The sequence below is a fragment of the Battus philenor genome, unplaced genomic scaffold (genome assembly GCF_028537555.1).
Source record: "Battus philenor isolate CCGP_79_NKW_IND1 unplaced genomic scaffold, ilBatPhil1.0.hap1 SCAF_8, whole genome shotgun sequence".
In the NCBI taxonomy this organism is placed as follows: Eukaryota; Metazoa; Arthropoda; class Insecta; order Lepidoptera; family Papilionidae; genus Battus; species Battus philenor.
The window spans coordinates 14,121,350-14,678,615 of record NW_027181748.1 but is presented as its reverse complement, the minus strand read 5'-3'; the positions used below and the strand labels follow the sequence as shown (position 1 = coordinate 14,678,615).

The following is a 557,266-nucleotide window of genomic DNA, read 5'->3' as shown; positions in this document are numbered from 1 at the left end:
GTTAATTATAAATATGACATGAAAAACATTCTGGGCAAGTTTTACTTCTATACGAAACAGTTAAAAAATTTGCATTTGAATGAACGCTTTGTCAATTAATTTCATATCTCTAAGCTTATAGAGAAATAAAGAGAGAGAGTGTGATTTTGATAAGTCAGTACATAAATATAGATAGATAATACTTTGAGACAGGATTTAATCTTATTTAATTTTTTTTATATTAGTAATTCGTTTCATCACTTGTAAATACGAAATTTATTTTATGAACAAAAATCAACATTGTTATACAACTTATGCATATTTTGATTTATATTTACTTTTTATACTGCATTAAATTGAAAAAATTGTTTATATTACTTTTTTAATATCAATTAGGATCATTTACACTGACTACTAGTGTTTATCGCGATATAATGGAACAGTTACGCTTAAATCTGTGCAAAAAGTTAAAAAGGGATCTGAGGAAAAATGTCAAAAGAGCAATTTTTGGTCACTTTAACAATATACCTATGTATGTAACTATTACTTAATTAAATTTCAATGTACACCAATGTATACATAAAAGATCTCGCAAAATCATTTACAAAATATTTATAATGATAGGTAACCCATCGAGATATTTATTTATGTACAAATAAATTCCATCATTTCAGCTTCAGGATGTCCATGCTGATCATAGAATTCCCCTACCAATTTCATATACCTTTTTCGTTTCTAGCTCCATCGCATATAATTTCACTTTGAATTTATTTTTAGTTATTTCGTTGCTTAGAACATAATAATTGTTTATATTAATTATATAGACATTAGGTACCTTCATAGACGAAAGTGTCCCACTTACATAAAAAAAAATTAATTAATTCTTGGCATTGAATTGGATTTTATAACGGTCAGATGTTAAATAAGACGACAGTAATTACGAACCAATTATCGCTTAATGAAACATAGATTACATCTTTGGTACACTGCGGTAATCAATGATCTATGTTTGAATTAATCAGGCTTGTAATGCTTAGTACTCATCTATTTGTAAGTGTAGTATTAGTAGTATGTTTTAAATTAATTCTGCGAGCTAAGTTTCAAAAGAGAACTTAAGAACAGTAATAATTAGCAGAGAAAGATTAGAATAGATAATTAGAAAGGAATCATTAGAAGATGCTGAATGCAGGACGCTTTTAACAAAAATTATTGTAAAGTGGGAAACTCATGTCCAGCATTGGACATCATAAGACAAAAAATGATGTATTCATAAAATGTAAGTTGAACAAATTAATATTTCGTTAGTTATTTTTTATTTTTTAGTTTTACGTATGTGCGTGCTAAAATCGAGTAACTAAAACATTCTAGAACTTTACATTAGAAAAAATCAAATTTGATAGAATTATCACTACCAATACTACAGGCCAGTCTCTGATCACCTAATTTATTGAGTGTTTATCATAAAAGAAATAACATATAACTTTAATTTTTTTGTGCAAAATTTAAGTAATTACGTAATTACGCGAGGATAATCTATTTTCTGTTTCAAATTGGAAAAAAGGAATGTTTGAACTAATAAGTATAAAAGTTTTATTTTTCTCTGTAAAGAACTTTCCTTCATTTAAAAATTTCACATCTTCGCTTGGCAACATGATTGGTGTTACATTTTATTCTTAAAAATTTTAAATATCGAAGTATTTTGTAGTTATAAAAACACTGGCCACCCATATTCAATAAATACAAAAAGAATGTTTTCATATAATACTTGTATATATATTTCCTTTGTTTCTTATAATATTATCACGAAGGCTGGAAATGTCAATATAGCTGCCAATTACAAAATGTTTAGAAAAGGTTCAAGAAGAACGATTGCAGAATGACAGTCGCGATAATATTTACAGACAGATAAATTAACTATATAACTATGAACTTCGTCTTATCTTTAAAATTCACGTAGTATACCATATTCAAGTTAAAACAAAACATTTCTCCATCATATATGATCACTGAATGTAGGTAACGATTTGTAAACAAAGAATGATTTGACAACTCTTACAAAACATTGTTTGTTAGAATTTAAAAAACAAATGTCAACTAATTTGGTTCAGTAGCGCAAAGGAGGCGAAACGAAAGCGATAAGAAAACGAAAGCGTCACGATAAGATCGCGAAATGGGTCGTGACGACTTATGTATACAAAGGAAATGGTAAACCTTAAATTTAAAATCTTATTGACAAAGTAAAATTAACACCAACTTTTGACCTATTACAAATTTAAATACCTATCGATTTATTTATTTATTAGAAAAGAATTTATAGCTCATTACCTGTCAACCAATGTATGGTACACCCTATTCAAAAATCAATGGTTCCTGAAATAATAAATAATGAAATAATAAAATAAGAAAAATTCTTTTCGAAATTCATATCACTATATATAACAATTAATAATTGTTTACTATCTAGTTATAAAAACAGTAGACTTATTAAAGAATGCGCAAACTAGACAAGAAGCTATATCTATTTCCTAGAATTTACTTTGATGGACATCCGAAGGTCATATCAGTCTTGGGTTAGGCTCCGGAGGAGTAGCTGCACACCAGAGCACCAGCTCAGACTCACAGAGTCCCCAAATCGACTCTTAAATAAGTTAAACAATAGAATAGGAAATATGTATTCTTAGCTTCTTCTTAAAAAAGACCATTATTTAGCCACTTCCACACATTCAGTGGTAGTCGTGCAATAAAATGCACCGCCCGCCAGCCTGCTAATAAATGCGTATGCGGCAAACAATGTGAACCACACAACCGCCACCGCCAAATTACTCAACACGTGTTTCACCCCTCCACGAGGCATCTTCTAGAGTTATGTTACACCGATTAGTGCCAAACACAGAGTCAATATGTATTCTTGTTTTAACTTTTTTTAAAAAAAGAAGTCTCTGATTTACGAAACTTGACTATCTGCATGCTGACAGAAATAATTATCCTGTCTCGCTCCAATAGAAAAAATAATTGTCATTAGAGATAAGTTTAAAACGTTTAAATCTTTTATCTGACAATGAGCTATATCATCACACCTTTAAAACTTTTAAGTATATAACCAAACATCCTGTATTCAAAAGCGACTTCTTATGCAATTGACACTAACGTATTAAAAATTACAGTTTTTATAGAAAGTGAGAAACCGTCATGGTGTTTTATGGCGCTTCCTCCAAAAATATCTATGGAAGGGTATACCATAATCGCCACGATTGAAAGATGGGTTGGCGATCGCACACAGGACACGCTGCTGCCTTCACTCTGGAAACTTGTCTTATTATTTATTTATTTATTTACTTTATAGGAGATAGACAGTAACAAAAGGCAGTAAGAAAGTACAAACTTAGAAGCTTAGAAATATAAAATTAATTACAGTTGTTACTTTATAACTATCTCACTGAGAACACATAATGATTTATGGTCAAACAATGGAAAAACAAATAAAAATAAAAAAAAAATACTAGACAGGGATCAAAGACTACGGTTTATACATCTATATTATGTTTGTTTATATATTTATATTATATTTATATTATGGTTTAAATTTCCTTGTATGTACTCAGCAATTTGGAACGAAATTGTTGTATGTTATTAATGCACAAAGTGTGAATAATATTAGTCTGTATTCCGGGAATCGAACTCGCGACCTACAATCGCAAGTCTCATTCCTCCAACGCCGGGCATTGTAAATAATGATCATCATATTAATTATGCCTTGGGTATATAATCTAGTACATACATTTCTAGTAATTTAAATAATAAAATAGTTATTTTTATTACGCCGTAGATAAAAGTTTTAACACCAAATACAGTGTGGGAAAATTGAATTATTTACCATACAAGGAGGTCGGGTTAAGTAATACTGCGTAGTTCAAATTCTTCACGTATACCCCATGAGTGATTAAGATTGTAAAAACAAATGCAAGGCCGTGACGTTGGCATTGTGATATACATTTGTCTTTGTCGAAAAAAAAATAATGACTGTTTAAAACGAGAATAAGATGAATTGACAAATTCGCTATGGAATCTCATCAAACCTCCATTAGACGTGAGTTTTTTTTGAACATAAAATTAAGAACATTTGTCACACAGTTTATTTCCGAGAGGCATAATAACATCAAAATATCTCTTTACGATCTTTTGAAAAAAAAAAGTAAAGGGTAAAGCTTAAAAATAAAAGAGATAAACCATGTGATGAAAAAGTAAAATGGATGACCGCCACATATAATTGTATAACTGTATAATTTGGTACTTTAATATCATCGATTGATAGTATTGGAATATAATTTATCTCATCCCAAAACATTTAGAAGGATATTTTGTGTTAAGTCTTGATTGGTCGATGTCATACTACATTAGATCTTCGCGACTTTTTTGCCGAAAACTCGACTCATATCGTTCCTCATGATTTGGCTCTCCGACTTCTGGCTATTCAAAAAACTCAAAATACCAATGCGAGGATGTTGTTTTGATACGATTGAAAAAATAAAAACCGAATCGAGGAATTTCTTGAAGGCTGTACCAGAAAAACATGTCTGCTAGAGTGCGTTTTATCGGAGGGCGATAATTTTTATTTTGAATAAAATTGATTTGGTAGAATAAATAAATAATTTATATTTTATTAATAAATTCACCTTGCTTTTTGATCACAGTATTATTTATTGTTAAAGAAAATTATCAAAGATATCGCAGGTGAGTACTTTATCTTTCATCATTATCGTCACCAATTTAAATGTAGAAGGTCCACGGCTAGACTAATGCCTATACAAAGATTTCTAACAGAAGCTGTTAGAAGCAGTCTGCATTCGACTACCTCTAACTTTTTTGTTCACCTTATAGCTGCTTGTTCTACGATAATCTTACCTTACGTCTCTACTTTAAGATCCTATCGGCCATCTGTTCTGCATACCATGACCTGCCCACCATTACTTACACTAGCAATTCCGCTAGGGTATCGTTATTACTTACATTCATCTACGTATCTATTCATAAATGATTCAATCTTTCAAAGAAATCCGGAGGCTTGCCTTCACCATAGCTCTTTCAGCTATTATAATACTAAGTTTCAATATTCTAAGTCATCATTGGTTACACATTGCCTCTAGACCTTCAATTTGAAGCACTTAGAGATATTGGATGAGAGATGTTTCATACTTCTATTACTTAGTAAAAACAAACTTGACCCCTATGTCACATGACAGCAAAAAAAATCATGGTACCGGTCCCTAGAATAATATCTGTGTTCTACTCCCGTGTTTGCTGTAAGAGACGACTAAAGAAAAAATAAGAAAAGGACCAATATTTAGCCACTTCCGCACATGCAGTGGTTAGTGTTAGTGCATGCACCGATTAGTGCCAAACACAGAGTGAGCTCACTCTGTGTTTGGCACTAATCGGTGTAACATAACTCCTGAAGATGCCCCCTGGGGGTGTGAAACACGTGTCGAGTGATTTAACGGTGGCAGTTGTATAATTCGCATTGTTTGCCGCATACGCATTTATCAGCGCAGGCGGACGGTGCACTTTGTTGCACGACTACCACTGCATGTGCGGAAGTGGCTAAATATTGTTCATTTTCCTACTTAGAATGGACTTCCGCAAAATAACGCCTGATTTCATTAAATGTTAAAGAAAAGATATTCACTGACGTTTGACAGCAGTATCTCCCGAATAAATGCGCCTGGCAACCCGTAACCGAGCGTAAAGAGAACATACCCCATATGTTAGTAAAGATTTTATCTTTAAAAATGAATCGACAAAATGTAAAAAAAAACTATCCGTATTTTATAATACTAATCAATAAGATAAACAATAAAGAATTGTATATCCTTGGAAATACAATCTTAAAAGCGTTGACGTAAAATATTTGTTTATGTATCAAAAATATATGGAAATCGGTAAAAAATCACCTTGAGCGACAAGACTGCCCATTGTACTTTTTAAAGTTATTGTTTATATAAATATGTATATAAACATAACTGTGTATATATTTACGTATAAATATATATATATATATATATATATATATATATATATATATATATATATATATATATTTATATTTATATATATATATATATATTTATAAATATATATTATTTTGAGGTACAATTGTTCACCCCTTCATCATAGCAGCATCATATCACCACGATGATTTTGAACTATTCTCATCCAACGACTTCCCTTTAAAAGATATATGCAAATATACTTTCAAAGTTTTCTTTTTTCTTTTCTTTGTTCACCTAATATCAATCACCCTGTTTAGGTCGTACTACACTAGACAATATATGATGTTTAAGTAGATGTAATCAAAAATAGTGGCATTATCTTTTATCTTAAATAACAAAGCAAAGTCAGAGAGTAGTTTTTTTAAATACTATTATATCTATTCAGTGCGCGCAATTGTTTACGGCGTGGCGGGTAATGGTTGGAACCAAGGTTGTCAAGCGATTTGCGTATCATATTGCAAGGCGATTACTCTACCTTTAGTACAGCAATAAAATTTCGTGTTACATTACTGTTCGTATGTAAGTAACTCCAAGACCATGAAGTACAGCCCGACATGGAGATGCGGCATCACGAAAATAATCGTTATGTATCAAAACAAATGAATAAATTGTCTAGTTTGGTACGAGCGAGATAGAGTAACATATCTATATATATACTAGCTGATCCCGCAAACGTTGTTTTGCAAAAAAAAATTGATATTTTAATTTACAAATAAAAAATAAGGGTTGATCGTAGAGAGGTGAAAATTTATGGTTGTATGTATTCTTGTATGCTGTATCATAAAAAATAAAAACAAAAAATTTCGTTAAAAAAAAAAAAAAATTTAAGTGTGAACAACCTTTATCACTTAGGGGTATAGAAAATAGATAGTAGCCGATTCTCAGACCTACTGAATACGCATATTAAATTTGGTAAAAATCAGTCAAGCCGTTTCAGAGGAGTTCAAGTTCGAACACCGTGACACGAGAATTTTATATATTAGATATATATCTTTTAAAGGGATGTCGCTGGGTGCAAGCAGTTCAAGGTCGGTTATCGTGCTTATCTTTGTGAGGGAGGAGGCTATGCTTTACTATGGGCGTCGATCAGCTGTTATGGCGGTGGTGAAGGGGTGAACCATCATACCTTTATTTATTTAATTACACTTTGTTGTTCGGAAATAATGACAATAACAACAACATACATCTAAATGTCGAGGTGGACGCGGCCTTGATCCAGCTCTTTATGGGGCACGAGGGGTTCTCTGAGTACCTTCATCGGTTCAAGCTAAAATAGGACCCCTCGTGCTTCTGTGAACCGGGCATGGAGCAGACCGTGGTCCGTCTTGTAGCGCACTGTCCCGCGTTCGTTTCAGGCCGGTGTTCCTTGATTATTGCCAAAAAATAGCTAAACATGTAATAAATGTAAACAAAACAAATTCAGGTAGTAGCTAAAAACAATAAATAATTATAAAGTAAATAAAACAAAAACTAAGTAATCTGTGATAAAATATAAAATAACCAAATAATAAAATGTAAAATAAAAGATAAGATGAAGTAAAAAAAATGTGATAACTAAAAGCTGTGATAGTAAGGAATGAGGCGAATGAATGAACGATATTATGTAAGTAAAAAAAAGATAGAAATCGTAGAATGTAAGTAGAAGAAAGATAGATCATGTGAAGTGTAACATAAAAGCATGGAAATAAAAAAAAGAAAGTAGAATCATTAGAAGATAACGTCCCTGTCTCATAAATAAGAAAGGGGAACAAGAGGCCCCCAATAGCGGGGGAAATTAAAGAAAAACATACATCTAAAAGGAAATGCAACAAATCACCAAACAAACAACAAAGCAACAAAGGATAGCATATATACTGATACATTTGAATAAGACCAATATATAAAAAATGTGCCAGAATACTCTGAATGAATGAATGATTTGTTATAGAATCTTAATTTGATTACAATTCTAGTGTTTTTTCTCATGACTATACATAATTCAAAGTGGAACATAATGGTACTAAGCAAATGCACATTTACACATATATATATATATATATATATATATGTGTGTGTAAATGTGCATTTGAATATATATTAATATAAATTGTATATTATATATATAATTGTATATTATATATATATATATATATATATATATATATATATATATATATATATATATATATATATATATATATATATATAATATACAATTTTATTATGTCATTTACCGGTTAATACAAAAATAAAATTTGAAAAATGCGTAAAAGAACAAGCGAGATAAATCTCTGTGAAGCAATTACACATATCTAATTAGAAGTTTTAAAATAAGATTTAATTATATTTGCCCATTGTTTGCAAATCTGTTGATGTTTTAACATCTTGCAGTAACGAGCTGATCTTTATTTTTATAATTAGCTTTCCAAGGAAATAGAGATAAAGTCTCTCTAACGTAGGTAAGTTCTATATACAATTATAACTAAAACTAAACTTAAAAATAACATAGTAACTAAGAAAAAGACCATTATTTAGCCACTTCCAGTAGTCGTTCAACAAAGTGCACCGCCCGCCAGCCCGCCTGGCTAAATATTGGTCTTTTTCTTACTAAGGATGGACTTCCGCAAGGTAATGCCTGATTCCATTAAATAAACATAGTAACTTATATCTACTTAGCAGTGGCGTATATAAATCTGAAATCTACCAAAAATCGAATCAAGCAGCCTCTTACAAATAAATTACGTAGTTATATCATCGTTCAGCCCATAGACACCCATTGCAAGGCATAGGTCATCCTTAAAGATATCTATGGAAGAATATACCATAACCGCTACGCTTGGCATGCTAGAACAGGTGCCCGGACAATTATTCTAAATGTTAACTAAGAAAGGGACTAATATATAGCAACTTTCGTTATGCAGCAGTAGTCGTGCAATAAAGTGCACCGCCCGCCAGCCCGCTGATAAATGCACGTGCGGCAAACAATGCGAAACACAACTACCACCGTTAATTCACTCAACACGTGTTTCACCCCTGCACGGGGCATCCTCAGTAGTAATGTTACACCGACCAGTGCCAAACACAGAGATGTATGCACAACATTGCACGACTACTGCTGCATAGCGGAAGTAGCTATATATTAGTCTCTTTCTTACTTAGGATGGACTTCCGCAAAGTAACGTCTGAATCAATCAGATATTCTAAATTTCATTTCGAATGGTGTAAAAGTCAAGAGTTTGTTCGAAGAGGTTGTTCTTCGATCAGCATCCTCGCAGCTTATCCTTAGCTTTAAGCTAAAGGTTGCATAGATTAGTTTAATCTGATTTTAGTTCCCGATTGGTATCTTCCTTATATATAAGTAATAATATGATCCTTTTTAAATAATTTCATGAATTTAATATCTTTGGTTAAATGCATTGTTACTAAGTCTTGCAGTTTACAAAATATGATATAATAATAGTGATCACTCTATTATGCGTTTTATTTATAGGTCTGAAACAGGTAAATAACTTTAGACGGTACAGTCGGTTGAAACAGCTAGTAAATAATTATAAATTAACCTTTTTTCGCCTTGATTGTCCTCTTTATTGTAAACCTTATCTAGGCCGGGGTTAAATTAGCTATTGTGTTATACTGTTACCATGTACATATCCTGCCATTGATCAGTGTCTAGACTAAACGTAAGGTCCTCGTGTATTTGTTAGCTGTACGATATAAAAGAGTTTGTGCTGTGAAAATTTATCAACGTGTCGCATTCTAATATAAAAGATTAATGTTACATAAATAATATATACATATATTATAAACACTGATCGATGCCGTCGAACGACAGTATAAATTTTGAAACGCGTGAATTGTCAAACGCGCGAAGTTCAAAGCGTACTGTCAAATGCGCGAACTTCATGTCTCAGCTATAATTTATTTTTTTATTCGTATAAACCTAGTATAAATAATTAACCTTTTCAATATCTATTAGGATCAATATTGACAATTCACGCTCTTAATAAATTATATGAAGGTGACATCGGCAGAGCTGTCATCTATTTAGGACATATATGATCATATCATTACATTGAAGAAAGTTTCTTCGTATTTTAATAGAGATGTAGAGGATGTTATAATAAAAGAACTGTTCGTTAAAAATACAAAATTAATGAAACAAAATATCTTACATTGTTTATTGTATTTATACATTTTATAAATATTAAAGTACATCAAGCGGCGAGTTTGCTAAGTTTCTGTTTGAAATCGGAACCCTCGATTTCTTTACGCTGTTGATCAGTGCAGTATTCTGAAAAAAAAGTTTATCAGGTTGTTAATATGTTGATATGTAACTGACTGTACAGTGCAAAAACATACGTAGATGACGTAAAACTTATTTGAACTTTGTTCTGAAATTTATGACATATGTATATGGAGAATTAGTTGTGAATAAGTGATGGAATATATGTATATATTTATATCACAAATATCAAAGTACGATGACGTCAGGCGCCATTTGTAAAAATTAAGGCACATTCACATTATGATATTACTTTTGCAACTCCTGTTGTAGACAACTGGAGAAGGTATATTTTAGCAATAAAAATGTTGGTGTTTGTGTATCTATGTTTATGGTCATTTGATACTGGTAGCTCTTAAATCTGGTCGTCTAAAATATCCCTTGAAGCTGTACTCACGAACTGTACTGGGCTCCCATCCGATGAACTCCCCTGTTCTCTCGTTCTCCGCCTTCAGCCAATCGTGAAGTGGCTGGAAATACTCCAGAAGTCCGCTGGCGTCCATGTTACGCTGGCCTGTGAGTTGCTCCATCGCATCAGGCCATGGTTTTGAAGATCCCATTTGCAGCATTTTACTTTAAAAATTACATAGTAACATATAATACTTATTCCATATTATGTTCCCCAAGCATACAAACATCAATGTCATATGGTTTCAACATTATAGTGCTTCGTGAAAAACAGGAACTGAAATAATGAATTTATTGCAAACAACTCAACCAAATTCAACAATCGTCTGCCCCCATGTCATGTGACTTAATATCACTAGTATGTTTTTTTAATACTGTCACGTACTGTGAGTTCTGACTCGAAATGGTTCACAAGGAGTTTTTTTTTCATAAATCAGATGGTCACCTTGCCTTAACACAAAGTATACTTTCGCTTAGTCCAAACTACGCTTCCAAATCGCATAAGAAATTACTGTCCAAATAACTTACCAAATCGTCACTTTATATCACTGATCGTAGATCTTAATCTTATAACTCGAAAAACAACACTGAACTGTCGACATGGGGAGTACACCTTATTATATTAGGAATTAGGTTCTAGTAAGTTCGAGATAGTACTCGGTTACAATTTTCGAGAACCGTACACAAAAATTTATAAATAACTTCAAGGTCACGCGTGTTTACGGCAATTTTTGATCCTAGGGTTCCGTATTTATTGTCTAGATGGTTCTGTAACGCGTGCTTTGTAACAATACTATTACAAAGAGCATAAATAACCAATATAATCAATTGCATTCTTGAAGCTGTGATTGGGAAGAAGGAGCATAGGTTTTAGATGACTCGAGAAACCACATGAGGGTCACTCGATATGGATTTATCATTTCCATTCAAGAGAGTCGTTATGGAATCGGATTACCAGATGCTGTTATATATACAATGTTTGAATACAAATCAACGTTGAAACTTGAATCTCTGACCAATGGGTGTTGCCGGTGATGACTTATGGATTCGAGATGTGTTCACTTACAACAGGTCTAATAAGTCCGTAAAAATGTCCTTCTCTGATGCTTATTATACGGTAAAAAAGAAGCAGTGAGAAGTAAGCTATATGCTTTATACTTCTTCGTAACAAACCAGCTTACCCTAAAGCGTTACCGGCGGCCGTGCTTCTATATATGTCGCAGTTTGAGAGCAGCTTGCTAGGATCACCTGGTTTATATTCGTCCGCCAACAGGCAGAGAGAACGGTGGAATTGGAACTGAATGATGAAAGATATGTAATATCTGAAAAAGATAAAGAACGTTAGATTATGAACATTTTAATTTAATACTATATTGAGTCAGAGGAATAGATAAGGAGTTTACATTTTGTTAACAAATTTAACTTACTTTTGGATCACGGTATTATAATATTGTAGGTCGACGTGGGACTTTATTTTTTAAGGGTCAGATGTGGGTGTCGTTGGAGATGTAAAATAAATACATTAAAAAAACTATTAAGTGAAACGGTTTTTAAACGGATAAATTTAAAAAAACTTTTAAGTGAAACGGTTTTATTTGATACCCATATTGTGGTGGTTGTGGAAAAATATGTACCTAGTCCGCCATATTGGAACGGCGTCCATCTTGAATTTTAAATTTTGACATAATCATCGTGTTTTACTAGTGTAGCCCTTTCATTTGCTACCCATATTGAGAGGGTTAAGGAAAAATATGTAATCCGCCATTTTGTATCAGCGGCCATCTTAGATTTATAATGTTATTGATTTTATTATATTGTATTGTCATTTAAATTAAATGTGTGTACTAAATTTCAGATCAATCTGACAACAGGAAGGTGCTTAAATTTCAATTTCTAATTTTGACCCAAATAAATTCGGTACGGGTCGAACTAAATAAAACCGTTTTAATAAGCTAGCTCTGTACCTGCATTCAATTGTCAGTCGGACAGCCGCGCGTACCGCGTGCATTGCCAAAGTGTAAATGCACTATGACTCTGTGGCTTTGACACTATGACTTTAGTTAATAAAACTACACGGAAAACTATTTAAGTGATTCGGTTTATAAAACCATTTTAAAAATATACAAAAGATACATAATTGAGTTAAACTTAAAGCAATGTCTGCGGTATCAGCCGTACCTTTCCGGTTCTCTACGCCACTAACGACATCATCTGTCTCTTAACAAAAAGCCTCTCATCTGTTAACTTTTAAAATACCTCGCGTCCTACAGAATAAGAAATTGTTAGGATGCATGTATAGTACTTTTTTATAATTCTGACATACCTCATGTATTCAACATCGGCAGCGACGTGATATTTAGCTGCTGGATCAAAGTCCTCCTCACTCCTGGGTGCTGGAGGCTCGATACCTTGCAGCGCTTCTCTCAGTTGCCAAAAGTGACAGTTGTAGTCGCTAGGCTGGGTCGTACCACGAAACACACCGTAGCGATAAAGGTCCAGGAGATAAGCGAACGGAAGGAAAACTATTTTCTCTAAACCCTGAAAAATTGAGAATGTTGCAGATAAAACAAATAATGATCTAAAACTGTGTATTAATTATTTTTAGTCTATGTTAAAAGTTTAATTAATTCTTATAAATTTTTAGGTCTGAGAAATCCAAAACGAACGTTATAATAACTACACACACCCGTACATGTTTGTCACAATTTTCTTTATAAAGGTAAAGATAAAATTTATTTATTTAAAATCAGAACTCTTATTGATCATCATTATTTTTTTGTTAATTTATATTCTTTTTGACTCGTCTCTACTTCGCAATGTAGTTGTGGAGAAGTAACAGGAAGAATCACCACAACGACACTTCTCTTAATAAAGTCTAACTATACAGATTTATACATATAAGCTTTATTAGATATAGCCTAAATAAAATCCGATGACATCACTGCCAAGAATTCTCGTCATTTAAATATCTGTTTATTTAATAGTAGAGCTTTTCCGTTAATGTACTGTAAAAAGATATCTTTTTAATTTTGTAAATAGTAGTCATGTTTGTGGAATTTTATTAAAAAATCTGACTCTTTTTTGCAATCGAAATTTTGGTACGGCCAATTTTTTTTTTTACGGTCCTTGTAAATACTCCATAGGCGTCCCCTATATTGTTATATATAATTATTGTTGCAAACGTACAAAATATTATCATAAATATATTGTGAGGCCACTAGAGGATCAAGGAGATTTGCAGCCCTAAGCCGTATACAGCTCTTCTCTTTTATTTATTGTTGTTTTAATGTTCGTAGTATAAGCTAGGAAATATAGACGCCCTTGGATACTTATTAAAAAATAATAATTATTAAAAATGATCTTAATAACGCAAATGGTGGTAATATCATTGTAATTATTTTTATATTTATTATATCTAATACTATTAAGATAAAAAAGGCTCATACACACGTAATTTATACAAGAATTGAAAATGTTTCAAAGCAAACTTTTGTTTACTCTCTTCTTGACCCATCAATCTCACAACTATTTGATTAGGAAACTCAACTGTGTGCAATACACATCATAAGTGTGTTAAAAGTAGACGGAAGGTAAAGCTTTTAAAAATGGAATTGATTATCATATTGACGCAATTAAAAATATGTCCACAAAATATGACACATGTCTTACAATTTTGAAGAGTTGATTGATGTTTGACTCGATGTCGTCAGGACCGTCTTCTAAAAGTCCAACCACTCTCAAATGCTTGGGCGTAGACACTGACAACGACATGACGTCACCGACAGCTTCATGGAAACCTGAAAATATTTTGAATTTTTTTAAACCAAGAAAATTAATATTGCATTCTTTTTTTGAATCTACAATTATTTTTAAAACAACTGACTGTCACCAGCCAACTCTGCGATCTAAATGAACGCCCTTAAAACCTCTGTACGATATAGAATTTCATAAATCCGTTCTTAGCTAATCTATACTTAGCGAAAGGAATATTAAAATTAAATTCTAAATCTAAGTTTGGTTCTAGGAGTCTTTTGATGAATACATATCTTTAAACATTTACTATATTTAAAGATAGGTACTGTATAATCTTATTTTATGTGTATCTGTATGATCGTAATTTTATTTCACTGAATTTGTTTCTCAAGTAGATTTAATTCATGTCCCAGTACACGAGATGGCGCTAGTAGCTGACAGCTGGTTTTAATTACATGTCTGTATACAGGCATTGACAAATATATTGATAGATTTATTAACAATTGCTACAGGTATAAAATAACTTTATATTTTTAATTTAGAATTAGATCTTAATAAAAGAGAACGCAAACAACAACTTTGAAATTTAATTAAATTTAGAATTGAAATATATGTCAGCACAGATACAATATTAACCAATGATCTCTTGACTATTAAATGAAAAGCAAAATTCATGTCTACCTGGATTCGCCCCTGCTCTATAAATGACAGGTTGATCCTTGTACTGCAGGTAGTATTGTATGTGGCCCATCTCGTGGTGCGTGGTTTTGAAGAAAGCGTTTGTTATGGTTGTGCATTGTTTAATTCTGCGAAAAAAACATGAAATTACCAACAACTAAAGCATATTTAGAAATACGGTGCACAGTATATGAAAACTCTTTTCAAAACGTCATTTTTATAACCTTAAACAATGATATATAGAATGATTGATTATAGGTATATAGAAAAAAGCGTTTTTAAAATTCGAATTACTACACGTTTTTAACTAAAGACCTTAACTATTTTGTCAATCTACCTAATGAAAGCCTTCCTAGGCCGCGTCTACCAGCTTGTGGTCGCTCGAGAACCTTTTGGCCTTAACGGCCTTAGTTTGTAGTAGTATTTGACGTTTGTGGGTTAACGTTGCATGCAGGCTTTGAACTAGTCCTATTGGAAATCTACTGGAGTGATCTATGTCTAGAAGTGGACATTCTGTAGCTGGAATGATTGAAATAATAATGGTGATGATGATAATCTGTTTTGACCAGACTTTTTATTATAAGTAGTCATAGGTCTGCCACAGTCCAAGAAAAATAATTAAAAAAATAATATAACGTATTTTAGAGTGATCACACACAGGGTGATTGAATATAGACGTAATAGTTTTTTTCTTCCAATTAAGCTATACATTTACCTCTTCACACTTTTACAACTATATAAAGTCAACCTGTATATGGTACTCTCTAAGTGTCCTTCCTGAGTACAGATGTAATGATTAAATATATAAGTAACATTGTTCACCTGAAGTCTTCGCCGTCGAAGAAATCCCAAGCGGAAGCATGGCACACCATGTCCCGTCCGTCGTTGGGTTTTTCAATGATCGACCTCTCCCAGAACAAATCCGGCATCCCGCTCAAGTTCAATGAGGTGAAGAACTCTTCCGCCTTCTTGAACATCTTTAACGCTGTGTAATTCTGAAATTGACATACATGAAGAGCATAAGACCGAGAGACCTTTTTGGAGACTTCTCCTGTCTACATACACAGGGACCTATTTTTGCAAAATGTTTTTTATTCACATTTTATTATTTGCTTTCTCATTTTTTTCCTTCGCAGTGACATTTATTTATTTATTTATTTTCCACAACATAATACATATCGGGTAAGCCTCCCATAGGTGGATCCACGATAAAGATATGGTCGCAAAAAGTTGCAGGAATTCAGAATTGTAGTACTTTTTGAGAGAGGAATAGATCATTGCAATGGGCGTCGATTGGCTCACAGAAACATAACATGGAATATTAAAATAAGTGAATTAATACCATAATAACTACCTTCTGAAGGCACTTTTATTCGTTCAAGTCTTTATTTAACTTTCATAATTTATGACTTACTTTTAGAACGGATACTGCCTACACAATACTCTATTAATTTACTTTATTGGAGATAAACAGTAATAAAAGGCAGTAAGAAAGTACAAACTTAGAAGCTTAGAAATATAAAATTAGTTACAATTGTTACCTTATAACTATCTCACTGAGAACATAGATTTATAGTCAAACAATGAAAAAACAAATAAAAACATTACTAAACAGGGATCAAAGACTATGGTTTATATATTTATGTTATGTTTGTTTATATATTTATGTTATGGTTTAAATTGCATTGTATGTACTCAATAATTTCGAACGAAATTGTTTTTAAAAGATACGAGAGAGCACGTGAATATATCAATATCACTAACGTATGAATTGTATATATATATATATATATATATAAATAAATATAATCTAAAATGATATATCATACTATGGTACAATCTAGACACTAAGTGTCTCATTAGAATATTTGTTCAACCCATACTTGTTGCCTAGTGGTAGAGGATTGCGACTTGCAATCATAGGTCGCGGTGTCGATTCACGAAATACAATCTTACATATTTCACACTTATTGCGTTAATTATATAGGATTGCCATTGCTCGCAAATAAGTTTCCAGAGGACAGCAATCTGTGTCTTCTGCGTACCATAATACAACATTGCGATCACCAATCCGCGTACCAATCGTAGTGCTTATGGTATATCTACCAAAGATACCTTTGGAGACGCCTATGCCTTGCAGTGGGCGTCTGTAAGCTGAAACGAAGCCTACGAAATAAAAAAACCGTTACTCTGTATAACTTCATGAATAGTTGATTTCTTCAAATACTATAATTAAAAGTACCTGACGAGGTTGTCGATTAGAATTGTAAAATGACTATATCTTGTTTTTATTACACTTTAAATGAATTAGAAAAAAAATATTCGAAATTCAAAAATTTGAAACCGATTTTTGCTTTTATATTTAGCCGACGAGAAACTATGAAAGAGCAAAAAGCAAATGTAATTCGTGCATTACCTGACTTATTAGAGCAGCCGTCACGTCGACGTCCGGTTTATTTGGATACGGGCGGGTGAATTTTTCAACTCCACCCCATGTTTGAGCCCAAATATTGCCTGCAAATATATGTTGAACCATAAATAAGCTCCTTGCAAGAGCCTTCTAGAGTTTATCCTTCTTGTTTTCAGCTGAGTGACGCCCACTGTAATGACAGTACTCTGTAGGTAGGTATAGTATTTAATAAATAGATATATATCTAAATTCTTATAACACTTTTTCATACTTCATCATCATAACGCTATTTATTATCCGTGTACCATGCATGTCCAAGAAAAGAGCTATACATCCAGCTATTAAAGGTTTTACACTTCTAAATAATCACCTGTGTGTTATCATCCTACTAGAATATTTTTCCTGAATTTTCTCCTATTTCAGTCTTTATATTTAATCCATAACTTATTTACGAACCTTCCTTGCATCGCCTTTTATCCTTCACCATAATTCTTACATTATTACGTTATTAATTTATTTTATATACTTATTACTGTTTTGCAGTAGTGTAAGAGTATGCTAGAACTGTATTTTCCAATCTTTTTATGCCATGACCCACTAGCCTTTCTAAAATTCTTATATCCCCTTTATAACATACATAATTTTTATACTAAAGCGAAAGGTATAAACTTGTATTGAGTTCGCTTTCGAATTGCCCCCCTTAAGAATCGATTCGGCCCCCTTTTGGGCGTGAGCCTGATGCTGGGAATCACTATGCATGTATATATTAAATTATCATATTATCTCTAGTATCTAAACTAGGTTTAGTCTGTGTTAGTGCTGCTTAACCTTAAATTACATTAGATTTAAAATCTGTAAATGTGATAAAGATAACGTTCGATTTTGAAATGATTCATTGATGATCATTATGTATTCTTTACCTTACAGATACTTCTACCTTACAGATAACCATAGTGTGAAAAAGGATTCATACTATGGTTATCTGTAAAAGATTGCCCTGTGTTATAAGACCGCCCATTGTACTCTTTTGTTTATTATTATGAAATTATTTGAATTTATCCTAGGGTGTAGAATAAAGAATATAAAATAAAAATAAATAAATGAATAAAGTCAAAACTGGTACGTACCTAAAAGATGTGCTGGTATTGGGCCTTTGGTGGATACGACATCGTCGCCATACTTCAAGCGTAAATGCCGGCGCACGTAAGCGTGTATTTGCTGGTACAGCGGTCGAACCTGCTGCCACAGAGCCAGGAACTGGTCTTCACTGTCCGAAGCCTCGTATTCGCCAAGCCACCACTCAGCTACCGTCTCGTAGCCTGACAATATATTATACATGAAGAGAAATATGTAAGATCCTTTTGTCTTCTGTGATACTTTTTTTGGCTCCTTTCTTCTCTTACTTTTCTCTTTTATTGTTTGTCTTCGCCTTCTCTACAGTCTTCTTTTACATTGATATTTTAAAATAAATGGAGTATACTTAATTTCTATATGCATCTTAAGTTCATGCACTACTATTTATATATTTTAGTCTCTAACGCTACGTATACCATATTATATATATATATATATATATATATATATATATATATATCAGGGACATGTAGATATATACATATATATTTGTATATATGTATGTATCTACATGTCGATTCACAAGAAGTTAAATTAAATAAAATATTAACGATTTCCAATAAGAACCAAAACTAACCGTTCAATTTAGCTGCTTCGTTATTCATAGCGACGTATTCTGTGAAGTTGCCTCTGGAAGGCGCGCCTGCCGCTTTGTGCCACTCCACCCACGTATACTTTAGTTCCTCAGGGTCTTCACTGTTTGCGAATATATTTGTGACATCTGAAACGATGTCATAAGAAACTGATTTAGTTACTCAACTCAATTATACGAACGATCCATACATTGGTTTATACACTAAGAGATAATGTTAAGGACTTTTTTTTTACCAGCACTGCCGCCCAAGCGGTCAAGCTGGTAAATATCGAGGATTCCCTAGGAAGTTATGGCTCGGAACACTTTATACTACTATTCTACGAAATCGGTAGGCAGTGAAACTCTTAGATCACTTCGGTGGGTGCTTAATAAAGTGCCTGGGCTCGAAGGCCTCCGCGACGGTACCTCGACTTAGACTGTGACTCCTCGATAATACCTCTGCTTTCCCTTAAAAAAAGGATATTATTTCTCTTATAATTTTACATTATCATATAAATGATGATAGACCAATAAATCAAACGACATAAGTGGAACTGGATAGGCCACATGCTCCGAAGGAACCCTGATCATATACCAAAGCAAGACCTAGAGTGGAATCCTCAAGGAAAGCGTAGACATGGCCGCTCAAAGCAAACCTGGCGGTGGATGATCATTGCAGACGTGAAGGCAGTTGGAATGACGTGGAGCGAAGTAAAGCGCGAGGCTCAAGACCGCTCGGGATGGCGACGTACTGTGGACCCCCTCTGCCTCATCTTGGGGACATAGGAATAGATGATGATAATATCTTACCGGGTTCAACATGCAAGTCACACTTCGTCCTATCCTTGTAGTCGCAGATGGTGGCCTTCGCATACGTGGCCTGCATGTTGTTGACGGCTTGAATGAGCCTCTGGTTCAGATCTACAGGCAGCGCAGATGTCCCTAGCTGGGAATACTTCTTAAACATCCTCTTAAGGTCTTCGTCTTCAAATTCGTGCCACAGGTACGTCATTGTCTCTTTCCAATACTCTTTCTCTTCCTCCGCTACTTCTAGAAAGACTTGCATCTGAAATCGTACAATTTTTTTTTCAAATTACATTTCGATTTTTACTTCGAAATCTTCCTCCTCGTCTAATAACGTTATTGGCCTCTGTTTGTGCTAGCCTACTAATCAATATATCTTTTTGTTTATCATAATAAACATAATGTTTATTTTGATTAATAATATTACTCAAAAAAAATGAGGCACTGGCTTCAAGAATAATATTTATTATATTACAGAAGTCGGTGTTATTTAGTTCCAAAAGTATAAAAAATTAAATTATGTTATTGTAATAATTAAACTTTTTTTGCGTTACGTACGTAATTTCTTCATGTCATATTTTTATTTTTGCGCTTTTCTATCGTTTCTCCTATGATCTTTCATTCCTTTATTTTCTTTTTTTTACAATACTGCTTTCTTTCCCTTTCATATCCATTTTTCCTTTTATTCGATACCATTCATTCTTCTCCTCATACCTTAACTATTACAATTTCTTTGTTTTATTCTATATCACATTTTTGATCTATTCCAGGTATACATAATAATTATACATTGTAACATTTAACATTCTTACAAAGATCGTCACTATGACCCGTCTTGCGCCTTAATCATAGAAAATAATAAAGTAATGCGACTAACGAAAGGTAATGCCACGACGCTTTTTTGTGTTGATCGATGTAAAATGTTGTACAGATGGGTATTGTAATTTATTTATTTTATATTTTATTTAGATAGATATTCTATTTTACTAGTTTGTATGGAAAAAGCAATGTATCATCTTTAATATTCTCCCCGCATATGTATTATTTATTCTCTATATAATATAATTATTCATGTCTTAATTAATGCATAATAAAGTTTCACTGCATTGTTCATGATTATCACGAATTTGCTTATGAATAACTTTGGCTAATATTTTAATTAATATAAATTATGAAAGCCGCAACGCAACTAGTCCTATTGGAAATCTATCGGGAGGCCTATATCCAGAAATGGACGTAATAGTTAAAATGGTGATGATGATATGAAAAAATTAGTACCTGAACTTGTTCATTGTGATCGGTGATATTGCTCTCGTAGTTCCAACTGGCTATGGTCCTCCTGTTCTTGGCCTTGGACATGAGGTCGTCTAAAGTTCTCATGTATTCCCGGCCGGATGCCTCTTCAGCTGTCCGTTCCGCCGCCCGACCCTGGGCAGCCACGATGAACACGGACGCTATGGCCCCCACCAGGGCCAGCTCTCCAAGTATCTTCAACATCATCTGCAAACCATTCTATTTATTAGAACGAAATCAACTCTGTATTCTTGTAATATGGTTATTTTTCTTCTTTATTTTAAAGGGAAATCGGTTTAGTTATAAAAAAGGATGATTATATAAATTTCGCAGCAAAAAGCTTCAATGCTATTACATAGATTACCTATCACTCTGTACAAAATAATCACTCTGAAATATGTGTTAATCTAAATTTTTAAAACCGCTTTTCCTACTGTATTATTTCGTTATTTATTATTTCCGAAACCATTGATTTTTATAAAAAAACAATATTAAATGTATTATAAATGATATGCTCATTTTAAGATTTCATTTATTTATTTTTTAACAATTGTAATTTTGACTTTATGTTTTGGCAAATGCGTGGTAATAAGTTTTAAAATAATATACACGTTTCATAATTGTAAAATTATTTTAAAGCTAGCGGTTAATATACGAAAATAATAAATAAAAATGTTTCCAGATATTCAAAACATTTATGATTCTTATTTTATTGTTTCCGTTCTTCTTAATATTAATTAAACACAAATTTCCGAATAAAACTACCTTTGTTCTTTGATTTATTACCACACCAACTAACTAGCACTTCAAACTGGGACACAAAGATTATTATGGATAAAGTAGTTTGCCAGAAAATGTGATGATATCCACAAAACGAAAATTAAGTTTCCAGAGGTTAAAATAAACTCATTTAACTGATAATGATTGACAGTTATTAGTAACTGCACTCTATTAGATTAAATAATATAAATGAGTTATTTAAAAAAACGATGATAAAATACCGCAACAGTTTGCATTAACTACAATAAATAACTAAATAGTTTACAAAGGTGAGGTGTGATAAATAGAAAATGATTTACACAAAAAGATCATGTCAAGGCGTTTATCTGGTTCAATAGATACATTGTTATACATTGAGATCAATAATTCTTTTTTGCCTAAGTCGATGTTGCAATAACAGACTCTTTCATCTTTCAGACATCTTTGGGATTATTGTCTATAATAAAACCTGGGAATTGCCAGAAAATTCACCTACTGGTAAATAAGCAACCAACCAGAAAACTGAACGTTGTTTCTAGCGGAGATAAAAGAATTATAAGTGGTTTTAGCTCTACTGAAATATAATATTTTTCGTAACAAAGTCTGCATTGAAACAATTAACCAACCTAAACATGTAAAATACCTGATGTAACCTACTTAACAAAAATGCATGTTTTTGTTGAAATGTTTTATTTTATACTATCTTAACAAGCATGTTATTAATTACATGAGAGATTTTAAGTAAGTAACTTTAATCGTCGAGGCGAAATAAATGCAGTTTTGCACTGTTACAAAAACAGGCACGTGAAGACAAGACAAGACAATCTTCACCGTCATCATTATCATTTCAACAGTAAGAAAATCCACTACCGATCCTCCATAAATTTCCAATAATACTAGTTTGAAGCTGCCAGCGCCTTTTCGTCTTCCCTTTTTGTAACTGGACGTCTTACTCTTTATTTACTGATCCCAGGCCTTCACTCCAGAACTTTAACGTCCCTGTGGCAATTTCTCCGCTATGTAACCTTTCAATCGCTTTCATACTAATCGTAGTAAATATAAATAAAGAAAAAAGACATTTTATGTCAAATTTAAGACATGATATGGAGTATACAGAAACAGGTATCAAATATTAAGCAATTTTATCAGATTGACTGACGGAAAAGATATATAATATTAACAAGTGTTCTGAAACTTTGATACTTCAGATACGTACAGTAGATAGCGAGACTTAAATATAGATAAAAGATACTATTTCACCTTTAGTTAGGATCATAAATGATAAGCAGTCAAAAGGTACAGAAGAAGTAAAAGTAAGGAAAAATAAACGCAATTGTACAAATATTATTTAATTACTGACTGATCAGTTTATTATTTTAATACATTCGTATAAAACTATAAAAACAAATCAGGAATGGGGAGGCCAATAAATAAATAAAATTGTCCAACATAACCAAGTGAATTGGCAGATAAAAGCGGTAATGAACAGAACACATAGCGCGCAGAATAGGTGGCTTTTAAAGACGCTTTTATCGCAGCGTAGGTCGTAAAACCTCAGACTACCTTGTTGGGATCATCGGAAGACATTGGATGCAGTTCACTTCCAAATGATTAAATTAGAAAAGCATAGCGAAGGCCTAACTTTAATATGTCGGTATATGAAAGTAGACCATATACGTATATCATAACAATTCAGAATACATTATGAAGTGAGAGGTAAAATGTACTTGTTGAAGAAATAGCTTCTGTAGAATGTTTTATAGCAAGATACTTCCAAAACAAAACAATTTTGAACAATATATTCGATTAAAGGTATAACGTTTTCAGATATCACCGGCTGTTCAAGCGACTACTCTGTGTTGTGAGTGCGTCCTAATCCGATTAGTATTCAAATGAAAAAGAAAGAAGAAATATAAATGTTCAGTTTATATCAGAGCTTAACTATCTAATAAAATATTTAGTGGTAATTGTGAGGCACGCTGCTTCCAGCTGGTTCTATTAGAAATGTATGGGGAGGCCTAAGTCTGGTAGTAGAATTCCTTCATCTGAAATTATGACGACGATCATGATTAACGCTAACATTTCAAGTTAATTATAGTCTGCCAAAAATACGTCAAAAATGTTGTGAAATATTAATCTCCGCTAGACAGGCTGATTGAACAACGAATTTTGAAAATAAAAAACGCGGTATTAGACAAAGAAAAAAATTCTTTGCAACACTATTGCCAATCAAAACCTTTGAACTACAATCTAACTAGACTTTTATACACCAGATGACAAAGTAATAAATCGATCTACTCACGAATAAAACTTTCTTAGTGGTCTCCGAACAGTAACCACAAGGCATTGCCTTAACTTGAAATGTAACACTTTAAGTAACGAATATCGTAGAACTGAGAACATTCTCAGCTGCAGAAGCTTGCTTATTTACATGTAAATGAATTAGTGTGTTGGTCTGTCTGTCATGCTTGTGGTGAATTTTGGATCTTTTGTCTCTTGAAGTGTTGTCGCCGAAACCAATGTTCGGATGGACGGCGTTATGCGGAAAGGAATCAGGATAAAAAGCAAATAGTTTAAATGGGTAAAGTTAATTAACTTTTTAACCGTCGAAAGGTGCTGTATTAATTTTTAATAATAATGACATTAGTGTAGAAAATTCAAATCGAGATCATGAAGAAACAAAAACGAAAAAAAATTTCTTACAAAATATAAACAAACTTAAACTTTTCAAATAAAAAAAAAAACAGAGTAGTTAATCAACAGCATAGCTATAATATTAATAATATTTACCTTTACAAAAAAAAAACTATGTACAACCTGTATGTCAACTTTATAATCTTAATACGTATTGACCGTTTTGTTATAAAGGCTTGACGCGACGCTCGACTCGGAAGGATATATTTATTATTACAATTACTGAGCCATTTAAGTATACGCATTTAAACAATAAAATTACAACAATTTCCAATGACACTTTAATAGACATTGGATCTGGATACCTCTTTGACTCGCCTGTGGTCGACGTTGCCGTCCCAAGTCGATATATCAACACAATACACAGCTCTACACGAGTAGAGCGCTTAGCTACCAACGAACGTTTTCATACAACTGGTACCCGCCCTACCACCTTTTTTTTATTTTTAACTTCACGAACCCTTCCCCATGAACTCAGCTCCGATGAAGCTGTAAAAGCCTTCAGGCTAACAGCATTAATATCAACAGGGAATAAGTAAGACAAAAAATCTAACGGAGTTTTTGTATCGAAAAATAAAAAATGTATTATAATTATACATGATACTTTGATCAGATGTAAGGTGAAATAGTCGTTTGAAACTCCCGGACATTAGGAGGGCAGTTTTTTTTTTCTAGATTAGTAGGACTGTCATATTTGCCAAGCATTTGTTTGTAAAACTTGTAATATCATTTGGCTCAACCTAAACCAGTTTTAAGGATTACTTTGTCTCAAACGCATCAAGTCAAGAAAAAAAAACGGCATCAAAAACTCGATTTGGATTTGGCTCCGTACGACTTTTGGATATTCAGAAAACTCAAATTTCCAATGCGTGAACGCCGTTTTATTGCGATTGAGGAAATGAAAACCAAATCGAAGGTCTTTAAGGCTCTACCGGAAAAAATATATTCCGACTGACTACTTTTAAAGGAATGAATTTATTTGGAACATTAAAAAAACAAATTCACCTTACCTTTTGATAACAATATTAATTCAAAAACATCACTTGAGATTGTATAATTAATACCTTACAAAGTTGTATTCTTTATTTCTGACTATAATCTTATATGTACTTTTCCATTTTTATTATAATATGTAATATTCTTTCTGCATTTCCAAACATATTGTCATATATATCACCTAGATAGTAGAATTAGATACAGTCACAATATTTTTTACGGAACTTTTTTCTAAGTCAATACTGCCTACTAAAACCTCCTTGATTTTCGTCCTCTTCGCTGAACACAGGACACGGCATCTCTGATAGCAGCTGTACTCTCCTTTACTCCTTTAAAGCTATGCACGATATCCTAACACTGCTATCATTGAACCGTCGCATGCGAAATACCGACTCGGCGGCAAATTTTTGAAAATTAAAATCTCTAATAATTCCGTATTGTTTAAAGTACATTATACACAGAATGATTTTAAAAAGATGTAAAAACTTTATAAGGGTAAATGTATTGCTCAATTGTCGACAAACTTTGAAGCTTTCACATCAATTTGTAATCACACTGTGTAAAATGAACACACTGAATTTTTTTTATTTATACGATAGGCCAATGACTTCTTGCAATAACGGCAATGAAAAATAATGTCTTTATCATACTGTGTTATTGATACATTTGTAATTGGTAGCAAATGAACTGTACATTCACTTGTTTAAATTTTTTACAGATATTTCCAATCCACCTGCATACTTTCCAATAAACAAATACCCTACCGATTTCCTCAATTACCAATCCTTCTTATTATAGTACTGTTAGTTTATTTAAACATTAATGCATTCTGCATAACGTTATCACCGTCACTAAAATCTCAAAGGACACATACGTACTTTGCTGTTTATGTTCCTTTGTAATTTCAAAACATTGACACTGATTTAAGTTTGTAATTGCATGCTAGCACTAACTATTCATGTCTTGATATATAATTATGACTATTATAATACTAGAGGTTGTTAGAAAACAAGATTTTCTATGTAATATAGTCGAATAGGAGTATAAATATCTATTGAAATTAGTGGATTGATATATCACACAAAAATACTAAAGTAAACTACTATAAAAGATTTATATGTGAAATATAGTTTGTATCTATCTCAATCTATCCACAAAGTAAACAGACATGATAAGGTTGTCAGAAGACCTTAGTGTAGGCAACTTTTTTATATAATTTTTTTTTTAATTTACTACTAGTCCGCTTTTGACTACCAACTCATCTGTACTAATGCGACGGTGTGGTCGAAGAAGTAGCAGACAGATTCAGTAAGTACCTATTCACAGTGACCCTGAAGAAAATTTCAGAAAGACCTGGGTTATATTTTTCAGGATATAGGTAGGCCAGTAGAATGTTCCAAACCTTCCAATCGGTTCTATTGAAAATCTTTGTTGTAAAAAACACAGCTTGAAAATTATTTTCGTTAACAATCATCACGAAAAAACTTTATTCTTACATTATATAGAAACACAATTAAATTCTTCTCTTCTTATTTCTTTGGCATGATTCTTTTAACGTACGTAACGAGGGCTGTAGATAAGTCGGTTAAAAATAATTTAAATAAACTGATTAAACTTTACTAACTACCACTTATCGTCTTACATCAGATAAGAAACAATTTTGGTGGTTTAAGTCTTTTAATTTTATAATGGTGACAAAAACTGTAAGACGTTTCGTTAGTAGTAAGTCGTGCTTAAAGCTGTGCTTCGTACCGTAGTTGCAAGCTCAAAGTCGCTCAACCAATGCAGATAGCAATGCTCGAGCTTTCTCTAGCAAATTGAAGCTAAATGAGGAGATCAGTAAACGAATAAAATTAACATTAGAACTGCGAATTAGCAAGTCGAAGTGGCTGGGATTAGGCCTGAAAGTTCTGAGTAGGAGGAAGTATAGCTTCAGTTTCGTAGAGAACGGCAAGCTAAACTTAGAATGTCGATTTATAAGGTGGTCAAGCAATCTTGCTTAGGTCGACGCACGTCGTTACCAAACAGTCCTATTAGAAATATATGCTCCCGCATATGTCCAACAGTGGACGTTTTATGGTAAAAATGATGAGAAAATAATCAATATATCTGTTTGATGTTTTGTTGTAGGTTTTTCTTTTGTTAAGTTACATATATCCCCTGCATTCTGGATAAATTACAGAGTTATATGGGATTTCCTTCTACTAAAACAGCCTTCTAATCATCCTCGGTGAAGAGGAATTTTATAAGCAAAGTGTCTATACTCTTCAGTATTATACCGACGATCATTCGAAAGAGTGGCTACCCCCTTTGAGGGGCATGCTCGCAATCGAGCAAGGGACATTTCACCTCAACACGAGACACTTCATGTTGCTGTCCTTCTGGGGTTTGCTTTTCTTTTAACTAGAGCCACCATTGTAAATAATATAAAGAAACCAAGTACATCAGTATTAATATATACAACTGAATAATAAACAATTTAAAACACCAAGTTGACTTATATATATATACCTTACGCTTAGCAACGCCCTTAGCAACTTATACTAAACCCTTAATTATAAATGTATTATTAAATTGAACTTTTGGAAGCACACCTTATTATAAATATATATATGATTTCAATAATTAAATATGTATTACGTCTATATATATTAACGTAAATGTTATATGATTAACACAAAGGAGTATTTTGGAATATAAATCGAAGTCGCGATCTATAATCATAAGTGAGCCCTTAACCATTTTCCAATAATTACTCTAAGATCAGCATATAATCAAGTCTTTCCATATTTGTCTTAAACTAGATAAATATTATTACAACTCACCAGTTCGATCCGCCACCGCCGGCGCCGGGTAGACAACTGATCGAGATCTGATAAACTTTGATATTTATCAGTGTTGACTTTATTTTGTCCAGTTCATACTGCCTATTTTCTTATTCGTAATCAATATTTTGGTTCTTTTTTTATGACTCATTTATTCAATGTTGTTGTTTGACGTTCATTTTATTCTTGTTTTGTGTATCTCTTTGTACTGTTTAAAAATTTTAAAAACAGACGGTCACATATCACAAATAACTTTATTATTTTGTATTTAATTAATATAAATTGAAATATTTCGTCATGACATAATCGAAAACAAGAGCACAGACTACATACACAAAACGTTTTTTATACATTTTATAGCAAGGTGTACTAATTTAAAAAAATTAAATACTGTAATAAAATTTAAAATTATTTATCGCATATCACATTATTATATTCGCTTCACGAGGTATCAAGATAATTATAATTGAGATTTCTCTAGGAGATAGAAATACTAACAGATTGAAGTGGCGGTGACCTGACCATATACCACACAGAACTGATCACCTTAGGGTACTGGATCGAAGATCTCTGATTGATAAACATAACATAGAAGTAAAAACCGGGGACTGGTAAACGCAGCATAAGGCTAACAACGCTAACAAACAACCTTGCAATGATCGTTGAAAGACGCTAGATTCAGGTCGATTTCAACCGATCGTATTTTTAATGAAAGGAACTGCTTTTAGTGGCAGGGACCTTGACCGTTCATGAGCTTTTTAATAAACATCTATTTACGTTAGGCGTTACGGACAGTCCTTTGTGCAGAGCGTGCCTGGAGGAGGACGAGACTGCTGCTCATGTACTACTTCGATGTACGGGAGTAGCACCCTACATGGCTACCCATCTGGGATCGCCGAGGTGCCTGTCAGAGATCGCCGGACACATCAAGGGTCTTCTGGGAATGCTCAAGGAGTTGGGTAGTTTTAATTAAGACCAACCATGACGCAAAACGAGCACAATGCCCCTTAGTTTCGGAAACCAGCCCGCTGAGACATGACAAGACAAGACAAATCAAAGGGAAAAGAATATGCTGTTATCGGAAAGTACTATGTGTTATCGGTAAGTAGTAGTAGTAGAGAATTTGGACAAACGACGATTGTTTGACCAAATTCTATGACAGGCTTGTTAAGTTCTTCCAAAGACGTTGGACACTGGTCGCTTTCTATCAGTCTTAGTGTAAATCTATGAAGGGGCATGAAACCAGCATTGGAAGTCTTGCAACTGGAATGATGAAAAAATCATAATGATATATCAGTGCGATGGTTTGCTTTTATTTTCTGATCGGTAATTTTATGTATCAGCATGAGATACCCTGCATTCAGGGGAGATTATTAAGTATAGTACAATAATTGCACAATCATACTTACGAACAGTATCTACAGCAGAATCAAAACATAGATAAAAAAGCATTTATATTTAATACCAATCTACTTCTAGAAAGATGTGCATAAGTTACAAAGGCATGCTTATTAGTAGTCTGTAACAGAATCGAGATGTGGATGATATGGATTCTGATACTGATCTGTACCAGAATCAATATGTGGATGACATTGATTCTGTTACAGATCAGTATCAGAATCAAAGCAAATGAAAAGACTATCTAACAAAAATGTAACTATATCAGATGATATACAAATAAAAGCTTTAATTAAAAACAAAAGGAAAATCCTGGCATATAAATTTAAATGTTCTGTTTGCTCTATGTTTTATTTAAGTGACATTGGCCCAGGGGACGCACGTTTTATAAACAATTTTCCTCGTACAGTCGCTTGCACTCAAATGTTCCTACATTTAATACTTTTAGAGTCATATTACACTCATATCATGTTTATAGGTGTTTAAAGTATTCAAATGTATTGATGTACGCGACTGTACTTTATGTTAAATACAGAATCCTGTATGGATTCATGTTTGTTTTGATTATAAATAGAACAAAGAAACCTTGATAAGGATTAATATTGAATAAATTTATTAAATAATGAGTATGTATGACTGCGTTTTAATTTCTTTAATACATGACCTAATAATAAACATTTCTATGATGGATATTAAATATTTTACACACATTTTGAGACGATAGTTCAAGTTAGGCAAGTTAGTTCAATTAAACAATAGATGATTGATATAAAAAGCCACAATTGACTGGCAGTGAAAAATTGTTACTAAATATTTCTATTTGGATGTCAAAAATTCCTTTCGGGTCATATTCGAAAATTTTGTAAATAATTTTTTTGATTTACGACACTATGTTTCTTGTTCTTTAATAAAACAAAATGAATAAACATATGTATACATATAAAAAAAATATACGTTTCACTTTTCAAACACCTCTATTTTCGAAATAAGTTTATTTATTGTATTCCAATAAAATATATACGCGTTTAGCGGGTGGTTTGGTTAGGTTCAAATCCTTGTTCGAATTCTAGAACGCGCAAGAATAATTTAAAATAAGTTTTGTGTTTTGTGAACTACGAGTATCAAGAGCAGGGGTGACCAACCTTTTTAATCAACGGGCCAACTTAAATATAAAATTTTCTTAGCGGGCTGCTCATTATGTATCATTTATTAATAATACAAAGCATTTACTGTGCACAATTAAAAAAAGATTCAATGCAAAATAACAACAAACAAGAGAAACAAATTACTTGAAATTTTTAATCAGAAATTTGGCACAGTTTTTTCGATACAAGCTGATTAATAATAGTCGGAATTGATTAGATACGTCTTTAACGGTTCTTTAAGTCTTAAACGGGTGTTATTTTTGATTAGTATCCTGGTGGAAAATAATTTTTTGCATTCGTAATTCTATCAAAGATCAACATTTTTCGTCAAAAACGGAAAATTCTCAAGGCTCACATAAGTTTTATATACAACATTTCGATGTTTGCTAAGGAAAATACATTTTCAAATCGGTGTTATTCTGCATATCAATCACTTCCAATTCAAAATTTTCTGTAACTAATTAATTATATAATAATAAATTGCTGGGGAAAGTATGGACTTTTCCATTTTCCATTTTCATCGGAAAGAAATTCAATTAAAAAAATCCTGGAGGTCCGCGTTAACATGTTTTATGGGCCGCGTGTTGCTCACCCCTGATTAGGAGCATTGGTGATCTTCATTACACAAATACCGATACTTTTCATCCCTTTGATTCCTTTGAATTGTTAATACAAGCTTCCTGGAAGATTTTTAGTTTTACCCTCATATCTTTACTTTCATTGAATCATTTATGTACGATCATTTACAGTGTCCACGTGTGTAAGTCATGAAAAAATTCCAGAGCAGATTGTCAGCAGCAGTTTGGCACCATTGCAGACCATTTTCATAGACACTAGAAACAGAAAATAGAGATTCACGTATAGTTCCAAACGTCCTGATATGAGAAAAACCCCCAACATACTTAAAAGGGTTTTATTTTCAGTATTCACTAAAAATATTCTTTTTACACTTGTATAACAATTCATTCCTAAACTTTATTGCCACCTAAAAATTCTTCGCAATGCAATACTATTTTTTTACATGTTTAATGAACTTCTTAAATTTATTGCAAGATATCTCAGACACAATACACGGAGTGTATTGCTACTGTTTCACACAAAAAAAGTTGTTTATTTTACAAAACTTGCAGCCATCAACCTTCTTCATCGGTTATAAGACGCATTACGAATACAGATACATAAAAAAACGACAAAATTTGCTCCCTATTTCAGATTTAGTTTTTCACGCTGTTACGTCGACGCCGATAGATGGCGTTAGCAGTCGATTGCCTCGTGCTCTAGTTTGTTACGAGTATTCGTTCGATTAAATCAGAATTATTTAAGTAATAGGAATTCAACAAGATGCAACATGTTAATATTTTTATAAAATAACCATAGTAGACAAAAAATTAAGAGAATCAGAGTTGCAGTCGAAAGTTTGTAGGCATGAGGTCACACATGATATTTGGTTCAATTCACGTATACTTTAAATTTAAAACAATAAAAATTATTTTGTATGGTTAAGTAAAACATCGCAAAGACTCCTTACAACTGCACTAAAGTAAAGATAAGAACAGCTAATATCAAATAAAGAAAATTCAAAAAAAAAAATACTCGTGAACATGCCCCAGAAATTCTTTTTTGTATAAAAATATACATTTATATATTTTACACGTAAAATGACATAGATGGAAGATTAATTAGTTTATTACAGATAAATAAGGGCTATCATTTATCTCTTTCAAATTTCCCACTACAAGAACGCTAGCTTCATAAAAGTTTTTGATCTGTAATACATAGTATAAGAACAGAGTAGTAGAAAAACATGGCTAAAATAGTTTAATGTAATTACTAAAATTATGCAAGAGGTGTCATCAAATATAAAATCATTCTTAAAACAATACTACTAATGCTAATTCTTCAACATCACAAGTGGGATATGATACATACGTTTACGCTCCGTACGGCTTGCCAATAGGGTGGCCCTCAAGAAAACCATCATTTTCTTGTGTTCGAATTTAAAAACGAACGCACATTGGAATCAAAACGCCATGAAACAGGAACGAACATACAACCATTGAGGCCTGCGACATCCGCTACAGACAGAGACAGAGAGACGTATACCAAAAGCAGACTTCACTTTTTATTATTAGCGTAGCAAAAAAACCGTCTCGACTTTGAATGTTAAAATTTCCAATATAATAAGACCTAATAAAGCGGCGTGTGATTTGCAATCAGTAGCCTCATTGTAACTCTAACGCTAGTTGAGATAGTTACTGTACCTTCCGGGAGTAATACAGGAAGGTCATAGAAGAGTGTGAGGGGTGGTCGTGAGTACAGGCCCCTTTGGCCCGTAATAGATAATTCGATGTAGAGAAAAACACTTGCCGGATAGTTAAACTTATAATATAATATCGCAAAACAAGAAATTTCAATCTGAGTTATAAGTATTTCCTTTGTTGAACAGCGGTTGAAGCGACACGTCCGCTCGGTAGCGCGGCGCGTCAGAGAAAGGGCGAGATGTGTCGAGTGTAAGAAGGGGCATGCAAAAACAGATGCGTTCATAGATAATAAATTTGGGTGCATTCTAATGAACGCCACAAGTGTATGAAAAGGAGCAAACATGTGGGAAAAATAAATCTATACAAAACTGTGATATAGTACTAATGATATAAAAAAAAATTAAAATAAATGAAAATGTAATTCCCTTAAAATTCGGTGAGGTAAAGCGACAAAAGTGAGCTCATGTTTTAACGGAGCAAAAGAGAAAAGTTATGAATAACAATGATTTATTGACATTAATATGGAAGAAAGATATGATGAAGAAGAACAATGATTTATTGACATTAATATGGAAAAAAGATATGATGAAGAAGAACAATGATTTATTAACATTAATATGGAAAAAAGATATGATGAAGAAGAACAATGATTTATTAACATTAATATGGAAAAAAGATATGATGAAGAAGAACAATGATTTATTGACATTAATATGGAAAAAAGATATGATGAAGAAGAACAATGATTTATTAACATTAATACGGAAGAAAGGTATTATGAAGAAGAACAATGATTTATTGAAATTAATATGGAAGAAAGATACGATATGAATAATATAAATCAGTGAATAAAATGTGTACCTAAGATAGGGGAATTACCAAACGCCCCCGCGAACGGAAACAATTAAAAATATAACACTTTATCGAGTTCTTTTCGTATCCCTCAGGATAATAGCTATCTTAAATAAATAACGCTTACTTCATCAAGTAAAAAACGTAGTTAATTTGGTAAACATATATGTTGAAGCTCCTGATTATTAGATAATTGTCGATAGAAATGCAAATGAAAATTTGTGCCCAAATTTTGAAAAACAGGGGCGAAATGATGTAGGTTCACATAAATTTAAGGTGTCAAATACATAGCCACGTGTGAGCTGAGGCGGACGGCCTGTCGCGCCATTCGTTCCCGCACTCCCATCGCGTCTACTCGTATAACTGTAATCAGCGTAAGAAAAAGACCACTATTTAGCCGCTTCCGCACATGCAGTCGTAGTAGTGCAACAAAATGCACCGCTCGCCAGCCCGCTGCTAAAAGCGCATGCGGCAAACAATGCGAATTACACAACTATCACCGTTAAATCACTCAACACGTGTTTCACCCCTCCACGGGGCATCTTCAGGAGTTATGTTACACCGATTAGTGCCAAACAGAGTGAAGCGAAGTGATATCAGCGTATTAATTAAAGATAATTAAAACTGATGCCAAAAACTTTCATTCCATCTCCCATAGCCCTATAGACTGAGTGAATACACTGAACTCTCGTACCTTACAGTAAAAACATCTTCTATGTAACTAAAATGCGATCGCTCAGCGTAAATTTTAAACTAACTATTAAAATATCTATGAATTTACATGAAGCCTTTGCCAGCAAGAAGCATAACGTCAATCACATCAAATGCAATGTGATGATTTGTTGTTTGGAAAGGCAGTTTCTGATTAACAGCCGAAATGTTGAGGTCTCTTTTGTCACGCTGCTATGCAAATGTAAAATTCTTCAAAATTATATTGCATTGGAAGTTGGTTTTAATCAACAATATCACGTGATTATTTATATGCAGAAACACTAATAATGCAAAAATCTCTATATAGAATTAATTTTACAGGATAAAAAAGTTAATAAACAATATATAATGAAACAAGTAATGTATCTTAAAAAGGTTTAATATCTCGTTCGCCTACATAAATTAGACTAAGTAAGTACGCGTCACGTCACGTTTCCCGCGCATCGGCGTCCAGCGCCGCGCGCTGCTCGCTCGTGCAGTACTCTGGAAAGAAAACACGAAAGAACTGGTAAGAAAGAATCATTAAAATAAAGAATACATGATCCATTTTCAGATTTGGTGTGCAAATGAAATTTAGCCTTACATTTACAAGCACCTTTGAAAAGTCAAAACATTGATACAATGTACATCCCAATTCCAAGCATATATTATTTGGCTTGAAGTGATGGAGCGACCAAGGCGCTTAATCTGGACTGCATGGACTAAGATGAACAAATATATTGACACGAGTCTTTATTATTAACGTTATCGAATTGGCAGGCCATCAAGCTTTTTGGTAAGTACGCCAACCGCTAAAGTAATGACCTTGGCTTAGGGTTGTCACTCAAATTACATTCAGTATACCCTTTCGCAGTTTCGAAGATGCCTGAGAGAGTCGTACCTCTATTCGTTCGGTTGCTATTACCATTTATATAATATATTTCATCATTATCATTCCAGATATAGGATCTTTACCTGCCTGTTCACTGCCATTTCAACTTGCCATTCCTCTAGGCTAAGTCAATTACTTTCACTTGTCTGTGGACCTCCTCATTTCAGATTCGATTTTAATTCCCTTATTTTTAAAATACTATTTTTGACCACAATTCATTCAAAACTATAGATTTGTATTATTACTTACTGTTAATTTGTAGAATACAAAAATGTACAAATATTTTAATTAAAAAAATGCAGCAGTTTCCAAAAAAAAAAATATTGTTTGCCGGGGATAAACGACTACGAACCATAATCTTAAAAACCAGACACTGTTTTTTTTATTATTATTAGCTCGTTTGCCTTTATTTACGTTCCTGTTTTCATTTTTTCCCCTATATTCTTCACTGAGTTTCCGGTGAAGAGTGTTTATAACCATTCAATCATTACAATGAGCAATTCATTAAAATTCACAACACAACGTTTCCGCGACATTCCGTTATACCGGAAGTAATAAACCATCGTAACAACATCAGGAAGTTGGCAATTTTCCAACTGTTCCAACAATAGCATTAATTCAACTATATTATATGTAACTACATTTACATTGTAGTTACATATGCAATAGATAAACTATAACACTTTTTACAAATAAAGCTAATTAATTGCAGTTGCAATATTCGATACCAGCCTATATTCGCAGACTGATACGCATTCTCATTTGAGGAGTGACAATATAATTTACACAAACAGTGCAGTGTGTAAGGATTTGTAAGTCTTCTGGAAAGGTAAACTAACACAGGTCGTCATCAGGTTGGAAGACACTGAATGCAGGCCGCTTTCAACCAAGCCTATTGTTAAATCTACGAAGCCTTTGTTCAGCAGTTTAACAACATTCTCATATTAGAAAAAAAATCAATAAAATTACTATTTATTTAAATTTTATTAAACAGCGAAACTCTTTATACCAAAAGAAAAGAAAATGTTATAAAAGAACAAATATAATTATATAAAAAAGAAACAATTTATATATACAGTTACAAGAGGCGGTCTTATAGCTCGAGGCGATCTCTACCAGACAAACTTTAGATCAGAGTTCCCCAAACTTTTTTGTGTCGTAGACCCCTTGCCATGTTTTTCCGTGTTGGGTAGACCCCCTACTTACCTGAATTAATTTGTTTGTCCCACATTCGTATTTATAGAGTGACGAATCGAACAAGTCAGTGCAAGGTAGCGAAGCTCGAAGACTGCGACTATCAGGTTTTTGCAAGTTCAAAATGTATTGCGACCACAAAGCGAATACCAACATCCTACAACTTACACAATTTTATAAACATATATAATTTTTTTTTTTTACTTCATAGGTACTTTTATAAATAATGTAAATGTTTTGATATTATAAGATAGTATGATGTAAGTAAATAGGTACTATCAGTTTATGTGTTGAGATCCAATATCGTGGACCCCATTTTCATTTCATTGACCCCCAAATTTTTTTTCGCTGACGTAGACCCCTTGCAGGTTGTCATAGACCCCTAGGGATCGATAAAGACCACTTTGAGAATCACTGCTTTAGATAGAGACTACTGTCTCCTATATATATAATTATATATATAGGAGACAGTAGTTTAGGGTGTACATAATAATTACTATAATGTGAATATAAACTTACGTATTTTACTAGGTTCCCAGCCGATGTATTCACCGGTCCTTTGGTTCTCCGCCTGCAGCCATTCGTGGAGAGGCCTGAAGTACTCCAACAGACCGTCTGCCCTCATAGCTCTCTGACCAGTCAGAACCTCCATCGCATCAGGCCATGGCTTTGAAGATCCCATCTTCAACATATTTCTATCAAAACAAATGATAATATATTACATAATTATTAATACATGGTGATTGGTTGCAAGTGTAAAAGAATTAAAGGTTTTATTTACATCTCAATATTCAGGGAAAACAGAAAATAAGATAGAGGATCACTGGAAAGTATGAGCCTTAAAAGATCGGTCCGGCGCTGCCCGCATCAAGGGTCTTCTCGTAACCCTAACTGTGTTGTCTGTCCACTTAGTGGAAGGCCTACTCACGCCGCTTCTACCGGCTTATATATAGCCATGAGAACCTTTCGGTTCCAACGGCCATCGGTTGCACGAGCGACGTGTCCTGCCCATGGCAGCCTCGCGCCACTCAGACCAGCCACGAGCCTCGCTTGTTGAAAGTTCTTTTGATGATCTCTCCAGCTTAGCTAGCAAGCATAGCATGGAGAGACCATTGCTCTCAAGTTGACTTTAACCCTTAATTTGGCAAAGTATAAAATGCTATAAAACCTGAATTTTGTCATCAGAAATGTTATTTATACACATAAAACGACTGTAGAAAAATTAAAAAAAAATCTGAAAAGCTTAGTTTTCCTGAAAACTCATGTATGCCACAACATACACCGCCAACTACTCAAGAATACAAACCGCAAATGTGTTGTATGCAGGGGCATACATTGCCAATTACTGTAGGTACTGACAACGTATGTTAAAAAAACAACTATTATATTTATTATTTATTTTTATAAAAAATACTTAGAAATTACGTAGGCACATGGTAATCTAGTTGACAATTACGGGAATTTTTGCCAGTTACGAAACAAAGGCGGACTTGGCACTTCATACATTGTACGATGGTAAGTTTTGAACACAATTGGCATCTTCCTTGTGTGGTCATTGTCATAAAATGACCAACGATGTCAAATCGTGACGTTTCAACTGGACTGGCTTGTGGTACTTTTTTTTGGTGCCTTTGTTACTACTCTCAGAACGCTGGTATTTTTTTAAACCTTCGTACAATTCGAATCTAAAGTCCTTCAAAGCAATTGACTTTGTCTTGGAATCTCTTCTGTGAAGGAGCCATGCGTTATTGATACAGATGTCAAGAAGTTGGGCAAATATGCGATATACCATCTCCTTGTCTTGAAAGGTGTTCTATATAAGGAGATAAGCTTATCGGCCAAGTCAACCCCTCCCATATGCTTGTTGTACTCCTTTACAATTTCGCTGGTGGGGTCTTCATCATCTAGAAGATTGTCTTTCTAAAGAGCTATCAATTGAGGGTGCAGAGAAGCAGGACATGAAAAGCGATGCGTGCACACGTATTTCGTCGATATTGAATATCAGAATGTTCACTATCATCAGAGGGTGCATTTTGAGCAGGGACAAGCGCTAAAATTCTACCACCACGAGTTTCATGCTTTTGCTGCAGACAACGAAAAAAAAATGCTAATATGCAAACTAAGCAAAGCTAAACCCTAAAATTGGCAATGTATGCCCTGACATACATCATGTTAATATCCAAAATAACACCAATGTAAGAAGTTAGAACTGCAAACTTATTAGACAAATTATATAATTATGATATCAAGCATAGGATTCAGTTGTGAAACTTTTCCCAAACTGGTTAATAATCAATAAAATTATATAAATACATTGGAGAGAAAAGCTGACGGCCGCCTGTGCGCCATTTTCGTCAACTAATGTCAAAACTAGTGATACCAAATGCTTGTTTTATATTTTCTACTAAAAGTTGTTTAAGTTGCAAGGTGATAAAAATATAATTTTACGTTATTTATGTATTTTCTAATACAAAATATTTTTTTAAAGTTGATGTATGTTGGGGCATACATTACCAAATTAAGGGTTAAACCTTCTTATAGGGCCCGTCGTAAGTGACCACGTTTTGGATCCGTATGTCGTCACCGGGAACATATTACTCAAACACATTCGTCTTCAAACATTGCAGTATTTTGGACGAGAAAACGTTTCGGATATTTGTGAAGATGATCACAAAAAAACTCGTGCAATTTGTTGCCTTGGATGCGTTTGTATTTATGGCATTCTTCTCTTGACGTATAGAGCACTTGAGTCTCTGTCATTCGTTGGATAACTTAAAACCAAACAATTACAGTACTGGTTCTCTTACTGTGTCTCAGAACTTTGGAAAGTTTCTGAGATCTCATGCAGAACTTTCGACAAGTCATTTATACCTCGTAAACCGCTTTTTTTAAAGTCAACTTGAGGCGACAGAGGGATGACCTCATAACACGCAGACCTGATAGCTGCAGAGGCCTTAAGGTTCTAGAGTAGTCAACCACAATGTAGACAAGCTACCTTTTTAAGCTCCTTGGAAAATGTTGGATGCAGGCCGCTTTCAAGCGTGGCTCTTCAAAATATGTTGGTGAAAATGTCAAGTAATAGGCATGCTGTGGCTGAAATAATGATGATAATCAAAGGCACTCACGCAAGCGCACTCCCTGCCGCAACGCTCTGGTAGATATCACAGTCGACCAGCTTCTTGGTGAGATCTTCCGGCACGTACTCGCCGGCCAACTGGCAGAGCGCTCGATGAAATTGAAACTGGACGATGAAGGAAACGTAGTACCTGAAATAGCGAATACGTTGTTTTTATAAGCCTTAAGAATATACTACCTTTGGGACCACATATTCAGTAATAACGTACAATTTTAAAGGTTCCAATTTCAAAATTGCGGCTGCAGAATTGTACCCACGGGCTATACACTTTTATAAGACATATTATGATTATACCACCATGAACCTTTCGCAACATCTTTCAATACGTTTTCCTGCACTAAAGTTATTTTAGTGTCTGCTTCAAAATCTGGCCACATGTTTGTCCTCACAGTTCAGTATTTGAAAGACTTCGGTCTGTCTATGAGATAGAACTAGGAGAAAATATCACCTGCCTAGTGAGCGTCAAAGAACATCGCCCCGTGCAGGGTCAGGTGAGACCTCAAATAAAACCTCAGATAAAATTTGTTATTAATACAGTTGTTTACAAAAAAGAGCAAAATTGAAACCAGATATGGACGCAAGTAGTAAACCAGTAACTAAGTCTGTGATAGCTATGTAATGTGATAGTAAAACCATTTCTGTCATATCTTAAGAATACAGGAAAAGGATGTATGAGTAAGTCAGAACGAAAGGCAAAGAAAAATAAAAGATATTATGAAGAACAGAAGACGATGAACAAAGGAAAATATGAAGCACAAAGGAAGAAAATATGATAAAAAACAAAACTGAAAAAACTTTTTAGTCTTGTAAACAAAGTACCTATCCAACGTCTAGGAGTAAACGAGGGATCCCCAGAAAAGGAAGTCATAAATAAAATTCACACTGTTAAGAGACAATTCTCTTCTGGGAAATCCGACACGCCAGTTAGGCGGACAGATATACGTCAAATTTTCATAGTTTTAACTAAATTTTTACACAAGCTCTTCTGGCATTTGCTAAGACGTACGCGAGATAACTATAAACGATCGAAATTTAATAATAATATGGGTGAATAATCATTAATTAACTTTTAGTATTCTTGGAGTCCTCAACGATAGTCTCTTAATATATCTTTGAGTATGGTATGTTCGTACATAAAAAGTATAAGTACATGTGTTTTTTTAATTAACTTAAATCTGGACATGTTACATACTTGACCAGTTACTATTATTATATGCGACAATCGCTTTCTGAAGGCAACCTCAGTTTAGTCTTCCTATTGGAATAGGTCTCACCTTGCATACTCGACATCGGCAGATACGTGATACTTGGCCGCAGCATCAAAGTCTTCTTCTGTCCTGTTAACAGGTGGCTCGACGCCTTGCAACATCTCCCTGAGCCTCCAGTAGTGACAATTGTAGTCCTCCGGCTGGGTCTCACCGCGGAACACGCCGTAACGGAACAAATCCAGTGTATAAGCAAACGGTAGGAACACTATTTTGTCTATGCCCTGGAAAGTAAACAATTTTTACATAAATATTATAATTTTTTTATGTATAATAGTAGTTGTAGAAAAATGGCATAATCACAACCCAACAGATTAGCAAGTTGCAGTGGCAGTTAACAGGCCACGAAATGGTCAAATAACCATGTTAATATCATCGGAACACGTTAGATGTAGACAGTTCAAACACTCCTATTGAAAATCTATTGAGCCCTATGTCCAGTAGTGGAAGTCACTCTTAACCAAGAAAATCTTTGACGTCATAATTATATACACTGTTATATTTAGCAATAGAAATTAGCTCTGTGTTGACACTTTTAAAAATTCAAATCATCATCAACTGATGATGTTCACTGCAAAGCACAGGCTTCCTCCAAAGACCCCTTTATGGCCCCCATATTTGGGTACATCTCGTTCCTCTATAATTTTCCGTGTCAGGGGTTTTGATTTCACTAATTTTTTTAACAGTTTTCTTTATTTTTCATAGTATCTTTTTCCTTCCTTCACTTTTTATTTCATTCTTATTGCTTTTGCTTAAAAATTTTCCTTGTATCGCTTTCCATCCTTCGCTTCTTTTTTTATAATATTACATTTTGAATATCCTTCTTCACATTTTCTTTTACAATTCTCATTACATTTTATTCTTTAAAAGCATTTATTTAAAATTCAAATTTTAGAATATGTCTTCTTTCTATATCACAGTTATATTCATATATCTATTTATTTCATAAGCCGTACTCTTATTTTTATTTATTTATTTAATACCTCCTTTATTATATCCTCCTCCTCCTCCTTAATTATTGCATATTGATGAGTTCAAGAAAATTGACGATTACAAGATAGTCCACCTAGCGGGGGACTATCTTGTTATCTCTTAACTTAACATAATTAAAAAAATCTTGTAAATATAATATAGTTGCTTTGAGTATATTTGAACGATTTACTTCATCATTTACAAGCAAAACATACAAGAGTTGATGCAATAAATAGATTCAGATATGTTTATTTAAAACTTCAATGATATGCTAAATGTAAATTTTAACCTAGTTCACACCAAGTATTATAAATAACAGAAATAATGTAACAGATTTGCAAATTAAATTAGATGCAAATTCTCATTTAGAGTCATTTAAGACCTGCCTGTAAGATATCTATGAGGCGAAAGATATTCTTTGATAATTTTATGATCAGTGAACTAAATAAATAGAGATATATCATTACCATCATAATCATGTAAGACGTATTGTAACTGCAAACGATCGCTGGACTTTCATAGATTTGCAATTGTACCGGTTGGAAGCGGTTAGAGCTATTTATTTATGAATTTAAACACCTCTTATACAAATTGCTTCACAATTTTGTTACCATTTAATCGTTTCATTTCTTCTACTTTCTCTGCAATGCACAGGCCTATCTTTCCAAAGATCGTCACGATAGCTGGTCCTGCGCTGCTCGTATCCAGCGATTACTACTAAGCTACTTCATTAGTCCACCTACTGGAGGGCTTACCCACGTCGCGTCTACTGGCTTGTGACCGCCACTAGAGAACCTTTCGGCTCCAACGGCCATTGGTTGCACAAGTAACATGCCCACTGCTACTTCAAACAATGCAATTGTTCGAGCTACGTCGGTGATCTTGGTTCTAATGCAGATCTTCTCATTTCTGATTTGATCTCGCAGCAAACTTCAAGCATAGCTCTCTCCATTAGTGGTTAAACTGGAGCTTTCTTATGAGGCCTGTTTTATGTGACCAAGTCTCGGATACGAATGTGATCATCGGCAACACGTTTTAGTCAAAGACCTTCGTCTTCATTGCGGCATTTTTGAGAAGAAGCGGTTTCTCTTCCAAAACACCGCAGTGTGTGCAACAAAGGCGAGCTTCCTAAACGCTGCCAATCTAAGTTAGATTCGGATGGACTATTGATCTCTGACTCGAAGTTATATATGTATGTATGTATATGTTTATTTATATATATATAGATATACCAGCTTTATTGTGTTTCTACTACTTAGATATTCATAAATTTTGAGTGCCTAAAGAGGTTAAATATTTCACATTTTTTTAACTAAGCAGAGCGTCATTCTAGTGACTAAGTTCAGTGGTCCCTTGGAAACTCAACTTGTGCCTTTACATCATTTCTACCACCAGTTTTTGAGGATACTTAACACTTAGATCACTCAGACGGATGTTCCATGGAGATACTCAGAGTAAATCCTCAGGGAGATAACCTCAACTTGAAGTATCTTTACGTGTTTTAGCCCCGAATGCTTTAATCACAGCTCGTTCGATGCTATTACCGACTTTGATATAAAGAGAATAAGTACCATTTTGTATAGTTGATTGATCTCAGTTTGTTCATCCTCCGCGTCGCCGTTGACGAGTCCGACGCGACGAAGGTGCTTCGGCGACGACACGGACAGTGCTATCGTATCACCTACTGCTTCATGAAAACCTGGATACGGTGAACAATATTCCAAGTTATTGCAAAGACCAATGAAATCATAGAACGAAGGGATACAAAACAGAATGTCACACATAACATAACGAGGTGATCGAACAAAATAAATGTGATGATACAAAAGGTTAAATATGGAATATAAAGATTGATAATGGAGAAATTAAAGGTGAAAAGATCCCATAGAGTAACGGAACAACACGTCGCTAATTTTCTTTAAAACTTTAAGCAATAAAATGATTAGGTAAACTCAACAGAATAGGCTGAATAAATAAAGACACGGTAAGGATTATAATAATTTAAACACCAGATTTCAATTTTCAAAATCAGTCAAGTTAGTCGAAATGTCCGGAAGTGTTAAAGAAATTCAGCCCTTAACAAAATCCACGGAAATCACCTGGGTTGGCACCGGAACGGAATATATTCGGCAGATGCTTATACTGCAAGTAATATTGTATGTGGCCCATCTCGTGATGGACTACCCTCAGATGCTCTTTATTCACCACAGTACACATTTTGATCCTGGGTTAAAGAAAAAAATAACGATAAATTACCTGGATTAGCTCCGTCACGGAAAACGACCGGTTGATTCCTGTACTGCAGAAAGTACTGTATATGACCCATTTCATGATGCGTTGTTTGGAAATACTCATAATCTACGGTGGTGCACTGTTTGATCCTTCAAATTAAGCCAGACATGTAAGTAAAACAATTTTGATTTGTACATTTTCAAGATAATTAACCCACCACCGCATTAACATGTGATCAACTAAAATCGCCCACATACTTCAAGCATCTTCCAACGATTGCAACGCTTTTTCATTTATTCGTATAACCTAGATTAAATGTGACCAATTAAGATTTCATTGATTATTATTAGTTTGAAAATAGAATGTTTTCTTTTTTTTTAATTTTTGTATTTCTTACCTAAAATCTTCACCGTCATAAAAGTCCCAAGCCGAAGCGTGACACACTATCTCCCTATCAGTCGGTTTCTCTATGATTGAATTCTTCCAGAACTTCTCCGGCATTGCCGTCAAGTTTAACGATCTGAAGAACTCATCGGACATCTGGAACATCTTGAGTGCGGTGTAGTTTTGATCTCGCATTGCCTGAGTGATGTCCACCTCTTTCTTGTCCGGATATGGGCGTGTGAAGGACTCTATGTTGTTCCATGTTTGCGCCCACATATTTCCTGAAAGTATTTCATCACAATTACACATTAATATCATTAATAACATTGAGTAAGCTGTCTAAAATATACAACTGAGTTTGGTGTCGCACTTCTCAAGAAAGAGCGCATTTAGAATCCTTTAGTTGTATCATACCATTATAAGAGAGCTCAATTTGATTCTATTTTCTATCAAACCAGGCTTTTCTGGCATTGTTATAATTGTAATCACTTATGTACGTTATAGGTAATTACCCTAAGTAAATAATATGATTTAATAATTAAGAAAAACACAGAGTGACTAAGAGTTGACTAAGAGTGGCAATAATCGGTGTAACGTAACTCCTGAAGATGCCCCGTGGAGGGGTGAAACACATGTTGAGTGAATTAACGGTGGCAGTTGTGTAATTCGCATTGTTTACCGCATTCGTATTTATCAGCGACCTGGCAGGCGGTGCACTTTGTTGCATGACTACCACTGCACGGAAGTGGCTAAATATTGGTCCTTTTCTTACTTAGGATTGACTTCCGCAAGGTAACGCCTGATTTCATTAAAGATTTAATAATTATCTTAGATCGTCATTTCAGCCCATATACGCCTACTGCTAGGCACAGGCCTTCCCCAGAGATATTTTTGGGGAAACATACCATATTAACCATGCTAGTCTGGTTGAGTTGGCGATCGCAGAGTAGTATGATACGCAGAGGACGCTGCTGCAGATTTTCAGGAAACTTGTTTGTGAGCAGTGGCAATGCTATATAATTAATGCACAATACATATATGTTTTACCTGAAGCCATAGCAAAGCCTTCTCCCAAAGATATCTACGAGGGATATACCATAATCGCCATGTTTGGCAAGCGGGTTAGCGATGGCAGTATAGGCACGCAAAGGATGCTACTGCTTATCCCCTGAAAACTTGTTCGTGAGCAGTGGGAATACTATATAAATAAAGCACTAAGTGTGAATTCTATAATATTTTATCTCTGGAATTGAACGCGCGACCTACAATCTCAAATCTCAGTCCTCTACCGCTGAGCTACCAATGCTACCGATTATCTTAAATGAATAGTATGGCGCAAAATAAATTAATACTCTGATTTTTAACATTTACAAAGTTATATATATATATATATATATATATATATATATATATATATATATATATATATATATATATATATATATATATATATAAATATATTTATATATATATATATATATATATATATAAATATATTTATTTATATATATATATATATATACATAGATTTAGCTGTGTTTCACTTTGTTTTGATGCACAGTATGGAACTCCAGCTAAAGTTGTACTTACCCAGGAGATGAGCAGGAATGGGTCCTCTCGCTGAGACGATCTGATCTCCGTACTTGTCACGCAGCCGTTTCCTGACGTAGGCGTGTAGCTGCTGATAAAGTGGCTTCACGTCCTCCCAGAGTTTCGCCAACTGCTGCTCGAAGTCCGCCACCTCGTACTCCGATTGCCACCATTCGGCTACATTCTTAAAATCTAGAAATTTATATAAACTGTATGTAGCGTAATGTCCATCCAGAAACAAAAGTGACATCGAACAGCGGACAGATTTGGATGGATGAATAGAGCATCTACTATGTACAACGTTAGATATATAAATATATATATATATATATATATATATATATATACATATATCTGACCATTGAAACAAATTTTCCTTAATTTCTCTAACATTAATATTTACCAATCTAGATTAAAATTATGTTTTAAAATGGAAAATCATACGTGTTTAGATATAAAAATTATTTATTCCATTTAAAAATGCATGTAAAATCAATTCACATTTAAGTAATCTGAACGTATTTTCTCAATTCCAAAAATAAGTTAGACCATCCGGAACCGCTCTACCGCACGTTTAGTACTTTGGTCTACCTATAGTCCGGCACAGCAATTAATACATTAATATACTAATACTCCACATATAAAGCATTTAAAATAATTGAATAAATGTTAGAAAGTAAAGAATATACTGTGCGTACTGTTTTACTTAAAAAATATATGTATGCATTGAACACAATTCGTATTGCAATACAAATCGTAAATACATTCAGTTTAATAAATCTCGCAATGAATTTCACAAATCTAAAATATAAAAATTAAATAAAGTTACATTTATTCGACATAAAAGAGCAACATATACCTGTAAGTATAAATTAAGTAAAAAAAAATTACCATTAAGTTGAGCCGCTTCGTTGTCAAGTTGAACGTACTGCGTGAAGTTGGCGCGCGCTCTGGCGCCGGCCGCCTTGTGCCATTCCACCCACAAATGCTTCAACTCCTCGGGGTCTTGGCTCTTAGCGAACAACTCCGTGATATCTGAAAAATATTATCATCACCTTAACAACCACTATACGTCCAAAGCTGGACATAGGCATCCAGCATGACGAATTTACAAATTCGTCTGTTCACTTTATAGGTCGACATCCTCCGTCAAAATATTAAATTCTGTTTTAATTCATACATGTTACAGAGTAGATTAATTCAGTGTTCTAAAGCAGCGTGATAGTTACATTTGATTAAACAACATCTATTCCTCACGATCTGTGATGGAATGCTGAGAAAAAACGACGTGTGCTTATAACGAACAAGGTCCAACTATTTGACCCTCGTGTTAGAATATGGATATCAACAATAAAATACATATAAGTTACCACTGTACGATCATATTTAATATATATCATCGTCGTTTCAGTCGTTGCGTGTGGACCTTCCACTCCTGTCCTCCGACGTCCTCCGACGTCCTCCGACGAACTTAATAAGATCTAAGTATATACTTTCATAATCTGGCGTAGTAACAATATGCATGTATCACATATCTTTGTGTACATACTTTTGGCTTCCTCGCTTTTCAATCAGTAATGGAATTTCTGGAAGGGAATTTTCCAAGAGAGCATCAAAGTTAAGTTAATTAAATGAAGTTTTAGCTGAACGCCTTCCGCGTGCTTTATCTTCAAACTACATTTGTAATTACGAATAAGACAACAGTGTAGATCCAAACCCAAAAAATAATCATGAGGTTTTCCTTCACCTGAATCGCAACCCAAATCGCTTGCTATAATTATAGCAGTACTTATCCCACAGCTACTAATTTGAATCTAACAATTGCTATGTTTAAAAATATATTTAGTTTCACAATTATTTCAAACCTGGTTCCAAAGCCAAATCGCATTTCGTTGGATTCTTGTATGAACAGATCTTCGATGTCGCATAGTTTGACTCCATGCCCGACACTGACAGCATGAGCCGCTTGTACTTGTCGTCGGGCAAAGCGGACACGCCAAGCTGACTGTACTTTTTAAACATTCTTCTCAACGTGAAGTCCTGGAAGTCTTGCCATTTGTACATCTTCGTCTCCTCCCATCCTTGTTTCTCCTGCTTCGAGAGCTCCAACTGTACTTGTATCTGAAGTGAAAAGAGTCTTAATATGCAGTTGAACTAATAATAAAGAAACTAACTGAAAATGAAAAACCACAAAGTTTCACTTAAAAATTTGTGGCTTTCAAAGGCAAAACCTAAATCAAGTGATGTCGTTTCTGCAAAGATATGTTTGAACGATGGATAAGATCAATCATGACGTGTTCGAGACAGAACCATTCGACAAATAACGACCGATTCAAAATCATAAATTGTAAGTTCCGGTATAGACGCTGTAATTACGTATCGTTTGAACGATATAATCAATGGGTTGCGAAACAAAATATATATAGAACGATGATTTATATCTCTCCAAATAAAATCATCCTTGCTTATTACGAAAATATTTCAGAAGATATTCTTAACTTAATAGTAGGTACCTTCCAGAAACGATATATTTAATTACCATCATAATGTCAGACCATAATTTTTTTCTCTGCGGTGCTCCTTTAGAATTTTTATTTCTAGACACCGGACCTGTATTTTATTATTAATAGATATTAAATTCAAATCAAATTAACTAAAAAGATTTAAAAAAAAAACTAAAAATGTGTTATTATAAAAACTCAAATAAAATTCTCTTTAACGCAGTACCATTCTGAACTGACTCTCTTTCGTTTACAACTCTCTCTACTCTCTCTTCGCATGCCCAAATTATAGTGAGAGCACTCATATGATCCGTCCATTGCAAACCAGGATGAGACGCAGAAGCGTGGACGATGAGAGAGAACGTAAATATGTCGATATAATGGGAATTTAAACATATACTCTGTGATATCCGCAACATTCAATATTTAGACAAAATACAGTGTTAATCATAATTTCAGCAGTAAGACATCCATAGCTGGACACAAGACTCTTTCAGGTATTTCCAATAGGTTTATAGTGGCCTATAAACAGTGTCTTTCAACGATTTTAAAGTCGTCTGTCCAACGACATTATGTCTTATTTGTTTGTATGTACCCCAAATTCAAACATCAGGTGTACGCCCCGATCAATTGGTCGTTCATGACCCAAGACAGATTTTTAGAAACAAAAGTACCTTTAATTTTCACTTACCCTGGCTTCTTCGTTGTGCTTGGTAATGTTAGATGTGTACGCCCACTCCGCGATACTGGCCTTGTTTTTCCTGAGGCCTGACAGGCGGTCATACTCCATGATGTATTCCCGACCCTCGTGCTCAAGAGCCTCGAGGTCCGGGTCGCGGCCCTGCGTGGCGACCACGAACACCGCCACGATTGCTGCCACCAGCAAGGCGCCTCCGCCGATTTTCAACATCGTCTGTAGATAAATTTATCATATACTAATCATCAATATTATCATATCAACCACATTCACTTCTGGACATAGATTTCCCCAAATATTTCCAATAAAACTGATAGGAAGCGACCTTTTTAACAAATTCGACTGTCCACCTCATGGATGGACATCCTATGCTGTGTTAGCCCTGCTAAGGCCCTAGCATCCGACGGGCTAAGTCAGTTACTTTCGTTCGTCTTCCATTATCCTCACTTCCACTTATTTATATCCCCAAATAATAATGTTTAAAAATTGAAAATCCGATAAAAGCAATTAAACAACCACGGGTTAAGCGAAGGTCATTCACGGGAGCCCTTTATAGGAATGTGTCTTCCTTGACCTTATGACTGGTCTCTCCATGGAGCGTCATCAAGACTTAAAAATTTAACGGCTTCACAAATGGATAAAAGATATCGATGATGGTCTGAATCATCAATCTCCTGAGCAAGTCTTCGAGCACGCATGCCTTAAGATAGAAGTAAAGGAACTTATGATTTAAATAACAATGTTATTTATTTGCACTTAACATTTAAAATTGTACTGATATTTTGAATGAACAGTTATTTGCGTTGAATAAATATGTCGTCACAATATATAGTGACGTCATAGTTTTTAAACACAAGCACAGCATTATTAACGCTTGCCTACAGAACTTGGGTCTTAGTTTTCGGTTCTGAATTTTGAATTTTGGGTATTGTAAGCGTATCTACACAAATGTGACTTTGAAAATTTTCAGTGTCTGTGTGATCAGGTTGCGGAGGTAGATATTGCTTTTCTGTTGACAGTTTTTTTACCAGTTCGGAAGAATATATAAATATGTCCGAACGAATTAATAATATAAGATGAAAAATGTAACACCGAGAGATATCTCTCACTGTTGTAAGTCGCTTGATTATTTTATTTTGTCGCAATCGACTCTAGGAAATATAAGGCTTTTATCAGACGAGTAGGCGCACGCAAAGATCAACCTAGTCTTAAAATAATAAATACAAGTAACTCAAACAGTGATCATCATACAAAAATACACAAATATAGTTGAATCGATAATAGCCACGGATCGAGTTGATATTCAACCTTCTCTGATACTAGAATTGGAATGTTGAACACGTCACGTTTTAGCATACCGATTCTATGTCAAGTGACAGCTAAAGCCGAGGTCTCCTCTCTGCCTTTATGCCCTTTACTACCTACAAGAGCCTCCGCCTAAATGACGTAAGAGGCTGGCAGCCTCCCAATCAGGTAAAATAAATAATGTAATGACCCTAGCCAAGACACGGAACCTTCGAGCTTAGTTACAAAGAGATTTAAAAGCCTACAACGCTTTGTGTCACACCCGATGAAGCTGTGAAAGTAATGTCATTTATGACGACATATTTTACAGAAAAACCGATTGATTTTTACTGCCCCGGCATTGTAAATTTGTATACTTGATGGCAAAAGGTTGTTGATAACGAAGGTTAATATATTGTTGATTAGAAATAAAATCTTGTTAAAAATGTAGTCGCGTGAATTTAACTTAAGAAAGCGACATTACTTTCCGGTCCCCCTAATACATAATCATTAACAACAAGTCATAAACAAAAAAACTTTTCAGTAACTACATAACACCAACGTCAGCTGCGCAGTGAAAATAGAAAATAACTTACAATTTATTCGATAATTTAATTTATTTTTCTTATTATAATTAATGTTTTAAAAATATTTAACTAAAACATTTTAATTGTTTACATTTGTAAATAATTAGTAAAATCTTTGAAGTAACTGCCAAAATATTGTCAATTTAGACGTGTGATACAAAATGTGTATTTTTTTAAATAAGTTATGCTAGTAACAAGTCAAAAACGTTTTGAGATCATGAAAATTTTATTACATTTTCTTTTGTTAATTAAAGCATAAAGAGCGTAAAAAAAATCAAATATAATTTAAAAAATACTGTACACAAAAAGTATAATCATGTACAGGATGATAGGATATAAGTGCAAAAACTTAAAAAAAACCTTTAAGATGAACCCCTTTAAGTTTTTTACACATTTAACCAATTGTCTTATATGTGGCACATTTTTCATGTCAACGAGACGTAATGGTGTCTCAAAAGAAAGTTTATATTTTAAAGTGCTTTTCATGTATGTATAATCACAGTGGATTTCGCGAAGTTGTCGGAGTATTAATGTCAGACGCAATTCTATAAAAAAATACCGCCTTGTACAAATCATCAAAAACTGAAACATTTACAAGATCAAACTGACACTGATTCAATTCTGCAAAATTTATATATTGCATTAATAAACCCTTAAACGTTCATACATGGCTGTTTTCGTATGAACCTAATTTATATTTTTGTCCAAAATCTTTTTTCATATATATCAGAGGAGCCGGAAAGTAATGGCGCTTTCTTAAGTTAAATTCACACGTATATATCTTTAACAAGTTTTTATTTCTTATCAACAATATATTCACCTTCGTTATCAACAAGCTTTTATCATCTAGTATACAAATTTTAAATGTCGGAGCGGTAAAAATCAATCATTTTTTTCTGTAAATATGTCGACAGAAACGACTTTACTTTCCGGTCTCTCTAATATTTATGTCGATTGTTTAATAATTTTATGTACTTATACTTCAATATAACTTATTTTGTTAAAGAAAGAAAGAAATTCTAAAGAATATTCCTCAACGATTTCACGGATAACGTTTCTAAATATTCAGTAATGCTAGTGTGTAACGAATACGAAACATAATCCTCAGAAACCCTTTACTACTCTTGCGTAACGGCATGAATATTGCAGAATCTTCACAACAATACAGTCGACAAATCCACATTTCATAACAGAGAGACTTCACTGCACGCACCAGCATATTCATCATAAATTGTATATAGGTTTTAAATTCCCATAAATCAGGCTACCAATCGATAAATCATTTAAGATTTTCGAATATTTTGTATTTACGTGGCGAGCTAAAGAAATATAAACTTAGTTATGAGACACCTATTATTGTGGAATATAAAACCAGAGCCGTGTACGTTGTTGTCAGCATAAACTTATAATATAGATAAGTAAGCTTAATATAGAGTAGGCTTTTGTATAAACACGGACATCTAAGATGTTAACGATCCATGCGCGCGCGTCGATGCGCATCGAGTTGAAACGACTTTGACGAAACCCATCTGGTACTATGTCGGTTCTCTATAGCAGGGGTCCTCAACATTTTTAATGTAAAGAGTTAAATACTAAATTAAAAATTCATGGCGGTCGTCAATTATTTTTTTACCTAACAAATATGTAAATATATCATATTTATAAAACATTTTATAATAAATAAATTTAATTACAAAGCAAAATTATTATTAATTTTAAATAAATACAGAAGAATTTTTGTAAGTATAGTAAAGATGATGGCAATAGCAATGACATATTTTAAATATCAAATAATTTTAATGTGACATTTGGGTTGCCATATCATGTACAATTTTTTCATTTGGTCATATATGACGTTTTAAATTTCTCATCTAAATTATTAACAGTTTAAGGGCAAGCTAAGATTTATTGGAAGGCGCAGTGGCGCCGCGGGTGCCGTGTTGACGACGTCTGATCTGTATAAACAATACTTCCATTATTCTGCGAATCTATTGAGTTCTCTGAAAGGGAAAAACTCGGATGTTGCGGAAATGTCGGATTTTTATCTAATAAACATATTACATAGTTAAAAGTTAGTTTTAAAGCATAGCTTTAGTATAGATATTTATTTATATAAATGGCATTTATACGCTCTTGAGCATGCCTACACTGATTATAATTGTAATATAAGCAAACGTTTTGTTAAACGTGTACATAAAAGTAGAGTAAATAAAATGTACAGTCAGTGAGCTGTGAAGCTTTGGTTTAATGATCACTGCTTTGGTAGAACTCTCCTGGTTTTATAGAATTCTCCATTTCCCTTTTCGATTTTACAGGCTTTAAACACATAGAATACGGACACTAACAAATTAGCTAAATTTAAAAATACCGTTAAAAAATTTAAAAACTGTTACAATAATAATATTCAATTAAAAATTATTAATTGTATAAATATGGTAGGGGAGAACGAATAAAAAAACGAAATAACACTTATTAGATCTTTCAAGAAGTTGGAATGTTAGTTGAATATAAAAAAAAACTCAAAACTGTCTTTTAATGTCAGTGCTTTTTCAAAACCAAAATGCAAATGATGTTAGAGTTACTTACATGACGCTTTTTAAAAACAATGCGAGAACTGTTTCTATGTATATATTTATTCTTAAACGGATTCTGTCTGGCGAAGCTTAAAAAGATAGCTTTGTCATAAATTAACAAAACGAAAAACGCACGCAACGTGTTCCGGGTCAAAGCCTTAACTTGCATAATTTAAAAAGTAACTTAATACACTAGGCGTAACTTATAACGGGCTCGTTGAAAAACATTTTACACTACCATGGATAATAAAAACCTGATCTTATACAACCAACGGAATACACTTACATGTACTAAAATGCCATCGACACCGAAAGAGCAATGTGCTAATAAAAAAAAATGTACACGAAAGCAGACATGTACCGGTTTGCTCCTAGCTTCGTAAGGACAATAACCTACAATAAGATGTTGTATTTAAAAGAAATGACACAACAATTATATCGGAATTTAATTAAAAAAAAAAAAAAAAACTAAAATTTCTCGCTGTCAATTCGTACTGTCAAATTCATATCTATAAAACTGATAACTTTTATTTATATTTTTTCCTGTTTAAAAAGCCTGCTATATATAGTATAAAAGTCAATGGTTTCAGAAATAGTAAGTAACGTAATGTTGATATAGTAAGAAAAACATTTTTTAAAAAGGCTAATATTTTTTTTTAAATTACGTCATATTAAAAATAATTATTGTTAACTATCTACACTTGCAGATTGTGCTTCCAGAAGCTATTTACCTGTCGCATTCCATTACAGTTTTAGATTGATTATATTTTTGCAAATCTATAAAAAAAACTTTCAATGGATATTATATGAATATTTGATTAGATTTTCACACGAAAATTTGTGTATAATTTAGATTTTTAAGCCTACAATTCTACTATTGTTCAAAATTTTGTTCTTTACGAAAGTGTACCAATTTTGTTACATTGTAATTATCTTGTTGTATTTCTTTTATCATAATTATAGCATCGTAATTGTCTTAAAAATAATTAAATAAAGTTATGAATTAAAAATACATATTACACATATGTAAAGTTATAATGTAATTCTCTTATGAAGCTTGTAATAAATAAATAGATATTAGTCAACGTGATGCGGTGTAACGTAATATTACAAATATAATGAACGTTGTAGACTCATTGGAATTTATATTATCTAGAGTGTCGATGTCCTGACGGCCGTTTGCGATCGAAGCGGGTTTTCGTATCGTCTATAAAAGTTTTTTATACTAAACTGTACCATCGCAATGATAGTTTTTATATCGTATGGCATTCCTATATGTTAAATACCTTCTATAATAGCTTTGGCATTTAACAATTTATCGCTATTAATAAACAAAAATTATGCACGTGTTAATGTAATGATACTGACTTAATAACTGATATAAAGTTAATATATGTATGTTTGTATGAACACGTCGACTACCCTTAACTTCTATTTCCATACCAGATCGATCTGTTTTTTTTTACGTCTACGATATTGAGTATTAAAGTTGCCAGGACTTTAATTAAGACTCAAGATCTTACTGAAAAGTTTTTATTTAAATTTTATCAAAATTTCGTCACGTTTCAGCCTATAGATGCTCACTACAAGGCATAGGCCTTCTCCGAAGATATCTACAAAGCAATATACCATAATCGCCACGTTTAGCAGGCGAGTTGGCGATCGCAGTGTGATATTATGGTACGCAGGGACCCTGCTTCCCATTCTCTGGACTTGTTTGTGAGCAGTGGCAATCCTAAGATAATCCTAATGTACTAAGTATGATTAATATGATTGTATTCCGGAAATCGAATCCGCGATCTACAATCCAAAGTATCAGTTCTCACCGCTTGGCTAAAAGCAGCTCAAAAATTACACAACAAATTTATATACTAAAATTAAAAAACGTCAGGAAAATTTTTATCTACAATTCACATTAAAACAGGTTTAATATTCAAAATCAGAGTCATTAAGAACGACATTCTACGCATCATAAACCAAGTTGTATATTAGAATGTTAGTGAGTAATGCAACAAGAATTTCAACAGGCAAAGCTTGGTCGAAACTCAACTTGTCACCACACTTGCTAAATATAAGAGTCCTGTAACCAATTGATTCTATGAAATCATTAGAAATTTTCAACTTCTGTCATTGAGTATGTAATTTTATATTTAAATTGAATACACTAGACATATTTTTGTAACTTAAAATGACTAGCAGAGTATTCACATTCTATCACTTTCATATCATCATCATCTTCACCATTTCAACTATATTTCCTCTGCTGGACGTAGACCTATTCCATAGATTTCCAGCACGACATGTAGAAAGCCGCATGCACCCAGCTTCCACCTTGGCTATATTAATGTAGATTTTGCATTCCAAAATCACATCTTTGCTAATCTATATGATATAGCTTCACCTTGTTTCTCAAGTAATTAATATAATTATTGTAAAATTTTGTATTATTTTTGTCAAACATTAAATATTAAAGTGAAAACAAGTTGAGGATGCGTTTACATGTAGACAAAATGTTTGTACGCAATTTTATCCTGATTACTTGATTAGTTCTATTCGCTCGTGATATTTACGACCATGCGATCTCCGGGACGGGCTGATGTAGCCACACAGTTTATACGGTTTGGAATTAAAACCTTTTTGATAACTTTAAATTCAAAAAAATATATAACAAAGGTGTACATGTACAAGTACTCGTAAAATATGTAAAAATAGAAAGCAATCGAAACACGATTTTCGGCTGCCGCTCGACAAACAATATATATATAAATATATATAAATATATATATATATATATATATATATATATATATACATTATATATATGTATATATACATATATATACATATATATATATATATAAATATGTATAACTTAACTATAATACTCATGCTACGCTAAAGCTTCAATTTTCATTCAACCTACGATTAAAATTTTCATTATAGGAATCAAATAACCAAAAATTAATAACCTAGAATATAAATTAGTAATAATAATTTAAAATTATTGTTTAGATAAGAAATTCTGAAACTAATAGACAATCAAATAATGCGGAATTTTTGTATATATTTACAATTGTAAACCTATTAAAAACGGTACCTTTCACCTGCCTACTAATGTGTAAATTACAAGTATTCCCCCACCTTTATCGCGGGGATTTCCCTCTATAACTACATAAGTACTGTGAAATTTACAGTGATTTATATCGTTCATAATAAATTCCGCATACCACTGTACATTGCACCAATAGTATCCTTATAATATTAAATATATACGATTTAGCCTGCTGTTGACGATATAATTAAATGTGAATCTTTTGCGCGTTATACAGGGTCGTATTAACGCGTTATACGAGAATGCTACAACGTGTTTTATTTGTGTCTATGTGCAAGTCTACCACTTCTTCGTTCTTCTGGTATCCATATCAAGGTTGTGTGTAAGAAAGTTCCTTGAGTTATAAAACCGCCCAATGTACTTTTTTAGTTTTAATAAATCTGTGTATTTTTTTTGTGACGCCCACTGCTGGGCATAGGTCTCCCCCAAAGACATCTGTGGGGGATACGAATCATAATCGCCACACTTGGCAGGTGTTAATATTCGCAGTGTGGTATTATGGTACGCAGAATATACAGCTGCTCCTCCTCAGGCAATAAATACTAAAGGGTATATTATGATCGTATTAAATCTGCGAGTTTTACCGAAGAGTCTAGTACACACAGATAAAAAACATGTTATATATTCTAATCTGACATTGATAAAGTACAGTCAGCTTGAATTTAACAAAACACTAATACACGAGAAGCGATAAAAACGACGACAGATATAACTGACGACCTATTATCTCAAATATTTTAACGTGAGGCGTTCGAAAAGTCGTAAAACACAATTGAATAGGCAACGAATAAACAAAACAACATACAATAGGGTGACCATAATAAAAATAAATTGTTTCGGGACCTTCCTGAGACAATATAAAATGATTATCTTCTGTTATGGTCACAGTAATGTATTACATTAACTAAATAGGTTTTCCTAGTCGAGATTCTTGATATTTATTATTATGAAATATAATATAATATAATATAATATAATATAACCGCAAATTAATTTTAGGTTTGCTGAGAATAACGCTATGTTATGTACAATTATTTATATATATGTTTGGAATCATGTAGAGATATTTTATGAGTATATAAATAGATTTTGGAACGATTGTCACAAAAATAATTCAGATTTTGATGAAATTATCAAAAGCAATCGTCTTAATTTTTGTGTTTTTTTTAATCAAATTCTTTTTATTAATGATTTGCGTTCTTCTATTTTTTTATCTGTATTCACTAGAATTAGCTTTTAAGAGATTGTTTTTTTTGTATATAGCCTAATTACGTTATAGACTCTAGTAAGAATAAACAGTCATAGGCTTTTCATTAAAACAATAAATAAATAAATAACAATATTAATAGAAAAATAATATTCGATTGAGTATGCACTTACAGATTTTTCATAATATATTCGCTGCGTGTTTTTTTGTACATTATCTTTATAACTGTATAAGTTTTCTAATCCAGGTGTAATCAACCTTTCTAATCAACGGACCAATTTAAATTTTTTTGGCGGGCCGAACATGTGAAACTTTATTTTTTTTTTATTTAAAAAGAAAATATACCAATTTCAATGCAAAATATAAAATAAACAAGACAAAAACAGAAAAATGAATACTATAAAATTTTAAATAGAAATTTGGCATCGTTTTTTTTTCTACAAGTGTATATAAAATATATATGCAGCTTTCTAATCCGTTTCAATCAGTTTTGATCAGTGGTTATTATTTATTAATTGTTTCGGTTTACCGTGTACCACCATTTCATTATTATTAATTTTATAACCATATATTGATGCGAGAAAGTCCATAAAATAAATTCAATCTTCGAAATGTTCGAAGGACCGCATAAACATGTTTAACGGGCCACATGTTGCTCAACCCTGTTCTAAATCATCTTATGTATTTAACGTTGAGTTCTTCTATCAAAATTAATGCAGTATTTTTAGAGTAATATTATTAATGATATAGTGATATATTAATTATACATGCGTAGACGTGTGTTACACGACATGCGTTGACGTTGTGTGACGTTAAATCGTATCTCCCGGATATCTAATATATAAAATTTCCATGTCACAATGTTAGTTACCGTACTCCTCCGAAACGGCTTGATCGATTTTTACCAAACTTTATATGCGTATTCAGTAGGTCTGAGAATCGGCTACTATCTATTTTCCATACCCCTAAGTGATAAGGGTTGTTCACCTTTAAAAATTTTTTTTTTATTTTGGACGAAATTTTTTGTTTTTATTTTTTTATAATGTGGCATTAAAAATACATACAACCCTAAATTTTCACTCCTCTACAATCAACCCTTTAAATTTTTTTGCAAAACAAAGTTTACAGGATCAGCTAGTAATCTTATATAAATCACATTTGTGCATTTATTATATAGAATTGCCACAGCTCATAAACAAGTTTTCAGGGGATGGGCAGCAGCGTTCTTTGCGTATCATAATTCGACTCTTGGGGTCACCAACCCGCCTACATAGCACGGTGATTATGGTTACTAAAAATATCTATGGGAGACATTCCCCCATAGATAACTTGGAAAGAAGCCTATCCCTTGCAGTGGGTGTCTATAGGCTGAACCTAGGTCGACAATGCGTAGACAAATGACATGAAAATAGCATAGATGGCGGCAAAGACAAGTGATAGATAAGACCTTATTAAATATTTAATGGAATCAGGCGTTTCCTCGCGGAAGTCCATCCTAAGTAAGAAAAGGACCAATATTTAGCCACTTCCGCACATGCAGTGGTAGTCGTGCAATGAAACGCACCGCCCGCCAGCCCGGTGATAAATGCGTATGCGGCAAACAATGCGAATCACACAACCGCCACCACCAAATAACTCAACACGTGTTTCACCCCTCCACGGGGCATCTTCAGGAGTTATGTTACACCGATTAGTGCCAAACACAGAGACTGTCATTTCATTGCACGACTACCACTGCATGTGCGGAAGTGGCTTAATATTGGTCCTTTTCTTAAATAAGACCTTATTAAAGTCTTCGGAAGAAGCTGGATGTATATCGCTTCCAAGTCTTCCGGTCCTATTGCAAATCTATAAGGGAAATCTATGTCCAGCAGTGGGCCAAAATGGCGATGGTAATTATCATTACCTCATACATGAATTATAGATTTAATAAAATAATTGGTACATTTTTTAAATCAATAAAACAATACTATTTAATATCATAAATCAAGTGTTTGTTGTACACCAGGTACTATGTCTAATGATCTTTTATTACGCTTGCCATACCCTTTAATACTGATAAGAGAGAAATTTCATTTGTGAATTATACGATACGAATGATAATGATTTGTACATTTTTATGCAAGCATTTTATTAGGCTGTATTTAATGGCTTTTCTTTCTTTAAAATGGTAAATAGTCTGCATATTCTTGTCAACCGATATACACCCATTGTAAAACATATATCTCTCCCAAAGATCGCTACAATGTGTCTTGCCAACATCCAAAGACATACCGCAACATCCCGCGACATAAACATCGTCGGTCTGCATATATAAATTAATTATTTAAATAAGCAATTATAATTTTTGAAATTTAACTAGTTTCTCGAATTTTCTAGATTGTTCCAACCAGAATTCTCTAATGTTACGTCTTTATCAAGTTATAACATGTTTAAGGGAACAGGGATTGATCTACACATATATAAATATGTACACACATATATACATTTATATAAATAACTTTACGGGTGTTGTGCCCAATGCGATTATATTTACAATAGCGTATAAGGAATTTAGAATTGTTTATATATTTACGCGTCTTATAAACTCCGGCTTTATATGTTATATGTTTCGGGGAACTATTTTGATTATTTTTGTAAGTCTCATTACCGGAATGAAGTAAGTACTCTTAGTCCGCTTCGTAGAGACCTTTAATAATAAAAAATATATTAATAATTATAAATTATTATTCAACACGGCCAGGAAAAGCTGTGACAACTTGAAAATATCTTTTTGATCATTGGAAAATTTGCCAATGAGGAGTCCGTAGTCCCAAGTGTTGATCCGATCAAGTTCATCCCACGCTTGATACCATAGCAGTCGAAGTAATATAAACAGCCGAAGACCGGCACAGATGGTGTAACATAGTACGCAATAAACTTACCAAAAATGGTAACAATCCGCAGTAGTATATATGACACAAGGAGAAGAATATTACTAATAAAAATTAATCAGAAAATTTTAAAAATAACATTCTTGTCAATAAACGCTAATCCCGACATAACACGTGCAGACTTGAGAATAATCAAACAGACAAGAATACATCCGTATCGAGTTTATTATGTCAAGATGGCGGAAAATAGATGGAATTGAACGCGACATATTTCTAAAACATCTAGATAAAACACGTGTACGTATATACGACGAATGATTCGATTAAAGCAAACGGAACTGAGTTTTAACGGAACTTTTGTTACTTTTCACAAATAACTGTTAATTAAATTATAAGAATTATTGCGAAATATGTTTATTTTGCATTAAAATATTTTCAGAAATGTATGTCAGACATTGCGTGTTTTTTTCATATTGGCAGTGCTAATTGCATTCAGCAAAAAACAATATTATTATTTAGAGAACCATTAACAAAAAGACTACAAACTCTTTTATTATAATATCAGCAATCTTGGCTTGTTATTAAATTTATTGTTTGAATTTCATAATAAACAATCATTACACTAATTAGTTTTCTAATTCGCATTTAAATAGTTAATGATAATGCAATTATAATTTCTTTTTCGTTTGTTTTTGATTATCATCAAATTTTTAACTTATGTCTCTGAAAAAATGTGTTGATTTTACAATATTTGTATTTTTCTTGTAATGCTAATATAATCTTCTTTTGATTATATATTAATGTAACTATTTGGTTTTGACTGTCGTCAAATTTTTGACTAATGTGTATGAAAAAAAAGGGTTGATTTTACAATATTTATATTTTTCTTACAATGCTAATACAACCTACATTTAATCATATGTTGACGTGTCTTTTGATTTTTGATTGACCTCAAATTTTTGACTAGGTTGTGTGAAAAAACAAAAGTGATGATTTTACAATGTTTATAATTTGCATGCTATATGAGTTTTAAACAATATTTTTTAAAAAATGCCAAAAGTCGACTCGAATATATATATATATTCAAAGCAACAAATTTAAAAATAGACATTGCTAATTTATATGCTATCTGTATGATAATGATATAATGCTATTTCTAATTTAGAAATAATTTTTTTGGCCTATATGAAACAAAGTTTTGTCTAAAGAGACAAACATTTTAGGACTTAAACTTTGTGTATCTCAATGACGGAAACTGGAAAACCCTTAAACTGCGTTAGATATGTAATATTAATCAATCACCCAGGACACACTTGGTGGGTTAAGCCTTGTACAGAGATTTCTAACCCCACAGTAAGAACATTAAAAAATAACAACCACGCTATAAACCTCTTTGTCGAAAATATTAAGCATCATTATTAAAAAAAAACATCAAACTTGTCCATTCAACTACATTTTAAATGAACCTTAAGATAAATTCTTCCGTTCGTTAAATAACTTAAGTGGTGATACAGTTAAAAATCTTCAGACAATACTTCCAATGACACAAATCAAGCAATGCGAGTTAATATGATCATTTGTTGCTTTTTACTTGTATTCAATTTACTGAAAACGAATTCGCTTAATTGCTTTGTATCCGTAAAGTTAACAAAAAAATGCAGTTAAAATTAAAGACTTTAATGACGAAATAACTTAAAAAAACTAATAGATACACTTTTTATGTTAGCAGACAAAAGATGAACTAAAGAATAGAACGTGAATTCCAATAATGAACTTAGTTGACGAAAATGGAAAAATAAATACGACATTGTTATATGATACAATTTTACGAAGAAATATAATGCATATTTAAAAAAACACTCCCGTCACAGAAGAACAGTAAGTTCATAAGAGTATAAAAAAATTATGATAAATCGCCAATACTATAAAGTTTTATTAATTTAGTAATATTCTTAAAGTTAAAAAAAATAATCAACCCAAAATATAAATAAAATATTTTTTAATTAATTAATTTAAAAAAATCACTGCTAAACAAACAACATATTCACAAAATTAATTTATATATTTGTGTTTAAAATACGTAACAAAAGACATAATATAAAAAAAATCATAGTTAGTATTGACAAAATATGTCAACGGTGTGATTAGAGGTCGAAAGATTTATTAAAACAACAATTATCAGCAATTAAAAAAATACCAAGTAATTACACATAATTAGATACTTTGTAATTCATCTGTAGAATATGAAATAGCTATTGTTGATGACATTAATAGAACTGTATTTATGATATATTATAACAATGATATATATATTGTGAAACAAATTACGTATAAACATTGCTAAAGTATTAATTCATATAAATAATTATCACATAAAAAACGATGAAAGCTGTAAATAAAGCACATTTAAAGGAATGTATTAAAAAAAACTTCGAAAGTTGTGTAAATTCGTCGCGTGAAAATAACTTTCCGAGAATTGTTATTTTAACAGTTACGTATGCCTTAACACTAACATCAATATACTAAATAAATAAAGAATAGGGTTCCGGAACACAATTATACCAATTATCATATAATTCGCATCATCGGCGTGTTTAATAATTGATAAGAAAAAATATTTATTAACTTCGAGTTATGTAAAAAAAAAATACATACGGATTCGACGTAAAATAAGTCGGAAGGAATATATGAACTTCGCGATAGAATTCGGTATACACACAACAATGGTACGATGTGAAATTGGTACGGCCCGGCGCCGTCTCGGCCGACCGATGACTGGACTGAGCGACGCTTGCGCAGGCCACTACACACACACGCACACATACAGCGTCCACACAACTCTACCCGTAGATTCGTGAAAGATGCAATTGGAGACAAATTATTTAAAGTTTTTGCAACTTTAACAACTGTTCTCAGAATCCGACGATTAAAACGTTGCAAGAATTTTTTACATCATTACGTTTTTATTTGCTTACTAAATTATTTCATTACTACGTATCATCTAATACACCATAATTTTAAATACGCAACTATCATATCAGTCAATAATAAACCACCGCAAATACAATATTAAATGAGCTAATCTTTCAGACAGTACGTTTGGTTACAAATGTAAAAACTGGTCAATTCATTGCTCATTTGCTACCAACTAATGTATGGTAACCTATCCAAAGTTCAATGGTTTCAGAAATAACTAACAACGTATTGATAATGCATAAACAACGGTTTCAAAATATATGTTAATAAATATTAAATTTTATTATTGTTTACTATCTGTATATGCTGACTGTACTGCTTGAAGTTACAGGCCTGTCATATTAAAATAATAAAAATTAACATAGCATATTTCAGAGTGATAACATTTTTCGTAATGATTAAAATAAATACATTTAAAAAACTTTTAAGTTAAACGGTTTTTTGATACCCATATTGTGGTGGTTGTGGCAAAATATGTACCTAGTCCGCCATATTGAAACGGCGTCCATCTTGAATTTTAAATTTTGACATAATCATCGTGTTTTACTAGTGTATCCCTTTCATTTGATACCCATATTGAAGGGTTAAGGAAAAATATGTAATCCGCCATTTTTTTATCGACGGCCATCTTATATTTATAATGTTATTGTTTTTATTATATTGTATTGTCATCAAAATTAAATGTGTGTACCAAATTTCAGATCAATCTGACAACGGGAAGGTGTTTTAATTTCAATTTCTAATTTTGACCCAAATAAATAAACAAACAAATTCCGTACGGGTCGAACTAAATAAAACCGTTTAAAAAGGTGTAAAATGTTTAAAGCATTTTGCTCACAAATAGGCTATGTTATAAAGGTTTTATATCAATAACTAATCATGCATATAATGTAAAATATTAAACATTAAACCTAGATCACATTCACTTGTACGCCTGTGTGTTGTTTGTGATTCAAACTAAGACGACGATTCATTAAAGCTGTTAATTGCATCAAATACACTTTTCCTCATAATTATACGGAGCGATTAGAAGTAACAATTATAAATTGTTAGCTGTCTACGCCATATCGTAAATTCTTACATCTGCGTCCCGCTTCCATGTGTGCGCGCATGACAACTTACGGGCTCGACTGTCATTGCGTATGGGCAATGTACAGTCGCGCTCGTAATTGATGACATGCTTGCTGTGATTTAGTGATTAAGAACGTTATTAATTTGTTATTTCATTGTTGTATCTCTTCACATTGTTTTCTTTTGTAAATCTAAAGCGTTTATTGAGCCACTGCGACAGGCCACTGTTAACAACAATTGAATATAAATTTGAGACGTTTTTGAATTTAAATGTTAATTTATATTCTCGTTAAAGCCCATAGATGGTCACTGCAAGGCCTAGGCCTCTCCCAAAGATATCTATGAGGCCAAGCTTAAAAGGGTTGGCGATCGCAGTGTGGTATTGTGGTAAACAGAGGACGCTGCTGCCCTACCTCTGAACACTTATTTGTGTGCACCGGGAAATCGAACCGACGACCCACGATCGCTGGGCTACCCCTGCTTTATATTGTGAAAAGCGAAGTATTATTTAGTTTTGGTTAAAAGAAAAGTCATTTTAACTTTTTTTCTTTTGGTTACATCTCTTACTATTTTACATTTCATTTATTTATGTTTCTCTATTAAACTTGGACAAGTCAACACTTAGCAAAAAAGTCTCTCAGAGCAGCTAATCATACATATTTTTATAAACATTGTACTATTAGTTATTACTTTTTTTATTTAGCACAATGCAAGTCTTTGTTAATATTTTGATATCAACATTGTAGTGATTTATCATACACGATATATATTTTTTTTGTTTAATTTTTATTATAATTTATCTATTTTTTCTTATCAAAAAACCATTGTCTTACCTTAAAAAGGAAATTTAATAAAATTAGTTTTGCTGTTATCGAGATTTAAGCTTAACAACACATTTGGCAATAAATTTAAATTAATATTGATAAACATAGTACATATATGTATATATATATATATATTTATATATATATATATATAAATGCTTGTGTATATATATATATATATATATATATATATATATATATATATACATATATAAATATACAGATTGTACTAAGGTGTACGTATATTGGATCCAAGCAGTACATGAAAAAAAACAAGAAAAAATAAAATGTGTTTATCTATCACCCGGAATGCCTCCACAAAATTGGTTTAAATCTAGTGTCTTACGGCGAACTTTGCAAGGTTGTTTATTTACCCTTCAGGCGGACATCCCACACTGTGATCTCTGGTCTATGGTCTCCTCTCCAGAACTTAAAGAACCCAATGGGCATAAATACCTGAGAATATATAATATAAATTTAATCTTAAACAATATTGCACGTGACTGTACTTCAGAGCACGTTCGTCGGCCTCTTGACTCATCAGGTATCTACAGGTAGACAACGGTACACGGTTTGTTTAAATTAAAATCATTAACATCGCTGAATCTGTTCATCGCCGCAAACGGGGGCCCGTCGCCTGCATACGTAACACTTACTTTTTGTATCTGTTATCTAATTTTAAATGAGATAATATGTAAAACTTTAGTTAACACGCTCTAATTTAAATTGATTTTTTATTTTAATTTACACCAATGTTCTTTCATTGGCCGGAATTTTTTATGGATTACTTTTTCAAAATTGACAATTTCGATTGTTTTTATTTAAGTCATGGTTAAGAGAAGAAGGTATTCTTTCGCGTCCTTTGGATACGTAATAATTACAACTTAAATCATATTTACGTCGCAATTTATACATCATATGATAATATGAACATTTTAAATATGTCTGTCAATCTATAAATTTATAAATTAAAATTTAAAACCTACTTCCTACCCCCTACCTGTATAATCCTAGTCGAGGTTTCTAAAAGGAGGCTTTAGCGCCCAGTTACTCCATGGAACATTCGTCCAAGCGCATCACAAACTGATAATCTAATTACGGAGTAATCTTAGCTATTACTGTAAATGCCAACAACTAGTAACCATCCTTATCACTAAACAAATATCGTATTGTAATAAGCTGCTATATATTTAACTACCTTTCTGCAGTATTGCCTTTTTTATGGCTCCCGCTACTGGGGGCCTCTAGCAAAATTTTATCTTTATTCTTCACTCTCTTTCATACTTCTCAATTTCTTTTATTCTTACCTTTTTCCTTCACGATATCTTTCATTTTGTTCTTTCACTCCTTCTTGCTTTCATCGCCTTCCTTCCATCATCTTATTACTCTTAGGTGGCTAGGTACATTTTTTTTATATCATAGTCTTCTTTGGGTTGTGCTTTCTCAATACATTACTCCACTTTTCTTATTCTATTTTTAGTGTATTTTTCCTATTATTAATTGACTAGTTATTTTGGCAGTATTGCCTTTGTGGGTTTAATTTAATAAAATATAGACATTTTAACATTTATATGTAATAAAACAAGACTCAATAGTAACACAAAGGTCTATCGAGAACTGAAGGAAGTAAATTAAGTGTAAAAATAAAAATGAAATAAAAACCAGAAATAAATGTACACGAATTAAATAAAAGTGAGTCAATACCAGTGATGAAAATTTACCTGTGATTAAAAATGTGATCAAAGAGCGAAGATGAGGGAAGGAATGCGATGAAAGGCAGATAATATGTAAGCAGTGGAAACATAGATATTGTAAAAGACTAAAGGAAAGCACGAAATAATTTATTGAAGAACAAGGAGTAATAAAAATTTTAACTGTAATAATTATTTACCCGAATATGTATCGTCTTAACCCCCCCCCCCCCATTTTCAGGGGCAGAAAGGTCCCAAAAACGAGGACCATATTAAAAGAAAACATCCTTCCAAGAGGAATTTCGTGAAATTAGTTCTTAGCTGCCGTCCATACGTCGAAAGGAATGAATAAAATATGATGATGACAATGAAAATGTTATGGCGTTGTTATTTAAATAATTGCAGTGTAATAAATTAAAAATCTATTTTTATGAATAATCTTTAATATAAGGCGACTAATTTTTTAACCCACTGCGACAGGCCACTGGTAAGAATTCTTTCAGGCTAGCTTGTGAATAGCTAGTGAGTGCTCATTTGTCAGCAAAAAGTCTCACAGGATTTAATTACTCACTCTGAAGTATATTAGATTAATTTATTTTTATATTTTTTTATAGCCCGCGCTATTGGCTTCACATTCCCTTATCTTATTTATGGGACAGGGACGTTTTTATCTTTTAATCATTCACTTTCTTTTCTTCTTTGTTTCCATGCTCTTCTAACACATTTCACATGATCTATCTTTCTTCTACTTACATTCTACAATTTCTGTCTTTCTTTTACTTACTTTCTACCGTTCATTCATCGCGTCATTTCCTTCGCCTCGTTCCTTACTACTCACAGCTTTTGGTTATCACATTATTTTTACTTTATCTTATCTTATATTTTACATTTTATAATTTGGTTATTTTACATTTTATCACAGATTACATAGTTTTTGTTTTATTTACTTTATAATTATTTTTTATAGTTTTTAGCTACTACTTGAATTAGTTTTGTTTACATTTATTACATGTTTTGCTAATTTTTTTTTTGCAATAATCGAGAAACACTGGCCTGTCGAGTTTTTCTTCTATTTATTTTATTATTAAAATCATTATAATATATAAAGTGGTTATTCTAAAATAATTTATGTTTTCTTATTATTATTAGAATACGATAGTTGTCCGCAGTCAGAAATCTGTCAACTTGTTAAACTGATTTTAATTTATAATTTATATTTTTTTTATTTAATATTCCATGATGGCGCTGTATGCGATATGCGCTCGAAGGACTCAAATTATAACAACAATTTAAGATCTGGAACAACCAGTATAAATGACTTTTTTATCCTCCCAAGTCTGAATATCCCGTTATTTTAATGGATCTTTAGTAAGCTCGAACAAGATGGTATCGCTAAGTAAAAACATCGCACAGACAAAACTTAGGAACTGGAATGTTATACGATCGACAAATTATGGTGCGAATTTTGCATTATGAAATAAATATTCAATTATTGATACGATTATACATTTGGATTGTAAATGTTGATATATTGTGTACGTCAGAAATAATACCAGAAGAGCCTAATTTAACACATGTAAGACTGCATAGAAATCTATAAGACATACGCGTGGGACCGCACGTTTTGGTGCAAACTTGTTCGTTTTAAAATTATCATAACTTTGTTATTTATGAAGCAATTTTTGTGAAACTTTCACAAATTGTACAATAACATATATTATATGTATTACTCTTTTACTCTTTTTTAATTCTGACAGCGGAACTCTCTTGATTATTATGCAGTAAATAAATTTAAAATTCGATAAGTTCTATATTTAACAATAAATTTAATAATTTGTTATGTACACATAGCGTTAATTAAAATATATATTGATAGCATAGGACAGCAAAACTTTATAGTTCAAAAATTAAAAAAAAATCGGTTAATTAAAAGTTGCACTGTTGCTATGCGAACGAAGTGTACCAACGTAATGCCGGAGTGTTCCCACGCGGTGAGCTACAAGTGGCTGTTCGCAAGTGTCCGCACTTGTTGCGAATCGTGCTGACTCGTGAAGTAACACTTTAACTAAGTAATACTTATCATCGATTCACTTTGAATATTATATTAATATTCAAATGTTTATTTAAACATATAAATAAATTTGCATATATAAATATATATATTTATACTACTGTGTTCAAAAAGTAAAGTGAAATTGTCATTTGAAACTCCCAGACATTAGGCAGGCAGGCAATATTTTTTTCTGAAAGACTATCTATAAGAATTGTAATTTCATTTGGCTGTAATTTTGAACATTTTTTTTGTGTTTCAAACGCGTCGTCTCGATTGGTGCAAAAGCCGCTTAATTATATGGGAAAAAAGTCAAAAACTCGTATTAAATTTGACTTTCTTTGGCTTCTGGCTATTAAACAAACTCAAAAAGCCAATGCATGGACGCCGTTTTAACACGATTAAGGAGATATACACCGAATCGAAGGTCTTGTGGGCAATATCGGAAAAACACTATTCCGACTGTTAAGAAGACTAAAAAATCGTCGGCAAAAGTGTTTTTTATCTGACGGGATTAATTTGGCGGTGATGAAATTGATTTGAAAGAATAAATAAAGAATTTACACTTTTTGATCACAGCATTATGATAGCATCACGTATTTTTACTGCCCATTAGTTTGAGCCGTTAAGGTATGTCCATATGTTGCTAAAAGCTGACTCTGTGGCCATTGACCCCGTATTTTCGTTACGTCATATTGATTATATTCAAATTGAATAGGTTGATGAAAAAGTTCCATTGCATTTATACGAAAATCGAGAGAGCTTTTACAAAATTTACATTTAACTACAGTATGTTCTATTTTGTTCGATGTCTGCTATCTTTGGGTAATGATATCTGCTATATTAAAAATTTCTATGATTGGGGGTTGATTTAATTATTTATAGTTTCTTATTGTATTGTATTTGGTATTATAGTTACTTATGCGCCAAAAAAAATTCTCTTCTAAATCTCCGGACTGTTAAATGCACTTTGACGTTAGTTACCATCGAGATGAATTTCTAAAAAAGCTATATATTTCTCTATAGTCTCTAGATATCTATTACATTATGTTAATCAAAATAAAACTATTTATTTCCATGAATATTGATTACTTGCCCAAGTTATCTTTTGAGTTTGGCACCCCTGATGTAATCTATAACAGGATATAATTACTTTCGAATAGCTTAACGACTATTGTATCTTAGATCACGGCGCGACATGACGACGCTACGGGAATTTACCTAGCCCTTATCTCTCACTAGTATTGACGTTTATTTATCGACCATGAACCCAAGTCACCTACGATTCAACAGAAAACCGTAAAGAATCATATATATAAACATATTTAATCGGAATTCATAAAAGAAAACTAGAAATATTGTAAATATAATATATAATACACGCTATAGAAAAAAGGTGATAAAATTTATTATCGACTGGTTTATTTATTACCGGAATAAACAATCTATAGAACGCTTATATTACCTTTAACAAAATTGAGAATTTGTAAAAGCGTCATCTATCGGTGTCGTGCTAAACTACTATTAAAATATAATAAGTCCAGGGAAAATTATTAAATCTAATCAAATTGAGGTGTTTCATTTTGTGCCGTATATTTTTGGGTTAATTATTTAAAACATAGAAATACTTTTTGGCCGATTGAGAATTGAGTACATAAACATTAAATATGATGTGTTGAAATTGTATTCAGCGCCATCTATGCTTAGTAACAATGTAGTAAAAAGATAAATTAGTGTTTTTGTTTACCAGTCGAGGGAGCTACTTGTTTTAATGGTACAGTGATTATCTTTACAATGATGGAAAATCTTTTGATTTTCAACAAAGACATCTCAGTGAGAGTTAATAACAGAATAAACACGGCCATGTTGCATCTATACAAATTTATTTATATAAACGTTGTTACATTTATGCGTTATCGCATCAAGGCAAATGATATTTACATTCGTAACTCATTTGAACGAGATAACTGACTGGATGGAGTGAATTATTGGACAATTTTATTGTTAATATTTCTGTCAGTACCTTGAAATGTACCGATGGGTTACAAAAACCTCATGATAAATGGACAAAGTTTTTCTAAGCAGTGATTTGCTTTTTTTTAACATTAATAGAACTTTTATTGTTGAAATATTTGAATAATTAAAAACACATAGTAAAATATACCTAACATTACCCATATAAATATTTTAGATAAAAACGGTGTTAAAAACCTACCAACCCGGTTATTTATAAAATGTCCGCCGTTTCATATTAGAGGGAATGTCTGCTGTACATATGGCGACTGGAAAAAAGAGTTTTGAAACGTAGTCTTCGGAATCTCTAAAGGGAGCGTTTGAAACATCGTTGATACCATCTATCGTATTTTATTAATATTTATCAATGAAAACTTTTCGTCATTTTTTGTAGCACTGAAAAAAAAATTCAGTAAAATCTTTTGATTGATTAACCTTGCATGAGTCTATTGCGTTGAATCAAAAGAGGCCTAATACGGCCTTCTTGCAATGCAATTACGTTCACCATCACCCACCAAACTCCTCATAACCGAATTTGAAATAATCAAACCAATGCTGTAAAAGTTCAAGGAATGAACTGATGTTTCCTCTTACAGGCCTAAATCTCACGTAAATATATCTCGATGTTACAACGTCTCGCTCCTGTTTCAAACGCACGAAAACTCTTTGTCGTATTAGCCGATGGAAATTCACTAAACGCATAGGCATTCTCCACAGATTCCCCACAATGAACACACGCTTTCTGGATACAGCGAATTCTCCGGACAGTTGCTATTTCGTTCGTTACCTAGTGGGGTATCTACCCGCTCCGCGTCCACCTGCTCTTGATCGGCACGCATTCTTATATTTTCAGTATGAATTTACTACCATTTATTTGCATAGATCTTAGTAATTATTCACCATATTTGAGTAAGACATTTATTTTTCAGGCAATTGTAGGTTTATTAGTACAAAATGTTTTAATAATCTTGAAAAAGTCCAGTCTAGAAGCAGTTTCCGTTAGATCCACAGAGATCCTATATTGTTTCTCATACGTGGCCATCAATTTTTGCAATTGTGCAAAAGAGAGCTATCCGACTAATTTACTGTTTAGGGCGTCTAATTTCCTTTAGAAAACGTTTTCAAGATATCAATATTCTAACAATATATTTAGGGGAGGATAGGGGAGGTCCATAGTGTATTTACTATATTTGTAATAAGCGAAAACAGATTTATTATGTAAGAAACGAGCACAATCTGTTTTATTTTCTTCACTTTTTTATATTTTATTATTATCCTAATTGAATTAATAATAAACCACAGATTGGTTATCGATCATCTCCGTTTGAAGACCAGGCTCTCCACCATTTGCTACAAGTAGATTCTTAGCTACTTCGGCTACATAGCTCCGAGTTAACCAGATCTAGATAAGCTGGTTGTGTGAAAGGGAGAAGGAAAGATAGCAAAGGGCGATCACTAATCCGATGGGCGAAATCTGTGCAAGTGATGACGGGCCTCACAATAACGGAAGCACTTAGAAAAGCAAGTCAAAGAGACTCGTCGAATCCTTAACCAAGGCTTTCCAAGCAGGGTGCATCAATAAAAATAAACTACCATGAAGTATAAATAAATAAATAAAAAAAAAAACGAGACAATAGTGTATTTACAAGTAGTGTATTTACCGTAAAAAACTGACTGCACCGCTGTTTCGACTGCAAAAAATTACTAATTCATTTTTAATAGACAGAAAAGGAAATAGATTTTTTAATACAATTCTTTTAATAATAATATTAAACTACCTTTTTCAAAACGAATATAAAAAGTAAAATGACCGAAAAGACTTATTATTCATTAAACCAATATTTAAATGACAAAAATTCGTGGCAATGATTTCGTTGCTCGATTATTTTGATTTCATTTAAGCTAGTTAGGTTTCTTCCTGCTTGTTCTCTACAACCAAAATACTTTGCGAAGCAGAGTAGAGTTAAAAATATAATAGATTAATAAAAAAGTTGACGATCAAAAAGAGTTCTGGCAAAAATACTATTGTTAAATAAAATTATTTTATTTTTATTCGTTTAATGTTTACTAATAATTATTTAGTAATGATAGATATACATGTATACCGTAATAATAATAGATTAAAACAAAAAAATAATAAACCATTTTTCTCTATCAAGTGGTATCTCAGCATCATGAACGAAAAAAAAAATACTTTTGAACTTGAAACAAATCAGCGGAGCACATGCCATGTAATCATTTGTAGGATAATTACTGATTTAAATGAATGCACAACAACACGCCATAATCCGTGATGCAGCGACCTTCACCGATATGTATTCTACGCACAATAACTTATTGCTCGCACTTGCTCTTTCAACAAATGCATTCTATTTTTAAAATAAATTTATTCCTTTAGTTTTATTTTTAAATACCTTATTGGTTAAAAGTACACATTTTTTATTTAATAGCGGAACAAAGCTTCACTTTATATCTTAGAAAGGTAAGAAAGAAAACTAAAAGACAATTTGGAAGATTCTTATATTTTATTTTTAGAATTTTATCTTATTTTAGTTGATATATGAATGTCGTAAGAAACTGATTACAGGCGGCTTTCAACGGATTTTATTTGAAATACTCGTGGGAAGCCTATGTCCAACAGTGGACGTCATGCAGCTGATACAATAATAATAATATCTCGCTCATTAAAATCTGATATTCTGTGACAAAGATCACAGTCGATGTGGAAGCGTGTTCGTTCGTGTCCATAAAAGGATCACGTCATAGGAAATATAAAACGTACTGCACCATATCTGACGGACGAAAGTCGCGCAATAAGCTACCGGAATAATAAAACGCAAGTAAACAAGGCCGGTGTAATAAGCCGGTGTCGGTTTAAATCTACGTGTTCAAATTTGATAAATAAATACTGACAACTTGTTTCGTCAATTTTTTATTGAGTAATATATCTATCTATATATGTTAGTTATTTTATGTTATATATGTTGTCATCATCGTGGTCATCATTCTAGCTGCAACATATGGACATAAGGCTTTCGCGTAGATTTTCATAAGGACCGGTAGAAAGCAGCCTGTATCCAGCTTCTTTCGGCGACCCCAACAAGGTATTTTTAATTATTTTATAGCCCTGTATTTGGGGCCTCTCTTATGTTCCCCAGTATTGAGTATATAAGAATAATTTAAGCTTAATAATTTAGACGTTTTTTTCTCATTTCTTATTCTTATTTTTTCTCTCATTCCTATTCATTCTTTTAACTTTCATGTATCTCTTCTTTTCCTTCACCATTTTGTTTTCTAAGTATATTTGATAAATTACAACTTATTTTTATTTTACATCTTAACAAGATCGTCTGTAAGAAAAGAACCAATATATTAGCTACTTCCGTCAATGCAGTAGTAGTCGTGCTATAAAGTGCACCGCCCGCCCGAGATATTGTAGACAGATGAGCGGTCTAGACTGGACTTCAGAACTCTACCACCTCCAAAAGCATTAAAGTAACGGCACATGTATAGGAGAAACAGAAAAAAGTATTGGGTAAATAACATAAATATTCACCCAAAGTCCTTGTCGCTGACATAATGAATTGAAAAGATGCCATAAAAATAAAATAAAAGATGTATTCGTATTTAAATAAACGAAATGAGAGAAGCGGTTCAAGTTTTAATAAAATCATAAGAAAGTTAACGAAAACCTATCTTTACTTTTGAACTTTGCCGCAATTAACTTACGAATTCTTCTTCGTTTTGCGGGCGTTTGTTTATACCGCCAGGGGTTCTCAACTCAACTTTATGATTTTTTGTGAATATGAAAAACAAAAGTTTTTTTAAGTACATCTGTATTCGTGATGCTCTTTGAAAATTTTTAATTTAATTTCCTTTTTCAATTTTTTCATTCAGATGCAAATAATGAAAGTAAAATTCAAAGGAATATCAATAAAAAGGTTTTATTTACTTTCTAATGTTGTTTCAAAAACTGATTGTTCATATTTATTACTGTAGAAAGAATAGTAATAATACATTTTTATATCTATAGAATAAATTAATAGAATTTATTTCTCTATATCTCTATCTCTATATAAGATTTGTATTGTATTACAAAAAAAAAAACTTATATATATTATTATATTATACATTAGTTATATATACGTACATACATATATACATATTTATATATATATATTGACGAAAAATCTTTTTGCCGAAAGTTAGAATATTATATGGCTAGCCCAAACCACTATAAAGTATGTTTTGTATCACAAATGAAAAAAAAAACTCGACTAATATCGTTTGGTAACCACCCCATTCACCTGCTTTACCTCCGTGCGAAATGGCTATTTAGGAAACTCAAAAATCCAATGCGTGGTCGCCGTTTAGACACGATTCAGGACATAAAAATCTAATTGAAGAAGGTTTTGAAAGTTATACTATAAAAAGGTAGCTAAAAGTGCGTTTTATCGGTTGGGGATTACTTTAAAAGAAGAATAGATAATGTTTATATATATATTTTTAAAAAGTTGACTTTACTTTTTGATCACAGTATTAACAGGTAGGAAGGCTTTAATGGTTTAAATGTCTGCTCGTTTGTCAGTTAATATACGGTACACCTAGAAATCAATGAATTCAGAAATAATGAATAATGTTATGTTAAAATAATAGGAAAAACTTTTTAAGATGTTTTGATTACTTACATATTAAAATTAATTAGTCTTTACTATCTGTCACTGAACACTTTTTAGTTTCAGAAGTTATTGGCGAATCGCATTCGAATAAAAAAAAATAATGTAACACATTTCAAAGATGGAAGAGATAACTTTATATCGGGTAATTGGAAATCAGTGTATAAATTTTAAAGCTTTTTTACACCTATTTTCAATTATCCTGTATGTGTAATTGGAATGTAATTAGTTAATGCTTTAAAGCAGTGATTCCCAAAGTGGTCTATATCGACCCCTAGGGGTCTATGACAACCTGCAAAGGGTATACGTCAGCGAAAAAAAATTTGGGGGTCCATGAAATAAAAATGGGGGTCTACGATAGTGGACTTCAACACATACACTGATAGTACCTATTTACTTACATCATACTATCTTATGATATAAAAACATTTACATTATTATATATAATGTTATTTATATTTTACATAACAGATACAACATTTTATTTTGAGTAGTTTTAATTTAAATTCAATAATTAAATGTATAAATTAACATGTGTTTTTACTTTAAGTTTTTAACACTAAACTTCACTACAGTTAGAAATTTACAGGAAATCAATATCAGGTAAGTAGAGGGTCTACCTAACACGGAAAAACATGGCAAGGCGTCTACGACACAAAAAAGTTTGGGAAACACTGCTTTAAAGAATTTTTAAACAAGAGAGAACAACCAGGCAGCATGGTAAGTTCTAAAATGTTTAGGTTACTTTTTTTTAATTTCAGAATCATGCATTTTTATTAATCCTGACTTGAGATGTCTGTGGACAATGTAAAAATGTTGCACACATCTGAAAATAAATACTGCGCAATATAAACAGATGTGTAGTGGCTTATCAACATACGAATCATAATATGTATGTTAATATAGAATGTGACGGCTGTCGGCACACCGCAATATGAAGTGTCTTCGATGACATTTTAATAACTGTCAACTTGACGCAGAAACCCTGACGCGACCCAATTTGTCATTTGCATTTCTCGCACAATTAGCGCACGAACATTCAGCGAAATTATAGCAATTATTTATCTGTGACACTTGTATGATTTGATTATAATTAATCTATTTAATTATATATTTATTGTATAATCAAATAAAACCACTATTTTTAATGACGATTTATTGATCGTAGATATGTGATATGTATGTTAAGATTTTTTTTTAGTTCGCCTCTCGTACCCCTAATTTGTTGGGATCAGGGTCTTTGTTTACAAATAAGTTTTTCAAATTTTTATCTTTATTCTTCACTCACTTTCATTCTTCTCAATTTCTTTTGTTCTTACCTTTTTTCCTTCACAATATCTTTCATTTTGTTCTTTCATTCCTTTTTGCTTTTACGTTAAAATGTTAGCCAATTTGGCTATGTGCAGCTTAGTCGAAATTGACCTCATGGAGACAGAGGTCCATGGACTAATAATTTAACTCTGGCAAATAGTATCCCAGTAACAACTATTTGCATTAAGAGGGACTATACCAGTGCAAGTATATAGTGTTGTAACTAAAGTGTAGTGTATGTTTGCGAAGCGAGGAATACTCGGTGGTCGCCAGCGTCGAGAACCGACACTCCAAGCGCTGAACTCGCATTCTAAGTAACTTTACTTAGATAAATTGCTGCAAAACCTATAATTTATTTAATATTCTTTATTGTACACGTTAAGATACATTTAATAAGTTTTCAAATAATATACAAAAAAGTACAATGGGCGGTCTTATCACACAAGGCAATCTCTTACAGACAACCCTAGTATGAAAAGGTAAAAGTACTAATAATAGGTAGTTTACGTGTACAAAAAATACATATTTACAAACAAACGTACATACTTAAACAAACATACATATGTATATAACATATATACTTATAATTAACAAGGTTTAATACATAATATAAATATAATACAATAATAGAAAAAAAACACCTAACTGACTTCGATCCCTATTGGTTCGATCGCACTTGCCTCAGAAAGAAACAGAAGAAGAAAAATAAATGAAATAACATATAGATAATTATAGGTTTAGTAAATGGTTCTTAACCAGCACCAATTTAGTACTATTATACGTATGTTAATAGTGATTTGCCTTGTAGAGTACTATCCAGAAATTCAAAATATTCGTAAACGAGCGAAGTGACCGATATAGCCATTGTTAAGTTTAAGTATGTCTTAAAGTTAAGGCGGTGTAATGGAGGCCACAGGCCGGCGAGCGAAACGCAGGACACACAAAGCACAATAGACGACTTTGATAACGTTATTATGAGACGCTGAATGCTGGCATCTTTCAACCGGAATTCCACATAAAGTATAAAGCATAGCACGGAGGAAAGTGACAAGAAGTAACAAGTTCCTTATGAAGTCACCAGACTAAAAGCCCTGCTTAGGAGGCGACTACCATTGGTTTTGGTGAGTAGAAATCTTAAATAACCCTATCTTCCCCCTAAAAGCATGACAAGTCCTGGAAGATTAAAATTTGAAACAAAGAAAATAGTTACCAATAAATTCTGGCAGTATAAACTCTATCGACGCAGCTTGTTCATATTACACATCAATTTAAATTTATTTGTTTTTGTGTGTTTATTATAAGTGTATACACCAATACCTCACTTTGCGTCGTTTCGTGTTGCGTTTTTCGAAGTTGCGTCGCTGCTTAATTAGTGCTAATTTTCACTGTGCGTCGTTAGATTTTCGAGGTTGCGTTGCTTTGGGTTCGAGAGTTTAATTTTTTTTTAAATTTCTTTTTTTTTCCGAAAGATGGCAACACTTTTGTTTCTAATTCCGCCGTCCCTTAAAACTCGGGGATTCCCTTTCTAACTAAAAATCAACGCAATTTGAATACAGTTTTATTTTCACTTTGTTTTGCTAATTTTGGAGTTCAGTTTCAATTACGTAGTGTGTTGTAATGAAATGTGTTGTTCTTGTTTTTAAAGAGAATAATAAATTAATTTTAAATATTAACATGTTGTTTCTGGTTACAAAAAAGGTATTTATTTTTCCAATTTATTTATTGGCAAAGTTATATTATTTTTGTTTTTTAAATGTTTACTCCGTTCAATTTTCTTTTTAAAAGTTGTAATTTTGTAACCCTGGAACCAATCTTCGATGTTTACATGATTTGCTTTAGAAAATCTTAATTCACTTTGCAGCGTTTCAATTTTCATCGTATTTTTTTAGAACGTAACCACGACGCAAAGTGAGGTATTGGTGTATTTCAAACACTGGATTTCGGTCACTCTGAGTGAAAATTCCCTCTAAAGCGTCTTCCGTGAAATGAAATGGGAACGAACCATGAGGATTTTTCCGAAAATACCTTATGGAATGTTGAATAATTATTCAAATTTTCCTATAAGGTTTACAATCAGTAATGAGAAATACGACAAGGAGGAGTATATCTATGTACTTTCAAATACTGTATTCAATTACGTGCAGCAACCTATTGAATACAATTGTTTTTGCATTAAAGATGCGACATGGTAAAGAAATTCCTCTGCAATAGAATTTATTTTCGAAACAAATCTGTAAAAATAAGAAGTTAAAAAAATACTCAGAATAATCTTCACAACTTGCCACCGTGTTTTATTAGAAAAGCAATATCTCGTTCCTATTTACACATGATATCAACCCTCTTTTCAAGTTATTCATATAAGCCTCCTAAATCAATATATATATCTACGATGGCATCATATACGGCAATGCAAGGTTACAAAATTTGAAAGCTGTATCTGGAAATTAACTTTCTCGTTTCTTTTTTGTTTCATTAAACTAGATAGGTTGACAACAAAGGGTGCTAGTGATCGGGGACGTCATATATATGCAACGTTTTGTATATATTTTATTTTTCATTTAACCGTGGGAAACGTAGCAATATTATAACTAACAGTTATTTTATTTATTGGTTATTAATATAACAATTATAGAAAAGCTTACAGAGAGATAATAAATTTTTAAAGGTGTGAGATTCAGACAAATTTTACTTCAGTTCAAAATAGTACGACTTCGTAATCATGGTCACTATGCTAATTAGTATGTATGGCATATGTTTTAGATTTTGCAACCTTTACCTACATTGGTTTTCTTAAAGTTTTCCTTGATCATTTGTCAGCAGTTTTAATGTTAAAAACACACAAATATCCAATAATAGCAACCGGGACTCTGAATGCAGTTGCAGTAAAAATCGACGTATTTTCCAAGAATTCAGTGTCTGCATGAAGAGTCCTTCATATTATATAGAAGAGTTGAGTTTCTTCCATTACTGTTAGGGTTAACTTTCCTAAATATTCGCTTTGATTCCAAGGTCGATATGGGAAGACAGATAAAGGGAGTATGCATTGCCTCCCTGATGGGCGACGACAATCCGCGCCCTAAATTTCCTGAGTATTATAAAAAAGAGGTGCAGATCACGATAATTAGAAATAAAACTCAACCCTAGATTCTCAAGATCTGTTAAATCGCAGGAAACAAACAAAGCTGTGGATAAAATATAAAAAGGAAAAATAATTATTAAAAAGGATTTTTAATTCTATACGTAAAACTAGAAATGTATTATATAAAAATATGATATGTGATGTAAAATAGTGATCAGTAGATGAGGGAAATAAGCCGATGTATATAAGACGATTTGCAAATGAGGAAAGATAGAACATGTGAACGACAAAAGGAACCTATAGAACATATTGTGAAGTAAGGAGTGTATGTAAATAAAAATTAAAAAATCTGAAAAATTAAAAACTCATTTGCCCGAAATGTAAGGTCCCTACCTCATACATGACAGGGGCAACAGGAGGTCCCCTAAAACGGGGACCATTAAAAAAAAAAACCTTTTGTAAATAGTAGTAATATGAGACAGACTTTCTATATGTGATATTGATGACTTTTATTAACAGCATATTTTGAGTTTCGTTTTAAAAATTGTTTACAAGTCCCTTATGCCTGTTTAATTCCAATGCTATAGGTTTTCTTACGATGAGTGGCGTATATATTGTCATGCATTTTGCAACACGTTTATCGAGCCAAGTCGAAATGCTCTAGTGCTACTGTCTAGATACAGGGCTGCCATTCTTAATGCCCCTATCTACATCGATATCTGTTCCATAAACAAAAAGACTTCCATATCTATTACATTTAAAAATATCACGCGTCCTACAGTATCTGTTTTGTCATTTAAGTCAGCTGACGCCAACTGTAACCCATAGGCCTCCACCAAAGCGAAGGGGAATCCCCCAGAAATAAAATCGTTTATTTCCTTCGATATAAATACGGGCGTAACTTGTATATATATACACACTTCTACTTCGCACTTAGTGTTGTTACTACCTTAAAACCTATCGGGCTTAGGATATACACCATAATCGACGATCGCAATTTTATATTACGGTATGCAGAGGTCGCTACTGTTCATCCTCTGGGAATTCATATGTGAGCTGTGACATTCCGATATAATTAATGCACAAAGTTCCTTGTTGTCAATCTTCTACTGCTATGCTACATTTTTTCTACTTCGAACTTTGATAAATATTTATACAATAAATTTACTATTCTCTTCTTCCTTTTAATGGGTTTATTACGACTGTGGATATCCTATTGAAAAGTTAATTTTGTTTTGGCTTTTATAAGGTTTACTATTACAATTTTATATTGATTTTCAATAGACTAAATTGTGTTTTATTTTTTTAAGGCCGTTTATAAGTCTCTAATTTATTATGAATTATTTATTTTATTGCCTTTTGAAGTGAAAAAATATAATGAATATTGTAAAGATTTTTGACTAAAGGTGTATGTGTATATTTGGGACAAGCTTTCGTAATCAAATGCCTGTTCTGCTCTGCCACCTCTGCGCACACGTTCGTCCGAGAGGTGTATAAACAATGAAACATTTCGCTCGACCTTCGTTTGTTTACCAACTACGGTGATATCAACGTAAGTTGTTTGTGCTGATTTGTGATTACACCGCAACATGTTTTCTCCTGTAATTGCTTTGCACGGTCCACCGAGTCGCTGTGTCGGGTGAGATACAGTATTGCCAACATTACGTGACAAAACAATGCGTTCGTTTATGTAGCAACAGACATTCGAAATTCAAATTTCGCGCGTATTCATAAAAAAAAAACTTAATGGTTGTTTTATAGTGAAGGTTATACATTTATTTAACATACGGAAAAACTGTAATAACAGAGGAATAAATAATTCAAAAGCACTCCAATACACTAATTATTTAGACAAATAGTGTTAAAGTATTTTGGTTCTTATGGCTTTGGTTATATTATTACACTCCCGAAAGTTCCTAATGTACGTAAAAGTAAGACTAAGTTAAATTAATGTACTGAGATCTTGAACTTCAGCAGGAAGGATATCGATGCAAGATATTGTGACAACGATTATAAACTTAGGAAATAGATAGCATATTAAAAATATAATGTCCAAGACCAGAAAAAAAACGATTCAGGTTGGACAAGGAAAATACTCCAGTTTTTCTACAGTACACTTTCAATAGAAACTAAGCTATATAGCTCAGTAGATTAGGAGGTTGACCTGGCAGTAAAGCAGGCCACATAGCGCAGAAAACAGATGACCATAATGGTCTTAAAGTTCTAGACTGGTGATCAAAGACCGGCGCAGCGTGGAGCGTCTTCGGATGAAGATATACCTGCCATTTCCAGGTCTTATTGGAAATAAATGTGGGAAGCATATGTCCAGCTGTGGACGTGATACTGATATCATATAATTATAAATATACCATATTTATTCACTAGGATAAATTATTAATTACAGCGAAGTTTTTATAAATGTTGGTTGCACTAAATTCCTCGATATTCGAAATGTTCACTCGGCATATGAAAATGCAAGGTTATAAATGGTATAGTTAAAAGGCTTCACTGGTTAAAGTGAGTACGTGCTTTGGCAAAGTATGAGTTAACTAATTAAACTCTTACCGCTCGGTTTATTTAACCGCCGGTTAATAAACAGGAAATGAGTAAAAAAAACTGTAATAAGCCAGCGAAAGAAAAAAATAAAACAAATGTTTATTTGAATAAATTAAATGACGAAAGAAGAGGAATTTAAATAATGAATGAATAAAGATATTTTAAATTATTACTATGTTGGTATTTGCATCATTTCTTTCGAGTAAATCTGAACTGTAGAAATATACGACGACATGTTTTTTACATATCATAATCATTTTACTCATAGATTGTATCATATGTATGTTTATATTTAGGCAGTGGTAGCCCACTGGGCCAATACTTGCGATCATACGTCGCGGGTTCAATTCAATACAGTTTATAGTCCGCACTTAGTAATGAACAAATTGTGTATGTAATTGTAAAGGATTGCTACAGCTGAAAACTAGTTTTCAGAGGATCGGCAGCTGCGTCCTTTGCGTACCATAATACCACACTGTAACAGCCAAGCTGTCTGCCAAGAGAGGTGATTATTATATATCCCCTATAGATATCTTTGGTGTAAATAATATTTAATTGAAATATGTCAGTAGATATAATTGATAACTAAGAAAGGGACTAATATATAGCTACGAGTCGAGACTCGGTGCTTGGCACTGGTCGGTGTAACAACTCCTGAGGATGTCCCGTGGAGGGGTGAAACAGTGTAGACTGAATTAACGGCGGTAGTTGTTTCGCATTGTTTGCCGCACGCGCATTTATCAGTGAGCTGGCGGGCGGTGCACTTCATTGCACGACTACTGCTGCATAGCGGAAGTAGCTATATATTAGTTAGTCCCGTTCTTACTTAGGATGGACTTCCGCAAGGTAAAGCCTGAATCTATTAGAGATATAATTAATGTTTGTCGCAATAGTGCGAAGTACATTGCAATGATCAAAATCATTCATTGAACCAAATAATGACTTTTAACCATGACCGATGTACTTTTTTTATCTCAACTACACAATAAAAAGTTGCAAGTTTACAAGCACACACACATTCGCAAAGATGAGTTGAGGTATATATAATAACCATTATTTACAATTGCACCTACATGCAGGCATTTTACCGCATTTAAAGATAAAACCGAACGATTTCGTCACGGTTTTTACCCATGAATACGTATACTAATCTGTCTTGTAGCAGTAATTATTTAAAGATAAAAATAAATATGAAACTCATTTATTCAACATGCTGTTCGTCAACTTTTTTTAATCAATGTTAATTTTTACTCCTTTTACAAGGTGTTATAGTTGTGTAGAAGAAGCAGGATGATATTCCACAACAACACATTTTTATAGAAATTAATAACACAGATTTTTACATATATACTTTATTAGATATAGGATAAATGTAATCAAAATAATCAAGCGACATTACTGCCATGGATTTATTTATATAGACTTTGTTGTACACCGTAGATAAAAACTAAAAAAAGGAAACAATTTATACAAGAGGCGAAATTAATGCTCGAGGCGATCTCTACCAGACAACCTTTGGATGGAGATGAGAGACATGAAGTAGAGGGCAGTTAAGCGTGTACATAGATACAAATATATACATTATTACACACACATACATATATATAAAATACTTTTTACATACATTTAAGCACATATACATAAGGATTCATGTCATTTAAAAACACGTTTGTTGTATAATAAGTCTTATCCGTCGATTTAACTTTTAATATGTGTTTCGAATTTTGTAAATGGTATTCGAATAATATTTTGCGGATTCCGTGTATTACAAATGAATTAGTGAATTTTTGCATTCGAAACTGCATTATTAATTTTCTGTTGGTATTGATGCTGTTAGAAAGGCTTTTACAGCTTTACCGGAGCTGTGTTAACGGAGCGAAAAGGTTCGTGAACTTAAAAACTTAAAAAATAAACAAAGCTGGACTAGCGCGTACTGGTTGTATGAAGTTGTTCGCATGTAGTAAAGCGCTCTACCCGAGTAAAACTGAGTAATGTTGGTGTTTTGTATATGCGGCTTGGAACAGCAGCGTGGACCACAGGCGATCCAAGGAGGGATCCGGATCCAACCTCCGTTTGCCCATTCTGTTTGCGGTCAGAGAGCGGGCGGCCGCTCCCTAAAAACGGGTGTTGTAGTGTGGTGTATAGCATTTGTTTCTGTTGTGTAACCCAGTGTCCTGTGCGGAGTGTTGCAGGTGCAGTGGTTGCTAGTCTTTGATACAGCAGTTTTTTTAGGATGCCTTGTAAATACACTACGGATGTCCCCTAATTTTTTATCTAATATATAAAATTCTCGTGTCACGGTGTTCGAACTTGAACTCCTCTGACGGCTTGACGGCGGCTCCGGCTTGACCGAGTTTTACCAAATTTTATATGCGTATTTAGTAGGTCTGAGAATCGGCTACTATCTATTTTTCATACCCCTAAGTGAGAAGGGTTGTTCACCCTTAAAAATTTTTTTTTATTTTTTTGACGAAATTTTTTTTTTATTTTTTTATGATACAACATACAAAAATACACACAACTCTAAATTTTCACCCCTCTACGATCAACCCTTATTTTTAAATTGAAAATTAAAAATATTTTTTTTTGCTAAACAACGTTTGCGGGATCAGCTAGTAATTTATATTTACAATCAGGTGACTTCAAAAAATTAACATAAATATTGTAAAATCAACTGTTGACAACCCTAATTCACATTAGTGTGAGTACGCTGTACATGTGTGGGTGATCGAATTGTAAATACAGCGGTATTAACGTCTTCATTATCTGAGTGCGTCGCACCCAATTGAGCAGATGGGCTCATTTAGCAACAATAGCCGCTAGATTCAATCTAGCGAGGGGTGTGTACGCCAAAACGATGTTTATTATCTACGTGTACAGAGCACAATTGCTTGATTCGATTAATTCGCTGCTGATGGATAATTGTGATTGTTCGCTTTTTAAATAACTCAATGTCCGATATATAATTGGTCGGTCGGTTGCAGTATTAGTTTTACGATGTAAATTATATTTAAGTTCTATTGAAATAAATTGCCATAACAATCTTTTAAAAATTAACTCATCGAACTTTTTTAATTTTCCTCGCATGGCAATTTTTAAAAGTGCCACCTGGAGTCAAGCTAGTCGTAGCTAATCCTCGAAGGCATTTATAGTATACTCAAATGTTATCACAGACCGTCAAACATACAAAGGTAAACAGACGACCTTGTTAAAGTCTTCAGTTCATGCTGTCAGCTTTCAAGAGGTTTTTTTTTTAGAAAACTGTAATTAACATAGGATAAATTCTCTCTGGAATCCGCAGAATCGGCACCTGTGCAGCAGTGTAAACCAGGTAAAAAAATGATTGGGGACATATATCCAGCTGTTTATCGGCTAAAATGATGATGTTGAAGTGTGTCATCTAAGATATGTGAGCTGATGATTAGTTAAGGTATAAAAACGTCAAGTTGTCTGTTCTCGAATATCTCATGTGCGTCTTGTCAATCGTATCTTTCGCTACCAATTCTAATAAAGCTCAGTATGGTAACCTAAACGCAGTAATAAAGCTTGACCCTTAAAAGCTAAGCCCTCGCTTTGTTTTAACTAGGTCAGCGAGGTCACCGATATCTGAGGTCGTAAATCACAACAGGCATAGTTCTGCAGGGATAGATTAATTATTTTTAAACCGTAACATAGAATTGTTACGTGAAATTTAAATGAAAAATAATGTTTCTGTACTATATGAACTTTATAAAATTTTTAACCAGAAATTTATGACCAATCGAACGTTACGAAATAATGTTGAGTTCACAGTTTTAGCGGTCAATTTTAATATAATATTTTTATTTTAGTTTTACCTTACTTTGTATAAAAAGTGTATGTGCTTAAATAATACATCAAAATCATATTACTTACAAATTAAATAAATTTATTTATTAATTATATTTTATTATAAATATCCTTCAACCTGAGCAATGGTATCCTGGCGGTTGAGATCTAAGAATTGCGATCATTGCGGGTTCGATTCCAGGACACGATTTTTTATAATTCACACTTGGTGCATTAATTATCTAAAACTGCCTACAAACAAGGTTTCAGAGGATGTGTACCATATTAACCACACTTCGATCGACAAATCACCTGCCAAGCGTGGTGGTTATGTTAAATTCCGCCATAGATATTATTGTGGGAGGCGTATGCCCTGCAGTGGGCGTTTATTAGTTGAAACGATGACACCCTAATCTAGTGATTCCCAAAGTGGTCTACATCGGGTCTATGACAACCTGCAAGGGGTCTACGTCAGGGAAAAAAATTTGGGGGTCCATGAAATGAAAATGCGGGTCCACGATAGTGGATCTCAACACATACACTGATAGTACCTATTTACTTACATCATACTATCTTATAATATCAAAACATTTACATTATTTATAAAAGTACCTATGTAGTAAAAATTTATTATATATGTTTATAAAATTGTGTAAAAAAAAGTAGTTACAAAATTGACGCCAAATGTTGATAATTTATTATTAAAGCATCAGGTTTATCCTTCTCACTAAAAATATTGACTTATTGCTTATATTATTTTATTTATAGTTTATTTTATTTTTATTTAATGTTACGTATATTTTACGTAACAGATACCAAATTTTATTTTGAGTAGTTTTAATTTAAATTCAGTTAATAAATGTATAAATTAACATGTGTTTTTACTTAAAGTTTTTAACACGAAACTTCACAACAGTTAGAAATTTACAGGAAATCAATATCAGGTTAGGTGGGGGGTCTGCCCAACACGGAAAAACATGGCAAGGGGTTTATTACATAAAAATGTTTGGGGAACTCTGCCCTAATCTTATATAAATCTGATATGAGAATAGCACAAAACAAACATGGTTTATACCATTGCATGTAATATACAAAACTGTTAAATCAAAGTGGTCTACATTTTAAAAATATAAGGGTATTATAGTACACTCGCCTATTAAGATGTTTAACAATCGCGTGGTGATAGTGATAAAAGCCTTTTCATGTTTTCATTTATTTATTATTGTGGTGGTTACGATAAAGTGGTTGACCTGTTTTTTTGCAACGAATTGGGTTAATAGATTCTCCAAGGAATTATAACATTAGGCAAAGATTAACTTGTAATTATAATTATATTTACTGAATATTTATTTTCTAAGTTTTGACTGTACTAAGCAAAACTTATTATATTACTTTAAGATGGAGATAAGCACTTGGATTCCGAAAATAAGGTCAAAGATTTGATACCGATAATTGACAATCATCGTGTACAATGCAGATATAGCCAGAGCTTACTAACAATAACAAAATGTAGTACATCTCCATTAATTAGATCGACATTAAGAAAATATTCGTTAAGATCTATTTCATCTATTAGGTGTTAAGATATAATTAACAAAGTAATTAATTTATAAAGAATTTTCTTCTATAAACAGCACAAGTATTCGGCGTTCTGAAATGCGAACATAAAGTCATTTCCGGAAAAGGCTTTTAAAGTTTAATTTTTTTATATAAATCACCTGAAAACCTCTGCCTTCAAATCGCAAAGATTTTTAATTTTGATTACATTTATTATCAATTCTACTTTTCATATTTTTCATTACCGCTAATGCCTTATTTAATTTTTTAGAATTGTACCAAATTATTACCAGCTTATTATTTACCTAGATTGATTATTGCTAAATTTTAATCTCTTTTTCTTTAAAATAGTACTGGTAGTCATTTAAAAATTGGTCAAGTAGAGAGCAGGTACACCAATACCTCGCCTTGCGTCGTTATGTTTTACGTTTATTTCGAAATTGCGTCGCTGCTTAATTAGTATTAATTTTCATTGTGTGTCGCTAGAATTACGAGGTTGCGTTGTTTTGGGTTCGAGTCTTTAATTTTTTTTTTAAATTTTCTTTTTTTTTTCGATAAGATGGCAAAACGTTTGTTTCTCATTGCGCCATGCCATCAAAACTAGGGGATTCCCTTTCTAACTAAAAATCAACGCAATTTGAATACAGTTTTATTTTCACTTTGTTTTGCTAATTTTAGAGTTCAGTTTCAATTACGTAGTGTGTTGTAATGTAATGTTTCGTGCTTTTTTAAAAAGAGAATAATAAATTTATAGACATTTTTACGTGTTGTTTCTGGTTACAATAAAGGTAAATATTTTTCCAATTTATTTATTGGCAGAGTCATATTATTTTTGTTTTTTAAATGCTTACGTTGTTAAATTTTCTTTTTAAAAAGTAGTATTTTCGTAACCCTGGAACCTAACTTCGATCTTTAAATGGTTTGCTATAGAAAATCTTAATTCACTTTGCGGCGTTTCAGTTTGCGTCGTGTTTTTTGGAACGTAACCACGACGCAAAGTGAGGTATTGGTGTAGTCTTGTTGATTAATATGAACGCTGTCTAGTCCAATCGCGGTATAGGGGGTAGCAAGCGCAAAATACAATGTATTGTATTATATTATAAGTACGTGGGAAATGATTCTAATTCAGTATTTTTATAATTAAAGCTTAGTAACCAAAGTTTAACTCGTTATTTTTCTAATTTTGTTTAGGACAATGTCATACTATGCAAACTTTGTCATAGTTTACAGATACTAGCGCCGTGGTGAATAAAGAGACAAATTGTTAAAGATGTTCGAACATCTAATACTGCAATTTCAAATTATCTTCAAATTACATTTACTTCACTAAACTTTGTATTTAATTGAGTTAATTGCTTTTTGTGAGAGATTAGAGTCACTTTCAAGATGTAAATTGTCAAATTTGAACAACAAACTATTACACAGGATATTTGGTTCTCTTCGTTACCTTTTTTAATGTAATTTCTAATTTATATTGACTTCTATATATTAAAATGATATATTCTACAGTGCAATAAATAAAAGTTGTTGTACTTAAAGTACTATTGCAGTTAGAAGTAGAGCAACGTACGTAAAAAGTAAATATACGTTGGAATAAGCCCCGGAACTAAGCAGACAGGTAAATTCAGAGAGGTGACCTCCTTCCTTCGTACCCTGGAGCGCTAAACAAACTCCGCTTCACGTACCCTAAATAAATAATCCCCTCACATACAGGCATTGTAGTTAATTGCAAGTTATAAAGACGGAAACAACTCAGGTATTCATTTGAATTTTATTAAGAAAATTCTCATTTGTTTAAGTAAATATATTTCTACCCCATAATAAGATAAAAGCACTTAGGCAAAGATTTTACATTAATTTTTTTTTCACTAAATTATACTCATTCCAGGATTTATAAAAGTGGAAGTAGAAGATGAATGATAAGCCTTAAAAAACATTTATGACACAAAATTCCTCCTATCGAAGATAGAAGAATTTCTGATATTTCTTCCGCCGATTTACCCACAGTTAATGTTTTTCAAAGTGTCAGTAATGTATGTAGTGTCAGTAAGCCCTCTAGGATGTATTTGAGTCGGAATGTTAAACGCCTAATGGATACCTAGTGGAACGAAAGCTTTAAGAACTCAATAGTCTATCAATCCGTAATAATAACAGTAGAATGTAGCGAACCTAGCCAAGAATCTCCAGAGAGCCAACCTTTGCGACCAACAAAAGATATTAGCCGAATTCTGTTGATTGGTCGCAAAGAGCGCCATCTATGTCCCAGTCCATCACACTAGCAACAACTGCAAAAGCAACTTGGGCAGCAGTGTTAGGTCTTTTTACTAAAAAGAAATCAGATTTTATAATGCATTTCCGTAAAACACTATTTAATAACCAAAAAATAATTTCGGAACACATATCAACAATAAAATATCTAAATGACAAGAATTATTGGAAATGACGTCGCTTGATTATTTTGATTTATGCTACAACTGACAAAAATGTATATATATATATATATAAATCAATATTGTTAAGTTTTCGTTTTAAAGATGTTGAATTATTTAGTTTCATCCTGTTTCTAAAATGCAATAGACTTAGAAAACAGATGCCCCTAGGTGCCAAATATTTGATGTCAATCAAAAGTAAAAAAGGCATTTTATCATGTAATCAAATACATTAACATATATATAAATATTTATATTTAGTATGCATAAAAGCGAATGTAATAAAAAAATTTTGATAAGAAATAGTCGTTTATTAAAACATGAAATCACTCTGAAATAAGATAATTATTTTATCTATTGATTACGACAAGCCAACTTTTGACAGTACAAAGTTTTCCGGAGCAGATTATATAATAAATACATTTAAAAAACTTTTAAGTTAAACGGTTTTTTGATACCCATATTGTGGTGGTTGTGGAAAAATATGTACCTAGTCCGCCATATTGGAACGGCGTCCATCTTGAATTTTAAATTTTGACATAATCACCGGTTTTTTACTTGTGTAGCCCTTTCATTTGATACCCATATTGAGGGGGTTAAGGAAAAATATGTAATCCGCCATTTTGTATTGGCGGACATCTAAGATTTATAATGTTATTAATTTTATTATATTGTATTGTCATCTAAATTAAATGTGTGTACCAAATTTCAGATCAATCTGACAACGGAAAGGTGCTTAAATTTCAATTTCTAATTTTGACCCAAATTAAACAAATAAATTTCGTACGGGTCGAACTAAATAAAACCGTTTAAAAAGGCTACCTTTACGAAAAATTTACATAAGAACTCTATAATTATTAGGTTTTATCGTATATTATGAAATGACTTATTTATTGTAAAAAAATCTTAATAACTGTACACATAATTTCATTTTTGTGTTAATCTCCCAATAAGCTATCACCGGCTCGAAATGCTGATCTGGTCAGAAGAGAATGGGAAACTGGAAATACATCAGAATCCCTTTTTAAATGAATCGTAATAATGTTTAATGTATAGTAAATTATATTTAAGATTCACCTTGAATGTTTCTAAATTTTGTTACGTTATCGACTTTTTACTAAAGTCATAAATACATTATGATTGCACATTGCCTTTTTGTTATGAAAATAAAGCTTATATTAACTGTTGAACGGTTGCATTGTGTCTAATGCTTTGTGCGGACGTGTGCGGTTTGGTAGGAGACGGTAGGTATTTGAGCTGTCGAAATAATTGTAGCAATTAGACTGTTCAAAGCCACGTCGAATTTTTTTCATGTACGACGAAATACATTGGCGGTTTTGTTGTGTCGCTTTGGTATTGTTAATGTTGTTTGATGTAACGTATCACTGCATTTTATGAAGTTTTTAAAATAAGACAAGGTGGAAGAAAGGACAGATGCAACTTGCACCATGCGGTTGTAGGGTCTATATCGCTTTTAAACACGAGAATCATGTGCGATTACCGTTCTCGGGGCTGACGGCCCGCGTAATATATTTAAGACAGCTTTATTTCTTCATTAGCGTTCACCATTTTATTGTTATTAAGATATTTTCCATGTACTTATGTATTTATAATTAACATTTAATTTTTCCGAAATTTTATTTGCCCATATTTTTGCTTGTTACAGTTTTTTCTGTCACTTAATCTATTTTAAAGACGCCCTTACATTGTCCAGTTTTTAAGATTACGTTTTATGCGACCACTCCCCCATCCCTACTTCACATTGCCATCTTTAGATTGTACGCCTGTATTTGTGCTGTCGTTGCCGTATTCGCCACATCGATGAATCTTGCGATTGCATCTTGAGTCTCGTCCGTGTAATACACGCAAGAGTCCGTGTGACGTGATATTACTACTACCGCATGGTGGACACTGTCATATAGCCGGATTTTTTACTGAATTTTTCAGATTGTATATATCAAAAAATAATTTAAACATACCCGGCTGACATGAACAGTTCGTCAGATTCTTATAAATATATAAACAAACAAGACAGAGCCAATGCGATAGTTTTAACCCGTTAATTACTCAACGAATTCTTTCCTTTACCGTTTGCGCTTACGCTAAAAAGAGATTAATTAGAAGTAATTACCCATGTTCAAAGTTCATTGTAACCGAATAAATGATAAAGTTCCGGCGTTCAAAAGGTCGCAATACTATTTAGTGTAACATGACAGCGGCCGCTAAGGAGTACTCAGTGATCAGCAATGAGAAGATAGTAGAAGAACCAAGGTCACGAAGGAAGTCGCGGAATCCCTTGGACAGATCTTCTACCGGCTGACTTGATGATCGTAATACGAAAATTATATCATTCTACTTGTACCAGCTCCGTAATAATTATACGAAAAAGTATAAAATTTTTAAGCATTTTACGAACTTCAAACGTATCTTCTAAAATGTTTGTATAAACTATTTGGATACATTTATGGATTCTAAAATCATATCGAATCTTTTAAATTAAAAAAAAAAACCCTTAGCTTCCACGTGTTAGAGCTTCATTGTTATGAGCCTGGATGACAGGTTGATGATAATGACAACATATTAACGCAGGGGTGAGCAACCTTTTTGGTCGGAAGGCCGCAGTTTCAAAAACAGAGGGCCATGAAAAAAAAAGTATATATTCAAGGTTCAAATCATGTTCTAAACGTAATTTATGTTCGTAATCAACCGATTTACAACTAATTAAAATTTTCATAATTAGTTTATTTTTGCTCTTTACGAGCCTAAGATCCTTCAGAAATTAAAAGAAAGATATTTGTATTTCCCGTACCTACCCTCACTTTCTACAAATTTACTACTTATTCCTAGTTATATCGCTATAGATCATAATACTTGTTCAACCGAGTTATATGTTCTATAGGTATATCTGTTTCTCAGGATAATTATTATCTTAAAAGCCGTGATTCTAACATTTTTTTTTTAAAAATACAAAAATAAATTATAATTAACTTGCCTCGAGGGCCGCATGCGGCCCGCGGGCCGCGAGTTGCTCATCCCTGTATTACCGCATGGTGGAAGTAGTTGACACGTTATACACATAATCATGTCAGCCGATTGCCGCCCTGGCATCAGCCTTCCTGAAAGATCATTTCAGCCACATACGGCGGCTTTTATGTCGTTTTTCCACTTGCTGGAAGCCTGATTTCGCTGCGTCTATCGTCTAATCTTTCAGCTTCTATGGACGTCAGCTGCATGAGCGATATGACTGCCAATTCAGACGAGTTATTCTTTGAGCTTAGACGGTGATTTAGGTTCTACATAGGTGGTGTTAGGTCTTCAGATTATTATATATTTATTCATTCATGTGAGCTGCTAGACGTCCACTACAAGGTACAGGCTTCTCCCTAAAATTGGCGCAATTACCCGTCTTACGCTGCCCGCACCCCTAACAACTGGAAAGCCTACTCACGCCACGAATACCGGGTCATTATCATTATACATAATAATAATAATAAAGCTTTAAAATTTAAAAAAATGCACTAAGTTTCTAAGGACCCTCTCAGGGTAAATGCCACCTCCAAAGCTTTCCATTTGTCTCTATCTTTGGCAACTTGGAATCACCCATGACCTCCCGTAGCCATGATCTCGTCAGCCCATCTGGCATTAGGTCTGCCTCTCGCTCTGGTACCTCGTGGTCCCGTCCATTTTATAGCCCTTTATGTCCACTTGTTATCAGCGAACCTCGCCACGTGATGTATAATAATATTGTATTATTATACATCTAATCTAATATATAAAATTATCGTGTCACGGTGTTCGAACTTGAACTCTTCCGAAACGGCTTGACCGATTTTTACCAAATTTTCTATGCGTATTCAGTAGGTCTGAGAATCAGCTACTATCTATTTTCCATACCCCTAAGTGATAAAGGTTGTTCACCTTAAAAATTTAATTTTTAATTTTTTGAAGAAATTTTTTGTTGTTATTTTTTTATAATACAGCATACAAAAATATATACAACCCTAAATTTTCACCCCTCTACGATCAACCCTTATTTTTTTATTTGTTAATAAAAAACTTTTTTTCGCAAAATAACGTATAAAACTTTACGTATTAGGTACATATATGATGTGAAAACTACGTTCTGGTTAATTACAATTGATCGACAATAAATAGGATTAGTTTTTACCGCGGCGATATTTAGTTTACATCACATTGTCCACTCAGGCACGGCCCATTGTGTTCGCGCCTTTTTAATCGTGTAACAAATTATTAACACATGATATTGTTAAGCACCACCGCTGGGTAACAACTGGAAGATTTAAATTGTAAATGAGAAACCGTTACTTGTTTTAAAAATAGCTATATAGCTATTTTTATATAATACTTACCGTTTGAAATGTTTAAGCGAAAAATAGCATATTTTACAGCGATCGCTTATTTAATTATTGTATTAATAAATACAGTTTACTTACAAATAATATGTTTACTGCCCCAAATATACCTTGGTGGGGTATTGAGACGATAATCGCCACGTTGGTAGATGGGTTGGCGATCGTAGTGAGGTATTATGGTACGTAGAGGACGCTGCTACCCGGCAGCATATCCAATTTGAAATATTACGTTATTTTGTTCTTTTTATTTTGTAATGTACGTAATATTAAATACTAGTAGTGCCCCGTGACTTCAATCGAGTGGAATTTAACAAAATAATATTTTTATGAAGTTTACTACTCTGTTTGTTTTTTTTTAATTGAGTTAGATATGAATTATATAATATAACTAAATTATTAAGTCATCCACAACTAGGAATGTCAACATTTGTTCGCTGTTTTCGTTTCAAATTCAAATCAAAATGAACTGTCACGGCAATATATGAAATTTATATGAATGACAGCGTCGACATCTGTCGAAAATTAGTCATACTAACTTAGAAACCTTCGCAGGCTCATGCACAACAAATTTTCTGTAGATCATCACATGATCAAATGCACATTTTACAATTCTATAGAGGACACACAGACAAATATTCATTTTTATATACATAGATATGTTTATACGTATAAAAGTGAAATAAAAAAGTAAGAACTTATAGATAATAAATATAGATAGATAGACACTAAAATGTTCGGTAATAAACTTAGTTATTTAAGTAGGCAATGATATTATTTTATTTTGATTCAAAATTATAAAAGTTATAAGCGATCCAGGAAAGATTTTATAAATAGAGAGGTTATTTTGACACGGGAGTAAATGTGAGCTTCAGATATCTGTTTGTCTTCTTCTTTTTAGCCGATGGACGCCCATTGCAAGGCATAGATCTTTCTCGAAGATCGCAACGACGACCGGTCCTGTGCTGCCCGTATCCAACGACTTTCTGCGTCTTTAACTATATCATCAGTCCTCCTAGTGGGGGGCGTACCCACGCCGCGTCTACTGGCTTGTCATCGCCAGTCGAAAACCTTTCAGCCCCAACTGCCACCGGTTGCACTAGTAATGTACTCCGCCCATCGCCACTTCAGACGACAAATTCTTGGAGCTACATCAATGATCTTGGTTCTTCTGTCCAGTAAGTACTATTGGTACACATTTCTAAAACTAGTTTTATTCCTACTTATAATTTGCATGTAATTTTAAAGAGACAGACTAAGTGAGCTTATGACTTTTGAATGTCGAATTTTGAATTTAATTGGATAAGTAAGAAAAGGACCAATATTTAACCACTTCCGCACATGCTGTGATAGTCGTGCAACAAAGTGCACCGCCCGCCAGCCCGCTGATAAATGCGTATGCGACTAACAATGCGAATTACACAACTGCCACCGTCAAATCACTCAACACGTGTTTCACCCCTCCACGGGGCATCTTCAGGAGTTATGTTACACCGATTAGTGTCAAACACAGAGTGCCGGCTTGATTCCATTAAATATTTAGTTGGATATTTTTAATAATAAATGATGGACACTCGAATTACATCGAAAATTCTCAACTAATTACTTAAAACTCTTGACTATGTCTGTCAGTGTAATTATTTTTAATTACTAGCTATACCCGTGACTTCGTCCGCGTGGAATTTAACAAAAAATGTTTATTTTTCTAAGAATTTTCCTGAAAAACTGGCCAAAGTTACTCCTTATTACATCAGCTTGTCAGTAGAAAGCCTAGTCAAAATCGGTCCAGCCATTTCAGAGATTAGCCGCAACAAACTGAGAGACATTTTTATTTATCTTCCGCATGGAAAATGGGCATCGAAATAAGTACATACAAATTGAAATAGGCGCTCTTGGCTTGTGTATCAACTAGCTGTGCCCGCGACTTCGTCCGCGTGGAATTTAAGAAAAAACATTTTTTTTCGTCTAAAAAATTTTCTGAAATTAAATTAGCCTATGTTACTCTTTATTACATTAGCTACCAGCCAGTATAAGTCCCGTCAAAATCGGTCCAGTCGTTTCAGAGATACACAAAAATTAAAAAAAATGTAATTTTGATATATGTTATGTACCGTAAATGTATTCATGCGCATGTAGTAAAAAGTAGTTATTTTAATATTACAAACCGATATTCCAATTTAATTAACTTATATGTGTATATATATATATATATATATATATATATATATATATGTTTATGTATATATATATATTCATATATATATATATATATATATATATATATATATATATACATAAATATATATATATATATATAAACTGTCATTAATTTTGGGATATGATACATTATTTAACACCAAATAGTCTAAATAATCACCACTTTAAAATTTTTACACATATAACCAATGTCCCTTACCAATGTGATAGCACTTGAGACAGAATGCTAAATGGGTACTATCGATGAGTGATAGTCCAAGTCCAAGTCCTCTGAAAGGTACCCTTGGGTGTCATCACTCTATGGAGTGATCACCGAAGCAATCTAAGACCTGCGGGCCGAGCCAAGGCTTCCTAGAGAGCCTTCGAGCTATGTTATCTTAAAAAAGCAAGAACCCGCAGAATCTAAAAATGCCATTTGGAGGCAGAGCAAGTCAGATGAAAAAACTCATTATTAAACGGTTTTATTTAGTTCGACCCGTACGAAATTTATTTGTTTGTGTCAAAATTATAAATTGAAATTTAAGCACCTTCCCGCTGTCAGAAAGATCTGAAATTTGGTACACATTTAATTTAGATGACAATACAATATAATAAAATCAATAACATTATAAATCCAAGATGGCCGCCGATATAAAACGGCGTATTACATATTTTTCCTTAACCCCCTCAATATGGGTATCAAATGAAAGGGTTACACTAGTAAAACACGATGATTATGTTAAAATTCAAAAATTCAAGATGGACGCCGTTCCAAAATGGCGGACTAGGTACATATTTTTCCACAACCACCACAATATGGGTATCAAAAGACCGTTTAACTTAAAAGTTTTTTAAATGTATTTATATTTCTCTCAATATGGAAGTGTAAAATTAGCATATAATATAGCAGTGTTATAACGAAACAGTTAACAGATAGCCTGTTGTAATAATATAATCTGCACCGGAGCCAGATGTGATTCTAGAATGAAAGTGTCCATTGTACACCACTTTATTTAACGACCTCTACGCAACCGACCGTAGTAATGGATTGCTTAGAAACGATAACCTACCTATTTCCCTCGGGTGAGACTTGCTTAAGTAATTTCTTATACCGTTGAAGCAATATATTTTCTGTAAAGGCATTTTTTATTACATTAGAAGGACCGGAAAGTAATGTCGCTTTCTTGAGTTAAATTTACATGACTACATTTTTACCTACTTTACCTTCGTTCATCAACAACCTTTTGCAGTCTAGTATACTAATTTTCAATGCCGGAGCGGTAACAAATCAATTGGTTTTTTTGTAAAATATGTCAACAGAAACGACATTTCTTTCCCAGTTTCCCTAATACTTTGTGGTATATTGTATGATTGGTTTTTTTTTTTATTAATTCTAATTTGTATCGCTGGTGTTTTTTTTTTTACAGTATTTATCTTTCGCTTTAACTAAACGCAGACAGTTGGGAGAGGGTTGCCGCTATTTGATACGGATCTTTCTTCTCCCAGCTGCGAGGCACGACAGCGTTTTATATTATTATTATTATTATTTTTTTTACAATTTTTTTTTTCACACAATTTTCACTTACGGGTAAATACAGCTAAAATTTATACATATTAACAATACAATTTGGAATACACAATTATATAATTGTTGTATAATTTGTGATTCGTAATTATTGCGGTGTGATATGCAGAATGCGCTGGATCTTCGATCCATGTTTAGTAATGTTTTTATTTGTTTTGTCATTGTTTGACTATAAATCATTAAATGTTCTTAGTGAGATAGTTATAAAGTAACAATTATAACTAATTGTATATTTCTAAACTTCTAAATTTGTACTTTCTTACTGCCTTTTGTTGATGTTTATTTCCAATAAAGTATATAAATAAAATTTACAAGAGTGAATGTATAACTCACACTTGCCATTAAAACACTTTAAGATTTTAAAAATATTTCTAATCACTCGATTTAAAGTGATCACTTTAAATATCTACGGTTAATTAGTTATAACAATATAAAGTCTGCACGCACAGATGAGCAAATAATATTTGATATAACTATGTAATTCGAATTTTAAAAACGCTTTTTAGGTGTTACTTTATTAATTATGTCTGAAACCATTGATGTTTGAAAGTATTATTCATTAATTAAAGGAAAATGTGCCATATGGTCACCATTTGAAAGTTTTTACATTTGTAACCAATCACCCTGTATATATGTAGTATATCATTAAACACATGTGCTCACAATAGCCGTGGAAAAAAGGATTTTTGTATTAATATGTAGATTTGTAATCAATATAATTTAATTATTTAATTAAATATAAAATTAATAAATGTATGTCATTTTGATTGATATCTTGATATCTCTATAAGGTTTTCATTTATTAGATTCACATATTTCGAGAAAGGAAAAAGACGGAACAATTTTTAAATACAAATATCTTTTTTATGTTTAGAACTATTTTTCGGTCCCTTAAGAGATACACTCAGTTGTTAAAAATACCACCTAGAGTTTTTACTGCAAGTTTTTACATTAATAAAAAACAACATTATGTGTTCTCTAATTTTATATATATAAAAACATGTACAATGTTTACATAATAATCTTTGATATTACTCATACCTATTCAGGTTTTTATCAAATGAAAAACTTAATCTAACCTCATAGTAAATTAATATACATGTCACTGTTAAAATAAAAATGAAATTTAAAATCTATTATATAAATCGTTACTTTTATATAAACTTCGTTCTCCCAATAAATAACTTTCGATAAAGCTCCGAGTGTGTTTGGGAAAGTGTGAACATAACTTTAATTGTTTATGCAGCTCGTATTACCATTAAGAAGTGGAGAAAGCTCCATCTTACAATAATGCAATGCGTGTAACAAATGCACAAACTATATTTTTTAATAAATAATAGTGCCTAAATAAGATGTATAAACATACATATGTATGTGATATATATATATATATATATATATATATATATATATATATATATGTGTGTGTGTGTGTATATCACATACATATGACGCCCGCCAGCACGCTTATAAATGCGCATGCGGCAAACAATGCAAATTACACAACTACCGCCGTTAAATCATTCGACACGTGTTTCACCCCTCCACGGAGCATCCTCAGGAGCAATATTACACCGATTAGTGCCAAACACCGAGTGAGCTCCTTTGGCACTTTATTGCACGACTACTGCTATATAGCGGAAGTAGCTATGTATTAGTCCTTTTCTTACTTAGTATTGACTTCCGCAAAGTAACGACTGAATCTATTAGATATATACACTGTATTATGTCTTATTAGAATTTACAATTGCCGTGAATATATAGTAATATTAAGGGTAAAACTAAATTGGTTTGCGCCATATCATTAAGGCGTTAAAATAAATCTGAACCCCGGGGTTGTCGCTCGAATAACAAATATTTAAGCAAGCGTTAAGTTGAATTTAGACCTAAAACAAAGCCTTAGTACATAAACTTAGTAATTACTTCTATGTAGTTGTGACTATGTTAAATATTTGTACTCTGTTAATTTGAAAAGGTGGTCCAGATCGCAATAAGTAAGAATAATACTCAACCATAGGTACTAAGTGTTGGAAAGACTCATAGGTATAAACAAAACTGTCACAAAAGTCGTATAAAAAATAATGCCGGCAAAAAAATGAAAATTTTAAAAAGAGAATGGTTTTTAACTCACAAAAAACTGTGATAAGAAATGTGAAATTGTGATCAGGAAATGCACAAGTGTGAATAAAATGTATGTAAGTAGATTTATAAGCGAGGAAAGATGAACACGTGAGGGACCAAAGGAAAGCTTGAAAGATATTATGAAGGAAGGAGTATGTATAAATAAAAAACTTAAAAAACTGTTTTAGCCGAAATTTTACGTACTTTACATGATCGCCTAACAAAAATACATAATAATAAATACATTTAAAAAACTTTTAAGTTAAACGGTTTTTTGATACCCATATTGTGGTGGTTGTGGAAAAATATGTACCTAGTCCGCCATATTACAACGGCGTCCATCTTGAATTTAAAATTTTGACATAATCATCGTGTTTTACTAGTGTAGCCCTTTCATTTGATACCCATATTGAGGGGGTTAAGGAAAAATATGTAATCCGCCATTTTGTGTCGGCGGCCATCTTACATTTTTAATGTTATTGATTTTATTATATTGTATTGTCATCTAAATTAAATGTGTGTACCAAATTTCAGATCAATCTGACAACGGGAAGCACCTTCCCGTTGTCAGATTGATCTGAAATTTAATTGAAATTTTTATTTCTAATTTTGTACATAATATGTACTAAATAAAACCGTTTAATAATTATAAAATATACTCTATGGTTTATGTGAAATATACTTAAATTCTTACTTATGTTAACTTATGTTTTTGATAATTAATAGGTAATACTAACTTAAGCAGTTTAGTCATGTTTTGCAAGAATTGTGTTTTATTATTGAGTAAAATTTGGATACGTAATGAGAGAGTCAGTAGAGTTCCATTTGATAGAAACTCAAAACGAAGAAAAAGATGGCTCGAACACACCTAAACGAATGTTTTTATTTAAAAGTTAGTACTAACAACATCGGTAGTATTATTATAGAGCAGCGGTAGCTCAGTGGTAAAGATTTGAGACTTGCGATCGTATATCTCGGGTTCAATTCCCGAGACACAATCTTATGTAAATCACCGATTAGTGCCAAACACAGAGTGGTGTCACTCTGTGTTTGGCACACGAATAATGTTAGGACTTTGTGTTTGGCACTAATTGGTGTAACATAACTCCTGAAGATGCCCCGTGGAGGGGTGAAACACGTGTTGAGTAACTTTGCGGTGGCGATTGTGTGATTCGCATTGTTTGCCGCATACGCATTTATCAGCGGGCTGGCGGGCGGTGCACTTTGTTGCACGACTACCACTGCATGTGCGGAAGTGGCTAAATATAGGTCCTTTTCTTACTTAGGATGGACTTCCGCAAGGTAACGCCTGAATCCATTAAATATTTATGTAATTCATACTTTAGGTATTATTATGTAGAATTGCCACTGCTTACAAAGAAGTTTTCAGGGAATGCACAGCAACATCCTCTGCGTACCATAATACCACGCTGTGGTCGTAAACAAGCTAGCTAAGAGTGAGGATAATGGTATATCACCTATAGATATCTTCAGGATGTCTATAACTTGAAGTGAATATCTTTGGCTAAAAAAAATTGAAAAAAAAAATATTTTTATAACCAACTTGTTTCCGATATACATTGTGTTAAAGATCTATTTTTACAATCTATGATTCGATTACCTACGGCTCGAATTAAATACAGTTTGTGACGTCATTTCATCAATAGTTTCCGCTGGAATGCGCGAGCGCATACACGAGTAGCTGATGCAAATGTTACGGGAATTTGATTACAATATTGAAAGAATATTTCTCTCACAATTGTTTCGTGGTATGTACCTTGTTAATTATCTATGTTAAAATACGCGAAAGATTACGTAATCGAAGTAGAATTTTAATTATTGCATATTTTGTATTGGATCTTTAGTTTCTAGAGTGGAGAAGATGAGCCGCCAATAGGTCCGCCAATAAGGTGAATAGACAGACGACCTTTTCAAGGCCTAAATGGTAATAAACAGGGAAGGCTTTTATCTAGCAGAGGACATTTTATGGTTGAAATGATCTTAATATGTACGATGTCTTGTACTATTAGTAAATCTTATGTTGGCGAAGAACCAAGGGAGGAAAACAACAGGAAGTGGTGACGTATTGACAAACTGAACATTGCAGTTCCCAAGGAAGAAACCTAGATCTGAATATCTTCTTGGGATATATTTTACCACAAAAAACAATTTTTGAAAATTACCTATCTATTCTTTCCTATGGTCAATATGATCCTAATAAAACCTAGAACTTTCACAACTTGTACAATCTAATATATAAAACAGAAACATGTTCTGAAAATATTCGCCCATATCAATACTATAGATACATTATTATTTATATAACAATATGTCATGAAAAAAAAGAAGTTCTTTATTTAATAGGAAATAGAATTAAAGAGTTAATCTAATATTACAAAAAACTGATTTTATTTAGGTTTCGAAATACACCCCCGTCTGGGAAGATTCTACGACAAATTCATCAACTAAAAGTCTAGGTAAAATATACAGTCTCTATGGAGTGACTAAGCCTCTGAGCCCTCAGCAATAGAGTTATCCGTCTTATATGATTCCCAGAAGGCCATAAGCCAACATCCAGTACTAATAGACAGATAGTAAATAATAAATAATATTAATATGCGGCAATACAAATTTAAATAAAGAGATTTTTATTACTATATTATAATAATTTTTATTATTTCTAAAACCATTGATTTTTAAGTCACAGCAAACACGTTACTGTACCCATCGATATATATTGCACATCGAACTTTGGAAAGAGACAATCGGCTAATTTCGGCTTCGTAGAGCGTTATCTCTGTCACACTAAATACGATTGACAAAACGTCACATAGGTAGTGTGGTCCAAAGGTCGATATGTAAAATTTATCGTCGGGTACTGTATGCACTGTGATCATAAAGTAAGGTAATAAAATTTCATTTATAGGTAAATTTTCATTTATAAATCCCGAACGTTAGGAAGGTAGGTAAGTTTTTTTTCTTAGGTTGGTAGTACTGTCTATAATATTTGCCAAGCGTCTCTGAGTCCGAGTCTCCTAGTGAAAATTGTTCAATTTTGTTTTGGAGAAAAACGTCTAAATCGTATCGTTCTGCGACCACCGTATTCGCTTTGACTCCGTTTAACTTTTGGCTATTCAGAAAACTCAAAAGCCCAATACTGGGACGGCATTTTGGCTCGATTTGGGAAATAGAAATCGAATGGAAAGTATTGAAGGTAATACCGGAAAAAGACCATTCTAACTGTTTAGAGGACTGGAGAAACGTTGGCAAAAGTGCGTTCGTTGGCAAAAGTTGATTTGGAAGAATAAATAAAGCATTGACTTCTTTATAGCAAAATTTATCTTGCTTTTAGATCACAATGTTACATTCACGGATTTGAAGATGTTACACATAATAAAACAATCATCCTGTATACCTTAAATATTCTAACCACGCTACCTTCGCACAACAGCAAAATTATTCCATCCGAGATTGATTTGTATTCGAGATTTGTGAGTGAATTAAGGCTCTATCGTCGGCGGGAAAATTGGGTTATAAATATTATATCTTGTTTCACCCAAATTGCCACAGATAGAAACACATCTATCTTCGTCAATAATAATTTTATTACATGTCATTTCAGTAAATAACTTATACATGTTTTTTTTACAAGTCGCTAGCGCCAGGTACAACAAAGAAGACATTGAGTTAATATAAAACAACATTTCTCACCCAAATTAAAGAAACAATATTCAAATGGGCGGACTTAATGAGAGTAAATTTTGGGGTAGACACAAAGAAATAATAAAGTTGCTACACAGAGGTCTTTGTTGGATACAGGTCGCTTCCAACTGGTCCTTTACGAGTGAGGCCCACGCCCAGAAGTGGACGTGTTGCAGAAACAATAATGATGATATCATTTACTTTATCACAATACATACCGCTGGTTACCATAAAAATTCAGTAACATCCATATTTTAGAAAGAAATACTAAATAATTTGATCATAGCCTTAGATAGTGAAAATATGAAATTAATAAATGCGAAACCATTCTATACTGAAAAAGAACAAATTTAGATTGAGTGCTGATAACAATTTTGTATTTTAAAATTTGTGTCCAATTAATACAGTATCACTTATAACAAAGTATTGTCATCTGTTAATATAAAAATAAATATCTACGTCCAGTAATATACATTAAAAAAAATTTTAGTCAATTTAAATCCAAATACATAATCTAGTCAACCAAGTGAATAGATTTCTTAATATTTTGTGTTGTATTCAAAACGCTGGAAAATCTATTGTATTTTCCCGCGTTATTGTCTTGGATACAGATTAAATACGGTCTCGTTTTGACATTAACTGCAGTTGGAAGTCGAGCTTTTGGCCATTACCCTATTTATAACACATATATCTAATTTACATTGTTTATAATGAAAAGAGACTTAATTACATTTATCTAACAACGCAATTGAAATTAGAAATCTTTTTAATGCGTAAATATTAACATTGTTAGCAGTAATTTTCAACCTTTTATGTGCCATACTAATAGTATTTCTAAAATTGTTACGCCTCCCCATGTATGTAAACTTGTAACGAGTCCACTTTTGAATTGCCTCCCCCCCCCCCCCTGTGGGCCGTGAAACCCACGTTCGGAAACACTCCTGCAGAATAAAATTACATGGGATTTTTTTTTATTACAAATTGTAATCTTGTTTAAAATTGAACACATTTCGGCTCATTAATATCGAGTTATAAAATTAGCAAATGGCTTATTAAAAACTAGGCAAGAAATTATCTATTCCCTGGACTTTTCTTTGCTTAATAAGCTGTCTGCAAAACTATGTGAACATCCGATGTCCCCTCCAAGAAACTCAAGAACATGAGTGACATCAGATGGTCATGGCATCAATTCTGGGCAAGGCTGCGAGGGAATCGCTGCTGACTAGAGCATCAGCTCAGACTCAAAAAATCCCCAAGTCAACTCTTCGATACGTTAAACAATAGAACAAGACATACATATTCTTGTATAACTTTTTAAATAACAAGTCTCGGACTGAAAAATGACTGCCTCGTAATTATTTTATTTAAAATATTAATAAACTTCATGTTATGTAAAACCTGTACTTTATTATTTTAACTTCGTCCGCAAAGCCGACTTATACAGTTGTTCCGTATTAATAAAAATATGTTTTAAAAGCATTCGATCCATGCTAAATAATAAAAAATCATAATTTATATCAATTATGATTTTTTATTGGTTTTAATTTACACTATTACCTTATTGTTTATAACAGGTTATATAGGGTTGAGAGGGCAGATCGTGGAAGGCGCTTAATCTTAACTTTGTTTACGTAATTCAGTTAGATCACACGCAATGTTACTGGATTTAAAGGCCGCCGAAGTCTTAGATCGCTTAGACCGGTGTTCCATGCAGTGACCTAGCACAAGGGTTCCCAAAAGAGAACCCTGGCTTACCCAATATGCGTCTAGCTGCATGTAAAGGGCTCCGAATCAACACCGAGTGCCGGTTGGGAAAAAAGATTGAGTAGGCGACCATCGCCTCCATTGATAGAAGAAGGAAGAGAATCCTTCCTCAAGTTCTGCAGGTTGGTGGCAAAAACTGTGATAAATCAAAATAAATAAGTGAAATAGGCAAGAAAAAATGAGAACCAGAATTAATTATATTAGTAAAATTGAAAATGTAAGAAACAACAATACTGTAATCGTGAAAAATTAAAGAACTGTAATATATGTGTAAAAATAAAATTAAATTAAAATCTTTGATATTATAAATAGTAATTAAACATAACTGCATTGATTGAGAATGAATGAAAGGTTTAAAGAGCGGAAGAGAAAAATAGAATGAAATATGAAATGAAAGAGACAGATAGATAGATATTGTGAGCATGGAAGAAGATGAAAGAAAGTGAAAAATTTAATATAGAAAATAAAATCCCTGTTCTCACATAAATAAGGGTGGAATGAGAGGTCTCCAAAAACTGGAGCCATAAAAAAAATGCATCAAGCATTCCGACGGAGCGCCAGAGAAGTCTAACCTCGATAAAGTGGCGTAAAGTTCAGCTGTCTATTTAAGATGATCAGAGGTTGTTCCACAGTTATAGTCGTATCTATGTCATATTTCGTCAATTGGAACATACGTTTTAAAACAGCAAACCCCATTTAAACAAGACACTCCTATGGATATTTTCTTATAGTTTATTGAAGGTGTTCCTACAAAAATAATTTTCAACCTTCACTGATTAGATGCCTTTTACAAAACTATATTTACCCACTACCGAAAGTAATGAAACATTGTTTATAAATGTAACAAATCTCGTATGTGATGTTACACAGTATTTTGTATTTATTAAATTGAGACTATCATCGTCACAGACCGCTTCATCGCCTAACAGATTATCTCGTCATTTTCTGTTATTAAAAATGACATGAAACATGTTGTAACTATAAAAATTCTTCATTGAAACTCCTTGTTCTTATTTCAAACAAATTTCAATAACTATATTATAACGTATTTAAAACAATGACATATCGAATTGTCGGTACGTAGTAAAAACGCATAGAGAATATAGAATCATATTCGTGTATAGTTTTATTATCAGTATGATCACTAGCTATTAAGAACATTAAACACCACTTTTTATAAACGATTTAAAGAAAATATACGTGAAAAAAGTAATTCTGTTTTTAAAACTTCTCGAAATATATATATATATATATATATATGTGTGTGTGTGTGTATTTACGACGTAAATTTTCATGGTATTATGTTTGTTAATTTTCTATTTCGTGTCTGTTTAATATTTTATTTATTTATAATAATATAATTGATAATAATTCACGTTGTATCGTTTACTGTGAGAAAAGTGATACAAGTCCCCAATTTGATTGTAATTAGAATCAAATTGAACTCGTATGTAATGTAAAAATATGTCTTAATAGAGTAATTACGTCAAATAATTTTTAAGATGTATTATCAGTCTAAATATTACGCTATAATAGGATTGCTTTACAAGTATTTGTTTGATAAACTTTTCTAAATTTGTGTAGTAATAATTTAAAGGCTTTATTACACAGGGTTTTACTTCGAAAGCGTACAAAGTTGCAAATGTTTTAAAGATTCCCGTGGGATGGGCCAAATTTGTCGTGAAATTTTCGAAGCGCGCAAACAAATGAAATCGAAAACACGAGTATCAATTACTTTACCTTGACTTTAGACATGACGGCCGCCTCGCCAATTACATCGAAGACGAACCGACCCACAACATGCGGAGAACGAACACCAAGCGACGAACTCCTGTCTCCGACTGCACGACCACTCTTCGCGAGGGCACGGTCGCGACTGACGGCCGAACTGAATTTATTATTACGTTCACACGACGAATAATACTTCGAAATATTAGATAGTAATGAATAAATTAAATGAAAGGGAATAGATTGCGGCGCCGGTAGAACGCGCGGGGGAAAGCTAGCAAACAAAACACGCATTATGTTGTCGTGCGCTACAGGTATCGAGATTTAGCATTCTGGAACTTAGGGTTGTCACTACACATTTACAGCATAACATCTTTGCAGTCAAAACAAAATCTAGAATACTAATAATGCGTTTTATTGCACATCCATGTCCCATCTTGTAAATATGAAGCAGATAAAGTACAATAACAATACAAAAGTACAATTGCCAGTCTTATTACATTCCGTAATTCCATACAATCTATTAATGAATTGAAAAATTTTTGGAATCTAATATAGAGGTGTTACATAATAAAAATGACAAATAATACATGATGATTGTTAATGTATAAGTTTTAAACACTTGAATGTTAAACGCATTTGTCATCAAAAAAATTATAAAGCATTTAAGTCTCTTTCCAATCAACCTGTATATATAAACATATATAAATGTTTTATTAATTAATATATATAAATAGACAATATTACGTAACACAACTTGATGAAGGTTACCAACCAGAACCACTGGCGGACGGATTTGTAATGAAATGTTAAAGGTCATTGTTTTATGACTTTGTTTTTATTTATACAAATATCGAAAGTGATTTTAAAATATTTTAATTTTTTTCCTAATCAAAATTTTAGGGATAGATTAGTCACCTAGTTAGTAAGTCCCCCATCAAGTAAACCGACGGCACAGTGAAAGTCGCAGGAAGTCGCTGGAAGTGGCGGGAAGTCGCTGGAAGCGGGCAGCGCAGGACCGGTCTTGGTGATCTTTTGATGAGGTTTATGTCTTAGAGTTGGCGTCTATCAGCTGAAAAGATATTTTAATAAATGCTTCACAAATTTGGAATCTGTTTGTCTGTGTTTGTAGGCAACTATATTGTATTTATATGTATCTCCATTTAATGTTTCAAAATAAACATCTAATTTTAAAAAAAAGTTCATAAAACAAAAACTTGTAAAATAAATACTATAAGAATGTAAATAATTTTTGAAATAATAATATCGTTTGCGAATTGATTTCTCTACTACTGTATTACAGATGTAAAAATTACCTGAGTGTAATTTTTTTTGATGATTGCATCAAAAAATATATTACAAAACCTAATGATTTTCTAGTTAGCTCTTCGAAGTAGTGGGCGCGTTAGAAGTGACTTACACTTAATTTTAAACTTACGATTATAGATAAACATAATGATCTTATATACCTTATATAAAAAACCTACTTGACTTTGACATTGATTTTGACCATAAAAAAATTGAGTTTGAATTTGTTATGACGAACATCGTAATCGGCTAAAACAATTTTAAAATAAATATAAAATCGTATTTTTTCGTACAGTATTTTGTAATTATAAACTTCTGTCTATCACCGTTACAGACCGTACCACCGCCTAGCAATTTACCTCGTCATCTTCTCTTATTGTAAATGAGACGAAACATGCTGTAACTCTGAAAATTCTTCATTGAAACTCCTTGTTCTTATTTCAAACGTATTAAAATAACTGACATTTATATAGATTATAAAATTTGCAATGATATTTTAAAAATAATTACAACAAACTGTAGATACACTGTAAAAAGCATAATAAAATAAAAATAAATATGTAATTATGTTTCTATGTATTAAAAACAGTAGACACTGGCCATTAAGAAAATAAAACACCACTTTTTTAGACGATTTAAAGACAACATGCGTAAGCAACCCAATTCTCTATTTAAAACTTTTTACGGTATAAATATACATGTGTATAAATATACATATTCTCATCTATATAAATCTATATGAATATGTATTTACGTCGTAAATTTTCACGATATTGTGTTTGTTAATTTTCCGTTTTTTCTGTTCAATATTTCATTTATGTATATAATAATATAAGAGATATTTGTAGAATTAATTCAGTGATAATAAAATAAACCTTTGTTATTTATTGTGGGTTTTTCCCAGACGAGCAAATTAGTATCTCTCGTAGCTATAAATTAAAGGATACCATATAGAAAAGTTAAACCTGATTTTTCTTTTCAATTTTGGCTTTTCTGGTTTTCTTTGTATAACATACATTGGAGTCTGTGTAAAAGATTACTTTGATTTTTTACAGTAAACATCAACTGCCAACCCTAACAATACGAAATAACATTGCATTTAACCAATATCCGCTTAGTTCAAGAACATCGGTGAATGATGTTTGCTTTGTTTATATAAAATCTCATTACTAGAACTTACTAGAACCTTATCCGTAGTATATTTAGGTGTATATCACATGTCAACAGTTCAGTGTTGTTTTTCTAGTTAGAAGATTAAGATCTACGATTACTGATATAAAAGTGACTATATGGTAAGTTATTTGGACAGTGATTTTTTGAACGATTTGGAAGCGTAGTTCAGACTAAACGAAAGTATACTTTGTGTTAAAGTAGGGTGACCATTTGATTTGTGAGTAAAGGACACCTTGTGAACCAGTGGTGTTTTATTTCGACTCAGAACCCACAGTACGTAACACTACTTTATTATATTAGTTGGTTAGTATATTTTGTACATCTATTCACAAAGCAAAGCTATATAAGCTTTCATATCACTCGAGTACGTCTTCTAAATAGAAGTACTAATTTCGTTCACTGTACGTTTATTAAATTGCGGTTCTAACAATGTGCTTTGGAGAATCCAATCGGCTACGAGCGCTGGTCCCGTAAGGCATTAATAATTCATCACTAAGCGCTGTGAGTAACTGTCCATGTCGATACGATCGTTGTAAACAGAAGCTTGAAATCATTGAGAAATATCTGACCTCAATTTTTTTAATTCACATCCTTTAGGTGCACTTCATTGCACGACTACTGCTACATAGCGGAAGTAGCTATATATTAGTCCTTTTCTTACTTAGGATGGACTTCCACAAAGTAACGACTGAATCTATTAGATAGCCCTAGCTTTAACTCTGAGACGGATGAATCGTCTCTAGCCATTGCAACACGAGGGTTTTCGAACACATCATAGTGTGAGAGGTATAGCGCGGTCCCCCATAAAGCGCAGAGAGCGATCACCGGGGGATTTTGTGGGTAGGAAAACCACATAAACCTGTCCTCCCCGGAGGCAGGGTATCTTGAATATCTAGAGGATTTTCCGCCTAAATCCAAAAAAATTGCCCTGTTATAATATAGCTAAATAAATACATTAAACACTAGGTGACCTGATAGATGTCTTGTTTTAGCTTCAAATAATTAATATCAACCTTAAAAATAAATGTTACATCAGGCCCTCGTCGGGGACGATGCATCACATGTTCATCACACTAGTATTCAAGTCACCGGCGCCTACGTGCGCTCACCTGCGCCAAGGTGGTCATGGTCGGTCTGCGTCGCTCCTGGCCGTCGAGTAGTCCTTGCTTCACCAACACCACACCTTAGTCACAACACTATACACCTACACGGCTATAGTCCCTCTTCCAAAAAAATAAAAATTTAAATAGACAATATGAAAATAGGTGATATAATGTAACTAAAATGTGATAAAAATGTAAATGAAAGAAAAAAGATAAAATGTAACAAGTAATGAGGGAGGAATGAAAGGACACAGTGCAAAAGTGAAAGAAAGCAGAATTGTGGCATAAAAGAATAGAATGAAAGATTATGTGAAGAATGAAAGTAGAGAATGAAAATAAAGAATTATGTGAAAAAAATTAAATTGCCAATAAGTACCCTGTCCCACCTAAGATAGGAGTACGAGAGTTAAAAAAAAATAGTCCCTCTTCGTGCGAACGTCTTCGTTGTAACTGGAGTACGATAGGCCAGTGTATATATTTTAGCTTGCGAGCCTCCTGTTTCCGAATTCAATTTCGATGAATCAGTACAAAGCCTAAATAGGCAAGCAACGTAATGCCTATCACAACAATTACAAAATTAAAGAATAAAACGCATTTATTTTTTATTTCTTTTTAACACACAACATTGTTTATTCTATTTTTTGGTTTTTTGGTTCAATGTTGAAATTTTTTTTTTACGACTTCATAACGCTACCGTCAAATGGCGGAGAATTTTCATATACAAGCTAATAATTTTTTCAGTTTACTTTTTATTTACATTTTTAATTATTTTATTTTTTAATTTTCCTAGACTGTCCGGCTTTTGTACCCTATTTTATTAATTTAAACCCGTCTCTTGATAAATAATAACTTCAATACATCATTTATCTTGCTTATCTGCTTTCAACTCTATCGTGAAAAGCCTAACAATGGGAATCAGTCTTAGTGGAGCAGATGAGAAATCCCAAACTACTATATTACCATAAAAAAATAATAAGTAAAGAGTTTATCAATAAACAATCATAGGTTTTGGTCATACGATTAAATGTAAATTAGTTTTAAAATTTGTACAGTCATAATTATTTTCTACTAGCTAAACAGATGTCTTAGCTATAAATAAAAAACACAAAATTAAATGTATTAAAATTTATTATATTTAATGTGTTCCCGTTTTTTGGATGTGTGATCAAAAAACTCAAAATTACGCCTTGTACACGGAGAAAAGACGAATAGAGTCCAAATTCTATCTGTATAGATGCGTTAGTTTATTAATCTGTCTACTGAATTCGAAGCCTTCAGCGACACATCTAAAACTTCGTCTTTACTATTGATTTAAAATTAAAATATATATACCAATCTTAATAACATACTTCTATATATTATCTCGCATCTCGCATACAAATGGAACTTAGATGTAAAATAAAACTAATTAAAGTATAACACATTGCTCTATCTAGTGCTCCTATTAACATAACACGTATACAAATTATTAAAATAAATATATAAATAACGGACAAAACAAATTTACCTTTTTAAAAAAAATCTTTCATTATTGTCACTGTCAGGTTATGGAAAGAATTATTAGAAGCAATAAAGTGCACAAAATTGCTGATAGCATTTAAAAAGATGGTAAAAGAGCACTTCCTTGGCCTGTAAAATAGGATATTGTATAGCATTTGTTATTTATTCGTATTTCTGTAATACATTTTCTGTGTTTATGTATGCATGTATAACCATATATGCATTTGTATGTATATTAAAAATTATTTCTTATTAATATATATACCCTAAACTGCTCTCTTCTTCATGTTTCTCATCCAAAGGTTGTCTGGTAGAGATAGCTTCGAGCGACAAGACCGTTCTGTACCTCTATATAAATTGTTTAATTTTTAGTTTTTATCCATATTATTTTGTTACATTTCCTTTTTGGTTATTATTTATATTTACGTTAGATATTATTCAATTTTAAATATGATAATTTTTGGTTGCAAATTTTTATGACATTAACATCCACAAAGCGTTTTAAGATACTATGAAGCGGTCACTTATAGTCTAAGGTTACTTTTGCCAGAACGCCCACAGACAACGAAGATATATCTTGAAGAAATACGAGTGCATATAGGTTGGCAGTAAAAGACCACGTGGACGATCACCTACATGCTGGTTTCATCAAGTCTCTCTACTACTGTTCCGAGTAAAAAAGCACGGGATGGTAAGGAAACAGTTTCTCCGAACTTAAGTTATAAATAAACGAAAACATACATCAGATTGAAATCTAAAAATACTTAAAACTCAACGGAATCAAATTTAAATAAAAATCGAACTTTGAATGGCAGAAACACTTTCACATTTCTGACTTCCTTATATCACATTCAAAAGCGATTTTTTAAAACTCAATTACGTGAAATTTATTGTTACTTAATATATGATGTATTATAATATATATTTAACATAAATTTGCAAAGCTTCTTAGGATAGATTTATACTGCCATCTAGTCTTTCTGCTTGTAACTAATATAGAACGTTTGTGTTATTAGTGCATAGTTAGTTCGCTAGATGGCAAAAGAGTGCGCACACTTGTTTGACATTTCGTATTCGTCCACGAAATGCCAGTTCGGTAAATGGCCGCTGCCGGGGTGGTCTGTTTGAATCGGTTCCGTTGAAATATAATCCATTGATTGTTTACTTCGGTTTTAATTATTTCTGTTAATATAAATGTTATAGGAATAACTTTGTTGAAGTACATTTGTGTTTGTAAAAGTTGTGTGAGTTAATTTCGCGCGGTTTTTGAGTTGTTTAGCAAGGCGATGAGCTCTCCGCTCACGCGGCGTTGAAGAGGGAATGCGTGTTGTGTAGTGTTGTTGTTTGTGTCGTGTTGTGGTTATCCCCGGCCCGATGTTCGGCTACAGGGGCACTGTGTGCAACCGGCAACACACTCAGGCGTGCCTCAACACCTCCCTGTCGATACGACAGGAGATACAGCGCTTCGAGAGCGTGCATCCGTCGATATACGCTCTGTACGACCTCGTTGAGCTCGTGCCGGACCCGTTACTTGCCCAGCAGATTCGCGATCACGTCGTCGCTATCGAAGGTGAGTTGTTTCGTGCTCCACTGGAGTTAGTCGGCGCGAAGCCGTTTCTAAGGCGACCGCATACCGCCCCCCGACGGGCCACGCGGTGTTACGTACCAGATTTATTTGTTTACAATATTCATACACATATAATATATAGTTTATCTCAATCAGTTATGTTTTATTTATTACTGCATACTTTAAAATGAATATAATCGTTACCTATATTCTAAATTTTTAAATTACTTTTCGATTAATTCACAATTTAAATAGTTTTATGTAAGGTAATAACTTGTAATTAATAAAAAATGTTATATATAAAAAAACGGCATATATTTCATTGGAAAATTTTGAGCGCAATAATTATTGATTATATGTTGAATACATAGTTTTTTTATTTCAAGATCTTTAGAAAGTATTTGACAGAAGTGTATATAAAATATGTCATTGAAACTAGTGAATAGGTAATAATAGTTGATATAAAAAATGCAAAAATTAGAAATTGCCATCGAAGTTCCAGGAAGTTTATAGGTTGCTTTATGTACGACATTACGAAATAAATTCTATCGACACCGCACGATCTTGACATTAAGTTTTTGCGGCGGCAAAATATTGTTTCTTTTTAATCGACGAAGCGGCAACGGTATGGCGCGTACAGCCAAGTGCCTCCTGTAATAAAAACGGTATATCTCATCGTTGTACTTGCGTATTGTGCAACTCCTTTGTTTAAGCCGGGGTGAGTTCTAGTTTTAATTAAAACTGCGTAGTTCCTTCCATATTATACTGTGATAATGTTTCGTTCATCGTTATTACAAAAGCGAGAATTTTTTACCGCTTTTGATGTTATTTAAACATTGGTTTAACACGTAATTTTTTATTGAGATATTTAAGTGTCATAATAAACTGTGAACAATTGATTTTATAACAAAAATAGTAAATATTTTAACTGTAACATAGCAAAGTTAGAGGCAAAGAACGATATGAATTTATAAATATTAAACAACGATAGGCAATATTGTATATTGTTCTAGCGAGCAATAACTTTTATAGTCTAGGAATATGACTTTCGACTACCTTTTAGCCCATGAGATGGCTAACCCTAAAATTTTTTCATGTACTTTCTATTTCCAACCTAATATTATTTGAAATATATATATAGGCGAGTAAATAATAAAAAAATATATATAGGCGAGTTTAGGCTGTCTTTAACAGTGTTTATCTTAGCCTTTCCAAACTGACTACTCTGCTTTGCAGTATTATAGTTGTAGAGAAGAAACTGGAAGACAATCCGCGACAGCACATATTTTAATAAACTTTAACATGCTTATGCACATACACTTTGTCATATATAGCCCGAATGAAAACAAAATAATCGAACCACATCATTGTCAACACAATTGTAGTCCTATAATATATTTCGGAATTTTTTTTTAAGTCTGATTCTGTTTATTACAAATTAATTAGACATTTTTTGTGGTGGAAACTTTGGTAGGGCCAGTAAAAGCGTTAAACTCTAGTCGCCTCCATTTCTGACTTGCCCCTGGTTTAATTCTTATTTCAGCTTATGCCTTTCAATTTATTGAACTTAGTTAATTTAAAGAATAATAAAATAAAATTAAGATTCGGACGTTCACCTGTAATTTGATGACCATATTGTCATTGTAAAGTGATGGAATTATATTTAAAGTCCAATGTTAAGCGCACGTGCTACATATAAAATTCCGTTAATAAAATAGCTTCATTAGCTTTTTTATTATGTTATATTTTCTAGCATAAATATATGTATAAAAACTCCTTGAAAATTTTACCAAAAACTGTTTTAATTACTCATTAAAAGAAGAACAGCTTTTGCCTATACCCGTCCAAGAAGATTGTACTAAATTATTTACATAATCGCAAACACGCAGTAAATCGCTATGAAACAATCGCTTATATAAAGTGACAAAATTAAATAGCAGCTTGCGGTCGTAAATGACTCTGCATATGTTGTTAATTGGTGTAAACTGCGTAGGAAATGGTAGAGCTGTAAAGGCGATTTGTTTCTTCTCTATCTTTAATAGGCGAAGCATAAATATGTGTACGACCCTCCGCTAGGTAAACCAATGACACAGGTCGCGGGAAATCGATGGATACAGAAAGAGTTTGACCGATCATTGTGGAAGACCTATACCTTGCAGTGAGGGTATTATAGCTGAAAAGAAGATGGCGAAGCATTTGACCTCTGTATTGACTGATGTTAAGCAATGATGAGGTCTGCGATAGTTCATGCTTACATAGAAGAGACTTATTCACTCGTCTTAAAGACTACTAAATTATAATTGGCTGGAAACAATGACCACAGTATGTTGTTCCACACCATCACCACGCTGTTGGCACTATAAAAGTACTAGCGAATTATTATTTTGCCTCTTTTATAGGATTCGGAATCAGCTATGGTCTAATCTCACCATTAAAGCATTCTGGAATGATTGGGGTGAAGCATAGGCGATCGAAAAGGAAACTCGATGTGGACTAATACATTCGCGTGTAGCATTTAAAAATAAAGGGTTACGGAGATGGCTGAACTTCCGTTCCATTGGTTGTTATGGTTTAACTAATGTTTACTTCTTGGATTCATGGTCAAAAAAACTGCGTTCCTACAAGAACAAGTCGATTCAACGGCAGGACTTGAAAAAAAAAACTTACAAATAATTTCGTCATTATCTCGAAAGAATTTAATTTAAATTTTGACGATTTATCACATCACTAGTGAAGTAATATAAGCCCTTGCCCAACACTACACGAGTTTGAATGCATTTGAAATAAGAAAGTCGTATGTGTCATTAATGTAATCACGATGCGCCTGATTGATGGCCCGTGTGAACTCGCGTGCGCCACGACAATATGCGACAATGAGTTTTCCCGCCGAACGCTGTGCTATCACCATAGAATGCGTTCTAAATTCAAAATCACAATTTTTTTTTATTTTCAATTCGCTAATGATATTTGGCTGTGCCTCATTGGCGAATATTAAGCTCAACGAATCCGCTGGCTTGGCCACTTGGAGCGAATGGGATAGGAGCGTGAAGGTAGCATACCTGGAAAAACCGAGGGGTCGAAGACCAGTGGGTAGACCCAGGTATCGCTGGGTCGATCGCGTTGAGGCAGACTTTCGCGAATTGAATGTCAACCAATGGCAGACGATGGCGCAAGATAGAGGAAAGTGGAAGTCTCTCGCTTCGGAGGCCAAGACCCACTTTGGGTCACTGAGCTAGCGGAGTAAGTGAGTAAGTAAGTTTTATTATCAAAAATTAAAGGTTGACAGACGACCTCGGTCTTTGGAAAACGCTGTATGCAGGTGTTCCACCAGTATTATTAGAAATCTAAAAGGAGAACCTATATCCAGTAGTAAAAGCCTTATTGCAGAAATGATGATAAACTATATATTTAATCTTTTACAATTTGCTTGTATGATTTTCATCTATTTTAATTAACAAAATAGCGGATACGCTTAATTAAAACTCTAGCAAACACGAAAATCAAATAAAAATAATATTTTCGCAGACGTTAAAACTATGTAGTTATCAATTTGCACGGTGATCGAAAAAAGAGTTTTTAATTAAAACGATTATACATGTACAAAAATACTTTTGTACATGTATAGATGATGGTTAGTTGTAGGGAAAGTAGTACACCGGTCTGGTCAGGTCGAGTTAGTAACAGGACTCAAACTGCTGTTCCAAGGAAAGCAGAGGATAGGAAGACGTGGAAACAGATCGTCTTAGATTACGTCTTAGATTACACACATGGCAGGGGAGTATAAGAGGTTCCCAAAAACGTGGACCATAAAAAATAAATCATAAATATTGTTCGGTTGTTAATCCTGTTTTTGCAAACTCAAGTGCCTGTGTGTGCTTTTAATCAAGTGCAAACTGAAATTTTTAAATGTTCCAGTAAGATGAAAAAACATAGTGAGACCTGTTCTCTGTAAAAGAAAGTTAAAGAATTAAAAATTATGATAAAAAGATTCTTTTTAATGGATCAAAATAATTTATTAGAGTACCGGAAAGTAATGTCGTTTCTGTCGACATATTTTACAGAAAAACCGATTGATTTGTTACCGCTCCGGCATTGATTTTGTATACTAGATGGCAAAAGGTTGTTGATAACGAAGGTGCATAAATTATTAATTAGAAATAATGTTTTCTTAAATGTAGTTGTGTGAATTTAACTTACGAAAGCGACATTACATCAAAAACACTATTACAATTAAATAATATGTATATTTATTCCTCAAAATACATAGGAGTTAAAAGTAGGTGTAAAATATTATAGTCTTCCAATTTTAAGTATCAAAAAAGGAGTGCATTTAGATATGTTATTTAAAAAAAGAATTTTTTAGGCTATTATGTTTTGATGGTTACTTTATATTTATTGATTTACACCTTATATAGCAGGTAAATTGTTTTAAAGTTTGATATAGTGGAATTTGGGGTTAACATTAATTTTTGATGAATTCAATTTATAACATCCTCAGCTCGGATCCCGGCGGGAATGTCGGCCGGTTAATTGCGAGAATAAGTAATTACCCATCGGATGTCGTGCAGTATTAAATTCAGTCTGACACGGTTGAATTGCCCGCGCAGTGCTTTGAGATAAAAGTCTCTTTTGTTTCCTGTTCATGTTACGTTTTAAATGCTTTTGTTAAACAATGAATATTTCTGCATAACTCAGTCTTTGCCCGTGTCGAACTAATATCTTCTATACATTTTAGTTATACGTAATGCTATGTGAATGTCTGTAAATGAAATAAATAAATGGAATCAGAAGTTCAAGAAAGATCAAGAAGCTTTCCCATATTTGAGATACAAATATGATCCATATTATTATTACAATTATTATCAGAAACTATAATTATAATAAAAAATAGGTCTAGTTATATATATACATAAAATAAATATAAATAAAGGTGAGTGTGTATATATGACTGATAATTTTATTTCTATACTTTTATTAAGGAAAGGCAAAAGCTTTTTTATAGAGAGAGAGAGAGAGAGAGAGAGAGAAGGAGAGAAGGAAAAATTGTGAGATTTGACAGGTTGTTTGGTTATACGCGTAAAAAAGATTTTAAAAGATAAATGTATACCCTATTTACTGTCAATTGACGTTTGATTTATTATATTTAAAAAATCTAAAGTTTTAAAAATAATAAATACTGTATTAATATAAAAATCTTTTTCAAAATTAGGATTACTAGACAATAAAGTTAATGATTGCTTATTATCAGTATCTGAAGAATTTGTTCTGCCAGAAGCAAATAGCCTGTCTTCTTCTATTCTTTTTTAACGCTCTCTTGTCCGCATTTGATTACCAACTCGCCTAATATAAAGCGATCATGTGGTCGAAGGTAAAGCAGTTCAGTAGGTACCTATTCTTGAAGTGAGTATATTCCTGTCCTGTTCTGTCTATTTCCTGAAAAGACCTGGGTTATTATTCTTGGGATATAAGGGAGCCCGCATCGTTCTATATCTGGCTGTGAGAAACCATGTCGCATTCTAATAGAAAAAGATATATATTCTAGTGTGATCACTGGATTCAGCGTGATTAAGAATATGTCTAAAAGCTTTAAAAGAATCTATTTAATTGTATATAACATTTCACATTAATTTCTAAAGTAACACTTAAATCTCAACCTAACCTAACACTTAAATCTGTACCTAACCCAACACTTAAATCTAAACCTTATTTAACACAAAAATCTGAACCTAACTTAACACTTAAATCTAAACTTTGAGATGGAATCTGTTGCTTACGAATCTACCTTCTCGTGTAATTTAATGTAATAACAAAATAAAATATTTAGTGCGCCTTTATACATATAAATTTTCATATTTGATACATTTGGTTAAAAGTACTCAAACCTATGAAGCAATATACACAAATGTGCCAACCAATCATATTATCCGGCATCAAATTATCTCATTGAAAATGAAGTGGTTGTGTCATCGTTTTTTTCCAATAAAATACATTCGCAATTTATTTCCGCGAAGGTATAAAGGAGAGGTGGAAATTAATTGAGAAGACACTTGGCGCGAAAAACGAACAACCCGCGAGAGACGAAATTAAATTCGTAGCTTCTTTACGGTAATCGAAAATGGCAATCGTCTGTTAATAATGAAAAATGGTTCAGGAAAGAAAATAGGCTTAAACGAATGGATCGGTTTACGTTTTTTATATTATTTTTGCGTATTTATTATTATTAATTATTTAAACACTTATACCAGTTAACTGTAAATGCTGTGCAGAGATAAATTAATAAACGTATGTGAAATAAATATATATCATAAAAGAGAAAGAAGACTACGAAATGAGAAAGAAAATAAAAACGAAGATATTAATGGTAATGACTAAATATACTAATAATAAGTACTAATTATAATCTATACAAATAAATAAAATTAGTGTCTGTTTGTAATATTAAAATAACGTTTTTGCTTTTATGCATTTGTATATGATACATGTACCAAGATTAAATTTTTGTCCGTCTGTCTGTTTGTTCCTGCTAATCTCTTAAATGGCTGGACCTATTTTGAGGGCACTTATACTGGCAGGTAGCTGATGTAATAAGGAGTAAATTACTTTATTTTTACTTTTTTTTTGTTACTTTTATTTTTCTTGAAGGAAAAAAATATTAATTTCCATGCGGATAAAGTCGCGGGCACAGCTAGTATACAGTGAAATTTTAAAAATATTTTTCGACACAACAAAACAGAATTATGAAAATATTTTACAAACACTATTCTACTGCATTCATATCCCGATACTTATAACGAGTTGTTTAAATTTCGAATAAAGAATAACTGAAAATTTCAATATATATAATTTTTTTTTACAAATTCCACGAAACGTCGCGGGCACAGCTAGTCATATATTGTAATGCATGTATTTTAATATCTACATATTGCAGTACAGCACTGATTTTCTGTTAAATAGCCATTTATTTGATTATTTATTTTTAAATGTCCAGTTGTTACTACTCGCAATCTTAATTACGTGTATTTATAACATATTATAACAAAAAAATAAAACGTGCAAAAATCCAATTTTTGCCTCTGAATGATAAGTTCAAGTTAATACTATAAATATTATTATATCTGAAGTTGTAATAAATAAAATTTATAATTGTATTAAACCTCAATTTTAAGTTACATTGCGTGTTAAGTTTACTTTGTTTATTATCTATCACGTGTATTCGAGCAAATAAGCAGCAATGTATATCATTATAACTGAGTCCGTATTGAAGAGCGATGTAGCATGAAATTGCTTGGTTAAAGTAGCGTCTTATGTTTCAAGGGAACAGTGTACATCAAATATCTTTGGATACCTTATTAGTGTTAACAAGATTTTAGTGCCATACAGATGATTTGCTTTTTACTTTTTAGCGATAAAATAAAAATACCTTCTACACCAGTTTTTCTCAACCTTTTTTTTGTATCATCGCTTCCTCCTCTCACCGTAAAACTCCTATGCAGCCTTATGTTACATACATAATTTTTATATTAAAACGAGAGGTTTAAAACGTTTGGAGTTCTGCAAAAAGGTAATAAAATACAATAAGTTAGTCAATAAAAATAAATTATTTAGTAATTAAAATTACCTTTATTTTTATACAGTAAGAAAAAGTGTTTACAAAATGATTGTATTACATATTAAATTTAATTATTGTTTTCTATCTGTCCCTAAAGATGCGTAACCCAAATTTCAAATCTCTCAGACTTGTTACTAGTTTTGATACGCAGAGAGAACAGAGAAGGTGACTATCGCCTCACTGGTAAGTAAAGTGGAGTAACGCCAGACCTCTTTTGAGTTCTGCAAAAAGGTAATTATCTATTACCTTTTTGAAGTTAGAGGAAAGAATGTAAGATATTGAAAAGGACGAAAGAAAAGTGTGAAAAGTAATAAAAATTATTTGAAAAATTACGATGTAAAAAAGACCCTATCTTCTCTGATACAGGTTGAACGAGAGGCCCCAAAAGTGGGTTGAACTCCGTTTAGCCACAAAAATGAATACCGAATTAGTAGGTATCTAGTAAAAGAAGGCTATCGTCAGTAAATTTATGAATTCACTTTACCGTTTAGCCACAAAAATGAACACCGATTTAGTAGGTATCTAGAAAAAGAAGCCTATCGTCAGTAGATTTATGAATTCACTTTACCGTTTAGCTACAAAAATGAACACCGACTTAGAAGGTATCTAGTAAAAGAAGGCTATCGTCAGTAAATGTATGAATTCACCTTACCGTTTAGCCACATAAATGAACACCGATTTAGTAAGTATCTAGTAAAAGAAGGCTATCGTCAGTAAATATATGAATTCACCTTACCGTTTAGCCACATAAATGAACACCGATTTAGTAAGTATCTAGTAAAAGAAGGCTATCGTCAGTAAATGTATGAATTCACCTTAACGTTTAGCCGCATAAATGAACACCGACTTAGAAGGTATCTAGTAAAAGAAGGCTATCGTTAGTAAATGTATGAATTCACCTTACCGTTTAGCCACATAAATGAACACCGATTTAGTAAGTATCTAGTAAAAGAAGGCTATCGTCAGTAAATGTATGAATTCACCTTACCGTTTAGCCACATAAATGAACACCGATTTAGTAGGTATCTAGTAAAAGAAGGCTATCGTCAGTAAATGTATGAATTCACCTTACCGTTTAGCCACATAAATGAACACCGATTTAATAAGTATCTAGTAAAAGAAGGCTATCGTCAGTAAATGTATGAATTCACCTTACCGTTTAGCCACATAAATGAATACCGAATTAGTAGGTATCTAGTAAAAGAAGGCTATCGTCAGTAAATTTATGAATTCACTTTACCGTTTAGCCACAAAAATGAACACCGATTTAGTAGGTATCTAGTAAAGGAAGGCTATCGTCAGTAGATTTATGAATTCACTTTACCGTTTAGCCACAAAAATGAACACCGTTTTAGTAGGTATCTAGTAAAAGAAGGCTATCGTCAGTAAATTTATGAATGCACTCTACCGTTTAGCCACAAAAATAACCACACCTGTAAAGTTATACAAGGGCTATCTACTATTTAGTCACAAAATTAAGCACCTAAAATATCTATATCTTAGCACCAATGAAGTAGGAATCTTTTATAGGAGACTTGCCACACATTTATCTTTCCGGTGTACTATAATAAATCATATCTCATTTTGTCTGTTAATTTATTATGCCGTCAAAAGGAACGTTTCCTTTGACCATTGCGTTAAAATGTAGCGAGTAATGGAAACAGTGCCTCGAGGTATTAATTAGTGTTCCATTGTTATGCTCTGCGCGACTTACTGACATGGGCTTGCTTGTGCTATAAGCTATGATATCCTAGTTAGGGTTTTTTTAATGTCCCCTGCTAATGGGGGCTTTTCGTACCCCTAACTAGTTTGGAACAGGTACTTCAACTTTACTTTTAATTATTTTATTAGACTCTGTGTTTGGCACTAATCAGTGTATCATAGCTCCAGAAGATGCCCCGTGGAGGGGTGAAACACGTGTTGAGTAATTTGACGGTGGCGGTTGTGTGATTCGCATTGTTAGCCGCATACACATTTATCAGCGGGCTGGCGGGCGGTGCAGTTTGTTGCACGACTACCACTGCATGTGCGGAAGTGGTTAAATATTGGTCCTTTTATTACTTAGGATGGACTTCCGCAAGGTAACGCCTGATTCCATTAAATTATTATATATATCAGAAAAACTCCAATTCACAGCACTGTAAATACTTTTATTCCAATTTTAATACTCTTATGGGCCAACTAGAATAGTTTCCACTTGACAACTTATCACTTCGATGGTTACTCGAAAATCAAAACGCTGTTTCAACCCCACAACTTTCAATCCTTTTAACGGAAGTTGTTTCAAAAGAGTGACGGGGTCAAGTAGTGTTGCTATTTAAGAAAAATAAAACTACATTTTATAAAATTATTACAAATATATTAATTTATTTTTTAACTTTTCCTTTGTCCATGCGTTTTAAGATTTTTGACATTCTTTGCCTTATTCCCACATTTCATCTGTATTACCCTTTCATTCCATTTTCACTATTTCAAAGCCTTTCATCCATCACCTCAATCCTCAGGTTTTACAATATTTATTTTTATTTAATTTTACAGAATTTAATTTATGTACATGTTACTATTATTTACAATTATTTTAAAGTATAATGGAGTATATACGTAGCTTCTATATTATCGAGGATAGTAAAGTGGCGCCATTTTGCCGTGGAATAGAAGTCTATAAACATCGTGTTCCAGTTTAAAAGGCGTCATAGATAGAGATATAATAGTATTTAGGTTATAACGACATTTAAGTTGATAGGTTGCGACTAGGAATTTATTTTTGTTTTTGCATACAAAGATGCACAAGTATGTATGAAAAAATATTACTAGAAAGAATAGGCGTCATTGTAAATAAAAATATTATTTAATGAGCATTTGTCAGAGAATTTAAAATGACCTATCCAAAAAGTATTACGAAAAAAGGTTTTATTTACATGGAACGCTGGCATGTTACATTTAATTATAATAATAATACAGAATGTGTGACCATCACAATTCATATATTAGTGATATTGATATATTCTCGTGCTCTCTCGTATCTTTTAAAAGACAATTACGTTCGAAATTATTGAGTACATACAATACAATTTAAACCATAATATAAATATATAAACCATAATCTTTGATCCCTGTTTAGTAACATTTTAACTTCTTTTGTCATTGTTTGACTATAAATCATTAAAATGTTCTTAGTGAGATAGTTATAATGTAACAATTGTAACTAGTTTTATATTTCTAAGCTTCTAAGTTTGTACTTTCTTACTGCCTTTTGTTACTGTTTATCTCCAATAAAGTAAATAAATAAATTTGAGAATAAAAAAATGAATATTTAATTTTAATATTTCTTCTATGTTTAATTTTCCGTTATAGCTTTTTCACCAGCTTTCAAGAAGTTTATTGATTGAGTCACCGTGCAAAAAGGAGTCGTGTCGGTAATATTTTATAATTGAGTAGTTGTAGAGGAAAAATGCGATCGGAAGTCGTGGGTTTGATTAACGTAATACAATCTTATATAATTCACACTTCGTGCATTAATTATATAGGATTACCACTGATCATAAATAAGTTTCCAGAGGATGAACAGCAGCGTCCTCTGCGTACCATAATACTACACTGCGATCGCCAACCCAACAGCAAAGCGTGGTGATTATGTTATATACCATCATAGATATCTTTGTGGGAGGCACATGTTTTCACTAATTTGCGTCTAACTCAAAACTTGCAGATTGGAAAATGTTATTTAAGAATTGATTAATGCCTTAACCCTTTCCACTCCAAGGTCGAGTGTCACTCGACACTGATTTTGTTCCACAAGCTCCACTGATACTCGACATGGTGTAATACTTCTTTTTGCGGAAAATTTTAAAACAGGAAAGATTTTTGTTACAAAAATGTTTGAATCACGAATGAATGAAACATATTCTAGAATCGCAAGATACTATAATTCAATTAAATTTTATCGATGCTACATAACAGCCTTGGAGTGGAAAGGGTTAAACTCGGTATAGACTCTTTTGGAAAAGTCTTTGAAAAGATTAAATAATATAAATATTACTTGGCAAAAATTTGTTTTTTTTTTTTCAAACCTTTCATTGTTCTGTCTATTAAAGATATTGATGGTGATGATTAGAAAAAACTCGACTCAGTTTAATGTGAACTATTTTTAGATCGGTGTGTATATAGCTTAATTTTATTTTAACTTGAGATATAAATGTTCTATAAATAAGTAATAAGAAAGTCGTGACTGTAAAGGCCAGATTCTACTTCTGCATGTCCTAGACCCTCGTACCGTTTTAATATGAAACCAACTCGTGTTATCGCATATAACACAGTAGAGCTACACGGAATTGTGTAACACGATAGCGAGAGTAACACAGTCATTTGATGCGATTGAAGTTGGTCTGCTAGGCGATTAAGGCTTTACTAATTTCACGTAAACAGGAGGTCTGTGAGTTAAAATTTACTCTGGGCTATTGTGTTTCAGTTACCTTGATGAAGTTCACACGAAGAGGTATTATACCCGTGCAGATGTACAGTGCAGTGATTGAAGTGATATGTAAGTTTGCGAGACTACTCGGTGGTAGGAAGTGACACAAGCGGACCCTGACCTTGAAGACTTAAAAAAGCACCTTCACAACATAGGAGTTTATATTTATTACAAATTCATACATGTCTATATATGTTATATGTAATCGTATAAATACAAGCGTTACATCAGTAATAAAATGCGTTTGTGTGTACATGAGATAAGATACGATTCGATATTTGATTAGGTGTCGTTTACATTTATGACTCGAATCAACAATGCATTTCTCAGTAACTTTGATAGTGTGTAAACATCTTTAGCGTTTACATGAATACGGTTTGTGTTAGTTGTCGCTACGGTGGAAGTGCTAGAATTTTCACTCTTCTTTTTTTCAGCTGATAGACGCCCACTTCAAGGCATAAACCTTCCCTTAAGATCGTCACGATGACCATGTCTTGCGCTTGCGCACAATCTTAACTATGTCGTCGGTCTACCTAGTGGGGTGCCGCCTACCCATGTCTTTTGGCTCCAACTTTCATTCTACTATCGTCTAGTATTATTTCAATCATTTTTATTAACGATCTCTAGCGTGATGACCTCATTTAGGCGACCTGAACTTCTTCACTAGTACCATAATAAGGAATTTCAGTAAACCACTACGTACCCATTGCTATTGATAGTGCAGAGTTCCCATAGCGTTTATCAAGTGTTTACTTGGTTTCAGTGATGGTTTTTTTAACCAAAAATAATACTTAAAGCACGAAACTCACTGTTTATTTTAGATAAAATACACGAGGTCGACTCCTTTTAACTGCTGTTAAACAAAAACTTGATGAAGCATATTGTTCTAAATTTGACAGTAGAGTATTAATAGAGTATGGTTGAAAGCATTGTTTCATTTAAAGTTACTGCGAGGGTAATTTAAAAAGTCACGAAGTTCTCAAACAGCTCTCGTATTTTTCTAGTGTTATTTTTGCGGGTTAGAATTCAAAATTCGAACGCCGGTTTGAATTTGAAAAACATCAGTTATTAGTCGATGCCGTCGTTTTTGGTTCAAAATTTTAAATAATCTGTGCTCATGTGATAAATTCATTTCAATTCAAATTATCTTTATTAAAGTAGGCATTTACATGCGCTTTTGAATGGTCTATTATTTTAACATTAGTTGTAAGCGTATCGGAACGATGATCTGTTTAAAAGGACCGCCCAGAAACAATTGTTTTTTTTTTTTTAAATGAAATTGAACAATATTTTTTTCAAGTGTACATTATAATATCAATCATGTAAATGAGTCAACAAACAGAGTTCCACACATTTAGATAAGCTAAAAACTGTTCAACGCATTAGATTTATTTAATAATATACATTTAATTTTAGATTTAAAACGAAGAGACGGAATTTCTAAGATAGGCGGAAATTTATATGCGTTTATTCATAGTACCTGTGAAGTATTTATTCATTTTTGAAGACTAAATTGAGGCGCTACGAGTTTATTTTTATTTCTTAGATTTATCATGCGTATGTCACTATTTTTCATATATTTTAGTTTAATACGCATAAATAAAATGTAATAAAAAATTTATTGCGAAGAAACTGTTAAAATACTTTTCTATAAAAACATCTAGCAGGGAATCTCTAAGTGATTACTAGCTTTTACAACTGTTTTCTGTAAAATAAATATAGAATTAATATCGGTGGCAGTGCACTGTAATAAAATACATTATAACTCTAAAGAACGAATTTAAGACACTTTTAAAATAAATGATATTGTCGACAATAAATACCCAAAAATAGTAAAGAACTATTATCTATAGAATAAATAAAAAAGAAGTGTCTGTGTGTAATATTGAAATAACTGCACTTCACTACACGCATATGATTATAATTTACAGTATATATATAAAATATATATTTTTTACTTGTTGTCTATCCGTCTGTTTGTTCCGGTAAATCTCTGAAATGGACGGACCGATTTCTGCAGGACCTACACTGGCATGTAGCTGATGTAATAAGGAATAACTTAAGCTACTTACTTAAAAATTCTTGTACGAATTTTTTTTTAGTAAGATATATTAATATGTTTAAGTTTAAATAATAATATATTAAAAGAGCGCCTATTTGATATTGTAAGTACTTATTTTATGTCAATTAAATATATATGCGTAAAAAATAAATAATAAGATACATATAATATGTATATCACATGTATAACAACACAGTTTTCATTAGTCTCGACATAGAAGAAGGAACAAACACATGTACGGGTGATAACTCCTATTAAAACACCTATATACAAATGTTGGCACTTGTGTGCAGTATCGATTTCCTGACTGTTTTTGAAGGGCCGTCGCTGGAAATCTCTCCCCTTTTAATTAAATTTGACTTGCAAAAATTTGCAAATTCAAAAGCGTAGGGTTGAAGTGCCCGTTTTTGTGCATAGTGTTTGTACAGTCTCTGTGATCGTGAATCAAAAATCTTTTTCATTTTAATTACTTAGTATCTCTTTTTATCCTTTAATATCGTGATTTTACTAGATCCAATATCATGATACGATTATAACAGGTGGCGCAAAAGTAATGTCATAGTGTGAACGTGTCCTAATTTTTACAAATGGCGCCAAATGTCATTGTCACTTTGACATTTATGATGTAGACATATGTAGAATTAGTTGTCAACAGGTGATGAAGCGATATACACTTCAAGAACGTAGAATTATTGTTACTGCTTATATTACAAATATATTCAGTCTGCGGTTTTTACGCAACGCGTTATAAGCAGTGATAGACATATTATTATGTATGTATCATAAGTAGTAGTATGATATATATAACCTTAAATAAATATATCTACGTACCGTATTAAATACAGAGAAGTATATCTCAAAATGCATATAAACACCAACACATCGCCCAGTAATCGGAGTGTCGCCATTCGGCCGACCATTTTGTTGATATCACAAAACAAACAAGCGTGGGAGTGGAACTCGTTCGAGTGGCTTAGATTACGGATTGTTGATATATTTTCATATAACGCAAATGAATCTTCGACACTACAAGGAGATATGTATGTTTAAGGTTTTAGAACAGAGTTCCCCAAACTTTTTTGTGTCGTAGACCCCTTGCCATGTTTTTCCGTGTTGAGTAGACCCCCTACTTACCTGATATTGATTTCCTGTAAATTTCTAACTTTAGTGAAGTTTAGTGTTAAAAACTTAAAATAAAAACACATGTTAATTTATATATTTATGCTGCGCTCTCAGGTTTTTACAAGTTCAAAATGTATTGCGACCACAAAGCGAATACCAACATCCTACTACTTATATGATTTTATAAACATATATAATAATTTTTTTACTTCATCGATACTTTTATAAATAATGTAAATGTTTTGATATTATAAGATAGTATGATGTAAGTAAATAGGTATTATCAGTGTATGCGTTGAGGTCCACTATCGTGGACCCCCATTTTAATTTCATGGACCCCCAAATTTTTTTTCGCTGACGTAGACCCCTTGCAGGTTGTCATAGACCCCTAGGGGTCGATATAGACCACTTTGGAAATCTCTGTTTTAGTAGCTGTAGTGGCCTGCGTCTAAAGTTTTATGGTTACCGTAACAAGATTCAACCTGTATGTGGACGTGTTTTACTTGTTTTTTTTTTTTTTTTTTAATAAATGACTACTTTTTTAAAGACCTCTTGTTCCCCCTGGCATGTGTTATACAGGGACATTATAATACGGTTACAGTTTTTTTTTTTTTTTTTTATTTAACTCTCTCGTTTCATACTTTACCATCTTCCTTCCATATCAACACATCACCTTCCTTGCCTCATCATAGTTTCTAGACCACGGTTTGTTAAATTATCACAGTTTTAACTCAATTTTTCGATTTTATTTAGAATACAGTTATAGTAATTTTATTATCTTCTCTTGTTTACTAAACGTATATTGCATTATTCATGACTACCTTTAGGTGGTTTCTTGACACCATGCTTCCTAAACCGTGGTGTCCACTCTAGAAACTTAACCCTTTCCACTCCAAGGCAGTTATGTAGCATCGATAAAACTTAATTGAATTATAGTATCTTGCGATTCTAGAATATGTTTCATTCATTCTTGATTCAAACATTTTAGTAACAAAAATCTTTTATGTTTTAAATTTTTCCGCAAAAAGAAGTTATACACCATGTCGAGTATCATTAGACAGTGGAGCTTGTGGAACAAAATCAGTGTCGTGTGACACTCGACATTGGAGTGGAAAGGGTTAAGTCCCTAGCTTCCATCTGTTCTGCTCGCTATGGGCCTGTTCTACTTGCCAATCTGTTGGTTACTTTGGTTCGTAAAGAGATCACATTCCTAATTCAATCTCGTATAGAAACACCGAGGCATAATTTGTTGAGCTACTCGGAGCTTGCCAATTAGGTTCGATGTGAATGACCGTGTCCTTACATCATCAATTGTAACAAGCTGGTACGTGATACTATTATAGTTTGGCAGGATGTGGGAGGTTGACAAATGCGAAGCGAAAGTTCTGAAATATATCGTGTGCGTCTTGTCAATTGCCTACCCCAAGTGTAAACGTAACTATGTCTATCAATTCGGACACTTCCTTCAGTTTTATCAAGCTTTAAAATAAAGTAACATCATATAGACGAACGATGTGTAAAGGTCTAATCTATTCGGAGTAATTATTTATAGGTGCAAAAACTTGAAGGTTTTGAAAATATAACTCAGTTGTTGTCTATTAATGTATGTTAAACTACCAGTAATGACTCAGTAAATGCATGCTCCCATTCTCTCCGAACATCGAGATACATGGCGACGCCTAGAGAGCAGCCAGGGCACCAGGACCAACCGGAACCACGATCACTCAGAAAAGAATAGACGAATGAGGGGAAGAATGTATGGTACATCCTATCCAAAACCATTGATATTAGAAATAATAAATCACGTAATGATAATATAAAAAAGCGTTTCAAAATTTATATTACAACATATTAAAATTAATTATTATTTACTTTCTGTCGCTTTAGACTTTTTACTGCCAGAAGTAAATGATTGGTGTGTCGCATTCCAAAATTAAATTTAATTAATGTTACAAATTTCAGAGTGATCACTTTATATAGCGTGTTTGAAAATAGATGTAAAATCTTTCATTAACCTCTTTAAAACTTTTACATATACCTAATATACAATATGTATATACAATAGTACACAATATATCTATCTTTTACCACAGGTGTAGTGAAGATGCATCTGAATTAGCTTAAAAAAGTACGAAGGTCAAAGCCTTGTGTAATTATGATATGGAAATAGGTTGTTCGTAAGTTTAAAACATCTGGCGTGTTATCGGTCAGTGTTGAGGTCACCGAACCCAATACAGCCTACGTCGCGACGTTAAGCGCGCTTTCTTACAGAGTGAATAAATTAACTTTTTTTTATTTCATTATAATTTAATAACTGTGTCAGTGGTACGTTTAGTTTTTTTAATCGTTTTAACATACCTTGTTTAGAATAATTCATTACTAATGTTCATAAATATGATCTATATGATACTAACATGATTTTGATTTCTTCTCTAAAAGTAGTTTGTTTTGGCTTTTAAAAATATTTCCAACATCATACAGGATGTATCATAATAGAAAGTAGTACAGTACATAATAATTTTAATTCTCAGTTACTTCCATTTCACTATCTGTGCTCTCAAAGAGGTCAGGTTTTATAACAATGTCTCATTTTAACAATAGTGATAATTGTGTTCATTATGTACAGTTGTAATTTTTCTAAATAATTAAATAAGTAAACATAATGTGAACATGTTTTTTTTTACTTTATTTTACCCCAACCTGAAGCCACCACTTATAGAAAAATTGGTGTATTTTTGTATTATACAAAAAATAAAAATAATCAACAAAAGGAGCAAATGATACTTGTTGTAACAGCTCCTTATAGATACCGGACTGTTTGTATTTCGTGCGACAGAGATAGCGCTCTACGAAGCCGCAATTAGCCGATTCTCTCTTTCCATAGGTCGATGTGCAATATTTGTCGCCGGGTATTGTATATGTTTTCCCATAAATCAACATCAAGCTAAATGTCAATGTAATATCAAATACTGGACATTGTTAGGGCATCGTAAAAAACAAACAAAACGTTAATGATTTTAAAAAATATGCAATAAGTAAATTATTCTTCAATTTTGTTTAAGACTTAAGATACAAAAAAGTTGAACTTACCTGAGCGACTTAGCATAGTAAATACAAAAAATACAGAAATATTAAATGCAAATGTACGGATAAACAACGGTACAAAGGTACGGAAGCTAATGTCTGTGAAATGTATATTCATAAAAAATCATGACAGTTGATATTGACTTGTATGTTATACGTGGCGAAGGTTATATGGATCCACGAGGAAATCGCAGAGAACGATTTCCAAGGCGGGTTGTGTTTTCTAGACTTTTCAGCCTATAGATGCCCACTGCAATGTATAGTACCTTTACCTAAGATATCTATGGCTACATGAGATGACAGAATAAGATCACGCGGAATTAAAAAATATTAAAAATATACATTTGTGGTGATAACACTGGAAAGGTCACCACGGGGTGAATTAAATACATCTACTTTCTATTAAAAGCAATAATATTAACAAAATACGCTATATATATTTTTTTATTTATTTTCTTGAGTTCGCCTCTATCTGCCTGTAAATGAGAAAGAAAAGAAAAATCAAAATATGGAGGAGAACGATCAAGACTTTATCTATTTCTTAAATCACGATAAAATCGAAATTAAGTTGTGAAATCCTTAAGTTCGGTTGACATTGATATATGGGACAATCTGTGTATTTAAACCAAAAAAATTAGACACACTGAAAACTCTCTCGTCTTACATACTACCAACAGTCATAAGTTATTTTAGCAAAATCGTCCGCAGGCAGATAACTTCAAATACTACTGGAGGCAAAGATAGAGATGATTAAGACCACGTGGATGATCACTAACCTGCAGGAATAATCAACTCAAATCACAACGAGACTCCCTATATCTATTGTCCTGTGGAAAATAGAAAGTAAGATGGCATAGAATCGAGTGCAGAGAATAGACTTAATTTTATTTTCCGAAGCTGTGTATTTATACCAAACCTTACAGCTAAGTTAACCAATCCTAGAAGTAATTTTATTTATGCAACCAATCATAATCCCTATTTTACAACCAATCACATCGTTTGTCTGAGAGAGACGGAACATGTGTGCGAGTAAGAAAGGTATATTTATAACGGTATATATAAATATGAAAGTTTCTAGTGTTTGTAGCGCGCAATTATCAAAGCAGCCCGTTTTTGTCGCTACAAACCTACGTCCGTAGCTGTCAATCATTTGCCGTCATTTTGATCTAAAGAATGCGTATTTATCTATTTAATGGAATCAGGCGTTACCTCGCGGAAGTCCATCCTAAGTAAGAAAGGGACCAATATTTAGCCACTTCCGCACATGCAGTGGTAGTTGTGCAATGAAATGCACCGCCCGCCAGCCCGCTGATAAATGCGTATGCGGCAAACAATGTGAATCACACAACCGCCACCGCCAAATCACTCAACACGTGTTTCACCCCTCCACGGGGCATCTTCACGGCGTATCTATCATCACCATGATTTTATTAGTCATTAGTCCATTACTGGAGATTGGGCTCCTCCGTAGATTTCCAATAGAATTGCTTGAATGCCGTCTGCATTCAGCGTCTTCCGACGAGGTTTAATAAGGTCGTCTATGTAATTTGCTAACATCTTATGTGCGCCATGTTGCCTGCACACTGTCACTACAACTTGGTTACTTTAATTATTTTGTTCAACTACCATTATTGGCCAATAATCAGACTATTTATAAGAAAATTGAATTATTACCACCAAAGGTAAGTCCACCATTGAACAACTATTTTTTTTCTATGCAAGCCTGTAGCATCATAGACCTCGTCATCGCCTTTAGTCGATAAAAAAAGGTTCTGCAGGTTACAAAAAAGATAATTTATATTAAAGCTATCATTGTTTTTTTTATTACATTTCGTTAGGCTAAATGACTTGGATACAAAGTCCGTCGAGGCAGCCAGCAAATGGTTTATGAAGAAACAAAAAACTTAGTAAGTTATATGAAGATTTGCTTAATAGTATCAAACGCATTCGTCTCAGTTAAGTCGTGTGGGAAAAACATTTGTCCTTGACCCACGCTTGAGCGACTCTTGATATTTTGTCTGTAAGGTCAAGTTCATATCGCGTTATTCGATCGTGTAAGACAGTGATTCCCAAAGTGGTCTATATCGACCCTTAGGGGTCTATGACAACCTGCAAGGGGTCTACGTCAGCAAAAAAAAATTGGGGTTCCATGAAATGAAAATAGGGGTCCACGATAGTGGATCTCAACACATACACTGATAGTACCTATTTACTTTCATCATACTATCTTATAATATCAAAACATTTACATTATAAAAATGAAGTAAAATAATTATTGCTTATATTATTTTATTTATAGTTTATTTAATGTTATGTATATTTTACATAACAGGTACAAAATTTTATTTTGAGTAGTTTTAATTTAAATTCAATTAATAAATGTATAAATTAACATGTGTTTTTACTTTAAGTTTTTAACACTGAACTTCACCACAGTTAGAAATTTACAGGAAATCAATATCAGGTAAGTAGGGGGTCTACCCAACACGGAAAAATATGGCAAGGGGTCTACGACACAAAAAAGTTTGGGGAACTCTGGTGAAAAGACGAATCTCATTTAGGAAACTAAATGTGATCCTTTATTGTTTCTTTGGTTTGCAACTTGAATGTGGTCTGTGTATGCGGGTGGACAAATTCTTTTAGATGGCCCTTTAAGAAGAAAGATAATTTTACGTATGTTTTATACATTTACAATGAATAATAAAACGCCATGAAAAGATTTATAGAATATTCAAATTAAGCTTCCCTGGAGTGAATTTTTTCAACTTGTAAGAGTGGAGAAGACAATTATATTGCATCTTACTATAAGGAGTAGTTCATTTGTATCCAATTTCTATCAATTAGGTAGTTCTTTATTTTTTTTTCTTCTCTTAGAAATGCCGTATTCCACTATACGGGCATCAGATTACTTCATGATGTTTCCAGAACATCGATCCCGCAATCTAAGATCTCAGGCTGTAGATGTTTATAAATAAAATGATAATACTTATTTAGGTCATGCAAAAATAAATTATTAATTAAACATAAAGATTTTTATTATATTAAAAGCTATCTATTTTATTTATAATAATAATAAGAAAGTTAATTATTACGCTTTTATAATTAGGATGATTGTACAGTCGCGTGCGCTTTTAAGACGATTATAAAATGATTTATGTCAGTGACTGTACACGATGGTACATGTATGAACGTAAGCGATACGTCCCGCACCGTAAGCAGGCTGCGGCGAACTCGTTAGCTGCTTAATGAATGCAAGGTTGACTTAGACACGTGCGTGTGTGTGTCTATTATACGTGTGTGTTGGAATGTTTATTTAAAATGCACACAATGATGACGTTGATTGCGTATGTACACTCGTGATTAGCAAGTGTTGATTAGACTTAATTATTGTCTTAACACTACTCTCTCGTTTCGTTTGCAATAAGCTACTTCATACATAAGTTGTAGGTTTTTATAAAGAATACTTTTAAAGGTACGAATAATTTAGTGTTATAATAATGTCAAATACTTTCTATATTGTTACGTTCTGTATCTGTAAATATCATGACATTCTATCTGAAAATTATCAAAATGTTAAAAGCAAAAATAGTTATTACTAAAATTTTTTTTAAATGTATTTTTATTTGTTTTCGATGTTTGAAATTTTGATTTTTAATAATCCAGTTATTTAGATTGAGTTATTTTAAGAAAAGAAATAATACATATTAAATATATAGAAAAGAATATTACATATTGTTGTGTAGTTGGCATTGTCTGTCGCATGCGCATTTACGAGCGGGCTGGCGGGCGGTGCACTTTCATGCACGACAACCACTGCATGTGCGGAGGTGGCTAGATATTGGTCCTTTCTTATTTAAGAAATAATACGACAACATAAAGAGATGCAAACTTAATTTAAAATGTATGATGCATATATTTAAATAAATATATCAAATTTATATACCAGAATTTTGAATATCTAAATTTGAAACACGAATGTTACCTAGACATTTTCAATATCGAAATTTTGCTCTCTTTCTCTCTCTCTCTCTATACATGTATAATATATATATATATATATATATATATATATATATATATATATATATATAAAGGGAAATCAAAAGTAGTTACTGTCAGTGATTGTATATGAGTTTATATGAATAAATAATAAAGAGTGTGGAAACTATGTCATCAGTCCATCTAGTGGGCGTGGGTCCACCGACCCACATAGAACACTTTAGAACAACAATTCTTTGTGCTACGTCGATGACCTTATGAAAATATTGCTAAACATATATACTGGGTTATTTGTTACAGATATTATAGCTTCGGGTGAATATATAGTTGTCAATTAATGTATGGTACATTCTATCTAAAAACCAACAATATTAAATATAATAAATATCGTAATGATAAAATATCCATGAATAATATTCTTGTACATCTAAGAAGTGACTAGGCGAAGAATTTAATGTTACCAAAATTGCAAATGAGAACGCGTTTTTACTGCAAATTTTGTACATTATCTTTATTTATGTCAGTAAACCTTCAAAACGGTATTCTCTGGAGCGTGCCGGCGTTTACTACAACGAGGTCAACCGTCCACACGACCTCCCCGTGCCGGTCCGCGGGCCGGAATAATTTCACCATTGTCGACCTGCGAATATTGTCAGCGGACACCGGTCGCAGAGTGTTTCGAGCACAGATAAAATATTATTTTTTTTTATGTCGCTACTCGACTGTGCCTTAATCTTTGTTATAACGTTCTTTTTTTAAAACGATCACAAAAGTATTAGATATAGTACCGTTATAAGTTTTAAGGTTGTCAACAGGCTGGTTACTGGTGTAAAAATTTTAAAGGTGTTAATGTTTATTTGTCAAAATTTATAAAGTGATCATTTTGAAATAAGTTTAAATTATTTAATTTTTCTATAGAAATGCGATCCGACATACAAGGACAGATAGTAAACTATAGTTAATTTGAATGTTGCACTCGGTGTTTGGAACTGGTCGGTGTAACATTACTCCTGAGGATGCCCCGTGGAGGGGTGAAACTCGTGTTGAGTGAATTAACGTTGGTAGTTGTGTTTCGCATTGTTTGCCGCATGCGCATTTATCAGCGGACTGGCTGGCGGTGCACTTCTTTGCACGACTACTGCTACATAGCAGAAGTAGCTATATATTAGTCCTATTCTTACTTAGGATGGACCTCCGCAAGGTAACGCCTGAATCTATTAGAATTTTAATATGCCAAATGTGAATCTTTCTAGCTACATTGTTATTACATTACAATAAGATGTGTCGTAAATTAATGGACAGCAAATCAGCAATATATTCAACCCTTCAAATCTTTTAAAACTGTAACAAAATGACCCTCTTGTTATTTGAGTCCATAGACGCCATCTGCAAGGTATAGGCCTCCCCCAAAAATATCTATCGGGTGAGTATTATGGTACGCATATGACATTGCTGTCCATCCTCTTGAAACTTGTTTGTAAGTATAAAATTAGGGAATTATATGACAATGTATCTGAGGAATCGAATTCGCGACCTATTATCATAAATCTCAGACCTCTACCGCTGGACTATTGACCTGTATATCATGACAAAACAATAAAATATCGAAATCGCAATTGTCATTACGATAAATGAAGTTATATTATTTTAGCTATGTGCATCTGGTCTTGTTTTTTGTTTTATTAATTGTTACATCAATACTTGATGTATCTATTTTAGAAACGCATAAAGATAAAGAAGTTTTGACATTTTGGCGACGGTTTTGGGAGCGCATAAGTCGAGTAAACAGGTGGTCGTGCTCTGGTATTTTTACGAACTAAATTGCTGATAAATTTTAGCTTCGACAAATCCGAACTCCAGTGTAATGTGGCGGTAGAAATAGTGTATTCTGCGCAAACAGACTGTGATATTTATAAAATATTTTTAATTTATTTATTCGACTTTGGAACTTTTAACAGGACTAATGATCTAAACTTTTTATTTAATCTATTTCATTTTAGGCTCTGCTTAGCATGGTTTTATAATTGTGTACTCGTATGTAAAAAAGTTTAACAGTACTGATTTATGTATATGTACATATAACCTAAATAAAAAATAATCGAGTTACATCACTGCAAAGGATTCTCGTCATTAAATATTCGTTTATTGAATTATATGCCTTTTTTGTCAATCTATTGTTAATATGGGTTATGACTTTAATAATGTTTTGTGGAGTTTTACTAATAGATCTTATTACTTTATTTTTTAAACGGTTTTATTTAGTTCGACCCGTACGGAATTTGTTTATTTGGGTCAAAATTAGAAATTGAAATTTAAGCACCTTCCCGTTGTCAGATTGATCTGAAATTGGGTACACACATTTAATTTAGATGACAATACAATATAATAAAATCAATAACATTATAACTCTAAGATGGCCGCCGATACAAAATGGCGGATTACATATTTTTCCTTAACCACTTTGGGTATCAAATGAAAGGGCTACACTAGTAAAACACGATGATTATGTCAAAATTTAAAATTCAAAATGGACGCCGTTCCAATATGGCGGACTAGGTACATATTTTTCCACAACCACCACAATATGGGCATCAAAAAACCGTTTAACTTAAAAGTTTTTTAAATGTATTTATGAAATGTGTAAGTTACATTTATTTTTGAACGTGTGTGAATAGTTATTTATAAAATGTCAATACGTCTTCTTGTCCAAATGTCAATATATAGTTAACTCTTGCATATCAATATGTCTTCTTACGGAACGTCTATCGCAAGTTTATATTTGAGCGTGACTACAGCCTTTTGTAGTGTGTCGAATCATTATTTAACTTAATGAACAGCAACATTTGCTTGTTAAAGGAGAATGAAGATTAACGAGCGGCTCCAAAGTTCGCTGGCTCATTGCTCTTAGCGAATAGTTGCAGTGACGTCAGCCCGGCCCATGTGATGGATTTGGTTAAAATCGAATAATATACTATCATCGAACCACAGATAAGAAATATCGTTAGATTTACAGTGTCATTGGTTGTATGTGTATATGTATGTAAGCTTTGAAGAGCTGAATTTATAATTCATTTACTCTCAATTAATATACGGTACATACTTTTGAAAAATCAATGATTTTGTAAATAACTAGCTGATTCCGCAAACGTTGTTTTGCAAAAAAAAAAATGTTTTTAATTTACAAATAAAAAATTAGGGTTAATCGTAGAGGGGTGAAAATTTAGGGTTGTATTTTTTTTTGTATGTTGTATTATAAAAAAATGAAAACACAATTTCGTCAAAAAATTAAAAAAAAACTTAAAGGTGATCAACCCTTATCACTTAGGGGTACAGAATAGTAGCCGATTCTCTGACCTACTGAATACGCATATAAAATTTGGTATAAATCGGTCAAACCGTTTCGTAGGAATACGGTAACTAACATTGTGACATGGAAATTTTATATATTAGATAAACAACGTAATGTAAAAATGAATTTTATCAGTTTTAATACATGAGAAGTCTCAATGTCATCTACATAGCAATCGATCAGAAATTACGAGATCCGTAGAAGAATCAAGATCAACGACGTAGCTCGAAGAATTTCTCGCTTGAAGTGGCAGTAGAAGGGGCAGATCGCTCGTGCATCCGATGGCCGATCTAAGGTTCTCGAGTGACGACCACGAGCCGGAAGACGTGGCAGGGGTAAGCCCCCTCCCACATTATGGTCGTCATCATCCTCAGGTCATCGTGGCGATTTAGAAGAGGGCCACGCCTTACAGTGAGCGTTCATCAGCTGAAAAGAAGTAGAAGAATATATATTAAAACTAGCTGATCCCGCAAACGTTGTTTTGCAAAAAAAATAAAGTTTTTAGTTAACAAATTAAAGATAAAGATTGATCGTAGAGAGGTGAAAATTTAGGGTTGTATGTATTTTTGTATGCTGTATCATAATAAAATAAAAACCAAAAAATTTGTATTAAAAATAAAATAAAAAATTTAGGAGTGGACCACCCTCATCACTTAGGGGTATGGAAAATAGATAGTAGCCGATTCTTAGACCTACTGAATACGGATATAAAATTTGGTAAAAATCGGTCAAGCCGTTTCAGAGGAGTTCAAGTTCGAACACCATGACACGAGAATTTTATATATTAGATAATAGCTTACTGTCCCTAAAAACTACAGCCAGATGTTACTGCCCTGTGGCATTATAAAAGAAAAACTAAATTGATGTGACATACAGTAAGTGTGATTAATTTATACAGATTGATTAGATATAGATGTCAATTCTTATTGTCGATAAGTAAGCCATAAATTCACCTTTTTTAAAGCTTATAGACTTATAGCCTTTACCACGGCTAAAAAATCTAGTATAGAAAGTAAAATTACTGAATTTGTAATATAAGTAATTTAAAATTTCATAATAATATTTTTTAATGTGATATCACATATTGTGTTTTAATTGTTCTAAGTATTGCTTTAAAGACGATTGAAAAAAATACATAATATAAATATATGATTAAAATTAATTAATATATAAATTTAATATTATTTACCAATAAAAAGACCTGTAAAAAATTCCTATCATAGTGTGAAGATTAGTTTAGGTGATAATAGAGGTTTTTTTCCTGGTTTCGTTCAGCCCTAATCCCTGGATAGGATCTTTATTTTTCAAAGTAATAATTTTTTCATGGATTTCTATTATTTGGTCATCTTTCACCATACATAACATTCCTCTTACTCTTCATTTTTCTACCATCAGAATTTATTCTTCCTTACATCACCTTTCTTTCTCCTTCACAATTTTTGAAGTATCAGTTACAATTTTTCTTAATTAAGTATATTGTAAGTGTCCACAAAAAATACCTAAGTTTATTGTGGGCATTTCCCAGATAAGAGATCGTTTAAACCTTCGTACCTTTGAGTTGAATGCCTTATTGGGCAGTTCAATCTGATTGTAGTTGTGTCAAAATAGGATCTTCTGGCATTTTTCTCACGACACACGCAAGTGGTCACTTTAAATGGTGATATGTGGATAACAATAAATAAACTTACACGCTGGTATGATTTTCTGATCATTGATTAGCTGTGATAGTATTTGAGCAGTGGTTGCCGAATGTAGAGAAATGGGAATTGCGATCGTAGGTTTGATTCCCGAGATACAGTTTTGTATAATTCACACCTTATGCATTAGTTATAAAGGTTGGTCAGCAGTGACCTCTGGGTACAATAATACCACTCTGCGTTATGGTATTTCCTCCCTAGATATCTTTGAGAAAGGCCTGTGCATTGCAGTAGACGTCTATGACCTAAAACGACGATTATATATATATATATATTTTTCGATTACAAATCGCCAGATAGCATAACACTCCTTGGTTACATTAACTGACGTCACATTACCTTAAATATTCAACAATTGCAATTCAAAGAACGATTTACGTTCTGCGAATGTCCAAACATACTTCCGTCCGTCGTCGTACACGCGACCATTTAGTACGTACTGTGACGTATTCGTATTTTTACACGAACGACTCAACTACTCGTATAAGAGGTCATTGACACCGCCTTGTTGTCGATCAATCTGACCGTACTTATTTCAAACTTAGATGATTCGATAATAGATGCTTCATATATTTGTGTAGATAGTATATGTAGGAATTCTATAGAAAACAAGCTGATCCCGCAAACGTTGTTTTGCAAAAAAAATTAAAGTTTTTAATTAACAAATGTAAGATAAGAGTTGATCGTAGAGGGGTGAAAATTTAGGTTTGTTTGTATTTTTGTGTGCTGTATCACAACAAAATAAAAACCAAAAAAATTGTCTAAAAAATTAAAAATAAAATTTAGGGTTGGATCACCCTTATCACTTAGGGGTATGGAAAATAGATAGTAACCGATTCTCAGACATACCGAATACGCATGTAAAATTTGGTAAAAATCGGTCAAGCCGTTTCGGAGGAGTTCAAGTTCGAACACCGTGACATGAGAATTTTATATATTAGATGTAAATTTAATTTTTAATAAAATCAGTTATATTTTACTTTTTTAATTAATTTACTTGTTTCTCGTATCTTTGTTATTTTATCTCTGCACTGCGTAACAATTTACTGGTAGAGAATGCCTTCGGCATTAAGTTCGCCTGTATACATAAAATGTATAAATACTTTTTTAAATTTTAAAAATGTATCGCAAGAATAATAGTGTTTTAAGTTTTACGGTATAATAAAATTGCAATGATTTACTAAAAATCTTATTATTTTATAAATAAGTCATAGCGTAACACTACGGTATAATATGTCCAAAGATTGTTCAAATTTCAAAGTGAATGTCGTGAACTGTTGCTTTATCTTGAGCTCCCGGAGAATAGAGATATTTGTTCTTCTTCCTTTAGCGCTTTGAAATCTTAGATATCCCGTGTTTATTCTGCTTTCAGTTCAACAGTATATTATTCTATCTTCTGCATAGGAATCACTATGTCTAGTGGGAGATTGTAGTAACTTGTGTATCTAGGATTATGTTGTACAGTTCATGAATCCAAGTGGCGACAGTACCATTACATAATCTGTGATAAACGAGTAACATGAAATTATATAACTATAATGTCCGGGACATTAGGAAGGCAGGTTAATTTATTTCATAGGTTGGTAGGACTGTTTATAACATTTGCCAAATGTCTGTGTGTTAAAATGATTAATTATCCCGAGCTACGGTTGTTTTAGTCAAATGTTTAAATTTTATCCAACACGTCAAGTCTCGATTAGAGTAAAAAACCATTTCTTTTTTTTGAAAAATGCGTCCAAAACTCGACTTATATTGTTCCACAACCACCGAATTCACTTGATTTGGCTCCGTGCGACTGCTGGCTATTCACCAAGCTCAAAAAACCGGCGCGGGGACGCCGTTTTGACAAAATTGAGAAGATTAAAACTGAATCGAAGGTCTTGAAGGCTTTGCCGGAAAAAGACTATTCTGATTGTTTCGAGGAATAGAACAAGCGTTGGCAAAAGCGTTTTATCGGACGGGATTTACTTTGAAGGAGATGAAATTGATTTAGGAGAATAAATATACAGGAGAAGAGTTTACAATTTACTCAAGTGCACCTTACTTTTTGATCACAGTATTACAATTTATTTCCTGTGCGCTCGAGATATTTGATGATTTTTAGTGCTAAGTGTAGGTTGTGTGTATTTTTTTTCGCCTATCCATTTTTCTTGCATTGCTACAGTGAAAAGTGTACCTAATATACACTTGAAATTAGACGACTAACCATCTTTACGACTTACTATATATATATATATATATGTATATATATATTATTCAGTTGTAAACTTATTCAACGACATTTAGGAATATTTTCGCTTGTTTAGCATGGACTTGTCATATTTTAACTACAGCGGATGCTGAGCTGGCGTCCATATTTGGCATCGAGTCATTCCCGCAAACTATTCTTACGTTTGTAAGTCTGTTATTTTATTTTTTATAATGTACTCGTGCCAAGTAATTTCAGTGCCATTGTCTCTGGTAATATCATCGTGTGATTAAACGATATCTCTCTCTCTTCTTCTTCTAGGTTGTTTATTTTCATTGTTGAAGGTCGTTCTCTACCTGGAAAGCAATTTGAAATCGAAGATTCGACAAGTTACCTCCACGCTCTCTATAACATGTTTTTCTGAGTTCTTCCGTTATTGTAAGACCCGTTAGTACAGTCTGCCATTAGGATCGTGATCGGCGTCTTGATCTCTTTCCCTATACGTTTCCTATTTATTGATCTGAACGCCTCCGAGGTATGTGGCCAAAGTAGTCTAGTATACGAATGTAGCAGATGGTGGAGAATCTAGTCTTGAACTAGAGATATCTTAGTCATATATTAATTTTATTCTTCCAATAATTATTTATTAATGTATTTCGATTAATAATAAGTACATATATGATATAGTACAAATTGATTTTTTTGTAAATAGATTGAAAAAAGCAGGTCAGTATTGTCATAATATCATGTATATACATATTTAGCGCACGAAGACAAGTTTGTCATTTAAAACACCCGAAACGTGTTATACGAAATTCGAATCTTATTTTAACTCCATTTTATTGCAAGCAGACAACAAAACGCACGGATTCACGACATCCATACACGGTTTAAATTACTTTAATCTTCACTAAGTGTTTTATTAATACTTTTATAGAACAGCTAAAGAGTGGAACAATCGACCGGCGTCATTGTTTCCAACTTATTATAACTTAGAAGTCTTCGAGAGAAGAGCGTTTAGTTTTCTTTTTGGGAAGCATATTGCGTACACCTCGTCATCGCTTAACAAGACGAGACTGGTCAAATGCTTAGCCTATAAAAATTAAAAACACTGACAGCAGACGGACACAACATTTGACCGAAATGATATAATATTGGTGTACGTTTTCTAACAATAGCGCAATAAACATTTACGATGGTAAGTCTGTCGCCGTAAAGCAAAGGGTGCCCAAACGTAGCCAATAGAAGCTATAAAAATAATACTATGGACTATTAACAAAGACCTCTGTGTGATCTCTTAAATCAAATAAATCATACTTTTAGATTAAACAAGTAGGATTTAAGTTTAGTTCATATGAATTTATTGTTTATTGACATTAATTAACTTATTTAGAACGTGCTCGTTTAGTTGCGGCATGAAAGCCTAAAATTATCTTTCTAATATAATCTTTAATCGATACGACAGGCTATGGAACATGCTTCATTACTTAATGATAAACGGAGGCGTTTTAAGGTTGTTTTAAATACCTTCTCATAATGTTGTCATGTCATGTCCTGCCCATCCTAATATCATTTGAAGGCTCGATGTATAAAGTTGTTGAGTTGTAAACAGGTAACGAGAAAGAGATTCAATAGCGTTTCATTCAAATCATACGTTCAATATCCGCAAGTGCTTTAAGACGTCACCAAAGTCTTAGTAGCTTTATTATAGAAGATCATTACAATTATATACAATCTTTGGTTTTAAATTAAGTTTATATTAGTTTGTAACGCGCCATCTACTACGAGACGAAGTAAAATACTAAAATGTGATCAGGACATGTAGACGAGGTAAGAACGGCCACGTATAGAAAAAGAATTTCAAATGAAGAGGGATAGAACATGCGAAGGACAAAATGAATAATAGATATTATGAAGGAAGGAAGGAGTAAGTAAAGGAAAATTTAAAAAATGTCTGAAATATGGGGGAACGGGAGGGTCTCAAAAACGGGAGCTATATAAAAAAATATCCCATGGCTGCTCAATAAGCGTCCCGATTCCACAGTGGATCCTGTGGTGGCAAATCCCAACTTATTGAATTGCTTATCTCGAACGTTCGTCGTCGTCGAAGTTACTACCATTTTGTAAAGCTTGAGCGCTGGTGGAAGTTGCGGAAGATATTCCAGCAAACAATCCAATTAATACAATTACAGATAAAAACTGTGCCGTATTTTCTGGAAGTTTGAGAACATTTTCACAGCGATGACAGCACGGTCTTGTCTTGCTTCGATTTGTAATCATTTTGTTCCGAGTTATGGAAGTTACTGCTGGAATAGCGAGTTCGTGCATTGGTTTTTGGAACACATTAGTAACCGAAATTGAGACCGGCAACCACCAGTTTATGATTATAATCACAAATAAATGCTTGTACAGGTAAATCTATAAGTAAAAATTCTCACAAAAATAACCACAAATTATGTATCGCGATAAAAAAAAATTGCAACATTTCCTCGCGATTTAGCGAAAGAAAATCATTCTAGTGCTCTCGCTTTTTACGCAAATGAAAAAAAAAACATTACCCGTTATTTCGCAATCGATTGTTTTATTCGTTCGACAAGCGGAAAGCCTGGTTTTTGTTAGCGTTACATTGACTCATTTGTTGCCAATTAGCGGTGAAATTCACGGTCTACTCGGGGAAATAATCTCCAATGTACCGCTATTTTTTTTATTCGTCGTTTCTGCCTATAGACGCCCACTGCAAGGTCCAGGTCTCCCCCATCGCCTATCCCACGTCTTTAATATAGAGCATAATTGATACGCTTAGCAAGCGTATTGACGATCGCAGTGTGGTGTACGCAGAGGACACTGCTGAGGATGGGCATCCTGTGGGAACTTGTTTGTGAGCAGTGGTATTCCTACATAATTAATGCCTAACAGAACAAACTTATATAATCTACACTCGATTATATAAGTTTGTATTTCGGGAATCGAACACGTGACCTACGATTGTAAGAATCGAAAAAGAAAACCGTTGGGCTACAACCTCTTATTCAAATTTGGAACGCACTTTTGAGTCGTCGATAGTTTTAATGTTATACATAGTAAACTACCACCGGCACGGAATACGGATCTGCTAAAAAGAGCCGACCTGAAACTAAACAGTTGCACTTTTTAATTGAAATTTAATTATTTTTGATTTAAACATTACAATATCAAACACGTGAATGAGGTAAGAAACCATTTTTGTTTTGTAATAAAATGTTACGTGTTGAATCGATGTTGATTTTACTTTCATTGTCAATGCATGATTTCACTTATATCACTCGTCTTTCTCGATGAGTTATTATTGTAATTTATGGGTTTTATTAACAGTTGTCAGCCTAATTGTATATAGAACTGTTAAGGAATTTTAGAAAGGAACTTTTGAAGCAATGTATTTTATTTTTAATCTATTTTATTTTTACTGTGTTCTGCTTCGCACGGTGTTATAGTTGTGGAGAAGAAGCAGGAAGAAACTCCGCAACAAAACAACTTTTTAATAATTTAAAAACACATATACAATTTATCACCTAAATGAAATCAAAATAATCAAGCGATATCATTGACAAGGATTCATTGTCACATAAATATTTGTTTATCGTAAGTCTTTTCCGTCAATTTACCATTAATTATTGAAAGTTTCAATTATATAATATCCCGGGGATCGAACCCTTGTCTCAGTTCTCTAGTGCTAGGCTACAACTACTCAAAACCGTTTTACACAATACATTTCGTTCGAATTGTTTCATCAATATATTTCAGTTATTAATTATTTCGCCATAATATCATGTCTTATGTACATTTACTCGTGGTATAATTGTGTCGGTATATGCTTTAGACGTCTTCAAACATAATGCATGATTTTTATACACTTGATTGCACTAAAAACGGGCAGTATGTGTAGACGTTGGTTCGTATAACATATACAGTTTGTGTAATTAGCGAGACGGGTAAGGTTATTTTGTTTAATAACATTAGTAACCGTAGATGAAGTCGACTTGCTTTAAGAGCTCCATATGAATATTCGTTATGAATACAGACTTAATAGGCATATTTGTATTTCAAAATTTTTGAGCTACTTACATATTAACGCCACCGCGGCGATAATTCTATTAACAAGCCGATAAAACGAGAACGTAGGTAGGTTTGGCTGTTTTTGTTTTTTGATTTTATAAAAAGTGGTTAATTTTATATTTAATTATCAGTAATTTTGGTTACAGTGATGTATCACGGTGGAATCTTTTTAGGTAAATTTTTGCCGCGGTGGCGTCAATACGCAAGTACCATCTTAGAAACATATCATCTTTGTGATGATTTTAATTTAATTTATTATTCTTTATTATACATGCTAGGATACCTTTAAATAGTTTCATAATAATAAACAAAAAGTACAATGGGCGGTCTTATCACACATGGCAATCTCTTACAGACAACCTTAGTATTTAAACAGTAGAATTATAAATAATTGTTTGTTAAAGTGTACAAAACATACATGCATATGTATATAGCGTATATACATATAATAAATAATGTATAATACGTATTATAAATATAATACAATAATAAATATCAAATTGATTTAAATCGCACTTGTCTCATAAAGAATAACAGAGGAAGAAAAGAAATGTATTAATAGATAAATAATCATAGGTCTAGTAAATAGTTCTTAACCATTTTCTTGAATATCATTATACGATGTGTAAACTATTTGACTTTGACCATAAGTAGTGTAAGTTGCTTTTAACTAGTCTAATAATTGATCAATATTAATAATTGAACGAAAGATTTTTTTTAAATAAAATGTCTAATGTGATAATAGTCCTCGAGAATAAATGCAAATTAACAGGTTTTAAAATGAAAAATTGAAGTGGCAGTGGGCAGGTAATATGGCACACAGAATAAAGGACTTGTAGGTTCCGGAGAGGAGATCACGGACTAGGTAATGCTGATTAGCTTGTCCACCTTCAAAGTGAACAGATAACCTTGTATAAGCTTTTGAAAGACATTGGATGCGGTTCAACCAGTTCCATTAGACATCTTTGGAAGACGTTCATATCCAGTAAATGTCCCATAACTATAATAAAGACGATAATTATAATAAATATATTCCAGTAAATAAAATACTTCTTTGGTTTTCAATTGAGTTTCAAAGTAAAGTAAATTTCCTCCAAGAATTGCTACGCCGTGTATTAAAACGCATCCAAATGGAATATCTCTTTGAAATTTTCAATGCATCCTATTGTTGCAATAAAACGCAATCCGCTCACGAACCGCAATACAAGTAAAGGAAATCTAAAATCAATTGTGTTCAATTCTTCCTGCGTCCTCTTTTCTATTTGTATCCGGGCACCGAATTATATCCGCATAAAGGAACAATATGCACTAGGAAATACTGATAGGAACTGTACTGTACGTGTAAAATGTGACGTGACTTTCTTATAAAACTAACGCTTGTGTAATGCAATGAAAAAAAAAAACAAAAGTAAAAAGTTAGTACTACTTTTTCAACTTAAGACCACTAGAAGTGATGTACGGTACACCCTATCCTAAGTGAAATGATTTCGAAGATATATAATATTAACCCTTAGTAGCCTGATTTACGAAAATGATTTTTTTTAAAATATGACTGTGGTTGCATGAGGGTCTAGATGAAGGGAAAAATAGATTTTTTTTAAATTTCGTTGGAAAGAATATTACGCAACAGTAAAATACGTACAGCCAACCTATAAAAAAACTAATAGTAATGTGAACATTCAGGTTTAAAAGATTGGTATCAAAATTGAAACTCTAGGTTATTAAGGGTTAATTTAATATAATGTAGGAGCATGTCATCACCAGCGACGCTTGGAAAAGGGGAATCCCACAAAAATATAATTCTTTTTACACATCGTTTAAAAGAGAGCGCTCTTCAATATTTCTCGACTTGTGATTGGCTGATGATTTTTATTGGTTGACCATTGTTTTCGTATTTTTAAATATTGTTACGTACTGTGGGCTCTCACTCGAAATGAAACACCACTGGTTCAAAAGAAGTCCTTTATTCACAAATCTCACAAAATGGTCACCCTACTTTAACACAAAATATACTTTCCCTTAGTCCAAACTACGCTTCCAAATTTGCTCAAGAAATCACTGTTGAAATAACATGCCAAATATTCACTTTGTATCGCAGATCTTAATCTTATATCTCGTAAAACAACACTGAACCGTCGTCTTAGTGAGTAGTCTTATTTATACTACGGATAAGGTTCTAGTAAGTTCGAGATTGTACTCGATTAGAATCTCCGAGAACCGAACACAAAAAATTATAATTAACTACAAGGTCACGCGTGTTTTTCATCCTAGAGTTCAGTGTTTATTATTTAGAGGGTTCTGTAATTCGTGCTTTATAACAATAGAATTTATGACAACATGAACACTTCTACTTCGGACTTCGTGTTTTTATTGCATTCAAAACCTATCGGCCATAGAAAGAATCCCATAATAGTAAAAAAATGAGTTTTCAAATTCAGATTACTTATTTTCACAGTTTATTAATGTTTTTCTTGCGTAGATTTAGTTGTGATATGAAGAAAGTTTTCATTTGATACTTCTACCTAATACTGTAGCATTTTCTAGATTTAATGTGGTTAAAAACAAATATCATCATAATTTCAGCGGTAGGACGTATCTTCCTGAAGAATTCATGCATGGATTTCCAAAAAGATCGCCTATAACAGAGTTTCCCAAACTTTTTTGTGTCGTAGACCCCTTACCATGTTTTTCCGGATTGGGTAGACCCCCTATTTACCTGATATTGATTTCCTGTAAATTTCTAACTGTAGTGAAGTTTAGTGTTAAAAACTTAAAGTAAAAACACATGTTAATTTCTACATTTATTAATTGAAATTAAATTATAACTACTCAAAATAAAATTTTGTATCTGTTATGTAAAATATACGTAACATTAAATAAACTATAAATAAAATAACATAAGCTATAAGTCAATATTTTTAGTGAGAAGGATGAACCTGATGCTTTAATGCTGTTTTGATATTATAAGATAGTATGATGTAAGTAAATATGTACTATCAGTGTTTGTGTTGAGATCCACTATCGTTGACCCCTATTTTCATTTCATGGACCCCCAAATTTTTTTTCGCTGATGTACACCCCTTGCAGGTTGTCATAGACCTTAAGGAGTCGATATAGACTACTTTGGGAATCACTGGTCTATAAGAAACTTATATCTATCGTCGATGACCTCAAGGTTGTTGTGCTATGTAGTGCTTGCTGGTGCGTGGTCCATTCCAGAAACTCAAGGTCCCAGCTGCCATCTTTTCTTGTCGAACGCACTCCCCCCGTACCAATTTCCTGGGTAAATTCATTTACTTGTGTTCGTTTACGTTCTCCACATTCCTGAAAAATATAACTGTTAATTACAATAGTCTATTATTATATCTAAAAATGAACTTACAATGGCATTGGCGTCATCGCCATCTGATTGCTTACAGCGAGAGTATATGCTTATATTGCAGACGGTGTATATATATATACGTAGATATATGTGTATTAAACCAGTCGGTTATTATAATGTCAACTAATTGACGCATAATGCAAGATATTAGCTTCCTCCAAATATCGCCATAATGATCTGTCTTGCGGTGCCTGCATCTAGTGACCCAGGTCCACCTTGGCTATGTGGGTGATCTACCTTATATCGTGGCTATTTGGGCTCTAACCGTCTGTTACAAGAAATGACTCGCCCACTGCCAGTTCAGACGGGTATTTTTCCGAGCTACCTAAGTGACCTTTGTTCATAGCCCTCTCCATTGTTTTCTTGGCGACGGTTTTGTATATTTTATAAACATACGTTCGCTCTCTGCAGCGCAAAGGTCGATTGGCAGAGAGTACTTCTTGGCATTATATGCGTCTTAGTTATAAATGTCAACTACTGTAACGTTGCAAGTTAACGTCACATAAATCTTAGTTAAAATTTTAACCAAAAAAATATTATCACGAGAAACGTCTCATAAATTGCAATACAGCAAAAAATTGTTCAACCCTTAGCGGGTAACGGTACGTCTCAAGTGGCGTGGGGTCGTGGGAGCGCGCTATTGGTTCAGGGATCTTTGTTTTTATAACAAAAATTCCTATGCGCCCGCGCACCAGCGACAGCAGTTCACATTTGCCAGGAGAAGGATCCAGGCCTCGGTCGCGTTCACTAGCTAGGTGTCGTCTCACGCACCGACGCACACTCTTTGTGTCGGTTGCGTTCACCAGCTATGTGTCTTCATACGCGCCGGGGCCAATTAGAATTTACGTTATAAATTCACGCCTTGGTCCTATTCATTCTCCGGGCATCATTTAGTTCACGCCACAACCTTTACATCGTCTCGCACCCCAAGGGGTGCGAGTTTTAGATTGCAAGGTTTACATTGCGAGTTTTAGACTGCAAGTTTTACACTGCAAGTTTTACACTGCAAGTTTTACACCGTTGAAATTATATCACCGTGCACCGGAACCATCACATCCTGCACTGCAACCTATCGGCGCTCCCTGCTCTCGACTTGCTGCCGCCTGACCAGTCCTGGGAGATCGTGCAGCTGCCTACCACCACCATCAGGGGAGTACCGAACAGCGATGTAAAATTAGACCAGGCCTTTTTTTATTGCCAGCAACTATTTCCCCTTTAAAACGGCACACTGGCGCCCTTAACGTGGTATTAAAAGGTCTGATTTTGCATTGTAGTGTAGTTATGTGATTGTTTTTTTATTTAATTAATTTTGTAAAACGTTATTTTTGCCTTTTCTACTGCCAGCAACTGAAGTGTACATCCTTCACTTAAAAAAGTTTTTGTTTAGTTTAACATACATTTTGTTCTTATGTTGTAACTTTTTTTGCTTCTTCTATTTTTTCATAGGACCGTACACATTAGTTGCAGTTATACACATTATTTTCACGTTTTTTTTTTGTGTGTGTTATTTCTTTTTATATCTGATACTAGCAACCATAACGTTCGTTAATGAATTTGTAACAGAACGGAGTAGATTGAGTAGAATACTTGTTCAACACCTTCCTTATTGTGGTGCATTTATTTTTTTTTTCTTTCTCTCTTTACCAATTTATAAAAATAGATTAAACATGGCGCTATTGTTAACAACTTACGTAAACAAATCGCTACACCGGGTCCTCTTTTTCCTTCTGAGGATGTTTTGTACTAATAGAGTCAATCAAATTTCGGAAGATTCCGATAGCGTAGAAGACGTGTTTGTTAAGACATACGTTATTCTTGATTCTTTATATAAAATGTATAATTAAAAATAATTCTCTCTTAGTGTATGTATTAGAAAACATGGCCGGTAAAAATGTTGGAACATAGCACATAAAGGATTTAAAAATAATAGGTTTGAATAAATAATAAACATAATGCCACACAACATAAACTGAAGCATTACCATTAACCGCGTAATATTTCGTTTGGGTTATTAGAATGAATCTATAACCTTCATAATTGTTTGGTCGCGTTAGTAATCCTTATAATGATTACTATTGCTAGTTTGTTTGCGAGAAGTATGAAAGAATGAGTTTAAAAGGATAAAAATGAAATTGTTATCAATAAGTTCGGATTTTATTTCCTTTAAATGAAATAAAATCCCTCGGTGACGCGCGGGGTAATGTAACGTTGCAAGTTAACGTCACATAAATCTTAGTTAAAATTTTAACCAAAAAAATATTATCACGAGAAACGTCTCATAAATTGCAATACAGCAAAAAATTGTTCAACCCTTAGCGGGTAACGGTACGTCTCAAGTGGCGTGGGGTCGTGGGAGCGCGCTATTGGTTCAGGGATCTTTGTTTTTATAACAAAAATTCCTATGCGCCCGCGCACCAGCGACAGCAGTTCACATTTGCCAGGAGAAGGATCCAGGCCTCGGTCGCGTTCACTAGCTAGGTGTCGTCTCACGCACCGACGCACACTCTTTGTGTCGGTTGCGTTCACCAGCTATGTGTCTTCATACGCGCCGGGGCCAATTAGAATTTACGTTATAAATTCACGCCTTGGTCCTATTCATTCTCCGGGCATCATTTAGTTCACGCCACAACCTTTACATCGTCTCGCACCCCAAGGGGTGCGAGTTTTAGATTGCAAGGTTTACATTGCGAGTTTTAGACTGCAAGTTTTACACTGCAAGTTTTACACTGCAAGTTTTACACCGTTGAAATTATATCACCGTGCACCGGAACCATCACATCCTGCACTGCAACCTATCGGCGCTCCCTGCTCTCGACTTGCTGCCGCCTGACCAGTCCTGGGAGATCGTGCAGCTGCCTACCACCACCATCAGGGGAGTACCGAACTGCGGTGCAAAATTAGACCAGGCCTTCTGCCCACTACCCTTAGATAATTAAACACATACATATTTTTCTTTGTGTGCTTTTTTTTTGTCGCCATCTACTACTACCCTTTATTAATTCAAAATATATATTTCTTTTCTAAAACGGCACACTACTTATAAAATTAATAATTTAATAATAAACTCGACTTGACGTTAAGATTAAGTGTGTATTGAAGTAACAATATATAATAAAATTTAACTCCTGTTATATTGTATTATTAGAGTTACAAATATAGTCCTAACACTGTCTGCGGTTGACATTTTAAACTGTAGTCACGCACGTATGTCATTAACAAGTTTAAACGTATCTGGTTCATTATACATGGTGATTATATATAGCTGTATATATATACATATATATATATATATATATATATATATATATATACATATATATATATACATATATATATATATATATAGCTCGTTTGCTGTTAAATAATAAATATATCTCATAAAAAATCAAAGGTTTCTTAAAAAATATAGCAAGAAAAAGCGTTTTTAAAAATTCGGATTACTATCTAATAAAGTTATAGCTTACTGTCTATCCCTGCAGACTTTGTACAGTGTGACTATAATATAGGTGACATATTTTATAAAGATCACTTTATACGGCGTGATTAGATATAAGAATAAATTATTTTAATCTTTTTACTGATATATGAGCTATGTATTAATCCCTTTAAAGCTTGTACAACGGTAACCAATCACTCTGTAGAATAAAATTTTTAAACCTTTTATGTGCCATGCGTGGGGCATGCCTTTTTAAAATTCTTGCGCCTCCATAGGTAATACATGTATTTTTTTATTAAACCTAAAGGGTTACTCGTGTCTAGTCCACTTTCCAATTGCCCCTCTGTGGGACGTGGACCGCGTTGGTAAACACTGGTATAAAATAAAAATGAGATGAGATTTTTTTGATTAACAATATATCTTTCGTAATGTCTACAATCAGATGTTAAAACATTTCATCATTTGTTTTAAATATTCATAAACTTTGTGTTATTTTAAATCTGCCCATCTAAGCAAATCATCTAGTAACAAAATATTATATATTTTAATGACGTCCGGAGAGCCGAGCACGTGTCTCTATTTGATATCGGTATATCGTCTAAATATTTTCTATGTGTTTTGTTTTGTATTTAAATAACGTAAGTTTGTTACTGTAAATAGATGTGTTGACTTCGTTCATCTAAACCATTACGTCATCAGCTCGTGACTCATAGCAGCCGATTGACCAACCTTCCCGTGGGATGCGAGAATGATGAAGCATTTCGCGTAAGACCGAATATATTTAGCACTTAGTCACAGCTTCGCTCAGGAACACACAAGTGTAGACGAGTTAATTGATATAATTACAGATGTAAAATTTTATATATAACACTATATTATCCTGTGACAATTGCATTTAAATAATTTAAAAAAATCAATTAATCTCCCTATAACAACGTTTATTAGTTTATCGTTATAGGAAAACGCGTTGTACGAACATTATTGCATAACGTGTTATGTACATATGATTCCCTTTTAACTTTTTAAACTGAAAGAGGTTTAAATCACAGACGTAAGCGTATCGATTGACTACCATCTGTACAAATCGTTATAAATTTTGCATAAATATATGGTGGGTATCCTCGCGTTGTAGGAAGCAACATGAAAACACGTGATAGTACTGTGTTATAGGAGGGATTACGGCCACAGGCGCGCAATACAATTTATTGACCTCTTCCAAAGATATTTATGGGTGAATATATAATCGCCACGCTTAACAGGTTGGCGATCGCAGTGTAGTTATTTTACGCAGAGGACGCTGTTGCCCAGAAAACTTGTTTATGAGCAATGGCAATCCTGTATAATTAATGCACAAAGAGAGAATTATTTAAGACTGTATTTCGGGAATCGAATCTGCCGCTTACGATCGCAATCTCAGTCTTCTACCACTGGGTTACCTCTATATATCTATATCGTCTACCACTAGTCAATATCTAGAAATCATATATTATTATGATGTTTATTTATGTTTAATCATATATCCTATTATTATCATTGATAAAGCATGACGTAGGCATTAAATTTGTCATACTAAAAATAAATAATCGTTTTTAACAGTTAAAAGTTTGAATAGAGAAGACTAAAGTCTCGTCTGATAAAAGCTCTTGAAAGCTCATTCCCATACCGGTTGCGATAGGCTGCATCACTTTCTTTTTTTTTATCATACATATTTAAACTTAAAAGAACGCCGCCGATTAACGAAGTGGGTTACGAAACTTTTACAGTTGTTTATTACGGATGGAAGATCTTCTAGTTCAGCCGCGGAGTCTATATCAGTATTCCAAATATTACTATGTTCATAAATAAAGAAGATAAAAAAATAGAATTTATTTATTCAACATTGGAGTTTTTAACAGAACTCTTATTGTCAATGGATCATTGTTATTTTTAATCTATTTTGTTTTAGATTTTGCTCCGTAATGTGTTGTGGCGAAAAAGTAGGAAGAAACTCCACAACTACACATCTTTTAATTGTCAAACAATACAGATTTATACGCACACGTATTATAAGATACAGCCCAAATGAAATCAAAATAATCAAGCGATATCACTACCTTACTTATTAAATAACAAGGCTTTTCCGTCAATATACTTTTAATATGCGTTTTGAATTTTGTGATTAGTATTCCAATAATGTTTTGGGGAATTTTATTAAAAGTTCTGATTCCGTTTATTAGAAATAAGTTAGATATTTTTTGCAGTCTAAGTTTTGGCATAGCCAGTTTTTCACGGTGTCTTATAAATACACTATGGACTTTCCCTATTTATTTAATTTATTTATTATTCTTCTTGGTCGTTTATCTTCATTTCTGAACGGCTTCTGGATATGCTTTGGCAATGATTTTACTAGTTGCCACCACGTGTCTCTTTGATATGCTTCTTTAAGTAAGACTCCATCCATTGGGTTGATGATCGCCCTCTTGGTCTCTTACCTTCAAACGTCTCTTTTCATACAAACAACTTATCTAGATCTGGTCGCCTCGGAGATATGCGGTGGTGGTGAAGAGCGTGGTCTTTATACGAAGTTAATAGAAAACATATCTGCGGTTTATTATTTATTAACTGATATGACCATTTAAGATGAGAACGTTGTCGTGAGAAAAATGCAAGATGAACCCAAATTGACAGAAACCTAAAACAGGTTGTCTCATATTGTTAAAATTTACTATCCTGTCGTGCTCCAATAGAAAGAATAAATTAATGTATTATAACATAAAGGTATGTTACATAGCGATAAAGAGATACAGTGGCTCTGTTTCTGGTAGGAGTGGCTTCTTTTTGGTAGGAGTTACAATATTCAAGTACATATTTTTTTTTTTTTAGATTTTAATTTTTTTACATTTCTTGCTTTACAATTTCGTACACGCTTTCCATTTTACCTCATTCAAATCCTCTTTAGTAAGCTGCCTCTCTTCTCTCATCTATATTTGTGATTTATTTTCAAGATCACAAGTCCGTTTCTAGAGAAGTAGTATCTATCGTTGGAAATAATCATTTATGCTCTACGACAGAATGCTTCCAGTGGCTAATATCGATTAAAAACATAGAAACTCAGTTAAAAAAAACCGCCAACTTTAAAACCGCAATACGGTTGAATCACTTTGTCATGTTGCCAATTGCGGCAACGGCGATAGAAGTCAGTGATAGAACTATTAATATTCATCCGGTATTGGCAACTTTGCAAAAATAAACCGCCCACTTCCGGCCCGCGCTGTAAATAACTTTCAAACTGTTTTAGCGGTTATCCTTTGACATTCCGTCTGAATTTCTTAAGGCATGAAGGTGATGTCTTCGTTGTGAAAACATTTTTCATAATATGACAGTACCAAAGGCTTGCCTTTATCATAATCATCGTTTCACAGGATGTCCACTGCTGGGCATAGGCCATAGATTTACAATAGGACCAGCTGGAAGCGGGCTGTTACTCCGACCGGGATCTGTTCGACAAACGATATGTAACTGGCATAGCTCGACAGATTGGCAAGTTTTTTTTTACAATTCTCCCGTTTTTGAGACGTTCTCTTCAATGTTAACAATATTTTGTTTTATTATCTATATCAAAGTTTATTTTATAATTATCACAATTTATAATCACTTTCTTCTTTCATTATTTCTCCTATAATAGGTACTGTGATTTCTTTCCTTTCTACAGAAGCCTAGGAAGAAGGTCTGGGGACTTTCCTTATTGGTCACTAGTTAGGCGATAGATCTCTCCTGTAGATTAGCAAGTAAAAGTGACACAAGGCGGGTTTAAAAATATCGCTGGAGCCTAAGAATTCTAGAGTGTAGTTCTTGAATCAGCGAGTGCAGCGCAGGATGTCTAACCACAAGTTGAACATATGACATTAGAGAGAGAGAAAGAGAGAGAGAGAGAAGAGGCCTATATCAATCATTGAAGGTTCTACGGCCAAAATCGTTGTGATAATGAACTCTTGTCTATTTATTCCCTAATTAAACAGACACATTCATGGTCACACTATTTTCATTTTGACTGTAAAAAGTTTTCAGTGCCATTTAATGCATTAAAATTCTAAATAAAGCCTCGTACATTGAATTCAGTATGTTTAAGTGAACAATATTCATAAGACGCAGGTAACTGTCGCAAGTGGCGTGAGAGGACACGTTTTATTCATACATAAACCTTAAAACGATTTGCTAAACAAAATTAGTTTTTATTTCGTTTATGCATTAGGATTCTATTTGTGTACAGTGAGTTACGTTCAAAAAAATTAAATGGCATATGTTGTTTAAATTCGTTAAGGTATATTAGCGTTTATTGCGTAAGTAATACGGTAGGTAAACAGAAAGATAAACGTGAAAACACGATTCAAAAAGTTTAATTGAATATGAAAGAAGAATCGATTAGTATTGAAAATTAGTGTTACGAATTCAGGGTTAAACTAGCTTAGTTATCTGTATAACAGTTATAATTTAGCTGGAATTAAAGAATATATTTATAATCTATAAATTTCACGTTTATATATTTGTGTGTGTAAACTAGGGTGTCCATAAAATGACGCCTAACGATTGATATAGCTTTAATTGGACGACCTATGTGGCACTGTAATGGGCAATAAATGTAACGGAGCATATTAGATCGCATCTTAATGACTTAAGTGGACATTACGGTGATTTATTATCAAATGGTTATTCCTTATTTGATTGCCGATAGAATACGGATCTGTCCTGTTTAACTCTAATAAATACTAGTCATGTATATTTCCCTGCATATTATGCGCAGACGATGGTAGGCTGCTCTTCAAAGTTCAGAAAGACAACAAACACATTTTTTGTGATTCGTAATTATTTATTTTGTGGAATAATTATTACACGCAAAGAAATTGATTTAAAGATAACAAAACGTCGGTAAATCAGTACTACGTCTATGAAGCTTCCTGACTAGCGCCATCTAGTAAGTTTTTAGACAAAATATGATAAAACAGTTCTATAAATCTATTACATTACCCTTCCAAAGATATCTGTGGGAGGATGTACCATAATCGTTACGCTTGGCAGGTGGGTTGACAATCGCGTGGTGGTATTATGGTACGGAGAGGACGCTGCTGCCCATCTTCTGCAAACTTGTTTGTAGAGCAGTGATTCTCAAAGTGGTCTATATCGGCCCCTAGGGGTATCTATGACAACCGGCAAGGGGTCTACGTCAGCGAAAAAAAAATTGGGGGTCCATGAAATGTAAATGGGGGTCCACGATAGTGGATCTCAACACATACACTGATAGTACCTATTTACTTACATCATACTATCTTATAATATCAAAACATTTACATTATTTATAAAAGTACCTATGAAGTAAAAAAAAATTGTTTATTTAATGTTACGTATATTTTACATAACAGATACAAAATTTTATTTTGAGTTGTTTTAATCTAAATTCAGTTAATAATTGTATAAATTAACATTTGTGTTTATTTTAAGTTTTTAACATTAAACTTCACTATAGTTAGAAATTTACAGGAAATCAATGTCAGGTAAGTAAGTAAGGGTAAACCCCCTACCCAATATGGAAAAACATGGCTACGACACAAAAAAGTTTGGGGAACTCTGTTGTAGACGGTAGCACTCGTGTATAATTAATGTACAAAGTGTGAATTATATAAAGCTGTATCACGAGAATCGAACTCACGACATACGTACGCAAGTCTCAGTCCTCTACAGCTGGGTTAATACTGCAAAGTATATATATCATAGAAAGTAGTTAAAATAGAAGGGCTTTAAAGTTCAACTAAGTTCATGTATTTATAGTCCGTCGTGCGGGCTAATTCGTAAGTAGTGCGTGAGAATCAATTCGAAGGGTGTGAGCTCAGACGATAAAGCCTTAAACAACCTTAGACAAAGGGTAAACCCTTAAACAACTTTTGTAATACCTTATTACGAGATATTGTTAATTTGTTTCGAATTACAGTAAGCTTTCGCCTACACATCCTAAAAAGGACTTCATATTGATATTTACCTATTTTGTACACTAAAAGATTACGAAGGTTCTATGCACTGGAACAACTTATTGTACTTCCAGCAGGCCTAATATGAGATTTTTTTTGTTTTAATTTTAATATATAGCAATACTAACTTTAATTTTTTGGTTACCAGCGCCAGGATAAGCTGGCGTCTATCTTTTTTTTTAATGGCCGCCGCTATTGGGGGCCTCTCGTACCCCTAACTTTTTGGGATCAGGGCCTTTATTGTATTATTTATTATTTTATCTTTCTTTATTATTTTTATTGTTCATTTTTTTTCAGTCTTTTCTTTATTTATCACTCTCTTTCACGCGTCACAATATCTTTCATTCTTTACTTTTGTCCTTCACAATATCTTTCAGTTTGCTCTTTTATACCTTCTTTCTTTCCTCGCCTTTCTTCCATCATCTTCTTACTCTAAGGTGGCTAGGTACATTTTATTTTCTTTTATTCTTACATTTAATTTATCTTTATTTACACATTTATTCTACTTCTTAATTCTTGATTACACATTTCTTTTTCTATTTCTTATTATTAGTTAACAATTTATTTTGTGCAAAGTTTATTAAGTACCTTATTCTATACAGTTTTATTTCTTTCAACCGTATCACTCGCCACCCCACGAACGAAAGATAGGAATGATGGCGTCTACCTTGTAATGTGTGCTTATGTTTATCACAGCCAAATAAATTACTAAGAATTTTAAAATTACTAACAGTAGGGTGGGAACAGCTGGGAGAGAGTAAAAGGTTGGTATCCTCTGCAAGTTTCATTTTTAAAAGTTATTTTTTTTAAATAAGATTTTATGTTACATTGAGGGTATGTTACACGGAGAGCGCTATGCTCGGAGTTTCGCTGCGAGATCGAAGAAATGAGATGAACCGCAGAAGAACCAAGAAGTTCGGAGAATTTCTCGTCTGAAATGGCAGTGGGCTTGGCACATCGCTGGTGCAACCAGCTGTTAGTGCCGAAAGGTTCTCGAGTGACAACCACGAACCAGTAGAGGGGGCGTGGGTAAGCACCCCACTAGGTGGGACGACAACATAATTAAGGTCGAAAGAAGTATTTGAATGCGGGCAGCGCAGGCGCGTCATTGTGACGATCTTCGAGGAAGTGGGGGTCCATAGACTGAAAAGAGTTGTTATATTAAAATTATTTTTTTTTACTATTTCACTTTCCTGACTTCGTACTGCTAGAAGCTATTAGCCTGTAATATTTCAGTAGAGCTTTGGGAGTGATCACTTAATACGGAGTGATTGTAAAAACTGTTAATCTTTTTGTAAACAAATGAATTAAATGTTAACCTCAAGCTTTTACATCTAAAACCAATCAACCTGTATAAACCAGTTACAACTAGAGACGATGGTAATGAAATGTTATGTATAATTGTTTGTATAGGTAAACGTAATGTATCAGAGTTAACTGTGTAATTACTTAGCCGAATTGGTCGATGGTAGGTTGTGCGGGCAATTAGTATACTGAACATGGTGGAACCTCCATCGGCCGCAATCCCTCTAATTGGCGGTAATGTGCGCTGCTAATGGCCCATACCGTGCTATTGAGTGCCCACTACAAACACGTACCGATCACGATATATTGCGGTCGTGTAAAATGCTCAATTCTCGATTTATAGCAGATCTTAGATTACAAGATATATCGTAGTTGATATTGAATGGGTGTTTATTTTATCGACATACCCACACGTACACATTCAGAGGTACGACAAAGAACTGTCATGAAAATTTCAGTCGATAGAAGCCTATTTCATGGTATAGCCTCCCCCAACGATAGCTGCCATGACAGGTACTTCGCTGCCGTCATTCAGCGACTTCCCGCCACCTTAACTATTATTTAAAAGAATAGGGCGTTACCTTGCGGAAGTCCATCGTAAGTAAGAAAAGGACCAATATTTAGCCACTTCCGCACATACCGTGGTAGTCATGCAACAAAGTGCACCGGCCGTCAGTCCGCTGATATTAGTCAGAGTCACTTTTTGTTTCGCACAAATCGGTGTAACATAACTCCTGAAGATGCCTCGTGGAGGGGTGAAACACATGTTGAGTGATTTGGCGGTGGCGGTTGTGTGATTCGCATTGTTTGCCGCATACGCATTTATCAGCGGGCCGGCGGGCGATGCACTTTGTTGCATGACTACCACTGCATGTGCGGAAGTGGCTAAATATTGGTCCTTTTCTTACCTTAACTATTTACCTAGTTGAAGGCCTGAGAACATAAGATCGCATCCCCGGAATCGAACACGCGACCTGCAATCGTAAGTCTCTCTGAACAACCACTGCACAATTATTAACACTTTTACACGCATTGTGTAATAACTGACTTAATCCTTATAGGCATTTTCTACCAGTTAATTTATAGGTAAGCAGGCAGTGATAAATATTGCTAATAAATCGTCTATCAAGATATCTTTGGAACTATAAGAATTTTTATGGCATCCCTTTTTGGGGCCTCCCGTTCAACCCCTATCATAGTGAACAGGGTCTACATTTACATTGTAATTTTTCACACAATTTTAGTTAAATTCCGAGGATAGTACGAAGTAGTAGTAAGATGACTATATCTTTCATTATTCTCAATGTCTTTCATTCTTTACTCTTATTTCTTTCACCGTATATTTCGTTACTTCCTGTACTATCCTTTTATTCGTCGCCTGAATTTCTTCACCTTTTGTCCCGAATTCTACAGTTTCACTTATAGTATTTTCATCATTCGTTTAACATTTTACTTATCTTATTTCTAACAATTTACACCGCCACACTTAATTTACATATTAGAAGTGTAAATTGTACGCATGTATTATTTATCACTCTTTCATTTTCTCTATTACCTTCTTGCAGAACTCCAAAAAGTCTGACGACATTCCTCTTCACTTACTTAGAGGATGATCTCGTCCTCTATTCACTCTGATAACCAAAACTGGTATTCTGAACCATTAGGCATAGAGACTTGAAATTTGTTAAAAATATTAATTTTGTAGATGTTTTAAAAGTAAAGGCAATTGTAGTGTATGTTACGCCTTTGCAGAGACAGATAGCAAACAATTACTAATTTTAATATCTAGTACAATGAATTTGTTAATTCTTTTTCTTAAGTTAATTCTTTCTGGAACTGTTGATTTATAGATAAGTTATTCTAATACATTAATTGACAGCACACGATCTATACATAGCTATACATTCACCATCTTTAAATCATTTACATCTGTAAATCATTCTGTATAATAAACAAATAAAAATTCGCAAATAGAGTAACTATTCCATGCGTAATTTTAAAAAGACTTGCCGACACACCGTTTTGGTAAAACAACGCATGTCGCAATCAATATTCATCAGTTAGGTTAAGTATCGAAGATTTGACGCAGTCGCATACATTTGCGGCCATGTTAGACTGCAGTACCATATAAGTGTGACAATGGCATTATATTTCCTGTCGTCCATTGATGCAAGTTGCATTGTTCCTCGCATGCGATCCCTCAATATGCTGGCGCCATTGTTCATATTGGTTCCGGTGTTGAATGCGTTTTTTCAGTTAATTATATTTAAGTATTTTTTAAAATCATACGTTTGCATATGCTTACGATATGGATTAGAAAGAAAGAGTATTAGATTTTACCACAAGAGGAGGTGTAATTTAGAAGCTTTCAGCGTAATCCAGGGATTTTTAAATGGTTCTGGGTGAAACTTTCATTTTACCAAATGTACTGATACCTGAAACGCCATTAAAACATTCCATGCCATGTGGGGCGTATACGACCCCCGCTGCACATTTCGTTCAGGCCATTTGCAGTTCTCATTAAAAAACAAAGGATTCTTAAACAAATGAATTGTAGGCTCTAATATAGATAACGTCACATCACATATGCGCGTAACTAATGCATATGAAAATTTATAACTTTTTCTCGCTAATTATAGCTTTGCAGTATTGAAGAAGTGTAAAGCATATGTCTTAAACGACTTTTTTTAATTTTTAAAGTGTGGGTCGTACATGCTCCATGCGGCTTGAATGGAAAATCTTCAAAAAATGCCGTGGCACGGAACGTTTTAATACAGAGTCAAAACGTATATGAATAACTCGTAATAGATTTCAGCTTGGAATAACTAATTATTATGATACATAAGTAAAACAAATGTTTGTGTGTGTGTATAATAAAATAATGAATTACATTACTTCTTATGTATGTCACGGGAATACATCTTTGCTTCAATAAAGCTAACTTCTATTGCGTGTTATTAACCTTGAACTGATTGCGAGAATAAACGCAGTGATTAGTGTCACAAGGCGAGCTGGCTGGACAGCTATCCTTGTTTTAATAATAGCAATCCATAAGAAGACCGGACGTGATATCTATAAATGGTCTAAGTAACTTTTTTTCTAAGGACACCCTAAAAGAGATATTTTCTTAAAGAGATCTAAGGGAAATATTAAAGTCAAGGAGTGTTAGTAAATAGATAAGAATGCGTTTACATACATCTATAATCTGCCCCTTTGGACGATTTTTTGGTTTTTATGTTATTAGTGTTTCTAACATTACGACTTAACAGATTTTAGGATTGATTTCGTTTTTACCAATTATCTTATTTTTACGATGGACTTGTTTCTTTCTATACCATGGTGTTGCAAAACCATCAAATACTTCTGAAAAGTATAAATAAACAGCGATGTAACCAGCTAATAATAATGCTAATTTTATGTAGCTATTAACCAAATTAATTTTCACTTTTAACTTAGAAGTAATTATAATTTTATGTAAGTGCTATTTCTTCTGTTTTTATCCGTATTTAATCTGTAACTCGATTAGTTTATTTGACAACTATGGCACATATGTCGAATAAACCTTCTTTAACAGATAAAAAAATCATCTTGTAAACGCATTCTTCGATTTGTTAACAATTGGTGACACCCACTTTAATCATCTGTCTCTTTCACTACCCTATAAAAGTGTGACTGAAACAGCGCTATAGCCAATGCTTTATTTTGCTATACGGGATCGCACTCGAGTGGTGAGGCTCCAACGTGTCTAAGTGTCGTCGAACAGTTTGTTCCACACATTGCCACTTAAGATCAAGACTCGTCAATACTCTCGTCTAGTATAGACAAATGTATACGTAGATATACGTATACGCATTCACTGTGATGTTTTAGAAAAAGGATTAAAACCTATAAAATTATTAATTTTTGCAAGTAACAAAACAGTAGTAATGAAGAGTTTAAGGAGTGTAGACATATTAGATGATTAAGGGCTTTTAGGACAAATTCTGGAATTTCTGGAATTTTCCACGAGTATTGTAAATATATAGTCAATCAAAAGAAAATCAAAAAAATCATTACACGTTCTCTCTTCACGAGTTTTTTAGCATAAAATCTTCTTGGTTTATACCAGTGTTTCCCAACATGAGGCCCTCACCCCAAGCGGGGTCAATTCAAAAGTGAATTCGACACGAGTTTAACCCTTTCGTTTTAATATAAAAATATATGTTATTTCTAGTTTTCAATACCGACACACATATAACATACATATAACCGACATAGAACTTTCGACATTCGGATGTTTTAATTATTTCAAGTTAAAATTTACTTTAATTAGTTTATTATATACATTCAGAGTCATTTATACAGTCCATTACAAAAGCGTACAGTGGTAGTGGAGAGAGACATGTAATATCAACCTAATTAGAGTTATTGATACAAAACAATTTTAAGTGATGTGTATATATATGCCATCCACTTCACCTGCGACACATCGCACGCTGTCGGGTCCATTTCCAAGGTAGCATCCCGCCCTCCAAACGGCGAACTGTGTAGGCGATTCGGGACAGGATCAGATTGTAGAGTGAGTGGACCACGCTGCCAAGCCACACACACACACACACACTACACTTTATACATACATGTGTAGAACTGCTACCTTCGTAAAACTGGAATACGTCTGTTCAATATTTTTTTTTAGAATTTACTGACTCTTTTGTTCGGGGAACTCATTTCAAATGAAGTTATAAAAGCCTTCCGGGCTAAGCGAAAACATCTTTTGAAACAATACATGATAAGCATCAATTTGAATTTTTTTTAATCTGTATATGATTTACGTAACGTCATCATTGTAGCGTTGGGACATTTACTGCTGAACGTGGGCTTCTCCATAGATTTACAATAAGACCAGTTGGAAACTGCCTGCTTCATTCAGCGTCAGTCATTTTTTATATCTTTCTCTTGCGATTTAATAAATTTTTCACAATTTTGTTTTTGGTATTTCCACACTCCTCTTTTATCCTTCTTAAGATCTTTCATTCATTCTTCTGTTACCCTTCTAATTCTTTTTCATTCCTTTCTATAGCTTGTTACCTATCATATATTGCCTCTCTTCTTTCGCTTTCCCACCAGAATACTGTTACAATTCTAATTTTTAACTTTTGATCTTTATTTTCAATTTCTATATTTCTTTAAGTTTAATTTTTTACAATTATTTTATTAGATACCGTTCTATACTAGCGTAACGTCGATCTCCACAGCGTCCACAAACTTAACGGTCCAAGAATTCTTTAAGGCTTACTCAGAGTCAGCCTCCTTCCACTCAAACCTCTCCATAGAGAGCGCATCAAGCTATACTCCATGCACCTTAGCCAAGATCGAAAGGCGTCCCAAAGACATCCTCGTCACTCCCATTACAGGGTTCCCACAAAACACTCCTCACACCGCACACGATGCAGTCACTCATAACGCTGCGCTAATCACATAAGATCAACAGCCTTACAACGCAAAAGATCCTCTCTTGGACTGGAATGGTCCACGTTGCTGCCCCAAGCCGCATATACACAACACCACATAGCTCTACTCGGGTAGAGCGGTTTACTATGTGCGAACAACTTTGTATGGAATCAACTGGAATGCGTCTGTCCAGCTTCTGTTTTATTTTTAAGTTCACAGACCCTTTCGCTCCGTGAACTTAGTTCCGATGAAGCTATAAAAGCCCACGGGCTAACAACATCAACTTCTACAGAAGCAATACTACATTTTTATATCAAAATTTTCTTTTCAGTTTTTATAGTTTGTTCACGATGTTTATCTCTCTTGTATTGACTTAGTTCTAAATCATTTTTTTACTGTTCCGATTCATCTGTGCAACTTATGGTTCTCCACTCTCTATTGCCCACTATCAATATGTTTTTTATATATTTACTAGCTGATCCCGCAATCGTTGTTTTGCAAAAAAAAATATGTTTTAATTTACAAATAAAAAATAAGGGTTGATCGTAGATGGGTAAAAATTTAGGGTTGTATGTATTTTTGTATGCTGTATCATAAAAAAATAAAAACAAAAAATTTCGTCAAGAAATTAAAAAAAAATTTAAGGGTGAACAACCGTTATCACTTGGGGGTATGTAAAATAGATAGTAGCCGATTCTCAGACCTACTCAATAAGTATATAAATTTTGGTAAAAATCGGTCAAGCCGTTTCAGAGGAGTTCAAGTTCGAACACCGTGACACGAGAATTTTATATATTAGATTATTTTATTTAACAGATAGAGAGTGGCAATGTATATAAAGCCTTATAACGAAAGAACGGTTCGAAGGTTTTTAGCTGGTTGAAACATTCCACATCTTAATTACTCGTGTACGCCTCGCCTAGTTATTGCTTAAGCCATTAGCATCAGCGTTTAAAGCAGGTATAGGACAGCTATCCGGTAACTGAGCTCTAGTAGGTATCTGTTAAATATTAATTCAAATTATTGACTCAGTTTCATAAGCGGTTTTAGATAGTCCTTATACATTTTAATGTGAAATTATAACTTGGTATATAGACTATTTGTCAACTAGTAAACGTTTGGTTGAGCAATGGTAGTATAGCAGTAGAGGACAGTCTTTCAAACGTAGGTTTCGGGTTTGATTTCCGATATACAAATTTATAGAGTTCACACTTTGTGCCACTGTTCACAAACAAGTTTCAAGACATGTCAGCAGCGTCATCTGCGTACCATACTATCACACTGCGATCGCCAACTCGCCTGCCAAGCATGGCGATTATGTTATAGCCTCCCATATATATCTTGAGGAACCATATGTCTTGCAGTAAGCGTATATGGGCTGAAAACACAAGAAAAAACATTAGGAAACAAAAGATGAATGAAATCGGTAAAGTCGGTTTCTAGTTATCGCATAGCCTAGAAATAAATTCTCCTCATATATGTATATATATATAAATATATCGGTACGTCTCGTCTATTAGGTAAACAACGACAAAAACATTTGATTTTCATTTTTATACAATCAAATTAAAATTCAGAATATTATTCAAGTAGGCATTATTGCGCTTTTGAATCAAGAATTATTTTAATGATAAACACAATAGTTGCTCTTTAATCTTAAAACAACTACAAAGCTATTATTTGCTGTTTACAAAAGTAGACATCGTGATATCTAAAGCAGTAAGGTTATGTATATATAATAACCTTCAATGTTCAATAGAAAATTTAGTATCATATTTATAATTTTGTTAAAAATTTGAGAATGAAATAAAAAAAAACTTAGGATATCAAAACATCAAAAATTCATATACGAAGAAAAAACATAAGTTACTATTTTATTTTTATATTTTAGTTTTTACGTTAATGCAGTTTGTACATACTTTGTGATGTTAGTATGATATGCAGGTATTTTGGCGATAAATCGTTTCTCCAATTACAAGAGAATCTACTGGAACTCATGAAGAGTTCCACGTATTTATCGTACCAGAATAATAAAGTACCGGAATGTATGTTATTTTTCGGTACGACAGCAAAAAGAATTGTTAATATAACACCCACAGGGTGTTGATGTGTAAAGTATAAATCATTAAAATTGATGTGAAAAAATTAAGGCTATATCATTGAAACCGCAAGTCTAAAAATGAAAACAACTCAATTCTCGAAGAAAAAATTAATGATTTATTTGATAATGTAAACAAGTGAAGGTCACAATTGTACTGCTTAGCAGTAATTACGCGTAGGTGTACATGAATAAAGTAAGACGTCACGACCTTGTTTTGTTTTATTCGTTTGACCTTTTTACATTTTTTTAAAGACATCTGTAATCCTCTGCCTCCAGTTGGCATAGACCTTTTTATATGAGTTTCATTTATCATCGTATCTACTTTTTATATTTTTCTTCATCTAATTATTACTTCCTTATTATTATTATTTTTTAGATTGTATATATTGTAATACTGTAATCAAAAATAAAGGTTGTTTGTTTATAAAATGTCATTTTTTTCCTTCCGATAAAACGTTGCCAACGCTTTTTCTAATAGTGTAGCCTTCAAAACCTTTGATTCGGTTTTTGTCTCAATCGTGTAAAAATGCCGTCCCAGCATTTGCCTTTTGAGTTTGCTGAATAGCTAGAAGTGACACGAAGCTTCGCACACAAATCATGTATATACAATGGTTGCAGAACGATATAAGTCGAGTTTTTGGCAAAAAAAATTCACAAGGAATCAGTGCAGTATTTCGACCAATCATGACTTGACGCTTTTAAGGCACAAAACATCATTTAAAAAGGGTGGAACAGAATCAAATGATATTCCTACTTTTGATAAGCACACGCTTGGTGAATGTTATAGCTTACCAACCTAGGAAAAAATTACCTGCCATAAATGCGCTTAAAATGCGTTTTAAATAACAATCTCACCTTGCTTTTTAAGCATAGAATATGTTTGTATTACGAACTTTGAGACATTGTAATGTGAAATTGTGGGTGTCTTAATTTGAAGTAATATCATTTATGATTTTTGTGTTTAGTAACTGGTTATAGATGTAAAAAGTGGTAAATGTATAGGCAATTTATCAGCAAAAAGCCTAGTGTTAAAACACCTATTTCTAATCTACCTATATGATCACTCTGAAATAAGCTACGTTTATATATATATGTATTGGAATCCGACAGTCAAATAACCTATGACAGTACAATCTGCAAGGACAGATAGTAAATAATTATTCATTTAAAAACGTATTTTCTTATTGTATTATCATTACGTTATTTTTTATTTCTGTAACCAATTTTTGGATAGTGTGTACTATACAATAATTAACAGTTAATGAGTTGTATTTTCATTATTTTATTTATTGGTTATAAATTTAAAAGCTTTACTTTTAAATTTATAACCAATCACACTTATCTAGTACGCGAAGCAAGTACAACAATACATCACTTTGCGTCGTCGTTACGTTCCAAAAAAACACGACGCAAATTGAAACGCCGCAAAGTGAATTAAGATTTTCAAACAATTGATTTTTTTAATTTGATGAGCAAACCATGTAAAGATCGAAGATAGGTTCCAGGGTTACGAAAATACACCTTTTAAAAAAGAAAATTGAATAAAGTAAACATTTAAAAAACAAAAATAGTAAAACTCTGCCAATAAATAAAATTGCAAAAATATACACCTTTTTTGTTACCAGAAACAACACGTTAAAATTAATATAAATTTATTATTCTCTTTTAAAAAAAGCACAACACACTACGTAATTGAAACTGAACTCCAAAGTGAAAATAAAACTGTAATAAAATTGCGTTGATTTTTAGTTAGAAAGGGAATCCCCGACTTTTGATGGCATGGCGCAATTATAAACAAGTGTTGCCATCTTATAGAAAAAAAAAAGAAAATTTTAGACTCGAACACAAAACAACGCAACCTCGAAAATCTAACGACGCACAGTGAAAACAAGTACTAATTAAGCAGCGACGCAACTTCGAAAAAAACGCAAAACGAAACGATGCAAAGCGAGGTATTGGTGTAATGACATTCACGGTTACATACTGCATAAGGCCATCAAAGATATCCCTTCCCCTGTCAGTCCGCTCGTGTCCTCCCCTTCCCTTGCCGTTATAGTCTATTTGTTCTGTCCCTGGGTTAACGCGGATATCAGTTTTACGGCGCCACAATAACATTTTGTTTATGTTTATCATTTCGACGACGTATACGGTCAAAGTACGTGATTTCGTATGTATTTTCCTACTGGAGGGCGCGAAATACGTTACGTATTATGTTTTGAAACTTGTTTATTCAAAAACTTTCAGAAGTGAGTAGTATAAAAATTGCCATAGAAAATATATTATTTACTCGAAATATTCTCTACTCGAATAGACTATTAGTAGCGTTTTTGAATCGTCAAATAAAATGTCGGCATTGTTAGCCGTATCGGAATGATTAATTTTTTTTTAATAACATACACTCCCTCTCATTCTTACCTACCATGGTAAAGCAGGAACTATTTACGTAATTAATAATTTTTCACTGAACATTATTATCTTCATGCCTCTCTCTCTCATTCTTTGTAATATCTTTCTTTACTTTTCTCACCTTTCCTTTCGTACACGGCCTTACTTCCATTGTTTTATACTATTTTTAAATTTACTATCAAATACATATTAAGTAAGAAAAAGACCAATATTTAGCCACTTCCGCACATGCAGTGGTAGTCGTGCAACAAATTGCACAGCCCGCCAGCCCGCTGATAAATGCGTATGCGGCAAACAAAATCACTCAACACGTGTTTCACCCCTCCACAGGGCAAATCCTGAAGATTTCTCCTTCTTCTATTTCTTTCTTATTTAAAAAATCTACCACTTTGTGTGTTACTTACTTGTGCCGGTGTGTGTATGTAAGACTTTATCGAGAATCGAACCCGCTTCAATGCTCTACCACTTGGTTACCACTGCTCAAAGCTAAAGCTCATGTTTAAAGCATAACAGCCATGAAATTAATGATTAAATACGCTTACTCATTCGAAGCAGCCGTCTTTCTAGAAGTGTTTTAGCAAAGTTTCACCTGAGCGTAAGACTAAGTTGCATTTTGAATTATTCGCGTAGCAACTCCTTCGAGCTGCATGAATAAGTAACGCAAACAGTGCAATAACTTGGCCACCATGAATCCATTACGGGGATTAGCATTGGAAATCCGTTTGCGCTGAAGTCTCTGAGTAAACTCTAAGCTATTCACACTCCTCTGAGATTCGACCTCTTCGATTGCATGTTCTATTCACACAGAAATAGTTCATACAACATATATATATATATATATATATATATATCGCCCATTGTTGATATACATACCTATTTCTGTCTATTTACTTTCGTAAATGACTACATTTTAGTACATATGCCAATAAGTTGTGCTATCTATACTATGTATGCTATGTATTGCTAAAAAGTGACTAGCGGAGTAATGAAACCTGAAAAAACAATATTAAAAGGCTATCTAAATATTAAATGAATAAGTCACGAAATATATATGTTAAATTACTTATAGAAAAGATTTTATTCTTTCGTTAGGGTGATATTATAGAAAGAATAAATAAACTTGCGAAAAGTGTTGAAGAATTATATACCAGGGGAACTGGTAAGTAATGTCGTTTCTGTCGACATATTCTATAGAAAAACCGATTTATTTTCACCGCTCCGGTATTGAAAATTTGTATACTAGATGGCAAGTTTGTTGATAACAAACGTGAATGTATTGTTGATTAGAAATAAAAACTTGTTTAAAATGTAACTTAAGAAAGCGACATTACTTTCCGGTCCCCCTAATACTTGAAAGGTAAATTATTATAAAATTGTAGTACAATTATCTTTACGTCTGTAGATAATCTAATATATAAAATTCTCGTGTCACGGTATTCTAACTTGAACTTCTCTGAAACGGCTTGACCGATTTTTACCAAATTTTATATGCGTATTCAGTAGATCTGAGAATCGGCTACTATCTATTTTTCATACCCCTAAGTGATAAGGGTAGTCCACCCCAATAATTTTTTTTTTTTAGACAATTCTTTTGGTTTTTATTTTATTATGATACAGCATACAAAAATACATACAACTTTAAATTTTCACCCCTCTTCGATCAACCCTTATTTATTTTGTTAATTAAAACCCTATTTTTTTTTGCAAAACAACGTTTGCGGGAACAGCTAGTTTATGTATAAATTTTGCTTAAAGCTGCATTCCAGGCGGTCGCCGATGCCCCCGGACAATTGTCTGTCCGTGACTGTACAATCGTCACTGCAGTTAAGTGGCCACTTTCCCACTTGCAGCACAATGAGACTCGTTCGTTTGGTTCTGCATTGTGTATATTTGTTCCGAGACTATGCGCGCTTCGACTGTAAAATCTGCGCATGCAGCACTGCACACACATATATGTACGTTACACATATACGTTCGTCTCAACAACGAAACTGGCTTAAATAAGTCTAACTTATTTTCGTTAAATATTTATTTTAAAACAAATAAAGCCTTTAAAAGCCGTTATGACCATATTATAGGGGTAAAAACTTTAAAAAGGTGAATAAAAATTGTGATTCGGTGATCAGAGGTGGGTAGCTCTGGTGGGTAGCTCTGTAGCGAGGCGGAATCCTGGGCGACCCCACCGCAGTGGAAGCAGTTCGCCGTCGTTTCGCGTCCAATCGTACACAGGTAATCACCGAAGCAACCGTGCCCGGTGATCACCTGCGTAAGCCTGTAGGTGAGCCTTCCGTCTCGTCGCTGCATCCAGGCCTCGAAGATGGGCAGGATCGCCCCAACGACGCTTCTGCGCGCATATCGCTCTTCCGAGAGCTTAGCTGTTCGTAACACCTATAGTAACCAAATGTTTGTATAAAAGACCACCACCAGTTAAGATCTCAGCCATTAGATAGTCGGGTATGCGACACCTGGAGCATTGGAGAGCCGGCAACTATGGTAGGCATTGCCTCTTTTGCTTGTCTTCCAATGCTCTCTGTGTTGACTGCTAGTACGCTATGATACTAGAGATCTGGCTTTACTGATTGGTAGTGGGATGAGGGTCGTAAAAGACCATGCTGGACCCTCTCCAAGCCAGCTTATCCTCAGCAGCCTCTGGTGCCGCTATGAGCTTTTATCTACTGTATTGTTACAAGGTTGTTGCTACTTACCTCCATTAGATGTTTGTGACATTCGTGTATAAGGTGGACTCTGGAATTTGTTAAATTCATTTTTTTTTCTATAAGAATGCTACAGGCAAATAACTTCTTGCTTTACCGAGTTTGCGGAGACAGATATAGAAAAAATACACATATGGAAACATTTTTGCTGCCTTATATTAAAAAAAATATGTTAATTGTATCTTGTAAAAAGTAGCTCTGTGTAAACGTATTTTTACAATTATAAAAATTACAATCATGTATCCATTTTATTTATTTAAAAGTAAAGCATTAAGCGTGAATCAAGGGAAACAAAACGAAGTAGCGCATTCTAACTGTTCAGGTATTTTCGAGGTTCAGACTTTTAGACTATGGCATTACTTAAGCTAACTTAATTACTGTAAAAGTAATTTCATTATCGTTATTTCAACCGTAACACGTCTACTGATGAACATAGGTCTCCAAAAAGACCGTCTTTTTTTGTCTCTGTTTTTTTAAACCTCCCGTTCACACCATGTGGGATAGGAACTTGTTTTAAAAGGATTTAATAAATATTTTTATATTTAATTCTTAATGTATTTTCTATTTTTTTCTTCACAATTTATTTTGTTCATCATCTTACTATCTTCTCAGCGTCTATCACACTTTATTCTTTGCATTTCTTTTAGACATCATATTATATCTCTCGCTAATATTCGCACATTATCGCAGACCTAGTTACTATATTGACTTACGTTTAATATCCTATTGTCCTTTGTCCTAAACCGATACTATATATTTATTTAATGGGACCCCAGGATACGGTCTGCATTCAGCGTTTTCCGGCTACCTTAGTAAGGTATATGTCAGCATTAAAAATGGACGTCTTGCGTTCCGAGTGCCGGTCTTTCAACGGCCACATCTTAATAATAGTTTTACTAACGGCGATTTATTTTATTTATTTATTTGCACTTTATTGTACACCAAAACTCTAAATATAAAACACAAAAAAAAACTCACTGGTGACTAAGATCAGAGTACTAGACTCGTTGTTTAGCACTAATCGGCATAACAACACTCCTGAGGATGCCTCGTGGTAGTGTAAAACACGTGTTGATTGATTCAACGGTGGTAGTTGTGTAATTCGCATTATTTGCCGCATGCGCATTTATCAGCGGGCGGTGCACTTTATTGCACGACTACTGCTACATAGCGGAAGTAGCTATATATTAGTCCTTTTCTTACTTAAGATCACATTGGACTGATTTACCTGCCAACGTTTGCCAATACGTAGTTGCCAATCTGGAATAAATCTCGAAAAGAAAGACTTTCTATAACATAAGAGAATTATTAACAAAAAAATTACATGAATGGTTCTCTATCGAAACCGCCTGCCGTTGACAAAGCCATTGTACAAGAATCTCTCTCCGTCCAACCCTAGCTTAAGAAAAAAGATTAAAGACTTAATGTTTATTGTGTTCAAAAGAGTTCCGACGGACCGTAGGAGGGAGAGCAATTAATCATCAAACACCGTGACAATGGAGCGAGTAGAGCTATTATTTGCAACCTTTTGTAGTTATCTATAAAAATTCAATATGGCGACATAAAGAATAATATGAGTCATACGTAACAGCGTCTTATCTCAGAAGACCATACAGGAAGTACCGTAAATTTAATATATATATATATATATATATATATATATATATATATATATATATATATATATTATATATATATATATATTACAGTCTTCAGGTTTGTAGTTTCAGAATTTATTGACCTATCGTATGTAGTAGATAAAATGTTGAATAAATAAATAATTTTGTCTCGTATCGTAAAATAGATGCACGTGAACTGTCAAACAGGTGAGGTTCAAAACGTTTTCTTTTTTCTATAACCTTCGTGCAATTTTGTATACAGTATTAGGGAATATTGTGGAGTAATAGCTCAGCGGTAGAAGACTAAGATTTGCGATTGTTGATCACCGGTTCGATTCAATACAATCTTATATAATTCACTCTTTGTATTTTAACTCACCACTACTCACAGACAAGTTTCCAGAGGATGGGCAGCTGCGTCCTCTGCGTACCATAATACCACACTGCGGTCGCCAACCTGCCTGCCAAGCGTGGCGATTATGTTATAGCCTCCCATAGATATCTTGGGGAACCATATGTCTTCCAGTAAGCGTATATGGACTAAAAACACAAGATAAAATATTAGGAAACAAAAGTTGAATGAAAATTATGGCGTAACCAAGAAATAAATTCTCTTAACTGTTACATGAACTTGAAAAATTAAAATTTAAAGTACATTATCTATTATAATTTAATATTGTCTATAATATACTTGTTAAAGATCCAATAAAGTGTAATGGAATTTTAAATGATAATAAAACCGGAGATAAAATGTTTGCAGGTTCACAAAGAGTATTATAAAAATAATATAATCATTCTTACTTATTGTCTTCAAAAATTAAATAAATTATTTATGGTACAAGGTATACGTATGTACCATAAATTTTTACAAACGTTTTCAGATCTGCCAGATAAAAAATTTCAAATCAAAATTAGAAACTTATTATTGAATAAAGTTCATTGTTCTGTCCAAAAATACTATACTGGTTAATGCGTGGAATTCTGTCCAAGAATATTATACTAATGTTAATGCGTGGAATTAAAAGTTGTTGATGCTCAATCAGGAAGCTAATTGTTGTCAAGCACTTTTTATGAAACTATTAGGGGAACCGGAAAGTAATGTCGCTTTATCAAAGCCTCACGAATACATTTTTAACAAGTTTTTATTTCTAATCATAAACATATTCACCTTCGTTATCCTACCTTTTGCCATCTAGTATACAAAATTTTTAATGCCGAAGCAGTAACAAATCATTAGGTTTTTCTGTAAAATATGTCGATAGAAACGACATTACTTTCTAATCCCCCTAATATATTTATAAAGAGCAACTGTTGAGTTTATTGTCGACAATGAATATTTAGTTTTGATTTGAATTAAACAAAACAGTTTGATCTGGATTATTTTCAGATCGGAACGCATTCAGAACCCACAGAGCTTTGACTTGAAGGACGTTTATTTAATTATAGTTTTTTATTAATAAATTGTACACATAGATAACTTTATATACTAAGCAGATAGTAATATACTGCTGTAAAAAGTGTTAACAGAGAAAACTAAAAACTTCTATTGAAGAGTGTGAACAATATCTCAGTACAAAACTTTATAAAAGTGAAAGATCGTTTTGGAAATCATTTCGTCTGCATTCCACAGCGCGACTGGCTTGAGGCAATTGATACAGAAACGTTACGTTCGTAATAAAACTTGTTCGTCGGACGACTGAACAATGTGCTCTTGAACAGACGTCATCATACACTGGAATGTTCAATTCAGTTTTCAAATCAATTGAAGTTGATAAAAAAGACAATTCGAATCCGTGGAACTGTTGTTTGTTCGTTTTCTGTGATCATAAGTTAGATTGTTGAGCAGTTGTAGCTCAGCGGTAGAAGTCTGATACTTGCGATCGAAGGTAGCGGGTTCGATTTCTGAGATACAATCTTATATAATTCAAAATTTTGCATTAAGTATGCCACTGCTTACAAATACATCTCTAGAGGATGGAAGGCAGCGTTCAATGCGTGTGATATTACCTTTATTATATAGATATCTTTGGGAGAGGCCTAGACCTCGCAGAAGGCTTCTATGTGCTGAAACGATAGAAACAGATTGTAATAGCGAAGTACACATTGATTTATATCATTACTATTGACCGTTTCCTGTCAATGTCTATTTATTATAATTGTCACAAAGCATGTACTATCCCGAAATCGTACTGAGATATAAGATCGCAAGTCTTAATCACTGAGCTACATCTGCACGTTATTTACGGGGTGATTGCTTACAGGTGTAAAAGCTTTAATAGTGTAAATATATAGCTCATTTGCTGTCAATTAATGTATGGTACACCCTGTATAAATGACCTAATATTAATATAAAAAATAATTGAAGTTAATCATTGTTTCCGATCTGTACGTGCATACTTTGTTCTATCAGAAAGTTTTGGTCAATCGCATACGAGTAGTTTCCAATTGGTCACTTTATAAAGGATGAATAGAAAAAGGTGTAAAAACTTCAAAGCTTTTTGCTCACGTATAGGTTATAACATAATGCATGAGTCATTGTATTATTTCTAAAATCAGTGATGTTTGAATAGTGTGCACAATGTTAATTGAAGACAAATGAGATAAACATTCACCCCTTTAAGGCTATTACACCTATAATGAAACATGCTGTATAAAGTTGGACAGGTTAAAAAGTTTGATTTGTTTCAATCCTACTACTTTTATCTTGTTACCAACAATCTTTCAAGTCCAGTTTTTTGTATAGTAAAAGGTACAGTCGTGTAAAAAATAGATTATTTAATTTTGAAGAGATATAAAACTACAGTAAAAATAATATTTTTTTTAAATTCAAATAGGATATTGTTTACAAGTATGTTTTACCACTGAAGCGGCTTTTTATCACTAAACAGCATGCGTGTATGAGTAGGCGTGTAAAGGCACAAATATATGTTGAAGTGTGCTAATATTGAAATAAAAGAGTTGTTCAGGTAGGTTCTAACCTGCTTGTTAAAAGCCTTATCACATTCGAAATAAAAATAACATGCGGCGTTTTTTAAAAAAGGAACATGACCAGTAAGTAATACGCTAGTCGAAAATGAAATAAAATAACAAATGTACGTATCAATTGTTTTAAAATTCGAACACTAGTAATTCGCCCGTGTCATTGGACTAATTACATGTCACGAAACCGCGACGTAAATATACCTAAATGGATTATTTATTAATACACACGCGTACAATGTGATCGAAGTAAGGGCTAAAGTGATAGAAATTCTTAAAACATGTTCCTGATGATCAAGTAGATTTCATCATCATAGCTAAGACGAAAAGTGAAATACAACACCGAATCGCAGCTGGCTGGCTAAAGTGTCGGGAAGTAACTGGCGTTACCTGTGATCGAGGGATGCTAGTTAAGCTTAAAGGTCTGATATATAGGAGCATGAATAGACCTGTTCTGATCTATGGGAGTGAGACATGGGCTATGACAAAAAGCCATATCCGTTCAGTCCAAGTCGCCGAAGATGTGCGGAGTAACGAGGCTCGATAAAATACGCAACGAGTACGTTTGCGGTAGCCTCGGGGTACGTCACATCGCCGATAAGCTACAAGAGAGTGGACTTAGATGGTACAGAGACGTAAAGAGGAGATCTCCTTAATACATCGGGAGTGCTATGGATCTAAACATTTCTAGGTCCAGAAGAAGAAGACCGAAAACAAGATGGGCAGATACCATAGCGAAAGACATATCTGCCTGCAAAGTTTCCGCGAAGTGTTCAATCGCACGAGGTGGAGAATGAAGATAAGGAAAGCAGACCCCATGATCAGATGGAAATAATAATGCTTAGGAGAGAGAGAGAGCTTGGAGGAAAAGAAGTGGGATACACCTTACAAACACGATTAATCTGCTTAGAGCACTATTAATAATAAGAAGAAAAAATGTATGAAAATTTTGAATGTTTATTCTTGTAAATCTACCTTATTAAGATTCACGATTAGATGTATGAGTATAGGATATGTATGATGAGTTGAATAATGTAATAAAAATAATTAAGCATCTGTTGATTGTCTATTCATTCTCCAATTGAATAGGCACAATTACGGTCATACATGCCTTCGGAAAACAAAATCATGTCTTGACTATATTTTTTATTTCCTTTTATTATCTGTGTTAATGTCCAATAAATAATAAATAAATATATATGTTACATTATTAAAGTAACGAAGGAAATTACAGAAAAAAATGTTGATTAAAAAATTCTTAACATTTTTTGTTTAGATTATATTTTTGGAAGAAACATGTCTGGGTCGAAATAATATCCTAAAACAGAAATACTTTGTACACGTAATATGTTTAACTATGAACTTAATGCTGAAGGCTTTCTCTGCCAATTAACTGCTAGGCGTAAAGATAAATTGATAAAGGTAGGCGAAATAAGTAATAATATAAAATAAAAAGTAAAATCAAATTGAGAGAGAAAATAATCACATAAAACCACCTTATATAATTAATAATATAATTCGTTGGAACACCCGTAGTAATAACATACTATTAACATGTAAATAATTTGCCTGATGAGTCTTTTGTGAATTTTGAAAATTGTTTTGGAGGTAAAAAAAGATGTATGATATTGGTCGTACAATCGGTCTATGTTATTCACATACGTATGAATGAATGATGCAGACCTATTTCATACGCTGCAATAAGCTGCTTCTTAGTTCATATGGTGCGAACGATTAAACATGCTATGCTCGCGGTTGACTCAAGCATCCGGTATTTAGGTTAAATACAACATTATCTAATTGAAGACGGGCCAGTTCGGTTTTAGTCGAACAAAGGCGTGACCTCACCAAACAATACGCGATCGTAATTTTTTCAGTCGCACGTATTCATAGAGATCACTAGACCGTTAAGCTGTATTTATAGTTCGACCCTAACACGTTTTTTTTTTCATTTTAAATTGTCTCACTAGAGTTTTCGGTTGTCTCGAGGTAGTACAGATTTGTTTGCAAATATAATAACGTTGCACAAGACAGACAGATCATATATATTAATACAATAAATAAAAATAAACTAGGTCATTAATTTACAACAAATGCTTCATAGGTGTATACGCATATATATATATATATATATATATATATATATATATATATATATATATATATATATATATATATATATATATATATATATATATATATATATATATATATATATATTTGGGAAAACCAGGAAAAAGTCTATGACAGTACAGTTACGTAATTAACTATAATACATTATTATATAAAGGTTTTATCTACGTATTTACACTATTTTTGAGAATATTGAAAAATAATAGAAATTAATTACATAAGACTCAAAAAATCGCAGGGTGTAGGCAGCGGCAATACTGGTCGTAGTGACGATGTTTAGGGGAGGCTTTAAAGCGGGCTTCTATCGGCTGATATGGTGATGATGATGATAAATTACGTATATTACCAGTTTATAAACGAAACCTCTAATTAAAAATAAATAAATGATGTTACAAGCGAGCTTAATAACAAGAACTCTGTTTTCAGCAGATAAGGCTGTATTGCCGCCTCCTGAATAAAATAACAATCGCCATTTATCATTTTTAACGGGTTTTTAAACATTTCCAATTCACAAGTTCCAATACACCTTCGACAATTTTTTATATTATTATAATTTCTGGATTAAAATGGCGGAGATAAGCAAAGTTATCTTTTTTTTCTCAATAAACAAGGTAAAGTATAAACTAAAATAAAAATATTAAACGATATAAGTAAAAACTGTACTAATATTCGGCATGCTAAGAATAGATACAATTATGTTATTATAAATATTTTCACTGCTTTATGTAGCCAAAATTTTTGAGATATAATTAACATTATTTTTTAAACCACCTGAAAAGTTGCATTATCTTACTTATCATTTAATTCGGTGAAGGCGGCGATATGTTATAAAGCTAGTATAACAATAATCTAATTAAGAAATAATTACCACATTGTGTAATTACGAAAATAAGCTGTTAATTATCGGCCCCAATTACGATTTAACGCCAAAGGATTAATTGTGTGTTCATGTTAGTGATTCTGTACAAAGCTAATCCTGTATATACGCAAAACATATAGTTATTAACAAAATTGACCAGTCATTTGGCCAAATGTTATTTGATTAAAGAATAGATTTATACATATACTAGCTGATCCCGCAAACGTTGTTTAGAAAAAAAATATTTTTAATTTTCAATTTTAAAAATAAGGGTTGATCGTAGAGGGGTGAAAATTTAGGGTTGTATGTATTTTTGTATGTTGTATCATAAAAAAATAAAAACCGAAAATTTCGTCAAAAAAAATAAAAAAAATGTTTAAGGGTGAACAACCCTTATCACTTAGGGGTATGAAAAATAGATAGTAGCCGATTCTCAGACCTACTAAATACGCATATAAAATTTGGTAAAAATCGGTCAAGCCGTTTCAGAGGAGTTCAAGTTCGAACACCGTGACACGAGAATTTTATATAACATATTAGATATCTCGTAGTGGATATCTGTCCGATTTTTTTTTTATATTTACCAATCTGTATAGTTTCTTCTCCAAAGATATCTCGCATCGACTCCAAGTCTTCGTTAACAACTGTCTCCGACGTATTCTCGGTATATACTGGTCTGAGAATGTCTCCAACGTAGATCTCTGGAAACGCTGCGGTGAGATGCAGATCGACCAGCAGATCAAACGCCACAAGTGGAACTAGATAGGCCACGCGCTCCGAAGGGACCCTGATCGCATACCGAGACAAGCTCTAAAATGGAATCCTCAAGGAAAGCAAAGACGTGGCCGCCCAAAGCAAACCTGGCGGACGATCACTGCAGAAGTGAAGACAGTTGAAATGACGTGGAGCGAAGTATAGCACGAAGCTCAAGACCGCTCAGGATGGCGACGTAATGTGGACGCTCTCTGCCGTATCTTGGGTACATAGGAATAAATTATGATAGTTTCTTTTCCTCTTTCCTATATAAAGCTGAGTATTTTTACTTCAACTCTTCAATTATTTATTTATTTAAACACTTCTCGTTTGTATGTACTCGTATAACGGTGAACTTAATGCCGAAGGCTTCTTCTACCAGTTAACCGTTTGGGCGGTGCAGTGATAAATTAATAAAGGTTGGTGATGTTAGTAAAAATAATTAAAGGAAAGGAAAAGAAAAATCAGAAAAAAAATTAAAACGAATATCAAAAAAACACCCATTACAAACATACTATTAACTACTACGAACTTAATGTTATATATATATATATATATATTTAACATTATAGTTATATTTGTTATAGTTCTGTATATATATATATATATATATATATATACAGACAAAAATACACACACTCACATCTTTAGTGCTAAAGCATGAAGGAAGGTCTCGATAAAAGATCTTAATCCATGAACAGTACACGACTGTACTACATAAGTTCGAAAAATTAGTACTATTCACAAATAACCCAATAACTATAAGATAAACGTTATGTTCAATGTTTATATTTCCATAACTGAATGCTTGTTGAACGTGACTGTACACGCTCATTGCTTCGGTCTCCTTCGATGTGCAAAATTGCCTGTTCCGTTGGGATTCTTACTGCTCTTAACGACTTCGAAACTCCACTTATGGTTTTGTTTTAATATTTTTATGTAAACGCATATTTATTAATATACTGTTATAAGTAAATACGGTATTTTTGAAAGTTTTAAAATTTATAACCTTGTGTGGCGTTTTGTTTGCGAATTTTATGAGATATTTGGAAAGTAAAAAAAATGTCATTCACTTTTTATCTAAACCAATGTTTCCCAACGTGATTCCCACGTCCTATAGGAGGGCAATTTGATAATTAAATAGAGCAATTCGAAATTTGACTCGACAGAAGTTAAAACCTTTCGATTTAATATAAAAATATATATGTTACATAGGGGCCTGTCAAAATTTAAAAAGGCTATGGCGCATGGCACATAAAAGAATGAATAATACTGATCTAAACCTTTTTAAAAATTCCATTATTGGGATCAACTCTTGTAGAGTTTAGGTTATATATAAAGTTTATTGCGGATTTGTACAAGGTATTCCAAATTTAAATACTTATCACCGTCTACCAGAGACGGCGTGAGTAGACACCCCCACTAGGAGCAATGACATAGTTGAGGATGCGGAAGGTTTCTGCAGGCAGTGCAAAACCGGTCATCTTGGCGATATTTGGGGGAGATCTTTGTCTTACTTAGTAGTCATCTATCGGCCGAAAAGAAAAAGATATGCGGTTGCCTCTAGATGTTTCTAGATATTTTCAACGTCTGTCGTCAATAAATATGTAAAATAATTCACATAGAGTGTGTAGAGTAATTTAATTATCATTTTGCTAAGCTAGACTGGCATAACAAAACTAATATGCAAAAACTACTAAGCTACTCTTGAAATAAAAATATAAAAATTTTCTAAATGCTCCAGTCATCCGCCAACAGATGATGTGAAATATTTCAAAGAGAAAAATTATTAAATGGCGTTACCTTGCGGAAGTCCATCCTAAGTAAGAAAAGGACCAATATTTAGCCACTTCCGCACACGCAGTGGTAGTCGTGCAACAAAGTGCACCGCCCGCCAGCCCGCTGATAATTGCGAGTCAGAGTCATCTCTGTGTTGGGCACTAGTCGGTGTAACATAACTCCTGAGGATGCCCCGTGGAGGGGTGAAACACGTGTTGAGTAATTTGGCGGTGGCGGTTGTGTGATTCGCATTGTTTGCCGCATACGCATTTATCAGCGGGCTAGCGGGCGGTGCACTTTGTTGCACGACTACCACTGCATGTGCGGAAGTGGCTAAATATTGGTCCTTTTCTTACTTAAGTAAAATTATTCTTTAAATAAAAAATATAATTTACGCTTTCATATCGAAATCTCGTATCATAACATACGTAATGTATACATAACATTACGTTTTGCACTGTTTTTTATAGTTACAGCAATTGCTCAGTTAAACACGTAACCTTCCAGTGAACACGTCAGCGTTGCGGTTGTTTTGCATCATTTAAACTATTTGATGAAACAAGACTTGAATAGTACAATAGATTTTTGCATTTTAGAATGAAGCAATAATAAACACAAGGTCATTGTTAATAGATGTATAAGCAGAAAAGAAGTGAATTTAAGCACATTTTCTTTCAGCTAATGTATTATTGTATTGTATTAATATATGTTATAGCTATTGTTTATACGTTCCTAAAGTTTCTAATTTTGTACGAACTGCGGTAAGACCTGAGACTTGTAATCTCAGGTCGCGAGCTCAATTCCCGGTATACAATCTAAATATCCACATTTACAAATTTTCTCATTGCTATGTATCCTATGTATTTCGGACAAAGATTAACGAAGTATGTTATTTATGTCAATGATATTACTACAATTAAATCTTGTAAGGCCCTTTCACACTCTGGCTAAATGCTCGCGATCGTCCGCCTTGTTTCCGCATCCTAATAAACAAAGTTACAGAGCGTCATTAGCGGGCTGACGAGGGTTGTTTACGGCGGGGGAGGGCACCGGGAGGGGTGAGGAGGTCCCACACCGCCCTCTAATGTACACAAATGTGTTACTCGCTTAATGATACCACATAGAACAAACTTATATGGTGTGAAGAGTTCTTAATTCATTTCGTTGTCGTTTTCGTCCATTTGCCACAATACGTTCACTGCTAGATATAGGTTTTCCCCATAGATTTGCCTGCGTTGATTTTTAGACGACCTTAACAAGGTCATTATCATTGAAATTTAAATTAGTTTATATAACAGCGATATCGTGAGCACATTCTGCATATATCAGTCCCACTAAAGAGCCCAGACCCTTCGTTCCTAACCGTGATCATAGGTGCTGCAAGCACTGGAAGTAAAACTATTGGAACGTAAATATATAAATAACAAGGCCCTGCGCGCGTTGCTACGTTCCCAACTAAAATAAATTAAAAGGGACGACATTACATATTCAATTAATTTTGTGTCATTTATTCATTTAAAAAATGTGACATTGCAGCGTTACGTTTTAATTCGACATCCATACCTACAACTCGAAACGTTTCATTTGTTCTGTGTTTTCTTTTCAATTCAAATCAGCTTGAATTGTCAGCTACACCAATACCTCGCTTTGCGTCGTTTCGTTTTGCGTTTTTTTTCGAAGTGCGTCGCTACTTAATTAGTACTAATTTTCACTGTGCGTCGTTAGATTTTCGAGGTTGCGTTGTTTTGGGTTCGAGTCAATTCGAGGTTTTTAAAGATGGCAACACTTTTGTTTCTAATTGCGCCATGCCATCAAAACTCGAGGGTTCCCATACAACGCAATTTGAATACAGTTTTATTTTTAGATTACAGTTTTGCTTTGCTAATTTTAGAGTTCAGTTTCAATTACTTAGTGTTGTAATGTAGTGTGTTGTACTTTTTTTTAAAAGAGAATAATAAATTTATATATATATTTTTGTGTTGTTTCTGATTAAAAAAAAGGAAATATTATTCCAATTTATTTATTTGTAGAGTTATATTATTTTTGTTTTTAAATGTTTGTTCACTATTATTTTTAAAAAGTAGTATTTTCGTGACCCTGGAACCTATCTTCGATCTTTACATGGTTTGCAATAGAAAATCTTAATTCACTTTGCGGCGTTTCAATTTGCGCCGTGTTTTTTGGAACGTAACTACGACGCAAAGTGAGGTATTGGTGTATGTGAAATTTATTGAAAAGACAGTAGCGCCATCTGTCGACTGATCATATAGAAACATTCGTTAGTTCATGCATAACAGCTTCGCTAAAGATCATCACGTGATCAAACGCATAGTTTACGATTGTATAAAGGACATACAAACATTTATTTCTATATATGTAGATTGCGCTACCGGCATCAGGCATTTTCCTCGTGATCTTAACTCTTGCGTCGTTTGACTATTCGGGGGTCCGCCCACGTCCCATGACGACATGGTGATTCTTTTTCTTCAGGCTTACCCCAAAGACCGGTGATGACGATGGCCGGTCCTGTGCTGCCCGCATATAGTGACTTGCCGCGACTTAAACAATGTCGTTGGTCCTAATATTATAGTAGAGGACTTATTCACGCCACGTCTTCCGGCTCTTGGTCGCCACTTGAAAACCATTTAACCCTTGTGGTTAATAAAGTAATAGAAAGAAATCATTAAAACATTGTAAATAATAGACTGCAAAACTGCAGTTATTGAAGATTAATGAGAGGAACGGAATAGAAGGGAAAGAAAGATTGAATTGAAGAATGAGAGAAAGCAGAAAAAAAAGACAATGTGAAGCATGTAAGATGAGGAAGAAAATAAAAAATGAGGTGAAAAAATTTTTGAGGAAATAAAATACCCTGATAAAATAAAGAGAATGGAACGAGAGATCCCCAAAAGCGGGGGCCAAAAAAAACCTTTTAACCCAACAGCTATCGTTTGCACTAGCGATGTAACAACTACTACCAATTCAGACGATTCTTCTAGCTATGTCAGTGATATTGGTTCTTCTGCAGATATCCTTTTTCATTTAATATAAAAATACATCAACCGTTAATTAATAGAGTTTTCCTAAAGACATTACGATAGAAATACGATTTCTGAACCAGTAATAGGGTAACTCGGCTCCGATGGAATCGAGTCGCGTCGCTTCGCGAGTCGATTGCCGACGCGGGACGAGCGAAGCGATTCCCTGAACGAATAAATGTCGTTAATAATTCAATACATCAGAACCACGCGGCGCTAAACCGATACATATTTATTGGAAATGTTTACTGATAACTTTCAAATGTATTATTAATGCCATTGTAATCTTATATAAAGTTCCTAACTATGAAAATAATTTATTTCCTATAAATTTCGCAGAATAATGTAGTACCCCTGTCTTCTATTTATAAACGTATCATAATTTATTCCTGTGTCCCCAAGATGGGGCAGAGGGCGTCCACAGTACGTCGCCATCCCGAGCGGTCTTGAGCCTCGCGCTTTACTTCGCTCCACGTCATTCCAACTGCCTTCACTTCTGCAGTGATCGTCCGCCGTCAGGTTTGCTTTGGGCGGCCACGTCTTCGCTTTCCTTGAGCATTCCATTCTAGAAATAAGTGCAAAAGTTTTGAAAGGGTGTATGTATTGTTTATTATCTGATCAATTGTTTTAAAAATAATAAATAACGTAAGTAAAACCGTTTTCAAAATTCGGATTTCTATATATTAAGGTTAAAAATAAAAACTTTTGAATTACACTTTTATGTTTTTGTTGCGGTAACACAACGACTCCGTTTCTTAACGTCAAACTTTTAATGAACATTGTGTTCTATTTTAAATTTAAATAAAAATAGATTCTAAAAACTTTTTATTACTTAATTTGGCGATTTTATTAAACACTATATGTAAAGCGTAGTCTTATAAAAAACAATCTCCAATAAAATTTATTTCGGCAAAGTACTTCGGAGTAAGCAATATTTTTAAAATTTAACTATTAATTAGTTAACAATTGGGAACAGTCGTAACATAGTTTATTTAAGAAAATTAAAAATATAAAAAAAATTAAAAATCTTTACCTGTGACCACTCGAATTAGAAAACCGTGTTCACGTTAACCATTTAAAGCAAGTCATTAAAAACACATGACGTTTCTTCCGAATTTACTATTATTTAAGATGTCAAGAAGCCTTACTAAGGTATATCACAATGTTCAATTTTTTTCTAAAAGCAAAAAGACTATACTTGTATTTTACAACCTTTATAGTGCCATTCTTCGCCTTAGCCTTTCTGAAATTCTTACATCCCCTATATAACATACATAATATTCATATAAAAGCGCAAGGGTTAAACTAATGTCGAGTCCACTTTCGAATTGCCCACCCGTGAGCCGCGGACTCCACCGGACAACGGTAACTGTAGGATCACATATTCAAGCCTTTATACTTGCATATTATATTTAACCCAAATGACATTTATAACCATTCAAAACTTGTTTAATTTCATTAACTCAATTATAATAAAATGAGTTCATAATACACTTTTAAATATTCCTCAATAATCGAGTAAAGGAGACGAACATTATCTTTCAAAAGATATCCGGCTTAACCACAGGCGCTTTGTGGTAAGAGAAAGTTCGAGAGACACGTTTTGACAGTATGTTTACGTAAACTGGAATTTTCACGTTGATATAATGTCAAAACGTATTCCTATCTTAACGAGCTGATATCGATTTTATACATTGCATATCTAACACAATTTATAATCTAATGCTAATAGTTATATAATGTGTAATGAAAAGACTATACCACCAAATTGACGCTATATATGTGATAATCTAAAGAGCTCTGTGTTTGGCACTAATCGGTGTAACATAACTCCTGAAGATGACCCGTGGAGAGGTGAAACACGTGTTGAGTGATTTGACGGTGGTAGTTGTGTGTTTCGCATTGTTTGCCGCACGCGCATTTATCAGCGGGCTGGCGGGCGGTGCACTTCATTGGACGACTACTGCTGAATAGCGGAAGTATATATTAGTCCCTTTCTTAGTTAGTATGGACTTCCGCAAGGTAACGCCTGAATCTATTAAATAAACGATAACCGTCTGTATCATTTCAGCCGCATAAGGTGAGCTGCAGGGCAAAAGCCTACCCCGTTGATCCAATTTTAGTTGTGCACTTTGTTGCACGAGTGCCACTGCATGTGCGGAAGTGGCTAAATATTGTTCCTTTTCTTATTTATATAGTTCTTGGTAGCTATTTACACATTTTAAGCTTAAATATACAAACTAAAGAGGCATATATACAACATAAACAGCAGTGCATTTTAATGCGGTACATTAACAGGTAATAATTCAAAAGGAATATTAAATAATTTGAAAATTAAAAAATCTATGATGTTCACTATACCATTCTTTATATTCAATATAAACTAAATATAAGGTATATGTCATTTAATACCCGAGAAGTTGTTTGATGCTAACAGCGCAAGACCTATCATCATTGCTATATTTGTGGGAGGCATATGTCTACAATGGACACATTAGAAACCTGATAAATTGCTAGTTTAATATTAAAGTAAGAAATATAACGTGGTCAAATCGTGCAGTGTTCGATTATTGCAACCCGTCACGATATTATCAAGGTCTCACAACAATGACAGGTAGAATAGATTGTCACAATACAAAATTCGTGACTTCTATTAATTTGGATGCTTATCGAAATTATCTACCAAATATAATGTCAATAGAGACGTGATTAGCAAGCGATCGTTTTAATAAAGCTCCGCAAATATTGACCCAGTTTCGTTATTTTATGCGTTTCCGATATTAGTTTTTAGTACTTCATAATATTGATTACTCCAATGTTTAATAGCTTCAAATGAATATTGTATGGTATAATTTTATTTACAGTAACAATATTTTAAAATAAGTATTATACATGTTACAATCACACTTATCTTTTGTTGCTGAAAGGTTTTCAAGGGAAGTCGAGATCTACAACATAGTTAATATAGCCTTACGGTTGCAGAGATATCGTAATAGAATATTTATATGCTTTGCTTATCTCTGCTTGCTTATGTCTAAGTTGACTGGTAAAGAATGCCTATAAAGTATTTAGTCTAGCATTGCATGTGTGTAAAAGTGTCAATAATTGTGCAGTGGTTCGAGATGGATACGGTGTTGGGCCAGCTCTTCACGGGTCACGGGGGGTTCTCTGAGTACCTTCACAGTTTCAAGCTCAAGGAGGACCCCTCGTGTTTTTGTGAACCGGGCGTGGGCCAGACCGTGGTCCTCCTTGTGGCCCACTGTCCGGCGTTCGTCGCGAACGAGGGGTCCCCAATAGCGGGGACCAAAAAAAAAAATTGTGCAGTGGTCGCTCAGCAGTAGACGGAGTCGCAGCATGTAGATCATAGGTCGCGAGTTCGATTCCCGAGATGGAATCTCATGATTACTAAGTGAATAGCTAAGGTAGCAGAAAGATGGATACAGGCAGCGCAAGAGCAGTCATCGTATCGATCTTTGGTAGGCTTGTAGTGTGCGTCGATCGGCTGAAAAGAGAATATGTTTTTGTCACTAAATATTATACAGAGTAATTTTTTTTTCGGTGTAAAAACTTTAAAAGTGGATATATAGCTAATTTGCTATCAACAAATGTATAACACCCTAAAATTAATACGATTTTAGTATTCGACATAGGCCATTTCCAAATGTTATATTTATGTTATTGCTTTAGATATATTATTATATTATAATTGGAGTTGTAAATTAATAAATCTAATGCAATTAAAATTTATTTTTCAGGTACTTATATCAATCCATAATCATCTTACGTACCGAGTGAGTATTCTGACATATCCTGGAGAGGAGAAATATATTTAATTCTTTTGTAGATTGACCTTCAAGATCTATAAAAGATAGCAGAGTAACAGGTACTGTACCTGGATATAGTATCCCTCTGACAGAATCAATATAGCGCTTTGTCAACTTCACTTTAGTAACGAGTGAAAAGGACAGACGGTTATAATGAATTTCAATCATTTAAAAAGTGCGTAAAGTCGTTTTAATTTTTTTTTCTTAATATTTTCAGAAAATTATCACCTGTCTTGAATTTTCACTTGTCGTATTTTAATGACTTTTGGTGCCTTTTCAACTCCTTTAAGTATGGAACTTTATTTACATGGTTATTAATTATTTCAGTTTGAATTTTTTATTTCATTCACTTATTTATTTCATTTGCTTCACATTTTATTTCACACTTTTCATCTTTCTTCCTCCAACAATTCTATCATTCCTTATCATTTTACACATACCTTTCAAAAGTCAAAGTTATTAGTGAGAGTTTAAAGGATTGATTGATTTTGGTTCAACGAATTTTATAACACGCTTTAATTTATTTATTTACATTTTTTCGTACACAATAGACAATAAACAGAGAAAATTATTTTTTCATAAGACAAATAAATTAGTGCAAAACTGTCCAAGTTGTAGGATAAATAGGACCAATTGGGAGAAGAGCAAAATAACGCGACCGTATCATGCAATCGACAAATATGGACTGTCATTTTGCTATCGTGTGAACGCATTTTTATCTCGTTTTCTGGCAACAACTCGGTGCGACGAATACAGTATGGCTCTTAACCTGGGAGTTTCAAGTTTGAACCTTTTATGATTTTTCAATAAGGGATAAGATTGTAATTGAATATATTGTGCCTGTGATAAATTTAATATTAGTAAAATTTTACATCAATGTCTAATTTAATAATGCATGTTGTGTTTACTGTATTTTAGGAATTACGCTAGTTTTTTTTAGAGTTGTGAATCAAAAGAAAATAAAAAATATTCAATTTATTTATAGCATAAAATTTCGATTAATTTTTTTTTCTACATGTAATGGCTCGCGTCTTCTTGTATCAATGAAACACAGTTTTACTATTGTTATTAACTAAAGTGCAAAAGGAACACCGAGCAAGTCCGCACGCTGACAGAATCGGTGCGCAAGTGTCATAGTCGGGTTGCGCATACACTAAGTTACATACAGGCAAAGGACATGTTTTTGTAGATTTATATGTAGAAAAACACAGGAACTTGTTTGAATAACTAAAATATAAACCGTGCCCTTACGACTCGTCCCCATTGTTTGTCTTTGGGATAAAAATAATATATGTTCCAATATATAAATATTTCATCGCTAAAAAGATTCATAAATAAATATCCAAGAATAAAAATGTTGTACCAAAATTTCCAAATCACCACTAAAACAACATATGAATACAACGAACATACGAAAATCAAATACGTATTCTCATATTCCATTTTTGAAATGTTCGAACGTAAATAAAAGATACACCGAGATGTTATAACTAGATGACGAATGTCGATCATCTGTTGTACATTTTAAATCGAACCTTATTCGTTTAGACCTAAAGTTAATTTTAGATAAATTTTATTTCAACATAAGTCTATATTTGGATTAAGCGGTGTAACCGGCGACGTCGCCTCTAGCGGAACTAATGCGTGTTTCGGTTCTCTTACAAGCCGCCCATATTGTTCGACTTTACACAGGTAAATAATTCGAACATGCGAAAATAACTTACAGATATATCGATTTGTAAATTTACTGTTGAAGTTTATACGTAATGAAAACTTGGCGGTATACCGGCTCCTGAAATAAGATTTGTTTAATATGATATTTTATATTTGAATTACAGGAGGAATGCTAATGTTCAATCTACTTCGGTCTTTAAATTAATAATCAAAGTGATCTCTCTTTATGTCGTATTATTGTAGAGCATATAGTATTATGGAGATGGCTATGCTATACTCTGAGGTACGAGATCGTATCACCGACGTAGGGAGAAGAATTGCATGTCCGAAATAGCAGTAGGCGAGGCGCGACATATCGCTGGTACATTCAACGGCTGTTGAGGCCAAAAAGGTTAGGTTAGGGAACCCAGCAGACGCAAAAAATTTGAACATTAAAGAATCTTCTAACATGTTGACATTATCATTGTGCATATTAAATTTAAACGCAAAACGAGGTATATGGAATTTAACAAAACAAAGTTCTCAAATATTACTTTGTTTGTGGATATTAATTAGATTAATAAAGTCATAAACATTTATATTTATATATATATATATATATATATATATATATATATATGTGTACGTATGTATGTAAAAACTTTCATTAGGTAAATGCTCATTTCCTGCCAACTAATTTACACTCTATCCAAAAATAAATAGATAATACGTAAGTAAGAAATAGCATCTTTAAAATTTAGATTCCTAAACATATTTTATTATCTGTAGTGAATCAGAATTTATGGCCTATCGCATTCCTGTATAAATATTTCATACTTCAGAGCGATCATTCTCTACAAGTTGATTGTAAATAACTAAAATGTTTGCATGACAGATGAGCTATACATTTACCACTCTAAAGGAATTATACGTATAACTAATCACCCTATATTAGGAGGACCGGAAAGTAATGTCGCTTCTGTCGACATATTTTACAGAAAAACTGATTGATTTGTTACCGCTCCAGTATTGAAAATTTGTATACTAGATGGCAAAAGGTTGTTGATAAGGAAAATGAATATATTGTTGATTAAAAATAAAAACTTTTTAACCCCTTGGCCTTTAAGATATCTGCCAATTGCGCGAGCTATAGTAAACAAGAGAGTCAGTCGCGCCGTGCCATTCATCTGTTCAGCCGCGTACATGAAAGTGCGCCAAATGTTTCATGACATATGTTTTTCAGAGCAATGAAAATAATTGTGAAATAATACACAATGTTTAAGTACAAATAGTAATTTTTAAACGTCTAGGGTGCAATCAAAATCAATTGATCAGTTGACAAAAATAATACGCGGCATCTTATGCACCGATTCCTCACCACGAGTCTGACTCGTTGCTTTTGTTTATGGCACAAATTGTTTACCACAAGTTACACTCGTGGTTTTCGTTTATGGCACAAATTTTTCACCATTAGACTCATGGTAATAGACCAAAGGGTTAAAAATGTAGTCGTGTGAATTTACCTTAAGAAAGCGACATTACTTTCCGGTCCTTTTAATATTATTTCACTTAAATAGTCATGTTTTATAGGTTTAGTCACTGGTTTAAAGTTCGAATACAATGCAAGTGAAGGATTGTATGTTATTCGAAACAAAGGAAGACTAAGTGATCAAGAGATGAGATACAATGTAATTGTAAAGCCGTAATAAATTGATGTGAAAGTAAATTTAGCTGACTTTCTCTCTCTTTATGAGCCACGTGGAGCTCGTGTTAAGTTATTTATATATTAAGAAAGCAAGTTATGGAAAACATGAGTACATTCAACACGTATTTCTGTGTAAGGCGATGCTCAGAACATATGATAATAAAAGCAATAAGAACGAAAAAACATCTGAAGGAAGAAGATGGAACGCCAGATATAATGACGGAAGAAAGAACAAAAATAAATAAAACTGTACTGAAATAAAACTAAGTGAAATCAGAGTGTCCCAAAAATGGTAGGAGAACGAGATACCAAAAAACTGGAGCCATTATATAATGATTTCCACACTATGATTGTAACATTGTAAATACAGTAAATTTCCATTTGATATTTAAAGCTACATTAGCAAGCAGAGGCATTTAACGAACCAGAGACGGCTATGCTCGGAATTTCTCTACGAAGTCAAATCAGGAGATCCATAGACAAATGGAAGTATCAAGGAGCAGGCAGAGAAGGGAGGATTCCTCGATGTAGCGAATAAGGTAATCACCGCACAAATACTAGCGTACAACCTGAGGATGGTAATATGGAGTAGGGACGAGGAAGTGGTCACACAAAGTAAGTGGCCTAGGCGTCGTTAAAATAGATTAAGGAAATAAGTAAACACTGTAACATGCAAAATATTGAGCAAAAAATATTGTTTTTTAGAAATTGTAACGTAAATATTAAAACAAAGACAAGGACGCTAACATATGTGGAATATAGATCCTAATAATAAAGATGTAGGAGCCGCATAGCACGCAGAATAGATAGCCGTTGAGGCTATAAGGTTTTGACGTGGACACCACGAAGAGGCAATTACCATCCTATCACCTTGTTAAAGTTAGTGAAATGAACTATTTATATGCCGTTTCTATATATATTTAGTTTATAAAACACTTCATAGTATATAAGAATTTTGTTACTCATTCCATAGCAAAAAGCTATCAAAACTTGCACGCACGTGAGGTTCGTTTTTATAGGTCGTTAGATTCATGGTACGAGAGATTTCTGTTCACGCAGACCATACGCATGCGATGACTGTTTTTCATCATTATCACATGCAACTTCAGCACGTCTTATCATCATCATTTCAGCCATAGGATGCCCACTGTTGGACATAAAAGTCTAATAACTCCCGTAAAGTAAATCCTCATGCCACAATAGCTATTTAAATCGAATTGTTGGTTGTTTAACCGCGTGCGGTTATTCCCGCATGCTGTTAAACTCAAATAATGTAATAATATATATTAAAATGAGGCTTTATAACGTTCCTATACATCTATAAGCCTTTCATGAAAAAATCGTAACGCTAGCCTTTAATTGAGGCGTTCATTTGTTTATATTTAAAGCTTTCGTATGTGTATAAATCACCGTCAAAGTTATGTGGGCGGTGAGAGGACGTAGGATGCGATTAACAAAACTCACACGAGATATTTACGAACAGACAGCTTGACGTTTGTCTACAACATGGTTGCACAGACTTGTTAAGACTAGAGGCCACTCGAGCAAATCATGAACCGATGGCGGGCCGGCCGCCAGAAGTATAGGTAATTAAAGACAATAAAGAATTGATTATAATTTATTAAAATTAAAACAGAATTTATTAATTTGAAGCGTGGCACTGCATAGTGCTTACAATCTTTTTATTATATTTGGCTCAAATTTACTTATAGCAACACGTAAAACAGCTTCCAAACTTTCATTTGCAAGGCGGTTTCGATTTTTTGTTTTATTATTATTTAGTATTCAAAAAATTTGTTCACATATATAGGTAGAATCAAATAAGCTGGCACATTTCAGAGCGTTTATGCGCAACTTTTCGTACATATTTTTATCAATGCAGCGGTAAAAGTTCGGCAAGTCTTCTTAGTTGAATTTGTTGCATAAATCTTGGTCGTTTTGAATGTCGATAATTTCTAACTGCATTGACTCCGGCGCATTTTCAACTGAAATCGTGAAAAGATTGCTGTGGATGTCCAACAGAGGTTTCACTTTTTTAAACTCCGAAAATCTGTCTTGAAAAGATTGAATCAAAGTATCTAGCTTTTCTATATAACTGAAATTAATCACAGTTTTGTTACAATTCGATACCATTTTCGCCATTTTCTTATAATTCAGAAAATGATTGTAATTTCCAGAATTCAGTTGTGATCTGAAAAGTGTCAGCTTGCATTAAAAGGATGATACATGAGCGTAGAGTTGCGATGTCATTTCATCGATGACATTCAAATGATTTGTAATGTCAACTAAAAAAGCCAAATCACACGATCACTCAGGATTTTTAAATTCCGGGACATCCCTTTGCTTTCCGACAGAAATATTCCAATTCTTATATTAAACTATTCTTCTATTAAATTTAGAAATCGTATCGACTTTTTTTTTTGTTTTATTCTGGAATAGAATTCAATATTTTTCGAATGTACGAGAGTATTATTTTTGCTGTCGGCGGGCCACCGGTATTCGACCGACGGGCCGCGGTCTGTGCATCCATGGTTTACAAAATGACTAACACTTACTTTAGGCTTTATAAAAATATACGAAATAGATTTAGATAAATTAATTTATAAGTACGTAAAAAGAAAATTCTCTTCGCTCGGCTGGATCGTAGTTTAAATGAAATAAGTAAACAGTGATACGGGTGCTTGAATTTATTAACTTTTGCAAATATTGTATCATTCCTTTTAAGTATAATTAAAGCTTTTATTTTTATAAAAAACTTACTTTGAACTTTATCTGTTTAAGTTAGGAATTAAACAGGGCTATGCTGTATATACATAACCCTTTGATACCAGATGCTTTTAATTAGAACTGTAGGGTGCCACGAAGCCTCAATGAACCATATATATTAGGACTTCACTAATAGAACGAATCAGGGATGAGGACTACCCTAAGTGAACGACATTTTTCTGTACTTCATTGCACGACTACTGCTGCATAGCGGAAGTAGCTATATATTAGTCCCTTTCTTAGTTAGGATTGACTTCCGCACGCCTGAATATATAAGAAATTTTTTTTATTTATGTCGCCCTGTTTTTGGGCCTCTCGTTAAAACTATAACATGTGTAGACAGTGCCCTTATTTCAATTGTAAATCCATAGTCAACTTTCGTACTTTAAAGGAATTTCATTCTTTCCTCTAATTTCCTTCGCAAAATCTTTCATTCTATTCATCGCCTCACTTTCTTCGCCTTCCTTCTAGAGTTCTACAATTTTATTTTATTTTTTTTAAACTTTAATAGACGAATAATAGTTGCCGATATAATCCAGCGGATTAGCAAGTTGAAGTTGAAGTGAAAGTTCTGGAGGGAAGATCATGGACCTGGAAGCTCAACGAAGGACGTAAATATGGTACACGGATGACATTGTTAAGGTTGATTTAAGACGTCTGGTTTCAGGTCATATCCAACTGAAATTGGAAATCAACGAGGTAGGCTTTTGTCCTGCAGCTTACCTTATGCACCTGAAATGATACAGACGGTAATCGTTTATTCAATAGATTCAGGCGTTACCTTGCGGAAGTCCATCCAAACTAAAAAAGGGACTAATATATAGCTCAGAGGTCCCCAAACTTTTTTGTGTCGTAGACCCCTTGCCATGTTTTTCCGTGTTGGGTAGACCCCTACTTACCTGATATTGATTTCCTGGAAATTTCTATCTGTAGTGAATTGCATTTATTAATTGAATTTAAATTAAAACTACTCAAAATAAAATTTTGTATCTGTTATGTAAAATAGTATGATGTAAGTAAATAGGTACTATCAGTGTATGTGTTGAGATCCACTATCGTGGACCCCCATTTTCATTTCATGGACCCCCAATTTTTTTTCGCTGACGTAGACCCCTTGCAGGTTGCCATAGACCCCTAGGGGTCCATACAGACCACTTTGAGAATCACTGATATAGCTACTTCCGCTATGCAGCAGTAGTCGTGCAATAAAGTGCACCGCCCGCCAGTCCGCTGATAAATGCGCGTGCGGCAAACAATGCGAAACACAACTACCACCGTTAATCTACTCTACACGTGTTTCACCTCTCCAGGGGGCATCCCCAGGGGTAATATTACATCGACCAGGGCCAGAAATAGCTATATATTAGTTCATTTCTTAGGTAATGGTTTGAACAATGGTTTGGAGTTTTTCTTTTAAAATTACCTTATTCCAAGGTAGAAACCCTATATTATTTAAACTGAATGGCCTATAAATCAATAATAATAACCTTCGTGGTAATTCCAATTTTACTAAACGGTCGTTAGATCCGAGAAAACCACGTAACCACAGATTATTATTAGATCAATACGAATTCGTATTATTCGAAAGGTTACCTGGTCTGACATTCGAAATTCGTTGCCATATCGAAAATGTCGAGCTGCGGTAATGCTGCCAGTAGTAAACTATGGTGTAAAGTTTACACTATGATATTTACGAATAAAGGTTTAATTTGAATTTGGAACAACTTATAGGGATAGCCGTATCAACTAATAGTACGTCAAATATAAATCCCTAGTGCTGTCTCGCTTGCACAACTACACATCCTGAAAAAAAAATTAACAACACAGATTTAATACACACTTTATCAAATATAGCCTTAATGAAAGCAAAATAATCAAGCGACATCTTGGGAAAGGATTCTTGTCACTTAAATATTCGTTTATTTAATAATAAGCCTTTTTCGATAATTTATTTTAATTACGCGTTTTAAATTTTTAAAATGGTAGTCCAATAATATTTTGCAATTTTTTAAAAAAAAATCTAATTCCGTTTGTAGCAAATGAATTAGATATTTTTTGCAGTCGAAACTTTGTTACAGATAGTTTTTCACGGTGCCTTATAAATACATAATTGACTTACCTAATTTTTTTGTTTTAATTATTGTATACCTACAAAATATTATCATAAATATATTGTGACGTCACTGTAAGAATCGCTTTCATAACGTGATTCTTGGTCTTAAGTCGTAAACAGCTCGGACGGTTCTGTTTTGTAAATACTCTTTCAACTCAAATCATCAATCCATAGGACATAATGCCGGGGAAATAACTAAAATAAACGAAAATAAATATAAATTTGTGTGAAGAGATGTAATATAACCAGATCAGTGATATTTGAGAAACGAGACGAAGGAAGTGAGGCGATGAATGAACGGAAATAAGTATGAAAAAGATTGACAGAAAATTATAGAATGAAAGAAGAGGAAAGATAGATTATATGAAGAATGAAAGAAACGAAAAAAAAGAAAAAAAAGAAAAAAAAGTTTGGAGTACGAGAAGTCCCCAAAAACAGGGGCAATAAAGAAAAAAAAACTAAAATAGATAGAGATTGAAAAGAGTTTCAGCAATGGTTTTTTTAAATGCGAGTAAACGTAAATTCTTTGCAGGATATAAATATTTAGTAGAAAAAGCTAAATAAATTGCAAACGGTACATAAAATATGAAGTTAAATGTAATAACAGTAAATACGTTATCCGAGGTCGGTTAACGCGCCGTGACGTTTCGCGTTCGAGAACATTCGACCTAACTCGCACGCTTTTAAATTTTCGCTTTATTGGGGGATAAAGTTTAAGTGTTAAAGTTACTCTTAATGTTGATGGAGGGATGTGGTCGTTGTTGTTGACGCCTCGTACTGATCCTTGGGGGCGGTCGAAACATACACTCACTTAGAGAAAAGTTTCGGTAAGTTATACAGGTTGATTGGTTATAACATAAGCTTTAAAGATGTAAATACATAGCTTGAAAGCATAAAACTTTATAAATTTTACACCTATTTCCAGTCGTCCTGTGTAAAGTGTCACTCTGGAATATGTATTTTTTTTAAAACGATTACCTTAAAACACAGAGGCACATCGCAGGCCGAAAAATTATCTAGTAGCGATCATGCGCTGGTAGATGAGTCTTGGGGGGTGGGGGTCCACTAGGTGTACTGACAACATAGTTAATGTCATGATAAGTTGCTAGATTCGGGCAGCACAGGGCCTGTCATCGTGGCGATCTTTGCATTGAATGTTCATTGGCTGAAAGAATAATTCGAAATTTAAAAATACATTCTCTTATTATCATTATGCTGTTTAAAATTTCTTAAAAAATTGTGTGTACTATACATTAATTGTGAGCAAATGTGCAATACATTTACTCCATGAAGGAAGGTGGTTCAGATCATTGCCAGGAACTAAAGCAAGAATTAAAATAAAGCGTCGGATAAACATGAATTGTTAACAAAGAAATATGTAAATATATCCTGCGAAATAAGAATAAATTTAATTATAATGTAGACAAGGAAAAAAAGGCGGCGTATGAAAGACAATCAGAACGTGAAGAATGAAAGATTTTGTGAAAGACGCGAGGAAAAGAAAGAAAAAATTTATGAGAGAAGAAAGGAGAAAAAGAAATAAAAATTAAAAATCTACTAAATATTTACACCCGCATTGTAACGTCCCTGCCAAACTAAGAATGGAGAAAGATAATTAAAATGATTAAAAAAATAAAACTTACATTTACAATTATTCCTTAGAGTGCGAGTGACCAAAACCTAGTACAATTAAAACACACATATCGCTATTCTAAAATTATATATTATAAGCAAATAATAGTAAGCGAACTAAAATTCATTATAATTTAGAGAAATGTTGAACACCCCGCCTCCCCGGTCGAACATTAGCCGGTCGCGCCGCTACACGGGCCTTTTCGCCCCGGGGAGTCGTATCCCGGTCCAGCGACCTCATGAATACATAGTGTCATTATATGCCCGTGTCGTGTCACGGGAGCAGAATAAATCAGAGGCTTTCAACCTTTTTTAAAACTATCAATGTAAGTTTTGAAATTTTGATGTTTTTTTTTGTTTGGTGCCACTACAATTATAGTGATAGTACTAATATTTACGCGAATATTACTAATAAAATAAAATAAATTTCCAATGAATTATTTAATAACATTTTAAAAAAAATACTTACTCCTCAAAGACAGTAATATACCGTAAGATCATTCCGCGAAAACAGGTCCAACAACAATAAATAAATAGTTGAAGATACTTCGTAAAAACTATTTTATGAGCAGTGGTAGTGATAATGTTAGGCCCTGTGGAAACCATTATACATAAGACTATTTATAAAACTCATATTTAGTTAATAAAAAATAAATAAACAATTTCATGATATTTTTAAATATTTCTCTTTTATTATTGGCTTTTGCTTTATATTATTGTATTGTGTTGTAAATTAATGAATAGGTGTGGTTAGTTAATTTTGTCTATTTGGTTTCAACAACAAAATGACACTATGTTACACATTTTTGTGTCTCTATCGCTTCAACAATTCGTAAAACAGCAACACTGTTTTTTCTCAGCGAAGATGTTTGTTTTCGAATATTCCGTCGCGTCGTGTTGCTATAAATATTTTCAAATTCCCGAATTTCTTTTACGTTCTTTGCCAAAGTCGCTCTACTTTATCTGTTATGACCGGAATTTCCGAACGTCCGTGAACGCCCACAGACATTTTTTTTTAAATCTTTTTGCTGAAAATAATTTCGCTCGCTTATCTTTGTGATTAAAAATACGTGTTTTTTACTTCAAGTAATACCTATACTTTAATGTATTAAATTTGTTTTCCACTTTGAATTATTGATCACTTTTCAGCTAAACCCAATCACTTTTAATTTCGCCACTGGTGTCATCAACGAAGGCATTAAGTTAATGTTAAATAAATTAGATTAAGTAACCCTACATTGTGTAGAACTTATATCAAGAGACGAATGTCATAAAACGTCCCAACTAGTTACACTACCCGGCGATAAATATTGCACAGCGACCTTTGGAAAGAGACAATCGACTAATTACAACGCACGAAATACGACTGACTAAATGTCACATAGGTAGTGTGGGACAGAGATAGTGCTCTACGAAGCCGAAATTAGCCGATTGTCTCTTTCCAAAGATCGATGTTCAATATTTATAGCCGGGTAATGTACCACAATTTGAAACCATGCAAAGCAGGTTTGTTTTTTGAGACATTATTGTACAATGCTATGCGAAATTCTGTTTACTACTTGTCTCTTCTTTTACATATTTTATTATGCCATAATTACAATTTTGATAAAAAATCACTGACCTAACTCTTTAGTTAGTCATGCATTTAAACCAGGACCCATTAATGCTACTTTTACCTACAAAAGCAAACCCCAATTTAAAGATATAATGTAGCTAAGTGAAAATTGTATAAGGCGTCAATTTTTTTCCCAAGTAAAATTTTTAATGGTATACATGGGACATCGTGGAAAAGACTCTTTGGCTCTGAAACCTGTGCGATACAATAAAGGACCTCTTTATTAGTAATAGAAACAAGGAAGGATATAATAATGAGCGTGGTAGACCGGCGGTAGAGTAAACCTTTCGGTCGTAGGTCGCGTGTTCGATTCCCGGTATATAATCTTATATACTGGTAATAATTCACGCTGCATTAATTATAGGATTGCCCCAGCTCACAAACAAGTTTCCAGAGGGTGGGCAGCAGCGCCTTCTGCATACCACAATGAGTTTGCCAACCCGCCTTGCAAGTTTTACGATAATAGTATATATTTTCACCTCTTACCCATAGATATCTTTGAAGGATGTCCATGCCTTGCAGTGGGCGTCTATGGGCTGAAATGACCACAGGCACAGAATAGATTACACCCAGAAGTATAGATTTTAAGATGGTAGGACTTAAAGTGAAAAAAATTACTGAAAAATATTTTCGTAAAGGAAATTCTAAGATATTTTTTTACTTGTAAATGAAAATTTATTTTATAAGAAATGCCATATATCTCCTTAATTCCGACAACTCTCACGTCGAATATACTTAGTAAACAAATGGAATATTTCTGTGTAAACACCTACTTATGTTACGGAATACGCTTCGAGGTGAAACGTGTAAGGGCCCACGCGAAGTTTCTTTCGTATTCATAATGCGTAGATGTGTACACAGTTATCGTAAAGGTTTAAATTTATTTGCGTACATTTACAACAACGTTCTCTTCAATAAACAATCCTATATTTTCAATTTTTAACTTCTGTTACTCAATGTATAAATACACCTATCCCCCGATTTACACGGTACTTGATTTACACGTTTTCGCTTTTACACGGTTTTCCAAAAGAGTTTTTTGTTTTGGTTTTAATAACCGATTTAATTACCATCTCTCATAATGTAAATATTTCTGCTTCAAACATCGAATCGGCACAAATAACTTCGAGCGACGAAAGTGAATTCGAACCTTCGATTCCGAAAAAAAGAATGAGAATAATTTCTTTTTTGTTCTTCTGTTTAATGTATTGTAATTAAATAAATAAAAAAACAGTTTTTCCGTAATATATTAAATATTTTAACTTGTCAATGCATTTTTTTATTTCTGTGTACACCTAAAATTATTGAAAAAAATCACAACTGTTAAATAGCAAAATCATGCATTTTCTGCGAGTTTTTCGATTTACACGGTTTTGACTTGAAAATTTTTACTTTCGATTTACACGTTTTTCTCAGGAACGTATCTACCGTGTTAATCGGGGGATAGGTGTAATATGTAATTTTAAAATTATTGAACATTTTCTACGGATGACGCCGATAGATGGCGTTAATATTAGATTGCCTCGCGCTATCGTTTGACGTCGCATAGAAGCGCACGGAATCGCACCACTTGGTTATGTCGCAATTATTCTCGCGGCTCTTAAAGTGGATTTTAAATAAATTCCCAACTTTATTCTAAAGCATACCTCACATCGGGCCTCCGTCGAGCGAAATGCACCGCATACCCATCACACTAATAACACATTCTCAAGTCAGGGTCGGTACGCGTCGCTTTGGATCGCTGAGTAGTCCTCACTTCTCAATACTTCCACTACACTACAGTTACAACACTATACACTTACACGGGTATAGGATATGCCCTCTCTATACTGAAGTCATCGTTATAACTGTGATACGATTTGCCAGAGAAAAATTTTTAGCTCACGTACCTCTGCCAAAATGACTAGCAACGTAACATCATACATACTACTACTGTCGTTATTAGCCCTATGTTCGAGTGTATTGTAAAAGCCAGAAAGATTTACAGTGCCCAACACAACTCGTATATAGTTATAATTAATTATCTATTAAGAATCTACGAAGACATACAGACATTAATATTTCAATTGAATACATATACCGGTCTATTATATTAGGGGGACCTTTGTTATCCTTTGCCCATCTAGTATACAAAATTTTAATGTCGGAGGAGTAAAAATCAATCGGATTTTCTGTAAAATATGTCGACGGAAACGACATTACTTTCTGGTCCTATTAAGATCTCTTTAATGAAGGTCGAAATCGAATAAAAAGGCAGATAAGTTCGATTAATAATATCCTCACCATTTATTTCTAATAATATTAGATAAAAAAAATAAAAAACATCTATTTCAAATAATATTCTCAATTCAAAATTAAATAAATTGTTTTGGCACTGCGATGTGCTTTTATTTAATATTCTGAAATTATCTACTTAAATTTTCTACATAATTTTTTTATCTACATAATTTCTTTGTTATTCTAATTTGTACAGTTAGGATGTTTTGTTTGCGTGTTTTTTTCGGGTTTACTGATGCAGACATTGACTGAGATTTTTCTTGCAGTTATGAGTACCGACAATCTTTCCACTTTTAAAACAACTCTTCGCTTCTCAGTGACGAACTACTTGTCATTCTCACCACGTAAAGGCAGAAACCAATTCGAAGGAGACAATTTACGCTTGTCTTAAATCATTGATATTCTTTTGAAGCAATGCTTTCCAAACTTTTCCTGTACTCTTTAATTAAACTTTTCATTTACGTGTACTTCTTTGATAACTACATACCTAGTCCTAAAAATATGTCTCTTTGTTCAAAAAATATGATTATTTCACAGTATCTGTGGGATTAGTTTTTGATCAATTTTATAATTACCGATACGCAAATGTTCGCATCTTTTTGACGCTGTATGCGACTCTTTGCACCGTGCCAGTTCCTTGTTCGTAAAGCTAATTTTTTCCGATTTTATTTTTGTTATCACCACTATATGCTCCTCAAGATTACGCTTTTTTGGATGTATAAACGAAATTCTAAACCTCAGAAAACCACGTACACGAATTTTTAAAGATTTGAATACCACATGGTGTCCTGCAGACAGTTCCTTTTATAGATCTTAATTTTTAAATAAATTAATGACTATATATCATATATATTTAAATAGGTGTGAAAGCTTTGAAGGGATAAATAGCCTCTTGAATTAGTAGCAAATGAAACATATACCGCTTTAATAGGATATATAATTAATTTGCTGTCAATGTATAGTACACTTTATTAATAAATCAATAGGTCCAGAAATAATAAATATCATAATGATAATATTGTAAGAAAATGCGTTTCCAAAATTGTATTATTGCATATTAAAATTATTTATTATTTACTTTATTTATTAATTTACTTTTACTTTACAGACTTTGTATTGACGGAAGCTTTTGGCCAGTCGCATTTCAAAAGAAAAAAAAATATATTTCAGAGTGATCACTTTTTCAGGGTGATTGGAAATAGGTTTAGATTCTTTTATACCTATGGCCATGTATATTAACTCTTTGATATTTTCTCCGTTACCAATGTAATTTTTACGTATTGGTATTTTAAACAATGCCTGTCTGGTAACACTATAAAAATAAGATGTATTAGCAAAACCGGTAATGGAATTCCGATCAATAAATGTTTCGTTGTATCAAATACTTACGAGAATATTATAATAAAATTTGAAGGTTTAATATTTCTCGATACTCTCTCTGACGGCGTCATTCATTTCCTCTAACGTTCGCGGGACCATAAATTGTGACGTTTATTACTGTTGTATTTGATGGAACGAAATCTCTTGGCTTTTATCCCAATTGCGTCTTTTAAAGTAGCTATTAATTTAAAACTGTTTTTGATTCTAAATATATATATATATAAAAATGAATGTTTATCTATATATTTATATTTAATTATTTTTAGTTGCCCTCAATCCTCTGAAGCATAATGGTGGAGACCTTTTATATAAAAGAAAATATATATTTTTAGGATCTTACACACAAAATAAAATTTCAACTTTTTTTTTTTTTTACTGATCACTTGTATGTCCTCTATAAAGTAGTAAACTATGATCATGTCATGATCTTAAAAAAAGTTGTTGTGCATGAGCTTACGAAGGTTTATTAGTTATATTTGTTTCAATGAAACGACCTAAAATATATTAAATATTTGTGTAATGTCTTTCATTCAAATTTATTTTATTTGGCGGCAGCGTACAGCTAGTATTCATGTATAAAGTTGCGTACCATTAATTTAAATATATGAAATTTGTTTTCCATTTGTCAATTTCAATTTGTTAGATACTTTGAATTCTTATATTTTATATTACTTTAAAATATATATAGATATGTGTATATATATAAGTATTTTGTGTATATATGTGTGTATTGTAAACGTTGTCTGGTATAGATCGCCTTTAAGGATAATACTCCCTCTTCGTACCGCTACATAAATTTTTTCTTTCTTATTAATTATTACCTATAGCGAAAAGAAGTGTAAATAATTATGTACGAATGTCACTGTTCCAGAGAATGGGCAGCAGTGTCCGTGTAAATAAGGATCCTCTGCGTAATATAATACCACACTGTCATCACCAATCCGTACCAATCGTTGCGAATATCATATATCCTCCCATATATGTATAGGACAAGCCTATATCTTGCTGTGGGCGTGTGTGGAATGAAATTACGACGAGATATGAATATATATATGGGCACATATATAGAAACAGCGCAAAAAATACACGTTTTATAGTTACTTCTGACTTAAAAGCTTCGACACAAGTACAGTCTGTGAAGATTGCACCTTCCACTAAATAAGTTTTTTTACACAGACAGTCGTGAAACCGGAGAGAACACCACGGATCGGCAAGGGCGGCACGTGCACCCGCGGGGTAAATAGACGAACTTGTTACGATCGTCTTATTGAAAATCTATAGGGAATACCTATGTCCAACGGTAGACGTCTTACATACATAAATATTTTACTGTCACGTAAATTACTGCCTACCGTGTGAAAATAGGCAGTTACTTCCACAATTGGAACATTTTTAAACGGTTTTATTTAGTTCGACCCGTACGGAATTTATTTGGATCAAAATTAGAAATTGAAATTCAAGCACCTTCCCGCTGTCAGATTGATCAGAAATTTGGTACACACATTTAATTTAGATGACAATACAATATAATAAAATCAATAACATTATAAATTAAAGATGGCCGCCGATACAAAATGGCGGATTACGTATTTTTCCTTAACCCCCTCAATATGGGTATCAAATGAAAGGGCTACACTAGTAAAACACGATGATTATGTCAAAATTTAAAATATATATGGCGGACTAGGTACATATTTTTCCACAACCACCACAATATGGGTATCAAAAAACCGTTTAACTTAAAAGTTTTTTTAAATGTATTTATTATGTCTAAAAAGTCAATGTAAATCTATTCTAAAAATTTGCTTCAAACATTTTGATATTGCTGACTCTATCTTTGTGACCCATGAGTGAATACAACGTTACTGGAACGCGGAATGAGGCTCGAACAATCCGCATTAGGTACGCTCGACTCGATGTCCCATAGCAACAAACAAATCTAGTCCTAAAACGACACATCTCTAAAGCGAGTTTTACGTGAATTGAACTTTATGTCATCATTTTAACGTCGATTATTGTAAAACGTTATCCGTTGTAAGTTAACATACTTTCACCTAATAAACGCTGCATTTTTATTCAGCGATGAAATTTTTATTTGGTAGTCGAGTGATTGTTTTTTTACATTTGAAATAACTTCTGTAAAGTTCATATAAAGATTCCATATTTAATGATAGTGGAAATAATCAAGTTTTATATCAATCGTACAATATTTTTATTAAAGATAAACATGCAATTAACTATGATATTAATGTCATCATGATTTCAGTCAAAGAATGCCCACTGATGGAGATAGTGCCTGTAAGCTTCGTATAGGATTTGATTCAAACAGCCAGTACCCAACGTCTTAGGACAATCTTAACGACCATTTGTCCATATGTATGTTCTACGTTGGATTGAGTGTTTCACTACTGAAACCTTCAGAACCATCACAAAACCTGTGACATTTCCACTTGTCAATTCGTCGTGCTGTCAGTTCTTCGTCTTTTCGATCGATGGACCCCCCCTGCAAGGCATAGGCTTTTCCTTAAGCTCACCACGATGACCGATCTTACGCTATGACTACCCGAGATCTACGTTATTTCTTCGGTTCCCCTTGTGGGGGGCGTGCCCACGCCGCGTCTAACAGCTCCTAATTATTAATCAAAAAAATTTAGATTCTCTGTGCTGTGTCGTATTGAAAGTTTTTTGTATTCACCGAACACTTCTATGGCTATTCCTCCAACAGTTATTATTAAAAAAATACTTCTACTATCAAAGTCGTTAGTAGGCAGTTAAATTACCTTTATTAATGAAACGCTTTTCCCAGTACTTGAAACACTTGTAACTAATTAAAAATGATCTCGTTTTTAATCTGTCATTTCACTGCTGGAAAATTGCGAATTGAATTATATTTTTAATAAGTTGTTTTAGTATTTTTATAAAAAGTCAAAGATTCATTGCTCAAAGTGAGCAGTAGCGTTGGGTGGTTAGATTAACGTTTTTAAACCCATTTTGTACCATGCACCACCTAAGCCTTACTAAAATTATTGCGTCTTATGTAACATACATTATTTTTAAATTTTAAATGAAAAGATTAAACTTTAACAAACAAATTGTCCACCCATGAGACGTAGTTCGGTTGTTGAAAAACACTGGGCTAGATAGTGACTTCTGATTTTAGGTGTTAGTTGAGCTATGGTGGTAAAAAAAGGACCAATATTGAGCCACTTCCGCACATGCAGTGGTAGTCGTGCAACAAAGTACACCGCCCGCTGATAAATGCGTATGCGGCAAACAATGCGAATCACACAACCGCCACCGCCAAATTACTCAACACGTGTTTCACCCCTCCACGGGGCATCTTCAGGAGTTACGTAACACCGATTAGTGCCAAACACAGAGTCAGAGTTATGGTGGGTTTATGTAAAAATGCCATCATAACTATATACGTATACAATTTTACATAATTCACACTTATTGCATTAATTATATAGGATTTTCACTGTTCACAAAAGAGTTTCCAGAAGTTGGCAGCAGCGTCCTGTGTGTGTGTCTACCAAAATAGTGCACTGCGATCGCCAATCTGCCTGCCAAGCGTGGCGATTATGGTATGTCCACACAAAGGTATCTTTGGGGAAGGCGTGTGTGTACCTTGCAGTGGGTGTCTGAGGGTTAAAACCATGAAGACGAAATAAAAAAATTTCAACTTAGTTGTATATTGTCCAGTTGAATATATATGGGACTCTTCAGTCATAATTCTTATCATGTTCAGTATAGCGCGGATTTTATTAAACTGAATATGCACTATCTGGAGTATGAGATCAGTTTACGTTGTATGCTAATTGAAGTAATAGCAGTTCTCACGTCCTAACGCGGAGCCATTAAGGCCGATTTTACTTTTCTTTGAATATACGCGGCAATGGATCAGTGTCTCACGATATAGTTGTTTTGTCGAAAGCTAGTTGAAGCGCATTGTTTTCTTATAAATATACGTTACAGTTAATTATAAAAAGAGCGATGGAGGCTTTTCATAGTGATGGTATTAATTGTATCTGTTACGAATACACAGTTTATGTAGATTGCATCTATAAAATAAGTACAATATATAGGATGAAGTAAACAATGTGTCGTCATCGAAATCATATCAGTCGATATATATTTATATATATATGTATAATAGTCAAGGCATAACTTACGCCTCTCTCAAAAATCATGCTGAGACCGTAATTATGTCGTCCATCGAATAAGTGGGCGCCCGCCCACGCCGTCTGCAGGCTCGTGGTCGCCTCTTTAGAGCCTTACGGTGCCAACGGCTAACGGTTGCACGAGCGATGGACACTTCCACTGCCACTTCCGACAATTATGTATAGTTATGTGTATACCCCAATTATTATTAAATATATATGTATATATTTATATATGTACTCGTATGTATAAATATTTATATATAATTACAACTAAAATCAATATTGAGATCAACTTAATATACCTAGCTTTGAGAATTCCAAATAAGCTTTTAATACAGTAGTTTTCTAATGGATTCAGGCGTTACTTTGCGGAAGTCCATCCTAAGTAAGAAAAGGACTAATATATAGCTACTTCCGCTATGCAGCAGTAGTCGTGCAATAAAGTGCACCGCCCGCCAGCCCGCTGATATATGCGCATGAGGGAAACAATGCGAATTACACAATTACCACCGTTAAATAACTCAACACGTGTTTCACCCCTCCACGGGGCATCCTCAGGAGTATTGTTACACCAATTACTGCCATACACCCGTTTGCACGACTACTGCTACATAGCGGAAGTAGCTATATATTAGTCCTTTTCTTACTTAATACAGTAGTTACTCGCAAGTCGTTCTCAAAATTTATTATAAATTATAGAATTTTGAGTACCAGAAATTTTTTAAAACTATTTATATTTCATCATCATTACAGCCATAGCATGTCCACTGCTGAACTTCCCCTTAGCATTTATGATCATCTGTTCACTTGGAAGTTGGTCGTAAAAATTTAACTATTTAATTTTGGTACCTCCGACAATGAAAAGTAAGCCTTAGTTCCGCTTGGAGGATACGGCATTTAATCTACATTTATCAAAAGGCTTCCACTCTGAAAAATCATGAAAATTTGGCAAGACTGAAAGCTGCCGATGTATTTCATGGTGGAATGGTACATATTTAGTCCACAAACAAAATGATATATAATATGTTTTAAGCATTGATGGTAAAACTTAGATAATATCAAATTGAAGGTTATTAATGTTTAAACCTACTTCTCCTTGCATCGTAATCCTCATTCCTGTGGGTTGTGACTCCATCAAGTATAACTTTGCTTCCTTAGAGAGTCTTCTTAGGAAATTTTTAAGTGACCGGTTTCCATGTTCTTTCATTCTTAGACTTCTGTGGCCATTTATCTTCTATGGGTTTCTATAGCAATTGCTTTAAATAACGACGAAAGTGTCGTGTTACTTCACTATCGTTCGATGATAGGCGTTGACTGATCACGGTCAGGTTTACTCCTGTACCATCAGCCATCCTTTTACATAAGATTATTACGATAAACGAATAAAATTTAAGTATGTAAAAACGTAACTTAAGTATGTTGTGTTGAACAAAATATTTATTTAACAGCGCGAAATTTAATTAAAAAGTACCTATTAAAATCTAAAATATTTTTACGTATGTTCGTATAAAATCTACAGTAAGTGAACATCGAATCATGGGCAGTTCGCTACGAGTTCTGACTAAATGTATTTATCGTATCGCATCGCAAGTTCGGAACGAAGTCTTATTGGATTGCATAAAATTGGTTCCGCCGACGCGGTCCCAGATTGCCATAGAATCGAAACTTATTTGTACATGTAACCCCATCTATCGATGAACGATCGTAACATTAAATCGCTTATTTTTATGACGGCGGGAATAATTAAAATGTTAACTATATTTTGTACAAAATCGCTTACAACATGCCAAATAACTCTTATAGTGACAAGGAGCGCCGTCGCGCTGCTGTCCCTAGTTATTTTTATATATATATATATATATATATATATATATATATATATATATATATATATATATATTTATATATATATAAGAAAGGCGAAAGACTCCTCGATCAGAACGTTAAAATCAAATCGGGCATGAGAAGATCCACAAAGGAACGATAGTAACGAAATAGCCTGGCGAATTGATAAGTAAAAGAAGTAATGCAGGTCAGAACGGATGGCCGCTAGGACCTTGTATTTCTAGAGTGAAGACCAGGGACCGGCAAGCAGTGTTGATGGAAGCATCAAAGTTAACTAAAAGACTAAATGTAGATCGCCTTCTACCAGTCCTATTAGAAATATTTTGAAGCGATTTATGTCCAGCTGTGGACATCGTTTAGTTGTATTTAAAGTGAAAGGCTATCAATTTCGTTGTTTTATAAAGTGTTGTAAAAGTTACTCCACGGACGTTCACTTATAAGATGGGCAAATGACCTGCCAAGGACTCTAGCTTAGGGCAATGTTACGTCTGAAATAATGACGATGAAGCATTAAATATGAAATGACTTCAATTCGTCAAATGTCCACAACAAAAAAGATGCCCGCCAATAATTCCGTGAAGACGTACATCAATTTGTCAGCAAGGTATATAAAGTCAATTCTATACTTCATGTTGCTCATAAAAAAAACCCATAAAAAGTCGGTATTTCTCGTACATAAAACTCGACTTTATACATAAAACGAAGTGCGCTAACAATATAAAATCATCATCGAAACGTTTCAGTTCTTACGAAAAAAAAAATATTCAGTATAGTAAAATATAAAAACTTTTTCGAACAATAACTGCATTGTGCGCCGCGAATCCTCGTGCACGGCGAGACGGATTTTTAACGTATTTCTCGTCTATAAACATGGAATAGGACTCTCGTACTGTCACCGACAACTGCGTACAACTGTATTTATTTATTATACTATCTGTGCCCGCGACTTTGTCCGCGTGGAATTTAACAAAATATTTTAAATTCGTTTACATTTTTTTTCGTTTAAGAATTTAATCTCAAATAAATGTAGCCTAAGTTACTCCTTATTACATTAGTTACCTGCCAGTATAAGTTCCGTCAAAATCGGTCCAGCCATTTCAGAGATTAACAGGAACAAACAGACAGACAAAAATTTTAAAATGTAATTTTGTTATATGTATCGTATACAATCCATATGTATGTTTTAAAAGGCGATTATTTGAATATTGAAAAGAGACATTCCAATTTTATATATTTATATAGATTATGAATTTTATATGATCTTTAAATTTTTAAAGTCTGTGGATTGGTCCAGTGTGCTGTGGTAGATCAGCGGTAGAGGACATAGAGTTGCGATTGTAGATCATAGGTTCGATTCCCGGGATACAGAATACACAGCAGCGTCCTCTACGGACTATAATACCACACTGCGATCGCCAACCCGCCTGCCAAGTATGGCGATTATGGTATATCCTTCATTGATATCTTTGGGAGAGGCCTGTACCTTGCAGCTATATTTGTATTATATTCACAAAAACCTAATGTTTAATATGCATCTTTTCGCAAACATACGCCGAGTTACTTTAAATATCTGCATACATTGATGCCTGAAATCAAGGTAATAGCTCTTCAATATATTTTGAGTCTCTATCCCACATAGGCATTGGTGTCCGTACCTTTATATGTTACTTTTAGTATGATTATTTGCCATTTTTGTTATGTTAGTGTTTAATTACCCAAGTTCCTTCATAAACTAGTCTTTTATTTTCGGCCGATAGCGATCACTGTTAGGCATAGGCCTTTTCCAAAGATCGCCACGATGAACGCTCCTTTTTTTTGTTTCGGTGGGGGAAATCTTTCGGTGTTCAAGATGCCCTGCCTCTGGGGGGAGGACCGGGGTATGTGGGATCTCTACCTACCCCCCGGTGGTAGCCCTCTGCGCTATACGGGGGACCACGGTATCTCCCGGTCAGGGATCTCCACGCGGTCTTCCCTCGCGCCGTACTGTTTTTTCGATAGCCCGTCCCAGGCTATGCGTGTGAACGCTACCCCCGAAACCCTCGTAGTGCTACCTCGATGGTTCGAGACCACGTCGCTAACGGTCCTGTCCTAACCTGACCTGTCCACATAATAGGGGGGTCGACCCACGCCGCGTCTACCGGCTCGTGGTACTACTCTCCCTAATTAAAATCTAAATTTATTTTTAAACAAAACTAAATATGATAATTTTGTGATAATTGAGGAACGAGGTGAAGGAAGTGAGGCGATTAATAAACGGAAATTAGTATGGAAAAGAAAAAAAGAAAAGGAGAGATAGATCTTAAGAAAAATAACAGAAGAGCATAAATATAAAAAAGGATTTGAAAAAAAATAATAAAAGTGGAGTAAAAACTCTGTCCCAATATAATATAGGGGTACGAGAGATCCCCAATAACGGGGTCATAAAATAACTAAAGTAAATAAAAAAAAAAATTTTAAGTTTTAATTTATTTTTAACAACTAGTGCTGTAAAAATAAAAGTTCTACACAATCAAAATCAAATAAACTGTCATGGACACTCGCTTTCGATTTTTAAACTCAATTTTTTTTCACGCTCAAATAAATAAAAACCTTCGTCGTATTGCTCAAAGAAATAATTTACTAGATAATGATTCGGTTAGATAATCGATTACAGATTTCGAATCGATACATTTAATCAATTAAATACTCGCGCCGCAAATTAGTATCAACATTTCGTGTAATGAAATAAATAAAATGCAATGACATTTTTAATTAATTCCTCCGTGTTGTTCCGAGTTAATGCCGTCCGCATTTTATACTTATTGCGCAATTCTTTATAAAATTTCCGAGCGAGCAAACTTCGAGGAACGGTAGTGCAATAACAACACTAATTAAAACTCCCTGGCCTTCTCGCTGCATGTACCCACGACTAGCAAATGCCTGTATTTTTAAGGTGTATATTACGAAAAACAATATCAATGAGCTTTTATGCAATAAGCAACTTATATGATCATCATTTCAACTGTAAGACGTTTGTATATGCTTTGCTATATCAGATGGAAGCGGCCTGTATCGAGTGTTTTCTGGCGACTTTAGCAAGGTTATTTTCCCACGTTATGGTTAGACGTCCTACGAGAGAAAGAACATCTGATATCCTCATCTGCAGTCGGAGACCTGGACGACAGGTGGCTTCCACGCCTTTCTCCGACCCCTTTAACGTGGTCTTGGCGACGCAAATAAGGAGTTGAGGCACTAGGCCACCGCCGTTGAAACTGCGGTAGTTTGCGAAAGCGTTCCCGTAGTTACAACAAAAGGCGGTTCAAGAACACCGTGGGGTAGCCGGTAGGAGTCCAGAATAACCCTTTGTTGTCCCCGCAGCGGAGGGGTATCCCATGCAAGTTTTCCCCACGAAAAAAACGGATGCCGTACGCATACCGTATCCAATTCAGAACCTTTAGACACTCTTCATAAAATAAACAAATCACCATTGAAGAAACTCGTGTATCATCATACATCATACACGTCTATTGTTGCACATAAAAAAATAAAAATAGCCTTTATTTCTATTACTAATAGAAATCGTCTCTTTGGCGTGAGCCTGTCCTAAATCTATCCGTCACGTGCATCACGCATCTGCAAGGATCTCCGTCAAGCTTAAGACTTCCTTTCAGCTTTTACTTGGTCGTCCGGTTTTTCTTTTCGTGTCTCTTTGTACCCATTATGTTAGTTGTTTTGCCTATCTGATGGTTTTCAATCTACAGACATGTCCTATCCAATGCCACTTGAGTGGTATCGCTCTTTTCCTCGTGTATTATATTGTTGACATTGTCAACTAGTTTAATCCCGAGACTACTGCATATAGGCCTTAATAAATCTCCAAGAAAACCAATTTGAAGCACCTCCAACACCTTCCGATGACTTTAACATTACAAACATTACTTATGTGTGATACATAATTTACGTAAAATTATTTCAAGTTCACTCACCTGACTGCGTTGTTTTTAAATTTGTAATTGTATCGATAAGAAAAATCTAGAAATTCATTTATACTTTCATTAATATCTCATGGAAGAAGCTAATGTTAGTTGCAAGAACTTAACAAGTTTAACATACATCAACATATATTAGTATATATAATTATTATTATCATACTTAATATTACTTGAGTATAGTAAAAAATATGAAAGTGTAAGAAAATACTGATTGTTTATCAGCAAAAACGGCAACGTGTTACCGTAAATTATTATAGTTAATTCACTGTAGTCTATTGAGTTGTGTTTTGCACTAAGTAGACCGGAAACAAAGTAATAACATCATACAATAGTAATTGCACATAAGAACACGTAATAAAAACATCTTCAGCTTTCTCTGTAACTGTACAACAGTCTATATTCCTAAACATCTTTAGATGTACAGACGCAACAAAATTGCATAGTAAATAAAAAGTTTGTTTTGATCAGCCGATGATATAATCGTAATGGCTGAGACCATGGAAGACCTGGGTTATTACAATACTTGATGATCTCAGTAAAGCCTCCGGACAAATAGGCTTTATAATAAACAAGGATAAGACGAAAATGATGTCTAATATCCATGTCGTAACTACACAAGTAGCTGTTGTAGGTGCTACGCTCGAAGTTGTAGACGAATATGTATACCTGGGTCAAACCGAGCAGCCTGATAAGTTGTACTTCGAGAAAGATATCACTCGCCGAATCCAACTCGTATGAACAGAGTTCTAGACGTTCCGAAACCACTTCTCACTAAAAAATACTGCAATGTTTGAAGACGAAGTCTTTGGTTAATGTGTGTTGTCGATGATGACATACAGATCCGAGACACGGTCACTTAAGATGGGGCTCAAAGGCTTTAGGTTACCCAGATATCAATGGAGATGGCTATGTTCGGAGTTTCGCTGCAAGATCGAATCAGAAATGAGAAGATCCGCAGAAGAATCCGCAGATCACGGACATAGCTAGAAGAATTGCTCTTCTGAAGTGGCATTCAGCATGGCACATCGCTCGACCACGGCACGGCCTATTCACGCATCTACTGGAAATAGGCCCGTGAATAGGCCCGCCACTTTTGGGACTTCCGTAGCTTTAAATTAAAGGAAACACTTTCAAATTTAGATCTCTTTTGGAGTCTAAAGTCATAAGCCAGATGGTTCCACTTACGCGCGATCACTTTTACCTTCAGCCCTTTTTTATTTGATGTGATCTGATCTTTCCACTGAGCAGTGGTAGCACAGCGGGAAGGACTATGACTGACAATCGTTGGTCCCGGGTTCGCCAACTCGCTTGCCAGGCGTGGCGATTATGGCATGTCCCCCATAGATATCTTTGTGGGAAGCCTTTGCCCTATTGTGGGCGTCTATGGGTTGAAACGACAATCTTTCTGCAATGTTGTATATAGTAAATTTTTAATGTTGGTCACCTGAAAAGGAATACATAACAGAACCATTATTTATGCGGTAACTACTTTTAATTATGAGTACTGCTGGTGTACATATATAAATAAATGAATAAATGATGGATAGGAATCAATTTGATTCTAATTGCACACACATTACACACACAGTCATTATAAATAAATAAAAAATAGCGTAACATGTTTTACTGAGGGTATCGATAGATTTACGAGTTCGATTATCAAAATATTTAGAATGGCCACAGATAATCTATAGTGAAAGAAAACATTCTGTTAACATTTCCTCAAGGCGGAAATCAGTTCAAAGAGGAAGTAAGCCCTGCCTTATTTAAGGTTTCGGGAATGGAAGATGGTGTAGGAAAATCGAGAAAAAGCTTTAATTAACGATAATTGGATTTTATTATATATTTTGTTTATATATATAGTATATGTAGATAATTAAATATATCCATGTTATGTAATATTTATAGATAATTATAGTAAGAAGTATCTATTAATAATTAATATATATTTTTTGTCTTTTATGATATTATTAGTACTACTATCTATTCCTTACTATGGTTGTCTGTTAGAGATTGCCTTGTGTGATAAGACCGCCCTTTGTACTTTTTTGTACATTATTGTGAAACTATTTAAATGTATCCTAAAGTGTACAATAAAGAATATTAAATAAATAAAAATTAAAAGTTATCTTGTTTCACCTACCTTCATTAATTTATCTCTGCACTGTCCTAAATGTTAAATGGAGATAAAGAACACCTTAGGCCGGGTCGCTGTTGCACATAAACTGTATAAGTGTTAAATAAATAAATAAGAAGCAGGGAATACGTGAAGCGGTACACTCGAAAACAGCGGCTGTGAATGAGAGCAGAGAACGGGAAACGAGGAGTTTTCAGTATTTCGAAACATGATAAAAATATCAATTAAAAAAATGGATCTTTATTATAAATACTCGTATAACGATGAAAATCGTTAAATGTTATATTTTAATGTCACTTGAAACGTACAACCTTTGGACTTTAACCCACGTTAGCAATCCAATCCAATTTATATTTCAGCGTGGGTTTATTGGCTTTGCAAATTACATTTTTGTACTAGACGAGTTTGCTTAAATTTAAATTCTATTAACCAAACTGCAGTGTCAAGTTTTTAGTATCACTGTGAAATACGTTACAATAATTTTTTTGTATTGTAATGCGACAGAATAATAACTTATAGCAGTAAAAAACGTCTACTGGCACAGATAGTAAAAAATAATTATTTTTAATATGTAATAATATAAATTTTAAAAATACTTCTTACTATAGTATCATCACGTTATTTAATATTTCTGAAACTATTGATATTTGTATAGGATTGTAATTGCCTACAAGATGATAAATATTTAACAAACAAAATGGCAATTATAAACTTTGAAAAAAAATTGTCTTATGTTTGGTATAAAATGCTAAGGGACCTTTTATTCGATCTATTTAAGACAAATAGAAATATCCATCCATCCAATGTAATTTAAAGAATAAAAATAAACTTACTGTACTGTAAATTATCTCTTTGTAAATTCAAGAAATTAACTAAACATAGGCACTATCAAAAGGCATATTATTCTATTTCAATTATGCTCACGATAAAGATGTTAGAAAATTAATTGGTCTAATTTTAAGGAAAAAAAATTGTTAATACAATCATCAAAAAAAGTACAATCCCTACTCAATTTCTTGTTAGTTCTTTTCAATAGTTTGTGCATTACAAACTAACGTAAACTTAATTTTAAACCAACAATTTTAAACGATTATAATGATCTCATATAATAAAGGTATTTTGACTTAACTTATAAAGTAGGTTGAAGAAGTCGCTTAGGATTAACTACATATGATTTGAAATAAAGGCACAAAAGCTATTTTAAAACTGCATACCAAAGCTGTAAACTTTCCAGATGAAGGCAATCATATCACACATCAGTTTTAATAACACAAAACCGCTTCAGAATCCTGTATTAATAAACACCCATCTTTGAAAGCGTCGGCAGAACTTTGAAACTATTTCGAATGCTAAAAGCTCGCTGCTTTTGCCCTGGACTGTCATTATATGTTACATTCAGTATCCTGATTTTAATATCGGGACGCTGAAAGCTACGGCTGTGCTAGCTAATATCGTAGGAATTCCTTTCATTCGCTCCATATCTCGCTGAAACGTCGGGCTCTCTCTCAACATTTTTGTATGAATGAGACTTTTCAGGCTTTCAACTTTACATAGTTATTATGACGTCGGATTCGTACAACGCTATGTTGAAAATTTAAATTTGATTTACGGTTTTATATGTACGTGCTAAATGTATGTCCTGGAGAATGATTCCTCTTTTTCTTCTCAAATAATTTCATTTTTTTACCTATCATTGTCGGCCAAGTGGGATTCCGAGTGCCAGGAGTCAGGACTCTGAGGGTGCCTAGCTTAAAACCTTATTTATGTTAGGCGCAAATAGAGGGCTCCACGGAGAGACTTTTGTTGTGCTACTACTTACTACTAAAAACAAATTATTATTTATTCGAATAGGCACTTTAGACTCGTCAATCAACATAAAACGTCGGCATTGTTAGCCCTACCGGAAGCTACCACCAACTCGGAAGGCAGTTCTGCGAAGAGCTGACGTAAAACTCAACAGTTCCTCAACAAATATAGTATTACAAAGAGTCCGCGATAATAATTAGCTTTTTGGGTCAGCATCGACAACATTTAATTCCACGCATTAACATCAGTATATTAGATAGAATAATGTACTTTTTTTCAATAATAGTTTTTATATAGGTTTTCAAACTCCGACGGCATATCTGAAATTGATGGAGGAATTTCATTGGAAAAACGTATGCCTTTTGCCATAAATGTACATTTTCACTGAATGGGCGAGTCGCCAAGCAAATCGCTGAAGCGGACGGTCCTTGGAGTGACTAAGTTCAAGGGCTAAATTAACTTCATCATCAATATATATATATATATATGTATATATATATGTATATATATATGTATATATATGTATATATATATATGTGTATATATATATATATATGTATGTATATATATGTATATATATGACAAGAGTACTCCCGGTATAAAAATTTGCCTCTCTCTTTTCCTCTTGGTTACTCTTACTAATTCAACCATCAGCTCTTTATCTGTTCGTTTGCTTGAATTACAAAAGAACCAATATTTAGCCAGTTCCGCACATGCAGTCGTAGTCGTGCAACAAAGTGCACCGCCCGCCAGACCGCTGATAAATGCGCTTGCGAAAAACAATGCGAATTACACAACTACCACCGTTAAATCACTCAACACGTGTTGCATCCCTCCACGGGGTATCTTCAGGAGTTATGTTACCGATTAGTGACAAACACACGTTTGCTTGAAGTTTTGCAGCATTACTTGGAAATTCCAGTTACTGAAATATCTTATCTGACCACCGTTTCGGATTTTAGCCTCACGTTCTGCTTTCTCCATCTTATCAAGTATTTTTACGGCTCCGTTTTTGGGGCCTCTCATTGTTTCTAATATTTGCATCAGGTAAATATTTTTATTAGACATTCTCTTTTCTTTCTTTTTTTAATTTCTTAAATACCTTCCTTTTTTCCTATACAAACATCACCTTCTTTGCCTCACCTCTCATATATCACAACTAAATATCACAGTTTTGTTGTTACTATATTACAATTTATATGCACACTTTTTTTTTCTAATCAAGACATGTTAGTAGAAATAAAAGTTTCGGATTTGGAAGTTTCACTTTTTAATGTTCAGTTTTATATATCACATTCAACCGGTCTCGTGGGAAACAACAACAATAGCAACTTTAGAAAAAGACATTAACTTTTAATTGTGAAAGTAAGTTAATTTTCACACGGTTGGCAGAATTTATATGTGATATGCAATAATATTTGTATTGAGGACGATCTAAATTATACAAGGAATTTTCAAGTGTTTTTGCAAACGTACGAACAAATGCATTCGTGATCCAAGTAATTTATTACAAAATCCCTTTAACATAGACAACTTTGTTAAGGTGGTTAAAAGACGCCGGATGGGAGCCGCTTCCAAGCCTCCTTATTTGGGACCCTATGTGCAAAGTCTATGTCAAGTAGTGGACGTCATAAGGTTGAAATAATGATAATTTTGATTTTATAACGACTTCTGAGATTTATGTAAATATTGCTAATGATAATAAAACAGATTTTTAACGAATTTCATCGCAATTTATTTTAATGTTCCCAACGTGACAAATGCGTTGCTGCATGTATAATCACAGAAAAGATTGAAGTATTAAACCTATTGACATCATAGTTGTTCTGAGGCACTAGAAAAGTCGTTATTGATCGATATTGTGATGATGAAGTGATGATGATAATGACAGTGATGAATTGATTAATCAACCTTGCGCCTTGACTTCACATGCAAGATAAATTAGCCTGATGTTTGAGAAATTAGTTATTCCAGAGACACGCGGATTAACAACACCAAGAACCCGCGCTGAATAATTCCAGTGTGAATTAACACAAGATTGCTTCTATCCGACGATAGGTGGCGCTAATTAAACGTTACTAACGCTAACCTCTCTTGTCTACAGGCGAGTAGCGTTTTGAATATTGTTAAATCCACTGCAACTGTGAATTATTTGTTTTACATGTTCAATTTAACTTTGTCAACTAGCCAATATATCTTTCAACATGTAATTAAAACTGTATGTATATAAATAAAATGTAAATAACGAAAATATAAGTGTAGATAATTCAATGTATAAACAATAATTGATGATAAGCAATCTAGATAAAAAAATTAAACAGGAATAAATGTACAAGCGTTGGAGAATCCAACAGATAATAAAAAATAAGCGAGTTGTAAATACGGATATAAAGGGTAAAATAAAAGGTAAATAAAAAAAACAATTTACCCTATATAAAAGGTCTCTGTCATTTGGTGGCAGGGTAGACTTAACAGTGAGTTAATAAAAAAAACTATAATAGATAAAATTACTATCACCTATTTAAAGAATATGTGCATTTAAGATTAATCCTTTCATATATTTTTTTTGATTAAATTTTCCTCTGTGCTACACAGGAGATACTGGACTATCGCATTCCAATAGAAAATATAAATCAAAAAAATAAAGCATGTGTAAAACATTTTTAACGTTTTTTTTCTTTAGTAATTTGTTATATTCAATTATTGTGGGTGGGTCCGGTGATAATAGTGAAATATTTGATTGAGTGGAAACAAATGGTGGATATTTTTAAACTTTTTAGAGTCCGATTGACGAATTTATCTTATCGATTTCGAAAATACAATCGATATGAATAGAAACAAAATGGCGTTTAACTGTCACATTTTATATTTTCTTAAATCACTTCATGTGTTTTTATTACTGACAATTATCATAACCGATACAGCCTAATAAATTTAAAGAGTAAGTTTTTGAATTTGGAACCACAAACCACCAAATGCAGCGAAGGGCATGCACTCGCAAGGCGACAAAAAAACCAATCGATCCTTATGGAAATATGTGGCAAAAGCCTACGCCTAGCAATCGATATATTACGGTTAAAATTATTTTTTCAATTTACACATTTATAAACAAAAAATATGTACATACAAAATCGCCAAACTAAACTCAATTTCTTGACGTAAATAGACGCTCTTATAAAGTTATCATTAAACTAGGATACTTTGATATTACTTAGGCTATGAAGTTACATTATAAATAAGTTTTTATTTATTTATTGAGGTTTACTCACAACTATATTAAAAGTAAAACGTGTCTTCTTAGTTTTTACTTCAGAAGTATTTTATGATTATGTTCATTGTTATTCGTTTACATTTCAAATCATTTCACATATTCCTGTAGCATTCACGCCTCTTATTACTGGCCATTACAGCCACAATACATATATGAGAAATCATTCTTGGGCGTTCAAATTCAAATTCAAACGAGGATTAGCGGTCAGAGGTGAGTTGCAGCACGAGCTAAAAGTGACCAATGAAGGTGTATTTACAAATATACAAAGAGTATTTACAATTTACACGATCCTAACACAATGACAGCGACCATAACACTAGTGGCGGTCGAATTTAAATCAAAATTTGAATTTGAATGCGAATGCGCAAGGATTTTAACGTAAAGGTATAGTGGTAATGGTAAGTAATACGAAGCGTGAAGGCTGTATTTCTATTACAAATTATCGTGGCTTTAGTTAGGAGTTCGTGTATTCCTTAGTTTTATGTGCAACATCAATCAGTCTGCATTTATTTCAATGCTACTGTTTATAGTACCCCTATAAAGTATCAATATAGGTCTGTCCTGAATGAGTTCTCGTATCGATCAAACCACTCCACGTATTATGTCAACAGTGCAGCGATTAAACCTCGCGCAAAGTATCCCTTTGGTATCGATAATTGTTTTGTCAGGTAATGTTTTAGTGAAATTAAACTACTAGAGAATAAATAAGTTTATAATTAAACATTTTGTTAGCAGAGAGAATAGAGGAGAACATCGCCTTTCTGGTGAGTAAAGAGGACTAACGCCAGACCTTTTTGATGTTATGTGAAAAGTTAATAAAGGAAAAAGAAGAAAAATAATGAAAATAAAGACACGATTGGCAAAATAGTTGATAAAAGAAATGTAAATTAAATGTGATATAGATAGTAGAAAAATAAACAAGAATCAAAAATAAATTTATTTATTGAACAAATTATAAATGTAATCATCGTAAAATTGTAGAACTTAGGAGGAAAGATAAGTATGGAAATCACAACAAAAAATATTATATCATTAAAGACCCCATACACCCTCCCACTATAGCGATTAATCGAGAGGCCACAAAAACGGTGCAAAAAAAAACAGATATTTTAGTCTCTATCTATTTACTTGTGTATAAGTACTTATATTTTATTACACTTTCACTCAAATATAAACTTTCTGAGATCACTATATATACAACCAACAAGAGGATCTTCTGCCATGGGTAACAGATGCTCATTAAAATGGTTCTGAAGGTAGAACAGCGCAGTCGCAGTGATTTGTTTAACAAACAGTAGAATATGCCGATTCGTCAAGCTTAAAGGTAATTGCTATAAAAAGATATAAATTTATCCATTTAAACCTTTTACACCAATTCGAATCACTCTGTGTATTATAGTTTACTTTATAAGGGTCTATAAAAAAGAAAATCTTGTTTACATTGTATCTTCAATCGGGTTATATAAAAATTATGTATTTATTACGATGCAATAATAAAACACGTTTATTATGAATACGTTCAAGTGTTCGTATAAATTTCAAACGTTATAAAATCAGAACATGTCCGTACTAGGGCGGAAATAATAATGGGAAATACGTAAAAAAAAAACATGAAAAAATTATTTCAATATTCGCGTAACACTCGTTCTTTGTACGCGGGCGGATATAAATCCTACAAATGGAATATGTAATGCGGCTCTGGATCGTTGCACGAACGGACGTTTTGTTTCTACCAGACGTAGGTAAATTTAATCACAACATACGTCATATTGGACCAGTGTTCATATATAATGAAAGGAATTTGGTACATATTTTTTTTTTATAGTTTCATATGATTTGTGTAGAAAAACACTGCTTAAACACTTCGGTATGAGAGACGACTACAGTCGACAGCCACAGGTGAAAGCCCACAGCTGGCATTTACCCACCGCGACACTAAACGCGTCTTACTCTGTAACAGACTTGTGACGAGTGTGTTTTAGATTACAAGCCGATACAGATACGTATTACCTTTACCTAATGTTATTATAATAAACTGCAATTGCAGAGATATGTTAAAATATCTTGTATGACGAGTAAATTCGACCTTCGGCCGTGCGCGTTCATATTACGGCCGTCGACTATATTCGACGCTGGGTTATGTGTATGATTTTGTGATCGACAACCGTATCGAAGTGGTTAAAAGGTGATGAGTTCAATGGTACATTCTTGTGTGCTAGGTAAGAGAAAATACTTTCATAATATAGGATTATGTTTTTAATATGACTAGTAGAAGTAAGCCACTGTTGTTTAATGAATTGTTAAACTAAAAAATAAATATTTTATTCACCGCTTTAAAACATTTACAACTATAAATAATCATCCTGTATATATAATTATTCATATCTACAATATATAATTATTTTCGATGTATTCACCTAAGAAGAATGATATTTTCCACCTATATAAACCACCTTATTGGGAGTAAAACGAGTCATTAGTGACATCCGAGTGAAGAAGTGAAATGGAGGTAGTTTGAATAAGCGCATTGTGCGCTGGATGGCCCCACTGTTTGTAATTAAATTTGACCTGATTTCAACAAACGTATGTCAAGTGAATTGCCCAGGTTTTAACATCCTCAGCGGCTGTGTCATCGATCGATGAAAAAACAGTAAAATTTTTACAGCGTTAGAACTGAAACCTTTTGAACGTGAAAAATTTGATTTGTAACGAACGTAAAAATATGTATTTTTTCTTTTTATCTTGGTCTTTTCTTACGTAAAAATTTTTATTCGCCATTAAAGATGTTTTAAATACAATATTTGTGTAGTACATTGATTTCTGTGTAGGTGTGAAATTGTTTCAGACTTGTGTTTGGATCCCATCTGCAAATAGGAATTAAGTATGAAAATTTTATTAAAAAATATATATCCATTGGTTATATATTTTTATATACAAATAAAAAATTGGATTGTCTGTTTGTAATATTAAAATTATTGCTTTTTACTACATTCACATGAATTTGTATATTAATATATATATAGTCTCTGTCTGTTTTTTCCGGATCCCTAAAATGGCTGTATCGATTTTGACATAACTTATACTGGAAGGTAGCTGATGTAATAAAAAGTAACTCAGGCTACTTTATTAAACTTAAAAACCTAAAAGAACTGAACAAAATTTTTGTCAAATTTCACGTGAATGAAGTATCGAGCACAGGTGGTTACCAAAACAGAAAATGAACTTCTTGTGTATATAATTAACTGTGTTTGTGTGTATTAGCGACTAAGAGATACAAGGACAAATATTATGAATTATATATTCATGAAAATGTACATATAGTTACTATATAAATATTTCCGTTTGTTTATAATTTAAATATTGAACCCTCTTTTAACGAGACTGCTAAATCATAGATTGCACTGTACTATATTTTATAAATAAAAAATCTAATAAATAAAAAATTCTCGTGTCACGGTGTTCGAACTTGAACTCCTCTGAAACGGCTTGACTGATTTTTACCAAATTTAATATGCGTATTCAGTAGGTCTGAGAATCGGCTACTATCTATTTTCTGTACCCCTAAGTGATAAAGGTTGTTCACACTTAAATTTTTTTTTTTAACGAAAATTATGTTTTTATTTTTTTATGATACAGCATACAAGAATACATACAACCATAAATTTTCACCCCTCTACGATCAACCCTTATTTTTATTTGTAAATTAAAATATCAATATTTTTTGCAAAACAACGTTTGCGGGATCAGCTAGTATATCTATAGATTTTTATAAGATAAAAAAATACTTATTTTATATTTAAAAATAAACTGCAATGGTCAAAAACTTCTACGAAATTCGCCCCATTTTCAGGTTTAAATTCTATGATTTGTACCGGGTCATTGTATATTACATGAACGCCACAATGACCGTCCGTTGAAAGCCGAAGCGGGGCACAAGGCGCTGCGAGGTAGCCCGCCTCCATTGTATCCTACGGACCCCTAGCGACGTTCATTGTCCGCAGCCAGGATGCATTTTCCTCATTTTCACGCTAAATTCGCGCACAAAGGCGGATTGTTTTAGTATAACACAGGTTTAAAATACGAAAATAATTTATCGATTTATTAGCATTGGTAGGAGCTCGCGGCTAGTAACAAGCTGCGAATTTCATTCACAAACATTACCTCGTATAATTACGTATCTAACAATGACATTCCTGATTACTAACAGTAAAGATGTCACAAGAAAACATGATGTCACAAATCATTTCCATGGACCTCGAGTACAGACATCCTCGGCTGTATAGTGTCCACCATGCGGAGGTAGCAATATCACTTCACACGAACTTATTTATGTGTTACACGGACGAGACTCAAGACGCGATCGCAAGATTCATCGATGTGGTGAATACGGCATCCACTATACAGATACTGTCGTACAACCTGAGGATGTCAATATGGAGTAGGGATGAGGAAATGGTCGCACGAACAGTTATGTTAAAAACTGGATATTTTTAGGGCGTCGTGAAAAACAAAAAGACCAATGATTTAAAATTAGATATACATAGATTTGAGTAAGGTAATAGTTTTAGTAACATGCAGAAACGCAAGCAAAAAAAAAATCGAAATTTTGATTATCTGTGGAACAAAGTAAATAATGTCTAAAAGATGAGTGCAGTAGAGTTTGTTATAAAGAGATCTATAAACGAGTTGAAGTTGCAGTAGACTAGCCAAATAACGCGCTGAACAAATAGCCATTGGGGCCGGCTACCGCAGCGTCCATCCACAAACTTGATGCTTGATACTTGACGTATGATGCTTGATGCTTGATGCCGACTGCTTTCAATCAGTATTATTATGAATCTCTACGGCCTATTTCTAATACAGACGTGTGTCAAGCTGTGGACGCCTTTAACTTGAAATGATGACTATGAGCGTTTGCAATCTTTCTCTCTTTTTTTAGATAAGGTATCTCTTTTGCAATAGTAGTAAAATTAAAAGGCTAGAAAGAGATAATAGATCTATACGCTATTTGATGGTAAATGTAGAGACTATTCTATATTATATTAAAACTTTGTGTTCCGTATATAACTTTCATAAACGTATATCATATAAGTATTACATATATGCTATTTAAATATATAAATACAAGTTTGGCTCTGTGTTTGGCACTAATCGGTGTAACATAACTCATGAAGATGCCCCGTGGAGGGGTGAAACATGTGTTGAGTAATTTGACGGTGGCAGTTGTGTAATTCGTATTGTTTGCCGCATGCGCATTTGTCAGCGGGCTGGCGGGCGGTGCACTTTGTTGCACGACTACCACTGCATGTGCGGAAGTGGCTAAATATTGGTCCTTTTCTTACTTAGGATGGACTTCCGCAAGGTAACGCCTGATTCCATTAAATAAATACAAGTCTGTTATAAATATACGTGCACGTCAGTTTAATTGTCTTTAAACGAAATCATACAAAAAACAAAACTTATTCCATTTACCTTCCTCTGTTTTAATAAGGTACGAGTTTGTTCCGCGTTTGGTTTTGTATGATATCTGTTATTACGTTACGTTCTCTTCGCAATTCTCTTTACGTTTTACAAACAAATTTCTTTTTTATACGGACTCGTTAATTGAAGTTGTGTTTAAAAATAATATTTCTTTAAAAAGTAAATAAGACGTATTGCTTTTACGTCTTCGTATGTTTTTAGTGATTGACTTCAACTTGTATCTTTTTAAGGCTGTGTAGTTACCACTGAACCTCGTATATATTTAAATAAACATGACAACCTAACACCGGGTGAAGCTCTACAACTAAAAATTATGTTACAAACTAGTAGTCTGTTACATTGTTTTATCTTAGCATGATTGTAACTTTAAGTTAACAGACCCCTATATAAGCGCAATGTATTTTATTAAACAGTTTTATTTAGTTGTAGTAGTAGTAGGAGTAGTTGTAGTACGGAATTTATTTGGATCAAAATTAGAAATTGAAATTTAAGCACCTTCCCGTTGTCAGATTGATCTGAAATTTGGTACACACATTTAATTTACATGACAATACAATATAATAAAATCAATAACATTATAAATCTAAGATGGCCGCCGATACAAAATGGCGGATTACGTATTTTTCCTTAACCCCCTCAATATGGGTGTCAAATGAAAGGGCTACACTAGTAAAACACGATGATTATGTCAAAATTTAAAATTCAAGATGGACGCCGTTCCAATATGGCGGACTAGGTACATATTTTTCCACAACCACCACAATATGGGTATCAAAAAACCGTTTAACTTAAAAGTTTTTTAAATGTATTTATTATGTCCACTAAAACGTCTGGTCGTTTTTACGTACAATACCATAACCGTAATAGCAACGTGTTAGACACGTAAATAAGCGTTATGTTCTCTATTATACACACTAATAAGAGTCTGTCCACTGCAACGAAATACCATGATCGTGATATTAACATCCCAGGCACGTAAACAAACGCTTCTCGCTCAACAATGTTCACTATGAGTCTTTTAACACTAGAATATACCATATAATGACTGTATTAGGAACGTATCAAGCACGTAAATAAGTACTACTGACATTACTATACCTACTTAAATATTTAATGCAATCAGGCGTTACCATGCGGAAGTCCATCCTAAGTAAAAAAAGGACCAATATTTAGCCACTTCCGCACATGCAGTAGTAGTCGTGCAACAAATTACTATACTTACTTAAATCGTTAAATCTCTGCAACGTGTCAAACCATGACCGTAACAGGAACGTATCAGGCAAAGATATATTTGTTTTAGTGAAATGTATACACTAAACCGTTTCGTCAACGTCATCATTAGTATTTGAGCTGTAAGACGTCAAATTCCCTAAAGATATCTCATAAAGCTGGTTGGAAGTGGTCTGCATCTATAATATTTTGACGATCTTGATAAAACGCAATATATTCTCTAAGACATATCATTTCTGTTAAAAAGTTAGCTGGACTATTCTAATGTTTAGTTCTGAGTTAGAAATAAATACATTTAAAAAACTTTTAAGTTAAACGGTTTTTGGATACCCATATTGTGGTGGTTGTGGAAAAATATGTACCTAGTCCGCCATATTGGAACGGCGTCCATCTTGAATTTTAAATTTTGACATAATCATCGTGTTTTACTAGTGTAGCCCTTTCATTTGTTACCCACATTGAGGGGGTTAAGGAAAAATTTTGTATCGGCGGCCATCTTAGATTCATAATGTTATTGATTTTATTATATTGTATAGTCATCTAAATTAAACGTGTGTACCAAATTTAAGATCAATCTGACAACGGAAAGGTGCTTAAATTTCAATTTCTAATTTTGACCCAAATAAATAAACAAATTCCGTACGGGTCGAACTAAATAAAACCGTTTAAGAAGACATTTTTATTGACTTTTTTATTATCTTGTATTATATAATTGTTATAAATATTTTGTCTATATTAACACTAGTAAAATACATTAAAATGCAACTATACAAAGTTTTCATACAAAATTTCTGTTTGTACATTCTCTAAAAACAAAGTTCGAACTCGAAAGCAGTAAATCATGAGAGTAAATCTATTCTCCGGGTGTCGCGCGCAACTGGCGTGTCACAGCGGCCCCAGAAACAAGTGGATTGTTCGCAGAGAACATTCTAGTAGTTTGTTCAAAGATTGCTAACGATTTGCGCAGCGTACGCCGCTTTGTGGTATAATTAACTGATATTTCACGTTTAAAGCGCAGGAGTTAATTAGTGCTAAGTTTGTATTTAAAGGGGTTTAGTACAATGAAATTATAACAAGGGATACACAACATAGATACTGTAGTTAGGTTAGGTTAGGTTGCTCCCCTACCATTAACGAGGCCTTCGGAGTCGCGGAGTTTAGGGTGGGGGACCTAAACTCCCACTAGCTTCGGCGACTCTGAGGCGGACGATGGTTCGACGTGGTCTCGAACCATCGTAGTAGCACCACGTGGGTTTCGGGGGTAGCGTATCCACGCATACCCTGGGACGGGCTATCGAAAAATAGCACGGCGCGAGGGAAGACCGCGTTGCGATCCCTGACCGGGAGATACCGCGGTCCCCCGTTTAGCGCAGAGGGCGACCACCGAGGGGGGGGGGGGGTTAGTGGGTAGGAATCCCTCATATCCCTGTCCTCCCCCCAAAGGCAGGGCATCTCGAATACCGGAAGATTTCCCCCACCGAAACAAATAAAAAAAGGTTAGGTTAGGTTAGAAAATAATATGTAGCGGCCTAACCCGAGGCTTCCGAGGAAACCATTTAGATATGCTACCTAAAGGCAGTCTACACTAATCGCCCTCTATTCTCTACCCCCCTCAATTTCGAGGAATCTATAAAAATGCTAGTAAGGATACGGTAACTAGGGCTTACAATACCGGGATTCCGGAATCACTGACGATTTTTATCCGTTATTAAAAACCGGTATTTATATAAAAATATCTACCATTTGCTGTTATACGTTATACGTACAAAACGCGAGTTATTAATATTATTTCATAAATAGTCCCAATTTAATTATATAATGCCATACGAGCCAATTATATGTAAAATTTAACATACAATTTAATATGTACTTTTTTTTCTTGGACGTGTTTTTGTATCTATCTACTCCTACTCTCTTTACGTATATATAAAATAAATAATATCTACTCGCTTCAGAACAATATTTATTGTTAATAAGTCAATATAACAACTGTGGTAATTAAAAATGTAACAAGTATTTTTTTATTAATAATACCCGTATCCCGATATTTCATATATTAAATTCCAGTATTCAGATTTTAATTCGGTATTGTAAGCCCTTACAGTAAACTTTAGTTAAAAAAGCTAGTTTTCTTGTTTATTTTCTCGCTTCTACCGTCAAGTGGCAGAGACTTTGTAGTACTTTTTAGAGTTATTAATTTATTCTTAGGTCTTCACTAATTCCTTTAAATTATTATCTTAACCTATTCTAGTATATTATAATTTCTTATGAATACGGATATATGTTAATCTATCTTTATCTTTAAAATCTGTCTGCTTGGGGTGGATGGTGAAGTCCAGTCATTCTTCAATGTTGCGTTTATTGTTCATGTCTTATGACCTGCATTAGAATATTAAAACCCTGGATCGGCAAATCATTGTTACACGAAAAACGCTTACTAAGGTAGGGTATATATAAAAAAAAAAGTGAGCTCTCCGAGCTATTTACAGCTTTGGACCGCGAATTCCCTTGAGAATGCAGTTCAAAGAGATCAATACCCTTACAGTGGACTCACAATATATATGGTAATGTATTACATTTACAATAATCATAATAAATTCCAAAAAGTTTCTACTACAAACATCTCTTATTCGTTTGCAATAAACGGAATCAATTTTTTTAATAAAATTATCAAGACATTATTTGATTACCATTTACAAAATTCAAAACGCATATTAAAAGTAAATTGACGGGAAAACCTTATTATTGTATAAACGTGTATTTAAATGACAAGAATCCTTGGCAATGATGTCGTCTGATTATTTTTATTTACATTAGGCTAGATCTGATAAGTGTATATATATAAATCTATATTGTTAAAACATATTAATATATGTGTCGTTGTGGAGTTCCTGCTACTTATCCGCAATAATAACACCGTGTGGAGTAGTCAAAAATAAAATAGTTTAAAAAAGTGAATAGATAAGTTGAATCAATAAGAGTTAAGTTAAAAGTTCCAATGTTGAATAAATGAATTTTATCTTTATCCGGCACGTATTTGCCTAGGCATTTACAAATAGGCGCTTCGAATCTCTTCAATGCACGTAGAACCATTAATCTAGAAGGTTTTCTTAGAATATCAATAGTGGTTTCGCAGTGGTTTTAAAGGTAACGGGTTCTAGGGAGAGCAATTAAGATATCGACCCTCACTCTGTGTATGTGATGTAATAAGGAAAGGGATAGATGGTGGTTGACTCTAAAAAGACCCACGCTATAGCTTCCATTATCGCAACTGCTTTACCAAGAGTGTATGACTAAGGAGAACCTTTTAACTCAAGTGCGTTATTTATTTTTATTTAATATTATTTATTGTACACGCTAGGATACATTTAAATAGTTTGATAAAAATAAACAAAAAATTACAAGTACAATGGTTGGTCTTATCACATGAAGCAATCTCTTACAGACAACCATAGTATGGAAACAGAGGAAGTATAAATAGAGGGCAGTTAACGTGTACAAAACAGACATATGTACATAAACATACACACATATGTTTATAGCATATATACTTATAATCAATAAAAGCATCAAACTGACTCAAATCGGATTGCCTCATAAACAATAAAGAAACACAGAAAAAAAAAGGAATAAATTAGAGGATGAATAATCATAGGTCTAGTAAATATTTCCTAACCATTTTCTTAAAGATGGGTAGTGACTTAGCACATGTTATATTCAGCGGTAAATCATTCCACAATCGAACGGCCTGTGTGGTAAAAGATTTGGTCATAAGCGAAGAAGAATGCGTTGGCATTTTTATTTCAGATTCTCTGATGATCTCAAAGGTCTTTCATGTGTAGCATGAAGAAATTATAACCTTGATTTGAGATTAAAGAGAGTGAGCGGATTTAAAATAATATTATATTTCGACCTTTGGAAAGAGACAATCGGCTAAATTCGGCATGAAATACGACTAACAAAACGTCACATAGGTAGTATGGAACAGAGATAACGCTCTACGAAACCGAAATTAGCCGACTGTCTCTTTCCAAAAGTCGATGCAATATTTATCGCCGGGTACTTTTTTAAATATTTTATTTGAATGAAATCGTTTTTTAAACGGTTTTATTTAGTTCGACCCGTACGGAATTTATTTGGAACAAAATTAGAAATTGAAATTTAAACACCTTCTCGTTGTCAGATTGATCTGAAATTTGGTACATACATTTAATTTAGATGACAATACAATATAACAAAATAAATAACATTATAAATCGAAGATGACCGCCGATACAAAATGGAGGATTACGTATTTTTCCTTAACCCCTTCAATATGGGTATCAAATGAAAGGGCTACACTAGTAAAACACGATGATCATGTCAAAATTTAAAATTCAAGATGGACGCCGTTCCAATATGGCGGACTAGGTACATATTTTTCCACAACCACCACAATATGGGTATCAAAAAACCGATTAACTTAAAAGTTTTTTTAAATGTATTTATTTATTTTTAATTTTAGTGTAATGTTTTATTCTTTTTAGGATATAACAACCCCACTGTGACATTCATAAAGGTTCGTCTTTATTTATTATAGACATTTATTTAAAATCTTTCGTCGTTTTCGTTTCGTCACTTCTGACTTAGGTTCCTACAAAAAAAATTGCTCATGCCAGCATCCTATGGATCAAATTCAATTACCTCGAAAGTAATTCTGTCTTAGTTTAATTTTTGTTACATTCCATCAGCACATGACACCATACACTCACACGGAAACTACAATTAGGAGAGTTCTATTTTGGTATCAAATAGTAACACTTTACAAATATATAAATAAATATATAGAATCAAATCGTTAAAATTCAATTGTTTCACTGAACTGTGAACGTAATTAACAGATATCGGACATCGCAGACGAGCGTATTGATTGATAGACATGGCGTTTGCAAAACATCGGCGTTGTATCCCTCTGAGCTTTCAATCGATCTGATTGCCCCGGCTAGTGAATCGTGTTAAATAATAAATCCACAGATGTCGTAGCAATTACGTAGACAGTGCGCTACGACGAAAGCTCACTTCGTCGTCGTAGTGCTACGCTCCAATTAAATTGTAACTGTATCAGGAATTAGTTTACACGCCTGTTGAAGGCCACTGACAAGTCCATGGTTTCCATTCCTGTACCTCGTAGGAAGTCAACCCGTAAGGCTGACAGACAACCACGTTAAGGTCGTCGGAAGACATTTGACATGACTTGGATTAGTCCTATGTCCAGCTGTGGAAGTATTTCAGGTGAAATGATGAATGTTTTTTCCGTACAGCAAAAAAAATGTAAGAATACGAAAGAAGTAAATATATCATTATTTATGCATATCCACTTTGAATGATTCATATACATACACGTCAAAACAACTGTGAACCTGACGTATACGGCTGACGAAACATCTGATGATGACACTTTGTATATCACAGATTCATACATATGCTCAAGTAAGAAATTTTAAATTTGGTATTAAATTCAACTTTAAAATCGAATACGATAAAAATAGAGAAGTAAAAGTTCGATGCGTACACGCCGAGATGAAATCGCTCACGCATGAGAATGTGAATGTTTAAAGAACCTTATTAGTTAGTGACTAAACCATCCATATGGATACAAGTCGTGGAAGTTTATCAAAGATATCTCGCGTCGGCTCCAAGTCTTCGTCAACAACTGTCTAATACGTATTTTCGGTATATACTAGCCTAAGTAAGTCTCCAACGTAGATCTCTGGAAACGCTGCGGTGAGATGCCGATCGACCAGCGGATCACGCCGCAAGTGGAACTGGAAGTAAAGCGTGAAGCTCGAGGCCGCTCGGGATGGCGACGTACTGTGGACGCACTCTGCCCCATCTTGGGGACATTAATGAATGAAACCATCCTTGCATTGTGGAGTTTCCTTGAAGACATACAAAGCGTTTCGACACAAAATTCTTGAACCCCACGGCCCGAGTATGGAACGATCTACCGGATTCCTGATTTCCCAAGAATTGTTATCTATGTCTCTTCGAGAGAGGTGATGTTATTTATTTCAACGATATATATTTTTGGAACGCTTAACAGTGTAAGGCTCTCAGTGAAGATCAGCGAAGTAATTGACATTCTCTTAAAAGTAAGTACAATAAAGGCGACAGTACGTGAAGGTTTAGTAGACGAGAAATTGCTAATTACTCGCTAGCGTGATGTCAATGCAAGTAGAGCTAAGATTTTTTTTATTCCAATAACAAAAGAAGTACATTAGAATCATTTCGTAGAGACGAAAATTGCATCCGTGTCTAGAGTACTCAAATTGAATTAATTAAGCTCAGGTGTGATCGAAAGAACTTTCCAGAATCGCAACGCTGACACTACCACTCGCGCACATCCAATTTCCCCGCTCCGAAACACCGGCTTGCACTTAGCCCCGACGTATTGTCGATTAGGAATTCTTTTCTACGATATTCTCTTTCGTAACGTTTCAGAAAACGTAACACCGGACTGTTAGATTAAAATTAGAACTTTTATTAGTGAATAATTTGAGAAGCATTAAATAAATTAAATAATTATTACACATGTTAGCAAAGCGCTAAGAACAATCAACGGTCGAGCGCGGTGCGTTGAGACGTGAATTATGTTTAAAAAATAGTCAATACGAATATACGATCCTTACGTGCGGTACACGCTTCTGTATATTGTAATTATTTTTAATTTGTGACCACATTTTGTGATGTATAAAAATTAAAAAAAAAATTCCCGGAGTTACTTTTTAATTCCTACTGCGAGACCTGGGTAGTCTCCAACACTCAAACCTGTTATGTATTTTTTTAGTACCACGTGTTGGTGGGCGCTGGATAAGCCCCACTTGGTGGAACCATGACATAGTTAAAGTCACAGGAAGTCTCCGGATGCGCAGCTCCGAGCTGTCACTAAAACGATCGACGCTCGCCGCCTGCGCACACGGCGCTTTTTGAAATCACTTTTTCTTAGTATATTAAAACTTTGTTTATTATTTCTGAAACCCATAATGTTTGGTTTTACTATTAATAATTGACTGGAAATAAGCTATACTTTTAAAAGCTATTACAAGCTTTGTCTATTTATATGCGCTTTTTTAATCTCATACAAATTTGCCAGTCATAAATATTCGTACATTTTTCCGATGTCCTCAGGAGAAGTCCCTTCGTTCGGCTTCAAGGATAATTTGCTACTAATAAGATAACATTTGTACAGGGTGATTGATTATAAGTAGATAATTGTAAGCTCATTTACCGTCAATCAACTTATAGTACTCCCTATCCAAAAATCACGGTTTTACATAATGATAATGTATTAAGAAAAAAATATTTAATTATTATTCACTATCTATTCCTGGAGACTATACTGCCATAAAAAATTGGCCTGTCGAATTATAATAGAATAAGCTAATGAAACATAGTTTACGGTGAACAATAAAACAAGGTGTTTATTATTAGGTGATAAATGCTATACATTCACAGTTTTAAAGCAATTGTGTATTTAACTAATAATATAGTTACAAATAAAGACCGGATATAGTGCAGTTAAGCGCACGTTAGCGAAGGCTTTGCCGGCGCATAATCTACTCTCCATTAGCAGCGCGAGTGTCCCCGCCTGCTCGTACTGTCTTCATTTACATTTCACTTACACGCAAATCCATTGCTTTGCTCTTTTAATTGAGTTACTCTGTTTAGTTCGCTGTGTAATTCTGTTATTTTTGTCTTTACCCGCTCTTTGTATTTCGAATTCCGAGCGTTAGGTTGTCCAAAATTTCATTCTTTATTTAAAATGTTAACTTTTTTATATTAAAGCGCCTTCATTAATTAAAAATACATATTATAGATGTTCTATATTTCAATTTTGATTAAATATCATATACAAATATACAATAGGGTTGTCAAAAATTTATTCTACAAAATATACCGTTACGAAAATATTAAACGTTGCGTTGTTGAAAATTATAGATAATTTTACTTAAATAAACAATAATATATTAATATTGTAATATTTACATGTTAATTTATTACAAAATACAATTCGGAACATTTTTAAAATCGATTTTTTAATAATAAGTATCGAGTAATCGTACTATTAAAAAGTTTTTTATTTTAATTTTTCTCACAGAAAGACTAGTATATAAAACAATTGTATATTCATATACTTTATGATATACAATATTATTTATACTATAACGCTTTATTTAAAATTGATTTACGTCAAAATTTACGTGCTAATGTTTGAGTTAGTTTTCTCGATATTTTCTACGGAAAAAGACTATTCGGAATCGGACCACAATTTCTGGCCGCGTCGAGTCACTATATTCTTCCTTATCATTTCCCGCTGCTAATTTCTTAACATGGTCCTCGCCCAATAGAACCTTGAGGCTCCAGCGGCGATCAGTGACTTTCCTGCTGTCTATCAATTCTACTTCATTATCTGTTGTACTACATCGATTATTTTCCTTTATCTATGGATCTCTACATTTGTGATTTATCTCGTTATGTAGTCAGTTATGTAGCTCTCACAAATACGTTTCTGAGATATTTATTTTAAAGCTAAAACTCCCCTATTAAGTCACTAGTCATATTTACTTAAATACACGAACGCACGATCTTAAATATCGTATCTTCCACTTCGTCTACCCACTTTAAACCTCACGATTAATTTACCAGGTAAAACGCCAACTCCATTACTAGCGTACATATAAATGCGGCTTTGAATAATCCCGTGACGTCGCGACGCCGTTCCAAATGGCCTGCACTCTGACATTAGTAAAATGACAGACCTTTAAGCTTCGGCATAATGCGTTCGGATGAGCCTTTTATGTATTAACCTACTTACGTTCCGTCGGACCGACTTGCAAACGACTTTAAATATGAGAATACACGGATACATTTTCTAACTAGGGTTGGCACATTTCTTAACACTGCTTTTAGAGATGTTTTATATGATTATTTAGTCATCTAAGACTCATTGCCAAGCCCTGAATAATTCAACGAGACACGAAGGAAGATATGTTACAGATATCTTTACGAGATTGAATCTTTAATGGGGATATCTATAAACAAACGAAAATAACTGATACAGCACGACATAATAGCAAGTTGAAGCAGCAGTTGATATGCAAAATAGTGCATCGAAATGATGGCCGCAAGTACTGAACATTCTGAAGTGTAGACCAGAGATGAGAGGATCTAGTTTACGGTCGTCAAAAGTTGCTAAATGCAGGGAATTAGGTCTTTTTCTATCATTAGTGCCCGAATTGAACCTGATCCAAAACCAAGATTGTACTAATTTATGAATTCATCGTCGTTGTTTCAGTCCATTAACACAAGGCATTGGTCTTCTCCAAAGATATCTATCTTTAATGGGGATATCTTCAAACAAACGAAAATAATCGACAGTACCCTGAATAGCAAGTTGAAGCAGCGGTTAATAACGCATCGAAATGATGGCCGCAAGTACTGAACATTCTGAAGTGTAGACCAGAGATGAGAGGATCTAGCTTACGGTCGTCAAAAGTTGCTAAATGCAGGGAATTAGGTCTTTTTCTATCATTAGTGGCCGAATTGAACCTGATCCAAAACCAAGATTATACTAATTTTTTAGTTCATCGTCGTTGTTTCAGTCCATTAACACAAGGCATTGGTCTTCTCCAAAGATATCTATGGAGGGATATATATACACTTGGTAGGCTGGTACGCGATTGTAGTGTGATATTGTAGTTCATAGAGAACGCTATATAATTAATGCACTAAGTACGAATTATATAAGATGTCTCAGTCCTTCAGAGAGCAACTGCCGGAGTATCTCTACATATTTTAGTAAGACATGTTAATTTTTTAAAGGTAATTAACATTTTTAAATCTACCAACATTGTTAAACTATTTGTAATATTATAAATTTAAAACTTATTCGCGCGAATACGCGACGAAATGAAACGCGGCCAGTTTTAATTACTCAAGAAATTGCATTGCATCAACGCGGGAGCGGAAGCAAAAATAACTAACCAACACTAGACCGTCTTCCAACTACGAGAACTTCGAAATATTTGTATAAGTTATATAAACTTTGTAATTGGAAAGAGAATTGTAGTTAAGAAACATCTTGCACTGTGTTATTGATTCTTTGCATGCTGTGGCGAAGTGACCTGATAATTGTTCACATCATATTTATACAACTAAATAGTAATCATTGATTTGAGATATCCTTCTTGAATGATATTTTATTTTATCTATCCTTCAATCATCATCACCGTCATTTCAGCTATAAGCAGCACATCCACTTCTAAACCTATACCTCCGATATAGATTTCCAATTAGACCTGAACAACGTTGCCTATCCACCTTGTTCTCCGATATATTAACATTTTATTGACAATTAAAACTATTAAAAACATCTAAAAGGCAATGTAACAAAAAAAGTATTGTTAATAATCAAAAATTAAACAATTTATACAGAGGTACAAGAGGTGGTTTTATCGTTCGAGGTGGTCTCTACCAGGCAAACTTTTGGATTGAGATGACAGACAGGAAGAAAAGGAAAACTTAGGACAGTATTTTAAACCTTTTATACCTACGTTAGCCTTTTAAAAATTTTTACGCTCATCTATGTAACAAATATATTTCTTAAATTAAAGCGAAAGAGTTAAACTCGTGTCGAGTTGAAATAGTCCCCGTCAGTCAAATTGCCCCCGTGGCGTGGGCCCCACGGTTGGGAAACAATAGTTTAGGATGAACATCATAAAAAAATAACTTTAAAATATAGTACATATTTCAAAGTATAACACACTTGCACATATGTATCACATATATACACACAAACATAAATACATTGCTAAACACATATTCATATAAACGTTTTAAATAAAACAAATACGAATAAATAACAAATGCTACACTATATCCTATTTTAAGGGGCAAGGAAGTGCTCTTTTACCATCCTTTTAAATGCAGACAGCGATTTAGGGCATCTTATTGGTTCTGGTAATTCATTTCATAACCTGACAGCGACAATAGTAAAAGATTTCTTCATAAATGTTGTAAAATGAACAGGTATAGACAATTTCAAGTTTTTCAATGGTCTAAGTTTACAAAAAAAATGGTCTGATAGTGTTTTGGATTGCTCTCAGTGTAAGAAACGTTAGAAGTGTTAATTTGAATGATGCCATTGGGGAAGCTTAACCTGGTTTTCTTTTATTATTTATTCGTTTATTTAATTTTTATGTTTATTTATATTTATTAATTTTTTCTCTCCCCAAATACTATTAAATAAGATTGCGAGCATCATTAAACAAAAATTTAAAAAGTTGAGTAATTGAGGTCCTTCACCGAAAATTAGATCAGTATGGGTTAAGATATATTGCACGTGTACCGTATGTAGTCGAGTAGGGGTTCCCATTTTTGTTACTTTTACTTTATCACAAATAGCTTGCTATTATTTTAATAATTTTGGTAATTTGTTGCATTATTTACTTGTAATAATTGTTATCCAATAATAAACTTATTATTTATTTCTTAATACATTTTTTATTTTTCTCCTGAATTACTGAAGCGATCACTGTAGATGTACTCATATAATATGAATAAAGAAGGTCCTAGTTAATACTCTTTATTTTACATATCAGAAAGTATATGTATAGTTGCAAATTAGGAAAGAAATATATATAATAGGCGGTCATATCAAACAGTAGAAGTATAAATAAAGGATAATTAACATGTACATATATACAAAATAAACGAACATTTATATATGTATGTATATTTATAATAAATACGGTATAATTCTTTATTATAAATACAATAATAAATAAATACATTAAAATGTCTCGGATCGATTTGTTTAAGAAATAATAAAGTAACAGAAATAGAATAAAAATGAACTAAAGGAGTCGTAATCATAGGTCTAGGAAATAGTTCTTAACGATTTTCTTAAAAATAGATAGTGAGTTGGCACGTCTTATATTCTGCGGTAAATCCACAACCGAACGGCCTGTGTGGTAAAAGATTTGGCCATAAACGAAGAAGAATGCGTTGGCATTTTTAATTACAGATTCTCTTATGACCTCAAAGACCTCTATGTGTACCATAAATAAATTGAAACCTTGATAATACATCATATAATCAGTGGTAAATGAAATTAAAATAAATAGGATTTTAACAAAAAGAAATTTGAAATATGTAACAAACAGAACATTTTATTATTTTCGAATTACACGCTCGCGTCTGTCTCACGAAGCAATCTCCGGCGTCCGCCTCGCTGCCGCTCCGTAATGTGATTGCCTGTTCAAGTATTTGTTCAGTGCGAGTGTTCGCTACCAACAATAGCTCTGGACACGTTTGCAGACTCAGAAGAGTGGTTTGTTTAAAAAGGTTCGTAAACACAGATGTACTACTACCACTTTTAATCGGTCTACGTGCTATTTAAAAGTAATTCGTTTTCATAATATCAGCTGATAGACGCCCAATGCTAGCCTTAAGGCACCTATAGATCGTTGCGCCTCCCGTATCCGACAACTTCCCTTGACGTTAGTTATGCAGTCCAGAGTACCCCAAACTTTTTGTGTCGTAGACCCCTTGCCATGTTTTTCCGTGTTGGGTAGACCCCCCTACTTACCTGATATTGATTTCCTGTAAATTTCTAACTGTAGTGAACTTTAGTGTTCAAAACTTAAAGTAAAAACACGTGTTAATTTATACATTTATTAATTGAATATTAATTAAAACTACTCAAAATAAAATTTTGTATCTGTTATGTAAAATATACGTAACATTAAATAAACTATAAATAACATAACATAAACAATAAATCAATATTTTTAGTGAGAAGGATGAACCTGATGCTTTAATAATAAATTATCAACATTCGGCGTCAATTTTGTAAGAGTTAATCTTAAATCTCCTCGGCTAATGATGTCCAGTCTATGGACCCCAATTTTCATTTCATGGACCCCCAAATTTTTTTCGCTGACGTAGACCCTTTTCAGGTTGTCATAGACCCTTAGGGGTCGATATAGACCACTTTGGGAATCACTGATGTAGTCGGTCCACCTAGTCCACGCCCATCAGCTCACTCTCATGATCTCCTCCCGCTGCCACTTCCGACAAGCAATTCGAGCTACATCGGTGACAGGTTAGGTTCCTCTGCATCATCTTAGTTGTACATCATCACCGGCAACACACACCGGCAATAACCCTCCGTGTTTAAACATTGCGGAATTTGGACGAGAACAATCCAGACAATCAAAGTTTTTCTTTCACCGATTAGATTAAAAATCGGCTTTCTACCTTTCCTTCTTCGGTTATCCGCGATTTCTACGGAAGAAACACTCCTGTGAAGAGTGGTACGAATTCGGCCAGACCAACGCCTAGAACTAAGTCTCTTTGGTTTCTTACTTTTACATTGCCGGTGACAATAGATTTTTGAGTCCGAAGAACTCGTTACTTCGTGAAATTTATATCTATTTTTAAAATTTATTTAAATTAATGTGATATCTAATCTGTAGACATTAAAATAGTTCACAACATAGTAATATCTGTAGCATGACATGTTGCATAATATCATCCAATTGCACCTTAATTTATTTGAAGGGCGCAATCAGACCGATTGGGGCACAGAGGGATACAACGCCGACGTTTTGCAAACGTCATGTCTATCCGTCAATCAATATCCTCGTCTGCGATGCCCGATGTCTGTTAATTAAGTTGACAGTTCATCGTTCAGTAAAACAATTGACTTTTCACGAGTTAATGAAATTCACACACATCATACTGTGTGTGTGACCATTAATATATACACATGATCAGTTCTTACATTTAATGGAATCTGTCGTTACCTCGCGGAAGTCCATTCTAAGTAAGAAAAGGACCATATTCAGCCACTTCCGCACACGCAGTGGTAGTCGTGCAACAAAGTGCACCTCCCGCCAGGCCCGCTGATAAATGAAGAGTGGCACTATGTGTTTGGCTCTAATCGGTGTACATAACTCCTGAAGATGCCCCGTGGAGGGGTGAAACACGTGTTGAGTGATTTGGCGGTGGCGGTTGTGTGATTCGCAATGTTTGCCGCATACACATTTGGTTTGTGGTCTTTTTTGAGAACCTAAAGGCCCTCCAAGAATATCTGTTTTGAGCGCCTGTATAAATTTTTGCTGTATTTACTCATAAGAGAAAATTGTGTAAGAAAAATTCTGAATAATTATGAAAAGTGCCTCGTAGCTGGGAGAAGAAAGATCCGTATCAAATAGCAGCAACTTTTTCCCAACTGTCTGTGTTTAGTAGAACCGAAAAAAAATTATTGTAAAAAAAACACTAGCGATACAAATTAGAATAAAAAATATTGCCCGTCCATAAGAGTTTTAAATTACCAATCTGCATGGCTATACCGGTTAGTTTTGTTTATCGATCTCCTTATTTCTAATTCGATATAGCCTTCTTCGCAGCCTTTTAAGCGACTGTAATCTAATAATGCTCAAAGTGAAGGCCACGTGTCTGATTAGTAAAATAGTTTAAATTAATTAAGACTTACGGTTTAAGTAAAGTGTGCCGTACATCCGCCAATAATCCACGTAGTGTGACAACGCTTCCGAGTCCACCGCGACGGACTTTAAGCCGATCAGCACTTTGCAGTTTCGCGCAAATGGAATTAAATCGACGCAAACAATTGGGTAGCTGAGTGGACGTTCGTTCGAAAATTCGAAATTTACTAGTTTTCGATACATTAAGTCGAACAACGACGAAGCTTCTGCGAAGCTATTTTCCCGAATTCGCTTAGTCCGTTGCGCTTTTTATTGCAACGAATTGTTGTTACGTCGAGCGAATTCTTCCGTCGATTCTTTAACTGCGTACCAAAAGTAATGGAAATAGGTAGTTATTTTATACCGGATACCATTGAAACTGACTATAAAATGCAGTGGTATTTGAAATTATTTTTTTTTTTATTTATTAAGGTATCAAACAGTCATATTAATTATACTACGATTTCGGGAGAAATGATGTCTGTGGTCACTGGATCCAGGTAGTGTAAGACTTGTCTTCGTGGCGTTGCATGGGGTCGGTCTATGCTTTGCAACCCATAGACGCCCACTGCAAGGCCTCCAAAGATATCTATGGAGGATATGTCCTTATCGCCACGCTTGGCAGGTGGGTTTGCGATCGTAGTGTTATATTATGGTACACGGAGAACGCTTTTGCCTCTGGAATAATATTGGTGAGCAATCCTGTATAGTTAATGCACAATGTGTGAATTTTATAAGATTATATCCCGGGAATCAAACTCGCGACCTACAACCGCATAGTAGATGTTCATAATATTGGTCAAGTCTTTCTTTGATTTCAGTGATAGATTTTCAATCTAGCCACGAAGTCATTCATCCAATTTTTGTTAAAAATCACGAGGTTGTCTGCTTTTAATGGTAGTCAAACAAAAAAAAAAATATTGGAAAATTTAATAAAAAGTAAAGTTGAATCAGGAACATAGCATTTAAATTCGTCCTGTTAATAAATAAATATGGTAATACTATGGAATATGAAAAACCTTTTTTGCATATAAAATATTTAATACCAGTTTTTTAAGATAAATGAAAAGGTATTAAAATAAACCAGGAAACTATATCGTTTAAATATTTTTGAAGCTTTCAATATCGTTACAATATGCAAGATCGCTCTGAAATTTATAACATTAGTTTATCTATTATATTATAATGAGACAGGCCAATAAACAGGCATTTGAAAGTCTGCAGAGACAGACAGTAAACAATTATTAATATTAATATGTAGTAACACGAATTTTGAAAGTGTTTTACTTACTGTATGATCATTATGCTATTTATTTTTTCTTAAACTATTGGTTTTGGGATTGAGATATACATTATGTTTTTAAAGATTTTACACCTATAGCCAATACCCATTTTGATTAGAAAAATAGACGAGCAAATATAATACATAGGCGTTGATAATTCTAAACAGGATTCCTCGAGTAAGGAAAGGGTTAAAACATAACATCATCATAAAAGCCATCTCGACCGAACCACACCGCACGCAAAACCTTTTTAAATGATTTAACATCATTGATTTCACGAAGGTAACACCTTTACACGCGACTCGGCGCTCGGGCTTAATTTTGCGAAACCTTCGATAACCTTCATGCGGGAAATTGAGGAAAATTCGCGTGCGTCGTTGTACAATGAGGAGAAAAACTGATTACGTTAAACCTGTTCAGGGTTACCGCAAAAGAAACTTGAATATTTTATTATGTTTTTCAGTATTTGAATAATTCGTTAAAAGTACAGTCGAAACGTCAAATGTTAAGGAACTAGTCACGCGATCGTACGTAATTACCGCGTGTAAAAAGATTTGTAACACTTGATTGTTTTGCGTGACTACCCTCTCGAATGAAACTACGCGTTATTCTTTAATATCATCAAGACGTATTGATGCAAAATACACTGTTAGCAATACGAAACGTTTAAAATATCTTTAATCCTTTCGTTACCAGCGCCCGAGTTAGACGGCGTCCACTAGACAAGCCGTGTGTACCAGCGCCGGATTTAGATGGCATCATTTGCCGTTCCTCATCCATTGCATTGTTATTAAATTGATTCACATTACACAACTACCACCGTTAAATCACTCAACACGTGTTTCACCCCTCCACGGGGCTAACTGTGTTTGGCACTAATCGGTGTAACATAACTCCTGAAGATGCCCGATGAAATGGCTAAATATTGGTCCTTTTTTTACTTAGGATGGACTTCCGCAAAGTAACGCCTGATTCCATTAAATATTTAAGATCAGCATACGTAGCTGAACCGGCGCGTTTGTACATTAAAGTAACCAAATTTTTAAATGAATTTAGGATAGTTTATTTGCAATTATATAAGAAATTTTCTCCCTAGACTTTTAAATACACTTATTCGTTTTTAGAACCGATACTTTCATCTTTCGAACACTACCAAAGCAATATGATTAGTGATAATATACCTTTTTATTATGTACTTTTATATTTTACGCATTAATACTATTGTTCTAGGTTTGAATTTAGGGATTTCCCTGAACGAACTTCATTTACCTGGAGCGCACGGAAATGGTACCTTTACTGGTTATACACGATGTCTCCTCAACCCTTATTCCAAGAGTACTTCGACCAAGACCTCTTATGTTCATTCGCTTCAGCCCCTGTGTTTTCTAAGATTTTCCCCTGAACATCAATAGGAAAATACGGTATCATACCTTAGTCACATTTATACTCATTGAACGTTATCTTTGCCCTTCGAACAAAGCGAGTTCCATATCTTTTTATCTTACGTTAGACAGGTCAATTCTCCCTTCGAGTAGTTAAAACAGACCCTCCTGAATACCCGGAGGTACCCTCGGGGATGTTTATGTGGCCCCGTCCGCCGACGCGGGGGTTGAACCCAAATAAGGAAAGATGTCCTTTCATTTGCAACCGACGAAGGGTTCTTAACCCTCGGTCTAACTCCACAAAATCCTTAGAAAAGGGATGTGGCAAAATTAAATTAGAATATTTACATTATATTTAAATTTTTTTTTTACAAATGTGTATCCGCAACGATAGTTTATTGTTTAATGGATTCAGGCGTTACATTGCGGAAGTCCATCCTAAATAAGAAAGGACCAATATCTAGCCACCTCCGCACATGCAGTGGTTGACGTGCATGAAAGTGCTCGGTGACTCGGTGTTTAGCACTAATCTGTGTAACAACTCCTGAAGATGCCCCGTGGAGGGGTGAAACACGTGTTGAGTGAATTTACGGTGGCGGTTGTGTAGTTTGCATTGTCTGTCGCATGCGCATTTACGAGCGGGCTGGCGGGCGGTGCACTTTCATGCACGACAACCACTGCATGTGCGGAGGTGGCTAGATAGTTTATTGGTATAGGACATCGTTTTTTCCCCTATCTTTACTCGAAATTTCTCTACGAGAAAGAATAAGATGCGAAGATCCTTATGTAAACCAAATTAACCAACATAGCCTAGATAATTAGCAAGTTGAAGTGACAGTGGGTTAGCGCGCAGAACTTAAGTCCAATGAAGCCTTAAGGTTCTATAGTGGAGATATCGGCAAGCACAGCGTAGAACGTTCAGCAACGTTGAAAGACACTGGGTGTAGAACTACTTCTAACCAGTGGTATTAAAAATCCATGAAGGACTTTGTCAAAAGACGTCTTTTCGGCATAAATTATGAAGATAAAATGTGTTCGATTTTTCTTTATTATTTTTGAAATTCCGGAATCCCGGTGGCTTGTAAAATAAACTTATTCGACTTTATTTTTTGAAAACCTATTCTGCTATTTACATCACTAAAACACGTTACTAGGGATAGAAATTGCTAGAACATTTTATTAACGCAATAAACGAAAATTTGTACACGGTCTGCCCCTTTGTGTTAACATGCAGAAATGCGTCCCTTGATCTTCATTGGATAACTAACTTAAGGGGCCTGTCAAACGCAGTGTTGCAGTTTGAATTATACTGGAGTACATCTGTTTCTAAACGTAGGGGTGTACGATTTGTAAAGGTGACTTTCATTTTCGTCTACGTATATCGATGGATTTTGATGATTTATATATTTCAATTTTCTTTGTAATTCATGTCTTACTTTTTTTAATACGTGTAGAGTCAATTATTGTAGTCGTTATTTTAAATATAAAATTAAATGTATACTATTAATAAATCTTTTTTAGTCGATCGAAATGTGAGGAATTTGTTTACGCATTTACATAATTGATGTCTAATATACACATAAAAATTGTTAAATTTAATTTCATTGATTAACGTAGGGTTTTAGGCAGGCTCTTCACACTGTAAAATCGATTTAAGACGAGCTTACTGATTATAATGTTAAAATAATAGGTGATTCAAAAGCGCATGTAAATGCGTACTTAAATAAAGATAATTTAAATTTAATTGCTCTTCATAGAACGTTGCAAGTGAAGTAATTTTGTATGACAGAAGTATTATTAGTTGAATTAGAATTATTAATCAAAGCCGAAGAGCCTTCAGATATTTTAAAAACCTTTGTAGAATTGCAAGTAAAGCCACATTACTTTGTACCTTTTTATAGTATAAAATTCCGTAGGTTGCAGAATCTTTCCGCCACATATGTTAGAATTGTGTCTCGAAATTCAATTGTACGTAGTCACGGAAATTCCCACCTTATCTGAAGCGTACCGAGAAAATGTAAAAGCGTGATTTTTATAAAATTTTCCCGGAAAAGTCCCGATGTGTAGACGCTGCCCAGGTGCATTAACACTTCAAGAAGGAAATAGCTAAGTTATTTTCAATTCTCTATCAAAGTTTGTACGTTTGGCATTTATATATATATATATATATATATATATATATATGTATATGTATAAATATACATATAGTAAAACAACTCTATGAAATATAATTTCATCATCATCACATTTTAGCCGTAAGACTTCCACCGATACTTCCAATGAAACTGGTTGAAATCTGCCAGCACCTAGCATCTTCAGACCACGTTAAAAGGATCGTCAGTCCACTTTGTCCACCTCCTTTGCTGGCGATCTCTCTGTAAGGCGCCAGCGGCCATCTGTTCTGCACGCTAGGTGGCCTGCTTCTTGATATTTCAACTTGCTAATTCTGTTTAAGCTTCCTCCGTCCGCGTATGACAATTCACATCCGATTATAAAAACCGTTGTTGCCCGCTGACGTGAATTCACGCCTAAGTTACATGTCTTTGATTTTTCTCTTTTTAGTAAGATAATAAAGCTATATATTTCTTTACAGGAATATGATTGCAAGTACCTATCCTAACAGTAAAAATCTTGTAGAATCTTTTTTTATCGTTTATAAGCATGATGAAATAATTTCTCATTTTTAATATTAGAGTGGTGTATGTGTAATCACATTAACACTGAAACACTGTCATGTAAAAAACTACATTTTGGTTCCCTTACTCCGGTATGTATGAAGTGTCAATGTTACGTAACTTTTTCTTTCTAAGTTATTTGTTTTTTAAATTCCTTGCTTAATGCATCTGTGTGCTATCGTTAGCGTTGAATCTTAACACAAGGGGCAACTAATAAAATATTAGAATCGGTTGCAGCGCTATGGTACCTACTAAAAGGACATCTTACCTCTAGCTATTACGCTCGTTCAAAGTAGTTCGAATGGTAGAACAAGCATGGGACCCCAACTGCACAGTACAGTTTGCGGATTCAACACTGCAAGAGGTAAATCCTTGATAATAGTGAATACACCACTTGCACACAGTCTAGATCAGTGATTCCCAAAGTGGTCTAAATCGACCCCTAGGGGTCTATGACAACCTGCAAGGGGTCTACGTCAGCGGAAAAAAAAATTGGGGGTCCATGAAATGAAAATGGAGGTCCACGATAGTGGGTCTCAACACATACACTGATAGTACCTTTTTACTTACATCATACTATCTTATAATATCAAAACATTTACATTTTTTATAAAAGTACCTATGAAGTAAAAAAATTGTTTATTTAATGTTACGTATATTTTACATAACAGATACAAAATTTTATTTTGTGTAGTTTTAATTTAAATTCAATTGATAAATGTATAAATTAACATGTGTTTTTACTTTAAGTTTTTAACACTAAACTTCACTACTGTTAGAAATTTACAGGAAATCAATATCAGGTAAGTAGAGGGTCTACTCAACACGGACAAAAATGGCAAGGGGTCTACGACACAAAAAAGTTTGGGGAACTCTGGTCTAGATAATATTCACACGGTAAATATATAAGTTAACTTACTTAAGGTATTTTCGATGAAATGCCGTCGTTTTGCAACCGACATCGATTTTCAAGTTTCACTAGCTCGCTCCACCGTGGGCGGTATCTACCTGATTTTGATCCGTGATACACGAAAGTCAAAAATAACCTTCAGCTATTGATTATAATTTCCATTTGAGTAGGAACAATAACGCTGCTTGATTTATTAATAGAAAATTGGCACCGATTACAAGAAAATAATGAAATGGTTACGGAACAATTTCGACAGTGTACTGTTAAAACAGTTTTACTGATACTTATATTTTCTTGTTTCAGGTCAGTTCGACGTATGGAAAAATTGACAAAAATAAGGTTTTATTACAGTTATGGTAAACGTGAGTAATTTAAAGCCTAATTTAAATATTTAACGACTGACATCTGCAATAGCTATCTAATAAGGCAAGAAAGACGATGTATGAAACAAGATACAACATGTGATGATCAAAAGGATGGTATAAAAGATATTTCAGAGGAAATAAGGAGTGTTAAAAAAGAGACTCAAAAACGCGGGCCACAAAAAACTATCTGACATTAAATAATTCTTAAAGAAAATTTATCAAATTGATATCACAAACGCGTTCGGTTTTAAATACGTGTAGCTAAACTAAAACTATGTAAAAAAACTATAATTTCAAATATTAAAAATATACACGTAATCACATGAGCCAGATTCCCGAGATACGATTTAAATTATATACAACTCACACTATGGGCATAAGTTTCCAGCGAATATGCAGCAGTGTTCTCTGCGTAACATAAAACACTGCGATCTTCAACCCATCTGCCAAGCGTGCTAATTATAGTTTATCCATCATAGATATCTTTGGAGGCAGCCGATACCTTACAGTGCGCTTATTTACACTATAACGTTTATTGAATATATAAATGTGTTCCATGTTTGAAAATACAGGTATTAAAGCTGGGAACACGCAAAGTTAATATTGATTCAACTGTGAGAAGGCTGCAAGTCAAAACTAAAGCAAATTCAGATGCTCTGCCTTCAACTTATACCTTTCAATTTCTCTATGCGCATACGAAGACGAAACTATTTTGAAACATATTGATTACCTAATTCATGAGTGAATTTATATTTAAAATACAATCAGTTGTCGACTTACGACGGGGTTCGGTTCCACAACTTCGAACGTAAGTCGAAATTATCGAATTTCAAACAAAAAAATAATATGATAGACATATACGTATATATTATATAAGCAAATATAATGGCTTTTATTTTTAATGTCTTATACATTACATCATCAAACGTTCCATTGACGCCTCATTACAGGTGACATATTACAATTGAGAATTTGTATTTGCACAGTATGTCTATGATATACTTTATAGGGTTACATTATTTTGGATTCTAAATTCTACTTACTTATCAAGTTAGAGTTATTGAAGGTTAAAAGTAAAAATATAATACATCAGTATTCATTAGTTTCAGCCGTAAAACGTCTACTACTAACCATAGGCCTCTTCTATAGATTTCCAATTAGACCAATTAAAGTAGCATATTCCATGTTCTTCTTTTTCCTTTTAGAGTGAAGGCCGGGACGTCCAGACCTTCGCGCACCAACGTACATGTATATTTATCGCGCGCACGCCTGAAGTAGACTTCAATGTGTCTGGGAAGATAGGGGAACCATCGAAAGTGACTGGGGATTGTGGAAACATTATGTGTATAGTTTTCTGAATAACATATATAAAAGTCAGATTTTATACTATGACGAAAGTAGATTTATAAATAATTAGACTGTGAAGGTGTCTGGAAAGGGGTTATTACCGTCCTAAGTGTCCAATCCACAATTTAACTCACCTTTACTACCTGTTACCTGCCAAAGCCACTGCGACCCAGGTTGTATAAGCTGGGCTTGCTTATACCTGTACATGGGACATGTATAGAAGAATTTTCAGCTTTTATAATATAACGGGCTCTTAGACTATTTCAGCCTCTTTCTAGAATCGCCTAGATACTCGGTTTTACGCTGCTTGCTTCCAGCAACCGTAACTGTGTTGTTGGTTTACCTACTGGAGGTCTCCCACCACCTTGTCTAACGGCACATGGTCGCCATTCTAAAACCTTTAAACTCCAACGGCCGTTTTTTTTCTTTTAGTCCGTGGACCGCTGCTTCCACGGGCTCAATTTCGATGAAGCTGTACAAAGCCTAGTCCGACTAGCAGCACAACATCAATTACAACAGATAGACAAATAGACGGCCGTTTTTTGCACTAGTGATATACTCTGTCAACTGTACCAATGTTTTAAAAAAAATGGAACTTTTTCGATTATGATAACAAGTTGAATGAATCAATGAACGAGTAAATGACATTGTAATAACAAAAGCCATTAGCCCGCATTACATACGTCACAGTCTTAAACACCGGCTCCCATTATAATAAACCTCTGCGGCGGGCGTTTTCATAATGCTAAGTGCGACTCATTAATTATTGCGACTCCGCATCTGACGGCTTATTTAAAGCCGAATGTACACTGTTACGTTTAGCTAATGGACATTACTATTGCACGTGTAAAATCACTTTTACGTATTCTGGCTTAGACAATGCTTTAATATTGAATAGTTGCAAAGTAAGTCGTACAGGATGATTAGGGAAAAGCTTTAAATATATGAATGTTCAGATCGTTTTCCTGCAAACAGCTTTTGTTTTCGTCCTTAGCTTCTTGCTCCAGTGGTTCCGCAACCATAACTATGTCGTGGGTCCGCCTAATGTGAAGCCAAACCACGCCACGTCTACCTGTTCGTGATCGTCACTCGAGAACCTTACGATCCCAATAACCATCGGCTGCACAAGCGATGTGCCGCCCACTGCCATTTCAGACGACCATTTATCTAAACCACGTCGGTGATCTTAGTGATTTACTGTCTACCCACAAATTGCACAATCTGTCTGTCAAAGTCGTTGAAAAACTCTGATTGAATCCACTTATACGTATCAGTGTATGTTCAACGGTCGAAATAAATACTATGTTATTTTTTAATTTTCTTACATTAGTTATTTTTTAGATAGAAAAGCGTAATTATTATAGATTACTTGACAATTATAATTATTTCATCATCATTCATGAATGTACCACTTCGAGAAATATGTCGAGATGTAAAATATCATCCCGTATATTGCAGACGAGTTTTTCAAAGCAAAAAATTAGTTTATTTTAAACACAAACACACAGTTTGTTAGCACTTCACTTCGCTTTTGTCTATGCATTCGAGATAAAATAACACAACGATATTACTATGAAAATTTATGATCCTTTCTGCCTCGACTTGCAGCGCAACGGACTTAGTGAACGTTTCATTTGTACACGTCACTAAATGCACATGTACCACGTTTTGCGGCTACAATTTGCTACCCATCATAGAGTGGAGCCTGCTTTTATTTTTAAACGGTTTTATTTAGTTCGACCCGTACCGAATTTGTTTACTTGGGTCAAAATTCGAAATTGAAATTTAAGCACCTTCCCGTTGTCAGATTGATCTGAAATTTGGTACACACATTTAATTTAGATGACAATACAATATAATAAAATCAATAACATTATAAATCTAAGATGGCCGCCGATACAAAATGGCGGATTACGTATTTTTCCTTAACCCCCTCAATATGGGTATCAAATGAAAGGGCTACACTAGTAAAACACGATGATTATGTCAAAATTTAAAATTCAAGATGGACGCCGTTACAATATGGCAGACTAGGTACATATTTTTCCACAATCACCACAATATGAGTATCAAATAAAACCGTTTAACTTAAAAGTTTTTTAAATGTATTTATTTTTTATAATGTAACGATACTTAGATCTACAGGTTGATTGACGTAACTTAACGTAAGTTAATAAGTGTAAAAGCTTTAAAAATCTTTTAATATTTAGTACACGTAATAATAAAATAATAAGAAAAAAATGTCGTTTTTAAATTCGAATAACCGCATTTTGATATTATATATTGTTTATTATCGTTCATACAGACTGCCAGAAATTGTAAACCTGTAGCATTTTAACAGAAAAATGTATTAATGTAAAATATTTCAGAGAGATCGCTTTATACAGGTCGTTTGGAAATTGATGTAAGATCTTATAAGTTATTGCTATGAGCTATACATTAATCCATTTCATAATTGTTACACCTATAACTAATCACCCTGTATAGTGATATATTTTTTTAACACCATCAACGATTTTTTAGATCTGTATTGAAGATCTGGAATATACGGGATGAAGGTTCTTTTTATGTAACGCTAAGTCAATGTAGATACATTCCTCGCGTAACAGTCGTTATATTTTAGGTTTTGATTTTAACGACGCCCACAGCTGGACTTAGGTCTACCCCACAGATTTCCAAGAGGATCGGTTGAAAGCAGCTGGTATTCAGCCTCTTAAAGCGTTAACACGTTTAACCAACTTGTGTAAATAAGCACTTCGTTATTAAGAGAGATAAAAGTAATAAGTAAGTTGGTTACTTAATAAAAAAATTAATAGTTATTATTTATTTAGGAAAAAATCCAAAAATGTGGGTAATCTCCCAAAGATAAAAATTGTTTTAAAAAAAACTATATTAATAATTGATATATAAAATAAATAAAAAACGTAATTGTTATTAAAGAAATATTTTATAATTTTTTCTAATTATCAAAGCTGCTAATATTCATGCTAAATTATTTATTGAAGTAAAAAATATAAGTTAACGTAAGGATGTCTTCTTATCTTACACATACTTATGCTATAAACCTGTGCAAAGCCTCCTGCAAAACCTGCCTACAAGTATGCAGTAAATTCTATAATAATTTTTGTCGTGGAACTAAGCCTACAATACCCTGAAGTCGGTGCATAAGTATAACAAAGGCCTTAGTCGTGTCAGAGTCGATCGGTCGTCGACCTCACACCGAAAAGTTCTATTTTTTTTAATAAAGGCTTCGCGCTGAACATTACAAAACTCGGCGGCGCTGCATATCTCGTGGGATATTAAATTTTTCACGGTTCCATTGTCGAAGCGTGGAGCGCTTTACCTTTTGCACCATAAAAGGTAATACTCCCATAATATTTCTAAGTTATAAACGTAAAATGTACTAGTCTGTGCTACAAAAAAAAAATGTCAAATTTTATTTTTATTTATGAATTTTACTCTTTACTGTACATCAAAACTCTATATAAAAATGAAAAGGAAATGTAACAAACAAACATAGATAATAAGTTTAAAAAAGAAAAAAAAAGTGTAGGTAATATTTCCACGTGCTAATGGTACTAGTTTGTGGTACAAAGAAATCAAAATTTATTGTTATTTATTTATTTTACACTTTATTGTACACCATAACTCTATATAAAAATGAAAAGAAAATATAACATAGATAATAAATAAAGAAAAGAAAAAAATTATATACAGGTACAGGAGGCGGTTATATCGCTCGAGGCGATCTCTACCAGACAACCTTTGGATGGAGATGAGAGGGCATTTAAGGGTGTACACACATTACTGTACACACATGCAAACATACTTCTATATATATATATATATATACGATGCACGAAGCGAGCACTCTACATGCTTGATAAAAGAACAGTTATTTAAACATGTTGATCTAAAGTTTATTTACATAAATAATGTATAACAGATCAAAAATTGACAAACAAAGCGTTCGTATTTATACATCACAGGCCGGCGCTGTGTTCACTGGCTGCAGCATCGCTCCGACGCCCGTAGGCATTATGTTGTTACCCGTCCGTCGTACGTGTTGCTTCCTGTAGTGATGGGACGTTTGACGAGATATCGATATCGAACGCGTTATCGATAAACCACTGAACGTTAAATTAGTTTCACTTTTTCAATCGATTCGCTTTAAAATAGAGTTGGGCATGTTTCATATCGATATGTAAATAATTAGTTCATGTTGTTTCAGCCCATAGACGCATTTTGACTATGAGCTTATTCTTAGTTATTTCGCTAATTCGACGTACTTGTTCACTTTAGTTATGTCGTCTTTATGTGAGGTAGTATTTCTGAAATGCTTCTTTCGCAAGGATTTTGAACTGCTCTTCGTAGCTCTTTCGCTGTCTTGTATTGTGGCCAGGAATCACATTGTGCTAAATCCGGAGTGTAAGGCTGAGATAGACGGTCAAACATTTGTTTGCTAAAAGCTGGTGAATCATTGTCAGACATTTGAAAATCATCTATTCAAATGATTTTCACAGCCCGTACGAGATATTTAGTTCCTTGGAAAGCTCATGAAACGTCTATTGCCTCTCTGATGGAACCATATTTGCTACTTGTTGCACGTTGTCGTCGATTTTTGCGGTCACACCACTTCTAAACAACCTCCAAAGTCACCACATTATCACAATACACTAATTTTAATATTTCATAAGATTCTTTGGTACTTGGAACTTAAAGCTAAATTTATCTTAACGCGTGGTTCTAAATCTATGATGTGTGATAAATACAGCGAACACCTCACTCTATTAGCTGTGTAAGCAGATATACAAGTCGCAACTTTTTAAAATTTGCTACAGACTCTCTCAATGAATCAAACCATCAAATCGTACGTATTTATTCAAATTGACATAGATACAATAGTTCCTGGTATAAAAATTAGTTCATTGTAATTTTTGATCAAACCTCATATTTGCACCGCCACATTCTTAAGGATTCGGCATTGTTTCTCATACGCATCCATCATAAATATCGAAGCGCGAGATGCTTGAAGTATAATGCATTGGTTGAAGTTTATGATTTTGCTTCTTATAACAAAATGGATAGATCTTTGATTTATACGCGCACAGTCGCTCAAGGAACCACGAAGAAGTTTAAGATCGAGATTTCTTTACGATATCGAATAAAGAGAGTGAAAGTGAGAATAGAGAGCAAATTGCCTAGCTGAAAGTTTATATAGATAGGTCTCACATAGCGTATGACAGATGGTAGTTGGAGTACACCAATACCTCACTTTGCGTCGTGGTTACGTTTCAAAACAAAACGACGCAAATTGAAGCGCTGCAAAGTGAATTAAGGTTTTCTATAGCAAACCATGGTCGAAGATAGGTTCCAGGATCACGAAAATATTACTTTTTTAAAAGTAAATTGAACAAAGTAAACATTTAAAAAACAAAAATAAATAATTCTGCCAATAAATAAATTGGAATAATATTTATCTTTTTTGTAACTAGAAACAACACGTAAAAATTTATGTAAATTTATTATTCTCTTTTAAAAAAAGCACAAAACACTACGTAATTGAATCTGAACTCCAAAGTGAAAATAAAACTGTATTAAAATTGCGTTGATTTTTAGTTAGAAAGGGAATCCCGAGTTTTAATGGCATGGCGTTATGAGAAACAAGTGTTACCAAAACAAAATTAAAGACTCGAACCCAAAACAACGCAACCTCGAAAATCTAACGACGCACAGCGAAAATTAGTACTAATTAAGCAGCGACGCAACTTCGAAAAAAAAAGAAAATCGAAACGATGCAAAGCGAGGTATCGGTGTATATATGTTCTGGAGTGAAGACCGCTGACCAGCAAGGTAAAGGACGTTAAGAAGATAATAGGTCCTATTGTAAATACATAATAGGCCTATGTTGCTATTGATGGCTTATAGTAGACCTGATCGCACAAAAAATTCGATTTACGTAAAACAAAAATCACTTTGATACTTTCACTTAAGAATAAATCTAACGTAAAGGTATTCGATGCGCACATGTTCCCGCCGGGGCAAAGGGACGCGGAGATAAAACGACGCCGTCACTCAGAAGTGCACGCGTTGCTTACAATAAATCTCTAACGGAACAAAAATCTTTTCCTAATTCTTACCTCCTTCTGTTCCGGATGATTTACGGTAGCTACAAACCATCCGTATCGTATGTATGTTCGTGAATTCAATTTTAAATATGTTATGGTGTCAGAGAATTATTTCTGTGAATTTTGACAATATTGTTTTTTTTTTATTTCAACCTACAAGACTTGGTACGTATTTTTAACATAACAATACCCCAATTACAAAGTGAGGCTTGTTTGATTATTACTTTTTAAACAAATTGTTACTGGATGTGTGGTTAGCCATATAACAATGAAAAAATTAAAAAAAATCATGAAAGTACAATATTTTGTGTAAATAATTTAGTTTAATATTCAGTATTGTACACGCAAGAAAATATATACATATTTTCATAATATTAACCAAAAAGTACAATGGGCAGTCTTATCACACAAGGCAATTTTTTCCAGACAACCATAGTATTTAAATAGTAGAAGTAAAAACTACGGGTAGTTAAAGTGTATTAAACATGCACGTATATATATATATATATATATATATATATATATATATATATATATACATGTTACAGTATAATACAATAATAATAAATAAAAACATCAAACTGACTTGGATCGCACTTGCTTCAGAAGAAATAAAGAAATAGAGAAAGAAAAAAAATGAATTAAAGGATAAATAATCATAGGTGTAGTAAATATTTCTTAAACATTTTCTTAAAAACAGGTAGTGACCTAGCACGTTTTATATTCAGCGGTAAATCATTCTGCAATCGAAATAATAACGGGATCTGTGGACATTTATATTATATGATCAAAGGTAACTAATCAGGTACGAAAATATTACCAAAAATAACCTCAATTTTGGTGATGGGAATTTTCATCATGATATATTCATCATATATATTGAGTATGTTATATATCATTAGCTTACATGTCAATGTATCAACACGTCGTGTACCAATTACGCTTGAATAATAAACGAAAAAATAACAAATAGCACAAAAAAACTTTAGTTAAAAATTTCACCCGAAAACACCCGCGCTTGGAGCTCTATCGATTGTAGTGCTGGCAACGTCTAGACTACGTTCGCTCATAAATTCTAATGAACTTTTGCTTTTATAGAAACAGCATAACTAATAATTTGAATTAATGCAATTTACATACATTTATTATCTTCGACGTATTTTAGGTATATACTGGCCTGAGGAAGTCTCCAACGTAGATCTCTAGAAACGCTGGGGTGAGATGCCAATCGACCGGCAGATCAAACGCCGCAAGTGAAACTGGATAGGCCACACGCTCCGAAGGGACCCTGATCACATACCGAGACAAGCTCTAGAATAGAATCCTCAAGGAAAGCGAAGACGTGGCCGCCCAAAGCAAACCTGGCGGCGGACAATCACTGCAGAAGTGGAGGCAGTTGGAATGACGTGGAGCGAAGTAAAGCGCGAGACTCAAGACCGCTCGGGATGGCGACGTACTGTGGACGCCCTCTGCCCCATCTTGGGAACATAGGAATAAATGATAATGATGACATACATTTACAGTAATTTTTATGTTTGTAATGTGACTTATAATTGAAAGTCACGACTTCAATTCACGATATCATTATCAATGCAAACGCAACACGCCCATTGCTGGGCATATTTGGGAATCTTCGAGTCAAGAGTGAATAGGTTTTTTCTTGGCATATAGGATCGTAAACCTTGTCATCACTGAGGCGACACAGTTCAAACGCTTAGTCGTAGTGCCTCCCCAGTAAATTTCCGGCAGAAGCGACCTGGGTCCAGGGTCTTCTGACGTCCTTAACATGGTCGTCTATCTACCTTGCGGGTTTAGGCCTTATGCTTGCTAATTTGTGATCATATCTTCGAATCCTTAATCGGCTATTTGGTAATCTGTTGTCTGACCTCTGCCCGCTTTAACTTACAAATCCGCTCAGCTATGTTATTTTTTAATGGCCACCGTTATTAGCGGCCTTTCGTTCCCCTATATTATTTTTCGGACATGGATATGTTACTATTACAATGAATTAAAATAAAAACTTTGTTATTTTCACCCTCGCTTTCTCTCTCGCCCTTCACTCTCTTTCTTTCTTCTTTCATTCGTATATATTTACTTTCATTCTCACAGCATTTATTTATAATACATCCACGCATCGCCTCCCATCCTTCGCTATATTTCCTTAAATTTTAATTATTTACATATCCAGCTGACTCTCTTTATATTTTTTTTCAAATTTTCTATTTTGTGTTATTTAATATAATAATATTATAATTATCTCATTTTCTGTATAATAACAAAACCTCAAGAAAGAGTGGCAGCTTTTCTTTTCTTTCTAAATCGACTATGTTTCTTTCGTTTGTCAGAGATCTCATTTTTTATTTAATGTCGTAAATAAATTTTGTACAAAGCTCTCTCTTTAACTCAGCTATCGACTACGATCTTTCCAATACTACGAGAGAAAACAAAAGAAGAAATTAGTTTTGTTTTCAATCATTATATTATATAATATATACCTGTGTGTAACATAAAATACATAGAAATCTACGATATCATACGTCTTTATATTAAGGTTGTACTCAAACGAAAACTAAATTGTCTCTATTGAAACTGAAACGTTGATATCGAAGTCTAACATTACAAAGCATTCCGTCTAAGAGTATCATGTAAAGTGAATACTGGTCGTATGGAAAATGTAACAGGTACATAGGTGAGAATTGACCGCTGTCCGGGTCTCGCGTTCAGCGCACGTCATCGCCAGCGTCCGACCCCTGACCCCCAACCCACGGGGCTGACCCCCTGCAATCAACCCCCGGCCGGCCGCCGGTACCGGTTTGTAATTACTTTTATAATAGGATTTGCACGCTCCATATGTCGTTTCATAATGCACACTAGTGTATTTGCGGTTTTTGCTCCAGTCTAACACGCTTTAAAAGTCACATACCTCTTGAAATTTTTGCTTTTGATTTTTATAATACACCCTCTATTCGCATTTAACTTCGTATTTTACAGTTTGCTTGCAGAACATACACCAAGCTATAAATAGTATAAATATGCAGACTAGTGTATGCCTGGTGTAAGCTGTGAATAGTATATATATGTTATGATTACCATAAAAAGATACGGACCTTAGTTTACAACGGTTTAACAAGTTATACAGGATGATTGGTTATAGTTTTCAAAGCTTCATAGAGGTGAATGTATAGCTCATCTGCTTTCAATTTATATATCAGTCACCCTATTAATAAATAAATGGTTTTGATTCAAATAATAAATTTTGTAATTATATTATAATAAAGAAGCTTTTATAAAATTCGTATAATTTAATATTTAAATTAGTCTTTGTTTATTATACCTGTTAAATATGTACTGCCTGAAGTTTAAGGCGTGTCACGTTCTAACTGAAAAAATAAATTGATAACATATGTTATTTCTAAGTGAACACATAACATAGCATTATTGAAATTAGGTGTAAAAGCTTACAGCTTTTTGGTTTTATAATTCTCTATAATTTCTCCTGTTTTTAAGTGTCAGTACTATAAATACGTAATCATGAATTCACTGGCAATAAGCCAATGATGTCCTTTATCCATTGAACAGCTCTCGATGCCAATTCAGCTGTAGACGTAAGACGAGAGCGTAATGGAACTCCGGGCTTACAATATGCACAATTACCCACTCCGCAAACTCTCGTAACTCAATAGCTATTGCCGTATTGTACGTAGAAACGCTCGTGAGGTGGAAAATTCTGATGCTTTAATCATTTCTAACACATTTATTATCTTTTCTAATAACGGGTCAATATTAATTGATTATACTTTGCTTTATTATAAGTAAGTCATATGACATTTACTAATGTATGATATACCATATCCAAAAATAATGACTTCAGAAATTATAAATGGCTTAATGCAATAATAAAGGTCATTTTCAAAAATCGAAATACTAAACGTTAAAATGAATTATAGTTTATTATCTGTACATTCGTAATATCAGAAAATATAGGTAGCAATTAAATTTAAAAGAATAATAAATGTAACATATTTCAGAGTGACCATTATGTTATACAGGATGTTTGAATTTTTGTTCAAATGAGCAATACATTCACCTGTAAAAAATTTTACAGCTATAATTAATCATCCTGTAGACTATAAATAGTATACATATATATTTCGTATCTCAATTTTGTTTTTGTTTTATTTTTATCAAATAAAAACTTTTCTCTCGATCTTTTTGATTTATTTATTTCAACTTAATAAAGAAGTATGCTTTTCTTTCCTCGGGATATACACCAGTAAGACCTAGACGAGAGCAGTGGGTAGTCTAGTATTAGAGGACTGAGATTTGCGATTGTAGGTTTCGCGTTCGACTCCTGGGTTACCATCTTAAATAATTTACACTTGCACAAGATTGCCACTGCCCAGGAACAAATTTCGACGTCTACACAAACATAGTAAATAAATTTAATTATATATACCTTATCTACTCAAGATTGTCCTTAAGTGATAAAAAAATGTAGTATGTTTGAAAATTTATTCATAACAGTTATTCATAAAAATGTATAAAATACTATCTTAATTTTTTTACGTTTACAATTAATACACATATATAATAAATTAATCTATATACTACTAATGTAAATTAAAATACAAATGATTTAAGTTTTAACTTTAACTCCGTGCACGTGAACGAAACGTGCACAAAATTAAAACTTACCGTAATAAGATAAACCAATTCCAGTCTTAACATCTCTCTTTATATACGAGTACAATATATTTCAAAATTGAAGTTTTTTTTTTTTTCAATTTTGTTTTAATCATATTTAGACGAAGTTACACCGAGGAGGTCGGCAAACTTTCTTCAAAGAGGTCGCTACGAAAATTAACAAAATATAAAACTACGTTTGGCCGACTAAATAAATAATTAACATTAATCAGGTTTTGGTGTCTCCTTTTAAGTTTAAATAAATTATTTTAAATTGTTTATGAAGATTTAGGAAATTTTTTTTATTATTTAATATTCTTTATTGTACACGATAAGATACATTTAATAAGTTTTACAATAATATACAGATTAGGGCGGTCTTAACACACAAGGCAATCTCTTACAGACAACCATAGTAACAAAAAGATAAAAGTACTTATAAAGGGTAGTTCACGTGTACAAAAAAATACATATTTACAAACAAATGAACATAAATATACATAAAAATATATAGACATGCATACTTAAACATACATACATACGTATATAACATATATACTTATAATAAAAAAGGGTTAATACATATTATAAATATAATACAATAATAAATAAAAACATCTAACTATAGTTATAGTTTTAAAAAGATAATAGAAGTCTGTATGTTGTAAGTATGTTTCCAGTTCACAAGAATAGGTAAAATGTCATCGTTATGTGACATTATAAATAGTTTCTTCGTACGTATATATTATATAACCATTTCATTACATCTTTTACACATAAATAAACTTATAAACAAAAGCAACCTAAAAAATGTAAAATAAACGTCGTATGATAAATAGTAGTTTAATTTAAACAATATATAATAATTGGTAATTGATTACAGGTATGAAAGTTTTAAAAGGGTGAATGTATAACACATTTGTCGGCAAAAAGCTTTGAAGCCTTCACACCTATTTCCAACCGTAGAATACAATGTGATCACTATGATATCACAAACACATACACAGTTACCATTCCGTTTGGAACAACTGAGAAATGTTTATTTGTGTGTACCTATTTATTATAAGAATACTTTTTTGTTTCTTATTGTGCAATAAATACATAATTATTTTTACAATTTAAATAAGACAGGACATTATTATCCTTCCTTCCCTTTAGTATTATAAAATCTGCAGAGACATATCAATAATAAATAATTTTAATATGCATTAATCAAATTTTAGAAAACCATTTTTATTACTATATTTATCATTAATGACGTCGTTGATTTTTACATAGTATGTACCATACTTAAATAGCAGCATATTAATTGTAATAACTAATTAATCATTCTGTATATTTTTGTTACAATTTTATCATTTTGTATTACGGTTAAGAAACGTCTAGACTAGACGGTGGACGGCTGTGACGATCACATGCATTCGCGCCGTATCGATCCGTAGGTAATCACGTAGTACGTTGCCTACGTGGACAGGCTCTACGTGCGACCGTTTACGTTCTCTGTTATGATACCGCCGTCACGTGAGCTTGCAACTTCCGTCGTGTACCTTATTGCATAAGTTTCTACGGGAGGCTGGGGGAGACCAAAACTTTACTCTTTTTAATTATTTTACTTCCCCGTTCGTATCATATACCCGGCTTTTACGTATCTATAATGTATTTACATGGTTTTTAAATAATGATATTTATATATGACATGATGTAATTTTTAAGTAAATTATGTATTTTTTGGTGATGGCTTCTTTTTACGCAATATAACTTTTTATAACGGCCGACTACTGTTTCTGATTAAAACTAAAATAAGGTCGAAAACACATTATAAGAATATTTTGTTGTTTTTTACATAAGCATGAACACGTTATAAAATCACTTGATTTTTAAAAATGATTATTTTGTGGGATAAATATATGTTTTTATGTTCATCTAATAACCTAGGGTTACTTAGTACAATAGTAGTTAAGAAACTCATAACCAAACTTTGTTGTCACTTAAAAATCATTCTCACAAATAAGTCTGATTCGTCAAAGATATCTATAGAAGATATACCACAATAGACACGCTTGGCAAGCGGTGTGGCGATTGTAGTATCGTATTATGGTACACAGAGGAAGCTGCTGCACCTCTTCCGTTAACATATTTATGAACAATAGCAATCCTGTATAAATAGTGGACTAATTATGAAATTATATAAGATTATATATCTCCAGAGTCGAACTCACGACATACGATCGCAAGTGTAAGTTCCCTACCGCTGGACAACCACTGCTCGAAATAAAATAATGATTTTGGAATATTTATTTTACCTGAATATTCAGTGCACTGAAACAGGTCAAAAATTTTTTATAGTTAGGTTAGGTTAGCTGCGGTTGGCTACCACAGCTCTCTACTTCTCTTTAGCTTATAGCGTGATGTACTCGAAGAAAAATTGTTCTCTTTTACTAAGGTAAGCTGTGCCGGAACATGATGAACCTGGCTTCTTGATATCCCGTGATTCTTTTTAATTTTAATTATTTCTTAGCTTCATGTTGAATGTTCATGTCACGCATTTAATGATAAGCTGCCAGCCGATTTAGACTTTGAGCAGCTTCATCTAAATTGATCTCACAGAAACAGTAGTTCAACTCAGATCCTGACCAACTTCGCCAGGAGCCAAATTTGGGATCAGGTCGCGGCCACTAAACTGAAAGTAAGGATCAGTTCAATGGGATTGCAAAAGGAAACCTCCCACAACTCCCCTCCATGACGTAGCGCTTTATTTGCTCCCATTGCCAATTTACCAAAAAAATGTATCCAAGCTAAATATTTTTCATAAAAAATTATGTTTACATTTTCTCCTTTTTATATTAATTCTTTTGAAGTTTCCGCAAAAGTTCGTCTCTGAAACGCTTCGTTCAGCTCCTAATTGGACATTTTTTTTCTCCCTAATCGCTCTTAATTAACCGTAATGGGCTTTTGAATGAACCCGAGGGGTTTATCAGTACAGAATATTACATGTAATACAAAGAGAAAATTAATTAAACCCGTGTAAAATTTGCTACGCGATAGGTAAATTCGATTTTCAACTTATTTACAGTCCATTGTACAGTAAATAAGCTGAAACAGAAATTTTATAGGTAATAAACAAATACTTGTGTTTTCTAACACTGACATATACAACAGTGAGGTATCACTTTATACTATATATATATTTATATATATATATATATATGTGTATATATATATATATATATATATATATACATATTGCAGTGGTAGCTCAGCTGAAAGAACTGTAACTTACGATCATAGGTCGCGAGATCTATTGCCGGGACACAGTTTTATGTGCAATTCAAAATTTGTGCATTAAATACATAGGGCAGCAGCGTCTTCAACATACCATAATACCACACTGCTTATATCCCTCCATAGATATCTTACTGGATGACCAATGCCTTGCAGTGGGCGTATATGGACTGAAACGAAGATAACGACAATACTACATTATTAATATACAAGATAAAAGTCAAAACATTTTTGTTTTAGTGGTGTTTATTCAATATGAAATACCCTTTCGGTGTGCAGCCTTCGAGCCTCATTGGCAATCAATGGGATTATAGAACATTGCTATGCTCGAGATTTCTTTCCGAGAAGTTGGAGTGGGAGGTAGTAGGCTAAAGCGCGCAAAACATGACCGCTAGAGCCTTAAGTTTTTAGAGCGGAGACCACAGACCGTAACGCGGCGCAGAACGGTCAGATATAGGATGGGATTAAGACGCTTTATACAGGATGCTTCCAACCGATCTTATTGACATTTAGTAATAAAAATAGTAATATTAATGTCATACTAAGGTAAAATTTACTTTTATAATTTGGAAAGCTTGGCGAACAATGGTAAATTATGCCTAGAAGGAATATGTATAATAAGAGAAAATGTAAAGTATAAGAGACGAAAGAATAATAGAACATATGAAAGTAAAAAGAAGAGTAAAGATATATAAATAGTCCCTCTCCTCAACTTGATAGGGGGTACGAGAGGCTCCAATAACAAAGCTAAATAATATATACCGGCCCTTGGGAAATCTATGGAAGAAACCTACTTCCTGCTGTGAATGAAGGATGACTATAGGATGAAAGCAGTAAACAACACTTTGTAAATATCACTTCATTGAAGGCATGCCGGACAATTATAACAGATCGCGCGGTAAAGAAATCAAAAAAGAGAAATACATACGTTCATCTCCGTAACTGCTAGAACTGCCGTTCGTCTGCGCACACGCCTCTGCGCTCTGCACCCGACTTTGCTTCAAGGCAACTCCTCTAGATGGCGCACAGTAACACGGTTGCCACAGTGGACATCCCACCAACTAATTGTTGTTGATAATGTGAGACCTAAGAAAAGGTAGAAACTAGACCAGCCTAACCCAATATTCTTTTGGAGCCAGTTGACAAAATTGGTGGAATATTTACACAAAAAACCACAGTTTCGCAGTTTCGTTCCACAGGCAGAGTAGCAGATTCTTACTGTTTTCAATATATGCACACAGTTGTCTAATATCGCGTGACCATATAACACGTGGACAGGTTTACCAAATTGCTATAAATGCTAAGTGAAAAATAAATTTCACTTCGTAATATGAAGTAAAGTAAATGAAGTATGGGCCAATGCAATTCTTCCGATACTATACAAAGCTGAAGGGGAAGAAGAGGTTCTATTGGAAATCTGTAGTGATGGCTGATGAATGAAAGATGACAAAAATAGATGGTAAAAAAAATTAGCTTTAAGCCGAGTAGTTATTTATTTAATAATACCATAACTTGACCACAATAATTAATAAACTATAATTAAACAGTAATATTGACTTTTACCACAATTAATTCCAGTGTACAGTTATTTTAATAAATTCCGCTTCCACTGTGAAAATGCAGTTCGCAACATATGTTAGACCGCAAACACATAGACTCTCCAAATAATATACGCGAATTCATTTCATATTATTACAAGTTCCGACTGACGTATATAATGTCATGTTTTGTCCGCATAAACCATAATATACCAGTAAAATTTACTTCAGCTTATTAAATAATATATTTACAACAAATATATACTTTGGATTGTTTGTTCAGTTTTTAATCACATTTTTCCCAGACGTTACAAAAGACTATTGTGTATAAAGCACGAGCCAATGTATGTTCACTTCTGAACTTCTCATGACTTAAACTCGTAATTATTTATTATATAATCTAATATTAAAAATTATGTTCACCCGTAATTAAGTCAAAACTTAAACTCACTTATAGAAATTCACCCATACGCATCCTTCAATCACTTTTGTGTGTACATTGTAAAAACTGTATCGGTAGAGAGAACAACATATGTATATATATATATATATATATATATATATATATAAGGTTGTCAAATATCTCCCTTCCGCCTTTTTGTCTTTTGAATTTCGCGGCTATGTACAAAGCGCTACAGAGCTCGTATCTAGCAATACTATACATAATTTGAAAGGTCTTGACATAACCTACAAAACGACGCTTTGCATGATTAGTTTGGATATTGCGTTCAACAGTTATAGACGTGTAAACATGAAGTTCACTAACGCCGAAATTCGCGCTATTTTAAAGTTTTCCTTCGTTAAAGGCAAATCCGCTAGAGAAACGTTCCGTGAGATTAATGGTGTTTTGGGGGATGGTACTCTATCACTTCGAACCGCGGAGGAATGGTTTCGACGATTCAGAGCCGGCGAAAACGACACCATGGATAAGCCAGCCGGCGGAAGACCTGTGACGACAAATACCGATCAAATCATGGACTACATCGAGTTAGACCGGCATGTGGCATCTCGTGACATCGCCCAGGAGATGGGAGTTAGTCACCAAACCATTTTAAACCATCTGCAGAAGGCTGGATACAAAAAAAAGCTTGATGTTTGGGTGCCGTATGATTTGACGCAAAAAAACCTTCTGGACCGAATCAACGCCTGCGATATGCTGCTGAAACGGAACGAACTCGACCCATTCTTGAAGCGGATGGTGACTGGCGACGAAAAATGGATCACATACGACAATATCAAGCGAAAACGGTCGTGGTCGAAGGCCGGTGAATCGTCCCAAACAGTGGCCAAGCCGGGATTGACGGCCAGGAAGGTTTTGCTGTGTGTTTGGTGGGATTGGAAGGGAATCATCCACTATGAGCTGCTCCCATATGGCCAGACGCTTAATTCTACCATCTACTGCGAACAACTGGACCGCTTGAAGCAGGCGATCGACCAGAAGCGTCCAGAATTGGCCAACAGGAAGGGTGTAGTGTTCCACCAGGACAACGCCAGACCACACACTTCGTTGATGACTCGTCAGAAGCTACGGGAGCTCGGATGGGAGGTTTTATCACATCCACCATATAGCCCGGACATAGCGCCAAGTGATTACCACCTGTTCCTGTCCATGGCGAACGCCCTTGGTGGTGTAAAGTTGAACTCAAAAGAGGTTTGTGAAAAGTGGCTGTCCGAGTTCTTCGCAAATAAGGAGGGGGGCTTCTACGAGGGAGGTATTATTAAGTTGCCGTCTAGATGGAAACAGATTATCGAACAAAACGGCGCATATTTGAACTAAATCCGATCACTGTAACACTTTTTATAAAGCATTGAATAAAGAGCAAAAAAGCGGAAGGGAGATATTTGACAACCTGTTATATAATATTAATGTATTTTTTCAAATTTTTGTCTACTTACTGGTAAGCGCAACGTATGACGTCAACGCACATAGTGAACATAAGTCTTTTTTAAGGTTGTTGAAAACGGTGGATGTAAGCCGCTTGTAGCCGGTTTTTCAGGAAATCTATAACCCTATGCCCAGTAGTGAACATCTTATTACTAAAAATTTCATCATGGTGATGACATGTGGACATAATAATGATGATTTTACGTGACGAAAATAATGATAGAAGAATTGAATTTGATAAAATCTAGAATCAAATTGAATTTCGTCATAATGGTATCTAATCTAACTTATAATAAAAATACGATCTCATATGCATTTCGTAGGTCAATGCCTACGGAGCCTCTACGCGATGCTACACAGCGCTACGTAATGGACGGACAGAATTAATGTTGCTGTCCGTTCATAATTTTATTAAGCACCACTTTCATGACGCTTTAACTTAGAGTACTGTGGATAACAGGTAGTAATTATGAGCTTAGAGAGCACTATGCTTTTTGTGATAGAGCGTAACTTATTTATGCGAGCTCAGTGTGAAAATATAAATGAATGAACTGAACATAGCTTATGTTGTCCTGGTGTTTAAATGGAGATTTGATTTTTTTTTTCACACACATTTTTTATCCTCCTTCTCGCATCGTTATCCTTATTATTGGGAATCCTTATAACACAGAAAAGGATTAATCTTTATCATGCTTCATCCTTCATCTGTCACGAATTAAACATATGAGGAAGATTATTTTAAATCAATAAAGGTTAGAATCATAATTTTACTAGGTTTCCTAATTATAATAAGAATTATGTGTTTATTATTTTACATAATCAGGCGTGTTAGGTAGGGGTAAGAAAACTTGCGATCATAAATTACGAGCGTGATTTCGAGGATACAATCCTATATAAATTACACTATGTACCTTAATTATATACGATTGCTACTGTCCACAAATACGTTCTATCACAAGAGATACATTAAGATATGCTGTCAAATTCAAAAATTCTCTTCCAAATATGGGGAAAGCTATATTGAAAAGTTTCAATGTATCTCTTTGGCAAACTTACACTTATTTAAAATTCTTTAGAAACTCATAGTATGAGCTGCTGTAGCCTAGCAGTGAGGTTTAAGACTTGCCATCGTAGGTAGCAAGTTCTATTCCCGGAATACAGTATTATATCATTCACATTTTGTGCATTAATTATATAGGATTGCCACTGGTCAAAAACAAGTTTCTAGATAATGTGCAGCAGTGTACTCTGTGTGCTATAATACCATACTACAATAGCCAACCTGACTGCCAAGAGTAGTGATTATGGTATTTCCCCCCATTGATATCTTTAGGAAGGTCCGTGGCTTGCAGTATCACACGAGTAAAGTCAATCAAGAGTGACAACAGTATCTTTACTATTGTCACTCTTGGTTGATTTACACGATTAAAATCTAAATCGATTTTAATTTAATCTAAAGTTCTTCTTACATACCAAAACCATGCATTTCTTATGCCGTCTGTATTAATACAATTTTAACACTAGAATAGAAACATTAAATATAACTATATTCTAGGAATACAGGATTATATGAGATTTCCCTCCGGGCCGTGCAAACGTAAAGAGGGGAGGAAACAGTCCCCTTTATGCATTACTTCGGCACCCTCCGTGAGTAGCATTAAATGCGTAATCGAGTCGAACATACGAAATAAGGGTAGGTGCACACGGGACGTTTTTAGCGCGATGCTGGGAGGTATATTAAATCGATTGTTATTGATTAAAAACGCAGCGGTTTTTAGGACGATTCGATGTTTGTAAACGCCCTAAGATTTTACGACCGCACTAAGAACGTTACGAAATTTTTATTTCGCATAACGTTTATCCGCTCTTTTGATACCGTAATCAGTTGACGCGAAATTACCTTCGATTCAAATAAAATATAATCCCGATCCTCTAAATTTTATTCGAGGCATTAAAATTTACGACATTTTTATAGTTTCACATGAACTGTTTTATGTTTGTTCTTTAAAAAAAATTTATTGTCGATTTACGTGCAAGTAAATGCTACAGTTTATCTTTTATTTCGTTTTTTTTTTAAACAGATATTTAAAAAATACTCATACGGAGGTTTTGTTTGATATATAAAGACGTGTTATGGTTTCAATTTACAAATTGCGTTCAAGTGGGAACGCACCGTGTTACTGGCCACTACGACCACAATACTTTTTAGAGTTAAATTATTCTCGGGCTTTCGAATTTAAATTTCGAACGACGTTTTGAATTCGGAAGTGAAATAGTCGCTGCCATTGTCAGTCAAAGCGATCATTTATGTATAAATTTTGTATACAGGCTGATTAGTTATAGGCGTGAAATCTTTGTAGGACTAAATATATGCCTCATTTGTCACTAAAGGCTTTATAGGTTTTACAGCTATTTCGTATAAACCTGTATAAAGTCATCCCTCTGAATTATGTTACATTATTTTTTTTTTTTTGAGATGTAAAAGGCCGATAACTTCTGGTAGTTAAATGTCTATAGGAAGGGACAGTAAATTATAATTTATTTTAATATGTAGTTATAAAAATGTTAAATGTTTTTTCTTATCATATTATCATTAATTGACATCAAATGAGTGACTATATATTAACCCCTAGAAAGCTTTACAACGATAACTTTTCACTCTGTATATATAGTAGTTTTTTTGTTTTGCCCCGCTATTGAGGACCTCTTGTTCCGCCACCTATTTATTTGGGTACAGGGATTTATTGGGGCAATAATTTTTTAATTTATTTTTTTCAAAAATAATTGTATCTTCTTCCATTCTTTATAATTTATACTTTACATTGTTTTCGTTTTTATTTATTTCATTTTTCCATCAACCTTTATGCTATCCTCAGACAATAGAGCTGTCGTCTATTTTATTATTCGCTACATATTTCACATTATTTTTACTACATATATAGTTTTACAGCTTAAGGTTCTATTATTTAAATTTTTTAACATTTTTTTTTATTTCTAATTTTGATAATAATTTTTTTATCATTATAAACCATAATTCGAGAATATTATATATAAATAAGCTATAAGCTTTTCAAAAGCTCTATGTAAAATGACTAAAGTTACAGGCTACCGTCTGGACTTATATTTGTAGAAAGCGAGTCGTTTTAAAATTCCTGACGAACATAAATAGTATGCAAAAATGTATGAGTGACGTAGAGTGCTTACAAAACACACCGGCGAAGCCACGACTGAATTATGCCAGGCCACGTATAAGACTTTTTTTATATAACAGAATATTGTAGTCGCACTATAATTAATATTCAACATATTCAACATACCTATAATAATAATATAAGTTTACTTCGTATAGTGGTAGTCATAGAAATAACTTTTAAATAATATAAAAGCTTTTTTATCTATTCATGTACTTTTACAATAATCATATCTGTTATTATTTTATGTACTTTTTGCATGTATCACAATTTTAGAGCTGTAAATAATTTTTAAACTTACCTTAAAACACTAAAAGTACATTCTTTTGTTAAACTATGTCGTTTCAGCCCATATACAGGTATAGAAAGATATACCATAATCATGAAAGGTATTATGATATGTAGTAGACGCTGCTGACTATCCTTTGGAAACTTGTTTATTAGCAGTGGCATCTTATATAATTATTGCGTAAAGTGTGAATTGTATAAGACTGGATCCTGGATCAAACCCGCGACATAGGTTCGCAAGTCGCAGTCCTTTACGCTAGGCTACCCTTGCTGAAACAATAAGTACTTAAAAAATTTAAAATAAGTATGAAATTGTCATATGGATACATAGAAACCTTTCAACCTAGTTCTTTCGATTTTTGATGGATGGTGGTTGATTTATATATATATATATATATATATATATATATATATATATATATATATATATATATATATATTTACGTTACATAATAACAATAATAAATATCTTTTGGTATCTCTTGTTAAAGTCCGTGAGTCAACGATGGTGTCTATCATCATCATAATTTCGACAGAAGCATTCGCTATTGATTTTCAATAGCACCGGTTGGAAGTTGCCCACATCTAGAGCCTTCTTCTTTAACAAGATCATCTGCCCACCTTCGTACGGACGTTCTACGTCACGCTTGCAAGTCCGTAGTTTCCACTACAGAACCTTAAGGCACCAGCGGCTATTTATTCTACGTGCATGTAGCTTAACCGCTGCCAATTCAACTTGTTAATCCGCTGGGGTTTGGTTACTTTAGTTCTTCTACTGTTCTCCTCATATATGACTTTAATACTCTACCAACAACTGGTAAAAGATGAAGTCAATTAGAAAAGAATGCATTAGTGTGAGTGTAATGTGTGCGTGTGTTTGTACGTACGTTATTTCGGGGTAAACATTATTCAGGCGTGCCCGCCTATCCCGGTGTAAGCCGTTGTAATGAATGGGAGGCTATTTACCACCACGATAATGTGGCGTCGGCAGTAAAACTTCAAAGCCTAGCGATTACTTGGTCGATCTGCCCAGGCGACATTTTTGACTGTTATTTTTATTACACAAAATTATTAAAGAACCCAATAGTAGCTTATGCAATGGTTACTAACATGTATGGATTGTATCTGATAGCATGCGATTCGGAGCTACTAGGAAAAAATATTAGTGAGGACAGTATCGTCTTAATAATAAATGACGATAAAGATAGGCTTGCGTTTCTCAAATACTACAGTGCCATAGTTGAGGAACTCAAAAAAAAACAGTAGCTAAAAATAAAACAGGTTGGTTAAGCATGATAAAACAGGAAGAAATTATAAAAGGATTATTAATCAAAATATGAAGAAACTTTTATAAAATAAGAAAATAAACAGCTTATTAAATATGTAGCCCTGTTTAAAACTAGATAAGGGTGTACGAATAAAAAAAAACATGTATGAATACCTCAGGCGTGTGGTTACAAAACGTCAGTGTCACATGTCATCATTTCAAACGTAGAACGCCGCGGTTGGACCTCTCGCCCATTCATCTCCAATAAAACCGTGATTAGTCTTTTTTTTTTCTGTGGCCTCCGTTTTTGAGAGCCTTCGTTATCCTGGTTTTTGTGCGGCAAGAACGTTACTATATCACGTTAAATACTTTTTTCATCATTAAAATTTTTATTTATCTTTCTCCTTATATGCTTCACAATTTATTTGTTTCAACACATTTTGATCTTCTAATAAGTCGTTGCGTTGGAAAGAATATGTGTTTTTTAACGGCACCTTTTATCAAGGACCTCGTTCACCCCTCTCTTGAGAGGGACAGTGACTTTATTTTCCATTTAACATTTCTTTCAGCTATTTCTGACGTTCAATTTTCCTGTACCATGAATATCCATTTATTTATACTTTTTTAATTATTTTTTTTTCCATCTCACTCTCATTACAATGTCTACAGCACCGAGTTCCAATTTTTCGTAGTTTTTTTAGTTCTAATTTGTTTTTGGTATACTGTAACATTATTATGTTCATTTTTCTTTATCTTCTTGGTTATCTCAGTTCAAAATCAGAAATGCGAGGCGTCGTTGGTTGTTACTCATTAGGGAAGCGGTGTTGCCGATCTGTCTCTCTGCTTCGATTTCCTGACATCTACTTATTAATTCCGAAAGAATAATTTGATGGTTTCTTGTCGTGGGCAAATTGTAGATAGGTTGACCAAATTTAAGCGCTTAACATTCCTAGACTTTATGATATACATTCAAACAAAAACACGTTTGAATTGTTTGTGCGGTCTTTTTACGAATTTTTATAAATAAATTATGAAGTTTCCTTAAAAAAATAGTAGATATGTTCTTATTTATGTAGGATGTGTGATAGTGATGTAATGAAAGCGATTTTGATTCATTTTACAAAATGTTTGCGTATTGTCAGACTACGAAGGATAAGGTTGTATGTTTTATCAAGTCAAATTATTTCGCAAGGTTTTCAGTTATTATCTGTTAATATTAATGAGACTATGCGGACCCTGTTCACCGAATAAATATATTTTTTGTTTTAACATAAATACCTTTTTTAGGTAGTCGAAAAGCTTACCAAAATTTTTCTATGCGTTCCCTGTACATAGTACAAAAAATTCGGTGTATATATACATAGGTCATCTGTCCGGTCTTTATTTAGAAACGACTGAAGTGAGTGTCGCTTTACAACATAAAGGGGCATGTACATCACACACAGTTAAAAGTATAAAGATAAGTATACATTACCGAGCAGTGCTTAGGATGGTAGAACAAAGAACAAAGGAGCTGAAGGGGCGAGCCTCGGGTTTGTTTTGTCGGGACGTGGCGGGAAGCGCTCATTTGCGAAACGATCGCAGACAACTGTTGTCTCAGACGTTGTTTAGCCAACGAGAATTAACTTTTACCGCATTTTGATAAGGGACTGACAATTAAAAACCCTGTGTTTTAATCGGAACCTTGTTATATAGATCACTTTATTTGTCTAATTTTGTCCTTAAAACTTGTATATATTTAAATATGTTTTGTACATATATTTATAATTGTTATGTTAAGACATTCTGCTTTCTTATTAACACAGGGTGATTGGTTATAAGTGTTAAAGGGGTGAATTTAAAACTGATTTGTCGGTAAAATATCTTTAACCTTTTCCACTCCAATGTCGAGTGTCACTCGACACTGATTTTGTTCCACAAGCTCCACTAACGCGTGATACTCGACATGGTGTAATACTTCTTTTTGCGGAAAATTTTAAAACAGGAAAGATTTTTGTTACTAAAATATTTGACTCGCGAATGAATGACACATATTCTAGAATCGCAAGATACTATAATTCAACTAAATTTTATCGATGCTACATAACAGCCTTGGAGTAGAAAGGGTTAAGACTTTTATATGTACTTCCAATCATTTTGTAAAAATTGATAACTCTAAAATATTTCAGATTAATTTATTCTCCGATGTATTTATATCTTTACTATGGACAAGTGTAATTGAGCAGGGGTAGTCCAACGGTAAAGAGGAAGACTTGCGATTGCACATCGCGGGTTCGATTCGGATACAATCTTATGTGATTTACACCTTGTGCAATAATTGTGTAAGATTACAACTGCTCGCTTTTTCAGCAAGTTCCTATGCGTGTACCACACCGGTATGGTATATCCCCCATAAATATCTTTAGGGGCGGCCTATTTTTAGCAACGAGCGCCTTTGGGCTGGAACGGCTACACAAATATTGAAAAACCATCTTAAGGAGGAAAGTGTATACATATGGGTAGGCACCCTAGTAGAGTAAGTAGTATATGTAAATATAGTTCAGTTCGCTGAAAGTAGCTGAAAGCGGGCGGCGTAAGATCGGTGACCGTGACGATCTTTCGAAGAGGCTTATGTCTTGCAATGACAGTGTATCGGCTGATATGATGTCATCACCATGTGGAAAAAAATGAGAAAAAACATTTTTATTTCAGTCTCTAGGCAATGAAAATGCAACTTGCTTTTCAAAAAGGAACCTTATGTTACTTGCTTTACGTATGAGAGGCAGGGTCCCCCAGAATTCTATTACCACAAACCACAGCTTACTTTGACATCGTTAACATGTGGTTACGCACACATTAGAATTTGTATTACACACACATAGACATAATGATTCTTTTAATCTGCTACTTTTAGACTGGCACACTTTCATGCCCTCCAAAGCAATTGCGTCGTGAATTTTACTACGAATAAAAACATACTTTAAGCTTACGTAATAAATTCTAAAATAGCATAAATAGTTAAATACCAACGAACGTGCTCAATGCTATGTGATCTCGTGTCTTTAATCATGGGAGTTTCTTTCAAGGGCGAAAGGTATTTGCGAAGTCTTTCTCCGTTCTCTTTGATCTCGTCTGTCTTGAAATATTATAATTTTTATTAATAAATCATTTACAATATTTAAATTGTAGTGTACCGTATTTTTGAAAACATATGTGACTTTATAACACGAAATAGATTTTTTTAAACATTGTTCGCGTTTTAACCCTTTATGTCCGCAGACGTGAATTCACGCCAGAGAGACTTGTCATTGAATTTTCTTTTTTAAATAATTTAATAGAACATTATTTCCTGCTGGAATAATCTTTGCAAGTACTTATTCTTACAGTAAAATTCTTCTATAATCTATTTTTATTACTATTTGAATTTTTATCTATTATAAGTTTATGCTCTCCGATGGAAAGTACCGCACGCAATGACGCAATGGCCACTGACAACAGGCGATAACAGCCTTTTTTTTGCCGAGGTCCGTCAAGGATTAATAAGTGATACGGGTCATTATCCTACCTACAGTTAGCTAGTATAGCTCATTTGTCAGCAAAAAATTTCGTTACTTTTACAAAGTAAGCAGTCTGAAAATTTTTCTATAATTTATTTTTTCTATTACAATTTGACCGGCCAGTAGCTTTTGGTAGTACAAAGTAGGGACATATAGTAATAATTATTACTTTAATATGTATTTGAAACAATTATTAAATCAATGTTTAGTAATTTTTAATAAATAATGTTATATATAACTATATCAAAACTAGGTTTTCCAAAACTAATTACCCAAAAAAGAAAAGCCCGCAGGCAAGGGTTGAAGAAATTCAAGATACTCTATTTCGTAAGTTAAATTCAAGGCGTATATAGCGTGTAATTTCGTTACAATATACGAAATCTCTCAAATGTAAACCACCTGTGTCCCCGTGCTTGTAATATATGCATTAGTTAACAATACATTTATTGGTTCGTAATACATTCATTGGTTTGTAATACATTCATTGGTTCGTTGAACATATGTATGATAGACTTGTATTATTATTACCTTAAAAGAAATATAGCAATAATGGCAACGTATATAACAGAAGATAGTTTATAGAGATTTCCCTTTTTCATTTCTACTCTTTCGTTCTCCTTTACTATCTCACACTCTCGTGGCATATTTTTACATTTTATTTACGCATTTACATTTAAACGTTGAATAATTTTCATTGACGTCAGATAACTAAACTTAACATAAATACATAGGTACATTATAAGGACTTTATTAAATTTTTCGTTTTATATATGTATTGCTATACCATATAAAAGTTTATATAAACAGTTTTCCCTTGCGAAACCCTTCAACGAAATTACAATTCAATTTGTAGGAAGTGTTGATAGGTTCACACCATTCAATAAGGACTTGACCACGAAACGATCCCTTCGCTGTATACTTATGTTAATCTAAGCGCCTTTCATGTATGTTGTGCGCTGATGAAATTATATTGAATTTCGAGATATATCTACCAGTATATGTTACTTCGATTTGGTCATATCATAGCAATTCTACATAAAGTTTTGTTTATATTAAACAGGGTCATTGGTTAAAGGTCTAAAATGGTGTTTTACAACGTTTCTTGTGTTATGCCTCATCGATCCCTTTCTAAAATTCTTAAGTTCACCTGTGTAATTTTTATATTAAAAGGAAAAATTTAATCTCGTGTTGAGTCCATTTGCGAAATATATATATATATATATATATATAATGTGCAAGTTTAGAAAAATAATCCATATAAAGACAAATGTAACTAGTAAAACTGTAAATATTTATGTGATTTGTAGAGTTTATGTTAAATGAAATGTATGTATTCCTGTAGACAAAGTATTAAGGAGGGTTTGTCCGACTAGCTTCAGGTTGTATCTCGCGGAATCGGCTTAGAATCCTTTGATCATAACGATGTAATGCGATTATATGGAGCCACACTACACGCACCTTGTTTTCGTATACGGCTCTAATTTGATTTTACTTATATATGTCTCAACTATTTATTATTAATCTAAATTAAATTCTTGATTTTTTATTTAGTTACAAATGTTTCTACCTCAATACTTATTTTACTTTATGTATTTATAGACATTATGTCGTTTGCTAGGCATTGGCCTCTGCGATAGATTACCAAAAGAGAACTGTAGGTAACGGTCTGTACCAGCGTCTGTCTGTCTTGTGGGTGTACGTCCAACGCTGGGCTTAGGCCGTGATTTCCACTTCAGAACCATAAGCGCCATCGGCCATTTGTTCTGCATGTTGTGGCATGCCCGCTGCGATTTCAATTTGCCAGTTAGCTGGACTATCTCAGTAATTCATTTCCAATTATATCTTGTAATAATTACTAAGTTGTAATAATGTAATTGTATTTAATGGAAGTCCATCTTAAGTAAGAAAAGGACCAATATTTAGCCACTTCCGCACATGCAGTGGTATGTTACACCGATTAGCCTATTACTAATCGGTGTAATATAACTCCTGAAGATGCCCCGTGGAGGGGTGAAACACGTGTTGAGTGGTTTTGTATTGGCGGTTGTGTGATTCGCATTGTTTGCCGCATACGCATTTATCAGCGGGCTGACGGGCGGTGCATTTCATTGCACGACTACCACTGCATATGCGGAAGTGGCTAAATACTGGTCCTTTTCTTAATCTAATTGTACACGTGGCGTGGCTAGGCTCCCCACTAAGTGGACCAATGTTACAGTTAAGTTCTAACCAACTATTATAATGTAGTGTAGAAATTTCGTATAAAATAAATAAATACGTATGTTGTTAAACTAAGCTACCAAGAAATCTCATTATTTCGCGGATTTCCCGATAGAGTGCAAACATATTGAATTCTACGTACTGTACATTCGCGCTTCCGAAAGCATCTTAAGCCTCTTACGTGACACATTTCGAATTTGGCACAAATTTCGCTTTTTACCGCCTTCTCATGGTACGTTGGTTGCTCTTTGTTAATCTTCAAACGAATGTAGGTCGTGACACGGGCACATAAGTGCTGAAATTGTATAGCATCACTTGGTGTGGGAATAACGAAAATGAAATTTTTATTTCTGATTTTAATTTTGTTTTGTCAAACAATGTCAGTATGTTTTCATTTCACCGCCGTCACGCAATAAGCTCGGTATGGAAAACATCGCGGCGAAAATTTCATGCCTACGAACTTTGTTAATATATTTAATTGTATAAGAAGCCGATATGATAAGCCGAAATCCTATTTACAATAATACTAACCCTTAATTTATTGTTAAATCTATGTAAGATTTTCTTTTAAATTTCCTTTTAGATAATTACTACATCGTATTTGCCTTTCGGTTTTAATCTCACCGGAAGACAATCGAAAAGGAACATCGTAACACAAATGATACGTTTAATTTTGAGAGAATTTTTTTCTAGTTAAAACGTATTATAATTCTTTTAAATTGGGTTTTTATATATTGTTTAATACACAAATAGAAGCTTTGTCTATGCGGATGATGATTTCATACAAATAGAAAAAACCATCATCGAGAACACAGTTCGTCGTTTGCCAAATTGCCCGATGGAGTCATTAATCCGTTAGTACGGAACCCGGCGGGCGCACTTGCCGTTAATTGCTCTTAAGGCGATTATGCCTCGATAACGACCGTTCGAGATTCTAACGAAAATGTTGATGTACGGTTTAAAAATATTTTAGAACTTAAGATATTTTACAGTATATAACGTAAGACATATATTTACTATAACCAAATATATATATATATATATATATATATATATATATATAATTCCTTGTAAATTTGAAACAAATAATGATCAACGTAATGTAAGGAATAAAAATAAACATTCTATGACCTCTATTTGTGTTATGTTTCGTGCCCCCCTCTTTTTTTTTCTGGACCTCTTGTTCTCCTATCTTAATCTATGAGTGTGAAATGGCTTACGAAATATTTTTTCCAGTATCTTGTTCATCATAATTATTCATCGTGATCTCACTTTCCTTATTCTTCCTTCCTTCTCAATATCTCATATTCTTTAACTTTTATTTACATTCTGTTTATAATTCGCCTTCTATCCGTCGCCACATTTCTCACAATATTACATTTTTACTTTTATTTTCTTTATTTCTATATTTATTATTACAGCTATCTATCATTATTATTATCAATTACCAGGACTTTCTTAATATAATTGACTTTCTTTATGGTTTCCTTGCAGTACTGTAAGAATCTGTAACGACATCCTGCATTACCTATCAGAGAGGCGACGCTTACGCCCTCTACTTTCTATTATAGCTTGATCTCTGTATCTGTTCGGATAGTGATGAATAAGTGACAGCAGCTATTTCCGTTCACCACGGTCTGGTCCACCGCTGGGTCATAGATGCACATGGGACTCACCTTGAGTTTAAACCGATGCAGGTACTCAGGGAATTCCCCGTGAACATCCAAGACCATGTCCAAGTCCACTAATGTACTCACTATTAAAATCCTTAATACTCTTTCTCCTGTCTCAGATATGTTTAAATCAATATATCGTCGTCAACGTTTCAGCCCATAGACTCCCATTAGAAGGCATGGGTTTCCCCCAGAAATGTCTATGGGAGGAAATACCATAATTGACATTGACATGCGGGTTGACGATCATACCATAATATCAGTTATTCAAATGTATGTCGTCAATAACTGCGGTACTATTCAAGATTGCCTTTTTAAATATATTTCGTGCGTATATTTATATTAATATCATTATCATTCATTACTATACTTTATATATTGGTGATTTTGGACCTATTTAACACTGGCCAGTTTAAGAAAAATATTTTAAAAAATTAGTTTTTGAAAATAGAATTCTTTATTGATCTCTACACGTACGTTACATCAGTCTGTCATTTATTTTTACAAATAAAAATTTAAAATATCTTTAGTATATTCGTAAGAAAATAATTAGAATTTCAGCTGTGGTAGGTCAGCGATAGAGGACTGAGAATTGTGATCTTAGGTCGTGTGTTCAATTCTCGAAAAATAATCTTTATAATTACATATAATTTCCACAGCTCACAGACAAGTTTTCAGAAGATGGGCAGCAGCATCCTCTGCGTAACATAACATCACACTGCGATCGCAAATCCGCTTGCTAAGCGTGGCGATTATGATATTCCCTTAAATGGGCATCTATGGACTGAAAACAAATGAAGGAGTTATAATTGCTTACTACATATTTAGTGATAATGTTATTTTATTAATTAATAACATTACGATAAATAAATTGTTGCACTAAAAGTCAATTGACTATCTAGGCATTTTTGTACTAAAAGTCAATTGACTCTCTGTACGTGTCGGAACGCCGTTATATATTATTGCTAAATTTTCGCATTGATGTTCGATTGATTAATGAACTTTAAAAAAAGTTATATTCGCTCTTTCCTTTAATGTTAAAAGTCTTCGTCGAGACAAAGCTCAAATGTTAAGTTACTTGAATTAATAAATACCTTCACATGCCAAAGTACCAGAGTTACTGAAGACGTTTCGTTAAATTTGGAACTTTCCGCTTGTGAAATTCATCAAGGGAATTTCGGCACGCCTCTTGAACGATTTTGTACTCAAAAACTCTGAGAATTTGCTTTGTACTCTCCTTATGTTGATAAAAACGATCGCGTCAAAGAAATTCCATAAGAATGATTTAGTTATATCAAGTTGACAAGAGACAGCATTCTTGGTGGCTAAATGTGTGTAGGCGTTATCATGGTGACGAACCACAATCTCCTTTTTGATTAATTTTTAAAATGTTACCTTATTTTATGTCATCACAACCAGCCAGACACAAACACTGCATCCAAAGTGACATTTTTTTAGGAAAAGGACCAATATTTAGCAGCGGGGCATCTTCAGGAGTTATGTTACACCGAAACGTTACGTTACACGTGGAGGGGTGAAACACGTGTTGAGTGATTTGGTGGTGGCGGTTGTGTGATTCGCATTGTTTGCCGCATACGCATTTATCAGCGGGCTGGCGGGTGGTGCATTTCATTGCACGACTACCACTGCTTGTGCGGAAGTGGCTAAATATTGGTCCTTTTCTTACTTAGGATGGACTTCCGCGAAGTAACGCCTGATTCCATTAAATATTTGACATTTTTTTATCAATATTCTGTTGCCACAAGCATAGACGTATTTCAGATAAATGTATCATATGTGAAAATCTAATCTAAAATTACTCAAAACTTGATGCAACAATTTAAACACAAAATACGCTAATAAACAATCGGCGAAGTAAGATAGTTGATACACTGCAGAACAAAGTTGAAGAGGCTTAACAAGTAAGTTAAACAGATTGGGAGCGACTCTACCGTAATCAGAAACTTGCACGGGCCAAAGTGGGATCACGTCCAACTATTGGTGGCTTACCTAGATTTCGAACGCTCTTGTTACTTCCATTAACAAGATATACAGGATGAATGTTTATAAGTGTAAAAATTTTAGAGAGGTCAATTTATAACTCATTTATCACCAAGTACCTGTAAAGCTTTTACACCTATTTTCAGTCATCCTGTATACAGTGATCAGTGTAGTACAAAGTTGCCGGAACATAAAGTAAAAAATAATGAATTTAATATATAGTAATCCGAATTTCGAAAACCCTTTTTACTATGTTATCATTACCTTATTTGTTATTTTCATAACCATTGATTTTTGGATTGGGTGAACCATATATTTATTGATACACTTTAATCTTTTACGGCTATAAAATCACACTGCACAGAAATCATCGCCTAGACCGTCTTGCATACATTCATTTAAATCTAATTATTGAAAATTAGATTTAAATGATTGTAGAGTAGATTAAACTAGTAGTAGACTTAAGGACAGTAGCTGTGGTCACCCAGAGAACACTGGAGATAGCTCTGCTCGAACTTTCGCTGCGCGATCGTATCAGATAAGAGGAGATCCGCAGAAGAACCAAGACCTCCAAAGTGGCAGTGGGTGGAGCACATCGCTCGGGAAGACGATGGCCACTGGGGCCGAAGTGTTCCCGAGTGGCAAACACGAGCCGGTAGACGAGGCGTGGATAGGCCACTCATCAGGTGAACCGCTGGATGCTGTTAAAGTATAAGATTCTCTCGACTCAGGCAAACTTGGCAAAGGCGAGAGGGGCTATCTAAAATGGCAAAACGCGAGAGAGTGAGATCGAGTGGTGATCCCTGATCGGGAGATACCGCTTGCCCCCACATGGAACAGAGGGCGATCACCGGGGGGGATTTTGTGAGATTCCTATCTACTAACGAACCCGTGTCTTCTGTCTGCATATGACGTCACTGGCATGAATTAAGTGAAACTTATACTTTCGTGAGGAGATTCGGGGTTAAACTAAAATAACTGTCGTAACTGGAATCAGAGATGAGGAAATGGTCACACGAAAACTTGCGACGAAAATTGTTTTTTGAAATATTAAACGTAAATGTAAAAACAAATGCACGAATCTTAATATCTGTAACATAGATCTTAATAGTAAATAAAACTGAAATAGCTCAACGGATTTGGTAAGATGAAGTGGTGGTAGGCAGCCTTAAGGTTGCTGGAGTGGAGTCGGAATGATAAATGCAGACCGCTTACAACCTATCTTAAAGACTACGTGGGACGCATGTCCAGCTGTGGACATCTACGACTAAAATTATTCTTATGACGATTTACGTATGTGTGCATAGATATGGTAATATGTAAGAAAGTCTTGGATCTCAAGTTAAAAGACTCGTAATGAGATCTGAACTCAAAACGAATTTTATACCAACTTATAAATAAGTTGTACATTCTTTGCAGTAAGTAATTTTACACGCCATTTAACTTTAAGCTGCTTATCGCATTACTTGTCGCCCCCGGACGCAACTTAGTTGTAGCGTTATTAACTTATGCACCGGTACTCGTTGAATAAATTTGTTTAAAATAAACTCAAGTTATCTTTTCTAAAACATTTTTCTACTGAAATGTACGTACATTTATTATTTGTGTGTGTGTGTAAATATATATATAAAATATATTAGGACCTTGAATAAGTTCTCGCAGTTTTTTTTTTCAAAAAAAACTTATTTAAAATACAATGCTTACAATGACATTACTCAAAGTATTGTCCATCATTAGCGACCACTTTCTCCCATCTCTCTGGTAGCAATTGAATCCCCCGTCGGAAAAATGACTCATCTTTCGAGGCAATCCATGAATCAAGCCATTTTTCGGCTTCTTCAAAATAATGGGAGCGCTGCTCGCTTAAACCGTGCGGTGTCGACCGAAACAAGTGGTAATCGGAGGGGGCTATGTCTGGTGAATATGGCGGGTGGGGTAGAACTTCCCATTGAAGTGTTTCCAGGTAAGTTTTGACTGGTTTTGCCACATTTGGCCGAGCATTATCATGTAATAAAATCACTTTGTCGTGTCTCTGCTCGTATAGTGGCCGCTTTTCTTTCAGAGCGCGACTCAAACGCATCAACTGAAGTCGATAGCGAGCTCCCGTGATAGTTTCATTAGGTTTAAGCAGCTCATAATAAATTACGCCCCGCTGATCCCACCAAATGCAGAAAAGAAGCTTAGAACCATGGATATTTGGTTTAGGCGACGATGTTGATGCGTGACCCTGCATACCCCACGATTTTTTTCGCTTTGGATTGTCGTAGTGAATTCACTTTTATCCCCAGTGACGATACGGTGCAGAAAACCTTTTCTCTTTTGTCGTTGAAGCAACAATTCACACATGAGGAAACGTCGCTCTACGTCTCTCGGCTTCAACTCATACGGCACCCAATGTCCTTGCTTTTGGAACATTCCTAACGCTTTTAAACGTTTTGAAACTGTTGACGCATCTACTTGTAACGTTTTCCCAAGCTCTACTAACGTCTGACATGGATCTTCTTGAAGCGATGCCTCCAATTCTTTGTCTTCAAATTTTGTCGGTGCTCCAGAACGCTCTTTGTCTTCAAGGTCAAAGTCATTACTTTTGAAGCGCCTAAACCAATCTGCACATTGTATTCGACAAAGCATTGTCACCATATGTCTCAACGAGAATTCTGTGTGCTTCTGCTGCAGATTTTTTCTAAATAAAGCAGTGGAATAAAATTCCCCGCAAAAACACTTTATTTGGCACAAAAGTACACATTTTCACAAAAGGCAAATAAATATGTAATTGACACTGTGGTAAACTTTATTATACTATAATTTGAGGTTACATATAGTACTACTTTGGTGATTTGTTACCGTACGAAATTCCAGGCACAGAGTGCCGAGAGAACTTATTCAAGTTCCTAATATATATATTCGCTGCGAGATGGAATCAGAAATGAAGAGATCCGCAAATGGTTGTGGGAGTCGTACATATACTGATGTGGTGTAAGATTTTGTGGGCGAGCGTAGCCGACGGGCGAACTTAGTGTGCCGAATTAGTGCAGCGAGCACATGCACGCACCAGTGACGCGGGCGCAGACCTTTTGTTACTTTTGTTTCTTTTATTTCTTTTGCGCCTTTGTTCTATTGCCCGCTTTCACTCGGTCGCAGAGCACAGTGCGCCCCAGAGTCCTACGACGAATGCACGTCCTTTTTGCGCGCCCTCAAGCGCTAATAAAAATTTGTTCGTGTGTTAAATAAATTGATAAAGTGTTACAAACGTCTTTTAATAAGACACAAAACACTTTATGGTGATCAAAAATCACCGACGTAGCTCAAAGAATTGCACGTCTAAAGTGGCAGTAGGTGAAGCACATCGCCCATATAACGCATTGTTTGCTGCATGCATGCGGGCGATGCACTTCGTTGCACGACTACGACTGCTGCATAGCGGAAGTAGAAGCTACTTGAAGTTACAACAATCCCAAACACGTTTTAATCCGATAAAAGCCTATTACAAACTCATATTAAGTATATAAATGACTGTGTAAATGTATTGTGTTTAAAAATTCCATGTTATGTTATACAATTGCATTTAAACTTATGCTCAGGTAATTTCACTGACGTGACTTATGTCCGCCGTTCCGATTGCAGCCGCTACTAAAGCTACGGGTTGAAGTGAACATGAAAATCTCATCTCAAACTGGAGATTTATCGTTGGAAGCCCGACGCTGCTCGCTGCGGGTGTATCGGAGCACCTGTATTCCATTGTGTGAAGTCTTAAAATAGTTTTATAATTATAATACCCTAAAATATATAGTAAAAACATGTATTTTTTAGCATAATACAGGCATCTAAAAACGGCTAAAAAAATAAACATATTAAGGCTTATACACATAATTGCGCACATGTTCGCAAAAACAATTATAGAAATTTTACTTGAAAGTAACACTAAAACTGTAGTTCTTAAATTTGCAAACTTGAGAGCGCCTTTGCTAGTAAAATTCGTAGATGTATAAGTAGTAAGTAATAATATGTATAAGAAATACATACTATACCAAGACATAAGTGTAAAGTGTAATTATATGCACGCAAGCCTTCACGTAAGGTATGTGGGCGGCAGGCCGTTGAGACTGCTGTTTCCAAATATCTCGTGTGCGTCTTGTCAATCGTCATCTTCATATATCTCAGAAACAAATTAAAAAAAGTGGTTTTCATTAGCATTATTATAACTAATCCTGTTTAATTAAGTGAGTAGTATAGTGTTAAACACAAGGGTAACCCTTGCTTGCATCCTTACAAAGTAATTAAAATATATCGTAATTGAATTTACTTTTACAGTAAAAGACATTTTTAATTTTTTTTTCTTGGCTGGACTAAATATATGTAGCGTTCAAGTAGAAACTTTTTGTGTTTATGGCCACTATGACCACAATACTTCTTTTAAAATAATTCTCGCGCATTCGAATTCGAAATTCGAACGAGGATTTGAATTTAGACGCTGCCAGTAATGTTGCCTACGTCATCGCATTTGCGCTGATTTTGAGAAGCATACGCGTTGCACGAGTGGCAATAAGACGTTTTATACATCACTTACCATATTTTAATTCCGAAAATAATAAATAGTAAAATAAATAATAAATAGTAGTAATAAATTTTAAAAAAATATGTATATATGTGTGTGTGTGTATGTAAATTAAATGTGATAAAAATATATTCTACTTTTGTTAATGACAACCATCTATATATATATATATAGATATAATTATATCTGCCCTCTCCTTCTTATCTATCATCTCCATCCAAAGGTTGTCTGGTAGAGATCGCCTTTAGCGATAAGACTGCTACTTATACCTCTACATGATAGTTTCTTTCTTTATAGTTATAATCTGTGGTGTACAATAAAATGTAAATAAATAAATAGGATAATAAGGGCATAAAATTACGTGTTTTATGGACTTTACATTTTAATTGTGTATGTGGTAACAGATGTATATGACTTGAGACATTCTATTAAATATCAATGTGAAAGTTTATAGACATGGCTTTTAACTAAGATATGAAATATTTTGAAAAAACATTTCAAAGGAAAAATCGAGATGTTACATAAATAATCGATTAAATGTTTCATTATTCACTCGGACTCAAATCCGAGTAAGAAAAAACAATCGATTTGTAATGAGGAAGAAGCGGTGCTATCGCCAGGTAATCCCGGCGACGTGACGCGAACTCTAAGTTTCAACACGGAATCGATTACATGAAGGTGAGAGGGGAATTTCCAATTTATTTGTGTTGTAGATAAAAAATTACCCTTGAGATAACTGGCCGGAAATTTTATACAAATATTTCGTATATTTTTATACAAGGATGTTACTAACTTGACTTATTCCTGTGTGCATTCATATTTATGAGTAAAAAAAATACTTGCTTGTACAGACATCTGCAATATACAATATTTTTAGTTAATTACATAAACTGTAATGAAGACGAAATTAACATAATTTTTGAATTGTGAAATTAACATAATTTTTGAATGTATTTATGAATATATGATGAATTTTATTTAAATAAAATTCATCATATATTCATAAATACAGGATGTTATATGTGTAAAATATTTAAAGGGTTAAAGTATAGCTCATTTGCTGTTAGCATATGTATGGTACAACTTATCGACAAGTCAATTGTTTCAGAAGTAATAACTTAATGATGATATAGTAAGAAAAGGCGTTTTTCAAAATTCGGATTATAACATTAAAAATATAGAATAATAATTGAAAAACCATTTTACGCGAATTTATAACGTTCCAGTCCAAAAAAAAACATTAAAATCAAATAATATTTACTTTCTGTAGCTGCGAAATGGAAAATGAAACTGCAATTGAAAAAGTTAATCGATATAACATATTTCAAGCTTATCACTTGGTACAGGATGTTCAGAAACAAGTGTGGAAACCTTAAAGTATTTTTTTTTAAATTATTATTTATTATTCTCCACTTTTAAGCTTTAACACCTAGCACTAATTACCTTGGATATATCGTCGGAGAAAATAGTCGATGCAATATTTTTTAAAGAGTGATTTGAGCTTAGTCGAAATCTCATCCGATAGACACCCATTGCGAAGCATAGCATAGCATATACCTTAAAGATCGCCACCTGCGATTTCTCGCAACCTTAACTATGTCGATGGTTCCCCTAATGGGAGGCATAATGGGTAATATTACTATATGTATATGTATATATATCTCCGGGTCGCCCTTATACACCGCTTGTCAATTCCCAGCAGTGTTGCCATATATGGTAAGTACCTAAATATAATGATTTACATACTGATCGTAAAGTTTATTTGACTCGAAATGCATACCTACCCGTGCATCACAGCACGCTATTTACAGTTAACTGAAGGTAGGCAATACTAACGTACAAAGGGAATTAAACTCGTGAGGCATTACCCTTAATACCCTTTTAGACGTCGCTAGCTTCCCCCGGCACGGTGAGGGCCGCTTACCCGGCTTTAAATCTCACTATTATATTATAACTATATACACGAAGATTGGATGATTCATTTAATGTAAACACGGATTCTTTTTTAAAATGATAACACCATTATTCATTCATTCAATTCAAAATATCTTTACTTAAATAGGTTTTTCCAATCGCAGAGTCCCACTCTGTGTTTGGCACTAATCGTTGTAAACTCCTGAAGATGCCCCGTGGAGGAGTGAAACACGTGTTGAGTGATTTAGCGGTGATAGTTGTGTAATTCGCATTGTTTGCCGCATGCGCATTTATCAGCGGGCTAGGGGGCGGTGCAATTTGTTGCACGACTACCACTGCATGTGCAGAATTGGCTAAATGTTGGTCCTTTTCTTAAGATGGACTTCCGCAAAATAACGCCTGATTCCATTAAATACCTAACAGTTCTTCTTCTTTTTAGCCGATGGACGCTCACCGCAACACCGCCTCCTCCAAAGATGACCACTATTATCGGTCACAAACACTTTTATAATAATATATATAGCTAAAAACTCCTGTTATTATTTACACATATCATTGTCCAATGTGCATCGTTCGATGGCTATCATAACTTATTTATCTGGTCTCACTTGCAGGTATGTATGCGTATATTTAAAGTATTTAAAATGTCTTTGAATATACGCATACATTTAAACACAAACACACAAACGTGTGTGTGAATATATATATAGCTTTATTACATGTGATCATTAGCCATTTATAATCCTCAGCTGAAAATTAAATTTATATTACTTCGTATCGCGCCACACTCTTGGAAAAATTAGCCTTAAATCGGACGATTTTAGATGAAAGAGACTATATATCTACTTATATATTTCTTTGATTAGAAAACTTTAAAAAAAAACCAGATGCTATAATTAGACATCGCGATATTGATTTCCTTTTAATATTCCAAATTTAAATTTCGAAACAGTTTTAAGACTAAATAGGCATGCAGATAGAAGCAATTTAGAATTAATGCTACAAAGAATAATTAAACAATAAAGGTATGAATATTCGTTAGTTTGAATTCACAAAATATACACGAGAGGTAGGAACCGCGCACGTTGTACACAACGAACCCGGTGTAGTCTCCGTACTGAAGTACCTAACAACGCCACTACATTAATCATGCATCGAGTGTAGCCAAGCCACGGAACGGATCGAGAAGTTTCAACTACAGCGCAATGAAAAATGCTTCAGATTTTTAAATACCAGAAACCTGTGGCCCGAAATATCGAGATGGTATTTCACGAGGACATACTGTAATACAAACATTATTTATACTAGTGATTACAGCTGTTTACTCTTTACTTTACTGAACATTTTTGTAAATGAATGAAGTCATTTATTTACGACTTTACCAAAAAGTTACGACGCTTGTCGGCCATAAAACTATACGTCGAGTATAGTCGACGGCCGTGAAATGAACGCGCACGACCGAGCGTCGACTTTACTCGTCAACAAAGAAATTTTATACTGTCTCTGCAATTACAGTTTATTATAATAACATTACTAAGAAAGGGACTAATGTATAGCTACTTCCGCTATGCAGCAGTACACCGACCAGTATCAAACACCGATTTGTCGTGTTTGGCACTGGTAAACTGTAACATCTCCTGAAAATGCCCCGTGGAGGGGTGAAACACGTGTAGAGTAAATTAACGGTGGTAGTTATGTTTCGCATTGTTTGCCGCACGCGCTTTTATCAGCGGGCTGGCGGACCGTGCACTTCATTGCACGACTACTGCATAGCGGAAGTAGCTATATATTAGTCCCTTTCTTACTTAGGATGGACTTCCGCAAAAAAAGCCTGAACACATTAGATACTATAACATTTAAACTGTAAAATCTATTAAAGTCTTTGAGCGTTTGATAGTTAAGGCGCAGGAAATGTAGTCGTTGCTTTAAAGTCTTTTAACTTAATATTTATCTATCACAAAAATTATTAAAAAATTGTTAATAAAAAATAAGTTACACTTAATCAATAAATAACTTCCGCAAGGTAATGCCTGAATCTATTAGATAATAACATTAGGTGAAAGTAACGCGTATCTGTATCAGCTTGTAATGTAAAACACTGTCCTGCAAGTGTATGACGCGCTCAGTGTCGCGGCAGGTAAGTACCAACTGTGGCTGTCGACTATAGTCGACACTCGTACCGAAGTGGTTAATGTTAGTTGTTAGAAAATTATTTTTTTCGATTTCCAAAATATCATATTCCTTATATAATACTCCTTCTTTTGTATGACCAACAAACTTTTCTTTTGCCACCAAGTATTAACATGTATAATAATAAATTGCAAAATGGGTTACAAAATGCATAACTGTAGAACGTCTAAACCAATTCCAACCAGGTATTTTTTTATATCTTCGTTAAGGTAAAAGGTTTAAAATTGACGAGACGAAGAAATAGTAAATAAAACGTTTTTATTTTACTTCAAAAACAGGCGAGCAGAACGTTAGAGAGCCGATAGCTTATGGTGAGCATTGCCTCTTTTGCTTTTCGGCGGCCTTTAGTCTTTAATTTATTTATTCACTTTGATTCAGCCAAGTACTCGGGTCACTTAGACGCTCGACTTGGGACTTGACATCTTCAACTGTTGACTTGCCATGCATTTAGCAGTATGATTCGGAGATACTCGTTCGAGCGAAATCACGACTCGGCTACCATCGGATTATTACACACCCACACACGCAAACAATATTGCATATGTAGTTAAAACTTTAATAACATGTTTTATTATTTTTTTATAACGCAAATGTAATATTTCAGTTTTTCTTCTGTCATTTAAGTTATGGAGTTGCGAGCATTAAGCCTATAAAGATAACCATAAACCCCACGAGCGCCCTCGTGGTGACACCACGGGGAGAAAATTCATTACATTAAACATTCCAGCGCCTCCGATTTATCACACCAATTTGGTAATATAGCCGGTAAAAGCTTTTTGGAGTTTTCGCTTGATGTTTGCAAATTTATAATACAATAACGAATGCCGTTTCACTTTAGGGAAAAACGTAAACCATTTATTTCGTTGCTTGCATAATTTAAAAGGTTTAATCCCCGTATTGCGGGAGTATTGTAAAATATAAACTTTTATTGTTCTTTTTGTTTATTGTAAAGAAACTGGCCGGTTGTTCAAGGCCATTTAAATTAGGAATAAAGTGCCTTTTGGGCGTTTCCCTAAGGATATCATAGAATATTTGTCTACCCACTTCTCCCAAAAAAAGAAAGAAAAGTAAATTAAACTGTAATCAATTCTAAAAGTAAACTAAAAATAAACTGCGATATAGATAATAAAGAAACAACATAATATTCATATTATACAAAGGAAAATAAATGTATAAAGCAAAGGCGGTGGAAGTGACAAAAGGAAAGGTAAGAAAATGAATGTAAGATATAAATAAGGATGAGAGTTTTACTCTACTACGTGTAAATCTTTTAAATGAAAAAATTTTTTTTTATATGTACATTACAATATTAATCATGTAAATAGTTCAACTAACCAAATTCTCGAAAAAGACTCTCCATTGTTTCGAAGACTGCAAAATGCACTAGCAAAAGTGCGTTTGCTCGGAGATTCTATGAAGGTGATAAAATCGATTTGGAAGAATTTACAAACAACGTCGTTTTACTTTTTTTATTATTATAAAAGTGAACAGCGTGTAAAAGACATGGAGTAAGATAAAACACGAAACTAGACAGTTCCAACTAAAATCACAGTGTAGATACATTTTGTCCCACTAATGGTAATGTGGTATCATAACGCCTAAGTAGTATCTATATCATCATCATTAATATTTCAGCCATAGAACGTTTAATATTCGACAATATAGATTTCGAACAGGACCTGTCTGTCTGCCTTGTGGACGTGGACAATCTGCGCTGCGATTTTCGTTCCGTGATCTCCATTCCAGAAGCCACCTCATCTGGCCACTAGTAACTGACTGCATTAATATGGTCATATTTAATAAAAAAAAATTACCGTACTATATTCAGTACTGTGAAAAATCCGCACAGAACCTGCTTCGATCTTATTTAATCTGCATTTTTCAATATTGAAATTCCTTCGCGACGTGAGCACATTAGACTTGCAGTCCGCAGTGAGATGCTCGTACATCACGATTGCTTCGCAAAACTCGACAACGCTTGATCTATAGTCCAGTTTAAAGCTAGCTTGTTATACTTACCTATTTACTATTCTCTATCCTGCTTTAAAGTAATATAGGCTTTAAACGATGCATAGTGGGGAATATCACGTGCTAGAAGTAACTAAAATCTAAAAACCTTTATTCAGGTAGACATTCACGTGTGCTTTTGAATCGTCAATTTTTTTTACATTATAAGTAGCTAGCTAACATCGGTTCGGAATGCTTATCTTCTAAGAGCCGGCTGGAAACTCAAAAGTTGATCTTTTAAATCAAATTTTATATATTAGGGGGACCGAAAAGTTAATGTCGTTTCTGTCTATATATTTTACAGAAAAACCGATTGATTTTTACCGCTTCGGCATTTAAAATTCGTATACTAGATGGCAAAAGGTTGTTGATATCGAAGGTGAATATATTGTTGACTAGAAATAAAAACTTGTTAAAAATGTAGTCGTGTGAATTTCACTTCACAAAGCGACATTACTTTTCGATTGCCCTAATAGATATAAATTACATTATAATGTCAACCATATAAACGAGTCAACGAACCAAGTTACAAGCATTTCGATTCAATAAAAACTCTTGAAAGGTATTATGATATCTATTTAATAAAATACATTTTATTTTAGATTTGAAACTAAGAAACGGAAGGTCTTATATATCTCGTGGAACTTTATTATATATACGTACACCCATACATAATTATTTTATCACTTAATGAATTACTGATAATTTTATTATAAAGTGATCACTTTATTTACTTTATTTAATGTCTTAATAATTAAGAAGAATTAGTTATGAAAATATCTTTTCTATTTCGTATAATTCTTCTTTAGAATCAATCTTTAGGAGCGATGTGTTTTTTTAAGTATGATATTTAGCGCCTGTAGAACATGTCGAGTCCAACTACCATCAGTTCCATAAGCTATATGGTCCGACCATTGCCACTACATACAAACCATTCTTTCGCCCCTGCTCCTTAAAAGTATATTAATTAAGAAAAAATAATTAAAAGATTTTATTTTTGTTTCAGGTATCAATCAGAACATTATAAATAGCGAAGGAGTTCGTGTAACGTACTATTTTTTTTGCATTTTATCTGTATTTATTTTTTAATCTTTCTGCCACAACGAATATAATGCTATATGTTATGAATCGTTTATGTGAAATATATAGATATTCGAATGCAACATTTTAGTGTACTTTTGTGTTATGTATAATTATTCTTCTCCAGGCAATCTTCCGATAGTGTTTGACTTCCGACTGTACACATTAATCACTGGTATGAATAGACCAATCACAACAGAACGTTACGTTGCAATCTAAGAAGCCCCATTTCATCGAACATGTCTTCGGAGCTGGCACAGTATAAACAAAAGTTTCGAGATTAAATCTTATGCATTTATTTAATGTTCATTTATATATATATATATATATATATATATATATATATATATATATATATATATATATATATATACTAGCTGATCCCGCAAACGATATTTTGCAAAAAAAATTAAAGTTTTTAATTACCAAATGTAAGATAAGGGTTGATCATAGAGGGGTGAAAATTTAGGTTTGTATGTATTTTTGTATGCTGTATCATAATAAAATAAAAACCAAAAAAATTGTCTAAAAAATAAAATTTAGGGTTGGTAGCCGATTCTCAGACATACTGAATACGCATGTAAAATTTGGTAAAAATCGGTCAAGCCGTTTCGGAGGAGTTCAAGTTCGAACACCGTGACACGAGAATTTTATATATTAGATATATATATACACTCAGAATTATTGTTTACAGTTGTACAACTTATCGTTTCTAAGTTTCAAATGTAAAATTAAATATATATTATTAATAAAATCTTGCACTGCCCGCATCTAGGGACTTCCCAAGACTAACTATATGATCGATAAACAAAATAAGGACCCTACACGTGACCCGCTAGAAAATATTAATAATTAATCCTATTGTAATAACAAGATACAGGGTGTTCGGATTTGTCCACTATTGTAAATCCAGTTACCATTGAATAAACATTTTTATTTCCATGATTTTATTAAAAAAAAGAATATTAATCTATCAAGGATTACAGTGCTGATCGAAAGGTAATTTCAAAGATTTCCAGTTTCCTCGTTCGATGTAATTTCCATCGTCCCAGCCTCCACCCGTCTCAAACTCCCAGGTGTTCCCATCGCCTTCTATTCACGTTTTTTAATTACTTTGTTACAAGACTAGGGAAAGGTGTGGAGTAGAACCTATTTTTTTTTAAGTTTTGTTTTTCCAATAGAATGTTGTCTAGACAAATAGATTTTCTTTTTAATTACATTCACTATTAGTGTACCACAGCTACATATATGCTGCAGAATACTTATTTATTTACTATAAAGTTTATTTTTTCTAAATTCACTTGTATATTTTTTCAATAGTCTTACATTGAATCTAATATTTTTTATATATTTAAATAGAATTTGATAAGCACTATAGAAAAGTAGAAGCTTTGATACAACGTAAATTTAAATATGTATTTATATATACACTACGGCTAGGTTCCGATCGTTGATTCTATTTAGAAGAAACTCGGTATATATTTTTTTAACGCCAGCCGTACAATTATTCCTGTTATAAATTGTCTATTTTTCACGTGTAGATTGGCATGACACTAATTCCGGGCATGCTTATCTCCTATAAGATATTTAAAACAAAAATCATTGTATTTTATTTCACAGATAGACCAAATAATGTTGCCTAGAATGTAAGGTAATTATAAAATTCGCTATTACGTATTATAAAAGGAAATTAATTTATTTCAATTTTGGTTATTATTGCCGAAAAGGACGATAGAAGAAGAATGAAAAATTTGAAACTGTTCATCACCATAATCATTTCTGCCGTAGAATATTCTACTGCTTGACATGGCATTTTTAATCAATAGAGGCGAAAGTGGCCTGCATCCATGAACATGCAAAGAACAGAGGAGGAGAACATCGCCTTACTGATAAGTCTGAACTTTTTAGAGTTCCACAAGAAAGTAGTAGGAATAACATGCAAAAGCAATAAAGAAATAAAAAAATGACAAGAATAATGATCATAATAAACAAGTGTAAAGAAATAGCTGTAATATTAGAATTTTAAATTAAATGCAATATAGATAATAAGATAATAAACAATAATTAAGAATAAATAAAGTAGTAAAGGAGTGACAAAAATAATAAAATTGTAGAAAATAGTAGGTAAATAACTCTTAATTTGACCTATGATTATTTATCTGTTAATTTATTTCATTTCCTTCCTCTGTTTCTATATTCTTTCTGAGGCAAGTGCGATCTAAATCAGTTTGATGTTTCTATTTATTATCGTATTATATTTATATTGTATATTATAACTTATTTATTATAAGTAATTATGATATATATACATATGTATATATGTTTGTTTATGTATATTTGTATATTCTTCTACCTTTTCCATATTATGGTTGTCTGTAAGAGATTGCCTTGTCGGATATGACCGCTCATTGTGTCATTTTGTTTATTATTATGAAACTATTTAAATATACGTGTACAATAAAGTGAAAATATATGTACATGTGAAATAATAAAAGTGTGAAAAGGAACGAGAAAAATTGTGTAAGAAGAGAGTTTGAACAAGAGGCTCCGAAAATGATGCCATTAAACAATCTTGTAGTCGATCCAAAGGAAACTATTGTTTGCAAAAAAAGTTATAGAAGTAAACGTGCTTTGAAGAATGAGATAGGATCAGTTTTGAACCTTCTATTCCACAAAGTATCACACAATCTTACTTTTCTTAACAGTGTACTGATCTTATCGGTCATTGACCCACCGCTTTTAAATATAGAACTGGAAACCGATGGATACCGTTATCTACCCTCGTTCATTCATCGATCCTCTCGCTCACACCGATGTATTTTTAGCTATTGTACTATTTACGACACCATACACCGCTTGTACAATTATTAATAATTTCACACGAATTTCTTTTGATTCACAACAATATTAAAAAATCTATATATTGTTTATAATGCATCAAAATACCTAATTCAAATGAATTGCTTACCTGAAAATATTTGATTGTGTAAAATGCTTAGTCATTTCAGTCCATAGACGCCCACTGCCTAGTATAGGCCTCCCCAAAAGATAGTTTTTGGGAATAATTGCAATAATTGCCACGCTTGGCAAGCGGGTTGGCAATCGCAGTATAGTATTATAGTATGCAGAGGATGGTTCTGCATATCCTGTGCTTCTGTTTTGTAAAAGAATATCTAATATATTCACAGCAATGTAATAAGGAATAAGTTTATACTTCATACTACTATAACTTTAAATCTAAAAAAATTAAAATTGTGTCATTACACTGATGTTTCCCAACGACGGATCGGCGCCATTTTGACTGTTAAGGTAGCAATTCGAAAGTGGACTCAACACGAATTTAATCCTTTCGCTTCAATATAAAAGTAATATGTTACGTAGGGTAGGTGTAAAAATTTTAGAAAGTCGAAAATGGAGCATGGCGCATAAAACATTTAATAAATATTGCATTATACAGATGGATAAATGACTTGACTGTACTAATATATGATACGCCTTCATAACTCTATGTCTAATATAACAAAAACTTTTTTAAATTACCTTCATATTCATATTATAATAAATTATTGTACAATATCACTGCAGACTTTGTACTGCTACAAGTTATTGGCCTGAAAAAACACAAATATAGCGATCTCTTTGTACAAGGTTGATTGGAAATAGGTGTAAACGCTGTAAATATTTTTGCTGGCATTAAGCTATACACTTACTCATTTACAAATTAGACACTTATAATCCGATCACCCTATATATGTACGTATTTTTTTCTTAATTGAAATTAAAAAAGACGATAAAAAAGGCTTTCTTTTACAATTTGGTATTAAATTTAAAGTTCATGTAGAGTACTTAAACTTGTAAGCATTATCTAATGGATTAGAATAGGTTATGCTAAAATGCATAAATATTTAATGGAATCAGGCGTTACTTCGCGGAAGTCCATCCTAAGTAAGAAAAGGACCAATATTTAGCCACTTCCGCACATGCAGTGGTAGTCGTGCAATGAAATGCACCGCCCGCCAGATAAATACGTATGCGGCAAACAATGCGAATCACACAACCGCCACCACCAAATCACTCAAAAATACTTAGAATGCATAAATAAATTTTGCGAACAATTTAAAATTGGAACCACTACGGCTGACGTCACGGCTATCAGAGCGATGGGCTCGGAGGTCCCGCGCCAATCTGCCGAGTGATCGAGGAGCGATGCGATGCGTTCGGTTCGACATTATCTCTGACAGCACGCCGGGGATCGTGCCCAAATGCTATAGCACTTCACTTGTAAATAACGAGACAGGTATATCTCCATGCTAAATGACTTCTAAATTCTATGTACCACTGTGAAGGTATGTTTTTAGTTTCGGAAGACAACGTTCCACGTACATAGAATTGTTATGTATTAATAATGATAAAAATAAAATGTAAGAACAAAATAAAAAAAATAAAATAAATGTACCTAGCCACCTTAGAGTAAGAAGATGATGGAAGAAAGGCGAGGAAAGAAAGAAGGTATAAAAGAGCAAAACAAAAGATATTGTGAAGACGAAAGTAAAGAATGGAAGATATTGTGACGCGTGAAAAAGAGTGATTAATAAAGAAAATACTGAAAAAATTATTGAATAATAAAGTCCCTGATCCCATAAGTTAGGGGTACGAGAGGCCCCCAATAGCGTGGGCCATTAAAAGAAAAAACGTTCCACGTACAAAATATTCTGTTACATTTTAACGGATATTTTTTGTCTCAAACGCGTCAAGTCTTGTTTGGTCAATATCATACTTCATCGATTCTTGACAAAAACTCGATTGATATTGTTCCGCAACCACCGTATTCGCTTTATTTGGCTAGGTGCAACTTCTGGATATTCAACAAACTCAAAAAGCCAATGAAGAGTGTCTTAAAGGCGATACCGGAAAAAAACATCCTACTGCTTCGAGGACTTGAAAAAGAATTGAAAAAAGCGCTTCTTATCGGATGGGAATTACTTAAGAAGATTAAATAAATAATTTACATTTTATAAACAAATTCACGTTACTTTTTGACCGCAGTCTTATGTTCGTTCACCTACATCTGATAATCGTTTTGTGACAGATTGAAGATGAAAATATAACAAATTGAAAACAGTTTTTATTAAACGGTTTTATTTAGTTCGACCCGTAGGGATTTGTTTATTTGGGTCAAAATTAGAAATTGAAATTTAAGCACCTTCCCGTTGTCAGATTGAACTGAAATTTGTTACACACATTTAATTTAGATGACAATACAATATAATAAAATCAATAACGTTATAAATTTAAAATGGCCGCCGATACAAAATGGCGGATTACATGTTTTTCCTTAACTCTCTCAATATGGGTATCAAACGAAAGGGCTACACTAGTAAAACACGATGATTATCTCAAAATTTAAAATTCAAGATGAACGCCGTTCCAATATGGCGGACTAGGTACATATTTTTCCACAACCACCGCAATATGGGTATCAAATAAAACCGTTTCAAACCGTTTCACTTAAAAGTTTTTTAAATGTATTTGTTTAAGACAATAATGATAACGTTTGATAAACTCTTAAAACTCGCCTCGATATTCGACACCGAAATTAACTTAACATTAAAAGTTATTTGAGAATCACAAAGGGGTAAGGGTCCAGTAATTGCAGAGTGGCTGGAGGCGGGTAGTCGGATTTCTTAACGATTTGCAGTTAAAAGTTTTCATCCGCTCCGCTTTGGATTCCAATTCGTGACCCGGTCCGCTATCGTCATCCTTCCTTATTGATCTGCATTTCAAATTTTAAATAAAGTATGTTGAAGAATTCGACAATGGCTCTTCTACATTTGATCCGATTTATACAGAATATTTGCTTATAATAAAGTGGTAAATATATTGTTCATTAGCTGTCCATTAATTTATGATACATAGATACACTGACCGTTAGGTTCGAAAGTTGTTAGGTGTCGACCATGAGCCAATTGACGTGGTGTGGGTACCCCCCTCCCACACCCTCACTAGGTAGAACAGCGACATAGGTCCAGTCCGTAAGACAAGGTCACCGTAGCGATCATTGGGATAGGCTATGACTTGCAGTGGTCGTCCATCGGCTGAAAAGAAGAAAAAAAATCGTGTTCCTTTTTATAGAGGTTATAGGTTTCATTGTATAAAACTATACATTATATAGCAGGAGCTGCAAAAGTGGAAGAGGAATGAGATGTGCAATCGTAGTTCGCGAGTTCGGTTCCCGGGATACAATCATAAATAATTCAGTTTGTGCATTAGTTATATAGGATTGCCAATGATCAAAAATAAGTGTCATAAGATGAGCGATTGCGTCCTCTGTGAACCAAAATACTACACTGCGATCGCCAACCCGTCTGCCAAGTGTGGCGATTATGGTATATGCCTTGCTATGCTATGAGCTGAAAAGACGCTGAAATTCTGTAAGCCCTGATCCGTAACACAGATTTTTGCCCCAGAGCATACCGGTTTATTAAGGATGTTTTATGACGACTCCTATGAGATATTTTTGTAAATAAAATTGAAATACTGCTTGCATAGAGTTTTGCGCCACGACCATACAAGTGAAAGTAAAAAAGTAAAGTATAGTCTAAAATAGTGTTTTCTGCCGTGTGGCCCACGCCCCACATGAAAGTGGACTCGACACGAGTTTAACTCTTTCGTATTCATATAAAAACGACTTGACAAAAAAAGGTTGGAAAATACTGGTCTACAATCACTAGACTATTAGTATAAAAAGTATATTCTTAAACATACTTTTTGTTGCTTCTTTAATATTCATAGCGAAATTAAAAATACTGAATTATATTGCTTAAATAAATTATCATAAAACAGACTCTGTTTTAACGACCTGATGAATGAGCCCATTTCGCAAATGGCTTGAAAATGGTTGCTCATTATTTTTTATAGCGGAACGACGAGTCGATGATAGAATATTCTAACTGAACGTCAATTATTTATTTATATAGAGCCACCATCGACAGTTAAAAAACACATTTAAATCGAATTATTGACGGTAGTTGAAGAAAAACATCATAGATATCCGGGATAAACTACTAAAAATCTTACAACATATTTTATAGATAACGAATCGAATCCTTTCATTGAGATACCCGGATATAAACTGACTATATATGACTAATATGTTATAAATAATATTTTTGTAACACGCTTTTATATTTGGTAATGTAAAATGTTCCAAAAAATATTTAATGTAATCAGGCGTTACCTCGCGGAAGTCCATCCTAAGTAAGAAAAGGACCAATATTGTGTGCGCGTGGACTGTGTTTGGTACTAATCGGTGTAACATAACTCCTGAAGATGCCCCTTGGAGGGGTGAAACACGTGTTGAGTAATTTGGCGGTGGCGGTTGTGTGATTCGCATTGTTTGCCGCATACGCATTTATCAGCAGGCTGGCGGGCGGTGCTCTTTATTGCACGACTACCACTGCATGTGCGGAAGTGGCTAAATATTGATCCTTTTCTTACTTAGTTCCAAAAAATGGCAGGTTCAAAGTTCACCATCCACCTGGCTCAGGGGCTAAAGAGTGAAGTAGTCATCGTTGTCCGTCGAACAACAGATACCCCCAGGGTGTAGTAGTGTCCCTAATGCGGTGGCAGCAATATCACGTCACACGAACTCGTGCGTGTATTGCGCGGAAGTGACTCAATATGCGATCGCAGGGTTCATGGATGTGGCGAATACAGCAACCACCGCACTGATACTAGTGTACAGCTTGAGGATGACAATATGGGGTAGGGATGAGGAAGTGGCACCATGAACCGTAATTTTAAAAACAGGACATTGTTAGGGCGTCGCGAAAAACAAACAACACAAATGATTTTAAAAAAAATAATCATAAAATAAATTAATAATGGTATTAAAAGGAAATATTCAACGTATTTGTAAAAGCACGGATGCTAAAGTATATTCTAATAAAAAATATTCCCAAAATATACTATTTTCAAGCGAAAAAATAACAAGGATTTTAAAAAAAAATTCGCGCTCATAATATTTTTCCACGGTTTATTTTTTATGTACTCACAATACGAAACGTATATTTTCCATATTCTCACGTGGTTCCAGAAATCCACGCGGTCTGATAAATAATGTGAAACTTCACAGCAGACGCATAAAATGTATGGCCTTCTGCAGACAGATATAGCCTGGTGAGGAAATAGAAAACTATGTGTACTATTTGTACTTTTGGTTTAAACGAACAATAATTAAAACGAAGTTGACAGACAGCCGGACGAAGAATTGCACATCTGCTGTGGCAGTGGGCGAGGTACATCGTGCAACCGATGGCCGTTGAGTCTGAAAGGTTCACAGTTGGTGACCACAAGCCGGTAGACGCGGCATAGTTGCCCCCCCACTAGATGAACAGACGACATAGTGAAGTACTGATGGCGATGGTGGTCTCGAACCATCGTGATAGTACCACGAGGGTTTCGGGGGTAGCGTATCCAAGCATACCCCGGGACGGGCTATCGAAAAATAGCAAGGCGCGAGGGAAGACCGCGTGGCGATCCCTGACCGGGAGATACCGCGGTCCCCCGTTTAGCGCAGAGGGCGACCACCGGGGGGGGGGGTTTTAGTGGGTAGGAATCCCACATACCCCTGTCCTCCCCCCAGAGGCAGGGCATCTTGAATACCAGAAGATTTTTGAAGGCCTGAGCTTTTCAGTGGACATCTATCGGCTGATATAATGATGATGATGGAAGTAATGTTAGTTAAAAAGGAGAATCACAATTTAAGGTTTTAAACTCTGATTTCAATCGAACTTAAACATTTATAGATAGTTATAAATCGTTTTATCGGCATATCTAGTAGATACCTTTGGGGGAGCCTAGGGCCTATCTTGTAGTGAGCTATGTTGTGTATGTGTTGAAACAACTCGTCATTATAATTCTATTAGTATATTTTATTCAAGCATATTTTTTTAATAATTTAGGAGAAATTTCTCAGTGTTGCAATGTTTTTAAATTACCTAACTTTACGTATTTCATATTTAATATCCTTTAACTTTCAAATTACACACAATCGCAAAGACAAACATTATTAAAATTGTAATATACTACACTGTTTTATTCAAGATATATTTATTTACTACCATATAAAATTGTATCTAAATAGCTTTCGATTTAGTAAAAGAATTTATGTTGTAAAAGTAAAATGCCTTCCCCTAATACATTAAGAGATTTGTTTGTTTGTCAGTACATTTAACGAATCGAAAGATAAATACAAAGGAAAGTGGGACATGAAAGTAAAAGAACTCGAACAGATCTTTCAAACGGATTATACACTGACTGGAGCGCACGAAATATAAATAATACTTATTATTGTGCTTCTTCTTGAACGTTTTCCACTTTCACTTTGGAAGTTGCAGCACGGAAAAGTTCCCTTGCCCGAAGGTTCATCACATAAAATACAGGATGTACAGCAGACTGTTAAACGGCAGTTAAATAAAGTATTATTAGGAAAAAAATAATATATATATAATTTAAATTTACCTACGGTATGATCACGTGTTTCAGGAGATTGATTAGTTTTAATTTGAGTAGGTCTTTTATAATTAGCAAGAAAAGGACCAATATTTAGTCACTTCCGCACATGCAGTGGTAGTCGTGCAACAAAGTGGCCCGCCCGCCAGCCCGCTGATAAATGCGCATGCGACAAACAATGCGAATAACAATGCGAATCACACAACCGCTACCGCCAAATCACTAAACACGTGTTTCACACCTCCACGGGGCATCTCCAGGAGTTATGTTACACCGATTAGTGCCAAACACAGAGTCAAACTCTGCTGGCTGGCGGGCGGTGCATTTTATTGCATGACTACCACTGCATGTGCGGAAGTGGCTAAATATTGGTCCTTTTCTTGCTTAGGATGGACTTCCGCGAGGTAACGCCTGATTGCATTAAATCTTTTATAATTGTTTAAATAGTTTCCTAGATGGCGCTAATGTGCGCTTTTGATACATTACTGTTGAGAGTAACACAGAATTATGGGTTATAACTGCTTATTGCTATACACCTGTTAACCTACTGGTTTATGTTGAAAAGAAAGTTCTAGATTTATTAGCGGAAGAAACGTCATAACTGTCTGACGAATTATATGTATATCATATATATAAGTGTATTATGTATATATTCCTCCTATTTACAGTACCCGGCGATAAATATTGTAAATCGACCTTTGGAAAGAGACAATCGGCTAATTACAACCCACGAAATACGACTTACAAAACGTCACATAGGTAGTGTGTGACAAAGATGGTGTTCTACGAAGCTAAAATTAGCCAATTGTCCCTTTCCAAAAGTCGATGTACAATATTTATCGCCGGGTACTGTAAGGACATGTTCGTATAAATAATTAACTTTTATGATACATGTGGTCAACTGCCCACAAATACACCAACTTAGTTTGACTGGTAAGTAATGCGTAAAGCCATTAAGTAGATATTATATATATAAATAATGTTTGTATCTATATTTGTGTGTGTGTGATTGCGATGTGTAATACGCTTCGTATAAAATTAAATACACCTTACACTTATTTTTGTTTCGTTTAAGTCCGAATCGTAACGAATTCTCTGCCTTATTCAATTTGATTAATAAAACAGATGTTTATCCCTTACCAATAAAGTTCCACACGATCGGAATGGCTCCACCGCAACGCGTACAGAGTTTCAAATAACCACGTTCATACTTTTTTCCTTATCGTTTGTTTTGTGGGGCTTTTAAAGGATTTTAACTTTTTTATATTCTCGCTTTAATGGGATTAGGAAGACGGGTTCTCCTTTGTTAACCGCAGATGTATTTAGCATAACTTGCGAATCTTAATTAACTTTCCTCTTGGTTTATTCTTAAACCTTTATAGGATACTAGCTGATCCCGCAAACGTTGTTTTGCAAAAAAAAATATTTTTAATTTTCAATTTAAAAATAAGGGCTGATCGTAGAGGGGTGAAAATTTAGGGTTGTATGTATTTTTGTATGTTGTATCATAAAAAAATAAAAACAAAAAATTTCGTCAAAAAAATAAAAAAAAAAATTTAAGGGTGAACAACCCTTATCCTAAGTGATATGACACGAGAATTTTATATATTAGATTTAATTTGTTGTAAAGCCTTACAAGATATTTTTTTTCACAGGGGGATATGATAGTATAAGACTCGAGGAAACTTCTATAGAGCTTTCAGCATAAATACGATCATTTTATTTGTAAATAAAATATTTGTGTGACCGTTTCGTACCGCATATGTACTTGTTTTGATTTTACTATCGTATTCTTTTTTAAAATTATCGATTAAGGAATTACCAGTGCGTTTTTTATAGGTAAAATATCGTAAGTCATCTTTTAAAATATACGACATGGTTCTAGATGCCATCTTCATTTCCCGAGATAAAATATTTTGCTTTCGTACAGGATTTCTTTTAAATTCTTTCCTTCACTGCTTTAATCGTCTTTTTGTTACGAACAGTGTATTTGCACTAATAATATCACAAAATGTTTTACAATATATTGGCTCGAAAATATGAAGACACTTAACAATCATATGAAAATAGTTGATTCCAACTTCAAAAGTAAAATTTTTTTTATTTTTAATTGTAACAGTATTTATGGCCAGACTAAGTATCTATTTAAAATAAATAAAAATTACAAATTTAATTACCAATTAAATAGTCTGGAATCGAAACTATTATTCCATAGTGTTATCTTCTATAAAGTCATTTTACATTGTAGTTACTCATAGTATATACACGTTCTTTGAATTTTTTTTATAATAGTTTTCATAAGAAGTATAAGGTGGCGCAAAAGTAATGTCATGGTGTGAACGTGACTTAATTTTCACAAATAATGACAAATGTCATTGAGTTTTGAAATTTATGATGTAATAAATACATTTAAAAAACTTTTAAGTTAAACGGTTTTTTGATACCCATATTGAGGGGGTTAAGAAAAAATACGTAATCCGCCATTTTGTATCGACGGCCATCTTAGATTTATAATGTTATTGATTTTATTATATTGTATTGTCATCTAAATTAAATGTGTATACCAAATTTCAGATCAATCTGACAACGGGAAGGTACTTAAATTTCAATTTCTAATTTTGATCCAAATAAATTCCGTACGGGTCGAACTAAATAAAACCGTTTAAAAATAAAAAGAATTAGTTGTCAATAAGCGATGCGGTATATCTATATATGCATATTGTAAAAATGAAGTCACGTGCGCATTACGACATTACTTTAACCCAACCTGTTACTATTTATATTATGCTGCTTAGAAATATATACGTGTGGACACGGAGGTCACCTGCATAATAGATTTGCCCACGTTATTTTTCCATTACGATTTTTCCATTTTACTACTAAAAGAATATCTCATAGATTTACACGACGAGCCTCTTGGCAGAGTATGGTAATTTTAACTTATCTACTCGGAAAATTTCAGCTTCTTTAAATTCAAGAATATATCCTTTGGTTTCATATCTACCCGCTCTTTTATCTTTTAAATAAGCACTTTTAGAATTAACTATCATATCCTTTCAGACAGGCTATTTTTACATTTGAATAGTGAGTTTTAAATTGGCACGAAAGCGTGAAAGTCCTATTTAAAGCCTTCATAATAAAATTCTTGAGCCGGAGCGAAAATAATTCTAGTAATCTCTCGTTTCTGAAGAGTTTTTTCTTTTACAAGACGCCCCAAATTTATACTGTCTCAAGTTTTTGACCTGTTTCGGTGCAACAAATATTCCGGAATAATATTCTAAAGTAATCATTTCATTTTGACCAGTTTCGAATCATGGGTTCGATTCTCGGAAAACAATCTTTATTCACAGTTTGTGCATTAATTATATGGGATTGCTACTGATCACAAATAAGTTTCAAGATTATGGTCACCAGTGCCCCTTGCGTACCATAATACCAGAGTGCGATCGCCAACCCGGCTTCCAAGCCTGGATTATGGTAAATCCCCAATAAATATATTTGGGGTAAGCCTATGCCCTCCAGTAGATGTCTATGGGCTGAAACGTCTTATGATATTATTTATTGTCTTAATTGTAAAAAAGGATTGCTTACAAATATAGACTTTTGCATTTAGTACAATACAATACAGTACTGCTTATATTTTGATTGTAACGCACCATATTTTGTCTGACTACATCCATATGTTTCTTACTTCTAATTGACATCAAATGTATTACAGAAAGGAACTATTTATAGACAAAAACAGCCTAATCACGTGCCAATTATGCATGGAGTGCTCCATATACTAGCGAAAATAACACAAAAACAACATCAATTTTGTTTTTATATATATATATATATATACATATATATATATATATATAACAAACATATATATATGTATATAAATAATATTTTATTTTTTAGTTGTACTCACCTCTTTATGCCACGGATTGTGGTTACGCCCGACAAGCGTGTATTCTTTTGATGTGGACATTCCTCACATGCGTTAGAGTTGAACAATGATTTCACCATCACGTTCATCATCATGACAGGCAAGACGGCTACCAGGCCTATCCTCTCCTTAAAATCGCCTCGAAGACTGCTGGCCGTATCCAGCGGTGTCTGGTGATTTTAATTATGTCGTCGATCTACCTAATGGGGGCTTACCTACACCACGTAGGAGTTCTAGTGTCTCCAGTTAAATCCAGTTTGACCAAGCTGAACCAAATTGGCGTCATATTCAATACAAACAACACTGGCTAAACCGAATTTAAGCCGCTTCTACCGGCTCGTTGTCGCCACTTGATTATGAATACATTAGGGTTTCGCCCATAGATGCGCTAAATCGCTGTTTGCTTTTAAAAAGATGGTAAAAGAGCACTGCTTGACCTCTAAAACAGGATATTGTGTAGCATTTGTTATTTATTCGTATTTTTGTAATACCTTTTTCATCTAAAATATTTATATATTTATAGAGTAATACCCCGCTTTACGCGACCCCGTTATACGCGGTTTCACTATAACGCGAATTGCAAATTTCGCGCTCAAATGCTTTGAATTACGCGAAAGAGTGCATATAATATAATGTATCCATCAACTTCTCTATGGTGTCTTGACCATCTGTCAAACAATTAAAAACAGTGTTGGGTGTTATGAACGTATTTTACAAGAACGTAAACAAAACGTTACCCAAAAGACAATAGATGTATTTTTCCGTAAAAAATAAGAGTATGTGTTGCATAAAGTGTTCCTAGAATTTAAGTGATTGATTAAAATGATTTGTATTTTTGTAATTTTTGACTATGTTTAATCATAAACCTCGTTATACGCGAATTTCAGTTAACGCGATTTTTTTGGAACGTATCCCTCGCGTAAAGCGGGGTATTACTGTATATAGTTATATAGAGTATGTTTGTATATACATATGCGTGTATAGTAATGTATGTATTATGTATTTGTATGTATGTACACGCTAAACTACCATCTCTTTCATGTCTCTCATCTCCATCCAAAGTTTGTCTGGTAGAGATCGCCTCGAGCGATAAGACGGCCTCTTGTGTCTCTATAAAGTATTTTTTTAGTTATAATTTATGTTATTTAGTCTCATTTCCTTTCTCATATATAGTTTCGGTGTACAAAAATGTGTTAATAAATTAATTAAAGTAACATTTTTCTAATAAACCTAAGTGTCTTACAAGCAGAAGAAAAATACCGTTTCATTTATTAATAGTAATTATTACATAACTATAATATTATTATAACTTTGATACCAAATGTAGGTAAACACGGATATGTCTCGTAATATCCGGGGAGCGTCCCGGAACAATCATAAAACTGACGTAACGCCTCAATCCGGGACCACCTGCGCGCCCGGTCGTGTTTCTTGCCTAATTGTTCGTTCGCATTAAGAAAATTACGGCAACATTAATGGAACAAGTTTAGAAGAACAATTGTTGCTTGGTGGTTATGAACTACGGTTGTGGTAGCTTTGGTTCGATTCCCTGGTACACTGATAATTATTTAATGGAATCAGACGTTACCTTGCGGAAGTCCATCCTAAGTAAGAAAAGGACCAATATTTAGCCACTTCCGCACATGCAGTGGTAGTCGTGCAACAAATGCACCGCCCGCCAGCCCGCTGATAAATGCGTATGCGGCAAATAATGCGAATCACACAACCGCCACCGCCAAATTAGTCAACACGTGATTCACCCCTCCACGAGACATCTTCAGGAGTTACGTTACACCGATTAGTGCCAAACATTTCAACAAAAATCGAAGGAGATTTTTTGTGTTTTTTTTCTTGCCGATTGTTGCATGTAGAAACCTGGTGGAAAAGCTCCTGAGAAGGGATCTGGGCTTGAACTGTGACTCAAGAGACGTTTGCGTTCTGAATCAAAGGTGCCTAAGAAGGCTTTGACTTGATCAGTTGCTGTTGTCAGGCTACAATATGTCATTTAATTTAATATTCTTTATTGTACACGCTCAGATACATTTAAATAGTTTCATAATAATAAACAAAAATGTACAAATGGTAGTCTTATCACACAAGGCAATCTCTTACAGACAACTATAGTAAGGAAACAGTAGTAATATAAATAATGGGTAGTAATCATGTACAAAATATTCATACATTTACTAACATACATAGACATACATATATACATATGTATATAGCATATATACTTATATAATAATAAATGACTAAAAAAATAAATGAAAACAACTGACTTGTATCTCACTTGCTTTAGAAAAAATTAAGATGGGATGAAAAAAATGAATTAACGGGATAAATAATCATAGGTCTAGTAAATATTTATAACAATTTGTTTTTAAAAAAGGGTGACTTAGCACGTGTTATATTCAGCGGTAAATCATTTTACGATCGAACGGCCTGTGTAGTAGATTTGGCCGTAAACCAAAAAGAATGCGCCGGCATTTTTATTATCAGATTCTCTGATGATGTTTGGTCTTTTCTGCATTTCTCGGACTATTTTATGTAATTCACATTTCCACTGATCATAAACAAGTTTCCAGAACATGGGTAACAGCATACTCTGCCTACTATAATAGCACACTTCGATCGCCTACCCAGCCTCCATCGCCTGCCAAGCGTGGCGATTATGGGACATCACTCCCATAGACGGCTGCGGAAGGCTTATGCCCTGCAGTAGGCGTCTATGGACTGAAACAACGACGAAATGTCTAGAATTTAGATTCCACTGCGTTATCTTATTTCAAGGTGTATAAGTGTGTAGTAGTGCGTTTACATAAAAACGCAACAAATGTAACCCTATGTATCAAAATTCTTGAACTAATGGTAAAATTATAAGGTTTTGATCGGTTATACATATATCTCGACTAATGATCTATATATATATGTGGTTACCGCCCCACAGGAGGCATTTCGCAAATAGACTCAACACGAGATTAAATTTTTCCTTTTAATATATATATATATTATATATATATATATATATATATATATATATATATATATATATATATATATATATTACTTTAAAGGGATAAATAGTTCATTTGCCGTCGTTTAATATACACCCTGTCTAGAAATGATAAGATAGCAACAAAAAATATTTTTTTCAAAATTGGACATCTACATATTAAAATTATTTATTGTTTACTATCTGTACTTGTAATTTTTTTACAGCCACAAGTTATTACGTTTGGCATTCCTATGAAAAAACTATTTTAGATTTTAACACTTTTTAAATAATTATCTTATACGGTGACACAAAAGTTTTTGTTTTTCAAACTGAAATTTACTTTGCGTTATGATAATTTACTTCGTTTCATTTAAATAATTTCATACAGACGTCGTCGTGGGGGAAGCGTAGTGTTGCCCGTATTGAATGTATTATGAACAGCGGCGCTCAGGTGTTCCCCGGCCAAAACATTCCGCGCATTCTATTACGGCGGGATTCCCCGGGCCGCGGCGAGGAAATTACAAAACAACAGACTCCTGCCTCCCCTGACACCCAGCCACCCTCCAAATTTGTTTGTTCGGTGGAATAATTTTATAAGATTCTCCTCGGAAATAAGTTTAAAGTGTTCTATATGTGATATTATATATTTGTGCTTTATCATTCTTATGTTACAGTTTTAATGATTTTGAAACTCAATTGATATTTTATGTAATAAATATTTATCTTGTACAGGATCACATTATTTTACACACTATTTTTTTTTTTTGGTTCACAACTTAGAATATACACTTATTTTACTCCGAAAGTCAAATACATACATATATATATATATATATATGTATAAAACAAAGTCGTGTTTTTTCAGCCCACCTTTTTTAAGCTAACTCTCTGTCGCCAAATCTGTAGGATTTGGCGCTAAATCTCTGATATTTTATATATATTTATTAATCTTTATTTTATTTTCTTACTTCCTTGTTATAGTTATATATATTTTTATTCATATTTGCTACCTTATTTAATATATTTATTCCTATCCTATATTTATCAAAAATAATTAACTAATTTTGTTATCTGTATGTGCAATGTGTGCATGGCTTCTATATTTATATTTCTCTCGTACTAGTGGTAGATATATATATATATATATATATATAGGTTCTGTTCCGACAATACTGTAACTGCCCCACTGGGCTAACAGTGAATTAAAAAAAATTCGCAGAATGGCAGATAAAATTTTAAAGGTTTTTAGAACCTCCAGTTTAACTTGAGAGAGGAGAGGTATTCAGGGGAATCTAATAATCGATGAATCATTATATATAATATTATACATGACTTATCGTCCACATAGAAACATATAACTTTAAACATAAATAATGCTATGCTAAAAAAGGACCTCCTCGATATTTTGTTAAAAGAACAATTGAAAAATCGACTTTAAATGTCTGTATTTTTATGACGTACGTAAAAATGTTTTTCATTTAAAGCTTCGGGTATCCCATAAGTTATTTATTCGGCAAATTCTAGCAAGCGCGAGCTTCGTCTCAATTATGCATCGAGTGACGTAAGGCGGGCGGACTGAGATACGTAGGGGTAAAGGTCGTATGAAATCGTAATGAAGGCAATAGAAATATTATTTTAGATAACCTCCTCACTTATGCATGGAACCGTGAGATACCTAACCCTTTTCAAAACTATAAACGTGACAAAGACGATGAACTTTGCATTAATATTGGAACAAAAAAAATTGGAAAAAGCTTAAAAAATCTAACATAAAACCTTTGCTACTATAATATAACTATTGAGATATAATATTGCATAATGAAAATACTGCTTAATTATCTATGCTCATCGGATCGGATAGGTATACACCAATACCTCGCTTTGCGTCGTTTCGTTTTGCGTTTTTTTGAAGATGCGTCGCTGCTTAATTAGTACTAATTTTCACTGTGCGTCGGTAGATTTTCGAGGTTGCGTTGTTTTGGGCTCGAGTCTTTAATTTTTTTTAATCGTTTATTTTTCTAAAAGATGGCAACACTTTTGTTTCTAATTGCGCCATGCCATCATCAACTGAAAATCAACGCAATATGAATAGTTTTATTTTCCCTTGTTGTGCTAATTTTAGAGTTCAGTTTCAATTACTTAATGTGTTGTAATGTAGTGTGTCGTGCTTTTTTTTTCGGTCTTTGTCTATAGGCTGAAATAACTATGAATTAACTCACGAAAAATATAGCATACATTATAAAAATATATAAAACCTTATTCAAAATACATAAAGAAAATCCATATATGAATGTACTATAAATTAATTGTTCATAGTTTTTCTATTAATTACGTTTTATGTTGTTTCATTTAAAAAAAAAAGAGCGATTTAAACTATATGTATAATGGTTATTACGCACGTATTATAATATTTCAAAATGAAAATAATTTATATCTATATTTAGTCGAATGTACGGACGACACGCATTTTATATTGAAAAATATATTTACTCATTCAACTGAAAGAGTCGATATTCAAGGTAAAGAAACAGAGCAATGGTAGTTTTCATACCGACTTTCTTGTTAATTGTTTTGTTAGTTAATTGTTTCTACAGGAAAATTTTTAAAGTGAAGATGCACTTGCATCTATATATAGTAATAAAAAGCGTCTACAAAGTTCTGTACTACATATTGTTTAATACCTGTCCGTTCAGACTTTATATTGATAGAAATTTTTGGCCAGTCGTATTCCAGTAAATATATATATATATATATATATATATATATATATATATATATATATATATATATATATATATATATATATATATATATATATATATATATATATATATATATATATATATATATATATGTTAATGATGATTACAGATAAATTCTTATATACTAAAGCTATTTTGACTTTGAATATAATCAATTTATACTAGGTGATTAAAAATAGATTTAAAAGTTTTGAAACTTTTTATTTAAAAGTGTATTGTATATTTACCCCTTTAATGGTTTTAAACCTACAACAGATAACTCTATACAATTTGTTTATTCAATATAAGCGGTAAAAAAACATTACAAAATGGCATATGCAATGAAAATAAGAATTGAAATATGCATGGAATGAATTATTAACAAACTATGTAGGAATGAAAATTAAACAATTTTTAATAAGAAATAACTGTTTACAATCAAATATAATAATGTCGGCCAAGCTCCGTGAGAGTGCGAATAATTTTTCAAAATTTAAAAATTTCGTTGCAATTAAATACGTATTTAAATGATATGTAAAAGTAATAATTCTTTTTATAGAAATTATATCGATTGACTTGCCACTAGTAGGTTGACCGATTATATAAAAGTCATGTGAAGTCCCTGAGTGTGGGCGGCCCAAGAGCGGTCATCGTGGCGATGTTTGGAGAAGGCTTTTATGTTGCAGTGGGCGTCTATCGTAAGATATTCATATCCATTTGAAACATAAATAAATGTACAAAAATGTATATTGAATTAAGTACGTTCGCTTGTTTGTGCGCGTTTATGTTGTCAGTGACACATACGGAACGTTGATATTTTTTACAACATAATGTATTTTCAAACAGCGGCAAGAGTATTCATATCCGTACACGTTTGAAATTCCTTCCACCCGTACTGAGCGTTTTGCTAATACTTTTATTGTGCGAACAGGAGTGGAATGCAACAACCTACCGGCGTCATTGTTTCCAACCAAGGATTTAAGTTAGGAGTCTTGAAGACAACTGTGTATAGTTTTCATCTAGGCAAGCATGTAGCATCATAGACCTCGTCATTGCTTAACATCAGACGAGATAAAAGTCAAATGCTTTATCAATAAATGAAAAAAAAAATATGACTCGCAAGCCACAGGTTGGCTCGCCTAGGCTATATAAAGTAAATGAAAATGAAAAATTTCTCTTTTTCTATTGTCGAAACCTGAAATTTAATTTAAATTAAATATTGTAAAACTCATACGTTGCTTCACGAGAAAAACGTGAGTTAAATTAAACAACTAAGAATATTTTGAAAAAATCCCACGTGATTAAACTGCTTTGAATTCTGTAGTATTATATGTATAAGACATACATTCTATCTCCAAAATTACATTTCAAACGTCTAATATTTTCAACTTAAAAAATATTATAACCTCAGATAAAGAATTTAACATCAAATAATGCTTTTCCGCCATCTGTTAACGATGTTGTATAACTTTTTGTTAACTTTGTACAGCGCCATCTTACAACAATATGCATAAAATTATAGAATTTAATACAGCGCCACCTGTGGGCTGTTTACTAAAACAATGAAGATATTTTGTGTGGTTCATATTATCATAACTAGGTGGCGCTAATATAGCGTGAAATTTTGGCACTATGACAATGTATTCTTTGTATCAAAATATGCTCTTTCCTTTTTTTTATTTAAAAATATTATGAACTCACATTCCGTAAAAACTTTTATTTGCGTTTATTTATAGAAGAACCAAAAATTATTCCTATAGAATTCAAATTTAAAGTTTTCCAATTAATGAATAAAAAATATATTTTTAATACAAAATTAAATAAAAATTGACTCCGCCGAGACAGTGTTAACACTGCCGTGACCAGGATTCGAACCTGGGTTACTACGGCCACAACGTAGGGTCCTAACCACTAGACGATCACGGCTATCGGAGTACTGATGTGAGCGGTAAAATATTTGACTACATTAAATGTTCATCGATTTTTTACTACATATAATAAATATTACGTAACTTTTATAATATAAATACTTACGATAATTAACAATAAGAAACTATGTTTTATTAAAACATTTATTTGTAAAAATTTTATACAAATATTAATTCGGCTCATTTAAATTTTCTCTTTAGAACCAAAACACAAATAAAAAATCAATTAAATTTGCATCTCAGTCCCCAAGTAAGATCTGTAACCACTGGACTGTGTTAACAAGACGTTGTTTCAATGAAAAATCATCCAATACATTCATCTCCACGGCAGTATATTCCACGAGGAAGCCTCTTCAAAAACCAGATCGACAAACAAAGCGAGCAGGGACACTCTTATTTAAAAGAGGGTCACCTCAATTTTAATGTCTACGGGACATTCCTAAATTATATTGTTGAAATTATTGAACTGTCTATACTAGCAGTACTCTTGTTTCGCTTGGCCCTGTCTTTTGAGAATATATAAATTAATATATTTTTTTTATTTCTTTAATGGTTTTCCCGTGTAAATATAAATACAGATATGTATATATAATTACATTTGTATATATGTGTGTGTATAGTAATGTATATATTTGTATGTACGTACATCCCTCTCCTTCATGTCTCTCATCTCTATCTAAAGGTTCTCTGGTAGAGATCACCTCTAGCGATAAAACTGCCTCTTATACAAAACGCTATAAGAAAAAGTGTTGTTCTTTTCAAGAACTGTACACAGGAAGACTGTGGTATGAAAATATGCATTTTTTTTTTATTAAACGCCTGCTCACCCCACTTTGCAAGTGGAATATAGTAAAATCGGTTGTGACCTTTACTTGCATAATAGACAGACGCAATTACAATTTCAAAAGCGTGCACCACCACCGAACACGGCCACCGAATACGGTCTGGAAAAAGAGAAGCTGATGCTGAAGAGCTTATGATTCCAGAAAGAGAGGGAGAGAGTAAGTATATACGTGAAAATAAATAAGAATGGAATGTCTGTTTGTATATTAAAATATCCCCTTTTTCCTACCTCAATGTGTACAGGGTTCTTATACCAAAATTACATTTTTTTTTAATTTTGTCTGTCTGTCTGTTCCGGCTAACCTTAAATGGCTCAATCGACGTTTAATGAACTTATACCATGAGGTAGCTAATGCAATGAGTAACTTAGGCTAATTTTATTTTAAAAAAAATCCTAAACGAATGAAAAACTAAATAATATTTTTTTTAAATTCCATGCGGACGATGTCACGGGTGCAGCTAGTATATACACATAAATTTTAATTAATTTTGCAAATTTTTTTTCTAATTCTGTTATGTAAAATTAAATCAGATCTCTCTTTAGTGTAATTTAACAAAAAAATGCAGTTAAACTTAAAGAATTTTGTTTGCTTAGTTTGTTATATTAAGTAAAAATAAATTAAATCAGTCCTAAACATTTTAAAGCATGGTCACCGTGTCAAAGAATAAGAATGGCCAATAAAGAGCTCGCACTGGTCGCTCGCACTGCGCACGCCGCTCTAAGCGTTCGACGGTTTGTTGCAAACTAGCCGCGCTATTAGCGCTACTGTAACACTGTCGAACACGGTAACTGGTTTTCGTACCGAGTAATATAATTATTTATCTACATTATTTGTATGACCGGATGGTGAAGCCAATGACACGAAAACATGTGATCACTCTATTAACACACATTTATAAAGGTATATAAAAACATATAATGCTATGAAATGATCCACTATACTAATTGACAAATTTATACGGATTTAAAAATTTATAAAGGAATTTATAAGTCATTTGCTGTTAATTAATATATGGTACATATCTAGAATAGATAGCCCAGGGGTAGAGGATTGAGACTTGGGATCGAAGGTCGCGGTGTCAAATCCCCGGACATTACCTTACATAATTTGCACTGTTTGTAATAATTATCTGGGATGGTTAATCCTAACAAATAAGTTTCCAGAGGATAGGCAGCTGGGTCCTTTGCGTACCACTGTACCACACTGGGATCGCCACGCTTGCCAAGAGTAGCTATTATGCTTTATTCCTCTATATTTTTTTTGGGGCAGGCCTATGCCTGGCTGTGAACGTTTGTAGGCTTAATCGACATCCTATCTGAAATTCATTGGTTACAAAAATAAAAAAGTAGTGATAATTTAGTAAGAAAAAGCATTTCGGATTACTACATAATAAAATGAATTATTGTTTATATTATTACGATGGCGCAAGATAGAGGAAAGTGGAAGTTTCTCGCTTCGGAGGCCAAGACCCACTTTGAGTCACTGAGCCAGCGGAGTAAGTAAGTATTGTTTACGATCTATCTCTGCAGATTTTCATTACCAGATGATATTGGCCTGTTGCATTTTAGTCACAGATTGGTCATTGTATAATGTGACAGGATATAGGATATATAGAAGAATAAGTTTATTCTTCTATATGTCCTTGCTTTTAGCTACGATAGTAGATTGCGGGTTTGATTCTCGGTATACAATCTTATATAATTCACTCTTTTTGCATTAATAATCTATGATTGTCAATGCTTACAAACAAGTTTCCAGAGGATGAACAGCAGTGTCTTCTACGTACCACAACACATTGCGATCACCAACCCGCCTGTCAAGAATGGCGATTATGATATATCTCCCACTACATGTCTTTAGGCGAAGCCCATGTCTTGTATTAGCTGAAACGACGAAGGCATTCACTCATTTAAATTCTTTTATGAATAAATATATAGAATCAGCCTGCATATGTCTTTATTTAATAATATTTGATTTATTAAAATACAATATACATGTAAAGATATTTTGCAATAATTATTGTATCGAGTTAATACCGCCATTAGGGTAGCATTCGTAGCCAAATGTCTGGAGATCTAATCACATATCTTAATATATATGTTGTTTCTATATTGGAAGCTTAAATGTAAAAGATTTCATATTCAAAAATATTTGCTTTAGTTTACAAATTTATATCTGTTCTTTTGAAATCATTCGAATTTAAATAATCCAATTGTATTACTTTAATCATAATTACTGTAGTATTAGTTTCATTTGTAATTTTATATAATATTTTAAATAAATTAAATATATTTTTAGTGATCTCTTTATTATCAGGGATAATAGAAAAAGTTTTAATTATTATTTTTATTGTAATTCTTTTATTAAGTAAGTACTTCAGTGATATAACTGTTAATATAAATAATCAAGACATCTACTGCTAAACATGGACTTCCTCCATTGATTTCCAATAACATCTTGCAAATCGGGCTGTATCTCGCCGTATTTCTTCAATGATAAAAAGGTTGACTATTGACTTTTTTATAAAAAAAAAAATAATTTTTAATATAAGTTACCTCGTTTTACTTGTGAGCAGACGTATCCAATAAATCTTGAGGAGGCATTCAAATCGTTTTGTGCCACAACACCCGTTTTTAGTGAGCGGCGTGGGCGAACCGTGGTTGGATCCGGATTCCTCTTCAGCTCGCTTGTGGTCCACGCTGCTGTACTAACCCGCAAGCACACTCCGCAAACACACCCCGTCAAAGCTCTACCGCGAAGATTTTTAACAACGTGCGAGCGTCCCCGTGCAATTGGTAGACGTCCTACCAGCTTTAGCTTCTAGTTTTAAATCTAGTTCACGGACCCTTCCGCTCCGTAAACTCAGTACCGATGAAGCTGTAAAAGCCTTAGGGCTAACAGCATTAAAATCTTCGGAAACAATTCATATTACAAATCGTCTTGTTTGTGTCAAGCATTAAATCCAATTTCGAAGTTTAGTGGGATATCCCACGCATCAAGTGCCTTGTAGCATAAATACTACAGGCACATATACTATAAATATGACACGTAAATTTGATAAAAGTAATGTTTTTTATAATTATTTTCAATGAATGTACAGAACATTCTATCTAAAAATGAATGGCTTCAAATATAATAAATAATGTAATGATAATACAGTTAGAAACATCGTTTTCGAAATTTGTATAACTACATATGAAAGTTAATAATTGTTTACTATGTGTACTTAAAGTAATTACTGCCAAAAATAATAATATATTTCATGGTGAGAATTTTACAAAGAAGAATTTTATATAGAAGAAAATTCCCTTAAATATTCGCAAAGGAGCTATAAATAAATTTTTAAAACATTATATACAGGAATATCTTAAATTTACAACGTTAAAAAATATTTCTTCTCAAATAAAATTTGAATTTACTTACAGACATGCGTATAGAAAAGTTTACTTTAATATTTATGTGGTTTACGTATATGTATCTTAGATACAGTCGAATAGATCCACTTCATATCTACCCTCCTGATTTATCCAATTTGCCTTATTTTATTATATTTTTCAAATTTTAACTTTATTACAAAGTGTTATAGTTCAATTCGCTTTGACATGATATGTAATGATATTTTAAAGTAGTACAAAATTTTCAAATTCGTATTTTTTTTGCCTACTTAAGTTATAGAAACTGTCCGAAACGTGATTTAAAATTTATTACAATATTTACTCACCATAAAATTGCGGGGAGGTGAACAAAGAAATTCATGAATAGATGTAATGCTTTATATATTTGGTACAATGGAATTTGTTCTTATATTATTACAAAACTAACCGACAGCCTAGCTTATAGGCTTTTGAAGTAAGGTCACATATCGCACACAACAGAGGTCCGCTGGAGACTCAGATCGCGGACCCACAAAGTGGATATAAGACATAGTTAAGGTCACCTATGGAAAAGGCCTTCGAGCAGTGTTATCATTACGATAAAATACTGAGACTTGTTATTGTAGTATTTAATGGAATCAGGCGTTACCTTGCGGAAGTCCATCCTAAGTAAGAAAAGGACCAATATTTAGCCACTTCCGCACATGCAGTGTTTATTATTTAAGTGTTATTTAGCAATTGTTTCATTTTGAAAATGCTTTTTCTCACTATGTTATCATTAAGTTATTTATTATTTCTGAATATTCAATGGAATCAGGCGTTACGTTGCGAAAGTCCATCCTTAGTAAGAAAAGGACCAATATTTAGCCACCTCCGCACATGAAACGGTAGTCGTGCAACAAAGTGCACCGCCCGCCAGCCCGCTGATAAATGCGTATGCGGCAAGCAATGCGAATTACACAACTGCCACCGTCAAATCACTCAACACGTTTCACCCCTCCACGGGGCATCCTCAGGAGTTATGTTACACCGATTAGTGCCAAACACAGAATCTGTGACCACTGCATGTGCGGAAGTGGCTTAATATTGGACTTTTTCTTATTGTTATTGTATGTCGCGGGTTCGAACCACTGCTCAAAAACAAGTTTCAGTGTTCAGCAGCTTCCTCTGCGTACCATAATAGCACAACACGATCGCCAACCCGCGTACCAAGCGTGGCGATTATGGTATATCCCCCATAGATATCTTTCGGAAGGCCTAAGCCTTTCAGTGGTTCTCCTGCGGCGTCCTGTGGTTCCCAGGATAGCTCTCGGGTCATATTTAAACTTGGTTTAAAGTAGCGCCGGCGATTGCTATTAACGTAAAAGGAATTAGCCGGTCGATATGTAATCTACAAACAATTTTTAAAAATTTAAATTTACTCACAAAACGTTCTATACGGTAACAATTTATTATATCAATATTTTTATTTATTTACTCTATTATTTATCTATTTATTCACTCTTTATTGTACAGTAATAACACAAAAATAAATAGGCAAGAAAAGAAGTAGAAGTAAAAATAAAGTACAGTGATTTCCTTTCTTCTTCTCTTCTTTGGTTATTAAGAGAAACAGAAAGGACGGTAACCAAGTGATAGAATGAAGTGAAAATGGGCCTGGAATTTTACAAAAAAATTATTTAATTTATTTAGTTTTCGTTTAAAAAAATTTCAAAAATAAACGAGCTCCTTACATCAGCTATCTGCAAGTATAAGTCCCGTCAAAACAGGTCCAGATGTTTCAGAGATTAGCCGAAATAAACAGGCAGACAGACAAAACTTTTAAAAAATGTTATTTAGTTATATATACCGTATATATTCACATGCATGTAGTAAACGATGTTATTTTAATATCACTAACGAACACCTCAATTATATTTATTTGTAAAGATTACTTATAATACATTAAGATAAAAAATATCATTAAAAAGAAAGTTAGTTTTTTTCTTTTTAGCACCATGTTTGATTTTTTATCTTGAAGAAATTCGATACAGTCGTGTGATCCCTTTGACACAGGTTTACTAGTTTCAATTCGCATTCATTGGCTGCAAATTTCGCCTCGGGCATGTGAGTGACGTCTGTCTGTTTGTGTCGAATTCTCTCATTGTGCGCAACTGATAAGGGGTAGGACCCCTTGGTAATCGTAACTTGTATAACAACAATGACGTCTAAGGCAGAAACGTTTATTTCACAATTTAATACCTGTGAAATTTGATTTGGAACGATTAATATATTTCGTGGTTTAGATGAGAATAGTTAAGATTATTCTTAACTATTCTTTTTTTAAAATCTTGTCTATTTAATATGGCGGAATATTTTGTTCCAAATTCAAACTATCTTTACTAAAGTAGGCATTTACATGCTTTTTTGCTACCTTAGCTACTAGAGGCTCGGAATGCAAGTCTGTTGAGAAGAGCCTTCCAAAACTCAACAGTAGCTGAGAACGACCATATAAATGAGTCAACAAACCAAGTCCAATAAGTCAAACATGCGACGATAAATCATAAGACGCCGTAACACGTCAACACTTATCGATCATTTTTTTTTAATTAGATGTCAATCTTGCAGTGACCAGTTGAAGGCCTTAATAACCTTTACGCGAATAACCTGTTGTTTAGATATTGTTAATTTATAATTAACCTAGCGTGTATCACTACTACCGCTTTTTTTAATTTCCTGCCCCTTATCACAGGTAAAACAGAGACTATTTAATTTTTTTGTTGAATATTCTTCTGTTTCATGCTTCACAATTTAAACTTTTATTTACGAACCTTCTTTACATCACCTTCATTCTTTACTACAATTATTACCATTACATTTTATTTTTTTATTGTATTACATGTTACTGTCTTGCAATAGTATAAATATATGTATCTCCCAGAAGCAATGCTGCAGCTTTTTATTCTTCTTTTTACCACGGCTACAAAATTTTCGTAAAATAGTCGGCCTACTTCTACACTCAGTCATGTAGAAGCGACGAAAAAGAAGAGTAGAGATATTTATCACTTAATTATAAACTTTTTCTGATAATTTTTGAATTTAGAATAAAAATATATTTATAATTTTGGCAAATATAAACCTTTATTCACATAAAACACTCAAATTTCTCACAAGGAAGCAATCAATTAAAATAATTTAACTCGTACAATGTACGTATCAGTAGTACTGAAAGATATCTCGTGTCCAAAAAAATTTCAAGGACGAAGCTTCTGGTGCACTCGACTCATAAACCCGTCCAAGCTCGCGCGCCGGCTACTTCTAATATTCTTATTACACAAGAACCAGTTCCGCAACACGGAAGCTCGCTTGCACGACAATTATTCCAGTTTTCTTGTAAAATTCTTTACCGTACTCGCCGGACATCTGTCAAGTCGGCTCGCCTTTGTAGTGCCGTGTCCACGAGTTTCTTTTGTCCGACTTGGAAACGTTTTTCGTTATTTTATTTACGCCCGTTGCAATCGTGAAATCTTAGATGTTCAATTGTTCTTTGTGCTAGCATTGGATATGAAATCTCTTTTAAGTGAAACGTAAGTTATATTTCCAACAATGTATTAATTTAAGCAAGTTTATTGATATGTTTAATAGATAGTTTATAGATTTGAACAGCGATGCCTATTAAAGAGACTGGCATTTTATATACATACTGATTGACAGCATTGAAAGGGTTAGTTAGGTTAGTTAGTTAAAAGGGTTAGTTCATTACATTGACTATCCAAAGCTTTTAGAAATTATAAATAACCGCATAATAATATAGTAATAAAAAGCGTTTTAAAAATTTGGATTATTACATATAAAAATTAATTATTTTCTATATGCTTCGGTCTATCGCATTCCAATAGAAAAAAAAAACTACTGGATCATATTTCACAATGATCACTATATACAAGAAGATTGGAAATAGATATAAAAGCTTTAAATATTTATACAAATGAACACCTTCACCCTTTTTAAAACTGTTACAATTATAATAGACCAACCTGTATATTCCTAAATATCCGGAAAATATCTACTTTGTATGAATTTTTGTTTGTTGTACTATTAAACAGTCGTAAATTATATTATTTGTGATTGTTTATATGTTTATTTATGTCAAATATGAGCAGTGGTAGGTAGAGGACTTGCGATCATAGGTCACGCGTTTGATTCCCGGGATACAATCTTATATAATTAACATTTCGTGAATAAATGATATATGATTACCGTTTACAAAGAAGTTTCGAGAGGATAGGCAGCAGCCAGTGCGTACCATAATACCACAGCTATCGCCAACCTACCTGTCAAGCGTAGCGATTATGGTATATCGCCCAGATATAGCCTTGCAGTGGGCCTCTATAGACAGAAAAGAAGATCTTAACACTTACTGTATCTACTTCATGCTGTCAAAAATTACCAGTCGCATTCAAATAGGAAACTAAATTTTTATTTCAGAGTGATCACTTTATTTATTTATTGAGTGTGAAATTATATTTTATAATCAATTTTTTAATAACTTTTGTGATAGATAAATATTAAGTTGTCAAATGCACAAAGACCATCCATTAATAGATTTTACAGTTTAAATGTTATAGTATCTAATGGGTTCAGGCGTTATTTTGCCCATCCTCCAAGGCTAAGTACGGGAATAGTGCGGGAAAGTAGCTATATATTGGTCCTTTTTTTATTTAAATGTTTATAGGTTTCATAATTTTTAAGAACGTTATACAACGTATTTTGTGTCTTATTAAAAAGATATATGAAATTTAAGTATTTTTCAAATTATAGCGTTTTCAATGTAATTAGAGATTCATTTATTTCATAGTCTAATCTACTCTGTATAAAATCATATTCTATATGTATCTTCTTCTTCTTCTTGGACTAAAACACTAATTAAACCTATTGTTATGTGTATATATGAGTATGGATATGTGCAAGTGTATTACTGAACTGCCATCCCCTTCACGTTTCTCATCTCCATCCGATGATTGTCTGGTAGAGATCGTCTTGAGGGAAACGTCCGCCTCATGTACGTATATAAAATATATAAATCCTATTTTATTTGGTTAATATCTTGATTATTTTGTTTTTGATGTATTTTTAAAGTTATTGAATGTACATTAAGATATAAATAAATAAATAGATTAAACATGTCAGCAAACTGGTTTTTATTGTGACTAGAAAATTTAGTTTATATGATCTGTTTCTATATCGACGAAGCCGAGGTACGACCGTCTCTGGCGCACTTGTGTCGGGATACTAAGCCGTGCTCAAGCCAAGGTTCTGGTCATGGCGGCCTTCGAGTCTGGACACTCTATGGAGCGTCTACCGATGTGATCAAAAAGCCTTTCTTTTCAGACGACGGATGCCCACTGCAAGGCATATGTCTACCCAAGGATCGCCATGGTTTTGCACTGCTAGCATGCAGCGATTTACCGCGACCTTAGCTATATCGGACACCTACGCCTCGTCTACCGGCTTGTAGTCTCCACTAAGAAAGGACCCTGCCACCTCAAACCTGCAGAATCTGCGAATGCCATTTGGGCAGCAGTGACAGTCCTGTTAAAAAATCCATACAGGATAAATAGAGAAAACGTATTGCGTCCGCTGTTATTCAATTTGCATGATTTACGAACATCTAAAAGTTCGAATGTGTCGATACGGGTCATAAATTCGTCTAACGCATTTGACACGGCAATGTGCTTGTAGAAATTTGATTTGTGGTTCCGTATGCTTTTATGGAAAATCTTTGAAGCGTATTGAAGGTTCTCTATGATTTATTTGCTTTCTTTTATTGTTACTTCACTAGTGAGGACATTTTCTTTCCGCGAATAGTTGTTCAAATATTTTCTCGAATTTTTTCAGTTGTACTATTGTTTTTTTTTCTATTTACATTTTCTATATTGTTGCATTTTTTGTTATTTAACTTCTGGAAATTATTAAAAATTGTTGTAGTTTCTCCTTCGAAAAGCATCGATTAAGAAGTATGTTTATTAATTTGTTTGAATAAGTATACAAATAAATGTATATATCTATTATTTTTTATATATACTTTGATTCGAGACGTGGTCACCCAGAGAGCAATAGAGAAGGCTATGCTCGGAGTTCCGCAGAAGAACAAAGAGCAGCGACGTAGAAGGAAGAATTGCTCGTCTGGGCGGGGCACATCGCTCCTGAAGCTGATGGCCGTTGAGACCGAATGGTTCTCCAGTTACGACCACGTGCCGATCATTGTGTCCTTGTCCGCAAGATCAAAAATTGTGGCGATCTTTGGAAAAGGCCTATGCATTGCAGTGGGCATGAATGGACTAAAAAGACGACGTATTTGTAAAACCTAGTTCGAGGAGTCAATATAATTACTTTTATTCATTTCACTCAAAATTATATCTCATATTTGATTTCGTTAAAAAATGTAATAATTGTAGTTTTATCTGTAATATCTTGCAGATGCTTGGCTGGTAATTAGGTGTTTTAAATTTTTGTTAACACAGCATAAACTTCTTAGCCGACATCATAATTCCCTTGCTCCTTTCAATTATTCTTACATATGCTTAAGATGTTTGAAAGATAACAATAACTTTAAACAACAAAAGCTTTTTGTTGTTGTAACGTCACGTCAAACGTCAGGATTCTGTTCGCATTGTGAGATACGTTCTAATCTTCTCCCCTATTCACACGGACTTTCGTATCTGTGTATTCGACATCCGTCAAAACACTTCGTTCCCAATTACCGAGGCTCGGAGGTTGAATCTTTAATGTATTCAGACGTCTGCTCAATATTTCAAGGGCGGGTCTCGCCTTGTTAGATGTATTTTTGAATATGAATGGAATCACAAATGGGATTAGATTTTAAATACATTTTAATTGGACCCCTGCGTTTAATTTTGCACACGGGTTGGTATTTAGTTCCCGACCAATGATAATTTTATGTTAAGTGGGGTTGTCGGTGTTGATCTTGACAATTAAGAATTACGAATTAGTTTCGCCATTAACATCATTGCACTCAGTGCAAATTTCCAATAGAAGTGGTTAAAAGGGCCCTATATTCAGTGTAATTTTCAAAATTTAAAACAAATCGAAGAGGTCGCGCACTAAGTAGAATTTAGACTCTATTTTGACGTTCACGATAAAAAAATATTTATGAAAACAAATGCTATAGGTTATATTATTTGCTTTCACGATAGACATTAAAAGATAAAAACATAAATGTCATTTATTCATCACTGGAACTTTTAACAGATCTCTTATCGATCATCAATTTTTTATCTACTTTATTTTTGTCCCTATTCTACTTCGCAAGGTGTTGTGTAAGAGAAACAGGAGGAAATTCCACAACAACACATCTTTTTATAAAGTTTAACACAGATTTATACATATATAATTTATCAGATTTAACCTAACTTAAATCAAAATAATCAAGCATAACGCTTACTATGGAACCTTGTAATTTAAATAAACGTTTATAGAAATAATAAGGCCTTTTACGTTAATTTACTTTTAATTTGCATTTTGAATTTTGTAAATGGTAGTACAATAATGTTTTAAATATGCAACACCAAAGATTTTTAATTTCTTTTAGTTTTTCAGTGTACCGTTTCATCATCATAACATCAAAATCTAGACGGTAGACATTAGTCTACCGTCCAGATTTCCTATGGGACTCCGCGTCTTTCGACGATCTTGACAAGGTCGTCTGTCTACTATGTGGGTTCTATCTTCGTTGCGCTTGCCGTCTCTACTCCAGATCCTAAATGCCATGCCATCATTTATGCGTGCTATATGCATTTCCCAGTGCTATTACGACTTGCCAATTCGCTGGACCTACGAGATGGCTAAGACCGTCTGGAGGCGCTAGAATAAGCCGCTTCCAAATAATCTTCTGAAAATATTTAGGCAGATGTCCAGCTGTGCATGTGTCAACATCATACAATTGAAGTAATGATATCAAAAATAATGTTTAATGTATATCATAGAAATAAACTGGTTTCAAAAACAAAATATTGTTTAATCGAATTGGCTGTTGAAAGTGCCTGACTTTCGAATCAACATAAAATGTCAGCATTGTTGTCTCTGCAGAAAGCTTTCACTGGCATTTCTGCTGAGAAGAAGAGGCGAGAAACTCAACAGTTGCTCTTGACAAATATAGTTTTATAAAGAGTGCTCAACCATAATTAGCTTCCTGGGAGAGCATGAACTACATTTAATTCCATGCATTAACATCAGTATAGTATAATGTACTATTTTCACAAGTTGAAATATATCACATTGAAGATTGTACAGTCTATAGCAAAGTTATTCTACATTGATACATAGTTAACAAGTCAGTCAGTCGAAGTACTTTTGAAACTTTTTAGTGAACTCTCTTTTACTATTTATTATAAAAAAGGGCCATAATATATAAGTGAATAAGGAGTATTTTAACGGTTAGTTCGTCTTTTTATTTCTGAAAACATATTACGATGTAGAACTATTTACTCGCTGTGTCAACTCCAATATCATTAATCTTACTTCCGCGAGTCACGCGTGCGTTAGCGCGTGTACGGTGTCCAGAAAATTTTAAAAATAGAGACGGAGTTATTTTTTTTTTTTATTTTTTTTAATGTCTATTTTTCGTTAATTATGTGATAATGTGATTTCAGTTTTTGACTTGACAATGTACTATATGCAGATTTTAAAATAAATTTGCTATACCAGGGTTGAGCAACACAACGTTCCGAAAATTGAATTAATCTTATCGACTATCTCCCATTCATATATTATATAGTAAATTAAAACAAAATGATAATATTAGGGGGACTGGAAAGTAATGTCGTTTAAGTCGACATATTTTACTTAAAAACCGATTGATTTTTACCGTTTCGGCAATGAAATCGAAGGTGAATATATTGATTATTAGAAATAAAAACATTTTAAAAATGTAGTCGTGAATTTAACTTAAGAAAGCGTAATTACTTCCCGATCCACGTAATACATAACTAAACCGAAAAAATAAGTTTGTGACAAGTTACTCATACAGCGATTTGTTCAAACATGCAATACGAACGCGATGCTTTTGCGGAAATTTTTATATTGAATTTTTTATTCTAATATTTATTACAGTTTTAAAGGTTAATAGTAAATGTTACTTTATGTGCGGCCCGTCAAACAATTTTAATAATTAAATAGTCCTCGTAATGAAAAAGGTTGCTCACCGCTGTGTTAAACAAATGTAGTTAGATTAATTGCAGCGTCCCATTCTTTCCTTTAATCAGTTTCATCATCAACATCATCAGAGCTACTCCTATCTCATTTACGGTCTTTCTCCCTCTTATATTCTTACCATATAAAATCACTTAACTCTAGCTCTTAATGTTGTTTTATATGTACCTTAATTTTAATGTCATATTTAGTATGATGTTATAGCTTATTTGTCCAATAGTACTGATTGAATGCTGGGTGCATCCAGCATCTTCCGACGGCATTAGTGACCAGCTCAATTTACATGCTTAATAAGAACTCAACCAGAATAATCATATGAGTATATTTTAAGAGATAATTATAGAGACAATAAAAGCAGGAATCAAAATCACCAATCATCGGAAATCATAAACTGGAAAACTAAAATACTTTAATCATATTACATAACATATTGCATATTGATACCCTTCATGACAGATATTGTAATTGTAAATATTTTATTAATGATAAGGACAGCAGACTTAAATGTTGTACTTGTTTTAATATTTAGTACGCAAATCTTCACTATTTTAGTAGACAAACTCAACGATATGTTTTTGTTTGTACATTATGGTTCAATCGCTATGATGTAATATTGGGTTATTACATATTTCTGTTCAGACAATAAAGTTGAAATTATTATTGTTATTGTAACAAAAACTTTTTTCTCCTTTTTCAGAATTCAATATATAAGTGTTAAATCTGCAAGTGACTTTTAAATTTTTTATCATTTTCAAACACTCAATTCTACCACCAGTTTACTTTTTTTAATACTTTTTCCCCCATCTAGGTTTCGGGATAGGGACATATATTCTCCTACTTTCACCTTGCCTTTCTCATCCTTTACAACTTCTCTCTGTATTCTCTATTTCATCTTTCATATTTTCTATCATTCAGCGTACATTCAACATACAGCATTCACCCACATTACATTTACAAATCGCTTCCCATCCCTCTACCAAAAAATTAAATGTATACAAAAAATTTTAGGAAAAATATTTATTATAATATAACATGGTCACCCTACATAAGAGCTTGAACACGACGTCAAAATCGCGTTGAACATACCAAAAGGACGTCATGATCGCTGCATTAGTTCTAACGTCAAAGCTTTCAATATATATCATTTATTATCCTTACTTCACGTGTAGTATCTTTATAGTTAAGTATAATTTTTAATAGATCATTTAAGCATGTCATTACGTGTACATTATAAAGGAAACATCATGCTGTGTTTCTTTTGTTAACAGAATACAAATACACTGTCTTCACAAGTCTACATGAATAGGAATATCATTAAAAGGACGGTGATAGCCAGAGGTGATGAACGCAAAGACATTGTAGTTATTGTTTTTGAAAATCATGACGGGCAGTGTGATTAATATTATTAATATACCGACGAGGCAGCGAAGGAGTTTACGCCTACAAGTGGACGTTCTCGTCAAGATCCTCGGCAGACATTGAATGCGTGCTGCTTCCATACGGTAATACTGGAAATCCATGAGGGAGACCTATGTCATTCATGAACTATGCATCAGCCGTTGACGTCCTATGACCGAAATGATGATAAAAATTCCATCATCACTTTTTGATTGGTTTTTTAAATTCTAGAAATATACATTTCTTAACCATATTTTTTAAATATATTAATTTAATATATGGATCGGAAATAAATGTCGCATTCTTAAGTTAAATTCACAATTACATTTTTAACAAGTTTATATTTATAATCAACAATATATAACTATCGTTATTAACAAGCTTTTGACATCTAGTATACAAAATCAATGCCGAAGCGGTAAAAATCATTCGGTTTTTAAGTGAAATATGTCGACAGAAGCGACATTACTCTCCGAACCCCCTGATATTTACACTTTTTGCAATTGTAGATTTAATAACAAATATTCTCTACCAGCTAATAGATTGGTTTGTCAAAAATCATAAAAATATACAAACGACATTTTTAAAGGGAATAAAATATTCTTTTTCGAATATTACAGGCCATGATAAGATGATAAGAAATGTTTCATTTAACATGTACGAGAAGTATATTTCTAAAGAAAAAAAAAAGTTGTCATGCGAGGGTTTTATTAAAGTCGAAAGCCTTGTTTGATTGTAGCGACCGTCATATCTAATTACGTACCGCAATCCGCCGCGGGGTGTTATCGCCTCGCCCTTGACATAGCGAGACAGCCGTATAGCGCATACGCCACGATCTGCTGCGTCTTTTTAATATTTTTTTTAAATAAATCTGTTTTTCACCAAAAATATTTTATTTACATCGTGTAACCTCTTTTCAATTAATATTTACTAGGTCAAAATTTAACCATTATTATTTTCAATCTATTTGTACACCGAACAGATGGTCATTGGTGCTTTAAAATTCACACATACCATTTTATGTTCAATTATCATATCATTAACATATTAGGTGTAAAGCCCGTTCCAGGCTTTTTTTTTGTTTAATGACTCCCGTTTCTGGTGGCCTCTCGTCTCCTTTGCCTTGTGTGCGTCAGGGCCGTTATAAGTTCAGGTAAAATGAAATTGAAATTTTATTCTACATTCTCTTTCGTCCTAGACTTAATCTTTTATTCATTCCTTTTACGATTTACATGATCTGCATTTTTTTTGCTTGCAGATCTTCTTTCTTGCATCTCTTTCCTTCCTTCATCTAAATTCCTTCATCTCAATTTTTAACATTCATTATCTCAGATTATTAGACTTTATTATTGGAAAGACGCTTCCAATAGTCTTATAATTCCTTTTAATTAATCTTCCAACATTTTTCGGTGACTTTAACAAAGTCGTCTGTTCACCAAGAATTTTCGACTTCCTACAGCGCGTTTGTCGGTTTGTGGTATCTGCTGCAGAATCTTAAGGAACCAGTGGCCATCAATTCTGTTTTTAAAATATGTTTTAAACAACACCGCTTAAACTTATCAATCTGCTGGGCTATGTGGGTTCTTTCATTCGTCTACGTAATTCCTTATTCCTGAAAATGTAGAAAATATAGAGAAATATATATACGCTTCTCTATAGAGTGTTGAGCGATTGTGATCTTACTGCTTCTTATACGAACACATGATAATATATTTTTTTTAACAAATCGATGCACCTAACATAGCTGTACGCATAATGGTGTCCAAATAGAGTTGCGTGCGACAGGCGACGGGTCGGGATTGCGGGGGCGCGGTCCCACCGTCAACGATAACTCTGGCTTTATTAGACCCCCTAATTGGAGGGCGTAGGGGTACGGACGATCAACTGATTTTTTTCTATATATAAATGTAGCAGCTTTCACGCTTTGTTTGACAGTATGAGATAAACTCTAAAGAATGGTATCAATGATAGTCTCTTGCGTCTTCAGATTTTTATGTAATTTTAAAATGTATATATATATCGGTGGATTGAAACAGTAAGACCGGTCATTGAGACGATATTTTGGGGGAGGCCTACGACTTACAATGGGCTTCTATCGGCTGACAGAAGGATGAATTACCTCCTTTTTTTAACCTGTACCTTATTCGTCGTTTTGCTTAGAGAACCGTGACTTGGTGACTCTGGTAGTTCAATGGAAGCCATTATAGAGTAGCCCAATCTGATTCTTCTACCTCTTCTTCTTCATTTCAGTCGATGGACGCCCACTGCGAGGTACAGACTCCTCCTAAAGATCGCCGCGAAGACCGGTTCTGATCAGCCCGCATCCAACAAGTTATCATGACTTTAATTATGCTGTCAGTCCACATAGTCCATCTTATTTTAGTTTTTATCAAATCTGACTCTTCTGGCGTTACTTCTGCGAAGTATAAAGGTGGACACTGTAAATTCCATGTGATAATAATATCAATAAATGATTAGTAGGATGAAATTTTTACACATGACGTTTTGTCATAAATCTTCTTGCCTTCGAATCTACACCCAAATTGTCTAGTACGCAATAGACACGGCGATCAAAGGCGCCTAATTCCTTAATTACATGTAATAGTGGCCATTGTACTAACTTTTTACGTTTTAGTCCATAGATAATGTTCCGCTTTTTTATCAAAATCTTTATTCCACAACCATTAGCGTATGTTCCTTTGTTTGTACAATTACGCTTGAGATTTCGGATTTTCGTCGATAACGTTTATGCATTTAATATTCGGATTCTTTTTGCTATCGTTTTTGTATGTAACAGTGCTTTCGTCGTTTGATATACAGAAAGCTTCTACCGATGTTTTCATTATCTTATAAAGCACTATTAAAACTAGGTTCTAGAGTTCTCCAGTCCTACACAGAGAAAGAAGGCATCCTGTTCACCAAAAAAATAGAGAAATAAAGATATATATATAAAGAAAAATTCGCAGAAAATTACTTACTAATTAAATGAATGTAATTTGAACGCGTTTAATTAATATAAAAGTTTCGTACCGTATTAGTTTTTAGAGTCAATACTCTTTGAAGGCATAAAAAGGGTATTATAAATATCCCGGTCGCCTCTGAACACCCTTCAACCCCTCCGGAGTAGACCATGCATGAAACATGTGCTAAAGAAATCAATGACTAAAGTTAATTAATGCATTTATTATTTATATAAGGAATTTATTATTTTAACCTGAATTACTATAATACTTTTTGTTATGATAACTATTCCGTATTATTTACACATTAAAACAAAAAAAAAACAGACGAAAAATGTACTATCTAATTTATATTAAAACATGTATATGTATATATCTCTACTACTACTAGACTACTCCGTGAGTATAATTTTTTTTTCAAGAAAAATAAAAAGTATATTATAACAAATAAATGATACAGAAATACTATCTGATCCCGCAAACATTGTTTTGCAAAAAAAATTAAAGTTTTTAATTAACAAATAAAAAATAAGGGTTGATCGCATAGGGGTGAATATTTAGGGTTCTATGTATTTTTGTATGCTGTATTATAAGAAATAAAAACAAAAATATTTGTCTTAAAAATAAAAATAAATTAGGGGTGGACCACCCTTAACATATAGGGGGATGAAAAATAAACGTTGTCTGATTCTCCACCCTGGCCGATATGCACGCTAAGATTCACTTAAATCGGTCGAGCTGTTTCGGAGGAGTTCAATCACGCACACCGTGACACGAGAATTTTATATATTAGATTGGTCTGAAGTTTTTGTCTAACAAATGAAAGGTTTACAATTCCATATTTAATCAAATATGTAGCAACCTGAGGTTAGGTTCTGAGGCCTCGTGGTTTGCTATCAAAAAAGAGGTCCAAGCTTAAGACATCTGTGCGCTGCCATCTCAAACCTTGGAAATCTTTTAACCCTTAAGTTGGCAGATTTTTTTAAATATTACACTAATATTCATACCACTTGACTTTTAAGACCCAAGAATGCCAACAGAAATAACTGAACAAGCGTTCGAAAATTAAGAAATTACCTAAACATTCACATACAAATGATTACTTTGCCTTCAAAATTAATGCCACTATCTTTTTTTTAATTCTGATGTATCTCTACAGATATATTATCAAGAAAAGGGTTAACGTCAAAAAAACGACATAGGCTATGTGTCATAAAAATAAGGTATATATTCGTCGTTTTATCCCATAAACGCCCACTGCAAGGCTCTTCCAAAGGTATCTATGGGCGATATACATGACAGGCGGGTTGGAGATAACAGTGCGGTACTATAGTACGCGGAGAACACTGCTGCCTATACTCCAGAAGCTTTTTTATGAACTGTTGCAATCCTATATGATTAATGCACAAAGTGTGAATTATATAAGATGGTATATGCCGGGAATCGAACCTTGGACTTACGATCGCAAGCCCTTATCCTCTACCACTAAGCTACCACATTCATTTTTAATTCAATCACATAGTTATATTATAAAACGTCTGTTTGTTTTTCCTAATCTAAAACTAGGTATGATTAATGCGATATCAATTGAAACAGGATAAGCAATCCATCAAATCAATAATAGAAAAAGTCTCAGCTGCGTAGAATGAGCTTATTTAGTTGCACCCCACTGAGAGGAAATCGCCCTCCCTGTAGAAACTAACGATCACTCCCTAACCACGCACGTGCTGAGTGCGAGCCATGACATTACGGAATGCTACTCAATTTCACATTATAACATCGAAATTGGATATTGGTTTATATAATCTAACGGCGCCAAGTGTAAAAACTTGAAAGGGGTGAATATATGGCTCATTTGTCGGCAAAAAAAATTTAAGAACTTTTTTGCCGGTCTCGCGCCGACGCAAGACGTGTGGTGTATGGCGAGGGGCTGGTAACGCGCCGGCGCGAGAAGCCTCCCGTCGAACTGTTATGAACTAGTACGGCGCTGGCATCGCGCGAAGTAACACGCTGACGTGTCAGCAATGCGTATTTTGAATACTTTTTATATGCAAATGTTACTAATTAAGTACAATTAGGCAACAAAAAAGAAAGTAGGCTCCATAATAACGGTTTAAAAGTTGTTTTTAAGTACCATATACGGTAAATTAAATTAAAAAAAAACAAGAAATCATAAATATCACGCACCGGCGTGAAGGAAACTGCGAAAGGAATTCTCTCTATCAGTGCCAGGTCCGGCGTTTTTGGCACGCGGCAGATCCTTTCTCGTACTTCTATTAGAGGCGCAATAAAAAAAATATAAAAGATAACTAAAAACCGATAGTTTGCTAACCAAGTTAGAATATCGAGCGCAGTACACGATAATGTGTACTTCACGCGAAACCGCTCTCTCAGCGTACACGCCGTGTCACGCGCCGGCGCGAGACCGTTAACTGACTTGTTAACAATATACATAAAATTGACGTCAATAAGCTGTGGACATAATGAGAATTACGGTAGTAACCATATTAATTTGGTATATCGCTAGTGTTTGGTAACAAATCGAACGTATATAGAATGTTCACGCGACGTACGCTCCTTGTTGGATCTGATATTATTGGTGCTAAATAGGCGCGGCACATCGCTCGTGCAAGCAATGGCCGTTGGAGCCGAAAGGTTCTCGAGTGACGTCCACGAGCCGGTAGACGCGGGAGTCGCTGGACCCTGGCAGCGCAGGACTGGCCTCCCATGCATTGCTCGACTGGAGTCCCATACACCTTGTAACAGACATTCATTAGCTGAAAAAAATATATAAGCAGCGGACGCCAAGTCATTTGAGAGAGCCGAATGATATATCAACCATTCGTAAATACAAGTATAATACCTGGCGATTAATATTGCACATCGACCTTTAAAAGGAGACAATCGGCTAATTTCGGTTTCTTAGAGCGTTATCTCTGTGGCACTAAATACAATGACTGTCAAAACATCACATAGGTAGTGTGGGAAGTAGATAATGTAAGAAAAGGACCAATATATAGCTACTTCCGCCATGCAGCAGTAGTCATGCAATGAAGTGCACCACCCGCCAGCCCGCTGAAAAATGCGCATGCGGCAAGCAATGCGAAACACAACTACCACCGCTAAATCACTCAACACGTGTTTCACCCCTCCACGGGGCATACTCAGGAGTAATGTTACACCGATTAGTGCCAGGTCCAATATAGCGCCCGCCTAAGCGATTTAAAACCCCGACGGCTTCCCAAACGGGTAACATCATGTAACGTAACAGCCTAACGCGACTTACCCCCTTCTTTTCAGCTGACGGACGCCCATAGCAAGGCATCCTCGGTAGAATGCCCTGTGGAGGGGTGAAACACGTGTAGAATAAATTAACGGTGGTAGTTGTGTATCGCATTATTTGCCGCATGCGCATTTATCAGCGGGCTGGCGGGCGGTGCGCTTTATTGCACGACTACTGCTGCATGGCGGAAGTAGCTATACTTATAGATATATTAGTCCTTTTCACCTAGGACGGACTTCTGCAAAATAACGCTTGAATCCATTTGATAAGTAGATAATGCTCTACGAAGCCGAAATTAGCTAATTGTCTCTTTCCAAAGTTCGATGTGCAATATTTATTGCCGGGTTCTGTAGAATTTTATCGCATTTTATCGCCCTGTGTCTACTACGGCGTAAATAGGTCGCCTACATAACCAAGTACCCTAATATCTTCAATGAAAATCTTCACAAAATAACGAACTACATTTTTCTGCTTCATCTTAATATGTCATCTACTCTTTAATTTGTCGATCGTTGAGGCAGTTTCTTATCTATAATCTAAACTTTCGTTGTATACTTTCATATATAATAAATTGTATATGTAACTTTTCATGGTAATATAAAGAAAAACTATTAACATGTTAATTGAATAGACTATATATAGTAGCAGTTTAAAGGCTATATGTCCGTAGAATAAACGTCCGCCGACGTTTTAAGGTTCTAACATGAAGACGAGGAACCGACAAGCCCAGCCTATATCCAGCAGTAAACTGACTTCCGGTTGAAATGATGATGATGAAAAAATCAGGGAGGAATCAAAAGCCTCCCTGATTAGAGAAGAAGATACAAAAGAAGAGTTCCTCCTACTACTATGTAGAAAAATAAAAAGCATAGTGATAGATAAAAATAAAAAATTATAAAATTGTTAACAAATAAGATTAATTAAGATAACGCAATTAAAAAACGTGAAATAGAATAATAATATAATAAAACAAAATATAAAAAGTAATGAGGAATGAATGAAAGGCGATACAGAGCGAAAGAGAAAGACAGAAGAATTGTGGTAAGAATGAAACGAACGAAAGATAATATTATGTACGAAAGAAGGGAAAGAAAATAAAAATGTTCGTGAAAAAAAAATATGTAAGCTAGTCCTTGTCTCAAACCAGATAGGGGGGGAGGGGGTACGAGAGGCTCCCAATAGCGGGGGCCATAAAAAAAAGAAATAATGATGATGATATAAATTTATTTATTATAATATGTACTCTATCGTTTTCATACGTGTGTTTTTTAAATCCGTCGATTAGTTTTAATTTATATAAATAAAATGAACACATACACATTTTTTTGTACAATACCGATGTATTCAGACGAGCCCAATTTCATAATAACTAGATTGAAATTAATCTCACGTGTACAGCATTCCTTGACAAGATTTCCAAACGCGCCCCGCTTTGAGAAGGATACGCAACAAACTTAAACGTTTAAAAAACGCTTAAAGTTTTTCAACTCACACTAGAATGTATAATAGAGATAACAGTGTAAAGGATTTTTAAGTAAAACCAGAGCTTGAGAACGATTTGCTCTAATTACTGAATTAAAAATATTGTAAAAGAAACCAACAAAAAAATATCTGAATTTGTTGTGGGCTTTAAGTAGCTTTATGGCAAACGGTGCCTCAGGGAGAGTTCATTCTTCTATCAAATTAGGCTTTTATATTCAAATAATAACTAATAAAACCAGCTTAATCAAACAATATATGATGTTTATCACTCCACAAGTCCTAATGACTACTCTTTTCCACTTTCACGAGAAGAACCTTTGTCTCAACAGCTAACATAACTTCCGTGAATCTTCTAAATTTATATACTAATGATCGCTCTAAATTTTCTATATAAATATTAACATAAATAAATATAATATATTAATATTAAATGTATGATTTTTTGCAGGTACATACAACGTACTCTATAACATGGGTAAATAGTTTCGGTTAGCAGAGAAAATAGAGGATAATATCGCTTCACTGGTGAGTAAACAGGAATGTCACCACATCTTTTTGTAGTCCTTCTAAAATGTAGTAGGAATAACAATAGAAAACAAAAAAAGAACAAGGGTAATGGACATAGTAAACAAGTGTGATAAAATAGTTGATAATAGAAATGTAAAATGTAAGTATGTAAATAATAAACCTAAAAATGAAGAACTTAGGAAAGAAGGCGAAGGAATTTTTGCGATGTATGGAAATAAAGTATGAAAAGGGATGAAAGTTTGTGAAGAAAATTAGAGGAAAGAATGAAAGACATTGAGGAGGACTAAAGAAGTTTATGAAAATTAATTAAAATTATGCTAAAAATAATAATGTAAATAAAGACATTGATAAAACGGCGACATAAAAAATAAAATAAAAAACATCGGTAACTGTCGCACTATTAAGTAACAATAATAGAGAAAGTGAAATGTTTCATTTTCAATGTACCCACGCTACTGTTCAACGTGTTTACTTTTGTGTAAACTTACATAAGGTATTTCTTGTCACAGACCGTTTAGGTAATACAAAGGATGTAATAGAAACTAGAAAACTATTTTGTAGTTGTAACAGAATATTACGTTACATTTATAAACGAAGTTTTAGTTACAACGTATCTTATTCAGGGTTAAAGAATTTTATCTGTAAACAATGAAATACAATTACAGTTTTTGTAAAATTCTGTGAGATACTATAAACAATTGCATGAATAGCTTCGATTTTGTTTACGTTTAAAACATATTTAAATGATTAGCAGGCGCAAAATTAGAATACATATTCGTATCGCAAAGAGATATGTAAAGAATTTATAAAAACAGGAAATGTTTTTACGAATTCCGCTAATCATTGTATATTTTTATTCCTCGAATACTTCGTGAGAAATATCAGCTTAATAATCGATTTTACAGATTCCGCACATCTATAAATAATCTAAATAATCATCGAAAGAGAGCACCGAGTCGTAACTAATATGAGTCGGCCCTTGTTGATCTGCTTCGGTTTTGGATCGTAAAGAAATCGAGCCCTACGTTTGTGTCATTGTGACGATATATTTATTAGCCTCTGATCTTCACACTCTTTGTGCGACGCGCAACAGGGTTGCCTAATCGATCGCTCATGATCTATGAACATGTGGGGTCCTAAACCATTCCCTTGTTCCCTATCTAATTTTACTCTTCACTTTAACACTAGCATGTAATTCAATATACACCAATACCACACTTTGCGTCGTGATTACGTTCCAAAAAAACACGACGCAAATTGAAACGCCGCAAAGTGCATTAAGATTTTCTGTAGCAAACCATGTAAAGATCGAAGATAGGTTCTAGGGTCATGAAAATACTTCTTTTTAGAAAGAAAATTTAACAAAGGTAACATTTAAAAAACAAAAATAATATAACTCTGACAATAAATAAATTGGAATAATATTTACCTTTTTTGTAACCAGAAACAACACGTTAAAATTTATATAAATATACTATTCTCTTTTAAAAAAAGCACAACACACTACATAATTGAAACTGAACTCTTAAAATTAGCAAAACAAAGTGAAAATAAAACTGTATTCAAATTGCGTTGGTTTTAGTTAGAAAGGGAATCCCCGAGTTTTGATGGCATGGCGCAATTAGAAACTAGTGTTGTCATCTTGAAAAAAAAAATTTCCATAAAATAAATTAAAGACTCGAACTCAGAGGCCATTAAAAAAAAGGTAGAGTACATAATCAAAAACTTAAATATGACTTTAAAACTACAAAGAATAGAGTTATAGCAATGGAGTTATACTAGAGAGAAGTGTTGCTGGAGTTTCTTCCTCTACTTGTTCTTCCAGCGCTTTTGCAAAATGACTGTAATGTTCGACAGACAACTGACCAAGTTAAGGTTCTACTCTTTCGGGCGCACTTGAGTCGAAATTCTAAACGCGTATTGAAAGATAATTCAAGCCGAGGTCCCTTCTTGGAGGCTCTTGCGCTAAGTCACTTTATTGAGCGCTCGCCTAAGCGAACTTAGAGCGCCGGGTAATATTGCATGTGATGTAACAGTTTATACCAAGCGTCTACTGCGCTTTGCTTAATCAAGTTATAAGAATCTTTAGGAGGTAACACTGTTGTTTAAGACCGAAAATAAGGAGTTATATGAATTATTTAACATCATCACATTTAATATCTGCAATAATTTTCTCTTACATCAAAAAACAATTTTCGTTTTTACGCTTTTATAAATCGGATATTTATGTTCAGAATACTGCATGCAGCATTTTAGCTGTCAACAACAAGAATATTTAAAAATAGAAAGTCTTATTCCGAACGTCGCATCCATTCCCAAAATAACTACAGTTATTTCCATCGTGCATCTTTCGAAGTGGGTCACAGACTTAGATTCAAGGCAGTCGTAACAAGAGAATTCCTCTGCCAGGTGCCTTATGACATGTGTAACTCGGCGCCATCTCTAATGAATGAGCTATTTTTAACAATAGTAGGGGACTGGAGTACAAATTTTGCAATATCAAAGTTGAATTACTGCATGTTTATATAGATACTAGACAAATTTTGAAAATATATACCACATTCTTTTACTACAAAGGCTTACAAAAATTTCAAATTCAACTAATCTAACATTCAAAACAAAATCCATACGTAAAGTAAGTTTACGTACAGGTTGTAAATAGATCATAAAAGCTTTAAAAGGTTGAATAAATACCTTATTTCTTGGTAAACGAACCATAAATTCAGCTGTTTTTAATCAATCTGTATAAAATGGTCACTCTGAAATGTGTTACATAAATTTATATTTATTATTGTACAGATATAGATAGTAAATAAAAATTTAATTGTAATATGTGGTAATTCGAATTTTAAAACGCTTTTAAATACAATAACATCATTACGTTGTTAATTATTTTTAAAGCCATTCTTTTTTGGATAGGATGTACCATATATTGATTGAAAGCAAATGATCTAGCTTTACAATCACCCCTTAGCTTTTGCACCTATAACCAAGCACTTTGTATAACACTGATCTACAACAAAACCTCACGTAAATATAAGAAAAAAAAATTATATATATATATATATATATATATATATATATATATATATATATATATATATAAATTTATATATATATATTTCAGCCAATCACTAATTTTTCTCTACAGATGATAATTTTTCTGCATTTATCTTTTATCACTCACAAGCTATAAGTAGATTTGTTCCTTTGTCTCTTATCTGGCTTAAGGCGCTCCGTAGCAGGAGATACCACATCCTTCACTGTCTGTCACCAAGTTCATATATGTCAAGGCCTTTACTTGTTTTTTTTTCAGAAGTAATAGTATATAGTATTTTTCATATATTATTTTAATAAAAATATTATTGTAGTTTAGAACGCTTAGATCATTTTTATTTGCGTCGTATTTTCTGTATTGCACGGATGCATTCGATATATGCACAATAGTTGCTTAATATATATAGGCGTACAAATCAAGGTTGGTATTACGTAATGGTGATGTCATACTAAACCTATATGAGTAACTAGTAAATAATTTTCATCTTAAAACGTATCATTTACATAGATATATTTGATTATATGTTAGGTTTAAACTATTCCATAATAGTACACAATTTTTTTTACTATTAATGTTTATAATAGTGACAATTGACAAGATTAGATTTTTATAGCAACATATAAAAATCAAATCTTGTCAATTGTCACTATTATAAACATAACTAGTAAAAGAAATAGTGTACAATATTCAGTGGTAACTGGTTAATATTTTTTTGGCAAACAAACACTAAAAAAGTACTTTATCTTCTCAACTAAAGGATTCTTTCTTATAATATTCTATTAACGGAGTCGTAAAATATTTATTGCTCCCATTCGTGATATAGCGCCGCCATAAAAGCGAGCGTCGCTTTGTTGGAAATAATCTGACCATATTTTTATTCGAGTTTGATTAATGTTAAACCGCTGGGTCCATCGCTTACGATGTGTGTCTATAGCAGTTTTATAGCTGTTGTAAATATGCTATTCCATTATCCTACCGAACTGTGTAACACATTTTAATTTAGTTATCAGCTATATTAAGCAGCTATTTAGCTATTTTTATTAAGCTTCGTTAACAGCTATAATTATTATATTAATTAAAGTATTAAAAACTAATCTGCTTAATTTAATTTTAAGTAAAATCGCTTACGATTGTAAATGATTAAAAGGATATTTTGTGATTATAGAATTCTGTAATTAAATAACATTTAATAGATTCAGGCGTTGCTTTGCGGAAGTCCATTCTAACTAAGAAAGGGACTAATATATAGCTACTTCCGCTATGCAGCAGTAGTCGTGCAATAAAGTGCACCGCCCGGCAGCCCGCTGATAAATGCGCGTGCAGTAAACAATGCGAAACACAACTACCACCGTTAATTTACTTATACGTGTTTCACCCCTCCACGGGGTATTCTCCTGAGGATGCCTTGCTATGGGCGTCCGTCCGCTGAAAAGAAGGGGGTAAGTCGTGAAAGGCTGTTACGTTACATGATGTTACCCGTTTGGGAAGCCGCTTAGGCGGGCGGTATACTGGACCTGGAGCATCAACTTCCGAGTGGAAACCTGACGCATGCATAATTATGACATTAAAATTAAGATCCATACAAAACAACGATAATATAACAATAAGAAATAACGAAAGAAAACAAAACTGTGAATGAAGTAGTACAAGGTCTCTGTCCTATTGTTTTTTCTTTTAAATGGCCGCCGATATTGGGGACCTCTCGTACAACCCCTGTCTTGGGTTCACAGGAACAGTTTTGCTTAGTCATTTATTCGCATTCTTTTTTTTTGTCACTCTTCTTACGTCCTTCTTAATCTCTTACTCATTCTTCTGCTATCCATTACATTATTTTCTATTCGTATTTATTTCTTTACTTTTTATCTTTTATACCTTGTTTCTTATTCTTCACCGTTCCTCCTGGATTGTTAGTTTACATTTTCTTTTCATTTATTTATTTACTTTATATAACAATTTATTACCTTATTTGCAGGCCTATCGTTTTAGTTTAGAGGTGTATGGCGACTATTTTATGTAAAAAAATAGTACAAATTTTAGTAATTGACATGGGCTAGCGGATTAGAAAGTTGAAATGGCAGTAGGTCCCCAACATAGAACAGATGACCACTAGAGCCTTATTTCTACACACTACACACGTTTCTTACAGGTTCTATTGGAAAACTATAAGGAAATGGGAAGGGGTTATGTCCAGCTGTGAGCTACGGCTGAAATGTTAGAAAAAAAAACGATTCTGCTTTCAAACACTGTGGTGTTTCATAAGGATATTCTTTAGATCTATACTGTTAATTATTATTTTTTTTCAATTATACATCATTTCGTATATTATGAAGGTGTGTAATAAATCAGTTGCAGCGCGTTGGTGGACACTGGTGTAGGCAACAGGTACGGCAATCGGTGGTTTGTTTTTGATTTATCGAAGTTGCGTAGGAGAAAGTTATTTCGTATTGGTCCCCTTCGAATTACAGCCGCGGACGCGCGTGCTCCTGTGCGACCTATTAATTTACTTATTTATTATGGTTACATAAAGTATTTCTGGTTTTAATGACGTCATGGCTTGAAAATTTACTGAGGTCCAAGAAATTAAAGCTTCAGGATAAAAAAATTATGGCGCTTTTTTAGTTAGCTGCGGATTATCAGTATTTATCTGTTATCTTTTTGGACTATATCGTGTTGGAAGAGAAAGAATGTCCAGTAGAGGGTTTCGATTCACAAAAAAATCTATGTCAGATGCATGGCTACACGAAGATACAATTTCCATAGAGAGGTGTGAACTTTTTCTCTGAAGACATTTGAGCTGAATTATTATTCGAGTTGGAAGAGAATCGGTTTGTGTCGCCAGTGTGTGTGGCACCACGTCCCACACGGACACAAAGGTAGCGCGTTTTAAAACTGATTCCACAGAACGAAAGGGTCCGTGAACTATACTAAAAAACTTATATTTATTTCCGGGATAACATTTAATAAATTGGACGAACAAATAGTGACGTCATCATTACATTTGCCATAGAGTATGCCTCATGCGCTGCATCGCTGGATTTTATAAGAGAGTCGTGCAAACTCTTATCACGGCATCGCAATAGCGGACACGATATTACGAGGCACATTTTACTCAATGCCCAATGAACAGAGACCTCCCTCACCTCCTCCGGCCTCCTCAGCATGGACCTCTGAAGAACAATCGAAGCCATCTTCACGGGTCAAGTTATACTACACGTGTTTCTCAGTCCGTTTCCTTGTATATTTATATGCCGTCGAATCGTTTCTATCGTATAAGGTTGTTTATAATACATAGTATTGTTTATACTTGTAAATGTATGCTAAAAAATCTAACATTATAAATTTTGCAATAGAGAACAGACTTCATTTCGGAAATTTAAAAAAATAGAAATATAGCTAAGGAACGGAGTCAATTATATTCTAAATTCAAACATAACAATTAAAACTATGTATAAAAAATACAGAATATCGCAAGATTCTTTCTCTATTGTTCATTGTACTAGAGAGAACAAAATTTTTACTATTAATAGAAAGTGATATGTATAACGTGTAAAAGCCGTAAAGAGGTGAATGTATAGCTCATTTGCTGTCAATTTTTGTCTGGTACACCCTGTCTGGTACAGAGTCAACACTCTCTGTGTTTCTCAGACACTGTTGCACGACTACCGCTGCATGTGCGGAGGTGGCTAAATATTGGTCCTTTTCTTAATTACGATGGACTTCCGCAAGGTAACGCCTGATTCCATTAAATATTCAGAAATAATAAATAACTTAATGATAACATAGTAAGAAAAAGCATTTTCAAATTCAAACCTTTGCTAAATATCTTTTGTTTTAATACATTTTAACATCTCGTCATCTTTTTCTGCCCTTTCATTAGTCCTAACCAGTACGAGGGTATCAATTATTTCCTCCCTTTACTGGGTGCAGTATTAAGAAAATAAGTTAGACATAAGTGTTTTTATAAAATGTAAATAAAAGTAGAAAATCAGAAATAATAATATATCCTAGATTAAAAGACACATTATTTAATAGACTTTAGAAATAGAAGCTAAAAAAAAACTACTACTACTACTAGGAATAAAGGCTATTTTTATTTTATTTATTGATAAAGTATTATATTTTTTATCTTTAACTTAACTTTTAGAAGCCAATAAAAACTAAGTGTGTCGTAAAACAGATGTTACAAATTCCATTAAACTTCAAAGTGTGAGCAAATTTATTACGTATAAATAATGAATGTTGCCAGTGTATTCGAAATTCTAGCATGGCTTGCGACGTTAATAATAACTAATGTGTCTAAGGCATCTGACCTCGAATGGCCCCGGCCGGCGGACGAAATTGTCAAATATGAATGTAAAATGTCCGTGGAGATTAACATAATACCTAAAATAACATAAACCTTCATATGCATGATGAATGCTGATACATTTTTAATGCGTTATATACTCTAAGAATCTATCAACGGTCCAAGAAATCTTTAAGGCTTGCTAAAAGGTTTACTTGAATAAGCCTTCTCCTGACTAAATCTCCTCAAAGAGAGCGTATCACTTTCCCCGCGCCTCCGTTAAAACACGGCGTCCCAAAGATGTCCTCGTAACTCCCATTATAAGGTTCCTACAAAACACACAACTCTGAAAGCGCTACTTCCACAACATCAACAGAAACTGCACTCGCGACATCGAATACGACACCACTTTCTTTACAGTAGAACAAAACGTTACACACCACACCGTACAATCCGTATTTGTGGCGGCCTCCCACCCCCTAAATCTCGAACAACGTGGGTGATTCGTGGAAAGATCCGGAATCTTCCTCGTACTGCCGAGAGGTTAACGCTGCCGTTACAAGCCCCACAATACTCTACACACATCTACACGGGTAGAGCTGCTACCTGGATTTTCGATATTTAAAGTTTTTTATGGAAATTTCTGCACTACATGGAACATATAAAAAAGCAAAGAACAGCACTTTTAGAACAGCTCCTGAGAAAGGTTAAAAAGCAAAACATCGGGCCAGCGGAACTCGACTGTAAGTGAAGACAAAGCTGCCACCACGCAAGAAAATATAACCGTCTCTCTAGACCCTATAAAAAAATTGTATCTTCGTGTAGCCATGCATCTGACATAGAATTTTTTTAATATATTCGCGGATTCCGGGTCAGCGAACTTTGAGTACGAAGAAGCTGCACAAAAGGTTAACAGCATCCAGCAACTTGAAGCCAAAAAACACGTTTCTATTCTTGACTTCGCGTTATCATTACCTCCCCGACCTACCGACCCTAGGTATATTCCCACAACGTATATTCAGTGGAAGTGGAAAGATGAAACGGCAATTTCGTTATAAACCAACTAGTGATCTAAAGCGGACAGACTGCTTAGTATAGTTTGCAAACTGAAACGATATCAAATACATGCTCGGCTTTACCGGGAACTGCGTCGCTTGCTGACTGTACAAAACTATTGTCATACAGTCACGACCTGGTTATCTAAGGTGGTTTTAAACTTATGTCTCCACAACGAGCATACGACCTCAATTTAAATAAATACATTTAAAAAATTTTCAAGTTAAACGGTTTTTTGATACCCATATTGTGGTGGTTGTGAAAAATATGTACTTAATCCGCCATATTGGAAAGGCGTCCATCTTGAATTTTAAATTTTGACATAATCATCGTGTTTTACTAGTGTAGCCCTTTCATTTGATGTCCATATTGACGGGATTAAAGAAAAATATGTAATCCGCCATTTTGTATCGGCGGCCATCTTAGATTTATAATGTTATTGATTTTATTATATTGTATTGTCATCTAAATTAAATGTGTGAACCAAATTTCAGATCAATCTGACAACGGGAAGGTGTTTAAATTTCAATTTCTAATTTTGACCCTAACAAACAAATTCCGTACGGGTCGAACTAAATAAAACCGTATAAAAATGAGAAAACTAATTTAACATATAAAAAATACCAAAAAATATATGTTTTTTGCAACCTATGTTGGTAACCTTTTAACTACTTTTGTGGTGGTACATTTACCTTTGAGATAGAAGACATTAAAAAGGCTAGTATTTTTTTGTGTAAGTATATAAAGAGTGTCCGGTAGCGGAATTCTAATTTTAAATGCAAGTAATGAAAAAACTACTTTAATTAAAAATGTATTTCAATAAAAATTAAAAAGAACAATTGCGCGTATTTGTATTTGAAAATTATATCGTCTAAATGCTGAATGCTGTATTACGACGGGTATATCTTGGAATCTGGTCTCTGTATTTCGTGGGGTAGAACTTTAAACGCTGTGATGGTCACTGGATTCGCTGACTTTAACTCTTCAGATACCCCCTAAAAAGACCAAGGGTAAGATCCGGTGACCTGAATGGGAATTTAAAGTCAAGTCACACTCGACATTGCTCAACGTGACTTGCATATTTAAAGTAAATATACTTAAGACGCTGTTTAGTTTTTTTGGTAAAAAATTGTCCCACACTCGCAGCATGCAATCTATACTTAACATAACACTCGACTTTTATCTCAATGACAAGGTTGGTTAATTAATCTTTTATTGTATTAAATATTATATAGAACATGAACATGCCTTTTAATTGTAGTATGCTGATATTGAAGTGATAAATGGACAATTTATAACATGAAGAATTGTAAAATTTGCGTTAAGGGAGCAATCTAAGATAGGATATATCCTACATCGGATCGCCGTCGCTGTTCGCCGAGACGGAGGCGACGGGCCGCTTTTGGAACGAATCGGATCAAAATTACTTTAATAATTAAAACTACCATTCACCTTTATTATCTTATTTAAAAAATGTAGCGTAGTTGAGTACAATAATACTATAATATGCGCGCGATTGCCAGTCAGCTCCGGAGATATATGAGCGGCAGTATGAGGGAGGTGTACAAACGTCAAGTCGTCTGTCCTAAAATGTCTCATGTGCGTCTTGTAATTGCGACTTCATCCGTCTGTCTTATATTTTCCCTTCTCTTGTTATTGATTTTAGTTTTAGTTATTGATCTATACGGGGTCGAACACAATAAAAATTCAGAAGTTGCAATATTTCGGTCACGTAATAGGAAATTAAAAATAGATTCTCCTGCAGTTAACGCATGCTAAAATACATAAAATCGTATCGAAGTGGCGCCTCAATGCTAAAAACAAATTCAGAATTTCAAAATGACCACTAAACTGATATTGAAGGTTCTTGTTCTCCTGTGGGTAATCCACATGAAAAAAAATATAACACATAAAGAAATAAGTTCTTAATATTAAAGATTTAACAGCGGTGAAAGTGTTTAAACATTGTGGAAATCTTGGTTTAGATGTCCTTATCACTTACTCGCGGATGTTTCGTAATAAATGTAGCCTACCGGTGTTAAACATTATGATCTCTATGCAGAGAAAGCTCAAAACGTTTACGAGAAATTTGTAATCAGACGTTACGTAAACTTGCGGTTTTTAATAAAGCTGGTATTCTTATGAGTGCGTCTCATTAAATCTGCAATAATATTGTGTTTGTACGCAAAAACATTCTAAATTTTAAAATCGATGTTTTTCTTACAGCTTGCGATGTAAATGTCAATATTGAATTCGAAATCATTTTAAAGTGTAGTGTCATTTGCAATTAAAAAAAAAACTTGTCACGCTAAAGCAATTGCCGCCTTGTAACATTTGAACGGTTAATAATACCATAATTAACTAATTGTGTATCTGTTAGACCTTGCGATATGCTTAAAGCAGGCGTCGAATACCTTTTTAGCAGAATTAGTCAAAAATTACAATTTTCAAAAAATAAATTGCACTTGTGTAAATAAAGGTTTCTGTTAAAAATAAACTAATCTGTTTATTCATAAGAAAAATATCTACTTGTTTATATACAATATGTTTTTTCATAACAACTTTGATGATACATATATGGTGCGACTTGCACTGCCTGCATCTAGCGACTTCCGGCAAACGTAAATACACTCTGTGTTTGGCACTAATCAGTGTAACATAATTCCTGAAGATGCCCCGTAGAGGGGTGAAACACGTGTTGAGTGATTTGGCGGTGGCGGTTGTGTGATTCGCATTGTTTGCCGCATACGCATTTATCAGCGGGCTGGCGGGCGGTGCATTTTATTGCACGACTACCACTGCATGTGCGGAAGTGGCTAAATATTGGTCCTTTTCTTACTAAGGATGGACATCCGCGAGGTAACGCCTGATTCCATTAAATATAAAAGAACTTAAATATGTCACCGGTCCACTTAGCAGGAGGTATACTCACGCCGCGTCTACTGGTGGTCGCCACTAAACAACCTTTCCGTCTCATCGGCCATTGGTAGCACGAGAGATGTATCTCGCCCATTGCCACTTTAAACGTGTAAATCCGAGCAATTTTATATATATCAGAGTTCCCCAAACTTTTTTGTGTCGTAGACCCCTTGCCATGTTTTTCCGTTTTGGGTAGACCCCCTACTTACCTGATATTGATTTCCTATAAATTTCTAACTGTAGTGAAGTTTAGTGTTAAAAACTTAAAGTAAAAATACATGTTAATTTATACATTTGTTAATTGCATTTAAATTAAAACTACCTAAAATAAAATTTAGTATCTGTTATGTAAAATACACGTAACATTAAATAAAGATAAATTAAACTATAATATAAAATAACATAAGCAATAATTTTTTTACTTCATATGTACTTTTATAAATAATGTAAATGTTTTGATATTATAAGATAGTATGTTGTAAGTAAATAGGTACTATCAGTGTTGAGATCCACTATCGTGGACCTGATTTTCATTTCATGGACCCCCAAATTATTTTTCGTTGACGTAGACCCCTTGCATGTTGTCATAGACCCCTAGGAGTCGATATAGACCACTTTGGGAATCACCGATATATATCAAAGGGACTGTACATTATGTCTTGCGCTTTGCCCTACTGCCCACTGGCCCGCTGCCACTTTAGACGAATAATTCTTAAATATACATCGGTGACCTTCGTTGTTCATTTCTGATTCAAGCTCGTAGAGAAACCGAGAAAACACTAAGACAGACAGATAAACACGACTCTAAATTTTCATTTGTTACTTGGCTTCTTGTTTTACTTTCAATTACACTCATACAAGAAAATGCATAATTTATAATTATTATATTTTATATATTGTGAATATTTGTGTATGAATCTAAATAGCTGTTTCACGGCAGGTTGCCGAAGCCTGGCTCAGAGCAAGTAAGCCCTGATAAGACAAAACATCACGAACAGAGGCAAGGCGAGTCGCTCCGATGTATATGCGATATTAGTTCGTCGCCGACCGCGTTACCGTACGGACGTGTCGTGCGTTACGCGCGCGTTCAACTTTCGTACCATATCGAGTATTGGAAATTAGTGCTCCATACGAGGCGATAGGATAGCGACCTCTCGTGAATAGTGATGCGTCGGTAACAATAAAGGATCGCATGCGGTGAAATTCTAAACGAAATGTGCACAGTGTCGCTAATTTTTAATAGATTCGCGTGACCTTGTGTTAACATTGTTTCTACAGGTGTTGTTACGTTATCGTGAATCCAAAACTCTATTAACGTTTAAAACTCAATGTTGGAACTGTTTGAATAATAATGTTGGCTGTGAAAAATTTCTTTTTGCCGGAGAAGCGAGTCGACTCGCCCAGGTTCTCCCGCATGCCGGAGGCCCTTATGAGGTCGATCAGGAGGCGATCTCTGAGGGTCAAGAGAACTAAATCACTGGTTCTAGTGAACGAGAAACGGAAGTCCGGTGAGTGGTAGTGTATTCCCTTCTTATTTCGGTCTATGTCAATTGATTGAATTTTACGTTTATTAAATTTCTGATTATCTTAAAAACTTCGTTTTTTTTTTGTTTAGTGTGTGTTTGTTCAAGTCTTTAGCGGTCAAAGTCAAAGTCTTCAGCGTAAGTAATAAAACTACAGTCTACCGACCGCTATATATATATATATACAAATTATTTTGAGTTACTAAGAACGTAAATCATGATGCAATTGTGTTGTCTTAGATTAGTGCTCTGCAACCTTTTTTCATTTACGGCACACTAAAATCTTTTCTAGAATATCGTGGCTCATCGAAAGCTTAATTTGAGAGATGAGTGAACTTGACATGCCACTGTGTCTCTAATACAAAATAGGTATAATTAAAAATTGTAAAATTTCAATTTATTAATTATTACCGCGGCACACTTCGAACCGGGTGCGGAACACTGTCTTAGATCATAGCTATAGAAGATATACGGACAATAGATTTAATGTTCTATCCTTATCTATACGTATTTAAATATTTATTTAAACAGGACCACCAGTAGTGGTTTACAATCGTTAACATAATTGAATTGTGAATAATGAACAATTTTTATCGTACCACTTGTTAAGGGCTATTAAAACATACACTATTCCTGATATTAATTAGCTTTATTAATGATGTTTGAGATAAATAACTAGAATTAGGGGACAAATAGAAGAAAACGTAATGACATTTGTATAACAAACAAAATTTATAATAATATATATATTAATAGCCAAGATATGTTGTAGAACTAGGTTAAGCTATGGATTATTTGAATAAAATTCGTTAAACAAAACACTGTTACACTGGTAATCAGGTGATCGAAAATAAATACCGAAAAGGTGTATAAATTTCAGAGTCAGAAATCAGAGAGCTGAGCTGGTCGTGCCTAAACGCTCGTATTGTTTCTAAGATGGTAATGCTACTAGCCCTAAGGCTTTTATAGCTTCGTCTGAAAGAGTTCACGGAGCGGAAGGGTCCGACTGGCAAGAATAGTGTAGATAGTCCACCTAAGGGGCGGACAGGCTACGGTCGATGCATTAAAGTGATGTAATGGAATCAGGCGTTACTTCGCGGAAGTCCATCCTAAGTAAGAAAAGGATCAATATCTAGCCACCTCCGCACATGCAGTGGTAGTCGTGCAATGAAATGTACCGCCCGCCAGCCCGCTGATAAATGCGCATGCGGCAAACAATGCGAATCACACAAACACAGAGTCTCTGTGTTTGGCATTACATTAAAGTGAGCCATCGTGACCCTCTGGTTGCAGACAATTTCTAACTTGTTTTATAAGAAGTCTATGAGGCCGGTTCTATGTCCAGCAGTGAACAACCTATAACTTAAATGATGATGTTATCTTAGTCTAAGCTAATCATTTACATAACCACGAATCTCTTTGTGAAAGCAGTTTAAACAGTTCAATATTCCTACAGCACCTTCACAATATATCTACAATAATATCTTGTTTACATTAATCACAATAAATTCCAAAAAAATAATGGACGTCGATAGTGTATTTACAAGACACCGAGAGAAAGTGACTATACCAAAGTTTCGACTATAAAAATAAACGGAATAAAATTCCGCAAAACACTTTTGGTCTACCATTTACAAAAATTCAAAACGTATTTTAAAACTAAATTGACGAAAAAGTCTTATTATTCTATAAACGAATATTTAAATTATGAGAATCATTGGCAGTGATGTCGCTTGGTTATTTTGATTACATTAGGCTACATCTGATAAGCACTATGTATAAACCAGTATTGTTAAACATTATTAAAAGATGTGTTGTTGTGGAGTTTCTTCCTGCTTCTTCTTCACAACTATAACACCTTGTGAAGCAAAGTAAAGTCAAAAATAAAATAGATTAAAAATTACATAATAGGTTGACGATCAATAAGAGTTCTGTTAAAAGTTCCAATGTTGAAAAAATGTATTTTATCTTCTTAAAATCGATTATCCGCCCGGTTGTGTACTATTTATGTAAAACCTGAAGTATAACACAGAAAGACAAAATAAAACTAGCTATGTTCGAGAGATTTTTCTTGAAAATAATTTTCAGGACGGCACAACAAGATAGTGGCGTGTACGGTATGAAAATAGATCACGACTTGAATAATTTCATTCATAGCGAAATGATTATCAGGTTCTGCGAGTCACAATGGTTCAGACTGGCAGGCCACTTGACCAACTAGAAGGTTAATGTTATCTTCAAGTGGATCTGACAACAAAACAGACCACAACCAAGACCCATGAAAAGGTGGTTGGGTACAGGACAGTCGTATGAGTATCGGAAGGAAGGCATTATAGTAAAGAACGGATAGAAGAGGATTGTGAAGGAGGTCAAGAGTCATAAATAGTTGTAGTGTCACAGAAAGAAAAAGAAGAAGCAGAATAATATCTTATAAAATAATGATTGATGTATATATACGATAATTTGTTGAGTAAACTTGTCATAATAGACGAAATTGCAGATTTCAAGTTTGACAACTTTGATAACTTGTTTCTTACCTTAAACTTTACTGAGAGGAGCGTGGCCATTAAAGGAGATATTAAAAGGCTTGCGTAGCATTACGTAAGGCCGTATTCAACGCCGTAAAGGGACGACGCGGTAGGTTTGAGTCTTGCGTCTTTTTGTACTCGCGGTTTTTGTTGACCCTGAACTCGTCTCTCACGCAATTAATTATCGACTCGATAAATGTTTTCGGACGAAACCAGTTCTCTCGATTATTTGTTTCTCGTTTTTAATTACTACCGCTGATTTAAATATTACGTGACATTTTTTTGTTGCTATAGCAACTGATGTCTTCTATTTTCTGTATGACTTTTTAATGCTCTTTATGCTCGAGCTCTCAAGGAGATTGATTAGGACATGGGGAGATCCATAGAGAAATGAAAGTAACATAGTCCAGCGGACTGGCAAATCAAAGTAGGTTGGCCACACAGCACGAAAAATAGGTGGACATGTATGTCCTATATCTTCAGAATACACTGGATACAGGCCACATTCAATAGGTCTTGATACAAATGTGTCAAGGAGGTTTAAGTAGATGATAATCATAACTTTGGAAGTAAAACATGTTTTTCCGTTGGTAAATTTCTTCTCTGTTACATCTTTTTCCTTTTGTTAGTTCAAAATTTTTTAACTTTTACTGAAACTTGACTCGATCGGTACCTGTTAACTGGCTACCAATTAAGTTCTCAAAGAGTTAACGCAAGGAAAAGAAGTTGAGAAAGAAACTCCAGCAACGCTTCCATCTATGGTTTATGAAAACCTGCCCTGTACGTGGCAATTTAACAGCCGTAAAACAAGTCATGCAAAATCTGTGACGTCATCGAGCATTTTTACAGCGTTTTCCATTTTTAAACCGTGTCATGAACGTCGTTCGTCGTTCAGTTTTTGTATCGATAGACTTAAGCGAATTGGATCGCAGAGAAAATCGATTTTCATTCTGTGTTCTTCGAAGTAATCATATCGCTATTACCACAGATTAGAAACCTATGCGTTGGATGTATAATGTGACTAGATTTAATGCGGTAACAGGTTATTATTGTCTGTTTTTTTTTTGCATACTTACATAAACGTAAATTTATTTTTGATTTTAATAATGATTAGATGGATGTAGCAGATTATTTGTTATGTCAGCCATATTTGTCAAGGTTTTTGATTATATGTAAGTAATATTATAACAATGTAAATACCAAAGATTTCCTTACTTTTCTTCTTGCGTCATATATCTAATTGCTGAGGTTGCCAATTTTGTAAAGTTTTTTTTAAAGTTCTGTAACGGTTTTCTCTTTCTTCTAAGAGCACCACTTCCTCTATTCTTACAAAAGTCGGCGACCATAAATTTTAATTTTTGACATCGCGTCTCCAAAATCGACTAGGATTTCTGTATTTGGCGGTGTGTATTGCTTAGACAAGAGCTGCGACCTGTTGGTCGCCGTCCAATTTTCTGGCGATCAAAAGTTATTCTAAACTGTCACCGTATTACCTAAATATTTAGACTAAAAAAAACGCTATAAGCGTAGACGATACGCAAGAGTACACTTAAAATTCCATCAGTATTGATTCTTTAATTCTACGAGCAGTTCACGGAATTTTTAAAATTCCCTTCCACCACCACATCTCAAATTCCGTGGTGTAAGATGTGAATGAACTGACCTGAACACTTTATAGGACTCTAAACTGTACTTTACTATTTTCTTTGCACCTGATCGCATTATGGTATGGTACTGCGGCTTCGTGGTCGCCCGTCACTTATGCAGTGTTCAAATATCATTTCACATGTTTTAATTAATACTTGCAGTGAGTGTATTTTACTAATGTATTTGTAATACATTTAGCTAATTTGAAAATATATATATACATGTATTACACTGTTTAGTAAAAAGATATTAACTTGTTGACATTACCGCACCATCTGCGACGGAATTGTGAACAAATCGAATGCTTCTTCAACATCCATTGTATTAACGTTTGTGTATTCGTTATCATTACAAATGCATCGAGTTCAAACTATGCGGTTTGTGTGTTTAAAATGGGTGGCAGATAATTGGTAAAACTACAGGATGTTAGTAGTTAATATAGGCACATATGACTTCAAAAAGCATTAAAGCTTTTATTGTTTATTTTCAATCAGTCTGTATAAAATGTGAAATTAGTTCATTATGTTATAATTCGACGGTATTTTAACTTCTGGCAGTTCAAACTCTGCACGGACAGGTAGCAAACAATAATTAATTTTATTTTATAATTATCGGAACGTTATTTTAATAAGCCTTGAATTTTGGCTATCCACAAATCAATATTTTCTATTTCTTTCCTACTTTCTTCTCTTTCTTCATATATTCATTCCTTTTAAGTTACCAATATTACGAATCACCTGTATTTAAATGGTTGTTGAACCATATGCAAAATATGAAAACTATTTGTCGATATTTATATATATGTATATATATATTGGCATAGGCACTTGTATATCCAAGCGCAATACGAAAGCGTTCTCACATGAAAGCTGCAGTTTATGGGTCACACGTGTTTCTGCATAGTTTATTATTTCACATTTTTAATATTTATCCCCCGAGACGGAACAATGTATTATCATTTTCCCAGAGGAAATTTTCATAAGGCAACTGTGTCGTATTTATAACTCCGTATTATACAGTTTGAATGTTGCTATGCTAGTCATTATCGACTTTGCGAAGCTTCGTCGAAGAACACAGGACGACATATAATGTTAAATAAACATCCACTGTTAGATTTTAAAAAAGTGGTAAGAGAGTTTGTGTGCTAGGGATTATTAGACTTCACAGAAAAAAAAAGAAGAGAATGTGACAACCTAAAATATAAAACAAACATAATAGATGTACTGCCTGATGCCTTACGCCTGAAATATCCAGTTCACAAATCACACACCACCAAGGCAACAGATGTACAGAAATTATTACACGTTGAAAATAACTTATACGAGGTAAAAGGAATTTTGAAAGACCAATACTAGGCTGATGACAGTTCAAACTATTGGAAGAGGTTGTATAAAAGTGCCGACAAAGAAATGTGGAAACAGTTAAAAACCGTTGAGAAAGCCTTTACTTAAACTGATATCATAATGTATAATTTATTGACCATAGTAATACAAGAAATAGGGAATAATTCTAACTCTACTAACAATATTTGAAATGTTACAAAAATGATATGACGTGAGCTAAAGAAGGTTTTATTATTATAATCTGTGCTCCCAAATTTTGTACTGCAAGAAGTTATTTATCTGTTGCATTCTAACAGAAAAAATGAATGTAACGTAGTGATCAGCTTATAAAGTCTGATAGTCTGATATATTACAACCTTAAAGCTTTTACATTCATAAATCGTTATTTTTTATTGTTGATATTATTACAAAATTAGTTTTGTTGGTTAGAAAAATAATTGACTATTTAAAATGTATTTTTTTCCAAAAGTCAACCCAAAACAATGACAGCTGTCACATTACTGACAGCGTCAAATCGGCGTTCGAATTTGAATTCGAATTCGAATGATTTAAAACAAAAAGTATTGTGATCGTAATGGCCAGTTACAACGCGTTCTTAAGTGAACTCTACATTTGGTATACGAATAAATTGAGGTAAATTTAAATGTAAAATGAATTTTTTAAATTATGTATACATTGAAGTTTCAGTTGTGAGAGTAAAGCGTTTTAAAATAGGTCATAGTATAAAAGCGAAGCAAATTTTGTGCAATTCACTCGATTTTAATTTCTCTGAATTATATCATGTTTTATGTTTACACGAGGCTATCTCCATTAGCTGGACCGAGGGAATAAGGTCGGGTGAAGTTTTTGGATGCTGGCTGCTAGCATAAGACCAGTAATTTTGGTAATCTTTGAAGGAGGTCTCACTACATTGAGCGTTTATGAAGAGAATGAAGTTATAGGGGCTCCTGTGAAATTTTTCTCATGACGTGATCCCATGCATCACTGTCGATGATATATAAAGTGAATAATGTTATAAATAAATATTTGATACAATATATGCGAAAAAAGAATTATGTCCCGGTAGACTTCCGAACAGTACCTGATTTAAAGGATCCTCACTGGTGCCCAAATGGAATTTGCAGATTCCGCTGATAAAAGGAAGGAGAACGCAGAGTGCGCCTAGCTCGAATGCTCCCAAAGGAGCCTCGGCTGCAACATACTATTATTTTAGATTGGAAAGCCGTCCAGTTCTTAGATCGCTTCGGGGAACTCTCCATGGAATGACTAATCTCAAGGACTCTAATAAGTCGGCATCGGCTTGAGGTGTCACAATAGCCGCATATTATTGGCATGAACTTTTAAATCTTCGATTATTATATCATAATAAGTAGAAAACTATCACAGAAATGGTGTTCGCCTAAAAACATTGGGCCAGAAATGCATGGTATATATATACATATATTTTGCATCTTTTCAAAATCTTGTCAAATTAATATGTTAGAATATTAAGTTCTAAATTCAAAATAACTTTTCAAATTAGCATTGACGTGCGCTTTCGAACCATCGATTATTTTAACATTAAAAGCAGTAGGCTATCATCGCCTTGGATTGTGGTCTTTTGAGAAGAGCCAGCGAGAAACTTAGTTCCTCTTTTCACACTTCGATTAATTCAAAATTCTTGAATGTTATTATGTGTTTAATAATATAAGTTTAAGAAAAAGAAAGTCTAAGATATATTATGGAACTACTACTTTGTGAAATAAACGCCGTAGAGATTATTTATATTTATTCATCGATTGCGTAACTCACGATGTCAATGCTGAACAACCTTGGCAATCGTGTGCTCCACAAAAGGGCACGAATCCGTTGGAATCTTACTTCTAAAAACACTCCACGTGTTCCCGCCCTCGCCTATACATTCATTCTTTTTTAATTGCCATTAATGCACCTGGCGGTCGCGTGCCGGACATAAATGTCACATTTTACGTTACCAACCACCAACTTTATTTGATCCGTGTTTTTTGTATAATTCAATCCAATAAGGTCTCATTGTAAAGTGGATATCGATTGTTTTTTTTTTACATAATAATTGACCAATGTAATAAAACCTTTCGTAGTTAAGTACACTTACCAACTTAAGTGTTTTGTTACGATTGCCGTTGCATTGTTTCCCTTAATTAGGGTCGGTTCTGACATGACGTTCATAAAAATCAATTAAGTAATGTAACGGTGTGCACTGAAGTTGAATTGTGTGATCTCACCCTTATTTTATTCAAATTCGATTTAATTAAACTTTAATTATATAACTTGAAGTATTTTTTTTAATGATACTACTTTGAGGTATATTTTTAAATTTCTTTTTTTTTTAAATAGACAAACATAATAGCATGTCTTATGCCTTTTAATAACCATTAAAATATAAAAGGCAATTTGTAAGCTGACGTAATTGAAGAGTAATTAGCTTGTACCGTCGTTAGCATATGCGTGTATTCCAACGTCTTTCAATTATTATTATGCCACATTTTTTTTTAATTATGGTGATTATTATAGCGATCTTTGAGGAAGACGTAAGCATTACAGTGACCGTTCATCGGTTGACATGATGATCAAAAAGTTGGTTGATCACTGATATAATCACACACAGTCTTACGTACTCTGATATTACGTGAAACATACATGTTTCAACAGACTAAGAACTTATATCATTGTCAAGTATATAAATAAGCTTTGATTAATATTACCTTGACTTATAATTATATTATGTACTACTAGCTGATCCCGCAAACGTTGTTTTGCAAAAAAAATTAAAGTTTTTAATTAATGTAAGATAAGGGTTGATCGTAGAGGGGTGAAAATTTAGGTTTATATGTATTTTTGTATGCTGTATCATAATAAAATAAAAACCAAAAAAATTGTCTAAAAAATTAAAAATAAAATTTAGGGGTGGACCACCCTTATCACTTAGGGGTATGGAAAATAGATAATAGCCGATTCTCAAACATATTGAATACGCATGTAAAATTTGGTAAAAATCGTTCAAGCCGTTTCGGAGGAGTTCAAGTTCGAACACCGTGACACGAGAATTTTATACATTAGAAGTAACTTTCTCCGATAGCCAGCTTAGCTTGGCTGGACTGACCACCTCGAAACACTTTTAACCAAAATATGCCTTAAATTAAATTTTCTATTATACACACTTTTAAAATCATTTATTACTTGTAAAGTTTCTGTTGTTTTCTTTTCTTTTTTCTGTAATGGTTATGTATGGCTGTAATGGAGGATACCACAATCAAACGGCCTGAAAGACGAAGGTATCGAAATGTTTCTCGGACGTATTGAATAATTATGTATTTGTGTGAATAGCCTAATGCTGCAGCTTTAATAATTCAACTTGTTATTTGTTATTAAAAATAATAATTACGTGCTAACGTCAATTCTATTTTAGTATTTCTTCTCGTAATCGACGATTATTAAATCGATTTTATATAAACTACTCGAATCGATATTGAAACGGATAATTGAGGTGATGCATGCGTGTTTATTTTAACAACGTTACTGATTCAGACCGGCTGAATGTTTATTATTCTGTTGTGTTAGTGGCTATAAAAAAGTTATTACATCGTTTATCCTTCTTACAAGATATTGTATGTTTTATTTATTAATATATTGTTATTATTTATATATCATTAGTTAAATAATTTTTTCTTTAGATAAATAAATAAATGTTTTTTTCTTTCGAAGGCTTTAGAAAAGTTGTATTTCAACGATGTCTACCACATTGTCCTGACGCGAGCTTGCACAACCTCAAGAAACTAACGATCACCTGTTCTGCTAGTTCGCCTGTTCATTGTACCTCAACTTGCCAATCAGAGGAACTATCTCGATCAGTTTCGTTTGTTTTTCGTTTGGATTTGTTCTGCGTTATATCTGGCCTGCTTAGTTTATATATATACACACATATATGTATATATATACACCTCTACACTAAATCGGCAAAGACTTTGTGCTAACTCGTTTAAAGTTTTTTTTTCACTTAATTTTTTACTAGATCAAATTACTTAATGCTTGATCTTGTCACTATGTGAATCTTAATTTTAATGTCATAATTATGCGTGCCATCTATAAGTCTAATAGATGGCATTTAAAATGATGGTATAACTAATTTTTTATATCACTTAATCTATATCTAATTTTTTTCATGTCATTGATTTATGCATTATTTTATATAAAAAGAAAATAGGTCTTTCGATTAACGACCGTAGCTCAGTCAAGTTAGATTTAACGGCTGATTTTTGGAAGTCAGACTTAGTCATAGCCAGCGAAAAGACACGACATCAACGAGCTATTAAAAATTACAAAATTATTAGGCATCGATCAATCTATTCTGGGTTGAAATGGCGGTGGCCATAATCGTCTCAAAACTTTATAATGTTTATATATATATATATATATAGGATTGGCAGCAGCGTTCTCCGTGTACCATTATACAACAAGATCGTCGACAATTTCTGTTATAAATATATACGAGTATATATATATATATAGATTTCACTCTATTTTAATGAATTTTCGCAATCACGAATTTTGGCAGTGGTGTTTGCCATTTGAATGCCAGGTCGTTCAACACATTTACTAGGGTATCATTGTTACGCTTCCAAAATTGGGGTCACGTGACTCAACCGAGATATATATGTGATATACTAGCGTATCATATTAACAGGGCAATACCTATAGGCCTCCTTGAAATATCGCATCGGATATATACTCTTTTATAATCTTACATACCTGATTAATAATAAAAAATATCAAGATTGTTACGTCATTATTGTTTAGGCAATAAAACAATAATAATATTATTGTGTCCAAAAATCATATAGGTGGTTTTTGTTTTCCGGGAAAAGGCAAATATAGCGTATTTAATTTTTATTTTAATCATCTAAGAGCTAAGTTTCGACATTACCATTTCAGGAAAAAGAGGACGTCCCTGTAATGTTAAGGTTTAGAATTTCAAATCGTCATCATTTCAGCCGTAGTGCACCCACAGCTGGACAAACTATTTACGGGAACAGTTGCAAAATGCCAGCATCCCGCGTCTTCCAATGACTTGAAGTTCATCTGTTAGATACCAAATTCTATACAGAGTTATTTGTTCTAAAAATTATATAAAGCTGAAGGTTTTAGTAAGTTACACTATCATTTTCTTTATAAAGATAATGTTCTTAAAAAAATCAAGTTCTTCGGTTTTAAGTTGAAGCTATAAATATATGGAGGTTTACCGCAAGTATCAATGCGGTGCCAACGTTTTAGATTGTATAAGATATGTTTAACCTAACCTACATCTGAGACCGACGATAGTCTGAATGCAATCCTCTAGCATACAATACAGCTTGGATGAGCTCCAAAAACTTTAGTCTGTTAATACAGAAGCCAAAACTGTTATTATTTTATAATGCTGCTATAGTGAGACTTATCTCTTCTTGTCTTATAAATACTCTTTACGCAGCATTAAATAAAAGGCGTATGAAAGGTTCCACAGCAACTCTCAACAAAAAATTAGGATCATGCTCTTCGCTATATTTTACAAATAAGTCTTACCTTATTTTAGCCACGCAGATAGATAACTTTAATTTCAAATTCGAAATATATTTATCAAAGGTTTGGAAATGTAAAACAAACTGCCGCTCAGAAAACTGTGGGAATTTTCGAAGTTGTTAAGACATATTTTAGCACAAAATTTGTTGTACAATTTGCAGGAATTTTACGAGATGTTCGATGCCGATAAAGTGTAATGATATTTAAATAATGAAATATAAATAGTTTCCCCTTTTTATACATACATTTTATTGTAATTTTGCTTACCATTGTTACATGGTATTATTATAATAAAAACTTTATCCATCTGTACATCTAAGGCATTTAAGGGCTGTTGAATTGTCGATTATTTTCACATTATAAGTTGTAAGTTATCTTTGGCTTGGAACGCTGATCTGAGCTGAGGAAAAGCTTGACGGAAACTATTGTTGTTATATATAACAATTTTTCATATGTACTTGATGTATTACATCATAATATCATTCATTTAAATGAATCAATAGTTACATTTCGAACTACTAAAAGCTTTTACTTGTTGGAAAGCTTTTGAATGTTATAAGATTTATTTATTAATCAAATTTGTTGCAGAGATAGTAGACTGTAAAAGTCCCTGTAGGTGATTATCTGTCTGAAGGTCTGCTCTGAGAAAAACAGAGGATAGGTTAGGATATTATGGAAAGAGCTTTAGACCATTAGGCTTAAAATGGCAGAGTGCAAAGGCCTCCTCGACAGGTAACCTCGCTTGAGTGTTATATAGTTTGTTTTGGAGTCACCAACTTCATCGATCAGGCGGGCATTCATAGAATAACTTGGAAGGACTTGCAAAAGACCGTCTCCTATCGACGGGGGAAGCCTTCATACAGCTCCCAGAAATTTATTCTGTTCTGCAAGATAGAAGTATATTTTGTAGACGTAATGAGCGTATATTTAAATGCCTGTATTAAAGTGACCCTAATAACAAATATGGACTCAATTCGTGCAATTGGATGCAGTCCAATCGTAAGGACCGCAATATACTACCAATATTTTAGGTCAGTGCTCTATTTTTATTTAGGAAACATTCGATAAAGATAATAAATAAAATTCATTTAACTTGTAACGGAACCGTTATTGTTCGTCAATTTTTTTTAATCTTTTTTATTTTTGACTCTGCTTCGCAAGGAATTGTGGAGATGAAGCGAAAAGAAACTCCACAGCAACACATCTTTTTATAAAGGTTAACATTACAGTTTTAGCCTAAATAAAATAAAATAAATTAAGGAATTGCCAAGGATTCTTCCCAATATCAATGAATTAACAATACTTGTTTCTTTTCATAAATATATGGGAAGACAGCTGATCCTCTAAGGCCATAGAAGTTATTGTCGTGAGTTAGAAATATTGCCAATAGTTGAATTAATAATAAGATCCTTTAAGTATCCAAGAGAAATTTTACACGTTGTCATGTGAATGAGCAGTGGTAGTCCAGTGGTAAAAGACTGATACTTACGGTCGTAGGTCGAGTGTTCGATTCCCGGGATACAATCTTATATAATTCACACTTTATGCAATAATTATGCACAATTGCTACTGCTTACAAACATATTTTCAGAGAATAGCATTATTTCCCTTGTGTACCATGATACCATACTGCGATCACCAACTCGTCTGCCAAGCGTGGCCATTACGGTGTATCTCTCCATTGAAATCTTTGGTAGAGACCTATTCCTTACTTTATTTTATGTTGAAAGTTATATGATAGTATTAAATCGAAGAATACACGATTTAGTATCAATTGTAGATTCATATAGATAACATGAATTCGGATCGTGGACAGAAAAGAAAATTAAAAAAGTCACTCTCCGTTAACATAAGAGTTATGCCCTGCGGTGGGCTTCTATGGGCTGAAATGACGACGACGACACGAAAGATTTGAGAAAAGATAGTTTGACGTTTGTCTACCTCCGCCATCCTGCCGCTCACATACATATCTTAAGAAGTGGCTAGTATTTGCGCGCTTACTATTGCTTCCTGGACAGGCTTTGTAAAACTTGAAGTTATTGGCCGGTAGTCTTTGAAAATTACCGGATAGAGCTATATATAGATATCTTCTGTTGAATATACCTATATATAGCTCTATATATAGGTATCCTAAAGATATATATATATATATATACATATATCTAGTATTGTTATACTACCCAACTCTAAATTTTCAACTTAATGACTTCCAATCAAAAATAAAGCTTTATTTGTGTCCAAAATTCAATGAAGGACAGGCAGTTATTTTAGTTAGTAGGTGACACCTTTTTGGATTAGGAATAGGGTTAAAAGAGATTCCTTCCCTCTCAGGGATATTCTCCATCCAAAGATCTCCACGATTACCGGTCTTGCGCTACTGATTTTTCACATGGCCAATTGTTCGTCGTCTGCTTCCGTGTTTATAAAGCTAATAATGTTTTGTATCAAAAAGCATAACGTTTTACAAAAAACAATTTTTATTTTTTAAAATTCGAATTCATTATTCAAGACTATAAAAGGACAACGTCTGACAGATCCTTTATATAAATGTGTCCAACATTCCTTTGCACTTGACAAAGATGCGTATAATGAACACCACTTATCAATCTGTTATTAATTAAGTATAAACACAGTCCAGATTTCTATAATTAGAAAATGATGTATGTTTTGTACATTTCTTCTCGTTTGTTGTACCAATTATATTGATATAGTATATCTATGTATAAAATAATACAAAGAGTTTATAAATTAACATATTTAAAAAGATAAACTATTCATGTGTTTAGAAAAATAATATAAACATAGTAAAATTTAGCAATAAGCAATGTAAGAAAACAATAGGAAAATAGACAAAAATTAAAATCAGGAATTAGCGGTGAATACAAATAGAAAAAGTAGATATGATAAATGAAACCAATATAGAAGGTTTCTGTCTTGACGGCAGAGAATTACAAGTGGGTTTTAAAAGAAACCTCTTCATTCGTGACTTTAAACTTGTTAGACCTCTGGTTAACCAGAGATCGCTGAACGATTAATGCATCTAGTGAACGCCATCACGGAATTTCCTATAAAATGCGATGGTGAGAGAAAAATGGCTATATTGTAAAATGTGGGAGTACCGTCAACACGCTCCACCAAGTGCTCCACCAAGTGCACACAATTAAAGAAGGAGAAGGAAGAAGAAGTACCAAGCTGCATCATTGAAATCTTAAATTTGATAAACTTTAAAGAACTTTTAGTTTAATGGAATCAGGCGTTACCTCGCGTAAGTCCATCCTAAGAGTAAGAGGACCAATATTTAGCCACTTCCGCACATGCAGTGGTAGTTGTGCAATAAAGTGCACCGCTCACCAGCCCGCTGATAAATGCGTATGCGGCAAACAATGCGAATCACACAACCGCCACCGCCAAATTACTCCACACGTGTTTCACCCCTCCACGGGGCATCTTCAGGAGTTATGTTACTCCAAATAGTGCCAAACACAGAGTACACACTACCACTGCATGTGCGGAAGTGGCTAAATATTAGTCCTTTTCTTACTTAGATTTTTTAGTTCATGAAAAGGGGTGAACTTGGCTTGCATATTTATTTGCAGGGGGTTCCCACCAATCATTGTTAAGTTTCATTTAAAAAGATTAAAACTATTGAGTTTCTGGTCGGCTTTTCTCAGCAGATGTGTCTTTCTTGTGTTGTAATAATAATTTACATTTCAAAACTGTGTGTAAACGACTACTTGAGTAAAGATATTTCGTATTTGAATTTGATCTTTGAAGTATACGTGACCCAGTTACTTCTGTCACAGTTCGCAATTTAGCATAAGACTGCCAGAAGAATTTTTTAATAAAAAAATTCACAAGCTCTGCATGCGTTTGTATTTAAATACAGAAGGTTAAATCGGTTAATTGTCTCCGGACGGAATCCGAAGCGATGCTGTTATATATAAATAGCCGTGAATCAGACGAATATAAAACGCGCCACTCGAAATAAAACGAGCGAATAAGGTCGATTGTTGACATGTGCGCACAAGCTGCTCGCCGCTCATCTTCTCCTGGTACCTATATCTGATGAACCGGAAAAGGGGTCGGCAGGACATTACAAATAAACAAGTATTACTTATATTTAATAATAAATACTTTTACAATCGTCAGTTTCAGCCATATAAACATTAATGTAGTAATAATAATTCATTAGAGAAATGTAGTCACTCGCTTTAAACCTCATATGAAAGTTCATTGTCGCTTACCTCGCCGTCTATAAGGCTATATTTAATATTTTTCTACGAGATCGAATCAAGAATTAATAGATCCATAGATAAACGTAAATAACCGATATAGCCTTTCGGTTTGGCAAGTTGCAATTCAGCCACATAACGCGCAGAAGTACATTTACAAGGCACCGAAATACTGACTGTACTAAAGTTTCAACTGCAAAAAATCTCTAAGTCTGTACTAAACGGAATAAGAGTTTTAATAATATGCCGCAATACTTTTTTAAACTACCCATCAAAATTCGAAAACGCATATAAAAATATATTGACGGAAAAACCTATATCTCAATAAACGAAAATTTTATTTAAAAATTTAAATGATAAGTATTATAATTATTATTATGATAAGTAAGTAAATGATAAGTATTATAATTATTTATATTAATTATTATATTTATATAAAAATTTAAATGATAAGAATCCTTTGCAGTGATGTCTCCTGATTATTTTGAATTCATTTAGGCTATATCTGATAGAGTGTAACATATATGTGTAAATCTGTGTTAAGCTTTATTAAAATATGTGTTGTTTTGAAGTTTCTTCTTGCTTCTGCTACACAACTATAACACCTTGCGAAGCAGAGTAGAGTCATAAAATAAAATAGATTACAAAATAAACAAATAGGACATTGACGATCAATAGGAGTTTTGTAATAAGATTCAATGTATCTTTTAAATTTTATCTTTGAAAAGATTGCTGCATGGGATTGTGAATGGAAGTCACAGACCGGCGGAGCGTAGGATTTTTGTCCATAAGGATAGATGACTTGACATTTATTCTGCGAGATATGTCCCTGTCCACTGGTACTTCACTTGACTATCCTATGTCAGTTACTTTAATCACAATGTCCATACAACCTTGTTAAGGTCGTCGAAAGGCGCTGTGCCGCTGGATGTGGCCGTTTCCGGTCTGCTGGCGGTGTGCAACTGGTCTATTTGAAGCCTGTGGAGGAGGTCTATTTCTCGCGGACGTCCTAAGTAAGAAAAGGACCAATATATAACCACTTCCGAAGTGCGTTGCAAATGCGCATGCGGCAAAAAATGCGAATTACACAACTACCACCGTTAAATCACTCTAATGTAATGTGTAATGTATGCGCATTTATCAGCGGGCTGGCGGGCGGTGCACTTTGTTGCGCGACTACCACTGCATGTGCGGAAGTGGCTAAATATTGGTCCTTTTCTTACTTAGGATGGACTTCCGCAAGGTAACGCCTGATTCCCTTTAATATCGCGGACGTCCTTTAGCTGAAATGAGATTATGAACTTTGAAAAGTTTTTGTAAACAAGAACTTGTTTTGTACTTATTTAAATAACAATGCAATAAGATTTATAGTATTTATGGGTCGTCATAATAATGGGACTATAGCCTTGTTAATATTGATTGGAAGTCATACGATAAAAATAATCTCAAACCTCAACAGAGGAATCGAAGAAGAGAGAAAGAAGAATGATATAATAAGTTCGAAAAGAGAATCAGTGTAGTCAAAATTATGGATGACGGTCAATATATCACTACAGTAATGGTACTCGTAAACAAGGTGTTTTAAGCAACTTTAAACATAAAAACACATGTAAGACACGCCCGCCATATCTCAAAGCTATGAACGCAGCCATTACGTGAATGCTTCATCGAAAATTGCGAAAGTTTTGCGCGGCTCTTCAGTCATAATAAATTCATTTAATGTTAGCCCGCTGGATGTGGTACAAGTTAAGAGATAAAGCGGTTTAATATAACTTCTGTGTTGTTGAAACACTTGCTTGTTTCAACTTGCGTGAAATTATAGCGGATAAATTAAAACGCTTTTTGAAGATATAAATGCTTAGATAAATTTATAACTCAAACTGTTATTGTAGAAAGGCTGTGTCACTTACATATAGTGACAGTCTTTCCGCAATATAGATAATTGTAATAATTATTAACATATTTTGGGAAAAATCCAATAAAGGTTAATATTCCCGATTAAGTAAAAATATCATTAAAGGACGATGTTACGATCTCAATATATCTTTCGACACTGGTTTTAAATCTCTATTATATTTCAATTATAACATTTCGTTGACTATGAATTAGTAAAAGTAATTGTGTCGTCGTATTTTCGAACTGAATCAAATTAAGTACTATACCTAAATTGCTGTTTATTTTTAAAAAATGATTATCTGTTTCGTCAGACTTAGTACTGTCAAATCTTATTATCATATATGCCCAATAAAATGTATTTCTGAAAAAATAATGATATTTTAAAATGTTGCTATACATTCATTGTAATCTTATATGGTGTATGATATTTTCTTTTTGATTACATACTAAAACTCCTTCATAATTCTGTGGCATATGTAGGAAAAGAAATAAATGTTTACTTAACTGTTTTCCCCAAAATTTTTGCTATTTTCCCCTTTATACGACACCCTTTTTGGTGCCTAAAAAACTATGGAAAAATAGTTAACCGAATTGTTCGAGCCGTTCTCAAATATTATACAGGGTTGGTAGGTTTTTTATACTACACAAATAATTATATTGTGACGGTATAAATTTCTGTAACCCAAAAACGTGTAGACTTCCGCTACCTCTTATAAATTATGGGAAGCAAAAATTGCTTGAAGTTCAAGTAATTTATCGGAGGCCATCGGGATAAGCTTATGTTATTGAAAAGGTTCCGCAGGATATATTGCGGTCGGATCCGTTTCCCTTCCCCATCACACTCCTGGGATCAGTTTCTGGGGGTCAATTGGGAGTGACGTGTTATTTATAAGTATCAGGGGTCTGCGCCGGCAACATGAGATGTGGTTGTTGCGTGTAAAGAGACCTAAATTTGTTTTGGATGGCTTATTTGTGTCAGTCCAGTGGTGTTTTATTATGTGGACTAGAAACGAGAAGGCAAATAGTCGATGGGATTTTTGTCGTGTTCTTTTAAACTTTTAGAATACTTTTTATTTTAGAATTTATTACAAAATCAACTACTGAACATTAACAGATACACAGTATTAATAATAATAAATATGGCCCATGCATGTAATTTTTTCACATACAAAATTAATTCGAATTTTCGAATCCTTTTTTACTTAATTATTTTTTACTTACAATTGTGAAATGTTTTTATGAAGACCTAGAGGGCTGTCGGCTCCGTTTCTGTGAGTTCATAAGTTTATATATCTTGTAATGAAAATTAATGCCTGTGGCTGAAAAGGGCAGGGGTCAAGTTTTTTATCGCTTCTTCTTGCCATAACTATTCTATAGCCTTAAATTAAAAAAAAAATGTTTGTACGAATATAAGGAACAAAGTAATTGCAGCAATTAATATTTTGATGGCACTAAACGTATGTACGTGAAAGCATCTAACTCAGGGCTTCTTACCTTTATGGCTTTTGACAATTATCGAATAACGAACACGTGTTTATATATGTGAATTACGAAAGCTTATCTTATCTTGTTTCTTTGAGTTGGTTTCCGTAACCAGGCGGCACTGCCCAACACCAACTCCTAGAGAAAACCCAGAAGACCATGACCGGTTAAGATACCCGCCGCCAACTTATGGCAGGCATTGCTTCTTTTATATCAAATGGATTCAGGCGTTATTTTGCGGAAGATGGACTTCCCCTAAGTAAGAAAAGAACGAATTATATATTGGCTACTTCCGCCATGCAAAATAGAGGCATGCATGGCAGAAGTAGCTATATATTCGTCCTTTACTTATTACCTTTGCACCTTTTGTTAATAACAGCCTATTATTTTAAAATTAGTTATTAGTAAATTTTGAAATTACCAAACTTTTACTTTCAAAGCAAAATTGTTACAAATTTGCTAACATAATTAATTACCTTCAAAGGAAATAATTTGTAACCGAAGTATTTCTTTGGGGTGCGCGAACTTGTCAGTTGCCCGGCTTAGGTTTCAAAGGGAATTCTTGTACCGTATTTCTACACTCTTTAAGTACAACGCACAGTGATTGCTTAGATGTCTTTCATATAAATTACTAGCTGATCCCGCAAACGTTGTTTTGCAAAAAAAAAATTAAAGTTTTTAATTAACAAATGTAAGATAAGGGTAGATCGTAGAGGGGTGAAAATTTAGGTTTGTATGTATTTTTGTATGCTGTATCATAATAAAATAAAAACCAAAAAAATTGTCTAAAAAATTAAAAATAAAATTTAGGGGTGGACCACCCTTATCACTTAGGGGTATGGAAAATAGATAGTAGCCGATTCTCAGACATACTGAATACGCATGTAAAATTTGGTAAAAATCGGTCAAGCCGTTTCGGAGGAATTCAAGTTCGAACACCGTGACACGAGAATTTTATATATTAGATATATATATTTTAATTTCTATTTAGAACATTGACACAATCATACGCGTTTATTGCAATGTTAAGGTTTAGTGTTTCAAATCATTTGAGCCGCAGGACATCCACCTCTGGACATAAACCTTATAGATTCCCAATAGGACTGATTGGACGTTTCTTCTATGCAGCGTCCTACGAAAACCTTGAAAAGGTCGCTTGTTCACCTTCTAAATGGTCTTAATAGCTTCAGAGGTTTATTGCAATAACATCAAGAATAACTAGTCCAACCGGCATGTGATTTGGCACTTCGGAAATATTAAGCTTATGTGAACGTTATCTGTTATATTAACTACACAACTTACAGCGAAAACGATCTTGCTGCTCTTTGGCGTTAGTCTTACTTTTCTGCCCGACGTGCCATATGAAATGCCGGAATAAATATAGTTTAATTCGCCACGAACATATTGGTACCATTAGAAAAAACTTCAGTCTTCTAACAATTGAAATATTAAAATGTTTATAAGGAAGATTGCGAGCTTATACAGAATGTTCTAAATCTGAAATATAATCACGGTGAAGGGGCAACAGAAAATTATCATAAGGTCTTACAGGCAACGTTTTAATTTAACTGTAGACAAAGGATAGGTCAGTAATTGTCTTAACTATGGTATAACTCGAACAGATCAAGTGGCATTTGGAACTGCGCAACTTAGCACAAACCAAGTTTGTTTACATACCGACCTTTACAAATAAATTCATTTAAACTTAATTGTATTTTATGGAGGAAATTTAAAAAATAATGTAATTGATAATGTTTAATAATAGCATATAATAATTATCTACGTATGTACCACGAAAATACAAGAATAGTAATCTTCCAACCAACCGATCCTATAGCAAATCTATGGAAAAGGTTTGTTTTATCTATTTATTTATTTATATTTTTTGTACACCATAGAACCTTTGCATATATATATATATATATATATATATATATATATATATATATATATATATATATATATGTGTGTGTATTGGGAAAGGTATTACATAAATACGAATGATTAAAAGATGCTACACAATATCTTATTTTAAAGGCGAAGGAAGTACTCTTTTACCATTTTATGACCATATTATGTTTAGAAGTGGACATGTGGCTGTTTAAAAATTTTCCAAAATTTCTGTAAACATAAATATTTTGCACACTGACCTCAAAACGAAGCGTATGCTAAAAGACAATGAACCAATAAAACAGAAATGAAACGTATGCGAATGCTGACACAATTAAAATTTTAAATTAAAAGTTCGTATGCGTGCACACGAAATGAATTCCGCATTAAAATACGGCGTCACGAACTTTGGTCTATGTTACATATACCCGCAAGATAAAGAATAATAGTTTTTAACTTTTACTAACTTATATCGATATGAGAGTGTTGAGTTTTAATTATTATATATTTGGTGAAGGTTGTGCTGGTATCAAATGTCCGGCTATTTACGAAAAAAATATTTGCGATGTTTAAAAATAGAATCCGGGATTCCGGAATTTGAAATTGGAATTTAGCACTGCCGAAGCTATCAAGATTGTAAATGACTTTTAAGTATTGATATTAATTCTCTGTTCACACATGTTCGTATAAAAGTATGAATGGGGAAGTTATTTAATAAATAAATAAATTATTGATAAGATCTAGGGAAAACGCTGAATACAGGCAGCGTAGGGTCGGTCATCTTTCAAATTGAAATATAAAGCCTGTTGTCTCTATTGAAGTTGTTGCTGTTAGCCTGAAGGCTTTTACAGCTTCATTTGAATTGAGTTCACGGAGATGAAGGGTCCGAAGCCTTTACACCTTTTTCCAATCATAATGTATGAATAAGTGATCACTGTGAAATATTTTTTTTTCTTTCTTTCTAGTGGAATGCAACAGGCAAATAACTTCTGTAATGTCTGCAAGGACATATAGTAAATAATAATTTATTATTTTATTATTTTTTAGTTTATATATACTAACTCGAATTTTAGAAAAGCTTTTTAGTATTATTATGACAAAGCTATGAGCTAAGTTTTACACCTATTCCCATTAATCCTTTATAAAGTAAATAATTATTGATATTAATATGTTGTAATCCGAATTTATAACCAGTGATTTTTAGATAGGGTTATGTATATATATATATATACATATATATATATATATATATATATATATATATATACATATATATATATATATATATATATATATATATATATATATGTGTGTGTGTGTGTGTGTGTGTGTGTGTGTGTGTGTGTGTGTGTGTGTATATATTTATATGTTAATTGACAGCAAATGAGCTATACGTTCACCGATTCAACACGATCGCTGCGTCGACCTTTTCGAAGAACTATGAGTATGTTGTTTCAAGAAAAATATCTAATAACTAAATTTTTCTGTACCGTGTACAATACCCTAATAGTCTCTTATCTTACTTTACTGTATCATTGAACCTATTTCAGTCATACAAAAGAAACTTTAAACATGGCTTCTACTCCATAGTGTTGAACTAAAATAGAGGGGTCTTTCAGACCTCCTAACGCAATGAACGTGTTAAAGCTTTTAAATCTATAACCTTATGTCTTTACCTTTTTCATTACACATATAAAAATATATACGTTATATAAAATAGCATATATTTCGTGTCAAAATTATAAAATTGTTAACACAGTTTTTACTGTGATAATGAACTGAATGAGTCACGGTTCGCGGCTCAAGCGACATTGGTTCGACTTTTAAGGCGAGTATCGGTGACCTCGTGCGAGAACAATTGGTAATCCACACCTGTGTTAACGGTATATAACTTCGTGATTCGGAAGTCGATTTTAGTAGTATTATACTAATATATATTGAAATTAAATTAAATATTATTTATAGTTGTATAATCTCATCAAAAATGGTTATTATTATAATCCTTTTAACTAATCGTGGAACCTAGGCATCGTTACTACTGGAACTCATATTTACTCGCCTTTCCTCTTCATGCGTAAGGCGATTTTTTAGGTTCATTAGTCACATAGTCAACAAAAGTTCTGACAGCTGATATAAAATTTTGAACACTGAAGAGGTAAGGAAGGCGACCAAGCTGCAGCCCAATGCGCTAGTTCGATCAGATTCGAACAATTGCCGAAGCTATAAACACCGTCCGAGAATGGTACAGATGGCGTAACAGTGCGCGACAAATTCTCAAAAAAATTCCTCACCAGTAGGAGATACTATGATGAGAAGGATAATTTTTGTGAACACATACTTTTATAGTTTGCAGATCACTCTGTTTCTTACTCATTTCTACGACACTGTAACAGCCCGCAAGACCTCGACTTTAACAGAATAAGATAAAATAAAAGATATAGATAAAATTCATTTACTTGGGAACTTTTAACAGAACTCTTGTTGATCGTCAACTTATTATTATATTTTTTTAATCTATTCTATTTTGACTTTAATCTGCTTCGTAAGGTTTTATAGTTGTGGACAAGAAGAAGGAAGAAACTCAGAGAGAGTGAGAGAGAAAGATAGAGATATATAGACAGACTCAGCTTGCATATGTATTATAAGTACACTGTATTTTGATATTGATGTACATCGGATTTTTACCTACTCGTAGCGTTTTGTGTTATTTATTTCATTTATTTTCTTTTTCTGTCTTAAATTGGAGAATTAATAGTTTAATAAATATCAATTCATGCATTGTTATATCCGACATTTGATTTGGCACATCGGATATATTTATCTCTAATAAACACAACTGGTTTTAAGTATGCTATATACAATATTTACCCTGCTATATATTATATAAGGATAGTGTATATTAAAAATCATTCTTGTGTCTATAAAATTATCTGACCTAAAATATTTAGAATAATTAAAAAAGAGAAGTCCCAATTATCATAATAGCAAACAATAGAGTGGGATTAAAACGAAATTAAAAATAAAACATTCCATTCAAGTGTCCTTGCTACGAAAACTGCTTATTACGTTGAATGGAAATGCGGAACGGCGCGTTCCATTTTCGTATAAATTCTAGAACTGGTTGGAAATTGCGGCGAAGTTTAAAAATGGAACGCGTATTTTATTTACCAGTCAATTGTGATGATGAAAAAGTGAAAGTAATTATTTTCAATTCTTTATTTTGACCCACTATATTTTACTTCGATACAGCCTTTGATATAGTTTTTTTAATGTTTGTAATAGGCCTTCCTTTAAGATATGTGGAATATACTATAATCGCCACGCTTGGCAGGCGGGTTGGCGTTCGCAGTGTGGTATAATGGAACGCAGAGGGCGCTGCTGTCCATCCTCTGGAAACTTATTTGTGAGCAGTAGCAATCCTCCTATATAATTAATGCACAATATATGTCTTACATAAGATTTAATGGAATCAGGCGTTATTTTGCGGAAGTCCATCCTAAGTAAGAAAAGGACCAATATATAGTCACTTCCGCACATGCAGTCGTAGTCATGCAATAAAGTGCACCGCCCGCCTGCCCGCTAATAAACACTCACTCTGTGTTTGGCACTAATCGGTGTAACATTATTAAATACATCTTCGATTACACTTGCTTATTATCTTCCTCGACAATATGCTCGTGCTGTAACTCACCTCCGCCAGCTAAGCGTGTATATTTCATCACAAGATGATCATATACGTGCTTAAGTGTAAGATAGACCCTAAAAAATCAGTGATCTTAGAAAGAAGACAATGATTGTCACGAAAATGGACTTCGACTTGGATTGTCACTTAGAACGCGTTCCATTTGAACTCATGGGCGTCAAATCTGGTCGAATAAGGTATTATTTTCCTAAGGTGATCCAAAAATACCAATGTAACCTAGTCGAGGTTCTAGAGCCCTTGAGTTAAGTTACGTAAACGAAGTTTAGACCAAGCTTCTTCCGTGTCATCCTTCAAGCTCGTGAAATCTGTATGTCAATAAGGCATACGTAGATTTCGACTGGAAATTGCAATTGAAATTAAAAATTTGTTTTACATGCACTTTATACTACTTATGTAGTAAGCTATCACCGACATAAAACAAATTAAATAACAATTTAATGTCAAAAAAATCACATAAATTTTTAAAAGTATAATAATAATGATTCTGGTTCAGTGAGTGGTTTTCGTTTTTAGTTTATGTAAGTAATTATGAAAGGATGTTAGTAGATGGCGAGCCTAATGGCCTTCAGATAGGGGACGATATTGCAAGCCACCTGACCTAAATGTAGGGAAGCGGCCGTATTTTTTCCCTCTCTCCCACTACAATGCAATCTCATTAGGGGAACTGGGGCGGAAGAAAACCAACACGAGGAGCGATGGACTATTATTGGTCGAGAATATCGTAATATATGAATATAATCTAACTGTTTTCTGTTTGATTAATCTTTTAAAAGTTAAATATATATGCATTATAGACAACATTATGAGGAATACATTGGAATATATCGTCTAGAAACAGCATTGTATGATATAACAGATGGCGCAAAAGTAATGTCATAATGTGAACGCGACTTAATTTTGACAAATCGCGTCAAAAGTCACTGTCACTTTGACATTTATGATGTATATAGAGAATTAGTTGTCAATGCTATGGAGTAGTGACATTTGGCGCCATTTTTAAAAATTAAGGCACTTTCACATTATAACATTACTTTTACATCACTTTTTTGATAGAAGAATATTCCATAGCAGAATTGGAATAATATTTATTTATTACATTATCATCTCAAAACGTTAGAAGTATCTTATTTTTATTGTAATTAGAACCTGATTGTACTCCGGCATAATCGTATCCTTCAATTTAAATCTATAAGGGTGCCAAACACGGTCTGCTCTGAGAACAGTAAGCAATATACTCAGTAGTTCATGGGTTTTTAGTAAAGAAGTTCCTTTCTAAGCTGTAACATCACTTACAAATCTTTTAGTTGATAGGATTGATGTTTTTATTTTTTTTTTGTTCTTAAAGATAATATACTGAACAGTGATAGTCCAGCGGTGATAATAGATACTAATAATCGAAGGTCGCCGGATCGATTCCTGGTATACAATCTTATTTAACTCACACTCTATGCATTTATTATATACGATTGTCACTACTGACAAAACCAGTTTCTAGAGGATCGGCAGCAGCGTCCTCTGTGTACCACAATACCACATTACGATCCCCAACCCGCCTACCAAGCGACCGTCAATCCCAATGCCAAGCGTGGCGATTATGGTGGATACCACCTGTATATATATTTAAGCGCTTCAACCCAAGACGCCCACTGCAAGCATCTTGGGCTGAAACCGTGACGACAGGTACACGAGTGCATTGCAATGCCGTACAGGAATAACAACAAAAGAGTTACTATTCACGTATAGCCTTATCTGTATATACATGTGTGTTTGTGTGTTTGTATATACAAATATTTTATCGACATCACATATAACAGTATATGTTATATCGATAAAAAATAGCACCAACATAACAGAAGTGTTCTTACGACGTACAATACGTTACATATACACCGCTTGAAAATGACAACTACAACATTTAAAACATTCAACGCTCTAAAAATACCATGTAAATAATCAATAAAAAAACTATAAACATAGCAACACTCAATGTTACATAACATACTGTTCCCGAACATCGGCCGACAGCTTAAAAATAAATAAAACGCGGGACGGATGCTGCAAAATGTTGCGGGGGAAGTTAGGGTTGCCAGTGTGTGAACTGAGTTGGATTATATATTGATTAAAACATATATGTAATTGTAAATTTAATAATCGATGGGGAAAAAAATTTCTTCGCATTCTATACGAAAATTCGGGATACATTTTGCTGCATTAGATTTAATAAATTTTTTATCAATTTTTTGGCAGATTGCATTGCGTGTTTTCCTTTTTTGAAGTAATATTTTAAAATATAGATTAGATAACACGCATGAAAATAGCTCAGAATAAAACATTGCAACGTTTTTTGACGTAGTTTTTTTTATTTTATCAAAACCAATCAGTATTAAATACGAGTAACATTACCAAAAAGATTGTGTATATAGTATTATTCGCATAAGGACTTTTTCACCCCACTTAGTATTCCACAGGGCATAATGGCAATTTATGCTATGTTAATATTATCAACCAAATCAATTAATTTTCAACTACACCAAGTATATGTGGTCGTTATCAAAGCATTATATATACATAGCATTATAAATACGTACACTATCTTGTGTTTAATTAATTATTTTTTTAAAAAGATATTGACATGTGGATTTAGACCTATGGTCAACCAAATTACACTAGGTGGAATTAAAAATATCATAGTAATCTTATTCAATATCTTTAAGTTCTCGTATTACTATATATAAAATGGTGGTTTAAAAACATCGATATAATACACATCGATATTTTATATTATATCGATACTAAAGAACTATAAATTAGCTGCATTAAATCTCATTCGAAAATCGAAAGCACACAGACTGTCAGCGTCTTGTTCACTCTGTGGACTCACTTCTTTCCTTATTAGGCAATTCTATTAATAAGAAGATCCAGAACCGACCGGTCGCCGAATATGGCAACCCTGCACGATCGGCTCCGACAAATCAAGCGAGATATCGACCCCAACGAACGTGGCAACAGCGCTCCAAGAGACGAGAGTGCAATTACGTAGTGATGTGCTACCAATAGTTTCAGATATCGATATTAAATTTCTTATAATCGATTTAATATTTCACATTGAGAATCTCGACTGATGTATGTTAAACACTTGAAATTATATTTACTATGAGGTGTATACTTAAAGACTTTTGAATTAGAAAATCTCATTCATCACAAGTCGTAAAGAGGGCTACTCTTGGAGTTTCTTTACAGGATCGAATTCGTAAAGAGGAGATTCGTAGACAAACAAAAATAACCTACATCAGACAGCTCAGCAGATTGTCAAGTTGAAGTAGCAGCGGGCAGGTTTTAAGGTTCTGGATTGGAAACTGCGGATCGAAGAGAATGGCGTGGACAAAGGACTTCGTTAAGATCGCTAGAAGATGCTAGATTTAGGCCACTTCCAGTCTGTCAATGGACGTGGCACGCCTGACATGATATATATATATATATATATATATATATATATATATAATAGAATAGAAACTGTGGTTTCTATTCTATCTATGGAAAATTTTAAACACTTGGAACTATAGCCTAGGACTAATTCGTTCATACAATGCTCGCGTACTCGTATATTATACCTTTGTAAGTGTATGTATTAAAATCCAAAAATAATGCTACTAAGATAGAGTTGAGGGTTAATGATGGTAAAGTTACTACTAGCCTGTATATATGGGAGGTTATACCATAATCGCCAAACTTGGCAACGAGTTGACGGTCGCAGTGTGATCGCACAACAGCGTCCTCTGCGTGTAAGGCACGCTGTTGTGCATCCTTTGGAAACTTATTTCTGAGCCAAGAATCTAACTCACGACCTAATATCGAAAGTACATTGAGAAATATGTCAAATAATACTATGTATATTCAACTAAACATAATGTCAATATAGAAAAGAAATGTACCTAGCCACCTAAGAGTAATAAAATGATAGAAGGAAGGCGATGAAGGAAGGAAGGAAGGAATGAAAGAACAAAATTAAAGATATTGTAAAGGAAAAAAGGTAAGAACAAAAGAAATTGAGAAGAATGAAAGTGAAAAAATTGAAAAACTTATTTGTAAACGAAGACCCTGATCCCAACAAATTAGTGGTACGAGAGGCCTCCAGTAGCGAGGGCCATTAAAAAAAATGTCAATATAGTGAATGTGCTTAGCAAATTTTGTTCGAAATAAATATTTGTTTCATTGTTTCAGTCGTTATTATAATTTGACTTTATTTTCGCCTGACTATATTATTGTCTATGTCCCGCATTTTATTCCGGGTTAATATATATATGTAGCATTCACGCTCTGTTATGCTGGCCAGTACGGCTACAAAACTTTTATTTTTAATCATTCTAGGGGGTTCGAATTGAATTTCGAAAGCTGATTTTAATTTTGAATTTGGAAGTGATGTGGTCGCTGTCGTAATATGCCTTTTTCGATCAATACTGGCTAAAATCTAATGCAGCAAAATGTAACTTTTTCCCCCAATCGATTATTACATTACAATTATATATATATATATATAACTTATAATGACGTCATTACGATACCATGAAATCATTTATCTACCATGAACTTGATTCAAATCGTACGAAAATGTATAAACTTATCAGCAAGATAAGTTAAGGAAATAACTCTAATCAGTTGTTGTTCCACTTCCTGAAAATATTTACTTTCTGTTTTATTATTAAATTGATTATAAAAAGGTAAACGAATTACCAAGTGTAGAGAAGGTTTCTTTGTTTAAGTGTGGTTCTAGATCGTAAGTATAATTTGTAATTTATTAACACAAAATAATTATTTTTCCAAAAATATCGAAGGGTAAGGGTGAGAACTGTTTATTTTGTCAGCTAAAATCTTCACAACTTTTACACCAATTTCCAACCACGCTTTATAAAGTGACCACTTTGAAATATGTTACATTATTTTATTTTTTCTCTTCTAATGCCAATTACTTCTGGCACAAAGTATATAGGGACAGGCAGTAAACAAAAATTAATTTTAATACGTAGAAATTCGAATTTGAAATCATTTTTTTTTTGATATATATAAAGGGCGAGCCATAAGTTAGTTAACGGGCGAAAAATTGTTATAAAAAACTAACAAATATATTTGTTTATATACAAGAGAGGTAATTCGTTATTATTTTTAATTATATTATCTAAATCACGACCATTTCAATTTTCTTAAAAAAAAAAACTATAAAAAAGTCTGCTGTAGAAAGATCTGGGCTCCAGTGTAACCATGGTATGTCGCCTCGTCTGAAATCGGCGTTTCGGGAAATATTTCTTTGGTCATCGACAGGGCCTCGTTGGATGATCCACAAGTAGTTGCTAAAACCATGTATTACAATTGTAGCCAACAAATTCTAGTAGCATCATTCTAGTTTCAAATAAATAACAGTCAAACTTGTTCAACGTGCTTGTTGTAAATTTTACCAAATTCTTGGCAAACCCTATGCTTTACTTAATAGTAAACGATCTAAACATTCATCCATTTAAAGCTTTTAAACCAATAATCAATCATCATGTATATGATTGTATCGAACTTCGACAATTTTCTTTTCGCCTCACTATCGTATCATAACTTAGCACACATGATTCTCGTTTTCCTGCTATAAACCCGTAACAATTACGAGGGATTGTAATAGTGAACGTTTATTTGATCTTATTACTGGCATTGTGACTTTAGGTTTACTGCGCAATATCCGTTACGACCTTCATAACCTTTCTCCGTCGTGTCCTTTTCATCCTTCAGCAGTAGGAACTTGTACGAAATAAGGTCGGAAGTTTTTATTGTTTTTATTCTTCTCTATTTTACCGTCGCTAATTCTTTCATTATTATCTCTTGTGACTATTACTCTTATGGTCAGAAGTAGCTTGTTCTGAACTGTTGTCACTTGTTCTACTGGGTTTTTATTCTCCTCTGTCTTATCATCATCAATAGTTTTATTTTTATCTCTTATCACCTATACCCGTAGCTTTGTATTGTTGTATGTATTATCTTCACCTATACTTTTATTCTTATCTATTGTCATCTGTAGTCATAGTTTCATATTCTTCTTTGTTTTATGATCACCAGTAATTTTATCTTTATATATCTAATGGATTCAGGCGTTATTTTGCGGAAGTCCATCCTAAGTCAAAAAAGGATCAATATGTAGCTACTTCCGCCATGCAGCAGTAGTCGTGTAATAAAGTGTACCGCCCGCCAGCCCGCTGATAAATGCACATGCGGCAAACAATGCGAACTACACAACTACCACCGTTAAATCACTCAACACGTGTTTCATCCCTCCACGGGGCATCCTCAGGAGTAATGTAACACCGATTAGTTATGTTAGACTCTGTGTTGGGCATAAACACATTTTGTGACGAAGACGTGTTTGTGCTTAAAACTATTTTTAGTTTTACAGGGTTCCCAAAGTTCCTTAGAGCCGAAAAATATTTGACATTCAGCAATTCCTACCAGGTACATGTAGTGGACTAGAACCTTTACTGTGTCTCAGAAACACAGCAACTATTGCTAATAAACCTACGGTTCTTCTAGAAACAAGTTTAAAGTAAATCTGCTATTTCAAACAATTTTCAGTTTTCAGCATATCTTACCACGGCGTTTCTGCCTTTAAAACGTTGAATAATATTATTTGTTTTGGACTCAGCGCGTACATTGTTTGCGTTGCGTTTATTTGTAAAATGATTTTGCGATGTTTATCATAACTGCGTTGGTAATGTTGTGCGAGATATAACTGCGTAGACAATGTTGTTGTGCATCTAATAACTGCGTAAGTGTTGTTTTGTAACTTATAACTACGTAGGCAATGTTGTTGTGTTCTGTTCTGCACATAATATTGTGCAGGTCATGTTATTGTGCATCTAATAATTGGCGCAGGTACTGTTGTTGTGTATCTTACAACTGTGTAGCTAAAACTTGTTGCATATAATGATTTGTGCGTAATTATTTAACTTTTAAAAATAAGTTAATAAAATTGAAAACGATCCGTGATTTTAAAAAGAAGTTAAAAATAGAAAAGTAACTTTTTGCCACTAACTGTGTTTAGTAATAAGTTTAAGAAACAAATATTTGTTAAATATGAACAGATGCTTCTTTTTTTTTTCGCGATGCCTTAACAATGTACAGTTTTTTTCTTACGGATCAAGCGACTATTTCTTCATCCTTACTCCAAATTGCCTACCTCAGGTTGTATAATCTAAATCCAATTATATATATATATATATATATATATATATATATATATATATATATATATATATATATTATTGGACTTATCCCTTACTTTTTAACCTAATTTAAGCATAACTCTACTATCTTTGTCTATAATTCGCAATATTTAAATGAATGTTTACCTATATTTTATTTTCAATTTCAATTAACCAAATTCGATAATGGCCGGAATAACATACCAAATAGGTATAGAGGCGTCTGTGGAACAACGGAAATGTTTGCTAGAGGTGTTAAATCTGCGCTCGAATGCTAATTTTAGTATTTAAGCATTTCAACATGGCTCAATGGTGCGCGGGCGCACGTGGCCCGGTGCGAGTGCGCAGGAAGCGGAAATCGTTGTTTGGCGTAGATTCCGATCGAGTAGCACGCGTGGGACACGCGCCGATTGCCGCTTAACGCTCTGTTGCATTAACTTGGGTTGGCAGTAGCCATACGTTTTTAATAATCTGGTAATATTTTGTCCATGACGACGTAATCAAGGGAATCGCTGGACGCCAGTAGCGCAATACCGGTCATTATGTCGATCTCTGGGAGATATCTATGCCTTGTAGTGGGTGGCCATCAGCAAAACGAATGAATTAATTAAAAATGTTTTATATAAGAAAGTTATCCTTCATTGCTTCAAATCGAAAATATAATTAATTTATATATTAACACTTTTTTGTAAACCGTAGACAATAAACTGAGGAAAAAAAGAAACCATTCGTATGGTACAAGAGGCCGTCTCATCGTACGAGGCGATCTCTACCAGACAACTTTTGGATGGAGATGAGAGATATGTAGGAGAGGGCAGTTTAGGGTCTACGTACATATAATACTATATATATATATATATATTTACGAGGGAAAGGTACTATATAAATATGAATAACAAAGAAATGCTACCCAAAATCCTATTTTAAAGGCAAAGGAAGTGCTCTTTGACTATTATTTTTTAAATGCTGTCAACGATATAACGTGTAACTCTAGTCATGTTCGAAAATCGAACATATGACTGGAGTTATACATTTAATTTAAATTTAATAAGGAGTTAATTTTAAACTTGGAACTTTATCTCTAGTTGGTAAAAACACAGTCGCATAATAAGCCATGCAGTGGTATATATTCAATATCGAATTAGGAATGGTCCTTAGATAAAAAAAGGAACTAATATAGCCCAGCGGATTGGTAAATTAAAGTGACATTAGGCAGACTCCATAGAGCACAAAACGTATTGATACAAAGCAGGAGTTAAAGAACCCTGTAAACAATAAACACGGAACCCTAGTATCAAGAAGTGTCGTAAACACGCGTGATGCTATTTATAGATTTTTTTGTACGGATCTCGGAAATTCTAACCGAGTACTATGAACTTACTAGAACCTTCTCCGTAGTATATATAAGTGTACTCCCCATGCCGACAGTTCAGTGTTGTTTTTCGAGTTATAAGATTAAGATCTACGATCAGTGATACAAAGTGACTATTTGGTAAGTTATTTGAACAGTGATTTCTTGTGCGATTTAAAAACGTTACGACTAAACGAATGTATACTTTGTGTTAAAATAGGGTGACCATCTGATTTGTGAATAAAGGACTCCTTGTGAACTGTCTGTCTGTTTCATTTCGAGTCAAAACTTACAGTACGCAACAATATGACCACTAAAGCCTTATGATTCTGGAGGACAGAAGACTTTGTTAAAATTGAAGAAAGTTTTATGCATCTCGCTGTAACGTACAGTTGTAATGATGACGATGAAATATGAAACAATCATTTATATTACAAAGTGCAGACTTCCAAGCAAGTCCCTGATTAAAAATAACTTTCCAAGAAAGAATCCAGTTTAAATTGCATTACCGCAACCACTTTACGTTTCCCCAAACTAATTAATCATTTAAATTGGCCAAACAAAGAATAAAAAAAGCGTCAAAACATGTCATCAAACCGTGCGAAAAGCTACCCGCTGCGAAGCTTCAGCAAGGGTGTAAGACAAAGCTCATGTAGGCGTCGCCGTGGTGGTCGACGACAAACGACTATATAATGACCCTTGGAACGGAGAGTTCACGTATCGCGAAACATGCAATTATGGTTAAATTTACACGAGAGCGACGCGGTAACTTACAGAAAGGGGGCGATAGTGATGTGCAACATACAGCTGCGTATCGATAAAAATTAAAACGAATGGTTTTTATTTAAAACTAGCTGATCCCGCAAACGCTGTTTTGCAAAAAAAATTAAAGTTTTTAATTAACAAATAAAAAATAAGGGTTAAAGTAGAGGGGTGAAAATTTATGGTTGTATGAATTTTGGTATGCTGTATCATAATAAAAAAAAAACAAAAAATTTGTTTAAAAAAATAAAAAAAAATAGGGGTGGACCACCCTTATCACTTAGGGGTGTGGAAAATAGATAGTAGCCGATTCTCAGACCTACTGATTACCCATATAAAATTTGGTAAAAATCCGTCAAGCCGTTTCCGAGGAGTACGGTAACTAACATTGTGACATGCAAATTTTATATATTAGATAAGTTATAACATGCTAAAATATTTTTAACTGGGAAATTTTAATATATGAAGGTTTTACTACCATTATAGGTTCCATTATGGGTTTTGGTACCACAGGGTTCTTCCATAGACTAAAAGGACTGGTTAGAAGTGGTCAGTCTTCCGAAAACTTCAAAAAGATCGTCAGCTCACCTCACAGGTGAACGTAAACGTTTGCAATAAAATTACTAACGGTAGATATATATTTAATCTTTCTTTCTCACGTCATTCGGTTTTTCAGGCGATTATTTTGACGATTTAATATTCTGAAGAGAAGATTACGGAGTATATGAGGTCTATATTTAGATCGTCAGTCCACTTTGTGGGTCAGTAAACCTAGGGATGTACGCCACTTCCTATCTTTCCCATTCCTGTTAATGATCTCCTGTATAGAGGACTTCTTGTACTATCTGATTTTTTGAACATAATCATTAGTAATCTTTAATTAAATTTTTCTCATACTTTTTTTTTGCGCTCTTCTATCATTCTTCAAAAGATCTTTATTTATTATTTTTAGATTCTACAATTTCTCTATTGTTCCAATTTATACCAATTTTCCGTTTCGTTCGTCACCATTATTTCTTTACCTCGTTTCTCAATAGTCACAGATAATTTTATTTTATTCTATTACTAATTTGTTTTACATCTTTTTCAGGTTATCACATTTTATTACGGTTTATATTTTTTAAATTTGTTTTGTACATCCATTTTATTATCATTCATGTTTTTTATTTTAATATTAACTTTTGAAATTAAAAAAAAAATTGACGTTTCCTCATCTCCTTTATTTTTAACCTTTCCTATTGTAAATATCAGAGAGAGGCTCCCGTCTAACAAAGGCAATCACATTTTATTTAAACTTTTCTTCCGGAATTCTTTTTTTAAATTCAGAAGATATGTCCACGTTAACATATTCTTTTGACGTCATTCAATCGCATTAATCATTCTTATCAGAAACAGTTCGATTTTATATCATACTGATTCATTGTACGTTTGATTATTATTTTATTGACTTATAATTAAATTATTGAAATTTTTATCGCTTGCACAGACAAATCCGTTTTTATTGCATTCACAAGACATATAAACGAAACGTTGACTTGCGTTATCTCAGTGTATTTACTATTACTTAGTGTACATAAGCGCTAACGATTCAAATAGAATGTTTACCGTCAGATATCTGTGCACTTTCTTATCTAACTGGATATTATGATGGCTACTTGTAAAGGTAAATATTGAACGCATTCGGTCACAATAAGCGCAAGCAACTTAATACTTTTATCTTTACTTATCGAAATAAAGATGTCAAGTTATTTATTTGTTTCACCCAATTTTCTTTGTTTTATCTGTGGACTTTGATAATGTCAACTGATAATCGAACAATCATTATTATTCATCATACTTTAAAATAAATCGTACTAGTTTATGAATATTTATCATTATTTCTCGATAAAAATTAAATTATTTACTTAAACGTATAATGTTTAATAAGTTACTCAACTTTACATGATACTGGCAGCTATTAAATTTTATTTTTTATTTTATTTAATAACGTTCGCTTACATTTGTCAAAATTTACAAAAAAAGAACGTCAATCAATTACTAACGAATATATATTTTCTGTTTTCATTCGAAGTCTATGTATATCTGTTTTCATTCGAAGATGTTGTTTTCGAATTGTTCTATGACTTTTGACTTATATATCTCTTTCATATTTATGTATAATTAATTATGAGTTTATCGATAAAATATCAAACATAATAAATTATATATTGTATATAATTATTAAATTAATATTATATTGCAAAAAAAAGTAAATAAATACTGCATCTGTCTATTGTTCTCTCTTTGCGTATCTGAACTATTTCGTACAACCTCCTTAGTGACAAGATAAAAAACCAAGTATCTTATTGATAATCAGGCTGTACTGCAGTATTTAGCTTAGTAAGATAATACCTTTTGTTGGTACTTCTGGTACATACGTTCTGTATTCGTTTCAAGCTAAGCTAACAATAAAATTCTTTCTTTGATGAAAGTTCTCCACATTATTTATATTCAATAAGTGAACAATGATTTAAATGGTACTCCGAAAATTCATCATGATCACCATATAAACCGGCAGTCGACTACTGCCAGGCATAAACCCCAAAGATACAGTTCTGATAATAAGATCCTACATAAAAAACTGAACATTGTTAGGGTGTTGTAAAAAAGCTAACAAGTCACCAATGATTAACAAATAATTTTAATTAGTTACTTCAATTTAGTTTAAGATTTAAGTTACTATCTATTTACCGGACTCTTACTCCGCGGGTTTAAGGTTGCAGGGCGCAGAAGGAGCCTTTAAAGTAGCGGAGCTCTAAGGCTTCGAGGGGAGCTCCACTTGGACCTCTACATAATACGATTTTACCGATTTGGAAGGTTTCGGTTAACTAGGGCCCCCACGAAGGGATCCCGGCTTGGCCGGTTGCTATTGGCTGTTTAATATCACAAATACCTTTTCAGAAAGTGTTGGAGCAACGCTGCTATCTAGTATGTTCAGAGGTTGGCGTATCCTATGTGGTTTAAGTTAGGAAATAATTTAAAAGCCCAGAATAACTTAGACTAGTAAACACTGTGACATGCAGCAGCCAAAAATAAATACGGAAATATTAAATGTAATTGTAAAAACCAACGCACGAACGCTAATGTCTGTGCAATATAGATTGAATAAAAAATATGGTTCTACCTGAAAAAAAAGACTACTAAATAATTTACGCACCAATAATAATATATCGATATATTAAAAACCCCTTCACATCACTATTCAAGATTAGGGGGTTTGGTCTCGTATTGTCGCTCAAAGATTTCGTAATCTATTCAAGGAGGGTCCGCACAATGGAGCGAATCTGGAGGAATGGCAGATGGTTTGCAGGTAAATCGGAGCACAAGCTGATGGCAGATGTGGATCGAGCCTGCGATACGTCGGACTGCGAAACGATTGTTCGTTTTAATTAAATTATTTCATTCGGGAATCGAACAATGAAAAACATCGATTTATATTGAGTTTAAACATCTTTAACAAAGCTATAAGAAATACTAGATTGTCAAGACGTACCGAATCTTAATATAGTACTACGCGATGTTTTATTTTCTTTCTTTATTGGAGATAGACAGTAACAAAAGGCAGTAAGAAAGCACAAACTTAGAAGCATAGAAATATTAAATTAGTTACAGTTGTTACCTTATAACTATCTCACTGAGAACATAAAATGATTTATAGTCAAACAATGAAAAAACAGATAAAAATAAAATCATTACTAAACAGGGATCAAAGACTATAGTTTATATATTTATATTATGTTTGTTTATAAATTTATATTATATTTGTATTATGGTTTAAATAGCATTGTAAGTACTCAATAATTTCGAACGAAATTAAATTAAATTAAATTGTAATTTATAATCTTGAAAACAACTTATTTTTTTAATCAAAAATCCAATATACTTTTGCGGGAAGGCAACAGTGATACTACGATTTATTTAGATACGATTATAAAAGTAACAATAAAATTTTTTAAAAAATGTTTTATAAAAAAAACCGTATCTTAAGCCGATAGACGCCTGCTGCCAGGTATAGGCCGCAAATACCTAATAGATTCAGGCGTTACTATGCGGAAGTCCATCCTAAGTGAGAAAGGGACGAATATATAGCGGAAGTAGCCTATATATTAGTATAGGCCTCCCCCAAAAATCGCACGAGCATCAGTCCGCGATTTTAACTATGTCGACAGTCCATCTAGCCCCCTCCAATAGGTGATAGTAAAATTAGAATCAAAGCCGCACAATATTTCGTCAGAAAATCATGTCTTACAAAAATCAATCAACAGAATTTTATAGAACACTTTCTTGTACATTACATTCCATTTCATGCTTGCTTTACTTACTATCATGAGTAACAAAAAAAATAGTTTAAATTTAAATTTCAACTGAATTAGCGACACGATTTCAGCAAACTTTAAGTTTTTGCCGCATCTAGAAGCAATCAGAGAATAAAAACTTTCATCTTTCTTCCTATTTTTTGTTCGGAGCACTTTTAAAAGACGATAGTAGAGGATATACCGTTGTTTGGTTTGCTTTAAGTACTAAATTGTGCTGTGTAGAAAGTTACTTCGGCAGATCAAACATCGATTGTAGACCTGTTAGTGGGGACAAACAAAAACTTTGCTATCATGCCATTTAAAAGTAAGACTGCCAAACGTGAACTTTTTTATTTAGTTCGACCCGTAAGGAATTTATTTGGGTCAAAATTATAAATTGAAATTTAAACACCTTCCCGTTGTTAGATTGATCTGAAATTTGGTACACACATTTAATTTAGATGACAATACAATATAATAAAATCAATAACATTATAAATCTAAGATGGCCGTCGATACAAACCATAATATGGGTATCAAAAAACCGTTTAACTTAAAAGTTTTTTAAATGTATTTTATTTACAGTTTATATCTACCGGGTTATTTGTTATAAGTATAAAGGCTTTCAATTGGTAAAAAAATCATAGATCATTAGCTGTCAACTTATATATATATATATATATATATATATAAAGTGCATCCAAAAGTCAAAAGTTTCAGAAATAAAAAAGTAACGTAATAATAATATAGTTTTAATGTTAAGATTAATCAATTATTGTTTTATTTTGTCAATGTCCCTGTAGAATTTTTATTTACAGAGCTTTCTGTCCTCTCGCGTTTCTATGGAAAAATAGATTAATATATTTACATGACATTTTTAATTTTTTATTGCAATGTTCGAATTGGTTATTCATAGCTAAGAACAACGTCTGTCGGGTCAACTAAATATTAAATATTTCAAAGTTAAGTAAGTTTTTTATTATTTTTGCAAAAACATGTTTGACACGACTGTTATGAAGTTGCGACTAAGTATAAGAAATAACATGACTGGTTCAGATTGCTTTCTATAATTTTTTGATACAAAATTTTACAATCAAAAAATCGATACTATAAATTTTAGACGAGTATGATTTAACACTGGTCACTAAAAGGCTCACGAATTCTGGACCCGTAAGCTTCGTTTTTTTTTTTTTTTTGGGTTCCTCCTTGCCATGCTTGGACCGGACGAAGCTAAGTAAGTTACAATCTTTCATACATTTAAAATTAAATCTAAATCCTCACATAGTTTGAGTTGGTACAGTGCGTAAGGCACTCAGACTGGATATTTTTAAAGTCATTAAGTTCCTTCCACAGCCTCGTGTTGTGCTTTCGTCATCATTCCAGCCGTAAAACATCTATTACCGGACATAGACATCCGTCTATTTATTTCCAATAGGACCCATCAATAGGAAGGGACCTAGCAGGTGGGCGTCCCATGTTGCGTGTGTCGGTGCGTGGTCAATCCAGACTCTTTAGACTTTATGTCTGCTAGACAAGCTGTTTACTGTTTCAGACGCTGAAGCAATAATGGCTGAAATTTTAATAACTTAGATATACGATAAATTGTTGTTAAAACTATATTATTCTCGTCATTATAATGTATCGAATATAATCTTAAGTAATCATAAAAAATTCAAGTATAAAAGTCATTCTACTCTCCCTCTAATACGTCACTCCTATAAAGGACGTGTGATGAAATTTATACCAAAACAAAAACATCCATAAAACAGTCTGAATTCGTAATTTGACTGCAACCCTTCACTCGTTGGATCAAGCGTGCACTTGAAAATCCTTTCATCCGGATTTCTTATAATTTCGACGTGACACTAGGGAGGTATGCAGCCCTGCGGTACGGTAGATTCGGGAGTGTAAATCTTTTTAGCGGGAACGAGATCTCACGCCCCAGTCGTGCCCCAGTCGTGCCCCAGCCTTGCCCCAGTCGAGCCCTAGTGCGTCTGTAATTTCACGCTCGACGACGCATTACGCAAAACATGACAAGTTTTTATTCAACCCCTTTTTCTGCCGGCTTCCACATCCCTTATATATCTACCTATAAGTTGACATATCCCTGTTGCCATGTACAAAATATTACGTCTTCGTCGTTGAATTTAAACATTATTTTTTATGAATAAATTTGAAATTGTCGAATGAACCGAAAAAACTTTGATAAGTTACCGAAATAGCTCAACGGATTGGCAAGTTAAGTGGTAATGGGTAAGCCATATATCGCGCAGAACTGATGACCAGGACCTTGAAGTTATGCAGTGGAGAACACGTACCGGAAAATCCAGCGCAGGACACCTACTTGTTGTATAGACTATTTTATTAGGTCGCTTCCAACTGTTGTTATTATATATCTATGGTCAACCTTTGGTTGAATTGATGGTGATGTAAAGAATAAAGACGTTACTGCTAATGTAAAAATATATGATACTATATACTCTGTGATCAAAAAGTAAGATGACACCCTGGTAGTAAAAAGCTAGGCATTTTTTTCATAGGTTGGTAGAACTGTCTATAATATTCTCCAAACATCTATTTGTCAAAAGTTGGAATATCATGTAGCTGAGCCCGACTTCTAGTTATGAATAGCCAGTTGCTGAAGCAAATTTAAAAAGCCAATGCGGGGACGCCATTTTAAGACAATTTAGGAGATGACAACCATATAGAAGAACATCTTGAAGGGTACACCGGAAAAAGACTACTCCGTTTCGAATATTGATATAAGCGTTAGCAAAAGTGCGTTTTATCGAACGAGGAATACTTTCAAGGGAATAGTGATTTTTAAGAATAAATAGAGAAGTTACATTTTATAAAAAAAATCTTATCTTTTGATCGCAGTATTATTATTAAGTATGTGGTTAAAATGCAAATAGATCAAACTATTCGCGTAGTCTATGTAGAATGTTAATTCTGTCTGTAAATATTAAAACCTGAACTATTTTTTACGTGTTGATGATATTAACATTATCTTTCAATGATTTACATTTATGAATCTACTTTCGAAGAGAAATCGGTAAGATATCGATACAATTTGCATATTGTAATAAGGAATATTGAATGTGAAGGCATTGACCGTTCACTATTTCATTCCAGAATAGCTAAAAAATATTATTTACATGAGTTTATTTCACAAATTTCGTCAAATTTATATGTAATGTAGATTGAAATTCTGACGTACTTCTTTTGTTTTAAATCGTATTTCATAATTGTTATTATATTAGCCAATTGATGCCCACTGCCAGTCTTAAGCCTCCCTCAAAGATCTTCACGATGACCGGCCACCTAATGAGGGGTTTACCCACGCTTCGTCTACTGATTCGTGGTCGTCACTCGAGAACCTTTCGGCTCCAACAGCCATCAGCTGCACGAGCGATGTGCCACGCCCTCTGCCACTTTAGACAAGAAATTCTTCGAGCTACGTCGGTGATCTTGTTTCTTCTGCGGATTTTCTCATTTATGATGTCTCTTCTTTATTTCTTTTATCTAATCAATAATTTAGTACGTTCTGTTACTCAGTACTGTCTGTACAATAAATGTTTAATTATTTATATTAATTATTACCAATACGACCCTGGCTTGCTGTTCATAGATTTAGTATTATAATTAAGGTTCAATTATTAGTGAATGCCGAACGGCGGTAGAGAGTCCTCGAGAAGCTTTGGGCTATTGACCATCAGCTGGACGAGCGATGTACCACGCCCACTGCACTTCAGATGAGCAATTCTTCGAGCTACGTCGTTGATCTTGGTCCTTCTGCGGATTTACTCATTTATGATTCGATCTCTCTTACCTAAACAGCTTTACAATATTATAATTTTTATGACGTAATTTTTGTTCCAACGGCTATATTAAGTATACCTGGGTCGGTTAAAAAAATCTGTTAAAAAAAAACTATAAAAACATTGCGATATGACTTCGTAAATACTTCATTCAATATTAGAAATCTCGGCTGCTATTTGTAAAAATATGTAGAAATATCACTCATGATTAGGTAGTATATTGCGTCCACTTAAAATTGTATTCCTAATTCAAAAATAGTGTGAATATTCAAATTACCTTTTGTTGATGTCGAACGGTTCTCGAGTGTCGGCCATGATTGGGAAAAAGCTGGATACAGGCAGCGCAATAACGGACTACGTGGCCATCTTTAAAATGCTCTGTGCCTTGCAGTGGTAGTGTATCGACTAAATCAAGTCCTATTACTAAATGTTAATAATACTATTAATTGTGCCTACATGTTAAAGCTACCTAGATTTATTACATTAAACAAAAAAATTTAATTGTCTAAAAACATAGCGAAAAATTCGTACGTATAGTATAGTAGGTCGACAAAAAAGGGTAATAATGGTGCAATGTAAACAAAGAAATTATATTTCGGTATCAATGTACTATTATCTTAAGCCTCGAACTCAAGATCCACATTTATTTTATTTATACACAAAGAATTAAAAATGGAGTCTCTGTTTGTAATAATAAAAAACTGCTCTTTACTACATGCCTATGAATATATATATCAAAGTTTTTTTATTTTTGTCTGTCTGTCTGTTTGTTCTGGCTAATACAACGGATCGATTTTGACGTGACTTATATTGGCAGCTAGCTGATGTAATAAGGAGTAACGTGGGTTACTTTTATTTTAGAAAATTTCTTATAATTAGAGTTAAAACTCAATATAATTTTGTTAAATTCTACACAAACGAAGACGCTGGAACAGCAAGTATTAAACTAAAAATAACATACAAAATTTGAATACATGAAGAACATTTTCTTTGTTCTAAGCATACTTGTTCAAATTGAAGTTAGCTGCAATTACCTACTATGACGTAACAAAGTAAAATATCCAGACGTAGTGACTTAATTTCTTCCCCAATTAAACTTTATACGTAGATGTTCAAATTACTGTGCTCCGTTTAGACGCCACTCGCCTGCGGACTTGTAACTCGACTTTGTTAAGTAGCAAAGTTAGCAATTCGAGTCACCGGAGTAGAATAATTGCCTTCGCTGTTTAATTTGCAACCGGTATCCGCGAACATGACGACGCCTTGTTCAGATATACTTGAAACAGCGGGGGATTAATGACTAATTATATTTCTAAGGCGATTTAGAAAATATAACAAATTTATGGTAAATTTAGTAAGTTAAAGAAAACAGAAGAGTGAAAAAGTGGTATTTCTAACAGACTGTATTTCATTTAATATCGACAGCTTCCTGCTTGGAGTAGAATAGAGTCAAATATATAATAGATTAAAAACATAAATAGATAAAAAGGTGTCAATCAATAAGAGTTCTGTTAAAAGTTCAAATGTTAAACAAATGAATTTTATCTTTATCTTTGACAAGTAACTATAGACAGTTGTAGCATAAACATATGTAAGTTATGTGAATTGAGAGAAAAAAACTTTATTGACCGCTTGCTACCGTGATCAGTATACACCAATACCTCGCTTAGCTTCGTTTCGTTTTGCGTTTTTTTCGAAGTTGCGTCGTTGCTTAATTCGTACTAGTTTTCACTGTGCGTCGTTAGATTTTTGAGGTTGCGTTGTTTTGGGTTCGAGTCTTTAATTTTTTTTTGAAATTTTCTTTTTTTTTTCCTAAAAGATGGCAACACTTTTGTTTCTAATTGTGCCATGCCATCAAAACTCGGGGATTCCCTTTCTAACTAAAAATCAAGGCAATTTGAATACAGTTCTATTTTCACTTTGTTTTGCTAATTTTAGAGTTCAGTTTCAATTACGTAGTGTGTTGTAATATAGTGTGTTGTGTTTTTTTTTAAAAGAGAATTAAAAATTTATATAAATTTTTACGTGTTGTTTCTGGTTACAAAAAAGGTAAATATTATTCCAATTTATTTATTGGCCGAGTTATATTATTTTTGTTTTGTAAATGTTTACTTTGTTTAATTTTCTTTTTAAAAAGTAGTAATTTTGTGACCCTAGAACCTATCTTCGATCTCTACATGCTATAGAAACATTTGCTATAGAAAGTCTCAATTCACTTTGCGATGCTTCAATTTGCGTCGTGTTTTTTTGGAACGTAACCACGACGCAAAGTGAGGTATTGGTGTAATTTTTTTAAAGTCCACGTTTTTCGGGAACTGCTAACGCTCCCCCATATCGTGGATGGAGAGGGACAATATTCGTCTTAACAATTATTTTTCTTCCTACTGCTTATTCTTCTCAATGTTTTTCGTTCATTTTTTTGTTATTGGTCATATGTTCTATCATTCATTTCCAAACTTACATTCTTACATCGCCTTAACCCATGGAACAATACTTTTTTACATTTTAACTCAGTTGTACTTTTATTTATTTAATTTTATTCAATATATGTCACATAGTTTTAAAATTTGTATCTAATTCTAATCTTATCCGATTAATATATACAAATCATTTGAACCCGAAACTTTAACGTCTCTGCTTCAAATAAAGCAAGGGAAAGAAACGCCCTTTAAAAACAGGAGCCTTATAAAAGTTTTTTCCGACTAAGACTTATTTTTTTTGATTACGTAACTTTTAAACTTTTTACAAAAAAATAATAAGTTTACGATTTATAAGAGTTCTGGTAAAGGCTCTAATGTTGAATAAATTAATTACATTTTTTTACCTTCATGTAGGGGTAACATGGTTATTTAAGATTTTTACCCTCATCATTTAATATTTTTTTTACTTTATTGGAGATAAATAGTAGCAAAAGACAGTAAGAAAGTACAAACTTAGAAGCTTAGAAATATAAATTTAGTTACAATTGTTACCTTATAACTATCTTACTGAGAACATATAATGATTTATAATCAAATAATGAAAAAACAAATAAAAACATTGCTAAACAGTGATCAAAGACTAAGGTTTATATATTTATATTATGTTTGTTTATATATAAATAAATCTCATAAATCACTATAGTGGATCTAGCGGTGTGAGGGATCGCGCTAAGCATTGGGAACTTCGTCTGCCTAAGTCACTGAGGTCAGTAGGAATTTAAGGACCATAAACAATCCAACCCATCTCTTAATACCAAATTTAATAAACAATACTTTAACAGACAATTGTGCACTATTTACAATTCAATTTGATTCTTGTTTCTATCATATGTGGCTCTACCGACTTTGTTCTTATGACATAATTTAAAAAAAAAAACTAACTACTTGAACAGTATGCGCAAATTCAGTGGATTATATCCGAGTACTCGTGTATCGATTTATTTAACCAGCTTATGTATAACCTCTTAAATGCATTCCTATAAGGATTCCGTTGCGTTCAGTAATTGATTACATCGTTAGGTATATACAGCGGATGTGCAAAGTTCCGCTATATAAAATTCTGCAGAAAAAAAAAGAAATACTCAGTGGAAGACTTTCAACTCTATCACCGGATGTACGTGACGGAAATCTCCTCTGGCGCGAAATGGCCGCGTTTCCTCTCTCCGTAACGCCATATGTCGAGGACATGTCGTAATATCGTCTGTGCGTTTACGGGGCAAGCTGTTCCAATATAAGAATTTTTTCTCGACCGATCCTTTATGAGGAATTTTATTTTTTCTTGTAAAGGTTATGTAACGTTTTTGTCGTTGTAACTGCTCTATGCATATATTATTAAAAAAAACGCTTATTTTATTCAAAAAATCAGTGATTTATTATTTAAATGACAATTTCTCAATTATTTGCAAATGTGATGTAATTTTGTGTTTATTAATATTTAAAAAGAATTATTTGAATGTAAAGTATACAGTATATATATGCGGCGGCATGTATGTGTCAGAATTTACTGTACAAAGGCGAATAATACAGTAAAGTACCGTACGGATAAATAATATTACATAGAACTGTACAAAAAAAACCATAGCACAGTACAATATAGTATAATTGTGAACAGTACAAAATAAAACACAACGATTTCATACAGTACACTACAGAATAGTACGAAACGGTAAAGTACATTGCTGGAGAGTTCGTAAAGAGTATAGTAGAATACAGTACAACTGAACTAGTGACAATGATAGTCCCGTGGTAGAGAATCGTGACTGACTTGCAATTCTAGGTAACGAATTCGATTCCCGGGGTACATTCCTATATAATTCACACTTTGTCTATAATTTATATAGGATTGCCACTGATCACAGACAAGCTTCCAGAAAATGGGCAGCAGGGTTCTCTGCGTACTATAATAATATACTGCAATCGTCAACCCGCTTGCCAAGCGTGATTATGGTATATTCCTCCCATAGATATACGTCTTAAAGAAACTTAGTAATTTTTTATTTATATAAGATGATGAAAAAGTGTTTGGCACTAATCGGTGTAACATAACTCCTGAAGATGCCCCGTGGAGGGGTGAAACACGTGTTGAGTAATTTGTCGGTGGCGGTTGTGTGATTCGCATTGTTTGCCGCATATGCATTTATCAGCGGGCTAGCGGGCGGTGCATTTTATTGCACGACTACCACTGCATGTGCGGAAGTGGCTAAATATTGGTCCTTTTCTTACTTAGATGAAAAATTGTTACTCTGACAGTATCGCATTGTAATATGAAGTGTTTTCTTGCTTCCAACAGCACAGTGGTCTTTTCTATGAAAAAACTTAAAGTACGCAATATGTCAAAAATCACAAAGAATTTATATCGACGCATTGGTACGGGTCGATCTGACAAATGATCCTTTTGTGGGCAATAAATCGTCATTCCTTTATATTAGCGCTGAACCGTGCGCCCTCAATGGACATCTGTCTACAAATGAAAACGCTTCACGACGGCAATTGTTTGCTTTTTGCAACGGACAGGAAGCACTGACACGGCACTTCATTCAGAATCAATCGTTTTGAGTGCGTCTTTACGATTGGATGTAAAAAAAATCGAATGTGATTATCATAATCAGCAATTATAAAACGTTAAATAATTTACATAATTAATAGTGAAATCTATTTATAATCTGTTAAAGTCTCGTATGAATCTTCTAGACCAGACTTCTTTATAATTTCAAGAACATTGAAACACGTCAGACAAATGTAACGTATTGTTCCATGGGAAATAAATATCCTGACAACACAAGATGAACAAGTACTAACATTAATTAACGAATTAACTAGTAATAAATAGTGAATACGAAGGAGTTAAGAGTGAAAAGTTTAACAACGTAATCACTCAATAACCTGCTGAAAGATTTAAGCCTGTCATAAAGAATATCAAAAAATCGGGGACGTCTATAGTGTATTTACAAGGCACCGTAAAAAACTCTCTGTACCAAACTTTCCACTGCAATAAGTCTGCGATTTATTTGTAATAAAAGGAACTCTTTAAAAAAATTGGAAAAATGATTAAAGAAGCATTTTAAAAGTAAATTGATGGAAAAGGCTTTTTATCCAATAAGCGAACATTCAAGTGACGAGAATCCTTGGCAGTGATGTCGCTTGATTATTTTGATTTCATCTAGGCTATATCATCTTCATATCATATGTATAAATCTGTATTATTAATGTTTACTAAAAATTGTGTTGTTGTGTAGGTTCTATCGGCTTCTTTTCCACAACTATAACACCTTTCGAAACAAAATGCATTCAAAAATAAAAAAAATAATAAATAATATTAAATGACGATTAATATAGAGTTCCGTGAAAAGTTCAAATGTTGAATAAATCATATTCTTCTTATCTTTTTATCAACCCATTAAGGGAACGATCTGTTAAAGCAGCGCTGGTTGGATCTGTAATTTGATAGGGAGAGGAGTTTGGTCTCTTGGCCTCGAGCATCCCTGGCTCCCAACCAGGTAATGGATTCAGTGCTCGCGCAATGCATTAGTGTTCGCTTTCACTAGACTAGATCCTAACCATCAAATTTTAACCAAATTTTTAGTTTGCCGCAACACAACGCCGGTCAATCTCCTAAAATCCTGTGGTTTGTAGTACATCCAGAGCAAGCGATTATAAACTGTATTTTTAAGGTGATTCGATATAATGTAGCCTACTTTGAGCTCGAGACGATATGTCCATGGGCAGTTGACAGGTCATCATAACACTGGAAGTACTTTCCATAAATAAGCGAGATCTAAGGATTTCGTTGCTAAACCGCTCCTACCTCCACCGCATATAAATTCACTATGAATATATTCCTAGTTCTTCCTTGTCGAGGTTGTAGTTCTTCCTCACTTTAGTCGTGTGGTCTTTAAGTATATTTAATTCCCTTGACTTCACCGTCATATTCTTCTACCATAATTATCAAATCGACCTGAATAGAATAGCGCTTTAGCTGTTTTTTTTTTAATTTTTGAGCCTTCTAACAAATTTGGTAGGTATTTAGTTCTATATATACTATTGAATATTTAAAAAACCTTGCAAGCTATAAAAATACACTTGAAGTAAATAGCTAATTTCATGGCCACACTATTATTGGCCAGTCGCAACAATACGCTCAAGTGAAGCGAATCCATCTCAGTTCGGTTAGTGAACAATGCGGCGAATATAAAAACAATGAGACGACCTCGCGTCGCGGCGTCGAGGCCTTGCGACGAAAGCCTCCAAAGTCCATTTATCTTAATGCCTTCAATTAGTATTATACGAGTACTTGAAATGATATTATTTCTACAACTGGCTACAGTAAAGGCTATATGTTCTTATGTTACCTTATTACGATTTTATTTCTATAATTAAAAACTGTAAATTCTATTTTATACTTTAATATTTTATTGTTAATATTAAAATGACAACTATAAAACAAACATACATATTTATAATATTTATTTTGTTAAAGGTATGAAATTAATGATATTTACTATATCCAGTGAAAGTTAAAGTTCTTCGGCTTATTTAATCTATTTTAATCTGTTTATTTAATGTATTGTAATACCGCAAGGTTTTGTCGTGTATCATCTGTATTACTCTCCACAACTACTTGTCTATTTTACGAAGCGCGTGCCTTAGAAATTACCAACCGTTGGAAACCACGGGTAATTCGTCTCACTTCGCGCCGAGTTGCGGCTGTTTGAAACGTAACCGGGATTATGTGGGGCCATGAAATCGGCTATTCTTTGTATATTTGTATTATTTGTATTTTTATTTTTGTATATTTGTATTCTCCATTGTTTTTGTGTATTCTTTGTTATATTTGTATAATATATTGAAATCATTTATAAATGGATAGAATATTTAACATCAACATGGTTTAGCCGTAAGACGTCCACTGTTGGATTTAAGCCACACACATATATTTTAAAAAGGACCGGTTAGTACCAGCGCATATCTAACTTTTTCCAACTACCTTCACAAGTTCATCTTTCCACATTGTGGGTGGACTTCCTCCTCTGCGCTTGTCGCTCCGTGGTCGCCCTATTTCAGAACCTTAAAAACCCAGCATCCATCTGTGAGCTATGTAGCTTGCTTATTATCACTTCAACTTGCAAATACACTGAGCAATTTCAATTACATTCAATCATCTAAAAATCACCTCATTTTTGATTCGAATCTGTAGAAAACTCCGAACATAGTACTCACCATGGCTCGTTGAACGAATGTGAGTTCGACAATGAGGCCAGAATAGTACTGGTGGATATTTTGCAAAAGATCAGAGGTCTCCTTAATCATACTCTTGGCCGAGTTGTGTGCTTAGCTAACGTCTTCATACAACCTTAACAAGAAGGTTCTACACTGCGCTCGCTGGCCCGTAGTCTCCTCTCCAGAACGTAAATCCACCTGTCGCCATCTGTTTTTTGTATTGCAAGTTAGCTCTTGTTTGGTTAAATTCAATAAGCTACGACAAATTACAATATACTCTAAATAGATTTTTGTAAAAATATTAACCGCAACACCTGTGTACTACACACACACCCACACACTGTATAACAAACCATTTAATAATATTTTGTCTAATCTGATAATTTATGGTCGTAGTAGGGTTTCTTTTAATTTCCTTAACTTTACGTAAGGTCGTCTGAAGCGACAAGCCTTTTCTGTTTTATACCAGAGTTCCCTATCTCCGGATGACTTTGACCATAAACTTCGTGAAACCTTCATGACGTAATTACTCCATCTTATAGCCGATTTTCCTCTTGATCTTTTCTTGTAAGAAGGAATCCAGTTTGTTGTAATTTGTGATTACCTATCGTCTTCTGCCCTGTGCGTGTTTACCGTCCACTTGCACTTTAATCTTAGTACATGTTTAAAAACATCTTTCGTTCTTTTATGTGTCAAAGTGCTGTACACCTTATCTCTTAGCTTCACATTTAGTAAGCTTATTTCGGTACTTCTTTGGCAATACCAGATCTTATTTAATTTGTTTCTGTAAGCATCCACGTTTCAACTATACAAAAACAAATTCAAATTAAAAAAACAGTTTCAAGGAGGCATTTTTATACAGTTTTGAATTGTCGGTTATTTAATATTATAAGTATACTGATCTTTTAAGAAAGCCTGGCCAAAATCTCAACAGTTGCTCTTAAATGTACAATACACTTTGTTAAAACGGAGACATTATACATATAAGTTTATTATACCGAAACTTGATATCGAAAGAATTATTTTTTATTCTTGAAAGAAAGAAGATTTATTGTTGACTTACATTTACGACTTACAATAATTACTTGTAAATTATGCATCAAATTATTAAAATTATTACAGGCAAGGTTTTTAAAAAAAGGTAAAAAAAAATGGAATCCTTACTGGGCTTGTTCCATAATTTATCTAATTCTCATTGTAACTTCATTACAAGATTGCGAATTTCGTTATCATTTCTCGTTTTGCTTGGCTTACGCTTAAGAAAACGCTGACTTCATAGCCACTGTCTAGTGTGACGAATGCGACGTAAGCCGTTACGCAATGCGAAGTACGCGCTCTGTTTTTTTCTTTAATTCCCTTTTTTAATAAACATTCCGCGGTCTGCGTTATTTCCGATTGAAATCGATAGTAAATTGTCTTTTACAATCGATTTACGAGCGAATTATATAAACGAAGTTGTGAAACCTTTGATATTATTTATTACGTTTTAAACATAATAAGATTGTATTTATATGATTTAAAAAAAATATTATTGCAAATATATTTTAGTGGCCATAGATGGATTCCTTCATATTTTTCCAATAGGACCAGGTTGGAAGCGACCTGTATCCACCGTCTTCCGAGGACGTTTACAAGGTCGTATTTATATTGGAGGTTGTTTTACTCAATTTAAGTAAATACATTGTATTTCGAAACTCGAAAATATTATACGACTCATTCTTTCTTCACGTATTTATTGTTTGATACATACATTTGTATATAATACAGAATTTTGTACTTCATGTACTTATTATTATAATTTTTTTTCCTATTATTATAAACCTTAGATCTAATATTATCAAAATTGTATTGTAGGAAATAAAAATCTAAAATATTGAACGTAAATGTTAAAACAAAGTCACGGAAGTTAATGTCTGTGGAACAAAGTTCCTAATAATAAAAAAAACTCTATAACATTTTGTTTTCTTTAAGTGAAAACTTGTATTTATCCTCTCTGCTATTACTGTTAATGTGTATATATATATACTGGCTTTAAGTTTTCCATGATAAATAAAAATAAATAAATATTAAACACAGGTGTGATATTTTTAACTATTCAAATATACTTATTACACTTTGACATTGTCTCGTGACGTCATAAACACTGCGGGTATTTGCCCACGCGTGAACTAACACAGCGACATTACTTATTTGCAGTAGAAACGACGAAAGTTTATCTCTGACAAATTATTAGTATAGTATAAATTTGCACAGCGATATATGTAAATACATCTCAAGAGCACAAGTTCCGCATTATGACTGTAACTGTGCGAGAAATAATAAGTTAACTATAGAGCAGTCACAGAGCAGAAAAAAGAATGAAAGAAGAAATGTGGAAGAAAACCGAATGAAAGATCTTAAGATGTATAAATGAAGAGTAAGAAAATAAAAAAGATTGTGAAAAACTAAATAAATTAAAACAAAAAGTCCCTATCCAACACCAGATAGGGGGTACGAGAGGCTCCCAATAGCAAGGGTCATATTAAAAAAAAAAAAAAAAAACTAGATAGCCTGGCTGTAAGGAACTAAATGAGGGAATTCCCGGGATACGATCTTGTAGTATTCTCACTTTGTGCTTTACTTATATAGGATTGTAACTGCTCACAAAGTTTCCAGGGGATGCGCAGCAGAATTCCCTGCGTACCATAATACTACACTGTGATCGTAAACCTGCTGGCCAAGTACAGGGATTTCGGTATATCCTTCCATAGATGCAGTGGACCTCTATGACATGATAAGACGACGTCGACTCGAGAAATTGAGAAGAGTTGGCTTGACGTTTTCCTGCCTCCCCCCTTCTGCCACTCACATACATATATGTATAGGTGACTAGCTTTTGCATCAATGCTACAGGCTTGTGGTAAAGAAAATTCGTTATTAAATAAATAAAACTTATTTCAATGCGATCACTGTATTAATATCAATTACAAAAATATAAGTTTTCTGTTTATCGTACACTATGATACTTAAATAATAATGTATTTTAATGTTCAATACTAATAAAACATTTTTGTTTGATTATTCTAACACGCCATCTTTTTTTTTTTGAATGACGTCAAATTTTTAACAGATAAAGCCGTCATATATTTGTTTAATGTTTTTATGTGAAAATGTTCCCAGTGTATATTTCGCGATTAGAACCTTTTTCATTATTTTTATTTAATGGTATCAGGCGTTACCTTGCGGAAGTCCTTCCTAAATAAGAAAAAGACCAATATTTAGCCACTTCCGCACATGCAATAGTGCAACAAAGTGCACCGCCCGCCAGCCCGCTGATAAATGCGTATGCGGCAAACAATGCGAATTACACTGTGGACTCTGTGTTTGGCATTAATAGGTGTAACATAACTCCTGAAGATGCCCGTGGAGGGGTGAAACACGTGTTGAGTGATTTGACGGTGGCAGTTGGTTTAAATATTCCTCTTTTTCTTACTTAACCTTTCTCACTACTTAAGTTTCAAATATAAACAATAATTATCAGAATTAAAGAGTTTTTTGTTAAAGAATACATTCGTCGTTTCAGTCCATAGATGACCACTGCAAGGCATATGCCTTCCTTTAAGAAGAAACCATAATAGCTGCGCTTGGCAAGCGTGTTGCCGATTTTGCTGCCTATCCTCTGGAAACTTATTTATCAGCTGTGCATATCCTTTTTAATTAATGCACAAAATGTGAATTATTTATGATTGTGTTCCGGGAATCGAAACCGCGACTTTGCGACTAGTCTTTGGCTTATTCTGGTAGGTTACTACTGCTCAAAAAACAGTTTTTATACCTATAAACAATCACCCTATATATGACAAACTGTAATAAAAAAACCCAAACTTATATAAATAGGCTAGTAAATTCCAGTTCAGTCCTATTTACTCACTTGATCCAATTTGTTTTATAAGATTTGCTCACCGACCGTTTGGTTCGATATGTAACACCGACTTTAAGTTATATGTTAATTAAGTATCGCTGTGAAAGTTGTTACGATTTGTTTCTAGGTTCACTACTTGTTTCTAGTATTTACTGTATGTACACCGGCTATTACCCTAGATGTATGTATTTCACGTGATAGATGGTATCCTACTAGCCGGCTAAGGCTTTGTGCAGCGCCTTCGAAATTGAACCAGGAAACAAGAGATCCGTGTGCTAAAAACCTACGCTGGGTGATCGTATCCCAGATATAACGATTATGTACGCACGAAGAGCGACCATACCCGTGTAGGTGTATAGTGTTGTGAGTGTAATGTATTGTAAATTTTGCAAAGAGAAGACGACTTGGCTGTCGAAAGTGACACAGGCCTCTTGAGAGATAAACGTATGAATATCTATTATACTGGTTAATTAAATCCAGAGTTTTTAAAAAGGTAGTCTTTTTAACTTCTGGCTTCATTATACTGACAGTCGCTCAGGTAAAGCGAAGGGTTGAGCTCGGAATTTGTCTATCAGATCGAATGACAAATATGGAGATCTGTTAACGAACTAAAGTAACCGATATAGCCCAGCAAGCTGGCAAGTTGAAATGGGCCAACGCTGGGACCTTAACGTTTCGAGGTGAAGATCGTGGACTAGCATACTCAGCGTAGGACGCCCACAGACAAGATGGACAGACGATCATTTTTCAACTGGTACTATGTGGAGACGCCCAGCTGTGGACGTCCAATAGCTTAAATAATGACGTTAAAAGTAATTAGTATTACTTTGCTGCCATAAGTAGTTTATTAAATACGTTATTGTGTTAAGACTGTTATCTCTACTCGAAGTGTTAAACATGAATAATACTTGCTATAAAAATGTGTGTGAATTGAGAGTCTTAAAATTACTTTGCTGACATATGTTATTACTTGCAAAAACTTAAGTGGTTCGACATTATAGTTAAAGTCTGTACAGAGACAAAGAAAGCCATTTATTCTGAAATAAGTGTCTTGATAGAGTTTGTAAGACAATAATTTAAATTTACAGTGCCTCTACTGTCAAATACGTGATATACAACATATTTTCGTAGTTTTGTAAGTTTCAGTGAAATTTTCTTCAATTTTTATTAGCACGAAATACTAAAATATATATAGGAACCTTTCATACTTTTTTTTCAAATAGCGTGACCAAAACAAACTTTATAGTCAAGGGAAATCTTTATTTATATTTAATCTTGTGCTGCCATCTATAGACTTAAATGGAACTATTGTTACTTTTAACAGATGATAGATGTCAAGAATATAAATTTTAAGTTAATATAAAACTATTTTATTTTTCTAGATTCGTTCGTCAACAGTCAAGAATGGACTGCTTCTCGCGGGGTAACAGAGCTGCGGGTCGGAGTGTTAGGCTCCGCAGACAGCGGGAAATCGGCGCTGGTGCATCGGTATCTCACCGGTGCCTACATGCAAGAGGAAAGTCCTGAAGGTATTAATTCTTTTTATAACACTTATGCAAGAAACCCGTGTAAAGCCTTCACGATAATAAATAGTCTCTTGGTTCTAGACATGCCACGCACACGTTTCCATCCGTAATTTTTTTAAACCATATGCTTATGAAGCTTTGTATAATATTTTTTCTGTGATATTTTATCATTCAATACTAAGATAATTGAAAATGTATAATTGCTAATTCAATGTTCAATTTAAAATGAGAATTTTTTTCACATATACTGGCAAAAATAACATTTTTTGTGTCTAATAATACACGTATTATTTATAATAAACGTACAGAAACATTAAAGAAACTGCCATCTGTCGGAAGTAGCATAAAACTAATTGGTTTTCGGCTAATTTTGTTTTCTGTCACTAGATGGCAGCAAAACAAATGTGTGAGTCCAGATATGTTTCGTGCATAGATGTCGCTGGCACTACAATTTTTCTATTTGCAGGTGGCCGGTTCAAAAAGGAAGTAATTATCGACGGGCACAGCTATCTCTTGCTGATCAGAGATGAAGGCGGATCGCCCGAAATGCAGGTCAGTTAACAATCAATATTAAACATGTTAACTTGCGTATACTTATATACAAAGGTAAATAAATTTATTATTTTCACGAAACGATGAAATTTTTCGTTTCATTTTCAGTAGGTGTCGGTTGGAATTTTTACAACTAAGTCAAATAAATGGCTTTAATATAATGTGAATATACTTGGACGATTTTTACATAGAGCACCATATATAGTCCACTTTTCATCAGTACATTTTCTTATTAAAATATCGCGCATTCCCAGGCGTAATAAGAAACTCAACTTCATTAAGGTAACATTACGTTGAGCACAATTATCGTCATCATCATCACCATTTTAGTCATATAATAGCCTGCGACTTAAATTTCAAATAGGATTGGTTCGAAGCTGGATCCAGGGTCTATCGACAACCTAACCAAGGTGAACAGATCACCTATTCTGAACGTCCTACTCTGCGCTTACCGATCCTTGATCTCGTATATTTTAGGATCCAATATTTCTTTATTTACAATTTTAATATTTGCAGCTTACTTTTTTATTGAAGAACTTCGTTTGGTAAATGTCTCCCTTTGACTTCGTAGTTTTTAATTGTTTTTATTTACAAGTTTAATCTTTGTGGCTTAATAATAAATAACCTCGTTTGATAAATGTTTCCCTTTGATTTTGGAATATATAATTCTCATAGGAAAATTTGAGACTTCAATTCAACATTACGCTAGTAACTTTTACTTTAAACAAACCGCTTTCGTCAAAATTTATTAAATAAATACAAGATAAATTTAACAATTAACACGCTTTGCTGTTTCGATTGCCTATTTATTAGAAAAAAAAAATGGTGGGAAATTTATAAAGAACATAATTGACACCCTTTACTAGATAAGCGATGTACATAAAAACGCGAGAACGACGGACAAGTCCGGGTCACGCCGATTATCTACAGTAAATGTAAGTAGGCAGGTACTATCTATCGGGCTAGATACCGAAAATTCCTTATCGATTACCGTGAGAAACATTGAAGAAATGAAAGAAATTGTTACTATTATGCCGTCCTTTGGGCTTCATTTTTTGCTATCAAGTGGGGTCGCTAGATGCGGACAGCTTAGGAGCAGTCATGGAGGCTATCTTTGGGGGAGGCTTTGCGGTAGATGTCCATCCGCTGAAGAGATGAAGAATTAACAAAAAACAGCTAACAAATAAAGAGAGCTGTATGTGCAATCTTTAATAAAATACATAGAGTATCCCCGCGATAAAAAAATAGTGAAGAAAATATTATGACAATGTGATATATAGTCGAGCAGACCCTGCGATATAGGATTAAGACTTGTGATCTTATGTCGCGAAATCGATTCTCGAGATACAGCCTTATATATAATTCACACTTTGTACATTAATTAAACAAGACTGCCACTGGCGATTATGGTATATATCCCCATGGATATCTTGCGGTGTTCATCTATCGATTGACATGATAATGATGATTTATTTATCTAGATATTACAGTACTCATAAATTAAAACTACATTAAAAGTTATCGTATAAGTAATAGTTCTATTATGTGTTCCTTTATAAGTGATACAATATTAAAAATTTATACATCATCGCAGTAAGATCAGACGACATCAAATAAAAAAAATGATTGAAAAAAGGTTGTAGAGAAAAGTGATAGTACTAGGGAGGAAACATCTGGCTTAAGAAAGAAAAGGATCAATATTTAACCACTTCCGCACATGCATAGTCGTGCAACAAAGTGTACCGCCCGCCAGCCCGCTGATAAATGCGCATGCGGCAAACAATGCGAATTACACAAATACCACTGCTAAATCACTCAACACGTGTTTCACCCCTCCACGGGGCATCTTCAGGAGTTATGTTACACCGATTAGTGGCCAAACACAGAGTGAGCTCACATGACTGCATGTGCGGAAGTGGCTAAAATTGGTCCTTTTCTTTCTTAAATATTAGACCAAGAGATAATTTTTATACTTAAAACTTATCTAAATAAACATTTACGATGGCAAGCCTGTCGCCGTAAATCGAAGGGTTCCCATACGTAGCTAATAATGCGAATTACACAACTCTGTCTCTGTGTTTGGCACTAATCGGTGTAACATAACTCCTGAGGATACCCCGTGGAGGGGTGAAACACGTGTTGAGTGATTTGACGGTGGCAGTTGTGTAATTCGCATTGTTTGCCGCATGCGCATTTATCAGCGGGCTAGCGGGCGGTGCACTTTGTTGCACGACTACCACTGCATGTGCGGAAGTGGCTAAATATTGGTCCTTTTCTTACTTAGGATGGACTTGCGCAAGGTAACGCCTGACTGCATTAACCCTGGCTTAAGACTTTAGACACCAAAAGAGCTCTAACTTTGAAAATGTTTCTAAAAAATACTTGCTTAAAAATCTATAATCTGTTACGTCTAAAATCTATAAGAGCTTCGAAATATATCGAAAAACCATATCGAAGAAGGTAAAATCGATATTGAAAACAATATTCATTATAATTTTTTTTTTCGGACTATGTCATGATACTTATCTTGGCTGGGGATGACAACGTCTATATTGGCCACGGTGGTCACTAGACTAAGGTCTGCCATGGTTAGTTATTTCCCTACCGCGTATTTGTAGCCCTCGTGCCTTGATCTTCAAATTAAAATCACTCAACGGTGTAACAGATGATGTCCTTGACCCGTTTTGTGTTGTTAGGAACAAGAATTCTACGCCTCCGTGACCTAGTAAAGCTGTGTTTCCATTAACAAAGACGTCATGTAAAAAAGGTATTTAATATTTTATTATAGGACTATACAGGGTGTTTAGTAAATCACTGAATACAGTTTGAATGTGCTATATCGTGTTCAAATTACTAAGTTTTTATGTTGTTTTTAAGTCGTTCCTTCAATTCCTACTTCGCCACAATATTCCACAAAAAGATTGGATATATGTTTAAAACCATTGGCGGGGTGAATTTACAGCTCATATGTTGTCACACTTACACCCTATTCAGAAATCAATGGTTTACAAATAATAAATAACGTAATGATAATACTGTTACAATAAGCATTTTTAAAATTCGTATTGCAACTAATTAAAATAATTATTGGTTACTAAGTGCTCCTGCAAACTTGGTACTGCCAGAAGTTGTTGTGTCGTATTACAATAGAAAAAATAAAATTATTGTAACATATTTCCAAGTGATCACTCTACTCGTACATACAGTCATTGGAAATTAATGTAAAAGCTTTTTGCATACGAATAAACTATAGGTTCACCTTTTTAAACGTTTTACACCTATTTCACCATGTAAAGGGTGTCATAAAAATTAACGCATACCGTGTGCATGCAAGAACGGCGCCACCAGGATGCTCATATCGATTGGCGCCGTGAACGAGGGTGGCTACGAGGTTCGTCGGACCTGGTCCCGGCATTCGCGCCGCCGCGGAGCCCGCACCGCGAAATTAAGACCGTGACGCGCTCCAAATAGGGTGCACAGCTGTACTGGATCAGTACGGGACATTCCCATTTTATCAAATTTTAAATTCAAAATATTTTAATCGATTAGACATATTCAGGCAATTAGGCAAGGTTCAACTACCTAATTACGTTAGTGGGATGTCGGTGGATACAAGCAATATTAGACCGGTCAATGTGACGATCTTAGAGGCGAGTTTATGCCTTGCAGAGAGAGTATATCGGCTGACAGGAGTCAATGTAAAAAGTAGGCATTTACACGCACTTTAAGTCTTCAATTATTATAAACATCATAAAAAGGTTTGTGTAATCAGTCTACAGGTACCCTACCATCGGTTCAGAACCCTGATCTGCAGAGAAGAACCGACCAGAAACTCAACAGTTGCGCTTTTTATAATTAAAAATTGATGATTGATGTATATATTATAACATCAACCTTCTAAATATATTAACAAACTAATTTGCATGCGTTTCGATCATCTAATTGCTTTTAAATTGTATTATGACATTTATTTAGCAATATGCTTTTAATTTTAGAGACCTCAGACCAGTGTAGGCTTTGTTAAATACTTTAAAACGAAATCTGGGCGTTAAGAGTTTAATCTTAATTCTTGTATTTGCCGTATGTCGGTCACTATTATTATACAGGTACTTGACTTAAAAATAATATGTACATATTGTATATAAACATCGATAAGAGTATCTTTAGTTTTTAATTTATATGTTTTTTTGTAATCATTAAAAAACCAAAAGGTTCAGTTATCTGTTAAAAATACAATAATCATTCAAATTTAGAAGTATTTCACAATATACTATTTAATTATTAGCAATTTTGATAGTCTTTGATATATTTAACACTTTTTATGAGTTTCCTATTTTCGTCCTGTTATAATTTCATTTGAATATAGCCACCCTAGTACAGTCGCGATAACATTCGGTGTTATAAAACAGTGGTTCCCAAACATTTTTTCACGAACTACACCTTTTTTAAATCACTAAATGCTAATGCAGTTTTAAGATTATAAAAAGAAAAATGCTTTAATGAAAGAAGTGTTTATTAAAATTATCGCTTTTTATGAAAAATGGCGTTGATTTTTTTTTATTGTAATACTGTAATTCAAATTAAAGCGCTGGCTACTTATAAATTGATAATTAATTTATTATCTCTACCGAAGATGCCGCAGCATAATGACAACACTAAATAATTCGTTCGCTCTCTCTTTCTAACTGAAAGCATACAGCGCTTTTGGTCGACCTTATAGCGGAATTTTAAACAAATTCCGCCCGATTTCTACGCCAGAACATGAGCCTCATACTGAACCCCGTCGGTCTCGATGCACAGAACAGTCATTACGAATATACACATGACTCGGTTACCGTGCCCGCCGAACACTTATTCAAGCGAGGGCGGTCTGGAGAGGCCCGTATCTCTCCCGACCTCCGAGTAGTCCTCGCTTCGCACAACTCACACTCCACCTCAATCACTACACACATAGTAACTCTACTTGTGTGCTTCTTCGTTGTAACTGTGATACGATCACCCAGCGTTAAGTTTAGTCCGTGCATTTCGGTGTAGCTGCACAAAGCCTAGATCGGCTAGCAGTATAACCTTAAATACATCAAATGCAATGAATACGTACTAAAATTATAATTTGTAAGCAACCAATGCTTTGATAAAAATCCATCGACATGGTCTCGTTATGGGGTTTACAAAAGCATGTGGAATACTCTGACATTTAGGTCTTCGGCCTTAAATGACGAGCTCTTATGAACAATTTCAGACCCCTAAAATAACTTATTTTTTTGTGAACACTTTGGGAACCGCTGGTGTAAACAATAGTGGGAGACGATGGAGCCGATGCCAGTCGTAAACGTAACGAGGACGTATCGAAAGATAATCGATACGCTAATACAATTCGGCAAACGTTTCACCGTTCGATTTCATTTCAAACTTCATACCTTTGATCGAGTTTAAAACCAATTTCTCGAGGCGGCACCATCATTACTTTGGTTATAGAAAACACTACGACATCCGAACACGCCATGAAATAACTATTTTGTTTTTATAACTGATCTACGAAAATGGAATCAAAATAATGTTTTGATAAATAAAATGCCGTTATTACAAAAGTTCTACGGCGTCCAGAAATTCCAAAACAATTTTACAATTACTTTTAGACAAGAAAGGGAAAGACATCAGAAAAATTATATCATTTTGTTAATATTGTTACGTACTGAGGGGTCTGATTCCAAATGAAACACCACTGATTCACAAGGAGTCCTTTATCCACAAATCAAATGGTCAGCCTACTTTAACACAAAGTATACTTTCGCTTAGTCCAAACTACGTTTCCAATTCGCATAAGAAATCACTGTAACTTGCCAAATAGTCACTTTGTATCACTGATCGTAGATCATAATCTTATAACTCGAAAAACAACACGGAACTCTCGATATGTAGAGTATACCTATTTATACTACGGTCAAGGGTCTAGTAAGTTCGAGATAGTACTCAGTTATAATTTCCGAGAACCGTACACAAAATTATAAATAACTTCAAGGTCTGAGAGGGTTCTGAGGTTAATAACAGATGTAACTCGTGCTTTGTAACAATATTTTTTATCACAAAACATATATCTTTATGGTACATATATGTCTTAATTTCTTTTCACACCGTTCTAGTGTTATATACGGTTATTAAAATGAATAAAAGCCGAACCATCTACCCCGACAGATTTCATATTATCAAATGTCATTGGCCTGTCAAAGTCAAAAGAAAAAAAAGTAAATAAGATGTACTTCAAAGTGTTCATTATATTTATTGTTTTAATGTATTAATAATAACATTAATTAGTAAGAATTAGTATTCTTTTTCACACGCAGTGAAAAGAACAACACTTAAAGCTTTTTGTTTATTTTCGTTAAAATCAAATGTTTAATTGACATGGATATTTTTTTAACCTAATCTGTGGTTTGCATCGATTAAGAAGCGTTTTGTAACCTCTTTCAATTCAATTTTTAAATTTTTTAGCTACTAGTTTTGCGTTTGAAAATCAATTAATAAATTATTTATAAAGGCTGCTTACTAACTGAGGTATCACCGCCCCCACCGACTAAAACTCTACGTCCGAAAATGCAACTTTTCCGGTGAAATTTAAAACTAAATATTCGTTACATCTCAAAAATATAAACACTTACACTACATTATAATATTTGTATAATTAGAAAGCTAATTATATACCGAACAATCTTTCATATTTAGTGGAATCAGGCGTTACCTTGCGGAAGTCCATTCTAAGTAAGAAAAGGACCAATATTTAGCCACTCCCGCACATGCAGTGGTAGTCGTGCAACAAAATGCACCGCCGCCAGCCCGCTCATAAATGCGCATGCGGCAAACAATGCGAATTACACAACTGCCACCGTCAAATTACTCAGCACGTGTTTCACCCGTCCACGAGGCATCTTCAGGAGTTATGTTACACCGATTAGTGCCAAACACAGAGACTCTGTGATTTGAATATTGGTCCTTTTCTTACTTACAACAATCTTTCATTTGTATATTCGAAAGAAGGCTTTGCTCATAGCAAATAACTCAAGTTTTCTATATTAGTGAAAATAAACATTATATTGCCAATCACCGCCGGTTTAGCCAGAAATTCTGAATAAAATTGACAAGGTATATTGGAACACGTAAATTGCAAATATATAAAAAAAACAAATGATATTGGCAATTGTAATTTTTTGGAAGGGGAGACGGTTAATTTTTTTAAATTATTTATGTTGTTATTTTCAATTTGTATGACAGATGTCTACCTTGGGTAGGTTTATCATTACGGTCTCTTGAAATACTCGTTACTGTCATGGAGTACCCGCGACAAATTAAATAACCAAAATCCCGGTACATGCGAGCGAAGTGTCTGCTAGAATTACAGAGGTGTAAAAATGCTCCAATCTATATCTAATATATAAAATTCTCGTGTCACGGTGTTGGAACTTGAACTCCTCCGAAACGGCTTGACCGATTTTTACCAAATTTTACATGCGTATTCAGTATGTCTGAGAATCGGCTACTATCTATTTTCCATACCCCTAAGTGATAAGGGTGGTCCACCCCTAAATTTGATTTTTAATTTTTTAAGACAATTTTTTTGGTTTTTATTTTATTATGATACAGTATACAAAAAAAACATACAAACCTAAATTTTCACTCCTCTACGATCAACCCTTATCTTACATTTGTTAATTAAAAACTTTAATTTTTTTTGCAAAACAACGTTTGCGGGATCAGCTAGTTCCTATATATAATACTGTGATCAACAGGTAGGGTGAATGTGTTTATAAAATGTAAATTCATTATTTATTCTTCAAAATCAATTTCATCACCTTATAAGTAATCATGACAAAACTCACTTTTTACTTTCATCGAAACATTCGGAATAATTTTTTTCCGGCATAGCCTCTGAGATCTTTTATCCGATTGTTATGTCAAAACGACGTCCCCACAGTGGCCTTTTGAGTTTGCTGAACAACCAGAAGCCGCACAGAGCAAATCAGTCGAATACAGTAGAAAAGTTTTTAACCCTTTTTTTTAAAAAAAATTGAGCGAATTTAGCATCAATAAATACTTTTAGATACAAAACATCATAATGATTTGGGCTGAACCAAATGATATTCCAACTTTTGATAAGTCCTACCAACCTACTAAAAAAATTACCTGCCCTCCTAATACCCGAGAGTATTAAATGACAATTTTATCTTTTATATATTTCCAAACAAATTGAGCGAATTTAGCATCAATAAAAATATTTATATACAAAACATCCTTTATAATGATTTGGGTTGAACCAAATGACTTTCCAAACTTTGACTCCTACCAACCTACGAAAAAAATTACCTGCCCTCCTAATATCCGAGAGTATTTAATGACAATTTCATCTTACATATATTAAAGCGTCAGGATAGGGTAGATATACAAGTCGTTTGTTCTTAAACCTCGTGTGCGTTTTGTCAATCGCACTTTTTTCCTTATACACATCATTCTACTAACGCAGTGTTTCCCAACGTTAGGCCCATGCCCCACAGGGGTCTCCCCCCTGTGGGGCATGGGCATTTGAGTTTTAACAGGGGGCAATTGTAAAATGAACTCGACACTAGGTTAACTCTATCGCTTTAATATTGAAACGATGTATGTTACACGAGGGGCGCACAAAAAAGGTTGGGAAACACTGGATACATCCATGCACTCTGGTAGCTACCTCGCTATCGTTGCAATATGATTCTTCTTTTACAAAGAGAATCAACGCAATGATGCTTTAGCTAATGACAATGTAACTTATATTTCAATTTTTTTCGTTGTTTTTACCTGTCTGGTGACCGGTGGTTGACTTAACTGGAGAGGCTCGATATTTACAATTTTCAACTACGATTCTTGTACTAGTCTAGTATTTGTATAATTCACGAGTGCACGTTGCACGTTAAGGCCGTATACAGTTTCACGTCACGTAGACATGACGTCAGACGGTCGGGTTCAGGCTTCGCTCTCTCACGGGCGAAAACCTTTGAGATTTTTCCGATTGAACGTGTGACTTTGAACGAGCGTTAGGTTTTTATCTTTGATGAGGTCGATGACTTCGTCCCAATGATATTTTTACTCTTTTTTATCTAAATCGTTCGCTTTTGCTATTGGGCTCTGATAAGAGAAGTAGATAGTGAATGCATTGTTGATTTGTCAGCAAAAACTTTTAAAGCTTCTAACATCTATTTCCCATCAACTTGTATAAAGTGATCGCTTTGAAATACGTTACGTTAATTTGTTTTTTATTTTAATTCGATTGGTCATTAACTTATGGCAGTTTAATGTCTACAGGGATAAATAGTGAAAAATTATTTGCAAATATATTCGAAATTTGAAAACGATTTTATTAACTATATTTTCATTACGTTATGTACTATTTCTAAAATCATTCATTCTTGATAGGATTTGCCATATATTAATTAATAACTAATGGGTTTTAATTTCACTCCTTTACAGCTTTTACATTTATAACCAATCACCCTGTATTCGATTTATCGAATATAATAGATGAGTTTTAGCTATGAATAATTAATTCGAAATTTAATAAATTGAAAAGTTATTTTAAACATTGTTAGTTCTATTTTCTGTACGTCAATATATATATATAATTTCCAACACGGGAACAGAGGTAAGTAACAAATATATATATGTATATATATATATATATATATATATATCTAACTAGAAATGAAACAGCACTGGTTCACAAGGAGTCCTTGATTCACAAATCAGACGGTCTTTAAAACAATTTATATTTACACTTAGTCCAAACTACGCTTCCAATTCGCTCAAGAAATCACTGTTCAAATAACTTACCTAATAGTCACTTTGTACCACTGAGAGTAGATCTTAATCTTATAACTCCAAAAAACACCACTGAACTATAAATAACTTCAAGGTCTCCCGTGTTTTCGGCACTTCTTGATCCTAGAGTTATATATATATATATATAAGTCTCCTTTGAACTGAGCATCTTCAGTCTGTTTTATACTACAATAATAGTGTCATACAGAAATATTCCAAGTCATAAAGTACATTCGACTTTGAATTTTCGATTATAACTTCCTTCTTAATGGCATACCATCAATCTGTTTTATTCCACAATGTGCAGAGCATTTTACAGACGTGTTATAATAAGTTATAATGTAAAACGAAATATATCGTTTTAATATTATCGACTGTATATAGTCGTAAGAACAGATGTCGTTTCCAATCTTGCTTTAATTAAACAGCAACCACCCCAAATCATCACCCCCCCACTTGCAAACAGTTTCGCGTATTGTTTGCGACTACACGCCTCCAATTGTGTCGCACTGGGTCGTGCTGTGACGCTATTGTTGTGAGGGTTACTGAGCTACGATTTTGCGTAGCGATATACCAGATTAATTATTGCTTCGTATAAAACATTATACACGCCATCATGTACAACAAGTTTCTTCTTTCTTTCTTTTCTAGCGTAGTGTAGTAGACCCGAGTCTCTCCATTCTTGCAAGTTTGTTTGGGGGCGGGGGGGGGGGGACTCGGTCGGTGTACTAGTCTGTTACGTGAAATCACAAATATAACTCACACATAATAAAGGGTATAATAAAAAATAGCCCACGTGATCGGTCACGTGACTTTGAGTAGTAGTGGGGTAGGAGGTGGCATATAAATAACAAGCGGCGACGGACTGAGCTCACTCTGTGTTTGGCACTAATCGGTGTAACATAACTCCTGAAGATGCCCCGTGGAGGGGTGAAACACGTGTTGAGTAATTTGGTGGTGGCGGTTGTGTGATTCGCATTGTTTGCCGCATACGCATTTATCAGCGGGCTGGCGGGCGGTGCACACGACTACCACTGCATGTGCGGAAGTGGCTAAATATTGGTCCTTTTCATACTTTGTACTGTCGGAAGATATTGGAACAAGATCTCCTCTGGACATATACCTGCCTCATATTTAAAATAGCACGTATTCGTAGCGCCTTGCATCAAACCTTAAGCTAGGATCAAATCTCAATCCTCTATCGCAAAGCCACAGCTGGTTACACTTGATTATTTTCTTCGATGATTTTTACCACTCGTAGCGCAATAGAAATGTACCATAAGGTTGCTAGTATCACGTGAACCGTCGTTAAATCACATTTGAATGTTCCGTACAACGAACTATACACGTCGAGGCATATTCAAAGTTTAAAATCACTCTAGATGACATGACGTCATCATAATCACCACCATTTCAGCAGTAAATCGTCCACTGATGGATATAGGTCCTCTACAGACAACAAATGGAATATGTTTGAAGCGGCTTGCATCCAGTATTCCGATGACCTTAGCGAGATAGTCTGTCCACCTTGAACCTGGACCTTAAGACTCCGGCCGCCATCTGGACCAAATAACCTCAACAATTGGTTCAGTAACCGGCATTTGATTTGGCACATCGTTTACAAACACTTTTTAAACATCTTTTTATCCGTTCTTGTGGTCCGTCGTCTCCTCTCCAGGATCTTAAAGCCTCAAGACATCTGTTCTTCACATTATGTGGCCTGTCGACTGCCACTTTAATTCTCTAATTCACTGGACTATGTCGCTAAATTTCGATCTCCTAGGCGAATTCCGAGCATAGCCCTCTCCTCGCTCGTTTGGGTACTTTTAGCCAATGAGGCCCAGAGTGAGCGACCACAGAATAACGCTGGTGGATCACTTTAACCATCAGTAACCTATGTGTCAAAGAAATGGCAATTATATGAAGTAAATATATATGCTTGGCTATTTAACTGTATTTTTTTAATAAAATGTTTTATGTTTTGCGTTAATCACACATGTAATTACTCGGGGAAGTCCCTCAGGAAATGCTTCAGAGAACTTACATTGGAGTATTTCGTTGATACCAATGCAAGACAGTCCCCTTGTGAAAAGTAATATTATAAAGGTCATAAAAACGTAATTGCTGTTTTTATTTTCATTTTATGATGTCGGGACTCAAAGTTATTTCATTCTATAGGTTGGTGGCACTGAAAGTTTTAGAACTGGCCAGTTAAAATGTAACATTAACAAGTAATTTTTAAAATTGGAAGATAAAACTATTTACTCATGATGATATCAAGTATAATCGACATATACCCTTGCAATGCAAAAGCCTCTCCCAAATTAAGTTGAGTCAATATTTAAGTTTTGCAGGCGGGTTGGCGAACGCAGTGTGGTATTATAGTACGACCATCTTGTATAATTAATGCTCAAAGTGTGAATTATATGAGATTTTTTTTTAGAAATACTGTTAAAAGGAATAAAACAGTATAGATAAGCAGGTAAAAAATAAACTGCACAAATAACTAGTCAATTAATAATAGGAAAAATAAACTATAAATAGAATAAGAAAAAAGTAGTATTGAATTAAAAAACTCAAACCCAAAAAAAAAACTGATATAAAAAAATAGGATAAGTAGCAAAATGAAGAATAAAAGAAATGTACCTAGCCACCAAAGAGTAATAAGATGATAGAAGGAAGGCGATGAAAGCAAGAATGAATGAAGGAACAAAATGAAAGATATTGTGAAGGAAAAAAGGTAAGAACAAAAGAATTTGAGAAGAATGAAAGTGAGTGAAGAATAAAGATAAAAATTTGGAAAACTTTTTTGTAAACAAAGACCCTGATCCCAACAAATTAGGGGTACGAGACGCCTCCAATAGCGGGGGCCATAAAAAAGAAAGAATTATATGAGATTGTATCCTGAGAATCGAACCCGCGACCTATGATTGCAAGTCAAAACATAACATACTATGTCTATATCACTATAATACTAAATAGACATTGACATGATTAAATAATATTTTTTCCATTTCCGGTTGGCTTTTACGCGAAACATGCCAGTAATTTGAGGTCACCTTCCGAAGGCTTTATCAAAAATTTAAGCCAGAGATATCCTCGGCCGGTATGTAGGTCGTCGCCAGGGGGCTAAAAACAACCGATCTCGTACCCCGGCTTTAATAGAGACCACTTCGTCCCACAAGACTGCGTGTAAACTTCCCATTCGCTCACCCTTTTCTGTGTCAAGATGTCAACGCATAATATAAACGCTTACATGCCCTGGTAGCCTGGTATCCTGACATCTTAAATTGTATACACGTGTAATGTTAGACATCCATTGCTGCTATGTTTTAGATATTTAACAATGTGTCTCTATCGAGCAAAGCAATAGTGTTCAATTTTTATCAAAGTAAAAAACAAAGCGAACATACTACAAATTCAATGACATTTTATATTAATACTCTCATAATGATTTTTGATTTTGTAGTTAGAGCGATTCACTCCAGCTTTACACTGTAATAGCTATTACTTTACTACTATTTGTATTATAAAGATATATGTATTTAAATTGAATAATATTTATAAATTTTATTTATATTTATAATTAATAAGTATTTGTATTTAAAAAGATGCACAGGTTTTTATTAAAAAATTGTACAAGTGTGCCTGCGTACAGAAGTGTTACAAATTTTATGGAACAAAGGGTGTTACAAGCTTGTCTTTAGCTATATTTATATATATATATATATATATATATATATATATATATATATATAGAAAGAGAGAGATACATATTATAGATTGAACTAAGAGCATTATTCTTTTGTACAAAAATTGTTTCATAATCGTAATACATAATGATGTCAAAATAATTACCACAGATTATCTGTGCTATGCTAACATCTGTCATTTCTTTTATGATGGCACTATTGTTATATTACGTTAGTACTGTTAAGAAAAAATAGTGTATTTAATAATTTCGGCACTTACTATAAAAGATGATTGCTTTAAAGATATGAATGTGAAGCTCATTTGCTATGAAATAATAATCATAAATAACACAATGGTTATATAGCAACAAAAATTGTTTTGTTTAATTTAGATTCTTCTTTGTATTTCTAGCCTATAGCCGCCCATTTCAAGGCATAGACTTCCTCAAAGATCGCCACGATGAACAACCTTGCGCTGTCTGCGTCTGGCGATTTTCTACCGACTTTTACTATGTCCTCGATCCACCCAGCGGAGAGTCTATCCACGCCGCGTCTACTGGCTAGAAGTCGCCACACGAGAACCTGATGGTCATTGCCACTTCAGACCAGAAACTTCGAGCTATTTATCGATCTCCTCATTTCAGATTTCATCTCGCAACGGAACTATGAACCTCCCTCTTTATTAATCTCTGGGTGACTTTAAACCAGAGTTCCCCAAACTTTTTTGTGTCGTAAACCCCTTGCCATGTTTTTCCGTGTTGGGTAGCCCCTCTACTTACCTGATATTGATTTCCTGTAAATTTCTAACTGTAGTGAAGTTTAGTGTTAAAAACTTAAAGTTAAACACATGTTAATTTACACATTTATTAGGTTTTTACAAGTTCAAAATGTATTGCGACCACAAATCGAATACCAACATCCTACAACTTACACAATTTTATAAACATATATAATATTTTTTTACTTCATAGGTACTTTTATAAATAATGTAAATGTTTTGATATTATAAGATAGTATGATGTAAGTAAATAGGTACTATCAGTGTATGTGTTGAGATCCACTATCGTGGACCCCCATTTTCATTTCATGGACCCCCAAATTTTTTTTTGCTGACGTAGACCGTAGGTTGTCATAGACCCCTAGGGGTCGATATAGACCACTTTGGGACCACTTTTCACTGCTTTAAACCTTCTTATATACGTGGCAATTATATTATATACCCCCATTGAATGGCACACAAAATTCTGGCGACTAACTTATAAATAAATAAATGTAACATATTTCAAAGTAATCACCTTATAGATGATTGGAAATAGATGTGAAGTTTTAACCCTTAAATGCATAATGATGAAAAACTGAATAGTGTTGTATATCTGCAACCCAAGGTTTTTAAATAGATAAGTATTTAAATATTATATGTATATATTTTTTTTCTTATTTTCCCTGTATTGTAGTGTACTTATAATTATAAGACATATGTATGTTTAAAATATAAATAAAAGTCGTGCATTTAAGGGTTAAATCTTTTTGATGTTAAATGAGCCTTTACGTCTTAAGAGGTTTTTACTTAATAATCAATATGGATATGAAATGCACTATTAAAGTTTTTTTTTTAAATAAAGTATCACAAAATGATAATAAATATTTCTACTCCAATGAATGCAAAGATTTTACCTACCTTTGTGAATACATCATCAGAAATGAACTGGACTGTCTAACCACGTGGTCAATACCAATCTTCTATCTTGTGTATGAAATAATAACTAACCTACCCCTCAAACTTACCTATCACAACTTAAAGCTTACTAAAATAAGTTTCTACAATAACATAAACATGCCATACAATAGCCCCCACTTGAAATCAACTCCCCTCTCTGAAACTCACTTCAACTTCCACCACTCAGACACTGAGGGTCAAAGAAACCACTTCGTCGATATCTCGCGGTCATTGTACTTTATTTAAGCGTATTTTTTAACAAGAATATTTTTTTTCGTATTTTTACTAGCTTCGTCGCTTTATAAATAATTCAATATAGCATATAATTTATTAGTTGGGACACTAGATGACTTAGCCAGAATGAAAAATAAATTCACGTTGATTTACATAGACGAGTCAATATTTTTTTTATTTTTTATCAGCCAAAAGATAATTAATTTCCTTTGCCAAACATAACATGGTTATGGTTTTTGGTTTAATTAGAAAAAAAAGTGATAAATTATTTTTAACGATACTTGCATGTCCCTTCTTGTATAATCCAAGAATTCTTTAAGACTTGCGTAGAGATTTAAGTCGGCCTTTTCTCACCTAAACTCTCTCCTAGCGATTGCCTCTCGCTAATCCACCCGTACCTCATCATAGGCCAAGTGACGTACCCCTCACGCCCATCGCAGGGTTCTCACAGAACACGCACCACATCAGACCCCCTGCAGATGCTCACATCACTGCAAGCGCTAACCACACAGCACCAGCAACCACTGCACCTGCGATACTCTGCACAGGATATCGCATCATTCACAATACACCACAACAACCGTTCTTAGGGTGCGGTCGAATAGCGTGGGCGAATCGAGGTTGGATCCGGATTCATCCTTAGCTCACCTGTGGTCCACACTGCCGTTCCAAGTTGCATATACACAACATCAACACTACACAGATCTACTCGGGTATAGCGGTTTACCACGTGTGATCATCGTACAACTGGAATGACAGATCTCGCTTCCCGTATTCACCGACTTCCCCGGCTTTAACTGTCTTCGGTCCAACTGCCTTCGTCGCGTCTACCAGCTCGTGGTCGGTCGCTTCGGATGTGGAAATAACACAACTTTTCACTGTCAAATCACCACATATTAAATGGAATCAGGCGTTGCATTGCGGAAGTCCATCCTAAGTAAGAAAAGGACCAACATTTAGCCACTTCCGCACATGCAATGGTAGTCGTGCAACAAAGTGCACCGCCCGTCAGAGTAAGACTCTGTGTTTGGCACTAATCGATGTAACATAACTCCTGAAGATGCCCCGTGAAGGGGTAAAACACGTGTTGAGTGATTTAACGGTGACATTTGTGTAATTCGCATAGTTTGCCGCATGCGCATTTATCAGCGGGCTAGCGGGCGGTGCACTTTGTTGCACGACTACCATTGCATGTGCGGAAGTGGCTAAATATTAGTCCTTTTCTTACTTAAATCACCACATTGCAAAAAAAAACTATTCGCTTAAATTAGTCGTCGGAAAGTAGACACTACAGCTATATAAAAGACTAGTGGCGCCATCTGTTATTATATAGCTGAAGTAATCTAATAAATTATCAACAAAATTTAGAATATATTTAAACAGTCGCAACTCGAAATTTTCGACCCCAACGGTTGCACGAGCGATGTACCCCGCCAACTGCCACTTTAAACGAGCAATTCTTCGAGCAATGTCGGTCACCTTGGTTATTCTACGGGTCTCCATATTTCTTATTTTCCAATCATAGCACTCTCCATTGCACCACCCAGAGTGCCTTGAACCTTGTAATCCCACGATTTCTTCACAATACATCTATAATAATGTTTTGTTTGTCCGTAAAAAAACCCAAAATTATTTTAAAACAGTGATCAATGCAGTGTAAATAGAAGGAGTAAAAATATGCTGTATACTCCTAGTTTGCGTCTTCAAAAATTAAATAAATCGTTTATGGCACAAGGTAAACGTATGTACAATAAAATTCCACAATTTATTTCAGATCTGCTACTTCAAAAATTTATAACCAATATTATAATGATTTGTGGAATTAAATGATTTTGCTGTTCACTTAAGAAGGTAATTATTGTCAAGTATATATAAAGATTTATAAAACTATATTTCTAAAGAGCAACTGTTGAGTTTCTCGTCGGAACTTCTCAGTAGAACTGCCTTCCGAGCCGGCGGTAGCTTCCTGTAGGGACAACAATACCGATATTTTATGTTTGAATTGGAATAAGCAATACTTTGTTTTTGATTTTAAATATTATGAAAGTAAACCTTAAATACATGTTCAGTGTAAAGAATAGTGCTTGATGGTTGAAAATGGACTTCTTTTCCAACAGAGAGTCTTCCAAGGACTTGTAATCACTATACCATCTATTAAGAATAAAAATTATTTTATGTTTTACGTTCCATAATAATCTTAACTAAACCTGACAGTTATTATTCCCCGTTGCTGTAAAACACGTCTGCATTATCGCTTGAAATATAAATGAGGCAAGTCGACTCCACAAGGAATATTTAATCTGTAATGGGACGAGTGCGCGAGTTGTGCAAAGAGTATTACACGAATCGTAGACGCGACGCTGATATTTTAGTTCCAAGAATTATTTTAAAAAGTACTTTCAAAAAACGAATACATGTGATGAGTTCAGATGTGATCATCATTATCATCATCATTGTAGTTGCAAGACGTATACTGCTGGATATATCTTCTTTTTTTTTGTGAAATCTATTCTACTATGGAATAAGATGCCTTTGGAAGTTAGGATGGCAAAAAGCCGTTACAGTTTCAAACGGAAACTTCGGGAACATACGCGTCAGAAATTATCTGAATTTTCGCAACATTAGTTATTATATTTATCTACACGACGTATATTATATTAAATGCATATATTATTTATGTATTGTACATAAATATTTATACGAAATATATATGTATGTATTGTTATTGTATCATTAGTAGGTATGTTCTATTTTATTATAGTTTAAATTTCCCCTCTGACCTAAGGTAGACTGATAGAGAACGCCTATGGCGTTAAGTCTGCCATTGTACATCTTTTGTGTGCATAGAGTAAATAAATAAGTAAATATACGCCTCGCCCTGTATTCAACTTCTTATTTTCGCAACTTTAATATTGTCGCTTGTCGATTTCATGAGTAGATGTTCTACGCTACGCTAGATCTACTCTATAACCTTAATCATTATGTGACCTGTTCAATACCGCTTCAACTTGTCAACTCGCTTTAATTCACTTTAATTTTTCTGATTCGGTATCGAAGAGAAATCCCAAGAATGGCCTTTTACATGGCTCATTGAGCGACAGTGAGTTTGCAAATGATGCCCGAATTGTAAGACTGCGTTTGAGGTCCTTAACATATATCTACGGAACTGGTTCTCGCCTCGTCCTGATAGAGGACCTCTAGCTCTGACCATGGCGAATTCAAGATGTATAACTGGTTGGAGGCAGCGTCTATCTCATCTGAAGCAGAGGCGGATTTGGGGAGGAAGAAAGGTAAAGAAAGGCAATACGATCCGCTGCACTACCTTTTGACCCAGCTTTCGACTTTCAACCCAGTCAAAGTCATGTACTTATGAGTACTTGCTCTTTTGGTCAACTTGTCTAGTTGACGGACCCTAGAATCCGTTGCCTGTATTGGATGAACAGACGAATATGTTACGTGCAATTTCAGCAGGTTCAGTCGGGCATTATAAGATTAAAAAGAGATATTTCTTACCCGAGACGAGAAAATTGGTGATCTGTGAATGCGCTCCCGGAGCATCGCCTTTATGAAGATGATGCAGGAGTTTTTGTCCGTACAAGTCCGAAATGACACGAACTTGTCGTAGCAGATACGTGTATCAAGACAATTTCCTCACAGAAAAACGTTTTTATGGTACAGTTCGACATTTTATGTTTTTAGTCTGAAGCATTGTTCAAAATAGTAGTGGTCTCGACTCCAAAACCTTAAGATCACAGCGGCCAGTACGCTGGGTGGTCCTCTTCTCGTTGTAAAACAAATCCAATTGTTCGAATTGGAAGTCTGTAAGAGCCCTATGTCAAGCAATGGGCGTCTAATAGTTTAAATGATGATGACAAAACATTTATTTGATGAATTAATTTTGTAGCTGCCAGATGTGGGCATTTTATCTACCCTGTGTGGGGTACAGTAGTGGGCATAGCTAGAGGAGGTCAACTCTTTACTGTATTCACTTCGATTTACCGCTTACCGCGAAGTGTAGTCTATTTTTAAATGTTATACCTAAAAATAGTTATTGACATATATATGTTTATGAATAGATTTATATAAATTTAACCGTGAGCAGGCCACAGCCTAAATCAATATTATGATAAACTTATGTTTTATTACAATTACGAATTAGATTAATTATTGACAATAAATGTTTCTTACGGACTCTGAGAGACACAATACTTTTAGGCATTTAATTCCCCGTATACGTTCTGCATATGAAATAAAATCGATATTCATTGCCAAACACCCATGATTGCTGTAAAAAGCTTCATTGTAGAATAGAAAATTACCGATACGGTATGATTACACCCAGGCTTTGTAGACATAATTGCTTTAATCTTCTGTTAGGTTATACCTCGCCTTCAACCTTATTAAGTTCGACTTTGTAAATTTAAATTATTATTACTTGAACAATATACGTTAATTACAATAAATACGTTGAAATTTGACGATCTTTAAATGTTAAGATAAAAATAAATATCATTAATATTGTTATATATAATTTACTTAGACACTTAAATTTGTTTAGTCTCTCAAATGCAGTTTATATCTTGGTTCAGCTTCATTTGGTTTGAGATGACATAGCGCTGAAGATGCTTAACTTAAAACATTTAGCTTTGCTTGAGGCTTACCTGAATAACCTTCACGCGAGCAGTTTACATAAGTCACGTAAGTATACTAACTTTGAACACTTGTAAATGATTCTAAACTGGATGCGAGTAAATGAATAAAGTAGTAGAGCTATTACGATTATGGTATATCAACCCATAGATATCTCTGAGGAAGACCAATGCCTTGCAGTGAACATCTATGGGCTGAAACGAAGGCAATAATTATGGACAACTTTCGAGTATTACCCTGCCTCCAAAAAAGTATCAAAATGGCTTGATTATAATAATTAAAAAAAAGATTTTTGTTCGATTCAACAAGTGAGCATATATATTATAAATTGTATATCGTAGTAACAAAACTTTGTATGAAATTGGCAAGAGGCCTTTGAATCTAGTCACTTCATAGAGCGTTCACTGAAATAGTAAGTGGCGGCCCAAGCCCTCTAACTTCGTTACTTACTTGAAGAGGCCTTAGAATTAGAATCTGCAAATGCCATTTAAAAAAAAAAACTGTCAACAAAAATATACAGATAAAATATATTTTTAAACCGACTCAAAAAAGTGTTGCCCTTGTAAGCAACGTCATTGGCTAACTGTCGAGGCTTCGTCTTGAAGCAATAATTACAGTTAACCGTCACGAAATCTTACTAAACAATGAACTTGGAAAGCGATCGGCGTTCCGAAATCGAGATGATCGATAAACAATTTACGTTCTTTAATTTTATTTATGAACTTATTTTTCAATATTACTTTTTTTTATTAATCTAATATATAAAATTCTCGTGTCACGGTGTTCGAACATGAACTCCTCCGAAACGGCTTGACCGATTTTTACCAAATTTTACATGCGTATTCAGTATGTCTGAGAATCGGCTACTATCTATTTTCCATACCCCTAAGTGATAAGGGTGGTCCACCCCTAAATTTTATTTTTAATTTTTTGGACAATTTTTTTGGTTTTTATTTTATTATGATACAGCATACAAAAATACATACAAACCTAAATTTTCAGCCCTCTACGATCAACCCTTATCTTACATTTGTTAATTAAAAACTTTAATTTTTTTTGCAAAACAACGTTTGCGGGATCAGCTAGTTTAGATATATTCTTGATCGAATTAGACAAATGTCTCATTTGGTGCTAAATTATAATGTTAACACTAAAGTACTGTAACGAAAGTAAAGATTATACAGCATGTTCTACAAATCAAAATCGCGTAATAGGGCAGGTGGGGTCAGAATCAAGAAGTAACATCTCCTGAGCATGCCCCGTGGAGGGGTGACACGTATTGAGTGAATTAACGGCGGTAGTTGTGTTTCGCATTGTTAGCCGCACGCGTATTTATCAGCGGGCTGGCGGGTGGTGCACTTTCATTGCACGACTACTGCTGTATAGCGGAAGTAGCTATATATTTGTCCCTTTCTTAGTTAGAAAATAATATAAAATATACGTGAGAGTAAACTGTGAAAGAATATTCTAAAATTTATTACTACAATCGAGTTTAGAAAAAAAATTGACAGATTTTTTAAATTATCTTTTTTTATACTACTTGCTGATCTGTTTTCGATTTGACGTTAATTTATGGGACACTTCTTAAATACGATTAAAATTAGTGTATACTAAAAAAAGAGTTAAGTTTAAAACGAAAAAGTCTTTCGTTTTTTATTGCTAAACTGAAAGTGCCCCCTCGTGGGGATCTCTGTTTGTGATTTCACTCGTCGATAATATCCGCTTACTATTCCGACACAAGGACACTCGAGGGGTCTGAACTATAGCTTGGTCGGTTGCCATTACCTGGATAATATCACTACAGTACCCGGCGATAAATATTGCACATCGACATTTAGAAAGAGTCAATCGGCTAATTTTGGCTTCGTAGAGCATTATCTCGGTCCCACACTACCTATGTGACGTTTTGTCAGTCGTGCGACATTGATAATGCTCCACGAAGCCTAAATTAGCCGACTGTCTCTTTCTAAATGTCGATGTGTAATATTTATCGCCGGGTATTGTACTACCACTTCTCATGCTACCGGAAAGCGTTAACGTTGGGACAAGTTACGGAAAAAACTCCGGCAACGCTTCTATCTAGTATGATCAGGGATTGGTCTGCCTTGTAATATTTTATCCGACCTCATCCTGACAAGACTGGTTGGTCTTGTCAGAAATGGGTTTATTTAATATGTGTGATATATTTACTCTGTGGTTTCAGAAATTAAGAAAAATGTTTAAGGTTTCTTACTATTTCGTTTAGTATAATAAATTTAAAACTACTAAACTTTATTAAATTCAGTTTAAACTCTCAAGGTGAGACACTGCCCAATGAACTTTCGACCGTAAATGTCTTTGTGAAGGACTTTTTTTCCCAATATTTTTATAGCAGTTTTAAAGTTTCATCTATCATTGTACGAAATTAATAATACATAACATGTCAACTAGTATGGCTGTGTAATCAAGACAAATCAACTGCCACCTACATTATTTATTGCTATCGATCCACATTGTGTAAGTTTAATTAAATTTAAACCTTAAGCATCTTGTAATAGAATTGATTAATCATTTCCTCGTTAACCCTCTATACGCGTGCCGACATTATGGCGCCGAAACAAACAAAGCGTTGTATTTTTTTTTAACTACACGTTTTCACTTTTTAGTGTTTTAATGGAAAACTTTAGTATTCAGTGTTTCTTTTTTAATTATCCTTAATTGACGGAAACTAAAAATAGACAAGGACAAGCATTTATATACCGTTTTGTTAAAAAAAAGGTTTCTCATTTTTTTTCGATTTGGAACTGTACTGTATCATATTCAAAAATCAGTTATTTTAAAAATAATAAATGGCGCGATGATAAGAAAAAGCGGATTTAAATTTGGATTGTTACATATTAAAATTATAATTTATTATCTGTACTTCAGACTTGTATTTTCAGAAATTTAAATAAGTGAACACTTTTTATAAGGTGATTGGAAATAAGTGTAAAAGCTTTTAAGTTTTATGCTGACAAATGAGCTATAAACTTTTAAAGCTTTCAAATCTATAATCAACCTGTAGATTCTTCAATTAAAGATAAGCAAAGATCGATTTATTTTTTTCGTTTTTTTTATTGCAAAACCTTTGACCTCTATCTCACCTGTTGTTAAGAGATATCGAGGTCTATGTATATGCTTGCCTAGAAGAAACCTTTTTATTCTTGACTTGAAGACTCCCAAGTTATAACTAGCTGAAAACGACGTATAGATTTTTCCATAACTTGACTTTTCGCAATATAAAATTAGTAGCAAAACACTTAGTGCAGATTGAAAGAGTTTCAACCGTGAATGGATGTCATGAATCCGTGCATCTTGTTGTCTGTTGGAAGAAAGGAGATGGGGTAGTTATTTGATGTAACTCCAACGCACACTCTTCAAAATGCAGTCTTTAAAATACCGAGAAACTGGAAACTTCGCAAATGCTCCTACCTCTGGAGGTTAGCGATTACCAAAACATCGTCCAATGCTTCGAGCTGGTACTTCACTGATCTATTCCACAGATGGCTTTATTATTCTACCCATGACCGGACTTGTGCTTTTGTAAAACACTTTCGGACCTTTCCTATAATACCCTGCTTTTTGGCAGTTCAAGGTGGTCTTTCAGCGGTATTAATGCAGTCTGGAAATTCGGAGGTAGAGAGGCTTTTGTTTTCAAGTCTCCTCCAATCTCCCCCGTACCCAACTCTCCCACCTCTTACGTATATTCAATAATACCGGACTAGGGTATTGCTATTTTATTTTCAGGCAGTTTATCTTTATCATTACATAGTTTTATATATGCTACGTCCTAAACTAATTTTTACGATTTTTAAGAAAATACTACTATGAATTACCTTCTCCATCATCAGAAATGTGATTACATGTCGCATCTGTTAAATAGGATAATGCATTATATCTAAAAGTTATTTATGTGGACCACGGTACCTAAATATATTGACCTACTATAATACATATTATAATAGATTTTATTTCGACAATTATTTCACAAAATGTTTTCTACAATATTATTTAAAACACTGGAAAAATATTTATAATTTCGCAAGTGACAAGGCAATCTCTGTTTTCCGCCACACTTCGTAGTCTGTGGTTTACTTTTCTGTATAGTCTGTGGTCGCAACAAAGGCGCGTAGCTCGAGGTACGGACGAGTAATATCCTCTTAAAGGAGACGATTGAAAATAGAAACTGTTCCTTTCTTCTGTTTTTATTTAAAACGCTGCGCTTTGTCTCAACCGCGGGCGCGGTGGCGTCACGTAAACAACAGCGTCTGTTTGAAGGAATAATCTGGAACTTTCTAGAATAAACTATATCAAATAGTATTTTAACAATAACGTACGTAACTATACGTATTTGAATTTCATAACAACAATAATCTAAATTTTTCAATTGATTAACCACCATGATTTTGCTAATTGTCTGAATTATTTTTTCATGTAGCGTATATCAAGCGGTTTATTTTGCTGCCAAAACTTAAAGTCTGTAACTGGATTAACGAAATACACCCACATTTTACTGCAAAAATTTAAAAAGTCCTGTTTTTTCTTTATTTCTCTTCCACGCTGATTAGTTCCAGCCAGAATCTATGATGTGAATTCTTTCAACTAGTACTGCGTAAGAAAAGGACGAATATATAGCTACTTCCGCTATGTAGCAGTAGTAGTGCAATGAAGTGCACCGCCCGCCGATAAATGCGCTTGCGGCAAACAATGCGAAACACACAACTACCACCGATAAATCACTCAACACGTGTTTCACCCCTCCACGGGGCATCCTCGGGAGTAATGTTGTGACACTTGGTATTTAGCACTGATTGGTATGCCGCAAAGTAACGCCTGAAACTATTGGATAACTATTACTGCATCTGTTTCGTATATTACAGAGACTTGTGCCTCAACAGTCTGCTTCTTCTTTCAATCGGTGTTCAAAAAAAAACAGGATTTCGTTGACCGGTTTCTCAAAAATTACAATAGATATTACACAATTCACTGTAATTCTATTTAAAATATCTATAAGGAAAAAGGTTACAACAATAAATACATTTAAAAAACTTTTAAGTTAAACACTTTTTTTGATACCCATATTGTGGTGGTTGTGGAAAAATATGTACCTAGTCCGCGCCATATTGGAACGGCGTCCATCTTGAATTTTAATTTTTGACATAATCATCGTGTTTTACTAGTGTAGCCCTTTCATTTGATACCCATATTGAGGGGGTTAAGGAAAAATATGTAATCCGCCATTTTGTATCGGCGGCCATCTTAGATTTATAATGTTATTGATTTTATTATATTGTATTGTCATCTAAATTAAATGTGTGTACCAAATTTCAGATCAATCTGACAACGGGAAGGTGCTTAAATTTCAATTTCTTATTTTGACCCAAACAAATTCCGTATGGGTCGAACTAAATAAAACCGTTTAACGCAACAATTTTTAATAATTTGTGATCGCTGTAGCCATGAAAGTACGGTAAGGTCAATAAGTAAATTTTGGGCATCGATTGTACATTTTCTATGGACGCCTGATAGCTTACAGGGGATATTTATTTATTAAAACATCCTGTATATATTAACACAGTTTGAATATAAGTGTAAACGTTGCATATATTTTGCATCTAAACAGAACGATATTGCACCAGAGCACATCGTAAATGCACGTAGTCTGAAGTCGTATGCGAACACTTCACGTATTTATATTAACAAAGTCAAGCATCCACACGCGGAGATGAGCTCGCGTAATAGCTTTCAAAATTATATTTACACAAACAAATGAACCATTTACGGTTGTGTACATAAACAAACAAATTTACAGGTTACTAAATAAGTATAGTAAATTATTTCTATGTGTATGTTAAAAACTACGAAGAAACTTATTTTCGAAGTGCCAAATCAAATGGCGGATATTTTATCAACATCATCATATCAACCGTAGGGTATTCATTATCATTTCGTTCAAAATAATCTGTGTTACCGGTGATAATATAGGGAGTTAAGACGTGGTCGCTTACGATGGGCCTCACGGTCACCCAGAGAAAAGAGAGAAAAGAAGAGAGAGGAGAGAGAGAGCAGATCCGCAGAAAAATCAAATGTAGGTCTAAGAATTGTTCGTCCGAAGTGGCATTGCGCCTGTAGATGCTGCGTGATAGCCCCCCAATAAATGAACTGACAAGATAGTTAAGGTCATGGGAAGTTGCTTGTTTCGGGCAGCGCAAGAACATCATCGTGGCGATCTTTGGGAGAAGCCTATAAATTGTAGGCAGCGTCTATAGGCTGCAAAGAAGAAAAAGTAATAGGAAGCAAACTGAATCCGCTTTCCGACGAAAGCGATGTCATCTTTGCACTTTTATTTTAGGGACCCCCATTTTTGGCGGCCTCTCGTACGTACATCACCACAACACCTGATTTTAGAAGGCGGTCGCCCGTTCCCTAGCCACTAACAGCATGGGCGGACTGAAGTTGGATCCGTATCCATCACAGACTCGCCTGTAATCCACGCTGCCATCCCAAGCCACACATACGCAACAGTAACACTACACAGCAAGAATTCTTCAGTTATTGCAAAAGAATTATACAATATGCAATATGTTAGGCATCAACAAACAAAAACAAAAAACAAAAAAGATATGTAAAAATAAATAATATTAAACTGTGATAAAGATTTATTAAGAAAATGTAAAATGAAAAGAGGATGAAAGAATGGTAAAACAGAGCAAAAGGGAAAGAAAGCAGAATTGTGGTATAAAAGAACAGAATGAAAGATTATGTGAAGAATGAAAGAGAAGAGAATGAAAATAAAATAATTAAGTGAATAAATTAAATGCTAATAAAGTCCCTATCCCACCATAAATAGGGGTACGAGTGGCCCCCAATAGCGGGTGTCATAAAAAAAAAACACTACACAGCTCTACTCGGGTAGAGCGGTTTACTACGTGCGAACTATTTATTTCTTGCACCTAGAACGCGTCCGTCCAGCTTTTGTTTTATTTTTAAGTTCACGTACTCTTCAGCTCCGTGAACTCAGTTCCGATGAAGCTGTAAAGCCTCCAGCAGCATCAACATAAACCGAGAATAAGTAGTACATCCATAAATAATTGTGGGAACGAGTCTTTTACATATTAAATTATTCACTTGTTTTTTCTTTTCTTTATTTTCGTTACGATGCGCCTGTCGGTCTGAGGTCTCCACTCCTAGCGACCATCTGTTATATGAGTAACATGGCCTCTGGTTTAGTTTTTTAAAATAGTACCGGAATGTCATAGAGAAGAGTATACATCACACGCGAGTATTACAAAGTAATTAAAAAGATAACTAAAACTTTTTCAGTTTTCGTTCACGTATAAAATGCTATTAGTTACATGTTGAAAGATATAAAACATACAAGATTGGATAATCAAATATAGGTATAAGTTACTTTTGCTTTTCCAACTGCGGTGAAAAGATACATGAAAAATTACCATAACAATGACGTCAGAACAAATACATAAAAACAATATGACGTAACAATATACGAGGCCTTTCATATTTACACTACAGTTTTTTTCAGCTCACCTCCCTTTCTTTAGAGCGGATGAAAATGTTTTTTTGTTTTTTATTCAGTTTTCGCGGTGCGCCAGTTTATACAACTGGCAACATTGGCTCGCAACGTTCGAAATATAAAATTCAAAAATGAAACGTAATAAACATACAGAGGGTGTATGAAAGTATAGTTGAAACTTACGCTTACATTTTTTATTCTTTGTTCAGTAAAAAGTACTAGTGGCCCAGTGGTTTATGATTTAGGCTTATGTTTGTAGGTTGCCGGTTCGATTTAAGGCAGCAGACTTTATGTAAATTGTCATCAACATCAACATTATCAATTTCAACATCAAGTATAAACTTTAGTAATTTTAATTATCAATGTGGGTCAATTTAAGTATCAATTGTTTTTCGTACATTTACTGGATCTCTCTCTTCATATATATATTTATATCTTTTTATAACTCTGAAGACAACAAGACTTAAGTGTGAATAGGTGTCTTCGTGGCAAACATATACCATTCTAGACCTCGTCATTGCTTAAGATAAAGCGAGACAGAAGTCAAATGCTTCGCCAATAAAGGATAGAAAGCTGTGAAAAAAGTGTACTTGTTTAATAAAAAAAATAATAATTAACTAACTGATATAAACGATAATATATCTTGGAAATTGGCGAGGTCTCACATAGTTGGGCATTTTCTAGTATAGTCTGTCAAATGCAGTACGTAGGCATAAATTTTTCTATTTTTTTTTTAAAAAGATTCGAATAATTGTCTGCTGTGTTTGCAACCGACATCGGAATAGACCCCTAAGATAATAGTGATTGATGCTTCACATGTTGGTTTTACATGAAACGATTTAGAGATTATCGTTGGGGACTATTATGTAAAATAAAATTCGTTTCTATGTTGATAATTAGTTTAATATTTTATTGTTAATATATTATTTAAATGTCTAAATTTATGTATACGGTTATAGAGACGCTATACTAAATATATTTTATAAGCAATTTTAAAATTATTCAAAATTGAGTTAGTTTGTGAAATGTTAAAATGTTTTTGAACTGCGCTTTTAAAACCCATTAAAGTGTAAGACATCAAAGAGATTCAATTTGTCAGGTCGTCATTGGCACGACCTCTCGTCTTGTCTAGTCGAGCTATTGTTATCTTTTCAGTTCATTGTCTCGTTTTATATTGATTTATAAAGCTTAAAGAACTAAATATATTTGTTCTAGTGCAGATTTGTATTTGAACTTCGGTTTTTTAATTGTGTCATATAATCTTAAGTTAGTTATATGTTACGTGGACCTACGATATAATTAAGGTTGTGGTTAGTCGTAAAAGCCTGTCTTGCAGTGGGCGCCTACCGGATGTGATGATGATAGTTATTTGTTTACAATTCTATTTAATATCCTTCTCTTCCTTGCGTATCCCTCTGAGGAATGGGACTGTTCTCGAAAAGTTTGTACGCACTATGTCGCACTATCACTATCTCTTCGGTAGTGTGTGTTGCTTTGCTACCGTGGTATTAACTGTCTTATATATGTGAGCTGCAAGTCGAAGAAGTAGACAAAGATCAAATCATTGGTTCTCAAATATCTCATGTACGTCTTGCTCGTTTCACCGCTCAAATACTTCAAGCGGTGACTTCAGTTCTACTAAAACCGTACTGAAGTAAACTAATTGAACTGCGATTGATACTCCACGCCCCCCGTCTCCCCGCGCATGCCTTAGGCGCGGTACACAATTCACGGTAGCACTTCACACTTCATTATTTCAGGCGTAGAACGCTCACAGCTGAACATTAACTTCCTCATTGATTTCCTATAGGACCGGCTCGACGCAGCCTGCATTTCTCATTAAGTCTGCATTATTTTAGTGTATATATGTTATCATATCGTGAAAGACGTAACGAAATTATATTTTCAAAAATAGTATGACAGAAAACGAACCCACGACCTGCTATCATAAGACATATGTTAACTGTTAATCCACCTACTATGTCTAATACAATATTCCATGACAAATATACTTCGCAGTGTATTTAAAAGTAATTACTTCAATATTGAAGGATGTTCTTATAGAAAGATGTTATATTTTATTAACATGTATTATGTTGTGTGTATAGTAATGTATGTATTTGTATCTCCATCTCCATCTAAAGATTGTCTGGTAGAGATCACCTCGAGCAATAAGACCGGCCTTGTACCTCTATATATATTGTTTCTTTTTTGAGTTATTATCTATGGTGTACATTAAAGTGTTAATAAATAAAAAAAATACGTTCATTAGTAAAGTTTAGTAGAAGTAATCCGACCGAAAGAGGCATTTCTCATTAAGTCTGCATTATTTTACTGTATATATGTTATCATACCGTGGAAGACGTAGCGAAATTACATTTTTTATAAATAGTATGACAGTCTGAAAACGAACCCACGACCTGCTATCATAAGACATATGTTAACTATTAAGCCACCTACTATGTTTAATACAATTATTCCACGACAAATATTCTTCGCAGTGTATTTAAAAGTAAACACTTCAATATTAAAGGTTTTTCTTATAGAAAGATGTTATATTTTATTAATATGTATTGTTGTGGGTATTGTAATGTATGTATTTGTATGATGTACACTCTTAACTGCTCTCTTCTTCATGTCTCTCATCTCCGTCCAAATTGTCTGGTAGAGATCACCTCGAGCAATAAGACCGGCCTTGTACCTCTATATATATTGTTTCTTTTTTAAGTTATTATCTATGGTGTACAATAGTGTAAATAAATAAAAAAATATGTTCATTAGTAAAGGTAAGTAGAAGTAAACCGGCCGAAAGAGGTGCTCCCCTTGTCGGAATTATTAATATTTTCCCGCCACGAGTCGACCTAGGCAACACTTCAAACGTTACGTCATAGTAAAGATTAAAAAAAAATTAATTACAAATGCCCGCTGCATAGCTTTTGCGCCGTGCTATTAATATTTCTTTTTACGGTTTCGATTTCGTTGCTGGAGTATTTTAATATGTTTTAAAATTTGCTTTTGAAAATTTACTTACGCTTGGAATGTCAAGTGGTGAACTTGGAAAATTATATCCCGGGTATATATATTGTTTATGGATTCAATACCATCTGGGTGGAAACAGGAGTTAGACACTTCGTGGTGTTGGTCATTTGTGGCTCCCAATAGTATGCCTTGACCTATCCAGGGGCACCACCTCAAGACAGACACATTGGAGCACCATAAGCGTTTTCGCTGTTCCACTGGAAGGCGGCCTAAACGCAGTTTTCGTAACTTTGTTCGATATCTCACGCAGGAAACTCAGCTCGGGTCGTTACATCACATGCAATGTTACAAAAATGGGAGATCGCCGAGCTTTTAGAGCGCTTTATGCGAGAGAGAACTTTGGCGTGGCCTGTCGGTACGAGTCTAGAGTTCCGACTAGAGTCGGAAAACGTCTTGACAAATATCGAGAGAGAAAGAGAGGCATTGAACTCTTCTGTGATGTAATCAATGTCACTAAAATCTTTAGAGAAGGTTTTTAGTTTAGTAATGTGCCTTCACAATTTTTTTGTTCTTAATTAAATGAAAATACCAGCCAATGACATATATAATATGACATCTGACTTCAGATTTGAGATAGTAAATCTAATTAACCTAGTAATAACATATATTGCTATATCACTTGTGATATCTATGTAATCAAGATAAACCAGTTGATAAATGAAGAAATGACACGATTATATTTACATTGTTTCAATCAAATCATTCACATTGTTCTGCCAATCCTGTTTTAAACGCTGACATGTTATGAACGCCATTTGCGAAGTTTTTGCGGCCCCATGTTCTCGAACAGAGTAACGTGTAACGTTCAAATTTGAATTTCGAAGCCGTCAGCCGTTATTTTTTTTTTACGTTCACAAGGCGTTGAGATCGGTACGCGGAAACGTCAAAGTGTGAACATGCATCATTTAATTTGAATTAATAATGTTGTGTGAATAGAAACTTTTTTATGATTCAGGACTTATTGATGATTTATTTAGCATACCTAATTAATTTAAAAAGGATTCTTAAAAAATGATTCCAATATTTTTTTATTATTAAAAAAATGTTTCAAATATTATTCTCTATTATTAAAATATGTTTCAAATATTTTCCTCTATTATTAAAAATACTGATTTAAAATTTTTTTCTTTTATCAAAAAAAATTCGAATATGTTCACCTGTTTATTATTAAAAAAAACTTGTTTTAAATATTTTCGTTATAAAAGTGAGAGATTAAATATAAAACTATTTGCCTAATAGAGGTTTATTTTCAGATTGTTTAAAGATATAATTATTAATTTTAATAATTTATTAAATTGTTCAATTGGAAATAACAAACTAAATGACATAATTGTTGTCTTTTTATCAACTTCATCTCTTTATTTTATCTTTTTATCACTTTATCTAATCTATCGAGTTATAAATCGACTAAATGACCTTACCTCAGGACTATATCCTTTTTTTATATCCCTTTAAATATATTTCTTAACAATAAAACGCTTTCTTTGTCATTGAAACATATTGTTCACTTATAATTGAACGATATTCGAATTTTGGCATTGGCGTTGGCAAATTCGACGATGTTTGAGGTGGCAAGACGCCGAGGGCGCCTAGCTTAAGTCCTCATTCGAAATAGCGAAGATGGTAAGCTCCCGGGGAAGCCCCGACTTTGGCCGCTACACACTACTATTTTACCAGATTAGTTCTAACTACTAATTCTACCATTGAAGTAAATTTATAAATTTATACAGGTTGATTGCAAATAGATATAATAGCTTTGAATGGGTAAATGTATAGCTCATTTTCTATAAATTATTAGAGTATACAGTTATAAAAATAATAAATGACGTAATGATAATATAACAAGAAAAAGTTTTTCAAATTTCGAATTGCTATATAAAATGTACATATTGTTTAAAACTTGTCTCTACAGACTCTACCGCCTTGTTATCGTATATGGCTTGACGCATTCCAATAGAAAAAAAATAAATTTACGTAACATATTTCAGAGTAATCACTTTAAAAGATTATTTGTAAATAAGTGAAAAATTTTTAAAGTTTTTTACTCACCTATAAGTTTTACTTTCACTAGTTCAAAGCTTTTATATCTATAACTAATCATCATCACAATATATCAGGAGCCATAAGTCTCGGAGACTTGAACTTCACAGAGTAGAGTTCACCTAAGTACAGATTTTCAGAAATTCCACTTGCGATGGCGTCGGGGTGAGGGGGTGTTTATTCCCTTCACGAAGTGGGCGGTGGACAGCCAATATTGAATATGCCACGGTTAACATTATTTGAAACTTTTGAACTAAAATTAATTTATATTTCTATATTAATAATACTTCTACATTCTGAATTGATTTAAAAGTGAAAACTAATTTAGGTCAATAAATAATGAATCAAAATCTGTTTGAGAGTTCTCAACACAGCCAATACTAATTTATTTTCGATAGAGCTGTTACTTTGGCATTTTTAACAAAGTACTCAGAAACTGGCCTTAGACTTCTCACAGCGTCAATATTTTTGTCAATTATTAATGTTTACTAGGCAAGTCTTTGATAAAGTCCAGGTTTGGGCCTTTTTAGTGCCCGTATGACGGAATTATTGAAGCCCCATGCACCTGGAGACAGAGCTCCCGTAAAAACGACCAAAAAGCTGGGCGGTCTCCCAATCAGAATAATGAAAATGAAACTCAAACAATTTCTGGGTGGACAGCACCCACATCAAGGAAGTCAGAAAAAATCGAAAGTAGTCCTTATACTATTTTACTAACACCGCCCAGGCTATAAATCTTTCCCACGACTACAGTCGCGTGGAATTTACCAAAAAAAAATTATATAGTTTTTTTTTCATTAAAGAATTTTTCAAAAATAAAAGTGGTGTTAGTAATACTATATTATATCAGCTATGTAGATAGTATGTAAGTCCCGTCAAAATCGGTTTACTTATTTCAGAGATTCTCTGGAACGTGTAATTTTATATCTATGTACGTATATTTAAAATCGCTTATTTCAATATAACAAACAGGCTCTCCTATTTTTTTGTAAAGATAATCACATCGACATTTTGCCACAACGTAATGTTTTATATCATCGAATCAAATGTAAAGAATATTAATGAAAGTAAAATTTTATTTAAACCACGTATTAAAATGATTGAGTAATTAAATACGGGTTTAATTATTCCACGCTATTCCTCCAGGACAATATAATTCATTATCTAATCTGTCCCGCACTTCAGTTATTTTAAAAGCTTTTTATCCGTGCCGTGTTGGGGAATCCCAAAAAAAAGTTCGCAGGACCGTTTTATTGAGTTACAAAGTCGCGTCGGCGAAGGTCAAATATTTGAAGACATAATGGAGCCTAGAGTTCATCTTTCGAATAGGGATCGTGTTCTAAATTCAAATGATCAAATGCTCGTTTGTTTTTTCATATAAAGTAAAAGAGTGAGACAGACTGACATGGTGCGTTTATAATGTATGTTTTTAATGCAAATTGTTCCTTGTCCATACTATGTGAAAGAGATAGTCGACATTAGACAACGGGAATTACAATTTTTTTTTAGTCTGAAGACGAACGACTTCAACCAATGTGTGTTACACATTGGTTATGGCTTCGAAATATGATTTCTCACTTCAGGCTACATTGGCAAACTCACAGTCTTTCAAAGATCCATAAAGAGAGTTATGTTTTGGATTTCTCTACGTGAAAGAGGAGAAATGAGAAGATCCGTTGTCAAACGAAAATACCCGATATAGCCCATTGCGGATTTTTTTTTCAATATGTCCCCCGTTATCGGGTACCTCTGCTTCCACCCCTATCTAGTTTGGGACAGGGTTGTTTTTTTTATTTTATTAATATTTTCACTGTCTTTTTTTAATTTTATTCTCTACTGTCATTCTTCACATAATCTATCGTTCTATTCTTTTATACCACAATTAAATCTGTTATTCTCTTTCGTTCTAGTTCTCGTTCATACATCGCATTCTCGTTTTTCTATTTTACGTTTATTTATTTACATCAGTTTACATTTTTAATACAAATTTATGTTTGCTTTACATTATATGCTGTACTTTGTTTTACTTATTTATTTTTGTAACATATTTGCCCATTGCGGATTGGACTTGTGACATTGGGCAGGCCATATAGCGCGCAGAATAGGTGACTGCTGTGATCTTAAGATTCCGGTGTGGAGACCTCGGCAAGAATACCTGGAAGTGGTATTCTACCAGACCTATTGAAAATCTTTGGAGAAAGGCTATTTGTAGTGGTTTTTTTTTTCGCCCCCATTATTTGAGGGTCTCTCATATTCCCTCTGTCTTGGGTACACAGGGACTATATTGTACAAAAAATTTTTTTACAGAGATTATTATTTACGTTGTTATTTTTTTTTCCTATCAATGTAATTTATTCATTCATCTTTTATACTTCCTAAAGCCTTTCATTCATCACCTCACTTTCGTCGTTTCCTCACCAGAATACAATAGTTTTCATTTTGTTCTGTTTTCTCGTACTTTATTCTTACATTTAAATTTCTGTATAATTTAATTTTTACTTATCTATTTTCTATACATTTATCGCAGATTTAACTATATATCTTACCTAGTGTTATACACTTTTGTTTTTTGCCCGCTTGTTCCGTTAATTGATCCCTGCTTTGACCCTTTTACAGTGCCCTAGAAAGGTCCCGCGACTCTCCTCGTTGTCCATAAGAAATGTAATTCCTATCTTATATCCAGTAGTGGACGGCTTGTGGTTGAAATGTTGATATATTTACTCTGTTCGGCAAATAGATAGTATTTTTAATGGAATCAGGCGTTACCTTGCGGAAGTCCATCCTAAGTAAGAAAAGGACCAATATTTAGCCACTTCCGCACATGCAGTGGTTACATGCACCGTTAATTCACTCAACACGTATTTCACCCCTCCACGGGGCATCTTCCAGGAGTTATGTTACACCGATTAGTGTGTTTGGCACTGTAGCAGTTGTGTAATTCGCATTGTTTGCCGCATACGCATTTATTAGCGGGCTGGCGGGCTTTGCACTTTATTGCACGACTACTGCTGCATGTGCGGAACTGGCTAAATATTGGTCCTTTTTTTACTTAGATAGTAATTTGTTATTAAACATATATCAGGAACAGGTCTCCCCCAAAAATCGCCACGATGTTCGGCTCTACGCTGCCCGAATCCAGCGACTTCCAGAGAATTTAACTATGTCTTCGTTCCACCTAGTACAGCAAAGGAACCCACGTCGCATTTACCGGCTTGTAGAACCTTTCGACCCCAACAGCCAATGATTATTTAATGGAATCAGGCGTTACTTCGCGGAAGTCCATCCTAAGTAAGAAAAGGACCAATATTTAGCCACTTCCGCACAACACAAGTTCCTGAAGATGCCCCGTGGAGGGGTGAAACACGTGTTGAGTGATTTGGTGGTGGCGGTTGTGTGATTCGCATTGTTTGCCGCATGCGCATTTATCAGCGGGCTGGCGGGCGGTGCATTTTATTGCCCGACTACCACTGCATGTGCGGAAGTGGCTAAATATTGATCCTTTTCTTACTTAGTCAATGATTACACGAGCGCTGCGCAATGTCATACGATGTCACACTATAAACTAATTCAAGCATGTTACAGTGATCGCTTAGTATTATCTAACATTCCGTCAGCCGCCGTCACAATGGGCAATGAATTTCGCTTTTAAAAAGAATAGATAATGAAGTTTCACATAAAACCACGCGTCTAAACGGGTTTCACTTTACACATTTTTATGTCTGTTATATTCACTCGTATAGAATTCCGATCTACGCGCTTAACCCGTTTGTTGTGATATTTATGTTAGAACGCGCGATGTTTGTTAGAATAGAAGTCTTATTGGTTTAAAAAAGTGTGTGTGTGTGTGTGTGTGTGTGTTTGTGTGTGTGTGTGTGTGCGTGTGTGTGTCAATATATATATAGCTACTTCCGCACATATATATTGATCCTTTTCTTACTTAGGATGGACTACCGCAAAATAACGCCTGATTCCATTAAACTTTATATTACTCGTCTATAATTGTAGTGGGCGGGGCACCTTGCGCCCTCGAAGCCAGAAGGTTCTCAAACTGCAATCACGAGCTGGTAGACGCAGGTAGGCCTCCCATTAGGTAGACCGATATAGTTAAAATTACGGGAAGTCGCTGGGTACGAGCATCTTAGGACCTATATTTAGTAGAGCCTATACATTGCAGTAGACATCTATTGGCTGATAAGGAACTGACCTCCTGATCATATAAGGGATATTAACTTAACTTAAATTTAATTTTTGAAATAACATTATGTTAGAAAAATGATAATACATTTGTTTCTCTCCCTGTCGACGTATTATCGATCCCATCGTCGCTTTCAAAGTTTTCAACTCGATAAAATTGGATTTCCCATTTTGGATTTCCCCTGATTTGTCCCACTTAAGTAAGAAAGGACGGCTGGGGAATTTAAAAAGCAGTTTGCCACTTGTTTCTAAGTACACCAAATCTTTTATGTTTTATGATTATTTTCATTCGAGTTTTCTTTCGTTGTGAATAACGGAAAAACAGTGTATACAATAAAGCTGTTTCTGTAATTTTAATTTTTAGCATTGTTTTATGAAATTTAATTACTATTTGTTTCCCGTCTGCTTCGCGTGGCTCTCATTGATTTTTGTAGTCTAAGTTACGCCTTATTACATCAGCTGCCAGTATAAGTCTCATTAAAATCGGTTCAGCCATTTCAGAGATTAACCGGAACAAAGAAGATATATAAAAACGTAATTATGGTATGAACAGTATATATGTTCATATCCGTATAGAAAAAAGCGGTTTTTTAAATATTACAAACAGGCATTCCAATTTTATTTATTTGTCATCAAGTACGCTCTTTGAGAGTATACAATGGTCGTTGAATTTTAAACTAATGGTTTTTTTAAGACATAGGCCTCCTTCCAGATATCTATGAGACCATTTATCATAATCGCCACGCTTGGCAGATGAGTTGGCGATCGCAGTGTGGTGTTATGGTACGCAGAGAACGCTGTTGTGCATCCTGTATAATTTAAATAAATTTATTGTAATGCTTTTTAACACGGAACACTAAGTTCTATTTTCTGATGCGTAAATATATAATATTAATGTTTTTCCAACACGAGCTAAGGATATATGATTAGCCACGTGAAACACATGGCTTTTCAAGAATGCTGCCAAGAAAAGTAGCACATTGGTCACCATATACGTTTAGAGCTTTTATATTCATTTTCAATTATCCTGTATAAAATGTACATTTCGCAATATGTTACATTAATTTATTTATTCTATTCGAATAATTTCGGGCATTACAAATTTGCAAGCGTTTAGCAATACGAAAATACAAATCTGCAAGGATAGACAGTAAAAAGCAATTAATTTTAATATGTAGTAACCTGAATTTTTACAACTCTTTTTCTAAAGTATGTTACGTTTAATATTTCTGAAACTATTGTTTCTACAGTAAAGCTTCTAAATCTATAAATATACATTCTGTATATATATATTCAATGAAATGACGAATTGTAACATGTTTCAACAGGGTAATCGTCAAAAGCCTGTCAAATCGATAACTGGGGTTTATCGACTAGGGAGGCAGTTATTTTTAATTATTCCTGAATACATTATGTTTGAATATATATGACTGAAGGCTTTTGAGCCAATAAATAAAACGTTGAAAACGATTGATTTGAAAACCTTCATTGTTTTGTACGATATAAATATATATGTATTTTTAAAGTAAGAATTTAAACATTTTTATTGCTAAATAATTTCTTTATAAATAAACATAAGGCGTTGTTAAAAACATTTTCAGGGTAACGAACTTATAAAATTTTCACGTAATTTTAACAGATCTTGACATGAAAAATTAACTCTATATGTTAAGGATTAAAGTTCAAAATTACGTAACAAGAGTTAACTTAGAAGAAAATGCTATTTAGACATTCATACCTAAGCCGGAGACAAATTAATTAGAATTGGGTTCTTTAATTAGCCTCATTTACGTGTCTTCTTACCCTTTGGTTGTTTTTATGGTTTTATTCTACTCGTATTTACGTTCTATTTTTCTATAGCATCGTTCATTTTCCATAGACAAAAAAAAACAACTTTAAATTTGCACTTTAGGAATTTTTGATCTTTTTGTTTGTGTTTGAAATTACTTCTAGATATATAACGTAGAAAAGTCAATTGTCAAGATAAACATATATTACCTTTAGATTGAAGGGGCAGAATACAGAAGGTACTTTGCTGAAACCTAGCTTTCAGTAGCAAAGCCTGAGATATCCACCGGAAACCTCGACTTAGTTAAGTATATACTACATATCTGGCGGCTGAGATATAACATTGCTTTGGTGGACTCTCCATGAAAGAACCTGGTCCAAGGGCCTTCCAGGAAGGCTTTGGCTTTTGCTGTCTCTCAGTACGCGTCTACCATTCCGTCACAAGCACGCCCAAGAGCGCCGAACCCAACTCTGTTGGCATTACCTGGTTAATAATACAACTTCGAAAAGCATTAGCATTGGTAGAAGTGGACAACAACAGGAACAAATTTGGTGTATTTTATTTATTTTCCAAATATTATCAGACAAAGTAATTATATCTAAAATCGCCAAATTGAGAACGCAGTTTGTTGGCGAAAAACAGGCGTTCTTATATATGATTATTACTAGAACGAAGGGACATATATGTTCACTATATACTGTACATATACACTAATATGAAATATATGTATCTTCTACAACCTTCAGTATCTGAAATAGTAATTCAAAACTCTGGAATTTTCCTAAGATCCGTATTGACGTCATCATTATCATTTTAGCTATAGGAATTTCAATGTTGGATATAGGTCTCCCACTATAGGTTTCCAATAAGACTGGATGGAGGTGGTTTGCATTTAGCGTATTCCTACGATCTTAAGAAAGTCATCTGTCCTTGTAGGCGGACATTCTAAGTCAGTATTTTTCAACCTCTTATGTGCCATATCCCACATTGACCTTTCTATAATTCTAACGCCACCCTATATGACATATGAAATTTTTATATTAAAGCGAAAGGGTTAAAATCTTGCCAAGTCCACTTTCGAAAACCCGTTAACAATTATATTACCCACCTGTAGGAAACACTGTTCTAGGCTACACTTTTTTTAATTAATTCTAATGTGTATATCTAGTGTTTTTTTTACAATTTTTTTTCGCTTTTACTAAGCGCAGACAGTTGGGAGAGGGTTGTCTCTATTTGATACGGATCTTTCTTCTCCCAGCTACGAGACACGACCGCGTTTCATCATAATTTACAATATTTCTTATACAGTTTTCTATATGGATAAATACAGCTAAAATTTATACATATTAACAATACAATTTGGAAGTTTTACTCAATTATACATTAGTTGGTACATTATATTATTTCAAGTCGCTGTCCAAGCGCTGCAGACAGATCTAACCTACACTTGACGTATACTTTGACATAATTTTCTATTAAACATTCTCTATTCACAGGCAAATCTTTTTGTTTGGTTAATATAACGTACGAATAGAATTGTTACGTATCGAAATATGTGTATATCTCAGTCACGTTTTGTAAAAATTGAAAAGAGATCGATTGTTTCCATTCAACGTTGAATGATTGCCGTCGTAAAATATTTTAGACTGTGAGATATGAAAATTTAAATTGATTTATAAAATAATATCAGAGATCGGCATCGTATTTTCCGTGTAGATAATTGATTATCAGGATTCTATGACGGGCTTATTTAAACGTAAATTCTAATTTTCGAACTGTCAATCAAAATAATCATTGGCTAATGTTAATGATTTTATTTTTTTATTTATTGACTGATACGAGGACTTAATTTTCTAATTCCATATTCAAAATTTTTGACACGAAAATTTATGAAATATCCTTGATGTACAAGCTCACTGCAACGAAATTCGTATATGTTGCAAATAAAAACACATATGTAAAATTTTAACAAAACACATATCGCTGAAAGCTATATTTCGAAAAGACTTTTACTGGCTTTGTTTTTTTTTTATGGACCCTGCTATTACGGGCCTCTCGTACCCCTATCTTTGGGAAGGACAGGGTCGTTTTATGGCATTTAATATTTTTTTTTCACATTTCTTTTCTTGCGCTCTTCTTGCGCTCTTCTTGCATTCTTCTTATGTTCTTTCATACTTCATCTTTCTATATTTCTTCCGCCTTTCTCTTTCATTCGATATCATTCATTCCTCACCTCATTCCTCAGTTTTAATTATTATTGTTTACCTTATTCTTACTATTAACTTTTATTTCTACTGATTGCTTTTTCTGCAATTTTCCTGCAAAGTTCGAGGTATATTGGTCTCTTTTCGTCCTTCATTAGCGAGGCTATTAACTACTCTTTTGTAAATTCTATGGTTTCAATGCAGAGTCAAGAGAGACACCTATAGACATCTTTTAAGATAGCGAAGTTAGAATGCTCCCCAGAGGAAGTCTGCTTGGACCGGTACGTACTATTATTTCAGCGGATTCAGAAGACGCCGAGCTGAGATCGCTTTCAGTGGACGCTCTATAATGTATAGTCTTAGTGGAGAATTAAAAAAATGACATCGAGGAGGAAAAAGAAGACGCATTTAATATGTTTTAAAAAAAACACTCTGTGTACCTAAGACAGAGGAAGAACACGAAGCACCTATAACGATAGCTATACAACTAAAAAATGTGAAAAATCAAGGGAACACTACAAGGAGACCGCTAATACATGCTTAACGTTTTCTATTTCGTCTGTTGCAATTGCTTGTTTAATAATTACTTTGATAGAGGGCGTCCGCCCGCTCCCTAACCGCGAACAGCATGGACAAACCGTGGTTAAATCCGGATCCCTCCTTTGTTCGCCTGTGGTCCACGTTGCCGTTCAAGCCGCATACACAACATCAACACCACACAGCTCTACTATGGTAGAGCGGTTTACTACGTGCGAACGACATAGTACAACTGGAATGCGTCTGTCCAGCTTCTGTTTTATTTTTAAGTTCACGGATCCTTCCACTTCATGTTCAGTTCTGATTAAGCTGTAAAAGTCACCGGGCTAACAGCATTAACATCATCCGAGAGTAAGCAACTAGTATGTTCAGCCTTAATACCTGTTTAGTCGTGACAGATTGCAGACTTGACGAATATCCGACAAAATATTATCTGAAAGATGCGAAGCAACTTCTTATACGGAGAAAATAAACATATCGCTAAGATAGTAGTAAAAATAAATTTATCTTGTTTCATGTAAAACATAGAGTATATTAAAACGCATTTACCTGTCTGTCAAACATTTATTGTTAAACAAAACTTGAAAATGGCGTGTTAGGATGTAAACAAACAAAACATATCATGTAACATAAAGAATTGCACTAAAATTTTACAATATTACTAAGTTAGTTGGGTCGCAGGTTTGATTATACAATATTACATAAGTCAAACATTGTGCATTAATTATATAGAATTGCTACTGCTCATAAAAAGTTTCCTAAAGGGGCAGCAGCGCCGTCTGCGTACCATGATATCACACTACTATCGCCAAACTATCTGCCAAGTGTGGCGATTATGGTATAATCTCCCCAAAGATATCTTTGGGTGAGCGTTACGCCTTGTAGTGGACGTCTAAAAGATTAAACACCATTTAATTAGGGTATCTCTTCCCTGTTTAGTAATGTAATGTTTTACCAGTAATGTTTTTACTTTTTCTGTCATTGTTTGACTATAAATCATTAAATATTCTCAGTGATGTGGTTTTAAGGTAACAATTGTAACTAATTTTATATGTCTAAGCTTCTAAGTTTGTACTTTCTTACTGCCTTTTGTTACTGTTTATCTTCAATAAAGTAAATAAATAAATATCGTAAAGATTATTTTTCTTAATTGTTTTATGATACAACCATGGATAGAACCATGGATTTTGTCTGTACGAAGCCAAGTAATAAAAAAAAATTTTAACGAGAGTATATTGTTCTATATTTAAACCGTAACTTTGTAACGACAATAGAATTGTATCAAGTAACAGTTGAGTATATTCGGCCAGCCACACCAGAACCTTTCGGTTTAAAGTTACCTGTTCAACTTATAACACGTCCCTATTCATGCATTTGTAAAAAAGGAGTAATAAAATAAACACGTGGACGTATAGATAGCTCGGCTTCTTTTGTTCGAGACGCACCCCAGCCTTGCGGGGGCTTGGAAACCTGTTTCCGATTACTTATAACCAGACAACAAAAGCTTCGAATCTCTCACGTCGATGTGCTCTTGTTAAACCAAGTAAGTGCACGTACAGACTGCATACGGGCTTTAAAAGCTCTTCAAATATATCTAATTATATATGTTATATAGTTATACATGTAAATGGTTTAAATTAGTGAACGTATTGATTATTTGTGAAGTCCATCGGCGTAATTAGAATAAAAATGAACGTTTAATAAATAAAATTTAAGTGCACGTACAGAAAGCTGCATACGGGCTTTAAAAGCTCTTCATATATATCTTATTATATATGTTATATATTTAGACATTTAAAAGCTCTAAATTGGGCAACATATTGTTTGTGAAGTCCAACGGCGTAATTAAATAAAAATGAACGTTTAATAAATAAAAGAATAAAGTGCATTTTCAAATTATTACTTGTTATAACAGTAGAGTTGTATCAAATAACAGTTAACATACATACAGGATGATTAGTTATAGGTATAAAAGTTTTAACTAGGTGACTAAATAGTTTATTTACTGTTAAATAATATATGGTACGCCATATATAAAAATCAATTCCGAAATAAATGACGTAATAATAATATAGTAATAAAATGCGTTTTTAAAATTCAAATTAATAAATATTAAAATTAATTATTGTTTACTATATGTAGCTGTAATTTTTATATAGCTAAAAGTTATTTATAAAGATTTAAATATAATTCTTATATTCAACATTTGAACTTTTAACAGAACTCTTGATTGTCAAATTATTTTTTTACACATTTATTTTTGACTCTACTCTGCTTCGCAAGGTTTTATAGTTGTGGAGAAGAATGAAGGAACTCCACAACAAAACATCTTTTAATAAAGTTTAACAATACAGATTTATACATATACAATCTATCAGATATAGCCTAAATGAAATCAAAATAATCAAACAACATCACTTCCAAGGATTCTTGTCATTTAAATATTCGTTTATTGAATAACAAGCTTTATACCGTCAATTTACTTTTAACCTTGTTGTTGAGAAATTTTATATTCATTCACCCATTTATAACCTTTAACCTCTCAACTGTAAACAAATCTTAGATACCGAAGGATATTTTAATAATAGAACATGCTTTCGCCTCACGCAAATCTCTGTAATTAGTTGCCATATTTTTAAAAGTGTAACATGTTTAAACTTCAGTTACTGAGTTATTATATAAATAGTTTTATTCGTAATGATATTTATTTTTAAATTATATGTGGCTCTAAATTTCAAGTATTAAATGAAGTAGATGATAGACACGGCTTGGGAAGTAAACTAAATAGGTGAACCGAAGATGTAGACATTGGCACAGGAAGACCCTGAATGCGGGCAGTACAAGACCTGTCATCGTGGCGATCTTTGAAGGAACCCTCTACCTTACAGTGAACGTCTATGAGCTGATATAATGATATCTTATGGATTTAGGCGTTATTTTGCAGAAGTCCATCCTACGTAAGAAAAGGACCAATATATAGCTACTTCCGCCAATGCAGTAGTAGTCGTGCAATAAAGTGCACCACTCGCCAGCCCGCTGATAAATGCGCATGCGGCAAACAATGCGAATTACACAACTACCACCGCTAAATCACTCAACACGTGTTTCACCCCTCCACGGGGCATCCCCAGGAGCAATGCCACACCCATTAGTGCCAAACACAGAGTCAATTCAAAAAAGTCTCTGCATTGACGAAAGTAGCTATATATTGGTCCTTTTCTTACTTGATATAATGATGATGATTATATAAAGATATTCCATGCTCATAATACAGCTAAACTCTTATAGCAGGCATAGGCAGGAAGAAAAACTTTTTTCATTTTCTTTTCTGTTCACGATCCGAATTCATGTTATCTATATTAATCTACAATTGATACTAAATCGTATATTTTTCAATTTAATACTATCATATAACTTTAAACACAAAATAAAGTAAGGAGTAAGCCTCCCCCAAAGATATCTATGGATAGATGTACCGTAATAGCCACGCTTGGCAGATGGTTTGGCGATCGCAGTGTGATATTATGTTACGCAGTGGACACTAGCGTCCAACCTTTGGAAACTTTTTTACGCAATGTTAATCCTATATAATTAATGCACAAGGCGACTGGTATCTTGGGAATCGAACTAGCGACCTACAATCGCAAATATCAGTCCTCTACCGCTGAGCTAACACTGCTCAAAAATAAAATAGATAAAAATATATAAACCTCAAATTACCGATGTCAGAAATTTCAATGAAACATAATTTAATAGGTTGTTTAAAAATCGATAGTCCCGCTGAATTACGTGCTTTTTCAATTCTAAGATATTTTATCCAAACATGTGGAAGACTCAATTTGATGTCAACAAGAGAATATCACCGCCCTATATTTTTTCTTTTTTTAAGAGTTCCGATACACCTTGTCAATTTTTCCAGAATTTTCTAGCCAAAAATGGCAGAGATAGGCAAAGTTCCTTTTTTTTATTTATTAAACAAAGTAAAATACAAAAAAGAATAAAAAGATCATACGATATAAGTAAAAACTTTACTATTATTCAGAATGCCAAGAATAGATACAATTATATTCTTATATATATTTTCACTGTCATATATGGCCAAAATTTTTGAGATATAACCAATATTTAGTATTTTGTAGTACCTAAAGAGTTGTATTTTCGGACTTATCTTTTTTATTCATTGAAGACGGTGATATGTATATCATCGTATATTGTATTATGTATTATGTAATATTGATAAATAAAGTTTTTATAATTTTCATATCTGGTATTTGTAAAATCTTCGAGCGGAATGAACACAATGCTTTTAATAATAAAACAATTGTACAATGCACCGGAATACTTAGAGAATTATACTCGGACGAATAAATGATTATTTTCGGAACAATACTCTTGGAAGGCAACGAGGGGCATCGGGAGAACAATGGAAGGGCAAACCGCTGCGCAAAGTCGCTTCAGTTCTCGGATGCAACGAACACCTCTTCAAACTGCGTACGCGCCGATATCGCGTTATTAAAACCATATGCAATGATCATTTGTTTTGTTTTCGCTATTCCTTATTCTTAATTCAAAATTCGTACTTCACTATTCGCTATTCAAAATTTAATTAAAAATGGAATATGATTTTTTTAATAATTTACAATTTTTTTAAGTACTGTTGATTTTGTTTCAGCCATTATAGTATATGCATGTGATTTTATGCTAAATGCAAAAAAACAATAAAATGTTTTTTTTTCGAATAGTAAAAATAAAATCGGGTGGTCAACAATTATCACTAAGGGGCTATGTACACAACTGAGTCCCAGACATACTGAATATTTATATGAAATTCAATAAAAATTGGCTAAGACGTTTTGGAGATATATGGCAACTAACACTATGACACGAAAATTTTATATAAATAGATTTGCATAATTTATTTGATAAATTTTCTACGTGATAATTTCTAGAAATTAATTCTAGAAACTACGATAACCATATAACAAAAATATACCATGTTATCATTAATTGATTCTTTTATTATCTCTTTTGTAAAACTTATGATAAACTAGCTGTGTCCGCGACTTCGTTCACGTGGAATTTAACCTAAAAAATGTTTAGTTTTTAAGATTTTTTTGTTCTAGAATTTTTCTAAAATATATGTAGCCTAAGTTACTCATTATATCAGCTAAATGCCAGTTTAAGTCTTGTCAAAATCGGTCCAGACATTTCAGAGCCAGCACAAACAGTTAGGCAAAAATAAAAATATATATATTATGGTGACCGGAAAGTAATGTCGCTTTCTTAAGTTAAATTCACACGACTACATTTTTAGAAAGTTTTCATTTCTAATCAACATTATATTCACCTTCATTATTAACAACCTTTTGCCATCTAGTATGCAACTTCTTACAAGTAATGAGCTACCAAATGACAATTAAATATCCGGTCCACTTAATATGTACCGTATATATATTTATAAGTATGTGGTTAGTTGGCAAAAAGCTGTTGTTTTAATATTACAAACAGTCAAAGTCAACACTCAAATTTCGTTTATTTGCATAGATTATTAAATAAGCAAACAAATTATGTATGAAATTGTAACGACACCGAGAGCATGGATCGCCGATTACGGAGCCGCATATTCTTTGTTAAATTTATGACATATCAATATTACGTCGTGTTGCACGCAACACTCTACCAAGTTATAATTACTACCTAGTTATTTCGCTTCCTAAATGCACTGCTGATAATTGAATACACCGGCAAAGGAGGCTTTCCTTTGCAGGAAGCCTACACACCGACATGCACAGTCTGTAACTACGTTTCAATTTTACTATGTACATATATAAATATATATATTAATCTCTACAAATATGGAATCTCTAAGATTTTGTACATCTGAATCTTGAGTAACGTCAAGCAGACATAACGTATTCTTCTTTTTTTTTACTCTTTCTTGTCCGCATTTGTCCACTAACTCGTCTGATGGTATGCGACGATGTGGTCAAATAAAGCACGCAGACATAGTAGGTACCTATTAACTCTGACCCTGAAGAGACAGGCGTTATTATTCTCGGGAAATAATGAAGAATGAGGTTCAGGAATGTTAAGCCGAAACGCGTGGTTTCCACTAAGAAAATTTCACAGTGTAAGAATGGCAGTGAGCCGAGTTCCTTGGTCTATAGAGAAACGGGTATGGTTGGAAAAGGTTGTGAAGTTAGGCGGCACATACCCCATACCGCCTTGGCCAATCACACTGTAAAGGTAAATGATTGCCAATCCACATTTGTTTAATTTTGAGCTACTTAAAAATGCATTTATTAGGTTGCCTCTAAATCAACATGAAAATAGAAATGAAAATATTTTTAAATGAAATAAATAATTTATTATATTTAAAAATTAAAAATAGAAAATAATTTAAAATATTTTTTATTAAAAATAAATGAAGATAAATTTAAAAATATCGAAACAGTGTCTACCAACCTTTTTGGTGCTATGCTACTCCTATATATACGTAATCTTTAATATTAAAAAAAATTACTTAAGAAACTAAATGATAATTTGGAAATTAAATTAAAAGTAAATTCAAATTCCAAATAATTTAAAAAAAGATGTTTCTAGATTCTATAAGACATATATAATTTTTGTGAAAAGTTTAAACCCCGGAGCGAAAGGTTGAACTCTTGTCAAGTGCAATTTCGAAATGGCCCCTGTTAATAATCAAAACGTAATTTAAAGCATGATTATTTTTTTAATTTATTCACACATATTTACGTTTGTAGTAAGCGAGTATTTTTACAACTGTCACATTCTTTCCAACTCGTCTCAAGGTTGACTGGTAGATAATGGCTACGGTATTATGTTCCACGTATGTTTATAAATTTAAAAATGTCGTATTTATGTTTTTAAATCCTTAAACTTTTTAATTTTTAAATACAAAAATTCGAAGATAACATATACCATTTCTGACACCGTAAGATGTTTGCAACATATAAATTATATAGTAAATTTTATTAAAATTTTTAAGAGTAATTTGAATACATTTCGCTAAAAGTTCGTATAGTTCTAATGTTCGAAAGATTTTTTAAAATATAAATGGTCCCGATAATTTATGTCCTGCCAGTTGTAATTGGCTTGTCGCATTCCAATAATAATTAAATATTTCATGTAAAATATTTTAGAGTGACAATTTTTTCGCTAAAATTATATATATAAAAATGTGTATATATATTGTTCTAGTGCTCCAAGGATTTTACTTATACACCAAAACCGCACTTTGCGTCGTGGTTACGTTCCAAAAAAACACGACGCAAATTGAAACGCCGCAAAGTGAATTAAGATTATCTATAGTAAACAATGTAAAGGTCGGGTTACGAAAATACAACTTTTTAAAAAGAAAATTGAACAAAGTAAACATTAAAAAACAAAAATAATATAACTCTGCCTATGAATAAATTGGAAAGTTACATACCTTTTTTGTAACCAGAAACAACACGATAAAATTTATATAAGTTTATTTATTTAAAAAAAGTAAAATTACATATTATCGATATCAATTACAGTTAAAATACATTACAACACTACGTAATTAAAACCGAACTGCAAAATTAGCAAAACAAAGTGAAAATAACACTGTATTAAAATTGCGTTGAGTTTTAATTAGAAAGGGAATCCCCGAGTTTTGATGGCATGACGCAATTAGAAACAAAAGTGTTGCCATCTTTTGGAAAAAAAAGAAAATTAAAAAAAAATTAAAGACTCGAACCCAAAACAATGCAACCTCGAAAATCTAACGATACACAGTGAAAATAAGTACTAATTAGGCAGCGACGGAATTTCGAAAAAATAGCAAAACGAAACGATGCAAAGCAAGGTAATTGGTGTATACAAATTGTCTCTACAGAATTTGTAACATGAGAAGTTATTGGCTTGTGGCATTTTAAAGGAAAAAAAAATTATACGATATATATCAGAGTGACCACTTTAGATCGGACCATTGGAAATAGGTCTAAAAGCTTCGTAGCTTTTTCACATATAATCACCCAGTATAAAAAAATAAAACTATTAGTGCTTTTAAAATCGATTTTAATTATTCGATACATCATCATACAAAATTTTCAACTATCTAGTCCCCTTGCCGATGCTTACTTTCAAATTAAGTTATACAATTACAAAACCTTTAAGTGCTAAAGTTTGTTCTATGAACCTAAAACAACGTGAAACTATCTATATTCTGATACTATCGTAATCAATCAACTATGACATATTACAAAAGGGCAGAGTTTCTTGTTCTGAACATATATCAATAGGTCAACGTACATATATATTGATCAACATATACCGAGTGATACGTTATACCTATAAAAGCTATATGGTTAGACATATAGCTCATTTTTTTAGCTTTATACACCTATTTTCAATCACTTTATATAAAGTGTTCACTCTAAAATACTTTACATTTATTTATTTTTTGCGACAGGCTAGTATCTTCTGACATTACATCTGCAGCCACTGATAACTGTAATTAATGTGCAGTATTTCATATTTTAACAAAAAATGAAAACATGTATGTCGTACGTATATATATATATAAATATTTATATACGTGTGTGTGTGTGTGTGTACTATATTACGTTAGGTTAATAATTATTTCTGGAACCATTCTTTTTTTTAATAGAACGTACTGTACATTTATTGACAGCATTAACTATATGTATGTTTAAATATATGTTTAAAAGTTTACCCAACATATAGCATCAAAAGGATTATAATCCAGTATCGATTGTAATGTAAATTTATTGGTAAACCCTTGATTATCAAACGTGAATTGTACATATGTCGAATTGCATGTTTCCAATGCATTCAATGGTTCTGTCTCGTTCGTAAGCGTGTGTTCGCGTGGCGAGCGAAGTGAATAAACGAAGGCTTCGCTATCTACGCTCACCGCCCGCCCGCCCAGTCGTCCATAGAACGCCGCCCAACGCGCAACGTTATTTCAGTAGACTTTTTAATCGGTTATTAACACAAAATCGTTATATAAACATACCGTTTCGTTATAAAGAATTTTTAAATTGCTGCTATGGATCGGTAAGCATTTAAAATTCGAATATTTATTTGTGCATTTTAGAAGTTTTTTTTTCTTTTTTATTTGTTATGAAACAGTGACAATTGTATACAAAAGTCACATAGGCAATGATAATGTGATAAGACGTTTAAACAAAGCCTCTTATCAAAGGCAATAGACATGTATTTTAAGGATTTTCTTCTTAATAACTTGAATTTGATAAGAATTATATGGTTCACCTTTACAAGCGCTTATAATCCAGTTTCACCAAAGATATTTTTAGAGAAATTAATTTTATTTTTAGCATATGGACTTAGTGATATACTTTGATTAGTCGGTCAAATTAATTATCTCATGTGAACGCATATTTATAATATTGTAATTTTAATTATAATTAAGAATAATTTATATGGTTTAATTATGAGAAAAAAATATATATGTATGTTATTACAATAAGTTTTTTTTCGAATTTATTATAAAAGTTCTGTATTAAATAAATGTTTTATTTTTGAGTATATTGAAGAATTTTCACTACATTTTTTTTGACACCATCTCGTTCACGCGTCTCTTATATACAACACTCAATTGTTGTTCGAAGTAAAAGGGTGACACCCTCCTACGCACATCCATTCAAGTGGAAACAGAGTTATTCATATACGCTGTCAGTTTGTGGACCACGTATATTTTAAAAGTTTCTGGCCAGTTTAAAAATAAACATTCATTCAATAAAATATAGCTTCATTTCTAAAGGCTATGCGTATATAATGTTTACGAACTAAGGAGTTCTTGTGTTTCGAGGTTACTTCTTCAGTCAACCTGACATAGGTTGGTTAGAGGTGAAAATAATGTGATAATTCAACCATTACTTGCGTCAGCATTAAGTTATTTTTATGTTAGCTAAGTTATCATAAATATGCCGTTATAGTTTTAACTTAGAGCAATATAGGTCTCGGAAGAACTGTAACTTTTCAGTTGTCTCTTTATTTCTGGACGGTGTTCGTCTTGAAACAACGGAATCTATGACGAGCACCTTCTTTGCCATCATATACTCTGCTTTCTTCTGGATAGTAATGAGATTCTATTAACTTGATCAGACTATTGGGGAGTTGATGATCCAAGTGGTCTTCCACCGTCTACTTTACGTACAATAAATAGTTTGTTGAAACCATCTGTATGTCTGCGGGTGGTTAAGCCAAAAAAAGCCAAACTCGGTAATATATTGTGGATAGTCTAGTGTTGATCTTGAGTTAGTCCAGGGGTTGTTATAAATGTAATTATAAAAAAGAATTATTCGTATAATAGATTGCCAAAAGTTAGAGAACGGCTAGAGGAATTAACATATATTTTTTTTATTTTTACAAAGCTTTATAGTAAATATTTTTTTTTATATAAACCACAGAGTAAACATTACACATGTCCCTAGTTGTCAAACATGTGACGTCAATCAAAACCAAAAATAGGCGTGTTAGGATAGTAATATTTATCAATCGATAAATACCTTGTACCATAATGTATTACCATTGAAAAGATTATTATATCACTTAACTTTATGGGTGTACAAAATAGAAACCTTATTTTTGTAAATAATTGTTTTATTTTTTATTAGGACATTAAATAAAAAATTGAAATGATGACTCTGCGATACAATACGTTTTTTTCGTTCTATTGCGATAGGCCAGTAACTTGACTGAACGAAGTCTGAGCTGCCAGTAATGTAATGATTTTTTTAGTTTTTTTTTTGCGAATTTCTGATGTAATTGTAATCACGTTAGCGTAGACATTACGTGTGTAACATAACCCTTGCATTGGCAAAGCCCCTGCCTTTGTACGTATTACCCCTCGTAATTATTAGCGACATAACTAGGGTGCGTTTTTTTTTCCTTTGCGGAAACTTAATATTTTTAAAAGCTTTATTATTATTTTAATTTTATGTGACTAGATGAAATGTTATTCGTTGTTATTTATTTTATCGGTTTTTATCCGACTTTATTAATTTTAATATTTTTTTTACAGTTTACGGCTTGGGTGGACGCGGTGATCTTTGTGTTTAGTCTTGAAAACGAAGTCAGCTACAAAACAGTTTCAACATATTTCAATAAGATGTCTCACTATCGGAATTCCGCTGAAATACCAATTATATTGGTCGGAACTCAAGGTCAGTACTTTCTCTATAGATTTAATTGAGATCATAGAACCATGGAGTTATTCGTTAATAGATGACGGTTAACATTATTTTTTACCAAACGATTGGTTACCATTCCAGATGCCATAAGTGAAAGTAGCCCACGCGTAGTAGACGATAACCGAGCTCGTAAGTTGTCGAACGAACTGCGAAGATGTTCTTACTACGAGACATGTGCGACGTACGGATTGAACGTTGAACGAGTATTCCAAGATGGTGCGTATAATAATTTAATAAAAGTAACGTAATTATATCAAAACAGAAAAAAGATACTTATTTTTCAATAACAGGTATATAAACCGACTTTTTACCGATTTTTAATTCTGAACGATATAATTCGAAATTTAAATTTATTGTTTATGCAGCTCCATTACTGGAGTATTATGAATTGATCAATCATCATCACTCAAACTTATATCTTTTATATCAGGATTTAGGATAAGTTTTATATTAAATCTTTGTAAATATTTTGGAACATTACGAGATATAGTTTATCCGGCGATTACAAGTTGTTTCGCGTGATGTCGGATGGGCGGTGCGGGGAGTTCGGTTCCGCGCAGTGGCGACATCGTACCGTAGCTGTGCGGTCGTTCCGTTTGGTTTCGTTTGCCCGCTGTTGTTTACATTTCTGACATATCAACGCATCGTTGCCCCGTCCGCAACGCGATAACATTTTCCGTATCAAAACATCGATTTCTGAATGGAGAGATGGATAAGACACTCATTTTCAAGTCTAATTTATCGCCAATATCGAGTTTGAGGCGTCGGAGTTCATGCTACAACATCCAGAGAGCCGAAGAACGCGACCGTAGAAAATCAGCTAAATTCGAATGTGCGTGTTATTTTCACCGTTTAAGTTCGTGTTTCGAATCAAAAATAGTGATTGTGTGCTTTTTAATGGAGCGTTTGGTATGCGTGTTGTGATACAGTGGCTTTTTTATTCTAGCATGTCAAAAAATCGTCGGTACGCGGCTTTCGGCCTCTTCGCAATGTCTGGCTGGGTCCAGGCCAGTCACACCGCAGCCCTTGGCCAACTCCCCGAGTCATAATCACTCAACGTTTCTATATAAGGTAACTTTATTCAATTTAATACATTAAAATATATCAAGGAATTTGTTGCAATCAACAAAGGATTTGACGTTTGATTTAACGAGGGTTTTTTTGTCTGAGATCCATTGTCTAAAAAAACTGTTAAAATAAGTGGGAAATGTTTATAGGCTGAATATACAGGTTATAGGTATAAAAACTTTAAAAGGTAAATAATAAATGCCCTTAAATGACTATCAAAAATTCAATGATTTCAGTCATAATAAATGACGAAATAAAAAAAAATCTTTATAAAAATACTGATAACTACGTATTCAATTTAATTATTATATATTACCTGTCCCTGCAGAAATTTACTGCCAGAACTTATTGGGCTGTTGCATCCTTATAGAAAAATTAATTAATGTAACATATTTCAGAGTGATAATTTTATAAGTGTATTAGAATTAGGTGTGAACATTTTTGAGCTCTTTTCTGACAAATTAGCTATTTATTTACCCTTACAAAGCTTTTACATCATTCTCATCTTTTCATCATCTCTGTACATTCTTCAATAGAAAACATATCATATTTTTCAAAAAATGATTGGAAAATGGACAACAATTTATTTTTGACAATCTTGTGTTTGTGGTTTATACATTGTGTTATTTAAATATATTTATAACATGTAGGTGTATTTCACATGTTGATGTTCCTTTTAGACTATGTAATTTTGTACAATTTCAACACATTTTGGTTATCACCATAGATAGGATCCCGGTTGCCCTCAATAAGTGAGTTCCTGTTTAACAAAACTGCACATTTAGTGCGAAGAATTTCAATAGGGTGACAATTAATTAACATAATTAAACTATAGTATTATATGGTGTCAACAAATTAAGACATTGAGTATAACATATTTATGAAATATATGCAGAGTTTTTTACTACTTAGTTTTATATATCAGGATAATTTACATATATATTGAATTATAAAGTTCTTTGAAGAAATCTATGTAATATGATACTTACAGATTTGTTATTTGAAACAAAGTATAATTTCTGCCAAATTTTTCACTTAAAACAAATTTATCATATGAATAAAATTAACAAAAATTTGGAAGTTTTTTTCAAATAGATGTGATCCATTTATTTTTTGCTATGAATTTATTGTGACAATTTTAACAAGATAAATAAAAAAGCACTAATTTTAGTAGTATTCACTCACATTTGCCAGTGTATTTATTTGGCATTTGGCAAATTTCAATCTGGGATATTTACAATACTAGTTTATTCAATATAAAATATTAGCAAAAAAAAATGTTTTATCTCTGGCTATGAAAGACTGATTCATTACATATAAGCTGATTGATTATATATGTTAAAGCTTTAAACAGATTAATATGTAGCCCATTTGCTCTCAAAATATAATATATGTATTATATATACCCTATCCAAAAATCAATGGTTTTACAAATAATATAACATAATGAAAATAAGCCTGAATAAGTGTTTTCAAAATATGAATTATCTAATTAAAATTTATTTATTTTCTGGTATTTGATGACTGATTTATATCTCTGTTATCCTAATCATTATCAAAAAGTAAGGTACACTCAAATGTGGTATCTTTAGTGTAATTTCAAACTTTTTGGAAAAACCTAATATTTACAAATAAATTAATATCTATTTAATTGTAAGATAAACTCTAAATAATCCAATGCTCATAAATCATAAATGTAAATAAAACAGTGTCATTTCAACATTATTTGTATTTAAGATGAATTTGTAAGAACACAATAGGGAGTGTTGTGTAAATGTGATAATGAAAGATAATTTTTATTACATTTATAATTGCTGTTGACCTATCAGCACTTCCTTTTTTATGTTGAGAAATGAATAGTTATTTTGAGAATTGAATCAACAAAGCTTTATTTATTATTATATTTAAAATATAATAAAATATACATATTTACCATCAATTAACTTGCATTTAAGAATGTTATTAAAAATGTTTTAATAATAGCGAAATTAGTATGTTTTTTATTACACAAAAAGGTGGTATGGTCATAATGGCCTCTTACTTAAGAGACCAAAAGGTAACCTTTGGGTGTGAAATGTTTAATAAAAATATAAAGGAAAAACTTTCTCCAGGCTATCTATTTCTATATTATGTTCATGAGTATACCTTTTGAAAATAAAATAATGTGTTTTTACATTTTATACAGAATTTTACAACTAAAGGTTTGAAGTTTAAAATGTTTGTTAACAATTTTTATAGCTTTATGTATGGTAATGCTATAAAAAATTATAGCTTTTATTTATTTTTATTATACACCAAGTGTTAATATTATTTATTTGCTCATATATGATGATTATTTATAGTAATTAAAATTGGCGTGTCTGTTTGCAATAATTAAATAACAATTATTTAAGTTACATATACCTATATAACATTTATTAAATTTATGTCCCTCTGTCCAACTAATATCTGAAATGGCTTGACTTTGACAAAACTTATACTGGCAGGTAGTTGGTGTAATATGGAGTAACTTCGGCTACTTTATTTTAAAGATATTCTTAAACAATAATAAAAAAAAAGTTTTATTTGTTAAATTCCATACAAACAAAGTCGTGGGCACAGCTAGTAGTATAGAACAATGTTATGTGTTTACCTAGCCCATCCAAAAGATGTCCTGTCTTAGCTAACAATAATGACAAATAAGTGTTCAAGGTAAAGTTTTTTTTATGCAAAATATAAATTCTATTTTATGTTGTGTAAATAAACAATTTGTTGATTTTTAAAAACGGGAGAAGGCAGCATACAATAGGCCATAAGAAAAACTTGGTTTTAGGCTGATGGCACAAAAATTCAATAGCTGCCTTTGAGATTTATTTATTAACATTGCAAATGTGAGTACTGAAAAAGTGACTTTTTCATTAGAACTTTCGACAAAGTATTGGATAGAAAATTAAAAAAAATATATGAAATTGCTCAAAATGTTCTCAAATCATGCCATGATTAACAGAAATAAATAGTGATTTTTATGTGTATATATATGTAAATACGTATTATTTTGTATTTATAGTATATGAAAAATAACTAATAAAATCTTTATTGCAATGTTATTTAAACATAAAAACAATGATTTTAATTTTATTGTATGTATACAAAGAGAAATTTGTTCATTGCCTACTCCAGCTAGTTGAAGGTCTCGGTACTGAAGATAACTTCTAAATTTTTTTACATAAACATGTTAATTTGCATTTGGTTCAAGGATTTACACTGTTCAACACAGTTTCATTAAATAAGTAAAGTGTTATATGCTGCTGGCAACATTCTTTTATTTAAAATTTAATCTTTTAGTTGAGCGCTTTGTTATCAGTTATTTTTTTAAAATATTTTATTTTCATAGCCTTTTTATCAGTCTTTGCAGAGGCCATTTTGTTTAGTGTTAGCTTGATATTTGTGACTTGTTGATATTATGAATGTCTTTTTGACAGTTGGCAAATACCCCTGAAGAGCAAAGATAGCTCAACGATAGATAGAGATTGTAGGTCGCGGGTTCGATTCCCGGAATCACGGACTACGGAATACATGGTACAGTTCACAAATGAATTTTCAGAGAATACCAGCCTATCTATCAAGGGTGGCCATTATGGTATATCTCACTATAGATATCTCTAAGAGAGGCCAATACCTTGTAGTGTGTGTCTATGTCTGAAACAGCGACGATAAAAAACCCCTTGCAACCTTATCCAATTCTTGCCACTTGATGTCATATCCTTTGTGTGGAGGTATCTTTCTTATCGATTGGAGAGTGGTAATCTACTTCCTTGTCCTGACCAGGTTTGTTTGGTAAGGGATTTCCATAAGATATAAAAGGAATAATCTGTGAATCTTTAGGGTGATGAAGGTGTAAATGCTGGAATAGCGTGAGAAAGCTATAGCACTTTAAAATTTTATGATAGTATTTTTTTTAACTTTTTATATTCCTTGCTCCACCATTGCCTTTATAAAAGTCTTTCGCTCCTCTATGTAACATATATATACATATTTTATATTAACGCGACAGGGCTAAACTTATGTCGATTCCACATACGAATTGCCCCCTTAATAATCAAATGGCCCCCCTGAGAGGCGTAGACCTTTGTCAAACACTCATATAGGCGGACATTTTATAATATGATAGCTTAAGAGTAAAGAAAAGCTCCGTGAAACAAAAATTGTGACACGTGGTTAATAATTAAAATCTTATTTAAAAAATAGTGACAGAGACATAATAAATACTAATAATATAAATAAATACAAAAAATAAAAATAAATTCGTAACGTCTAAACGTTGTCTTTGAAACGACAACAAACTCTTCATTGGTGTGGGTGTACAGATATATGTCAAAGTTCCACAAGGTGTCTTACACCTACCGTTTTTAGTTTGAAATATAAAATTAAAAGTAAATTCTTAAATAAATCTTATGATAGCATTCGAGAGTTTTTAGTCGATCGAAATATGTGGAACTTGGCTTGTTCGCTCATTTACAAGGTGGATATTATATATATACATACATATATAATTTTAAAGCGCGATTGTTTCTGGCCGGGTCTTTTCAACATATTAGCGTTTCGAATCGTCGGTAGCTTACTGCTTATGATGTTAAAATAATCAATGGTTAAAAGCCCATTTAAATACCTACTAAAATATATCTTTTAAATTTTAAATAAATATGATAATTTTGTCAATGTGCATACAAATATTATTATATTTATAAGTAATTGGTAGCAATTACTATGGTCGATGGCTGCTGGGCTGAAAGGTTACCGCGTGCGATCACGAGCCGGTAGACGCGGCGTGATAGGTCTCCCACTAGCTGGACAAATAACATAGTTAAGGTATTTAATAGTATCAGGCGTTACCTTGCGGAAGTCCATCTTAAGTAAGAAAAGGACCAATATTTAGCCACTTCCGCACATGCAGTGGTTGAAGATGCCCCGTGGAGAGGAGAAACACGTGTTGAGTAATTTGGCGGTGGCGGTTGTGTAATTCGCATTGTTTGCCGCATACGCATTTATCAGCGGGCTGGCGGGCGGTGCACTTTGTTGCACGACTACCACTGCATGTGCGGAAGTGGCAAAATATTGGTCCTTTTCTTACTTAGTTAAGGTTGTAGGAAGTCGCTGACCGGTCGTCGTGGTGATCTTTGGGCGAAGCCTATGTCTTGCAGTGGGCGTCCATCAGCTGAATAAGATAGCTTTCTTTAAGTTTAAGAACATTCCTAAAATAAAACCTTTGTTTATAATCCATTGAGGTATCTTATTTTACTTTATTTTTATACATTTAGTGTTTGTCACGACATTGCCCTTGGTTATGCACGATTCATGTTATTCGCGGAGACAAATTTCCGCATATTTTACATCATAAATGCATTCAGCGACGGCTCCATAATAGCTTGTTGAATAAAACATAGTCGACAATAGATACGAAGTGTTTGCCGCGGTTTATCTGCCGATGGAGACATTCTCTTATCTGTCAATCGAATATAGGTGAATAGTGTTGTATGTTATCGAAGCGGATTTAGTGATGTCATCACGTTATCGGTTGCATCTCTTAGTGATATTACTAAGACATTTATTTTCCGATCAAATAATTGAAACTGTAAAACTTAGCTCCTTTGAAATTTTCAAGGTTCCTTCTTGATTTTGGAAAAACCCATAAAAACTTTAATCGTGTTTTTTGTAAGAAATTTATAAATCTATGTAATACAACTGTAGCTAAAGCAATAAATTCTCACAAGCTATTTAGAATTTAAAAAATCTATACAAGGAATTTTTTGTTCATAAAACTTATGTATAAGAATTTTAATTGCGAAACATCGTGTAACAGTGTACTATGTCAAATCAGACAACATCGGATAATTCCACTCATTTTTAGGTTATTTTTTTCCGCAAAACTACTTACCCATTTAGCATACTATGCTATTGCAATATAATATATATTTGTGTGAACTCCCCGGGTGCGGGTTAGATCTGCCCGAAATAAAGTAGGCTACATTATATCTAATCTCCTTAAAATTACAGTTTAAAATCGCTTGCTCTGGATGTACTACAGATCACAGGATCATAAACAATAATATTTCATTTATCATTTTTAAAAAAAATGTTTTCGACACTGACAGGCGCTATGTTGCGCTTGTAAAACTTTTGGTGTAGTCCTTGAAGTCATTGCAATGTAACATAAAAATGTGTGCATTACGCAAAACGGGATTTCCCCTATTTAGACAGATGAGACGGTTCCGGTTTCCGCGCTGGATTCCCATTTCTGGTCCTAATTATAACGAAAGTGGTGCTACTAGTAACGCATGCATACGTAGAACTATAACCGCTAATCTGCGTGTCTTTATTTTGATATACAGGGTGGTTGTTTTTAGTGGCCAAAGCTTAAAAGGAGTTACTCCCATTTGAGAGCATCCAGTGTGATATTATCATCATGCTTAACGTTGCAACTACAAAAGTACGAATCGAATTTCAATTATACGTAAACATATATCTACTAAGCTATATATATATATATATATATATATATATATGTATATGATATTGTTATTGAATTTAAGCGAAAACATGGCATGGCATTATTTAGACAAAATTATAGTTATTGCCGTTTTTGATAGTAGTGTACTTGTTATCTTTTTATATAAATGTTATAAAATTTCTACTGCAAAAAGTCTAATTTATTTTTAATAAGCGGATTCAGATTTTTAATGAGATTCCGTAATTTATCATTGTAGTACCATTTAAAAATTTCACAACGTACATTTAAATTGAATTGACGGATCTTATCAGAAATGTCGCTTGATTATTTTGATTTCATTTAGGCTATATCTGATAAAGCGTATATGTATAAATATGTGTTATTAAAATAATAAAAGATTTGTTGTTGTAGCGATTCTTCCAACTTCTTCTCCACAAGTATAACACTCAATGATAAAAAAGATTATAAAAATAAAAAAAATAAGTTGACCATCAATAAGAGTTCTGTTAAAATTTTCAATTTTATCTTTGTCCAGGATTCGCTACCACGAGGTCACCACACGCTATCGGCCTCTTCTCACCATTTACACCGAGGCGCTTCATCCTTCGACGCATCGTCAAACAGCAGCGGCATCTCCTCCACTCACGTGGTGGAAATTCACAGCACCAATGGCTCCGACACTTCGTCCCGATGGGGCAACTCTCTCGGCAGCCACGGCTCCTCCTCCGGCCTGGTCTCAATCGCCACGGAGAACAACAACGTTAAGTTCACAGCCCCCCACTGCCTCGACAACCTGCAGCCGTCAAAGGACCCCAAAGACCTGCCGACCCCGTCGTCAACTCCAACCACGTCAAGGAAATCACGGAGAAGGTCAAATCTTTTCACTCCGTCCAAGAAAGGGGATGACAGGCTGAAGAACGGAGAGCTCGGCTCTGGTAGAGCGATACCTCTTAAACAGGGATACTTGTACAAGAAGAGTAGCAAAGCTTTGAATAAGGAGTGGAAGAAGAAGTACGTGACGCTCTGTGATGATGGAAGACTTACATACCATCCTAGTTTACATGTGAGTATCTAGAGTTAATTGTGATCTTTTGGGGGATGCTTATGCCTTGCAGCGAGAGGTCTTTCGGCTGATGTGAAGATGGTGATGATGATATAAACTTTCATCGGAATGATAATGCATATAAAGTGATATGCTCTGTATAGAACAATGCGGTGTTAGTCATAGTTTCGCCACGCGAATCTCTTCTAAACGAAATGAGCCTATTTGTGTGAAGAATAAGATGATACCCATTTTAACAATATACACTAATAAAGTACACTAAAACTAATGCAGGGTAGAACAGTTTTTGTCGTACTATCCGGTAGAGGTAGCGTGGGTAGACAACCCAGTAGGATAGACCGATGTAGTAGTCACGGGATGTCGCTGGATGGACAGCGCAAGACTTATCACGTTGGCGTCTATCAGAAACATTATGATGTTAATAAGCCATGACGTTATATTTTTCCAAATAGCATCCTATAACTTTGACAGGATTCTTATAATCCGGAGACTGTTTAAAAATAATATTTATGTAAGTGAATAAATAAATAAATAAAAATACTTCACAGATGTGGCACTTCAATGTTAACTTTTAATCATTTTTGTAGCGTCTTTTATTTTTTAGTAGCGTCCACTGTTGAACATAGGCATTTCACAAACATCTTCCGATGAGTGAATGTCCAACGCTGCGCTTGCCGGCCCATGGTTTCCTTTCTAGAACTTTAAGGTCCCACTCGCCATTTGATCTGCGCCCTTGGCCTTATCTACTGCCATCTATGTCGGTTATTTTTGTTCGTAATAAAGTAAGGAGGTTCATAGAGAAATTCTGTATAAATTCTTTATATGGCGCATACGACCGTGATCGAAATAACATAGCTTTTATTTGAAATACATCGAACTGTTAACACTTTTGTTATCAACTGTACATACTTTTTTCAGGATTACATGGAAGATGTAAACGGCAAGGAGATATCACTACAGTACGTGACGGTGAAGGTACCGGGGCAGAAGCCGCGCGGATCCAAGTCCATCATCACGACAGTGCCCGGGTACAACGGGTATACCAGTGTGGACATCCATGACAGTATCGGTGGACTGTCGCTAGGTGAGACATGTTGCTTTATCATCATCAATTCAACCGAAAGACGTCAAATGCTATATATAGGCCATCACCTGAGATTTCTAATAGAACTGATTATTATATAATTAAATTATATCTAATAATATATATATGTAGGTGTCAATGTAAAGTTCATATTTGTTTATATTATTTTACATAAAAAAAACCTTGAAGATATTTTTGTAAAGGTGCAGCTTTAGGTCATATAAAATATAGTTTTATGATAATCAATTTAAGGTATCAACGAGAAATATCAGTTTCGTTTTGATATATCGTGTGATAAAATCTACTTTAGCGAAATAGCCAATAGTTAATTCAATTCTTTGTAGGTTTTTTCTCTATTTAATAAGTTCCGTACTTTCTATCGCCAATTTTATAGAAAAAAATAATTAAAAACTATATCTTTTACAAAATAATTTGTATTTACATCTTCATCACCATAAAGATTCACAGATCTTAGAATCCTTGTATATCTTATGAAAATCCCTTACCAAACAAACCTGGTCAGGACAAAGACGTGGATTACCACTCTCCAATCGATAAGAAAAATACCTCCACACAAAGATCATGATATCAAGTAGCGAGAACTAGAAAAGGTTGCGAGGGTTTTTTCGTCGTTGCTGTTTCAGCCATAGACGCCCACAGAAAGGCATAGGCCTTCCCCAAAGGTATCTATGGAGGTGATATATCATAATCATCACGCTTGGTAGACGGGTTGGCGATCGCAGTGAAGCATTATGGTAACCAGAGGACGCTGTTGCCCATCCTCTGGAAATTCGTTTGTGAGCAGAGGCAATCCTATATAATTAATACACAATGTTTCCAATATATAAAATTGTATCCCGGGAATCGAATCCATGACGATCTTAAGTCTCAGTTCTGTACGGCGGGGCTAACCACTGCTCGATACAGAGACAATTCTGTGTTTGGCACTAATCGGTGTAACATAACTCCTGAAGATGCCCCGTGGAGGGGTGAAATACGCGTTGAGTGGTTTAACGGTGGCAGTTGTGTAATTCGCATTGTTTGCCGTATAAGCATTTTTTACGGGCTGGCGGGCGGTGCACTTTGTTGCACGACTACCACTGCATTTGCGGAAGTGGCTAAATTTTGGTCCTTTTCTTGCTTAGGATGGACTTCCGCAAGGTAACGCCTGATTTCATTAAATACCCATATTATATATCAATCAGTGATAGAGTTACACAAAATGTATTTTAGGCGCCCATTTAAAAAAAAAATCCTTCCAGCACCCGCGGGGGGCTAGCAAGTTGGCCATTGGAAATGCTCTGTCAATTTTTAATTATTAAAGTGATATTTAAAACCCATCCTGCATTGATCCCACTATTGGACAAACGTCTGGTTACCTATCTCATAAAGGTGCAGTTCCTATAACAATATTTGAACAATTGCCTACCTTCGATATTTTTCGCGGATTCTTTAAAAACCATCTTAATAATTCACTGTATTTATAACAGGTTTTTAATTTTAATTAAATATTTTTTTAAGCACAAAGCCTTAAAAAATAGCGCGACAAAGAAATCACTTTAAAATTTATGGCTCTTTTGATGATGTTACTTCTTACGTGCAATCACTTTTCTTTATTATCTTTTTTTATTTGATGTCGCCTGATCTTACTGCAATGTACTACTAGTACATTTTTTATGTTGTAATTTTAAGTTACATGTACTGCTGGTGTACCTAAATAAATATATATCTTTAGTATAAATATACATTGTATTACAGGTTACAAGGATAAACCTTCAAGGGCCACAGACAAGGCGCTCATGTCGGCTTTCGATACCTTGAAGGAGCCGGCATCAAGCAGGCAGTCGTTGGCCTCCGAAGTAGAGGTGGGCTCCACCAACGGCACTGATAAAGACACGCCGCACGTGAAGAAACGACACCGACGGATGAAGAGCAGTGGCGTCAAGAAAGACGGTGATGAAGGTGAGGATAATAAAAAAAACAATATATAAGTCTAAAAAATGATTGGCTATAGCCAAAGAAACATTAAAAGGGTCAATATATAGCTAATTAGATATGAAATGTATGGTATAAGTTTAGTTAGTTTTAGTAATAATAAGTAGTTTTAGTAATAATAACATTATATTAAAAATAATTATAATTTACTATCTGTCCTCGTAGATTTTGTACAACTAGAAGTTATCGGTTGCTTTATTTCAATGGAAAAATATATTGTCGCAGGACGAAAGCTTCCCAAAGATGTCTATGCGTGGACAGGTGGGTTGGCAATAGCAGTGTGGTATCATGGTATGTAAAGGATACCACTGCCCATCCCGTGGAAACTTGTTTGTGGGCAGTGGCAATCCTATATAATTAATGCACAAAGTGTGAATATATATGAGATAGTCTCATGGCAATCAAACACGCGACTCAGTCTTGATTATCAGTTACAAAATATAAATAATCGATTTAATGTTACAGAAGGTGAAAGTGCGACGTCTTGCGAGTTCACGATCGTGAGTTTGGACGGCAAGAGATGGCGCTGGGAGGTCGGTACGGGCACAGGCGCTGCAGCTGCTGCAGAGAGAGACGCCTGGGTGGCGGCGGTGGAGGCTCAGATTCTGGCGTCGTTGCAGGGCCGGGTCTGTACTTTCAATAAATTCATTCTAGAATTTCTCCCTTTATGATCTTACACACGCACGCACGCACACACACACACACACACACGCATGCACACACACACACACACGAACGCACACACACGCACGCACGCACACACACATATATATATATACTTATACAAAAAGAGCCTAATTTAAAAGGGACTGAAATAGATCAGGAGCGTAATCAAGGTTGATGAAAGGTTAACATTGAAAGTACACGTCTTATGTCAAGGCTTTATAACTTCATCAAACTATGTTCCACACAAAGTCCGGCCCTGTATATTATAATACAATAATTAAATGTCATATGGAATATCTTATTGCAATATAGTCATCGATTGTTGACTATCAGAACTACCTGCAAAGAATTCAAGATAAAATAATTAAAGCTTTATATTCCACTATCGCACATCAACCCAACAATTGTATCAAAAAATCCAATACTCATAGCGACTACTCAAACACTGAATATTTAATTTTATTTTGATTTTAATTCCATATTTTATTTTTATCTGTTTTTAAATTGCACGAAAAATGTTTCCCAATATAAGTTAAGGTCAATGCAACATTTATACATGGGTGTTCAAGAAAATCCTGATAAATAATTAAAGTTTTTATTTGTTGCAGACATCCCGTCAGCCGGCACCCACTGGCGCGAACTCAACAGGCGACGTACGCGCCACTCAGTACGTGCGACGAGTGAAGGGCAACGACAAGTGTTGCGACTGTGGCGCCATGGGTACGTGTGATCAACACTCATTAGAAACAAATATGGTGATGAAATCATACATATCATCGACCATTATGGCTCCAATCCAGAGATCCAGTGGTGGTCATATATATACTGATGAAGATAGATATTCAAAGACAAATACTTCTGTTTCTTCTAACGTTTCATTCCTCAAAGAACTCAATATAAGAGACGTTATCATATATATATATATATATATATATATATAGGTCGGAGAGTGTAAATAACAGTATCAAAATTATGAGTTGTTGGTTGAACCGACATACTATTCGGATATCTTAACCCTTAAAAGCCTACAGTTTCAATTTTGATACCAATCTTTTAAACCGAATGTTCACATTACTATTAGTTTTTTTTATATGTTGGCTGTCCGTATTTTACTGTAGTATAAAATTCTTTCCAACGAAATTAAAAAAAAAAATATTTTTCCCTTCATCTAGACCCTCAAGCAAAGTAATATTAAAAAAAATCACTTTCGTAAATCAGGCTACTAAGGGTTAAGACATTGTTATGCTGTATGTCGAATATATTAAAAGTGTATTGTAGTCAATAAAATCATACTAGCTGACATCAGCCATTGTCTTTTAAAAAATCTTTTCTCGGCTAATTTTCGTTTTTTATACGTAATCTTGGACGATCCGGAAAGCAGACCGAAGGAAGATCGACAAGTTTGATGCGAAGGAAAAAACCTAAAAAACTAATTTAACGGAAATGTCCTTGCGCTGAGGGAAATGGCGGAAAATCTATTACGTTTCTATTCAGAACGATCAGTGATTGACGACTATTGTGCGTTTTAGAACATTTGTGAATGTGCCGGTTGTCATTGTTTTGTAGGTGGCGCCACATGCAATCAGCAAGAAATTGGCATATAACTCCTAATATACTGTATATATTATATATTTCAGACCCCGACTGGGCGAGTTTGAACCTGGGCGTGCTTATTTGCATCGAGTGTTCCGGGGTGCATAGGAACCTCGGCTCGCATATATCGCGGGTTCGCTCTCTGGACCTTGACGAATGGCCGTTAGTATACACTTTGATATACTGTATAATACTTGTGTATTAAAAACTTTTGTCTCTATTTAGTATTAATAAATATGTATGCCCTGAGGAAATTGCTGTCACAAGTGGCTGCAATCCAACAGACAAAAAATAATAAATAATGCTTATTAAATTTTATGTTTATATTATATGTTGAAGGGTAATTAAAATTATTTTCATTGTTTATAGTACTGTATATGTTTGATTACATCTTCTATAATTTTGACTAACATCAAATATTTGACAGAGTCGAGGTGTTATAATGTACATACTCCAATGTTTAAAAAGGATAATAAAAGTTGCTTTAAAAATTTTCCTTCATATTTTCTTAACGCATAAGATATTATTTTGAATTAATAAAAATACAGAACGGATTTAAAAGGAAAGCCAACGAATTAGAACTGAGTATATTACAGGCTAATTAAATATTGATTAGTTATGCCATCTATCAATATAAAACCAAATTACTTTTAAATACCGGTTTTCAATAATCGTTCTTCCTTCATAAGTCGACATTAATATTTAAAATCCAAGTAATATGTTTTTATTTAATATAATACATAAATATTGTTTTATTCTCAAAGTGTAATAAATTCATATACCTTTTTTATATGTAACCAATTTGATATATATTTTTTTCATTTTTAGATATATATATTTTATGTAATTTTAACGATTTCAGTTTGGGGCACGTGAGTGTTATGGTGACCATAGGCAACGCGCTTGCAAACTCGATATGGGAGGCGGACCTGCGTGGGCACATAAAGCCTATCGCCACCTCCAGCCGGGAGGAGAAGGAGAGGTGAGCTCTTGATTATCTCAGGTTTATTGAAGTAGGTAACATAAATAGTTAGGACTGTAGAAAGAGAGTAACAGACATAATCCAGATTGCACACACTTCTGGCAACTGAACATAAAAAAGACGATATTTTATAAAGCTCTGTCATTAATAAAAGAAATAAAAAAGAATTGTTTCGCCTAAAACTCGTCTTCAAAATGTTAACAAATCTTTCACAGGTCTAAGCGTACATATAATTAGGTTCTGCAAGTTATCTTACCTCGTAGTTTTTTTAATCGACCGTACTTAGTTTTAAACCTAAAATTAAATGTGTATATATAAATGTAAATTTTGTTATAGCATTTAAAAGTTATAAGTAAATCGAAATATGTGGAACTTGGTTTGTTGACACAAAAATTGTTAAAATTAATCTGAAAGTGCAACTATGAAGTTTCTGGCCAGCTCTGAACCAGTGGTAGCTTTAGATTGACTGAGCTGTAGATCTGACTTAATCAATGGGTTTCGGGCCGTAAACAAACTTGTGGTAGCGTCTCCAGTTCATCTGTAGCGTTAGTTGTTTCTATTATCCATAGGTCGCTGGATCAAATAGACGTATCTAACCGTTGCTTCTTGCACTGGTTCAGATCTGTCTCATGGAACTATTTTGTTGAGAACTGATCTTCATAGGCTGTTTATAGTGCAGTAAAGTTAAGACCGTCACCCGTCGACCGTGGTGTGGAGATGTGACCCAGGTGAATGTGAGCACTGGTTCCGGTTTGCAGGTGGATCCGCCTAAAGTACGAGCGGCGTGCGTTCCTGGCGAGCGGCGAAGGCGCGCTGTCAGGCGAGGCGCTGCGTACTGCGGCTTCACGCGGTCAGATGGCAGCGCTGGTGCGCGCGCTTGCTGCGCCTGCGCCGCGCGCTCCGCCCACCACCGACCGCTCGTTGGCTCTGCGCGCCGCCGCCGCAGCCGGACACCTCGCCGCCGCGCAGCTGCTCATATGGGTACGCAAGCACACACACAACTACTACACCTTAGTTGGATGCGGCACATTTATAATGCAGCCCTTTTATAGTGTTGTAACACCTTTATAGTCTTGTGACATATCTATTGTGTTCTGACACCTTCATAGTCTTATGACATTTTTGGTGCGTTGTGACACCTTTATGGTGTGGCATCTTTATAATAAGACACATTTATATATTTTTTTAATAGTTTACGGTCCCTTCCGTTCCGTGAACTCTGTTCCGTTGAAGTTGTAAAAGCCCCCAGGGCTAATCCATCAGCCATCTAAAGTGTGATACCTATTTAATGTGACACGTCCAGAATGTAGTAACTTTGTGGTAGCACCTGTTTCGTGTGGCACCTTTATAGTGGTAGCTTTTAAAGAAACCCACTAAAGCATTTACATGACATACAACAACAAGTTGCTCTGCTTATCTTAGGATAAGTGGTAATCATTTTTTATCATAGAATCAACAACAATAAAACTTACTATTAATAAGCTACTACTATGCTAAGCACATCCTGTCTTGTAGAATAATCCGGTAGAAATAACATTTTGGACTGGTGTGCAGTGTCAGACAATACTGACAAAGATAAATATTTGGGACACAGACAATTGAAACAATTGTAGTCAATAATCAAAATAACTGGGAAAATATTGAAAGGATTTAGTTCTCTCAAGAGAGCTTGTTTCTGCAGCGGGCTTCTGAAGCAGCATTGGTAGGATCTAACTAAATCTAGACCGACACCTACATAGATAGAGGGACCGTTCGTTCCTAATAAAATTATTAAAATTTAAATTGTGATTTCTTTTACTTCCAGCATAACGGCAACCCCAACTACCCGGACTCTGACGGCCATACTTGCGTATTCTACTCACGCGCTGCCGCCAACCATCTGTCAGGCATCCCCATCCAGTACCCCAAGAACCTTCAACTGACGTGCCCGCTGCACCCCAGCCCGCCACCAAATCCTCCCGCTACCGGCACTAATTCCAGCTCCAGCTCCTCCGCTAGCACCAAGAGCTCCAGGAACCCAGAACCCGAGTGCAACTGCATCATATTCGAGCTGCTCAACGCACAGGGCGCTGCTAACGCCCTCGTCGAACTGCTCATCGGCCTCCAGAACAATCAGTACATGAACAATGGCTTCGAAGCTGGGATTTCCAGTTCCTACAGCCACGGTACCCTTGGACGCCCATCGTTGGGCCCAAACCTGTCGCTAACTAATGGAAAGTGCGGAAGTATTGTGTAATTCAAATATTTATAACTTACTTCTAGGGTTGCCAATTCGAAATTGTCAGTAGAGGCTGGTGTTATACAAACGCACACTTTAGCTTTTTAATGTTTTAATTTATTAATGCATGGGAAATAAATGTTAACAATGTAATTAATTTAATATTTATCAAAACTGGCAACCCTTAATATATTTGAAATTTTATTCGAAACTTTTATCGAGGGTAGTCGGAGAAATGTTTTTAAATGCGAGTTGTATTATAGAGAATTCAATGATTTACACATGCGACTGAAGTGCTAGTGGGTTTTCATAGTTACCAAAATATGTTGGTGTTAAAACAATAGATAAGATAAGGGCTAAGTCACACGTTTCGTATTTCGCACACGATGTTTTTTTAATCTGTATTTTAGAGTCGGGTTTAATTGGACATAACCACTGTGACAATTATAAATATTCGCTTTGTAATTAAAAAATCATTATGGAGGTCAAACGCTAATTTGCAAAATCGCTTTACTGCTTCAGGCAAAATAGATCCTGGGGTGATAACATGATGACTAAATTGCAATGACAGTAATAATGTCTTCTATTCTCCTCCACACCACACACAACAATTAGAAGAATCCCATTTTTGTAACGAATAAGAAAAATTAACGTAATATGCCCAATGTCTATCGCTTTTTAAATCGACGAACAACCTCATTAGAGGCTACGGTTGTAATGTCATACCACTCACCAAACCACTTTAACTTTTAATATCTTGTTAATTTTTTTTCCGTTTTCTAAATCAGGTATCATACAACCTTCAGTACATTCTTTAAAATGAATCCTTCGAGAAAATTCAGTCAGTAACTTTAAATTATTAAAGTTAACAAAAGGATTTTACTAGTTTTGCAATTTATGGGCAAATCTTCATGATGTACTGGATTTTTTTCAATACAATAGCGCTTTCCATATTCAGCTAACACATGAGGGTAAATATATATAAAATATCCAATTTGGGGTTAGCACACATATTCAGGCAAATTTATTTATCTATTTCATTGACAGAAATATATTGTTGTTCGGACAGAAAAAAAAATATGCCATAATAATAAGTAGTTTGTGTTATAGTGCTACCGAAACCTCTATACTTCATTTTAGAAGAGCGCGGCGGGCCACATGAGATTGATTTCTTCGGACAGATCTCAAGATATGGTTTTATAATATTTTAAAATTTCTAATTTCTACTGGCATTTACATCTTGAGATTATTTAATTCCCTTTATATCAAGCTTTACATGACAGTCACGTTTACTAAATTATAAAAAAGGATAAGGAATTAATAAAATTTTTGAAGATTTTCCATTCAGGCCGCTTGAAGCGTATACGACCTACATTAAGTCGTTTGACATATGCTTTACACTTTTTTGATAATGCAAAGCTATAATTAGCGAGAAAAAGTTATAAATTTTTATATGCATTAGTTACGTGCATATGTGATGTGACGTTATCTATATTCGAGCCTACAATGTATTTGTTAAAGAATCCTTTGTTTTTCAATGAGAACTGCAAATGGCCTGAACGGAAAGTGTAGCGGGGGTCGTATACGCTCCACAATTTAAAAATCTCAATCGTGATATCGCGAGATAACATATTCCCATCCCTATCTTTGTATTTAGATCTCATGTGCGTCTCACATAGTTCGCTATAATGCGGATCAACCGAATGCCCACCGTCTCGCCGCACATATCTAAGGCGCGGTACCACGGTTTCGGTAGCATTATAGAATATCTCGTTACGTGTGAGTTAGTTTCAATAAACAATTAAAGCAACATGAAGTTTGTACAACTGAATTATGTTGCTAATGGCGATTAAACTTAGAATTGTTCGTATAAACCGAATACGGGAATTTAGGCGAATATACAAAATGCTTACGTGATCACGACGTTTATGACACGTTGATGGTAGGATAAACGTTTTTATACTAAAATTTTTAAAGAAAATTATTAAAAAAAATATTGATATGGTGATTTGAAAATGGAATGTTTTAGGCTGTTTATCGCGGCTACATAATGATTCCATTCGTTTTTTAAAAATCGAAAACTCGGTCCAACGAGTATATCAATTTGTGGGTACATTTAAAACTGTTTCTCGAAATCAAAACTCGACTTTATGTACACCGCGTTAAAGTTTAATTTAAAATTATTTATTTTGTTTCGAAAATTCTAGAATGGTTAGTCGGTTAGGTTATATGTTAATTATTGAATTAGTACACAAGATCTCAGCTCAACCGCTATTGGTAGGATAAACTAGTGTTAATGTTTAGAATTAATTACTGTCGCTTTGTTCACGCCTTCGGGTGCAGTTTATGCGTCGAATATTATATATAACTGGCTCCAATATTTGTCTTCTTCTATTATGATTTCATATGTCTATTTCATCAACAACTTTTTTTTTATTAACTTCAAATTTACCTAGAAAATTGTGTTAAAATATTAACAAATTTTCTATGATAAAATAAATATTATATATGTATCCATTAATGAACAATCCGAATTACACGTCAAATTATCAATAATTTTATTCAATATAACAATAACTTTATATGCGTGTACTTGATATTTTTAATTACGTTTCTGGAATTAACACAACATAATATATTAACTTTTTGCAATTGACGTTGATTTATAGGACACCTGTGTTTATTCTGTCTATATATATGTTTTTTTTATTGTTTGTACATTGATGCATATTCATAACTCGTCATAATATGCATATTCAAAACAAAACGAGGATTATTTCATAAATTATTATTTTGTTCAATTGGTTCCGGAGGATCAATTATTCTTTTTTATCATTACTAGTTTTAAGTATTGAAATATTTTTTTTATAGAATGAACGCATACGGAATATAACAAAAGTGTATTTCCTAGTTACTTGGTTAAATCTACTCTGTTTATTGGTGGTGATAGTGATATTTATTGGACAAGCATTGAAGCCAGAAAATAAAAACATTCCATAATTTTATTGTCTATAAAACCCGAAGGTGACTAGTTGATGTGATATTTCTAAGATTTCCCACATTAAGCCAAATGTACTGAACCCTTCTGTGCCTATTTTAGGTAGATAAGCGCCGGCGTCTATTCGTAGATCGGAGGCCAACGTTCCAATGAAAGAAATTTGGAAATTTATACTTAGATTATTTTTGAAAACACCTCCCGGTCTGTTGGCAGACATCGGCGCCATGTTGTATACTTCTTACGCGTTTGTTAGGATAACTTGTGTAGGGTAGATGTAAAAGATTCTAGCGAAGTGCATTTAGTTAGTTTATTGAAATTTACTTTTGAAATAAACCCGGAAAATAATTACGAAATAATTTAAATAAAATGTGTATAAATTATGTTATAGCTCATGCGCGTTAAAAATTACTCGAATCATTGTCTGCAGCTCTAGCCATTGTCTGTGGTCAATAAAATCGTTTCGAATTCGAAAATCAAGTGAAACAGAGATGTAAAAGCATACTTTCGAACGCAATGGTCGTGTTCGGCTATTTGATTGGTGACAGCGCGTGTTTAGATAAGCGGACAATGACTATTGAATTCTTAACGCGAGTGAACTAAGTTATTGTGAATTTGTAAATTGTTTTTATTTTTATTTTAAACGGAATTTATTTTGAATATTTGAAACTATGTGTGTATATTTGCTTTTTAAAAAGAAACGACGAGAGAATTTTCTTGTAAATTTTATATTAAATCGTATACCGATTTCAGTATTGGGAATAGTTATATATAGGATGCACTCTATATTCACGACGCACGTACTTCCGTATATTGTTTATATATTTTTTTTAACTATTTTTTTAAATAGTTTGTTGAAATTTTATTGACAATTTTAATTACGTTACCTTCGACGTCGGTTCGCGAGTTTATTTACTTTTTCTTTAATTGTTTTTGTGTATATTTTTTGTACAGGCCAAAGAGCTTAACTGTGTAAATACTGAAAGCGCAGCTCTAGTGTCCTAGCTGTAATCTTAGATCTTCGTTATTGTAATTTTTAAGAGATTTGTTGATGTTCTTGATCTTGTGAAAATAAAAATATGAACACATACGCTGTTTTACTTTTTACTGAATCACATGTTATGGATTAAATCTCTAGGGGTGCATCGAAAAGGGGAATTCCACAGAAATAAAATTGTTCATTTACACACTTCTATTTCGAGCTTCTTGTTGTTATTACCTCAAGACCTGCCAGCCCTAGGAAGAATCTCACAAATCAGTAATTAGCAATACTATATGTTATAGGTGGTATGTGCAGTGGCGTAGCTAGGGGGTGGCGAGCGGGGCGGCCAAACCAGGCACCACAAGTAGGGGGGGCACCAAAGTTGAAAATTAATTTTTTAAATTTTTTTTTGAATGGTGAATAATGAAATGTTAAAAGAAAAATCAAAATCATAAAATAAAGTAAATAACAAATAAAGAATATCGAATTTTTTAAGCTAAAAAAGTTGTTAAATAATATGAACACAAAAAAAATAAACGGTTACAAATTATAATATACACAGTGTTTAAGCCTTTTCATTCACAAAACCCATAAAGTGTTTTTTAAAAGGGCCCTAAATGACAAAATAATAAATTATTACATTATTGCAAGATTATTTAATGATAAATAGATTAAAGAATCTTGCAATAATGTCAATAGAACATGAACTAGTCGACACTATTGATTTTGAAAATGTGATTAATGACTTTGCAGGCCAAAAAGCGAGGAATGTTCGTTTTTAAATTTTCCCATTAAATTTTATTAAGATCTAATGTTATTTTATATATATTTATTATTATTTTGAACCAAAAAAAATATATATTAACTACATTTTGTTCTGAATTTTGAAATTATTTAGACTCTTTAGGGGGGGGGGGGGGGCACCAAGCCCCAATCTGCCCCAGGCCCCAAATACCATAGCTACGCCACTGGGTATGTGATCTCTCATTTAAAGCTAAAGAGTCAATATTTTAATGTATAAGTGAAGAAAAAATTGTTAAATTTGATTTAAAAAGCTACCTGTTGAGTTTCTGGCTGACATTTCTCTGCAGATCAGCATCCAGAGCCATAGTTTACTATTTATAGTGTTAAAATGATTGACAGTTTAAAAGCACATGCAAAGGCCTACTTGAATATAGGTTTGTGGGATTTAAATTGGCAAACTCTGCCGCTAAACAAGCCACGGAGAGTAAAGTGCTAGGGATTTGTCTGTGAGATCGAAAGAATGATCAGAAATGAAGAGATAGATCAATGATGTAAATAGTCCAGGGGAGTGGTAAGTTTTGGAAACTGCAGACAGACATATGAAGCCTAGGATGTCTACTCAGGTGATGAATTGAGGACCTAGTAAGTCGTCGGATGTAGAGTTTTTAAAATAGATCCTATTGTAAATATATGCGATAGACCTATGTTCACTAGACTTCCTACTACTGAAATGATAGCGGTGAATAGATTCGGCGATTTTTTTCTCTACAGCTTAGCCTCACCCCATAGTCAATAGTTGATGTATTAATTTTTAAAATGATCAAATGATGTTTCCATACCTTCTGAAGAGCGTTAAATTACTTTTATTATTACATTTTACGTTAAATTCGAACGCCGATTTGAATACGAACGCTTAACAATATTGTGGCCGTAGTCGCTTGCAATACGGAGCGTGGGCGCTACAATATCCATAAAAAAAACTAAATAACAAATTAAATGGTTAACAGGAGTGACAGCTGCGTCACAATTCCTTGTTTTGAATACACTATACTTTAATAAACTGTCACCCGTGACAACTGCAATAATCGTAATAGACATGACATTTGTGACACGAGTAGAAATGTTGCCACGTTGTATTTTGTTATTTATTCGATGTTCTAATATAATATTGTTAGAGATTTTTTTTATTAACATTGTCACTAAAATGGGTTCACAAAATGTGTTGTCATAAACAAGCTGTGACATCAGAAATAGTTCGTAACAATTCCGCTAGACTTAGTCCTGGTTCAGTGTGATGACCTGTCAACGTCTGTCACAATTACTTTTTTTTATCAAGCGACGGCTGAAATGATCTAAATTTTAGTATGATTTGGCCTAAGGTATCGATCTGCCGCTTAGATCTGCGGTCCGGGAGAGGAGTTCGTTGTAAAAGTGGTCTTGCTTTTCACATACTCTCTATTGCACTCGCCAAGAGTGTCCTGTCCTAGATGTCGCTTGATGAATAAAGAGGGCGCTTAGCGTAAAACCTCCTCTAAGGTATAGAAGTTGGAATGCTTCAGGAGGAGCCTTGGGCCAGGTTGTTATATATTCGCTACGATTTCAACTTGTTTAGGTTAAAGACAACAATAAAATTATTTTGCATATCGTTATGAGTCGCGGATTAGCAAGAAGCTGATAAACTAAGAAGGTTCTTTAGTGAGAGAAAAGTCGAAAAAAATAGTATAGGAGGTAAGTTGAAATACACAAAACCTAAGAACTAATTTCTGGTATGAGGATAGCGGATACGGAAAGTATTGTGATTAAAATTGTATTAGAAAATAGAATTTAACTTTTAAAATCTTACTAGTGTTTAAAGTATCTAAAACAATGTAAAAAATGTATAGAACAGTATTATTTGACAAAAGGAGAAAATAAAAATGTAAATGTATATACAGTGTTGTATGAAATGTAATGAAGGATGTAAGGCCATGTATTGTAAGAATTTATAAATAAGCCAAAGAATATTAGAAAATATGAAAAACAGAAAAAGGAAGAGAACGAAAAAAATATGCAAGATGAAAGAAGATCATGGAAATACATATAAATAGGTGAAAAATTAATAAAGTTAAAGATCCTATCGTAAAAAGGGAACAGGAACAAAATAGTAAAACTACTAAGGTTCAAGTTAAGAAGCTCAGATCAGCTTTTGAAATATCTGCTTCAGAAATAATGGTTTTGGAAGTAAGAATCGCTATGAATCAAAGTTCGTGAACGTATGTTTGTGTTAGCACATCTATGAAGAAGAGCATATATAATTTTTAATAAAAATTAAATGTTGTGTACATGGTTAAATTGTAAAGCGTAGGACGCGTGGTATTTTAAATGTAACATGAGGGAAACTTGTTTAAGAGACAGATGTAGAGGCGTTAACAAAGCCAGTCCCGTACCTACACTCTATTGCCAGTTCGTGCCAAGTACCGCGAGCATTACCAAAATTTAATTGCATCTCAGTTTTAAATATCATATAATGTGCAAGTTTCTTGAGCCTACCATATCCGTCTAGTTAAGTTGGTGTGGTGTTCTCCTGTCTGGAGGAAGGTGAGGAGGCAGCTCGAGTTGCCAATGTGGCAAATTATACCGACGGCAGCCGTATAGAGGACAAAGTTGGTGCAGCGTCCTATGTCTTATGGGACCCCGCACAGCTGTACAGCTAAAAGCTCAAATTGGGTAACTTCTGCGCCGTACACCAGGCATCAGCGGAAGCGATAGGGTATACTGTCATGGGGTGGGTACTTTCGTGCACTATTTTGAGCGGACCAGTTGGCGAAGGACGCGGCCTTGAAGAATAAAAGAAGACCGGAGTACGGGATATGCCCCATATCCTTTGTAAAGCGAGAGATCAAGCTGGACACTCATGTTAAATGGAATAGACGGTATACTGAAGGAACGACAGCATCCATAATGAGGAAATTCTTTCCGAACGCCGTATTGCCACCGCTGGGTACCTGTCTGATCCAGATCCGGGGGATTCTCTGACTATCCGCACAAGTTTAAGCTCAAGGAGAATCCTCATTAGTGACCCGGAAGTGGACCAGAGCGTGGGGCTGTGTTTGAAGAACTCCGTCTTGATCTCGAGGTTGAGATAGGCAACAGAAAAGTGTCGCCTCCCTCATGGGTGACGACTAATGTCGTCCTGCATTTCTGAGGTTCTATAGAGAAATTGTGTAGCAGGCTATTGCATGTAATAAGATCAAGGATTAAAATAATAATGAAAAAAACATTTACACCAGCACTATAACGTCCCTGCTGCAAGCAAAGCAACCAGAATTTAAAAAATATATAAAGTTTATCATAATATGCAAGCAATTTCGTGTACATCCTGTGTATAAATTAAAGTCTTAAATCAAAAAGTGGAGCATTATAAAAGGCATTTAAAATTTTAAACTGTTATGAATTCTTTGAGAAGTTTCTAGAGCTGTTTGAAGTTATAAAATTTTTCTGGAACGAACATTTTCGTATGAACTTTTTTAATCTTTTCGCATTCAAACAGTAAGTTTATGTACTGACTTATATTTAATAACAAGCAGTTATTAAATTAATATACGTAATATTTTACACAATATCACTTTACACAAAAACAGTCTTTCAAGAGCTATATATGTAAGATTTTACTAAGAATCAGGTATGTGAAAATATATAGATGAATAATAGTACACGACATAGCCTGGCGGATCGGCAAGTTGTATTGGTAGTGGGAGCGAGCCATCGCATAGCGTAGACCAGATGTAGAGCTGATGACCAGGGTAGGGAGAGAGGGGGTGTAAGGTTTTGAAGTAGACATCATGGACAGGCAAGCACAGCGTGAGATGTATAAAGAAAGTTGCCAGACCTTCCTTTTTATAAAAAGGACCCAAGAGCCAACAAATAAAGGGTATAATTGAAATAACTTAATTAAATAAAAAACAATGATAATATACTGCGACATAGATAATAAGGAAACAATATTATATTAATTTTCAATTAGGGCTAATGAAGGTTAATACAAAAAAAAAAGAAAATGTAAACGTAAGATCCTGCAGAGAAGGCGATGGAAGTGAGGCGATGCAAAAGAAAAGATAAGAAAAGGAATGCAAGATATTGTGAAGAGAAAAAAAGATGAATGAATTGAAGATTTAATGGATTCAGGAGTTATTTTGCGGAAGTCCATCCTAAGCAAGAAAAGGACCAATATTTAACCACTTCCGCACATGCAGTCGTAGTCGTGCAACAAAGTGCACCGCTCGCCAGCCAGCTGATAAATGCGCAAGCGGCAAACAATGCGAATTACACAACTACCACCGCTAAATCACTCAACACGTGTTTCACCCTTCCACGGGGCATCTTCAGGAGTTATGTTAATCAAAAAGCGTTAAATCGTACTCGATTTTGAAATAACACGGTTCACCGATAAGAAGAAACATACTGTTTTAAACGAATTTTTTGTTCTAGCACATTTTTTTATTATAATTTTGAATGTGTCTTATCTATATAGCAACAAATTACCTAAATATTTAATAATTGATTTTTTTTTGGAATCGAAATTAATTGTTTTTGTTTTAAAAATACTCGTGTAGTATGGATTTCATTATTACTTCTTTTGCACGTTTTTTGGCAAAATATTAAGAATTTTTTTACCCGAATTTTGTACGCTTTGAAACATATTCCCAATTTTACCTTACGTCACATGGATATTTTACACGCTTTTCTATGGATGTTCCTTCTACCGTTATTAAAAAGCTTTGGGCGTATAAGCATTCCATTTGGATCTGCCATTCGATTTGCAACAGTGGTTTTATTTACGAAAGAATGAACGTATCCCTTTGAATGTATTTTGAAAACGTACCGATCCAAATCTTTCATTGAAACACGAAACACATATACATTACTAACTATATGTTGATAATAGTAGGTTGTTAAGGGGACCAATTTTTTCCTATTTAAAAGGCATTGTTTAACAAACTATACTATATAATATAAATTAATTTATTGAATTAATAATATATAGTACCCGGCGATAAATATTGCATATTGATCGTTGGAAAGGCACTATCGGCTAATTTCGTAAAACAGTATCTCTGTCGCACGAAATACGACTGACAAAACGTCACATAGGTAGTGTGGTACAGAGATAGTGCTTTACGAAGCCGGAATTAGACGATTGTGCCTTTCCAAAGGTCTATGTGTAATATTTATCGCCAGGTACTATGAATGTACATAAGTAAAATGTTGCTAGTACACTATAAATTTTGAATGTTGCCATTTAAATAGTGATTTTACCACTATCTTTTAGTATGCTTATTATATGTTTAAATTGATAACAATTTATTTATTTATTTACAAATATTATTGTTCATGTATTGAACAGACATAATTTCTCAGCGTTTCATAGATTCACTGTGCACCGGGTTTATTGCGTCGTAGGGGAAAGGTTCCTGTACGGTTCACTTGGAGGCTGACTTCCTGCGTAGCAGATTTAGAGAGGCTTTCTTGCAATGGCGTTCATCTCCCCAAGTCAGATTCCTCTGTCTATCTAAACAAAAGCTTTGAAAACCAGTTTTGGAAATAAGCTAATCGCTCTTGATAGCTCAAAACTCTTTGGTATATAATAGAGATATTTCGCAGTGTATCTCTCGTATCTACTCTACTGCATATCTCCTCAATACGTATTAATTCCTAGATACTTCTTTGACTAGTTACATAACGTAATACTTTTTCATCTTAGTAATTTTGACTTTAGGTATAATTGTTTCTAATAAAACAGTAAGTTTTGTTCATATACTATTCTTATAAAAGTCACGTATCCATACAGAATATAGATTTTTATATGTCGTGGTGCCGAAAATAATGAAATGAACATACAATCAATAAATCAGCAATAAATCGTCCTTTTAGTTTATTCGGTGGCAATAAAAACGTCACGTTCATCGAAACGCGGTTGACTTAGCGTTAAAGGTGTAGTTAGTTATTTTATACTTACGTACGGAGATACTATGTATGTATGATATTTAGATACTGTTCAGTAAGTTTCCATTGCTAGATTTAAAAAAAAAATCACAAAGTACATTTGTACTATAAGGGTTCTTTGTCTTTTCTATCAACAGACGTCTAGTTCAAGACAGAGCTTACTCAAAGATCGCCACGCTGACTGGTTTTAACACTGCATGCGCTAACCATACAGCACCAGCGATCACTTCACCTGCAACACTCCGCACAGGACATCGCGTCGTTCACAATAGAACAAAACACTACTCACTAAGAAAGGGACTAACATATAGCACCGAGTCGGTGTAATTTTATATATTTTTCGTTTATTTTTTATTATTAATATTTTGTAATATACTCTCTGACAATTCGTTGATTGTACTTTCTTTGTATCCATCCTATGGTTGTCTAAATAATGCCTGGATTGATGAGACCGCCACGCTCTATATATATTTTTTGATATTATCAGGGCAACAAAAATTATTTTATTAATTAATAAGTACACTAATATAAAATATATACATAATGATTGGTATAAAAGTTTAAAGTGCTGAATAAGAAAAGGACCAATATTTAGCCACTTCCGCACACGCAGTAGTAGTCGTGCAACAAAGTGCACCGCCCGCCAGCCCGCAGATAAATGCGTATGCGGCAAACAATGCGAATTACACAACTGCCACCATTAAATTACTCAACACGTGTTTTACCCCTCGACGGGCATCTTCAGGATCCATGTTACACCGATTAGTGCCAAACAGAGTGCTTTGAAGTTCTAACATATATTTCCAATCACATTGCATAAAATGATCACACTGAAACTTCCTTACAATGCGACAGGTCAATTACTTCTTGCAGCACAAAGTATGTAGGAATAGATAGTAAATAAATAATTAATTTGAATACGTAAGAAAAATCAAAGTCACAGCTCGATGAATTTCTCGTCTGAAGTGGGGGTAGGGTAGGGGGGCGGGGTACATGGCTCGTGTAACTGATGGTCGTTGGAGCTGAAAGGGTCTCAAGTGGCGACCAGGTACACGCGGTGTGGATACACCCCCTACTAGGTAGGCCGATGACATAGTGAAGGTTTCGAGGAATCGCTAGACGTGACTGATCTTTGGGGCAGGCCTATGCGTAATAGCTGGCATCTATCAGCTTAAAACAAGATATAGTAAGTAGTACTAAACTCAGAAAACGCTTTTTTAACAGATTTATTATTATGTAATTAATTTATTAAACCATTGATTTTTAAATATGTAATAGTATTGCTATATAAAAAGCCGCCATATGTGAAAGTTCCCGCGGACGCCGTCACAACGCTTAACCTTTTGTTCGTCTCGCCCACTCGTCTCGCTTACTCGCACGGCGTGCACGATACGCGCTCTTGCTTGCTCTTGGCAGGTAGCCAAGACGCAGCACGTGCGCCCGCGGCCGTTGGAGTTCTGGAGAGTCGGATTTGAGCCATGGTTCGATGCGCAACCGCGCGTAGGCGAATTATTCATTTTCCGCGCACAAATTGTTTTAATAATTAAATAAACGTTTTTCCACATCACAAATATGATATAATAGACATTTGTCGACAGCAAATATAATGTATAATCATCCCACTTTAAACAATTTAAAATTATTTATAAGTACATTTACGCATTGGATTTCGATGTCACTATCGATTCGTGGCGCGAAGGCTGACATAATTGATTATCCTTAACCGCGAAGGGATACTGTAATATCCTTTTAGTGTAGCAATAAATCACAAGCACCGAACCTCACTTAGTACGGGCTTACTTTTGATTGATACTATATCTGAGGGTGCGATGAATGTTTCACAAATCATGAATATATACACAATATCATTTATTATTTTTTATTTATCATATACACTTTGGATTATTTGGATTTGGAAGAATGATAGAATAGATCAAATTGTAATAACATAGTTATAATAAAACAACGTTTCTCAGCGAGAACATGAATGAATAACGTTTTACTAATGAAAACAAATACATAGACAACTATAGTTTATATATTTGATACAAGATGTCGCTAGTAATAGCTACATGTATACGTTGCTATAATAATGTGTAAATTTAAGTTTTAGTAAAAAAAGATACGGGTGTAGCAAGAACATTATGATTTACATCTGTTCGAATTTGATTCGAACAAAGGTGTTTAAAAACCCAAAAAGTTATCATATCAGTATGTACGTTTCATAAAATTGGAATATGCAAATCGATGCCTATTGAAAAATTTTCGTTTCAGCTCATTATTGATTTTATTTTGAAAGTTTCCTTATTATGTTATGATTGCGTTTATTAAACCTTTAATTTTGAATAGGGTATACAATACATTAAAGTCACACAGATGCAATATATACCTGTATTTGATGAGCGATAATATATATATATATATATATATATATATATATATATAAATATATATATATATATACAAATATATATATATATATATATATATTTCGATTACCATTTATTATATGTATATATGGTAATCGAAACGCAAGGATTGAATTGTAAAGTCTTCAAATATTTTAAAAAAGACCTCCTAAAACTGCGCATGATCCATCGTTGTTCAACCGTCGTCTGTCACCCTTCCTCTCACACACGCACACACGCACACGCACACATTATATATATATGTATATATAAATATATATATATATATATATATGTATATATATGTGTGTGTGTAGCTCATACGCGTCACCATCACCTTCGTCAAATCTGTTACAGTTATCATCAATTATTCTAGACATGAAGTGGCAGTGAACAGGCTGTATAAAGTGTTCATTTTAAGATATGTTACTTTATACATGAGAATGCGAGAGCACTAACTTCTGGCAGTGCAGTCTGTAGGGAGATATAGTAAACAATAATTAGTTATATGTTATATTTCAAACTTTGAAAACGTTTTTTGCGCATTATGTTATTGATTATTTTTGAAACAATTAATTTTTAGATATAATGTAACATACATTAATTAACTGTAAACGAACTATTTTTGACCTCGATAGCTTTTATATCTAAATACAATAATACATGAGAAAGTTCAATGATATTTCTTTGTGAAAAAAAAAAAAACCTGGAATGCGCTGTTTCATAATACGTACACGCCGGTGTAGCAAAGGTGTTTGTTACGAAAATTTATTAATATGTTATATGAACGACTGTTGTTAAGCCTCGCAAATACAATTGGATTTCGGATGGGAGAAAATTGAATTATTTCGCACACGACTTCATAAAGCGCACAGTGAAACGGGTTCACTATACTATGATCCTGGATTTACGTGTTACAGAGAGTTTATTTTATAAAATCTTTATACTGTTTGTTAGAGTTAGATATTGTGAGATAATAATACATTGACTATTTGTTTTAAGAAAATAATAGATATGTCTGTCTCAATCTGTCCGGTGGCAGAATTATAATTTTAAATTCATTTTTTTTTCTTAATTATGTACCAAATAAAGATTAAAAGGAAAGTTTTAGTTTTATTATTTATGCGCTTTTATAAATAATTTATTGTGAGTTCGTAATTGAAGCGTATTTAAAGACCAATTATTAGCATGCAATTGATTTTTTAGGACTTAGATTACAGTGCTGTCCAAATAGCCTTTGCAAAATACTAGACTACGAAGGGTAAGTGATGTTTTACTTCGACCGTTTAGTAGTGGATAAAGGCGTCCTGGAACAAAGGTCATCTTTTCAAGCATGCTAAAGTCATGCTAAAGTTTACTTTTTCATCCAGGACGACACGTCAACAGACTTGACACCTAAATAACGGATTTGTTTACAATTGCGTGACGTCAGTTTCTTTCTCGTTACAATATTCGACGGTTAAGCGATGCTCCAAGTGAAGATCTGATTATTACGTAGTCGCAGAGGTTTCGAGAAAAAGTTTCTACTTAGATATATAAAGACAACTATTTTTAAAATTACGTAAATTGTACTACGATTCGTGGTCGTTAAAATAAGGTTATATTCGCGATATGTGGGACAAAGTCGTACCAATCGAGTTCAGGTGATACAGAACCGTTTTTCTTAAAGGAAGTAACAACGGCGACATCTGTACCTTAAAAATAGATTTCAATACATTACTACACATCTGTAAGTTTAAAAAAATATCATGCTTTCTATACTTTTTAATTGATTATTGTGGGTGAACATAATAACACCTTATTCACAAATATCATGTTAATTTTTATTCGGTGCAATGGTTTTACATATAATTTAAATGCTATTACATTTCATAAATCATGTAATTATAAAAGATTTAAAAGGTTGACGAACACATAAAAATTGTACCTTATTGTATATGTATAAAAGGTCAAAATACTTGAAAATAATCGTAAGAGAATCAATTGAATTCGTTTTGGAGCATTTACACGAAATCCCACTTAGGTAACGGCTCCAAATTCGAATTTCAATTTATAGTTCTTTGATATATTCAAAAGACATCGTGCCACGAATACGTAAGTCCGCAGGATATTGAATTTTGGAATGACGTGAATATCACACTTATTTGATTGGATTATTTGAAGTAGCTTGTAGATACGAGTATGTAAAAAAGAAGAGCATATCGGAATACCATATGTATCAGTGTGAATGCAGTGAATGAACAGTTACTGCCGGTGAACAGTTGAAAGTAACTTGTGAGGACTTAACGACTAACTGTTGGCTTTGCTAGATGAACTGAGTAAGTCTTGGCCCTTAGATATTTCAAAAGTTAGTTCCACGTCTACAGGCATTTGATTGGTGGAATTTTTTTGCATTATGGCGGACAGTCCCACTACATCGGACTGTCCTGTCTGCGGCGGCAATATGCGCGCCCTAGCGCATTGACGTAAGCCAGCAGCCCGGGACACCGGTCTCTCGGCGCGCGCGTCTCACGTGCGTGCTACGTTTCTCAATAGCATCCGCTTATCTCATTTCACCACTACAGCATTTTACAATTAAAAAGCTAACTAGAGGCTATGATGGTTGATTGATTGATAACACTAATCATACCAACACTTACTAGGTACCAATTTCTACTATAGCGGGTGAAATGACCCGACTATATTTACTATTTTATAATAACTGTAGATAAATTAATAAGATAAAATCGTGTAGTCAAATTGTACATAAGCAATAAAACGATACGTTCATTTTAAATGCAAAACTTCAAAATGCGTCATTTGACCCGTTATGGTATGCTTAGTGTCAAAAATTAAATATTGTCAGGTAGTCATCTATCTTGTTGGTAGGTATAACTTCTTATTTATATATATATATATATATCGTCGTTTCAGCCATAGCACATTCAGGCATAAGATATCTATGAAGGAATACGCGATAATCGCCACGCTTGGCGGACTTGTTAGCGATCGCACTGATCGCACATTATGGTAAAGAGAGCTCTCTTTCTCTCTCTTTATATATATATATATATATGTATATATATAAATATATATATATATATATATATATATATATATATATATATATATATATATATATATATATATATATATATATTAGATATACATAATTATATATAGATATCTATATATAAATAATATATATATATATATAAACATTCATTTCGTAATAATAACTGCTATTAAATACATAATATTCATTTAAAAAAATCATTTATGTTCATCATTCATCATATTTTAATCATTCTATATAGAAAATATTACAAGATTTGTCGAGTTAAATCGTGTCACTATCAATTACGTAATTGAATTTCTGAAGCCAAGTCGTCGGTTGGAATGGACCTTTCGATTCAATCAATCAGACGGACCTCCGCTACTCGGACCCTATTATAAAGGCGGCTGGACTTTATCGAGTGGTCAAGCGGACACAGAGGGATTTTGTCGATAATCTACGAAACTATCTCACTACAATTCTCCGTTGAATACGATTTCAATTCTATTTATCTTTAACAAGTTATTTGTATGTCTAAGATGATTTCTACTTCCTGCACATTTTTTTATATTATAAATAACTCAATATATTATAATGTCCTTACACAGTTTTGTTACGCTTTATTTACGTAACAAAGTCGCAAAAAAGTGAGGCTCTCTTTTTCTTCCAAAAGGGAAGCGAAATTAAAAACATTTCGTGTGTTCTTCTTAGGGGCGAATAACCTACACTGGTTTGCAACGCTACCTTATGCTTTATTTATTAATTTATAATATTATGTGTAATATGTGTATATAGCGCGGAATACAAAAGTTTCCGTTTTGAACAGTGTATACAACTCGATTAAGACAGTTAGATAATTTACTTCTTTAAAAATTATCCGCATTTATAAACTATAATTTTATGATTTTATTTAAACAATTTGTCAAATATTAAATTTGTTATTTAAGTATAAAAACATAAATCTGCCACCAGACATTTTGTATAATCACATTGTTACTTACATATTGCAGTATACGACACAGGGAACTTATTTTTCTAAGTATGATTGTTGGAATGTGTAGGGCTAATAATTTTTGGCAATACGATATTTTTTCATTCATTCAAAATTATCAAGTTTGGACCAATAACACCTACTACGCCGTCTACCGTCTACGCCATGAGAAGATTGCCCAAAGATTCAAATTTGATACAAATTAAAATCGAATCCAATTTGTCATTAATATATCATAATATATTAATGACAAAATATTATAAATCAAATAGTATTTTCCTTAAAAACCTCGTAGGGTTACAATCACACTTATCTGAGAAAAGCCGTTAATAAAGTCAAGTTGTTTTTATATTTGTGATCACTCATCACTTATTTATTTATATCTCTTTCTCTGTCTGGTCGAAGTGTCTATAAATCTAAACTTTTTTTCTACTTTTCAGCCGATGGACGCTCGCTGTATGTAGGCATAGGCTCCCAAAATTAACCCGATGACCAGTCCGCGGCACCTAACCTAGCTAATTGTTGCTAATCTCGAAGGTTCCGTGGAGAGCGTCGGTTCAGGCGATTACATGCTACATTTCCATCGGATTGGTAATAAATTCCCTGAAATAAATCGAAAGTTTTTAGAAAACTTTAAGATCATATTGGTGATGACATAAAAACCACAACTAAAGTTATTTCGCCGACATTTACAATACCCGGCGATAAATATTGTACATCGGCTTTTGGAAAGAGACAATCGGATAGTTTCGCGATATAATTAAATTTGTTACGCGGATTGTCAGCCCTGAGCACCGTAACTGGGTTATATCTACAATAAGATAGACTCGGCACCCGTACTGTGAATACATATAATACTAAAAATTACTTTATTAATAATATAGACCAGTGATTCCCAAAGTGATCTATATCGACCCCTAGGGTTCTATGACAACCTGCAAGGGGTCTACGTCAGCGAAAAAAATTTTGGGAGTCCATGTAATGAAAATGGGGGTCATGGTATAAAGAAAATTGAAGAAAGTAAACATTTAAAAAACAAAAATAATATAACTCTGCTAATAAATAAATAAAAAAGCACAACTCACTACATTACAACACACTACGTAATTGAAACTAAACTCCAAAATTAGCAAAACAAAGTGACAATAAAACTGCATTCAAATTGCATTGATTTTTAGTTAGAAAGGGAATTCCCGAGTTTTGATGGTATGGCGCAATTAGAAACAAGTGTTGCCATCTTTTGAAAAAAAGGAAATTTCAAAAAAAATTAAAGACTCGAACCCAAAACATCGCAACCTCGAAAATCTAACGACGCACAGTGAAAATTAGTACTAATTAAGCAGCGACGCAACTTCAAAAAAACCGCAAAACGTAACGACGCAAAGCGAGGTATTGGTGTATTATAATTACGCAGTGCAGTGTCCGGCGACAAATATTGCACATCGACCTTTGGAAAGAGACAATTGAACACACGAAATACAACGAGTGACAGAACGTCACATAGGTAGCGTGGGATAGAGATAGTGCTCTACGAAGCCGAAATTAGCCGATAGTCTCTTTTCAAAAGTCGATGTGCAATATTTATCGCCGCGTTCTGTATTATTCTAGTTTTAATCAATTCCACAAGTCATGTAAAAACACTGTAACATATTTCTCTCGTGTGCTATTATATTAATATTAAATGTGAAAGGGAGAATTTTATTGCCCCCACTAACGGCCCCTTCGTATGATTCGATTACCGGCGAACATTACCTCCTGGTGTTCGTTCAGCAACCTCACAAGGCGTTATGAAACGCTCGGGCTACATTTGCAGAATATATTACAATTCGGACGCCTTTATTGCTACCCTTTCAGTCACAATTCCGTAACCATATCCATTCAAAGTAGTCTAAAAATATATTATAAAATTAAATAGATAATAAGTTGACGATCAATAAGAGTTCATTTAAAAGATCCAATGTTGGATAAACGAATTTTCTCCTATCTTATTTAATTTTATTCTATTGAGATAACGCCAACTTAGAATATAATTCTATATCATCAGTATTTATTGTGGATAAGGTTCATTGAGAAGGCACACATAAATAGCTCTACTTTCGCTAAGTTATTTAAAATCAAGTAAACTAAATGTCGCTTTAACTAATGAAGATGCAATTAATAATTAGATCCTATGTCATTGATTGTAGACTAAGTTCCTGAACCCATATTTAAGGCCTCGTTTTTGGGGTCTCTCGTTCTACCCCTATCGCGATTGGACAGAGTCTTTATTTGATATTATAGTTTTTTTCACATGCACTTTTTATTTATTTTCTCTAACTTCCTTCTTCACATTATCTGTCTCTTTTGTCCATGCTTCATTACTCTTCATGCATCTCTTTTTATCTCTTATCACTGTTCCCAAGGTATCCAGCATTATTATCACATTGTAATATAATATTCTTAGGTTCTAATTCTATACTTTTCACTTTTTATTTCAAACACAGCACATCTTCAATTTTACTAGCACCTATTTTTTTTTAAAGGCAACAGATTATATAGTTGACAATGATTCCTCTCTTCTCGTTCTTGTCTTACCCGACCTATTACTATGCTAAGTATTGTTCATGTTTATTATGTACAACACAATATTCTCTCACAATATTCTCATCATCGCCCACCAGGGAGACGGTTCTTTATTTCTCTATATACTTTCCCAGATCTATTTCGCAGATAGACAAAAATCAACCCACCATTGCTTATGAATGTATTACCATTGCTTATAAAAAAATTCTCTTATGGTCCGCAAAAATATCACGGGATAGGCCTAATGTACACGTGAAATATAATTGCAGACAGCCGCGTAAATCATTATGGCAATATTTGTGTCTTTATGATTCTTCTCTGTGTGTTTCAGTGTTTCCAAGGTAGGATAGCACTTCGGATATATTATAAAACTAGATAACGTGTTTTATTATTGTACGAGAAACAGTATTCGTTGGTGTTTAACCTTTATCGAACATAAGTCACCTCTGACGTGACAACAGTAGTTTTTAACAGCGGTCGTATGCCACGTGCGAGGTCACAAGTTAGATCATGTTGAAACATGCTGCCTACTAAATGCTTGTACGATTGACTTTTCAGTTTACCATTAACATCAGAGCATTTAACTTATCCAGTGAAATTTAAATACTTTTTTTATTGTTTGATATTTTTTAAATTTCGGTAGTGATAGTACAGAAGACGGTAATTTATTTCCTAATAAATACATTTAAAATACTTTTAAGTTAAACGGTTTTTTGATACCAATATTGTGGTGGTTGTGGAAAAATATGTACCCAGTCCGCCATATTGGAACGGCGTCCATCTTGAATTTTAAATTTTGACATAATCATCGTGTTTTACTAGTGTAGCCCTTTCATTTGATACCCATATTGAGGGGGTTAAGGAAAAATATGTTTTCCGCCATTTTGTATCGGTGGCCATCTTAGATTTATAATGTTATTGATTTTATTGTATCGTATTGTCATCTAATTTAACCCTTTCAGACCTGAATTTTTTTTTTGCGTCCAATGAAACTAAAAAAAAAATTGTAGCTAGAGTAGAGTAAAAAGGCTAAGGAAAAAATTATGAAAAAAATCCTGGTTGTCAGGTTTATAAGAAAAAATAGTTTTTCTTTTTGTGTACAAATGTGCACATCCGTCCTACGTAATGCTCAGACTACTGTTTAAGAGGTTTCATTGGAATTATAAAAAGTTTAGTTTATCAATGTTTTATTATAATATTTATAAAATTATATATATTATTATATAAAATTAACAAAACTTAAGTACAATTCTTATAATTATTAGCAAAAGAGATTTCTTCTTTGGGACAGGCAACTAATTGGCACATAGGTATATAAGTCCTTCGACCCATTCAAAAAGCATGTTTCATAAGTTTACGTATGAAATGCTAAGAAACAGTTTTTATCTTTGGTAAGGCAAAGGTGAACTTTGCACTTTGCCCTTGCATCCAACCATTTTGCACCGTGTCCCAAGTCCCTCATCATGTGCAGGGAAATACCCAACACCGTCTCTTGCTATATCCGCTACAGGGCAAACCTCTCCTGGTCTTCTTGGAATAATTTGCGGTATTGAGCTACTGCCACTGGGTCGTCCTCTTTTACCAATTTTATTCCTCAACACCAGACTTTCAGCCAGGTGACGACGAAAGTGAAGCATCGTGAGTTGTTTATTATTTGGTATGTCTAGCAACGCATTGTCAGTTTGGTACTCTCGGTACGCCTGCACTACAGCTAAATCAGAAGCATGAAATATAATGCTAAGAGTCCATTTTTTCGATTTTATGAAGGTTCTGTAGTAGCTCATGCGTTGATCTAAAAGGTCAACTCCCCCCATTGCGTGATTGTATTTCCTGACCACTTCGGGGCGTTCAACGTCAATAAATTTCTTGTCTTTCTTACACCACCTTTTGACTAAGTCTTTTTAACCAATACCAACAAAATTAGAAGCAATATGGGTAATCTTATTATCCAGCCACTTGACCACAGTTACATCTTCGTCAAAACTACTTACTTCTTTAGAAAATCCTCGAGGCTTTTTATTCATTTCTTTATCGCTTAGTAGCGATGGGTTGGAGAATCTATTTATACGAGCTGTGCATGCAGCCATAATGCCTTTTTGTTTCATGATTTGTAATAAATGATATGACGAGAAGTAGTTGTCAAAGTATAGTTCGTGGCCCTTGCTTTCTCCAATTCTCTTAGTGAGATGAAGAACAATAGCTGCTCCGTATCCAATTTCTTCTCATCAACACAAAGTTCTATTTCAAGCGGTAACTCTAAACATCGATTCCTAACTGCATCAAATATTGGTCGAACTTTGTAAAATGCATCTTTGCGGAAAGAGTTCCAGCGAATAGGGCTTTCAAAGCGTCCGGTGATATATCGGTGATTTTTTTTATGAAAATTTAAAAAAAATATTTTATTTCAACATATAACATATATCTTATATAGTATCAACAACAACCACAATTATAATATAGTTACAAACATATACAAAATAGATTTTGCAAATACAGCTAGAATACTTCAGCAATCGTAAAAACATCGTTTACGCCTGATGTGTACATTTGTGTACAAATATAAAAATTGTGATAATTGATACAAAAATAGAATAATAAACTCAAATTATACGTTACTTATGACCTTAGGAATATAACACATCAACTCAAATTTTTACAGTGCGTATATTTAACTATTTCCTACTTTTTAGAAATAAAAATGACGAGCTTACCCACTTAGCTCCAACTTCGGTCAGCCACTGATCAAACCATGTCGAAAAAGTCACAAAGAATGCTAAGAGAAGGCGTTAATAGTATACATTTTTGTAGTTAATAATGTGGACATATGAAAACAAGCGTTCTCAATTGCACTTGTAGCGAAATAAATACCAAAAAATTTTTTATATTTTATGTGTACATTTGTGTACGCAGGGTCTGAAAGGGTTAATATGTGTACCAAATTTCAGATCAATATGACAACGGGAAGGTGCTTAAATTTCAATTTCTAATTTTGACCCAAATAAATAAACAAATAAATTCCGTACGGGTCGAACTAAATAAAACCGTTTAAAAAAATAAAGTTGTTGCTATACAATATTCAAGTGAAGAAGAAAATAATGCAGAATCAGAAGTTGATAGCTCAGAAGATTGAATTGAAATCGAGAGTGATGGTGATAATGTTCTACCTAATAGGATTCGTTTTTTAAATAACGGTAGTCAAATTTTTGGAATTTTCAGAATCCTATTATATTCAACAATTTTTTTTACGAACAAACCTATAAGTAAAATGATGCAAACAAATTTATATGCAAAAGAGCAAATTGAAAACAAAGAAATATCTACCAGATGAAGATTAGGCATGCGAAACGTGGCGTCTGAAAAAAGAATGAAAATCCCTGCCCAGTCTGATGAGAGAAAAGACTCCACTAACCTTTCGACCGCAGTCATCTGGAAAGGTGGAAGACCAGGCTAGGCAGTCAGGCACGATATGATGTGGTGGGCGTGGCTCGTTCTTTTCAGCGGCGAAACGGGCAAATATATTGCAAAGTGTCTCAAAGTAAACAACACAGTTAGCGCGGCTTTACACTAATAATTAGTCAAAATAATTAGCAATACAAGCACCTAATCAGCACTTTTCTTGACACGATACGTTTGTATGGTGCGCTGGCGCAGCGAGCCGCACGGTAACTGCTCACCAATCCAAAACGACGGTATTCTAATAAATAGTGGAGCTTTGAAATATTTTTCTACCCACCATTGGGCAAAAGATTGAACAAAAGGTATAAAAAAATGAGCAAGAAATAATAACAAGATTTATCAAGTTAATAAAAATAAATAGTCAAAGATGTTAAATTTTTCTACGTTTTGCTAACCGCATGGTAGATTGTCATTGGTTCCAAAAAAATTAAAAATAGTTGGGAATGTTATAATTATAGTATTTTTTCTGTTACTGTACAAACCACAGAGCAAATTAAACAGTATACCCATCCTTTATCTGCAACATTTGTTGTAAATCGTAACCAAAAAAAGCGTCTCCGGTTGTCACTATATAAAAATATCGTAAATAAATTATACCAATAAATTTATTAGTAAATTCTTGCAGTGTTACGAATTATTCAAATTTCGATATTTTTTGACTTCGTTTTTTAAAAAAACTTCAATAAGTTAAAGTACTACAAGATACTACAAGAAGCTATTTTTAAGCTATTTGGTTCAAGAAGCAATTACTTGTACAATCTTAGTGAGAAGCGATTCCGTGCGAATCTGGAACTGAAGTCACCTTCATCCGATGTCATCCGCTATACCTTTTATTGTCAGATATGCCCTTTGAGAATTTCGGATTACACTTACGAGTATTAACAATCACCCTGTGTAAAGTGATCACACATGAATATGTTACTTAAACTTATTTTTTAGTTTGAAATGCGACATGCCAATAACTTTTGGCAGTACAATGGTTTCAGGGACTGCATTAGATTTAATTTTATTACATAGTAATTGATTTTTTGCTATATTATCATTTCTTTATTTATTATATCTGAAACTATTGAATTTTGGACAGGTTGTACTATATATTAATTGAAAACAAATGAGCTATACATTCACCCTTTCAAAGCTTTTGCACCAATAATCAATCATTCTGTATATGTCCATAGAGACAAAAGTACTTTTTATAGATATAACCAAACAATTCTCTGTGAAATGGCAGTATAAACGCAATATTATAAACTACAAATTCAATCCTGTATTAAGAGTGTCAATAGTTGACTGTTGTAGAAATTTTACACGTAAAAGTAAATGTTTTGCTCTGTCTGTTTGTTACTTTTAGAACATTCAAATTAATCATTAAAAATACAGTAAAGTAATATATTTCAAACACAATAAAGGCTTTAAAAGTTTAGTATTATAGTGAATTAGTAGTCACAATATATTATTGTATAGCGCCTTTTTAATTAGATGCAGGCTTTTGACAGGTCTTATTAGAAACATATAGATGTAGTCTATGTCCAGAAGTGGACGTTATAAGACTTAAATGAATATGACGATAATGTGAACATGTTATGTACCATTTAAGTTAAATTTCAATCATTAAAAATTATATGTTTTGACTGCCCATACATTGAAATATACACACAATTACCTTGTTATAAGTTCACGTGTATTTAAATTGTTGCTTTAATAAACAGAAAATCTTAACATTTGACTAAAATAAATGAAGTCACTAAAATTATTTATCGTTAGAGAGTTTATGCAGTTCATATGTACTCAACAATTTGCCTAAAACCGCTCAAACACATCCATTAGAGTGCTGCTTGCTTTCAAAACTTGCTGGCTCAATTATGCTGACGCAGTATCCGTAAATACAAAGAGTTTATATGACACTATCAAAGTATAAGCCGTAAAATATCGACAGAATTAAATATTTTGTTACCAGTTATTGATAACAAAAACATACAAATACATTAAAAGCGACAAAGATCCGTGTTTTAAGATTCTTAATTTTTTTTTTACGAGTTAGATTAATTTGAACGGAATAAGAAAGAGGTATCGCATTATGGAAGGATAAATGTTTTACTTGAAAGAAAAGGCCACTGGAGATACTTACTTAAAAACATTGTCCGAAAAATTTCTTAGAAAAAAGTATATTATTCTATCCAAGAATATTCTACTGATGTTAATGCGTAGAATTAAATGTTGTTACTGCTCACTCAGGAAGCTAATAATTGTCGAGCACTCTTTATAAAACTATATTTGTAAAGAGCAACTGTAGAATTTCTCGCTGGCTCTTTTCAACAGAACTGCCTTCGAGCAGATGGTAAGGACTTACTGAAATGATGACCAGGCTAGGGTCGCGAGAAAGTTCATTTAAACCGGCATGGTTTAAGTGATAAGGCTTGTTATGGTTTTGTTTTAATTTAATGTGAAATTACAAAATATATATCTAATAGATCCAGGCAATAAATTCAAGTAAAAAAAGACGGTGGTAGCTATATGTTAGTCCTTTTCGTAGTATTACAAAATATATTATAATATTAAAACAATATTAAATATAAATCTTCTAACATATCAATAAATAAATGATGTGTGTATGATAATAAATTTTCTCTGCTCCCAAAGTAATTTCAATGAGATAAATCACAAAGCTTTGAAATGTGCTTTATATAAAGGTAAATCGGATGAAGGTTTCGGGGAATACACAATTATTTCTAACTCGACTAAAGCTATATTGAAAATTTATCAAAATATGAATTAAATGAAATACAAGCACGTGTGTATGTATTAAAAATTGTTAATTAAACAGATTATTTACGTTTTATTATCGAAATTAGATTTAATAATAAATGAACATAAATATAGTGACGATTTTAATTAAGGCAAGCTCTATCTAAAAATAGATTTCCTACTGATTTTTCAACTAATAAAATTGCGTGTTTACCCCTTTTTTAGTATTATTACTTAGATATATATTTTAGCACTAACCTAGCGGTTAAACCTTGGACCTGGGGTTTGTTTCCCGGGATACAATCTTATATAATTCACAGTTTGTGTATTAATAATAAAGGATTGCCACTGCTCGAAAACAAGTTTCCTGAAGATTGACAGAAGCTTCCTCTGCGTACCATAATACCACTATACCACTGCGATCACAAGTGTGGCGATTATGGTATATCCCAATAGATATCTCTAAAGGAGGCCTATCCGATGCGGTGTGCGTCTATAGGTTGAAATTACGATATATTATAGCCCGTTTCATTTTCAATCTCTTAAAGTATACTACTTTAATTTACACATATCTAGTTGAAGTTTTAATAACTTCACGTATATAAGAAACTGCACGAGAGGCTTTGAATAAAGGCGAGCCTTTTTACAATTTATTTTAGGGAAAGTAACTTATTAAAGTTGTAACATTAACGTGGAAGTATCTATTCCATTCCACAGATAACCGGAGCTTTTGTGAGTTTAGTTTAATTAGTTTCTGACCGCTAATTAGGTTGCGAGATTTAGTTCTCTACGATTAATTTAAAACCTTAATTATTAAAGATAAATAATAAAAATTATAATAGTGAAGCTTTTTATTGCGATATCCCTTTTTGACAATTGAAGTGTTAGTAATATATTAATAGCTTTACTAATTGTTAGTAAGTGATTTGTTTGTTATTGCGTCTAATGCATACATAAGCTTTTTTGTTTTGTTTTTCGCAAATGAAATGACACTATTATAAGGCAATCTTTCGGTTCTAATATTGCTCTTGGTTTAGTCTTAATTTTGCTAGAGTATTTATTTTTAAATGACCCTTACTATTGGGGTCCTCTTATACATACCTATCTTGGGAGGCATAAGGTCTTTTTATTTTTTTTTAACAATATTTTCACTTTCTTTTTTATATTTTCTTACTCTCCTTTTATCATCAAAATTTCAATCGTACTTCCTCTAAATTCCCTAACATTACTCTGGATTACTAGTGTCATACACATCAAATTCCTCTTCTCTTCTTCGCTAAAATATTACAATTTTTCTTAATATCACTCTCACTTCACCCACAGCTGAACTAGCTTACATTAACAATAGAGTCCCATAATATTTTTACACAAAATTTTGTATACCGAAGACGTCAACTTTGTTAGTAAATCTTTCAATGGACAATGGAATATGTCTTCTGTAAACGAAATAGTGCATCGGTCTGATGTTTAAATATTCCTACATTTAACTTAACCAAACGTTTTGAGAAACATTATAATTAAAGGTTGTCTGGTAGAGATCGCGTCGAGCGATAAAACCGCCTCTTTTAATTCTATATGAATTGTTTAACCGCCTCTTTTAAATCTATATGTGTTGTTTCTTTTTTTTAGTTATTGTCTATGGTATATAAAAAGTGTAAATAAATAAATAAAACAACAATTAAGTTTTTTATATTATTTCATTAATTTTTTGTTAGCAACTAAGTACCATATCAATGTATTCGTCTTGTCGTTAATTTATGGGACATGTTACATATGTTCCGTGTCAATAGCTCTATTGTTTGAACATCTAAGGGCCTATGCGTAAGTAGTAGGGTTTGCACACTGATGTACATGTTTACATGTTCACTTCACTCCATTAAGGGTACGATGGCGTCGGAAGCTTTGATCGAATCGATCACGGTCTGTCACTTGGCTGAACGGTACTAGACCATTAGCAATGGGTCATTACGCTTCAATTAAAATGGGGTCATGTTTCACTTATATATGATCTTCATTATTTTGAAATAAATAAAAATATATATTGAGAGTGTACCAGTGGTGTTTCATTCTGAGTCAAAACCTATATAATATATAATATCAATATATATATAATACTAGCTGATCCCGCAAACGTTGTTTTGCAAAAAAAATTAAAGTTTTTAATTAACAAATGTAAGATAAGGGTTGATCGTAGAGGGGTGAAAATTAAGGTTTGTATGTATTTTTGTATGCTTTATCATAATAAAATAAAAACAAAAAAAATTGTCTAAAAAATTAAAAATAAAATTTAGGGGTGGACCACCCTTATCACTTAGGGGTATGGAAAATAGATAGTAGCCGATTCTCAGACATACTGAATACGCATGTAAAATTTGGTAAAAATCAGTCAAGCCGTTTCGGAGGAGTTCTAGTTCGAACACCGTGACACGAGAATTTTATATATTAGATATATCGTAACAATATCAATTACTTTTTTTGTATTTTTTCTTTTATTGTATCTTAATTAAAATAATAGTGTCTATCTAAGCTGTTCCTTAAGTGTTGTCATTACGTATATAAATAATCGTTAATTTTAATAAATAATCAAAGAAAATGATTTGAACAGATAAACTGAACTGATAAACATATTATCGTGTAATATATTACAGAAAAATGAAGTAATAATTTAGTTAGAGGCAATCACTTCACACTCACACTTTTGTACATTCACAAAACTATATAAGTAGGTGTAAAACTCAAAGTTGCAAAGACATGGAACAAGGTCATTTATATAAGCGTTTAGGGGTGAACATCTTGCAGGATTCGAGTATTACGTAATCTCGACTTACAATCCTTTATCTTTTATCGAAAGTTTTATTTAAATCTTTTTCCTGATATACTTCACTGCTTTTCGAGCATTGCTTAAACGATTACTAATAAGTTTGTTATAGTGTATCGATATCTTTTATCAGTACCTTAAAATGCTGTGAGAAAAATTTAATTTAGTACATTTTCTTGTAAATTGCGTTTTGTTTATTTAAAAAAATATTAAAAGAAAGTAACCTTTTTTTTAATTTTTATATACAAACTTAGTCAAAAGTACATCGTTTTATAGCAGGGAGTATCTGGTAAGGAGTAATTAACAGATGTCTCTCTATTATAAACATCCGCTTTTATAAACGGTATCTTAATTAATATTTTCCAAGATTACCCGCAATTATTAACAATCATTTCCATGAATACCCGCACTTTTAATACTTCAAACTCGTTTCATAGACTACCTTTCAAAACATTATACCGCGTAATTATAATATTGGGTTTATAAAGCGTTGAATAACAAAACAAAATCAACTTTATTCCGTCTTTTTCAATTCAATCTAATCACCAGATGAATTGTATTATTAAATTGTATAATACTGGTAAAATAGTACATTTTAAACAGAAGTTAGAGAGACGTTGGAGATATAATATCGTTTATTTATACGTACACATATTACTGTATATGACTTGCACTTCCGTGCACCTTATGTTAGTTCTTCTTAGCAGACTATTGTCTATAACAGAGTTCCCCAAACTTTTTTGTGTCGTGGACTCCTTACCATGTTTTTTCGTGTTGAGTAGACCCCCTACTTACCTGATATTGATTTCCTGTAAATTTCTAACTGTAGTGAAGTTTAGTGTTAAAACTTAAAGTAAAAACACATGTTAATTATACATTTATTAATTGAATTTAGAATCTAAGATCTTAGACTATATAATATGTACATTATAAGTTATTAGATTTGAACTAAAACTGGGTAAATATGTAATCTATACGTACAATCTACAAATAAGGCTTTCAAGTATCAAGAAGTGTTACGTAATTACATCAATTTTCGGATAGTTTTTGTTCGATTTTCAATTACGAAGCGGAAAATTAAAGAAAAATGATCGCTCATTTTTTTGTTTCTTTGAGAGAGAATCGTTAGTGAAAATAATTAAATAAGTAACAGTAAAAAAGAAAATTATGTGTAAGAAATATCTGAACAAGAGCAACAATAGAAGTAATTAATTTCTTTCATTTCTGCGTTTAAAATTACACAACAAGGTTCCCATTGGAATTAAATTCTGAAAATTATTATGCCTTCAGAAATAAGGTTCAAGAGATATGTGCGGAAAAGGTAACATTTTTTTTATCACAGTCACATATATTTTTTCTAAATAATACTGTGATCAAAAAGTAAAGTGAATTTGTTAATAATATGTAAATTCTTTATTTATTCTTCAAAATATTCCCCGTCCGAGAAAACACACTTTTGCAAATGCTTTTTCCAGTCCTCTAAACAGTAGGAATAGTCTTTTCGAGGTTCTTATCTTCTCAGTTGTATCAAAACGGCGTCTCCGCTTTGGACTTTTGAGTTCGTTAGAAAGCTCGCAATCGCGTGGTCAAATCAGGCGAATACTGTGGTCGTCAATCGTTCCGCAACCACAGTATTCACAGTAGAGTTATTGATGTTTTTTTTTTTTTTAAATATTAAGCGATTTTGCCATCCATCGAGACACAAAACTTTTTTCAAAATGATTTGGGTTAGGTCAAATTATATTCCAGCTTTTGACAAACAGACGTTTGGCTAATTTTATAGACATTCATACCAATCTATGTAAATTTACCTGCCTTCCTAATGCCTTACAGTTTTAACTGACAATTTCACTTAAATTTTTGATCACAGTAATTTGTGTGATTTATGTATATATACCATAATAAAAATGGCTAATAAACGATATTATCTATATTATAAATAAATTCATAATTGAATGGGAGGTACTATTCAAGTACTTTACTCCACTCTGGGTAGACTGGTAAAGAAATGCTTATATCACATTCAGTCCGCAGTTAAGCTATGTCGAGTTATGAAATAAATACAATTTACGTAAAAGAGACAAAAATATAACAAGTATTTTTGATAAAGAAATGTATCTACGTGTTTTGCGTAAAAGCGAAATCATGTCAGGAGAATACATTATTTATTAAAAAATATTTATGTAGGTATATCCGACATGGTTAATATCTTAATGAGGACTTATGTTTAAATTACTTTTGGTTACAAATCCACATTGTTTTGTCAGTCACATAAGGATTACCTACACAAAAAATCATTTATTTAAAATTTTAAATCATTTATAATTGTTAAAATTGACGACAAAGTTAACACTAATAGAAATCTTCTGCGTAGTACTTTCATTTCTTAAGGTTGTATCTTTCTTGAAACGCTTTAACAGAATTTATGACAAGTTCTTTCCATATGATTTTCAGATATTTAATTAAGTGAAAATTAAAAATGATCTATAATCAGTTTATGCTTATGTATGTGCACAAAATAGATCTATTTATATCGAACGGGTGTATTAGTGATAAAGTATATCCGCTAAGAATTTGTGAAAATTCGATTAAGTCCAATCTATTCTTGCTGAAAACAAAAGTAATCAACTCTATTGGAATAGGCTTAATTGGTTTCATTTATACGATTTCCTTTAATCTTAAATATAAGGCTTCTTTGCGTCGATCTTTTAATAGACTTAATATCTCACGTGATTAGAGAAATAAATAATAAATGAAATAAATAACTATAAAATCTTTTTATTGTTAAGGAGGTAAGAGCGAGAGGTATAACAGCAATCTCTCTATCTTGAAGTAGTTAGACTTGTCAAGAGCGAATACCAGCTCTTCCGGTACGGCATCCAAAGGAACATTGGTAGGGTCAGTTAAATTTGACTAGTCAGAAGAAAGGAGTCTGGTCGATAGAGGTAAACGATACGAAAGTAACAAAAGGAGACCTTCCTGAACTTAGGTCCATGAAATATTTTTTTTTATTAAATTGACCCTGTTTTTGGGGACTTCTCGCTCCTCATGGATGTTACAAATTCGAATAAAATGAGTTTTTAAGTTTTTATTTTGTTTTACTATACATTCTTTTTCTTCCTTCACATTATCTTTTATTCAATAATCGCTTCACATGATCTGTCATTCTTCCTTTGCAGATCTTCTGTCTCATCTACACCCTTCCTGCCTATACATTCCTAGATCACAGTTTTTTACATCAATAATCGCAGATTATATTCTATCATAGACTCTTTATATTGATTTTTATTATTTACACTTATTATGTTATTTTACTATTTGGCACAACGTTACTCCTTTTTTCTAAAAACTTTACTTGCAATGATTTTTCTACTATGCCTTCTATACTTTATTTTAATTTATTTTCTTGATTTATGCAAGTCTTACCCTTTGTTCTACTACTTAGTCTGGTTTTTACTTCTTTTCTGCCGAATTCTAGGAATGATAAGCGCAGGTGGTCGTAGCTTACGAAGGAGGTGATACTTCTTTCCTCTACCTTTTTCCCCTAACTAAACCTTAAGATCAAAACGGAGTCCTACAAATACAGGACAGGCAGTGTTAAAGTGAAAACAAGAAGTTACATATCTGACGAAGTAATTAAACTTTTAATTTTACTTATTTACAGCTTCTTTATCGTTTTCTTATGACTAAGGGTCGTGGCCTATACGATCTTTCTTCTGTACTGTCTATACGATCTATCTGTTTTATGAAGCTGTGCAAGTTGGTGTTACCCGCTTTGTAATGTCTGTCCAGTTTGTAAATGGCTACCTTCTAGCCTTTTTATCTTCTATATTGCCGAAAGCTATATGCTTGTTCAGATTCTATTTTTATTTCTGATCTCCTCTGTGCAATATGGCTGAAGTATTTAAGAATTCCACGTCAGTAAACTGTGAATAATCGGATACTTAATTTCATCTCATGACAATAAATGAATTAGTATGTCCACGGGACCTCATGTTGAATGTGTCTATTTATATTCTATTATTTATGAGGCAGACAATTTTTTTCCAATTTCTTTTATCTTACATGAAATGACGTAAACGATGTTAAGGCTTCGTACAAGGGTTGACTTACGTTGCGAACAAGCGAATCTCTTGAGGGTATTTTGTATGTATCAAACTATACCCTTGCCGGAAATTTAAGGTAAGGTATACGATAGAGTATAAAATAGTATCTTTTTGAGAATTATTTAAATTCCTTTATTTTTCCTTATAAAAATGTCAGGTTACTACATTTATATTTTAAAGTATGTGTCACATGTTCTTCACTTATGTTATTATATATAATAATATATTTCATACTTGTACGTTCTACGTATCTCAAAGTAAATATATGTAATTATAAAATTAGTGACTTATTGTCAACTGTTTACAGTATAACATGTATCGAACGAAAAAAATATCGAAAATCTAAGGGTAGTCGCAGACGGCCTGGTCTGATTTTACACAGAATTTAATGGTTTAATGGCACTCTGTGTTTGGCACTAATCGGTGTAACATAACTCCTGAAGATGCCCCGTGGAGGGGTGAAACACGAATTGAGTAATTTGACGGTGGCAGTTGTGTGATTCGCATTGTTTGCTGCATACGCATTTATCAGCGGGCTGGCGGGCGGTGCATTTCATTGCACGACTACCACTGCATGTGCGGAAGTAGCTAAATATTGGTCCTTTTCTTATTTACACCGTAGCTCGGTACTCTTCTGATAGTGGTGGTAAGCAGCAGCATGATCTCCCAGGACTGGTCAGGCGGCAGCAGGTCGAAACGAGGAGCGCCGGTAGTAGAGAAGTAGATTCAACTTCAATGACCGAAGGTTATTTTAATTATAAAACTCGCACCGGTGTATAGATGTCACAGTTGTAATATACATATATAAATATATGTACAATTTGCTCCGCTGACAGTAAACACCCGAACGGCTTGCCATGTATGAAAGATGCTCTGAGAATAAAGTTGAAGAACGGAGATGAGAATTTATAAAGTAAATTGGAATTAGCCCCGGCGCGTGAGACGTCACATAGCTGGTGAACGCAACCGACACAAAGAGTGTGCTTTGGTGCGTGAGACATCACCTAGCTAGTGAACGCGACCGAGACCAGGGTCCTTCTCCTGAGCAATGGATCGGCTGGTGCGCGGGCGCATTGGAATGTTTGTTATAAAAACAAATGTCCACTGAACAGATAGCACGCTTCCACGATTAAGAATTGTTCAAAGATTTTTTACGAAGTGTTCAAACATTTTTTAATGTTTTGCAATTTATGTAACATTTCTCGCGTTTATATTATTTTGTTAAAATTATAATTTAGACATATGAAACGCTAACATGCAACGTTATATACAATACAATATTTCTAAACGCTTGTGTATTAGATTTAAGTTAAACGTAAAAAAATTCTATAACAATACTAAAGATGTTTAGATGACATTTATATATTGATAGATTGAAGTGATTATTAAATAGTGTTACATGTTTTAATAAATACTAGTAAAATTATTTATAAACATTCCGTATTATAAGACTACATTTTTTCCGACATCTTTCTGTCTGTATCAAAACTGGAAAATTTATTTAAATTGTTAACAAGCAATGGATCAGTTTAATTTAAACTTGTAATACTAACACGGGTTCATTAGCCTGGAAATTCAATCCAATAAAGTCGTTCATTACAACCGCTAACAGTTTATCTAACAATAGCCGTCTGCTCGGTTTTCAAATATAATTTGATACTCATTTGTTTATGTTTTTTCATTTATAATGTTAAATATTCTGAAATCTTGTCTATTAGTGTTTATTTACTTTTATAACAAAAATGCGCGACAATATTCTTAAACAATTGGTTGCCTATTGTAATTATAGTATATCAATGTACAATTGTATATAGTTGTATTTATTATGATGTTATGTTGTGTTGTGTCGTGTGTTGTGTTGTGTTGTGTGTTGTGTGTTGCTGTGTGTGTTGTGTTATGTGTTGCTCTGTGTTCGTCCGTATCGCATAGTAACATACCGTACCGTGCTGTCCTGTGTTGTGCGTTGCTGTCCTATGCAGTGTTGTGTTGGGTTGAACCGTACTATTCTGGGATGTACTGTGCCGTATTGTGTAGATATATTTGTCTGACCATTAACATATATATCTTTCGTATCAGATCACTTTATGGTAATAAAATATAAGTAAGAAATGAAAACTCGCTAAGAAAACTAATTGTAGTTTCTATCCGATTGGGCCGTTGTTTGGTCCTCCTTTCGAATTAGGATACGAAACACGTATTGAGTTTCAAGTTAAGGTTTCCTCACGGGGACCATCGCGTCTAGACACTCCAAAGAGTCTTTTGAAGCAACTTAAAAGCTCGTCGGCCTTGTTATTCAGTAATGGCTGGATAGTAAATTTTAAAGGGTCGTCGAACATATTGAAAAATTATTTTTTTTACATTTCCTTTAAGGTTTACAAAGTTAAGTCAAAATTACAAAAGCTTTATTATATGTGATCAGTATAATCATTTATAAAAGTCACCTTAAAATTAATGTCACATTAGTTCGTAACGCACCACCTACTAAAAAACTAACATGAAACTCTACGAGTTTTTCATATTTTATGATTGTATTATTTTTTTTTCCTTAGAAATAGAACAATTAGTTTACAAACATCTTTACTGTGAACATACTCTGCAGTATATTATATAATTTGAAGTTTTAACGGCAAATAAACAGTGAACTTTAGTCGCGACAGTAAAATGAAATTGGAATTTTAATCTACAATTTAAATTAAGATTTATTACAATTGTTTATAAGACAACCTCATTATCCTGCTATTTAAAGCCTCCTTGAAGAGAATTTGGTGCAAACACCGCATAAATTTTAGTTCGTCTCACAGTCAAATGGAATCGCTTTCTATTGTGTGAATTTCTAACAACGACCTTCGTCTGTCAGAGTCGAAGTAAATCCTTTGATTTTGTAGCCGCGATAGGCTGAACAAAGATGTATCGAATGTCTGATATTTTGCTACCCGTTGAAGTAGTACAAAGAATGTATTGGGTTGTTAGGAAAGTGATTTTGTTTTTTTTTTGTGGTGAAAATGAAAGACGATCTTCGTATAATGAATAAATATCTAATTAAAAATACACATTGGCTTTTCTGATTCAACACCTATTGCCACGTTTCTGGTAGTAGCATGATTGTGGTAGTACCATGATTCTGCTAAAAACTGCTGGGAAAAAACTGATCTGAACCGTCCAAAAAATTTTGCAATGATCGGAACAAATAATAATCAGAATGGGCCAGGTCTGGAAAATATGTTGGGTGTGGCAGTACATCCCATCCAAGCTGTAAAAGTTTTTAGATAGCGACCGAACTATTATGAGGTCTCTTGAACCTGTTTATTTTATCGGCCGGGTACAAACTCGCGAGTCCCAATAGGCGTCAAAATAATCATTTTGTTGACAGGCGGCGGGTTCAAACAACGGCCGAAGTGCAATAGGACTATAAATTATGAGCTGCGCGACTAAAACGCGCTGTTCTCCTGTCGATGTGCGACGCAGTGCCACACTCTCTGGCGACTCGGAACGATCCTCTTCCTGATATTCATTCAGGTAAAAGCCTTTGGAGTAGAAATCAATTAGTCAATACAATGCGTCATGCATCGCATCCATCGTACATTTTTTTTACATTTCTTAGTTCGGATATTTGATCCACGAGCTCCGAGTTCGATGAAGCTGTAAAAGCCAGAAAGGCTCACAACATCCAACAATAATATAGCCAATAAAAAGCATTGCAATCTTTCGATTTATTTCACACAAATATTTCATTTCATTTAGGATATATAACTTTTACTCCTAAGGTTCTTCCATAAGAACTGTTATAAACTTTTATAAAACTTGTATAAGTTTCATGCTATGGCTGCCAGTCTTAGTCCATTCAAATATCGGCGCAAATAAAGTCTAAATTAGAACCTAAATTGTAGATAGGTACGTATGAAATATCGATAAAACATTAAGAACTTTCGGATGTTATCATTCAATGCCAAAAGTTTTAAGTCCATTTAACTTTTATTCTAAAGATATATTCTATCTATATATGAAAATAGTTATTAGTTATCTATATTAAGGCTTTTTTAAGTTATTTTGAGTAAGAACGATGGAGTTAAGGTTGCCGGAAGTCTCTGATTGCGGGCAACGCAAGATGGGCCCTGTAGTGGGTGTGAAACCTATCATTTCAACATTTTTAAAGAATATGGAAACGTCTTGGAGCTTAATTTAATAAAGATAAAGTATGAAAATGTTTATTCATCTTATTGATATTCAACTTTTTTTACCTATTTTTATTTAATCTATTCTCTTGTTGATTCTACTCTGCTTCGCAAGATGTTATATTTCTGGAGAGGAATAGAAGAAGATACAATAATGCATAATACACACTTCGTGCTTTAATTATATAGTATTGCCACTGCTCACAAATAAGTTTCCAGAGGATGGGCAGCTGTATTCATCACTACCAAGCGTGGCGATTATAGTATATTCCTTCATATATATCTTTGGGGAAGGCTTACGCTTTGCAGTGGGCTAGGACATTTTCATCATCGCCTACCTTTCATCCATATACGGTTCCTGACATCCACCGCTGGATACAATTGCATCTTCCTTCGACCATGACAAATTTGTAAGATCACATCGTGGATGGATGGATATTCCACGATGTCTTTGCCGGTCTCCGGTCTTCGCTCCAGATGCAAGATATCCAGGAGCATTTTTAAATAATTAAACGCAATAATATTTAAAAAAATATAAACTGTTCTTGTTATTATTATGAAGCGTAAAAAAAGTTTTGGTATAAAAAGTTTCCAAGAAAAATGCTTATATTGCCAATCGTCTAAATATAAGCGTAAGTAAGAAGTTTAGCCGAAGCTAACTATTCATAAATAATGTTTGCGAGGACTTGAGCAACTTTGTTATTAAGTTTGTAACTTGAAATTCTAAATCGTTATCGAAAACCTACTTCAATAATTAATATTAGTAATGAAGTATTAAATTTAGTTAATTTGATAATAGAAGTTTTAATTAGTCTTAAATATTGTTTGAGTTTAAACTTTCTGAAAATAATATTTAGTATCTCGTTAATAGAGACAGATGGACACATGACATTCTTAAATTAGCCGGATAACGCTGGTTATAATACTGTAATAAAAAATAGGTATATTCGTTTTTATACTCTTTGTTCTTCCAAATCAATTTAATTTCCAAAATAATCCTCGTCAGATCTAACTAACTTTTGCCTATTCATTTTCCAGTTCTCAAAACAGTCGGAATAGTCTTTTTCCGCTATAGCCTTCAAGAACTACAATTCGATTTATATTCTCAATGGTATCAAAACGGCGTCTCCGCATTAGACATTTGAGTTTTTTGAATAGCCAGAAGTCGCACGGAACCAAATCAGGCAAATATGTTAGTTGCGGAATAATGTCAGTCGAGATTTTGTTGTTTTTTTTTCCAAAAATTGAGCGATTTTGGCACCAATCGAGACTTAACACGTTTAAGATACAAAACAGCCTTCCAAATAATTTGGGTTGAGCTAAGTGATATTCTATGTTTGGACAAACAGACGATTGACAAATATTATAGACAATACTACTAACATAGGAAAAGAATACTTTCCCTCATAATGCCCGGAAATTTTAAATGTCAATTTCAACTTACTTATTGATCACAGAGTACCAGTAGGTCATCTATGTCTAAAACTAACTTATATTTTGAAACTATCATACAATAAGGAGGACATATAACCTTGTTAAGGTAGTCAGAAAACTTTTTAAAAATCTATAGGGTAGCCCAAAGACCAGCAGTGAACTATAGTTGAAATAGTGGGCGATGATACAACAAGCCCTTTAAAAACAATCATGTTTATCCCTATAGCGGAAATATTATAAATAAGCTTCCACAAAGTTTATTATTTCACGTAAAACATCAAACGAATACGGTTGTTGCAGAATGATATGAGTCGAGTTTTTAAGCAAACAAGTTGACGTGGCTTTTGTCGTTTTAAATGACAATTTAAACTTATTTTTTAATAATAGAGTACACTTATTGGTGATTCTTTCTATCTATGGTATACGTAACATTTCACTGAGGATATTGAATCATTAATAAAAGAGATGTACTTGACAACAAGTTAAAAAGATTGTCACCGCCATCACTTCAGCCGTGGGACGTCCAAGGACATGTTGACGCTTGACGGTCTGTGGACTCTCTAGAAATTTAAAGACCAACAATTTAGACGATGAAATTTTACATAAAATTTCATTTCATATTTTGACCTCTATTTTACTAAAATATATGACAAGGGTTGAGAAATATTATTACAGGTACAATAACATACTCTATGTTATTTCTCGCAATAGCTCTGACGTGCCTCGCACTCGAGTTAACACACTTTTTTTTAATATAATGGATATATAAATATAGATATACAAGTGTAAACTTTTTTAGTTTATGTATGGATAGAGATTTGTGTAGGCGTGATGTATGCAATTTGATTTAGATTAATAGCTTCTAGTCCATAGTTTTAATTTTGTAATTGTTTTGTAATACTGTGATCAAATAGTAAGGTGAATTTAATTATAAGATGCAAATAGTTTATTTAAGAAAAGGACCAATATTTAGCTACTTCCGCACATGCAGTCTTACTCTGTGTGGCATTAATCGGTGTAACATAACTCCTGAAGATGCCCCGTGGAGGGGTGAAACATGTGTTGAGTAATTTGGCGGTGGCGGTTGTGTGATTCGCATTGTTTGCCGCATACGCATTTATCAGCGGGCTGGCGGGCGGTGCACTTTGTTGCACGTCTACCACTGCATGTGCGGAAGTGGCTAAATATTGGTCCTTTTCTTACTTAGGATGGACTTCCGCAAGGTAACGCCCATTAAATATTGATTATTTATTCTTTCAAATTAATTTCAACCCCTTCAAAGTCATCCCCGTACGACAAACAACGCTATTTTTAACCCTTTAAATATTTGGATTAGTCTTTTTCTGGTATAGCCTTCGAGACCTTCGATTCGGTTTTTATTTACTCAATCGTGTTAAAACGGCGTCCCTGCCTTGGCCTTTTGAGTTAGCTGAAAAGCCAGACGACGCATGGAGCCTAATCAGGCGAATACGGTGGTTGCGGAATTATATAAGTCAACTTTGTTGTTTTTTTTTTCAAAAAATTTAGCGATTCTGCACCATTAGAGAATTGAAGCGTTTGATAAAATTTTAACATTTTACAAAAACATGTATTACTTTGAGATAATTAAACCTTTCGACAAACAGGCGATTGACAAATGTACACAGTCCTACTAACTTAGGAAAAATATTACCTGCTTTCTTAATGCTCAGTAGTTTAAAATGACAATTTCACCTTTAGATCACAGTCTATGTGTTTTTCATTATGTTGTGTTAATTTTTTATCTTATATTATAAATTGATTAATTAATAATTACTGGTGATCTTTGTACTAGGTTCGCAGACATATATCGCTGAAATGTCTTCATTATTTCAGTCGTAAAATGTACTGTAAATAATAAAGACCTCCCTACCTACCTATATATATATATATATATATATATATATATATATATATATATATATATATATATATATATATAACATGTTGTCAAATATCTCCCTTCCGCTTTTTTGCTCTTTATTCAATGCTTCAAGTGTTACAGTGATCGGATTTAGTTCAAATATGCGCCGTTTTGTTCGATAATCTGTTTGCATCTAGACGGCAACTTCATAATACCTTCCTCGTAGAAGCCCCCCTCCTTATTTGCGAAGAACTCGGACAGCCACTTTTCACAAACCTCTTTTGAGTTCAACTTTACACCACCAAGGGCGTTCGCCATGGACAGGAACAGGTGGTAAACACTTGGCGCTATGTCCGGGCTATATGGTGGATGTGATAAAACCTCCCATCCGAGCTTCCGTAGCTTCTGACGAGTCATCAACGAAGTGTGTGGTCTGGCGTTGTCCTGGTGGAACACTACACCCTTCCTGTTGGCCAATTCTGGACGCTTCTGGTCGATCGCCTGCTTCAAGCGGTCCAGTTGTTCGCAGTAGATGGTAGAATTAAGCGTCTGGCCATATGGGAGCAGCTCATAGTGGATGATTCCCTTCCAATCCCACCAAACACACTCAATCAATCCCGGCTTGGCCACTGTTTGGGACGATTCACCGGCCTTCGACCACGACCGTTTTCGCTTGATATTGTAGTATGTGATCCATTTTTCGTCGCCAGTCACCATCCGCTTCAAGAATGGGTCGAGTTCGTTCCGTTTCAGCAGCATATCGCAGACGTTGATTCGGTCCAAAAGGTTTTTTTGCGTCAAATCATGCGGCACCCAAACATCAAGCTTTTTTTTGTATCCAGCCTTCTGCAGATGGTTTAAAATGGTTTGGTGACTAACTCCCATCTCCTGGGCGATGTCACGAGATGCCACATGCCGGTCTAACTTGATGTAGTCCATGATTTGATCGGTATTTGTCACAGGTCTTCCGCCGGCTGGCTTATCCATGGTGTCGTTTTCGCCGACTCTGAATCGTCGAAACCATTCCTCCGCGGTTCATAGTGATAGAGTACCATCCCCCAAAACACCATTAATCTCACGGAACGTTTTTCTAGCGGATTTGCCTTTAACGAAGAAAAACTTTAAAATAGCGCGAATTTCGGCGTTAGTGAACTCCATGTTTACACGTCTATAACTGTTGAACGCAATATCCAAACTAATCATGCATAGCGTCGTTTTGTAGGTTATGTCAAGACCTTTCAAATTATGTATAGTATTGCCAGATACGAGCTCTGTAGCGCTTTGTACATAGCCGCGACATTCAAAAGACAAAAAGGAAGGGAGATATTTGACAACCTTTTATAAGCAAGAATATTAGAGAATTTACTAAGGACAATTTTTGAAAGAAACAATTACAGTGTTTTTCAAAGTTATGCAGTGTGTTCATGTCTATGTGTGTGTCTGAGAGCGTGTGTATCTAGTTATAAAACCATACGTCGTTTTATCCTAAAAGGTACAATTAAGATACTTGTTTCTCCGTTTAGATGAAAGAGTCTCAAAGCCAAATGGTATTCTATTTTTGAAACATTTCGGTTATTAAATCATAATATTATCACAGAGAAAATTAATTCTGTATGAGATATTATCATCTTGGTTCGACGTAAAATTGAAGGAATGGGATAAAGGGAAATTATTTTAACTTTATGCCTTTGTTTTTTTACGAATATTCACTTTTATTTATAGGTATTTTTCACTTTATTTCCTGTGTGAGTTAACTTATACAGAATGATTGTTTAAAAGGTCGCCATTTTTGGGGATCTCTCTTGTCATGTGTAAACAGGGACATTATTAACAATAAATTTTCCAGATTTTTTTGCTTATTCTTTCGATCCTCTTTTATCCTTCTAAACATCTTTCATTCATTCCCCTGTTGTCCTTCTCATCTATATCTTGTTACTTATTATACATCGCCCCTCTCTCTCCGCATTTCCTCCAGAACACTGTAACAAGTCTAAATTTATATTTTTAATCTTTATATACAGGGTGACTGGGGTAATAGCGTTGGAAGTTAATGTGTGGGTCACTTATTGATCGATATATCCAAAAATTGATGTTTTAAAAAAATAAATAAACAATATACTGATAATATAAGTATACAAAGCTATTATTTTGATCAAAGCAAGTATTTCAAACGCGCTCTAGTTTGCGAAACATAGTAGAAAAATAATTTCCACTTAAACAGAAAAAATCGTTATATAAATGTTTGATGTACTCACTCATCACGATAACTTTAGGATGCTTAAGCTTTAGAAACATAAACTCAAGTAAAAATATTCCTTTTATCAAGAAGAAATCAGCTAAAAAAGAATTTCACGAAATAACACCCGCAAAGGGTTGAGAGAGCGTTTATTAAGTTCGCGAAGGAGGCAAGGGATAGCTGTTATAATTTAAATGAAGAATAAAAAGTATATTATTTTTAAATTCAATGTTATTATTTAAAACATTTGAATTTAAGATAACCTTTATCTTGTGTTTCGTTTGCACGAATTGTAAGCTGCTGTCGTCTTGGTCATTTTCGTACTGAGATGTCTCAGACGGCTTTATTTAGGATTACTATGCAATTCGTCTTCAATTTTCCGCTGGAATACGTTTCATGGGACATTTCTCTATTTTATTATGTTACTTGCATTTTATTGTTTTTAAATTAATTTAACGTCTAAGAAAACATTTATTTATAATTTCGTATTCTAAAGAATAAATATTTGTTCGACTTTGCTAAGAAGTAACCTAGCGGTAGAATACGCAGACTTGCGATCATAGATTGCGGGTTCAATTTCCGGGATAGAATCTTGCATAATTTACACTTTGTAAATGAATTACTCGTATATAGGATTGCCACTGTTCACAAATAAGTTTCTAGAGGTTAGGCAGAAACGGCCTCCGCGTCCCATAATAACATATCACGTCGCTAACTCGTCTACCAGTCGTGGAGATTATGGTACATCATCTCATAGATATCTTTTGGGAAAGGCCTAAGCCTTGCAGTGCGCGTCCATGAAAACTTAACAGAGGTCACCCGACTTAAATCCAATGGATTTTAATATGTCTACCTCAAAGAGAGAGTTATATAACAATTTAGTTAAGTAAGAAAAGGACCAATATTAAGCCACTTCCGCACTGCGCATTTATCAGCGGGCTGGCGGGCGGTGCACTTTGTTGTACGACTACCACTGCATGTGCGGAAGCGGCTAAATATTGGTCCTTTTTTACTTAGGATGGACTTCCGTTAAATAACGCCTGATTCCATTAAAATTTAATTAAGAAATCAGCTTCATTGTACTAAGTTAACTACAGAGTTAACACAGAATTCGGGGCTTCGTATTGAGCAATTTGTGCAAATCTACATAAAACATTTGGATAACATATTTATTAAAAAAAGTAAATCCGCAATTCTATTTTATCGTATTATGATTTTATTAAAATAATATATTGAATATTTAATTTTATATTTAAGTATGAAAACAGAAATCTGTCACCAGACACATTGTATATTAACATTGTTACCAAAATCTTGCAGTATACGAAATATAGAACTATTTTTTGTACATTGTCGTTGTACGACTGCTTGAGACCAATACAAGGCAATATGAAGTTTTATTCATTTATTTAAATTAATATTTACTTACGACATTAATATTGACTACCAGTGTAAGCCATGAGAAGAAAGCCCAGAGTCAAATTTGACAGAATTTAATTAAACTTGTATATGAAGGCATCCTCTGATCTAAAGCACAAAGTTCGTAACGTACATTGATCTGGGAGGAGTGTATAAAAAACTCAGGCAGAGGTATTTATGCCAGAGTTTGGTAGAAAGATTAATTTGTAATGAGTAAACTTTTCAAATCCCTATATTTTACATCGGTTCTTTTTTTGAATAAGATAAACATTAAACGTGAATACAAAGTGAACAAATCGCAATTTTATTGTTCTTTAAAAAGTCATTATGTCGAATATTTATTCGTCGGTCTAAGTTGTGTAAAATATATGCTATTAAGGGTACGCTCACGGACGAGGGTCCGAAATGTAAAAAAAATGGAAAACATTAATTCAAACATTATTTCGGATATGTAAATATGTGCATGTTTTATGTAAAATATATTAAACTTTCTTTCTTTTAGATCAATAGCGTTTACATTTGACAATTTATCGTATAAATATTTTAACATATATATGTTCATAATAAAAGATTTTCTTGTATATGTGTAGATTGTTCCATACTCTGGTTGTGCGAATTAGAAACATAGAATCCAAATGCTTAGTACGCCTCTAAGGGAACATCTTCGTGTAGGGGTGGTGGTGAGAATGATAGAGTGAGTGATAGAGAAACGGTGATGGTGGGATAAGATGTAGTTCCGCAGCGCATTCCCTTAAAATGAATCCTGTAGAAAATTCGGATAATGACCTTTTCGCTTTTTTCCTTGTGTCTCAATAACTTCCGAAGTGCTTCTTCGCTAAGTTACCAACGGTAGAACGAGCAGCGCTTCGATATACTCTCCTCTCTCATTGTGACCACGCCTCGTTTGCGTAATCAGAGCTAGAAGTATCTATATCATGGTTGCACAGACTTATTAAGACTAGAGGCCACTCAGGCAAATCATGAACTGTTGGGGGCCGGCCGCCAGAAGTATAGGTAATTAACTTTTTTTGGTTTTATTCTGGAATAGAATTCAATACTTTGCTTTCGTCGGGCCACCAGTATTCGACCGGGCCGCGGTCTGTGCATCCATGATCTATATCTACAGCGAAACCTAACAGCTTACCTCTTAAGTGGTTTGGGTCCACTCTAAGTGGCCGTCTCGAGGGTGCTCTTCGGTTATGTTCGACCCACTACCACAAGGCGTGAAACACTTCTAGGATCCACTCTAACCTGCTCCAGTTTCTAGCAAGTGTTAAGCGTGGGTTTGGAATGTATGTCACATAGTTATTATAACAAAATAAAGATTAGTGAGATATAAAAGTTATGTTTATAACGATATTAAATATTTACGGGCTATCATGTTATTTTATATCCTTTATTTATGTTTTGACCTCATTATTAAAGTACATTGTGACAACAAAAAAGTTTGGGGAACTCAGGTTTATAATGTCATCAAAGTTGATATCATCCTCTTTCAAAACACCTCCGAGGATATTTCTCTTATATATACATAAAGGTAACTCTAAATAGACTAATGGTCTGTGTAAAGCCTTCGGAAGACGCTTGATGCAGGCTTTCAACTGATGCTATTAAAAACCTGTGTTTTATGTTGGGTAGTGGTAGACGACGAAGTCTAAATAAGAATAAATTTACAAAGTAACATAATAACTTAAGTAAGTTTGTTAAAATAAAGAAGTCTTTTTAAAAATTATGATAATTGTCATTAATTTGAAAGGCTCTTGTATTTTGTAACTTGGTAATTTCATCTAGCAAAAGTAATTTGGACACTATCCTACGAAGAATATTATTAAACGTATTAGTGAAATATGAAATATTAAACTACGCAATAAGAAACATTAGATATCTTCTTATTTCATTTCAAATGTAATATTTACTAGGTTTAATTATGGAGATACAATAATAATAAATCATTGATATAACATATAAAAAATATATTTTAATTTATTTATACGTCCAATATCATTAAGTTATGCTGTTTAATATTTTTCTTAAGAAAAGTAAAATGTCAAAGTCAAATGGGATATGTTTTAAACTTTATTGCGAGATTGAATTAAAAATGAGGAGATCCGGAGAAGAACCATTGTCATTGATGTAGCTCGAAGAATTGCTCATCTGAAGTGGCATTGGAGGGAGGGGGGAGCGATGGTCAAAGGCCGTTGGTGCCAGAAGGTCCGTCCCCCACCAGGTAGATCGACGACACGGTCACGATCTCAGTGTATCACTGGATGTAAGGAACGGTGATCATTGTTAGAGGCCTATGACTTGAAGTGGGTGCTTATAAGCTAACGTGATGATAAAGATTATGAATATTTGATGTTTCATAAGTAAGACAGAATAATTTTAAGTTTTAAGTGAGGAGTTTTATAATTTTGTCACACATACCTCTAATCACATCGTCAAAATGATCACTTTTAAATAAAAATAGAAAAGTTACAATAATTTATTTTTCTGTTGGAAAACTAAAGCCTAGAAGCTTCTTGCAGTACGAAGTATATAGGAACAGATAGAAAAAAATTATGTTTATTTTTTATTAATAAGAATTTAGAAATCGCATTTTATTACTATTGCATTATTTATTATTTCTGAATCCATAGATTTTTTAATAGGATGTTCCATATAATTATTGATATCCTTTATAGCTTTTACACCTTTAACCAATCACCCTGTACAAATATAATAAAATTCTAAAACACCAAAAAATATCTATGAGCATAAATAAAAATGAATCGCCGAACGTGTTGCTAAAACGACACGAACAATTCGGAAATTTTATTTTTCGTATTTTGCATGAGTTACGAGAAAGGTTTTTATAGAGAGATAAAACGGAAAAATGTCAAGGAGAATAGTCTTCTTATATAAGTCTTATATAAGACTTATATAAGTCTTCTTTCCCTACAGAAACAAGCAAAAAAAATGATAACCCCTGTCATGTGTAGTCATAAATTTGACGTCAATTAAAACTATAAAAAGGTATCAATACATATTTATGTATAAATGAAATAAATGTTGTGTATCATAAAGAATTACTAAGAAAACATATGATTTTCAGCAGTATAAGAAATAGGAAACTTTTTTTGTTTAACAACGTTCCTCGTTAAACGCATTACAAATTGATCACTCTGAAATATATTTTACGAATGCGATAGGCTCATTTCGGGCAGTTTTTCGTACATATTGTGAATTTTTGAACGAATATACTGAACCCGCTATTTTGTTTACTAAACAAGCAGTGATATGAGAATACGACGAGTTATTGTGATATCAGCCGATAGACGCCCACTGCAAGGAATGGACCTCCCTCAATGGTCAGCACGTATCTGACGACGTCCCGGGGCCTCAATTACGTCGGTCCAAGTGGCAGTCTTAGTTGGGGCTTACCCATGACGTTTCTACCGATTCGTTGTCGTGACTCGAGAATCTTCCGGTCTCAATATACGTCTATTGCATGAGCGATGAACCCTGTTCACTGCCACTACAGCCGAGGAATTCTTCAAATTAAGTCGATGACCTTGGTTCCTCTGCGGATTTTCTTACTTCCGATTTCGCCTTTTAACTTCTTCTATTATCTAATCAATACTTTAGTACGTTCTGTTACTCTGTATTGTCTGTGTAATAAATGTATAATTATTAACATTAATTATTTCCAATACGGCCCAGCCCTGCTGTTCACAGATTTAGTATTATAATTAAGGTTCGATTATTAGTGAATGCCGAAGGGCGGTAGAGAGTCATAGGCTTTAATTATAGCTTTATAAAATCTTTTGTGCTTTAAGTAATTAAATTCATGAATTTCAACTTACTACGGTATGCTCATAGTTTAAATCATTTATTATTACGTATACAGGATGATTGGATATAGGTGATAAAGCTTTAAAGTGAATGTTTAGATCATTTGCTGTCAATTATTGTATAGTAGATATTGTTCGAAAATAAAGAAAAAAACGTTGTGTTAAGATAAAGAAAAAAATCGTTATAAAAATTGAATATAAAATTCATTTATTTAACATTGGAACTTTAAACTGAACCCCTTTTGGTCATCAAAGTCATAATAAATTCTTTTAATCTGATTTATTTTTGACACTTACCTGTTTCGATATAGTCACAAACAAAATAGAAACACCTCAACAACACATACTTTAATTGAGTTTAACAATACAAATTTATATACTATCTATTAGAACCTGATATGGGTTGAATGGGAGGCCCAAAAACCGGGCCAACAAAACTTAAAAAAAAATTAGACACTCTTGAACTCAAAGGGAAAATGCGTCATGACTATTCATTTTAGTTTTGGAACACTGATGCCATAACGTCGCCTCTCTCACTTACCTCTAATGATTATGATTAGGATTTTTACTTTATGATGATATTTATTGTTTTACATTTAATAATTACCCGCATTATAACAATAAGTCTTGTCTTGTCTTGTCTCTGTGGACTGTCTGCATCTCTGCAACCAAGCGGCACTGCGCTCATTTTGGGCCGAGGGTTTTTTTATGGACGCCGTTTTTGGGGATCCCTCGTTAACCCTACATAGGGACTTTATTGGTTTAATTTTTTTTCCCTTTTTATTATACTTTCTTGTTTTATACTTTTAAAGCTCTTTTAATATTCTTCTGTCTTTCCTCACTATATCTTTCATTCTTAATATTCTTAGCCAATTGTAGGGGTTTACCTTACTCAAGCCAGTCTAACTCCTTGAAAAATCCCAGCTGATCCTTGATACCACACGTGACCTCGTGGAAGCACGGTGATCTAAGTTGGGTAGCCTTTAGATAACTATCGTCTTACACCAAAGTAGTGCGTGGGCAACAATCTCGTCCTCTTCCACCCATATCCTGCACAGAGGACTGGTCGTAACACCTAAAGTAATCAAATATTTGTTAACCACCATCAATTATCCCTACCACTAGACGCAAAGCTAGATCTGGGTATTAGAGAGTCTGCAGTTTATTTATAATGCTCCTCATGGCTCATCATTTACTTACTGTGACCTCTAGTACGCTAGGATACATGAGATCTGGCCTTACCCATTGGTAATGGGATGAGGGCTTCCGAGCCGTAAACGACCGTGCTCGTGCCTTTGAGGGTCAACTGGTCTGCAGCAGGTTTTTTATATAGCCTCCGTTATTAGGCGCCTCTCTCCTATCTTGTAGAAGGAAAGGGTCATTTCTATTCGTTTAACAATTTTTTCACACATCTTATTTTGTTTCCGCACTCTTCATCCATTTATCTTAAGTTCTTTCATTATTTTTTTTACTTTCTACATTTCGTCTGTCTTACCCTTTCATTCCATATCTCTCTTTTTCGATCCCTTTCTTTCGTCACCTTACATTTATTATTTCGTTTACAATTTTAATTTACAATTTTTATCAAGTCTTATTTCATTTTACTATATCTTTTACAATTTATCAACACAATTTTAAGAAAGTAGGTCTCATCTTTATCTGTTATTAGTAAAGCCAATATTTCTTCGTCAATCTTCATGTTTTCACCGTAGTGTTACAATGTTGTCACTACTTACTTCCATTAGACGTTCCTGAAACATGTAAATTACCTGCAGATAACTGTGTGAGTCTTAAGGGCTAGTAAAACCGCCCTAAATATCAATTGTAACAAAAAAATTATGAAATATGAAAATATGAGAAATGTTAGTAACTAATGCGAACTTCATAAATATTTATTCGAAACTGCGACACGGTTTCAGTCTGAAGGGAGACTTCGCTTAACTTGCAAAGTACATTTGAAATTCAAACAGATAGCGGATTGAAGTAAAGTTATATGACATAGTATAAAAATAATTGCAAACCATATAGAGATGTGTTACGAAAGAAGATAGAGGTAGAAAATGTTTTATCTGGAACATTTGTTCTTTGTCATACTTGAGTTGGATCCTGCTTATATTCGAATTTATTACAATGAGCGAATTATAATCTATTTTACAGTTTTTTTTTTAATAATTACGTCGAAAATATACAGGTTGCTTTGTTATAGATGTAAAAACTTGTAAATGGTGAATATATAGTTCGTTAATATACGGTACGCCATATCAAAAAATAATAGTTTGAGAAATAACAAATCACGTAATGATAATACAGTAAGAAAAAGCATTTTCAAAATTAGAATTACTATATATAAAAACTAATTATTGTTTACCATTTGCCCCTGCAGACTTTGTACTTCTAGTAAGAAATAAATTGTGTAATGTATTTCAGAGTGAACTTTTTATACATGATGATGTTAAATGAGTGTAAATGCTATAAAAGATAGCTGCCTAATGAGTTATACATTCATTCTTTTAAAATTTTTACATCTATAACCAATCACCTTTATAAACAGTGTAGTTTATTTTCTAGTATTCCAAACGTGATATATGGCGAGTTTTTTTATTGATAATTCTTTTTGTATTCAAATTCGTTGTATGCGTTTGGTCCGTTTCACTTTGTCTTTTTTGTTTATTTATTTTTGTGTGTATTCATTGGTATTGGTACAGTCCATTAGTTCATTCGTTCGTTCAGTATCGTTCATTATTATTTGTATTTAACAATAGTATGAGCGGAGTATGACGCACAATAAAATTTATTGTGAAAGCGGTCATCTTTTAAATCGGTCTCGTAAAGATTTTTACTTCCATTTTTAGCATAGATGTGTCAAAAATCGAACTTACTAAATAAGAGAATTGTGGTCTTAGTTGCAAGCAGGGAAAAATTCCATAACAACACATCTTTCAAAGAAAAAGTTCTTTTAAAGTTTAACAAAGTTTAATATATTTGTATAAAACATGTGCGTATATGCTTAAAACAAACAATAATGTGTTGTTGAATGAAATGTATGAAATGACATTTAAAGTTATTATTTAACATAACAATTCCTTTCAAAGGTTTATTTTGCAATATTTCAAACTATCTCTTTAACATCTCAAATACCAACTGTTTTACCGACCGGCGACCGCTATGGACGCCATCATACACCATTATTAACAGCGCCATCTATGAATTGTCAAGGTTAAACAGCCACTGCTTTACCGACATTAAATAAGCGCGGCACAATACCAGATAGAATATAAATGTCATATACGTGTTTATATAACTAGTATACTCTACAAAGTATGAAAAAAGTTTTAATAGGTTGAAACGAAAAGAAAATTATACTTTTGTTCCCTTTTCAAATTGGTATATTTAAAAAATGCTTACAGAAGAAAATTATCCAGTAAGCCCTTAGTCCGCTCGTATTTAGCCTCATTACGTTAATCCTCTACAAAGCTCGCTCGTCTCGGCCGTTAAGCACATTGAGAAGCTTTTTAAAATTTTACTCCTAACTTTAACTTAACCTTTAAGATTATTCGGGTATAAATTGTGTGTTCTCTTGTATAAAAAAGCTGTAGACATTTTAAAATTTGGTTCGATCATAGTGCAATAAAATTATATAACATTAAATCCAAATGAATATGAAAGATATTTAACATGAGATACAAGAGACTATCTACTTTTTGACTTATTACGATATCTCCGGAATCACAAGGCTAAGAGGCTAGAAATTAGATAGAAATATTTTTTTTGCTAAGTAGTGGTATACTTTTTCATATTTAATGGAATCACGCGTTACCTTGCGGAAGTCCATCCTGTGCGGAAGTGGCTAAATATTGGTCCTTTTCTTACGTATATATTTTTTCATTTACGACCCTCGCCTTTGGCGGCCTCCCGCTCTTCTTTATCGTATTTATGGGACATGACTTTACAATCTTATTGAAAATATGTAACTTCTTCAATAAAATTACTTATTTACTTTCACAATTAATTTTTTTTTTGCATTTTTTCATAAATTTCTTTTTTTTTTTATTTATAACACATTAGTGTTTTTTTCGTATTCTTTGAATTCTTACCCGATCTGTAGTATTTTCACCTTTCTTTCTATTAATTATGCTCTGCAACATTTAAGGAACGCAGGCCTGCCTTCGTCACTTTATCAGTGACGTGATGCTGTCTTCACCGAGTAATGGTTAGCTAAGGACAGGTTTAATGAAATATGCTCAGGGAGACCCACTCTTGCATCTATGACCCAGCGATGGACTAGACCGTGGTGCACGCAATTACGAGCTGTCTCGTGTTTGTAAGGAACAGATGGTAGTGCGAAGTTGAGCTGCAGGTAAGATTATAAAGTGTCACCATCGCCTTTATTTTAGAAAATAAAGAACGCTGCCACAATTTTTTTTAATATTACATAAAAAGAATAAAGAAAGTATTAAATAAAAATATAAACAAAAATTAAATATAAGGATAGTTACAAAATAATTGTAAAATAATAAACAAAAATAAAAGAAAAAAAAAACAAAAATTAAAAATTGTGAACTAAAATGTGATATTTAAAGAATGCGGCGGGAAAGAGGCGATATGTGTAAGGACTGTGAATGAAAGAAGAGTATATAGGAGGATGTAAAGAATTAAAGAAGATATACTTAAAGAACTTGAGAAAACAGAAGAGGACGCTATTGAAAAAATTATGAGAAACAAAAATCCTTGCCATAGAAAACAATAAAATAGTGGAACGAAAAAAAGTTCCCAAGAAGAAATCCATTAAAAAAAAAACAAAATACGGGTGATATTGGTAAGAGGAATGAGGGTGTTCAGAAAAAATATGCTTTCGAATTATAGTTCTTATATGTCTAAAACTAGGCCAGTATATTTTTTTTATATCTAGAATAGATTTTATGAAATTATAACCATAGAATGCACGGGCAATACGAAACGAACAGGACATAGCTAGTACGTATACTGTTTATCGTATCGGCGTTGATGACGTCATCGGGCGACCCTGGATGCAAGTCGCTTCTAGATGTTCTTTTTGGACATCTATGAAGAAGGCCCTTGTTCAGCAGTGGTCATCCTAGTGCTAAATAAAATCTATATTTATGTGTGACAATAAGTGAACTTTAAAATATAACGCGTTTTAATGTCTTAAAAATAGGTTTTATTTGTGAATTTCAATAGTGTCAATCATAAATAAATAGCCTAGAACATTCTGCGTAGATAGATATTGGCTTTGTACGTGTAAAACTTGTATGAAGACCTGAAATAAACCTATAAAGTTAGGTTCAAAGGGATTAATTTACACGCACTTGTTTATTTGAACATGCTGTCGCTTCACAGTGCGTAGTGGAGACAAAGCGACGAGTTTTCGATTGGAAAACTTAAACGGAACAAGGGGGTAAAATAGAAGTAGTTTGTAATATGTTTTAATGAGACTTTTGTTTGTAAAACAGGCGAATTAAAAAAGTTAAAATATCAAAGGGAGTCCGAGTTACATGGGATTCATAAATGAGAATGTTTTTTTCTAGTAAAATTAGGGTCCGTGGTTAGCGATACCAAGGTCTGTAAAAGAAGTAGCACAACGAATACATACAGTAGCTTTCAGTTTGTAGTATTAGTATGGCTCACATTTTTTTGTCACCTCTTCTTCAACTCTACATCTCGTAAATGATTTTTCACTTTTGATTTTTATTTTATTTTTTTCTTTCGTTCATCATCTTTCGTTCTTCACGATATCAATCACTCTTCACATTCTTTGCATTACGTTCAGACTTCTGTAATAAGGAATAAGGCTTTTTTATTAAACGGATTTATTTAGTTCGATCGTTTTATCGATTCGATATTTAGTTCGAATTTGTTTATTTATTTGGGTCAAAATTAGAAATTGAAATTTAAGCACCTTCCCGTTGTCAGATTGATCTGAAATTTGGTACACACGTTTAATTTAGATAACAATATAATATAATAAAATCAATAACATTATAAATCTAAGATGGCCGGCGATACAAAATGGCGGATTACATATTTTTCCTTAACCCCCTTAATATGAGTATCAAATGAAAGGGCTACACTAGTAAAACACGATGATTATGTCAAAATTTAAAATTCAAGATGGACGCCGTTCCAATATGGCGGACTAGGTACATATTTTTCCACAACCACCACAATATGGGTATTAAAAAACCGTTTAACTTAAAAGTTTTTTAAATGTATTTATTTTAATTTTTAAGTTTTCTTCCACGAATTTGATGGATTATTTGTACGTTTTGAATTTTTTAAACTGTGTAAACTCTAAATTTCTTTGCACATAAAATAATAAAGAGGCTCAACAGAACATTACAGAGGCAGTGAAACTCCATTACGAAAGTCAGTAAAAAGTGTGTGACGAATTTTCGCTTTGGTTCTGCCAAAACTTTTAAATAGAAGTCCGGGAGTTGTTCCAATACTTGTTTCTCGGTATAAAACTGTTCTAACGAGGACTCTTCTCGTTCATTTCCCCATTTAACTTTTGGGTTTTTAATTGAAATTTTAAATATAAAAATCTTTTGGATTATGAGAAATTTTGAGTGAATATTTATATGGAGCCTTCTATTTGGTAACCTAGGGAATACGATGGACGCCTACTGCCACCTCTTTCAAAGATCACCACGGTGATTGGTCTTGCATCGGGCATACAGCGGCTTTCTGCGACATTGAAAATGTCTTCGGTCCATCTAATGGCGGGTCTTCCTAAACTGCATGCACTGACTCACGGTGGCCACTCGAGAAATTTCAGACCCAATGGTCGTTTTCAGCATGATCGAAGTGCCCCGCCCACTGTCACTACAGTGATGTAATATTAACGAGTTATTTATTTGACTAATTAACTTATATCTGCCGATTGCTTTGCTTCGGAAGTTCCCTATACTAGAACTTTGACGAAAATAGATTCTTCAGATGTGTGAAAAGTAGCGTCATCTTACGAATACCATGTGCTATGATCGTAGTCAGCTGATTCCAATAGTACCGATGTCAACTTGTTCGTCTTGTGTTTTTATTTTTATATAGTTGTGTGAAATTTATTGATATATAGTTATATAACACAATACTAGACAACACAGACAAAACCGAGAGGAAATAGTAGTTATATTTATTATTACTTATTTTAATATTAATAATGGAATAATTCTACATACGCAATTAACACACATATCACTTATTATCATTAATTTAATTACGACATACGTGGCTATTAAAACAATCATATGGAATTACTAGATGACAAAATTATTTAATCGTGCCTCGGGAAACATCCAGATACGGACTTGGATATTTAAGCTTTAAATAAATTACGAAATATGCTCAAGTAGATAAAAAATGCAAGGTATATATATAGTATATTTAATGATGATAGTAACAAATTTTTCTACTGCTCAGTTTTTAATCAAACATTACGCAAATGGTTGATGCTGTGACTGTGTGTTAATAAGTAGTACAATAATCGTTATTATTTGCCTTAGGTCGTCTGTTGGTGGACGTTGACTTCTTCTTCTTCCGTAAGATCGGTTGGAATCGAATTTAACAAGGTCTTCAGTTCATCTTGCTGGTGGAACACCTACGCTTCACTTGCCGGTCTATGACCACTATTCGCGAACTTTATGGCCCCACTGGCTATCTATTCTGTGGGCTTTGGTCTTGTCCACTGCTACTTAAACTTGACATTTCACTCTTCTATGTCAGTTACTTTCCTTCTTCCACGGATTTTATAACTCTTGAGTCAATCTCGTAAAGTATGATTATATATCCTCATTACATAACTGTACAGAGCAGTAGTAACTCCGCGGTAGAAGTCTAAGACTTGCGATCATAGGTCACCGGTTCGATTCCGAGGATACAATCTTATATAATTAAGACTTTGTATATTAATTACATAGGATCTACACTGTACTGTACTGTACCATAATACTTCATTGCGATTACCAACCCATCTGCCATAGGTCCAGCTATAGGTACTTTTAGGGAAGGCCTATACCTTGCAGTGGACGTCTATAGGCTGTAACGAAAAAGCCGACGACATAATTGTAAGTATATGCTAATGATTGTTTCCTGTCTCATTTCAATATATAAATAAAAATGAAACAGATGGCACAAAAGTAACGTCATAATGTGAACGAGCCTTAATTTTTATAAATGGCGCCAAATGTGACTGTACTTTGACATTTACGGTGTAAATATATATAGGATTAGTTCTCAATAAGCGATAGAGTTTAAATGATTAAGGCACTTTCACATTATGACATTACTTTTGCACCACCCTTGTTAGCTTAACAATATATTCATTTATTTGTAAAATTATGTACATTGAGACATTTTGTCTGTTCCTTAAGATGATTAGCACCTTTATTTTCTCCATTGATTTCCAATTCTTATGGTTACTAAAATTAAATTTATGTTCCAACATGTATGTTAAATTTTATTGTATTAAAAAGAATACCGACCAAATTCTGCCCTGTGTAATAATTAAATAACATATATAAAGTACGAATTCGATCCGGTTAAAATCAAAGGGCACAATAGCTTACAATAAGTAAGGAATCATTTGAGAAACATCTATTATGGCGAATACGAACTTGACCGCAAATTTTTTTCGTCGTTTATGTAGGGTTATATATTTATTTGGAATACCTTATTTATGGATAGATGATATAGGATATTCTAAATTCTTTTTGCGTTGTTTATGGTATATTAACAAAATACTATCTGTTTTTTATTATTTGTTCGTTGGTTCGGAAGTGATTGGGTTGTTCACACAGACGCATTTGTCGGAGAAACAGAGTACTGATCAATTAGTGTTTGGTATCACTCATCCAATTTTAATTACTTACTACGTAAGCGTTGAATATTACAAAGAAAACGTTAAAGTGATTCTGCAAACTCTAGCAATAGATTTTAAAAACGTTTACAACGATAAAGATGTTGAGAAGAGAATGATTCGAAAATCAAAGTTCTATTCGGTTGCTTACTTGTGTAGTTTTAGCTCTGCATTGATATCTTACGGGTTTGATGGATTAATGCAAGTTTTATATGGAGGTAAAATTTATGTTTATATACTTCATTTGTCATATTACACAAGCTGTACAAAATTTATAATTTGTAAAAAAAAAATTTACGCTTTTTTTAAACATTTCTTAGCAACGATGATGTTTTATATTTCATTTACATCAATTTTTTCGTTAAAATAAGGTTCCCATATTAACAAATACAAAAGAAATATCCAGTGACGTCTGTATGAATGAGATTTTTTCAGACGTGTTTTTTAAAATTGCTTTTATTTTTAAGTGAAATTTGTAATAGGAATATGGTGATTAAATTTAAGTAATTTATTTATTTACTGTAGATGCTTTGTTATAGTTTTTTTTTTATAAATTCTTCAGACAACTTCAAATCAAATCAAAACTTCAAATCTGGTTATAGTAACAAAACGAGGCATTTCCCATCTAATATGAACGATCTATGAACTCAGATGTGGTTAGTAAATATAGGCTGTACCATCTGACAGGACGAGACAAAAATGAAAGTTCATGTAAATGAATAAAATATTGGTATAAATAAAAATCGACTCACAAGAAAGGTTTCATTAAGTTCACGGACCCCTCCGTTCCGTGAACTCACTTCCGATGAAGCTGTAAGAGCCGCAAGGCAAACAGCACCAACATCATACGAGACAATAGAACAATAGAAAGAAAGGTTTCTAAAATAGTAGAAAGTTGCCTTTAATGATTGTTTGTGCAGTTTTAGAAATTTAGTGTCATCATTATCAACACGAGAAAAGGACCAATTTTTAGCCACTTCCGCAAATGCAGTGGTAGTCATGCAATAAAATGCACCGCCCGCCAGCCCGCTGATAAATGCGCACGCGGCAAACAATACTAATTACACAACTACCACCGTTAAATCAGTCAACACGTGTTTCACCCCTAAAAAGAACGGTTGGAAATGGTTTGCATTGCGTTCTGACAACTATAACGAAATCCTCGCCAGTATTTCGTTTAATTCTTTAAAAACCTGAGAATTTTATATCAAATTTGAATATGTTTGAATGAATTTTCAAATTTCTCTTACAGACGGTACATTTACAACCATAGTTACAGCTTGGCCCGATGCAAATGACCGAAGTACTTCTGCATGCTTAGCAAGGATAGCTAGCTACATTATATGGTGGTTGTTTATGTCGCGGGTGTCAGCGATATACGTACTCGTTGTATCTCTAACGATCTGTCTAAATCATCAGTATAAGAATTTGCAAAGTTACTTTTATCGACTCGTCGATATATTTGAGAATAACGATCTTAGTCAGATCGAGAAAGAGATGGAATACGAGAGATCTTTGAAAATTGGAATTAAATTACATTCGGACACATTATGGTATTGTTTTGATTAAACCTTCATTTATTAATATGGCACAAAAATGTCAAAATGTGTACGTCGCTTAAAATTTACAAATAGCGCTAAATATCACATAATTACATATGTCATCAGTGACACAGCAGCTGGGGAAGAAACTTGTAATTTACAAATAGATTTTTAGTAATATTTGTTTTATTTATATATTTTTAAATTGAATATATGAAGTCAAAAATTAGATTCTTATAAACATTTTACGCATTAACAATGTTTATATAAATATAAATAATGTTTGTTTATCTCTGGGGTGTTTTTAACTAAAACAAATGTAATCTTTTAATTCTGCCTAAAAAATCGTACTTAATTTAAATAATTTTAACAGGTTATTGGATTTGCAAGTTGAAGTTGCAGCAGGTAGGCCACATAGCGACCTGAGTGTCGATTCGAACTGGACTTGAATGTCCTCCAGCTGAAATGATGGATAGTTCATATTTAAAAAAAATGTACATAGGTTACCATAGTATCCGTTTCAACTGTACGTATTAAATAAAATCTTGTTGCGTTTGGTCTAACCTCTAAATTGTTTCAGGTGTACCAAGCAGTTCCAAACCGCTTGTTCCGCTGTGTTTAGCGGTCAAATAATAATAACTATTTACGTTCTGTGTCTCCTTATGTTACAAATGGTGGTAAGGGGAAAATATCTACATATAAACTTGAATCTCTATTTATTTTGATCGAGTCAAAACTTGTAAACGACTTTATCGATTTTATTCATCTTTTTATATTTTTCTTTCATAATACTTTACATAAGGTTATTATCGAAAATAGCATACTATCACATTGCACAGAAAGTTAAACAAATTTTAAATATTGAATCGTAGCGTATTTGATATTTCGTTATGGTTTTTGCGCGTTTGACTGTTGGCTATGAACTTTGCGCGATAGAAAATTCTCTCTGAAATTCGCGCGTTTGGCAGTTCTCCTTGAAATTCGCGCGTTTCAAAGTTCTCTCTGAAATTCGCGTGTTTGACAGTTGGCTATAAACTTTGCGCGATAGAAAATTCTCTCTGAAATTCGCGCGTTTGACAGTTCTCTTTGAAATTCGCGCGTTTCACAGTTTTATCTGAAATTCGCGTGTCTGACAGTTGGCTGTGAACTTAGCGCGATAGAAAATTCTCTCTGAAATTCGCGTGTTTGACAGTTGGCTGTGAACTTAGGGCGACAGAAAATTCTCTCTGAAATTCGCGCGTTTGACAGTTCTCTTTGAAATTCGCGCGTTTCACAGTTTTATCTGAAATTCGCGTGTCTGACAGTTGGCTGTGATCTTAGCGCGATAGAAAATTCTCTCTGAAATTCGCGTGTTTGACAGTTGGCTGTGAACTTAGGGCGACAGAAAATTCTCTCTGAAATTCGCGTGTTTGACAGTTCTCTTTGAAATTCGCGCGTTTCACAGTTTTATCTGAAATTTGCGTATTTGACAGTTCTCTTTGAAATTCGCGTCTTTCACAGTTTTATCTGAAATTCGCGTGTTTGACAGTTGGCTGTGAACTTTGCGCGATAGAAAATACTCTCTGAAATTCGCGCGTTTGACAGTTCTCTTTGGAATTCGCGCGTTTCACAGTTTTATCTGAAATTCGCGTGTCTGACAGTTGGCTGTGAACTTAGCGCGATAGAAAATTCTCTCTGAAATTCGCGTGTTTGACAGTTCTCTTTGAAATTCGCGCGTTTCACAGTTTTATCTGAAATTTGCGTATTTGACATTTCTCTTTGAAATTCGCGTCTTTCACAGTTTTATCTGAAATTCGCGTGTTTGACAGTTGGCTGCCATTTTAGCGTGTTAGATAGTTCTCTCTGGAATTCGCGCGTTTGACAGTTCTCTTTGAAAATCGCGCGTTTCACAGTTTTCTCTGAAATTCGCGTGTTTCTCAGTTGGCTCTGAACTTGAGTGTATGACAGTTCGTTTTGAACTTCAGTTTTAACTCTCAATAAGTTAATGTTTTTCCTATTATAGTGAAAATTATTTTTGACTTTTTAATAACGCTTGGGAATAAATTGCTCTATGCTCTAATAACGAATCGTAAAAGTGATCACGTAAAAGTAAACTTATTGAATTTGTTTTCGATTCTTTTAGATTAAGACGTTAGAAACCTTTGAGGCTTCATTTTAAGATAAAGAATATCATTATAATTTATACTAGTTTTATCAAACTCAACTCAACGATACTTTACCGGTCTTCCTGACGGTCACGATGTACCGCATTACATGAACACTTAAGACACCGGCGACCGCATGCGCGAAGGAGGTCAGGATAGGCCTGCGACGCCTTCAACCACCGAGTAGTTCTGGCTTCGCAAGCCTACACTACACTCCAGTCACAACACTATACACCTACATGGGTATAGTCCCTCTTGGTGCAAACGTCATCGTAGTAATCTTGACTGCCGACAAGTCTTCACTTCGCAACTCTCCACTACACTACAGTTACACACAACACTATACACCTACACGGGTATAGTCTCTCTTGGTGCAAACGTCATCGTAGTACTCTCGACTGCTGACAAGTCTTCACTTCGCAACTCTACACTACACTACAGTTACACACTACACTGTACACCTACACAGGTATATATATCCCTCTTCATGCAAACATCTCCCAGTAACTGGAGTACGATCGGCCCGCATATAATTTATAGTTCATGGATCTTTTGTTTCCGTGAGCTCAATATCTATGAAGCTTCCACCTAAGCCGGCTAGTAGTATAAAGTTCGTAAAATAACAAAGTAGTAATAGTTTTATTGAATTTGATTTGACATTCCTCTCGTGATATACACCAGACATTGTAAAATAAAGTAAGCAAATATAGATTTGTGTTGAGAAAAAGTAATTGTTGACAGAATTCCGATCGTACGTTGATGAACACCCTCCCAATAGTGACGACAGGCGCCACGATGCTGATCAGCACCGGTTTTTACATGTGGAACGCCGGTGATGTAACTGAAGAGGTTAGTATCACTATCAAGATGATATGTTTGTAACTAGTCGTTGAATGAATGTATGATCTACGAATGAAAGATCGTGTAAAGCACTGAAGGAATGAATAATAGATAATACAAAAGAAGAAAGAGAACGTAGAATAAAAGTTGAAATTTTAACTTTAAAAGAATTTGTAAACACAAGGCAGGGGAAGCGACATAAACAAATATAAATGTTTAATGGAATCAGGCGTTACCTTGCGGAAGTCCATCCTAAGTAAGAAAAGGACCAATATTTAGCCACTTCCGCACATGCAGTGGTAGTCGTGCAACAAAGTGCACATCCCGCCAGCCCGCTGACAAATGCGCATGCGGCAAATAATGCGAACTAAACAACCGCCACCAAATATAAATGTATAATATATGTGATAAAAACAAGTTTTAATTAAAGATCTAACTTTACATGTTATATGAATCGTTAAACTTATGTATTAAGTAAATGAAATTGATTTATGTTTTGTAGGCAGCGCTTCTGCCTACAGTCATGTACTGCTCGGGCTGGGAGAACTGCCAAAGGAACAGTTCCAAGAGGATCAGGCGGTTGCTGTTTGTTGCTATGGCTATGGCGCAGAGCCAGGTACGTTACCACTAGGTTCAAGTATACGTAGATATTTATGTTTCTGAGATATACGTATGACCATCTCATATATATAGAGATTCTGTGTTTGGCACTAATCGGTGTAACATTACTCCTGAGTATGCCCCGTGGAGGGGTTAAAACACGTGTTGAGATATTAAACGTTTGTAGTTGTGTAATTCGCATTGTTTGCCGCATGCGCATTTATCAGCGGGCGGTGTACTTAATTGCACGACTACTGTTGCATGGTGGAAGTAGCTATATATATTGGTCCTTTTCTTAATTATATGTTTTTGTAGCGCACCATAGATATCTATAAAGGAAGCCTGTGTTTTGCAGCGGGTGTCTATGGACTGAATCGACGATACTAGGAATCCACTTCTTAACCGTAGAATCTGGTATGCTATCTTCAAATATTAGTTGGCATTTGTTAACTTTGGTTTATTATTTTACAGAGACCAGTAATATTGCGCAGTTTCGGTATTATAGAGCTGTCATACGAGTTGTATTTATCTGTAAGTATGATCTTTTTCCATAAAACACTTTAGACCTATTTTATACATCCACTTAACAATAGTTGAATAAAACTATATGATTAATAATAGGTTTTGGACTTCCGTAAGGTCTTTGCGGCATATATATCACGAAAGAATACTGTTGTTCATTAAAAGTAAGACAGGTTGATTAGAACCCTAGGGTTCTACTTTGGTGATGATACTAAATAACTATAAAAATTTTCAGAATTTAAGTTTTGGACGAAGTAATTATTTTAATAATAATAAACATGTGTGTATGTTTGAGTAGTTCTTTTTTGGAGTTTGGTGAATCTCTCTTTATTTCGAATGATGAATTCGTTGTTAGTCGTGCAAGGCTGTTACAATTTTGTCGAATCCAGGGCTAACAGGTTGGTACATCGATATCTATGCAACCTTGTAATAAACCTTGTACCACAGTGACACAAGACCACTTCGCGTTGCTGCCTTTTTTGAGTCTGCATCGACTGGACGATAAAGGCTACCACCCTCAATGCTCGTACATTTACAAGACACTGTGAAAAGCTGACTGTACCAAAGTTTCGACAGCAAAAAGTCTCAACTTCATTAGAAATAAACGGAATCAAATTTTCTAATAAAATGCTGCAAAACATTATCGGACTAACATTAAGAAAATTTAAAACGTATGTTAAAAAAATTGACAAAAGATTGGAAGGAGACAATTGGAAAAAGCCTATTATTCAATAAACGAATATTTTAATGATTAGAATCCTTGACAGTGATATCGCTTATTTTGATCTGTGCTGTTACACTTTATTAAAAGATGAGTTGTTATGGAGTTTCTTCCTGCTTCTCCACAACTATAACACCTTGCGAAGTCAAAACTAATATAGATTTGAAAAATAAATACGTTGACGATCAATAAGAGTTGTATTAAAAATTTAAATATTAAATGAACGAATTTTAATTTTTTATAAGTTACAAAAGACATGAAATATATTTGTTTGACTTATATCACGTAGTGGTCTCTGTGTTTGGCACTAATCAGTGTAACATAGCTCCTGAAGATGCCCCGTGGAGTGGTGAAACATGTGTTGAGTGATTGGGCGGTGGCAGTTGTGTGATTCGCATTGTTTGCCGCATACGCCATTTATCAGCGGGCTGCCGGGCGGTGCGCTTTTTTGCACGACTATTACTGCATGTGCGGAAGTGGCTAAATATTGGTCCTTTTTTACTTATATCACGTAGTTCTAGAACATTGTAAATATAAGAAACTGATGCCTGAATCTATATTTTTTTAAGACGTGATCGGTGGATGGTACGTATATAATATTAATGTAACTGTGAATATTTTGTAGTAATACATTTATAACGCCACTACTCTTTTGTTTCAGATTGTGAAGTCATCATATTCAGCATTTTCATTATTGTATTAATAAAAGTGAAGCTGGGCGGTGGTAGATTAGCACTTCTATATTCTATAATATCATAAATAGTTTTATAGTTATTGTGCAATTATTTGATTTAGATAATATAAATAAATGTTGAAAATTATTATATCTGGTGATGTAATAATATTGCTACATAAAAAGCCGCCATAAGTGAAAGTTCCCGCGGACGTCGTCACAACGCTCAACCGTTTGCTCGTCTCGCCCACTCGTCTCGCTCACTCGCACGGCGTGCACGTACGCGGTCTTGCTTGCGCCTTGGCAGGTGGCCAAGGCGCAGCACGTGCGCCCGCGGCCGTTGCAGTTCTCGTGGAGTCGGATTTGAACCAGGGATCGATGCGCAACCGCTCGTAGGCGCATTATTCATTTTCCGCGCACAATAATTATGTTAATTATCCAATAAACATTTTTCTACATCACAGTGATAAATTAGCATAACAGAGTTGTCATGAATATGGAAATCAAAAAATGAGCAGTGGTAGCCAAGCGACAGAAGAACGAGACTTGCAATCGAGGTCGCGGGTTCGATTCTCAGATTACAATTTTCCATGCAAGAAAATTTCCAAGGTATGGGCAGTAGTGTCCACCGCGTAACATGATACCACACTGTTATCGCTAACCCACCTGCCAAGCGTGGCGATTATTGGGCATCTATAGGTTGTAATAACATAATAGTCGATAATCAATTTTTCTTGGTAATAATATCTAATTATAATAGGGAATCATATCTTTTTATATGTTATATATATATATAACATATAATCTCTATATCGGTCCAAGGCACTGAGGTAGCTCGAAGAATTGCTCGTCTGAAGTGGCAGTGGCAAGCAAGTGGCCACCACGAGCCGGTGGACAAGCCATCTACTGGTCGGCCTGGTCACTTTGGTTCGGATATTTAGACAGAAATATTTTTAGTTAACAACTTTGATATATATCACCAAAAAGTACTCTTAAAACCCAGGTCAAGTTGGTCTATTTGCTACTAATTAGTACTAGAATAAAAACAGTATATTATGATGTCATATTTGCAAATGCTTCACCATTTGTTGTTATTCTTTTATTTAAATACGCGTCCACCTCCAGAGCTGCCGTCGCTCGCACGAGTGGTTTTAAATATTAAATTAAGCTCAGGTTGTTGTGACATTTATAGAAAGCGGTATTTTATAAAATAATACAATTATTATTCTTACCATTTATTACTTTTTTAACCTGAGGCGGTAGAAAGATAATGTAATAATATTTATTTAATTTCCTGTTGATATTTATGTGATGGTATTATGTATGTATTACGTAATATATCAGTTTCATCATCATAATATGATGATTGGAAGTATATACAGGCCCATCGGTGTACATGATTGTCAGCCGATGGACTTCCACTGCAAGGCAAGGCTTTGAATGCTTAAATATAAGCAAATATTTATTAATAAAATTTCTTTACTTCATCTTCTTCTTTTCAGCTTATAGTCACCTAACGTAAGGCATATGCGTTCCTCTAAGATCGCCACGATGACCTGTCCTGCACTGACCTCATACAGTGACTTTTCGCGACCTTACCTTCGGTCCACATAGCCTGGGGGCGGGGAGGGGGAGTGGGAGGGGGAGGGGAGGGAGAGGGGGAGCGTCTACCAGCTCGTGATCACCACTCAAGAACGTTTCGGCCCCAGCGGCCATCCGTTGCCCACTACTGCCACTTCAGATGCGTTATTATTCACGCTGCTTCGGAGATATTAGTTCCTCTGCAGATCTCTTCATTTTTGGTTTGTATTTGCAGCGTTGGTCCGAGCGTAGCTCCCTCCATTCCTCTCAAGGTGACTCTGTGCTTCAGGCCTGCCGTAAGCGACCACGTCTCAAATACGTATGTCATTAGTAACAAAGCACATTCGTTAAAGACCTTCGGTCTTCGAACATTACGGACTTTTGGTCATGAAGATAATTTATTGATATATTTATTAACACGCGTTAAAACATATGCATGTTGTACGACAATTTAAGTAATCTCTGGTAGATAACTAATAAAACTATGTCACCGAAAAGGAAAGAAAAGAAACAGCTCAAAAATATAAAATAAAGACTGAAAGTATTTAATGGAATCAGAAGTTACCTTGCGGAAGTCCATTCTAAGTAAGAAGAGGACCAATATTTAGCCACTTCCGCACATGCAGTGGTAGTCGTGCAGCAAAAAGCAAGGGGTGAAACACGTGCTGAGTGAATTAACGGTGGCGGTTGTGTAGTTCGCATTGTTTGCCGCACACGCATTTGTGAGCGGGCTGGCGGGCAGTGCACTTTGCTGCACGACTACCACTGCATGTGCAGAAGTGGCTAGATATTGGTCCTTTTCTTACAAAGAATGAAAGAACAGGAAAAGATAATAAAGAAAAGTTGTACTATGACGCGGTAGAGATTGTAGAAGAAAAAGTTTCATTAGTGTAGTTACACTATGTAACGTATACGTTGAGTTCAACATAACGCTATTACATACACTATTACGAGTTTTCCATATATTAAAAAGAGTCATCGTCGGTAATGTGACCCCTGAGATTTCATTACATCGTCACAAGTTAATTAAGGGTCTCAGAGGTGATTACTTACCTCACTAAAGACAGATAAACCTTCTTATTTAGAGATAAATTGTTACCGAAAAAATTCTTTGGAATTTTATGCTTCTGTAAGAAGGTAGTTTAGGAGAATATTATTAAGTTTTATTGACGATATTATGTTTTTATATATCCTGTATATTATATCTTGAAGACAGGCTGCCCTTAAAGAGAACTGATAACTGCTACTCGTACTTAATACAAAATAATAATTTATTGTTAATAACAAATAGAAGATATTCTAGTATTATAAAACACTTGTACATAAATCACGATTACTACAGCAGAAATATCGTAAAAAATAATACTATTTTATGGTGTGGTGGCTAATCTAAATATTTATTTTTAAATCATAATATGGAATGGCGTCTTAATTTCTAATCATTATAATGTCGTCTGTGGTCACGTATTGCTGGATCAATGGTTAACGCCTTGCGTTCTATGACCTCGTATCTTTGGAGTCGAATTTCAAACATTGGAATGAATAGCATGGGCGGGCAAATAAAGCGTACCTCTTCACCTACAAGGTGGACAGACAACCTTCTTAACCTCCACGAAGATGCTGGATACAAGTCGCGTCTTACCGGTTTTGTTGGAAGTCTATGTCCAACAGTCCATATGGCTAAAACGATGATGATCCTTGCGGAGAAGAAAATTAACATATTATTTATTTTTTATTTCATAAAATTTTAATAAATCCTCAGTATATTATACATGTTATTTCTAAGTATAATTTTCATATTTATTTATTTACTTTATTGGAGATAGACAGTAACAAAAGGCAGTAAGAAAGTACAAATTTAGAAGCTTAGAAATATAAAATTAATTACAGTTGTTACCTTATAACTATCCCACTGAGAACATATAATGATTTATAGTCAAACAATGAAAAATAATGTAATTATTATTAGGATCTATATTCAACAGATATTAGCATCTGTGTATTTGTTTTTACATGTACATTTAATATTTCCGAAAAAAAAATATTTTGGTCACGTCGCATGTTACAGTGTTTACTACGTCTCTTAATCTATTTTAACGTCCTGAAAATGTTAATTTTTTAAAATTACTTTGACCCTACTGCATATTGTAATCTTCAGATTGTACGCTAGTATTTGTGCGGTGGTTGCCGTATTCGACACATCGATGAATTTTGCGATCGCATCTTGAGTCTCATATCATACATGAGTTCGTGTGACGTGAAATCCCTACTACCGTATACAGACACTGTTATACAGCACGAGAGTGTCTATTTGTGTCTTTAAGAACCCAATCTTCTTGGATGGTGTGCTTTCTTAACCCTTTGAGGCACGGAATTTTATTTCGTTCAAAATTTAACAAAACTGGTGTTGTATTATTAATAAGAATACACAATGATATTAAAAAATAAAAAAATTAATAAAAAATTAATTCTGTTATTAACTATTACTAAAAATTTTTGGTTTCAACACTTGATGAACCAGTCATATGATGATAAAACTTGCCAGCGCAATCGAGTATATTTTTAACAATTGCTAATGGTGTTGCCAATTACTCGGATGGTGGATCGAGAAATGTCCCACCATGCGTTATTACGCATCAAAAAGGTGGGACAATTTTATTACCAGCGTGCCGTGGGTTAAACCTGTCTCTGCACAACCTTGACTAAATGAGAACGAGAATGTAGATTTCAAAGGTAAACTTCCACTGTAAGGCTTAAGCGCCCTACATATCGCTACGATGACATTCTTGCGTTGTATCCATAGATTTTCTTATGAGATATATATATAGCACAAATATATTTCGTAACATATCTCCATCACCATACACATACCATCACCACACACATATCATATTGTTAGCAGATAACGCTCACTGTGAGGCAAATCCTTGAACATGGCTAAAATTTGTTAGTAAATATTACTTTATTTAAGTAGTAGTTAGATTGGTCACTCAATGCAAGGCATAGGCTTTCCACAATGATTGTTAATAAATATTACTTAATTTAATTTTCTTTTAGCTAATAGTCACTCAATGCAAGGCATAGGCTTTCCACAATGATTGTTAATAAATATTACTTAATTTAATGTTCTTTTAGCTAATAGTTACTCAATGCAAGGCATATGCTTTCCACAATGATTGGTAATAAATATTACTTTAATTAATTTTCTTTTAGCTAATAGTCACTCAATGCAAGGCATAGGCTTTCCACAATGTTTGTTAATAAATATTATTTTATTTAATTTTCTTTTAGCTAATAGTCACTCAATGCAAGGCATAGGCTTTCCACAATGATTGTTAATAAATATTACTTAATTTAATTTTCTTTTAGCTAATAGTCACTCAATGCAAGACATAGGCTTTCCACAATGTTTGTTAATAAATATTATTTTATTTAATTTTCTTTTAGCTAATAGTCACTCAATGCAAGGCATAGGCTTTCCACAATGATTGTTAATAATATTACTTTATTTAATTTTCTTTTAGCTAATAGTCACTCAATGCAAGGCATAGGCTTTCCACAATGATTGTTAATAAATATTACTTAATTTAATTATCTTTTAGCTAATAGTCACTCAATGCAAGGCATAGGCTTTCCACAATGTTTGTTAATAAATATTACTTTAATTAATTTTCTTTTAGCTAATAGTCACTCAATGCAAGGCATAGGCTTTCCACAATGTTTGTTAATAAATATTATTTTATTTAATTTTCTTTTAGCTAATAGTCACTCAATGCAAGGCATAGGCTTTCCACAATGATTGTTAATAAATATTACTTAATTTAATTTTCTTTTAGCTAATAGTCACTCAATGCAAGACATAGGCTTTCCACAATGTTTGTTAATAAATATTATTTTATTTAATTTTCTTTTAGCTAATAGTCACTCAATGCAAGGCATAGGCTTTCCACAATGATTGTTAATAATATTACTTTATTTAATTTTCTTTTAGCTAATAGTCACTCAATGCAAGGCATAGGCTTTCCACAATGATTGTTAATAAATATTACTTAATTTAATTATCTTTTAGCTAATAGTCACTCAATGCAAGGCATAGGCTTTCCACAATGTTTGTTTATAAATATTACTTTAATTAATTTTCTTTTAGCTAATAGTCACTCAATGCAAGGCATAGGCTTTCCACAATGTTTGTTAATAAATATTATTTTATTTAATTTTCTTTTAGCTAATAGTTATTCAATGCAAGGCATAGGCTGTCCACAATGTTTGTTAATAAATATTACTTTATTTAATTTTCTTTTAGATAATAGTCACTCACTGCAAGGCATAGGCTTTCCGCAATGTTTGTTAATAAATATTACTTAATTTAATTTTCTTTTAGCTAATAGTTATTCAATGCAAGGCATAGGCTTTCCACAATGTTTGTTAATAAATATTACTTTATTTAATTTTCTTTTAGCTAATAGTCACTCAATGCAAGGCATAGGCTTTCCACAATGATCGACACGATGTTTTTCCCTGTCCGCTTCTAGCGACTTCACTACCAACTATGTCGTTGGTCTACCTAGTGAAGAGCATGTCCATGCTGCGTCTACCTGCTCGTGATCGCCACTTGAAAACCTTTCAACCCCAACGGCCATCAGTTGCACGAACGATGTGCCATTCCCCGCCCATTGCATTCAAATTCGCAATTCTTCTTAACTTAAGTATATCGTTAAGATTATTATAATAATTAACGTTAATTATTCATATTAGCGATTCAGTGTAACCTTTATAGAGAAAACCTAATCAACTGTGCGAGATTGAGACCTTTTATCAAAGCAATCAAGAGCCGATACGTTCGTTAATCATGCCCAGAAATACCCGGGTCATGCTTCAAACAATTCTCGACCTTTCTGTAATCGGATTCCTTGATCAGGAACATTGAAGTAAATTAAAAGACATTATCTGGTTTCTCTTATTTTAACTCATTTTATCTATATTATAAATCAGAACAATTATTTAAAAGAAGTCTATAGTGAGGTTAAAAGAGAGTAAGACATTTATTATTATAAAATGTTACCTTTACAATTTTAAGGCTGAAAATTTCTATGAACAACAATTTTATACTAATATATTTAATGTACGGGTGGTTGGTGGATTATAAGTGTAAGTTCTAAAGCGGTATCTGTATAACTCATTTGCCGTCATTTATTACATAGTGTATCATATCCAAAAATTAATGGTTTCAGTAATAATAAATGGCGTAAAAAAACGAGTAATAAATATACATGTTAAAATTAATTATTGTTTATTATCTGTCTCTGCACACTAGTATAGTACTGCCACAAGTAATTGGTCTGTCGAATCCTAAATTGAAAAAAGTAACTTCTTTCAGAGTTATCATTTTATATAGGAGGATCTTTTTGTGAACCCTGTTTTGGGGGATTTTTGTTTCCCCTATTATATTTTTAGGACAGAGAATAAAAGTACAAATAATTTTTTTTCATTATTTTTAAATACACACTCTCTCCCTCTCTATAGTCGATCAGTTTCTTTCTTTCTTTTTTCTTTTATATTTTTTATCATCCTCACAGAATTTATCCCACTCTTCGCCACACTTCTTGCAATTTTATATTTTATATTTACCTTCTTTATTTATTTTATTTTCATTCCTTTCAATATTAAATTTCGCGATATTTTTTTAAAATATGACTCCCTATTACAATTTCTCGTAATTTTTATATCACGCTTCGATATAAGAAGATTGAAAATAGCTTAGAACCTTTCGCTGACAAATTCACCCTTTTAAAAAGGATAAAAAAATGGAAATTATGAAAAACCAATGATCTCCATTTTAATGTCATATTACAAAACGGTTGTTTAATATTTTGTACTTTAAAATATATTTCTTACAAATCTTGGGAATAGGAAAATTATATAGACCCATTAAACATATGTTTGATCAGTGATAGCCAGCGGTAGAAGACTACTCTATTTGATATAGTATCTCGCGGGGTAGTTTCCTTGGATATAATCTTAAAGAATTCACACTTTGTGCAGACTTTATATAGGATTGGCACTGTTTAAAGAAATTTTTAGACGATGGGCAGAAACGTCTTCTGCGAACCTTATTATTACACGATCGCCAACTCTACTAAATATAGATATATTTGATGGAATCAGGCGTTACCTTGCGGAAGTCTATCCTAAGTAAGAAAAGGATCAATATTTAGCCACTTCCGCACATGCAGTGGTAGTCATGCAATAAAATGCACCGCCCGCCAGCCCGATGATAAATGCGTATGCGGCAAACAATGCGATTCACACAACCGCCACCGCCAAATTACTCAACACGTGTTTCACCCCTCCACGGGACATCTTCATAAGTTATGTTACACCGATTAGTGCCAGTACCAGTGACTCTGTGTTTGACACTCGCATTTATCAGCGGGTTGGCGGGCGGTGCATTTGTTGCACGACTACCACTGCATGTGCGGAAGTGGCTAAATATTGATCCTTTTCTTACTTAGGATAGACTTCCGCAAGGTAACGCCTGATTCCATCAAATATATCTATATTTAGTAGAGTTGGCGATCGTGTAATAATAAGGTTCGCAGAAGACGTTTCTGCCCATCGTCTAAAAATTTCTTTAAACAGTGCCAATCCTATATGCATGTGCGGAAGTGGCTGAATATTGGTCCTTTTCTTAAATATAGATGTTTTTGGGGAGATCTAAGCCCGTTTCCTTAAAATTCAAAACAATGTATTCAAGATATTTAAACGTAAAAAAGCTTAAATAAATCTTCATTTTCTCAATGACAGCCTTTCTCACTAAATTCTATACTAACCTTGCGGATTACAATGGAAGGCTTTTTAGCGATACCTCCTCGTCAAAATTGCCCTTTTAATTCTTCAGGGTATTTGTTAAAGCACTCCAAATATATTAAGGAAAAAATGTGTATTTGTTAAGTAATTTCATGTAACCGGGAAAAGCTTTCAGAAAATTTCTTGAATTTTATTTATGATTATTCATATTTAAGTACTACTTATCGGCCGTATTGTGTTTGTGACGTTTTCTTATTGCTTTAGAAATTTATATAGACTGCGAAAAACAGTTTTGACACTTCTATTTTAACTTTAATGTAACATTACCCAACCAATATAGATGTAACAGATACACGTAGAATCTGAGAAGGGTACACACACACACACATTTATATATATACACACATATATTTATATATTATTACAACCTACTTCAGATGAAACACAGTCAAGCTACAACTGTTTTTTTTCAGCTATCGTCATTTACACCAGTTACTTAGTTATTCGTAAAAACTTAACGATATTTCAAAAATATGTCTCAATATCGATATATCGAGAAAATATGCGTATTCTGTGCAAAATTATAGTGTTGGTAATACGTTTTGATCCTATGCATGCATTGTTACAAAGTTTATTCGTAAATGGAACGTCATCTTGTTGAGGCGCTGTAATCTAGATCGATCCAGTTCGAGAGTGCTCTTCATTTGTTTCTCGGACAAAGCCTATATATGATGTAATATAATAATATAAAGCGTGATTGTCTTACATCTATAAAAGCCTTAAAGGAAAGAACGTGTAGCTCAATTACAAGCAAAAAGCATTTATATCTATTTCTAATAACTCTGTATAAAGTAAGTAAGAAAAGGACCAATATTTAGCCACTTCCGCACATGCCACACACAGAGTCCCTAATAATAATAGGCACTAATATTTGTAACATATCTGAAGATGCCCCGTGGATGGATAAAACACGTGTTGAGTGATTTAACGGCGGTAGTTGTGTAATTCGCATTGCTTGCCGCATGCGCAATTATCAGCGGGCTGGCGGGCGGTACACTTTGTTGCACGACTACCACTGCATGTGCGGAAATGGCTAAATATTGGTCCTTTTCTTAATTAGAACGGAATTCCGTAAAATAACGCCTTATTTCGTTAAATCTGTATAAAGTAGACAGTCTGGAATACGTTAATTTAATTTATTCTTCATATTTAAATGCGATCAATTAAAGGTTAATTTAAAAAAATTCTGGCTGTACAAATTCTGAACGGATAAATATTAAACAATTGATAATTTTAATTTGTGATAATGAATAAATCTTTTATACACAGGTCGTTCGATTGCGGTATGCGTCGTTTGTTCAGTTTGATGTTTTATTCATAATTGTATTTATAATTAAGTGTTATACTGTATAATGATAATTATATAAATATATGTATGCTATGTACGTGTATATGTATGTTTGGTCTATATGTACGCGTTAATTCCCCGTTATTTATCCCACTACTGTTTCCATAATATCTGTAAGAAATTGCCTAGTGTGATAAGATCGCCTCCCGTACTTTTGTATTTACTATTATGCAATTATGTGTAATTTTTTTAGTGTATACAATAAAGAATCTCCAAAGAACGATAGATAGAAGACCAAAGATATCTCGCGTCGGCTTCAAGTCTTTGTTAACAATTGTGTTCGACGTATTCTCGGTATGTACGGGCATGAGAAAATCTCATTTATTTACTTTACTTTATTGGAGATAAACAGTAACAAAAGGCAGTAAGAAAGTACAAACTTAGAAGCTTAGACATATGAAATGTCCATAGTAGACATCTGGAAACGCTGTTAGATGCCGATCGACCAGCAGATCAAACGCCGCAAGTGGAACTGGATAGGCCACACGCTCCGAAGGAACCCTGATCACATACCGAAGCAAGCCCTAGAATGGAATCCTCGAGGAAAGCTAAGACGTGGTCGCCCAAAGCGAACATGGCGGCGGACGATCACTGCAGAAGTGAAGGCAGTTGGAATGACGTGGAGCGAAGTAAAGCGCGAGGCTCAAGACCGCTCGGGATGGCGACGTACTGTGGACGCCCTCTGCCCCATCTTCGAGACATAGGAATAAATGATGATGAATAAAGAATATTAAATAAATAATTTGAATTTGAAACATACTATTTCTAATTATGTAATTATGACGTTGATTTGCGAATAAGGTGCTATAACTTTACTTCTTCAAAGTTATTTTCAATCATCCTGTATTCAATAATATACAACAGGTTCAACAAAACTAGTAACAATTTTAATTTTCCATTAAAAGAATCGTAATTGTCACAGCGTGACAATTGGAAATTGAGTTTGTACAAAAGAAGCGATTAAACAAATGAGTTTGTTAAGGTAAAAGGTTATTCGGCAATTCGTTTGGGATTCGCTGAATTTAAATGACAAATAGCCCTCAATTCAGTGATTTCGAATCATAAATTATATTTACTTTGCTTGATTGATATATTTATACAATTAAGAATGCAATTATGTACATTTTTAAACAGTTTTGGTTTATGATTCCAGTGAAATGTTTGTCTACCAAAATATTCATTCATCAACGCCACGATTTCAGCCATTAGGCGCCCGCTTCTGGACAAGGGTTTTATCCATAGATTTCCAAAAAGACCAGTTGGAAGCGGTCTACATCCAGCATCTTCCGACGACCTTAACAAGGTCGTCTGTCCACAGTGTGGGATAAAAATGTTCCCGTTGGAACAGATATACATGATTGTGAATTCACGCACCCTTTTGTTCCTAAACTAAGCACCGATGAAACTGTAAAAGCCTTCCGAATTAACAGTGACAAGATCAAAAGAAACAATACGTAGGTATATATGAAATACTTATTTGGTTTTATTTAATTTTTGGTATATTGAAAAATTCACATAAAGTGTATTGTCTCCAGGTAAGCATTCCTAAGATCTATGACCTAAGCATATTTAGTGCTTATCACTTGGGTCCAAGAGGAGCAGAGTCACAGTAATAGTGCCTCACACTCGTATCTGAGTTCGCGACCAGTTCATTACCTCAAGGTAATCATTTTAGCGCCGGCGCTTGTGGTGAGTGAACATTGTATCGCGTGGCTTCTCTGGTAATATTATCAATTTATAAAAACAAGTATTGGATTTAAACTTACAGCGTAGTTGTGATTAGTTACACGATCGTACGGAAGCCATTTTGAGGCAGTCATTCTAGGAAGATCGTTTTGAAATTTCTACAAAAGATCTGGCTATCATGTGGACATGGATAATTATTATAACTCCTATGGTTTGGCTGTGAAATTGTTAAATCAGACATACTGCACAGAAATTTTCATAAAATCGCAATACAGACAGATAATCCTATTGACCGTGAATCTGATAAAAATCATAGACTTGTCAAAACATTGTGGAATATTAGTATGCAAAAACACAATCCTGATAAAATATCCTTGATATTAGTAAATGAATTATTCCCATCTCTAGTAGGATCCGAGTGTTTAGCACCCAGGCGTGATATATGCCGAGCACTTGGATCCAAAACTTAATTCGATTATCAAACATTCATTCTTATTTATTCGAAATTTATCGTAAAAAATATTAGTTCCAGACTATTATTGATGTATTAAATTACAATCCTTTGCCAATAAGCTATCATCTCTTAAAAATTGATAGGGAACAATTTAAGCAAGTTGTACTCGCATCTTAGGATTAGATCCCGCAACTTCTCGATCGATTGTAATATATACATATATATCATTGCTACGGGTCACAAAATGTAAGAAAAAAGTGGTGTCAGGAACCACGTATCTACACGCTAAAAATATAAAAAAAATGAACAATTAAACACTTCATCTTGAGCTATTCTTATATTCTGTAAACTACAGCACTCCTCTTATCATATCTAGGTATCATTGTTCAGTTTTCTGAAAATAATTACGCTTACCACGGACATCAAGACGCACCAACAAGTTCATCCTCGTTCAAAAATTAAGACTAGCTTCATTAAAATAAGCTTTCAAGTTTTAAGTTAGTTTAGGCAACTTGTTAACTTTGAAAATCTGCGATGTCTGTAGACGGTCAAAAACCACGTGGTCTGGTAGAGTTCATAACAGCACTCTACATTACTACTATTCCAAAGAAAGTAGAAGACAGGGGGCATGACATAGCTTGTTATTAATTTCGGGAAAGCCTTTTAAGATGGACACGACATTTAGTGACAAGAGATGCGATTAAGGAGAAAGCTACGTAAGAAAGTATGAGAGCTTTTAAAAATATTTACTTATTTCCAAACCTTCAGCCAAGATATATCTTAATAATTAACAAAACGGAAATAATAAAGCATGTAATAATAAATAATATTTCATATGTAAGCATACTATTATTATGTTGTAACCGGCTTAAGTTAAACTACTTCGTTAAGAAAGAAAGCTTAGCAACCAACGCAATGTATTACTTCTATTACAGGGGTTTACGACAAATTTATGGCAAATTGTGTTACATTTCCTCCTTGGTCGTACAATGTAACAATTACATAATACTGAATTTATTATTACAGGTATTTATTATGATTAAAACGACAATAAATGTATAGAGGAAGTTTATACAGGTAAGATATAAAAATCAGTATCAAATCTGAACTTGTTTGTACATTCGATTTCGAAGCGTTACAGCGAACGTAGCATACAATATCATGGTGGACATATGTTTTTTTTTTTAATATCGTTTGAAAAAAGACGCAGGTCACTTCCAACAGGA

General features: G+C 33.7%; 4 protein-coding genes and 1 non-coding gene across 7 annotated transcripts; 2 read left to right on the top strand and 3 right to left on the bottom strand.

The window, feature by feature from the left end:
- Nucleotides 1-10,159: 10,159 nt before the first annotated feature.
- On the bottom strand, nt 10,160-24,483 carry LOC137931868 (angiotensin-converting enzyme-like). Its single transcript, XM_068775379.1, has 13 exons — nt 24,403-24,483; nt 21,327-21,548; nt 20,055-20,310; nt 19,248-19,391; nt 18,664-18,855; nt 17,543-17,640; nt 15,949-16,121; nt 15,130-15,254; nt 14,365-14,492; nt 13,019-13,233; nt 11,877-12,017; nt 10,685-10,860; nt 10,160-10,296 (listed from the first exon to the last, which is right to left on the bottom strand). The coding sequence occupies exons 1-13, from the start codon at nt 24,445-24,447 to the stop codon at nt 10,220-10,222; spliced, it is 1,992 nt and encodes a 663-aa protein (XP_068631480.1). The 5' UTR covers nt 24,448-24,483; the 3' UTR covers nt 10,160-10,219.
- A 10,862-nt stretch (nt 24,484-35,345) lies between these two features.
- LOC137931482 (angiotensin-converting enzyme-like) lies at nt 35,346-109,107 on the bottom strand. 3 transcript variants are annotated; one of them, XM_068774873.1, is made up of 12 exons: nt 108,979-109,107; nt 49,819-50,040; nt 48,492-48,747; nt 47,518-47,661; nt 46,627-46,818; nt 45,050-45,317; nt 44,677-44,801; nt 43,992-44,119; nt 41,458-41,672; nt 40,173-40,313; nt 37,567-37,742; nt 35,346-35,465 (listed from the first exon to the last, which is right to left on the bottom strand). In XM_068774873.1, the coding sequence occupies exons 1-12, from the start codon at nt 108,991-108,993 to the stop codon at nt 35,410-35,412; spliced, it is 1,938 nt and encodes a 645-aa protein (XP_068630974.1). In that variant the 5' UTR covers nt 108,994-109,107; the 3' UTR covers nt 35,346-35,409. The 3 variants fall into 3 exon arrangements, with proteins under 3 accessions (XP_068630974.1, XP_068630973.1, XP_068630975.1); XM_068774872.1 differs by lacking the exon at nt 44,677-44,801 and adding an exon at nt 44,520-44,644 and having other exon boundaries at nt 108,979-109,106; XM_068774874.1 differs by lacking the exons at nt 44,677-44,801; nt 108,979-109,107 and adding exons at nt 44,520-44,644; nt 64,116-64,263.
- Nucleotides 109,108-115,174: 6,067 nt separating this feature from the next.
- On the top strand, nt 115,175-480,865 carry CenG1A (Centaurin-gamma-1A). Its single transcript, XM_068775007.1, has 15 exons — nt 115,175-115,620; nt 409,831-409,977; nt 410,441-410,526; nt 463,074-463,215; nt 463,324-463,458; nt 464,189-464,313; nt 471,333-471,860; nt 472,779-472,944; nt 474,703-474,906; nt 475,405-475,565; nt 476,214-476,325; nt 477,243-477,360; nt 478,061-478,180; nt 478,939-479,161; nt 479,985-480,865. The coding sequence occupies exons 1-15, from the start codon at nt 115,425-115,427 to the stop codon at nt 480,414-480,416; spliced, it is 2,895 nt and encodes a 964-aa protein (XP_068631108.1). The 5' UTR covers nt 115,175-115,424; the 3' UTR covers nt 480,417-480,865.
- On the bottom strand, nt 319,061-319,132 carry TRNAH-GUG (transfer RNA histidin (anticodon GUG)). Its single transcript has one exon. It is a non-coding gene; the product is annotated as a tRNA-His (tRNA).
- Nucleotides 480,866-538,290: 57,425 nt separating the features above from the next.
- On the top strand, nt 538,291-544,134 carry LOC137931861 (uncharacterized). Its single transcript, XM_068775372.1, has 6 exons — nt 538,291-538,616; nt 539,185-539,281; nt 541,490-541,597; nt 542,091-542,204; nt 542,660-542,719; nt 544,093-544,134. Exons 1-6 carry the CDS (start codon nt 538,291-538,293, stop codon nt 544,132-544,134), a joined length of 747 nt encoding a protein of 248 aa, XP_068631473.1.
- The last annotated feature ends 13,132 nt before the right edge of the window (nt 544,135-557,266 follow it).

Coding starts and splice junctions, on each gene's coding strand:
- LOC137931868 (XM_068775379.1), bottom strand. CDS start 24,447: ATGCCTTGTGGTTACTGTTCGGAGACCACTAAGAAAGTTTTATTC. Junction 20,311..21,326: donor ATCACAATGAACAAGTTCAG/GTACTAATTTTT, acceptor GTACGATTTCAG/ATGCAAGTCTTTCTAGAAGT. Junction 13,234..14,364: donor TCAATCAACTCTTCAAAATT/GTAAGACATGTG, acceptor TCAATTTTTCAG/GGTTTAGAGAAAATAGTTTT.
- LOC137931482 (XM_068774873.1), bottom strand. Junction 44,802..45,049: donor TATGACGGTGAAGATTTTAG/GTAAGAAATACA, acceptor CTTAATTTGAAG/GATCAAACAGTGCACCACCG. Junction 44,120..44,676: donor CCGTGACGGAGCTAATCCAG/GTAATTTATCGT, acceptor CACCGTATCCAG/GTTTTCATGAAGCAGTAGGT.
- CenG1A (XM_068775007.1), top strand. CDS start 115,425: ATGTTCGGCTACAGGGGCACTGTGTGCAACCGGCAACACACTCAGGCG. Junction 410,527..463,073: donor GCGGATCGCCCGAAATGCAG/GTCAGTTAACAA, acceptor TTTTTTTTACAG/TTTACGGCTTGGGTGGACGC. Junction 476,326..477,242: donor TTGCGACTGTGGCGCCATGG/GTACGTGTGATC, acceptor TATATATTTCAG/ACCCCGACTGGGCGAGTTTG.
- LOC137931861 (XM_068775372.1), top strand. CDS start 538,291: ATGAATTTTCAAATTTCTCTTACAGACGGTACATTTACAACCATAGTT. Junction 539,282..541,489: donor TCCTTATGTTACAAATGGTG/GTAAGGGGAAAA, acceptor AATTGTTGACAG/AATTCCGATCGTACGTTGAT. Junction 541,598..542,090: donor CCGGTGATGTAACTGAAGAG/GTTAGTATCACT, acceptor TATGTTTTGTAG/GCAGCGCTTCTGCCTACAGT.